Consider the following 576,716-nt stretch of genomic DNA (forward strand, 5'->3'; position numbering starts at 1 on the left):
AACAGTGAAATGACATAACTTAGGAAAGCAGGAGATATCAGTTCAGTTCAGTTCAGTCGCTCAGTCGTGTCTGACTCTTTGCGACCCCATGAATCGCAGCACGCCAGGCCTCTAACTCCTGGAGTTCACTCAGACTCATGTCCATCGAGTCAGTGATGCCATCCAGCCATCTCATCCTCTGTCATCCCCTTCTCCTCCTGCCCCCAATCCCTCCCAGTATCAGAGTCTTTTCCAATGAGTCAACTCTTCGCATGAGGTGGCCAAAGTACTGGAGTTTCAGCTTTAGCATCATTCCTTCCAAAGAAATCCCAGGGCTGATCTCCTTCAGAATGGACTGGTTGGATCTCCTTCCAGTCCAAGGGACTCTCAAGAGTCTTCTCCAGCACCACAGTTCAAAAGCATCAATTCTTCAGCACTCAGCTTTCTTCACAGTCCAACTCTCACATCCATACGTGACCACAGGAAAAACCATAGCCTTGACTAAACAGACCTTTGTTGGCAAAGTAATGTCTCTGCTTTTGAATATGCTATCTAGGTTGGTCATAACTTTTCTTCCAAGGAGTAAGCATCTTTTAATTTCATGGCTGCAATCACCATCTGTAGTGATTTTGGAGCCCAGAAAAATAAAGTCAGCCACTGTTTCCACTGTTTCCCCATCTATTTCCCATGAAGTGATACATGAGCCTTATTCAGTATGTCCTCTTCTGCCCTAAAAATACTTTATTTCTCATATGACTGTTATAAAAATAGACTAGAAAAATTTTCTCTCTACATTTCACCTAATTAAAGAAACTGCGTTTAATCTTATCATGTTTCCCTCTGTTGCATATATGCATACATATGTATATGCTGACCTTACATTTTATTTTCTGTGTCACTATTTTCAGTATTTAAAATTGTTGCATGGCTGTTCATTGGTCTACTTCATAATTTACCTCTCTGTCTATATTTAAAAAATTTTTAGAATAGGTTTTTTTTTTTCCTTTTAATGTGACATCTAACCTAAATATAATACAAATACTGGCTGTATTTCCCTATGGTATACAATATAGATCCTTGTCTCATCTATTTTATACATAGTAGTTTATATCTCTTAGTACCTAGAGACTTTATGCTTAGTGAAATAAGTCAGAGAAAGATAATTCACTTATATATGCAATCTAAAATTTTTTAAAATGAATGTATATAATAAATTTTTAAAAAGACTATAATTTCCTTAGGGTTATTAGGTCAAAGAGTAAACACTTGGTTGTGATGCTGGGTAAATACTGTCATTTTGTTTTCAAAAAAGTACCAATGTAAAGTTTTTTTCACACTGTACATTGCAAATATAACCAAGTTCAGTCACACCTTGGTGATGAGATGACATCCTGGTTAGTATGAGATATTATCACTAACTTTTAAGAATTTATCAGACAATAAATAAACCTTAATTATTTTGGTCAACATGTGGCTACACATTTCCTTAAATATTTTCTTAAAATTGGATGTCCCCTTCTTGTAAATAAACTTTAATGTTCTTTGTCCTTTTAACTATTTGAATATTTTTTGTTGTATGATTGATATAATAATCTGTATAATGTTTGTATTAGTCCTTATTTACCATCTGTTAGATTCCATTTCATTTAATTTATTTCATAATAGTCAAAGTTATATATGTTTTATTCCTTTGGTCAATGTATTTTTGAACCAATGATGTAACTTTTTCTAATTCTTCTGTTCATTAATGCCATTCTCTTTAGCTTAATTTTAATCTTTTACATTTAATTCTTTAACTACCCTAAAGTTAAATATATCTCTTTAATTTCCATCAAGTTTTTTTTTGTAAATGTCATTAGGTGTGATCTAAATAATTTTCCTAAACATTTTAGCTTCATTGTATATCACCAAAACAAAGAAGCAAACTAAGCTTATCCAAACAGAATTAAGCCTTGCCTAGAGATAGGAGCCATCCCTGATTTTGATAAGTGCCGAATACAATGTGACAGTAAAAGTGAGAGGCAAGAATCCTCTAGTGTTAGGCTTGCATTTTTATTTTTACACTTATGATTTATACCAGTATAACCCAGATGTCAACTGGGGTCATGACATTTCTTGAGAATTAAATGCAAATTGAGTTAAACTTCTACCACAAAAAATGATGAGGTCAATGTTTCTCTTAATGTGTCAAGACTGCCTGGAGGAGATGTACTTTTATGCTGGAGTTCTGTAACTTCTCATTTTTTCCTAGCAAGCTTTTGTTCCCATTGAATTCAGTCTGAACCTATTTTTTTTTCTCCTAGAGCTGCTATTCTTTTTTGCTTCAGGCATTAATTATATAAGCTACATAACTCTTCTTTCTCATGATACCATTTACCCAGAAATTTTATTTGTTCAACACGCTTTGGTATTTTCCCTCTCAGTTATAGTATGTATATATATATATATATATATATATATATATATACACACACATACATATATACATACACACACACACACACACACACACACTCAATAATGATTATCTTGTTAGTACATAAACTAAATTAAACATTGTTCTTATTATTGTTCAGTCTCTAAGTCCTGTCTGACTCTTTGCATCCCCATGGACTGCATCACTCCAGGCTTCCCTGTCCTTTACTATCTCTAACTCATGGCAATTGAATCAGTGATGCCATTCAACCATCTCATCCTCTGTTTCCCACTTCTCCTGCCTTCAATCTTTCCCAGCATCAGAGTCTTTTCCAATGAATCATCTCTTCACATTAAGGGATTAAAGTATTAGAGCTTCAGCTTCAGCATCAGTCCTTTCAATGAATATTCAGGGTTGATTTCCTTTAGGATTGATGGGTTTGATCTCCTTGCTGTCCAAGGGACTCTTAAGAGTCTTATCCAGCACCACAGTTCAAAAGCATCAGTCCTTCATCACTCAGGTTTTATGATCCAATTCTCACATCTGTACACAAATATTGGAAAAACTATAGCTTTGATTAGATGGACCATTGTTGGCAGAGTGATGTCTCTGCTTTTTAATATGCTGTCTTGGTTTGTCATAGCTTTCCTTCCAAGGAACTAGCATCTTTTAATTTCATGGCTTCATTCACTGTCTACAGCGATTTTGGAGGCAAGAAAATAAAATATGTGACTGTTTCCACTTTCCCCACATTTATTTGCCATGAAGTGATGGGACAGGGTGCCATGATCTTAGTTTTTCAACTGTTGAGTTTTTAGCCAGCTTTTTCACTCTCCTCTTTCACCCTCATCAAGAGAGTCTTTAGTTCCTCTTCACTTTCTGCCATAAGGATAGTATCATCTGCATATCTGAGGCTGTTGATATTTCTCCCAGCAGTCTTTATTCTAGCTTGTGATTCATCTACCTGATAATTCACATGATGTACTCTGCATATAAGTTATATAAGCAGGTGACAACATACAGCCTTGATGTACTCCTTTCCATATTTGGAACCAGTCTGTTGTTCCATGTTCAGTTCTAACTGTTGCTTCTTGACCTGCATACAGATTTCTCAGGAGACAGGTAAGGTGGTTTGATATTCCCATCTCTTTAAGAATTTTCCACAGTTTGTTGTGATCCACACAATCAAAGGCTTTAGTGGTGTTGAAGAAGACTCTTGAGAGTCCCTTGGACTGCAAGGAGATCCAACCAGTCCATCCTAAAGGAAATCAGTCCTGAATATTCATTGGAAGGATTGATGCTAAAGCTGAAACTCTAATACTTTGGCCACCTGATGTGAAGAACCAACTCATTAGAAAAGACCCTGATGCTGAGAAGTATTGAAGGCAGGAGGAGAATGGGATGACAGAGGATGAGATGGTTGGATGGCATCATCGATGAGATGGACATGAGTTTGAGTAGGCTTCAGGAATTGGTGAGGGACAGGGAAACCTGGTGTGCTGCAATCTATGGGGTTGCAAAGCCAGACATGACTGAACAACTGAACTAAAGTCAATGAAGCAGAAGTATTTGTTTTTTCTGGAATTCCCTTGCTTTTTCTATGATCCAATGGATGTTGGCAATTTAATCTCTGGTTCCTCTGCCTTGTCTAAATCCAGCTTGTACATCTGGAAGTTCTTGGTTCACATACTGCTGAAGCCTAGCTTGATGAATTTTGAGGATTAGCTTGCTAGCATGTGAAATAAGTACACTTGTGTGGTAGTTTGAAGACACTTTGGCATTGGAATGAAAACTGACATTTTCCAGTCCTGTGGCCACTATTGAGTTTTCCAAATTTGCTAACATAGTAAGTGTAGCATTTTAACAGCATCATCTTTTAGGATTTTAAAAGCACTAATTTTCCCAAAAGATTTTAGAGACTCTACTATCAACATTCTCATTTATATCCACACTGTCCAATATGCTGCTATGCAATTTAGACTAATTTCTTTCTTAACCATGAGCTCTTCCCTCTATTCCAAATTCCTGTTAAATGGCTACCTATATCCCTAGATTTTGGGTGTTGTGTTTGTTTTATTTATTTATTTTTTTTCACTCTGCTATGTCTATGAAGAACACACTCAGGCTTTGCTGTTTCCCTACTATTAAGGAGAATGCTATTAAGGTATTTCCTATGCAAAGGCACTTCTCTCTGGGAATCTGGAGCCAGCTGTTAAAATATACCCTTATTTCTCAATGCACAACAAATACCTCCTTGTTTGGCCAAAATAAAATGATACTTACCTCTTTCTCCCATTTGCTTATGTATAATGAGGGAATTTAATTGTGTGGGATGAGCCAGGATTTCAACTTTATGAGCTTTTTTTTTCTTTCTCTAGATTTGACACTTGTTAATATGAATAAATGGAAAAGATGATGACATTAGGTATCTTTAGGAAAGACCAAAAGTCATTTTGTACTAAAGACTTTAAATTCCTGTGGTAAAGTAAAAATCATGGACAGTACTGAGGGTCAGAAGACCTACATTCTGTTTCTGGGCATTCCACTCTTTTTGTGATTAGGGGAAAGTCATTTTGCCTTCCCAATGTTTTTTGTAAAATGAGGAAATTTGACTAGCTATTTTTTTCTAAAGTGATAATTTTGGCCTATTTAAAAGATCCTACTTTAAAATACATTGATTTTTGCTTCCAAGCTTCTGACCTTTCTGGTTTACCTAAGATAGTATACCTCTCTACATTTCAATAGCTTCTTGGCTATTTTTAAAATAACATTTCATTTTTCAAATTATAGAACAGCTAGGCTATGTGGGAGGAAAATCCTTCTAACTATAGAAAATAAATATCTGCCACATAGAAACTAATTGTGGAAAAAACAAACTTTTCTTAGTTTATTCATTTCACACAACTTGGAAAGAACTGGAAAAATACCAAACAAAAAAAAAATTGTGGAGTAAAAATTATAGATAACTCACAACAGAGAGATAACAATGAAATATTGTTATATAGTTTTATACATTTTTTTTCTGTTCTTAAATTTTTGTGGGGCATTATTAACACAGTCTTCTATTTGTTTACAATTAGGGAAAATGTGAATTTAATACTTAAAAAAATTTAATGGCCTTTCATTAAAAAAACTAAGATCATGGCATCTGATCACATCACTTCATGCCAAACAGAAGGGGATAAAGTAGAAGCCAGTGAACATCATAGTAATCCAAATCTATTATGTCCCTACCACCAATGCCAAAGAAGCTGAAGCTGATCAGTTCTATGAAAACCTAGATCTTCTAGAATTAACACCTAAAAAGGATGTTCTATTCATCACCAGGGATTGGAATGCAAAAGTAGGAAGTCAAGATATATCTGGAGTAACAGGCAAGTTTGGCCTTGGAGAACATAATGAAGCACGGCAGTTTAGCTGAATTCTGCCAAGAGAATGCACTAGTCATAGCAAATACCCTTTTCAACAACACAGGAGTTGACTTTACACATGGACATCACCAATTTCAGTCAATACCGAAATCAAATTGATTACATTCTTTGTAGCCAAAGATGGAGAAGCTGTCAGCAAAACAAGACCTGGAGCTGACTGTGGCTCAGATCATCAGGTTCTCATAGCAAAATTCAGGCTTAAACTAAAAGGAAAAAAAAAAAAAAAATGGGAATAACAATAGGCAGGAAGGTATGACTTAAATCAAATCTCATATGAATTTGCAGTAGAGGTAGTGAGTAGAGTCAAGGGACTAGATCTAGTTAACAGTGTGCCTGAAGAACTAGGAACAGAGATCCATAACACTGTACAGGAAGCGGCAAACAAAACCACATGAAAGAAAAAGGAAAGCAAGAAGGCAAAGTGATCATCTGAGGAGGCTTTACAGATAGCAGAAGAATGAAGAGAAGTGAAAAGCAAGGGAGAGAGGGAAAGGCACACCCAAATAAACACAGAATTCCAAAAAATAGCTAGAAGTAGCTAGAAGAGACAAGAAGGTCTTCTTCAATGAACAATGCTTAATAATAGAAGAAAATGACAAAAGGGGAAAGACTAGAGATCTCTTCAGGAAAATTGGAAATATCAATGGAGCATTCAACCAAAAGATGGGCACAATAAAGGATAAAAATGGTAGAGACCTAGTAAATGCTGAAGAAATAAAGAAGAGATGGAAAGATTACATGGAAGAACTCTACAGAAAAGATCTTAATGAACCGGATTACAATGATGGTGTGGTCAATCTCCCAAAGCCAGATGTTCTAGACAGTGAAGTCAAGTGGGCCTTAAGAAGCACTGCTGTTAATAAAGCTAGTGGATGTGATGAAATTCTAGCAGAACTATTCAGATCCCTTAGGGATGATGCCAACGATGTTTTGCATTCATTATGTCAGCAAATCCAGAAAACCCAGCAGAGGCCACAGGACTGGAAAAGGTCAGTCCTCATCCCAGTCCCCAAGAAGGATAGTACCAAAGAATGTGCTAACCATCAAACAATTGTTCTCATCTCCCATGCTAGTAAGGTCATGCTTAAACTCTTGTATGCTTGGCTTCAGCATTATGCAAACCAAGAACTTCCAGATGTCCAAGCTAGGTTTAGCAAAGGAAGAGATCTAGAGATCAAATTGCCAACATTTGCTGGAATATAGAGAAAGCAAGGGAATTTCAGAAAAACATCTATCTGTTTCATTGACTACACTAAAGCCTTTGACTGTGTGGATCATGACAATCTGTGGAAAGCTCTTAGAGACATGGGAGTACCAGACCAACTTACCTGTCTCCTGAGAAACCTGTATGCGGATCAAGAAGCAACAGTTAGAACCTTGTATGGAACAACTGACTGATGCAAGATCGAGAAAGGAGTACGACAGGGGTATCTGCTGTCACAGTTTGTTTAACCTATATGCTAAGCACATCATGAGGAATGCCGGGCAGGATGAGTTACAAGCTGGACTCAAGACAAGTGGGAGAAACATCAACAACCTCAGCTATGCGGATGATACCACTCTAATGGCAGAAAGTGAAGAGGAACTAAAAAGCCTCTTGATGAAGGTGAAGGAGGAGAGTGAAAGACCTGGCTTAAGACTAAATATTTAAAAAACTAAAATCATGGTATCCGGCCCCATTACTTCATGGCAGACAGAAAGGGAAAAGGTGGAAGTAGTGACAGATTTCCTCTTCTTGGCCTCCAAAATCACTGCAGATGGTGACTATAGCCATGAAATCAGAAGACTATTGCTTCTTGGCAGGAAAGCTGGAACAAACATAGACAGTGTATTGAAAAGCAGAGACATTAGTCTGCCAACAAAGGTCCGTATAGTCAAGGCTATGGTCTTCCCAGTGGTCACGTACAGTTGTGAGAGCTGTACCATGAATAAGGCAGAATGCTAAAGAATTCACACCTTTGGACTGTGGTGCTGGAGAAGACTCCTGAAAGTCCCTTGGACAGCAAGGAGATCAAGCCAGTCAATCTTAATGAAGATCAACCCTGAATAGGCACTAGAAGGACTGATGCTGAAGCTGAAGCTCCAGTATTTTGGTCATCTGATTCGAATAGCCAACTCATTGGAAAAGTCCCTGATGCTGGAAAAGATTGAGGGCAGAAGGAGAAGAGAGCATCAGAGGATGAGATGGCTGGACAGCATCATTGATTCAATGAACATGAGCTTGACCAAACTCCAGGAGATGGTGAGGGACAGGGAGGCCTGGCCTGCTGCTGTTCATGGGGTTGCAAAGAGTCTGACACAACTGGGCAAGTGAACACCAGCAACAAAGTAGAAGCCGTGACAGACTGTATTTTCTTGGGCTCAAGAATCACTGCAGACAGTGACTGCAGCCATGAAATTTAAAGATGCTTGCTCTTTGGAAAGAAGCTAAGACAAACCTAGACAGCATATTAAAAAGCAGAGACAACACTTGGCCGACAAAGGTCCATCTAGTCAAAGCTATGTTTTTTCCAGTAGTCATATACATATGTGGGTGTTAGACCATAAAGAAGGCTGAATGCCAAAGAGTTGATGCTTTTGAATTGTGGTGCTGGAGAAGACTCTTGAGAGTCCCTTGGACAGCAAGGAGATCAAACTAGTCAATCCTAAAGGAAATCAACTCTGAATATTCATTGGAAGGATTGATGTTGAGGCTCCAGTACTTTGGCCACTTGATGCAAAGGCACGACCCATTGGAAAAGACCTTGATGCTGGAAAAGACTGAAGGCAACAGGATAAGGGGTGGCAGAGGATGAAATTGTTAGATAGCATCACTGACTCAATGGACATGAATCTGGGCAAACTCTGGGAGACAGTGAAGGAAAGGAAAGCCTGGTGTGCTGCAGTCCAGGGGTGGCAAAAAGTAATATATGACTTAGCAACTGAACAACAGTCTTCATTAGTATTTTCAGTGTTAAATAGCATGGCTCAACGTCCTTGTTTCCAGGTTTTTTTTAAACAACTTGTTAAGTACTTCATGTTCACAAAAAAGTGTTCTTTCTTTATTATCAAAGAACCTTTTCAGTCTTTTTTTGTATACAACTAACAAGAATGTTGAAAATACACCAGTGCTCAAGTCTCATAATCCTGTGTGTTTGTGGATGGGTAGTTTCAGCTGAGGTAATAAGGTGAGAAGGAGAAAGCTGTGGTTGGTGGTAGCATTTTAGGTTTGGAGTCAGAAACCTGAGTTCCTGAGGATAGTAGTACAAATTTCACTGGGTTAGTTTTTGAGAAAAATGAGATCCTCACAAAGAAAACAAAGTGTTGTAAATAATGCCAGGAACCAATACCAGTGGCTTGCTGTGATGATTTTTCATGAAACATTTTGCTCCATAGGTCCTGGGTCATCATGTTTTCTTTGGGGGTTCTGTGGTTCATATGTTTGAAGCTACAAGGATGGAGGAGCAAGCAGATTCTTTTTATTTTTCCATTGGGATTATTATAAGCACAGCATCAAGTACATTCTTCTGATTTCCCAGATGAGTGATATACTCTAGGAACATGGAGGACAATGTAACTCCAGTGTTACAAAGAATGAGACACTTAGGGAGATAGATGGCTGCTGGCAAACACAGGGGGTGTGGGGAGTGTCTCATTTCAGGAACTGTGAAAATCCAAAGTGCCTTTCAAGTCTTTGCTGAGTTCTGTGTCATAGAGTAGAATGGAAAAAGGTAAAGGGACTTTCATTCTTTAAAAAAAAGTGTTTTTTTTTGGTTTTATATTGGAGTATAGTTGATTAACAATGTTGTGTTAGTTTCAGGTGTAGAGCAAAGTGATTCAGTTATACATATACGTGTATTTACTTCAAATCTTTGTTAAGTCCCTTTTGACTGACTCCTGTTACTGGACAGTCTTTTATCTTTGCCCTGGGGTTGATCCAAAAGCGGAAACATCTTCTACATTGGGATCAGAACATTCCAAAACACCACAGATCAAAGGAAATTACATGAAGCAGCTTTTTAAACTAAAGCTTTACTAAAGGGTCAGCTTACTCACCTCACAATAATTTAAAATCACACAGTTTATTTCCCACTTAGAGACCCTATAGCTGTTCCTAACCAGGTAGCACCCTGGCTGACTGCCAACTTCCTTGCTCTTCTCCTGACCTTCCCATCCCTTCTCCTCACTGCCCTATCACGATTACGTACAGCAATATTGATCTCTAGTTCCTGGCCCAAACTTGCTGTTCTACATCTATAAAAATGCATGGAGTACAAATAACAACATCCCTGCTCCTTCTAAGGCACTTGGAATTATATATAAAATTATTAGTTTTCTCTGAGGCCAAAGTAGCATTTTCTATGTGTAAATATTTGTGTAATATTGTGCACTGGCTTATACAAAGCTGAGATGTAAATGACTATTGGAATCACCTTGTAAACATAAGTGCATCCAGACTTTCTGTGAAAATGGCAATTAAAGTGAGATTCTTCCCTGGCTTTGCCTTAAAGGGTGTTTGAAGGTCATCTCTTGAATGCTTCATGTTCTTCTGGAATTTCTTTGCCATTTTTTTCCTGAGTGCTAAGTCCACACTCTGGATATTTTTTCTTGTCAACTTGTATATTAACACTACTTGTAAATACCATGCTATATTTTTTTTTTTCTTGTAGAACTGTTGATATAAGTCTAATGAAATTCATTCCTTGTGTTGTTGATTTTTATTTTATAAAAATATATTTTAGCATTAGAACAGCTAAGCCATTAACATTTGCAAAACATCTGTTCTAGCATTTGATTAAATTACATTTTGAGTTTTTTTAAATCATCCTTATACACTGATGTCATAGTTATTGCCAACCTATATATTGGTAACATAAGGACTCACTTATTTCCATATTGGTGGCATCACAGCAAATCATGATGCTCTTTGAGCTGAGTAAAGATAGTCTAATCCTAGCAATATCCTCAAGCATATTTAAAGGAACTTTTAAAATGTCAGCTGAGAGCTCAAAGATGTAGAGAGCTGGAAATGACATCACTCCTACCCTTGTAACATGAAAAAAGGTGGACTAGCTGCAAATTAAAGAATTTTCAGAGCAAAATAACTACTTCCAAAAAATGGTGAGACACAGGGAAAAACAGAACTCTGAAATTTGATTACTTGGACAGATGCTGCCAAAAAACCATATTGACCAATATGAAAATGTAGCTAAACTTCCTTTGAAAGCATTGTTAAATGCTTCATATGAGCTACTTTGAAAACTTTGGGGTCACAGGCATAGGTAGTTTATATCCTTTTGTAGGTTTTCCTCTATGACAGCCATCAAATGCTCACATGGAAGATTATGAAAATTCTGAGAATGGTTTCCTATGGTTCTGACTGGACAAGGGGAACAACAGTCCCTGACAAAGGTCACCCAGATCCATGTTCTTTATTTCAGTTACAGAGCAAAAGTCTTGATGGACTTTTGCACATGGGAAAACAGCCAAAGCAGCAGCAGCAACAACAAAACCCCAAAAAACTGGTGTATTAGAGCACTGGGTTTTTGCAGAAGTGGGAAGAAAATGAGAAGGGAATAAGAAAAGCTCCACCTCTGGGAAAGGGGCAGGAGTACACGCCAGACCCAGAATTACAGCTAGAGGGGGAGCAGGAATACTGGTGAAAGCACAACATGCAGACGCAACTTGACCGTGCTGCTAAGAATGAGATTACACAGAACGTCAGAGAAGGCTCCCTTTCCCCGACCACTACCTTCCCGGCTAACAAATACCAATTAAAAAACAAAAAAAGAGAAATACATCTGAGTCAGGTTCTCTCTTGAGAAGATGGCAAGAGGGGGACCCAAAGCCAAGTGGGGAGCAAACATTAAGGAAAACTCGCTAACCACTAGACCACAGTCTAAACGCAAAATATCAGCAGAGGAATTTGAAGTCTCTGGTGCTTTGTGGGTAACTGTAGCAATAACAAACTTCAAACACAGTCCCTTTCTAACCAGATCAACAAAACCCTTCCCTGAAGGCCTAGCAAAGGAGAAAGTTTATTTACTCCAAGAATAAAATATATTATCCCAGTATCAACAGATCAATACATACGTATAGCTTCAACAAAAATTATGCAGTACATGACATGGCAGGGGAAAAAAGTCTGAAGTGAAAAAACAATCTTTAGAAAAACATTCAGATGATACACATGTTGCAACTACCAGAGGGCAAATCTCATTATTCATACGCTTATATTTATAATGTTGATCAGCTTCTTGCAAGACTGACCAAGAAACATAAAGAGAAGACACATAATAATATCAGAAATAAAATTAGGGCATTACTATAAACCTACATTTACTAAACGAATAGTAAGGGATTATTAAAAATATCCTTGTGCCTATATATTCAACAACTAAGACTAACAGACTAAGTCTTTGAAAGACACAAACTGCTAAAATTCACTCCAGAAGAAATAGATCATATGGTAGCTCTATTTTTAGTATTTTTTTAGGGGAGCTCCATACTGTTCTTCATAGCAACTATACCAGTTTACATTCCCACCAACAGTGTAGGAAGTTTCCCTTTTCTCCACATCCTCTCCAGCATTTATTGTTTGTAGACAGCCAGGTGGCCATTCTGGCAGTGTGAGGTGATAACTCATTATAGTTTTGATTTTCATTTCTCTAATTATTAGTTATTTTGAGCATCTTCTCATACATTTTTAAACCAGCTATATATCGTCTTTGGAGAAACATCTATTTAGATCTTCAGCCCATTTCTTAAAATTTAATTTAATTTTATTTTAACTTTACAATATTGTATTGGTTTTGCCATATATCAAAATGAATCTGCCACAGGTGTACATGTGTTCTCCAGCCCATTTTTTGATTGGGTTGTTTGTTTGCTTAATTTGAGCTGCTTGATCTGTTTGCATATTTTGGAGATTAATCCCTCATTGGTTGCTTCTTTTGCAAATATTTTCTTCCATTACAAGGGTTGTCTTTTCATTTTGTTTATGGTTTTTCTTTGCTGTGTAAAGGCTTTGTAATTGCTGTGTAATTAAGCCACATTGTTTTTTTTTTTCCTCTAATTTTCATTACTGTATGAGGTGGATCGTAAAAGATCTTGCTTCAATTTATGTCAGAGTGTTCTCCCTATGTTATTCTCTAAGAGTTTTGTAGTATTTGGCCTTACATTTAGGCCTTTATTCCATATTGATTTTATTTTTGTATAGACATGTATCTGAAGAAAGCCATAATTCAAAAAGATACATGCACTCCGATGTTAATTGCAGCAGTATTTACAATAACCAGGACAGGGAAGTAACTTAAATGCCCATCACCAGAGGAATGGATAAAGAATATGTGGTATGTATATATACAATGGGATATTACTCAGTCATAAAAAAGAACGACATAAAGCCATTTGCAGAAACAGGGATGGAACCTAGAGATTGTCAGATTAAGTGAAGTAAGACAGACAAAGACAAATATCATATGATATCACATATATGTGGAATCTATAAAAGGGTACAAGTGAACTTGTCTGTAAAACAGAAATAGAGTTACAGATCTAGAAAACAAATTTATGGTTACCAGGGAGTAAGGAGGGAATAAATTGGAAGATTGGGACTGACATATATACACTCAGTTCAGTTCAGTCGCTCAGTCGTGTCCGACTCTTTGCAACCCATGAATCACAGCATGCCAGACCTCCCTGTCCATCACCAACTCCCAGAGTTCGCTCAGACTCACGTCCATCGAGTCAGTGATGCCATCCAGCCAGTGATGCCATCCAGCCATCTCATCCTCTGTCATCCCCTTTTCCTCCTGCCCCCAATCCCTCCCAGCATCAGAGTCTTTTCCAATGAGTCAACTCTTCGCATGAGGTGGCCAAAGTACTGGAGTTTCAGCTTTAGCATCATTCCTTCCAAAGAAATCCCAGGGCTGATCTCCTTCAGAATGGACTGGTTGGATCTCCTTGCAGTCCAAGGGACTTGCAAGAGTCTTCTCCAACTACTATATATAAAATAGATAACTAATAAGGACCTACTGTATAGCACAGGGATCTCTACTCAATACTTTATAGTGGCCTATATGGGAAATATGGCCTATATGGCCTATATATTGTCTAACTCAATGAAACTAAGCCATGCCCGTGGGGCAACCCAAGATGAGCAGGTCATGGTGGAGAGATTTGACAGAATGTGGTCCACTGGAGAAGGGAATGGCAAACCACTTCAGTATTCTTGCCTTGAGAACCCCATGAACAGTATGAAAAGGCAAAATGATAGGATACTGAAAGAGAAACTCCCCAGGTCAGTAGGTGCCCAATATGCTACTGGAGATCAGTGGAGAAATAACTCCAGAAAGAATGAAGGGACGGAGCCAAAGCAAAAACAATACCCAGCTGTGGATGTGACTGGTGATAGAAGCAATGTCTGATGCTGTAAAAAGCAATATTGCATAGGAACCTGGAATGTCAGGTCCTTGAATCAAGGCAAATTGGAAGTGGTCAAACAAGAGATGGCAAGAGTGAATGTCGACATTCTAGGAATCAGTGAACTCAAATGGATGGGAATGGGTGAATTTAACTCAGATGACCATTATATCTACTACTGCAGGCAGGAATCCCTCAGAAGAAATGGAGTAGCCATCATGGTCAACAAAAGAGTCCGAAATGCAGTACTTGGATGCAATCTCAAAAACGACAGAATGATCTCTGTTCGTTTCCAAGGCAAACCATTCAATATCACAGTAATCCAAGTCTATGCACCAACCAGTAACACTGAAGAAGCTGAAGTTGAAGGGTTCTATGAAGACCTACAAGACCTTTTAGAACTAACACCCAAAAAAGATGTCCTTTTCATTATAGGACTGGAATGCAAAAGTAGGAAGTCAAGAAACACCTGGAGTAACAGGAAAATTTGGCCTTGGAATACGGAATGAAGCAGGGCAAAGACTAATAGAGTTTTGCCAAGAAAATGCACTGGTCATAACAAACACCCTCTTCCAACAACACAAGAGAAGACTCTAACATGGACATTACCAGATGGTCAACACCAAAATCAGATTGATTATATTCTTTGCAGCCAAAGATGGAGAAGCTCTATACAGTCAACAAAAACAAGACCAGGAGCTGACTGTGGCTCAGACCATGAACTCCTTATTGCCAAATTCAGACTTAAATTGAAGAAAGTAGGGAAAACCACTAAACCATTCAGGTTTGACCTAAATCAAACCCCTTATGATTATACAGTGGAAGTGAGAAATAGATTTAAGGGCCTAGATCTGATAGATAGAGTGTCTGATGAGCTATGAAATGAGGTTTGTGACATTGTACAGGAGACGGGGATCAAGATCATCCCCATTGAAAAGAAATGCAAAAAAGCAAATGGCTGTCTGGGGAGGCCTTACAAATAGCCGTGAAAAGAAGAGAAGTGAAAAGCAAAGGAGAAAAGGAAAGATATAAGCATCTGAATGCAGAGTTCCAAAGACTAGCAAGAAGAGATAAGAAAGCCTTCTTCAGTGATCAATGCAAAGAAATAGAGGAAAACAACAGAATGGGAAAGACTAGAGATCTCTTCAAGAAAATCAGAGATACCAAAGGAATATTTCATGCAAAGATGGGCTCGATAAAGGACAGAAATGGTATGGACCTAACAGAAGCAGAAGATACTAAGAAGAGATGACAAGAATACACAGAAGAACTGTACAAAACAGATCTTCACGACCCAGATAATCACGATGGTGTGATCACTGACCTAGAGCCAGACATTCTGGAATGTGAAGTCAAGTGGGCCTTAGAAAGCATCACTAGGAACAAAGCTAGTGGAGGTGATGGAATTCCAGTTGAGCTGTTCCAGGTTCTGAAAGATGATGCTGTGAAAGTGCTGCACTCAATATGCCAGCAAATTTGGAAAACTCAGCAGTGGCCACAGGACTGGAAAAGGTCAGTTTTCATTCCAATCCCAAAGAAAGGCAATGCCAAAGATGCTCAAACTACTGCACAATTGCACTCATCTCACACGCTAGTAAGGTAATGCTTAAAATTCTCCAAGCCAGGCTTCAGCAATATGTGAACTGTGAACTTCCTGATGTTCAAGCTGGTTTTAGAAAAGGCAGAGGAACCAGAGATCAAATCGCCAACATCTTCTGGATCATGGAAAAAGTAAGAGAGTTCCAGAAAAACATCTATTTCTGCTTTCTTGACTATGCCAAAGCCTTTGACTGTGTGGATCACAATAAACTGTGGAAAATTCTGAAAGAGATGGGAATACCAGACCACCTGATCTGCCTCTTGAGAAATTTGTATGCAGGTCAGGAAGCAATAGTTAGAACTGGACATGAAACAACAGACTGGTTCCAAATAGGAAAGGGAGTACGTCAAGGCTGTATATTGTCACCCTGTTTATTTAACTTATATGCAGAGTACATCATGAGAAACATTGGACTGGAAGAAACAGAAGCTGGAATCAAGATTGCCGGGAGAAATATCAATAACCTCAGATATGCAGATGATACCACCCTTACGGCAGAAAGTGAAGAGAAACTAAAAAGCCTCTTGATGAAGGTGAAAGTGGAGAGTGAAAAAGTTGGCTTAAAGCTCAACGTTCAGAAAACGAAGATCATGGCATCCGGGCCCATCACTTCATGGGAAATAGATGGGGAAACAGTGGAAACAGTGTCAGACTTTATTTTTCTGGGCTCCAAAAATCACTGCATATTGTGACTGCAGCCATGAAATTAAAAGACGCTTACTCCTTCGAAGGAAAGTTATGACCAACCTAGATAGCATATTCAAAAGCAGAGACATTACTTTGCCAACAAAGTTTCGTCTAGTCAAGGCTATGGTTTTTCCTGTGGTCATGTATGGATGTGAGAGTTGGAGTGTGAAGAAGGCTAAGCGCTGAAGAATTGACGCTTTTGAACTGTGGTGTTGGAGAAGACTCTTGAGAGTCCCTTGGACTGCAAGGAGATCCAACCAGTCCATTCTGAAGGAGATCAGCCCTGGGATTTCTTTGGAAGGAATGATGCTAAAGCTGAAACTCCAGTACTTTGGCCACCTCATGAGAAGAGTTGACTCATTGGAAAAGACTCTGATGCTTGGAGGTATTGGGGGCAAGAAGAGAAGGGGACGACAAAGGATGAGATGGCTGGATGGCATCACTGACTTGATGGACATGAGTCTGAGTGAACTTCGGGATTTGGTGATGTGCAGGGAGGCCCCTCATGCTGCAATTCATGGGGTCACAAAGAGTCGGACATGACTGAGTGACTGATCTGATATGGGAAAAGAACCTAAAAAAGAGTGGATATATGTATATGTAAAACAGGTTCACTTTGCTATACAACTAAAACTAGCACAGCATTGTAAATCAACTATACCTCAATAAAAATTTTTAAAAAAGAAAAAATGGAAAACCTAAATAGTTGTAACTCTACAAAAGAATTAAACTATAGTTAAAACTTTCCAAATAATAAAATTATAGGCCTAGATTTTTTTCACTGCCTTTTCTATCAATATAAATAAGGAAATAATACCAATTCTATACAGTCTCTTCCAGAATATAGAAGTAATAGTTCCATACTCATTTATGAAGCCAGCTCTACATTAATACCAAAACTTGAGAAAGACATTATACAAAAATAAAACTGCAGACCAATATCCCTCATGAACCTAGACATAAATATTCTCAAGAAGTATATGTACATCAAATTTGTAATATCTATTATATTAAAGAAGAACAGTATATAGAAATCTAGTGGGATTTATTCAGAGGATGAAAGACTGCATCAAAAATTTGAAAAATAAATGTATTTCACCATATGACCAGACTGAATAAGAAGAAACATGATCATATCAATAGGTGTGAAAATATTCGTCAAAATTCAATTTACGTTCATGATTAAAAAATCTCTTAGCCAACTAAGAATAAGGGAAACTTCCTTTACTTAATAAGAAGCATCTGCAGAAAACTTACCACAAACATCACACTGTTGACTTTTTAAATGTTTTTCTTTTAAGATGTGAACAAAGCAAGAATGTTGTCTCTGACCAATCCTATTTAATAATGTACTGGAAGTCATTGCCAGTGAAATAAGACAAGAGTAGGAGATAAAAGGCATATTGATTGCATAGGTGAAAATAAAATGATCTATATTTGAAGACAACAGGATTTTCTGCTTAGAAAAATCCCATGAACTCTACAAAAGACATCTGAGAGTAGACAAGTGAGTTTATCAGGTTTGTAGATTAAATGGTCAAAATTCAAAAGTCAGTCATTCTTACATACCAGCAATGAACAATTGGAATTTGAAATTGAAAAACAGCATTTACAACTGCTGCAATATAGGTATAAATTAAGCAAAAATGTGCAGATTCTGAGTACTAAAATCTTTAAAACTCTGATAAAAGAAATTAAAAAAATATCTAAGTAAGTGAGGAAATACAGTGTGTATTGATTAGAAGAATCAATGTTGTTAAGATGTCAATTATCCCCAAATGATATATATATAAATTTAATACAATTTCAAAGCCTGAGCAAAATAATACTTTTAGATATCAATAAGCTGATTCTGTAACTTATATGGGCTTTCCTGGTGGCTCAGAGTAAAGTGTCTGCCTGAAATGTGGAAAACCCGGGTTCAATCCCCACGTTGGGAAGATCCCCTGAAGAAGGAAATGACAACCCACTCCAGTACTCTTGCCTGAAAATTCCATGGACGGTGGAGCCTGGTAAGCTACAGCCCACGGAATCGCAAAGAGTAGCACATGACTGAGCAACTTCACTTCATAAAAAAAGCAAAGGAATGAGGATAGTCAAACTAATTTTGAAAAAGTAATAAATTTTGAAGGCTCATTATCTGATTTCAAGTCTTAAACTAAAGCTACAGTGATAATTTTGTATAGTAATAGTGAAAGGGGAGATATGTAGATCAGTGAAACTTAATAGACAGCACATAAATAAACCCATACAAAATATAGATGGTTATATTCAATTCATTTTGAAAAAGATGCAAAGGCAAATTAATGGAGAAAGAACAGTCTTTTCAAATAATGGCGCTTCAACATTTGAACTATCATATACATAAACATATACATAAACAAAATAAAATAAAAAATAGCCTCAATACAACCTCAAACCATATGCAACACTAACTAAAAATAGATCATAGTCCTAAATGTAAAATCAAAAATTATAAAACTTCTAGAGTAATACAGAGGAGCAAATTTGAATCAACTTGGGTTTGACTATGTGTTTTTAGGTATGATACCACAAGCATGATCCATGATAGAAAAATTGTTCAGTATTAAATTTATTGACATTAAAAATTTTATTCTGTAAAAGACAATGTTAAGAAAATGAAAAGACAAGCCACAGATGGAGAGAAAATATTTAAGTATCACATATCTAAGAAAAAAGTTGTTTTCAGTATATAAGGAACTTAAAATTCAATAAGATAAAAATAGAAAAAGAGTCTTACAAACAACAAAAGTATAACTTACAGTTCTGGGCATTGGGAATCCATGGCACACAGCACTAGAAGATTCCATGTCTGGTGAGAGCCCACTTCCTGTTTCTTAGAGGATTGTTTTCTTGCTGTGTCCTTATAGCTCAGTCAGTAAAGAATCTGCCGTCAATGCAGGAGACCTGGGTTCAACTCCTGGGTTGGGAAGATCCCCTGGAGAAGGAAATGGCAAGCCACTCCAGTATTCTTGCCTGTAGAATCCCATGGACAAAGGAGCCTGGCAGGCTACAGTCCATGGGGTCGCAAAAGTTGGACACGACTTAGCGACTTAACTACTACTACCAATTTGGAAGAAGGGAGTTTTCTGGTATTTCTAAAAGATCAATAATCCAAATGATGAGGATGCCACTCTCATGACCTAATAACCTCCCAAATGCCCATCTCCTAATATCTTCACATTGGGGTTTAGGTTTTAACATGAATTTTAGAAGGACAGAAATATTCAGTCTATAGCAATAGTCTTCCCTCCAAAATGTGGACCTTAGTTTCCCCTGCTCTTGAGGGGGCCAGACATAGTGCTTTGTTTGTAACAAACAGAGTTTGGAAGGGTAAACAATACTTTTTACACTGGAGAAAAGAGGCAGACAACATCTCAACCACTGGTCAAAGTTAACATGACCAATAATAAGTTAGGCTGATATCATATACACCCAATACAATGCCATGAAAAGGGAATGTCATCTCTTTGGTACTCTTCCAAAAATGCATAGCCTCAGTATAATCATTAGACAATAGAAAAACCAAAATTAAGGGACATTCTGCCATATGCCTGGCAAGAACTCTTCAGAAGTGCAAACTCATGAAGAAAAGAAAGAGATAAGAAACTACCACAGATTGGAGAAGACCAAGGAGAAATGACCATGTGATATCCTGGGTTGATCCTGGAACAGAAAAAGGACATTGGTGCTAAAACGGGGTATCTGAATAAACTCTATAGTTTAAGACTGGCAAACTGTGAACTATGGGCTAAATCTAGCCTACTGCCAGTTTTTGTAAAATTTTACTAGAATGGAGCTGTACCCATTTGTGTTACCTAATGGTGAGGATGTCCAAGGATGCTTTAACTACAGTGGCAGAGTTGAATAATTGTGATAGAGCCATCTCACTCACAAAGCCTAAAATATTTACTATATGACTCTTTACAGAAAAAGCCTACAGATCCCTAGTATATGAAAATATCTGTGTACTATATTTTTGTATAGTCTTCTGTAGGTCTAAGATAACTTCAATATAAAAATTTTTTAAGGTCACATGATTTACATTATCTGTGCATTTTAAGCTACCATTGTTTGAAAGCTTGCTATTTGTGAAACACTTTGAAAAATGTTCTTCATGTACTACCCTAGTTAATTCTCTCAGCAGCCCTTTATAGTTTCTCCTATTGTTATCTTCCTTTTACACCTAAGGAAAACCAAGGTTAATTAAGTCAATGACTTGCTGAAAGACACAGTTCACATGGTAAAAAGTGCAGAAGTGCTAGTTGCTCAGTCATGTCTGACTTTTTGCGACCCCAAAAATGCAAAGTTAGAGTTTAAATCAGTCTGCCTGAGAGCAAAGTCCATATTATTCAATTCTGTCATCCATATGTGTGGGTCAACTGAGGATATTCAGGGTCATCTTCATCTAAAGTTCAGAATTCATTTCGTCAACGTATTGAGCACGTACCATGCCCAACACAATTTTCTGAGATCCACAGAATGACAATTCCTTTACCCACAGCACCTCCTGAACTCGTCTTTGCTCCTTCAGTGCTCTGATTAGATTTATGATTATGTATATAGCCCTCCTTCCAAGTAGTTTCCTCTCTTACCTTTCCAGTTACAGTGCCTCAAATAATAAAATGCATACCAAAGCATAAATCTACATCACCTTTCCCTTACTCTTTTCTCATAATTTTCTATTCTGTGGTGGCGTGTTCTTTGCTGTTGTCCTTGATGTTCTTTTACTTTTTTTTTGTATTCAGTAGACATACCTGGTCTTTATTTGAAACTCATTTAAAGACCAATATTCTTATAAATTCTAGAAATGACAGGTTGACTTTTTTTAGGCCATTAAAAATATCTAAAACACCAAGTTACCTGAGTCTATTCCCTTTTTGCATTCCCAATAGATAGTTGGGTTTAGATAGTTAGGTGGTTTACTATATTTCTTTATTCTAATTATTAAATATTAAACCCAGTTATAAACACATCTTTTGAAAACAAACCCTGGAAGAACAAATCCATTAGATATTTACTCATACTGAAGAGAATTTCTGAGTACTGCAGTTTCCATTACTTGAAAGAGGAAAGGAAAACAATCTCTTTGGTCTCAGTGGATACATCATGGTTGGGGAAAGGGGCAATTTCTCTCTGGAGGTTTGTAATTCATTTTACTAGAAGTCTACTTCTGGTTGACAGGATATTTTCAGTGTACAGATAAATGACTGACAAAACATTAAGCCCCATTGAACACAGTTAAGTATTCTTGCTATCTGAATCCTGCTTTGACATAAGCAGAGAATGATTTTATTTGAGCCACACTTAGAATTCATGACAGGTTCACTTTCAAACACCACCACTCTGATGGCATTGCTGACTTTACACAATGCTTCAATTCCCTTTTAAGAGGATACAATACCTGTCTGGGTTTGACAAGTAAAACTAAAGTTTTAATAACTCCAAGGTTGTGCCATCACTGGAAAAGAACTGATGAAAGGTTTAAAAGAATTATTTCAAAAGTGCCTTATTACTTTCATATCAGAATGCATTTAAATAAAAAGCAGACAGTTTCATTACTGTCAAGAAGCACATTTTCAACTATACATTTCTATAGGAACATCTCTATCTATAGCAACACTCCATTGTTTAATTTGAGATATAGACTACATGAGGAACATGTTTCATTGCCTTATTCTGTAGGCAATTCTTAAACCTGCTTAGGAGTGATACCAACATACAGACATTGATAAGAAACCCAATACAACAGTTTGTTGGGTGGAGGAGAAAGAATTGTGATTCAAAAATAGTAATGTTAAGGTTTACTGCTAAGAAATAATCCTAAATCTGGTTTTTAGATCCCTCCTCAAGGATGTCAACTTATAACTGATTTCTCCAAATCCCTTGGGCTACTTTGCTGTCAGCATCTCTCTAATCCTCAAAATCCACTGTCCACCCTTGCAGATCACAATGTCTTTCTGAACATTTTTTTGTGATTTCCTAGAGGGTGGAAGTGGAAGTCACTCAGTTGTGTCTGACTCTTTGTGATCCCATGGACTGTCCATGGAATTCACCAGGCCAGAATACTGGAGTGGGTAGCCTTTTCCTTCTCCAGGGGATCTTCCCAACCCAGGGATCAAACCCAGGTCTGTCACATTGCAGGCAAATTCTTTACCAACGGAGCCACAAGGGTAGATGTGCTTTTTTGTTTGTTTTGTTCTCTAGTTCCGGTTGCTGCTTTTGTTCTTTCTAAAGGTTGCTCTTCCCCCTTCATTATGTGGTCCCTCGCTCATGCATGTTGATCTAAATGTGAAATTCCATACTTTTTCTTAAATTTTGCCAAACAAACCACTCACACAAAGGCCTTTGAGTAGATGGATTTGGCAAAGGTTTGAAAGATGAAGGAACATGGCAGCATTACAAGCAATTCCAAAATCAAAGTTAGATATTCCTGGTCTCTTTACTATTTCAGTAATGAAGCACCATCTGCCTGTCATATTACTTTACCTTCTCTCTTCCTCCATCATTCTGTTCCACTTTTCCAATTTTCCTGTCTTCTCTTTGACCACTCTTGACCCCAAACACACTTCAGCTCCCTCATCTGTTGCTTCATTTCAGCTGAACCTCAGGCCTCACCTTCTTCCTAAATGATTCCTTAAGTTCTGTTTTTAAACAAAGGCATATCCTTTATTAAGAACAATTTAAGTAACAGCTCTTAGAACATTTACACCATCGTACTCAGATATCAGAGCAGTTTCATGTAAGGTCAGTGTGATCATTAATGTTTTGGGCTTGATAATAATAAAGTCATTCGAAGCTTGGCTCAAATTCTAGATTGTCTAATTATTATCAGTGCCATTTCTCATCTGTTTTAAATGGAAACACAACCTTCCTTATAGTAGGATTTTGAAAATTAACAAGTGCTCAATACATGGTTAAGTTCCTTTCCATCCTTTCTCTAAACATTTCATGGGTTCAAAATCTGATGGTAAGCCATATTTCAAACTCATTTCCTTTTAGCCAATACCATCTTCTGATGGTTTCCACGAGGCTGGTCACATCTTCTGATCTATACTGACACAACTGACAGGGGCAAGCTTACCACTTATTCTTCCCACTCTTGCCACTCTCTCTTGCATTTGGTTGGGATTGAATACCAGCCTTATACTGCCTTATTTACCTGTCATTGTTTATTTCTTAGCGTTGGCATACTACCAGATTTTGTAGATGTCTGAGGAGTTAGGCTGTATTGCTGGCATGGCTGGCGTTTTCTCAGTGGCTGGTGGTAGGATTGGCTAGACACCCACTAAGCTGGCCCTGTTGGCCTTGAATGTAGCTTCCTGACTGCTCTAGCTGTTGCTATTCTGCTTCATTTTGTGATTTCTTGAGGTCATGACTTCCTGCTCCCAGCCTGTATGTCTACTGTAGTCTTTCCTATCTTTCCTATCATAGGTTTTCTAACTGTAATCACTGATTAAATGTTGCCATGAGTTTCCTTTTTATTCATTCTTTTACCTGTATTTCATGGTATCATGAAGTTGTCTAACAAAATAATATAGTAAAACTAGGATGTATTTGGGCACAATCTCAAAATTTATTAAAGCTCTAGGAATTTGCTGGCAAATACTTACTGTGCAGATATTTGCACCGTGGAAACTACATAGTGGGAGTAAGAAAAAGATGAAGTCTGAAATTTCAGGCAGTCACTTTAGTTTTTAGTGCCATGTATTGGGAGGGGAAAGCTATAATATATGGAAAAGGAACTTACAGTGATGTACATTAAAAGTGTAGAAAACAACCTGGTGGTTAAAAACAAACCCTCCTACCAGAGGGTAGGAAAAGTGGGGCTTAGGTATAATTGATGAAGGGGGTTAAGAGGTACAAACTTCCAGCTATAAAATAAATAAGTCTTGGGGATATAATGTATAGCATAGGAAACATAGTCAATAATATTGCAATAACTTTGAATGGCTACTAGACTTATAGTCATGATCAATTTGTAATGTATATGTGTCAAATCATTATGTTGTATGCCTGAAATTAATATAAAATTGTATGTCAACTGTACTATAAGGAAATTCTAACTTTAATAAATTGAATTTCAAAACCAACTCTCTAAGATTAATGTAAAAATCTTATTTTAGATTTATTTTTTTTTTGCTTAAAATAGTTATTCTATTTTTTTCTATTACTATTCAATTAAGTTATAGATTTAACAGATTTGGGAAATTTAATTTCCTAGATTTAATGCAATTTAATTAGTTGATTGGGCTTCCCTGGTGGCTCAGATGGTAAAGAATCTGCCAGCGATGCAAGAGACACAGACTTGATCCCTGGGTTGAGAAGGTCCCTTGGAGAAGGGAACAGCAATCCATTCCAGTATTCTTGCCTGGAGAATTCCATGGACAGAGGAGCCTGGTGGTCCATGGGGTTGCAAACAGTTGGACACAACTAAGTGACTAACACTAACTACCTAACTGAAATGGTTGATTAATGAATACCTTTAGCTATGTCACACTAAAATCTTAAATCTATTATATTTTTAATTTTCTTTAAAAATTAAATACAAAATAAGACAGATCTATAATTTAAACTAAAAGGGGCTTCATAGATTCTTAAATATGTCTTATGAACCTAAAAGTCTGTTTATATGGATTTAATAAATTGTGTTTTCCTTGGCTTTAAATATTGTTTGAAACAAAGATTACACATGCTTTACATTAATATCATAAGTATAAACAACTCAAATTGTCTTAAAATATTTTTAAAGAGTAAGTCTAATACTATAACAATCAATACTCAATTTAGAAACTACAACCACTCTGAGTATTTTACACTGAAACCTATGGAATAACATTGGAAATCCTTGAAAGAGCTGAGAAGCAAGTCATAGCTAGAATTATTGAATCTGAAAACAAACCAAAAAAATTTGCTGTCCAAGCACCAGAAAATTTCTTTGTCCACAGACACTCTGATGCCCCAGTTTTGTCTCAACATCCATGAAAATGATGACTGGCCTCTGAATGACAAGTTCAGCTACCACATCTTCCTTTCTGCCCTTCTGGTTCCACAAAACCACTTGTCCAGGTGGATATAGTGACAGAGGATGTCCTCTGCTTCTTTTCTACCTTCCAAGTCTCCTCACAGTATGTCTTACCAGTAGAAGTTATTTCATATACAGAGTCTTAGCTGCCAGGAAATGTGAGTGCTGCGCTTTTTATTTCTTGGTTATTGGAAGGCACATGGAAAGGCAGAATGCAGCCTAAAGAACAAAAGGCTAAAGGAGTGAGAATTCAAACATGTAAACATAGAATGCAAGTACTCTTTATTGTCTAATGCATAGAAATAGTTTCAACAGTAGTGGAACTAAATTTCTGTTATAATGAAATGTTTTACAACATGGTTTTGCTGAATATTGTTACTTCTATGTGTGCTGAGATAGATATTCTCCTTAGAAAAGTGAAATTTAAACCTTGAAAATTACTCTTTTCTTATGAGAGTTTGCAAATCCTTTTCATCTTGTTATATTTGTGATGCACATGTTATTCTGGCAAGTCAAGACTGGATTTTACAGCCATGATAGTATCACATATTGGCTTAAGCAATAATTCCTTTTTTAGCAATTGGATTTGATTGGTAAAATAACTGATCACTTTTCAGTTTATGCTTTTTTAACCATTTATTTATTTACATCTCTATTGGACTCTAAGCAGATTCAGAACAAAACCATCATTCTGTATTTTTACAGCATCCAGTAGAAGTGTTGTGTATATTGTAGATCAGTGCCTTTAAAATTTTTTTAAAAAATCTACTCCATTTTTCCTCAACATTTTTTCATTTTCTTGAATGCTGTTTAAAATTTCAAAGTAAAATAAATGTATCATTGAAATCTGATAAAAATGATAATTTCAGAAGAGAAACAGTTTGATTTTAAGGGCTACTCATCTCTTTTTTAATATACTTTTTATTAAAGTATAGTTTATTTCTTAAAAATGTTTATTTTATTGAAAGTGGGCTTCCCTGGTGGCTTAGATGGTAAAGAATCCGCCCACAGTGTGAGAGACCTGGGTTAGATCCCTGGGTTGGGAAGATCCCCTGGAGGAGGGCATGGCAACCCACCCCAGTATTCTTGCCTGGAGAATCCCCATGGACAGAGGAACCTGGTGGGCTACAGTCCGTGGGGTCACAAGGAGTTGGACATGACTGGGCGACTAAGCACAGTACGGCTCACACTTTATGGAAGTATAGTGAATTTACAGTGTTGTGTTGCTTTCTGATGCTCAGCAAAGACATGGGTTCGATCCCTGGGTGGGGAAGATCACTTGGAGAAGGAAATGGCAACCCACTCCAGTATTCTTGCTTGGAGATTTCCATGGGTAGAGGAGTCTCTCAGGCTATAGTTCATGGGGTTATAAAGAGTCGGACACAACTGAGCAACTAACACTTTCACTTGTTTCATTTCACAAGTTGCTAATATAGTACCAAGAGTTCTATTACACACCATACCCACTTTTTCCTGTTATTAGCATCTTATATTAGGTATGTTTTTCACAATTAACAACCTACCATTGGGAATTCCCTGGTCATCCAGCGGTTAGGACTCTGCCTGTCACTGCTGAAGGCAGTGACACTGCTGTTCAATCCCAGGTTGGGGGACTAAGATTCCATAAGTAGCATGGCCAAAAAAAAAAAGTAGGGAATTCAGCCCAAGCAGTCCTTCAACTACTGAACCCTGCTCCCACCTGCCAACCTCTGCCAGTGACTATTTACCATCTTGTTACTTTTGGCCTTTCCAGAAAGTCAAATAAGTGGATTTCTGTGTTAGCAATCTTTCAGTCTGGCTTTCACTTAGCAACATTCATTTATGATTCATTCATGTCTTTATGCACCTTGATAGCTCATCATTTCTATTACTGAATAGTATTCCATTTTATGGCTATACCATAGTTTGTTAATCCATTCACTTACAGTTTTTGGCAATTATGAACAAAGCTGCTATAAAGTTTGTGCACAGGTTTATGTGTAGACATACAATTTCAAATCATTTTAGCAAATACCTAGCAGAATTATTGGTAGATTTTATGTTAACACTGTTTAGACTGTAAGAAACTGCCAAACAGTTTGTAAAGAGGTTGCACCATTTTGTATTCCCACTGACAATGAACGAGTTTCTATTGCTCCTCATTCTTGCCAGTAATTGGCATTATCAACTTTTTGGGTATCAAGCATTCCAACAGATGTGTAATGCTATCTCATTGCTGTTTTAATTTGCATTTGATTAAGGACATATGATGCTGAGCAAATTAAAACAGCAGCAGTTTCTCTGCCAGCAACTGTTACTGAAAGTTATGGGAATATTACTTATTCTAATAGGTGTATAGTGGTTTCTTAGTGCCCATGGGCAAGTGACTGGTATATTTTCTTCAGTGAGGTGTCTTCAGATATCTAGCATATTTAAAAAATTGTGTTTGTTTTCTTAGTGCTGAGATTCAAGCATCCTCTGTATATTTTGGATAAAAATTCTTTATCAGGTATGTGTTTTGCAAATATTTTCTCCCAGATTTGATTTGCTAATATGTTTGCTGTGGATTACAATGGCAATATATGTACAACATAGTATTCTCTGTATTATCTGAAACAAAGAAATTTTTGAAAATGCAAATTTCTCAGAGAAGATGTCTAGAGTCATTAGAATCGGAGAATTATAGAAAGTGATTTCATTTTATATCAGTGACTGCAAAATCTAGAGACTTGATTTCATTCTCTTTCAATCTAATGAGGTTGGTATAATTTTTGTCATTTCTCAGTTTAGAAAGCTGACCATTCACAATTTAAGAACGATGTAAAGATCACCTGACAAGTGTTAAAGCTCTGTTTTATACCCAGGATTTTATGCCTTGAATATCCATGTTTTTCCCACCACAGACAGTCTTGCTAAGAGTAGCAGAGGTGGAAAGCTAATACATTAAAAGCCATAAAGTGAATCATGATATCTGTATTAAAGTCACCGGTCTAAGGTGCATCAGTTCAGTTCAGTTGCTCAGTCTTGTCGGACTCTTTGCGACGCCATAATCGCAGCATGCCCCGCCTCCCTGTCCATCACCATCACCATTGAGTTGGTGATGCCATCCAACCATCTCATTCTCTGTCGTCCCCTTATCCTCCTGCCCTCAATCTCTCCCAGCATCAGAGTCTTTCCCAATGAGTCAACTCTTCGCATGAGGTGGCCAAAGTACTGGAGTTTCAGCTTTAGCATCATTCCTTCCAAAGAACACCTAGGGCTGATCTCCTTCAGAATGGACTGGTTGGATCTCCTTGCAGTCCAAGGGACTCTCAAGAGTCTTCTCCAACACCACAGTTCAAAAGCATCAATTCTTCAGTGCTCAGCCTTCTTCACACTCCAACTCTCACATCCATACATGACCACTGGAAAAACCATAGCCTTGACTAGATGGACCTTTGTTGGCAAAGTAATGTCTCTGCTTTTGAATATGCTATCTAGGTTGGTCATAACTTTCCTTCCAAGGAGTAAGTGTCTCTTAATTTCATGGCTGCAGTCACCATCTGCAGTGATTTTAGAGCCCAAAAACATAAAGTCTGACACTGTTTCAACTGTTTCCCCATCTATTTCCCAAGAAGTGATGGGACCAGATGCCATGATCTTAGTTTTCTGAATGTTGAGCTTTAAGCCAACTTTTTCACTCTCCTCTTTCACTTTCATCAAGAAGCTTTTTAGTTCCTCTTCACTTTCTACCATAAGGGTGGTGTCATCTACACATCTGAGGTGATTGATATTTCTCCTGGCAATCTTGATTCCAGCTTGTGCTTCTTCCAGTCCAGCGTTTCTCATGATGTACTAAGGTGCATAAATATGTACATATGTATGTATGTATCTATTTTTCAGTACTCAGCACATATAATTGTGTATATTTTATATGCTGAATATTGAAAATATACATAACATAAACATTGTATAATATAATTTGATATTATGGAATATATTTGTATTATTTATACTAATATTAACACATGGTATTAATATATTTATTATGTGTTACAGATACCAAGTACTGAAAACAAACTGCCTAACTCATATTCTAATGAAGAAGACTGGGGTAGGCACAGATCAGATCAGATCAGTTGCTCAGTTGTGTCCGACTCTTTGCGACCCCATGAATCACAGCACACCAGGCCTCCCTGTCCATCACCAACTCCCGGAGTTCACTCAAACTCACGTCCATCGAGTCAGTGATGCCATCCAGCCATCTCATCCTCTGTCATCCCCTTCTCCTCCTGCCCCCAATCCCTCCCAGCATCAGAGTCTTTCCAATGAGCCAACTCTTCGCATGAGGTGGCCAACAGACCCATTTATATTGAGAAACTGATAGGGAGTCGATATAACTCAATGCTATGTTTCTTTTAAAACTATGAAAAAGTGTTTTGTTTCCCTGAACCTCAAACTAATTTTCTTGGACACAGTGTTCTCTTATTTAGCAGTGTCTTTGTGAAAATTATCAATGCAACACTATTAATCATTTAGCAGCTGGTATAAGAAAGAGCTTTTAGGAGATTTGTGTTGATATACAATTCAGAAATAATAATTTGCTCACTGTGCTGCACAAGATGCCTGTCATTTCATTCAAATGAACCAGAGACACATCTTACATTTTTTATATACATCTGAAATTGGAATGTTTAGTGTATGTTTCTTTAATGTGCCTTATCATATTTATAATTTAGAGCTATGAGGATAATATGTAGATTCTTTGGATGAAAGATTAAAGGTAAAATAAAGGAAATGTTATCTTTCAATTCTTTTGAAATGGCTTGGTTTTTATCAATTAATAATGCCAAATAGCAGGGAAATGTTCAACTGAAATTTGCAAAAGATACTAGAAAATTTAAAAAATTTCCCTATAAACTAAGAGGTTTCAGAATGTGTAAGATGTTGCCTATGATGACTACGAATTTATGAATATGGGACTGGCTAATTAAATTTTATTTTAATATCTTGTTGGGCTATGTTTATTGTGTGGTCTTAGGTTATAAGCTAGCTGAGATATTTACTATAAGATTATCTGGAAAAAGGCACACTTTTAATTTAAGTTAGTTAAATCACTTTGCTGTGCTCAGGCACCCATTCATTTCCCACTTTTTGTGATCCCATGGGCTGTAGCCCACCAGACTCCTCTGTCCATGGGGATTTTCCAGGCAAAAATATTAGAGTGGGTTGCCATGCCCTCCTCCAGAGGATCTTCCCAACCCAGGGATTGAACCCAGGTCTTCCACACTTCAGGCAGATTCTTTACCACCTGTGGCACCAGGGAAGCCCAGTTAAATCGCCAATGCTTGTATTTAGAAAAAATGAGTTTACGTAAGGAAAACAAACAAACAAACACCTGGCAAAGTTTTGTGTATGGTATTCATTTAGAGGATGAACAGTTGAGGTAATCTGTCATCTCATGTTGCATGCTAAGACCCTTCAGTCGTCTCTGACTCTTTGAGAGCCTATGGACCATCGCCTGCCAGGCTCCTCTGTCCATAGGATTTCCCAGGCAAAAATACTGGAGTGGATTGCTATGCCCATCTCCAGAGGATCTTCCTGACCCAGGGACTGCCCCAAATAAATCTGTCTTTTTCTTATCAAAGTATTATTATTGTCTCAATTCAGTTTTTAAAATGTTGAATTAAAAAAAAATTGCTCTGGTCTAGTTAATGTCAAGTAAACTCAGAAATTGTCCTTTTCCCAACTGAGTCCTCTTTTCTATGAAATCTTTTCACATGTGTGCTTTAACAAGCAAGACAGTGTTCTGCTCTTTCAGTGATTCTCCCAGCAAACAACCAAAATCATGAATAATTAGGTGTTCAGATCACCTAAAAGCTGCACCTGTTGGTGATAGTGTAAGGAAGGCTAAAGTCAGAGGGGCTCAGTCTCAGTGGCATCACATCAGTCTGTGGCTTGTCACGACATAAAACCACAGTGTCACTGGAGAGTATAAGTCCATGGAAAGAAGTGGTACCAAAAAAAAAAAAAAAAAAAAAAGAAGTGGTACCAAGTATAGCTAAGAAGCCTAGGTTCAAACTGTCTGGACTGAAACTCTGGGCTCCATCATTCACCAGCTGGCTGACCTCGAGCAAGCTACTTAATATCTCTGTGCTTTACTCCCTTCATATCTGAATGGGAATAAAAGTGGTACCTATCTCATAACATTTTTAATTCAATGATATAGCCCACTTTTAGCACCTAACTGGCACTTGAAAAATACTGTGTAGTAGGAATAACCCCAGAAGCACTCTATGAAGACATATACTCATAATATCTGTTGTTCACATTCTTCCCACATTTCCTTTGCTATGTCTCTATCTGCTTCAAAAATAGAAGATGATGGTTTGCTTTGCATAATGTAATTTCAGAAATACGTGTCGCATCATTTTCCAAGTGGAAAAATACTTTCTAAAATTCCAGTTGATCAATAAATTTTATAACTAAATAAAATGTATATTTTTTTCATTCATGTTAATTATCTGCTAAGCTTGAAAAACATTGGGAAAGAGAGAACTTCTGTGTGATGGAAAAATAATGAACTCAGATTTCATTTGCATTGTTGAAAGAAAATTTAAATCTCATATTTAATTGATAAGACTGGTGGCTCAGACAGTAAAGAATTCACCTGCAACACAGAAGACCTGGGTTCAATCCCTGGGTTGGGAAGATCCCCTGGAGAAGGAAATGGCAACCCACTCTAGTATCCTTGCCTTGGGAATTCCATGGACAGAAGGCTATAATCCATGGGGTTGCAAAGAATCAGACAAGACTGAGTGACTTTCACTTCACTTTCATATTAAATTGCATTTTAACTTTTGTTAAGATGAAGCATCAGAGCTTAACATCAATTTGCACTGTGAAACAAGAGGAATTTTAAGAACTTTAATGTAATTAACAATAATATTTGACTAATTATTAATAATGTATTATTCCATCTATCAGTTGTTTTAAGCATTTTAAGCATTACATACTTAATTTGACTTATACAAAGTTCCTCCTCAGATTCATTTCCTACCTAGTTTTAACTCATATGTATTAAATATTTTTCCATTTCCAATTATTCTGATTTGTGACTTCATCATTCATGAAGACTTTAAGTTCCTCACAGGTTTTTTGACTGATATGGACATAAATGAATAAAGAGGTAGAAAGTGGAACCTCCGTCATAGCTACAGTCAGTGCTCTGAAGAGTGTGTGTGTGTGTATATACATATATGCCATGGCCCAATATGGATATTTTAGCACATATTCTTTTTGATAAACATAAATGGTTGTTCTAAAATTCTTGAACATAAATGTTAGATAATGGATAAATTATTCAAAAGAAAACATGTAAAGAATATGTCATTTAAGAACATCAATTTCGAACAATTATTAATCTTATTCTTGCCCAACTTTATTTGTTAGATCCCTAAAGAGAAAAATTTGATGACTTATCTCTCAGGTGATGTTAAAACACCAGTTTTGTATACAGTTATGCTTCCTGATTAAATCACGTTGCTTCTGTTACCATTGTCGGCTTCACTTAAAACTAAAATACATAGGACATTCTGGTTCTCTTGGGGACTTCTCTTGTTTGTTCATTGTTATAACTTCAGTTCAGTTCAGTTGCTCAGTCGTGTCCAGCTCTTTGCGACATCATGAACCACAGCACGACAGGCCTCCCTGTCCATCACCAGCTCCCGGAACTTATGCAAACCCATGTCCATTGAGTTAGTGATGCCATACAACCATCTCATCCTCTGTTGTCCCCTTCTCCTCCTGCCCTAGATCTTTCCCAGCATCAGGGTCTTTTCCCATGAGTCAACTCTTCACATGAGGTGGCCAAAATATGGGAGTTTCAGCTTCAAAATCAGTCCTACCAATGAACACCCAAGACTGATCTCCTTTAGGATGGACTGGTTGGATCTCCTTGCAGTCCAAGGGACTCTCAAGAGTCTTCTCCAACACTACAATTCAACAGCATCAATTCTTCGGAGCTCAGCTTTCTTTACAGTCCAACTCTCACATCCATACATGACCACTGGAAAAACCATAGCCTTGACTAGATGAACCTTTGTTGGCAAAGTAATGTCTCTGCTTTTTAATATGCTGCCTAGGTTGGTCATAACTTTCCTTCCAAGGAGTAAGCGTCTTTTAATTTCATGGCTGCAGTCACCATCTGTAGTGATTTTCTAGCCAGAAAAATAAAGTCAGCCATTGTTTCCACTGTTTCCCCATCTATTTGCCATGAAGTGATGGGCCCGGATGCCATGATCTTAGTTTTCTGAATGTTGAGCTTTAAGCCAACATTTTCACTCTCCACTTTCACTTTCATCAAGAGGCTCTTTAGTTTTTCTTCACTTTCTGCCATAAGGGTGGTGTCATCTGCATGTCTTAAGTTATTGATATTTTTCTCAGCAATATTGATTCCAGCTTGTGCTTCATACAGCCCAGCATTTCTCATGATGCACTCTGCATAGAAGTTAAATAAGCAGGGTGACAATATACAGCCTTGACATACTCCTTTTCCTATTTGGAACCAGTCTGTTGTTCCATGTCCAGTTCTGACTGTTGCTTCCTGACCTGATACAGGTTTCTTAAGAGGTAGGTCAGGTAATTTGGTATTCCCATCTCTTTCAGAATTTTCCACAGTTTATTGTGATCCACACAGTCAAAGGCTTTGGCATAGTGCTTAGCAATGTACTCAGCATGTAGTAAGTGCTCAATAAATATTGCATTTTGTAACCACAATATGGCTGAGTTAGTGCTGATTACAGAGAACTTTGAGGATTTAAGAATTTTTGCAAACATTGACTTTTTGTCAAAAATAATATGTATACATTTTAGAAACTTTAGAGAATGCAGACAGGCACATAGTAAAAACATTAAACTACATAAGAATCCACTATTTATGCACAGTTTTCTAAGCATTTGTCATATACTCTACATATTATCAATGTAGATAGGAGAGATGCAAAATACAAAAAGCAGAAAGGGGTGGACAGAGGCCCATCCAACAGACAATTTGAAACAGGGATGGAGGGAAACAGGAGGCAAAGCCTGTGCTTCTGTCTTAGAGCCCTGTTTTCTGGTGGGTCCTATTTAGCCTGTGTTGTATCTTAGTGAGAGAAGAGGGGCCAGCAAACCCCATGAAGATGGTTTATAACAATATCTTTGGGAGACTTAAATGGTCAAGGATGAGAGCATCCAAGATGGGCAGCTGAAACTGGCATAGGAATCTTGTCCGTGGCCACGTGGTCCCTTCAAATAGGTTCCTAGACATGGAATTATTGGGTTAAATGATATGCATTTAATTTGCATTACAACAAGACTGTCCAGAAATGTTGAAAAAGTAAAGGTAATGATTATTGCCTCTATTACAACATAATAATCAGCTGAACACCCATTAATTAAATGTGTACAACAAGAAACTCTACTTTTCTAATGACTAGTCTCAACTCTATTCTTGAGCCTGCATTATTCAATAGAGTAAGAAACTTGTAGTAAACTTGACCAAATAATTTTAAAGTCAGAGTCAGTCTTTATCATCAAGTCTCAAGAGCTAGGTCACAAAGCTCTGTAGGCTCCAGCTGCTTGTCCATCCCTGACTGGTCTGTGATACAGATGTACCCCATTGTTGATTTAGACAAATGGCCCACTTGGGGACCCAGGTGGGCACATGCCCTACTGCTTGCCATGGGGGATTCTAGAGAAACATTCCACGGATTGTGACTCCAAAAGTCTTCTGATACAGCAGGTTTTATTCCCTTCCAAGCTGTTCTTGGAGCTGGCAAAACCAGCTCCTTTCTTCCTCTGCTCTTCCCTTTACCATCCAAACTGGCTCAAGCTGTATTCCCATAAGAAAACACATGTATCTTTGAGCTTTTATGGAGCTCTTTAAGCATTCTGTCCATTTCTTAATTATATCGCTGTAGGGATATTTTCCGTTGATGGGTGGGGCTGTGTTCCCTCCCTGTTGCTTGACCTGAGGCCAAACTATGGTGGAGGTAATGAAGATAATGGTGACCTTCAAAAGGTCCCATGCATACGCTGCTAGACTCAGTGCCTCTGACTCTGAAGCAGGCCACTGCCGACCCTGAAGCAGGCTGCTACCTACCCACACCTCCGCTGGAGACTCCTGGACACTCATGGATATGACTGGGTCAGTTTCTTGGGGGGTCACTGCTCCTTTCTTCTGGATCTTGGTGCACAGAAATTTTTGTTCATGCTCTCCAAGAGTATGTTTCCCCAGGCCTGTGTAAGTTCTGGTGGTTCTATGGTGGGGCTAATGGCGACCTCCTTCAACAGGGCTTATGCCATATGCAGGTCTGCTGCACCCAGAGCCCCTGCAGCAGGCACAACTGACCTGTACCTCCACAGGAGACACTCAGACACAGTTCTGACTCAAGTCTCTGTGGGTTGGGCTGGCATTTTGTGCCCTTCCCATGTCTGAGCAGCTCAGACGAATACGTGCTTGGTGAGCGCACTGTCCCAGGTGAGCCTTGTGTCTTCATGACCTCCCTGGTCCAGCCACTTGGTTTCCTGGGTGCTCCACGAGAGCACCATTTCAAGTGTGCTGTATATCTCCTCTGGAGAGCTATCTCAGGCTGCAAGCCTCCTGGCGGGTGTGAACCATCCAGGATCTCAGGAAGACGTCAGCAAAAACAAGACCAGGAGCTGACTGTGGCTCAGATCATGAACTCCCTATTGCTAAATTCAGACTTAAATTGAAGAAAGTAAGGAAAACCACTAGACCATTCAGGTATGTCCTATATCTAATCCCTTATGATTATACAGTGGAAGTGAGAAATAGATTCAAAGGATAAGATCTGATAGACAGAGTGCCTGAAGATCTATGGATGGAGATTCATGATATTGTACAGGAGGCAGTGATCAAGGCCATCCCCAAGAAAAAAAAAATGCAAAAAGGCAAAATGACTCTCTCATGAGGTCTTACAAATAGCTGTGAAAAGGAGAGAAGCTAAAGGCAAGAGAGAAAAGGAAAGATATACCCATTTGAAGGCAGAGTTCCAAAGAATAGCAAGGAGTGATATGAAAGCCTTCCTCAGTGATCAGTGCAAAGAAATAGGGGAAAACAATAGAATGGGAAAGACTGGAGATCTCTTCAAGAAAATTAGAACTATCAAGGGAACATTTCATGCAAAGATGACCACCAATAAAGGACAGAAATGATATGGACCTAACAGAAGCATAAGACATTAAGAAGAGGTGGCAAGAATATGCAGAACTATACAAAAAAGACCTTCATGACCCAGATAACCATGACAGTGTGATCACTCACCTAGAGCCAGACATCCTGGAATGTGAAGTCAAGTGGGCCTTAGGAAGCATCACTATGAACAAAGCTAGTGGAGGTGATGGAATTCCAGTTGAGCTATTTCAAATCCTGAAAGATGATGCTGTGAAAGTGCTAAATACAATATGCCAGCAAATCTGGAAATCTCAGCAGTGGCCACAAGACTGGAAAAGATCAGTTTTCTTTCCAATCCCAAAGAAAGGCAATACAAAAGAATGTTCAAGCTACTGCACAATTGCACTCATCTCACATGCTAGCAAAGTAATGTTCAAAATTCTCCAAGCCAGGCTTCAACAGTACATGAACTGTGAACTTCAAGATGTTCAAACAGGATTTAGAAAGGGCAGAGGAATGAGAGATAAAATTGCTAACATCTGCTGGATCACTGGAAAAGCAAGAGAGTTCCAGAAAAACTTCTACTTTTGCTTTACTGACTATGCCAAAGCCTTTGACTGTTGGATCACAACAAACAGTGGAAAATTCTCAAAGAGATGGGAATACCAGACCACCTGATCTGCCTTCTGAGAAATCTTTATGCAGGTCAAGAAGCAACAGTTAGAACTGGACATGGAACAAAAGACTAGTTTCAAATTGGGAAAGGAGTATGTCAAGGCTGTATATGGTCATCCTGCTCATTTAACTTATAGGCAGAGTACATCATTCGAAATGTTGGGCTGGGTGAAGCACAAGCTGGAATCAAGATTGCTGGGAGAGATCTCAATAACCTCAGATACACAGATAACACCACCCTTATGGCAGAAAGTGAAGAAGAATTAAAGAGTCTCTTGATGAAAGTGAAAGACATGAGTGAAAAAGTTGGCTTAAAACTCAACATTAAGAAAACTAAGATTATGTCATCTGGTCCATCACCCATCACTTCATGGCAAATAGATTGGGAAACAATGGAAACAGTTAGAGACTTTTTTTGGGTGGGGGCTCCAAAATCACTGTCAATGGTGACTGCAGCCATGAAATTACAGACGCTTGCTCCTTGGAAGAAAAGCTATGAACAGCCTAGACACCATATTAAAAAACAGAGACATTATTTTGCCAACAAAGGTCCATCTCATCAAAGCTATGGTTTTTCCAGTAGTCATGTATGGATGTGAGAGTTGGACTATAAAGAAAGCTGACTGCCAAAGAATTGATGCTTTTGAACTGTGGTATTGGAGAAGACTCTTGAGAGTCCCTTGGACTGCAAGGAGATCCAACCAGTCCATCCTAAAGGAAATAAATCCTGAATATTCATTGGAAGGACTAACGCTGAAGCTAAAACTCCAATACTTTGATCACCTGAAGTGAAGAACTGACTCCTTGAAAAACATCCTGATGCTGGGAAAGATTGAAGGCAGGAGGAGAAGGGGATGGATGACAGAGGATGAGATTGTTGGATGGCATCACTGACTCAATGGACATGATTTTTAGCAAGCTCTGGAAGTTGATGAAAGACAGGGAAGCCTACAGCCCCATGGCTGTCGTCCACGGGGCCACAGAGAGTCGGACAAGACTGAGGAACTAAACAATAACAGTTATATTGTGTTACAGATGTGTGAGTGTGTGCTTATGTGTGTATGATATACATAATGGTACTTACTCATTTGGCCTTAGCTTTCTTTTGCATAAGTTGGGTAAGCACTAGTCTTCATGATAACTTCAAATGAGAAGAATTCATTATGCTTCTGTCTCAGACTGCAAGGGAAATTCTTCTAGGGATGGGCACAATCAAGGTAGAGGCATGAAGCACCTTGTCCACATATAGCTATCATCTCCCACCCTCAAGGTCTGCCTCTTTTTCTTTCCATTTTATTTATAGACTCACTTCTGTTAGGGGAAAACACAAACCAGTCCTTTCATTTTTTCATTGTTTTAGTCTTACATCTTGCAGGATATTGTAGAGTTTAGCTACCTGTAGTTTTGGAGGCATTGGGGGCAGGAGGAGAAGGGGACAACAGAGGATGAGATGGCTGGATGGCATCACTGACTCGATGGACGTGCGTCTCAGTGAACTCCGGGAGTTGGTGATGGACAGGGAGGCCTGGCGTGCTGCGATTCATGGGGTTGCAAAGAGTTGGACACTACTGAGCGACTGATCTGATCTGATCTGATCTGAGTTTGGGACATATTCTCCACAAATAAAGATAGGGATGGTTGTAAGAGAAGGTGAAATGACCTAGGACTGGTAGTTGGCATCTTTATATACCACTCCACCTAATATATCACTCCATTAGAGCTCTGGCAATCAACAGTGTGGTACTGACAAAAGTATTAATGTGCAGAAAATGTAATGGAAAATGTAATGATGTATCTCTGAATTGTGTTTGTGTGCTCAGTCGTGTCCAACTCTTGGTGAGCCAGTGAACTATAGCCTGCCTGGGTTCTCTGTCAATGGGATTTCCCAGGCAAGAATATTGCAGTTGGTTGCCATCTTGTCCTCCAGGGGCTCTTCCTGACCCAGGAAGTGAACCTACATCTCTTATGTCTCCTGCATTGGCAGGTGGGGTTCTTTACCTCTGTGCCACCTGAAGTACATACTAATGGAAGCATTACAAACCATTGCTGAAGGGACACCTTTATTTAATTAATGAGTGGTATGGGGAAAAGTTATTTCCAGATGGATTGAGAAATAAACAGGAGAAAAAATGAAGAGCTTTGAATATTGATGTTTTTCAAATAAATAACATTTAGCTATGAAAGTGAAATATTTTTATTTTCTGAGGTTTAGGTAAATGAACCTCAGAAAATTTATCACACAAGACTATCTTTGAAATTACACTTACAGAAAGACCTCCAGGAGAAAGAGGAATGAATATAGGATGAAGAGACACTATGGGGTAAGAGCTTAGCAAGTGTTGTTATTGCCTTAATAAGCAACAGCAATAACAAACAGACCCCAAAGCAATCCAGAATTAAAATTTCAAGTGATTCTAATATGACTTGAGATGTTGAACATAAGTGGGGGCTGAGAATAGTTTAAGGAAAATACAAAAATATCAATAAATTTAGAAATTGAGACAAAAATAAATGCAAAGTTGGGCTTTAGTTAGAAATAATCACATAAAGACAAAAATAGTATGTCTGCTATTTTACATAAAATTCAAGACATCATCAATTGTAAAATACACCATTATTTCATTTACCGCTATGAAAGAAAAAATGCTGCCAACTGTGAAAAGAGACTGCCAGTCATGACACAATGCATTCTTATTTAGAATTTTTTTTTCAGATTGAAAGAGCTCTTTTAGTGCTATCATTTTCATAAAACTACAAAAAGAAAAACCAAAATAATACTGGTAAGTATATGCCTAAAACTTCTTCGTACCGAGTCCAACTCTTCTAAATGACTTTTTAGTCATTAATATTTGTGTTTTCCACACAAAATAATCTTCTGTGCTATGAAAAGTGGTGATAAAACATTTTAAAAATGAATTTATAGAAGCTACTATGTATTCTATGTAGAACAGACCTACATTAGACTTCTCCTGAGGAATGTTGCTAAATATGTCCAATTCGTCACCCACATCAACATCTTTTCCAGTATCTTTTGGTTCCCAAGGGTTAAATATATTCTTTTCTCCACTATTTTCTCTACAATTTTCTTCCAAACTCCTGGCCCCTAATCTACAGGCTACCATGCTGGCTCTTTTGACATTCCTGAAGGCTCAGTAAATGACAGCTATGTCACGACTACTGCCTGGCCAACAGGGATCATAAAACAGTACTGACTTCAGATCTTTCCTGATTTCAGGATATTACATCACCAAATTCATGCATTTTAGATATCATGAAACATGTGCATGTTTGAAACCATGAAATATAAAACTTTCAACCAACTGAAAAAAAATCAATCTTTCTAATATTAAGAAGGAAAGGAGAAAAAAGGGAACAATAAAAATATAGTAATACAGAACACTAAGCATTACACAGACAAATCCCATTATAGGAGTAATTTTGATAAATGTGAGTTCAACTTAAAAGTCTAAAAATAGAGACTCACAGATTGGATCTGAAGTAACGTTTACCTGTATGTTGTTGTATTAGGGGCTTCCCTGGCAGCTCAGATAGTAAAGAATCTGCCTGCAATGCAGGAGACCTGGGTTCAATCCCTGGATTGGGAAGATCTCCTGGAGAAGGAAATGGCTATATTAGTTATAGATCATTGACATATAGTCATTGACTATATTATATTAGTAAAGATCCCTCCAAAGGAAAAAAAAATGTAAGTATTTACAGAGAATTTAATACAGGGCATTGGTTATGTAGATGTTGGATGAGTAAAATGCAGAAGATGATTAGCAGGAGCAAAAAAGAAGAAAGAGTGATACCCGAAGATCAGAAGTTTGCTGACACTTCTATGCTGGAGTCCAAGAGTCTACACCTGCTGATGAACTGCTGGAGATGTCACATCCTGTTCAGGATTCACCAAAGAGCTGCCTCTTTCACAGGGTTGGAACCATGGCCTGCACTGTGTCTACAGCCAATGCTGTCATACATGGATGTACTGTCACCTCTATTGCTCTGTCACTGCTTCTGCCACCACTCAAGATTCTGCCAGAGATGGGATGTAGGATGAGAGGCAGTTCTCCCCTCCTCCACCATACATATTCCTATCAGGACTCCCGTTAGCAGAACTCGACAGGAAGCTAGTTGGCAAGAGATCTTGGGAAGTGTCATTTGCAGACTCCCAGCCTCATCCAACAGATAGAAGAATACAGAAGGGGCTTCAAACAAACAAAATTAACTGACACCACTATCTGCAAGATGTGCATTTAAAACAAAAAGACAGGGAACTGTTTATTCATTCATTCATTCAACAAATATTTATAGCATGCCTTTTAAGTGTCAGATCCTCTTCCAGGTGCGATGATACAGCAAGGTGGGAACAAAACAGACAAAATACCTGCTCAGCATATCTTTGACCTGCTAACTCAGGATAGCTAGGCAGCAAACAAAAGAAGTAATTAAATCCTACAGTATTTGAGGATGTGTCAAATGTTAAAGGAAAAGCAAAGCAGGAGGAGAGATAGGGAGTTGTGCATACTTAGTAGCTTCAATCATGTCTGACTGTTTGCGACCCCATGGAGTGCAAAAATCCTCTGTCCATTGCGTTTTTCAGGCAAGAATACTGGAGTAGGTTGTCATGTCCTCCTCCAGGGGATCTTCCTGATTTAGGGATTGAACCCAAGCCTCCTGCATTGCAGGCAGATCCTCTACTGCTGAGCCATTGGGGAAGGCCAATAGGGAGGCAGGGGATTGCAGTTTATTCAAACAGCAATCTGGAAAGGTTTTTGAAAAAAGATAAGAATGAGGAGAGGAAAGTCTGAATGAAAGGTGAACTAGTTATTTTAATAATACTCCAAGTAAGGATTATGGTGAAAGTGCAATAGGGATAAAGAAGTAAAAGAAATCTTAGATGGAGAAGACACAGTAATGTGCATAATTTACAGTGTATCAGTGCAGCCCAGAAACATAAATAGCAACACTGGAATGCAAATCACAAAGGAAAAAATTTTAATGGCATCAAAATGGACAATTAAAAAGAGTGTCAGCAAAATTCAAAAACAAGTGGGAAATTTGTAGGAATTGTTTGTTACCTAGATCATAAAAAGATAAATATACAAGACAAATAAAGAATTTCTATATTATAATGAGATTTGACATGGGAGAAGGACTCAACACATCATTGCTGGTTGTTGACAGAGAAAGCATGAGGGCAACCTCTAAGAGCAGAAGCTGGTCCCTGGCTGATATTCAGAAAGAAAATGCAGACCTCAGACCTGCAGGCTCAAGGAACTGGATTTTGCCAAAAATCTGAATGAGCCTGGAAGTGGATTTTTCCCCTGAGGCTCCAGATAACAGTTTAACCCAGCTGACACCTTGACCTTGAGAGATGCAAAGCAGAGAACCCAGCAGAGCCTGGTTGGACTTCTGATCAGCAGAACTGTGAGATGATATGTAGGTGCTGTTCTAAGCCACTAGTTTGTGATATTTTGCTACATAGCTATAGAAAACTAATACACTATTAAAATCCAAAGACAACATCTACCTGAGTATTTTAGAAAATATCAGATGAAATATTACATCTTCTTCCAGGCTTCTAGATGTCTAAATCTTAGAAAATTTCCAAAATGTGACCAAATACAGATTATTGCAATATTATATCTTAAAAAATAATGAGAAAGACAAACCATTCTAGAGAACATAGACAAAGGCTTTGAATGGCTAATAAAAATGCAAAAGATCTCTAAGTTTAAGAATACCGGCATGCATGCTCAGTCACTTCAGTTGTGTTTGACTTTTTGTGACCCTATGGACCATAGCCCGCCAAGCTCCTTTGTCCATGGGATTTTCCAGGCAAGAATACTGGAGTGGCTTACCATGCCCTCCTCCAGGGGATCTTCCCAACCCAGGATTGAACTTGCGTCTCTTGTGTCTCCTGCATTGTAGGCACATTCTTTTACCGCTAAGCCATCGGGGAGGCCCCAAATTTCTTAATAACAGCTTACAAAATAACTTAGAATGAAATAACTTTCTTTAGCTTCAGATTGGTAAAAACTGTATAACACCTATTGTTGGAAGGAAATATATATGGAAGGAAAATGAAAACTCTTATTCACTGATGATAAGAGAGTAAAGGAGACCAAAACTTCGACTACTTTGGTAATAGTTATTATATTCGAATATGTCCATATACTAGTATTGAAAATTCCATTTCAGGTATATTTTATCAAGTATATTTTCCATATTAAAAAGACCAAAGAACTGTACTTAAAAAAAAAAAAGCTTTGTTATTTTAAAGAATTGCAGTGTAGGAAAAAGAAGGCCTAGTAGCTTGTTCTGGTGATGATGATATCTCATTTCCTTACATACCAAAACTAGAGGATTAAAAAAAAATAGCTCAGTGAATTCAAGACTTATACTCCCCTATTCTCTATATCGGAGAAGGTAATGGCACCCTACTCCAGTACTCTTGCCTGGAAAATCCCATGGACAGAGGAGCCTGGTGGGCTGCAGTCCATGGGGTCGCTAAGAGTCAGACACGACTGAGCAACTTCACTTTCATGCATTGGAGAAGGAAATGGCAACCCACTCCAGTGTTCTTGCCTGGAGAATCCCAGGGACGGGGGAGCCTGGTGGGCTGCCATCTACCGGGTCACACAGAGTCGGACACGACTGAAGCGACTTAGCAGTAGCAGCAGTATTCTCTATATACAAAGACATGGATTCAGAGATTTCATGTCCACTTGATAGGGATGCATAAGAAACAAATTTTGAGAGAGAAACCTGAATATACATGGTTTGAAAAGAAGTTAACCATATACACTTTTAAACTAGGCAACTTGTAATACTTACTTAGAACAAATATTGTGGGACTGTGATATTAAAGATCTCTGGGGGTGCTTATTTTATAGCAAAACATTATGTCAGCTGAGTATTTAACTGAAAAACTAACATGAACATCTTTTGATAGTTGGGACTGATTTTGTCATCTCATTCTTGTGGTATTATATGTAGGAAGATGTGCACAATAGTTTTCAGTGTAGCATTATTTGTACAGTAATAAGAAAAAATATGAAAACTCCAACTATTCAGCACTGTGTGAATATAGAAACAAATTTTGGAAGATTTGTACAGAGGAATATTATATAGCTTGTCGAATAATCTAGAGCTAGAAATAAAAAAACTCAGATTGAAGTTTGAGTGCTGAGTGGAAGTCATTTTCAGTGCAATATGTGGCCCAATCCAACAGTATCTAAACTTTGATGGATGGGTTTGAAGGAGGAAAATGTGGTGAGTCTTTCAAGGCTGAAAAATCTCAGATCATCTCTGTCCTATATTTGGAAATCAAAGTCTCATAGTACAGCTGATCCCACTGAGAAAAGTTTCAACAGCACAGCTCACTTTGAAGTTTGCCTTGCAATTTGGGTTTTTGACTACCATTGTTGTTTGTCTGGAATTATTATACCCAATTATTTTTTAGTAAAGTCAAGTCTGCCCCCACTTAAAGCAGGCTAAGTATCAACAGAGGAAGATCTCAAAAACACAATATTGAATGCATATTGCAGAATCATTGAGCAGTGGGAGTCCTTATGTAAATTATGTAAATTTATGAACACATGCAAAAAATGTGGCATATTGTGTTATTCTGAACATATTTAAGAAGAATATTCTTGGGATGATTATCAGTTACTTGTAGATTGTGTCTGCTTAATCCTCCTAGACACTGAAATCAGAAAAAAAGCTAAACACATATGGCTAACTGGATTTGTGTACCATTTCATCAAAACAAAAATAAGAGTAGCTGCTTCCCTCTTATAGTAGTTTAGACCTGGTATCAGCAGGCACAAGCGCCTTGGTTGATTTGTGTAGTCAGGGGTTGGAATTTCAGGCTACTGAAATGCTGTGCTACTTGCCCTATGTAGCTCAAGAATTGACAATGTAGGAATGATGGCCCTGTCCTCCCTTCAGTGTTTTCACATTCTGCTTTCAGTGCTGAAAAACAGAGACATGAAGCTTTATGTTAAAGCCAGACAGACTTCTCTTGAGGAGCCATTGCCTTTCAGGGACTTCTGGAAAGAACACTAGGCATCAATATTTCTTTTTCATCTGGTGGCAAAAATTCAAGGACCAGGGGAATCACTCAAATATTTATAGGAGCTACCTGTCCGTGCCAATGCCTGAGCTCTCATCAAACTTAAAGAAAAGCCCAGACCTTGTCATCAAAGGCAGTTACTTTCAGAGGATAAACAACACACACTCTCATATATCTTTAATACAAAAACAAATCTTTGTATTTCTACTGAATGCATTCGTGTCGAAGGGATAATGATTTGTTTTTCTATCCTAAGAAATAAAGAATGTTGAAATTTATTCTCCAATGTGAATTTTTTTTTACTTTTGGAAAAGTGTCCGTGGGTTTGACCAAGCTTCACATTAAAACCCTGTCTCTGACTATCCTCACTGATTAGTTTTTTCCCACAAACAAAGCCACTGGAACAAGATCCTCAAATCTGCTGCTGCAGCTGCTTAAGCCTCACTGAGTGGTCAGGCAGCTATTTTTCTCGCCCCTAACCCACACCTGCAAACTGCTGCCTCAGCAATCCAGCTGCAGAAAGCATGGTCCTTTGCTCTTTCTCAAGGATCTGCTCTTTGCCATCTAATAATGTAGAGCGTATTTGCCTATGTTATTTTGTTTTTAGATTTAGTCAGGATTGTCAGAGGCTTTTATTTTCACAGCCAGACCTCATGTGTTCTATGACAGGCTCCTCTGTGGACCATTTCAATTTATGTGACCTGCTTTCTTTTTTATTTTCATCTTTTTATCTTTAAAAAACTAAAACCGTTTCATTTCCTTCTTTCAGCTGCATTAGCAGTGCTATGTGGAACAGGATTCAGTACCCTTCCACACTGTGTGCTGGTAGGCAGTTACACTGGGTGTTTTAAAATTTGCTTTTGAGCCAGAGTTTTACTAGAATGAAATAATTATTCTTTCATCCTTGATGTAGTCTTTATATTATCAGTTAAGTAAAGCTGTGACTGTACAAAATGTTTAGGAGTGATATAATTATTTATTGCCAGTAGTCAAACATCTGCTGAAAGCTGCAAATTTCCCCAAATATGTTAATTTAACAGATATGCTAATCCATGGATACATTCTAAATACCAGCTCTTGGACTGGTTAATTCTGAATATATTTGTGTGCATCCATGTTTCTTAAATAAACTTTTAGAGTCAGTTTAATAAGCCAACCAATTAGATCAGTAGGAATAAAATTGACGACCTGGTATGACTGTCCATTTTGACTCATTATACCAAATTCAAGTTTTTATAACAATAGGCTTTTAATCTTGTAGTTGTGGTCACCACCACTCTAATAACTTTACATGTAATCTGAATCCTGGCCAGAAGTCCTCAGACCTATGCAGCCTTCCTCCAAGTTGATTCTGAACAATGAAAATTCAGTCATTATACTTAATTCCTAATCCTGCTGTCAAGTCATTTCACCATCTCCTACTTCATCCATGTTGTCTTTTTTCTTTATATTGTTTTTCTCATAATGCCATTGTTTCTGAATATGTTTTATGGAGTTTGATATCTCATCTTCTGATTAGGCCCTCATTGATCTCTTAAAGAGTATTTAGAAACTTTAACTTTTCTTCGGCCCTTCAAATTTATTCACAAACTAATGACTCTTGTTATTGTGGTCAGACTTTCATTATCTAACACCTAGCTTCATTTGGATTTTTAATTTAACATTCTTTCTTCCTCCCTTCATGCAATATTTTGACTTAATTTTTTCAGGTACAATATTTGCTGATTCTTTCCTAGTGTCCCATATCATATTGGTTAGACATGTGATAAAAAGAAGTGCAAAATAATTCTTATCCTTGAGGCATTTATGCTTTAGAGAGAGAGAGAAATATAAAACAATAAGACACAATAATTAAGAACTATCTGAGTAGATTTCAAGAGGGCAGGCTGCAGGGCAGTGTAGACTGGCAGTTAAGAACTTCAGCTGGTTTTTGACTGCTTGTTCCTATACTGACTTCACCACTTAGAAATCATATAATCTTGGGGAAATGTCCTTTAGTTTTTCACTCCTCAGTTTCCTTATATTTTATTTTATTATTATTATTATTTTTTTACTTTACAATATTGTATTGGTTTTGCCATACATCAACATGCATCCGCCACAGGTGTACACATGTTCCCCATCCTGAACCCCCCTCCCACCTCCTTCCCCATACCATCCCTCTAGGTCATCCCAGTGTACCAGCCCCAAGCTTCCTGTATCTTGCATCGAACCTGGACCGGCGATCTGCTTCTTATATGATATTATACATGTTTTAATGCCATTCTCCCAAATCATCCCCCCACCCCTCTCCCACAGAATCCAAAATTCTGTTCTATACATCTGTGTCTCTTTTGCTGTCTCGGATACAGGGTTGTTATTACCATCTTTCTAAATTCCATATATATGCGTTAGTATACTGTATTGGTATTTTTCTTTCTGGCTTACTTCACTCTGTATAATAGGCTCCAGTTTCATCCACCTCATTTGAACTGATTCAAATGTATTCTTTTTAATGGCTGAGTAATACTCCATTGTGTATATGTACCACAGCTTTCTTATCCATTCATCTGCTGATGGACATCTAGGTTGCTTCCATGTCCTGGCTATTATAAACAGTGCTGCAATGAACATAGGGGTACACGTGTTTCTTTCAATTTTAAATTAAGATACCTATAAAATTTCTTTCATAGGGTTGATGTCAGAAGGAAATGATACACAAACAATTCTTAGGCACATAGTATGTGCTTGAAAATTATTAATATGATTATTACTACCTACTCCAACCTTTGGAGGAAGAGTGAAGAGGTAGTTTAGCAGAACTGGCAGCTTGTCTTTGGGAGAATGAGACAAGGTTTTGAGCTATGATGTTTTATCTGGTTTCTGGATCTGCCACTAGAAAACTTTAGTCACCCCACCTTTCTAAAGTGTACCATTTTGTTGTATGTAACATGAATGGATTTTAATAATTCACTGTTTCTAATAATTCCCCTAAACTTGGGTTATGCATGGACCCTTAAGGTTCTCAGTATTTAAAATTAATTTGATTATAATATTACTAACATTATTCAAATAAATATACCCATAAAACAAAATACAAACCAGATATAAATCTTTAATACTGATAAAAATTTAAAATTAAACCAAAATAAATATTTCCTCCTTTTGGCTTTAATTGCTTTGGTTTGGCATGATTTATTTTGTTTGATTCTATGAAATACAAAGAGATAATGCCTTCATTCTAACTTTCACTATGGCTTTTATTTTTTTATTTACTTTAAGTTTTTGTTTTTTGTGGGAGTACAGGTGATTGACAATGCTATGATAGTTTCAAGTGGATAGCAAATGTATCCATTCTCCCTCAAACTCACTACTGTTTTTAAACACTTGGGCTTTTCTTTCTTAACCCTTAATAGCACACTGAACATTGTTATTCCAGTCACTTGCAGGTATTAAAACGATCCTATTTTAAATACCTGAAAGTCCAATACAACTTTAGTCAAATGGAGAAAGGTAACATCCCAGTAACGTGAAAAAATAAAACCAAGTACCACCTGATGGAGTACACTGAGAAGAACAGAGCACCACTTCTGTTATATTCCTGTGAAAGGTACATAACTTGAATTTTATCATGAGCAAATATGCATGAGGCAAACCTAAATCGTATCGTATCCTATAGGAGAACTGGCCTGTACTTTTCAAAAATCTCAAGGTCATGAAAGACAAGGAGAAACTCCTAGATTGAAAAGTGTTAAAAGAGACATGACAGTTAAGTGTAATGTGTGCTCCTGGATTGGATCTTTTTGTTACGAGGGACATTATTGGGATAACTGGAAAAACTGAATGGAGTCTGAGGATTTGATGCTAGCTATGTGTCATTATTTATTCCCAGACTTTGATAGTTATGGAGAAAAAGTCCCTACTTACAGAAATTGCCTGCTAAAGTTTTTGAGGATGATTTTGATGCTAAAGATTTTGAGGATGATGCTATTGCATCATCAGCTCACTTTAAAATGATTCAGGAAAAAGCAATTTGTACTTGCAACTTTTTCATAATTTCAAAATTATTTAAAAGTTATTTAAAAATGTTCTTTACTGAGCATGAAAGAAAATATACATATATATATATATCCAATTAAATATTAAACTTCAGCATCTTAAGTCAAGATTAATTATATTAATTGCCACTAATTAATATAATTTAATGTAGACTTATTAAATATTAATTGGTGTTGTTAGTTTGCTTCCTTCTGCAGTTTAGTCCTGAACTTCAATACTGTAGTTCCCAGAGAGAAGAGGGTATGTTCTGCTCTAGTTTTTCCTCCTTCAGGGCACCTCTGCTGTTCTCTATGTTTTCAGAGAGAGCTCCTCACCTCTGATGCTTCTCTTTCCTTGGGGTCTGGAACTTGATAAAGGGTATTTATTTATTTATTTATTTTTAAAATTAATTAATTAATTTTAATTGGAGGATAATTACTCTTCAATATTGTGATGATTTCTACCATACATTAAAGGGTGTTTAGAAGAAAAGGACCATGACCTTCCTGTTTGCTTCACGCTGTGCTGTTCACTGATGCTGATCATGCCTGTTCCAAAGGACTCCCAGCTCCCACTCTTATGAACAATACCTCGGGGGTGTTTTAGAAAGCTCCCTTCAGTATCATCCTAGCCTCAGTAACTTCTGAATGTTCACTTGGTCCCTTAGTAGAAAAGTTCACTACCTCACTATTGAGCTCTGACTGTTTAAGATTTTCTCAGTTACACAGTCTATCCCAATTCAACCATCAAGGGCACTGCAAACAGTTTCTAATCTTCAGATTCATCCTAACTAGAGACAAATACCTGTTGCCCTTCATTCCCAAGCTTTGGAGAAATCTCCAGTGTTCTGTTCTAACCTTACATGGGTATGGCTTTTTGCAGCTTATCTATCATCTAAAGGAAATAAGAGGCCAATCTTGCATTCTGAAAAATGTTGCCCCAAATATCAGAGCTGCTGCTGCTGCTAAGTCACTTCCAACCCCATAGACGGCAGCCCACCAGGCTCCCGCATCCCTGGGATTCTCCAGGCAAGAACACTGGAGTGGGTTGCCATTTCCTTCTCCAATGCATGAAAGTGAAAAGTGAAAGGGAAGTCGCTCAGTCGTGTCCGACCCTCAGCGACCCCATGGACTGCAGCCTTCCAGGCTCCTTTGCCCATGGGATTTTCCAGGCAAGAGTATTGGAGTGGGGTGCCATTACCTTCTCCAAAATAACAGAGCAGGGCACCCATATTGCCCTTCCTACTTGAACTGGGAGAATGGCACAGAGTATAAAAGAAACACTGAGGCATTCTCTACTCCATCTCTTTCAAAGAGTCTTCTCTTCTCAGTAAATTCTCAGACTTGACATGATATTCTATAAAGGTTTCTTGAACTTTTGTCAACTGTTAGCAAGCTATCAACCTGGGGTTAATTTAAACAATTTCATGCTATAATAAATGAGGCATTTTGGCTGAAGCTAAATTTCTGTAAGCAATACAAATATGGTAATGATGGTTAGAAAAGACTTTTTATTTCATTTTATCTATACTATGTAGTAACTTATTTCTCCCATTTCCTTTCCCTATTCAAACTGCAAGGCACCTTGAGGCTTTCCGGCTTCCCTGGTGGCTCAGACAGTAAAGCATCTGCCTGCAATGCAGGAGACCTGGGTTTGATCCCTGGGTTGGGAAGATCCTGTGGAGAAGGAAATGGCAACCCACTACAGTATTCTTGCCTGGAAAATTCCATGGATGGAGGAGCCTGGTAGCTTACAGTCCATGGAATCACAAAGAGTCGGACATGACTGAACGATTTCACTTGATGCTTTTCATTAAACAAACTGATTCAATTCTCTTATTGGCTCAAATTTATAGTTTTTGACACTTACATGATTATAAACACAATGGCAATTTAAGATTTTTATTCAGGCAATTATAAGGTGTTTATTAAGGTGGTTAAGAATATCTTTGCTTTAAATTATCACTGGGGTACAGACTTGCAATATGTGTATGAGCCCTGATAGAAAAGCATTAATGTGGACCAAAGAACTTTGTCTGCTTTTTCAAATATAGAATCATTATGACTTTAACAGCATACAATATTCCCTTGAAATTAGTCCTTTATGTGATTGAGGACACGCCAGTGTTAAAATCAAATTTGACCTTTAAGAACACTTGAACTGTTCCCTTTTTATAGAAAGACACCCTTTCCCAACATTTTCTCCCTTAAGAATGGTACAGAAAACTTGCCTGTAGATATATATGAGACATGTTATTTTTGTCTATAGGAATATCTATATATGACGTGTACAATATAAATTTCATAATCATGTTAGAAACAGAAGGTAAACTTAGTTCTCCATGTATCTTATCCCAATGTCCAAGTTTTTTTTTTTTATATTGAAGTATTATATTATTGAAAGTGGCTCAGATGGTAAAGAATCTGCATGTAACCAGGAGACCTGGTTTCGATTCTTGGGTCAGGAAAATTCACCTGGAGAAGGAAATGGTAATCCACTTTAGTATTCGTGCCTGGAAAATCCCATGGACAGAGGAGCCTGGCAGGCTATAGTCCATGGGGTTGCAAAGAGTCAGACACAATTGACTAACTTTTAGGATGCCTGATCCTGTCAGTGTAGCTTTGTAACTCCCAGATTTGGACAAGCATGTGGAAAAAAGGGGGCTTCCCTGGTAGCACTCAGGTAAAGAATCCACCTGCAATTCAGGAGACCCTGGTTCAATTCCTGGGTTGGGAACATTCCCTGGAGAAGAGACAGGCTACCCATGCCAGTATTTTTGGACTTCCCTTGTGGCTCAGCTGGTAAAGAATCTGTCTGCAATGCGGGAGACCTGGGTTCAACCCCTAGGTTGGGAAGATCCCCTGGAGAAGGGGAATGGCTACCCACTCCAGTATTCTGGTGTGGAGAATTCCATGGGCTGTACTGAAAAAAGAAAAAGATGGTAAAAACCACCTACTATTACTTGGCCATCTACCTTCTACAACATGGTGGAGTAGAAGGACGTGCATTCATTTTCTGCAAGAACTCTAAAATTATAACTCACTGCTGAACAACCATCCACAGGAGAATGTTGGATCCCACCAAAAACATACCCCACGTCCAAGGACAAAGGAGAAGCCCCAGCAAGATGGTAGGAGGGGCAAAATCGCATTTAGAATCAAACCCCATTCTCACCAGAGACGTTCAGAGGGCTCAAACAAAACCTTGTGCACACAAGGAGACCCTACAGAGAATAAGTCAGACCTGCCTTTGAGTGTTTGAGTGTCTCCTGTGGAGGTATGGGTCAGCAGTGGCCTGCCACAGGGGCAGGAGCTCTGGGAGCAGCAGACATGGGTGTGGCATAAACCCTCTTGGAGGAGGCCACCATTAACCCCACCATAGAGCCTCCAGAACTCACACAAGACTGGGGAAACAGACTCTTGGAGGGCACAAACAAAACTTTGTCTGCACCAGGACCCAGGAAAAAGGAGCAGGAACCCCACAAGAGACTGACCCAGACTTGCCTGTGAGTGTCCAGGACCTCCAGTGGAGGTGTGGATCAGTGGTGGCCTGCTGTAGGGTCTGGGGCACTGAGTATGGCAGTTCATGCATGGGACCTTTTGAAGGAGGTTGCCATTATCCTCATTGCCTCCAACATAGTTTGGTCACAGGCCAAATAACAGAGAGGGAACACAGCCATGTCCATCAACAGAAAATTGGATTAAAGATTTACTGAGAAAGGCTCTGCCTGTCAGAACAGACCCAGTGCCCCCCACAGTCAGTCTCTCCCATCAGGAAGCTTCCATAAGTCTCTTATTCTTATCCATCAGAGGGCGGACAGAATGAGACCACAATCACAGAAAACTAATAAAACTGGTCACATGGGCCTTAGCCTTGTCTAACTCAATGAAAATATGAGGCATGCTGTGTAGGGCCACCCAAGATGGATAGGTTATGGTGGAGAGTTCTGGCAAAATGTGGTCCACTGGAGAAGGGAATGGCAAATCACTTCAGTATTCTTGCCTTGAGAACTCCATGAACTGTATGAGAAAGCAAAAAGGTATGACACTGAAAGATGAACTCCCCAGGTCTATATGTGCCCAATATGCTCTTAGAGAAGAGTGGAGAAATAACTCCAGAAAAAGTGAAGAGACAGGGCCAAAGAAAAAATAGTGCCCAGTTGTGTATGTGACTGGTGATAGAAGTAAAGGCCAAAGCTGTAAAGAACAATATGGCACAGGAACCTAGAATGTTAGGTCCATGAATCAAGGCAAATTGGAAATGGTCAAACAGGAGATGGCAAGAGTGAACATTGACATTTTAGGAATCAGTGAACTAAAATGGACTGGGATGGGTGAATTTAACTCAGATGAGCATTGTATCTACTACCGTGGGCAAGAATCGCTTAGAAGAAATGGAGTAGCCCTCATAATCAGCAAAAGAGTTCGAAATTCAGTACTTAGGTGTGATCTCAAAAATGACAGAATGATCTCTGTTCATTTCCAAGGCAAACCATTCAATATCACACTAATCCAAGTCTATGCCCTGACCAGTAATGCTGAAGAAGCTGAAATTGAATGGTTCTATGAAGACCTACAAGACTTTCTAGAACTAACACCCAAAAAAGATGTCCTTTTCATTATAGGGGAATGGAATGCAAAAGTAGGAAGTCAAGAAACACCTGGGGTTACAGGAAAACTTGGACTTGGAATACAGAATGAAGCAGGGCAAAGGCTAACAGAGTTTTGCCAAGAGAACAAACTGGTCATAGCAAATACCCTCTTCCAACAACACAAGAGATGACTCTACAATTGGACATCACCAGATGGTCAATACCAAAATCAGATTGATTATATTATTTGCAGCCGAAGATGAAGAAGCTGTATACAGTCAGCAAAAACAAGACTGGGAGCTGACTGTGGCTCAAATCACAAACTCCTTATTGCTAAATTCAGACTGAAATGGAAGAATGTAGGGAAAACCACTAGACCATCCAGGTATGATCTAAATCAAACCCCTTATGATTATACAGTGGGAAGTGACAAATAGATTCAAGAGATTAGTCTGATTGACAGAGTGCCTGAAGAACTGTGCCCAGAGGTTTGTGACATTGTACCGGAAGCAGTGATCAAGACCATGTCAAGAAAAAAAAATGCAAAAAGGTAAAATGATTGTCGGAGTAGGCCTTACAAATGATACCTAATGGTGAGCAATGTCAGATTCGTGACCTCCAAAGAAGAAGATTTAGGTCCGAACTAGGGACCAGACTTGATCACTCAAGAGCTCTTGTGTAGCAGAATCATATTAAAGTTAAAAAGGGAGAGAGAAACCTTTTGACATAGGCATCAGAAGGGGGATGGAGAATGCCCCATCCCTAGTCTTAGCAAGGGAATTATATACTTTTTAATTGGTTATTAAAATAAACCAAAAGAATGTCTCAAGGTTGTAACAATCTTACTAGACCCATTTCCATAATATACATTTTAAGATAACAGGATTAGTCAGAAGGTTTTCAGGAAGGAGAAACATGACCTCAAGCAGGATACATTATTGTTATATAATCCTTACTAAAGAATGTAGAAAAATAGTTTATCCTTTCCTCCTCCTTGAGAATTCCAGGCCCCTATCTCCTCCTTGAGAGCCCCAGACTCCTTTCTCCTCCTTGGAGACCCCGGACTTTTTAATCAACCTGCCTAGGAATTGACTCTCTCATTCCCCCTTTTCTTCTAGGAGAATTATGTTGCCAAGGGAAAGGGGCATCGTTTTCATTCCATAACTACTTCCTGCTTTAGAGGTACATGGTCCCTAAATTGTTGAGGCAACATGTTCTCCTAACTCTCGTAATGAAGGTCTCTGATTCAGGGACCCCAAGTAATAGAGGAGGCTGTAGCACTCGTAGGAGCCTGGACAGCCATTTGTAACTATATGGTTAGAAGCAAACCCCATTTTGCAGTTACAGATGTAAGGCCAAATAATGGTTAAACCAGGTTAAAATGTAATCAAAATTAAGTCACATTATGTCCATAGTTAAGGTACAATATGTCATAGCAGTCCATCTTAGGATTGTTAGATGTCATCAGATCAAGAAGAGGGATCATATATGATTGTTGTTGGTGAAGGTATTTGCCGAGTTGAAGAAAGTCCTTTCCTTGAAGTGGAGAAATTCACCATGTGAAGCCTTCAGTTGATGATGATGAGGAGTGCTCTGCAGACCCAGCAATTAAACCCATTTTGGAGGGGTCATCTCCCAGAGTTTTCTAAATGTCTGTTGAAAAGCTGAAAGCTGAGTCACATAGTTAATTCCAAGGTTAAGGATGTATGATAATCTCTGTGCACAAAAATGGTCTGTCATTGAGATAATCCCATTTTTGGGGGACAGTTCGAGCCCTCATTAAAGGTATGGGTAAAATTTTAAGCCAACTGTCTTGTGTTCCCTGAGTTAGCTTATATGAATGTCTTTTAATAATGTCATTAGCCTTTTCAACTTTTTCTGAAGATTGGGGTCTCCAGGAACAGTTTAAGTGATATTCTGTTCCTAGAGTTTTTGACACCCCTTGAATTACAGCAACTTTAAAGATGGAGCATTGTTGCTCTGAATTATAGAGTTTAAGATCCCACTTACACCATGAAAAATCAGTGCACTAAGATTTTGCCCATTAGTAAACTTATGAGCTTTAGGCATTAGCAAAACAATAGTAGCAATTACCCTCAAGCAGTGTAGCCATAGCCTTTTTTCAGTAACAAGCAAACTAAACTCTGATTCATTTCAGTTCAGTTCAGTTCAGTTGCTCAGTCGTGTCTGACTCTTTGTGACCCCATGAATCACAGCATGCCAGGCCTCCCTGTCCATCTTGAACTCTTGGAGTTCACTCAAACTCATGTCCATCGAGTCAGTGATGCCATCCAGCCATCTCACCCTCTGTCGTCCCCTTCTCCTCCTGCCCCCAATCCCTCCCAGCATCAGAGTCTTTCCCAATGAGTCAACTCTTCGCATGAGGTGGCCAAGTACTGGAGTTTCAGCTTCAGCATCAGTCCTTCCAATGAAGACCCAGGACTGATCTTTAGGATGGACTGGTTGGATCTCCTTGCAGTCCAAGGGACTCTCAAGAGTCTTCTCCAACACCACAGTTCAAAAGGATCAATTCTTCGGTGCTCAGCTTTCTTCACAGTCCAACTCTCATATTCATACATGACCACTGGAATAACCATAGCCTTGACTAGACAGACCTTTTTTGGCAAACTAAAATCTCTGCTTTTCAATTTGTTATCTAGGTTGGTCATAGCTTTCCTTCCAAGGAGTAAGCGTCATTTAATTTCATGGCTGCAATCACCATCTGTAGTGATTTTGGAGACCCCCCAAAATAAAGTCTGACACTGTATACACTGTTTCCCCATCTATTTCCCATGAAGTGATGGGACCGGATGCCATGATCTTCGTTTTCTGAAAGTTGAGCTTTAAGCCAATTCTCTTTTTTCATTTTCATCAAGAGGCTTTTGAGTTCCTCTTCACTTTCTGCCATAAGGGTGGTGTCATCTGCATATCTGAGGATGTTGATATTTCTGCTGGCAATCTTGATTCCAGCTTGTGCTTCTTCCAGCCCAGCGTTTCTCATGATGTACTCTGCATATAAGTTAAATAAGCAGGGTGATAATATACAGCCTTGATGTACTCCTTTTCCTATTTGGAACCAGTCTGTTGTTCCATGTCCAGTTCTAACTGTTGCTTCCTGACCTGCATTTAGGTTTCTCAAGAGGCAGGTCAGGTGGTCTGGTATTCCCATCTCTTGAAGAATTTTCCACAGTTCATTGTGATCCACACAGTCAAAGGCTTTGGCATAGTCAATAAAGCAGAAATGTATGTTTTTCTGGAACTCTCTTGCTTTTTTGATGATCCAGTGGATGTTGGCAATTTGATCTCTGGTTCCTCTGCCTTTTCTAAAACCAGCTTGAACATCTGGAAATCCGTGGTTCATGTATTGCTGAAGCCTGACTTGGAGAATTTTGAGCATTACTTTACTAGCGTGTGAGATGAGTGCAATTGTGCAGTAGTCTGAGCATTCTTTGGCATTGCCTTTCTTTGGGACTGGAATGAAAACTGACCTATTACAGTCTTGTGGCCACTGCTGAGCTTTCCAAATTTGCTGGCATATTGAGTGCAACACTTTCACAGCATCATCTTTCAGGATTTGAAATAGCTCAACTGGAATTCCATCACCTCCACTAGCTTTGTTCCTAGTGATGCTTTCTAAGGCCCACTTGACTTCACATTCCAGGATGTCTGGCTCTAGGTGAGTGATCACACCATCGTGATTATCTGGGTCGTGAAGATCTTTTCTGTACAGTTCTTCTGTGTATTCTTGCCACCTCTTCTTCATATCTTCTGCTTCTATTAGGTCCATACCATTTCTTTCCTTTATTGAGCCCATCTTTGCATGAAATGTTCCTTTGGTATCTCTGATTTTCAGAAGTGAGCAGGCTGCGATGGACTGCACAGAAGGGTGGCCAAAAGGAGCTACCCCTTACCCAAGGTCAGGGGAGGCGACCGAGAGTGCCAGTCTGTGTCAGCACAGGAGTGGCCAAGAGGAGCTACCCCATGTCCGAGGTCAGGGGTGGTGGCTGTGAGGAACTACCCCATGCCCAAGGTCAGGGCAGCAGCCAAGAGGAGCTACCCCACGCCCAAGGTCAGGGGAGGCTGCGGAGGAGAGCAACCCCACATCCAAGGAGCAGTGGCTGTGCAGGCGAAGGTGGGCCAAGAGCAGCTACTCAGTGTTCAAAGTCAGGAGAGATGGCCGTGAGGAGATACCCCTTGGCCAAGGTAAGGAGCAGTGGCTGCACTTTGCTAGAGCAGCTGTGAAGAGATACCCCATGTCCAAGGTAAGAGAAACCCAAGTAAGATGGTGGTGTTGTGAGAGGGCATCAGAGGGCAGACACACTGAAACCATAATCACAGAGAACTAGCCAATCTGATCACATGGATCACAGCCTTGTCTAACTCAATGAAACTAAGCCATACGCTGTGGGGCCACCCAAGATGGGCAGGTCATGATGGATAGGTCTGACAGAATGTGGCCCGCTGGAGAAGGGAATGGCAAACCACTTCAGTATTCTTGCCTTGAGAACCCCACGAACAGTGTGAAAAGGCAAAATGATAGGACACTGAAAGGGGAACTCTCCAGGTCGGTAGGTGCCCAATATGCTGAAGATCATTGGAGAAATAACTCCAGAAAGAATGAAGGGATGGAGCCAAAGCAAAAACAATACCCAGTTGTGGATGTGACTGGTAATAGACGCAAGGTCCGATGCTGTAAAGAGTAATATTGCATAGGAATCTTGAATGTCAGGTCCATGAATCAAGGCAAATTGGAAGTGGTCAAACAGAAGATGGCAAGAGTGAAAGTTGACGTTCTAGGAATCAGCAAACTAAAATGGACTATGCTATGCTAAGTCACTTCAGTCGTGTCAGACTCTGTGAGACCCCATAGACAGCAGCCCACCAGGCTTCCCCGTCCCTGGGATTCTCCAGGCAAGAACACTGGAGTGGGTTGCCATTTCCTTCTCCAATGCATGAAAGTGAAAAGTGAAAGCGAAGTCGCTCAGTCCTGTCTGACCCTCAGCGACCCCATGGACTGCAGCCTTCTAGGCTCCTCCGTCCATGGGATTTTCCAGGCAAGAGTACTGGAGTGGGGTGCCATTGCCTTCTCCAAAAATGGACTGGAAGGGGTCATCTGAGTTAAAAATGGACTGAAAGGTGTGAATTTAACTCAGGTGACCATTATATCTACTACTGTGGGCAGGAATCCCTTAGAAGAAATGAAATAGCCATCATGGTCAACAAAAGAGTCTGAAATGCAGTACTTGGATGCAATTTCAAAACGACAGAATGATCTCTGTTCATTTCCAAGGCAAACCATTCAATATCATGGTAATCCAAGCCTATGCCCCAACCAGTAATGCTGAAGTTGAAGGGTTCTATGAAGACCTACAAGACCTTTTAGAACTAACACCCAAAAAAGATACCCTTTTCATTATAGGGGACTGGAGTGCAAAAGTAGGAAGTCAAGAAACACCTGGAGTAACAGACAAATTTGGCCTTGGAGTATGGAATGAAGCAGGCAAAGGCTAATAGAGTTTTGCCAAGAGAACGCACTGGTCATAGCAAACACCCTCTTCCAACAACACAAGAGAAGACTCTACACATGGACATGACCAGATGGTCAACATAGAAATCAGACTGATTATATTTTTTGCAGCTGAAGATGCAGAAGCTCTATATAGTCAGCAAAAACAAGACCAGGAGCTGACTGTGGCTCAGACCATGAACTCCTTATTGCCAAATTCAGACTTAAATTGAAGAAAGTAGGGAAGACCACTAGACCATTCAGGTATGACCTATATCAAATCTCTTATGATTATACAGTGGAAGTGAGAAATAGTTTTAAGGGACTAGATCTGATAGAGTGCCTGATGAACTATGAACAAAGGTCGTGACATTGTGTAGGAGACAGGGATCAAGACCATCCCCATAGAAAATATTTGCAAAAAACCAAAATGGCTGTCTGAGGAGGCCTTACAAATAGTTGTGAAAAGAAGAGAAGCAAAAAGCAAAGGAGAAAAGGAAAGATATAAGCATCTGAATGCAGAGTTCCAAAGAATAGCAAGGAGAGATAAGAAAGCCTTTCTCAGTGATCAATGCAAAGTAATAGAGGAAAACAACAGGACGAGAAAGACTAGAGATCTCTTCAAGAAAACAGGATTAGTCAGAAGATATTCATGAAGGAGAAATGTCCTCAAGCAGGATACATTATTGTTGTATAATCTTTACTAGGGAATGTAGGAAAAAATATTTGTCTTTTTCTCCTCCTTGAGAATTCCAGACACTTATCTCCTCCTTGAGAGCCCCAGACTCCTTTCTTCTCCTCAGGGACCCTGGACTTTTTATCAACCTGCCTGGGAATTGACTCTCTCGCAAATAGCTGAGAAAAGAAGAGAAGCTAAAGGCAAAGGAGAAAAGGAAAGATATATCCATTTGAATGCAGAATTCCAAAGAATAGCAAGGAGAGATAAAAACTTCTTCAGTGATTAATGCACAGAAATAGAGGAAAATAATAGAATGGGAAAGACTAGAGATCTCTTCAAGAAAATTAGAACTATCAAGGGAACATTTCATGCAAAGATGAGCACCAATAAAGGACAGAAATGGTATGGACCTAACAGAAGCATAAGATATTAAGAGGTGGCAACAATATACAGAAGAACTGTATCAAAAAGATCTTAGTGACCCAGATAACCACAATGGTGTGTGTGATCACTCACCTAGAGCCAGACATCCTGGAATGCGAAGACAAGTGGGCCTTAGGAAGCATCAGTGCAAATAAAGCTCGTGGATGTGATAGAATTCCAGTTGAGCTATTTCAAATCCTGAAAGATGATGCTGTGAAAGTGCTGCACTCAATATGCCAGCAAATTTGAATACTCAGCAGTGGGCACAGGGCTGGAAAAGGTCAGTTTTCATTTCAATCCCAAAGAAAGGCAATGCCAAAGAATGTTCAAACTGCTGCACAACTGCACTCATCTCCCATGCTAGCAAAGTAATGCTCAAAATTCTCAAAGCCAGGCCTCAACAGTATGTGAACCGCGAACTTCCAGATGTTCAAGCTGGATTTACAAAAGGCAGAGGAAACAGAGATCAAATTGCCAACATCCATTGGATCATCAAAAAATCAAGAGAGTTACAGAAAAACATCTACTCTTTTCTTTACTGCCTATGCCAAAGCCTCTGACTGTTGAATCACAACAAACTCTGGAGAATTCTTCAAGAGATGGGAATACCAGACCACCTGACCTGCCTTCTGAGAAATCTGTATGCAGGTCAAGAAGCAACAGTTAGAACTAGACATGGAACAACAGACTGGTTCCAAATCAGGAAAGGAGTACGTCAAGCCTGTATATTGTCACCATGCTTATTTAACTTATATATTGAATACATCATGCAAAATGCCAGGCTGCATGAAGCAAAAGCTGGAATCAAGATTACTGGGAGAAATATCAATAGCCTCAGATACACAGATGACACCACCATTATGGCAGAAACTGAAGAAGAACTAAAGAGCCTCTCGATTAAGAGGAGAGTGAAAATATTGGCTTAAAACTCAGCATTCAGCAAACTAAGATCATGGCATCCGGTCCCATCACTTCATGGCAAATAGATGGGAAAACAGTGGAAACAGTGACAGACTTTATTTTCTTGGGCTCCAAAATCACTACAGATGGTGATTGCAGCCATGAAATTAAAAGACGCTTACTCCTTGGAAGAAAAACTATGACCAACCTAGACAGCATATTAAAAAGCAGAGACGTTACTTTGCCAACAAAGGTCCATCTAGTCAAAGCTATGTTTTTTCCAGTAGTCATGTATGGATGGAAGAGTTGAAGTATAAAGAAAGCTAAGCACCAAAAAATGAATACTTTTGAACTCTTTTGCTGGAGAAGACTCTTGAGAGTCCCTTGGACTGCAAGGAGATCAAATCAGTCAAACCTAAAGGAAATCAGTCCTGAATATTCATTGGAAGGACTGATGCTGAAACTGAAGCTCTAATACTTTGGCCACGTGATGTAAAGAACTGACTCATTGGAAAAGCTCCTGATGCTAGGAAAGATTAAAGGCAGGAGGAGAAGGGGATGACAGAAGGCAAGATGGTTGCATGGCATCACTGAGTCAGTAGACATGAGTTTGAGCAAGCTCCAGGTGATGGTGATGGACAGGGAAGCCTGGTGTGCTGCAGTCCATTGTAAAGAATCAGACATGACAGAGTGACTGAACTGAACTGAACTGAATTCCTTGGCCATAGCTACTTCATCAGTTGTTGCTCTCAAATGTTGTAGTGCTAGATGGTTTTACTGAGCACATTAAGTTTCTGAGGAGCATATTTTCCATTTCTCTATATTCTTCACAGTTTCTCTTGCAGATGCAAATGTAGACTTCTCTCAATAGACTCAAATAAATGTTAAGATAAATGCTGAATGTGACTCAACTAGTTGGTAACAGGCTTACTGGGAAATTTTCTGTGAAATACTGATTCAAATATTTTATAATAAGAATCAAAAGAATAATGAATGATCTTAACTGAATTTTACTGTTTGTTTCTCTGAATCCTACATGGAAGAAGACTGTTCAGAACAGATCACTTCAAAACCTGTAAAAAGACAATAGGCAATCACAGGTTTCCCTCCCAGCCACATAACTCAAGGTATAGACTCTTCTTATCTTAATCTCTTATGTCTCATTCCAAGATGCTCCTTTTTAATCTACAGCCTGCATTCTTGATTTTGATGTTCTATGATTTGTAAGCATGCTGTGCATGACACAGTAATATTATTCTGTGTCTCTTATTCTCAAAGGTGCAAATAGAGACCAGTACTTATTTATTTCCCCATAGGTTGATCTCAATATTTGCAAATATTTTAATAATAACACCACCAAAGTTTCCATAAAATATCTTCTATTTTTGTTGTAGTGTTTTTCTAGTTTTTCCCAGCTAGAAATTTAGTGGTGGGTTTTACCTGAAATGTACAAGTAGATCTTTTTTTTTTTTTTCACCTGCTTATTTTTACTTAATATTAAATTGCATTTATACTATTTTCAGTGAGAAAATTACTTTAAACAGTTGCTCATTAAGGTTACCATTTATAATCCCCCTTACTATATTATATTTGCACCAGAAAATGATAACCCAGAAATGTTTAGCTACAGTTGGCAAGAAAAAATTTACATAATAGCTGGGCCAATAAAACCCTTCATTTTGGTCCATAAATAGACAGTTTTAATAATTAACTGATTTATGAAATAAGGCACATTATTTTGTAGTTAAAATCATCAGATATTCAACTACCATAAGGAAATTTTTGGTTGATTTGAGCTTGCTTATTTTATCTTAAAAAACATATTTATGATTATATGAATTTTTCAATGTATACTGTCAAGGTGTATATCACATATTATGTTTAAACCCTTGTAAACAAAAGGAAAAAATATACACAATAAGAATTATGTAAGTGAAGTGAATATCTTTAAGCCAGTAGCTAAAAATAACTGAGTTACACAAAGCCACTAATCAAAATCTAAGGAGAAATACTTTCTCAGCACTGTTCTCATTTTCTCCTGGTAATTGGTTTTCTTTTTTCATACCTTTGGAATTAGAGGAGACTTAACAGTGGAAGAAGAAAAGGCACACAGAGAAAATGAGAACTTGACAGACCCACAGGATTAACATCAGCTTTCTCTTCAGTCTTGTTAATGACAGACTTGCTCATAATGCCTGTAACTCTAGGAAATCTCATTCGTTGGTGAGCCACTTTTGGATTTCTTTGTATTTGTGGCAGATAGTATATATTTGACTGGTTTTCTTCCTTGTATTTTCTTCTTTATGTTTGTGTGAAATACTAGTGTTGGATGACAAATATTGAAATAAAAGTTGTCTTTCCCTGGTTTAGCCTTTAAAAAAACGAGAGAAACTTTAAAATGAGGGTAGAGCTTTGTCCTTCTCTAGTACCCTGCTCTGTGTATGTCTCTCTGTTTCCTTTCAAGCAATAATGAACTAAGCATTTCATAATAGATATCAGTAGATGCCTTGAGATGAATCGTCACCAACAGAAAAGTCTGGAACTCAGAGTAGTGGAGCAGAAATATCTTTATACAAAGAATCTGGTCAAGTCTCTTGACTCTAGTTTAAAACTTCCTCCTGTGGCTGATTCATGTTGATGTATGGTGGAAATCATCACAATATTGTAGAATAATTATTTACCAATTAAAATTTAAAAAAAGAAACTTCCTTCTGTATGTCACTATTCTTTAATCACTCCAGAAAGCTAGCAATCAATCCTTTATCTATGATTCCCCAGAGCAAAAACCACAATTCTCTTAAACTCTGTAATTAGAATGGTCCCATTTCACTTCTTGAATTTTAATCCCTCATAATAATTATTGTATTGTTACTGTAATACTTGATGATGAAAGTAATATATTTTCTTTAGAGAAAATGTGAAAAATAAAGAAAATAGGGAGAGCAATTAATCCTATCTAAAGATGGGTCAGTAGTAATAATTTTGATACATATATTGCAAGGTTTATTTCTATGCATACAGGTACTTACTGCATATATTAATATCTTCAGGGTGTAGAGGAGTATAGTATATGCTCAATAAATACTTATTGAGTGGACCATTGAATGTAGAGATCATGCTGGGGCAAGGAGAAGACCAAAACATAGTGAATGTAAAAGGCATAGACCTAAAGAAAATGAACAATGAGGGAAATGATGCAGTATTACATCCACAGAATTCCTTCTTTGCCTTACTTGCTAAATTACGTAATATATAGCATAAGGATTGTAGATTCAAATTCCAATCTATTGTTTAATTTCTGGAAATGTTCTAGGGCCATCTGTGCCAGAGGCTGTCTCATCTTCTTTGCACTGTGATCATTTTGTTTGAGGGCAGGATTCCTACTTTCCCTACAGGGTCTCTTTTTATCCTACTCTCTAAGCATCTGATTGGAAGGAGTTTGATATTGCTTCATACAATTCTATCACTTTGAGGAACACAGTAAAGTCTCTGGGGCTAATTTATAGACAGATACAATCAGTTTAAATCCACAGCATGAGATATTCAAATAGAGGTCCAAGTTTGAGTAAGTTTTGTGAAGGAAAACTTGTAAATCTTTTCAAGTACTTCTTAAACTTACTCTCAAGAGAATAGTCTCATTTTATATTCTCCACTGAGCTGCATAAATTTCCTCTGTCAATAAGAGGACCTTTGTCAGAAGCCCTGGTAACTGCCTCACTTTTTCTCCCTTGATCATATGTTTGCTTACTTTGTATTGTGAGCTCTATGCAGTGAATCAGGGATTACACAGAGGTTCAGTCAATTAATGTCTTAGATCAAAGGCATCACTCCACAGCTTCTTACATCATTCCATAAGTTGGCAGTGATTTTTATGGAGAAAGATTACTAGTTCTGAGATTACACAGATTTAACCTGAGTACTTGGACAAGTTTTCTTTTCTTTTTTTTTTTTTTTAATTTAAATGTATTTATTTTAATTAGAGGCTAATTACTTTCTTGATGCCATAGTTGAGTTCAAAGAGATTTCATTTCATAAAATGACAAGATATTGAAAAATTATAGGAAGGGAGTCAGAGAACTCTAACTGGATGGTATGAAGGAGCTCTCTATGCGGGAGAATATGAGGGAATTCTGAGAGAAGGAGGGTGAGAGGCAACTCTGAGAAAAGGAAGATGTGAGGGAATTCAGAGAGAAGGAAGCTGCTAGGAAACTCAGAGAGGGAAAGTGAGGGAATTCTAAGAAAATAAAGGTGAGAGTTAATTCTGAGAGACGGGGAGTAAGAGGGAATACTGCTAGAGGGAGAATGAGAGGGAAATCTAACTGAGGGAGAGTGTAAGGGAATTCTGAGAGAAGAGTGAGAGGACTATGAGAGGACAGTGTGAGGGAATTCTGAGAGAAAAGGGGAATTCTGAGAGAAGGCAAGTGAAGATATTCTCAGGAAAGGAGGGTGTGAGGGAATACTCAGTGACAGAGTGTGAAAGAAATAGAAGAGAAGGAAAATGAGAGGGAATTCTGAAAGAAGGAAAGTGAAAGGAATTCTAAGTAAGGGAATTGTTGTTGTAAAGTCCCTAAGTTATGTGCCACACTTTTTTTGTTTCCAGGCTCCTCTGTCTAAGGGACTTCCCAGGCAAGAATATTGGAATGGGTCACCATTTCCTTCTTCAGGGCATCTCCCCTCTCCAGGGATCAAACTTGAATCCCCTGCATTAAATGCAGGCAGATTCCTTACCTCTGAGCAACCAGGGAAGCCCAAGTGAAGGAGGGTGTCAGGGATTTCTGAGAGAAGGAGGGTGAGGAAATTCTGAGAAAGGGAGGGGGCAGAGAATAGTGAGGTGGAGAGACAGTGTGAGAGAAAGAAAATGAGAAGGAATTCTGAGAGAAGGAAGGTGAGAGGGAATTCAGAAAGAAGGTGAGAGGGAATTCTGAGTGAGAGAGGCTGTGAGGGAATTGTGAGAGAAGGAGTGAGAAGGATTGAGGAGAGGAGAGTTTAGAGAGAAGAAAGGTGTGAGGGAATTCTGAGTAAGGGAGAATGTGTGGGAAGAGTGAGAGAAGGAAGATGAGAGAGAATTCTGAGAAAATGAGAGTGAGAAGGAATACTGAGAGAAGGAAGGAAAAGAGGAAATTCTGAATAAGGGAGAGTGTGAGGAAATTCTGAGTGGAGACTGAGAGGGAATTCTGAGAGGAGGAAGGTGTGACAAAACTCTGAGAGAGGAAAGGTAAAAAGAAATTCTGAGAGGAGAATGAGACAAAATTCTGAGAGAAAGAGGGTGAGAGAGAATTCTGAGTGAAGAATGATAAGAGGGAATTCTGAGAAAAGGAGACTGAAAGGGAATTCTGAGAGAAGAGTGAGGGAATTCTGAGAAAAGAGGTGAGAAGGAATTATGAGAGAGAAAGGGTGTGAGGAAATTCTGAGAGAAAAAACATGAGAGAGAATTTTGAGAGAAGGAACCTGAGAGTGAAATAATGAGGGAGGGTGTGAGGTAATTCATAGTGATGCAGGGTATGAAGGAATTATGAGAGAAGGGATAGGTGAAAGGAAATTCTAAGAAAAGGATGTATGAGAAAACTCTGAGAGAGGGAAAGTTAGAAGGAATTCTGAGAGAAGGAGAGTAGGGGAATAGAACAGGAGAGTGAGAGGGAATACTGAAAGAAGGGTGAGGGAATTGTGAAAGAAGGAGAGTGAGAGGGGATTTTGAGAGCAACTCACATCCTGGAATGTGAAGTCAAGTGGGCCTTAGAAAGCATCACTACGAACAAGCTAGTAGAGGTGATGAAATTCCGATTGAGCTATTCCAAATCCTGAAAGATGATGCTGTGAAAGTGCTGCGCTCAATATGCCAGCAAATTTGGAAAACTCAGCAGTGGCCACAGGACTAGAAAAGGTCAGTTTTCATTCCAATCCCAAAGAAAGGCAATGCCAAAGATGCGCAAACTACCGCACAATTGCACTCATCTCACACGCTAGTAAGGTAATGCTCAAAATTCTGTAAGCCAGGCTTCAGCAATATGTGAACCGTGAACTTCCTGATGTTCAAGCTGGTTTTAGAAAAGGCAGAGGAACCAGAGATCAAATTGCCAACATCCGCTGGATCATGGAAAAAGCAAGAGAGTTCCAGAAAAACATCTATTTCTGCTTTCTTGACTATGCCAAAGCCTTTGACTGTGTGGATCACAATAAACTATGGAAAATTCTGAAAGAGATGGGAATACCAGAACACCTGATCTGCCTCGTGAGACATTTGTATGCAGGTCAGGAAGCAACAGTTAGAACTGGACATGGAACAACAGACTGGTTCCAAATAGGAAGGGGAGTACGTCAAGGCTGTATATTGTCACCCTGTTTATTTAACTTATATGCAGAGTACATCATGAGAAATGCTGGACTGGAAGAAACACAAGCTGGAATCAAGATTGCTGGGAGAAATATCAATCACCTCAGATATGCAGATGACACCACCCTTATGGCAGAAAGTGAAGAGGAACTCAAAAGCCTGTTGATGAAAGTGAAAGTGGAGAGTGAAAAAGTTGGCTTAAAGCTCAACATTCAGAAAACGAAGATCATGGCATCTGGTCCCACCACTTCATGGGAAATAGATGGGGAAACAGTGTAAACAGTGTCAAATTTTATTTTTCTGGGCTCCAAAATCACTGCAGATGGTAACTGCAGCCATGAAATTAAAAGACACTTACTCCTTGGAAGGAAAGTTATGACCAACCTAGATAGCATATTCAAAAGCAGAGACATTATTTTGTCAACAAAGGTCTGTCTAGTCAAAGCTATGGTTTTTCCAGTGGTCATGTATGGATGTGAGAGTTGGAGTGTGAAGAAAGCTGAGTGCCGAAGAATTGATGCTTTTGAACTGTGGTGTTGGAGAAGACTCTTGAGAGTCCCTTGGACTGCAAGGAGATCCAACCAGTCCATCCTAAAGGAGATCAGCCCTGGGATTTCTTTGGAAGGAATGATGCTAAAGCTGAAACTCTAGTACTTTGGCCACCTCATGCGAAGAGTTGACTCATTGGAAAAGACTCTGATGCTGGGAGGGATTGAGGGCAGGAGGAGAAGGGGATGACAGAGGATGAAATGGCTGGATGGCATCATTGACTCAATGGACGTGAGTCTCAGTGAACTCCGGGAGTTGGTGATGGACAGGGAGGCCTGGTGTGCTGCAGTTCATGGGGTCGCAAAGAGTCGGACATGACTGAGCAACTGATCTGATCTGATCTGATGAGAGGGAATGCTGAGCAAGGGAGGGATAAGGGATTTCTGAGAGAAGCAGAATGTGAGGGAATTCTGAGTGAAGGAAGGTGACAAGGAATTCTGAGAAGAGGAGAATGAGGGTGAATTCTGAGAGAGGAAGGGTGCTAAGCATAGCAGCACAGTAGGGTAAGAGGGAATCTGAGTGAGAGAGTGTGAGGGAGTTCTGAAAGAAGAAAGGTGAGAAGAAATTCTGAGAGAAGAAAGGTGAGAGAGAGTTTGAGTGAGAGAGGATGTGAGGGAATTCTGAGAGAAGAAGAATGAGAGGAAATTCTGAGAGAAGGAGAATGAGAGGGAATTCTAAAAGAAGAAAGGTGAGGAATTTTGAGTGAAGGAGAGTGAGAGGGAATTCTGAAAGAAGAAAATGAGAGAGAATTTTGAGTGAAGGTGAGTGAGAGAGAATTCTGAGAGGAGAGTGATAGGGGATTCCAGGAGAAGAAATGTGAGAGGGATTTCTGAGTGAGAGAGTGGGTAAAGGACTCTAAGAAAAGAATGTGAGGGAATTCTAGCAAGGCAGTGTGTGATGTTATTCTGAATGAGGTAGGGTAAGAGGAAATCTGAATGAGGAAGGGTGTGAGAGAATTGTGAGAGGAGTGTGAGGGAATTCTGAGGGAAAGAGAATGATAGGAAATTCTAAGAGAAGGAGAGTGAGATGAAATTCTGAAAGAAGAAAGATGAGGGAATTCTGAGAGCAGGAGGGTGAAAGGCAATTCTAAGAGAAGAAAGGTAAGGGATTCTGATGGAGAGAGTGTGTGATGGCATTCTGAATGAGGTAGGTAAGAGGGAATCTGAATGAAGGAGCGTGGGAGGAAATTCTTAGAGGAGAGTGTGAAGGAATTGTGAGAGGAGAGTATGAGGGAATTGTGAAAGAAGAAAGATGAGAGGGAATTTTGAGAGCAGAAAGGTAAGGTTCGATGCAGGATATGGATGCTTGGGGCTGGTGCACTGGGATGACCCAGAGGGGTGGTACGGGGAGGGAGGTGGGAGGGGGGTTTAGGATGGGGAACACGTGTACACCCGTGGCAGATTCATGTTGATGTATGGCAAAACCAATACAATATTGTAAAGTAATTAGCCTCCAATTAAAATAAATAAATTTAAATTAAAAAAAAGAAAGGTAAGGGAATTTTGAGTGAGTGTTTATAAGGGAATTCTGAGAGAAAGACATTGAGTAAACTCTGAGAAAAGGAGAATGAAAGGGAATTTAAAAAAAAGATTCATGTTGATGTATGGCAAAACCAATACAATATTGTAAAGTAATTAACCTCCAATTAAAATAAATTTATATTTAAAGAAATAAACAGAGAAGAACAGGAGGAAATTCTAAGAGTATGAGAGTGAGAAGGAATTCTGAGAGAAGAAAGGTCAGATGGAATACTGAGTCAAGGAAGGAGTGAGGGAATTCTGAGTGAGGGAGTGTGTGGTGGTATTCTGACTGAGGGAGTGGAGGAGGGAGGGAATTCTGAGTAAAGGATCTTAAGAGGGAATTGTGAGAGAAGGAGAGTGGGAGGAAATTCTGAGAATGACAGTGAGAGGGAATTGAGAGGGAATTCTGAGAGAAGGAGTGATAGGAAATTTTAAAACAAGAAGAGAGGAAATTCTGAGAAGAAAGTTAAGAGATTTGTGAAGAAAGGAAAGTGAGATGAAATTCTGAGAGAATGAGAGTGAGAAATTGTAAGAGGAGAGTGAGAGGGAATTTTGAGTGAGGGAGGGTGTGAGGGAATTCTGAGAGGAGAATGAAAGGGATTTCAGAGAGGAGAAAGGTGAGAGGGAATTCTGAGTGTCTGAGAGAAGGAGTGTGTAAGGGAATTCTGAGTGAAGATAGGTGACAAAGAATTCTGAGAGGAAGAGAAGAGAGTAAATTCTGAGAGAAGAAGAGTGTGAGGAAACTCAGAGAGACAAGTGAGGGATTTCTTAAAGAAGGAGAGCAAGAGGGAATTGTGAGAGAAGGAGAGTGAGAGGAAAATCTGAGAGAGGGAGGCTGTGATGGAATTCTGAGAGAAGGGAAGTGTGAGGAAACTGAGAGAGAGAAGAAAGGTATGAGGAAATTGAGAGAGGAAAAGTGAGAGGGTATTCTGAGAGAAAGAGAGTGAAGAAATTCGGAAAGAAGAAAGGTGAGAGAGAATTCTGAGTGAGGGTGATTGTGAGGGAACTGTGAGAGAAGGAAGGTGAGAGGCCTTTCTGAGAAAAGGGGAATGAGGAAATTCTGAGAGAAAGTGTGAGAGGGAATTCTGAATAAAAGAATGTGAGAGGGAATTCTGAGTGAGGGAGTATGTGATGGTATTCTGACTGAAGTAGGTAGGAGGGAATCTGAGTGAGAGAGGGTGTGAGGGATTTCTGAGAGAAGGGAGAATGTGAGGGAATTCTGAGAGAAGGAGAGAGTGAGGGAATTATGAAAGAAGAAAGATGAGAGGCAATTCTGAGAGCAGAAAGGTAACAGGGAATTTTGAGTGATAGAAGGTATGAGGATATTGTAAGAGAAGGAGAATGAGAGGGAATTTTGAAAGAAGAAAGGTAAGAGGGAATTTTGAGAGGAGGATGAGAAGGAATTCTGAGAGGAAATTGTGAGATAAGAAGAGTGAGAGGGAATTCTAAGAGAAGAAAGGTGAGAAGGAATTCTGAGTGAGGGAGTCTGTGATGGTATTATGATTGAGGTATAGAGTAAAAAGGGAATCTGAGTGAGAGAGGGTGTGAAAGAATTCTGAGAGAAGGAGAGTGAGCAGGGAATTTAAAAAAAAGAAGAATGAGAGGGAATTCTGAGAGAAGAAAGGTTTGAGAGGCAATTTTGAGTGACAGAGGGTGTGAGGGCATTCTGAAAGAAGGAGAGTGAGGGAATTCTGAGATAAGAAGGGTGAACAGGAAATTTTAAAAGAAGAGTGAGAAGAAATTCTGAGAGACTACAGGTCAGAGGGAATTCTGAGTGAGGGAAGGTGTGAGGGAATTTTGAGTGAGGGAGGAGGTGATGGAATTCTGAGGATGGAATGTTTAAAAACTATATATATATATCTCAATCTTTCCATGTTTTTGTAGATTGACATTGATATCCCTTTCTTTTTACATTTGCAAGTAGCACAACTCTGAACACTTTTATACATGTTCTTTGGTAAACATTTCTGTTGGATCTATATACAGGAATAGAATTGCTGATTTGTGAGGATTATATATGTCAAGTTTTAGAAGATACTGATAAGAAGTTTTCCCCAGTTATTTTACTAAATTAGACTGTCACCAGCAGAATAAGAGTACTTTTTACTACCACAACCTGTCAGCATTTGATATTGTCCGCATGTTTTTTCTTCTTTTCAGTCATTTTGCTAGCAGTTTTGTTAGTATTTTATTAGCATTTTCTTAGGAACCATATATATTGAAATGTTTAAAAAGTTAACTGTAGGTGATTTTTTCACAGTATATTGTTGTTGTTGTTCAGTCACTAAGTCAAATTGGACTCTTTGCAACCTTATGAACTGCAGCATGCCAGGCTTTCTTGTCCTTCACTATTTCCCAGAGTTTGCTCAAATTCAAGTCCATTGAGTCAGTGATGCTATCTAACCATCATATTCTGCTTTTGCATTCAGTCTTTCCCAGCATCAGGGTCTTTTCCAATGAATCTCTTTGAGTCAGGTGGCCAAAATATTGGAGTTTCAGCTTCAACAGCAGTCTTTCCCATGAATATTCAGGGTTGATCCCCTTTAGGATGGACTGATTTGATCTCCTTGTTATCCAAGGGACTTTAAGTGTTTTTTCCCAGCATCACAATTCAAATTCATCAATTTTTTGGTGCTCAGTCTTCTTCATAGTCCAACTCTGACATTCGTACATGACTACTGGAAAAACCATAGCTTTGACTATATGGACCACTGTAGGCAAAGTGATGTCTCTGCTTTTTAATATACTCTCTAGATTTGTCATAGCTTTTCTTCCAAGGAGCAAGCATCTTTTAATTTCATGGCTGCAATCACCATCCACAGTGATTTTGGAGCCCAAGAAGGTAAAATCTGTCATTGTTTCCCCATCTATTAGCCATGAAGTGGACCAGATGCCATGATCTTAGTTTTTTGAAATTTGAGTTTTAAATCAGCCTTTTCACTCTCCTCTTTTTTTTCACCCTCATAAGAGGCTCTTTAGTTCCTCTTCACTTTCTGCCATTAGAGTGGTATCATCTGCATATCTAAGGTTGGAATGAAAACTGACCTTATCCAGTCCTATAGCTACTGCTGAGTTTTCCAAATTTGCTGACATATTGAGTGCAGCATCATCTTTTAAGGTTTTTAAATACCTCAGCTGGAATTGCATTATCACTACTAGCTTTGTTCCTAGAAATGCTTCCTAAGCCCCACTTGACTTCACACTCCAGGATATCTGGCTCTACGTGAGTGCCCTGGGTCATTAAGATTTTTTTTTTCTATAGTTTTGTGTATTCTTGCCATCTCTTCTTAATCTCTTCTGCTTCTGTTAGATCCTTACCATTTCTGTCCTTTATAGTGCTCATTCTTGCATGAAATGTTCCCTTGATATCTCTAATTTTCTTGAAGAGATCTCTAGTCTTTCTCATTCTTTTGTTTTCCTCTATTTCTTTGCATTGTTCACTTAGGAAAGCCTTTCTATTTCTCTTCGCTATTCTCTGGAACTGTGCATTCACTTGGATATATCTTTCCCTTCCTCCTTGGGGCGTTTCACTTTTCATCTTTCCTCAGCTACTTGTAAAGCCTCCTCAGACAACCACTCTACTTGCATTTCTTTTTCTTTGAGATGATTTTTGTCACTGCCTCCTGTACAACATCAAGAACCTCTGTTCATAGTTCTTCAGGCACTCTGTCTACCAGTTCTAATCTCTTGAATCTATTTGTCACTTCCACTGTATAATCATAATGGATTTGATTTAGGTCATAACTGAATGGCCTAGTGGTTTTCCCTACTTTCTTCAATTTGACCCTGAATTTTACAATAAGGAGCTGATGATCTGAGCTACAGTCAGCTTCAGTTCTTGTTTTTGCTGGCTGTATACAGCTTCTTCTTTGGCTGCAAAGAATATAATCAATCTCATTTTGATATTGACCATTTGGTGATGTCCATGTGTAGAGTCTTCTCTTGTGTTGTTGGAAGAGGGTGTTTGCTATGACCAGTGTATTCTTTTGACAAAACTCTGTTAGCCTTGCCCTGCTTAATTTTGTACTCCAAGGCCAAATTTCCCGTGACTCCAGGTATCTCTTGACTTCCTACTTTTGCATTCCAATCCCTTATGATGAAAAGGACTTTTTTTTTTGGTGGAGGGAGGTTAGTTCAAGAAGATCTTGTAGGTCTTCATAGAACCATTCAACTTCAGCTTCTTTGGCATGAGTGGTTGGGAGATAGACTTGGATTACTGTGATGTTGAATGATTTGCCTTGGAAATGAACCGAGATCATTCCCTCCTCTAGTGGACCACATTGTATCAGAACTCTTCGCTATGACCTGTCCATCTTGGGTGACACGGCACAGCATGGCTTATAGCTTTATTGAGTTATATAAGCTCCTTCGCTATAAGGCTATGAACCATGAAGGTGATTTCACAATGTATACATTTATCAAAATATGAAGTCATACAACTATATGCAATTTTTGTTAACTATGCTTTAAAAATAATGGAAAAAAATAAAAAACTGGCTATAGTGCACATCATTTTACCTATTAGAAATACATGGGTACTGAAATGTAGCTTTCCTTATTTTTTAAGCTGATTTCTTCTTTAAAGCTCCACTCCTTCTGTGAGTAGAAAAAGAGCTTAAGCCAGCTTATTCAAATTAAGTTAGCCTGTATCATCTTAAACAGTTCTTTTCAGGTCAATATAAACTTTAAATCTTTCTCAGGAATTTCTGACCCCTCCAAATGTCTCCTCATCCCATGATGGTGTCTGTGTAGAAGAATGTGTCCTCAAGATAGCAGTGAATTCCTGTCTTTGCCTTGTCTCCTGGTCTGGAATAGTACTATTTCTTGTTGATCTCTGCTTGATGTGGCTTCACCTTGCCTTGTTTTAGAGGTGCTGCTATTTTTATAGTTTCATTAAAGGATGAAGTGTCAGGTTTATTCTTTCCCTGTGAGACAAACCTTGGAATTTTCTTTTCCTCCTTCTCTTTCTTCTTCCTTCTCCTTTTCTCCTTCTGTTTTCCTTCTTTTCTCCTTTCCACCCTCCCTTCCTTCCTTCCTTTCTTTTTCTTTCCCTGTTTATTTGTTTTCTTCTATCTCTATTCTATATTCCATATGCAATATGTGTTAAATTGCTTTTTAAAAAATGTTTGCATTGTTCCATCAATATTTATTAAATAATTTTTTCCTTGACTCAGTAATTCTATATAGATTAATCTTCCAAACAGTAAAAAAAAAAAAAAAGATGTTCTACAAACATATATACTATAAACATATATGCACAGTGAAAAGCTGAAATAGCAAAATGTTTAAACAAAGTGAATGGCAAATTCATTCATACCATCTTTTATAGTGAGTAAAAATTTTCCCAAGAATATCTAAGAACTTCATTAAATATTCACGATAAATTAGGTTAAAAAATTTAGACATAAAACTATGAGCTATACACATACACACACACATACACACACACACACACACACTATACACATACACACACTGCATAATTTCCTTAACTTTTCTTCCAAATCATCCAGTAGATCTTTTTCAGACATATGTTGTTTGAGTCTCCAAATGCTGTATTTTTTCCCATTACTATGCAATATTTTTTCCTTTATGTTCCATGACTACACTCTTTTCCCCATTACAGATGTTTTAAAGCTCAGATTGTAAGAATATAGAGTGAATAAGTCATCCTTGGTCTTGCTCCTGTTCAAGAGCAGTGGTTAAATCTTTTTCTCAGATTGACAGAGAATAGGTTGATTCAATGCATCCTTCTTATTTCATATTCCAAGATCCAGAACATATTCACAGATGCATCTCTGCTCAATTGGAGGTTTATCTTTCTATTGCCTGTGTCTCTGGCTGTCTGCTTTTCTCAAAGGTCACTAGTCCCTGAAAAATTGCACTATTCTGTATGCATGGCTACAGAGTTCTTCCCACATCTGCTTTCATTATAGTAATTTTGTTTTCTGATTGATATAGGACGTGGGTCTTTAAGTTAGAGATATAAGAAAATGTAAGAAATACGTTGCTGCAAGTTTTAGGCATTTTCTTTCCAAAGAAGCAGAACTTGGAATAGATGCAAAGTTCATTCATTATTGAATCCTATTTGTTTAACTAAAACACATTGCCAACTTGAGCAAATGGGAAGACATTGCTTAGGATGCTAATAAAGTCCTCAAAAACTTGAGAGTTTGGGAATACCAGACCACCTGACTTGTCTCCTGAAAAATCTGTATGCAGGTCAGGAAGCAACAGTTAGAACTGGACATGGAACAACAGACTGGCTCCAAATCAGGAAAGGAGTATGTCAAGGCTTTAACTTATATGCAGAGTACATCATGAGAAACGATGGGCTAGATAAATCATAAGCTAGAATCAAGATTGCCAGGAGAGATATTAATAACCTCAGATATGCAGATGACACCACCTTTATGGCAGAAAGCAAAGAAGAACTAATGAGCCTCTTGATGAAAGTGAAAGAGGAGAATGAATAATTTGGCTTAAAGCTCAACATTCAGAAAACTAAGATCATGGCATCTGATCCCATCACTTCATGGCAAATATATGGGGAAACAGTGGAAACAATGACAGACTTTATTTTACTGGGCTCCAAAATCACTGCAGTTGGTGACTGTAGCCATGAAACTAAAAGATGCTTGCTCCATGGAAGGGAAGTTATGACCAACCTAGACAGCGTATTAAAAAGCAGAGAGTACTTTGCCAACAAAGGTCCGTCTAGTCAAAGCTATGGTTTTTCCAATAGTCATGTATGGATGTGAGAGTTGGACTATAAAGAAAGCTGAGCACCAAAAAATTGATGCTTTTGAATTGTAGTGCTGGAGAAGACTCTTGAGAGTCCCTTGGAATGCAAGGAGATCCAACCAGTCCATCCTAAAGGAAATCAGTCCTAAATATTCATTGGAAGAACTAATGCTAAAGCTGATACTCCAATAATTTGGCCAGCTGATGTGAAGAACTGACTCATGTGAAAAGACCCTGATTCTGGGAAAGATTGAGGGCAGGAGGAGAAGGGGACGACAGAGGATGAGACGGTTGGATGGCATCACTGACTCAATGGACTTGAGTTTGAGTAAGCTCCGGGAGTTGGTTATGGACAAGGGAGGTCTGGCTTGCTGTAGTCCATGGGGTCGCAAAGAGCTGGACATGACTGAGTGACTGAACTGACTCAAACTTGAGAGTATAGTGGAACATAGTAAGTCCCACTACTGTTCTTTGTCAAAAACTTCTCAGCCAAAAGCTAGGAATGCATACTTTACTGAAAATAATCTGACTTTTAACTGTCAAAATTCTGGGTTATTGTACTATAAGTGTCCTAAGTAGAGGACATTCTACACAGAAGAAAAACTCAGAGTCTGGTCAAGAAACGCTCTATGAAAATTATACACAGTGTTTTCAGGAGACAGTTGTCATTTGCTAAAATGGAGGGGAAGTTGGGGGAAAGACACATAATAAGTGATGAGAGAGAGATTTGGGGCCAGGTTATGGAAGACATTAAGTGTTTTTATTTTTTCCCTTAATTGAAGCAAACATGGTGGTTTTTTTTTTTTTCCTTTGTTTTGTTTGTTTGTTTAGCAGGACTAGAGAGATTGAGTTTTATAAGAGATGGTCAGCATCTTTACATTGCATTTCAAATTGTATGTACAAATCCTGCATGAATTGGGATCTGTTAGCTTGTTCTTCAATATATGCCAAGATCTAGTCACTTTCCATCACCCTCATCTTCACTAGGTAGTTGAACTTACCATCATAGATCATTTCAATTATTACCTTGGACTTCTAACTGGCCTAACTAGATTTTTGGTTTCTTCTGAAAAATCAGAAGACTCTTTTTTTTTTTTTTTTTTAAATTTTATTTTTAAACTTTACAATATTGTATTAGTTTTGCCAAATATCTAAATGAATCTGCCACAGGTATACCTGTGTTCCCCATCCTGAACCTTCCTCCCCACCCATACCCTCCCTCTGGGTCATCCCAGTGCACCAGCCCCAAGCATCCAGTATTGTGCATTGAACCTGGACTGGCGACTCGTTTCATACATGATATTATAAATGTTTCACTGCTATTTTCCCAAATCTCCCCACCCTCTCCCTCTCCCACAGAGTCCATAAGACTGATCTTTACATCAGTGTCTCTTTTGCTGTCTCGTACACAGGGTTATTGTTACCATCTTTCTAAATTCCATATATATGCATTAGTATACTGTATTGGTGTTTTTCTTTCTGGCTTACTTCACTCTGTATAATAGGTTCCAGTTTCATCCATCTCATTAGAACTGATTCAAATGTATTCTTTTTAATGGCTGAGTAATATTCCATTGTGTATATGTACCACTGCTTTCTTATCCATTCTTCTGCTGATGGGCATCTAGGTTGCTTCCATGTCCTGGCTATTATAAACAGTGCTCCGATGAACATTGGGGTACACGTGTCTCTTTCCCTTCTGGTTTCCTCAGTGTGTATGCCCAGCAGTGGGATTACTGGATCATAAGGCAGTTCTATTTCCAGTTTTTTAAGGAATCTCCACACTGTTCTCCATAGTGGCTGTACTAGTTTGCATTCCCACCAACAGTGTAAGAGCGTTCCCTTTTCTCCACACCCTCTCCAGCATTTATTGCTTGTAGACTTATGGATCGCAGCCATTCTGACTGGCGTGAAATGGTACCTCATAGTGGTTTTGATTTGCATTTCTCTGATAATGAGTGATGTTGAGCATCTTTTCATGTGTTTGTTAGCCATCTGTATGTCTTCTTTGGAGAAATGTCTATTTAGTTCTTTGGCCCATTTTTTGATTGGGTCATTTATTTTTCTGGAGTTGAGCTGTAGGAGTTGCTTGTATATTTTTGAGATTAGTTGTTTGTCAGTTGCTTCATTTGCTATTATTTTCTCCCATTCTGAAGGCTGCCTTTTCACCTTGCTTATAGTTTCCTTTGTTGTGCAGAAGCTTTTAAGTTTAATTAGGTCCCATTTGTTTATTTTTGCTTTTATTTCCAATATTCTGGAAGGTGGGTCATAGAGGATCCTGCTGTGATGTATGTCAGAGAGTGTTTTGCCTATGTTCTCCTCTAGGAGTTTTATAGTTTCTGGTCTTATGTTGAGATCTTTAATCCATTTTGAGTTTATTTTTGTGTATGGTGTTAGAAAGTGTTCTAGTTTCATTCTTTTACAAGTGGTTGACCAGTTTCCCCAGCACCACTTGTTAAAGGGATTGTCTTTAATCCATTGTATATTCTTGCCTCCTTTGTCAAAGATAAGGTGTCCATATGTGTGTGGATTTATCTCTGGGCTTTCTATTTTGTTCCATTGATCAATATTTCTGTCTTTGTGCCAGTACCATACTGTCTTGATAACTGTGGCTTTGTAATAGAGCCTGAAGTCAGGTAGGTTGATTCCTCCAGTTCCATTCTTCTTTCTCAAGATAGCTTTGGCTATTCGAAGTTTTTTGTATTTCCATACAAATTGTGAAATTATTTGTTCTAGCTCTGTGAAGAATACCGTTGGTAGCTTGATAGGGATTGCATTGAATCTATAAATTGCTTTGGGTAGTATACTCATTTTCACTATATTGATTCTTCCAATCCATGAACATGGTATATTTTTCCATCTATTAGTGTCCTCTTTGATTTCTTTCACCAGTGTTTTATAGTTTTCTATATATAGGTCTTTAGTTTCTTTAGGTATATATATTCCTAAGTATTTTATTCTTTCCATTGCAATGGTGAATGGAATTGTTTCCTTAATTTCTCTTTAAGTTTTCTCATTATTAGTGTATAGGAATGCAAGGGGTTTCTGTGTGTTGATTTTATATCCTGCAACTTTACTATAATCATTGATTATTTCTAGTAATTTTCTGGTGGAGTCTTTAGGGTTTTCTATGTAGAGGATCATGTCATCTGCAAACAGTGAGAGTTTTACTTCTTCTTTTCCAATTTGGATTTCTTTTATTTCTTTTTCTGCTCTGATTGCTGTGGCCAAAACTTCCAAAACTATGTTGAATAGTAATGGTGAAAGTGGGCACCCTTGTCTTGTTCCTGACTTTAGAGGAAATGCTTTCAATTTTTCACCATTGAGGATAATGTTTGCTGTGGGTTTGTCATATATAGCTTTTATTATGTTGAGGTATGTTCCTTCTATTCCTGCTTTCTGGAGAGTTTTTATCATAAATGGGTGTTGAATTTTGTCAAAGGCTTTCTCTGCATCTATTGAGATAATCATACGGTTTTTATTTTTCAATTTGTTAATGTGGTGTATAACATTGATTGATTTGCGGATATTGAAGAATCCTTGCATCCCTGGGATAAAGCCCACTTTGTCATGGTGTATGATCTTTTTAATGTGTTGTTGGATTCTGATTGCTAGAATTTTGTTAAGGATTTTTGCATCTATGTTCATCAGTGATATTGGCCTGTAGTTTTCTTTTTTTGTGGGATCTTTGTCAGGTTTTGGTATTAGGGTGATGGTGGCCTCATAGAATGAGTTTGGAAGTTTACCTTCCTCTGCAATTTTCTGGAAGAGTTTGAGCAGGATCGGTGTTAGCTCTTCTCTAAATTTTTGGTAGAATTCAGCTGTGAAGCCGTCTGGACCTGGGCTTTTGTTTGCTGGAAGATTCTTGATTACAGTTTCAATTTCTGTGCTTGTGATGGGTCTGTTAAGATTTTCTATTTCTTCCTGGTCCAGTTTTGGAAAGTTGTACTTTTCTAAGAATTTGTCCATTTCTTCCACGTTGTCCATTTTATTGGCATATAATTGCTGATAGTAGTCTCTTATGATTCTTTGTATTTCTGTGTTGTCTGTTGTGATCTCTCCATTTTCATTTCTAATTTTATTGATTTGTGAAAAATCAGAAAACTCTTATGAGAAGCCTCAGCCAGCAGTCAGCTGGAGCTGACTCTGTACCAAGCTCTGTAAATGGGGCTCGTTTCACTTCATTTCATTACCCACTCGCTCTTCTGTGTATCTGCTTGCTTCTCTTAGGGATGTTACCTGTCCCAGCCAGAAGAAATGTGTTATGGCCATGGCCCTAGCTGCACTTTTTACAATATGCCAATGCTTTTATATGAATATTTTTTTCAAAAAGCTTCTGTGAAAAGTCACCTAAAAATGTCGTGTGTAATTTTGTAAATAAATTTAAATGACTATATAGCAACTTTTATGAACACTTAGAGGTTCCTGATCCAAATCACTTTGAGAATAGACTATATATGAATTGTTCTTTGTCTCAGAACTTCTCAACCGAAAGCTAGGAATGCATATTTTACTGAAAATAATCTTTTATTGTCAAAATTCTGGGTTATGGCACTATTAATATTTTATTTGTTATACTTTATCAAAGGCAGACACAGCCTCTTATGCTGTAACTTAATTTTTCTTTCTCAGAGATCATATGGAGAAGTTGTTGGGAAAATTTCCCTTGTCTAGTACTGAGGGAGGGTATCTTAGCAAGGGCACTCATTGGCTTCTAACTGTCTAGGATCTAAACTGCCAACTTCCTCAGGCTTTGCAAAAATTTGAATTTAAGTTTGGTCTGTCTTCAGCCTTCTAAAGGCTATTTGGCTACAAGGGCACAAGAGCAAGAAACACGAGAACATGCCCTACTGATTGATTCCTATGAATTTAATCTAATTGGGTAGAATTGTGATGTTGTAAGGTGACTGGATATCTTTCCTAAAATGTAAAGACTAAAATTTACTGGAGTAAATTGTTTTATTTATGCTGCTCACATAAAGTGACAATAGGATGGTGTGACTGAATGAATGAGTAATTAGGCTTTTGGTTTTCAACAAGTGAATTTAAAAGCGAAAGAACTCCTAACTGACTGAATCTAAAGGTAGCAGAAACACCTGTGCCAATCTGGAAGCCAGCACTTTATCTGAGTATGAAGCTTTATTTTAGGCACAATTAGACTAATTACACTGCCAGGTTTTCTACAGGTGATAGACTTTTCTGTAGAATTCAAATAAGAACTTTTGTAATATTGCCTTTTCTGTTTTATACATATCAATTTACCAGGAGATGGATGTGAATTTGAATAGGTTTTAGAAATATCTTCATGATATAATTGAAATAGCAAATAACATATAGTTTCTGTTAGGTCTGCAGAAGAAAGCTTTGTGTTTTTAAGCCAATAAGTATAAAAAATGAACTCTTTTGTCAAGTACCATGATAGAGTTACAGAAAGGTAAAAAATCATATTTAAGATGGCTGTCAGTTATATTCTAGATAGGGTCTGTTACTTTTGAGTAAAGAACAAAAGAAACGGCCAGCTATGTCATTCAATCATTTAAGATATTTCCTAATGTTAAAGAAAAGGGGAGGAAAATATATTAAAAGTAGGTGTTTGATCTGAAAAAAATTTTCTTACTAATTTATATGATTCTGATATCATTTGCCCCAAATTTAGAGCTCCCTTGCATGTAGCACATCTTTTATTAACAATAAAAATATAATGTGCATCTTCTGTTTAAAGTACATTTAAACAGGATTTATGTTCATGTGCATACATAATTTTGGCTTAATATATCATTTAGTGACTAATTCAAAAGTACCGGTGATTAGAAGAGTCTTTTAAAGGCTTTGACTCAGAGTGAATTTTTGGCTGTCAATGAACCTTCTGAACATCTTTATAGATGCGGTCACTGTGAGGAGACAGAACTCAAGGGGTCATCTACACCTGTGCTTTCCAATATGGACTAACTGAGCTTATTTGTTAGGATTTGCTAGTATTTAAAGATTGCTGCTGGCACTCACAGCAGGCATGTGTGTCATATCTCAGCCCCCATGAGCTATCCTGAGAGAGGATTAGGTATCTTAAAGGTGTTAACACAAGTCCTCTGTGCATCCTTTTGATTTCAGTATATTATGATTTTTGCAATTTATTTGTGCCTGAATAGGTGGATTTGTAGATCGTATTAATTACTTTTGATGAAACTAAGCCTCTCAAATTGAACAAATGGTTTAAAAAATATACCTGCAAAGAAATCAGAGCTTGAATATATTACTAATAATGCAGGTGCAAATAAACCAGAAATGGTGAGCTTAGACTTCTAACACTGACTCCTCTTCAACCACACTTTGAGCTAAAAACAATAACGCCATAACAATATTTGAGATGTCTATAAAAAATAATTGGAATTATCAGAGACCATTTGAAATTTATACATTCAGTGTATCATTAAGGATGAATCTTGTCCTGTTTATCTAGCCCTGAGTTATTAGCTAACCATGGTATAAAGCCATCATGAACAGCAGGATATTGAAAAAATAATCATTTAGAATTATAAGGTGATCATTTTTCAATAATGTTTAGGACCACATGATCCAGTACTTTATAAAATTTGTGTTTACAGACTCAGTCTCATCTCATCTCACATGCTAGCAAAGTTATGCTCAAAATTCTCTAAGCCAGGCTTCAACAGTACATGAAACCTGAACTTCCAGATGTTCAAGTTGGATTTAGAAAAGGCAGAGGAACCAGAGATCAAATTGCCAACATATGTTGGATAATCGAGAAAGCAAGAGAGTTTCAGAAAAAACATGTAAGTTTTTTTTTTTATTGACTTTTTTTTTTTACTTTATTTTTAGTTTATTTTTTTACTTTATTGACTAGTCCAAAGTCTTTGACTGTGTGGATCACAACAAACTGTGGAAAATTCTCAAAGAGATGGGAATACCAGACCACCTGATCTGCCTTCTTAGAAATCTGTATGAAGGTCAAGAATCAACAGTTAGAACTGGACATGGAACAACAGACTGGTTCCAAATTGGGAAAGTACATCAAGGCTGTATATTGTTACCCTGCTTATTTAACTTATATGCAGAGTACATCATGTGAAATGTTGGGCTGGATGAAGCACAAGGGCTGGAATCAAGATTGCTGGAGAAAAATCAAAACTTCAGATATGCAGATGACACCACCCTTATGGCAGAAAGCAAAACAGAACTAAAGAGCCTCTTGAGGAAAGTGAAAGAGGAGAGTGAAAAAAACTGGCTTAAAACTCAACATTCAGAAAACTAAGATCATGGCATCCAGTCCCATAGTTCAGTTCAGTTCAGCTCAGTCACTTAGTTGTGTTCGACTCTTTGCAACCCCATGAACTGCATCATGCCAGGCCTCCCTGTCCATCACCAACCCCCAGAGTCCACCCAAACCCATGTCCATTGAGCCAGTGATGCCATCCAACCATCTCATCCTCTGTTGTCCCCTTCTCCTCCTGCCCTCAATCTTCCCCAACATCAGGGTCTTTTCAAATGAGTCAGCTCTTTGCATCAGGTGGCTAAAGTATTGGAGTATCAGCTTCAGCATCAGTCCTTCCAATGAACATCCAAGACTGATCTCCTTTAGGATGGACTGGCTGTATCTCCCTGCAGTCCAAGGGACTCTCAAGAGTCTTCTCCAACACCACAATTCAAAAGAATCAATTCTTCCACACTCAGCTTTCTTTATAGTCCAACTCTCACACCATACACGACTAGTGGAAAAACCATAACCTTGACTAGACGGACCTTTGTTGGCAAAGTAATGTCTCTGTTTATTAATATGCTGTCCAGGTTGGTCATAACTTTCCTTCCAAGGAGTAAGTTTTTTTTAATGTCATGGCTGCAATCACCATCTGCAGTGATTTTTGAGCCCGGAAAAACAAATTCAGCCACTGTTTCTAGTATTTCCCCATCTGTTTGCCATGAAGTGATGGGATTGGATGCCATGATCTTAGTTTTATGAAAGTTGAGCTTTAAGCCAACTTTTTCACTCTCCTCTTTCACTTTTATCAAGAGGCTCTTTAGTTCTTCTTCATAATTTCATGGCAAATACATGGGGAAACAATGGAAACAGTGACAGACTTTTTTGGGGGGCTCCAAAATCACTGCAGATGGTGACCACACCCATGAAATTAGAAGATGCTTGCTCCTTGGAAGAAAAGCTATGAGCAACCTAGACAGCATATTAAAAAGCAGAGACAATACTTTGCCAACAAAGTTCTGTCTAGTCAAAGCTATTGTTTTTCCAGTAGTCATGTATGGATGTGAAAGCTGGACTAAAGAAAGCTGAGCACCAAAGAATTGATGCTTTTGGGCTGTGGTGTTGGAGAAGACTCTTGAGATTCCCTTGGACTGCAAGGAGATCTGACCAGTCTATGCTAAACGAAATCAGTCCTGAATATTCATTGGAAGGACTGATGCTGAAGCTGAAACTCCGATAACTTGGCCACCTGATGTGAAGAACTGACTCCTTGGAAAAGACCCTGATGCTGGGAAAGATTGAAGGTGGGAGGAGAAGGGGACCACAGAGGATGAGATGGTTGGATAACATCTATGTACATGAGTTTGTGTAAGCTCCGGGAGTTGGTCATGGACAGAGAAGCCTGTGATGCTGCAGTCCATGAGGTCACAAAGAGTCAGACACGACTGAGCAACTGAATTAACTGACTGATATCCTCATTCATGTCTAACTCCTTGTGACCCCATGGACTGTTGCCTGACAGGCTCCTCTGTACATGGAACTTTCCAGACAAGAGTACTGGAGTGGGTTGCCATTTCTCCTCCAGGAGATCTTCACAATCCAGGGATCGAAACCATATCTGCTGCAGCTCCTGCTTGGCAGGGGGATTCTTTATGACTGTACCACCTGGGAAACTGTATAAAATTTAATCAAATGTAATAAATGTTTGGATGGCAATTTTAAGGTTTCTTAATAGTGAAAAAAAAATGCTGTGTACTATTAGGGAAATGTTTATTCTTGCCCTGGTTAAAAAAATAGTTGAAATGTTATGTAGGAATTAATATGGGACAAACTAAACCACATTATTTGTCAGAAAATTCTACTGGAACATGCATGGGAAACACTGCTTAAAATAAAGTTTAATAAAAGATAAACTTAATGAAACTTCATAAACTTAATTTCAAACTCAATGAAACTATGGGCCATGCTGTGTAGGGCCACCCAAGAGGGATGGGTCATGGTGGAGAGTTCCGACGAATTGTGGTCCACTGGAGAAGGGAATGGCAAACCACTTCAGTATTCTTGCCTTGAGAACCCCATGAACAGTATGAAAAAGGAAAAAAGATAGAACACTGAAAGATGAACTCCCAAGTCTGTAGGTGCCCAATATGCTACTGGAGATCAGTGGAGAATAACTCCAGAAAGAATGAAGAGAGGGAGCCAAAGCAAAAACAACACTCAGTTGTGAACGTGACTGGTGATAGAAGCAGGGTCCGATTCTGTATAGAGTAATATTGCACAGGAACCTGGAATGTCAGGTCTATGAATCAAGGCAAATTAGAAGTGGTCAAACAGAAGATGGCAAGAGTGAGTGTTGACATTCTAGGAATCAGCAAACTAAAATGGACCGGAATGGGTGAATTTAACTCAGATGACCATTATATCTACTACTGTGGCCAAGAATCCCTTAGAAGAAATGGAGTAGCCATCATAGCGAACAAAAGAGTCTGAAATGCATTACTTGGATGCAATTTCAAAAACGGCAGAATGATCTCTGTTCATTTCCATGGCAAAACATTCAATATAACAGTAATCCAAGTCTATGCTCTGACCAGTAATGCTGAAGGAGCTGAAGTGGAATGGTTCTATGAAGACCTACAAGACCTTCTAGAACTAACACCCCAAAAAAAGGTCCTTTCATCATAGGGTACTGGAATGCAAATGTAGGAAGTCAAGAAACACCTGGAGTAACAGGCAAACTTGGCTTTGGAGTACAGATGAAGCAAGGCAAAAACTAATAGAGTTTTGCCAAGAGAATGCACTGGTTATAGCAAACACCCTCTTCCAACAACACAAGAGAAAACTCTACACATGGACATCACCAGATGGCCAACACTGAAATCAGATTGATTATATTCTTTGCAGCCAAAGATGCAGAAGCTCTATACAGTCAGCAAAAACAAATCTGGGAACTGACTGTGGCTCAGACCATGAACATCTTATAGTCAAATTCAGACTTAAATTGAAGAAAGTAGGGAAAACAACTAGATAATTTAGGTAGGACCTAAATAAAATCCCTTACAATTATTCAGTGAAAGTCAGAAATAGATTTAAGGGGCTAGATCTGATAGACAGAGTGCCTGAAGAACTATGGATGGAGGTTCATGACATGTACAGGAGACAGGGATCAAGATCATCCCCAAGAAAAAGAAATGCAAAAAAGCAAACTGGCTGTCTGAGGAGGCCTTACAAATGGCTGTGAAAAGAAGAAAACAGAAAAGCAAAGGAGAAAAGGAAAGATACACCCATTTGAATGCAGAATTCCAAAAAATAGCAAGGAGAGATAAGAAAGCTGTCTCAGTGATCAGTGCAAAGAAATAGAGGAAAACAATAGAATGGGAAAGACGAGAGATCTCTTCTAGAAAATTAGAGATACCAAGGGAACATTTCATGCAAAGATGGGTTCAATAAAGGACAGAAATGGTATGGACCTAACAGAAGCAAAAGATATTAAGAAGAGGTGGCAACAATACACAGAAGAACTATACAGAAAAGATCTTCATGACCCAGATAATCATGATGGTGTGATCACTCACCTAGAGCCAGATACCCTGGAATGTGAAGTCAAGTGGGCCTTAGGAAGCATCACTATGAATAAAGCTAGTAGAGGTGATGGAATTCCAGTGGAGCTATTTCAAATCCTGAAAGATGATATGAAAGTGTTGCACTCAATATGCCAGTAAAGTTGGAAAACTCAGCAGTGGCCACAGGACTGAAAAAGGTCAGTTTTCATTCCAATCCCTAAGAAAGGCAATGCCAAAGAATGTTCAAGCTACCACACAATTTCATACATCTCACACACTAGTAAAGTAATATTCAAAATTCTCCAAGCCAGGCTTCAACAATATGTGAACTGTGAACTTCCAGATGTTCAAGCTGGTTTTAGAAAAGGCAGAGGAAGTAGAGATCAAATAGCCAACATCCGCTGAATCATAGAGAAAGCAAGGGAGTTCCAAAAACCATCTATTTCTGCTTTATTGACTATGCCAAAGCCTTTGACTGTGTGGATCACCACAAACTGTAGATAATTCTGAAAGAGATGAGACTACCAGACCATCTGACCTGCCTCTTGAGAAATCTGTTTGTAGGTCAGGAAGTTAACAGTTAGAATGGAACAACAGACTGGTTACAAATAGGAAAAGGAGTACGTCAAGGCTGTATATTATCACCTTGCTTATTTAACTTATATGCAGAGTACATCATGAGAAACGCTGGACTGGAAGAAACACAAGCTGGATCAAGATTGCTGGGATAGATATCAATAACCTCAGATATGCAGATGACACCACCCTTATGGCAGAAAGCAAAGAAGAACTAAATAGCCTCTTGATGAAAGTGAAAGAGGAGAGTGAAAATTTGGCTTAAAACTCAACATTCAGAAAACTAAGATCATGGCATCCGGTTCCATAACTTCATAACAAATAGATGGGGAAACAGTGCAAACAGTGCCAGACTTTATTTTTTGGGCTCCAAAATCACTGCAGATGGTGAATGCAGCCATGATTAAAAGACGCTTACTCTTTGGAAGAAAAGTTATGACAAACCTAGACAGCATAATATAAAGCAGAGACATTACTTTGCCAATAAAGGTCAGTCTAGTCAAGGCTATGGTTTTTCCAGTAGTCATGTATGGATGTGAGAGTTGGACTATAAAGAAAGCTGAGAGCCAAAGAATTGATGCTTTTGACCTGTGGTATTGGAGAAGACTCTTGAGAGTCCCTTGGACTGCAAGGAGATCCAACCAGTCCATCCTAAAGGAAATCAGTCCTGAATATTTGTTGGGAGGACTGATGTTGAAGCTGAAACTCCAATATATGGCCACCTGATGTGAAGAACTGACTCCTTGGAAAAGATCCTGATGCTGGGAAAGATTGAAGGTGGGAGGAGAAGGGGACGACAGAGGATGATGTGTTTGGATTGCATCACGGACTCAATGGACATGACTTTGAGTAAACTTGGGAATTGGTGATCAACAGGGAGGCCTAGCATCCTGCAGTGCATGGGTCACAAAGAGTTGGACATGACTGAGCAACAGAACTGAACTGAAAAAAGATAAAATAAACTGTGTTAAATATATTTCATGTAGTTCAGGAAGTTTAATATATAGATGGATATATGCAGAGATTTTTTTAACATTCAGACTTCATGATAATTGCTGGATTAGATTTCTTTTTGTGGGCACATAAAGCAGAATATGTTCTCAGCATAAATAACTAGATTTTTAAAAAACTGATGGCACTCTGGGTCAACCCAGAGGGATGGGGTGGGGAGGGAGGTGGGAGGGGGGTTCAAGATGGGGAGACACACGTGCACCCATGGGTGATTCATGTTGATGTATGGCAAAAACCAGAATACTGTAAACAAATAATCATCCAATTAAAATAAATTAATTTTTTAAAGTAAAAAAAAAACAAAAACAAAACTAACTGCAAACTTGTTTTATGACAAAATATTTACATATAACTATTGATAAAATTGCTGATTTGTTTGAAATTATTAACAGGGTTCTTAGTTACGGTTAGGCTTCCCTGGTGGCTCAGATGGTGAAGTGTCTGCCGGCAAACCAGGAGACCCCGGTTTAATTCCTGAGTTGGGAAGATCCCTCATGGAAAAAGAAATGGTAACCTACTTCAGTATTCTTGCCTGGAAAATTCCATGGATGGAGAAACCTGGTAGGCTACAGTCCATGGGGTGGCAAAGAGTCAGACACAAATGAGCCACTTCACTTAGTTCAGTTGGTTATGGTTAGAGAGTCCTCTTCACAACTTAAATTCATTCTTTCATAACTTGTATAGCAGTATCACTTTCAATGTTATTAGTATAGTTGGCTTTGTAAAAACAAGAATTTTGAATGGTAGAACAGTTTGTATTTTTTATTAAACACAGTAAGAGTGACCATGAATCTTTTTTAACCCAGGAATTGTCTGGCTGTCTCATGGCAAGTGCTTAAAAGAGTTGACAAGTTTTAAAAAAGGTCTAATTTTTCTCTTAAAAAATACAAACGTTCCAAATTTGCTGAACTTTTCAGGGACAAGGAGGCATTCCACTATGTGGAAGATATTTTTTTTTTAAAGAAATAAACACATAATCTATCTCTTCAAGTTAAAGGGGACATTTAAACAAAGACTGAGAAAATGAATCCTTTTTCAAAGAGCCTTTTGTCAAAAGAGAATTTTAATAATAGCTACTTGGAAATGTTAACACTGTTATGTAGCTTTGTTGACAAAAACAGTTGTAAGCACATCACCTATAAACTCTAAAGTCTGCATACCTCAAAACAGAAGTTTCTGTCTCTTTAAAATCTCCCAAAGGAAGAGCTTTTAGAGGTTTTATTTCTATGTGTTTAAAATAGAATATTATGTTTGTTGTTTTGTAATATGTGACTGATATCAGGAAAGGTAAAATTTATCAGCTCAATTTCATAGTTTTCCTTTCTGATGGACAAGATAGAAAAAAGGTATTGTGGTTTAGTGATTGGATGAAGCACAAGCTGGAATCAAGATTGCCGGAAATATCAATAACCTCAGATATACAGATGAGGGTACAGATATACAGTACCCTTATGGCAGAAGGAGAAGAAGAACTAAAGAGCCTCTTGATGAAAGTAAAAGAGGAGAGTTAAAGTTGGCTTAAAACTTAACATTCAGAAAAGTAAGATCATGGCATCTGGTCCCATCACTTCATGGCAAATAGATGGGAAAACAGTGGAAACAATGACAAACTTTATTTTTTTGGACTCCCAAATTACTGCAGATGGTGACTACAGCCATCATATTAAAAGATGCTTGCTCATTGGAAGAAAAGCTATGACCAACCTAGACAGTATATTAAAAATCAGAGACATTACTTTGCCAACAGATGTCTGTCTAGTCAAAGCTTTGGGTTTTTCCAGTGGTCATGTATGGATATAAGAGTTGGATTACAAAGAAAGCTGGATGCTTGGGGCTGGTGCACTGGGACGACCCAGAGGGATGGTATGGGGAGGGAGGAGGGAGGAGGGTTCAGGATGGGAAATACATGTGTACCTGTGGCGGATTCATTTCGATATATGGCAAAACCAATACAATATTGTAAAGTTAAAAAATAAAATTAAATTTAAAAAAAAAAAAAAGAAAGAAAGCTGAGCACCAAAGAATTGATGCTTTTGAACTGTGATGTTGGAGAAGACTCTTGAGAGTCCCTTGGATGGCAAGGAGATCCAACCAGTCCATCCTAAAGGAAATCAGTCCTGAATATTCATTGGAAGGACTGAAGTTGAAGCTGAAACTCCAATATATGGCCACCTGATGCAAAGAACTGACTCATTTGAAAAGACCCTGATGCTGAGAATGACTGAAGGTGGGAGGAGAAGGGGATGACAGAGGATGAGATGGTTGGATGGCATCACCGACTCAATGGACATGAGTTTGAGTAATCTCCGGGAGTTGTTGATGGACAGGGAGGCCTGGTGTGCTTCAGTCCATGGGGTTGCAAAGAGTTGGATATGACTGAGTGACTGAACTAAACTGTACTGTTTGTGGTTTAGTAGAAGCAGCCAGTGAAACACTTTATTAATTTGGATCTATATGTTTTAATAGAGTGTCTTTTCCAGGTATACAGTATATGCCAATCAATCAAGTAGGAAAATGAGCTGATTTATAAACCACACCTCAGAATTAGTATATTATAGGACTTAATGCAAATATTAATGCAAATAATTTCAAATATTTTATGTTGGGGTATATGTTCACATTTTCTTTTTTAATCATTTGAGTTCAGAATGAAATATCCAGATACCACTGGTCTATGCATAGCTCCTGCTTCAAGATGCCCCAGAATTGGGTTAACATCACCGATGAGGCCTAATCCTATGGGAGGGGTCCATCACCATCCACAACAAGTTTATGCAATAGCTTATTTCAAAACAGAATATAAAATATTTCTATGTGATATTATTTCTATACCTTTTTCTTTAGAGGAAAGCGTTACCCTGCATTAAAAAGAAATTGATGAGTAGCCTGCTTACATTTGTCCCTGTTTTCTTCTCAGAGCTAAGTCCCACCCCACCCCTCTTCAGTTTCTCCCTTTGTTTCTCTGCCTTCAAACAATTCTTTTTCATTTTGAAAACGAAGAAACAAACCTTCACGATATTGTACTAGAATTATCATTTGCTTTGAATTTCCTTATCGCCAAAGCACCCACAAATATGGGGTGTATTTACTGTTGCAGTTTCTTCACTACTCCTATTCACACCCCCTGAAAATATGCATTCCGTTGTTTTTACTGTTTTCTCTTAAAGGTCACTGGATGCCTCCTCAATAAGCGAATGCCCTTGCCCTAATTCTTACTCTCCATAGCCTCTGCAGCATTTAACACCATTTACTGAAAACTTCCTCATCCCCTTTTCCCATCATTTGTGTGATGTGGTGACATCTCATTTTTATGAGACTTCTCATCACTCTTTGTCCTTGTCTCCAAGATACCAAGTGTCAATGTTCAATACTTTCTAGTCCCTCTAGATCAAAGAGGAATCTTTTCTTTATATAAACACCTTTCCACACCCCCCCACCAAATTTTTCCCATCATTTGATTTAGTCATGAAATTGTTAGAAAACGTAATTTACCTCCAGATTATTTAATAAAAGGATTATGGAGGTGTTTGTAGGTTTAAAGGCTAAAAAGAAAAAGAAAAAAAGATGGTGCAGTACTCAGAGAATAATTGTGCTGGGAAATAATCTCCACCTCAAGGGCTAAAGGAAAAGGGGGTGATCTAATGTATAAGAGCCTTGCTGTTGTCATTGTTCTGTCACTAAGTCATGTCCAGCTCTTTGTGGCCCCACGGAGTGCAGCACACTAGCCTTCTCTATCCTCCGCTATCTGCTGGAGTTTACTCAGATTTACGTCCATTGAGCCGGTGATGCTCTTTAACCATCGCACAGAGCCTAGTGAGGCCAGAAACCTAGCAGGTAGTAACTGCTAAGTGGGAGTTACAATCAGGGAGTAATGCAGTTACTACCCGAAAAGGCAATGGCAACCCACTCCAGTACTCTTGCCTGGGAAATCCCATGGACGGAGGAGCCTGGTAGGCTACAGTCCATGGGGTGGTGAAGAGTTGGACACGACTGAGTGACTTCACTTTCACTTTTCACTTTCATGCACTGGAGAAGGAAATGGCAACCCACTCCAGTGTTCTTGCCTGGAGAATCCCATGAATGGGAGCCTGGTGGGCTGCTGTCTATGGGGTCACACAGAGTCGGACATGACTGATGTGACTTAGCAGCAGCAGCAGTAGTTAATACCAGAAGCCAGATTTGGAAGCAAAGAGGAAGCAAGAAAGAAATTCCTCAACCACTTCCTGCTCCTGCCACCCCTGTTATTCCCTGTCTCTGCCTCCTTGGGTTAAACTTAATTTGAAGCCAACTGGTAAGCAAGACTGGGTGAACAATCTACAGATATCAGTTTCCTAGCATAAGAGGATGCAGAGAAGAGCAAAACCTGACAGATCTTGGAAGGGGGCAAAGACAAACATTGTATCATCTCTGTGCCAATAACTACAAATGTTTTTTTCCAGTTAGATTGCTCACCTTAAACTAATTTCCAGGTCAACTGCCTTTTGGCTAATTCCACATGATTTTTGTTGTTGTTGTTGCTATTCCTTCAAACATAAGATGTCTAAAAGCAAGTACCATTTATTTTTTAATAAACTAACCCTGAGTGAATTTCAATTTATGCCAAGCTCTCTTTGAAATTTTCTCTCATCTGTATCTGCTTTCCACTGTTCTAATTCTAGGAGTCCCTTGGTCTGCAAGGAGATAAAACAAGTCAATCCTAAAAGAAATGAACCCTGAATATTCACTGGAAGGACTGATGCTGAAGCTCAATTCTTTGGTCACCTGATGCAAAGAGCCAACTCATTGGAAAAGACTCTGATGCTGGGAAAGATCAAAGGCAAAAGGAGAAGGGGCTGGCAGAGGATGAGATGGTTAGATAGCATCACCGATACAATGTACGAGTTTGTGAAAACTGCAGGAGACAGCGGAGGACCGAGGAGCCTGGTGTGCAGTCCATGGGATCACAAAGAGTAGGACACAACTTAGTGACTGAAGAACAACAATAACAACAACACTGCCCTTCTGCCCTAATGCTGAGACTCAGTGTCTACTTCAAATTACACTTCTAGAAGTTTAATGCCTTATTTTATTTCCAATACTCATCTCATCTTGCTTTTTCTATTTCCTATATCCTTGGAGATTGAAGTTCTGTCCCAGAGGCAGGAATGTGGCAACCTGCTGATGGTCTTCTGAGCAGCTGTTGTCTGCATGGCCTGCTTGGTTCTCTGAAAAGCCTCTATTCTAGGAGCCACAGCTGTCCTTGCTGTTCTGCTCATCTTTTCAGGCATCTTCAGGATGGAACTTTCCCAATGTCTGGGCACTCTTTTGTGGCTAGTGTTAGTCTCCAGATACACACAGTGTTCCAGTTACGATTTTCTTTATGAACTTCTATTCAAATCTGTATACTCCTAGTGCCTGCCTGTTCCTGCTAATGAATTGCATTCTGGACTTTAGTCCCTTCCAATTGGAGGAGTTAATTGGGTTGTTCAAAATTATGGGACTCTCCTAAGTGATCTAACTTATGAAAAATACTGACATCTTAACTACAGTGTACTAAACCAGACAGTTTTAACATTTATGTTTCTAAAGTAAAAAATGTAATACAATTATCAAAATATTGAATGATAAAAAAAATAGAAAACAAATAAAATCTACCTTTATCTATAATGCTAACATCCAGAAACAAAAACTAATAGTGTTTGAGGTTTTTCTAACCACTTCAAATATATTAGACATGTATAATATATTGCAATAAATACATCACTCAATGTACAGATATAGGTAAATGTTTCTATAAGGTTTCATATCTTTAGAAAATACTATATGCATACATACAATGTATTCACACAATTCAGTTAGTTGTCTGTCAGTCATGTCCAACTCTTTGCAACACCGTGGACTGTAGCATGACAGGCCTCCCTATCCATCACCAACTCCTGGACCTGCTCAAACTCATGTCCATCGAGTCGGTGATGCCATCCAACCATCTCATCCTCTGTCATCCCCATCTCCCCTTCAATCTTTCCCAGCATCAAGAGCTATTCCAATGAGTCAGTTCTTTGCATCAGGTGGCCCAGGTATTGGAGTTTCAGCTTCAGCATCAGTCCTTCCAATGAGTATTCAGGACTGATTTCCTTTAGGATGGACTGGTTGGATCTCCTTGCAGTCCAAGGGACTCTCACGAGTCTTCTCCAACACCACAGCTCAAAAGCATCAATTCCTCGGGGCTCAGCTTTCTTTATAGTCCAGCTCTCACATCCATACATGACTACAGGAAAAACCATAGCTTTGACTAGATGGACCTTTGTTAGCAAAGCAATGCCTCTGCTTTTTAATATGCTGTCTAGGTTGGTCATAGCTTTTCTTCCAAGGAGCAAGTGTCTTTTAATTTCATGGCTGCAGTCATTTTGGAGCCCCCAAAAATAAAGTCTGTCACTGTTTCCACTGTTTCCCCATCTATTTCCCATGAAGTGATGGGACCAGATGCCATGATCTTCATCTTTTGAATGTTGAGTTTTGAGTCAGCTTTTTCACTCTCCTCTTTCACTTTCATCAAGAGGCCTTTTAGTTCTTCTTTGCTTTCTGCCATAAGGGTGGTGCCATTTGTGTATCTGAGGTTACTAATATTTCTCCTAGTAATATGGATTCCAGCTTGTGCTTCATCCAGCCTGGCATTTGGCATATGTACTCTGCATAGATGTTAAATGAGCAAGGTGACAATATACAGCCTTGATGTACTCCTTTTCCTACTTGGAACCAGTCTGTTCCATGTCCAGTTCTAACTGTTGCTTCTTGACCTGCATACAGGTTTCCCAGGAGGCAGGTCAGGTAGTCTGGTATTCCCATCTCTTTCACAATTTTCCAGTTTATTGTGATCCACACAGTCAAAGGCTTTGGCATAGTCAATAAAGCAGAAGTAGATGTTTTCCTGGTATTCTCTCGCTTTTTTGATGATCCAGTGGATGTTGGCAATTTATTCTCTGGTTCCTCTGCCTTTTCTAAATCCAGATTGAACATCTGGAAGTTGATGGTTCACACACTGTTGAGGCCTGGCTTGGAGAATTTTGAGGATTACTTTGCTAGCGTGTGAGATGAGTGCAATTGTGCAGTATTCTGAACATTCTATGGCATTCCCTTTCTTTGGGATTGGAATGAAAACTGACCTTTTCCAGTCCTGTGCCCACTCCTGAGTTTTCCAATTTTGCTGGCATATTGAGTGAAGAACTTTCACAGCATCATCTTTTAGGATTTGAAATAGCTCAACTGGAATTCCATCACCTCCACTAGCTTTGTTCATAGTGATGCTATGACTTCGCATTCCAGGAAATCTGGCTTTAGGTGAATGATCACACCATCATGATTATCTGGGTCGTGAAGATCTTTTTTGTATAATTCTTCTGTTAATTGTTGCCACCTCTTCTTAATATCTTCTGCTTCTCTATGATGCCATTTCTCTCCTTTATTGTGCCCATCTTTGCATAAGATATTCCTTTGGTATCTCTAATTTTCTTGAAGAGGTCCCTAGACTTTCCCATTCTATTGTTTTCCTCTATTTCTTTGCACTGATCAATGAGGAAGACTTTCTTATTTCTCCTTGCTCTTCTTTGAAACTCTGCATTCAAATGGGTATATCTTTCCTTTTCTCCTTTGCCTTTAACTTTTCTTTTCACAGCTATTTGTAAGGCCTACTCAGACAACCATTTGCCTTTTTGCATTTCTTTTTCTTGGGGATAGTCTTGATCCCTGCCTCCTGTACAATGTCATGAACATCCACCCATAGTTCTTCAGGCACTCTGTCTATCAGATCTAGTCCCTTAAATCTATTTCTCACTTCCACTGTATAATCATAAGGGATTTGATTTAGGTCCTATCTGAATGGTCTAGTGGTTTTCCCTACTTTCTTCAATTTAAGTCTGAATTTGGGAATAAGAAGTTCATGATCTGAGCCACAGTCAGTTCCTGGTCTTGTTTTTGCTGACTGTATAGAGCTTCTCCATTTTTGGCTGCAAAGAATATGATCAATCTGATTTCGGTGTTGACCATCTGGTGATGTCCATGTGTAGAGTCTTCTCTTGTGTTGTTGAAGAAGGTGTTTGCTATGACCAGTTTGTTCTCTTGGCAAAACTTTGTTAGCCTTTGCCTACTTCATTTTGTAGTCCAAGGCCATATTTGCTTGTTATTCCAGGTATCTCTTGACTTCATATTTTTACATTCCAGTCCCCTATAATGAAAAGGACATCTTTTTTTGGAGTTTGTTCTAGAAGGTCTTGTAGGTCTTCATAGAACCATTCCTCTTCACCTTCTTCAGCATTACTAGTTGGGGCATAGACTTGGATTACTGTGATATTGAATGGCTTGCTTTGGAAACGAACAGAGATCATTCTGTCATTTTTGAGATTGCACCCAAGTACTGCATTTTGGACTCTTTCATTCACTATGAGGACTACTTCCTTTCTTTTAAGGGATTTTTGTCCACAGTAGTGGATATAAGGGTCACCTGAATTAAATTTGCCCATTCCAGTCCATTTTAGTCTACTGATTTCTAAAATGTCAATGTTCAGTCTTGCTGTCTCCTGTTTGACCACTTCTAATTTACCTTGATTCATGGACCTAACATTCATAGACATAAATAGATAAAATACATATGGGAATATACTATGTATTTATAGGTGTGTGGTACATCATTTTATATCCCCATCTTTTTGACCTAGCATTTTGTTGAGCATATAATTAAGTCCTTAGGTCTTTTGAGACATATGATTTTATTGGCCGCATACTACATGTATGAATGCTCCATAGTGCATTTTGTTACTCACTCATTGTTGAGTGCTTATATTGCTTTTACTTTTTCCAACAGCATATATCTTTATTGAAAAGCTGGATTCCCCCCCTTTATTTAGGACAGAATCTTCAAAATGAAATTACTGAACCAAAGGCAATTCAATTTACTGTAAGTCTTATGTATTGCTATGTTGCTGCCTCTATAAACTGGATCAATATGCTTTTCTTATAGTAGTGCTTATGCACACCAATTCCAAAGTTCCTCTCTTGCCAAAGCCTTTATTACAGTGAACTTAAAAAAATTTTTTTTTTACTTTACAATATTGTATTGGTTTTGCCATACCTTGAATATTTTTACATTTAAAAAAGTCCTCAACTTGTGGGGCCAGAATTTCCTTACCATTTAAATAATGTTTCTCTTTGTCTCAACATAATGAACAAGAAAAGTGTTGAAGGAGCTACATTTCTTATTTTGTTGCCGAGTGAGAACAAAACAGAGGGCACCTTGCCTTTCCCAGGTCACCTCTCCAGTTTATTTTCCATGGAGTGTGTTTTATCTGTTTACTTCATTAACAAGAAGTCAGCGAGATTTGTACTCACCTCTGAGTACAGCATCTGAGTACACCATTTGTACACCATCTGTAGTGCTGATCCTGTTCGTGACACAAATTGTTTTGCTGTTCACATTGTCTGCACTGTTTGCTGAACCCGTGGTAGGCAAGACGTGAACTAAGAGGCTGAAGGAGACTCAAAGAGCCATAGAAACTGGAGACACCTTTATTCTCTCCTGGCTGACACTGTAGCCATAGCAGCCGACATAACATAACTGCGCACACTTCAGGGCTTTTCCAGGTGGAGCCCATACACACATATCACACACAGCAGTCTGCAAACCAGCGAGTACCTTGTGACACTCATGTTCAGTGCTGAAAGTGCTCTCAGCTGTTACATAGCCATTATTTACAAACTGTGGGGCAAGAGAGTCTGCACACGCCATCCTGACTTATTTGCTCTCTCTGCGCACTGTCATATTTTAAAAGTTACCCAGGTATATGTCAGTGCCCATCTTCCAATTTATTCCTCCCCTCCCTTTACCCCTGTTACCATAAGTTTGTTTTCTACACCTGTGGTTCTACTTCTGTTTTGTAAGTAAGTTCATCTGTACTTAAAAAAAAATGATTCCAGGGGTAAGCAATAGCACACACTGCTAAATATATAAAATAGATAGCTAATAAGGACTTACTGCATAGCACAGCAAACTCTATTCAGTTTTCTGTAACAACCTCTGTGGGAAAAGAATCTTAAAGAAATGAGTAGATATATGCATAGGTATAACTGATTCACCTTACTGTGGTGCTAGTAGTAAAGACCCTAGCTGCCAAGGCAGGGTACTTATGAGATGCCAGTTCGATCCCTGGGTTGGGAAGATCCCCCAGACGAGGGCATGGCAACCCACTGCAGCATTCTTGCCTGGAGAATCCCATGGACAGAGGAAACTGGCAGGGTACAGTCCTTGAGATCGCAGAGTTGGACACGACTGAAGCGAGTGAACACACACATGTACACCTGAAACTAATGCAACATTGTAAATCATCTATACTCTAATAAAAATTAAAAAATACAATGTAAAATTTGTGTATTCAACAACAAAACAAAAAAGCTACCTAGGAATCTTCCTGGACACATGCACTCAGGAGGTTCATGGCACTTTCCACAGTTAGAGGTCTTGACTGGAGTCCTTATCCAGACTGACAGCACTTCATACTAGCTCACAGCATTTCTAGAATTTGGCTCACAACATTTCATACTAGCAAAATACCCACTAAGCTCTCTTCTGTTCTGTAATAAAACATGTAAAGTAATGGAAGCATTTTAATTTCCTTGTGTAGCCTTTTTAAAAAAATTTATTTATTTTAATTGGAGGCTAATCACTTTACAAAATTCTGGTGGTTTTTGCCATATATTGACATGAATCAGCTGTGGGTGTACATGTGTCCCTCGGTCCTGAACACCCCTCCCACCTCCTTCCCCATCCCATCCCTCTGGGTTGTCCCAGTGCACCGGCTTTGGGCGCCCTGTTTGATGCGTTGAACTTGGACTGGTCGTCTTGTGCAGCCTTTTAAAAGCTATCAAAAATAAATAAATAAATAAATAAAAGCTATCTTGATCCTCCCTCTCTATCCCCACTCCTATTTGACTCATGTGATCCTGGTTGATTGAAATGTAAAACAAATGCAGCCCTAAAAATTTCTGTGATACTTAATTTTGAGAACCGATGTGTGAAATTCTTCAAAGTATAGCACTAAAGGTGTATGATGCTGCTCTGTCTTGGAAATTAGCTTAGTAAACCTATTTCTAATGTTGCCCATAAAACAGCAAAGCCATTCCCTTCAATTTGTTCCATGGAGCTTTACTTCCATTTATCAGCCATTCCCTCTACAAACAGAAGAGGATCCTGAAGATATATATGTAGGCATCGCTGTCTCACTTTATTAAAGACAATGAATCCTTCATGTGAGGGTTTATAGTTTGAGTTCTATCATCTCTGTGAGAAATGAAAAGCAAGACAATAGCAGCAAATATTTATCTTAGTCAAAATAAAAGCTCAAAAATACTCTTCCTGTGTTGTTAATTCCTACCTTTCCCTGTCATTAGCTTTGTACTACTTCTTGTCAATTTCACACTGGGAAATAGTGCGAAACAAATGGAAAAGAGTTTCTGGCATTCCCTTTCCCTTAAAAAAAAAAAGAGAAATCCCAACTGAAAGTAACATTTAAGTCAAGCTTATGGTTATTCCTTTTGATATTAAACATGTTTTCTGAGTTGGAGAGTAAAATCATAGATTTAATCAAAAGCTCTTCTCTCTCTCCCTTTTTTTTTTTTTATCAGTTTCCATTTATTCCTTTAGAGCATTTGCTAATTTTCAAAGTGAGTGAGTAATTCCCTTGATTTGTGTTTTAAGTCTGAAAACTGTTATCTTGAAAAGGAACATTTTAGAAAGATGATATACATGATACTTAAATCCTTTCCATCAGCCTTTTGTACCATATGTAGTGGATTATGTCCTTCTTGAATTCATAATTAGAGGAAGAAGCAGATGGCTAGGACTTACTGTAAAATTATCTACCTATTAAATAGTAATATGCATTCTCAATGACTACTTTCTGTAGTGAGGTGAGCCAAACATTTAAGGTGATGTTTTATTTTAAAAGAAGAAACAACATACATTTTTTGCTTTTAGATTACTTGCTGTGTACATCAGAATCACTTCACAGTTTACTTTCAAATTACTATACACTAAGAGTGTGGGATTTTTGTTCCAATCCTTTTCATAGACATTGTGACATGGACACTTTTGGAACAACAATCCTTACAATACAACCAGCAAGTTTCCTCCTTTTCACTTATTTTCAAGTCCTTCTTCTATCAAAATTATTTTCAAAGGTATTTGACATACTTCATAGTGATCTTAGGGTTATTTCCAAAAAAGATACATTTGGGCATGTGCCTCATTAGTCCGTGGGTAGAGGCAGGTGAGCTAGCCCATCATTTTCTGGTTTTGTTCTAATTCTACCCAGAAGAATAGAGTAACCAAGTGCTGGGGTGAACCCCTCTACTTCCTGGTGTTACCCACACATTCTCAGCCATGACATTAGAGACAGATCAGTAATTCATTCATTCTCATACATAAACCCTTCCACATTTGTTGAACACTTGTGATTAAAAAGCACTCTTTATTTCCTTTCTGTGTATATTTTGGAATTACCTTCTGCTAGCTGTTGATGGACAAAGAATTCTGATTTTATGAGAAATGAGGTCCGAAGATAGTCAAGTACAATGCTTTTGAATATTTTATTATACCTTTAGCATTAAGCTTTCAGTTGGCAGATTCATTAAAGTATGGATTTTATATTACAGAAGCTACATCCCTGGAAGAAAGTTTTTGGAGTGAGTTCTCTTTCTATACACTCAGAATTTTGTTGGCCTTGTACCTCTACATTTTCTCCACTTAAATGTTCTTTTAGAGAAACTGTGGGGCCTCACCTGGTGACCAAGTCAATAATTAAAACCATGAATTCCATTTTTATCCAGCCGCTGTGTTCTCCTGTTAGCTAATATATAATTGTTAAAGAGTCTTCATCGAAAAAAAGTAATATTTGTATTACATATCAACAATTTCGTGGAAATTCTGGAAATCTCTGCTTTGTCATTTAGTGAAATAAGTATATAGATGCATAAATAATGTTAAACAGTATTATGTAATGTTAAAAAAACAATGTTAAATGAAAGAGGTTGCTCAAAATTCTGATGAGCGTAATATTAATGTCTTCATAACTGTGAAACCAGATATTCTTCACAAAGATCTTTTAAAATACATATTACACATCTTTTATTGAGAGAAAATTATTTCTGAATTACTTTCATGCAAACAATGAAAACAATACAAAGAAGGGAGTGATGTTACGTTTGCAGTAAAGTCTCTTCTGGGCCTTATTGCTATTCTTAGTTTTAACAACCCTTACATATTTAGAACCAACTACTTAAGGAATCAGCTCTGAAAGCAGAAAGTAGATTTTCCTGGAGGATCTCCAAACTGGCCTCAGGCCTGATTTTGTTATCTTCAAGGATTCCACTGTTTAAAGAACAACCAGAAGTTTAGGGAATATGGATACTAGGAGGATTAGGAGTCTGCTATATATTTCTTTCAGGTTCAGATACTTAATGTTAGCCTGGAGCTTTCCTTCTATAATCCCAGAGATTGGGATTGACCATTCTTGAACAGACTTGAACTGATCCTAGGAAGCATGTTAAGATTTTTCAATCAGAATTCTCTCTCCCCAGACTTCTAGAGATACCCTTCTTAAAGTGTTAGTTGCTCAGTCGTGTCTGACTCTTTGCGATCCCATGGACTGTAGCCTTCCAGGCTTCTTTGTCTATGGGATTCTCCAGGCAAGTATACTGGAGTGGGTAGCCACTTCCTTCTCGAGAAGATCTTCCTGACCCAGGGATCAAACCCATGTCTCCTGCATTGCAGATGGATTCTTTACCATCTGAGCCAAAAAGTATGCAAATATAAGATTTTAGTGGAAATAATATATCTATTTCTTCCTTCTCTCAACTGGTCACTGTTCTCATCTGACATATACCCCTCTGACTGATACAGCTCTTGTGATTGATACATGAATTTAATGAATCATTGTGTTAGGTAGGTAGAATAGGGAAAAGGAGTCCAAAATGGCGGTGGCTAAAAGACAAGGAAGGTCCCAGGACCAAAGTGAAAACTTCAGGCAGAACAAACAGCACTCCTGGCTAAGCCCAATTTGCATAGGGCAGGCCCAGGTGGAAGAAAAAACATGTAAAAGGAGGAGCCAAAGCGCTTTCTCTCGGACTCTCTCTCCCACGTGTGTACGTGTGCGCGCTCTCTCTCTCTCACTCTCTCTCTCACTCTCTCTCTCTCTCCTCCTATCTTCTAAATAAAATAGAGCTGTAACACTGATTTGCCTAAGAGCTGTAGCACGGTTTGTCCAAGACCCAAGAGCTGTGACGTGCTGAGGGCTTTAATGTCTGTTGCTCCAAATCTTTGTTGTGATGAGACAAAGAACTGAGGAACATACACTCGCATGACAATTGGATGGTGCTCAGCATGAATAATTGAGGTGGCATTCTACAGAACAGCAGAAATGGTTGGTGTCAAGGTGGACTTGTGAATCAGCAAAAAGAAAAATCAGTTGTGATTAATATTAATTATGTGGGCTCAGTAAGGGCATAAGCTTTTAGTTAACTATTATATTATGTGAGAGTTTTTATAAATATGTAATATAAAAATATAAATTGCTTATGAGAGAGCATTACATGTATATATTACATATAAATATGTGTATGTTAAATTGACATTTCCATTCTAATCACCTCCCACGCATTCATTCTAAACAGAATATAATATGCCTTATAATAGTGTTTGGGAATTTTTAATTTTGCTCATTACCCTCCCTTAAGATTCTGTGATTTTTTATTTTTGTCTTTCATTTTCCAACTTTATTGTTCTGGATTGTATTTTACGTATAGAGATATGTACTTATGAAGGGAGCTTCCCAGGTGGCATTCATGGTAAAGAATCTGCTTCCCAAACCAGGAGCCACAAGAGATGTGGGTCTGATTCCAGGGTTGGTAAGATCCCCTAGAAAAGGAAATGGCAATCCACTCCAGTATTCTTGTCTGGAAATTCCCATGCACAGAGGAATCTGGCAGGTTACAGTCCACGGGGTTGCAAAGAGCTGGACACGACCGAGGATATACTCATGCACTGATTTTGTTTTATTGTACTTTGTTCATAGTGCTTCACAGATTTCGCCTTTTTTTTTTTTTTTTTACAGATTGCAGGTTTGCAGCAGTCTTTCATCCTGCATGTCTATAAGCACCAGTTTTCCAACACTATTTACTCACTTCATGTCTCTATGTCACATTTTAGTAACTCTTGCAATATCTTAAACTCTTTAATCATTATATTCATTAGGGTGGTCTGTGATCAGTGATCTTTGATGTTACCGTTGCCAAAAAATTACTACTTGCTACAGTTTCAGATGATGGTTAATATATCTGAGAAATAAAAAATGTTAAAAATAAGGTATGTATTTAGTGCTTTTTGCACATAATGCTATTGCACATTTAATAAACTACAATAGAATGTAAGCATTGCTTCTATGTACACTGGGAAGCCAACAAATTTCTGTGATGCTGCTTATTGTGGTATTTGCTTTATTGAAATGGTTTGGAACCAAATCTACGATATTTCTGAGTTATGCCTATACTATCTTTTTCTCACATTCATTGCCTCCAATAAACTATAACTATGAAGAGTAAACTAGCCAACATAAAATTGGATTTTATCTTACCTTTTTAATTTTTAAAAAATTGCAGTGGGAATTTATGAAAATTCTAATCTAGGACAGGCATTATGTGAAAAAACTTATATTAACTATGCTATTGATAAGCTTTTTCTCTCAATATTTTAAAAGATTATATTCCTCCAGAATATTGTTCAATACTGAGGGGAAATTTGACAGTAGTCTCAGGAGAAGTAACCTGAAATTTAGTCATAAATTTAAGAAGCAACTGAAAATGTTCACTTAAAACAAAAAGGAACTTATCTAGAGATTGATTTCTAAGCTAGGAACATGTGCATTATCACTTGTCAGTTATACACTCTCTATTTGAGTATACTTTATGCAATAGTCATTTCTGATAAATCTGTGATTAGTACATGGGACTAAAGATTTTCTAGTATACTTCTGACTCTACATAGATCAAGGTAAGGGGCTATTTATTTTTATGATGCTGAAAATATGGATTTCCAGAATATGTTCATTAAAAAAACAATAACTCAAACAGGGGCTCTATCAACCTAGAGGGGTGGGAGGGGGAGGAAGATGGGAGGGAAGTTCAAGAAGAAGGGGCCATATATATACCTATGGCTGATTCATGTTGAGCTTTGACAGAAAACAACAAAATTCTGTAAAGCAATTATCCTTCAATTAAAAAATAAGTAAAAACAAAACAAAAACAAAACAAAAAAACAATAACCTCTCAGAAACTGACTACTAAAAATAACGATCTAAACTAGACATTTTCCCCAGGAATTCCTGATTTTCTAGCTTTACCAGAATTAGCAGAATTTCATTTCTGGCTTTCCTCCTTGTGCTGGATGCCACATCAGCAAATCAAGAAGTATAGCTTAGACATCCTTCCTAAATGTTCAGATCCAAAAGCATGGGACCCAAAGCCTGTCTTCTCAGTTTGAGTTTCAGGAACTATTTATTTGGTCAGTCATCATTTGTTTAAGGACTGGTCCATATCAAGGGTACATGATACTGTTAAAATTTGATTATCAAAAATTAGTTATAAATAAAATCCAAAGGATACTCTTAAATACTTGCAAGAATTTAAAAAAGCAATGCATTAAGTTATTTCTCTAACTAGGGGAGAACAGTGGGAGGAAGGAGCATAGGGAGTTTGGGATGGACAGCTGCACATTGCTATATTTAAAATGGCTAATCAACAAAGACCTAATGGATATAGGAAAATTAGGATTATCAGGATAATAATAGCATAATTAGGATTATCCTATATCCATTAGGATAATCCAAAATGGATATAGCACAAGGAACTCTGCTTAATGTTATGTAATAGCCTAATTGGGAAAATAATTTGAAAAAAGAATAGATAACATGTATTTGTACAACTGAAACATTTTGCTGTATACCTGAAACTAGCACAATATAGTTAATCATCTATACTCCAATATGAAACAAAGTTTTTAAAAAAAATAATTTTAAGAAAGCAAGGAATAGTGGACATCTGTGTATCTACCATTCAACATAGAAAGAAATCCATTCCCTTGAGGTCACCGACACTCTTTTATGAGTCCCAATTCTATTTCCTTCATCCTCAGATGTAACCGCTGATTTGAATTTCAGGTTTATTATTCCCTTGTTTTTCTAATTTTATATTTAGATCCCAAGCAACCTATTGTTCAGATTAGGTGTTTGAAGTTTATGTGACTCACTTTAATTTTACAGTTATATTAATATATTTTTCTACAATTTTTTTTTTTGCCACTCAAAATTATTTTCCTTTTACATTATGGTATTTAGTTGCAATTTGTTTATTTTTCTGCTGTATTGGATTCCATTTGCAATCATTTGTAACCGTCTATTTACAGATTCTGCTGTTGATGGATGCATGGCATTTTGACAAGTTACTTTTTGTGTCCACTTTCATATTCAGTACTTTTTTCATTTTTATTTATTTCCTATTCCAAAATACTAAGTCATTGAGTTTTGAGCATTTTAAAATTGTTATTGAATTGCCCTCTCTAATATCATGCTCTCTCTAGTTTCCTTCCAACCTGAGCAATTTTCGTTCCAGGCATACGTGTTATGTCACCGTACTGTACACTACTGAGGGCAATGATGTGTGAGAAGACTGGGTGGCAGCCAGGAGTGGAGTTTGGGTAATCATCTGATAATAATAGTTTTAAAAGAGTAATGTCTTATCTTTAATCAAAATGTTTTGCTTTTTCAATTTCAGCAAGTAGTATTTTTAAACAAATAAGATGTCTGGGTGATAAGTTATTTCAATTCACTTAGTTTGATTCCCTTTCCATATATAAATACACAAAGCTTAGATATTACTGTATAATTTACTATATAATTTCCTATGAGTTCATTTGCCTGGCTGGGAGGACCTGAATTTTGTTCTTTTTATCATTTCTATTTAATGGGAAAAATTTGCTGTTGCCACCAAAAGAGAAGGACAATTAGAAGACTTTTTCTTTTTTCTATTTTCAATGATTTTCTGAGAAAAGAGTTAATTCCCCTGGGATATTAATACTTTATAAAATGAGTAAGAGCTTATTGTGGATCAGGGAGATGTAGTGCTATCTTGGGGGGAAAGTGAAGGAAATTTATAAGGGAGATTAGAAAAGGGGCTGAGATTTTAGCCAAAAAACAGAGCAAGTAATTAACTTCATAGAAGAGATAACATAGTTCATATAGTCCTTTTTGGGAATGTATGATTTTTCTTTATTGATTGATTTACTGCATTGTATGTGTCAGATAAAATGCAATGAGGCTTAAAATTAAAATGCCTTACTCTGCACATTGAGTAATTTTAATGTACTCTTACCTGCTTCTTGTATTTCAAAGGGCTTCCCAGGTGGCACTAGAGGTAAAAAACTTGACTGCCAATGCAAGAGACATAAGAGATGCAGGTTTGTGTCTTTTATTTCCCTGTACTTGTTTTGAAGACATGTGTGTGCATGTGTGCTAAGTCACTTTAGTTGTGTCCAACTCTTTGCAACCCTATGGACTATAGCACGCCAGGCTCCTCTGTCCATGGGATTCTCCAGGCAAGAATACTGGAGTGGGTTGCCATGTCCTCCTCCAGGGGATCTTTCTGACCCAGGGATCAAACCCGTGTCTCCTGCCTTGTATGCAGATTCTTTACCACTGAGCCACCTGGAAGCCCTTATTACAGCATTACTCTTGTTAAATTGTGACACTTTATACTGCAAAGGAAGAATTTTTACTTCCTTGTCCTTGTTTCTGTGATGTACCAGCATGGTTCTCTTTCTTTGTTAAAAACAAACCTCAGAACGTGGTGTTGGGAAGGGATAGTCTTGAAAATAGAGGTAACGTGTAATTTCTCATAAATTAAGGGCTTAAAACTGATGACTATTTAGACTGCAGTACAATCTATATTAGTTTGTTTAACTTGCACAGTGATGCTAAGTCACATTCTCAGGAGACAGCTATTGCTAAAACAGGATGGGGACATCTATTATGGTTGAAATGCCTTTGGCTGGGCCAGAAGGCCAAAGCAAGAGTGCAGAGGGACAATGTGGTACAAACTAGACTGAAAGATGCATGGTATGCAAATGCCCTGGCTCTATGACTATGCCAGTCTACCAGCGGTGTTACATTGATCTTGAGTTAATACAAATCTTTGCTTTCCGTTTCCTCATCTGAAAATTGCTCAAACCTATACCTGATCTATCTACTTCACAAGATTATTATAATCATTGAATAGAAAAAGACACAGGAAAGATTTGTAAATTTGTACATATTCATTTTAAAAGTAATAAAAATATTGTTTGTGTTCATTTGATTTTCACAGTGGTAGAAAATCTGGTCCAGATGTTTTTTAGATGGAAATGAAGCTCAGAAAGTCAAAATGTCACCTATAATAACACTACTTACATGTTTGGTGTTTCTTTCTAGGGCATCCCCTATGGACTCTATTTATAAAATGTTTCAAAATAGAGTAGATTTTGCTGGGTGGGGGAATTGTTTGGTGATTATATATTAGCTAGAACTCTATTTCAGCTGTCAGGGACAGAAACCCAAAACATGCTGCTGTTGCTAAGTCGCTTTAGTGGTATCGGACCCTGTGAGACCCCCATAGACGGCAGCCCACCAGGCTCCCCCATCCCTGGGATTCTCCAGGCAAGAAGACTGGAGTGGGTTGCCATTTCTTTCTCTGATGCATGAAAGTGAAAAGTGAAAGTGAAGTCACTCAGTCATGTCCGACTTTTCACGACCTCATGGACTACAGCCTACCAGGCTCCTCCGTCCATGGGATTTTCCAGGCAAGAGTATTGGAGTGGGTCTCCATTGCCTTCTCCCAAAACATGCTATCTTAGAAGAAAAAAATAAAAAGGAATGTGTATTTGCTTGTATAATTGGGTATTCATACTTGAATAATGCTCAGTCACTCCCCATTTCCTCCTACTTAAGCCACGGCTTCCTCCCCACCCACACCGTATCAGGGTTAGTCTGTATGACCAATAGATGATAGTATGTGACTTCTAAGGATAAATTATGAAGGATGTGGTAACTTTGACCTTGCTCTCCCTTAAATTGCTCAATCCAAGGGAAGCTAGGTGCTAAGTAGCTCCTTGGAGAGATCCATGAGATGAGAAACTCGGGCCTTCTGAGAAAAGTCAGTGAAGAATTAAAGCCTCTAGTAAAAGCCATGTGTGAATAAGTAATGTTGGAAAAAATCCTCGAGGCCCAGTCAAGCTTTTAGATAATGGTCTCCTCAAATGACATCTTGTCTGCAATCTCATTATTGCTGTTAGTTACTAAGTCATGTCTGACTCCTTGCAACCCCATAGACTTCAGCATGCCAGGCTTTTCTATCCTTCACTATCTCCCAGAATTTGCTCAAATTCATGTCTATTGAGTCAGTGACGCTTTCTAAACATCTCATCCTCTGCCACCCTCTTTTCTTTTTGCTTTAAATCTTCCCAGTTTCAGGGTCTTTTCCAATGAGTCGGCACTTCACATCAGATGGCCAAAGTATTGGAGCTTCAGTGTCAGTCTTTCCATATATTCAAGGTTGATTTCCTTTAGGGTTGACTGATTTGATCTCCTTGCATTCCAAGGGACTCTCAAGAGTCTTCAGTAGGTTTAATAGAGGTTTAAGATGATTCAGTAGGTTTAAAAAATAAATTAAATGGTAGTGATTATATGTCAATATATAACATAAACTGTCATGAATGGCTAGCTTGGAAATCATACATGTGAAGTTCATGTTAAAATGCTTTAAAGAAAAAAATGAAAAGCCTGAAGTAGACCATGGAGGTCATTCTGGAGAGTGGAGAACGTTTGTGAGTAGACTTGAAAAGGCAGTGAATATTTACAACATTAAAACTTCCCAGGGTCAAATCCCAGGGAATTCTATTAGAACTTAAGTAACTGTATTAATGTTTTATAAATATATTAGCAAAATATATATTCAATACAATGAGCCAGCAGAGTCTCTAAGAACATAAATCAACAGAATCCACACATGTTATTCATCCTTCCCCAGTGCAAATATATAAATATCTTACAGGGATAAAAAGGAACAATGGCTTTGCAAATTTACTTAGACCAATGGAATAAGATAAGATGCTCTTCCCATAAGAAGAAAAAAAATATTATATGGTAATAGGGATTATACAGAGGGAATTTCAGGTCCGAAGGAGAGATTTTTTTGTGATGATACCTGTAATAATATATTTAGCCATTGTTCTATAACTGGAAACTTGGCTTATTTTCTGTTTTTCCTTATTAAAATAGTTCTTTCTAGGATCTTGGCTATTCTTGGCCCTTCATCCTTCCATATACATTTTAGAATCAGCTTTCCATAAATCACAAAAAATTGTGGTTTGTTTATTTTTGGTAGAAATGGTACTGAATGTTTACTTACTATCCATGGAATGGTACATTCCTCCATTTTGTTGTTGTTAAGTGGCTAAGTCATGTCTGACTCATCTGAGACTCCATGGCTTGTAGCCCACAAGGCTCTTGTGTCCATGGGATTTTCCAGGCAAGAACACTGGAGTGGGTTGCCATTTCCTTCTCTAGGGGATCTTCCTGATCCAGGGATCAAACTTAAGTCTCCTGCATTGGCAGGCAGATTCTTTACCACTGACCCACCAGGGAAGCTCATGCCTCCATTTAGGTAATTTTAATTTTAATAAATTTTATATCATTTAAATAAAATCTTATATAGCTTTAAGGTGGATCTTAATCTTAGCTGATTGCATTGTAAAATTCTTACTCCTGGTTAATAAAATTTAACTGTCTTTTAATATAATCTATGTTCAAGAAGCTTTAATACTCTCTTACTAAGTCCAATAATTTATCTTTAAATATTTTGATGGTTTTCTACATAGAAAATATTTTAGCTGAAAATAATGACACATTTTCCCAATCCTTATATCTTTTTCATTCAGATCAGTTCAGTTGCTCAGTCGTGTCCAATTCTTTGCAACCCCATGGACCACAGAACTCCAGGCCCTAACTGTCCATCACCAACTCCTGGAGTTTACTCAAACTCATGTCCATTGATCAGTGATACCATCTAACCATCTCATCTTCTGTCATCCCTTTCTCCTCCTGCCCTCTATCTTTCCCAGCATCAGGGTCTTTTCAAATGAGTCAACTCTTCGCCTCAGGTGGCCAAAATATTGGAGTTTCAGCTTCAACATCAGGCCTTCCAATGAACACTCGGGACTGATCTCCTTTAGGATGGACTGGTTTGATCTCTTTGCAGTCCAAGGAACTCTCAAGAGTCTTCTCCAACACCACAGCTCAAAAGCATCAATTCTTTGGTGTTCAGCTTTCTTTATAGTCCAACTCTCACATCCATACATGACTACTAGAAAAACTATAGCCTTGACTAGACAGACCTTTGTTGGCAAAGTAATGTCTCTGCTTTTTAATATGCTTTCTAGGTTGTTTGTAACTTTCTTTCCAATGAGTAACATTTTTAATTTCATGGCTGTGGTCACCATCTGCAGTGATTTTGGAGCCCCCCAAAGAACTAAAGTCTGTCACTGCTTACATTGTTTCCCCATGTATTTGCCATGAAGTGATGGGACCACATGCCATGATCTTAGTTTTCTGAACGTTGAGTTTTAAGCCAACTTTTTCACTCTCCTCTTTCACTTTCATCAAGAGACTCTTTAGTTCTTCTTCACTTTCTGCCATAAGGTTGGTGTCATCTGTGTATCTCAGGTTATTGATATTTTTCCCAGCAATCTTGATTCCAGCTTATGCTTCATCCAGGCCAGCATTTCTCATGATGCACTCTGCATAGAAGTTAAATAAGCAGGGTGACAGATATCTTCAGATATCTGCCACCAGGTGTTTCTTGACTTTGGGTGTTAGTTCTAGAAGGTCTTGTAGGTCTTCATAGAATTGTTCAATTTCAGCTTCTTCAGCCTTACTGGTCAGGGCATAGACTTGGGTTACACTGATATTCAATGGTTTGCCTTGGAAATGAACAGAGATCATTCTGTCACTTTTGAGATTGCATCCAAGTATTACATTTTGGACTGTTTTGGTGACTATGATGGCTACTCCATTTCTTCTAAGGGATTCTTGCCCACAGTAGTAGAAATAATGGTCATCTGAGTTAAATTCACCCCTTCCAGTCCATTTTAGTTTACTGATTCCTAAAATGTCAATGTTCACTCTTGCCATCTCCTGTTTGACCACTTCTAATTTGCCTTGATTCATAGACCTAACATTCCAGGTTCCCATGCAATATTACTTTTTACAGCATCAAACCTTGCTTCTATCACCAGTCACATTCACAACTGAGTGTTGTTTTTGCTTTGGCTCCCTCTCTTCATTCTTTCTGGAGTTATTTCTTCACTGATCTCCAGTAGCATATTGGGCACCTACCGACCTGGGGAGTTCATCTTTCAGTGTCCTATCTTTTTGCCTTTTCATACTGTTCATGGGGTTCTCAAAACAAGAATACTGAAGTGGTTTGCCATTCCCTTCTCCAATGGACCACATTTTGTCAGAACTTCCACCATGACCCATCTGTCTTGGGTGGCCCTACACGGCATGGCTTAGTTTCATTGAGTTAGACAGGGCTGTGGTCCATGTAATTAGATTGGTTAGTTTTCTGTGATTGTGTTTTCAGTCTGTCTGCCCTCTGATGCCCTCTCTTAGCACCTACCATCTTTCTGGGGTTTCTCTTACCTTGGATGTGGGGTCTCTTCATGGCTGCTCCAGCAAAGTGCAGCTGCTGCTCCTTACCTTGGATGTGCTAATTAAATATAGTAGAAACCTAGTTTATAATGGGTTGCCATTGCCTCCTCCAAGGGATCTTCCCAACCCAAGGATCAAAACACGGTCTCTAGCATTGCAGACAGATTACTGCTAGCCATCAGGAAGTTTCTTAAGACAATATTGTTATTTATATTGTTAATTATATTTAAGATGAATTTCTTCTTTTTATCTGAATTTTCAAATGTTTTGACTTAAACTTATTCATAATACTCTTTTAAGTTTAATCTCTCCTGTACCTGAAATTATGTTCCCTTTTCCAGTCTTAAAGAGTGACTAATTGGTGCATTTCCCTTTTATTTTTTCATCAATATTGAAAAAGCTCCACAATTTTACTAGTTTTACCAAAAGCCAAATTTGGCTTGATTATTATTAAATTAACATAATTTAATTTTTTTCCATTTCTTTCATTTTTTCTCATATGTATTAATTCTACATTTTTTCTTTTCAAATTTATGCTCCTCATTAATATTCAGCTTTATTTCTTTTCCAAAATTAATATATGAGAATAAAATTTTCTTAACTACTGATTTGGCTGTGTCCCAATAGGTTCAAAGAAACATTTTCATTATTGTACAGTTCTAATTATTTCCTGGCTTCTATTATAGTTTCTTTTTTCACTTATTAACTACTAACAATTTTATTTAAAAATTTTAAGCATATAATTTTTTTCTTTATTATAGATACAAATCCTTCATTAAGTGTATAATTTATAAATTTTCCTGCCGTTTTGTGTCAGTGTCATCTTTTTAGTTTTTTTTTTCCTTTTTTTAAATTTCATTTTATTTTTTAACTTTACAATATTGTATATTATTTTTAACTTATTGTTATCAATTCTTAATTTAATTGCACTGTAGTCCTTAAAACTTGCTTTATGATTCAGATTCTATTAAACGTGCTGAGATTTATTTTCTGGCCTAGTAAATTATCAATATTTGAAAGTGTTTCATGAGCTTAGAGAAAAAAAGGTTATTTTCCAGTTGATGGCCTTAATGGTTCTATATACCAACTAAGTCAAGTGAGTTGATTGTGATTCTTAAAATATCCAGTCTTAAAATTCATTTGCTTACTTAATCTATCAGTTAGATAAATTCACCAATTTATTCCTGATATCAACACGTCTTTGTTTTATGCATGTTGATTAAGTTCTTTATTATTAAGTTCACAAAGATTTAGAATTTTATCTTCATATGAATTAAAATTTGTAATTTTTTATTATTCTTGATAAAACTTTTTGCCTTAAAGGCAGTTTTATTTGGTGTTAATATGGCTATACTGAGGTTTCTGAGGTTAGTATTTTCTATGTATACATACATTTTCCCTGTCCTTATATTTTCCTATATTACCTTGTCATTATATCTTATGTTTATACCTTGTATGGTGGTGGTTTAGTTGCTAAGATGTGTCAGACTCTTGTTACCTGGCAGGCTACAGTCCACAGGATTCTCTGTCCGTGGATATCCCAGGCAAGAATACTGGAGTGGGTTGCCATTTCCTTTCCAGGGGATCTTCCCGACTCAGGGATTAAACCTGTGTCTGCATTGCAAGCAAATTCTTTATCACTGAGCCACCAGGGATACCTTATACCTTGCATACCAATGACACTATACTTTTTATAATGTTGTTTATGATTATATAGCTTTATTACTCAGGTTGCTATTTTTCTTAGTTTACCAGTTTTTTAATCCCTGACTTTTTTCTTGATTATTATTTTTTATTTCTTAAATAGATTCCTTAGAACTCTCTTTTGTGAACCACTAATAGCAAACTTTCTTTTTAAGTATGTGAAAATATCTCTATTTCAATCTTACTTTTGAAAGACTGTTAGCCAAATACAGATTACTAGTTTGACAGTTAGTTTCTCTCATGTATGAAAATAGCATTCTTCTATTTTTATCATAGTTATTGAGGAATTATAAATCATTGAGAAATTGGAAATCATTCTAATCATATTTACTTTGAATCAACTTTGTACCTAATCTCTTAAAAATTGATAGCTGTTTTCAGTACCTTCCCTTTGTCTTCTATAGTTTACATTTTTAGTATGATATGAGTTGGTATAAATTTCTTTTTTATTTCCCCTGTTTAGGTTTCATTCAAGTTTCTGAATTGAAAATTACACTCTTGTTTCAGTTTTGGAAAGTTCTCGATTACTATCTCTTTATATTCTCTCCTTCTGATACTCTAGTAGGTCTTATATTGCATATTCTTGCTTTTTGAATTTCCTGTTTATCTTTGTTTTTCCTGTTTTGTAATCTTTTAGATTCATTTTTCAGTTTATTTCTACCTCTTTCTAGTCTGCTGTTAATTCACAACATTGCTTTTGTTTGCATATTTGCATCTCATATTTCTATTTTGCTTTTCAATATTCTGGTCAATTATGATAGATTCTTATTCTTTCATCATACATTTAATTATTTCCTTTATTTGTCTGTATGCATTAAAATATTTACTTTATATTTAGTACTGGAAAATTCTAATATTACCTTTCCATTTTGGGCAGATACTATAGTTTGTTCTTGTTGATCATCTTCCTATCAGCTTGTCTTCTAATATGATTCGTAAGTTTTTATTATGAGCTCATATTTCCTGAAACTCTGTGGTGATTCTTTGATTGCTAAATTCTGTGTATCTCCATCCATCTGCTTCCATCTGTGCATGGAAACAACAGAAACGAGGTGGTAAAATTTCAGTTTGGATTATTTTAGGGCCATTTGGGTAGGATGAAATCAGAGGCAAATCTTTATGAATGGGGACTTGTAATTTCAGTAGATATTTTTTTTCTTTGTCATCACAAAACCCAGAATCAAGTTCAAGTTTTGTCTTTTCCTCCAGAGTCTCTCTCTTTGGGAATCTGGTTTACCCACTGAGTCATCTAGGTTCCAGGGACTCCACTGTTATCAGCATTCTCTAATCAAACTTCCTAGGTTTTCTCCTTAAAGTTCTCAGTGCGTTCAGCTTGTTAAATCCCAGATCTCATCTACCTGGGATGGGCAGACAATTTCAGGGTTAATGCAGTCCCCAAACTCAAATATAGATTCTTATTGTTTTTGACTTCAGTGGATTTCCTTTACTCTGATTTTTTAAAAAAGTGTTATACTTGGATATATTTCTCTTTATATCTTTTCTGCCATTATGTTAAAATGGAAGATGTAGGTGTTCTTGGAAACAAGTCATGTTCCTCTCCTACTGAAACACTCTATTGTGACTCATCCTATTTAGAATAAAATTAAAAACCTTTCCATGACCTGTACAACTTTATATAGATGGATCTCTAGCTACTTCTCCATCTCTTTCCCCGCAACTCTTACTCTTGTTCTCTCTACTTCAGTCTCAATGAACTCTTTGATTTTCCTCTATCATACTAAGCTTACATTCACACTGAGGCTTTTTAATCTGTTTTTCTATTGAGTTTGAATGTTCTTCTCCCAACTCATGATGTGGCTCCTCAGTTCATTCAGAAGTATATTTAAGGCAGGAAGTAGATAGGCCCCTCCCACAGTAAAGCAATAGGTGATTCATTTCTTGTGGACCAAAACTCTAAGGTGAGAATAGCAGGAAAATTAAGAAAGGAGGCTGGGCCCTTCCCAGACCACATATTCCTTGTTCTCAAAGTCAGGAGATCTCCCCAATCACACATGTGTAGACAGGCTCCTTAGAGGTCAAAGGAGAGTGATACTAACTGATGCTCTACCTGTAGCCCTCTAAGAGAATCCATCTTAGCTAAGAGATGCACTCGCACACATGGGAGAATCCTGAGATTTAAAAAATATGGACTCGGGACTTCCCTGGTGGTCCAGTGGCTAAGACTCCACACTCCCAATGCAGGGGGCTTAGGTTCGATCCCTGGTCAGGGAACTAGATCCCACATGCCACAACCAAGACCCATAGCAGGTAAATAAAAAATATATATATAAAAAAAATAATAAAATAAAAAATATGGACTCAACCAGGAAAGTTAAAATGATTGGCCGAAGAAACCTGGAAGAAATGCCCCATAAAAGTAATTCAAATTGCCATAAGGGAGCAACTCAGGGGCTTTCCCTCTGAGTCTGCCCATATGTTTATCCACATGGACTGTACTGTTTCCTCCTAATAAACACTTTGTTTCACTACTTTCTGTTTTTGTGGGAATTCTTTCCTGCAAAGTGAAAGGGCCAGGGCCTTGTCACTGACCACTGGACTGGCAGCTAGGATCTGGTGCTCTCACTGCCGTGACCTAGCCTCAATATCTGGCTGGGGAACTTCAAGCTGCTGCAGGCTAAGGCCACCTGAGATCATATTCAGTGTGTGTATATCACTGCACATAAGTTTTCCTTATCTATCCAGCGTAATATAGCATCCTCTTCCACTATTCCTGTAACTTGACTTTTGTTCATTGTGCACATCATCGCCTGACATTTACACACACACACACACACACACACACACACATACACGCATCAGCTTTTTAAATCCTGGCACAAAGTAATCATTCAATAAGTATTTGCTAAATTGATTAGTTGATGCCTTCAATTCTGTCACTTTTTTCTTGTGGATTCTTTGTTCTCACGTCAATTTTATATAAATTGTCTTCTGTATTTTACCTTGTTTTATGATTTTGTTTAGCTACTATATACTGTGTTCTTCCTATATGTTAAACAGACACATGTATCATTTTACTTGATTTGAAAAACAACTGAGCCCTGAATTATTTCCCTTATTTCACAGTGAGGAATCTAAAGCTCAGGAGAAAGAATAAAGCACCTAAGGTTATGCACAGCTGGTTTGAGTAGCCATCCAGATTACATTTGTTATCACCTCAAAGCGATATTCTTTACAAAACCTGCTGCACTTATCCTCCGTCTGAAATTTACTGGGCTTCCCAGATGGCTCAGCAGTAAAGAAGCCGCCTGCCAATGCAGCAGATGCAGGTTTGATCCCTGGAGAAGGAAATGGCAACCCACTCCAGTATTCTTGTCTACAAAAACCTAATGGACAGCGAAGTCTGATGGGCTACAGTCCATGGGGTTGCAAAGAGTCAGACACAACTTAGCAACTGAACACACACACGCACACATATACACACACAGAAATTTACTACAGTGATCAATCAATATAAATGGAAAAACTGGTGAAATCCAAATAAAGTCTGGAGTTTTGTTAATTTAAAAAAATCAACTACTTGTATAAGCAATGACATTGATAAAACTCAAATTATGCCAAGTGAAAAAAGCCATATATTTTTGTTCACATACCAAATAATGCAATTTACATGAACTTCTAAAATGTGCAAATGACAGAAAGCACACCAGTGGTTGCCTGGATCCAGCAAGTGGAATGGAAATTGACTGAAAATAGGCCTGAGGGAATGTTTTAGTGAGAAGGAAATGTTCTATATCTTTTTGTGGTGGTTACACATGTGTCCACATTTTCAAAATTCATAGAAATGCCCAATTGAAATAGAAGCAAGTTATGGTACATAAATCATATCTCAATAAAGTTGATTAAAAATACATAAACCAAATATTTCATACTTGTGAAAAGATCTTGAGTTAAAGCCAATATTTTATATTTTGTAAATATCAAAACTTGAGATCAGCAGGCTGGAAATAGGAGTCCTGTTTGCATCACTGAATGAGTTTTCAGCAGTTCTCTTAGTTCCTCTGGCTGTGGTTTTATAATCTACAAACCAAAGGGGTTCCTACAATTTCCAAGGTTCTATCAACTCTGCAGTATTTAGATACAACTCTGGTAGAGGTGGTATTGTTTAGTCCTCCATGACTTCTGGAAAATCTACTTTACAATTAGTCAAGCAACATTAGTCAGCTAACTATCCAGAGAAATGGACAGAAGTAAGAACATGTGGGGGTGCCCATAATCTAGTGAGCAGTTTAGTTAGACTATTCTGGTGTTGTGTTTGTTTTCTGTGTGTGTGTGAGTATTCAGGATTTGGAGTGGGCTAAAGACATTCTGGTAGGCACTATGTGAAGGTAATATAGAATTCGGCTATCCCAGATATGACTATGTATTTTTCATTATAAGACATGTCTCCAAAAGTTATATACAAATGATAAATAGTTGTAAACAATAAAGAAAATGTGACAGTATAGAATTAGATTTTTTTTTTAAGTAAAATTATATTTTGATTACAATCCACATGTGTTTTTTTAATGCATCATTTAAATGTACTAACAAGTGAAAACAGCAAGTTGCACAATGATACAAAGAAAAGGACCTCATTTTAGGTTTTTATTATTATTATTTTTTCTGGGTGTTTGTATTGGCTTTATTTTTTAATAGCAGGAATTATTATCATTATTATTATTTAAAATTGGTCCTTATTGGTTATCTATTTAAAATATAGCAGTGAGTACATGCCAGTTAGAATTAGATTCTTAAGATAAAGAGTGCCTATATGTCAACAAACACAGTCTTTGTACCCCGTCTTTTACTGAGAAAAGGGAAGGAAAGGAGAAGAAATGTATTATACATGGCCTTCAGAAACTTACCATATAGAGAATAAAGGAGATAAGACACATTTCCAATTTGTCACATTGAAATAGGTGTAACAGTAGAGGTACTATACCCATGGGAGTTTAGGGAAGAAAAATAATTCTGAATAGGACATCTGGGAAGCTTGCTAAATATTCATTATTTACACTGGACTTTGAAGAATGAGGAAGGCTTTCAGAAATGACTATAGGAAGGAAGGTTATTTCAGCAAGCACTCTAGAGAGACTGGGAGGCCTGTGGGAGACTTCCCAGAGGGACTCAAACAATGAGTTTGAAGCAGGTTAGGCCATGGTCTCAACCCTCCTGTACTGTGCTTTAGAAGACATTACACAAACAAGCACAGGATTTTTGACCAGGAACCTTATTTGATGTTAGGATATGGGTCTTGTTGAAACAATTTTATTTTAGCTTTTAGGATTTATTGGGAATCTATGTAAAAGTGAGCCACATTTCCTAATTCAAACTTCTTGATAGTTCAAGGGAAAATGATTTTATTCCAGCAGCTACACAGCTGTACTGTGGAAACAATAACAAATGTTCATCCTTATTGCCACAAATGAGTTTGTATGTGTTCAAGTCCCTAGTCTGCAGCCATTTGGGAGAAGCACGGTGAAACTGACAGCACTCCCTGAGATTGAGGTGATTGGAATGTCTTCTTTCAAAGTGTGCATTGAATTGGAGTTTAGAATGCAAAAATGGAGGCAGTCAGGGATTGGTATTTTTGTTGTAATTCACATCCAAGCATTATTTTGCATTGGTGGTCATTTTGAAAAAAATTATTTTCCCTTTTGCTAGATCTCTCCTCCTTTGGCTCCTGTCATTCTTAGAGGCCTTTTAATGGAACTTTGTCAGGAAGCAGTTCTTAATCAGCTTTCTTCAGATTTGAAGTTTTAGCTAATGGTCATCTGAATGTATTTTTCTGAAGCAGCCTGCTCAGCAGGCAGTCTGCAGGCAAGGTGATGTGAAAAAATATGTGCCAGTTTTCAGGAGAGGCACTCTCAAATTCAATTCTCAGCTCTTCTGCTTGTTGGCACTGTGTAAGGGTAGTCATATAATTTCCATTTTTACGTGGATAAGATGAGACTAATAATTCATTCTCTCTACACACAGTTGTGAGAGTTAATTGTGCAGATTGATATTAGCAATCTAACAGGACTCCACTCCTCCCCGTGGCAGTGTACTTCTCTATATCTGATTGCAAAGGTGATTTCATTCTAGCCTCATGTTGCCCTGGCATAGCTTTGATCACTGAGCATTTTTCTGCTCTTTGAATATGACTTTTGCACTCCACCCCACTCCAGAGATGTTGCAAATATTTATCTTTCTGAAACTGTTCCCTCATAACACTTGTCACTGTTGGCAATTTCTATTTATTGGTGTGATTATGAGTTTGTAAACTTGATGAGGGTAAAAATCAGGTCTGTTTTCCTCTCCATTGCATGGCAATTCTCTATCTATTGCTTGGCACTTAGGAGTCTCAGAAAATACTTGTTGATTTTATAATTGAATAAAGTGGAAGAGCAGAACTTTTCAGTTTTAATATAAGATATTTCAAAACCCTTGTAGAGAAGTTGAGCATTCTGAATAAACAGGACACTGGAGTCACAGAAAGCTGACTTATTCTCTGCCAGATATCTTTAGACAAATTATCCTCTTTGAAGTTCAGTTTCTACATCTGAAAAATGAGGCTAAAACATTCACCATATAATTTGTTTTTAGTATTAAGTAGGATAATGTCAATGAAAAGGCCTTGCATAATGTGTCATATGGTAGGCATGCCATAAATGATAGTTTCAAATACAAGCAATAGTAATAATGATAATGTTGCTAATAACAGTGTACTTTAAACAAATAATATTCTAGATTGAGTTTAAAAGTTCCATTCTAAATAAATAAATAAATAAAAGCTCCATTCTATGTTGTAATTAATGAAATTTGCTAATAATCATTAAAATTTAGTGTAGAGCAATGACATTTAATGCAGGGCTTCCCAAGTGGCACAGTGGTAAAGAATCCACCTGCCGATGCCAGCAACGCAGGAAATATGGGTTTGATCCCTGGGTTGGGGCGGTCCCCTGGAGAAGGGAAATGGCAATCCACTTCAGTATTCTTGCCTGGAAAATGCTATGGACAGAAGAGCCTAGCAGGCTATAGTCTATAGGGTCTCAAAGAGTTGGACATGACTGAGTGACTGCACTAGAGCCTCTGGAAGAAGAATGCTATTTATCTGAATACAAGAAGACAAAGCTAAGTAGTATTCTTTGAAGACAGTTTCCAGAACTTCGGACACATTTTTTTAGTAACTGACAAAGTATAATAGCATAAACATTTGAGGGAAGAAAGTGTTTGAAGAACAGAGATGAGTTATTAATTTGTGGTGAAAGACATCACCACAGGAAGCAACAATTATAACTGGACATGAAACAGCAGACTGGTTTCAAATAGGGAAAGGAGTACATCAAATCTGTATATTGTCACCCTGTTTATTTATCTTATATGCAGAGTACATCATGAGAAACACTGGAAGAAGCACAAGCTGGAATCAACACTGCTGAGAGAAATATCAATAACCCCAGATATGCAGATGACACCACCCTTATGGCAGAAAGCAAAGAAGAACTAAAGAGCCTCTTGATGAAAATTAAAGAGGAGAGCAAAAAAAACTGGCTTAAAACTCAACATTCAGAAAACTAAGATCATGGTAACAGTGACAGACTTTATTTTTCTGGACTCCAAAACCACTGCCAAAGATGACTGCATCCATGAAATTAAAAGATGCTTGCTCCTTGGAAGAAAAGTTATGACCAACCTAGACAGCATACTAAAAAGCAGAGATGTTACTTTGCCCACAAAGGTCCATCTAGTCAAAGCTATGGTTTTTCCAGTAGTCATGTATGGATGTGAGAGTTGGACTATAAAAAAAGCTGAGTGCCAAAGAATTGATGTTTTTGAACTTTAGTGTTGGAGAAAACTCTCGAGAGTCCCTTGGATTGCAGGGAGATCCAACCAGTCCATCCTAAAGGAAATCAGTCCTGAATACTCATTGGAAGTACTGATGCTGAAGCTGAAACTCCAATACTTTGGCCACCTAATGTGAAGAACTGACTCATTGGAAAAGACCCTGATGCTGGGAAAGATTGAAGGTGGGAGGAGAAGGGGACGACATAAGATGATATGGTTGGCTGACATCATCAACTCAATGGACATGAGTTTGAGTAAACTCCGGGAGTTGTGATGGACAGGGAGGCCTGGCCTGCTGCGGATGGGGTTGCAAAGAGTTGGACACAACTGAGAGACTGAACTGAACTGAAAGACACCAGTATTAAGTCCATTTTATGGAAGATGTTTCTGAGGGATAAAAAGTCAGATTGTAAACACATTTGAGAGCTGAAGACAGATCTGCTCATTGTCTCTATGCCCCTGCTTTTTGCAGGTTTATGAAGCTTCTTGTGCTCAGAAAGGATTAACTTATTGGATACTTTTGTCTCTGTATTGGAGTGTTTTGAACAAGGAGGAGCCATTGATCAGTTTTCTCCTTGTGCCAGCTTCTATCATCATCTCTGTCAGGTCTACTGATTTGGCTGACAAAGAACCTCTTTTGAGATGGCTTATGAATAAGCCCATGAGATTTTTAATAATAGAAAGACCTGTGGGCTGGGCAAGATATTAACAACAGAGAGCATAACTAAATCTCTACATGGGAAATTTTTGGTCATACTGTTGCTTTGGATTACTCATGGTGTAACTCGAGTTAGTTCTAGCTTTTTAATGAGGAAAAAAATACTCATAGCAGAAAATCTGCAGCCCAGGGAACACTTGGATACTACTTGGTATGCAGCATGCTTTACGGTCTTCCAATGGCAGAAGAGCCACTTTAGAATTTATTGTATACATTAATTTGATTGCACAGTGATATATTTGTTAGACAAATTACCCAGGTCTAATTAAAAGGCAGTCTTAAAGCCACCTGATTACTGATTTACATTACATTCATTCGATTCCAATGTATTTGTGGAGATAAATTAGATGTAATTTCCAAGTAATAAAACTTAAATGGCGTAAAATCTCAAGGTTACTAGATCAAAATGAATGGAAAAACTCAACCGCATACTGGATAATGTGAGTCATTGAATGAGGTATTGTGTATCAGCATATAAGCAATGTATTTGATCAAGAGACTGTTTCCAATATCTTTTTTGTTGCTGACTTGTGGAATCTACACACATCTTCCTGTTAGACACTTCAGTGTCTTCATTTGAAAATGAGTTGTTTGGATTTACTGTCCAAGGTTGTTTGTAAGAAAATAAATAAGATGCGGAAGTGCTCTGTATTCCCAGGGATATATGATGACAGATGATGAAAGCTATCTCTTCTGATGAATTTGTGAACCCTAGACCACCAGAGCTGAAGAAGCTGGTGGGCTACAGTCCATGGGGTCACAAAGAGTCGGACATAACTAAGCTACTAGCACATACATTCTAGAGCAATCTGGAATGGATTTGTGGTATCTGAGTTGTTTATCCTGTTGCCTGCACCTGAAGACAATCCATAAGTACATAAATAATAATTTGCCATAATACCAGTAAACATCTGGAGAAAATACATATTTATTAATTCTAAGCTAATGACTAAATTAAACATAGTATAAAGATAACCCACTATTTATATCTCTGAAAACATAAATTATTTTCCAGCTATTCCAAATCCAGTAATGGTTGAATTATAATATTAAATACTCATCTTTAAAACTAAAAACGAGTTTGTGATAGAAAGATGGATATCTGTCAGTGTTGATGTTGTGTTTTCATCCTGACTCATTAATGCAATTTACTGATTCTTTTTTTTTTTTCATGTTGTGACACTGATAGGTTTGAACTAATTTACCAGAACATGGGCAACACTTCAGACTTTTAAACTAGTCCATGAGAAGATGGACAAAATTAATGAGGAAGGAAACTGCATTAGAAGGTGGATAGGAATGCTCTTGAGAGTTCTTGTAACAAGAGACCATCCAAAGGAAATGTCTTCCATGTTAGGAAAGTGAAGGCATGCACATCTGTCTACTTGCCCCATTTCTGTGTGTGTGTGTGTATGTGTGTGCAATTATAATGTAAGGCATTTATGCTATGCTATGCTATGCTAAGTCACTTCAGTCGTGTCCGACTCTGTGCGACCCCATAGACGGCAGCCCACCAGGCTCCCCCGTCCCTGGGATTCTCCAGGCAAGAACACTGGAGTGGGTTGCCATTTCCTTCTCCAATGCATGAAAGTGAAAAGTGAAAGTGAAGTCACTCAGTCGTGTCCAACTCTGAGCGACCCCATGGACTGCAGCCTACCAGGCTCCTCCGTCCATGGGATTTGCCAGGCAAGAGTACTGGAGTGGGGTGCCATTGCCTTCTCCGAAGGCATTTATAGAGGATTCTTTTTTCTCATCTTGCCTGCCTGTGGTGCTGGGAACCTTAGGTTGTATGGGTAGCCCCATGCTTACTGATTTTGCCGTCTGGTATTTGAGTAAAAAGTGATTCTTTATCTTTTATTTAAGATGTCTCTCTATCCTCATTTGTCTTTCCTACTAAAACCTCCAAGCTATTTATATGCATGAAAGAAGATTTTCCTTCTGCCTGTGGTTAAATTTTTCTTTCTTTTTTTTGTTTCTAGTAATTTATGCTCCTTGAGTGTCTCTTCAATCCATTGTAACCAGTCACCTTCATAATTTATTTATTCCTTTCCCCAAACTGGAACATTTATTTTCTACACATCTTGTCTCCTTAAAAGAATTATTTCCACTGTCCTCACTTTTTTATTATCACTCCTCATTTTATTTCAATCATCAGATTTGTTTTTTTTTTTTTTTTTTTCTAGTGTGGGACCTAGTTTGTGACACATATTAGCAAATTCAGTAACTAGTTTAGGCTGGGAAGTGGAGATAAGCTGAACTGTAGATGACTAAGACCTTTTTTTATTTGTAACACTTTCTAAAGTTAGATTAAAATGTTTTCCTTTTGAAAACATTATCAGTAAAATCATTCAGGGTGTGTCTGATTATGCAGATATCAACTTGAGAACCCAATCCTGGGGCTCTAAATTTTCAGATACATGTATTAAAATATTTTGAACCATCTCTGGAAGGGGGCTTCCCTGGTGGTTCAGAAATAAGAATCTGCCTGTGATCCAGAAAACCTGGGTTTGATCTGTGGGTTGGTAAGATCCTCTGGAGAAGGGCATGATACCCACTCCAATATTCTTGCTTGGAGAGTTCCATGGACAGAAGAGCCTGGGCCACAGTCCATGGGGTTGCATAGAGTCAGACACAATTGAGTGACTAACACTTTCACATCTCTGGAAGGAATAAGCCAGACTTAAGAACTGTATTTCCATTCTCACCATAATAGCCCTAAAGCTGTGAATAATCTCTGGGTGATAGTTTCTTAATTAATAAATTAAATACTAGAACTTAGTAATTTCTAACATCTCTTCCAGCTCTAAAAGATGACTGGATTCATGTTATGATTTTATCACTTTATTGTTCAATTTCTATAGATATTTTTTAGTAATCAAGAATGAAATGAATACTTCCTAATAAAATGAGATTGTAATACTAGCCATGAATTCATATAAAGACAGTGATAATTAAACACTGTGGATGAATTGTTTTGGTTGAAATGGAAAATTTTTTTAAATCACTTAAGGTGTTATTCTTTTGTCAGAATTATATTTACAAAGAAAATTTGACTGATTTTAGCTTGAAAGACAAGAAGAATAATAGCAATGCAATACATGCATTTCAATGCAATACATGAAATTTTTATTTTGCCACTGGCCAATCATGAATATGGTCTTCCTGGTGGCTCAGACAGTAAAGAATCTGTCCGCAATGGAAGAGACCTGGGTTTGATCACCGGGTTGGGAAAAGGGAATTGCTACCCACTCCAGTATTCTTGCCTGGAGAATTCCATGGACAGAGGAGCCTGGTGAGCTACAGCGTATGGGGTTGCAAAGATTCGGACACAACTTAGGAACTAATACTCATGAATATAACTGATTTCCTTACAAATAGAGAGTTTTAAAAAAATCTTTTAAAAATGTCTTTTGTGCTTCGCTTATAGCTAACATTTGGCCTTGACAATGATATAAAAGGGTTTATGTGTGTGTGTGTGTGTGTGTGTGTGTGTGTGTGTGTGCGTGCATGCTCAGTCACTCTCTGCAGTCTCATGGACTGCAGCCTGCCAGGCTCCTCTGTACATGTAATTTTCCAGGCAAGAAAACTAGAATGGGTTGTGATTTCCTCCTTCAGGGCATTTTCCCAACTCAGGATTAAACCCGCCTCTCCTGCATTGGCAGGTGGATTCTGAGCCACCTGGGAAGCCCTCTATGGGTTTATAGTAGCTCCATTTTGTGCCTTCTCTTATTTGACTTGATTGAAAACATAATAGGGAAGATAAATGGGCACAACACTGGAAATTAACAATCTAGTACTGATTATGCCAACCATGGACTATACAACCTTGAGAAAGTCACTTGATTTTTCTGAACTCTAATTTTATAAAATGAAGAAATTGGACGAGGTGGCTGAAATTATTTCAGGCTTTGTGAAGCAGTGAGCATTTCTGTTTTAATGTGACCACTTTGTATTTTATGCTATTTACTTTTTCTCTTTACTTGAATTTGTTCCATGATAACCTCTGAAGGAGATTAATTTGTAAGATATATTTGACATCAAAGTATTCTGTAAACATGTTCAGGTTCCACTTAGATTCCATTTGTAGTAAAGATTCTATTCTAGACTTTGTATTGGAATTCATCATTGTTTTCTAAGTTATTTGAATTCTCAAATTAGGTTTTTTGTTCATTTTAATAATAATTTGTGAATAATAGCTTTAAATCACACACTAGTAAGTAAACACTAATATTAGTTTTAGCTTAAAATCTATACATTCCCCTCAAAAGTCAACTTCTTCAAAATACTAGAAACAACTGTTTTTAACATCATATTTATAACAAAGGCAAATTTAGTAATGTTGATAACCAAAATTAAAGTTTCATGATGCAATGTAAAAACAATCAATTTCTAATATTATAATGTTTAAAATAGCTACTTAGCTCTGATAGGCTTGATTTACCTAGAAATTCACATTTTTGTCTATAAAAGTTAATAATAATGATAATAAATAAATTACTAATACTATAAATACATGTTCTCCTAGCAATCCTATTAGGTAATGTTCAACACATTTACAAGATTTAAGAAACTTGTATGAAGTCTTCAAAAGGATCCATAGACTTATAATGCACTAAGTTGTAGCCTGTTAAAATAAATAATCTGCTAGAAAAGCTGAAGTTATCTGAATGTGTATTTCTGCAATACAAATTGTGTTACAGGTGATCAGCAAACAGGGAAATGTCAATTTAAAAATAAGCAAGTGAGTTTTCCTAGGGTGCAAACATGTTCGAAGCATGTGGAAACAACATTCACACAGATAGAGAAATTTTTAACAATATGTAGTGTTAGTGGTTTTCAGAAGCACTGAGTGCTTTATTCAAACTTGATATTTGATGCTGCCTCTGTGCATGCTGGGGGCTTCCCAGGCAGCACTAGTGGTAAAGAACCTGCCTGCCAATGCAGGAGACTTGAGACACGTTTGAACCCTGGGTTGGGAAGAATCCCTGGAGGAGGGCATGGCAACTCACTTCAGTATTCTTGCCTGGAGAATCCCAAGAACAGAAGGGCCTGGCAGTCTACAATCCATAGAGTCACACAAAGTCGACTGTGACTGAAGTGACTTAGCATGCACTGCACACACTGTAAGTGCAGAAGAAGAAACTGTAAAGATAATTGTTAAGAGGAACAGAGGGAGAGAAATTAAAAAAAAAGAAACCCGGAATCTTGGTACTAATTTTTACTTTATTTTATTTTTTTTAATTTAAATTTATTTATTTTAATTAGAGGCTAATTACTTTACAATATTGTATCAAACAAGAATCTATTGAAAGCAAACACATTCAAAGACCTACATCTCCAATAAGGATTAATTGACCAAGGTGGTGGGTGCATATTTCTGTGGCTCTTTAACTATGTGAAGATTTCTAATCATTATTGCTTTTTTACCTTTTTCATTAGGCTTGCTATTTTTGTGCACAAGGCATAATGCAACCTTCACAGCAGAAAATTCCTTAGTCACCATCTCTGTTACATTCATATTCATAACCACTTAGCTCAGGTGATAAATGTCATGTTAATGAGATTATCATCTAGTTCAAGGCTTCACACTGTTCTAAGGCTGTAGTCTATACTTAAGATCCTTGATGAAATTAGAAAAAAAAAAAAAAGAATGTAGATGAATTGATGAATTAGTGCAAATTAGTCCCCATTAACAGAAAAATCCTTCAAAGAATTAAAAAATTTTAAGAAAAAGAACCTACATTATAAGAAACATTTAGATCAGGAGGAATGCCTTTTTAAAATGAAAACAAATGCAAACAGTGACATTACCAAATTTAAAATCACCAATATTATCTCCATCATAACTAAACTGTTATTATTTTAACATATTATATCCAGACTTTGTCATTTCTCTCATTAATATATATATATATACCTTTAAAACAGTTGTAATTATAACATTCGTAATTTTTTTATTTGTGCTTTCACTTGTTCAGTTACTTACTTTCTTCTTCTTTTTGACTTACAAGTAGTTTCATAAAGCATCAGAAATATGATTTGTAAAACCTCTCCTACTGCTTTGTATTTGAATGATTTCCATTTTTTTCTATCATACTTAATGAAGAAAACATCTTGGTCAAAATAGCTCTGCATTGTTAAATCATTATCTTAGCACTTATGATAAAACTAAAGATTACTGAATAAATGAATATTTCTTTATAGATAAATAAAACTATTTATTAGAGCTTATATATTTTACAGTATTATTTTCCATAGTGGGTGAAAAGTTTAGAATTCCATCAGCTGTACATAAATATGTTTGTCTCACCACTACATTGTCAACATTTATTTGACCCTTTTATGTTCAAAATTGATGAGCAATACAAAACTATATTTCAATATTTCCTTTATTTGCATTTTTACTAAATGCTGGACAGCTTCCTATAAAAATTCTCTATTTACTATTTATTGGGCATGTAAATTTTTAAGTCTTTTAAAAATGGATTATTAGGATATAACTGACATACAGTAAACTGCATGCATCTATGGTATAAAATTTTATAAGTTTTGAACTATGTATACACTTCCATCACTGCAGTCGAGAACAAGAACATATTTTTTTCAATATCTAGAAGATTTTATATAGAATTGACATTATTACTTCCTTCAAGGGGTGGGCAAGGATGTGGAGTAGAAGGACGTGTGCTCATCTTCTCCTGTGAGAACTCCAAAATTACAACTTTCTGCTGAATAACCATTGACAGGAGAATATTGGATCCCACCAGCTTCCCCAACAGTCAGTCTCTCCCATCAGAAAGCTTCCATAAGCCTCTTATCCTTCTCCATCAGAGGGCAGACAGTCTGAAAACCACAATCACAGAAAACTAATCAAACTGATCACATAGACCAAAGCATTGTCTAACTCAATGAAACTATGAACAATGCCATGTAGAGCCACCCAAGAGAGATGGGTCATGGTGGAGAGTTCTGACAAAATGTGGTCCACTGGAGAAGGGAATGGCAAACCACTTTAGTATTCTTGCCTTGAGAACCCCATGAACAGTATGAAAAGGTAAAAAGATAGGACACTGAAAGATGAACTCCCCAGGTCGGTAGGTGTCCAATTTGCTACTGGAGAAGAGTGGAGAAATAACTCCAGAAATAATGAAGAGATGAGGCCAAAGTGAAAACAACACACAGTTGCAGATGTGACTGGTGATGGAAGTAAAGTCTGATGCTGTAAAGAACAATAAAGGTATCAAGGTAAATTGGAATCAAGGTAAGTTGGAAGTGGTCAAACAGGAGATGGCAAGAGAGAACATTGACATTTTAGGAATCAGTGAACTAAAATGGACTGGGATGGGCGAATTTAACACAGATGACCACTATATCTACTACTGTGGGCAAGAATCTCTTAAAAGAATGGAGTCGCCCTCATAGTCAACAAAAGAGTCCATAATGCAGTACTTGGATGCAATCTCAAAAATGACAGAATGATCTTTGTTCATTTTCAAGGCAAACCATTCAATATCACAATAATCCAAATCTATGCCCCAACCAGTGGTGCTGAAGAAGCTGAAGTGGTCCAGTTCTATGAAGACCTACCAGACCTTCTAAAACTAACACCAAAAAAAGATGTCCTTTGCATCATAGGCGACTGGACCACAAAAGTAGGAAGTCAAGAGATATCTGGAGTAACAGGCAAATTTGGCCTTGAAGTACAAAATGAAGCAGGACAAAGGCTAACAGAGTTTTGCCAAGAGAACAAACTGGTCATAGCAAACACCCTCTTCCAACAACATAAGAGAAGACTCTGCACATGGATAGCACCAGATGGTCAACACCAAAATCAGACTGATTATATTCTTTGCAGCCAAAGATAGAGAAGCTCTATACAGTCAGAAAAAATAAGACCAGGAGCTGACTGTGGCTCAGATCATGAACTCCTTATTGCAAAATTCATACTTAATTGAAAAAAATAGGGAAAACCACTAGATCATGCAGGTATGATCTAAATCAAATCCCTTATGATTATATAGTGGAAGTGACAAATAGATACAAGGGATTAGATCTGATAGACAGTGCCTGAAGAACTATGGACAGAAGTTTGTGACATTGTATAGGAGTGATCAAGATAATCTCCAGGAAAAAGAAATGCAGAAATGCAAAATGGTTGTTTGAGGAGTCCTTACAAATAGCCAAGAAAAGAGAAGCTAAAAGGAAAGGAGAAAAGGAAAGACATACCCATTTGAATGCAGAGTTCCAGAGAATAGCAAGGTGAGATAAGGAAACCTTCCTCAGTGATCAATGGAAAGAAATAGAGGAAAACAATAGAATGGGAAAGACTGAAGATCTCTTCAAGAAAATTAGAGATATCAAGGGAAAATTTCATGCAAAATGAGCACAATAAAGGACAGAAATAGCATGGACCTAACAGAAGCAGAAGATATTAAGAAGAGGTGGCAGGAATACACAGAAGAACTATACAAAAAAGATCTTCATGACCCAGATAACCACGATGGTGTGCTCACTCACCTAGAGCCAGACATCCTGGAATGCAAAGTAAAGTGGGGTTTAGGGAGCGTCACTACTAACAAAGCCAGTGTAAGCAATGGGATTCCAGTTGAGCTGTTTCAAATCCTAAAAGATGATGCTGTGATAGTGCTGCACCCAATATGCCAGCAAATTTGGAAAACTCAGCAGTGGCCACAGGACTGGAAAAGGTCAGTTTTCATTCCAATCCCTAAGAAAGGCAATGCCAAAGAATGTTCAAACTACTGCACAATTGCAGTCATCTCACATGCTAGCAAAATAATGCACAAAATTCTCCAAGCCAGGGTTCAACAGTTCATGAACCATTAACTTCTAGATGTTCAAACTGGATTTAGAAAAGACAGAGGAATCAGGGATCAAATTGCCAAGATCCTTTGGATAATGGAAAAAGCTAGAGAGTTCCAGTAAATCATTTACTTCAGCTTTACTGACTATGCAAAAGCCTTTGACTGTGTGGATCACAACAAACTGTGGAAAATTCTGAAAGAGATGGGAATACCAGACCACCTAACATGCCTCTGAGAAATCTGTATGCAGGTCAAGAATCAACAGTTGGAACCGAACATGGAACAACAGATGGTTCCAAATCGGGAAAGGAGTACATCAAGGTTGTATACTGTCACCTTGCTTTAACTTATATGCAGAATACATCATGTGAAACGCTGGAATGCATGAAACACAAACTGGAATCAAGACTGCCATTGGAAATATCAATAAGCTCAGATATGCAGATGACACCACACTTACGGCAGAAAGTGAAGAACTAAAGAGCCTCTTGATGAAAGTGAAAGAGGAAAGTGAAAAAGTTGGCTTAAAACTCAACATTCAGAAAACTAAGATCATGGCATCTGGTCCCATCACTTCAGGACACATAGATGGGAACCAATGGAAACAGTGACAGACTTTATTTTGGGGGGCTCCAAAATCACTGCAGATGGTGACTGCAGCCATAAAATTAAAAGACACTTGCTACTTGGAAGAAAGGCTGTGACCAACCTAGACAGCATATTAAAAAGCAGATGCATTACTTTGCCAACAAAGGTTCATCTAGTCAAAGCTATAGTTTTTCCAGTAGTCATGTAAGGATGTATGAGTTGGAGTATAAAGAAATCTGAATGCTGAAGAATTGATGCTTTTGAACTATGGTGTTGGAGAAGACTCTTGAGAGTTCCTTGGACTTCAAGGAGATCAATCCAGTCAATCCTAAAGGAAATCAGTCCTGAATATTCATCTAACTCCAGTTTGGCCACCTCATGCAAAGAACTGACTCACTGGAAAAGACCCCAATGCTGAAAGATTGAAGGGACGAGAAGAAGGGGACAACAGAGGATGAGATGGCTGGATGGCATCACTGACTCAAAGGACATGAGTCTGAGCAAGCTCCGGGAGTTGGTGATGGACAGGGAAGCCTGGCGTGCTGCTGTCCATGGGATAACAAAAAGTGGGACACGACTGAGCGACTGAGGTAAACTGAATTTCTTTAATGTTTGGTAGAATTTGCCAATGAGCCATGCTTCTCTGGAAAGTTCTTTGTGGAAACATTTTTAACTACAAACATAATTTTTGAAAAAAGATATGAGTTTATTCAGATTATTTCTTTTTTATTTAAATGAAGTTTGTGCTTAAAAGTTTGTGCTTTTAAAAGATGTGTACAATTTATATACATTTTGAAATTTATTGGCACAGGATTTCTCATTGTATTCCTTAATTAAGCTTTCAGTGTCTTTAAAATCTGTAGTTATGTTACTCCTTTCAGGCTTATGTTGTCTTCCCTTCTCCATGATCACTCAAGTCAGAGATTTTTCAGTTTTATTCATTATCTCCAGAACCAGTTTGTGGTTTCATTGATTTTTTCCCATTAATTTCCCTTTTTCTATTTCTTTGATTTCTGCGCTTATTATTACTTTATTTTCTTAACTTGGGTTTAACTTTTGGTTTAATACAAATAAAGTTGTATATTTTACCTTATTGTGGATCATCAGCATTTTTTATTCTTACAGATATTCTTGAGTTTTGTTTCAGACACAGTAACTTGGGAATAGTTTGATCCTGTGGAGGCTTACTTTGAAACTTTGTTAGGTAGAATCAGAGGAGCCTTTAGTTGAGGACTACTTTTTTTATTTTCTAGGACACTACATTCTGAGTCCTTTAACCAAAATCCTGTGAACCTGAAAGTTTTTCTCTTCTCTTTGATGGGAACATAAACAAATCTCAGCCTTACAGTATTTCCAAGCATTGTTCCCTCTGATTCTTTCAGGTAGTTTTCCCTCTTGTCTCAGGTAATTTCCTCACACACATATACCGGTCAGCACTCAGCTTAATACTTAGAGGACCCCTCTGCAGATCTGCAGATCTCTCTGCTTCTATCGATCTCTGTCTCTCTGTCTCTGTCTCTCTCTGACTCTTTCCTGTTTTTTACTTTGCCCTGCATATATGTCTGTCTTTGTCTCTCCAGGCTACCAACTCTGTCTCTCTTTGTCCTTATATGACTTTTCAGAAGTGGTATTGCTTGATTTTCACCTATGACTGGTCTTCTCACTTATCTATTTGTTTTTGAGCAATAGGTATTATATAAGGAATATTATTGATGGTAATAATTGACAACTTGGGATGATTTATCTTTCGACTGAGCGACTGAACTGAACTGAAAGAAGATTTTTTTTGCTAGCCTCATTTCTGGAGTCACAACCAACCTGTATAACTTGACACTGAGATTTCAATTTGAAGTTTTCTGGTTTACCCAGATGACCTGGCTACAGTCTGTGTAAGAGTAGTTACCTCTTTCCTCTCAAAGTGGCTCTTTAAATCTAACCCAAATCAGACAGTGAAGTTCAGTAAGATTATACATATCATGGGTCTTAAAGGCTGATTTTCATCACTCAAGACTGCTGCTGCTGCTGCTGCTGCTAAGTCACTTCAGTCGTGTCCAACTCTGTGTGACCACATAGACAGCAGCCCACCAGGCTCCCCTGTCCCTGAGATTCTCCAGGCAAGAACACTGGAGTGGGTTGCCATTTCCTTCTCCAATGCATGAAAGTGAAAAGTGAAAGTGAAGTTGCTCAGTCGTGTCCGACTCACTCAAGACTTGTGATGATGTTAAAATGTATACAATAAGAAGTAGCTTGGTTTTGATAGCTCAGATGGTAAAGAATCTGCCTACAATGGAGGAGACTGATCCCGAGAAGAGCCTCTGGAGAAGGGAATGGCAATACACTCTAGTGTTCTTGCCTAGAGAATCCCATAGACAGAGAAGCCTGCTGGGCTACAGTCCCTGGGTCTGCAAAGAGTCAGACCTGCCTGGGCAACTAACACTACTACGGCTTTTGGTAGTGATCAATTTATAATTGGATAATGCCCCAGGGAAAAATGCTCCCAATGTTCTTTTAAAAATCTCTGGATGCACGTCTTTTCCAGGGTCTTGGCATTTTAATTCCTTACCACCCAACTCTTTGATAACTTTTGGAAGATAATTTCTTATGTTTCACTCATCTTTTCCTAGTTATGCTCATTGGAAGAGTTTTTCTGAAATATTTAGCTCACTGACTAATAATATTTTCCCTTTGAAATGTCAATAAGCAGTTTGTTATGGTATAATGTCACTGTCTTAAATGGTAAATGTAGTATTACATAAAAATTCTTAAATTATTACTATACTCTATCCAACATTAAAATAATTGTGACAATTAAAAATGTCTCTTGGGCAGTCCTGAGATGGCGGAGGAATAGGACAGGGGGACCAATTTCTCCCCCACAAATTCATCGAAAGATCATTTGAACGCTGAGCAAATTCCACAAAACAACTTCTGAACACTGGCAGAGGACACCAGGCACCCAGAAAGGCAGCCCATTGTCTTCGAAAGGAGGTAGGACAAAATATGAAAGATAAAAAGAGAGACAAAAGAGTTAGGGACAGAGACCCATCCCGTGGAGGGAGTCTAAAAGAGAAGTTTCCAATTACCAGGAAACCCTCTCACTGGTGGGTCTGTGGGGAGTTTTGGAATCTCAGAGGGCAACATAACTGGGAGGAAAAATAAATAAACAAATAAATAAAACCCACAGATTATGTGCCTAACTGCAACTCCTAGTGAAGAAGTTGCCTAGATGCTCGCATCTGCCACCAGCAAGTGGGGGCTGAACAGGGAGGCGTGGGCTGCATTGCTTAGGTTAGGGACCAGGCCTGAATGCCCTGAGGACAATCTGAGGAGGCTAATGTGAGATAGCAACCCAAACTGTGGGATAGCCAGAGAGAGAAAAAAGAGAGAGAGAGAACTTTCCTGGGAAAAGCTCTAACCTAAGGCACTTCTGGGCCTGCTCACAGAACAAAGGACTGAGCAAACACCAGAGGAGAGCTAGTCAGCTGCGGACTGGCCCATCCCCCGCTGGAGGCAGGGAGGCAGTTAGGCAACAGCCAGAAGCAGAAAGGGGCAACCTGGGCCCCAGAGACGGCATCCTCTACCAAACTGTGAGCAGGCTCCCAGTTGCTAACCAAGTTTTCCTGGGATCCTGGACGGTTGACATCTGCCGGGAGGGTTGCAACCAGAGATCAGCTCCCCAGAGGAGACACATGGCACACCTGAGATGGCGCTCCTGCTGCGCACCTGGGAAAGGGGCTGGGACCCGGGAGGTAAGGTGCCCTGCCCCGTCTGGGGAGTGTGCATTTGCCAAGTACCTGGTCACCTGAGCTGCTCAGACCTGGGAAGGGCACAAAACATAGGCCCACCCGAGTCTGCACATTTGTGGCGTACCCCAGAACCTGAACATGAGCAGCTCACACCTGGGAAGTGCATGCAACCCAGGGCCCACTTTAGACAGTTCCCCTGCAGAGCAACCCGGAGCCTGAGCAGTGTAGACTAGGAAAGCACACATGCCATGAGCCAGGGCAAACCCAGCATGGCCCAGACACTGCGAGCACTCCCCACACATGCCGGTGATATTTGTTTGCAGTGTTCCTCCCTCCCCACAGCTCTACTGAACAGATCAGATCAGATCAGTCGTGTCCGACTCTTTGCGACCCCATGAATCGCAGCACGCCAGGCCTCCCTGTCCATCACCAACTCCCAGAGTTCACTGAGACTCACGTCCATTGAGTCAGTGATGCCATCCAGCCATCTCATCCTCTGTCGTCCCCTTCTCCTCCTGCCCCCAATCCCTCCCAGCATCAGAGTCTTTTCCAATGAGTCAACTCTTCGCATGAGGTGGCCAAAGTACTGGAGTTTCAGCTTTAGCATCATTCCTTCCAAAGAAATCCCAGGGCTGATCTCCTTCAGAATGGACTGGTTGGATCTCTTTGCAGTCCAAGGGACTCTCAAGAGTCTTCTCCAGCAAAACAGTTCAAAAGCATCAATTCTTCGGTGCCCAGCCTTCTTCACAGTCCAACTCTCACATCCATACATGACCACAGGAAAAACCATAGCCCTGACTAGACGGACCTTTGTTGGCAAAGTAATGTCTCTGCTTTTGAATATGCTATCTAGGTTGGTCATAACTTTCCTTCCAAGGAGTAAGCGTCTTTTAATTTCATGGCTGCAGTCACCATCTGCAGTGATTTTGGAGCCCCCCAAAATAAAGTCTGACTCTGTTTACACTGTTTCCCCATCTATTTCCCATGAAGTGATGGGACCAGATGCCATGATCTTCGTTTTCTGAATGTTGAGCTTTAAGCCAACTTTTTCACTCTCCACTTTCACTTTCATCAAGAGGCTTTTGAGTTCCTCTTCACTTTCTGCCATAAGGGTGGTGTCATCTGCATATCTGAGGTGATTGATATTTCTCCAGGCAATCTTGATTCCAGCTTGTGTTTCTTCCAGTCCAGCGTTTCTCATGATGTACTCTGCATATAAGTTAAATAAACAGGGTAACAATATACAGCCTTGATGTACTCCCCTTCCTATTTGGAACCAGTCTGTTGTTCCATGTCCAGTTCTAACTGTTGCTTCCTGACCTGCATACACATTTCTCAAGAGGCAGATCAGGTGGTCTGGTATTCCCATCTCTTTCACAATTTTCCACAGTTTATTGTGATCCACACAGTCAAAGGCTTTGGCATAGTTAATAAAGCAGAAATAGATGCTTTTCTGGAACTCTCTTGCTTTTTCCATGATCCAGCGGATGTTGGCAATTTGATCTCTTGTTCCTCTTCCTTTTCTAAAACCAGCTTGAACATCTGGAAGTTCACAGTTCACATATTGCTGAAGCCTGGCTTGCAGAATTTTGAGCATTACTTTACTAGCGTATGAGATGAGTGCAATTGTGCGGTAGTTTGAGCATTCTTTGGCATTGCCTTTCTTAGGGATTGGAATGAAAACTGACCTTTTCCAGTTTGTGGCCACTGCTGACTTTTCCAAATTTGCTGGCATATTGAGTGCAGCACTTTCACAGCATCATCTTTCAGGATTTGGAATAGCTCAACTGGAATTCTATCACCTCCACTAGCTTTGTTTGTAGTGATGCTTTCTAAGGCCCACTTGGCTTCACATTCCAGAATGTCTGGCTCTAGGTGAGTGATCACACCATCGTGATTATCTGGGTCATGAAGATCTTTTTTTATATAGTTCTTCTGTGTATTCTTGCCATCTCTTCTTAATATCTTCTGCTTCTGTTAGGCCCATACCTTTTCTGTCCTTTATCGAGCCCATCTTTGCATGAAATGTTCCCTTGCTATCTCTGATTTTCTTGACGAGATCCCTAGTCTTTCCCATTCTGTTGTTTTCCTCTATTTCTTTGGATTGATCGCTGAGGAAGGCTTCCTTATCTCTTCTTGCTATTCTTTGGAACTCTCCATTCAGATGTTTATATCTTTCCTTTTCTCCTTTGCTTTTCACTTCTCTTCTTTTCACAGCAAGTAACCACCTTCGCCTCCTTGAGTCAGGGCGGAAATTAGACACTGAAGAGACTTGCAAACAGAAGAAGCCAAAATAAACAAGGGTGCATCACTTTGGAAGTGACAGGTGCAACAGATTAAAACCCTGTAGTTAGCACCAACTACACTGGAAGGGGCCTATAGACCCTGAGAAGTATAAGCTGGAACAAGGAACTATCTGAAATTAAACTGACCCCACACTGCCTGCAATAGCTCCAGATAAATTCCTAGATATATTTTTATTATAATACTTTTTAAAATTAAAAAAAAATTATTTTTACGTCCTTTATTACTTCTTTAATTTTCATTTGTATAACCTACTATTACCTTGCCCAAAAAACCCCTGATTTTTAAAGCAAATTCATATATATATATATTTATAATTTTTGTGATTTTTTTTAATATTGTATTTTTGAGAGTCTAACCTCTACTCTAGATTTTTAATCTTCACTTTTTGGTATTTGCTATCAATTTTGTACCTTTAAGAATCCAATCTTCAGTACTTATTTTTACTTAGGAGTGTAATTACTGGCTTGATTGCCCTCTCGCCCTTTTGACACTCCTTTTTCTCCCCTAGGTCACCTCTATCTCCTCCTTCACCCTTCTCTTCTCTACCCAACTTTGTGAATCTCTTTGGGTATCCCGGGCTGTGGAGAACATTTAGGGAACTGATTACTGGCAAGATCTGTCTCTCTTCTTTTGACACCCTCTCTTCCCCTCCTGGTCACCTCTATCTCCTTCCTCCCTTTTCTCTTTATGTAACTCTGTGAACCTCTCTGGGTGTTCCAGACTGTGGAGAGCACATAGGGATTTGATTACTGGCTAGATTGCTGTCCCTACCCCCCTTTAAAAATATACACACACATATATATATATATATATATATATATATATGATTTCCTTTTTTAATGTTTAAAAATTTTTATATATTTTTAAAAGATTACTTTACATTTACAGTTATTACAAAATATTGGCTATACTTCCCACGTTATACAATATGTCCTTGAGCCTATTTTACACCCAACAATTTGTATCTCGCACTCTCTCACCCTTATATTGCCCCTTCCCTCCACTGAACCACTATACTGTTCTCTATATGTGAGTCTACTTCTTTTTTAGTTATATTCACTAGTTTGCTGTATTTTTCAGATTCCACAAAAAAGTGATATCACATAGTATTTGTCTTTGTCTGACTTATTTCACAGCCTAATGCCCTCCAAGTCCAAGCATGTTGCCCCAAATAGTAAAATTTTGTTCCTTTTAATGACCAAGTAGTATTCTGTTACACATGTATGTATGTGTGTGTGTGTGTGTATATATATCCCACATCTTCTTTTCCATTCATCTGTTGATGGACTTAGGTTGCTTTCATATCTTGGTGAGTGTAAATAATGCTGCTATGAACATTGGGGCACATGTACCTTTTTAAACTAGTGGGATTTTTCAAAGATATATAACCAGGAGTAGAATTGCTGAATCATATGATAGTTCTATTTTTAGTTTTTTTAAAAAACCTCATACTGTTTTCCACAGTGGCTGCACAAATTTACATTCCCACCAACCGTGTACAAGGGTTTCCTTTATTCTGTATCCTCATCAACATTTGTTATTTGTGTTCTTTGTATTATTTGTGTTATTATTAATGACAGCCATTCAGACAGGTGTAAGGTGATATCTCATTGTAATTTTTTAATATACATTTATTTATTTTAATTGGAAGCTAATTACTTTACAATATTGTAATGGTTTTTGCCATACACTGACATGAATCCACCATGGGTGTACATGCGTTCCCCATCCTGACCCTCCCTCCCAGCTCTCTCCCCAATCCATCTCTCAGGGTCATACCAGTGCACCAGCCCTGAGCATCCTGTCTCATCAATCGAACCTGGACTGGCGATCTGTTTCACATATGATAATATACATGTTTCAATGCTGTTCTCTCAAATCATCCCACTGTCGCCTTCTCCCACAGAGTCCAAAACACTGTTCTATACATCTGTGTCTCTTTTGCTGTCTCGCATAGGGTCATCGTTACCATCTTTCTAAATTCCATATATATGTGTTGCTGCTGCTGCAGCTAAGTCACTTCAGTCGTGTCCAACTCTGTGTGACCCCATAGACAGCAGCCCACCAGGCTCCCCCATCCCTGGGATTCTCTAGGCAAGAACACTGGAGTGGGTTGCCATTTCCTTCTCCAATGCATGAAAGTGAAAAGTGAAAGTGAAGTCCCTCAGTCTTAGCGACTCTTAGCGACCCCACGGACTGCAGCCTACCAGGCTCCTCCGCCCCTGGGATTTTCCAGAGTACTGAAGTGGGGTGCCATTTCCTTCTCCATATATGTGTTAGTATACTTTATTGGCCTTACAAATAGCTGTGAAAAGAAGAGAAGCGGAAAGCAAAGGAGAAAAGAAAAGATATAAGCATCTGAATGCAGAGTTCCAAAGAATAGCAAGAGATAAGAAAGCCTTCCTCAGCGATCAATGCAAAGAAATAGAGGAAAATAATAGAATGGATAAGACTAGAGATCTCTTCAAGAAAATTAGAGATACCAAGGGAACATTTCATGCAAAGATGGGCTTGATAAAGGACAGAAATGATATGGACCTAACAGAAGCAGAAGATATTAAGAGGTGGCAAGAATACAGAGAAGAACTGTACAAAAAGATCATCATGACTAAGATAATCACGATGGTGTGATCACTCACCTAGAGCCAGACATTCTGGAATGTGAAGCCAAGTGGGCCTTAGAAAGCATCATTATGAACAAAGCTAGTGGAGGTGATGGAATTCCAGTTGAGCTATTTCAAATCCTGAAAGATGATGCTGTGAAAGTGCTGCACTCAATATGCCAGCAAATTTGGAAAACTTAGCAGTGGCCACAGGACTGGAAAAGGTCAGTTTTCATTCCAATCCCAAAGAAAGGCAATGCCAAAGAATGCTCAAACTACCACACAATTGCACTCATCTCACATGCTAATAAAGTAATGCTCAAAATTCTGCAAGCCAGGCTTCAGCAATATGTGAACTGTGAACTTCCAGATGTTCAAGCTGGTTTTAGAAAAGGAAGAGGAACCAGAGATCAAATTGCCAACATCTGCTGGATTATGGACAAGCAAGGGAGTTCCAGAAAAACGTCTATTTCTGCTTTATTGACTATGCCAAAGCCTTTGACTGTGTGGGTCACAATAAACTGTGGAAAATTGTGAAAGAGATGGGAATACCAGACCACTTGACCTGCCTCTTGAGAAACCTATATGCAGGTCAGGAAGCAACAGTTAAAACTGGACATGGAACAACAGTCTGGTTCCAAATAGGAAAAGGAGTGCATCAAGGCTGTATATTGTTACCTTGCTTATTTAACTTATATATTTACCTAAAGAAACAGAAGACTTACATATAGAAAACTATAAAACACTGATGAAAGAAATCAAAGAGGACACATATAGATGGAGAAATATACCATGTTCATGGATCAGAAGAATCAATATCGTGAAAATGAGTATACTACCCAAAGCAATCTATAGACTCAATGCAATCCCTATCAAGCTACCAACTGTATTTTTTCACAGAACTAGAACAAATAATTTCACAATTCGTATGGAAATTCAAGAAACCTGGAATAGCCCAAAGCAATTTTGAGAAAGAAGAATGGAACTGGAGGAATCAACCTGCCTGACTTCAGGCTCTACTACCAAGCTACAGTCATCAAGACAGTGTGGTACTGGCACAAAGACAGAAATATAGATCAATGGAACAAAATAGAAAGCCCAGAAATAAATCCACACACCTATGGACACCTTATCTTTGACAAAGGAGGCAAGAATATAAAATGGAGAAAAGACAATCTCTTTAACAAGTGGTGCTGGGAAAACTGGTCAACCACTTGTAAAAGAATGAAACTAGAACACTTTCTAACACCATACACAAAAATAAACTCAAAATGGATTAAAGATCTAAACATAAGACCAGAAACTATAAAACTCCTAGAGGAAAACAGGCAAAATACTTTCTGACATATATCACAGCAGGATCCTCTATGACCCACCTCCCAGAGTAATGGAAATAAAAGCAAAAATAAACAAATGGGACTTAATTAAAATAAAAAGCTTTTGCACAACAAGGGAAACTATAAGCAAGGTGAAAAGACAGCCTTCAGAATGGGAGAAAATAATAGCGAATGAAGCAACTGACAAAGAATTAATCTCAAAAATATACAAGCAGCTCTTGCAGCTCAATTTCAGAAAAATAAACGACCCAATCAAAAAATGGGCCAAAGAACTAAACAGATATTTCTCCAAAGAAGACATACAGATGGCTAACAAACACATGAAAAGATGCTCAACATCACTCATTATCAGAGAAATGCAAATCACAACCACAATGAGGTACCATTTCACGCCAGTCAGAATGGCTGCGATCCAAAAGTCTACAAACGATAAATGCTGGAGAGGCTGTGAAGAAAAGGGAACCCTCTCACACTGTTGGTGGGAATGCAAACTAGTATAGCCACTATGGAGAACACTGTGGAGATTCCTTAAAAAACTGGAAATAGAACTTTATGTCATATGACCCAGCAATCCCACTGCTGGGCATACACATCGAGGAAACCAGAATTGAAAGAGACACGTGTACCCCAATGTTCATCGCAGCACTGTTTATAATAGCCAGGACATGGAAGCAACCTAGATGTCCATCGGCAGAAGAATGGATAAGAAAGCTGTGGTACATATACACGATGGAGTATTACTCAGCCATTAAAAAGAATACATTTGAGTCAGTTCTAATGAGGTGGATGAAACTGGAGCCTATTATACAGAGTGAAGTAAGTCAGAAAGGAAAACACCAATACAGTATACTAACACATATATATGGAATTTAGAAAGATGGTAACGATGACCCTGTATGTGAGACAGCAAAAGAGACACGGATGTATAGAACAGTGTTTTGGACTCTGTGGGAGAAGGCGACGGTGGGATGATTTGAGAGAATAGCATTGAAACATGTGTATTATCATATGTGAAACAGATCGCCAGTCCAGGTTCGATTGATGAGACAGGGTGCTCAGGGCTGGTGCACTGGGATGACCCTGAGAGATGGGTTGGGGAGGGAGCTGGGAGGGAGGGTCAGGATGGGGAACGCATGTACACCCATGGTGGATTCATGTCAGTGTATGGCAAAACCACTACAATATTTTAAAGTAATTAACCTCCAATTAAAATAAATAAACTGAAAAAAAAAAAAAAAAGAATATACTAAAAGCTAAAAAAAAAAAAAAAATCTCCTTATTTGCCAAATGACTCCTCAGGAGCATAATCACTTCTGGTGAGGAGTTACAGCTACTAAAATCTGGACAAGTCTTCCAGGCTCCACAGATAATCATCACATTGCCTCATTTTCATGGTAGGTTCTGTCCTAGGGTAGGCAAGTTCTATTCCGGTTTCCAGAAAAACCTGCGTATCTCACTGCTTACACCTCCCCTGGGAAACACAAGACTGTAATTAAACTAAATTATGTTTTTTTTTCTCTGTACTTCACATGTACTCTGTCCATATCACTCAGTTCCCTTTCCTGTCATTCATGTCCTGCTCTTCCTAAGACCCACCTGTCCACATTAAATGACATTCTTTTCTGTAGCCTTTCTTCATTTTCTTCTGTTCATTTCTCCCTCCTCTGAATGCAGTTTCTCCCCTAAGGGTATGGGTTATCTGAGGATAAATTATGGAATATAAAAGAGAAGAATTTGTGTCTTATTTATCTGTCCTCTTCTAAAATACAAAAGGTTCCTGCATCCAGGAGGCACTAAATCAATGTTTGTTGAATGAATAAATCACTGTTTTGTGAAAGAAGACAGTGATCTTCTTTCATATAGAAAGAAATTGCTTCCTTAGCTTCCATTTTGAAGTTACTATAAATTTATCAGTAAAGAATTTAATGAAATTATATGCTTCCTAAAAGTACCTGTTTCTTTGAACATATAATTTCTTGAAGCATTATGACATATACATGGGCTGCTTGCTAGTTAACATTTTGCTTTCATTTGTTTATCTGAAAATGAGCTGTTCTTTTTCTTTGCAACTGATTTTTTTTTAATTAAAATTTGTTTTGTTGTATCACACAATTCAGTTTTGTCTATCCATATTGACATTTTCATTAATTTTAGGACCTGTAGGAAGATAGTTCTATACCAATTGATATTAAACTAAAAATAAATGCACTTAATTTTTGCTCAATTTTCCTTATGGTTCATTTGCTTCCTGTGTATTATTTTATTAACCCAGAACAAAACAAGTTATAGGAGCATTCTCCAAAGAATGGTCTATTGCTTTCAGTTATTCCCTGAAAATAAGAAGTTGATTTACATTTTCCAAAGGAAACTTTGGAAACTTTATGCTCTATCCTGATCTGGAAAATTCATAATTCACAGCAACACATTAAGGTTAGTAAGGAATTCTTTAAGATCAATCAGCCAATCATTGCTTCAGCCTCTTTTAACCCATTGTTTCTAACCAGTAGAACTTAGTGGTTAAGCATTGAAACCTGGGATTAATTGCTTGGCCTCAAATTTCAAGTCTATCCCTTTGCAAATGTGTCAACTTGGGTGAGTGTCCCAACTTTTTGGCTGGGAAAAATAGAGGTATTGTTAGAACTGGTAGAGTGCTATAAAGATTAAATGAAAAAACATATCAGGTACTTAGAATATTGCCTGGATTATTGAAAGCCTTTGATATATATTTACTACTATTATCATTTATATTTGACCACAGAATTTACAAGAACTACTTGGGATCACTATAGGGTCTGTTTCAGAGATTTTGGGAGGATTGTTATAGACGTATTTGGTGCAGTAGCCACTCATGGGATGTCTGCCCAGATGAATTACTTTTTATCTCTGAGTGCTTGCCTACCTGGAGAAGGGATAGCTAACCTAAGTAAGAATGGCCAGTTAATACCTGTATGTGGTTGAATCCAAGTTGTAAAGTTTGGACTGAGGAGTTTTGATTTCCCTCCATGTTTGCTGAAATATACTATCTGCCCAAAGACAAGAAAGAAGTAAGAAACCAAGAGAAAGAAAAAAAACACTCCCTCCTCCCCACACACAGCAGAGATATACAAATATACACATGAGCACACAAAACACAGACCCACACATCGAGATATACATGCAGGCATCCAAACTCACACAAGATCTACTCACCCTGTAGAGTACTGTTGAGGTTCACGTCATTTTTTGATTTGGTATTTTTAATGAATGTATAAGCTGTAAGATTTATTTAGCTTTTAAATTTTATTTCAGTGTATTCAGGGAATCTAGATGTTAATGTAAGTGGAAAGAAATTTCCTCGAATGAATGATTTTGAATGTGAGCATTATAAATAACCAGCAGTAAGTATTGCACATTTAAATTGAATTCTTTTTATTTTAAATATTCACAGTACAGAGTTCATTAGGCCTGAATAGAACATCGTTATTTACACATCCAAGGAATAATTCTAGTGATAAATCAGTGAAGTACTTACACTGAATATAGGAAATATGATTGAAGAGATTTCTGCTTACATATACAGGCTCAAATCTTTTATACATTTATTTCTGCCTGGGGATCATAGCACAGATTGAAGTCACTATTAATTGGTAAACAAAATTTCACAAAATTATAACTATAGCAATTACATCATATATTTATAAGCCCAGAAATACATCAATGGCAAGGAATCCAAATTATAATGGCATTTTTAAGGGAAGAAAATCTCAAATGACATCTCCAGTTTAATTTGTGGAAAACACAAGTTCTCCAAATAGCTGAATATACAGATCTTCAATGGCATTTTGCCTCTCATGGCTTATTAACATATTTGCTTAGCTGCCATAATGTGTTATGCTATTTACAGGTTGAATCAATATAGGGAACAGTATGGTAGCAAACTAAGAGCCCAGATTAATGTTTGCTAAATGTCATAAACATACAACATCCTGGTCCGGGAAGTTGGCCTCCACATTGCTGGGACTTGTTACTCATTATTTGGATTACTGCTTGACTCCAAGATGTAGCAAGACTCAGTAGCAAGATTTTCACTTGGAATAGTAGCTAGAGTCAGGTTTTCATACCACTATATTAACTTCACTGAAGCTGTTAAAATAACCTGAATGAACCAAATGTCTGTAAATAAATAAATAAATGTATAAATAGGATCCCCACTGTTTTAATAACATAGCAGTGAAAGTACCTTCCAACAGTATACATGTTACCTTGATGTTTAAGTCACCAAGTGCTATGTTCTAGCCTTACCATATTATGGTGAATAACTAATTTCATTGGGTGTGGGTGCTGGTTGTTGGTCCACATTTATGATCAGTTTGGAATTAAGCCTTTCAAAAAGCATATTTTCTGAAAAAAGAACACAAAAGCAAAAATAAAAATAAGACTTTGCTGAATGGAGTACTTTCTGTTCACATGGACTACTGCAAATTATCAACATGCAGAGGCTTTGTCTTGCAGCCCAAATTCACATTTTTTCTTTACCCAAGTTACTGAGGAAAAGATTGGGTTTATCTTTTTTCCTCCTACCAGTTACACTGATTGGCTGTCCACACTGCCCGGATGTTCTGTGTTATTGCCCAATTTAGTGTTGTGCAGATCAGGCCTCAAGCTTTTTTTTTTTTTTTTTTTTTTTAATAACCCCACTGGCAGTAGTACTGATTTTGGCAGTGTCAAAAAAAAAAAGACATACCATTCTTGATTGTAGAAAAAGCTGCCAGAATATTGTGTTCATAGTATGGAATGAATTGAGATGAATTTTTTTTCATGCTTTATAATAGGAAAATGCTATACAGTAAATTGTATCATTTGCCAACAAGTGATTTTGTTGTATTTTATTGCCAACAAGAAACTCCAAGAAGAAAATTGGGAAGAGTGGAATTTACCACAATACACTGCAAAGTTAGAAAATAAGCAAAGTAGCATTGTCTATGGGCTCATTCACACCAAGAGTAACATTTTCACTTCTAAAGTTTAAAAAGGACTTTTGAAAGAATGTGAATCATGCACACGGAATGAGATGAAGCCTGTGGATGAGCTGTCAGTGTGAATCTCCCCAAAGTTGTGTGATTCACTAACGGCATGCATTTTTCACCCAATATAACAGAACCTTAATATTGTCATATAATTTCTAGCACATCTAGTTTCAAGCATGCACTGGCTACTAAAATAAGATTTTAAAGAAAAGCTGATGTTTGATATAAAATAATCATGTTTTTTTCAAGTGTGGAAAAATACTCTACAAAAAAATAAGTAGAAAAGTGATTTCTGATCAATGTATGATTTTATCTACAAAATTCACATGATCAATTAGTGTGCTTACAACAACCCTATTGGGTTTGCATGGCAATAATACACATACAGAAAGTTAAGAGCCTTAAACAACTATTAGCACAATGCAATTAAATCCTTATCAGAAATAACATGAACCTGTAAACTGTACATTTGGCATTTAGGTTTCAGGGTGTTTTTGAGTCTGTTTAAATATGACAATACAATAGTGCAAAATCACATTACATGAATAAAATACACAATTACCATCCAAATAGTTTGTGGATTACTGACCCTTACAAGTCACGTATTGGCTAGAATTGGCACATTTTGTTTCAGCATGATAGTTTGACCTTCCTTACTTGAGTATATGTCATTTTATTCAAAGTTACACTTAACCTACATTAAAAAAAAAGATATGGGTGACTTTTTATGTGTGTTCTTGAGGATATTAGGTAAGAAAAAGTATATAGAATCCCTATTCTTCACCTGTACATCTCTTTTGTTGCTTTCTTCTTTAGCAGCTCTTTAGTTATTGCCTGTCAACTTTTTTCCCTATGGCTCACTGACCATCCACGTGACCACAAGGAGGGGAGCAGGGAGAAAAGAAGAAAAATTCTAGGTGAATATATTACAGCTCATGTCCTGTGCCAGGCTAATTAAATCAGGATGTCTAACCAAAAAATTAAAATTTGTAAGAACTTCTCAGAGGATGATAATGTAAAGTCCACTGAAATCGGTTAACAGATGAGAAATCTGTGGCTCAGAAAAGCTAGTGAATTATGCAATAGATTGTGTCAACTAGAGTTTGAGTTCTGATTCACTATTCCTTTCATTGTTTCTTGTCATCATTTTTCTCATTCCTGAGCTTTGTGAACTTCAGTCTACCTGCAGACTTGTCAGCTCTTTATTTTTTCCCTTTAAAAACACTATACACAAGTTGTTTTGGATTCAGAATAAATCACAGTATTACAATGAAGATGGTAAATCTCAATAATTCCATTCAAATAATTTTGACTAGCTGCATTTCCTTTAGGAAGCATTACTTCTTACTTTTATCTGACACAAGATTTATAGAAAAAATTTACAATGACTCCACTAACCTTGACTCCTACTGAACCTAACCTTAAAAAAAAAAAAAAAAAAGAATTCTCTGATTGCTCTAGAGATTAAATTTTTTATTTTAAGAGTAAAAAGACATGTTGCTGTTTTCACAGTCCCCCACCCTCCCCCCGTCTCTATTTCCAATGGATTCCACATAATTTGCTAATCTTCCAGGGCAAGAGATTTTATTGATTTGAGTGTAGAGCATCTACAAACTAAAAGAGACTTTTTGTTTTGTTTTCTTGATGTTCTTTGTCCATGGATTCATTATGTTAAAAATATGTAAAATATGTGAGATATGTCATCTGTTATCTAAGAAGTGCACTGCTCCTGGTTTTATACAGACAACCAGATATTCGCAATTTGCTCAAGGGCTTTTGAAAACCAGTAAAGAAAGGCCTGATCTTATTACAGTCCCTGGAGACACGTATCCTACATTGGATGATAGTGAGCTCTCTTGCAGCAAAATTGTCTTGGATGAGGATGGCATCTTCAGGATTGTCTCATCTGAGGGACCAAAGGTGGCTAATGAGGCCCATCTGAGGTCAGGGGATGCACTGTTGTAACTCTGGCACATATTTCTTGCATAATGAGTAGTACTGGGTTGTTAATTTAGTCTGGGTACTGTTTCTGCCGAGCCTGCTTTTCCATCTCCTGCACTCTCATTAATCAAAATGGAATGCAGTCATGTGTAGAAAGCAACCACTGTTAATGTACCTCTGTGTAGAAATAGCTTTTAAAATATTTCAGATAAAACATGTTTTTCACAATGAGATTCAAAATTTTAGATGAATATATTACAACATATTTTATATATACACTTAGTTCAACAAATTGGTTGCCAGAGAACTCAGAAAAATGACTTAATTCAGTTTTTGAAATTTTCTGTTGTATCTGAAATGATAAATGTTTCTAATATTTTTTAAAGCAATGCAACTAGAAACTACTTAAAAATACTATTCTGAATATCATTTTTTTACACATTAAAGTTTTTCCTTAAGTCTAAGTTTTTGTGTTCTTATAGTACAACTTAGAAATTGTGCACACAAACAACTGAGATTATTCATGTCAAAACTCTTTTTATTATGAAACTAGCAATTAGAGGAGTCTTAAGCACACTCTGGTTAAGAATTATTTTATTTCTGCACCACTAAACAAATATATTCCTGCTTATTGAATGTATACCCTAATATTTTAAAAGAATCTTTTAGCATTTTTTAAAAACTTTATGAAAAGAAGACTTAATTCTCTTTCCTAACTTGTCTCATAACTAGTTCTGTGGCTAAACTCCTGGACAACTGAAATGAGCGATTAAGTCAAGTTGTTGAATATTTCTAGGCCCCTTTCCTTACCAGATAATGATCTCTGAGAATCTTCCTGATATTCCATTAACTGATTGAGCCATACCAGCAAAATTGACTATTAACTTATTGATTGTTCGTAAGTATGGAGAGAAAACTAGGTCTGCTTTGGGTTCCAATGATTTTAAGAAATGATGTATATGTTTAGTAATGCAAATCATACCAATATACGATGACTGTCAGCTTCCCACACCCCATGCATTACAGAAGATGTGAATGCACGCTTCCACACTATATTTGTTACACCTCTCCTAAAGATTATTCCTGTGGCTTCTTTAAATTTGCAATGATTCTTATACACTGTCTTCTTAGTGTTTTCAGAGTCTCAGAAATGAGATTGTGGAAATAATTTTGGATTCCCCACAATGACCTTTCTTTATAGTGGTGGTGGTAGTTTAGTCACTAAGTCATATCTGATTCTATCTGACTGTAGCTCACCAGGCTCCTCTCTCCATGGAACTTTTCAGACAAGAATATTGGAGTTGATTGCCATTCCCTTCTCTAGGAGATCTTCTCAACCCAGGGATTGAACCAGTGTCCCCGGCACTGCAGGCAGTTTCTTTACTGCTGACTCACCCAAACCATATTCATTGGACACCTTGTATAGTCACTTAAATAACATTTCATTTGTCCTCACACACACACACAAAAAACCATCAGGAATATGTTACCTCCACATGCATGTTACCTCCACATGCAAAATCTGAGGCTAAGAGAAGTAATTTAACTTGCATATAGTGAATGGAGGAGCTAAGATTCAACTCTAAATCTGTGGTCATCAAAAATCCACATACTGTACAATATAAACTTGTTGTTTATTGTGTACATCATAAGAAAAGATAGCCGTTATTTTATAATGTAACTTTAAATGGCATAAGTCTATAAAAATGTTGAACCACTATACTGTACATCATCTACTCTATGTATGCATGTATGTTATGTTGCTTCAGTCATGTCCGATTCTGTGACCCTATGGACTGTAGCCCACCAGGCTCCTCTGTCCATGGGATTCTCCAGGCAAGAATACTGGAGTGGGTTGCCATGCTCTCATCCAGGAATTGAATGCAACCCAGGAATTGAATCCTCATCTCTTATTGTAAATCAATTTTCTATACTTCAATTAAAAAAATTTATGTACTCTACCTTGCTACTATTTTCCAATTGCAAATTACTTTCTATTCATCAAGCAAGGACTTTGGAATATGGGAAAGCTTATCCTTTATGTGTCTCTTAAACACATATAGCAGATAAGCAGATTACAGAAACTTAAATTTTTATGGCTATAAAGAATTTTAGTAATCAGATAGTCTAGTCCTTTCATTGTAAAATATAAACATGAAGTTATAACCCAGAAAGACAATGAGAGGTTTTTTTCAAGATATATAACCTTTTCTTATCCTACTAATTCCTCCAGGCCAAGAATTGCTTATGTCTTTGGCGTAGACTGGTGGCTTTCAGAGGTGGCGTCACCTGTGGAGACCCTGCATGGAATAATTAGGCACAGACAATGCTTTGGATCTTGAAGTAGAGGAATGAATACTTTACTGACATATTTGAAAGATTCCAGTTTGAACTCAAGAAAGGTGATAGCTCCTATCAACTGAGCAATAGAATATTTCCCATTTAACAGGTGGCTAAGAATCAGACTTCAAAATTGAGAGTGTATCAGAACTATCTGGGGAGATTTTAAAAATACAAATTTCAGCTCCCATCTCAGACTCAGAGAATCAGAAGCTCTGCATTATTAACACTTTTTCAAATGATTCTCATGAAGTTCCAAAAACATGTGTGTGTTGGAGAACCATTGTCTTATGATGGTTCACAAAATATAGCGTGGAAGAATCTAACTTAGGTCATGCATTAAAAGCATTTTTTTTTTAAACTTACATGAAGAGATTCCAATTGCATAAGCTGGGCCTAGGAATCAGTATTGTTCATAAATACCTCTGGTTTTTCTAAGTTAGGTGACCCAGGAACCAGGCTTTTCACTAATATTGACAAAGGCAGCTACTGTTTGAGAGGTTCTTTTAAAATTCTTCTTTAAAATATATTTAATTTAAGTCAAATGAATAAATATATATTAGCCATGAGTTTAAAAAATAGCTCAATTGTCCAGATGTATTCAATCTGGCTTACTCAAATTAGCTCCACTATTTTACTGTCACCTGGGAATTGACTATGCAGGTCCACTGCTTTCCTGAAATTTTCGCATCAGTAAAAATTTTACATTATTCTGATAAGAATGTGGATAGTATAGAAAAATCTAAAATATTTTAAAATAATGCCCAATATATGGTTATTTTTCTGCAGGCAATTAAAGTCTCAGGGAATAGTGAGTACATGAATTGCAAAGGAAGTAGGTAGAGAATTAAGAGGAGGAAGGAGTTAAAGAAGCAGGCTTAGTTAATTGAGTACTTGCTATATTCAAGCACTGGATTAGGGTTCTTTCCAAATATTAGATTAATAATCAGTTTTATGCTTTAAATGCCTATTCAGAGAAGTAAAAGGCAATTCTCTTGGAATATTTACCTTTAAAATATTTTTTATGATGGTCATTGGAATTGCATTTGCAAACACACACAAACATCAATTTAGATCTTAGATGAGAAGAGTAACAGAGCTAAAAGGAACATTACAGACAGCAAGGTCCAGAGAGGTTAAGTGGTCTTCTCAAATTATAGTTTTTAGGACCAATAACCCAGCCTAGCATTACTAGTTCTGATTTAGCAGGCAAAGTCTCATTTATGTTGCTGTTGTTGCGTTGCATGTGTGCTCAGTTGTGTCTCTTTGCGACCCCATGGACTGTAGCCTACAAGGCTCCTCTGTCCATGGAATTTTCCAGGCGAGAATATTGGAGTGGTTCATTTATGCTGTAAACTGCTTTATATAATGCTTGTGGATATGAATTCATTCAATATGAATTACTGAGAGGAAGAAGACTTTTGGTAGTAGTGGAGCTTACCCATTTGTAAAATGCTACAAAATCTCTAAATGAGAGACACCAGGAAAAAAAAAAAAAAACATCTTAATTGACTGATGTTTGTGATGTTAAAAAAAGTGCAGTTAGGGAGGAAAGAAAGATATTTCTCACAAGCACAGTTTGGGAGAAACTTGCTTTATATTCTGCTTGCACTTTATATTCTTCTTAAAACTAATTATTCTTCCTATTAGAAACAGGTAGTATGTTAATATTTGAATAGAATTTCAACATGTTCCAAGTTCTTAATCTTTCTTGCACTGTTACTTCTTTGGGGGTCATAGAATGCAGTAAGACTAGAAAGACCTTAAAATGGCTTTCTTTTGCACTTAGGCAGCAAACTGACCAATGAAATAAGTATATCACCTCAGGTGGGTACCAAGAAGCTGGAACTCATCACATTTAAAAAAATATTTTGCATGGTCTCTAATGCAATCTGTTTATTCTTTCAAAAAATATTTGTTGAGACCCTCCTGTATATTAGGCACTAGATTTATCTTTTAGATTCTAAAGTTTATTGTGTTTAACAGCTTGATTATAGTTAATGCAGTAAGAAATCCCCTTAAACAAGATCAGAATTTAAGGGCACTCAAAGATATGATAAAGCACAAAGTCATAATGTAAGGATCTAAGCCTTGTTTTGGTAATTAAGTCATACAAAGACATTTTATGGATGATTACCTCAAGACTCATGGAATCTAGTTTGAAAACAGGTAGGCAAAAAGATCTCAAAAGTATAGTTTCCAATTCTTTCCATATTTAACCTCCAACTGAAGACAGGAATTTAAAGGGTCAGCAAATAATTTCTAAATATTTGGTTAATTTATACCTCAAATGCTCTGAGCTTTCTAAGCCCTCACAACAGAAGGCATTTCTATACATTCTGGGATTATCAGAATTTATGTAGTAAATATATAATTTTTAAGTGGATAGTGGTTTCTTATTTAGATAATTCTTTTCAGTTTGTACTTCATATTGTCAAATTTATGGCTGTCATAAACTATGACTGTCTTTTTTTTCCAGATATGCCCTACTCCTGGATTTGGAGAATTAAGTACATGTTCTTATTAATAAGGCCCATAATAATTAATATTTATATTTCTTTATTAGTAAGGCCTATAGTGAATAATATTTAAATATTTAGATAATTGAAAGTAAAATATTTTTATATTTTTAAATAAAACATTTTGAGTGGACTATTTTTTTTTTTTTATTCACAGTTTACCTCCTGGCAAGTTTGTTTTTATAACCAGCAGTTTTGCCAAATCTTTATCTTTCACCATGAGATAACCTTAAAAAGAATTGTAATCCACAGGATTTATTAAAGAAGTAGCAAAGAAATAGTCACCATCTTGAAGGTTGCATTTCACTTAAAATGTAGTGAAAGCCTACTTCCTTCTGCTCAACTCCTAAGATACTTAAGCCAGAAAGAATGCTAACAAGTTTCATGTTGTATTGACCATATGTATATATTTTTTAAGTCAAAATGCTTCCACACAGAGTATAACATTTAAAACCCCTAATAATTCCAATAAGATAGTCACATTTTTAGAATTGAGATGTACTTCAGTGATAAGGTAAGAATATGATGAAAAAAGAACACAAAACTGAGGGAGATAGTACTCTGAAATTCTAATCTTGGCTATGTCAATATAGCTGTGGGGTGTTTGTGTGTGTGTATGTGTGTGTGTGTGTGTGTGTGTGTGTGTAGTATGTGAACATATGTCTTAAATAAATATTATCTTTGAATCTAGTTACCTCATAAGTAGAATGAAGGGATTTGCTTGTAAACATTGCTATAATTACTTCCAGTCCTAAAACTCACTGATCAATGGACCTAGAACTGAAGTTTTCATTCATTTTTGGCACTTCAAATTAAGAAAACTTATTCTTTGGAGACTTGAGAATGGATTTTTAATATACAGATGTGCTAGTTAGTCACTTAGTATTATTGCCTTAGCTTGAGCCATATTATCAGAATGTAATTATAGTCTCAGACTGAGAAAGAGACCAAACTCATAGTTAACAATAAGGGTACTGCCCTCAGGTTTCTTGGTTCTTTGCAATCATGAGCATCCAAGGCAGTAAAGGCTTTTTATTGAATGCTTTTCTGCTTTTGAAGAAAGTAGATATTTCTAAATTTGTTAGTAATGCATTCTTTTTAGATCCCTACACTTTTTAGTAGGTCAAAAAGATAACAATGTAAACATAAATGTTTGATCTATTTGAACATGATGAAATAAATGAGGGTGGAAATCTTTCCTTATCTACGAGGGCACCTACACAGACATGCCATTTCTGGATGCTATCCAGTTATAAGAGATAATATGACAGGCATCTTCCATTGGGTCAAATGAATAAACAAAGTCTGTGGCTCATAAACTGGCCAAATAGCTAATCAGTTGGAGAAATTTATTATCTTATTTTCATTAAGTCAGCAGTGACTCATATAAATTTCATTCAGAGTATATGTGCCTAAACATAGACTCAAAGGAAGTTTTCCTTATCTCTCGACTTAATGTAAGTTTCTTTAAGGCAGTGATGGTACCTTGTTCATCTTTTCTCTGGTCAGGGCCTTGCCTGACACAAGGAGCCTGTTCAATCATGGGTAAAGGAATGAACCTGAAGATCAAACAGTCCTTCAACCAATGCAGTAATTTTCCTCTGTTCAAATCCTTCTAGTGGTACTGAGAGCTCCTTTCCTCAGAAGGCAGCCTGGATTGTTGGACATAAACTCCTGCTTTCTGAATCCAAATTTGCCTCTCTGTCTAGCTTACATTTGATGTAGAAAATTGTGGATTTGAGTTCTATTGATATAGAGGACTATAAGAATAATCCACAAACAGACTCAAATAGATGTCATTAGTACATTCTAACACTTTTGATGGGTTTTTGGTCTGACTGGAATAAAGTCATTAAAGATTCTTTTGGGAAATGGTTTATTTGAGAATCCCTAGAGTCCCATCATTTCACATCTACTGTTCTCTGCTTATATCCAGCCCTTAACTGTATGGAGGAGAAACACTGTATAGCAACTGCAAGTTCAGGGGTGAATTCTCTAAAAACTTAGTGTAATGAAAGTTTACTCAGGTTCTGTAAAACCCTGAGGGTGATGGTCATATTGCCATTTATGGATAATTACAAAAATGGATATAAAACATCATCTCAAGTTAGAAACTCTAGACTAGAGCTGTCACTTTATTGGAATAAGCAAAGCTTTTCTGATGACATTAAATGTCATCCATTTATTAACTCAACAAATATGCATTGAAGTCTCATTTTGTGTTAGCATGTGTTCCCTATTGACTCCCACTTTATTATGTTTAACATTTTATACTTAACACCTTGATGAAAATTTTATTTAGCCAAGTTGCTCAGTCGTGTATGACTCTTTGTGTCCCCATGGACTATACAGTCCATGGAATTCTCTAGGCCAGAATACTGGAGTGGGTAGCCTTTCCATTCTCCAGGAGATCTTCCCAACCCAGGGATCAAACCCAGGTCTCCCACATTGCAGGCAGATTCTTTACCATCTGAGCCACCAGGGAAGCCCTAATTTTATTTAGGCTCTTTTAAATAATAGGACAAACATCTCAAATATTCAATTTAGATGTCCATAGGTATGGGAAAATGTTTTAGACATTGGGCCTTTAGAAAAAAATATTTTAAATTGATATGTTAGAAACTGTACATAAATGTACCATTTATAAACATGACTTGTATCTACACTTACCCTTTTCCCTTGTCATTTGATGAGGTTATTTGTTTTATTATAATAATGAGTGTTAAGATCAGGAAGAAAACTATCTTAGCTTTTCTTAAGTGTTACTAGGATTATTTCCCAGGCACCAAAAATTGCCCCAAATTGGATATTTAAAACTACTTAAGTAATTTAGCTTAATATCATGAGAACAAGTGACTGCATTTGCAAGTCAACTTAATGAAAATAAACGAGAAGCCTAATAGCTTCCTGAATAGAACAGTTCTGCTCCACTATCTGGCTTATTCACTACATGAATAATTCTGCATTCACAAACGTATCAAACAGGTGAAAAACAGATCAAATAGAGAGTTATACATTGTTCAACTTCAAAGTCAAAGAGGTTAGAATTCAATTACAAATTGATTTTCCTTTGCTTCATTATGCCAACTGGGAACTAGAGATGATAATGTTTAATGAAAATATTTCATACTTGAAGATATGTGTCTTCATTTACCAAGTGGATGAAACAACTGATCAGTTTAGGAACAACAATCAAATCACAGTTACATTAGAGATAACAACAAAAATATGAAAAAAAAAAGAGGTTTACAAATGATAGAGAATAATAAATTATTTTTCAGGTCACATAATTAGGTATATATAAGATAATTTAAAACCAAGTGGAGTGATTGCTGATGCTGCACTCTTAAAAATCTCCATCAAAATATACATGTCACCCGAGAGAGTGATACAAATAAATTATGACACAAAAGCAGAATAATGTCTCTTCTCATCCTTAAAACCTGGATAATATCTCATCAAAATGATTTGTCAAATGTGTATATGATGGAAAACTTTAATTCCAAAACCATTTCTCTAAATTACCAACGGATTTATACTCTTGATGCCTTTTCACATGGTCACAAGCCAAGCATGCATGTGATTCCCAAAATCGAGGAAGATTTACTGTGAAATCTTTCCTCCAGTTAAAGTAACTAAGGTATAATTTATTGTTTTTGTCTACTTCCTTCAGATACTTAGCTAGCTCACTGGGAGAGTTATAATCTTCCACATGAATGAATGAATCTGCTGGAATATAATTCTCATAGTTTTCCCTAGATGGCCCCAAAACAACAGGCACAGAGCCAGCCAGAAAAGCATTGTAGAGCTTTTCTGTGATGTAATCTTTGTGGATTGAGTTTTCAAAGGAAAGATAAAATTTGCAAGTAGATATGGTAGGAATCAAATTTTTATCAGTCACGTATTCTCCAAATGCTTGCCCATAGGTATGGATTTCAATGCTTTTGCTTAGCTCATTGTAATACTTGACCCTGGCATGCTCAGGGTTCCAGTTACTTACAACCCAGCACACTAACTTCTCTTTGTTTGGCACTTCAAACACGAAGGGGTTTGTGCTTACGGTCAAGAAACCATAAGGCACTTGGATATCTGAGTCACGGCGATAAGTCAGAGTCAGGTTGAACAGGTGCTCAATGCCACTCTTCTGTGGTGTGTGAGTCGGTGATTCCAAATTCATCCAAATCCATTTCTGGAAGGGTGGCCTCGCCTGCTGAGGTAAATTGGTCAGATCCCAACTGATGTCTCGGTGGTGGATCAGAACTGCGTGAGACTTGTTGTACAGAGAACGGTCTGTCGTGAGATGGCATCCTTGGATGTTGAACATTGCTTGGCAAGATGTAAGGTCAAAGGTCTGCCCAAATGGCCACACCCAAATCAGAATAGTAGTTTCATTAAAATCACCAGTTTTGGTGGAGAAGAAATTTTTCATTTTCAGCACTGAGCTGGCTGACTCCATCGGGCTGAAGATCCAGCTGTTGGTGGGCTTGATGTAAATGAACAGACACACCATGAAGCAGGCCAGGATAATGCAGACAATTAAAAATGGGCGGAGAATTCCTTTGGATGCTGAGGTCATAATTTTTTCTGTGAAACAGAAAGGGAAAGAAAGATAGAGGAGTAGGTAGAGGTAGGGATGAAGAGTTAATCACAAATACATTTTGAGACAAATAGCTGGTACATCCTAAAATACACTTAATCACAAAATCAACTGCATTTTCTTTTCCAGTGTCACCAAAAACTAAACATAGTGTCTGCTCAATAAAATCAAGTTGCAAACAGTACCTGTTTCCTAAACACTCACTCTCAACTAGGCTTGGTGCCAAGCACTTTGAACACATTACCCCTATCAATGAGGTCTTTTATCCCCTCTTCTCTGCAGAATGAGGAAATTGAGGGCCCAAAATAGGTAGCTTACCCACTGAATTATGCTGTTTCTTGCCTTCTAAATCCTCTTTGAACAAGTAATACAAGCATCAGTAATCCATTGAGGTGCATTGCACATCAAGTTTACTGTCTTGATTTCTCTAATCTCTGCCCTTTATATAAGTGAGGGCTTCCCTGGTGGCTCAGTGGTAAAGAATCTGCCCGCCAATGCAGGAGACGTGGGTTCAATCCCTGGGTCAGGAAGATGCCTTGGAGAAGGAAATGGCAACCAACTCTAGTATTCTTGTCTGGGAAATCCCATGGACAGAGGAGCCTTGTGGGCTACCATTCATGGGGCTGCAAAGAGTTGGACACTATTTAGTGACTAACACTACCACCATTTACCCATGAGTCAAATTTTGATCAGTTTCCCTTAATAAGAACAATACCTGACAGTTATCTGGTGCTCCTTAGTGCCATGCATTAATATGAGGACTTACATTAACAACATATGTATTAATTTATATATTTACATGTCTGTGTATCTCTGTGTAAGTATATGTACTAACTCATTATATTTTCATCTCATTCATGAAGAAATTGAGGTCCCAAATGGTTAAGAAACTCCAAAGTCATGCATAGTCAGTGGCAGAGCATTCTTTTAAACACAGGCTCTGGGTCCAGAATCTAGGCACTTGATGACTCCATTTTTATAATCATTGATTTTCTAGGCTGCAGCCAGAGAATACAGTCATCTTGATGATACCAGAACGTAAGCTTCATGAGAAGCTTTGTTTCTCATGGCTATATCCTCATCACCAGGTTACAGTAGGTGCTTAATAGATGCTTAGTAGATGCTATATATACTGCATAAATGAATGGGTGGATTGCTGTGTACCTCAGGTGGATTCTCAAGGTATAAGCATTGGTAACTAGATAAATAAAAATAAACAAAGTATGAATGAATGAAATTATACTTAGTTGCTTTATTGGTATATTTAACACATATCACTCTATAGAATGAAATGACTTACAGGTATTCTTACCAGTAGTTGAGCAAATTTTCCCAGTTTTGACTCTCTTTGCTGCATCCCAAAGTTGGCATATAGTACATTTTAGTCCCACAACACTTTATTTGGCCAAATGGGAAAAACTGGTTGCTAGGCAGACACAATATTCCTTCCATTATGTGCCTCTAAATTTTCCTGATTCCTGGACATTTTGAGTTTCTTGAGGTTCTTCTTGTTAACTCTCTGCATATCATCTATGCTCTCAACTTTCCACTGGTATTGGGGTCAATTACTAAACAACAGAGCTGTTACTCAGTAACACCTGCTTTTTACAGAAGCTGTCAGAAAACTTTGCCCCTTGGAGCCAAATTGACTTCCCTTTGACAAGAACTTTTTCACCTATTCCTCATTACTAAAATTCAGTTGGACACCTAACATGTCTTGAATTTCTCATATAATCTATATTTTAAGGACTTGCAGTTTGTTACGATAGGTCTCACCAGAGACAGCAATACACATAAACATAAAGTTAATTTTAACAATAAAGAGTATAATTAAAGTCTTTAAATCATTTTAATACTTTAAAGTAATATGAAGAAATATAGTTTAAAGACTACAGCATTAAAAATAACAGAAACTTCAGTAAAAGTACTACTTGTAAGAATTGGCATATGTATAATTGCATTCTCCATAAAGAGACCTTTGGTCATACTTTAAGAATGATCTACTGAGCATTAAAGGATAGAAGAACTTGGAAAAGAAAAGGTTCAGGTTGTGATTTTCAAACCATAAATATACTTCAAGGTATTAGGGACAGAAACGTGAAACTAAGAATAGGAGACTTCTTCAAGGTGTGGTAATTCCACTTAGGCATGTGTGTGTTTTGAACCTTAACTTTAAATGGAAACAAACAGGAATATGCCTGGAAAAGATCTAATCTGAAAAGATACATGGGCCCCAGTATTCTTAGCAGCACTCTTCACAATACCAGAGACATGGAAGTAACCTAAATGTCTGTTGAAAGATGAATGGATAAAGAAGATGTGACACATACATAAAATGGAATATTGCATAGCCATAAAAAAGAATGAAATAATGCCATTTGTAGCAACATGGGTAGACCTAGAAATTATCATACTAAGTGAAGTAAGTCAGACAAAGACAAATATCATATGGTACTATTTATGAATCTAAAAAATGGTATCAAAATATCCTATTTACAAAATAAAAATAGACTCACAGAAATAGAAAACAAACTTATGTTTACCCAAGGTGAAAGGGAGGCAGGGATAAATTAAGAGTTTTGGATTAACAGATAAACAATGCTATATATAAAATAGATAAACAACAAGGTTCTACTGTATAGCACAGGGAACAATAACATAATGGAAAACAATCTGAAAAAGAATTCACTTCAGTTCAGTTCAGTCATTCAGTCATGTCTGACTCTTTGCAACCCCATGGACTATAGCCTGTCAGGCCTCCTTGTCCATCACCAACTCCTGGAGTTTACTCAAACTCATGGCCATTGAGTTGGTGATGCCATCCAACCATCTCATCCTCGTTTCCCCCTTCTTCTCCTGCCTTCAAATTTTTTCAGCATCAGGGTCTTTTCAAATGAGTTAGTTCTTTGCATCAGGTGGCCAAGTATCAGCTTCAGCATCAGTCCTTCCAGTGAATATTCAGGATTGATTTCCTTTAGGATGGACTGGATAGATCTCCTTGCACTCCAAGGGAATCTCAAGAGTCTTCTCTAACATCACAGTTCAAAAGCATCAATTCTTCGGCGCTCAGCTTTCTTTATAGTCCAACTCTAACATCCATATATGACCACTGGAAAAACCATAGCTTTGACTAGATGGACTTTTGTTGGCAAAGTCATGTCTCTGCTTTTTAACACACTGTCTAGGTTGGTCATAGCTTTTCTTCCAAGGAGAAACATGGTTGCAGTCATCATCTGAAGTGATTTTGGAGTCCAAAAAAATAGAGTCTGCCACTGTTTCCACTGTTTCCCCATCTGTTTGCCATGAAGTGATGGGACCAGATGCCATGATCTTAGTTTTCTGAAAGCTGAGTTTAAGCCAACTTTTTCACTCTCCTCTTTCACTTTCATCAAAAGGCTCTTTAGTTCTTCGCTTTCTGCCATAAGTGTGGTGTCATCTGCATATCTGAGGTTATTGATATTCCTCCTGGAAATCTTGATTCCAGCTTGTGCTTCATCCAGCCCAGCGTTTCTCATGATGTACTCTGCATATAAGTTAAATAAGCAGGGTGACAATATAAAGCCTTGACATACACCTTTTCCCATTTGGAACCAGCCCATTGTTCCATGTCCAGTTCTAACTGTTGTTTCTTGACCTGCATATAGATTTCTCAGGAGCCAGGTCAGGTGGTCTGGTATTCCCATCTCTTTCAGAATTTTCCAAGTTTGTGGTGATCCACACCGTCAAAAGCTTTGGCATAGTCAATGAAGCAGAAGTAGATGTTTTTCTGGAACTCTCTTGCTTTTTCAATGATCCAGCAAATGTTGGCAATTTGATCTCTGGTTCATCTGCCTTTTCTAAATCCAGCTTGAACATCTGGAAGGTCATGGTTCACATAGTGTTGAACCTGGCTTGGAGAATTTTGAGCATTACTTTACTAGCATGTGAGATGAGTTGCAATTTTGCATTAGTTTGAACATTCTTTGGCACTGCCTTTCTTTGGGATTGGAATGAAAACTGACGTTTTCCAGTCTTGTGGCCACTGCTGGGTTTCCCAAATTTGCTGGCATATTGAGTGCAGCACTTTCACAGCATCATCTTTTAGGATTTGAAATAGTTCAACTGGAATTCCATCACCTCCACTAGCTTTGTTCATAGTGATGCTTTCTAAGGCCCACTCGACTTCACATTCCAGGATGTCTGGCTCTAGGTGAGTGATCACACCATCATGGTTATCTGGGTCATGAAGATCTTTTTTGGATAGTTCTTCTGTGTAGTCTTGCCACCTCTTCTTACTATCTTCTGCTTCTGTTAGGTCCATACTACTTCTTTCCTTTATTGAGCCCATCTTTGCATGAAAAATTACCTTGGTATCTCTAATTTCCTTGAATAGATCTCTAGTCTTTCCCATTCTATTGTTTTCCTCTATTTTTTTGCACTGGTCACTAAGGAAGGCTTTCTTATCTCTCCTTCCTATTCTTTGGAACTCTGCATTCAAATGGGTATATCTTTTCTTTTCTCCTTTGCTTTTCACTTCCTTTCTTTTCATAGCTATTTTCAAGGCCTCCTCCGACAACCATTTTGCCGTTTTGCATTTCTTTTTCTTGGGGATGGTCTTTATCACTGCCTACCATATAATGTCATGAACTTCTGTCCATATTTCTTCAGGCACTCTGTCTATCCGATTTAATCCCTTGAATCTATTTATCACTTCCATTGTATAATCGTAGGGGATTTGATTTAGGTCATACCTTAATGGCCTACTGGGTTTCCCTACTGTCTTCAATTTAAGTCTGAATTTGGCAAAAAGGAGTTCATGATATGAGCCACTGTCAGCTCCTGGTCTTGTTTTTTCTGACTGTATAGAGCTTTTCCATCTTTGGCTGGAAAGAAAGAATCAATGTGATTTCGGTATTGACCATCTGGTGATGTCCATGTGTAGAGTCTTCTCTTGTATTGTTGGAAAAGTGTGTTTGGTATGACCAGTGCATTCTCTTGGCAAAACCCTATTAGCCTTTGCCCTGTACTCCAAAGGCCAAATTTGCCTGTTACTCCACTTCTTGACTTCCTACTTTTGGATTCCAGTCCCCTATAATATAATGGACATCTTTTTGTGGTGTTAGTTCTAGAAGGTCTTGTGGGTCTTAACAGAACTGTTCAACTTCAGCTTCTTCGGCATTCCTGGTTGGGACATAGACTTGGATTACTGTGATACTGAATGGTTTGCCTTGGAAACAAACAGAGATCGTTCTGTCATTTTTGAGATTGCATCCAAGTACTACATTTTGGACTGTTTTTTTTTGTCTTCTGTTTCATTGAAAAATAATATATATATATAGCCTTAATCTGAAATTAACACATCATTAAAAGCAACTATACTTCAATTTTAGAAAAGAAAGAAAGAAATAGGGATATACTATGGAGTATTATACAATACTTGCCTAAAAGCTTAAGATAGAACAGAATAGTTAGGTTTGTAACTTGCCACTTGGTCTTTATTCCTAGATTGCAGTCACTACATCCTCTTCAATCCACCTCTCTATTTCACACTAGCTAGGATGTGGGGTCGGAAGAAGTTCTTCCCTTGTGCCATTATAAGTCCTTGGGTCAACATCTTTGATAATCCCTATTTGGTACCTTTTCTATATGTTGTGAAAATTCATAATCAAACTACTTCTGTTAAGGCAAACTTTTTAATCTTCAGTAAAAATGCGTAAAAATCACAAACCCTTTGAACAGAACTTTGGATCTACTTGGGCATCTATACATCAACTCAGATCAACCCCAAAAACCTGAAATGAATCACCAAAAATTGATAGGTGGATTGAAATTAGAAATAGCTTAAAAAACAAGGATTGCCATATATATTCACATTGCAACTTTTTCCTGTTATAGAAAGTAAAAATTTTAAGGTGCTTCCTATAGTGCCTGGACCATGCTGCTGCTGCTGCTATGTCGCTTCAGTCATGTCTGACTCTGTGTGACCCCATAGACGGCAGCCCACCAGGCTCCCCCATCCCTGGGATTCTCCAGGCAAGAACACTGGAGTGGGTTGCCATTTCCTTCTCCAATGCATGCATACATGCTAAGTCGCTTCAGTTGTAACTGACTCTGTGCGACCCCATGGACAAGCAAGAGTATTGGAGTGGCAATTACAAGTATTGGAGTGGACAAGCAAGAGTATTGGAGTGGCAAGTACAGGCAAGAGTACTGGAGTGCGTTGCCATTTCCTTCTCTGCCTAGACCATAGAAAGCATGTGTTTGCTATTACATTATTATTTCTTATTAGTCAAGAATCAGAGTTCTCATAACAGCTGAAATCTTTTGGAATAATAGATTCTTTCTGATTTCTGTGCAAATTATTACTATTTCTAACTACATACACACAATCTCCCCTAAGTACAAAACATAACTCATTAGTATTAATGTCTGGATACAATACATAAGGAAACAAATTATAGTGAACTAGCAGCAGCAGCAGCAGCAAGCAGAGTCTTTCAATAGATCATGAAATCAGCCTTTTCACAAAAGTTTGCTTTGTAAGCATATTGTGTCTAGATTCTGTGGCAGATATTTCCTGGTTTTTACTGTCTGGCAACCACTCACTTTTCTTCTGATAATAGCATCCCAATTGCCTATCAGGATATACCTCTCCTCTCCTGTGTGAAATCTTTGTGACTTTTTCTTAACCACTATTGAGGATGGATGCCAGATCATTCAAACTCTCTCTCTCTCTGGGACTTTAAAACTTGCATGTAAGGGCCAAGAAAGAAAAATGTTGGAGATAATTAATCACACTGGAGTTCCCTGAGAAGACTTATATGAACTCTGCTACCTGCCACCAAGAAGCTACTCAGGACACTGCCTTCCTGGGCTTGGTTCTTGAGATACGCCTTTAGCTCCAAGAGCTACTCCATAAACATAAAAATTTTCTTTTTGTTTATATTAGTTATAATTGATTATATTTCTTGAGACAAAGAAATCAAAACAAACAACAAAAACAAAAGCCATAATCAAGCCAAAAATGAAAAAAACAAAGCCCCAATTGATTCTTTTTTTTTTTTTTCCAGTTTTTCTTTCTGCAGTATATGAAGTATCTAACTTAAACCTTTCAAAATATATCCACAATTATCTGGATCATGGTGGAGAGTTCTGATAAAATGTGGTCCACTGGAGAAGGGAATGGCAAACTACTTCAGTATTCTTGCCTTGAGAACCCCATGAACAGTATGAAAAAGCAAAAAGATAGGACACTGAAAGATGAACCCCCCAGGACGGTAGGTGCCCAATATGCTACTGGAGATCAGTGGAGAAATAACTCCAGAAGAATGAAGAGAGGGAGCCAAAGCAAAAACAACACCCAGTTGTGGATGTTACTGGTGATGGAAGCAAGTCTCTTTACTGATGCTGTAAAGAGCAACATTGCATAGGAACCTGAAATGTCAGGTCCATAAATCAAGGCAAATTGCAAAGTGGTCAAACAGGATATGGCAAGAGTGAACATTGACATTTTAGGATTCAGCAAACTAAAATGGACTGGAATGGGTGAATTTAACTCAGATGAGCATTATATCTACTACTGTGGGCAAGAATCCCTTAGAAGAAATGGAGTAGCCATCATAGTAAACAAGAGTCTGAAATGCAGTATTTGAATGCAATCTCAAAAATGACAGAATGATCTCTGTTCATTTCCAAGGCAAACCATTCAATATCACGATAATCCAAGTCTGTGCCCCAACCAGTAATGCTGAAGAAGCTGAAGTTGAACAATTTTATGAAGACCTACAAGACCTTCTAGAACTAACACCAGAAAAGATGTCCTTTTCATTATGAGTGACAGGAATGCAAAAGTAGGAAGTTCCTTGTGGCTCAGACAGTAAAGCGTCTGCCTACAATGAGGGAGAGCTGGGTACAATCCCTACATCGGGCAGATCCTCTGGAGAAGGAAATGGCAACCCACCCCAGTACTCTTGCTTGGAAAATCCCATGGACGGATGAGCCCGGTAGGCTACAGTCCATGGGGTCACAAAGAGTTGGACACGACTGAGCGACTTCATTTCACTTCAGTTCACTTCAAGAAACACCTGGAGTAACAGTCAAATTTGGCCTTGGAGTACAGAATGAAGCAGGACAAAGGCTAATAGAATTTTGTCAAGAGAACACATTGGTGATAGCAAACACCCTCTTCCAACAACACAAGAGAAGACTCTACACATGAACATCACCAGATGGTCAATATCAAAATCTGATTATATTCTTTGCAGTCAAAGATGGAGAAGCTCTATATAGTCAGCGAAAATAAGACTGGAAGCTGACTGTGGCTCAGATCATGAACTCCTTATTGCCAAATTCAGACTTAAATTGAAGAAAGTAGGGAAACCACTAGTCCATTCAAGTATGACCTAAATCAAATCCCTAACTATTATACTACAGTGGAAATGAGAAATATATTTAAGGGACTAGATCTCATAGACAGAGTGCCTGATCAACTATGGACAGAGGTTCATGACATTGTACAGGAGACAGGGAGCAAGACCATCCCCAAGAAAAAGAAATGCAAAAAAGCAAAATGGCTATCTGAGCAGGCCTTACAAATAGCTGTGAAAAGAAGAGAAGTGAAAAGCAAAGGAGAAAAGGAAAGATATACCCATTTGAATGCAGAGTTCCAAAGAATAGGAAGGAGAGATAAGAAAGCCTTCCTTAGTGATCAGTGCAAAGAAATAGAGGAAAACAATAGAATGGGAAACACTACAGATCTCTTCAAGAAAATCAGAGATACCAAGGGAACATTTCATGCAAAGATGGGCTCAATAAAGGACAGAAATTGCACGGACCGAACAGAAGCAGAAGATATTAAGAAGAGGTGGCAAGAATACGCAGAAGAATCATGTAAAAAAGATCTTCATGACCCAGATAACCACGATGGTGTGATCACTCACCTAGAGCAAGACATCTGGAATGTGAAGTCGAGTGGGCTTTAGGAAGCATCACTACAAAAAAAGCTAAGGGAGGTGATAGAATTCTAGTTGAGCTATTCGAATCCTAAAAGATGATGCTGTGAAAGTGCTGCACTCAATATGCCAGCTAATTTGGAAAACTCAGCAATGGCCACAGGTCTGGAAACAGTCAGTTTTCATTCCAATCCCAAAGAAAGGCAATGTCAAAGAATGCTCAAACTACCGCACAATTGAACTCATCTCACACGCTAGTTAAGTAATGCTCAAATTCTCCAAGCCAGGCTTCAACAATACATGAACCATGAACTTCCAGATGTCAAGCTGGTTTTAGAAAAGGCAGAGGGACCAGAGATCAAATTGCCAATATCCGCTAGATCATTGAAAAAGCAAGAGAGTTCCAGAAAAACATCTATTTCTGCTTTATTGATTATGCCAAAGCCTTTGACTGTGTGGATCACAATAAACTGAAAAATTCTGAAAGAGATGGGAAATACCAAACCACCTGACCTGCCTCTTGAGAAATCTGTGTGCAGGTCAGGAAACAACAGAACTGGACATGGAACAACAGGCTGGTTCCAAATAGGAGAAGGAGTATGTCAAGGCTGTATATTGTCACCCTGCTTATTTAATGTATATGCAGAGTACATCATGAGAAATGCTGGGCTGGAGGAAACACAAGCTGGAATCAAGATTGATGGGAGAAATACAATAACCTCAGATATGCTGATGACACCACCCTTATGGCAGAAAGTGAAGAAGAACTAAAGAGCCTGTTGATGAAAGTGAAAGAGGAGAGTGAAAAAGTTGGCTTGAAACTCAACATTCAGAAAACAAAGATCATGGCATCTGGGCCCATCACTTCATGGCAAATAGATGGGAAACAGTGACAGACTATTTTTTTTGGGCTCCAAAATCACTGCAGATGGAGACTGCAATCATGAAATTAAAACAGGTTTATTCCTTGGAAGAAAAGTTATGACCAACGTAGACAGCATATTCAAAAGCAGAGACATTACTTTGACAACAAAGGTCTGTCTAGTCAAGGCTATGGTTTTTCTAGTACTCATGTATGAATATGAGAGTTGGACTATAAAGAAAGCTGATAGCCAAAGAATTGATGCTTTGAACTGAGGTGTTAGGGAAGACTCTTGAGAGCCCCTTTGACTGCAAGGAGATCCAACCAGTCCATCCTAAAAGACATCAATCCTGAATATTCATTGGAAGGCCTGATGTTGAAGCTGAAACTTCAATACTTTGGCCACCTGATGCGAAGAGCTGACTCATTTGAGAAGACCCTGATGCTGGGAAAGATTGAAGGCAGGATGAGAAGGGGACAGCAGAAGATGAAATGGTTGGATGGCATCACTGACTCAATGGACATGAGTTTGAATAAACTCCAGGAGTTGGTGACGGACAGGAAGGCCTGGTGTGCTGCACTCCATGTGGTCGCTAGAGTTGGACATGACTGAGCGACTGAACTGAACTGATATATAAATTAGGAAAAGAGCAAACAAATTTCTTCACTTTACATTAAGCTATAGACTTCAACCAGAGCTTAGCTATTTGGTGGCAGGTGATGTGGAAATCAGTCCTGAATATTCATTTGGAAGCATTGATGCCAAAGCTCCAATACTTCGGCCACCTGTTGTGAATAACTCACTCATTAGAAAAGACCGTGATGCTGGGAAAAATTGAAGGCAGGAGGAGAAGGGGGCGACAGAAAATGAGATGGTTGGATGACATCATTGACTCTATCAACATGAGTTTGAGTAAGCTGTGGGAGTTGGTGATGGACAGGGAAGCCTCTCGTGCCACAGTCCATGGGATCACAAAGAGTCGGGCATGACTGAATGACTGAAATGACTGACATATGTTAACTTGGGCTTCCCTGATGGCTCAGCAGTAAATATCCTGGTTTGGTCTGGGTCAGGAAGATATCCTGGAGGAGGGCATGGCAACCCATTCCAGAAGTATTCTTGCCTGGAGAATCCCATGGATAGGGGAACCTGGGAGGATACAGTTCATGGGGTCTCAAAGAATTGGACAGGACTGAAGTGACTTTGCACACATGCACCCATAATGTCTAACTTAATGATTAGTAGTCTCTTTAGCCAGGCTCAGATAACAATTGCTCCCTATATAACCATTATGGTGTTTAGTGTCATGATATTAGTATCTAGGATTCTGCAAAAGTCTTCTGAACACTACACTGTTTGTTCATAGTTAAAATTGCCCCTCTAAAATAATTGTTTTTTTTTTTTTATTTAGTTTTGTTTGCTTTTACTCTTCCTTATAATTTTTATGCTAAAATCCTTTACAAGAATAAAAATATAAGCTTTCTACTTTCTACACTATATATTGAATTATATTCTGCCTCAAAGTACTGTAGAACTTTATATATTCATCGCTTTACTATCAAAGACTCCCTTGACACCTCACATTCCACTAAACCTTTCTCATGGGAATTCCCGCTCTGAGTTTCCACAATTCTCTGCATTAAGCTCCTGATCCAAATGCCTCCTGCCTTTGGGAGAAAAGCCATTTACTCTTTGGCAAGAAGACACTGGTTAATTTCTGGAATGCTATCAAATTGTGAACTGTTTTCAAAGACCTTTGGATACAATCTCTGGTATTTCTAGGCATATGCTTGTGTTTTACTTCCTCCAAACACCAGAGAAGCTGCCACCAAAATATGCCAGCTTTGGTCACCAATGCTTTTCCTGAGTATTTCTTAGAATATATTCTGACAGAACCAACAATTTCCTGACCTATTTCTATAGTGGTTTCATTGATCTTACCTCTAAATTCTCAAAGACTTCTCTCTACCCCCTACCCCCAGCGCTGCCCCGCCACCTCCACTTTCATTTTTGTCTCAGACATTTGTTTCCATTGGAGTGCAAGCTGCCAACTGTCACTTCTCCTGCATTGTACACTTTTTTATCTTGGGAAGTTCCTACATTCAGTCTCTGAAATTTTCTTTTCAATTCAGGGATTAACTTTTTTTCTTTTTTTTTAGTTTGATCTTTTATCTGCTCTCTTCTCCCTACTTGTAATCACTAGTTCTTAATCACTGTCTCGATTCCCTTTAGAAACTCTATTTACCAGCTTTGTCTGCAGCTAGGACAATCAGATCTGACTCTGAGCCCAAGTGTAACTTGGCCCTTGTGCCACCTAAACATAAGAACACCCCAGACAGGACAGGGGCTGGTTTCTGGCATTTGCTCAGAACACGCTTTCTGGCTTCCCTTGAGGCAGTCTTTTCATAATTTGTCCGTCAGCACAGTGCTTTCTAAGGGTTTCCCTGGTGGCTCAGACAGTAAAGAATTCGCCTGCAATGCAGGCCTTGCGGTTTGATCCCTGGGTCAGGAAAATCCCATGAAGAAGGGAATGGCAACCCACTTCAGTATTCTTGCCTGGAGAATTCCATGGACAAAAGAGCCTGGCAGGCAACAGTCTATGGGGACGCAAAAGAGTTCGACACAGCTGAGCAACTAACACAACAGCAGCAACAGTGCTTTCTACGATTGTTGTCAGATTTTAGAACATAGCAGCCAGCCACCAAAGGTCAAGAAGCCTTTAAAACAACAACAATAAAAAAGTCAAAATTCTCATTTTGGACCAATACATTACTATGTGTTTCTGACTCTGAGAGTTCCTTCCTTTCCAATGACAAAGTAAAGCAATTAACTCAATGGAATTTTCTTGATGTTTTCCTTTCCTTTAAATCCATACCCAACCCAGCGCCAGACCTGCCAATTTTGCCTCCTCAATGTTCCTTCAGTTGGTTGACTTCTCATTTCCCCAAGTTAAAATGCAAATCATTTCTTGTATGGACTATTGTCAATGCTTTTTAAAGAGGTCCACTTAGCACTCACTTTTGGTCCTTTTAGTTCATTCACAATGTGGTAGACCAGTGGTTCTCAAAGTGTGTTCCCAAGACCAGAAGGGTCAGCATTAGCATCTCCTGTGATCTTGTTAGAAGTGCAAATTCTCTCTCCCAAATCTAGACATATGGAATCAGAAACTGTAGGCTGAAGTCGAGCAATCCATTTAAAAAAGTCCTCCAAGTGATGCTGGCATACACTTTTCAAACCACAGATCACAAGTTATACTTCTGTTTAAGGGCATGAATTCCAATTGCTTTTAGGATAAAGTAAAAAAAAAAATCTTAATGTAGCGTAAACAGTTTTGGATGATGGGGACTTTGCCTCAGTCTCCACCCTTAATGCATGACCCTTCTGCATTGTCTGCAATGCTGTCCTTGGCCTTCTTGCATGGGATCACTACACCAGCTCTTCTGTCTCCCTGGACAGTTTCCTGATCTCTTTCTTGATTTACTTTTCCCTTTTCAGGTCCAGCTCCACTGGCAGTTGCTTGTGGAAAGATCCCTGACAATCTCCCAACACCTCCTCCCCACCCCGCCCCCACTGCCTAGCACACACACACCCAAGTATGTATCTCAACCATGTGTCATTTTTACACAGCACTTAGCACAGTAGCAAGTTTACCTTAACTTGCATGGGTATTTGATAAATATTTTGCCTCTGTTCTACCTCAAATGTTAACTTGTATGGTAATCATTGGGTGTTTTTCCTCACTATTTAATCCCTAGTGCCTAGTCAGACCTGGCATATCCTTGTTCTCAACAAATGTTTTCAGAGTGACCACATAACTAAAAATTACTGAGCATTTGCAGGGTTCGGGGTACCAGGCTAAAAGTTTTATATAGATTTTATCATGTTGTGCTCAGGAAAAATATACTTCTTTTTGTTAATTTAACAAATAAGTATGCATCACTGTCTCTGTGACATCATGGTTCTAAGCACTTAACAAATATTAACTTCTTTAGATCCCACAATTCTCAGATGAAATATACTCTACAACTATATTCATTTTTATAGATGAGGAAACCCATGCCTATCTATCTGTCTCATTTCATACAGTAAGTGGTCAGTCAAAATGTGGACACATACCTGTCAGTCCAGTGGTTAAGACTCCTTGCTTCCACTGCAAGGGACATGGGTTCCATCCCTGATTGGGGAACTAAGATCCCATATGCAGTGCAGCATGGCCAAAACAAACAAACAAGAAAGATGTGGACTCTAGTGGCTTGACTCAAAGTGTGTTGCTTTAAAAATACATGTTAAGTATTGAGGTTCCAGCTGATAATTGCAGAAAATGCCTTGAATTATAGGAATAAGGTTTTATGACATATATTATTCTGGAGCCATTGTTCATTGGAATAAACTAGATTCATCAACAATTCTCTCCTGGCTTTTATTCTGGAAAACAATGTCTGGGGACAGTGGATCTGGAGTACTAGCAGTTTAGGTAACTCTCCTCCTGCCCCTAAGAGAGTGTGGAGAGGTAAATCAGAGCAAGGGTGAGTCTAGGTTTTTTTTTTTTTTTTTAATGATTTGGGTGTTTATAAAGCAATTCAAGAAATACCAAGGATATTGACACATTTGTTATTGCTAATCCAAGGCCTCTCTGATGATTATATTTCTGCTAGCCACACTCTCTTTCAGATGAATTCCTTACATGCTGCTTTGTTGACTTAGCTTTGAAATTCAACTAACTTCAAAGAGTTAAACTGGTTAAAAACAATAAGGGTAGAGAAAAGAAATCATTTAAATAAAATTTTCAGTTCTATCCAATTTTGTCCACATAATGTCCTCAGTTAATATTTTTAAAGGATTTACAAGTATTTATTTTAACCATTCCTTCAAACTTGATATGGAATTCCTTCTCTATAAATTTTTATATTCTTAATTCTCTAGCTCTCACCAGATTACTATATAAGGCCATACGATATGCTTTGAATCACCACAATTTGATAGTTTGATTTCCATTAGTCTTACTACTAGGAATGTCTCTTCTTCAAGATGTCTCTCAACTGTTCCTGTGAAAGACACCCTAGTTTCATACAGACCCCAAATGGTCTGGCAGCAGCAGCCCCCATCTACGGTTTGTCCTTCTTCATCAAGTGGATCCACTAGTTTGAGAATCCACTTGATACAGCCTCACTTCTCCTCCTAATCACCCAATGTATGGACCTAGACACACAAATGCAGATTTTCCCTGACCTTGAACCATCTGAGTACCAGATTCTGGGTTCATGTCACAGTTGGAAAACCAGCTACTTGAATCAAGCTTGGTCGCTGACTCCAGTATTTTTGAATGCGCTGAGACACTCACAACATCTCTCCCAGAACATTTCCTTCAATTTCTGGTCCTTTGTCTGCTAACACTATAGGCTTTATTTTAGTTTACAGGGCAAGCAAGTGAATCCACAGAAAATAAACAGCTTTATCTTCCCTGGCTATTTCCTATACGCTTATCCCCAACATTAAATTCTTGTTCTTCAAGCTACAAAAAACAGAAATGGAAACAAAAACAGAATATCATCATGCGTATCAAAGGATGTTAACAGATACTAAGAAAGAGGCTGTCAGAATGAAAGAGAGAATATCTACCTATAGACAGAAGCATTGTACTAGATGGGGCATTGCCATGACAACAGTTTCTGCACCACATCAAATTTTGCAGGCTGATCATCTTTTGAACTCATTAGCACCAGCTTTACTGGGATTAAATAAAAACAGATCAGTGTAGTTAATGAGGAGCTTCTGAAACTTCAAGTTAAATCTACAATAAAAGGATTGGCCAGTAAGAACTAAAATAGAAAGAATAAGCCACAAGAAGTCAACAGTTTAAGAGACAATATGATAAAAGCATGGCTAAGGAGATTACAGAAAAAAGGAAGTTGCAAGTTTAATCAATTTGCAACTGAATAATTTGAAAATCAGTTGATTGATTAACATATTAAACAGAAGATAATATTATTAGAGGGAAGGTAGAAAGGGAGAAATTAGGAGTAAAAATTCCTGGAGTGAGAAATTTTTAATCTTGGAGATATAAGTATTACAGTCCTTGGAAGTGAAACAGAGCAGGACCTTATGGTCCTTCCCCCTCATGTCCTCTGCCTGCCCTTTGTCTGTGGAAAACTTTAGTCAAATAATAAGTTTAATCAGAGAAATGAGAACATGCAGAAAGAAAGGAAAACAGTCAAAGGAGACCAAGTAATAATAATAAGTACTCATTAAGCAGAGTCAAGGACTTTTAGTTCCTTCTCAAGGACTATAGATAATATTCTGAGCCATATCCTGTGAGCTGTCTCATAGATACTGAAACTTTCACAAGGTGGAGAAATACATGATGACCAGACTTTTCTCACAACATGAGCTGTCACAGTTCCAAGAACTGACCTCAAAGAAATGGAAACAAACTGTAGATATCAGGCAAGCATATGCTCCTCGGTTCTGTCTCGTCACAACAAAGATTTGGAGCGACGGACATTAAAGCCCTTGGCGCGTCACAGCTCTCAGGTCTTGGACAAACTGTGTTATAGCTCTTAGACAAATCAGTGTTACACCTCTATTTTATTTAGAAGTTAACAGGAGAATCCATCCTCGAAGTATGAGGGCATGCCAACCCAAAGACGCGAAGAGAAGAGAGTGGAGGAGTGCGCCAGTGCGCCGGAAAGAGAGAGAGTGCTTTGGCTCCTCCTTTTATATGTTTTTTTCTCCCCCTGGGCCTGCCCTATGCAAATTGGGCCAGCCAGGGGTGCTGTTTGTTCTACCTGAAGTCCTCACTCCAGTCTTCGGACCTTCCTTTGACCTTCCTTTGTTCTATTTTCACGGGCTTTTCCCTTCCTTGTCTTTTAGCCACCGCCATTTTGGACTCCTATTTCCTATTCTAACTACCTAACATTCCCCCAAGAGATGGGAGGCCTAATTCTTTGGGAATAGGGGCATCGAGGTCTTTCTGGATACTTCCTGCTGAACTGGGATGGCGAGGGGTATTGGGCCTCCCCCTCTTGCTAGTCTCCAGCCTCAGAGTCCTTATAGTGGTGTCCATCTAAGGGTGAGTGATATTTTCCATGGTTAGCCATAGTTTTGTATCTTTGTTGAACTGGCACGGCATGTTGTAGCTTATTGACCTGGGAAGAGACAAAACAGGTTAGACAATTGATAATACATGGAGCAATCATAAGCAGCATCAATATGGTATAACAAGGACTAGTAGGGGCATTAGCCAAATTCACATCGCCAGGATGGCTCAAGTCCCTCCCTGTTCAGGGATCAGAAGATCCATCTCCTGTCTGTTTTGGATTATAGTCCCTGCCAAGCTGTGTTAGCTCTTTAGAGCTATCCTGAGAAATCTTATCCCCAGAAACCAGATTTTGGGGGTGTTCATTAGAATGGCACTCATTTGTAGTCCTGAATAGGTATCTGAGATCTCCCAGGTGTATTGAGTGTCCTCTTCTATTTTCTTCCATGGCTTGACTCCTGAGTAGTGAATTCAGGAGTCATGTCCTGGTACCTTGACTGCTGGTGGCAGAGGCTTAGCCTCTATGATCTCAAAATTGGAGACTACTGCATATCCAGCTCTTCTTTTTCCATCTAAGACAAAGCTGCTTCCATCAGTATACCAGATTTCCTCAGGATTGGTCAGAGGGTCTTCTGACAATCCCTCTCAGGGTTTTGTCCAGTGGTCCAAGGTTTCTAGACAAGAGTGAAAGGGGAGAGAGCCCTCGGGGGTAGGCAGGAGGGTGGCTGGGTTAAGAACCTCACAAGGGGATATAGTGAGGCCTGGATTTTCCATCAGCATTACTTGATATCTGAGGATTCTTTGATCAGACATCCATAAATGGCCTTTCCCATTTAGGAGTTGCTTTACTTGGTGGCTGGTAAAAATAGTTAGTTTTCCTCAAAAGGAGAGCTTTAAAGCATCTTCTATCATGATTGCAATAGCTGCAAGATTTTGAAGGCAGGGGGGCCAGCCTTGGGAGGTTGGATCGAGTCTCTTGGATAAGTAAGCTACAGGCTGGGGCTCAGATACTAATCTTTGAGTTAACACTCCCAAGGCTATTCCCTCTCTTTCATGGACATAAAGTTGGAATGCTTTTTCTGGATCTGGCAACCTCAAGGCAGGTACCTGAGTTAAGGCCTGTTTTAGTGTAGCCTCTGCCTTCTTTTGAGGAGTTCCCCATATCAGTGGGATTGAGTCATCCAGTCCCTTTAAGCTTTCATGTAAGGGCTGGGCAATTAGACCATAGTTGGGTATCCAGAATCTACAATACCCAGTTAGTCCTAAAGCTCACAATTGTTTTCGAGTCGTGGGGGAGGGCAACTGGAGGATTCCTTGTACCCAATCAGAGCACAGCTTCCTAGACCCATGTGTAATCTGAACTCCCAGATAAGTGACTTTTGTCTCGACCATCTGTGCCTTAGCACGGGAGAGTTTATATCCCCTTTCTGCCAAAAAGTTTAGAACCTGAATTGCATGTTGTTGGGCATTTTCCTCATCTGGAAAGCAGATTAGTAGGTCATCTACTTATTGTAATATTTTCCCATTAGGTCCCAGGTCCAAATCTAGGAGATCCTGGCTAAGGGCCTGTCCAAACAAGTAGGGGCTATCTCTGAACCCCTGAGGTAATACTGTCCAAGTCATCTGTTGGTGTTTCTCTCTTGGGGCCTCCCACTCAAAGGCAAAAAGATATTGGGATTCTTTAGCCAGTGGTATGCAAAAAATGCATCTTTGAGATCCAAGACTGTAAACTACTTGGCACTGGGTGGGATTTCTCCCAAGATTACATAGGGATTGGGTACTGTGGGATGGAGAGGGACTACAGCTTCATTTATGATCCGGAGATCTTGAACCATTCACCAGGTTCCATCCTTTTTCTTTATTGAGAGGATTGGGGTGTTACATGGTGAAATGGTGGGGACCAATAGCCCACAAGCAAGGAATTTATGTATTAAAGACTGTAGTCCCTCCCAAGCCTCTCTTTTGAGAGGATATTGTTTCCGGTTAGGAAACCAAGTGGGACCTCAGAGGACAATGATGACCGGTTCAGCTTGGTGGGCTCGTCCAGGTATCCCCTGGTCCCACACCTGGGGGTTAATTTTGTCTTCCCATAGTTTTTGGTTCCTCTCTATTGGACAGGGTGTAATGGGTTCTTTAGTAGGAACCAGGAGCTGTAGAGCTCTAGGGGCTGAAAAACTTCCCAACCCAAGGGTTGTCCCCAATTTAGTGAGTATATCTCTTCCCATTAAGGGAGTAGGACACTCAGGGACCACCAGAAACTGGTGGAAAAATATTTGTCCATCCCAGAAACAAAGAAGTGCTTGGGTGAATCTTTTAGTAGTTGCTTTTCCTGTAGCACCCAAAATGGTACAGGTTTGGGAGGAGAAGCCTCCAGAGTAGGAGATCAAGACAGAGTAGGTAGCCCCTGTGTCAACCAAGAAATTCTTGGACCTACCTGCCACATCCAGTTGCATCCTTGGCTCCAGTCCCGTGATGGTTATCTGTGACAGGTGGTCTGGCTGGAGCAGGCTGCTTCAGTCCTCTTGAATTATCGTGAGGGAAGGCTTGGCACTTGACCGTGAGGCTCTTGGGTCCCAAGGGCAGAGTGCTGTCCAGTGTTCCAGTTGATGGCATTTGTAGCAGGCCGTTTTAGGAGACTTGTCACGGTTTGGACACTCTTTGGCCCAATGCCCAGTCTGTCTACGGATTGGGCATTTGCCTGATGCCTTGTCCTTCAAGGACTCAGGGTTTGCCATAGGGCTTCCCTGGAGGGTGGCCAGCATCTGGGCATACCTTGTCTCTTTCCTTCTCTCCCTCTCCAGGGCCTTGGCCTCCTTCTTCTCCTCTCTGTTATAAAAGGTATTGGTGGCTGTCTAGATCATCTCATCTAAACAGGCAGCAGAGTCCTGCTGCTATAGCTGTTGTAACTTAATTCTGATATCTGATGCACATTGGGAGAGCAATTTGTCCTTTAAAATCACCTGTCCCTCATAAGAGTCTAAATCCAGATTGGTAAACTTTTGGAGGGCCTCTTTTAGCCTTTCCAGAAAGGCAATGGGGTTCTCATTGGGCTCCTGAGTTATTGCTGAGACTGGGCACAGTCCCACAACTAATTCTATTTCCATGGGGGGAATTCCTTAGGGGTGAGTCTTTCTGAAGCTTATCCTACCCAGTACTGTTGGCAACCTGAGAGCCAGGTGACCCCAGATCAGGGTGCAGATTCCCAGGCAGGCTGAGGCATGACAGCCTCCTGGAGATCGAATCCCCAGGCAGGTTGAGGCGTGACGACCTCCTGGGACCCCTGGACTGGCGGATCCCCAAGCAGGTTGAGGTATGGCAACCTTTCGAGGACCAGATCCCTAGGCAGGTCGAGGCAGGTTGACCTCCTGGGATCCCTGGACTGGAGTTGGGCATCCCCAAGATCTCCAGCATGATCAGTGCTGGGTAGGATTAAGGGGTTGGATATTATACAGTCTTTCCCTCCCAAGGCCAGCTATTTTCTGGTTGTCCTTCCAGAAGATTGTAGAGGCAACATTGTGCGCCCGGATGGGGCTGAGGAAAGGAGCATGAAACAGGAGGGAAGGAGGCAGAGCACAACCTTTGAAAGAGTGACATAGCACAAGAGCATAATGTAAACCGATTAAAATCAATTGGGTCCAACATGACAAGGCGAATTCAAGTAAACCTTAATCCCCAATCTGTAAGCCAAAAGACACACTCAGAGGTGGCAGGACAGCTCTAAGGCACTGTCAAAAGAGTGAGGAGTGGGTGGTTCCCCAATGGTTGGGATGATCCTCCCACTCATTAGCATATGAATTCACCCCACTGCAAAACCTAGCCAGGCCACATTCCAAGGCCAGAGCCCTTGCCCTGGGCAATGGCCCACCCCTGAAGTGGCTTCTCTCTGTTCAGTTCAATTCAGTCTCTCAGTCGTGTCCGACTCTTTGTGACCCCATGAATTGCAGCATGCCAGGCCTCCCTGTCTATACCAGCTCCCGTAATTCACTCAAAATCATGTCCATCGAGTCGGTGATGCCATCCAGCCACCTCATCCTCTGTCGTCCCCTTCTCCTCCTGCCCCCAATCCCTCCCAGCATCAGAGTGTTTTCCAATGAGTCAACTCTACACATGAGGTAGCCAAAGTATTGGAGTTTCAGCTTTAGCATCAGTCCTTCCAAAGAACATCCAGGACTGATCTCCTTTAGAATGGACTGGCTTCTCTCTGAATCCTAACAAATCCACCTCTTATCACTTTGTCTCTCAATGAATTTTTGAATTTTTGCACTGAGACATCAGAGCCTGAGCTTCATTAGGTCCTGAAGCCAGGCATCCTGGGTTTTGGCCGGGCTTGAGTCCCAGGAGAGAGCTGAAGGACTGGAGGAAAAAGCAGTGGGAAAAACATGCCAAGGAATCCCCTTCATAGCTTGCGGGGAAATCTGCTAAATTCCTGACCTGTGCTCACAGTTTTCATAGGCCTGATTCTTGGCACAGAGAAGAGTAAGGACAGAAGAACCCCCACCGGCTTGGGTAACAGCTACTGGGACCCAGCAGATAGTGCCTTTGGGACATACCAAAGAGCAGCCTCTCCAGAGTCCCTCAATTGTGCCCACTGCTGCCCGCCTGTTCACAGAGGGTTCAAGGAAACAAGAAAAGAGAGATTGTAAACCAATTAAGATTTTGTTAGGCATGTCCCTCCAGCCATAGGAGTGAGGACCTTAACCGGAGGTCTTCTGGAATCTGAGGCTGAGCCGCGTGAGCTTTCTGCTGAGTTTGTTTTTCACTGTCCTGGTCTCAAGCACGATGGGCCTCTTTGTCAGTTCCCTAGCTCTGGATTTTCTTCGCTTCCCGCCTCAACCATGGGAGCTTTCGCTGAGTTGGGCTCCTGCTGTGCATGGCCTCCTCCTTGTGGGAGCCACACCAAGGTTGTTTCAGCCAGGTTAAACCCGAGTCACAGCACCATAGATGTCAGGCAAGTGTATGCTCCTCGGTTCTGTCTCATCACAACAAAGATTTGGAGCGATGGACATTAAAGCCCTCGGTGCATCACAGCTCTCGGGTCTTGGACAAACCGTGTTATAGCTCTTAGACAAATCAGTGTTACAGCTCTATTTTATTTAGAAGTTAGCAGGAGAATCCATCCTCGAAGCGTTGAGTGCATGCCAACCCAAACAAGCTAAGAGAAGAGAATGGAGGAGCGTGCCAGCACACCGGCAACGAGGCGGTGGGGGGATAGGGGTTGGGGAGTGGGTGAGGGGAGGCGGAGGAAGAGAGAGAGGGAGAGGGAGAGGGAGAGGGAGAGGGAGAAAAAGAGAAAGAGTGCACGCATGCGGGGGAGAGAGAGAAAGCACTTTGGCTCCTGCTTTTATAGGTTTTTTTCCCTCCCCCTGGCCTGCCCTATGCAAATTGGGCCAGCCAGGAGTGCTGTTTGTTCTACCTGAAGTCCTCACTCCGGTCCTCAGATCTTCCTTTGACCTTCCTTTGTTCTATTTTTGCAGGCTTTTCCTTTCCTTGTCTTTCAGCCACCGCCATTTTGGACTCCTGTTTCCTACTCTAACTACCTAACATTGACTCTGGAACTGAAGATCAACTATACCTGAAACAACCAAAATGACACTGGTCAAACCACTGATGACCAATTTGAAAATGACCGTCAGAGCTGACTGTGCTGTTTCTGCATGTAGCCCACTCCTTCTGTCTATAAAAGCTCTTGCCCCACTGGTTGTCAATGGGAGGAGTCAGCCTTTAGACAGGTGTTCTCCCTTCCCCTCCTTCCCCCTAGTTTGCTGAAATAAAGCAAACTTTCCTTTCTACCAACCTGGCTTGTTCATTGGCTTTGGGGCAGCAAGCAGCCAGAACACATGCCTTTTGGTAACAGAAGGACCATATCTTGGTGATTCACCTGGCCTCTTTGGTTTCTTTCTCTGTAGCCTGAATGAAACATCCTCAGGGGTCACCTGTCTTATTCTGATATCATTCCTAATAAATAATCTTTTGAATATTTAGTTTAACACGTAGTTGGATACTCAGAAGAAAATGTAATTATTTGGTGAACATGACAGAGAAAATCAGTTCAGTTCAGTTGCTCAGTCATGTCCGACTTTTGCGACCCCATGAATTGCAGCACGCCAGGTTTCCCTGTCCATCACCAATTCCCGAGTTCATTCAAACTCATGTCCATTGAGTCGGTGATGCCATCCAGCCATCTCATCCTCTGTTGTCCCCTTCTCCTGCGCCCAATCCCTCCCAGAATCAGAGACTTTTCCAATGAGTCAACTATTCGCATGCGGTGGCCTAAGTATTGGAGTTTCCGTTTCAGCATTATTCCTTCCAAAGAACACCCAGGACTGATCTCCTTTAGAATGGACTGGTTGGATCTCCTTGAAGTACAAGGGACTCTCAAGAGTCTTCTCCAACACCAAGTTAAAAAGCATCAATTCTTTGGCGCTCAGCTTTCTTCATAGTCCAACTCTCACATCCATACATGACCACTGGAAAATCCATAGCCTTGACTAGACGAACCTTTGTTGGCAAAGTAATGTCTTTCCTTTGGAATATGCTACCTAGGTTGGTCATAACTTTCCTTCCAAGGAGTAAGCGTCTTTTAATTTCATGGCTGCAGTCACCATCTGCAGTGATTTTGGAGCCCCAAAAATAAAGTCTGACACTGTTTCCACTGTATCCCCATTTATTTCCCATGAAGTGATGGGAGATGCCATGATCTTCGTTTTCTGAATGTTGAGCTTTAAGCCAACTTTTTCACTCTCCACTTTCACTTTCATCAAGAGGCTTTTTGGTTCTTCTTCACTTTCTGCCATGAGAGTGGTGTCATCTGCATATCTGAGGTTATTGGTATTTCTCCTGGCAATCTTGATTCCAGCTTGTGCTTCTTCCAGCCCAGAGTTTCTCATGATGTACTCTGCATATAAGTTGAATAAGCAGGGTGACAGTATACAGCCTTGACGTCCTCCTTTTCCTATTTGGAACCAGTCTGTTTTTCCATGTCCAGTTCTAACTGTTGCTTCCTGACCTGCATATAGGTTTCTCAAGAGGCAGGTCAGGTGGTCTGGTATTCCCATCTCTTTCAGAATTTTCCACAGTTTATTGTGATCCACACAGTCAAAGGCTTTGGCATAGTCAATAAAGCAGAAATAGATGTTTTTCTGGAACTCTCTTGCTTTTTCGATGATTCAGTGGATGTTGGCAATTTGATCTCTGGTTCCTCTGCCTTTTCTAAAACCAGCTTGAACATCTGGAAGGTCATGGTTCACGTATTGCTAAAGCCTGGCTTGCAGAATTTTGAGCATTACTTTACTAGCGTGTGAGATGAGTGCAATTGTGTGGTAGTTTGAACATTTTTTGGATTTTGTTTTTCGGGAATGGAATGAAAACTGACCTTTTCCAGTGCTGTGGCCATTGCTGAGTTTTCCAATATTGCTGGCATATTGAGTGCAGCACTTTCACAGCATCATCTTTCAGGATGTGAAATAGCTCAACTGGAATTTCATCACCTCCACTAGCTTTGTTCATAGTGATGCTTTCTAAGGCCCACTTGACTTCACATTCCAGGATGTCTGGCTTTAGATGAGTGATCACACAATCGTGATTATCTTGGTCGTGAAGATCTTTTTTGTACAGTTCTTCTGTGTATTCTTGCCACTCTTCTTAATATCTTATGCTTCTGTTAGGTCCATACCGTCCTTTATCGAGCCCATCCTTGCATGAAATATTCCCTTGGTATCTCTAATTTTCTTGAAGAGATCTCTAGTCTTTCCCATTCTGTTGTTTTCCTCTATTTCTTTGCATTGATCACTGAGTAAGGCTTCCTTATCTCTTCTTGCTATTCTTTGGAACTCTGCATTCAGATGGGTATATCTTTCCTTTTCTCCTTTGCTTTTCAGTTCTCTTCTCTTCACAGCTATTTGTAAGGCCTCCCCAGATAGCCATTTTGCTTTTTTGCATTTCTTTTCCATGGGTATGGTCTTGATCCCTGTCTTCTGTAAAATGTCCTGAACCTCAGTCCATAGTTCATCAGGCACTCTATCTATCAGATCTAGTCCCTTAAATCTATTTCTCACTTCTACTGTATAATCATAAGGGATTTGATTTACATCATACCTGAATGGTCTAGTGGTTTTCCCTAAGTTCTTCAGTTTAAGTCTGAATTTGGCAATAAGGAGTTCATGATCTGAGCCACAGTCAGCTCCTGGTCTTGTTTTTGCTGACTGTATAGAGCTTCTCCATTTTGGCTGCAAAGAATATAATCAATCTGATTTCGGTGTTGACCATCTGGTGATGTCCATGTGTAGTGTCTTCTCTTGTGTTGTTGGAAGAAGGTGTGTGCTATGACCGGTGCATTCTCTTGGCAAAACTCTGTTAGCCCTTGCTCTGCTTCATTCCATATTTCAAGGCCAAATTTGCCTGTTACCCCAGGTGTTTCTTGAACTCCTACTTTTGCATTTCAGTCCCCTATAATGAAAAGGACATCTTTTTTGCCTGTTAGTTCTAAAAGGTCTTGTAGGTGTTCAAAGAACCGTTCAACTTCAGCTTCTTCAGTGCTACTGGTTGGGGCATAGACTTGGATTACTGTGATATTGAATGGTTTGCCTTGGAAACTAACAGAGATCATTCTGTTGTTTTTGAGATTGCATCCAAGTACTGCATTTCAGACTCTCTTGTTGACCATGATGGCTACTCCATTTCTTCTAAGGGATTCCTGCCCACAGTAGTATATATAGAGGACACCAAAAGAGAATACTTGTCCTTCCTTCCTAACAATGAAAAAGACATTTGGCTTCACATCTACAGTTTATCCCTCCTCATAATTTTGTAATCTGAATGAGTAAAGTGACCTCATTCCATTTATTATGCCTGATTTTTCCTACAGCATCAGTTTGGACATATCTCTAATTGTTGTTTTCCATTAGTGTTTAAATATAATGACAGTTCTCTTATCTTCTATTAAAGAAATTTTACCCTCTTTAGGAAGGCACAAACAAAACTTTGTGTGCACCAGGACCCAGAAGAAAGGAGCAATGACCCCACAAGAGACTGAGCCAGACTTGTCTGTGAGTGTCCAGGAGCCTCTGGCAGAGGCATGGATTGGCAGTGGCCTGCTGAAGGTTCGGGGGCACTAAGTGTAGCAGTGCATAAAAGGGACCTTTTGAAGGAGGTTAACATTATTCTCATTATCTCCACCATAGTTTGGTCTCAGGTCAAACAACAGGGAGGGATCACAGCCCCACCCATCAACAGAAAATTGGATTAAAGATTTACTGAGCATGGCCCTGCCCATCAGAACAAGACCCAGTTTCCCCCTCAGTCAGTCTCTTCCATCAGGAAGCTTCTTATACTTATTCATCAGAGGGCAGGAAGCCTCTTATCCTTATCCATCAAAGGGCAGATAGAATGAAAACCACAATCACAGAAAACTAATCAAACTGATCACATGGATCACAGCCTTACCTAACTCAATGAAACTATCAACCATGCTGGGTAGGGCCACCCAAGACAGACAGATCATGGTGGACAGTTCTGACAAAACGTGGTCCACTGGAGAAAGGAATGGCAAACCACTTCAGTATTCTTGCCTTTAGAACCTCATGAACAGTATGAAAAGGCAAAAAGATAGTACACTGAAAGATGAACTCCCCAGGTTGGTAGGTGCTCAATATGCTACTGGAGAACAGTGGAGAAATAACTTCAGAAAGAATGAAGAGATGGAGCCAAAGTAAAAACACCACCAAGTTGTGGATGTGACTGGTGATGGAAGTAAAGTCTGAGGCTATAAAGAACAATATTGCACAGGAACCTGGAATGTTAGGTCCATTAAACAAGGTAAATTGGAAGTGGCCAAACAGGAGATGCTAAGAGAGAACATTGACATTTTAGGAATCAGTGAACTAAAATGTACTGGCATGGGTAAATTTAATTCAGATGAGCATTATATCTACTACCGTGGGCAAGACTCCCTTAGGAGAAATGGAGTAGCCCTCATAGTCAACAAGAGAGTCTGAAATGCAGTATCTGGATGCAATCTCAACATTTCCAAGGCAAACCATTCAATATCACACCAATCCAAGTCTATTCCAACCAGTAATGCAGAAGTAGCTGAAGTGGAACGGTTTTATAAAGACCTACAAGACCTTCTAGAACTAACACCAAAAAAGATGTCCTTTTCATCATAGGGAACTGGAATGAAGAAATAGGAAGTGAAGAGAAACCTGGAGTAATAGGCAAATTTAGCTTGGAGTACAAAGTGAAGCAGGACAAAGGCTGACAGTTTTTCCAAGAGAACGCAGTGTTCATATCAAACACCATCTTCCAAGAATACAATAGACAACTCTGCACATGGACATCACAAGATGGTCAATACTGAAATCAGATTGATTATATGCTTTGTAGCCGAAGATGGAGAAGCTCTCTACAGTCAGAAAAAACAAGACTGGGAGCTGATTGTGGCTCAGATCATGTACTCCCTATTGCCAAATGCAGACTTAAATTGAAGAAAGTAGGGAAAACCACCAGGCCATTCAAGAATGACTGAAATCAAATCCCTTTATAATTATACAGTGGAAGTGACAAACAGATTCAAAGGATTAGATCTGGTAGACAGAATCCCTGAAGAACTATGGACAGAGGTTAGTGACATTGTACAGGAGGCAGTGATCAAGACCATCCCCAAGAAAAAGAAATGCAAAATGGCAAAACTGTTGTCTGAGAAGGCCTTACAAATAGCTGAGAAAAGAAAAGAAGCTAAAAGCAAAGGACAAAAGGAACAATATACCCCTTTGAATGCAAAGTTCCAAAGAATAGCAAGGAGAGATAAGAAAGCCTTCCTCAGTGATTAGTGCAAAGTAATAGAGGATAACAATAGAATGGGAAAGTCTAGAGATCTCTTCAAGAAAATTAGAGATACCAAGGGGCAATTTCATGCAAAGATGAGCGCAATAAAGAACAGAAATGGTATGAACCTAACAGAAGCAGAAGACATTAAGAAGAAGTGGCAAGAATACATAGAAGAGCTATCCAGAAAAGATCTTAATGACTCAAATAACCACGATGGTGTGATCACTCACCTAAAGCCAGATATCCTAGACTGTGAGGTCACGTGGGCCTTAGGAAGCATCACTATGAACAAAGCTAGGGGAGGTGATGGAATTCCAGTTGAGCTATTTCAAATCCTAAAAGATGATGCTGTGAAAGTGCTGCACTCAATATGCCAGCAAATTTGGGAAACTCAGGAGTGGCCACAGGACTGGAAAAGGTCAGTTTTCATTCCAATCCTAAAGAAAGGCAATGCCAAAAAATGTTCAAACTACTGCACAATTGCACTCTTCTCACATGTTAGCAAAGTAGTGCTTAATTCTCCATGTCAGGCTTCAACAGTATATGAACCATGAACTTCCGGATGTTCAAGCTGGATTTAGAAAAGGTAGAGGAACCAGGGAGCAAATTGCCAACATCTGCTGGATCATCGAAAAAGCAAGACAGTTCCAGAAAAACGTCTACTTTTGTTTTATTGACTCTGCTAAACCTTTGATTGTGTGGATCACAACAAACTTGGAAAATACCTGCTCCCTGAGAAATCTGTATGCAGGTCAAGAAGCAACAGTTAGAATTGGACATGGAAAAACAGACTGGTTCCAAATCAGGAAAGGAGTATGTCAAGGCAGTACATTGTCACCCTGCTTATTTATCTTATATGCAGTGTACATCATGCAAAATGCCAGGCTGGATGAAGCACAAGCTGGAATCAAGATTTCCGGGAGAAATATCAATAATCTCAGATATGCAGATGACAACACCCACATGGCAGAAAGCAAAGAAAAATGTAAGAGCCTCTTGATGAAAATGAAAGAGGAGAGTGAAAAAGTTGTCTTAAAACTCAACATTTAGAAAACTACAATCATGGCATCTGGTCCCATCACTTCATGGGAGATAGATGGGGAAAGAGTGGAAACAGTGACAGACTTTATTTTGGGGGGCTCCAAAATCACTGCAGATGGTGACTGCAGCCATGAAATTAAAAGACACTTGGTCTTTGGAAGAAAAGCTATGACCAACCTCAGATCAGATCAGATCAGTTGCTCAGGCGTGTCCAACTCTTTGCTACCCCATGAATCGCAGCACGCCAGGCCTCCCTGTCCATCACCATCTCCCGGAGTTCACTCAGACTCACATCCGTCGAGTCAGTGATGCCATCCAGCCATCTCATCCTCTGTTGTCCCCTTCTCCTCTTGCCCCCAATCCCTCCCAGCATCAGAATCTTTTCCAGTGAGTCAACTCTTCACATGAGGTGGGCAAAGTACTGGAGTTTCAGCTTTAGCATCATTCCTTCCAAAGAAATCTCAGGGCTGATCTCCTTCAGAATGGACTGGTTGGATCTCCTTGCAGTCCAAGGGACTCTCAAGAGTCTTCTCCAACACCACAGTTCAAAAGCATCAATTCTTCGGTGCTCAGCCTTCTTCACAGTCCAACTCTCACATCCATACATGACCACAGGAAAAGCCATAGCCTTGACTAGACGGACCTTTGTTGGCAAAGTAATGTCTTTCCTTTGGAATATGCTATCTAAGTTGGTCATAACTTTCCTTCCAAGGAGTAAGCGTCTTATAATTTCATGGCTGCAGTCACCATCTGTAGTGATTTTGGAGCCCCCAAAAATAAAGTCTGACACTGTTTCCACTGTTTCCCCATCTATTTCCCATGAAGTGATGGGACCAGATGCCATGATCTTCATTTTCTGAATGTTGAGCTTTAAGCCAACTTTTTCACTCTCCACTTTCACTTTCATCAAGAGGCTCTTACATTATTCTTTGTAGTGTTAAAAAGCAGAGACTTTACATTGCCAGCAAAGGTCAATCTAGTCAAAGCTGTTTTTCCAGTAGTCATGTATGGATGTGAGAGTTGGACTATAAAGAAAGGTGAGTGCTGAAAAATTGATGATTTTGAACTGTGCTGTTGGAGAAAACTTTTGAGAGTCCCTTGAACTGCAAGGAGATCCAACTAGTCAACCTTAAAGGAAATCAGCCCTGCATATTCATTGGAAAGACAGATGCTGAAGCTGAAACTCCAATACATTGGCCACCTGATGTAAACAACTAACTCATTTGAAATGACCCTGATACTGAGAAAGATTGAAGAAAGGACGGGAAGGGGATTATAGAGGATAGATGGTTGGATGCCATCACTGACTCTATGGGCATGAGTTCGAGCAAACTCCGGAAGTTGGACACGGAAGCCTGGGGTGCTTACAGTCCATGGGGGTTCCAAAAAGTTGGACATGAGTGAGCGACTGAACTGACTTACCGGCTGACTCTTTCTCAAACTATGCCTTTTTTCTATCTTTGCAAATAGTCACATCATCCATATACCTGATTAAGTCTCCAACTGGAAATCATGATTTATTCCTTCCATTCCCTTAACCTGACATATAGAAGATTACTACACTTTCTCAGTTAAAATGCTGCAGCATTTATTAAATCTCACTCTCCTCCATCTTTTTGCAACTTCATTGTTGAAGTCTGCATCACTTATTTCCTGGATTATAGTAATCGTTACCAATGCTACGTGTCTTGCTTTCCTCCAAAACACTGTGGCTTCTCCCCTACCTCCACCTTCCTTTCATTCTCTCTCTTTCAAAGAAGTTTTATTATAGAAATTGTGTTGGGGAAGAAGGGATTAAAGCAGCTGGCCTGAGATTCCTCCTGATTACCAGGGAGATGCTCCTAGGGAGTAGGAAGGAAGGCAGGCAACCTGGTCTAATGTTCTTAAAAACGTGACAACTTGACATCTGGCCAACAGACTAATGTTTGCTGGAAGGGAGAATTTTTACCTATAAAATACTTTCAGGAAGATGTTCTTGATTTAGAATTGCTTACTGTAAACAAATGTACACTTAGGTGGATTTATGAGGCATGGCTCCCTGGAGAATGTCACATAATCTATACAACTCTCTTAAGTTAAAATAGAGATGTTTTCTTTTGCACACTGTTTTACGATGCCTTATTTACCAAAACATTTTCAGGTGTATGCCTGAATTTACTTCAAGGTTATCTATTCTATTCCACTGATCTGTCTGTTGATTATAGCATATTTTAAATTGTTTATATAATTTTCCTCCTCATAATTATTTCCTTTAATTGTATATAACCTACTATTCTTCCAGATAATAATAGATGTATTTTCATCAAGCCCATCTTCGAAAAAATTTCTGTTAGTATTTTGGAGAAATATTTCAATGTGTCCATTTAAATTATTGGAAAAAGATAATATACCAAAAGTATTTGTTCTTCTCAATGAAAACATGCTATGCCATTATTTTAAAATGGTTTATATTCTGGATGAAGTTTGCTGGAATCTTATGTATAGAATATTTATTTTTCTGAGGCATTTCATGTTCTTGCTGGCTTTGTCACTGCTATGTAGAATATTTTTTTCTTTCCCCTCATGTTACTTGATTATTTCTGAAATAGAAAAAAACTAATGATTTTACATTTTTACATCTTATTGAAACAATTTACAGAACTCATTAATTTTAAGATTTTTTTTGTTGTTGATTTTACTGAGTTATCAAGATATATTAGCCTTTGTAAATAATAATATTTTCTTTACAATTTCAATAGATAAAATACATAGTTAATGGCTTAGAATTTTTGGAATGACATTAAATAATAATAATGGTTGGCTTTTTGGGCACATTTTTATTTGTAAGGACTATGTCACTTCTGGCCATTTTATAATATAGAGATACTGTTGTCATGTTAAGTCATGTTAAGAAAGTTACTTTCTAGTTCACCTTTAAATCAATTACTGAAGCTAGTTTTTCATTTGTTTACTTTAAGTGCTTTTTCTTCTACTAAAAGTACCATATGATTTTTAATTAGGTCTTTGATTTGTTATGATATTAATATATTTCCTTATTTAAATCTTCCTTAAATTATTGGCATGCCACTATTTTTCTGTACAAATTAGTACTGATTTTTATTTAGGTATTTTTGTCTACATATCCAGAAGTGAGTATATATTATTTTGTTATGGGGCCCTCTTCATTAAGTTTTGATACTAAAGCTAGACTATCTACACAGAGGATTAGATTCCTAATACATTCTAAGTACCAATAAATACCAACTGTTGTTATTAATATGTTTCAGACATTAGGTTGTATTACTGAGAAACTTTTGTAGCATGAGGATTATTTTTCCTTGAGAATTTTAAACCAATTTATTTATCCTGATCCCCTTCTTAGTTATTTGATGAGTTCCAATTTCTTTTATTTATAATATAATTTTTTTCTATTACTTGAGTTAATTTTGATCATTTGCATTATCCTAGAATTTTCCATGGCATCAAGATTTTAAAATATTAACATCTCATTGCATGTAGTATAATACATTTAAAAAATAACAACAGCAGAGCAATAACAATAACCTCCTCTGACTTTGTTCTTATGTCATTTCCCCTGTGTCTAATTTTATTTATCCTTAAAGAAATCAGATGCAACATCACCTTATGTTATAGATTGATGTTTATGTCCTCTCAAAAGTTACATGTTTAAGCCTTAATTCCCAGCATGGTTGTATTTGGAGTTGGGTCCTTTAAGGAAGTAATTACAATTAAATGAGGTTGCAAGGGTGGGACCCTGGTCCAAAAGGATTAGTGTTCTTATAAAAGAGATACAGAGAGCTCTCACTCTTTCCCCTGCCCTTGCAGACCCACACAGAGGTGGTCATGTGAGCACACAGCTAGAAGGTGGCTGTCTGCAACCCAAGGGGAGAACTCTCACCAGGTACCAACCCTGTTGACACCTTCATGTTGAACTGCTAGCCTCCAGAATTGTGAGAAAATACATTTCTGTTGTTTGAGACCACTCCCAGTCTGTGGTTTTTCATTATGGCAGCCCTAGCAAACTAGTGTATCTCCTCATTCAAGTCTTTTACTTGTTGACACTTCTTTTATCATCAACGTTTGTCATAGCTCTTTATTGTATTGCTCAATCAATACATCTTATATGAATGAAATAAACAAAAACTTATATCCCTCCTTTTGGATGAATAAACTTACCATTCAGTTACTTGTGTGTATATGTTAATGTCACTGATTACCTCTAGGTGCATTATCAAAATCCTGAATGTCTTCCCTTTGGAGTCTGAGGGCCAGTAGGTGCCAATGTCATCTATTTGTCTCTTCAAAAGTAGTACATACAAAGGTAACAAATGATTCACTCTGTGTTCATCCATGACTCAAACTTGTTTCTTACTTTTATACAAGTGCTAGCTTGTATCTTTGGAGAAGGCAATGGCACCTCACTCCAGTACTCTTGCCTGGAAAACCCCATGGACGGAGGAGCCTGGTGGGCTGCAGTCCATGGGGTCGCAAAGAGTCAGACACAACTGAGAGACTTCACTTTCACTTTTCACTTCCATGCATTGGAGAAGGAAATGGCAACCCACTCCAGTGTTCTTGCCTGGAGAATCCCAGAGACAGAGGAGCCTGGTGGGCTGCCGTCTATGGGGTCGCACAGAGTCGGACAGACTGAAGTGACTTAGCAGCAGCAGCAGCAGCTTGTATCTTTAAACAACTGTAAAAAGGAAGACCACCCACTGGCTTGTGGCCCCTGTGCAGAACATGCACATTATTCTGTGACTGAGAACATCTGCTCTGCACACAGTAGGCTATTTCCAATTCTGAATCTACCCCTTGCTCTCTGTGAAGCTATATAGCAATATCCTCAACCCTTCCACGTGTCAGTTATTCATCTAAAAAAATAAGAATGTCAACCTGTCAGACTTGTGCATGTAAACTGAATTGATACATGTAAATTACCTGGAATAACCCCTGACACCTAGCAAGCACCCAGTAATTACGGAAACTGTAATATTTGCTACATATACATGTGCATATACATTTATATCCATTAATGAATATAAAATTGCCACATATAGCAGTAGCAATAATACATTTTGCACTTCCTCTGAAAGACAGGGTTGCAGAGGACTTTTCATGGTATAACCTCGTCACTTAACCACTAGGCAGTCAGTCAGTCACCTCTAACAAAAAAGAAAGTGGTATTTTGCAGGATGAATGTGTCACTACTTGTCATTGGCCACAATGCAAAAGGCAATTTGCTTCATTTTAATTTGATTTTGTTCCATCTTTTAGAGTAATTACTGGACAATTATTTTGTCACAAGCTGTATGCTCAATAGGCAAATCTGGCTTCATGAGATTAAGAAACTCATTTTCTCTGATGTGCTTTGCCCCTCTTTGACCTTCAGTTTCTGAAAACATATTTTTCAGGTGTTCTCTTTAGAATTGATTTTTTTTTTTGACCCTTTTTCATTTCCCTGTCATTGCTTTTCTTTACTGAAATTCCTTTTCTCTTACAGCCAGCAAGCTAACTGACCCCAAGCTTTGCATATAGCAAATGTTCATTAAATATTTTTTTAAGTTTCTGTGTTTATCTGACACAGTGTCATAAATGGAGGCACAATGAATATAATAAGTGGCCTTAAAGAACTCATAAGCCAAAAAAAAAAAAAAAGAAATGGTAAAGTAAGACACAGATCCTGCTGGATAATATATACTTTAAAATATTTTATCTTAATAAGAAAGACTTTCCTCCTCTGGGCCCTCATAGTTACTCTATATCTCTCCAACATGGCACCATCTACTTAGAAGGGTGGTTATGAAGAAACATAAAGTAACAGAAAATAGAGTAATAGTTTGAAAGTTATGTGCACATTTTTCTTTTCCAACTTACTCCATGCATGACCTTTATCCTAGCTGACCTGCCCTACCTATCCTATCTTGGGGGTGAAGTGGGGTAGGTAAGTTAGGATTTATTTGACAAGAAATGAGAACGTAATTTTCAGCTTCTGACATGTAGTACCAGATGCAAGTTCAATTACTATTTTGAGAGGAGATTTTTCAAATGTATTTATTCTGTTTTTAACATATCAAGGTCTAAGATTGAAACAAGTTCTCTGGGCTTTGGCTTAAGTCTGTGGTATCAGATAATTGAGGTGTGATAATTAAAATCAGAGGCAAGAGGGGAGGCCTCTTAAGAATCACAGGAAGTGTCAAAGTCAACTTGACCAGGGTGGTCAGATACCTGAGATCTTGAGGGACACGTTCCCCAAGCATCTCTTGGTTCATCTCCAGTGTAAGTGGATGAGATGTGGCTGGGAAGCTTGAGGGAGGAAAGTGTCATGATGTGGTGAGGTGGCCCCACTGGTCAGCAGAGCTGATTGTCTAGTCTGAGACTAGATGGCACCCACAGAACCCTGAAAGTTCTCAGTACTCGAGAAGTTGAAGGGAACCCATGGCAACCAGACTGCTTCACTGCATGTCATTACTGGTGATGAAATAAAAATTCATATTTTAAGACAAGAAAATATAAACATTTTAATCTGCCTGCTTGGACCTCTTCTCTCCCCTCCAGTGTGCTATGTACATCTGCACTATGCATTAGCCAGACCAGCCCAATGGCAGAAATACCTGCCCAACCATAAAGACCAGTTTTTTCTTTTTCTGGTGCCAACAATGTAACTCCTTAGAAGACAACATTTCTTTCTCAATCCCATAAAGGGTCATGCTAACCCTCTTACATGGAAACATCTTCGATGAACTTTACATACAATGTTGATATATCATTTCCCTTAAAGACAACAATTGGTGCTGAACAGACTGGTCAGATAACCTGGGGAGATACTGGGGTGCACCGATTGTAAGTTCTTAGCTTAAATACTTACTTATGATCTTATTAATGTTAGTATGTTGTATTCTGCCTATTTAACAAAATTGTTTCCTGCATTACCAAATGTGCAATTTGAACCTCTGATAAAATTAATAATGATTCAGTTCAGTTCAGTCACTCAGTCCTGTCCAACTTTGCGACCCCATGGACTGAAGCACGATAGGCTTCCCTGTCCATCACCAACTCCCAGAGCTTACTCAAACTCATATCTATCAAGTTGGTGATGCCATCCAACCATCTCATCCTCTGTTGTCCCCTTTTCCTCCTGCCTTCCTCCTGCCTCCTGCCTCCTGCCTTCAATCTTTCCTAGCATCAGAGTATTTTCAAATTAGTCAGTTCTTTGCATCAGGTGGCCAAAGTATGGGAGCTTCAGCTTCAACATCAGTCCTTCCAATGAACACCCAGGACTGATTTCCTTTAGGATTGACTGGTTAGATCTCCTTGCAGTCCAAGGAACTCTCAAGAGTCTCCTCCACACCACAGTCCAAAAGCATAAATTCTTCATCACTCAGCTTTCTTTATAGTTCATCTCTCACATCCATACATGACTACTGGAAAAACAATAGCTTTGACAAGACAGACCTTTGTTGGCAAAGTAACATCTCTGCTTTTTAATATGCTGTCTAGGTTGGTCATAACTTTTCTTCCAAGGAGCAAGTGTCTTTCAATATCATGGTTTCAGTCACCATCTGCAGTGATTTTGGAGCCCCCCAAAATAAAGTCTGTCACTGTTTCCATTGTTTCCCCATCTATTTCCATGAAGTAATGGAACCGAATGCCATGATTTTAATTTTCTGAATGTTGAGTTTTAAGCCAACTTTTTCACTCTCCTTTTTCACTTTCATTAAGAGGCCCTTTAGTTCTTTGCTTTCTGCCATAAGTGTGGTATCATCTGCATATCTGAAGTTATTGATATTTCTATGATGATTAGGTGACTTGAAAGAAATAACAGAATATATAGTCCTATAAGATCAATGATTGAAGTAGTATAACTCTAGAGACAAAGGTGCAATACCAGGGAATCTTATCTTGGATCATCACAGGCTAGTAAGACAGGTGGTTCAAAGACTTTTTGGATACTGTCAACAAGGCTAGTCCAGTAATAGCACATTGAGTGACTTAACAAGGTAATCCTAGCCTGATTTGGGAATGAGCATTTCTAGTACTGTGGTACAAATTGGTCACAAAATGCCTCTCAAACATCCATTGAAATGCAGACTGAAATGGAAGGGCCTTTAAAATAAAGACTAGCCCACCCTCCAATTCTGTAAGAATCAAGTCATTAGCCACTGCAGTCACTGACCTGAAAGGAATTCAGGGTAAAGATAAAAGTGAGGCATTTTGTGTTCTAGGAAAACTTAGAGAACTGGCCCTCAGATAGTTAGATTTCTCTCTCTCTCCTTTTTTTTTTTGGGGGGGGGGGGGGGGCGGGTGGCGCAATAATACACAACGAGCTTTATTGTGCAGCGTTTGGACAGGGGTGCATAAGAGGGACACAGAAGGCAATGGCAACCCACTCCAGTACTCTTGCCTGGCAAATTCCATGGACCGAGGAGCCTGGTAGGCTACAGTCCATGGGGTCAAGAAGAGTCGGATACAACTGAGCGACTTCACTTTCACTTTCATGCATTGGAGAAGGAAATGGCAACCCACTCCAGTGTTCTTGCCTGGAGAATCCCAGGGACGATGGAGCCTGGTGGGCTGCTGTCTCTGGGGTTGCACAGAGTTGGACACAACTGAAGCGACTTAGCAGCAGCAGCAGCAGCAGCAGCAACAGTATAAGAGGGAAAGTTTCTCATGGCATGAGTCCATTCAGGGGCTATGGTAAGTGGGCTAGCCCCAGAAGAGGAAGAGGGCAATAGACCTTCTGGGGCAGAGGGAGATAGAAATGGGAACCTATGTGTCTAAGAGATGTCAAGATAGATATTTTAACTTGAAAATTTTAAGGACCCAGTTCCTTACATCTTCCCATACAGAAAGAAGCAATGAAACCATTGACTGAGATATCTGAAGCTGAAGCTCAATACTTTGGCCACCTGATGTGAAGAGCCAACTCCTTGGAAAAGACTTTGATGCTGGGAAAGATTGACGGCAGGAGGAGAAGGGGGAGACAGAGGATGAGATGGCTGGATGGCATCATCAACACTATGGATATGAGTTTGAGCAAACTCTGGGAGATAGTGATGGACACGGAAACCTGGCATGCTGCTTAGTTCATGGGGCCACGAAGAGTTGGACATGACTTAGCAATTGAACAAAGATATCTGTTCTCATGAATAGCAGTAACTTTCTACCAAGATGTGTGCTTGACCCAGCAATCCCACTACTGGGCATATACCCTGAGGAAACCATAACTGAAAAAGACACACGTAACCCAGTGTTCATTGCAGCACTATATATAATAGCAAGGACATGGAAGCAACATAGATGTCCGTGGAGACAACCTATATGTCTGTCAACAGAAGAATGGGTAAAGAAGTTGTGGTACATATGTACAATGAAATATTACTCAGGCATAAAAGGCAGTGAATTTGAATCAGTTCTAGTGAGGGGAATGAACCTAGAGCTTGTTATACAGAGTGAAGTAAGTCAGAAAGAGAAAAATAAATTATTGCATCTTAATGCATACATATGGAATCTAAAAAGATGGTACTGATGAATCTACTTGCAAGGCAGCAATAGAGACTCAGACATAAGAGAACGGATGTATGGACACAGCAGGGCAAGGAGAGGTAAGGATGAATTGAGAGAGTAGTATTGAAATATATATATTACTATATGTAAAACAAAGAGCTAATGGAGAGTTGCCGTGTAACACAGGGGGCTCAACCTTGTGCTCTGTGACAACCAAGAAGGGTGGGAAGGGGTGGGAGATGGGGGTGAGGTTTAAGAGGGAGGGGACATATGTATACCTATGGCTGATTCACATTGATGTATGGCAGAAACCAACACAACAATGTAAAGCAAATAAAGATCTAAACGTAAGACCAGAAACTATAAAACTCCTAGAGGAGAACATAGGCAAAACACTCTCCGACATACATCACAGCAGGATCCTCTATGACCCACCTCCCAGAATATTGGAAATAAAAGCAAAAATAAACAAATGGGACCTAATTAACCTTAAAAGCTTCTGCACATCAAAGGAAACTATTAGCAAGGTGAAAAGACAGCCTTCAGAATGGGAGAAAATAATAGCAAATGAAGCAACCGACAAACAACTAATCTCAAAAATATACAAGCAACTCCTACAGCTCAACTCCAGAAAAATAAACGACCCAATCAAAAAATGGGCCAAAGAACTAAATAGACATTTCTCCAAAAAAGACATACAGATGGCTAACAAACACATGAAAAGATGCTCAACATCACTCATTATCAGAGAAATGCAAATCAAAACCACTATGAGGTACCATTTCACACCAGTCAGAATGGCTGCGATCCAAAAGTCTACAAATAATAAATGCTGGAGAGGGTGTGGAGAAAAGGGAACCCTCTTACACTGTTGGTGGGAATGCAAACTAGTACAGCCACTATGGAGAACAGTGTGGAGATTCCTTAAAAAACTGGAAATAGAACTGCCTTATGATCCAGCAACCCCACTGCTGGGCATACACACTGAGGAAACCAGAAGGGAAAGAGACACGTGTACCCCAATGTTCATCGCAGCACTGTTTATAATAGCCAAGACATGGAAGCAACCTAGATGTCCATCAGCAGATGAATGGATAAGAAAGCTGTGGTACATATACACAATGGAGTATTACTCAGCCATTAAAAAGAATACATTTGAATCAGTTCTAATGAGGTGGATGAAACTGGAGCCTATTATACAGAGTGAAGTAAGCCAGAAGGAAAAACATAAATACAGTATTCTAACGCATATATATGGAATTTAGAAAGATGGTAACAATAACCCTGTGTATGAGACAGCAAAAGAGACACTGATGTATAGAACAGTCTTATGGACTCTGTGGGAGAGGGAGAGGGTGGGAAGATTTGGGAGAATGACATTGTAACATGTAAAATATCATGTAAGAAACGAGTTGCCAGTCCAGGTTCGATGCACGATACTGGATGCTTGGGGCTGGTGCACTGGGACGACCCAGAGGGATGGTATGGGGAGGGAGGAGGGAGGAGGGTTCAGGATGGGGAACACATGTATACCTGTGGTGGATTCATTTTGATGTTTGGCAAAACTAATACAATTATGTAAAGTTTAAAAATAAAATAAAATTAAAACCAAAAAAAAAAAAAAAAAGATGTGTGCTTGATTGCACATACACCTTTGTCAAGATCTAATATATACTGCCCTCCCCTTACGTTTTTGGGAAGTTTCTCAGAGCTTTCTGAATGACGGCCTCCTGGGTTATGATTCACAACTAAAATTTTCCATCTTTTTCTCAGATGACTATTGACTAATTTTTGTCAACACTGGAAACAGAGTCAAACTTAAACCTTCAGAGCAGGCCAGAAACAGGTAGACAACAAGCATGGCCCTGAGGTTGGAAGGTGTCAGACAGAAAGATGCTTTCCCATTTTCTCTTGCAAGGAGGGTTTTCTATGAGGTTTTTGAGAAAATAAGAGGAAAGGAGAGAATATATGAGAGAATAAAATATTTCAATTGATCAAAACAAACTGCTTCAATCAAGGGGCAGCCAACTATATGCCTGGTGGCCAAACCTAGCCATTGCCTATGTTGTAAATAGAGTTTGGCTGAGAGCAACCACATCCATTTATGTATTCTCTATGGCCACTTTTGTGCTATAATGACGGAGCTGAACAGTTTCAGCAGGGATCCTATGGTTCACAAAGCCTGAAATATTTACTATCTGGTCCTTGGCAGAAGACATTTGCAACCCCTGGTCTAAAGCATCAGGTAGAATTTATTTTAAAATGTAACATGCAGTTATTTCTCTTGCTGTTTGATGGCTCGAGTGGAATTCTAGAGTTCAGCAGTGAACTTTCTCTTTACTGCTAGTAAAATATATGTTAAACTAAGTGCCTGTGACATCTGTATATAATTATCACTGTTAGCCACAGAGTAGGTACAGTATTTGATGACTTAATTTATATTATTTTTCTCTGCTTTTTCAAGATAACTATATTTCTTATATATTTCTTAGCAGATACTGTAGTGTTGGAAACGTATTTAGTTGAAACAGAAGGTGAGAGTGGGATGAGGAGAAAAAGAAAATAGAGTTCCTTGTCTTTACTCAGTGAAGGCAGAGCTGAGCATGCTGGCAGGGAAAGAGATGGGGCCATGGCCTAGAAGCACCGTAGATTTTCTCTTTGAGGAGTTCTAAGATTTATTTCAGAAACTACAGCCTCAGGGAAGTGGGAGCCAAGAGGGCACTCCTTTAGCTTTAAATAGTCTCTGTAAGAGTCATGATATCTTGTTGAGACATTTTCTCAGTCCAATTTCAAGGAAGAAGTCCAGAGACTTAGTTAACTTCTAACTCTTAAGGTAAGTCATGCTTGGCATATCAACACAATAAGTCCATGGTAAGGCTTTGTGTAAGATCCTGAAACATTTTGGAATAAAAAATTTCTTTGGATACATGAAAACTTTAGAACTTTATCCTTTAAAAAAGTAAGAAAAAAAACTCATGTATACGAAATGGTTTGTATTCCAATTCAAAGGACTTTTTTGCGGGATGATTTCAGGTTAATTTGTTCAGAACTGGGCATGTATGGAAGTAATACCATTATTCATAGATCACTTTCTGTGAGTTCTTCTTATCTTCCCCATTTATTTCTATCTTCTGAAACCTCTCTAACCTACTAACAATTTCTATATTGACTTTATCACTTTTCCCCCCTGGTTCCACATAAAATGTTCAGTGATAAAAGGAGAAAAATAAGATGATAATGTGTATATCTGGTTATTGTGGCAGTGGTCAGTTTTTTTTCATTTGAGGACCCTTATGTCTATTTCTGGGGTGTCCTGGGTGGTGCTAGGGGTAAAGTCCCTCCTGTCAATGCAGGAGACATAAGAGATACAGGTTCAATCCCTGGGTCAGGAAGGTCCTCTGCAGGAGGGCATGGCAAGCCACTCCAGTATTCTTGCTTGGAGAATCCCTATGGACAGAGGAGCCTGGCGGACTAGAGTCCATAGGGTTGCAGAGAATTGAACACTACTGAAGTGACCACTGCATGCATGCACACAACATGTCTATTTCTAGCCAGGAGAAAAACCCTGGCAGATACTATTGTGTTTAACCTGTGACTTCAAGTAATCCTACACTTATCTAATGAAAGATAATTATTCTCTTTCAAGAAACTTCTCTTACAGTTGAGAAGGGTATTTTTTAGGTATAATTTTCATTTTTCTTGATGCAATTTGAAACCATTTGTTTATTTTTCTATGTAGGTGGAAAACATCTGACCAACCTTTTAACAGAGATTCTTATATTCTTGATAATAGTTATTAACTACCTTCAGCTATTCTTTCTTCAATAGTAATCTAAGTTTCTGTAGCATATCTTCATAATGATTGGCTGCTCTTTAAGTACAAAGCTGTGACTGTTAGAATATGAATATCAGTTTTTTGCCAACTAAAGAATGTCACTTGCCATCTGCTTCTATAAGAATAAAGTCACTAGCCACTGCAGTTTCTAACCTTTAACACAGCCTGAAAGGAGTTCAGGGTGAAGGTCAGGAATTAGGTACTCTGTGCTCTGGGAAAAATTGGCAGAATAAGCCTTTAGATAGTGGTTTCAGGAGAAAATGTTATGAACCCAATTTCTTATATCTTCTCATACCCAGAAAAGCACTAAAATCATTAATAGAGATATCTGCTCCTTGTGACTAACAGCAACAATTTTGTGACTAGCAGCAACCTTCTACCAACAAGTCTACTTGATGGCACATATTCCCTTCACCAAAATCATATATACACTGACCTCCCTTAGCATTTTTTAAAGGCAATTCTTCAAAACTATCTGAGAGGTTATCTCCCAGACTATAGTCCTCAGTAACCCCCCAATAAAACTGAACTCACAGCTCTCACACTGTGTGCTTTTTTCCTCCAGTCAACAGTTTTGGCAACCACAAAGGAAACCAGAGCAGACTTCTTTCCTTTGCTTGAACTCTGTGAGGATCTAATCCTTGGTATCAGCAGAGGCTTCTTGTGTCCATTTACCTCCTTGGAGAGTCCAGAAGAATTTCAGTGAGTCTTTCCTGGTTGTCTGATCTTCTGATTATTGGCTAATGATTCTGAGCTTTATTTGGCCATGTATAACAGATATCTGGGCCCCCAGATGAAATGCTAGAGAGTGACCGTCCAGCTGAAGGGTACTGCTCATTTGATAGACAGTGAACAGTCTAAACTGGGAGATAGGTGAGGGGCTGGCCTAACATTTTTCCTACATGTGGGTGTATCAGAAAGCCAGCCTCCAATAAACACTCCAGTCAGGTTTATGCATTTACAAAACTTATACTTACAAGTAGTTACTTGAGAATTAACAGGAAATCTTGCATTGAAAATGGCCAAAATGGGGCTCTTTTATTGCATATGCAGTGAAGGAAAGTCAGCTTTATAAAACATCTTCTTGGAATTCCGATCCTGAGGGAACAAGTCTTTATAGAAAAACTTGCATTTCTCTCCCCATGCTTTGTGATGTAAATACTCTACTAGGGCTTTCAGGAACATTTATCTTACCTAGATCATCTCTAACTCCTGAGACTGAGGGGGAAAAAACAAAAAAACACAGAGAGAGAAACCTGTCTTTTTAAACTTGTCTTATTCCAACTGTTATTATAAATTGCTCAGTCACTTCAGTCATGTCTATTTGCAAACGCAAGGACTGTAGCCTGACAGGCTCCTCAGTCCATAGGATTCTCTAGGCAAGAATACTGGAGTGGGTTGCCATGCCCTTCCAGTGATCTTCCCAACCCAGGGACTGAAGCTGTGTCTCTTGCTAAGTTTAAAAAATGAAGCTATGACATCTCTGATTGTGTCTGTCTATGTGTACATTGTAAAGATATGTCTTTACCTCCACTAGCTACTACTAGAATTTGTAAATGAATGTTATTTAATTGTCTTAAAGAAAATTAAGTAATTATATAAACTCTCAGAAATATAAAAAAAACACCCAAATGAATTTCAGTTTCTAATGAACTGGGAAATATTCAGTATTAAATTAATGTTTGGTATTGAAGTTAGTTAAAATTTGTTGGCTTAATCAAAACAACCATGCTTTTAGAATCATCAATAATGAATACAATATTTTTATTGTAGCTAGGTTTACTGGAAGTCAAATAAGATCTTATATCTGTTGCAAATGTCAGCAAGAAAAATAAATTTGTATGATGAAAACTTTCATAAATATATGTAAATGAGAAAATACTTTTTAGGTAAGCTCTTTTGGAATAATTATGTTTTAGAAATGTCTACTTAAAAACATTTTCTCCAAATATTTGTTAACTTGAAACTATAGCATTTTGTCAAATTAAGTTAAATGACTGATGCTTATTAAATATCTAGGTCATTCCCAAATAAGATACTGAAATGTTAATCACTGAACACTAGCTTTCTTTTACAGAGAAAGATATTTAGGAATATTAATAAAAACCTTTGTGTCACACTGATATTTTTTCTAAGAAAACATGTGTTTTTAAAAATTATTGATATTTATAAGCTTAATAATATATGAATGCTAATGTAAAATTGTTTACTTTTTAGTTTTCACTAGAAATTGTTTGTAAGAGTTGAAGATTCTAATTTAAATATGTAATTAAAGCTACTAGTAATAATATGGGAGACATTTCAGTTACAAGGGAAGTAGGATGTGTGTTTCTAGTAAAAGAAGGTATGAGAAAAAAAAATTTTTGATAAGAAAAAGCAAGTAATTTGCCTTAAAGCTGGTTATTTCTAAATAGGACAGATCATGCATTTGTGGTCAGACATGTCCAACTCTTTGTAACTCCATGGACTGTAGCCTGTCCATGGGATTTTCCAGGCAACAATACTGGAGTGGGTTGCTACTTCCTTCTCCAAGGGATCTTTCCAATCCACGGACTGAACCCATGTCTCCTGTTTCCTGCATTGGCAAGCAGATTCTTTACCACTAAATCACCTAGGAAGGCCATGATAGAACACGAAGAACAAATTACAGCTTTCTATTAATATAGAAAGCTGTAGAAGGTTTGTGAGATGGAAAAAAAACCTTTAGGATGGAATTGTTAGGTAGTTAGAATAGGAAAAAGGAGTCCAGAATATCACTACCTCAGATATGCAGATGACACCATCCTTATGGCAGAAAGTGAAGAAGAATTAAAGAGCCTCTTGATGAAAGTGAAAGAGGAGAGTGAAAAACTTGGCTTAAAGCTCAACATTCAGAAAATTAAGATCATTGCAACTGATCCCATCACTTCATGGCAAATAGATGGGGAAACAATGGAAACAGTGGCTGACTTTATTTTTGGGGGCTCCAAAATCACTGCAGATGGTGACTGCAGCCATGAAATTAAAAGACACTTACTCCTTGGAAGGAAAGTTATGACCAACCTAGATAGCATATTCAAAGCAGAGACATTACTTTGCCAACAAAAATCCGTTTAGTCAAGGCTATGGTTTTTCCAGTGGTCACGTATGGATGTGAGAGTTGGACTATAAAGAAAGCTGAGCACCGAAGAATTGTTGCTTTTGAACTGTGGTGTTGGAGAAGACTCTTGAGAGTCCCATGGACTGCAAGGAGATCCAACTAGTCCATCCTAAAGGAGATCAGGCCTGGGTGTTCATTGGAAGGACTGATGTTGAAGCTGAAACCCCAATATTTTAGCCACCTGATGCGAAGAGCTGACTCATTTGAAAAGACACTGATGCTGGGAAAGATTGAAGGCAGGAGGAGAAGGGGACAATAGAGGATGAGATGGTTGGATGGCATCACTGATTCAATGGACATGGGTTTGGGTAGACTCTGACATTTAGTGATGGACAGGGAGGCCTGGCGTGCTGCGGTTCAGGGGGTCGCAAAGAGCGGGACACGACTGAGCGACTGAACTGAACTGAAAAGACAAGGAAGGAAAAAGCCTCCAAGAACAGAATAAAGGAAGGTCCAAGGACTAGATTGAGGACCTCAGGTAGAACAAACAGCATTCCTGGCTAGCCCAATTTACATAGAGCTGGTGCAGGGGGAGGGATAAAACATAAAAAGAGGAGCCAAAGGGCCGGGGGTCTCTCTTCTGGGTGCGATTGCACTCTCTGTCTCTCTCTCTTCTCTTTGCGTCTTTTGGGTCGGCATGCCCTCACGCCTCGAGGATGTATTTTCCTTTATTTTCTAAATAAAACTGAGCTGTAACACAGAGCTGTAACACTGTCTGAGAGCTGTGACATGCAGAGGGCTTTAACATCCGTCACTTCAAATTTTTGTTGTGATTAGACAGAATCAAGGAAATTACACACACCCCTGACAGAATTCTATGTGTGGTTAGAACTGATTAAGAGTAGAATAACTTTAAATGAGTTTTAATGTTAAAGGCAAAGTGGTGCAAACCTGAATTTCGTTTCCCTTTAAGAGGACAAAGTTTTCTTAAAATATCGATCTGTTTTTGATAGCAGATTTAAAATTTTCTTTACCTTTAACTGGTAATCTGTTATAACATTCTATATTTGCCTTTGAAATCTTTCATTGTCACTTTGGTTAAGTGAATGAGTATTGTTTTACAGTGACGTATGATCCTATTTGACTAGTGTTTTAAATCATTTTGATTTTATTTTTTTCATGAATTTCCCCAAATCAAATTGTAATGAAGTTCCTTTGATCTCTAGCTAACTGGTATGCTTCAAAGGGCCCCTAACACATAGCTCCAATGGAACGTATTAAGCTAATTAGGCTCATCAATTAAATCACATGGGAAGCATTGTCAAATGAGTAATAAATCTTCTTAGGTTATACTGTATGGGTAAATATTATTTACCTAGATATTCTAGAAATTATATGGAATTTCTAACTATTTGGTATGTCCTGGAAAAATGTTGTGATCTAGTTATCGACATAAAATGTGTGTCACAGCAGTAATCAACTTTCTTCACCAATTGCGTTGTAATCAGGTCTTTATCTTTGCCTTCTCAAGTCTTTGGTCATTCATAGACAGTTATTGTTTTACTCTGATGACTTTGCAAACATGCTTCCTCTTCAAGAAGATTCATAGCAAGGACTTTTTTTTTTTTTTTTAAGTACAGGTTTCTTATAACTTTCAAACCATACCGCTGAATTGGATAAGATATAAAAGAATTCTAATGGGAAACTTGACTTCATTAAACAGTTAACTAAAAAGGATTAGTTATATAAGACTGAGTGCATTGGTGAATATGATTATCATTTTTATGTTTTCTGTCTGAAACATTACTGACTTTTAATTTATATTTTCCAGATATAAGGAAATCCTCCTCCTCAAGTTAATTATGACTTATGGCAATATGGTAAATTGTACTGTTGAAAAAAGAATTGAAATATATGTCTTTTCTCTCTACCCAATCTCTCTAGAGAGTTGAAACTCTTAGGTTTCCAATAGCCTTATCAAGTGAATAAAGAAGGCCACCTCCTGACAGGTACAGGAATCTCAAGAGACTTTGAGAATCTGGAGAAGAGAGGAATTAATCTAAATCTGTAGCTATCACAGGTGGAATCTGATGACTCACCCTTGGCATGGCTTTCCTGGCCTTGAAAGGCCTTTTAAAAATTCAATCTGAGATTCCTTATAAAGTTTCAGCAAAGCCAATTTTAAAGGAGCCAAGTATGATTAATTGCACTTATGTAAATAATCAGGCCAAGTTTATTGAAACTAGGCTTATTTTGCAAACAAATTAGTCTTAGTTTGGCTCTGTTTAGTAGAAATTAGGGTGATTTTAGAGAGAAAAAGTTTATGTCAGTAGATATTAAATTCTAATTTTGTTAACCTAGATTTGTATTTACTAGCATTCACTTCCAAGACAGTTCCCTATTATTATGCTACATTATTGCAAAATTTAATCAAATTATTAAAAAGACTTTTTTTTTTTTTTTTCTGAAGCTTATCTCAGTAATCTATCTTTGGATGAAGATCAGATGCTCCATGACCTGCAATGAGGAGATTATGCATAAAGGAAAAAAACATAATTTAAAGGACTATCTCCAACGTAGACGGAAGGACAGGTACTCCTAACTAGCTCATGCATAGTGAAACTGAAGGGAATTGACTCTTGAATTAGTATTTCCCACTTAGGAAGGACCTCTGCACTGGACTGGTCATAGAGAGAACTGTTGACCTTTAAGTCACCTTAAAACAACACTCAAACAGAGGAGTAACCACACCAGAATAAGATCACAACATCAAAAGTAGATAGCTATCCCAAGATGCCGGATTTGACTCTTCTGATTATTTCTAGTGTTTTCTTAATTTCTTGGGCTTTCACAAATGTATCAAATATTTTTCTATCATGAGCACAATCTTATGGAGAATTAAAAAAAATTAATCCAGTTGTTGGGTTTATGATCAATTAACTATATCTAGTATTTCTGGGTTAGCTTTCTCTGCTCCAAAGCTCTAGTTGAATGTTCCTTAGGGAATTTATTCTAGAAGAAAGAAGATATAGCTCTATTGGGCCACTCTTGATATTACTATTAACAGATGGGACTCCCTCACTTGGCCAGTCAATCATACTTGCTCTGACCATGGCCATAAATATGAATTTTCTTTAAGGTTACTTAAGCTCAATCAGAGCAAAGCTAAGGTTTGGCCAAAGAATATAACCTCCCTCAGTTGCAGGGTAAATTTATATGGCTAACACCAGGCTAGAGTCATTTAAGTTTAGGGCCCCTCTTTGTTGGGGGCAATTAAACCATACTAAGGATAATCAGTCTAATACACTAGGAAATTGGGCTGGGTGCTTAAGGACAATGTCAACATATCATTTGCCTTAAAGATAAAGACTTGTATGGAACAGACTAAGTCAGACAACCTGGGGATACTGGGCTGCACTAGTGAAAGTGGCTTAAATGTTAGCTATAATCTTATTAATGTTACTAGTTATAATACTTGCATTCTGCCTATTTTACAAAATTTTTGTTTCTTGCACAACCAAATGATTAACTGAGCCTCTGATAAATGATAACTAGGCAGCTTTAAACAACTGACCAAATGTATAGCTCTATATAAGATCAATGATTTTAATAGTTTAACTCTTTTCAGAGTTAGGAAGAAGCAACAAGAGGGAATCTTATCCTGGACCATAAAAGACTAGTAAGATAGGTATTCCAGAGACCTTTGGCTCATGTTAACAGGGTTAGTTAACATGACAGTAATAGGGTTAGTGGGTTACAAGGTTAATCCAGTAATAGCCCATCACATGACCTATTCTCCCCTGACCTGGGAATGAGCATTCCTAGCACTGTGGGGCAAATTGATCATGAAATGTCTCCCAAATCATGGTTGAACTTATGACCATGAGATGGCAGTGCCAACTAAAGAATGTCACTTGCCATCTGGTTCTTTAAGAATGAAGTCACTAGCCAGTGCAGTTCCTAACCTTCAGGAGTGATGATCAGGAATGAGGTACTCTGCACTCTAGGAAAAACTGGCAGAACAGGCTTTCAGATAGATATTTTCAGGAAAAAGTTTTATGAATCCAATTCTTGCATCTTCTCATACCCAGAAAAGCACTAAAATCATTAATGGAGACATCTGCTTCTTGGAACTAACAGCAACAATCTCGTGACTAGCAGCAACCTTATACCAATGTGTGTCCTTGATTATACATACCTCCTCTGCCAAAGCCAGATGCATAGTGACTTCCCACCCCCACCCCCAAGTAATTCCAGGCTGTCTTCTAAACTATAGTCCTCAGTAAAGCCCATATAAAACTGATCTTATGGCTCTCACGTTGTGTTTTTTTCTTAAGTTGCTATGTTTCATACAGCGGTGAAAGTTTGCATCCATCCAGTCATATCTTTTTTACTTCAATCTCTACTGTGCTTGTGCATTTTAAAAGTGGAACAAGTACAAGTCTATAAATTCCAAAAATATGAGAGATTTATTAGGTCATTGGATTCCATATTTTCTGTCTCAACCAAAAATTCCTCATTTTAGAAGTCCTATTAAATACTTGTATCCATCTTATCTGTATTCAGAGGATAAAATTCTACATTTCTCTTTAGAAAAAAAGAATCAATGATCAACACAAATTATTAACTACTTGGTTATAAAAATGGATTAAAAAATTTAAAGACAACAGTGTGGCAATCATTTTTATTTAAAGACTTAAAACTCTTAGTAATGCTATAAAATGATAGTAGATCTCATGAAATAGTAGTAGAAAAAAAAAACAAAAGAAAATCTGTAGGATTTTTATTTTAAATGTTTGTAATACATGTTAAATGATCATATTGTAAACATAAAAGATGGTGTTCTATCCTGCCAAACGCATACCTTTGTAAGAGAGATGCAAAAATATTTTTATTTCATAGATATTCATTAATTTTTGCTTTGTTTTAATGAATAGACTTTAAATGAAGTGAGAACATAGTCAAGAAAACCTCTAGTGAATAGAGACTTTGAGAAAAGGACACACTCAAGCCCTGCTGCTGCTGCTAAGTCACTTCAGTCGAGTCCAACTCTGTGTGACCCCATAGACGGCAGCCCACTAGGCTCCTCCGTCCCTGGGATTCTCCAGGCAAGAATACTGGAGTGGGTTGCCATTTCCTTCTCCAATGCATGAAAGTGAAAACTGAAAGTAAAGTCGCCTAGTTGTGCCGGATTCTTAGTGACCCCATGGACTGCAGCCTACCAGGCTCCTCCATCCATGAGCTTTTCCAGGCAAGAGTACTGGAGTGGGGTGCCATTGCTCTCTCCGAGCAAGCCCTACCTCCCGTCAAGTTAATGTGGTTATATGTAGTAGACTCATCAATGAATTCAATACATATCATTTGTTACCAAAGTCATGTTGAGCACTATTCAAACTGCTGTTGATATAGCAAATAAAGAAGATAAAGTCCTCTTCTCTCGTGTTGCTAACACTTTAGTGGGGAATGATAGACAATATAATACAGACAAGTAAATAAGACAGTATCAGTTAAGGCAAGTTATTTGGAGAAAATAAAATATACTACTAGAGAGTGACTGGTGCCTACACAAATAAAATGATATAGAGATACTTAAGCGCAGACGTATTAGAAGAGTGGGGGCCACCTCTTCAGTGATCTGAAAAAAAGCAGCAGAGAACTAAAGGAAATATAAAACACTATTGCAACTGGATAGAATTCTGTGTGCCTTGTGGAACTGTATTATTCTTCACAACATTGTGATGAATACATTTCCTGCCCCTCTCTACCAGTCCAAATTCAAACCTCTCATTTTCTACAAATCCTTTTCCCAATTCATAAAACCATCTATTCTGTCTCCCTTAAAATTTTTTAAATATCTTTCAGTGGTACTGGAAAACCAATGCTAAATAAACCAATGCAAAAATAACTGCTTCTGCATGGCTCTCTGATGTCCTCAGGGTATATAATTATCTCTTCAAGAATGAAAATTGTGTCTTTTTACTTATTTTGTCCACATAGTGATAATCCTTACATATGACATAAACAGATTAAGAATCCTGAGACTTGTTTAAGATGTACTAGGATTTTCCATTTAATCCTGGAATTCTGATTTACTCATTAGATTTTCTACCTCTAAAACAGTTTTATAAAAAGAAGAAGGAATGCCTCTGGGGATAATAAGTGCAGTATCTTGCACAATAGTGACTAAAGTTAATTCATAAGAGTACAGGAGTTGAAGCTACTCAGATTGGGCATATTTATCAGTGTATCCTAGAGACTTAATCCTTGGTGTAAGGACTTAAATTTGCTTCTTAACTGCTGTTGTCAGTTCTCAGCCTTAAACTTTCAATGATTTTCTAGTGTTTTTCAATAGGATCTTCTTTCCTTTATTGTCAGCTTTTGGCAGCAATCCCTAAACATTGGGAGTTTTATGCAGAAACTTACATTAAAGGTTCTAATCTTCAAGAAAGATGATTACAAAGGTTACAACCCCGCAAAGATTACAGGGGTTTCATAGTTAATAAACAGAACATGCCTCAGTGATGTAGTGCTATTTTCTAAGTACAGAAACCAAATAATTATTTGAAATTGTATCCAGATCCATGCATCTTGGCAGGAACAAAATGCATAAAAAATCTGTATGGTAGTAAATGACAGTGTCCCTAAGAAAGACATTAATGTAAAACTTTCATTCCAGTTAGTTCCCACTGGTGACTGAGGAGATTCTTTTTTTTTTTTTTTTTTATCTTTAGAATCATCAAATGATAGTTAAGCAAAAATAATCTCAAGTATTAAAAATATTATTTATCCTGCTAGGTGGTTTAAGAGCAGATCTCAGGATAGTGCTTTAGGTCACTTGTCTAATTTATGCTACTGCTGCTGCTGCTGCTAAGTCACTTCAGTCGTGTCTGACTCTGTGCGACCCCACAGACAGCAGCCCACCAGGCTCTGCTGTCCCTGGGATTCTCCAGGCAAAAACACTGGAGTGGGTTGCCATTTCCTTCTCCAATGCATGAAAGTGAAAAGTGAAAGTGAAGTCGCTCAGTCGTGTCTGACTCTTTGAGACCCCATGGACTGCAGCCTACCAGGCTGCTCTGTCCATGGGATTTTCCAGGCAAGAGTACTGGAGTGGGGTGCCATTGCCTTCTCCAGTCTAATTTATTGGTTGGGATAAATAGGGGAAAAACCAAGAATAGGCATTCATTGAGTTGATGGGAGCCCCTGAATAAGGTAGAGGGATTCAAAATTTTGCTGTATGGACTCTCTTAAAAGGTGTGTGTAGGTCTTTAAAGTTTTTAATGTGAAAGATATCTGTATTTTGTTTTTATCTGATTCCAGAAAAATAACGGTCATACATCTGAAATAAATATGCTACTCTCAATATGCCAGAAAATTTGGAAAACTTAGCAGTGGCCACAGGACTAGAAAAGATCAGTTTTCATTCCAGTCTCAAAGAAGGCCAATGCCAAAGAATGTTCAAACCACTGTATGATTGTGCTCCTTTCACATGCTAGTAAGGTTGTGCTCAAAATTCTTCAAGCAAGGTTTCAGTAGTACATGAACTGAGAACTTCCAGATGTACAAGCTGGATTTCAAAGAGGCAGAGGAACCAGAGGTCAAACTGCCAACATTCACTGGATTACGGAGAGAGCAAGGGAGCTCCAGAAAACAATATCTACTTCATCCTCATTGATAATGTTAAAGCCTTTGAATGTGTGGATCACAAAAAACAGTGGAAAATTCTTAGAGATGGCAGTACCAGACTACCTTACCTGTCTGAGAAACCTGTTGTCAAGAAGCAACAGTTAGGACTAGACATGGAACCTCGCTTGGACATGAGGTTTGAGAATGAGAAACGTCACTAGAGATTATCTTGGAACACAACACTGGTTCCAAAATGGGAAAGGAGTATGACAAGGCTGTATATTGTCACCATGCTTATTTAACTTTTATGTAGAGTACATCATGGGCTTCCCGAGTGGCACTAATGCTAAAGAACCCAGTTACCAATGCAAGGGACGTAAAAGACGCAGGTTTGATTCCTGGGTCAGTAAGATCCCCTGGAGGAGGGCATGGCAACCCCCTCAAGTGTTCTTACCTGGAGAATCCACATTGACAGAGGAGCCTGGCTGGCTTCAGTCCATAGAGTCACACAGAGTTGGACATGACTAAAGTGACTTAGCATGCACAAACACAAATCATGCAAAATGACAGGCTGGATGAATCACAAGTTGGAATCAAGATTTCTGGGAGAAATATCAGCAACTTCATATATGTAGATCAGTTCAGTTCAGTCACTTAGTCATGTCCAACTCTTTACAACCCAATAGACTGCAGCACGATAGGTTCCCTGTCCATCACCAACTCCTGGAGCTTGCTCAAAGCCATGTCCTTCGAGTCATTGATGCCATCCAACCATCTCATCCTGTGTTGTTCCCTTCTCCTCCTTCCTTCAATATTTTCCAGCATCAGGGTCTTTTCCAATGAGTCAGATCTTCACATCAGGTGGCCAAAGTATTGGATCTTCAGCTTCAACACCAGTCCTTACAATGAATATTCAGGATTTATTTCCTTTAGGATTGACTGGTTGGATCTCTTTGCAGTCCAAGGGACTCTCAAGAGTCTTTTCCAACACCACAGTTCAAAAGCATCAATTCTTTGGTGCTCAGCTTTCTTTATACTCCAACTCTCACAGCCATACATGACTACTGGAAAAACAATAGCTTTGACTAGATGGATCTTTGCTGGCAAAATAATGTCTCTGTTTTTTAATATGCTGTCTAGGTTGGTCATAGCTTTCCTTCCAAGGAGCAAGTGTCTTTTAATTTCATGGCTGCAGTCACCACTTGCAGTGATTTTGGGGCCCAAAAATAAATTCGGTCACTGTTTACATTGTTTCCCTATCTATTTGCCATGAAGTGATGGGATCGGATGCCATGATCTTTGTTTTTTTAAAGTTGAGTTTTAAGCCAGCTTTTTTCACTCTCCTCTTTCACTTTCATCAAGATGCTCTTCAGTCCCTCTTTGCTTTCTGCCATGAGGCAGAAACACAAAAACCAGGTGGCATCTGTATATCTGAGGTTTTGATATTTCTTCCAGCAATCTTGATTCCAGCTTGTGTTTCATCCAACCTGGCATTTCGCATGATGTACTCTGCATATAAGTTAAATAAGCAGGGTGACAATATATAGCCTTGACGTACTCCTTTCCCAGTTTGCAACCAGTCCGTTGTTCCATGTCCAGTTCTAACTGTTGCTTTTTGACCCGCATACTGATTTCTCAGGAGGCAGGTCAGTGGTCTGGTATTCCCATCTCTTTGAGAATTTTCCAGTGTTTGTTGTGATCCACACAGTCAAAGGCTTTGGCATAGTCAATGAAGCAGAAGTTTTTCTGGAACTCTCTTGCTTTTTCTATGATCTAATGGACGTTGGCAGTTTGATCTTTGGTTCTTCTGCCTTTCCTAAATCAAGCTTGAACATCTGAAACTTCTCGATTCACATACTGTTGAAGTCTCACTTGGAGAATTTTGAGCATTACTTTGCTATTGTATGAGATGAGTGCAGTTGTACAGTAGTTTGAACATTCTTTGGCTTTGTCTTTCTTTGGGATTGGAATGAAAACTGAACTTTTTCAATTCTATGACCACTGCTGAATTTTCCAAACTTGCTGGGATATTAAGTGCTGCACTTTGACAGAATCATATTTTAGGATTTGAAATAGCTCAGCTGGAATTCGATCACCTCCATGAGCTTTGTTTGTAGTGATGCTTCCTAAGGCCCACTTGACTTCACATTCCAGGATGTCTGGCTCTAGTTGAATGATCACACTATCGTGGTTATCTGGGTCATTAAGATCTTTTTGTTATAGTTCTCATGTGTATACTTGCCACCTTTTCTTAATATCTACTGCTTCTGTTAGGTCCATACTGTTTCTGTCCTTTATTGTGCTCATCTTTGCATGAAATGTTACCTTGGCATCTCTAATTTTCTTGAAGAGACCTGTAGTCTTTCCCGTTCTCTTGTTTTCATCTATTTCTTTGCATTGATCACTGAGGAAGGCTTGCTATACTTTGGAACTCTGCATTCAAATGCATATATCTTTCCTTTTCTTCTTTCCCTTTAACTTCTCTTTTTTTCTCAGCTATTTGTAAGGCTTCCTTAGACAACTATTTTGCTTTATGCATTTCTTTTTCTTGAGGATGGTCTTGCTCACTACCTCCTGTACAGTGTCACAAACCTCTGTCCATAGTTCTTCAGGCACTTTGTCTATCAGATCTAATTCCTTGAATCTATTTTGTCACTTCCACTGCATAATCATATGGGATTTGATTTAGGTCATACCTGAATGGTCTAGTGGTTTTCCCTCCTTTCTTCAATTAAGTCTGAATTTGGCAACAAGGAGTTCATGATGTGAGCCACAGTCAGCTCCTGGTCTTATTTTTTCTGACTGTATAGAACTTCTCCATCTTTGGCTGCAAAGAATATAATCAAGCCGATTTTGGTATTGACCATCTGTTGATATCCATGTGTAGAGATTTCTCTTGTGTTGTTGGAAGACTGTGTTTGCTATGAGCAGTGTGTTCTCTTGGGAAAACTATGTTAGCCTTTTCCCTGCTTCATTTTGTACTCCGAGGCCAAAGTTGCCTGTTCCTCCAGGTATCTCTTGACTTTCCACTTTTGCATTCCCACCCACCCCCCCATGATGAAAAGGACATTTTTTTTTCAGTGTTTGTTCTAGAAGGTCTTGTATGTCATCATAGAAGCTTTCAACTTCAGCTTATTTGGTATTACTGGTTGGGGCATGGACTTGGATTGCTGTGATATTTAATGGTTTGCCTTGGAAATGAATAGAGATCATTCTATTGTTCTTAAGACTGCATCCAAGTACTGCATTTCAGACTCTTTTGTTGACTATGAGGGCTACTTCATTTCTTCTAAGGGATTCTTGTTCACAGTAGTAGATATAATGGTCATCTAAATTACATTCAGATAATGCCACTTTAATAGCAGAAATTGAAGAGAAACTAAAGAGCTTCTTGATGAGCATGAAAGAGAAGAGTGAAAAAGTTGGCTTGAAACTCAACATTTAAAAAAACAAAGATCATGGTATCTGGTCCAGTCACTTAATGGCAAATAGAAGGGGAAAAAGTGGAAACAGTGACAGATTTTATGTTCTTAGGTGCCAAAGTCACTGAGGACAGTGACTGAAGCCATGCATTAAAAGATTCTTGCTCCTTGGAAGGAAAGTTATACAAACCTATACAGTGTATTAAAAAGCAGAGACATCACTTTTCTGACAATGTCTGTATAGTCAAAGCTATGGTTTTTCCCAGTAGTCATGTACAGATGTGAGCTGGGCTATAAAGAAAGCTAAGCAAACCAAAGGACTGATGATTTGGAACTGTGGTGCTGGAGAAGACTCTTGAGAACCCATTGGATAGTAAGGAGATCAAATCAGTCCATCTTAAAGGCAATCAACCTTGAATATTCACTGGAAGTATTCATGCTTAAGGTGAAGCTCCAGAACTTTGGACACCTGATGTGAGGAAACAATCCATTGGAAAGGCTCTGATGCTAGGAAATATTGACGGCAGAAGGAGAAGGGAGCAGCAGACGATGAGATGGTTAGATGCATTAGTGATACTATGGATGTGAGCAAACTCTGGGAGGTAGTCGAGGACAGAGGAGCCTGACGTGCTGCAGTCTAGGGGGTCACAGAGATTTGAACACAACTTAAGTAACTGAACATCAACAACAATAACATTTGAGTTAAAATCACGGTGGTATACAGAGACTGACATAATGAAGTGTTTGGGAGCCCCTGCCATGGAGCTTAAAAGCATCTAGACTGCATGGGGAAGATGTGTGTCACAGACAACCCTAGTTCCACACTTCACTGTGCTCTGAGCCCCACCTGGCACTCAACCTCTGCTACAGTGAGGTGACCATCTCCATGCACCCCTCCATTGGCTCTGGCAGATGCAACCCAACAGTTTCTTTCCTTGGGTCACATAACTACCAATTACTGCTCAGAAACTTCTTTAACATGTCGAGTGTGGGATATTCTTGGTATCCTGCAAAGCATTCAGAAATGCTGAACACTTAATACCTGAGGAGTCAGCCTGTCCAAAAAGTGATGGGAACTGACAGATTGAAAGGCTTTGCAGCTCTGACATTTCATAAAACTTCTGTGAATGTGTCATAGGCTGAGTAACAGTCATCTGTTTGGTGGCCAAATTGATAATACACCCTAGAATCAACTTTTGCATTTTTCCTTTTTCATCTCCTTTCCTGTTCCTTAAGCTCAGATGCTCCCCACAATTGTTGGCAATCAAGTCTTTGTCTCAGGCTCTTCAGGAGAACTGGAAGTAAAACAGTGGGATTATAGGAAAAGAAAGAGAAAAAAAAAAAGGAAGAGGAATTAACCATGTAATGCCCTTAAAACAGTAGACAATTGTTTTATGCCCTAAATTAAGGCAGTGAGTAACTTAGAGCAAGTGAGAGGGTTTTATAGGTAACTGGGATTTTCTTTGAATTTCTAATTGACTCAGAGCACAAGCCCCCAATACCCCATTCTCCAGGGTTTCAAATGTGTGGCCTGAATGGAGACCTAGAAAAGTATACTTCCTTCTAATCCCAAGATTGTTTGTCATTATTACATACTTCATGAATTTTATTAATTTACAATAGAAACCATAGGAGCACCATTATCTTCAACCTGTGAGGCAATGATTCTGCCAGTAATATTATTTTCTTGTTTTATTCCTATTCATCAGTGTGTGTTCGTGTGAAGAGAGAGAGATTGAGAGAGATTTGGTTCTAGTTTAACTGTTTTTAACTAGTTCATTGGCTATTCTTTGTTTTTAAGAAAAAAGAGACAGTTTAATTTCAATACAATGTAGTTCACGACTCATATATTAATGTGGTCTATTTTCAGTTTATGCTTGATATAAATCACTTAATAAATATTAAGATTTATTAACATTAAATTGTATTTATAACCTACTTTAAATTTTTGCAAAAGGTAATTTTAGGTTTCTGCATTTATCGAATAAAGCATTTAATTGTCATGGATCACAACATGAGTTTGACCTACTGAGGACATTGCCAACTACTTATACTCCATTCCCATGAAATTTAGCATCTTCATGAGATTGTGTGGAAATTCAATTTTCCTGTATTATTCCATGTCACTGGCTTATAAGTAAGATAAATCTTAAAATGGCATGGTGAAGTTGAGTTTCTTAGGATATGACATATGCACATATGTTCTATGAAATATTTTCTTTGTAATTTCATTAGACATTTCAAAACACATCAAAATGAAAACATTTTTCAGTATCTAGTTTAATTGGAACTGCAAATGAGTCCTATTTGTTTTCAGGGTTGGTTTTCTTTCATTAAGTCAGAATTACTTGTTTTATAATTACATGTGGAAACAAATAGCCTTTTCAAAAGCTAATGAAAAAAATCACTCACTCGACTTTATTCCATATTTATATGGCTGGCAGAAAGAAATAATCTTTCACTAAACTTCACCATAAGAAATTCATTTCTCTGTCTCAACACAATGAAAACTTTAATATAAATTTTTTCAAATCAATCAAAATCATAAACATTTTGAAGAGCGAACAAAAAAAATGCTGTAAATATACAACATTAAATTTGAACATGAGAGAAATAAAGTTTTATTTATAATGCCTACCCATTTTAGAATAGTTCTTCATATAAAAAATCTAACAAGAAAAATCAGATGTCTAAATTTAAAATGATTGTTTATCTCTTCAATAAATAGAAATTCTTCCCAAGAAATAAGTCTAATTCTAATCTTGAATAGAAAGAAACAAACCAAAGCAAAACAAAATCATAAACAAAAACAAAACCAAATTTCTATCTCTGTCTCTTACACACTCACACACACACACACACATACTTAGCAATAGTAGAAAAAAACCTGTGACTGTCTATGAGCTATAATTTTGTTCTTTATTTAGCTTTACTTAGCTTGCATTTATTAAGTACTTATTATGCATCTATACTCTGCTGAGTATTTTATTTAGACTGTTTCATTGAATCCTCAAAGAACTCTATCCTCCATAATAATGGCATTATTTTACTATACTTAACTGGGGGTGAATTTAAAATGCAACTGAAACCATCAGCACAGCTTAATTTGAAGTTCAAATGGACATAATTATACTTGCTACATGTTCATCAGAATTTCCATGGGCAATAATACTAAATTGCCCCTTGGCAGATCAGTTATTCACTAGCACAATACAGCAGTTTAAAATATCCTTATTCAGCACTTGGCGGGTCATTGTAGTGAACACTGTGGGGTATCACTCAGCATCTTCCTCTAGTGACCTTGGCATTCACTTACTTCCCTTATTGCTGGGCCTGTTGGCTACTGGCAGCTCATGGCAGAATCCCTCCACAGCTGAGAACTCCCAAATTTGCTCCTATATCTACTGTCTTATCAAGGCAAGAGTACAAAAACCCCTACCAATTCAGGCCCTTTTGAAGGGCTATCCCATCCCTAGAGCTACAGCTTACCCGCATGCCAACAGGACTGAAGGTATAAAATCAGTGGATTGCAGCTGAAAGAGCTGCAGGATGCAGGATCCATCTAGTAATAGTTCTAAGGGAACTCTAAGAGAAACAAGCACAAAGACAAAAGAGGAGGCGAAACTAGGACACTTGCAGAATGTAAATATTCTGGAGCTATAGCAGAGTATAAATACCTACAGCTATAGCAATCACCAAACAGTCAACTCCAAGCCAGACGGACAAGACACTTCACACCAAAGACAGATAAATATGTTGAGTGAAGCTAGAGTGGTTAAAAAATAGCTTACCTATAAAAAAAAAAAAAGATAATAATTAGAATGGACTTTATACCAAAAACCTGATAAGCATGAATCAAAAGGAAATATTTAGTACTGAAAAAAAAAAAAAAAAAACAACTCACCATCCTAGAATTCTAATTCCTGAGAAATTATTTTTTAAAAAGTGATAAAGACATAAAGATTTTTCTCAGACAAACTAAAACTAAGGGAATTCTTTGCCAGTAGACCTGCCCTTCAAGATATGTGAAGAGTGCTTTCAAGGTTATACAAAATGATTATGTTGGAAACTTATACCTACATAAGGACAGGAAGAGTGCTGAAGAAGGAATAAATGAAGGTAAAACAAAATTTTTTATTTTTATTATTCTTAAGCTAAAAGATAACTGTTTAAAGTAAGAAGAGTAACAATATATTGGGTGATTTTAGCATGTGGGTAAGTGAAATTAATGACAATTGTGTCATGATGGACGGGAGAGAGGACTTGGTCATGCTCTTATAAGTGATCTTCACTGCACATGAACTGGTATAGTGCTATTTGAAAATTGATTTATATTATTTTAAAATGTATAGGGCAAGCTCTAGGACAACTACTAAATTGTTTTCTAAAGAAGTAAAATTGATATGCTAAGAAAAGAGACAAAATAAAATCATGTCCAATTAAAACCCAAGAAAAGCAGAAAAAGAAGAGATGGAAAAAGAATGCACAAATGCAATGAATAGAAAACTGTAGCAAACACAGTAGATATTTACCCAGTTATATCAATAATCACCTCAAATGTGAATGTTCTAAATGCATGGGTTGAAAAAATGAGACTCTATATCATGTTGCTTACAAAAATCCTACTTTAAATATAAAGACTCAGCTTAAAAGTAAAGGAATGGAGAAACATATACCAAGCTAACAATAATTAAAAGAACACTGAAGTAGTTATCTTAAGTTCAAATACAGTACTCCATGTTATTATGGATAAATATATGTTACATAATGATAAACTTCCCTAGTGATGATAAATGGCTTCCCTAAATATAGATGACAAATGATAAAGGGCTTCCCTAGTAGTTCAGACGGTAAAGAGGCTGCCTACAATGAGAAGACCTGGGTTCGATCCCTGGGTTGGGAAGATCCTTTGGAGAAGGAAGTGGCAACCTAGTCTAGTATTCTTGCCTTGAAAATCCCATGGATGGAGGAACCTGGTGGGCTATAGTCTATGGGGTCATGAAGAGTTGGACATGACTGAATGACTAATGCTGGGATGATAAAGAAGTCAATTCACCAAGAAATCATAACAATCCTAAACATGTATGTGGCTAACAATAAAGCATCAAAATATATGAGGCAGTAACTGATAGAACTGGAAGAAATAAACCAACTCATGTTTATTCTTGGGGCTTGAATATCTTTGTTTCAGTAATTGATAGATTAAGCAAGTAGAAAATCAGTAACAATGTAGTTGATCTGAATAGCACTATAAATAGCCATGCGAGGCTGTATAGTAGAGTTCTATTCTCCTGCTACTCAAAAAATGGTCTTTGGATCAGCAGCATTGCATTGCTCTGATGCAGGCAGAGTTGCTCAGTTATGTCCAACTCTCTGCAACCCTTTGGACTGTAGCCCACCAGGCTTCTCTGTCCATGGCATTTTTTAGGCAAGAATACTGGAATGGGTTACCATTTTCCTCTTCCAGGGGATCAAGCCAACCCAGGGATTAAACCTGTATTTCCTGTGTCTCCTGAATTGCAGAAGGATTCTTTACCTGCTGTGCCACTGGGGAAGCCCACTTTACTATGTGGCTTGTTAGAAATCCAACTCTCCAGATGTATTGAATCAGAATTTTCATCTTAAGCAAAACACCCAGGTGATTTGAATGCAGGTTAAAGTTTGAGAAGCACTGATTATGAGAAAACTGAAACATTCTCCAGGATTAGACTATTACTCCAGGACATCTATTACTATGAATCATTGTAATGATTATTTCTATCTATTGGTAAATATCATTGGATTACATTTAGAGATAAGAAACAGTAATAACAAGGAAGTATTGGCATCTTCTGAAAGTTTTAACCAATACATCTTTATTTCTAAGGGCAATCATCTTTGCAAGCTTCTAACAATACTTTCATGCTGTTCATGGGGTTCTCAAGGCAAGAATACTGAAGTGGTTTGCCATTCCCTTCTCCAGTGGACCACATTCTGTCAGACCTCTCCAAGATGACCTGTCCATCTTGAGTGGCCCCACACGGGCATGGCTTAGTTTCATTGAGTTAGACAAGGCTGTGGTCCATGTGATCAGATTGGCTAGTTGTCTGTGATTGTGGTTTCCATCTGTCTGCCCTCTGATGCCCTCTCTCAGTGCCTACTGTCTTACTTGGGTTTCTCGTACCTTGGATGTGGGCTTACTCTGGGCTGGAGGAAGCACAAGCTGGAATCAAGATTGCCAGGAGAAATATCAATAACCTCAGATACACAGATGACACCACCCTTATGGCAGAAAGTGAAGAAGAACTAAAGAGCCTCTTGATGAAAGTGAAAGAGGAGAGTGAAAAAGTTGGCTTAAAGCTCAACATTTCAGAAAAGTAAGATCATGGCATCCAATCCCATCACTTCATGGCAAATAGATGGGGAAACAGTGGAAATAGTGGTTGACTTTATTTTTCTGGGCTCCAAAATCACTGCAGATGGTGATTTCAGCCATGAAATTAAAAGATGTTTACTCCTTGGAAGGAAACTTATGACCAACCTAGACAGCATATTAAAAAGCAGAGACATTACTTTGTCCACAAAGGTCTGTCTAGTCAAGGCTATGGTTTTTCCAGTGGTTATGTATGGATGTGAGAGTTGGACTATAAAGAAAGCTGAGCACCGAAGAATTGATGCTTTTGAACTGTGGTGTTGGAGAAGACTCTTGAGAGTCCCTTGGACTGCAAGGAGATCCAACCAGTCCATCCTAAAGAAGATTAGTCCTGGGTGTTCATTGGTAGGACTGATTTTGAAGCTGCAGCTCCAATACTTTGGCCACCTGATGCGAAGAGCTGACTCATTTGAAAAGACCCTGATGCTGGGAAAGATTGAGGACAGGAGGAGAAGGGGTCGACAGAGGATGAGATGGTTGGATGGACATGGGTTTGGGTGGACTCCAGGAGTTGGTGATGGACAAGGAGGCCTGGCGTGCTGCGGTTCATGGGGTCGCAGAGTCGGACACGACTGAGCAACTAAACTGAACTGAAATGAAAATACTTTCTACCCAAAAATACTTATGGCTGTACCTAGAGTAGATTATGCACAAATATTATATACATTGCTAAGTCACTTCAGTCGTGTCCGACTCTGGGCGACCCCATAGACAGCAGCCACCAGACTCCCCTGTCCCTGGGATTCTCCAGGCAAGAACACTGGAGTGGGTTGCCATTTCCTTCTCCAATGCATGAAAGTGAAAAGTGAAAGGGAAGTCACTCAGTAGTGTCTGACTCCTAGCGACCCCATGGACTGCAGCTTACCGGGCTCCTCCATCCATGGGATTTGCCAGGCAAGAGTACTGGAGTGGGTTGCCATTGCCTTCTCCCATTATATACATTATCCTTGCTCAAATCATATTTTATTTGTGGCAATAACTCAGATATATTAAGTGCATCTTCTGAATAATCACACATATCAGAATCAGAGGAAGAGTCACAGAGGTGGGAGAGTGATTAAAAAAAAGTCATAGATTTATGAGATCATGTATATAATTGAGAAATGTGGAAGAGTGGATGGTCTACATAATACAATATGATATCAGCAAACAATTTCCCAAGTTAAAAGAAAATGGATATTTTTAATGAGTGGTAGACACTGAAATGCCAAGCCACTCAGAGAACAGAGCCCATGAAATATAGGGAAGAGGGTAAAATAAATAAACTCTGGCATTTGGGTCTTGCTAACAGATACAACTACAAGAAAGAATAAACAGCATACACTCTGAAGAGCTGGGAGGAGTCATGAGAAAAATTGAAAACATTTACAGTAGAGCAAAATGCCCTGAAAAACCCCAGCATCCTCAGAGGAACTGCAGAATCTTAAAGTTCTGCAGTACCTAAATGGTCCTGAAAATATTTGGTGAAGCAAGCAAACTACATCCTAATACTTGTCTCAGAGAACATCACTGGCTTAACAGGTGGCTCTTGTGACTGATTCCCAAGCTGAACACACCACTGTAGTACAGCCCCAGAGACTCTGCCATTTATCAAGGTCCCAGCCTTGATAAGGTCCCTTACTACCAGGGAGTCTACACATACAGCAAAGCCCAGCCAACTCTCCAGAGGTGCCACAGGCTTACAACCTTTCTTTCCTGCTGAACAGATGAAAAGGTCCTTCATGTTTGTGTACTGTCCCATTTTGTCAAGTATTTTAATAACTGATTAACTGAGCCTATTTTGCTGGGTCTTGATGGCTTTTGTATTTTACATCGAGACTTCCTTTAGATTGTTGGATGTACTTGCTAAGAAACCATCAGCAAATCATCATACTACTGAATGATATTAGGCCTTCTTAGATAGAACTCACGGAGAAGGCAATGGCACCCCACTCCAGTACTCCTGCCTGGAAAATCCCGTGGACGCAGGAGCCTGGTAGGTTGCAATCCATGGGGTCGCTGAGGGTCGGACACGACTGAGCAACTTCACTCTCACTTTTCACTTTCATGCATTGGAGAAGGAAATGGCAACCCACTCCAGTGTTCTTGCCTGGAGAATCCCAGGGATGGGGGAACCTGGTGGGCTGCCATCTATGGGGTCGCACAGAGTCGCACACGACTGAAGTGACTTAGCAGCAGCAGTAACAGATAGAACTCATTACTAAATAGTTTCCCTGAAGATTAGTATAATGCCAGATAAGCCAGTCTGGAGAAAAATCTTTAAACATTCTACTGAGCAAAGATTTGCAAACCAGTCATAAGTTTAAGCAGAAGAAGGACTTGTTTGATTTCTTGAACATGATAATATTTTTATTTTCCTAAAAAAAAAAAAAAAAAACATTTATTGTTTGGAAACATTTCCTTATCTTAGATTTTTGGCATATTTTACTTGAGCTGTAGTGGATATAAGCAAGTGCTTTGAATGATAAAGGCATTGTTTTCTAACTGGTATTGCCAGTTATTTGTGTTCCAAATACAAGATCTGTCAGTAGAATGCTCTTCCTATTTCAGTTTGGCAAGTGCACACTTTTGCTGCATCGACTGGTGAGCTTGCTCAGAGGACACCGTGCTAGTCCTTTGTGATACGTCACTATCTTACGGTGTGACCTCCTTGGCTTTGGATATCACTGAGAACATAAAATTTTATTACAAAAGAGACTCTAAGAGAAATGTAACACATTATGCAGACAATATATAAAACTTTAGAGCACTGCAGTTATAATATTCAAATATTGCTTGTACGTGCTACAATTTTTAAAGTCAAGTGTTTTCAAAGTTTGGAGAATCCTATGATCTTCTTGGGTGTCAAGGGATGACCATTTTTATGATTAAAAATGGACAAACTGGATTAAAAGATGCAGAATTTCAACAATTGGAATGCATAAAAAAGACCAAATTCTACTGAAATTAAAAACTCATTTGATATATTTAAGAGTACACTGTATTTGGAGTAAAAAACTAAACTAAACTAAACTAAAATAAAAATCTGCCAGCACAAATTCTTGGAATGGTCAACACCTCTCTTTCATATCCCATAATAAAAGGCATAGAGGAGTAGGTGTGTTTTCTTAGAGATACCTGGTATTCACTGTAATATAGAAATGATAGGGACTACTCTATTTTGTCTATATATTGTAGTTTTTATTTAACAGAAATATGAATCCTTAGTGTAGCTAAGTGTGTTTAATTGTCTTTAGATCCTATAAATATTTTTATGGTCCAGAAATATTCCTGTTCACATTCCAGTTGTCATCTCCTGTACTGAAACTATTTACTCTTCTTTCCAAGTAAGTTAAATCCAATATGTCCATGTCTGTATCTATATCTGTATATTCATATCTAAACCTATGTATATCTATATAGCGATAGGAATAAAACCTCTTCCTTGAGCTTGATCTTTCTTGTGTTAATTATAGTTTCTCTTCTGTGTCACAAAATAAAACTAATCCAGATTTCCCTTTACTAAAAGAATATATCCCTTAAGTATATATTCCTTTTATATACCCTATAGAAGTAGATGGAAGTTATCTGGGGATTTATAGTTTGCCTTTCCACAATTGTAATTTAGGAACATTAATATTGTTTTTCTTTAACTTTCCTCTTCTTCCATTCTTTCTTTTCTTTCATTGTCTCTTTTTCCCTTTCTTCTTCCTTCCCTCTCTTCCTTCCTTCTTTCTTTCTCCTCTGTTTCTGTCTCTCTCTCACACACACACTCACACTCATGAGCATCACCATCACACTAAGTAAATAATTCACAGTACTAGAGAGAAATCCACATGTATTTTGGATTTTTCCAAATATATGGAAAGGGATAATATTTGTAATACAAATGCATTTATAGATAGATCTACATTTTTATTTTCTCATGGTATTTAATACCATTAAAGCCCATTTCCACAAACAATTAAGAGCTAACTATCTCTGATGGTGAAATTATTAAAAATTATTAAAAATCATCAATACACATTATTAGGTTGTCTTTCCCACATTTTTAACTGATCTGTGACAATTCAGTGAATTATCAAGTTGAACAAATTTTTATCGTTATATATGAGCAACTTCACTTTCACTTTTCACCTTCATGCATTGGAGAAGGGAATGGCAACCCACTCCAGTATTCTTGTCTGGAATCCCAGGGACAGAGGAGCCTAGTGGGCTGCCGTCTGTGGGGTCGCACAGAGTCGGACATGACTGAAGCGACTTAGCAGCAGCAGCAGCACGAACAATCTAATAAATAATGCCTTAAAATTTTATAGCACTGAATAGCTTTCATGTATATTATTCCAACTACAATGACCAATTATTTCACTGGGTTGACCCAGTCTACTACTGAAATCAGCAAACAAAACTTTTGTTATTAAACTAGAAATACAGTCAGTGATAGAAATTAAAGCTATTTATTCTGCAAATGCAGACAGCATAACTATATATCTTTCACTAAATAAACAATAACTATATATCTTTCACTAAATAAACAATTAATTGCTTCAAGGACTAGGTAATCCATAATCTTATACAAAATTTCCTTTCCACTTCCAATATTTCACAGAGACACAATCTCATCACTGACACAAACTTCAGAATTCTCAATTTTAATCCAACATGCCCCAAACTAAATTAGTACTACCTACATCGTTTTAAGCTTGAACCATCTTTTAAGCTGGAAACACAGTATGCCATTATTTTTAAAAGAGAAGTCAGAAAGCCTGTATAGATAAAACTAAATCTTTTATCTCTAGGTAATTAAGAAGTGTCCCCATGATTCTTCTACCCTTCTCTAATTTTATATAATTTTCAACCTAATTCAATTTTGTCTTTTTAAAAATTATATAAATTTAAACTTGTGAAACTATATCCAAGGAATTATCGGTGAATATAAAACAGAACAGTAACTAGTAGCTAAAGCAGTAACAAAAAATATATGCTTAACTTTATTGTTTTATGTTTAAACCATAAGTTAGTAGTGCAATTCACCAAGACTATCCATTACTTCTAAAGCCAGTAGTAAATGTGTTTGGAACCCTGTTGATGTAACTCTCACTTAAGAAACTATAATGGTTTCCTCAGTGTGTATGCCCAGCAGTGGGATTGCTGGATCATAAGGCAGTTCTATTTCCAGTTTTTTAAGGAATCTCCACACTGTTCTCCATAGTGGCTGTACTAGTTTGCATTTCCACCAACAGTGTAAGAGGGTTCCCTTTTCTCCACACCCTCTCCAGCATTTAGTAGACTTTTGGATCACAGCCATTCTGACTGGTGTGAAATGGTACCTCATAGTGGTTTTGATTTGCATTTCTCTGATAATGAGCGATGTTGAGCATCTTTTCATGTGTTTGTTAGCCATCTGTATGTCTTCTTTGGAGAAATGTCTGTTTAGTTCTTTGGCCCATTTTTTGATTGGGTCATTTATTTTTCTGCAGTTGAGCTGTAGGAGTTGCTTGTATATTTTTGAGATTAGTTGTTTGTCAGTTGCTTCATTTGCTATTATTTTCTCTCATTCTGAAGGCTGTCTTTTCACCTTGCTAATAGTTTCCTTTGATGTGCAGAAGCTTTTAAGGTGTACGAGACAGCAAAAGAGACATTGATGTATAGAAGTCTTATGGACTCTGTTGGAGAGGGAGAGGGTGGGAAGATTTGGAAGAATGGCATTGAAACATGTAAAATATCATGTAAGAAACAAGTTGCCAGTCCAGGTTCGATGCACAATACTGGATGCTTGGGGCTAGTGCACTGGGACGACCCAGAAGGATGGTACGGGGAGGGAGGAGGGAGAAGGGTTCAGGATGGGGAACACATGTATACCTGTGGCGGATTCATTTTGATATTTGGCAAAACTAATACAATTATGTAAAGTTTAAAAAAAAAAGATGAAAAAAAAAACAGTATTAAAAAAAGGAGAAAGCTTAAAAAAAAAAAAGAAAGAAACTATAATGGCTGATTCATCCAGTCATTCATTCAACAGATACTGGCCTTCTATTCAGCCCTAAATTAAAGTACTATGATAGGGATTGAGATAACAGAGAGATGACTTGGGTTCTGGCTCCAATAGAAGATGGTTTAAAGCACAGAGTAATTTGAAATGCCATGGGAAGACTTTTTATGACTGAAAGAGAACAAGTCAGAAAGATTTAGTCAGCATATTTAGCCTGGATATGCAAGCCCGTTAGAGGGAGGCATTTCTACAAATTATACATATTTAAGGGGCTTCCTTGGTGGCTCAGTGGCAAAGAATCTGCCTGCTAATGCAGGAGACATAAGAGACCTGGGTTCAATCCCTGGGTTTGGAAGATCCCCTGGAGGAGGAAATGGCAACCCACTCCAGTATTCTTGCCTGGAGAATCACATGGACAGAGGAGCCTGGTGAGCTACAGCCTATGGGATCGCAAAAAGTCAGACACGACTGAAGCAACTTCACATGTACACATACATATTTAAAGCATCTTACAGACAAATAGTTCTAGCAATGCATTTGGACTTATAGAACACATCTAATAACTTATACTTTAATTGCTCATGTCCTATCCCATTCTATGATTTTGGAAGGGGATTCTTGAAAAGAGTTGTTTTTAATTATTATTTTTTCCTTTCGGCTTAATTTAATGGTTGAGTGCTTTTGAACTGTGGTGTTGGAGAAGATTCTTGAGAGATCCAACCAGTCCGTCCTGAAGGAAATCAGTCCTGAATATTCATTGGAAGGACAGATGCTGAAACTGAAACTCCAATACTTTGGCTACCTGATGTGAAGAACTGACTCATTTGAAAAGACCCTGATGCTGGGAAAGATTGAAGGCGGGAGGAGAAGGGAACAACAGAGGATGAGATGGTTGGATGGCATCACCGACTTGATGGGCATGAGTTTGGGTAAGCTACAGGAGTTGGTGATGAACAGGGAAGCCTGGAGTGCTGCAGTCCATGGGGTTGCAAAGAGTTGGACACGACTGACTGAACTGAACTGAACTGAACTGAACTGAATGGTTGAATGCAAAACCAAGTATGTGCAAAGCCATTCAGAGTGCAAAGCCATTCAGAGTGCAAAGTCAAGGATGCTGCAGATATTTATGAATAAGTGCTTAAAAATAAGTTTAACAAATGATACTAACATTTGGAGGATTTAAGTGTATGTAAGGAGAAAGGAGGGAGAACTTGAGTTTTATTCATTAATGGTAGAAGAAAGTCAGGGGTGATGTGTGAGGGTGTCACTTGTGGTGATGAGCCAGAAAATCTAATGTCATGGAAACAGCAGACATCATTAGAGATACTTTAAATCTTCCCATAATATTTGATCATCAAAAGATAAGAGCAATTTCCTCATCTGAGAGCTGGTCTCACAGTCCAAGAAGTAGTGGTTATGGAAATCAAGAGCAATCTCCTTTGCCTTGCAAATGATTCCCACCCGAGAGACATTAATACCTCTTTTGTGAGGTCATAAATATTACTAGATTGATATTTTATATATAAACATAGAAAGAATAACTGTCATTGTACAGTGTTTACTAGTTCAGTATCACACACTTACGGAGTAAACAAAATTCTTCTCTACAAAATTCTTCTCTCTGGCATGTACATTATGATATGGGGATGATTAATGGCTATTATGATTTCACTCTGTCTTGAAAATATATATTAGAAATGGAATCTGCTAGAGTATGCCTATTTATTTATTTAGAAACATGATACATGAAATATAAAGTTAAGGCAAATAGTATTGCGAAAATTGTGGTAAACACTAATCGTATTTTCTTCTGAACAATAGGCTACAGAAGTACTATTTAAAAGTCATCATTAATAAGGTCATGTCTCATTATCTTTTTAAATAATATTTATTTTATCAATGATACTTAAAAATTGGATAGTTTTATTAATACAAATGAAATTTCAGATTTGGAGAGAAAAAGAAATATTCATAGAAATCATATTTGTTATAAATATATTTCTTTCATCTGCATTATATCATTATGGGAAAATCTCTATATTTCTTTAATGAGCTTGCCTCTAGAGAGAAGACAATTTGAAAAGAAGCAATCTTTGGATTATCATAAGAAAAAAAATGGTCTATCTTAATAGGGTATTATTAATTGAAATTATAATTGCAAGACTGAATAGTTCTCACTAAGAAGAGGATTCATTTTCTGTTTTGGAAAATATCTATATAAAAATATATAATATTTTAAAATAATCATTTGAATTGGATATCTAGTCATCACTGGCATTTATGAGGTTTAAATATTTAAATCCTTCTATATCATTTTTGCTTCATTTAAGACATTAAAATCTTGAATGATTTTTAAATGTCATCATTTGTCTAGAATAAATTCTAAACTAAATAAATTCTATAAAAAAACCTAGAACTTTAAAAATAATGGACATAAACAGACTCAAATTAAAGGACTTTGTTCAGCCTGATTCATAGCACATTCCCCAAGTAGTTATTAGGCAAGCCCTTCCAAGAAAAGAGACACAAAAAGAAATTCACTAGAATAACAGAAAAATTATAAAAGATCCAAACATCTTTACATTTTTGCTTATTTAACACCTACTTAACAGATTTTGAGAAGCTCAAAGACCTCCTCTGAGATACTTTCAGTGATTTTGGTAATAGGCTACTGTTAGTACAGACAGAACTTGCACATACATTTCATAATTCCATAAGGAAATGAAGGCTAAGGTACTGATAATATTTTATAGACTCAGAGAATGAATACCAACAACAAGATCTTATTTAACCTTATAGCTAGTCATGCTTTCTCTAGGGATCAGTTCAGTTCAGTCGCTCAGTCGTGTCTGACTCTTTGCGACCCCATGAATCGCAGCACACCAGGCCTCCCTGTCCATCACCAACTCCCAGAGTTCACTCAAACTCACGTCCATTGAATCAGTGATGCCATCCAGCCATCTCATCCTCTGTCATCCCCTTCTCCTCCTGCCCCCAATCCCTCCCAGCATCAGAGTCTTTTCCAATGAGTCAACTCTTCACATGAGGTGGCCAAAGTACTGGAGTTTCAGCTTGAGCATCATTCCTTCCAAAGAACACCCAGGACTGATCTCCTTTAGGATGGACTGGTTGGATCTCCTTGCAGTCCAAGGGACTCTCAAGAGTCTTCTCCAACACCACAGTTCAAAAGCATCAATTCTTCCGTGCTCAGCCTTCTTCACATCCAACTCTCACATCCATATATGACCACTGGAAAAACCATAGCCTTCACTAGATGAACCTTTGTTGGCAAAGTAATGTCTCTGCTTTTCAATGTGCTATCTAGGTTGGTCATAACTTTCCTTCCAAGGAATAAGCATCTTTTAATTTCATGGCTGCAGTCACCATCTGCAGTGATTTTGCAGCCCCCCAAAATAAAGTCTGATACTGTTTCCCCATCTATTTCCCATGAAGTGATGGGACCGGATGCCATGATCTTCATTTTCTGAATGTTGAGCTTTAAGCCAACTTTTTCACCCTCCTCTTTCTCCTTTATCTCTAGGGATAAGTATAGTTAAATTAGTTCTTTGGGGGACAAGGAGCTTTGCCTTTAAGTTTTCTGTCTCTTTTCTTTAACAACAAACCAATCCAACTTAATGGGAGCTGAGGGAATAAAAGAACATTTCAAACTGGCATTTCCTGCCCATAATTTCATTTAATAGTAACATACTTCAGTTCTTTGGATATAGGCAGTCACAATTTAAGATCCAAATCATGGTGCACAGTAAAAAGGAGATGTTTCATTTCTATTTTATAAGAACTGAGCTTATGATGAGATGAAATGAAAAGATATAGTAGTTAAAAAGAAACAAAAAACAAGAAGAATGTCCCCAAGGCTCCATGGAGAAAAGATAAGCTAATAACAACAAAATTAGAAAGAAATCATTGTTACAGGTATGATAACTCATAGATCTGATCCCCAAAATATTTGCAGGTCGGAGGGAAAATTACCAGTCCTGGACCAGGATAAAAACTTAAAAACTGTCTAGGAGCGTTACATATCCCATTGGTGAAGAGAAATGTAACAGCCTCACCAAGAATGAGAAGTATCACTTGAATAGCAGCAAAGTAATTACTTCCTTCTGTTAAATTAGCTCCCCTCACTGCAACCACAAGACACTAAATTAAACAGAGGGAAGAGACAGCTTGGTTTTATAGTCTCCTGTTACATAAAAAAGGATAGCCAGCTTCAGGAGAAAAGTCCTAGACCAGAAATGGTTAGAATGCACCTAACAAAGGCATGTTAAGCAACAAAGCTGGAGATTAACTGCTTTAACAATCAGATACAGAAAGTAAATAACACTCCTATATTAGTTTGCTAGAGCTGCCACAACAAAAGGCTAGAGACTTGGTGGCTTAACCAACAGAAATTAATTTTCTCACCATTCTAGAGACTGGAAGTCCAAGATCAAGGTGCCAAGAGGCTTGGTTCTTCTAAGGCCCCTCTTCTTGGCTTGCAGATGGCCACCCTCTGCTGCTTCTTCACATGGTTGTTCCTTTGTGGGTGCCCTTGATGTCTCTTCCCCATCTTATAAGAACAGTAATCATATGGGATTAAGGCCTCACCCTAATGACCTAACTTTAATACCACTTTAAAGACCTTATTTCTGAAAAGGTTCTCTATGAGGAACTGGGGATTGAGACTTCAACATATGAATCTGGGGTAGAAACAATATAGCCAGTAACACCTTCTTCAAAAGACAAGAAGAAATTTTATAGTAAATCATTTGACTCTTAAGTTTTCTTTTCTCTCCTAACTCCCAATTAGTAACTTTCCAGATTTCAAAGAAATCTAGGAACAAGTTTTTAAAATCTTTATAAGCTTGCTAAGAACATTAAAAAAAAAAAAAATGCTACAGGTAGGAAGGGCTTCCCAGGTGGCACAGTGGTAAAGAATCCACCTGTCAATGTAGAAGACACAAGAGACGTCGATTTGATCCCTGAGTCGAGAAGATCCCCTGGAGTAGGAAATGGCAACCAATTCCAGTATTCTTGCCTGTAGAGTCCCATGGACAGAGGAGCCTGTGGGGCTATAGTCCACGGGGTCACAAAGAGCTAGACATAACTGAGTGACTGGGCACATAGATAGGAAAGTGAATCTCAACTGCGGTAGAATTGAGAGAGCCTCTGCTCTGCTAATTGTAGGCAATTTTTCTGTATAATAGAACTTTTTGTGATAAGAATGAGCCTATAGAAATGTTAAGCAAGTGTGGATAAGTACTGAGACTGTCATGGACTTTACATTGCATTGCAGACAAGCATTTTGGAGGACTGATCCCCACCCCATGGGACAATTTCCACGAGGTCTAATCCAATTCCAACTCCTATTTTACAATCTGTATACATAGGACTTGTTTAGTTACAGTGACTCATTCAGAAATAGACACATGAACTACTTTGGTACAAGCAGGATGAAGCCCAGTATTTCTGGCTACAGGGAAAAGAGATGTTCTTTCTTTCTGAATAATATGTGGAATGGAAATAATCTTTACAACTGCAGTAACCATTTTGCAACCACTGGAAAAGTAAGTCTAAGAATGAAAATTAAGGTAGAAGAAAAAAGAACTGATAGAATTATTAAAACCAAAACAAAACACTGAGTTAGACTTGATCAGACTGTACCCAAAGACCTCGCCTCTTGATTCTTGTTATGTAGAGGGCTTCCCTGGTGGTTCAATGGTAAAGAATCTGCCTGCAATGCAGAAGACCTGGGTTCCAACCCTGGGGCAGGAAGATCTCCTGGAGAAGGGAATTTCTACCCACTCCAGTATTCTTGCCTAGAGAATTCCACCAACATTGGAATCTGGCAGCCTATGGGGTTTTGAAGCCTTAGACTGTACCCGAAGAGCTCATATCTTGATCCTTAGGTTATGTAAACTAACAAATCCTTTTACTTTTTAAGAGTGCTTAGAAGAGCATTCTGTTATTTGTAATCAAAACCGTCTTTACTAATATAACTTATAATTTCCAACTAAAACCTAAGAGTTGTTTATTTTCTTTTTTATCTCTGTTGCAACCCGAGAAGAACTATAATTTTTAAAAATAAAACTTGGCTAGATAATTATAGCTATATAAACCATTAAGAGAATCAGAACTGAAAACTCAAAATTAACAGTGGGTTATCATTTAGGAAAATGATTTAACTACCCTATGCCCTTGTACTTCTTTTATTTTTGCTAATATCCAACTCCAAGGAATGTGATAAATATTATTAAAGTGCTAGCTTTAAACTACTTTAAGATATTTATAATTAAAATTTATAGAGTAATACAAAGTATAATATTAGTATATGGAAGTATAAATACCATGACAAACAAGATTAACCACTGGATTGAAAAGCCTCTATTACACTTTCTTCCACTACTCACATTGAAAATGAGTCCTGAAATAAGGTTAATGAGGTAGAAATATAGTGTTTGATAATCAAATCCAGAAATGAAACATAAACATAGGAACTCCCCCTCCAGGAATATTAAGAATCCAATCATTCTCTTTCCAGATTGAGACGGCTAATCATTATTAGTAAAAGAAAGGTTTCTAAAAGTGGGAAGAAATGAATTGCATGGCATATAGACATAAAGATATTTTACATGGATAAAGTCATGTCCAACTCTTTATGACCCCATGGACTGTAGTCTGCCAGGCTCCTCTGTGCATGGGATTTCCCAGGCAAGAACACGGGAGTGGTTGCCATTTCCTACTCCAGGGATCTTCCTGACCCAGGGATAGAAATTGGGTTTCCCACATTGCAGGCATGTTCTTTACCATCTGAGCCACCAGGGAAGATCCATATATTACAAAAAGATCACCAAATTAGGTTAGTTAACACATCTATTACCTCATATCATTATAATTTTTTTGGTATGGTGAGACCTTTTAAGGCCTACTTTCTTGGAAAATTTCAAATATATAATATAGCTAAATACTTTTGTGAGTACCCCCATTGGATATTCAAGTAATAGGAAAAAAATGACATATTTATTTTAAGGTACCCTATTTTATAAATGAGAAATACTAATGATCTCTCTATTATGTATAGAGTTCTGTGTTGATTTAGCATTCTTCTTAACTAGATTTATATAGTTTCCCCAGAAAGTATTCAGATGCACTTTGCCTATCCTCTGCAAGGCAAAGCTCAGCTTTTACTGAACCATATATATGGGAATAAAAACACATTTCATACTATTCTCAGGTATGGCTTTGAATGCATTTCTAGCAACGTTCTTCTGAAAAAGCAGTTATTCCCCATTTCAACTTTATCAACTGAATGGGCTGTAATATTAAATTATTTGTAATTGGTAGATTATTCATAGATAGAGTCACACAGCAAATCACAGTCTAAAAAGACTATACAGAATGACTCAGAGTGCTGTGACCTTAAGTAGATAGGCACATAGGTAAGTCCTAATACAGCCTTCCATCTTAAATAGCAGTGTCTAAAGAGCAGATTGGGGCTTCCCTGGTGTCTTAGATGGTAAAGAATTCATCTACAATGTGGGAGACCCACATTCAAAAAAAGGGTAGATTGCTTCAGGACATTTAAAGATACTGTATGAAAATGGTCTTAATGACTTGGATAACCATGACGCTGTGTTCACTCACCTATAGCCAGATATCCTAGAGTGTGAAGTCAAGTGGGTCTTAGGAAGCATCACTATGAACAAAGCTAGTAGAGGTGATGGAATTTCAGCTGAGCTATTTCAAATCCTGAAGGATGATGCTGTGAAAGTGTTGCACTCAATATGCCAGCAAATTTGGAAAACTCAACAGCGGCCACGGGACTGGAAAGGTCAGTTTTCATTCCAATGCCAAGAAGGGCAATGCCACAGAATATTCAAACTACTGCACAACTGCACTCATTTCACATGCTAGCATGGTAATGCTCAAAACCCTTCAACAAGTCTTCAATTAGGCTTCAACAATTTGTGAACTGAAAACATTCAGATGTATAAACTGGCTTCAGAAAAGGCAGAGGAACCAGAGATCAAACTGCCAACATCTGTTGGATCATAGAAAAAGTAAGGGAATTTCAGAAAAACACCTACTTCTGCTTCATTGACTACACTAAAGCCTTTGACTGTGTGGATCACAACAAACTGTGGAAAATTCTTAAAGTGATGAGAATACCAGACCACTTTACCTATCTCCTGAGAAACTGTATGCAGGTCAACAAGCAGTAGTTAGAACTGGACTAAACAAAGGACTGGTTCAAAATTGGGAAAGGAGTGTGTCAAGGCTCTATATTGTCACCCTGCTTATTTAACCTATATGCAGAGTACATCATGCAAAATGCTGATCTGGATGAAGCACAAACTGGAGAAACATCAATAACCTCAGATATGCAGATGACACCACTCTAATGGCAGAAAGTGAAGAGGAACTAAAGAACCCCTTGAAGAAAGTGAAAGAAAAGAGTAAAAAAGCTGGCTTAAACTCATCATTCACAAAACTAAGATCATGGCATCTGGTCCCATCACTTCATGGTAAATAGATGGGGAAAAAATTGGAACAGTGACAGACTTTATTTTCTTGAGCTCCAAAATCACTGTGGATGGTGACTGTAGCCATGAAATTAAAAGATAATTGATTCTTGGAAGAAAAGCTATGACAAACCTGGACAGCATATTAAAAAGCAGAGACATCACTTTGCTGACAAAAGTCCGTATCATCAAAGCTGTGGTTTTTCCAGTAACTATGTACAGATGTGAGAGCTACACCATAAAGAAGGCTGAGTGCCAAAGAATCGATGCTTTCGAACTTTGCTGCTGGAGAAGACTCTTAAGAGTCTCTTGCTCAGCAAGGAGATCAAATCAATCAATCCTAAAGGAAATCAACCCTGAATATTCACTGGAAGAACTGATGCTGAAGCTGCTGCTGCTGCTGCTGCTAAGTCGCTTCAGTCGTGTCCGACTCTGTGCGACCCCATAGACGGCAGCCCACCAGGCTCTGCCATCCCTGGGATTCTCCAGGCAAGAACACTGGAGTGGGTTGCCATTTCCTTCTCCAATGCATGAAAGTGAAAAGTGAAAGTGAAGTCACTCAGTCGTGTCCAACTCTTTTCGAGACCTTGGACTGTAGCCTACCAGGTTCCTCCGTCCATGGGATTTTCCAGGCAAGAGTACTGGAGTGGGGTGCCATTGCCTTCTCCGATGCTGAAGCTGAAGCTCCAGTAATTTGGCCACTTTATGCAAAGTGCCAACTCACTGCAAAAGACCCTAATGCTAGGAAAGAACAAGGGCAGGAGGAGAAAGGGATGACAGAGGATGAATGTGATGGTTGGATGGCATCATTGATTCAATGGACATGAGTTTGAGGAAACTCCAGGAAGATAGTGAAGGACAGGGAAGCCTGGTGTGCTGCAGTCTATGGGATCACAAAGAGTCAGACACTACTGAGTGACTGAACAACAACAACCAGCCCTCCCAGGGCTGTGGTCCAGTGAGAGAGAGGGGCAGTGAAATAGCCCAGAGAAATTAATATGAGGAGTTCCAGGAGTAGAGACAGAGTACTGTGGAAGACAAGGACATCTGTGTGCATACCTAGGTCACTATTGTCTACTGAAAAAAAGGCACAACCTAAGAGTTGAGAGTTATGTTTTATTTGGAGGACAAATGTGAGGACTCAAGCCTGGGACACAGCATTTCAGATAACCCTGAGAAACTGTTCCAAAGATGTAAGCGGGAGAACCAGGATATGCAGGAGTTTTTTTTTTTTTTTTTTTTTTTTGCAACAAAAGACCAGATTGATTACTCTTAATAAAGGAAAACCAGATATTTCAAGTTAAGGAATTTAGTGCTTTTCTATATATGGTAAGATGTGAGAGTCTGGGGTCACTGAAATCATTCCTTTGACATGCAGCTCAGCTATCTGGGGCCAGTGTCCCAAGTTTTCTCATCCTGAGTCTTCTCAGGGTACACTGTCAGGGGTAGCTGCAGTGGTTGACCGCTAGATGGGCTTGGCAGTGGCAGCCCATTTGTCTCCATCCTGAGTTCCCTCAGGGATCCCCCTCTGGACAGCTATAATGCAATGGACTGATGGCTGCAACGTCCTTCCTTACTGATATGGCAAGCAAACTTTTTGTTCACTGTTCAAATCTTAACTTTAGGGGTCAGATCTGAACTGAGTGTACAGAGTTTGGTATCACCAGCATATACACTGTGTAACAGTTATAACCATGACAGAGGAAGAGGAAGATCCAGTGAAGGGTCAGTATCCAAAGAGAGAAAACTGGGTGACATCAGGCTTTAAAATGCAGGCTCCTTCCCTGTGGTTTCTCACAACATTTTACTGATCTCACCCTAAGTAAAGATGGGAACAGTTTCAACGGCATTAAACATATCTAATAAATTTTCAACAGGCTTTGGCATCAAGTGGACCTGTGAATAAGAGTGCACTTTGATCCTTTTTTGAATGCTTCTCAACTTCAGCCAGAGAAGGCGATGGCACCCCACTCCAGTACTCTTGCGGAAAATCCCATGGATGGAGGAGCCTGGTAGGCTGCAGTCCGTGGGGTCACGAAGAGTCGGACACGACTGAGCGACTTCACTTTCACTTTTTACTTTCATGCATTGGAGAAGGAAATGGCAACCCATTCCATTGTTCTTGCCTGGAGAATCACAGGGACCGGGGAGCCTGGTGGCCTGCTGTCTATGGGGTCATGCAGAGTAGGATACGACTGAAGCAACTTAGCAGCAACTTCAGCTCTCTCATTTACTACTTGTATTTTTTCAAGATTGCCATTGTTTTCTATTTACAATTATGAAGCTTGAGCAATCCTTTTTTTTTTTTTTTTAAGAAACTGGCTCTGGTAATCAAAAATATTTTCAAAAAGTTCACAGTTATGTCTCAATTATGTAACTCCTTTTATATCTTTGGTTGCTTCCTGGAGAAAGAAAAAGGATAAAAATTGCTCCTTAGGTCCCAAATCTCCTGGCTGTAATCAAAGCTCATGATTGATGATGATAGTGAATCTGTATATAACAAAACTCTCTTCATTGCTTTGTGTAACAGGTCTCTTGAGAGTTTAGAGGAGTTTTGTTCTACATAACTTTGTCAAGAGAACTAGCATATGCATGTGCTCCGAGGACATTTACAGTGCCCTGAAGCAAACAGGAAGGCAAGACTGATGTCTTTACCTAATAAAATCTTTCAGGAAGACTAGTCTCCTTAAAGTATGTCTGCATTTGATCTGATAACAGGCAAACAATTTCACTTCACCTTAGGCAGTGAAGACAAGAAAGGAAAGTATAATTTCTACCATTCTCTTTGATGGATTTTCTTTTCTCTCTGTTAAAATGAGATTATCTCCTTTAGACAGTGTAATACATCTAGGGGGAAAAAAGCTCTAAATTTCTATTGCTTATACTCTATGACCTAACCCATGGAATGAGGTTCATCTGAAGTAGAAGTTACCCCAAGTATTATTACTCGCTATCTAGTTTATTCAAGGCAATTAAGCCTCAAAGAAGCAGGAGTCTCCTCAGTTTCCTTTAGAGTCCAAATTTCACATCTATATTAGCCTTCAAATGACTTTTAGGTTAAAACATTTTCTTGCTGTTACCAAGTCTTTGAAAATCACATAACCAAAATATCAACTAATGTTCTATGTGCTATCTGCAGATCTAAATTATGAAATCAGACTTTTCCTTTCTGTAGCCTCATTCATAAAGGTAGGATCATCAGAGAGCTGCTATCAGTGGCACAGCTCAAATATCAAGATGAATTAAGTAACTTGCTATTATAAAACTTCAAAATCTAAAATAGGAACAAAGAAAGAGTTGTTTGAGTCTTCTCTTGCCTTTTATCCCAACCCTAGGAAATTACATGCTCCAATAACTCAAGCATAGAAAGGTTTTAACTGTTCATGAATTTGGTGTATTTTGGAAAGAGGTAGGCGGTCTTTCTATTGTGTGCTATGACGTGGAGGGCAGGTCAATTTTTGGTGGCTCGTGGAGTAGGTGCAACTCTGAGCTCTTTAGCACCACCTTCTTCAATTCATCCTACTCATGGCTGCCAGAATAAATCTCCAAAGCACAGTTCTTGTGCTGTCATTCCCCTTCTCAAAATCCTCTATGCTTGTCCAAGTCTGATGATTACAGGCTGTGTCAAGTATCCAAAGAGCTCCATCATTTCATGCCTTATTGCCTACTGTTCTCTGACATATATGGGTGATCCTCTCGGTACATGCCTCACATGTCCCTCATCCCTGGCTTTCCCTCACATTGCTCTCTACTTGGAATGCTAGATCTAACCCCACTCTCTAATTCCCACACTCTGATAATCCAGGCCTATCAAAAATGCCACTTTCTAGACAATGATTTCTTTTTTTAATATAAAACTGCAACATCTTTAATTCAGATTTTGCCTGGCATAATGAAATACATATTTTACAATGTAACAATGAATATGCCCTCTAACTATGTATAATTATATTAGGTACATCACTCTTTACTTGGTTAAATTGTTGTTTTTGGTTTTGCTTTTACAACTTCTTGATCCCTGATCACTTATTTTGCATTCTCATGGTGCTTCATCTGAAAGTCTCTAGCTTACATTATTTCTTTCCTATATTAAGGTTACCAGATATGTCTTGTCTCTCCTACAAGAGTCAAGATCCAGGTGGGCAGAGATTATCCGTTGCTCTATAATTATAAAAAATTCAAGCCAAGAAAGGTTTGCTTTTGATGGGACTCACAGCTGTATTTTTTCTAGCAATGCCCATATTCCAATAAGGTTTATTCTTGGCTCTGCTGAGGGTTGTGAATAACTGAGTTATGCCTGATGTTGATAATGCAAACCTGATTTTAGGCAATCAAATTAGGCAATCAACTTAGTAAAAGAAGAGTACTTTTTGAAGAAGGGTTATTAAGTGAAGACATTTGTTTTCGGCACTAAAAAACTTGCCTATTTTTGGTTGTAAGGCATGGTGGGATAAATTTTAAGTCAATATTTCCATTTTATCCCCCAACTGTTTCAATGTAGTTTCCAGCAGAGTGTTTTTTTGGTTGTTGTTGTTGTTTCCGTCTATCTTAAACTCTTTCATGTCATCTAAATTCATAATCATGTTGTTCATTAAACCCAAAGCACTCTGGTGGTGGTAGAAGAATTAAATTCAATTTGGCAAAAATGCATAGAGTACTGACTGTGTAAGATGATGTTAGGGAATTATATAATGAAAGTAGTCTATTTGCTCAAGTGGTTCAAAATTGAACCACCCAAGTTTCAAGTTAGTCACACAAAAGCAGCTGGAGAACATTTTGTCAGAATTTGTGGAATGTATTGCATTAGAATGAAGACATTAGGTTTATTTAAATTTTAATTTATTTATACAACTGTGTATGTGTGTATGTTTATGCGTAAGTTGCTGAGTTGTGTCCAACTCTTTGCGACCCCATGGAGTGTAGCCTGCCAGGCTTCTCTGTCTATGGAATTCTCAAGCAAGAATACTGGAGTGGGCTGCCATGCCCTCCTCCAGGGAATCTTCCTGACACAGGGATTGAACCTGAGTCTCCTGCATTGCAAGCAGATTCTTGACTGTTTGTGCTATCAATAGGAGTACTTATTTGATTTTTTCATATTTAAAGGTCTTTTCAACTCTATTGCAAAATACATACCCAGAGCAATCCAGATTTTGGGCAATTCAAAACTGTTACAACCTGAGCTTCCCTATGGCTACTCTGGGCTTTCAAATATTATGTTTTACCATCCTCAGAGAGTCAATGAAAGCATCAAGAAGCCAGGAACCAAGAGCCTTCAGAGCACCTTTCCTTAGCTCAACTGATTACTAAAAGCAAGATATAATTTTTAGTAAAAGTGAAATGGTAAAATCTGAAAGGGCTAGTATTCTGAGTCTGCTTTTAATGTGCTACAGAGTGCTTACACCTTATCCCCTTCAATGGTGGGTCTTTTTTGATGATTGTTTTCTCAGCAGTTTCCCCAGTGGCTCACCAGGTAAAGAGTTCACCTGTGATGAAGGAGATACAGGAGATGTGGGTTCTATCCCTGGGTTGGGACAATCCCTTGGAGAAGGGCATGTCAACCCACTCCAGTATTCTTGTCTGCTGCTGCTACTAAGTCGCTTCAGTCATGTCGGACCCTGTGCGACCCCAAAGATGGCAGCTCACCAGGCTCCACTGTCCCTGGGATTCTCCAGGCAAGAACACTGGAGTGGGTTGCCATTTCCTTCTCCAATGCATGAAAGTAAAAAGTGAAAGTGAAGTTGCTCAGTCGCGACCCCATGGACTGCAGCTCACCAGGCTCCTCCATCCATGGGCTTTTCCAGGCAAGAGTACTGGAGTGGGGTGCCATTGCCTTCTCTGAGTATTCTTGCTTGGAGAATCTCAAAGAACAGAAGAGCCTAGTGGGCTACAGTCCATGGGGTGACAAAGAGTTGGACATGACTGAGCTTGTTTATTCAAGTTTTGATTATTTGGTTTTGGTGGGGGTTGTTGATTAGCTTTTATCCTTCAAACTTCCCAGAGCTCTATGGAGCCCTTAGATTTGAAATAATTTTGGAGATAGGAAGGACTTGCTGATCTATTTAGCCCTAGTTTCTCACTCTCCAGGTAGGATTCTGAGACATAGAGTGGTTAACTGCTCAAGGTCATTTTGTAATTGACTGTGACTAGAACTTCTCTTTTCATATTTCTAGCTTAGTAACTGATTAGTCTACTAGGAGAAGCAGTGAGAAAGAATTCTAGTTACCATCAGCTCCATGAGGTATGTGGTAGGTTAAAAATGGTTTTTAACAGTGGACCAGCCTTCAATTAATTTCACATATGCTGCTCAGCTTCAATACTTTCTTTTTTTTCCCCCCAACATAAATGTTTCTTTTGAAGGCTTCTCTTTGTAGTTGTCTCTAAAACTAATTTTCCCTTCAATGCTCTTTATCCCATGTTCAGTGGTCCTTTTACCTTTATCTTTGGTGTAAAACCATACCAAATGTACTTTTTTGGCCTAAAATATTAAGTGTATCTCAGCCACAGAATATCTTTTATCTAGCACAGCTGTGATACCTTCAAAGTATTCCTGCAGATTAGTTATGCAAGCCTGGATCTACCTTGACTAGCCACCTTCAAGTGATGCTTTAGCATTTTGCATGAGATGATTGTTTGACGAACACACTGGTGTCTTCATCATTTCAATTAATACAGGAGGGTTGGAGAGAGAAGAAATTTTCACTGGAGATACTACTAGTTGTGAATCTTTGTATAGTTTTCAGATGTAAGAAATCTTCTGTCTTCTGCTTAAGATTTATAATTATATGTTTTCCGTAGCTTGATTTTTCTCAGAAAACCCATCAATATCTCTAGTATTTCTGTATCCTAGAGTTGCTTATCCTTTTGTTTTGCTTTTGCATAAAGATGAGAATAGTAGGTACTTTTACAAGTTTGGGAGAAAAGACTGCTATTCTGATATTGGGAAAGAAAAAAGAGGAGCATTGCTTTATCTCCTATGTGAGAAGGTAAATTGTGTTTGCACTGATTGTTACTCTTTGGCCTGTGAATTCTTTCCTCTCTATTTAATTTCTGGAAGACAGGCATTTGCTTGTAAGATACCTTATATTTCATTATGAAATAATAAGAGAGCTCAAGCAAGCTTGATTAAATTACAGCTATCCAAAGAAAGAGAATTTTCAGTTCCAAATTTAGTGTTGTACAATAGGGCCTGTCAATTAAGAGCAATAACACCATGGTTGGAGCAGACCCATGAGCATATTTAGCTGGCTCCTGGATGTATCCTTTGAAGTAAATTTAAACTTCATTTTATCATTTTATAAAAAAAAAAAACGAAACTTTCACCAAGTAGTAATGCTGTTCTATGGGTACATGGAAATGTATGAGAAGGTTCATAAAACAGACATTTAGAGATATCCCTTTGGCTTCTTTCTGTAACAAAGTGGCTCCAAAATCAATTTATTCCTCTTTAATGTAGTTCCAAAGAAGTAAAAGCAAAGAATATTTACCACATCCATGATGCATCAAGATAATTTTTTTACTATTATCAAATGAATCTATTCTTCAGGCATTTAAACTGGATTATAAAGAAAGGATCCCTTGTGTTTTCCTTTGCAGGTTCCAAACTTGCCATTTTTGTGTTTTAATTAGAGCCATATTTTAGTTTTGCTGCATAAAATTTAAGCACCATTAATAAATACTTTCCAGTGTTGATTGCATACTAAATAATAAAGTAGCCAAAAAGCTTTTGAGTTGTCTACAAACCAGAAAAGTGATAGGATACAAACAAAAAGGAAATTGGAATTGTCTTTGGAACTATGATTTTCTTAAAATATATCTCTGAATCCTATTTCAGAGCTACCATGTTGGGCTACTTAGAGAAATGTATAAGCTGTATGGTCCACAGTAGCGCCTCCATTTAGAAGCTCACATATGAAATATATTATTTCTCTTTTGATCAGAATCAGCCAGTTTCCCAAGTCACTATGCTTAGAAATCAAATCCTTACTGTGACCTAGCAGGTCTAACAGAATAGCACCTCCCCCACCCATGTTCCATCACATCCTTGCCATCTAACTGATGTGCTCTTTCAACACAAACTTCCCAGGCATGATCATGCCTCAGGGCCTTTGCACATCTGCTTAAGGGCTTTCTTATGATAGCTAAAAGGGTAGCTCCCTTCAGTTCAGTTCAGTCGCTCAGTCGTGTCAGACTCTTTGCAACCCCATGAATTGTAGCTCACCAGGCCTCCCTGTCCATTACTAACTCCCGGAGTTCACTCAAACTCATGTCATTGAGTAAGTGATGCCATCCAGCCATCTCATCCTCCTCCCCTTCTCCTCTTGCCCTCAATCCCTCCCAGCATCAGGGTCTTTTCCAATGCATCAACTCTTCACATGAGGTGGCCAAAGTACTGGAGTTTCAGCATCAGCATCAGTCCTTCCAAAGAACACCCAGGACTGATCTACTTTAGGATGGACTGGTTGGATCTCCTTGTAGTCCAAGGGACTCTCAAGAGTCTTCTCCAACACCACAGTTCAAAAGCATCAATTCTTCGGTGCTCAGCTTTCTTCACAGTCCAACTCTCACATCCATACATGACCACTGGAAAAACCATAGCCTTGACTAGACGGACCTTTGTTGGCAAAGTAATGTCTCTGCTTTTGAATATGTTATCTAGGTTGGTCATAAGTTTCCTTCCAAGGAGTAAACATCTTTTAATTTCATGGCTGCAGTCACCATCTGTAGTGATTTTGGAGCCCCCCAAAATAAACTCTGATACTGTTTACACTGTTTCCCCATCTATTTCCCATGAAGTGATGGGACCAGATGCCATGATCTTCGTTTTCTGAATGTTGAGCTTTAAGCCAACTGTTTCACTCTCCTCTTTCACTTTCATCAAGAGGCTTTTTAGTTCCTCTTCACTTTCTGCCAGAGGGATGGTGTCATCTGTATATCTGAGGTGATTGATATTTCTGCTGGCAATCTTGATTCCAGCTTGTGCTTCTTCCAGCCCAGCGTTTCTCATGATGTACTCTGCATAGAAGTTAAATAAGCAGGGTGACAATATACAGCCTTGATGTACTCCTTTTCCTATTTGGAACCTGTCTGTTGTTCCATGTCCAGTTCTAACTGTTGCTTCCTGAATTGCATACAGGTTTCTCAAGAGGCAGGTCAGGTGGTCTGGTATTTCCATCTCTTTCAGAATTTTCCACAGTTTGTTGTGATCCACACAGTCAAAGGCTTTGGCATAGTCAATAAAGCAGAAATAGATGCTTTTCTGTAACTCTCTTGCTTTTTCCATGATCCAGTGGATGTTGGCAATTTGATCTCTGGTTCCTCTGCCTTTTCTAAAACCAGCTTGAACATCTGGATGTTCACGGTTCACATATTGCTGAAGCCTGGCTTGAAGAATTTTGAGCATAATTTTACTAGCGTGTGAGATGAGTGCAATTGTGCGGTAGTTTGAGCATTCTTTGGCATTGCCTTTCTTTGGGATTGGAATGAAAACTGATCTTTTCCAGTCCTGTGGCCACTGCTGACTTTTCCAAATTTGTAGGCATATAGAGTGCAGCACTTTCACAGCATCATCTATCAGCATTTGAAATAGCTCAACTGGGATTCCATCACCTCCACTAGCTTTGTTTGTAGTGATCCTTCCTAAGGCCCACTTGACTTCACATTCCAGGATGTCTGGCTCTAGGTGACTGATCACACCATCATGATTATCTGGTCATGAAGATCTTTTTTGTAAAGTTCTTCTGCGTACTTCCCTGGTGGCTCAGATGGTAAAGCGTCTGTCTACAATGCAGGAGACCAGGGTTCGATCCCTGGGTCGGGAAGATCCCCTGGAGAAGGAAATGTCAATCCACTCCAGTACTATTGCCTGAAAAATCCCATGGACAGAGGAGCCTGGTAGGCTACAGTCGATGGAGTCGCAAAGAGTGGGACACAACTGAGCGACTTCACTTCACTTCACTTCTGTGTATTCCTGCCACCTCTTCTTAATATCTTCTGCTTTTGTTACGTCCATACCATTTCTGTCCTTTATCGAGCCCATCTTTGCATGAAATGTTCCCTTGGTATCTCTAATTTTCTTGAAGAGATCTCTAGTCTTTCCTATTCTGTTGTTTTCCTCTATTTCTTTGCATTGATCGCTGAGAAGGCTTTCTTATCTCTCTTTGCTATTCTTTGGAACTCTGCATGTAGTAGCTTATATTTTTCCTTTTCTCCTTTGCTTTTCACTTTGCTTCTTTTCACAGCTATTTGTAAGGCCTCTCCAGACAGCCATTTTGCTTTTTTGCATTTCTTTTCCATGGGGATGGTCTTGATCCCTGTCTCCTGTACAATGTCACGAACCTCATTCCATAGTTCATCAGGCACTCTATCTATCATATCTAAGTCCTTAAATCTATTTGTCACTTCCACTGTATAATCATAAGGGATTTGATTTAGGTCATACCTGAATGCTCTAGTGGTTTTCCCTACTTTCTTCAATTTAAGTCTGAGTTTGGCAATAAGGAGTTCATGATCTGAGCCACAGTCAGCTCCTGGTCTTGTTTTTGCTGACTGTATAGAGCTTCTCCACTTTGGCTGCAGAGAATACAATCAGTCTGATTTCGGTGTTGACTATCTGGTGATGTCCATGTGTAGAGTCTTCTCTTGTGTTGTTGGAAGAGGGTGTTTGCTATGACCAGTGCGTTCTCTTGGCAAACTCCATTAGCCTTTGCCCTGCTTCATTCCATATTCCAAGGCCAAATTTGCCTGTTACTCCAGGTGTTTCTTGACTTCCTACTTTTGCATTCCAGTCCCCTATAATGAAAAGGACATCTTTTTTGGGTGTTAGTTCTAAAAGGTCTTGTAGGTCTTCATAGAACCATTCAACTTCAGCTTCTTCAGCATTATTGGTTGGGGCACAGACTTGGATTACCATGATATTGAATGGTTTGCCTTGGAAACGAACAGAGATCATTCTGTCATTTTTGAGATTTCATCCAAGTACTATATTTCGGACTGTTTTTGACCATGATGGCTACTCCATTTCTTCTAAGGGATTCCTGCCCACAGTAGTAGATATAATGGTCATCTGAGTTAAATTCACCCGTTCCAGTCCATTTTAGTTTGCTGATTCCTAGAATGTCGACGTTCACTCTTGCCATCTCCTGTTTGACCACTTCCAATTTGCCTTGATTCATGGACCTAACATTCCAGGTTCCTATGCAATATTTCTCTTTACAGTATCAGACCTTGCTTCTATCACCAGTCACATCCACAACTGGGTATTGTTTCTGCTTTGGCTCCATCCCTTCATTCTTTCTGGGGTTATTTCTCCACTGATCTCTAGTGGCATATTTGGGCACCTACCGACCTGGGGAGTTCCTCTTTCAGTATCCTATCATTTTGCCTTTTCATACTGTTCATGGGGTTCTCAAGGCAAGAATACTAAAGTAGTTTGCCATTCCCTTCTTCAGTGGGCCACATTCTGTCAGACCTCTCTACCATGACCTGCCTGTCTTGGGTGGCCCCACATGGCATGGCTTAGTTTTATTGAGTTAGACAAGGCTGTGCTCCGTGTGATCAGATTGTCTAGTTTTCTGTGATTATGGTTTCACTGTGTCTGCCCTCTGATGCCTTCTTGCAACACCTACCATCTTACTTGGGTTTCTCTTACCCTGGACGTGGGATATCCTTTCACGACTGCTCCAGCAAAGTGCAGCCGCTGCTCCTTACCTTGGATGAGGGGTATCTCCTTATGGCTGCCCCTCCTGACCTTGAACATGGAGTAGTTCCTCTCAGCCCTCCTGTGCCCGGGCAGCCACCACAGGCTGCGTAAGTAGGTAGCTCCCTTGCTGCTGCTGCTGCTGCTAAGTCGCTTCAGTCGTGTCCGACTCTGTGGGACCCCATAGACGGCAGCCCACCAGGCTCCCCCGTCCTGGGGATTCTCAAGGCAGGAACATTGGAATGGATTGCCATTTCCTTCTCCAATGCATGAAAGTGAAGAGTGAAAGTGAAGTCGCTGAGTCGTGTCCGACTCTTCGCGACTCCATGGACAGCAGACTACCAGGCTCCTGCGTCCATGGGATTTTCCAGGCAAGAGTACTGGAATGGGATGCCATTGCCTTCTCCCTTACTGCATTCAAATCTTCACTCAAAGCTCTTCTTGGTGAGGTCTTCTTTGACCATGATCTTTAAAATGAAAACCCATCCCTACTTCACATTTTCTACATATTTACCTTCGCTCACATTTATTAACAGAAAACACACTATATATTGTATGTATTTTTCATTAACCTTTTTCAAATAGTTTGCAAGATCCTTAATGGAAACTTTGCCTTTCATATTTTCTACTATGTTCCCAGTGCCTGAAATGCTTCCTGACACACAGTAGGTGCTCTGTAAATATCTGTTTAATGGATGAAAAATAAGACAAAAAAAGGTGTGTTCACTAACAGCTATGACACAATAAATAATTATGAATGTACAAAAAGAGGATGGACTTAGTCCATTAAGTTATGGAATTCTACTATTCTGTGTTTGGGGACAGTCTTCAGCAAGTGGAATTCTTTCAGTCTCTGTTGTATTTCTGTGAAATGGGATTATGTGATTAATAAAGTGCTTTCTCCTTTCTATAAATACTGATGGCAGAGTGCTATTATTTCTTTAGATTTTTTTTAATTTTAAAGAGAAGCTAGGAATATATCTATTTTTTTTTCTGAGAGTAATTATGAAAATGCATCTTCAATTGTTATGAATAATTCTACTTTCAAAATACACGTTTGATAATAGATCTTAAATATGAAATTAATTTCTTCTTTTCTAATCAACCTCTTCCTATTTGGAGTCTTAATAGCTGAAATAACAGAGATCCATCGTGTTTTTAATCAAATTAGCAAGCAGATTTCCTCCTTTATTGCCCTTCCATAAAAATCTATTTAGCATAAAATAAGGATGCTGTAACATTTCCAGGCAATATTTGATTATGTACAGAATTAAATGCTTCCAATTCTAACCAATTATTGGAGGGTGCATCTAATTATATCTTCACTTCTAATTCAGCAATCTGTTTTTCCAGTTGTTTCAATCTGGCATATTACTCTTTTTTCCCTCTCAGCAGAAAATCCTTATAATAGCCTGGCATAGCATTGACCAAGCAATTTCCCTAAATGAATAACTGGTGTTCTTTATAGGCAACACTGGAAGCTGCAGACAAATGCCATCATTTGTTCAACTGATTGGAAAAACTATCACAAAGGAAGAAAGAGGCTTAGAAACCTACTGCCCACAGTAAAAGTCACAGATGTGACATGTGTACATGCATGTGTAGGTGAGCACACGTGTGTGCAATACAGGCTAAGTTCCTCTGTTGTGAAAACATAGTCAAGTGAGAGTATGGAAGGACACAGTAGTAAACAGGAGAATCAGATTGGAGGGGAAGAGCACACTGATTAAGAGGTTCATTTCACCGTTTATGTGGAAAACTTTAACTCTTCACTGGCTAAACCAAGATTTTCTGAGACAAGTGCACAACCAGAGTTAGCTATCTCCAAGAGGCAAATAGCAAAGTGGAGAAGATGGGGAGGTGGGGGAGGAATCTGCTTAAATTATTTAGATAATGTCCTTTCACTAACCTCAGTCATGAGGTTCCTTCCTGGCTTCTAACAGGGCAGTATGGTTCCCTGGAAATGACAACCCACTCCAGACTTCTTGCCTGGGAAATCCCATGGACAGAGGAGCCTTGTGGACTACAGTCCATGGGGTCTCAAAGAGTTGGACATGACTGAGAGACTAAACAGCAACAGTCCGGAATGCTGAGTTCTAGGAAACACTTCCTAAATCTCCAGACCTTTTCTGCCCACTCCAGCTTAATACCTATACCATCTATGCTCAATGTTTCCATCTTAATTATTGAAATAAATTTAGTTTTCAGGTTCCTATGGAACTCTTGCCTTAAGTTCTAGGTTCGTACTTGAGGCTCCTCATCCTCCTACACACAACCAGCCTTAGAATCCTTTCTCCTCAACACCACTCTGTTTTTTACCCTCTATCTTTGGGTAAAACCTTACGTATCTGATACTCCGGCTATCCAGGTAGATTACTTTCTACTTTTTTCCTTCTACTACCTACTTCCTATTTTTTCCAACGACCTCTGAATTCTTTGGCATGTGACTTTCAGCTTTAATTGTAATAACCTATAATTCCTCAAATAGGTTATTACAATACATTGAATAGAGCACCCCGTGCTATACAGCACTACTTACAACAGCCCAAGTGCTCATCAATAGATGACAGGTTAAAGAAGATATGGTAAATATATAAACATATATATATTTAAATATATGTATATAATGGAATATTACTCGGCTATAAAAAGAATGAAATTACCATCTGCAGTAACATGGATGGACCTAGAGAATATTACACTAAGTCAGGTAGAGAAAGATATCATATAATATCACTTTTATGTGGAACCTAAAAATAATACAAATGAATCTATAGACAAAACAGACAGAGAGACATAGAAAAGAAACATATGGTTACCAAAGGGGAAAGGGAGTGGAGAGGGACAAATTAGGAGCGTAGGATTAACCAGATATACACTACTACACAAGAAATAGATAAGCATCAGTTTTTTTCTTTAAACTAATCCTGCCCTAATTGAGGGCAATATCAGTGTTCACAAAGATAATACATTCAACCTGATAACCAATTTGTTGCTTAACCATGTCACCTCCGATGACATCCATCTGCAAGTTCTTTCTACCAGCATCTTCAATGGCCAAGGACCATGACCTGTAGCTTTACTTTGGAAATCTTAACACTCAAATATCCTATAACTTCTTAGACTCCCACCTTTCTCACTTTCTCACTTCCACTATATGTGCTATTGAATTTGCTCGAGCTGTAAACCTTCTGATTTCTACTTATTCCTTCCTTTCTTAGACATTATCTCATCAAAACTCTCAGCTCCTTGGTACTATGATCCTGGAGAAATCCAAAAGGTTTTTATTTCCTGCATTCAGACCACTGATCACTTATAGAGAAAATCATGCAACCAAGTAGTGTGGTGTCAATACAGATCCATTGTTCCTAACTCAACTGGGTCCTCAATAGCCTGAAAAACAAAAAAGCCCCTAGTCACTCATCCATTCCTCAGAATGGCTCCTTTATAATCCTCAAAACTTTTCTAAAGCCTCTATGATTTAAACTTCTTTTCATTCTTCAGCCAGTTCAGTTCAGTCACTCAGTCATGTCCGACTCTGTGACCCCATGGACTGCAGCATGGCAGGCCTCCTGGTCCATCACCAACTCCCAGAGATTACTCAAACTCATGCCCACTGAGTTGGTGATGCCACCCAATCATCTCATCCTCTGCTGTCCCCTTCTCCTCCCACCTTAAATCTTTCCCAGCATCAGGATCTTTTCAAATAAGTCAGCTCTTCACATCAGGTGGCCAAAGTATTGAAGTTTCAGATTCAACATCAGTGTTTCTAATAAACATTCAGGACTGATTTCCTTTAGGATGAACTGGTTGGATCTCCTTGCAGTCCAAGGGACTCTCAAGAGTCTTCTCCAACACCACAGTTCAAAAGCATCAATTTTTTGGTGCTCAGCTTTCTTTAGAGTCCAACTCTCACATCCATACATGACTACTGGAAAAACCATAGCTTTGACGAGACAGACCTCTGTTGGCAAAATAATGTCTCTGTTTTTTAATATGCTGTCTAGGTTGGTCATAACTTTCCTTCCAAGGAGTAAGAGTCTTTTAATTTCATGGCTGCGGTCACCATCTGCAGTGATTTTGGAGCCCCCCAAAATAAAGTCTGTCACTGTTTCCCCATCTATTTGCCATGAAGAGATGGGCCTGGATGCCATGATCTTAGTTTTCTGAATGTTGAGTTTTAAGCCAACTTTTTCACTCTCCTCTTTCACTTTCATCAAGAGGCTCTTTATTTCTTCTTCGTTTTATGCCATAAGGGTGGTGTCATCTGCATATCTGAGGTTATTGTTATTTCTTCTGGCAATCTTGATTTCAGCTTTTGCTTCATCCAGCCCAGCGTTTCTCATGATGTACTCTGCATATAAGTTAAATAAGCAGGGTGACAATATACAGCCTTGACATACTCCTTTCCCGATTTGGAACCAGTCTGTTGTTCCATGTCCAGTTCTACTGTTGCTTCCTGACCTGCATACAGATTTCTCAAGAGGCAGGTCAGGTGGTCTGGTATTCCCATCTCTTTCAGAGTTTTCCACAGTTTACTGTGATCCACACAGTCAAAGGCTTTGGCATAGTCAATAAAACAGAAATGGATGTTTTTCTGGAACTCTCTTGCTTTTTTGATGATCCTGCGGATGTTGGCAATTTGATCTCTGGTTCCTCTGCCTTCTCTAAAACCAGCTTGAACATCTGAAAGTTTATGGTTCACATATTGCTGAAGCCTGGCTTGGAGAATTTTGAGCATTACTTAGTAGTGTGTGAGATGAGTGCAATTATGTGGTAGTTTGAGCATTCTTTGGCATTGCCTTTCTTTGGGACTGGAATGAAAACTGACCTTTTCCACTCCCATGGTCACTGCTGAGGTTTCCAAATTTGCTAGCATATTGAGTGCAGCACTTTTCATTCTTAGTAGAAGAAACTGCCTTTTACTCCAAAGAGAATATAAAATCTGACAGATGAAAAATAGTTTGATATTACACATTTAAACTTAAGTTATACGCTGAACTTATTTGCAAAGCAGAAACAGAGACACAGATATAAAGAATCAACTTATGAATATCATAGGAGGAAGGGGAGATGGGATGGATTGGAAGATTGGGATTGACAAATATATACTACCATGTATAAAATAGATAACTAATGAGAACCAAAGACAGGGAAGCCTGGTATGTGCAGTCCATGGCATCACAAAGAGTCAGACAGGACTGAATGATTGAACAACAACAAGAACCTACTGTATAGCACAGAGAAATCTACTCAATGTATTGTGGTGACCTAAATGGAAAGACAATCTAAAAAAGAGGGGATATATGTATATGTATGACTGATTCACTTCTATGTAGAGCAGAAGCTATCAGAATATTGTAAAGCAACCATATTCTAATAAAAATTAATTTAAAAACTAAAACACGATGCAGAATGGAAAAAAAACAAAACACTTGAGTTATCTTTATGTGTGTTTATCATCATCTTTTTTCCTTTAGTCATTGTGAAAGGTAAATCCTCCTAGATCTTGTCCCTTTCTGCTTTCTCATATATCTGAATTAATCAAAGACCCCTTTGCCTATATTTTCAGTGTTTTCCCTCTTTACAGGCCCTCTCCTTTCTTAAGTATAAGATAAAGGAGGAAGAAAATAATATTCTCTACCTATGTCTCTGCTATTTACTATCTTGTTATTGTCCTTCCTAAGTAAATAATTGCTGACATTTACTGTTTCCACTCCCTCATCTCCCACCTAATCATTTATCTGGCTTTTGCCTGGTTGTGCTGGCCATGATCACTAACAAGTGATTCATTACTAAATCCAGTGCACATTTTTCATATATTTCCAACTTAACCTTTCTGTCTTATTGATAATCACTCCCTCTTTCTCGATACTCTCCCTACACTTAGGTTCTATGACTCTGCTCACTTATGTCTTTCCACCTGAAGAGTCTACTTAGTTATTTAAGACATTTGTTGCTGTTGTGTTCCCTACTGTTCACATTCTGACTACTGTCTCTGATGCCTTCATCCATTCCAATTGCTTTACCATCTATTTGCTGGTATACATTTGTAGTCTGGGTCTTTTTCTGGAATCCTATGGTCCTATATACAACTATACATGGGGAATATTTTTCTTGATTTTCTGCAGGTAACTCAAACTCAACACACATGTAACAGATTTTCTATTTTACTCTGTTTTTGATGATCCATTTTATGTGCCTAATCTTAGTAAGTGGCTCTAATATCCACTAAGAACCAAAGTACCAGAAAAGTAAAAGTCGCTCAGTTGTGCCCGACTGTTTGCAACCCCATGGACTGTAGTCCTCCAGGCTTCTCTGTCCCTAGAATTCTCCAGGCAAGAATAATAAAATATTCCCTTCTACAGGGGATCTTCTAGACCCAGGGATAAAACCCAGGTCTTCTGCATTGCAGGCAGATTCTTTACTATCTGAGCCACTAGGGAAGCTCAAAGGATCAGAAATACCACATAAACTTGACTCGCTCTTGAATTGTAATCTCTGACATTCAGCCAATCTTTAAATTCTGTTCTTCAAAAGTATATTTCCTATCTAATATACTTTTAATCTTTTACATCTTTCAATATGATTGTAACTAGTGTGTTCATTTCCTTTTTCTTTTGATTACTGAAAAAATTCCCTAAATAGGTCTCTAATCCATCCTTCACATTGCTGCCAAAGTGGTCATCCTAAAAAGAAATTTTGGAAAAACTCTAAACTTATCACAGAAGCACAAAAGGATCCTTCATAATCTGGATGCTGTTTGCTCCTGCAGTCTTATTCATATTGCTCTCATTTTTGTCAGGTATTCTTTCTATATAATTAACTAGAATTTTTTATAAGCTAATAGAAACTTAGAGGATACCATGGTAGGAAACATTCCTGAAACTTATTTGGTAATGGAACACTTTTTTTTTTTTTTTGCATAGAAACATAAGTAAAAACCTCTCAGAACTACCAGTTTTCCAATATTTGAGAAAATGATCCAGTAGTCTATATATTTTGTCTGGACTTTATCATCAGGATAAAGATTGTTAAAGGACAAAAACCAATAAGAAAAACACATTTCAGAAGAAACTTTTAAATCATTGCTTCCATATTGTGTTATAGGTAACCCGTCACAAACATAATAGCTTTGGGGTAATTTGAAAATCACTTTAATTCTAATCAAGTAAACAAAAATAAAACTGTGTTTGTCTCAATTTAGCAAAAAATATATTGTAGAAAAGCTCTTCTTTATTGTTCAGAGATTGAAGTTTTGACTTAATTAATACCTTATTTTTAAGGTCATAACTGCATTTCTGTAAAGATTTTAGGTGTATAATACATAGTATACCTTAGATACTTGAGCACTACATGAAGAATGAGACCATTATCAGTGGTGAAAGTAACTCATAAAGTCCTGTTTGGCACATAATGCTACTTTTAGCCACTGTGTAATTTTGTTTTAAACTTGGAGACTGAGATTTACATTTTCCACACTGTAGGCAGTCAATAACTGGTTGAAGAATTTTTGTGACAGGATGACTTCTACTTTCATGGTGTTTCATTTATGTTATAGTTTTTCTCTGAAATTTTATCTGAATGTTTTAAACTAATATGAAATATTCCTGAAAGAGAAAATTCTATTTTAAAGGAGATGACATGTGCTGCAGAAAGGACAGGCTTTCTTGATTAGTAGAGTTCATTTGAAGATACTTAAGAATGTCTGTATATTACAAGGATAAGTGATGTAAGAGGTAGACAGAAAGGACGTGAAAGGATAACTTATTAATGAAGCTAACTTAGTCCTGTCTCTGGTTGGCAGAGCTTCTGGATTGCTGAGATACTATACAATGATGTCATTTCAGCCTGTTAATTGTATCCTCAACACTGTTGCTAACCATCTTGCTAACAGTTTTTGTTGTCTCTCTCTTTGTTTAGGAAGTACCATTGCAATTTCCTTTTTTGGGGGGGGGGGGAGGGTAACATCAAAGCGTAAAAAAAAAGTAGGTGCTTGGACTCTGTTACCCAAGAATATTCCTTCATATACCTTTCTTTGGAAGCTATCTTTTTTTCATTTCAACATTCTGCTTTATTTTTCTAATGCAATGAAAGAAAATAATAGTGTATGAAAGAAAGTAAAGAACAAAAATAAAGTGAAACTCCACCTTTGCTTAGATTATCCTGCCTCTTTTATGTAAAGATTTTAAATACATCTTTCCTTCTCTGCAAAGTAATTTTGCCCAAGCATACCGTATTGCCCAGTTCTGTGTTAGAAAACTATTGCTACCCTATTGTGTAGTCAAGAGAGGGCTGGACTGATTCAAAACTGGTGAGATCTGTGCCTTTTAGTAGCATATCACTGAAAGAGACAATAACACTGTAGACAAGTATGTAGAATTTCCATTAACAGAATAAACTGAGAGAATAGTTTAGTTGTTCAACAGATGAGCAATCATGAGCACACATTTTCCTTCTTTTTGTTGTCTCTGGGATGCTCCGTAGATCTTCTTAGATTACAGCTTTAAGTAGCCCATTATATAGGCTTCCCAGGTGGCACTAGTGGTAAAGAATCTGCCTGCCAATGGAGGAGATGTGGGTTCAATCCTTGGGTGGGAAATATCCCTTGGAGGTGGAAATGGCACCTCATTCTGATGTTCTTGCCTGGGAAATCCCATGGACAGAGGAGTCTGGCAGGCTACAGTCCATGGAGCCACAAAGAGTTACTCATGACTGAGCACATAGCTCATTATATACAACTTTTTAAATAAATTTTTAAATTCAGGGTGGGTTTACATTTATATAAGTGTCACAAAGATAGTATAGAGATATTCTGTACCAATATACTCCAAATCCAATTTCCCTTATCATTAATGTCTTACATTACTATGGTTCAGTAGTCAATCAGTATTGAACCAATACTGATACACTGTCATTCATTAAATTTTATATTTTATTTGAATTTCCTTTGTTTTTACCTGAAGTTCTTTTTCTGTTTCAAGATCTCATCTAGGATACTACATTACACTTAATCATCCTGTTCCTTTAGGCAATTCTTTACTACAACAACTTCAAACTTTCCTTATTTTTAATTATCTTGACAGTATTGAAGAGCACTGGTCAGATATTCTGTGGAACATCCCTTAATTTGGATTATTTGATATTATTCTCCTGGTTAGACTGAGGTTACAAGGTTTTGGGGAGGATGACCAAAGAGGCAAAGTATCATTCTTATCACATCATTCTGATGATACAGGCTATCAACCTTACTTATCACTACTGCTGTTAACTTCTATCATCTGGAGGCTCAGATGGTAAAGAATCTGCCTGCAATGCAGGAGACTTGGTTTTGATCCCTGGGTTGGGAAAATCCCCCTGAGAAGAGAATGAAAAACCACTCTAGTACTCTTGCCTGGAGACTCCTGTCCATAGGGTCACAGAGAGTAGGACACGACTGAGCTGGAGGTAGGCTTGTCAGGTCTCAACACAGTTAAGTTCCTTTTCCCTATCATCATGCTATAATGTTTGGAAGGAAGTCATCACAGCAGCTCACACTTATGGAGTTGGGAGTTATACAGTCTCCCCTTGAGAATGAAGCATCTATAATAAATTATTTGGAGTCCTTCTGAATAGGAGATATCTTTTTACCCTTGTTTACTTATTTAATCATTTATTCATATAAGTATACATTCAAAGATACTCATTTTATACACTGGGTTATACTGAGAGAGTCCTTTTGACTGCAAGGAGATCAAACCAGTCAATCCTAAAGGAAATCAATCCTGAATATTCATTGGAAAGACTGATGCTGAAGCTGAAGCTCCAATACTTTGGCCACTTGCTGTGAAAAGCCAACTCATTGGAAAAGACTCTGATGCTGGGAAAGATCGAGGGCAGGAGGAGAAGAGGGTGGCAGAGGATGAGATGGTTAGATAGCATCACTGACTCAATGGACATGAGTTTGAGCAAACACTGGGAGATAGTAAAGGACAGAGAAGCCTGGCATGGTGCAGTCCATGGGGTCACAAAAAGTCAGACACGACTTAGTGACTGAACAACAATAACATACTGTGATACTACAGTATTTCTTTTGTTAATAAAACTGGTCCGTTATATGCTACTCAAAATTGGCCATGGGGATATCTTTCAGTTGGCTCCTTTGTCCCTTTGATAGGTTCCCATTATTTTTTTTTAACAGTACCTTTTTAATTGGAGAATGTATTAGAATCTCTTTACATTTTGAATGAATAAGCATTAATTAGATATTGGAGTATGAAAAGTAATCTGGGATCAGTTTTTATCAAGGAATACAATCAACAAGGAAACATGTCCCTTGACAAATGATCTGTTAGTCAAGGAAATAGACTATTATAGGATACATTAAAATTACAGTACTTTCCCAAATGAAAACATATATGAATGGAAGAATTGAGGACAGAAGTAAAAAGCAAATGAGAACACTGACATTTTGAGAAAATAAGTCATGTCTCATGGTTTCTATTACTACAGTGCCTCAGACTGTGCCTTAAATTAATAAGTTCTTGATACATATTTGTTGATCAATCTAAGATAAGCAAGAATCTAAATATTTGCTTGATGCATACAGAAAACAAGGAAAGGTAAATGTCAAAGATTTATATATGCTATCTTAAGTTTCCACATTCCTGTATTTTATTCTTTTTTTCTGGTATGTAGTATGTATTCTGTAGAGATAAACTCTGGTTTATAGGTTATATTTAAACTTTATACTCATAAGTCATATGAAAAGTCACACTAAATTTTTTACATTGATTGATCCCAAATTGATTATTTGTGAAATGTGAGAATAGCTTTTGGTTTGAGAGTACCATCATAATTATTTCTTTTTTCCTATCATTCTAAAACCTCCAAATGTTCCCAAACTCCTACACAACTCTGCCACAGTTAAGTGATTTTCTACACTTCTTTGGAATAAAATTTGCTCTCCTCTGAATTTAAAAAGCATTGGGATAGCATCCAAGGGCTGTGAAGAAAATATTTCTAAGCATGACATCAATCTTTCAGCATCTGTAGACCACTTAATGGATACTCAGCAGGCAAAAAGACTGTCAATTTTAGATACATAAAGATGCTTATCACAATTAAAAGACAAAGGTAAACTATAATAGAACATAATACAATTATAACTGCAATAAGGGTGATGCCATTCATTTCTATCTCAAGGATAAATATGTTCTAGAGCATTTCATTTCTTAGTATTAGATCTAAACTTTCAATTATATCTATTAAGATTTACAACAAGCATTCAGAGGCCCTGTTAGATAGTTTTGAATACTGAGATCCAACCCCCTGTGTTTCATCCAATATTAAGTCAACATAACATGCTCAAAACTAAAAGGTTAAATGATTCAACTCACTCAACTGTTAGGAGGTTTGCTCCTGCTGCTAAGTCGATTCAGTCGTGTCCGACTCTGTGCGACCCCATAGATGGCAGCCCACCAGGCTCTGCCATCCCTGGGATTCTCCAGGCAAGAACACTGGAGTGGGTTGCCATTTCCTTCTCCAATGCATGAAAGTGAAAAGTGAAAGGGAAGTCGCTCAGTCTTGCACGACTCCCAATGACCCCATGGACCGCAGCCTACCAGGCTCCTCCATCCATGGGATTCTCCAGGCAAGAGAACTGGAGTGGGGTGCCATTGCCCTCTCCGGTTAGGATGTCAAGGTTAAGAAAATGAACTTTCTAAATTACTCTTTTATGGCACTTTAGTCTGAAATAATTTCTTTATGATTTAATGCAGCATATGGATTTCATTTTTAAATATGCCCAATAAAATACCATCAATATAATTCTCAGGTGATAAAGATATAAAGAGGATAGGAGACAAAGGAAAGCATCAAGTTTTAGGGAAAAGTTGATCTACAAGTGATCAGGTCTTTTGCATGATTTTCTTTTGGTCTTGTAAAGGGATCCTGTTATCTTCATCTTAGAAAAGTCATTTTTCTAGCAATAAGTAATTGGTTCTGGCTATGCTAGATACTGAATATATCATTAAGATGTCCTGCTTGAGCAAGTCACCAGAAATCACAGAGATGGCAATACTAGCCATAGGAAGAAATGTTTGTTCCATCTCTCTCATTTCAAAAGAACTTCTCCCTTCAACAAACAGTATACTGCAGAAGAGGAAAACCAGGGTTTTAAATTTACTGTGCATATCTTTACACAATATATATAATGCCCTTAATCTTATTATACTCCCTATGTTCATTATTACCATTATTACTGATGTTGAACTATGCTGCTGCTAAGTCGCTTCAGTCGTGTCTGACTCTGCGACCCCATAGACGGCAGGCCACCAGGCTCCCCCGCCCCTGGGATTCTCCAGGCAAGAACACTGGAGTGGGTTGCCATTTCCTCTTCCAATGCATGAAAGTGAAAAGTGAAAGTGAAGTTGCTCAGTCGTGTCCGACTCTTAGCTACCCCATGGACTTCAGTCCACCAGGCTCCTCCATCCATGGGATTTTCCAGGCAAGAGTACTGGAGTGGGGTGCCATTGTTGAACTACAGTCAGGATTAATTAGGTTGGTTGGTCAACTGGTCTTTGGCCCAAAGCAGTTTAAGTATTGGCATTAATGCATAACCTCTGGCATTTGCTTATTAGCACCCTTCCCTGGGGCACAATAACTTGTACTTATTCATCTTATTTATTTCTAATCCCAGTAAAATTTTGTCTGAGGCTCCAATATTTCTCCAAAGAATAATAAGTAGGAACTAAAGACTTATCTTTTCTCTACTAGTGCATGCTTTTGGTGAACAAAATGCCCCTCATGTATATCAACCATATATCTACTAACAATCTATTATACTACCCACTTCCGAGCTTTCATGTAAGTGCAGAGAAAACTATCAGCTAGCAAACTCAGACAATGAGAGTTTCTCTTCAACACTGTCTGCAATTTATGATATGTGATATTCAATAAAGTCATTTGATAAAGAAATTTTACCAATAATTTGTCCTGCTTTCTTTCCAAGAAACATGTAAGTTCTTAATTTTGCAACTAGTTTTATAAATGCCTCAGCAATTGTGTGATTTGTCTTTTTTTGCAAATGCCATGAAATGTAAATCTGTCATGTGGCTATTGATGAGGTTTCATAATAGACCATGCACTAGAGACTAGAGACAAAATGAATTGCAATTGTCCAATACAGCAGAATTTAGATTATTCATTGAAAATTAATTAAAATTTCTGGAAACATTAATAAACAATATAAAAAATTAAGATGTACATATAAGAGCAGGGTAGTATATGTAATAGTTATATACCTTTTTTTTTTAATCAGCCTCTGATTGTTCTAATTCTAGTTTTGTGTAGACTTTTATAAAATTATTCAACTGAATTAATCTTCAGTGACTTTACTTGATATGTCTGTTCAGTTGTGTCTGACTCTTTGCAACCCTATGGACCCTAGCTGGCCAGCCCATGGAATTCTCCAGGCAAGGATACTGGAGTCGGTCGCCATGCCTTCCTCCGGGGGATCTTCCTCACCCAGGGGACTGAACACTGAGTATCCTATGTCTCCTACGTTGGCAGATGGGTTCTTTATGACTAGAGCCACGTGGGTAGCCCACTCTATTTGATAAAACAGAGTTAATGCTGGTACGGGTCTCACAGAATTTTTGTAATTAAAATAAAATGCTCTTAACACTGTGATTATTACATAGTTGCCATTCAACAATTGGTACCCACAGTTGGGAACTAGAGGAAAAATATTTGAAAGACACAAAGCTTTGTAAAAGCATAGAAGCATTGTTAACAATGTTCTTGAATGAGTAATTGATTAAAATTATGTCCAACGGAGAACAGAATACTATATAATGCTAATACATCATAATACAAGTCTATTGGATATAGAAAACATCCAAGATATAGTAAAAAGACAAAAGAAATTTATAAAACTCTATGTTATAATCCTATCAAAAGAATCTATTAGCTCTATCTATGGACAAAAATATCTTTAAAATCTAGACCAAGATATTAACTTTGTTCTCTTTATTTTTCTACTAACTACATTTTTAGAATGAACATATGTTAATTTTATAATGAGAAAAATACTCTATTTTAAACATATTTTTCTTTCTATCATTTACATCTCTTTATTTTTCTCTTGTAACTCTCTCCAAAACTTATGTGTCTGATATTTTTAAACTTGACAATCTCATATTTTGTGGTCCTTCTCTACTTAGAAGTTGTGAAAAAGAAAGTACTTAAACATATTAGCCTGAAATCATATAAAAAAATTACTCCTATTTAGTTCAACTATCAAGTTTTTACAGTAAAAATTTAAGTGAAACTATTACTATCCACACTGGACCAAAACTTACAAAAAATAATATCTCTTCAAAGATCAAAGATAAAAATTTATTTTTTCCTTGTTGTTATATATCCCTTGTTCCCTTGTTGCTCAGTTGTGTCTGACTCTTTGTGATCCCATTGACTACAGGATGCCAGACTCCCCTGTCCTTCACTATCTCCTGGAGTTTGCTCAGATTCATGTCCACTGAGTCGATGAGATTACTAATTTTGCAAATAATATTAACAGCGTATATAAACTATACAAACATACAAAATCAGGTAAAACAAAACGGAATCTTAGGTCAGTCTATAAATTAATATTTTGTATTCCTTCCTGTAGAGATGTAGAACAGTTAAAAGTTGTTGAAAAGTTATTACCCGTATGAATTATACGTATGAATTATACAATTTAATTCTGTTAACTGCCTAAAGATACAGGGGCAGATTAATCATCATTTCATAGATAGGATGTCTAGCCTCATGTGGTTAAATAACTATCCAGGTTTCCTCAATCAGCAAGTTGCAGAGTTGAGGTCTGAGCCCTACTAATCTGCTTTAATCATTTCCTAAGTGAATTTTAAGGAATGTTTGTATTATTTAAAAAAAATCAACCAACTGCTCAAGTGTTTGCAGTGATTTCATTTTTTTTCCTTTTCTAGGTTTCACTTTATCCAGTACTCTTCTTATAGCCACTTTCATAGTTATTTAAGCAAAGTGTCACAGAGTAAAGGTAGTATTTAAAGCAAAGGATTGGCTTCTCTATATAGGAAAAACTTCTTAAGAGTTCTTCTTCTTCAGGGCTAGTTTTAGGGGGGTCAATGGCATTTAAAGTTTATGACTGTGACCCATAAGATGTACCTTTCATATCAGTACTCAGTATATGCATATATACACACCCCAACACAAACACAAATGGTCCATACTATCCATCAGTTCAGTTCAGTTCAGTTGCTCAGTTGTGTCCGACTCTTTGTGATCCCATGGACTGCAGCATGCCAGGCTTCCCTGTCCATCACCATCCCCTAGAGCTTGCTCAACTCATTTCCATCAAGTGATGCCATCCACCCATCTCATCCTCTGTCATCCCCTTCTTCTCCTGCCTTCAGTCTTTCTCAGCATCAGGGTCTTTTCAAATGAGTCAGTTATTTGAATCAGATGGCCAAAGTATTGAGGCTTCAGCTTCAGCATCAGTCCTTCCAATGAATATTTAGGACTGATTTCCTTTAGGATGGACTGGTTGTATCTCCTTGCTGTTCAAGGGACTCTCAAGAGTCTTCTCCAACACCACAGTTCAAAAGCATCAATTCTTTGGCACTCAGCTTTCTTTATGGTCCAACTCTCATATCCATACATGACTCATATCTATACATGACTATCAGAAAAACCATAGCTTTGACCAGACAAACCTTTGTCAGTAAAGTAATGTCTCTGCTTTTTAATATGCTGTCTAGGTTTGCCATAGCTTTTCTTCCAAGGAGCAAGTATCTTAATTTCATAAATATGCAAGAATATTAATAAAAAGAAAAATGCTTGGAACCAAAGAGAATTACATGTTTTTTTTTTTTGCACATGTGCTTTTCATTGTGGAATAAGAGTTTGCCAACAGAGTTTTGTTCAGGGTGATGTTTCACAACATTTTTAAGAGAACTTTTAAGGTCCAATACATGCTTCTTACATTTTAGCACAAATTCTATTAAAGTATCTCAAAACACGTTATAAAGTATTTCCTTTCATCAAAAGTATGTCCAAATCACTCAAAACAGAAGATAACAAAACAAGTTTGACTAAGCATAAATGACCAGCAAAAGTCGTGATAAGCCCTCCATCACCCCTCCCCATTCTCTAGTCCAGGAATAATTTTCAGCTTTTTTGAGAAGATATTGAAGATATTCTCCCACATTATGTGTCTTCTACATTTTAATTCATCTTCCTGTAGTATGTGAACAATGGTTCTGCTGTGGATTGTATACATACACACAACAAATACACGTGACATGCAGCTGAAATCAGAGAACACATTCTATTTGAGGCAAAGGAACTGACATTTTGCTCATTTTCAGAAACAGATTATAAATGCTTGTTAGGAAAAGAATAAGCAGATATGTAAGACCTTGAAACACTATTTTTTGTCTAATTCTCTTGAATGATGTTGAATATTTACAAAAAATGTATAATGAAGAGGAAAAGAATTCCCATCCCAAGCAAATTATTAAAGCCTGTAGAAAAATATGTGACAAAAATATAACATAAAACAAAAGACCTTCATCTTTCTTCAAATATCAAGTGATACAAATGCTAGGGTGGAGAAACACAGTGAATTATAGGGAATTTGGGGATTTTGCAGGGAGGAAGGAAGGAAACACAATTGATAGATGGCATCATTTGCTTTGCTCCATTTCATGCTGAGAAACAGGCAAATCTCCAGCATTTCAGAGGCTTGCTCAGAAGAGAAATGAAGACTATGATAACCTCTTCATAAGACTATGGTGATAGTAAAAAATAATTTAGTGACATGTTTTTAGGCAATTAACAAATTTTAGATCACCAACCCTTTCTTAATTTCTCTCCATATTAGAGGAAATGGTTACTTTCTTGGGAACTGGAGAGAAAATTTCCCCTATGTTATAGGGTAGAGTAAAAAGATTTCTTTTGGTTTCTGTGGTATCTGAAAAATAATAGGAAATTTTTTCTCAATATTGATTTCTTTGAGGGGATTTGTGGCAGTGACTCCCAGAAGACTCAGGGAATGAATTTGTGGAAACTAGGATTCCCTGATGCATCTGAGGTTAGAAAACAACCACATACTTCTGTTGAAGGTCAGCAGGCAATAGAATGTGAAGCTGTATTGATTGATTTTTTCCCTCAGAGGTGGGAATCTGGAGCAAGTGCCTGATTTATTCTTTTGGTTAAAGAATTATAATTAAGCTCAACAATGATCTAAAACAAAGGTGTATGTGTGCATTTGGGGGAGTGTAACATCACCATCAAATTCAGACATCATCACCAAATTCAGACTTAAATTGAGGAAAGTACAGAAAACCACTAGACCATTCAGGTATGACCTAAATCAAATCCCTTATGATTACATAGTGGAAGTGACAAATAGATTCAGGAGGTTAGATCTGATAGAGTGCTTGAAGAACTATGGACGGAGGTTGTATAGGAGGTGGTAATCAAAACCGTCCTCAAGGAAAACAAATGCAAAAGGCAAAATGGTTGTCTGAGGAGGCCTTACAAATAGCTGAGAAAAGAAGAGAAGCCAAAGGCAAAGAAGAAAAGGAAAGATACATCCATCTGAATGTAGAGTTCCAAAGAATAGCAAAGAGAGATAAGAAAGTCTTTCTCAGTGATCAATGCAAAGAAATAGAGGAAACAATAGAATGGGAAAGACTAGAGATCTCTTCAAGAAGATTAGATACCAAGGAAACATTTCATGCAAAGATGGGCACAAGAAAGGACAGACTAACAGAAGCAGAAGATATTAAGAAGAGGTGGCAAGAATACACAGAACTATACAAAAAAGACCTTAATGAGTCAAAACCACAATGGCATGGTCACTCACCTAGAGCCAGACGTTCTGGAATATAAAGTCAATGGGCCTTAGGAAGCATCACTACAAAAAAAGCTAGTGGAGGTAATGGTATTCCAGTTGAGCTATTTCTAATCCTGAAAGATGATGCTGTGAAATGCTGCACTCAATATGCCAGCAAATTTGGAAAACTCAGCAGTGGCCACGGGATTGGAAAAGGTCAGTTTTCATGCCAATCTCAAACAAAGGCAATACCAAAGAATGTTCAAACTACCACACAATTGCACTTATCTCACATGCTAGCAAGGTAATGATCAAAATTCTCCAAGCTAGACATTCAACATTATGTGAACCAAGAAATTCCAGATGTCCAAACTGGATTTAGAAATGGCAGAGGAAGCAGAAATCAAATTGTCAACATCCGTTGGATCATAGAAAAAGTGAGAGAATTCCAGAAAAATACCTACTTCTGCTTTATTGACTACTCCAAAGCCTTTGACTATGGACCATAACAAACTGTGGAAAATTCTTAAAGAAATGGGAATACTAGACCACCTAATCTGCCTCCTGAGAAATCTGTACACAGGTCAAGAAGCAACAGTTAAAACTGGACATGGAACAACAGACTGGTTCCAAATTGGGAAAGGAGTACTTCAAGGCCACTTCAAATATAAATAGGGAAGAAGAAGGAAAGGAAAAGAAGTTGAAAATGAGGAAAATGAAGCCACCCTTTTTCTGTTATTGTTCATTTATCTTTTTTAGATTCCACATGTATGGGATAATATAGAGTACATGTCTTTCTCTGCCTGACTGATTTCAGTAAACATCATACCCTATAGGTTCATCCATGTTGTTGAAAATGGCACAATTTAATCCTTTTTTATTCCTGAAACCATTTATTGGTTTAGTGATACTTAGATTGCTTCCATATTTTGGCTATTGTAAATAGTGTTACTGTGAACATTGGGTGCATGAATCTTTTATTTTTTAAGCCACAGTGTTATCTGTACAATTCTGGATAGCTGAATTTTGGGAAATAGTCATTCATGGTATGTTATCTTCATTTTCTGGTCATTTGGCTTCATACAAATTGTTGGTTGGCAACTGAAGCAATATAAAATTTAAACTGGAAAAGGAGCAAAATATAGAGCTTGTAGTGACATTTTGAATAGAAAGAAACTAGAAATTCATGGGGAGAAGGCAATGGCAACCCACTTCGTACTCTTGCCTGGAAAATCCCATGGACGGAGGAGCCTGGTGGGCTGCAGTCCATGCGGTCGCTAAGAGTCGGACACGACTGAGCGACTTCACTTTCACTTTTCACTTTCCTGCATTGGAGAAGGAAATGGCAACCCACTCCAGTGTTCTTGCCTGGAGAATCCCAGGGACGGGGGAGCCTGGTGGGCTGCTGTTTATGGGGTCGCACAGAGTTGGACATGACTGAAGTGACTTAGCAGCAGCAGCAGCAGGAACGCATGGAAAGAAATGTTAGCAACTCATTTATTGAAGATTTCACATAAGGTCTTCCCTGGTGGCTCAGATGGTAAAAAATCTGCCTGCAATGTGGGAGAAAAGTGAAAGTCAAGTAGCTCAGTTGTTTCCAACTGTTTGCAGCTGCATGGACTGTAGCCTACAGAGGTCCATGGGATTTTCCAGGCAAAAATACCAGAGTGGGTTGCCATTTACTTCTCCAGGGGATCTTCCCCCCGACCCAGGGATGGAACCCGTGTCTCCTGCATTGTAGGCAGACGCGTTACCCTCTGAGCCACCAAGGAAGCCCCACAATGTGGGAAACCTGGGATCAGTTCCTGGGTTGGGAAGATCCCCTGCAAAAGGGAATAGCTACCCACTCCAGCATTCCAACCTGGAGAATTCCAATGGACTGTATAGTCCATGGGGTTGCCAAGAGTTGGACATGACTGAGCGACTTTCACTTTCACTTTTCATGTAAGTTAGGCACTGGGCTTTGTATTAATGTCTGTCATTTCATATAATTCTCAAATCAACACAGTGAAGTTGGTACTATTATTGACTCAGTTTTACAAGCAAGGATAACCACTCTGATGTACTGATTCCCTGAATAGAGTCAGGGTAAAAAAAGATTAAATTATGAGGAACTTCTAAATCAGTGAGTCCAAAGTGGCTGGAGAGTAACACACGTAAAGATTGTATTATCAAGGGAGAAAAAAGACAAAGTTCCAAGGGCTCCTCTGACACTGCACAAGAGACAGCTTTAGAATGAGTCAGAAAGATAACACCTGTTTTATCCTTATACTAAGTTTGAAAACTTGCTCCTGGTGGCTCAGCAGTAAAGAATCTGCCTGCAATTTAGGAGACACCAGAGATGTGGGTTCAATCTCTGGGTCAGGAAGATCCCCTAGAGGAGGAAATGGCAACCCAATCCAGGATTTTTGCCTGAAGAATCCCACGGACATAGGAGCCCGATGGGTTACAGTTCACAGGGTCGCACAGAGTCAGACACAACTGAACAACTAAACAACAACAATTCAAATTGTGTAGAAGAAAAAAATGAGTGCATTGCCTGAATGGTTTCTGTATCCTTTAAGGAGGAGTATGTAAAGGCAGGTTGAATAATAATAATTTTAGCAATAATAGAAGTGTTTGAAAGTTTCATTCATGCTCGTTACTTGCAGTGAATCTACCAGGACACCTCCATTTCTGACTTTTGAGAGGCATTTTCATAACAGAAATTTATTATTTTGCAGGAAATTCATTTCACAAAATTAAACCCTTGTCTAATATAATTTTTGCAAATATATCTCACAAGTTTTCGAATAAAAATGTTTTGTTTATAGTATCTGTTTTGTTACCCTAAATTTTTGATACTTATATAGCTGAGTCAGTTACTTTTAAAATATATTAAATTTGTCCCAAGTAGTCCTTTACAATTATGGAAAGAAAAAGTAGTTTCTAAAAAGAGAAATTATTACCTCTCAGGCTAAATAATAACCTGAAACTTCATAAAATGTGTTTTATGAATTATTATTTAGGTTAATAACCCTTGACCTTTAGATCTAAATTCCTTGATCAGTTATTTAACATTATTATAGATGGTTGTTCTTTTCCCTTTTAGTCATCAATTAATATTTTGCATTGTCTGCCTAATCATGCTCTAATAAACCCTACAAGAAAATTAAAGAATGCAGAAATGGCATTGTCTCTGCTCCATGGAATTTATTTAAATCAAATAAGTATGTTTATAATATCAAATGACAAGAGTTCAAGGTGTAGCTTGAAATTATGAACACTTTTATAGAGACCATATTCATTCTCCTAGTTGGAAGCAGGGGCAGAGAATATTTTGCTTTCAAATGCCTCAAAGTCTGATAAGTCACTGCATATAATTGATAATTTTCAATGTCTCCCATCCCCAGCAGAGCATAAGGGGTGGCATAAATATGTTTCTGTTTCACTGAGTAACCATTTTTCAAGTTTCAGAACCTTAGCAGCCTTTGCTCTGAAAGTCTCTACCCCAACAATATACTTCTCCTTCCCTTAAGTTAGCAATCAATTCAGCTTTGTGGTTTTTTGTTTAAGGTATTGAAGATGATTTTCATTTTTTTTAGCAGCTGAATACCCTGGAAGTTAACAACTTGTGTAACAATTTTGGAAAGAATATGTGCAGTCATATTCTTTGCCTTGATAGTTTAATTTCTAGGAATTTGCCCAAATAGACACTCTGCATAATCTTATACAGTTTTGCATTTAGTCCTTTTAACAATTCTACAATATAAACCCTATTTTTATTTCCATTTTTTCACTTGATGAAAGGAAGCTAGGAAGATTTAGAACCATTTCCATAGCCACATATCTAGTATAGTCTGAATATTTAGAGACTTGCTCTTAAGCCAGAATTCTACTTCCTCTGTTAGAGAGAAAGACTCAAGATGAAGACAAAAATGTTTGATAAATATAGGTATTTGAAGTAACACCACCAACCCCCAAATATATGAGAAAAGAGCTAAGTAAATACTCATTATTAGGACATATAAAATAATGACTATGTTAAAATGTTTATTATCTGGTATTGAAACAAAATCAAAGCACAATGATAATTATACTACATAAAGTTGTCATACATATGGATTAGAAATGAAACAGACAAAAGGCTATGTGAATTTCTAGGGTGGTTGGATTCTGAGTATAATACATTTTTTTGAGCTTTTAAATATTGCTTTAATGTTTGTATAATAACAAAATTAAGGGCTTCCCTGGTGGCTCAGTGGTAAAGAATTTGCCAGCCAATGCAGAAGACACAGGTTTGATCCCTGGGTTGGGAAGATCCCTGGAGAAGAAAATGGCAACCTACTCCAGTATTCTTGCCTGGGAAATACCATGGACAAAGGAGCCTGGCGGGCTACAGTTCATGGGGTCAGAAAGAGTCAGACATGACTTGGTGACCAAACAACAACAAAAGTAATATAGATATAAATAGCAATCTCTGCATTTGACGTTTCTAATCAATTATTCCATGCTCTATAAAAAATTTTAATGTACCAAGTGAGAATTCTAGGGATTACATAAACTTCTGATTATTTGGTGTTCTGAATTTCTACACTGGAGCTTTTCCAATTCTACAATAAATGTTCCTTTATCTCTCACTGCTTTGACCTGGATATGGCACTCATCTCTTAATTTCCCCCTAAACTTTCAAACAAGATATGGTTGACAGGTAGTTCTGAAATTTTAGATGGAGTGGTATTTTTTCACAGCAGTATAAACAAGTTAATGTTGAATTAATACTACTTTCCTAAAATTCTTCTAGCTGTCTAGCACATTGCTTATTTTCTGTTCCTTGAAGACTTACTTATAAGTTCTCCTCATTTTATCATGTAAGACAATTTTCCATCTTCAACCTCAACTCTGAGCATAATGATATGTGATGTTGTGCACCCATAAAACCAAAGGGGCATATTCCAGATTTTACCCCTTAGCAGCATAGAGATTTACTGTGAGATAGATTATGACATTCCAAACATAAGAAAGGAGAAATCATTATATTTGTTTTGGGGGGTTTAAATGACATTAATTTAAAGTCTCAAATTTTTAATTAATATCCTACTGTGCTTTGATTACAAATGTGCTCAATGGCATTTTATTTAGAAATTCAAAGCTTCAAATATTTTAAAGTATCTGTTATTCAACAGAAAGTATAATAGGAAGGCTTAGTACAAAAGAGACAGATCTTACAAAAAGGAATCCTTTGAATAACCTCCTAAACAACAATAACAACAACAAAAAAAATGAAATAAGACTTTTACTATGGTTGAAGGGATTTCGATTAGAAGAAAGAAAATAGTGATAGCTGTTAGCATTCAAATATGGCAGAGAGATAGATTTGGGAATCTTCTTTCAATGGATTTTTATGCATTGTAACAGATATCAAATGAGAGTTAAGCATAGGATGAATCAGATTGAGTTTTGCATTTTTCTTCTCTACCTACTATACTATTATTTGAGGGTATAAAACATGTTTTCTATTGGTGTATCTTCCTTTATTACTTATCATCCTTTCATATTCAAGAAGCTTTTCAAATAGTCTAATAAGTATTTTCAAATTACCTAATAAAATAAGTTCCCTTAGAAGTCTGCATTGTGATCACAAAGCAATAGGAAGTCTGATTTATTGATAAGTGAGAGTATGCTATAAATTTTCTTCATTTTAAAACTGCCTATAGATGATGAGATCATTCCTGCTTAGAGAAATTGCAGCAGACAGGGATAATAATGCAAGTACTAAAGAAAAGGATCACAATGTCTAAGGATATATGCTTTGCTTTATAAAGTAAATGTATTTCTTCTTAAATACTATGTGGAAATCTAATGAAACTGTACCAGAGATGATTGTTATCCAAGAAAAGACATGATAAGTGTTTTTGTGAGATAATCATTTTATAATTTAAAAAAAAATCATTACTCAGTTTATGCATTTTGTGAAGCTTTTTGATTCTCATCTTAGATTTCCTTGATGTGAAAGCACACTGTATCTAATATAACATAAGTAATGTAGCAAGAATTATTTCCAATCTAGTAGCTTAGGTCAGATTTTGAAGTTCAACAGAAAGATATTTCATATGTGAGACTTTTGGCTTTGTGTGTGCGCTAAGTCACTTCAGTTGTGTCCAACTGTTTGCAACCCTATGGACTGTAGCCTGTCAGACTCCTCTGTCCATGTGATTTTTCAGGCAAGAATATTGGAGTGGGCTGCCATACGCTCCTCCAGGGAATCTTCTCGTCCCAGGGATCGAATCCACATTTCTGACATCTCCTGCGTTGGCAGGTGGGTTCTTTACCACTAGTACCATCTGGTTAATATTTTCTTAATGAAATAAAATTCACTATAATGTCACTTATAGAAAAGAGCTCAGTCATCTCTGGAATTTAAAAAGCAAGAACATACTCTGACCAATAAGAATATTTCCATACAGTGTGGACTTTACAAAGTGGTACAAAAGCCAAAGGGTTAATTTAAGGAAGGGGTGATTGTAGACGCTCAATCCTTACAAGCTGTCCACCTCTAGGCAAATCACTTATCCTCTCAGAGAGCTCTTTCTTTCCTTATTTAGAAGGAGTGCAGAATTTCCTACTTTACAAGCTTACTGCAAAGCTGATGTGTATAAAGAAAACTTTATAAAGCTCTTAAAAAAGTGTAAGAAAATTTGGGCCTCATAATATTATTATTGTGTCACATAAAGTCCATAAGTCCTTAATTATCCTAATTTTAAAATGGCATTAGAGTTATTTTGGCCACTTACTGGTTTATTTGGTATCTGAACACCCAGCCATTTATGTAATTAAAACTAATGTCTATATGACTAGCAAGATAATATTGCCAAGAATATAGAACCAAACGGCCATAAAAGAATTAAAACTTTGAATGATTTTAAAATTAAATTAAAACTTTGAATCATAACTTTGGTTCAAATGGTGTGAATTGTTAAAAATGCAAATATATGTAAAGAGTTCTTAAAATTCTTAAATTTTAAACCATGATTGAACATTTTATGGCAAATAGAGAATAGAGGTTCTTAATAACTTGGAGTAAATGGAGAAAAATGGAAAAATATAATTACACTGAGGTAGAAAGATGAGATTACACATAAGAAGACACTTCCTAAAGTAGGAAGTAATCAATCCTCCTGTATCTCTATCTGGCAAACACTCATCTGTTTCGTGTCTTTATCTTTTCTGGAATTTCATACGTATGGAAACATATAACATTCAGTCATTTGTGTCACCCTTCTCTCACTTACAAAATACATTAAATATTCATCCATGATAGTGCATGAATCAATCATTCTTTCCTTTTCACCACTTTGCCAACAAAGGTTCATATAGTCAAAGCTATGGTTTTTTTCAGTAGACATGTATGGATGTGAGAGCCGGACCATAAAGAAGGCTGAGTGCCAAAGGCTGATGCCTTTGAATTATGGTGCTAGAGAAGACTCTTGAAACTCCCTTGGACTGCAAGGAGATCAAACCAGTCAGTTCTAAAGGAAACCAGTCCTGAATATTCATTGGAAGGACTGATCCTGAATATTCATTGAAAGGACTGATGCTGAAACTAAAGCTCCAATACCTTGGCCACTTATGCAAAGAGCCGACTCATTGGAAAAGACCCTGATGTTGGGAAAGATTGAAGGCAAAAGGAGAAGAGGTAGGCAGAGGATGACATGGTTGGATAGCATCACCAACTCAATGGACATGAATTTGAGCAAACTCTAGGAGAGAGTGAAGGACAGGGAAGCCTAGCGTGCTACAGTCCATGGAGTTGCAAAGAGTCAGACACACCTTAGTGACTAAACAACAAGTATTCTATTTATAGGTGTACTACAGTTTGTGTATTCAATCACCAGTTGAAAAATATTTTCATTATTTTGACATATTGGCAATTACAGATAAACTTGCTATAAATATTTATATATAGGTTTTTGTGTGAAACTATTTTTTTTTTCAAATCACAATTTTATTTTCTAGAGAGTATGACAGTATTCTTAGAAGATTCCAGAGAATTTTAAAAAATGCAGAGCTCAATGAGGTTGGATAAAAATAAACATGCAGAAAATAAATTATTTTTTTAATCTGTAATTCATTTAGAAAATATAACTTTATTTTTTTTTTCTAATTTTATTTTATTTTTAAACTTTACATAATTGTATTAGTTTTGCCAAATATCAAAATGAATCCGCCACAGGTATGGGGAACACATGTATACCTGTGGTGGAAAATATAACTTTAAAATATTCTCCATAGCCATAAAATCTTTAAGTATCCTAGCAAGAAACCTGACAAGTTTTAAATTCACTTGGGTAAATACCGAAGAGTGAGAATGCTGAATCATATGGTAAGTGCATGTTTAATTTTAAAACAAAATGACAAAGAGGTTTCCAAAGTGCAGGACCATTTTGAATTTCCTTCAATGATAAATTAAAATCACTGTGGTTCTGCATACTCATCAGCATTTCATGTTGTCAGATTTTTTTTTTAATGTATCCTTTTAAAAGCTCTCTAGTGGTAGCTCATCATGGTTTTAATTTGTAGCTTCCTAATGACTAAAGATGTTAAACATCTTCCCATATACTTATTGTTTTTACATATATTTTCTTTTTAAAATTCAGATCTTTTATGAATTTTTAAATTTTTATATTAATTTTTAAGAATTCTTTATATACTTTGGGTACAATTTCTTTATCAGATATGTCATCTACATGTCTGAAGCTTATACTTTCATTATTTTAACAGTGTCTTTCACAGAACAATTTAAAATATATATATATATATATATATATATATATTTTGCTTTTGGTTCACATTTTAATTAAGAAGGGTTGTGATCAGATAATGCCTTTAGTGACAAGAGTATGTACACTGAAGCAAATAAAAAGTGAACAAATTCCAATGTATTACAGTTTGAAGGTTTATACATTGTATATTTTATTACCCATAATTTCTCATAAATAGCTGGTTCTATAAAATTTATTTTAAGTTAGAAGTATAGGATCAGATAACTTCTCATTAAGGTTTTTGAAGTTCTATGCTCCTTTGATGTGCTGAGGTTTGCCTACAAAATCCATTAGGTAGCAGAATTACACCATTAAACCAGTTCTCTGGAAAAGTTGTCCAATATGGCAGCTACTAGCCACAGAGGACTGCCAAGTACATAAAATGTGACCAATGTGACTGAAGCCATGGCTTTTATTTTGATGATTTTATTTATTTTTTAAATGAATTAAATCGTATTGCAGTACAATTGCTTTACAGCGTTGTGTTAGCTTCTACTGTATAGCAAACTGAATCACCCATACATGTGCACATTTCCCTCCCCTTTTGGACTTCCCTCCCATTTAGGACACCACAGTGCATTAAGTAGAGTTCCTTGTGCTATACAATATGTTCCCATACATTGCCTATTTTATACATAGTATCAATAGTATATATGTTTAGGTTTAAAAACTGATGTTCAATTTAGTTATTGAAAAAAAACTTTATGTATGGGACAACTTGGCTTTGTGAATCTTTATCAACTATAAATTTTATTAAATCAAAATATAGATCAAGTATACCCAGTAAAAATTTAGTATCAAAATTGAGATGTACTATAAGCACACATTGGATTTGAAAGACAATATTAAAACAAGAATGCTAAAAGGACCATTAATATTTTTTACATTCATCATATGTTAAAAAGACTGTATTTTGAATATATAAGGTTAAATACAATATATTACTAACACCCATGTTACCAGCTTCTTTTTACTTGAAATGTGACCTCTAGAAAAATGAAATCACATGTGTCTCACATTACATTTTCTTCAGAAAGCACTGCTTTAGAACCACATATTGTGTATTAAAGTGGTATTTTGTGTCAAAAAGCATTCAGTGTTCTGAAATGACATGCTAACAGTCTGCCCACTGCTACCTCCAGCTCCCACAAAATACCAGCAGGCAGCTCCAGCTCCCTGCCTTCTTGAAGCAGGATCGAGAGTCAGTAAGTTCCAAGTCACTTTTGATAGATTTTATAACCTCAGGGTCTCCAACAAGGAAAGGACTAGAAGAAAGCAGAGTAAGGCTTAACTTGGGCCTTGTAGGTCTCACAGTGTCAGGTGCTGTCAAGGAACAGCATCTCCTGATGCTCTAAACATGCCATAAATTGGGCAGCACTTCTGATTACTGAGGGACTCCAGTTCATGGCTTACTTTCTTCTGAGGAAAAAGAGGTAGGACTGCCTCCTCTACTTTCCACTGCCATGGGTTAGCACTTTCTCTTAGTACTTCTCAACTCACAAACAAGGAATACAACCCCAGCCTTCCACCTTTCTCCTTACTTTTCAGCATTATGAAGCTAATAGTAAGAGGTTTCCTTAGAGTATAAATTATTTTTATTCTTTTTATTTAGCTTATCAATAAAATCGTGTGCATACATATACACACATATATGTGTATGTATGCATACACACACACAAACACACACATGTGTACATGAATGATTTAGTGGTATAGGTATTATCTTGCCAAAACTGAAACCAGTTTTCAAAAATATAACTAATGTAGAAAGAAGTTGACCTGACTTTGAAATATTATGCATTATAATTTTTAAAAGATATTTCAAGAAATTATAATATCTTAGAATAAAATTTCACAGGTATAATATTTAAAGTTTTTTTTTAAAAAAATAAAGAACAGTATAGAAATCTTAAAGATATTAAGTATAATAGTTATAAAAATACAACTAAACATCATGGGTATATTATTCTACCTCATATGACATAACTATGTTAAGTGTTAACTTTGATATAATGTTAAGTCCAACATCTCTTCATATAAGATAAACTTCTGAAACTATTCTTTACTTAAGATGAATTTTAGTTTGTAAACTTTTAAACAATCTAAGTTACCAATAAGTTCCAATTGAACACATTTCTCTCAGAATCCAGCCAGCTTGGGAAAGTAAATACATACTTACACTGTAGAGAACATATCATGGGAAGCACATAGACAGTTGTTAAGCTATTCCACTTGATGATAAAATTCTTGAATTATTACATTCTAAACCTGTTGGGACAGAGAGAGAAAAAATGAGCTAAATATGCTGGGTTTACTATATATGTAGCTAAATAACCAAAGAGAACAAAAAGAAATAATATACCTTATAATCATAAACATAGATCTTTATGTATTATTGTGTCACTTTCCTATATTATGATTTTTTTTCATTTTTAGGCAAATGTTATTGGATTATTTAAGTCATGTCAATATATAGGCAGACCTCAGAGAAATTGCAGGTTAGGTCTCAGAATACTGCAGTAAGGTGGATGTTGCAATAAAGCGAATCACACTAATGTTCTGCTATATCACCGCATGTAAAAGTTACGTTTACCCTATACTGTAGCCTATTGTGTGATAGCATTATGTCTAAAATGCAATGCACATACCTCAATTTAAAAATAATGCTAAAAAATGCTAACGATCATCTGAGCCTTTAACGAGTCAATCTTTTTGCTACAATAACTTCAAAGATCACTGATCATAGATCATCCTAACAAGTATGATAATAATGTTAAAGTTTGAAATATTGGGAGAATTACTAAAATGTGACAGACAAATGAAGGGAAAAAATAATGTTGGGAAAAAATGGCACTGACAGACTTGTTTGATGCAGTATTGCTATAAACCTTCAATTTGTAAAAATCTCAGTATCTGCAAAGTGCAATAAAACAAAGCACAATCAAATAAGAAATATTATTAAAAGAGCTATGCCTGGACAATAAGAAATGTTATTAAAAGAATAAATGGTGTCATTAAAACTTTAAGGAAATGAATACATTTTGTTAACTAAATATAGTTCATGGTCTCTATTTTTCGTGCTTTCTGCTTAAAGACTAAGTTGTGCCTAAAGCACAAAAAAACAAAAACAACATGTTACTAAATCATCTGGATGTTTATTATTATCTGGATGCTTGACAGAACAAAGACCAAGTTTTTAGATGATTTGTCTGAACATCTTTAATTTTCACCTTAATGGATGAAATCTCTTTTATGGTCTGAATGTTGTATCCCTCCCCCTTCAAATTCTTACGTTGAAATCTTAATGGTATTGAGAGGTGATTAGGTCAGGAGGGAGAAGCTCTTATGAATGGGACCAGTGTCTTTGTAAAGGAGAATCCAGAGAGCTCCCTTGCCTTTCCACCAGATGAGAACACAGTAAAAAGTTGGTACCTATGATCCAGGAAGCTCTCACCAAACACCCAATATGCCAGCCTTCAGAACTGTGAGAAATAAATGTCTGTTGTTGATAAGCTACCCAGGCTGTGGTATTAATACATTTATAGCAGCCCAAATGGACTAAGGCACTTGCCCTCATACATGATTGGGTATAAATAGAGCAAGTGCTTTCAAACCTTATTTGATTTCTTACTCAGCAATGAATGAAGATATCAGCTCTAATACAAAGTGGGAAACCTACCCACTGACATTCATCTCCCCAATGGTGAGCACAACTGTCATCAAACTATGGAATAATTTTGAGTACAATAAAAAGTGGGTTTAGGTTTCTCTTTAAAATAGTGCCTCCTAAAACTGTTATGGGAATTCATACACTGCCAATTTTTTTCTTTGCTGTAGAACATAATCAAAGAAGCCTCTCATATTTACAGGTAACAAAATTTGGTGGTTAGGTATCTTTATACTCAGTACACACACACACACACATGCACACATGTGCACACACAATCACAACCATATCTCTTGTTCCTATTGAATAGCCACCAAATACCTAACTTTCTTCCTGAAATCAGTAGATTTTAAAACAAAATTCAGTCAGATTTCTTTCTGAATTTGCTCAAAGTCTTGGCTTGTGTTTAATAGTCTTTTTTTTTTTTTTTTTTTCTCAGAGCTTTTGTGTAATAAAGCTTTATTAAAGTATAAAGGAGATAGAGAAAGCTTCGGACATAGGCATCAGAAGGGGATAGAAAGAGTATGTGCTTGCTAGTGTTAGCAATGGAGTTATATCAGCTCAGTTCAGTTCATCTCAGTCACTCAGTCGTGTCTGACTTTTTGCAACCCCATGAATCGCAGCACACCAGGCCTCCCTGTCCATCACCAACTCCGGGAGTTCACTCAGACTCACGTCCATCAAGTCAGTGATGCCATCCAGCCATCTCATCCTCTGTCATCCCCTTCTCCTCCTGCCCCCAATCCCTCCCAGCATCAGAGTCTTTTCCAATGAGTCAACTCTTCGCATGAGGTGGCCAAAGTACTGGAGTTTCAGCTTTAGCATCATTCCTTCCAAAAAAATTCCAGGGCTGATCTTCAGAATGGACTGGTTTGATCTCCTTGCAGTCCAAGGAACTCTCAAGAGTCTTCTCCAACACCACACTTCAAAAGCAGCAATTCTTCAGTGCTCAGCTTTCTACACAGTCCAACTCTCACATCCATACATGACCACTGGAAAAACCATAGCCTTGACCAGACGCACCTTTGTTGGCAAAGTAATGTTTCTGCTTTTCAATATGCTATCTAGGTTGGTCATAACTTTCCTTCTAAGGAGTAAGCATCTTTTAATATCATGGCTGAAATCACCATCTTCAGTGATTTTGGAATGCAAAAAAATAAAGTCTGACACTGTTTCCACTGTTTCCCCATCTATTTTCCATGAAGTGATGGGACCAGATGCCATGATCTTCATTTTCTGAATGTTGAGCTTTAAGCCAACGTTTTCACTCTCCTCTTTCACTTTCATCAAGAGGCTTTTTAGTTCCTCTTCAATTTCTGCCGTAAGGGTCGTGTCATCTGCATATCTGAGGTTATTGATATTTCTTCCAGCAATCTTGATTCCAGCTTGTGCGTCTTCCAGCCCAGCGTTTCTCATGATGTACTCTGCATAGAAGTTAAATAAGCAGGGTGACAATATACAGCCTCGACGTATTCCTTTCCCGATTTGGAACCAATCTGTTGTTCCATGTCCAGTTCTAACTGTTGCTTCCTGACCTGCATATAGGTTTCTCAAGAGGCAGGTCAGGTGGTCTGGTATTCCCATGTCTTGAAGAATTTTTCACAGTTTATTGTGATCCACAGAGTCAAAGGCTTTGGCATAGTCAATAAAGCAGAAATAGATGTTTTTAGTCTCTAATGAATCAAAAGAATGTCTGGAGGTTGTAAAGACTTCACCAGACCTACTCCCATAATTTACATTTTAAGATAACAGGATTAGCCAGAAGATTTAATCCAGAGAATGTCTTGAGGCAGGATACATTGTTATATAATCCTAAGGAATGTAAGAAGAGGTGGCAAGAATACACAGAAGAACTGTACAAAAAAGTGCTTCAAAACCCAGATAATCATGATGGTGTGATCACTCACCTAGAACCAGACATCCTGGAATGTGAAGTCAAGTGGGCCTCACTACGAACAAAGGTAGTGGAGGTGATGGAATTCCAGTTGAGCCATTTCAAATCCTGAAAGATGATTCTGTGAAAGTGCTGCACTCAATATGCCAGCGAATTTGGAAAACTCAGCAGTGGCCACAGGACTGGAAAAGGTCAGTTTTCATTCCAATCCCAAAGAAAGGCAATGACAAAGGATGCTCAAACTACCACACAATTGCGCTCATCTCACACGCTAGTAAAGTAATGCTCAAAATTCTTCAAGCCAGGCTTCAGTAATACGTGAACCATGAATTTCTAGATGTACAAGCTGGTTTTAGAGAAGGCAGAGGAACCAGAGATCAAATTGCCAACATCCGTTGGATCATTGAAAAAGCAAGAGACTTCCAGAAAAACATCTATTTCTGCTTTATTGACTATGCCAAAGCCTTTGACTCTGTGGATCACAATAAACTGTGAAAAATTCTTCAAGACATGGGAATACCAGACCACCTGACCTGCCTCTTGAGAAACCTGTATGCAGGTCAGAAAGCAACAGTTAGAACTGGACATAGAACAACAGATTGGTTCCAAATATGGAAAGGAGTACATCGAGGCTGTATATTGTCACCCTGCTTATTTAACTTCTATGCAGAGTACATCATGAGAAACGCTGGGCTGGAAGACGCACAAGCTGGAATCAAGATTGCCGGAAGAAATATCAATAACCTCAGATATGCAGATGACACGACCCTTACGGCAGAAATTGAAGAGGAACTAAAAAGCCTCTTGATGAAAGTGAAAGAGGAGAGTGAAAACGTTGGCTTAAAGCTCAACATTCAGAAAATGAAGATCATGGCATCTGGTCCCATCACTTCATGGGAAATAGATGGGGAAACAGTGGAAACAGTGTCAGACTTTATTTTTTTGCATTCCAAAATCACTGAAGATGGTGATTTCAGCCATGAAATTAAGATGCTTACTCCTTAGAAGGAAAGTTATGACCAACCTAGATAGCATATTGAAAAGCAGAGACATTACTTTGCCAACAAAGGTTCATCTAGTCAAGGCTATGGTTTTTCCAGTGGTCATTAATGGATGTGACAGTTGGACTGTGAAGAAGGCTGAGTGCCGAAGAATTGATGCTTTTAAACTGTGGTGTTGGAGAAGACTCTTGAGAGTCCCTTGGACTGCAAGGAGATCCAACCAGTCCATTCTGAAGGAGATCAGCCCTGGGATTTCTTTGGAAGGAATGATGCTAAAGCTGAAACTCCAGTACTTTGGCCACCTCATGCGAAGAGTTGACTCATTGGAAAAGACTCTGATGCTGGGAGGGATTGGGGGCAGGAGGAGAAGGGGATGACAGAGGATGAGGTGGCTGGAAGTCTTCACTGACTCGATGGACATGAGTTTGAGTGAACTCCAGGAGTTGGTGATGGACAGGGAGGCCTGGTGTGCTGCGATTCATGGGGTTGCAAAGAGTTGGACACGACTGAGCGACAGAACTGAACTGAACTGAAGGAATGTAGAGGAAAAAAATCTGTCCTTTCTTCCTCCTTAAGAATTCCAGACCCCTCTCTCCTTTGGGACTCCTGGACTTCTTATCAACCTGCTTAGGAAATGACTCTCTCATTCCCCCCTTTTCTTTTAGGAGAATTATGTTGCCAATGGAAAGGGGCATCGTTTTAATTCCATAACAACTTTCTGCTATTTAGGGGCATTGCCCCTAAATTGTTGAGGCAACATATTCTCCTAAGCCCCATATTGAGGGTCTCTGATCCAGGGCCCCCAAGTAATAGTTGGAGGAGGCTGTGGTACTCATAGGAGCTTGGACAACCATTTGTAACTTAAAAGCTTTTAGATGGTTAGACCCCATTTTACAGCTACAGACATAAGGCAAAATAGTCATTAAACCAAGTTAAAATCGAAATGAAAAGTCACATTATGTCCATAGTTACATCAGTCCATCTTAAGGTTGTTAGATGTCATCATTTTAAGAAGAAGCGTCACATGTGATTGTTGTTGAAGGTATTTGCAGACTTGGAAAAAATCTTTTCCTTGAAGTGGAGATGTCCACCACAGGAAGCCTTCCACTGATGAAGAGGGGAGAGCTCCACAAACCCAGCAGTCAGACTGATTGTGAAATGCTGTGTAGGAGTGAACTCAGGACAGGAAGGCATTGTCTTGAGGGTCAAATGGCAGACTCAGGATTTTTGGAGTCAGCAGAAGTAGGCTCACATAGATTATCAGGCCCATCTTTTGGCTTGTCCAGAGAGTCCCATTATGGAAGCATATCGGGGAGAAAGTGGGCCAGGGGCTTCAGTGAGCACGGAGTAAGTTGCCCCAGTATCTAAAAGGAAATCGAAGGATTGGCCCCCCAAAATTATTAATACCCAGGTGTCGGGAGCCACATTAGGCAGTACTGACAAAATGGAGGCATGGCCCCAACCCCCTCTCCTCATCTCGCAGGCACGGCCCAGGGATGAAGGAGTTAGGCCTTGTGATTCTGACTTGTTCTTTCCTTCCTTTGGTTGAGTTGGCTGGAAAGAATGTTAAGGTGCTTGAGAGAAGAATGAGAAAGCACAAAGCCTTCTACAGTTGTGCCCAGAAAATAATCTATAAAATAACCATAGACATTTGTTCAAGGATCTTTACAAAGAATGTCCCAGGATGAGCACGTAGGCCACAGCTTGAGGCCATGGGAAGGATTGTTATCTGAGACCTGTTTGTGAGGGAAATATTTATGGCAAAAGAAGTTTGTTGAGTTTAGGGTTTAGGAATAATTAAGAATAGCTAGAAGCCTTTTTAAGAGATAGTGATCTTAAGATGCTAGGGGCAAACAGGATTTAGAAAGATAAATAAACTGAGGAATGTAGCATGAGTTACAATGTAATCACAAGTTAAGTATAGGACACATAAGAGAAAGTCTTCTCCAGGGGATCTTCCTGACCCAGGGATCAAACCCAGATCTCCCGCATTGCAGGCGCTTTAACCTCTGAGCCACCAGGGAAGCTCTAGATAATTGATAGTAAAGCCAATTCTGAGAGAATCGCTGAAGCAGGAACTCTGTTTGTAGGACAATAATGATTTCTGGAGACAGTAAATCTGGGTGGGGGAAACTGAAAATGTCAAACCTCTGACCTAATGCTTTTGTCAAAGTATAAAAGAGAACCTGTTTATAATAGCCAGGACATGGAAGCAACCTAGATGTCCATCAGCAGATGAATGGATAAGAAAGCTGTGGTACATATACACAATGGAGTATTACTCAGCCATTAAAAAGAATACATTTGAATCAGTTCTAATGAGGTGGATGAAACTGGAGCCTATTATACAGAGTGAAGTAAGCCAGAAGGAAAAACACCAATACAATATACTAACGCATATATATGGAATTTAGAAAGATGATAACAATAACCCTGTGTACGAGACAGCAAAAGCGACGCTGATGTATGGAACAGTCTTATGGACTCTGTGGGAGAGGGAGAGGGTGGGAAGATTTGGGAGAATGGCATTGAAACATGTAAAATATCATGTATGAAACGAGATGCCAGTCCAGGTTCAATGCACGATACTGGATGCTTGGGGCTAGTGCACTGGGACGACCCAGAGGGATGGTATGGGGAGGGAGGAGGGAGGAGGGTTCAGGATGGGGAGCACATGTATACCTGTGATGGATTCATTTTGATATTTGGCAAAACTAATACAATTATGTAAAGTTTAAAAATAAAATAAAATTAAAAAAAAAAAAAAAGAGAACCTGAAGCTTGAAATAAACATGTAGTTCCGTACTATGAGTCAGAGGCTACATCATCGTCTGCTGACACTGCTCACCCCTTCAGGCTGATATCAGGCTGCTGGAGCTGGACTCCGGCACCTGGGGTTCCTCAGGTGTAATGAGGATGGGAGCTTGTGTGGGGACCCCTGGGGTACCTTCAGTCCTGATTGTCTTAAGAGACTGACCCTTGAAACCTATACCTCTGGGGGCAGTCTCTCTTCCAGTGTGGTCCCTTGCAGACAAGACATGGAGCAGGGGGCGGCCTAGATGCCCGAGGGCAATTCCGCTTGAGGTGCCCCTCCTTTCCACAGTAATAGCAAGCCCATCCCTTTTCACCTGGGTCCCTCTGGGCATTTTTCTCAGGCTGTTTAAGAACTGTTCTCATAGCCATTGAGAAGACTTCTGCCTGTTCCTTTGTCTTTCTCTGCCTTTCTTTTCCTCATATTCCCTACTATAATAGACTGTCTGAGCCAGTTGTAACAGATTATCTAAAGACTGATTTGGTCCATACGTCTGTTTTAATGGCTTACAGCGGATATCTGGAGCCGACTGAGTGAGAAAACTATCCTTTAAGATCACTTTTCCCTCTTCACTTTCAGGATCAATCTTGGTGAATCTGTGAAGGGCTTCTCTCAGTCTATCTAGGAATTTACCAGGAGCTTCCTTCTCCTCCTGTTCTATGTTTGCCAATTTGCCATAGTTTAAAGGCTTAGCACATGCCTGCCTGAGTCCTTCAAGAATACATCTGACAAAATGACTCTGATCCCATCTTCCTTTAGCTGATTGGGACCACCTGATTTCCAGTGGGGAGGGCAGATATCTTGTCCTCCCTCTTCCCTACTGATTCATTACCAAGCCATTCATCTCCATAAGCAGCTGCTTTTCCCAAAACTCAAGTCTGAGTCAGGAGTCAGTGTTTGTCCCAAGATATACATCACATCCTTCCAAGTAAGGTCATAAAGCAGAGTAACACCTTTAAAAGCTCTAATGTATTTTTCTGGGTCCTCTAAATAGTCTCCCAGATCCTCCTTGATTCTTTGTATTTCTTGATAAGAAAAAGGTTTATTAACTCTCATAGACTGATTATTTCTCCTGGTGGGTGCTTCATGAAGAGGCAACAGCTGTTCCTCAGTCTCTCTGGCTGCTCTGCACATATGATCCCATGGATAGATTGGAGAAACCTGCTTTTCTTTATCTCTTTGTCTCCTGTCCTCCATCTCATCTAGCAAAGTAGGAGGACAGGCGGGAACTGAAGGAGTCACACCCAAATCTATACCCTTAGGACATAAGTCTGGAATATTTCTCAGAAAGAAATGCTGCTTCTACCCATTTCCCTTGTTTTCTACAGAACTGGTCTAATTGTAAAACAGTATTATTATACTTAAGAGACCCTCCAATCGGCCACTGTTTGCTATCATCCAATGGATACTGTCAGATCTTTCCACCATGACCCATCAGGCAACACCTACCTGTACTGGAAGAAACACAAGCTGGAATCAAGATTGCCGGGAGAAATAACCTCGGATATGCTGATGACACCACCCTTATGGCAGAAAGTGAAGAGGAACTCAAAAGCCTCTTGATGAAAGTGAAAGAGGAGAGTGAAAACGTTGGCTTAAAGCTCAACATTCAGAAAACGAAGTCCATGGCATCTGGTCCCATCACTTCATGGGAAATAGATGTGGAAACAGTGGAAACAGGGTCAGACTTTATTTTTCTGGGCTCCAAAATCACTACAGATGGTGACTGCAGCCATGAAATTAAAAGATGCTTACTCCTTGGAAGGAAAGTTATGACCAACCTAACTAGCATATTCAAAAGCAGAGACATTACTTTGCCAACAAAGGTTCGTCTAGTCAAGGCTATGGTTTTTCCTGTGGTCATTAATGGATGTGACAGTTGGACTGTGAAGAAGGCTGAGCACTGAAGAATTGATGCTTTTGAAGTGTGGTGTTGGAGAAGACTCTTGAGAGTCCCTTGGACTGCAAGGAGATCCAACCAGTCCATTCTGAGGAGATCAGCCCTGGGATTTCTTCGGAAGGAATGATGCTAAAGCTGAAAGTCCAGTACTTTGGCCACCTCATGTGAAGAGTTAACTCATTGGAAAAGACTCTGATGCTGGGAGGGATTGGGGGCAGGAGGAGAAGGGGATGACAGAGGATGAGGTGGCTGGATGGCATCACTGACTCAATGGACATGAGTTTGAGTGAACTCCACGAGTTGGTGATGGACAGGGAGGCCTGGTGTGCTGCGATTCATGGGGTCGCAAAGAGTTGGACATGACTGAGCGACTGATCTGATCTGATCTGAATGGATACTGTGGCCATGCAGTATCACATAGGAAGACCATGTGTCTTCTTTAAGCCTTGGGGATCAAATCTATCCCAGTTTTTCAGGATACAGTTCAAAGGAGTGAGGCTGGAATTGTTAGCTCCCATCTTGTTCTGAAGAATCCCAGACGAGCCTCCAAGATGAAAAGTTGTTGCTGAACCACAAAAAGACATCGGGATTCTTAGCCTCCAGAGAAAAATTCAATCCAGGGCCAGAGACGAGGCTTGATCGCTCAGAGCTTTTGTGTAATAAAGTTTTATTAAAGTATAAAGGAGACAGAGAAAGCTTCTGACATAGGCATCAGAAGGGGGTAGAAAGAGTACCCTAATAGTCTTATTATTTGGATGTTTTTCCTTACTTAAGTACATTTTTTTCTTTTATTTACATTTCAATAGTGGATGCAAATGCATTTAAAGATAAGCAAAATGTGGAGAGTAGATGTGGCAATTCTGCTTGTCTTTAACATCAAATCTCACCTAATTGTTATCTTTACAAAGGTATGAGAAAGTAGATGAAAACTCATCTATATTTTATAATAAGTATTGAATGTTCTTTTAGGTTTGTGTAATTGTCAAATTATCATTTAATAATAGGGTAAGGTGGGTTTTACTATCCTCATCTTATAGGGTTCAGATAATTCAAACAACTTGTACATACTAAGAAGCTGAAAGGTATTGTAGCTGGGAGTCAAATTCAGCCCTAACTTCAAAGTATCTACTCAAATGTGTCTTTCCTTGCATATGGCTCCCCTAATACTGTAAGATAATTCTGCCTAGATATCTGTGTTCAATACCAGTTGAGTCTCCAATCTGAAATAAAAATTGAGATGTATTTTAAGACAGATTAAGTTTCTCTGTTGAAATTCTATATCTTGTGTTTAGAGTTGTTAAATGAGGAACACTACAAATACAGTGATTGCATATAACATATGTAATGTGTTGGTTATAAATTAAGACATAAAGGACCAGTACATCTAATAAATTAAGAAAAATAGAGAAGGGGGATTTACACCTTTGTCAATGGTTTCAGATTCATACTTGAGTATCTGTGAATTTTTTTTTTATGGTTTTCTGTCTCAGCATGAAATGCCATTCCTGCTGTGTTTTTAACCACCCAACATATTATTTGATGCTTTTGAAGTGAGCATGGCTGAAAAGTCAGAAAAATCAAACATTTAGAATCCTATGTAGAAAGAGAGCAAATAATGACAGCCAACAAGTACATATGTTCATGTGTGTATTTCAAACCTGAATAATGATACAGTATGCTGAACAAATAACACTCAAGGTATGGAGTTACTCTTATATGGTTATTAATTTTTATTGATAAAGTTTTATCTGAATAGAGTTATTATCTCTATTCTTCTTTTTGTATTACATGTGAGGAAACCATTATTCTCTTAAATTTCCCTACCTTTGTGTCTAACCCAGTCAAACAATTACAATAGATTTTCTTTTCTACAAACCTAGAGACTTATTTTTCTTCCTAGAGCAGTCAAGGCATCTGCTTGACATGGGGTAGAGGTGGGGACAGACACTTAGCTTCTGTCATTTATAACACTATTTTGATGTATGGCTTAAAGTCAGGCAGTCTTGAAAAGAAATTCTAAATTCCTTTTGTTCCCCCTTACACATAGAGGCAAGGTATGGTGGATTTGTCTATTATTTGGATATTTTGCCAAGATCCAGAGACTCAATGAGGATGAAACATTAAAAGTGACTCACAGATTTTTGCTCTTCATCTTGATGTTTGTTTTACTAAGGTTTGCAAGAAACAAAACTTTATATAAAGCAGTTTAAATCCTGTAGAAAGATCACTTCATTTCTGTAGAAAGGAAGAAAGCCTTCTTTACCTATTCTTATGAGAAATGCCAGAAGAGGGGGGATGAAGAAGTCCCCAGTGAAAGGAAGGGGAAAGTGGCTGCTGTAGCTCTTGTTTCCTCCTGCAAGTTTGCTATTTGTTTATTGGTTGTTCTGGGTCTTCACTGATGCACTCGAGCTTTCTCTAGTTGCAGGAAGTGGAGACTAGTCTCAAGTTGTGGTGCATGGGCTTCTCCTTGTGGTCACTTCTCTTGTTGCAATGCATGGGCTCAGTAGTTGTGGCACATGGGCTTAGATGCCCTGTGGCATGTGGAATCTTCCTGAAGCAGAGATCAAACCACTGGATCACCAGGGAAGTCCTCCTCCCAGCTTTTTGAGCTCAAACCTCGAAGGAAAGAAGCATTAGAAATTCCTGGTTGAGAGAATTTGAAGGGCTTCTGCTTATGGGTTTGAGAAGAGATTGTTATGCTGTAAAATCCAAAGCCAACACCTGACTGAGACCTAGTAATATCATGAGAGACCAATGGCATGAAGAGGCCCAAATCACAATCCCATCTCCCTAGGTTACTGTGTAGCATGGATAATGAATAGAGAAAAATTGAGCCTACTGGGAGCAAAATGAGCCAGTCACAGGAGTTCGTGAGGTTTTCAGCTTTAAGTAGATGGCAGAAGAGGGAAGTAGCAATATATCTAACAGCAGAGACTCTGATGGGCCTAGAAGCCAAGATCCAGGGCAGACTGAATTTGCAAGGCCATTGGGCACACAGAGAGCTGAGAAAAACTGACTGCGAGAAGTGTTAGCAGAGAGTAGCCACAGCAGGAGGACTGGGTGTCACGCTGAGTGGAGGCAGTCAGGGAAGGGGGGCCTCCTGGAGGAGGTCATGTTTGAACTGAAGATAAGGAGAGGGGACACTAGGTGCAAAGGGCCAGGACAGAAACAAGCATCGCATATTCAAGGAGCACGGAGAAAGCAACAATGGTGTGCCTGTAGCGTAGGGACCCAGGGCCCAGGGGGAGGGGAGGAGTGGCAGAGTTGGAGGTTGATAGGCAGATAGTGGCCGAGTGATACTGGGCCTCATAGGCCACTCTAAGGGGTTCAGACTTTGTGATATAATGGAGTTAGGAGAGGTTTGACCAGGGGATTATCATGATCTGATTAAGATTTTAAAAGATCATTTGGAATATTCTGTGACTAGTAGAAAGACAAGTCCAGAAGCAATAGCCTTCAAAGAGTACTGCAGTAGTTGAGATATGATGGTGGTAAATTTGGGGACAACGATAATGAAGAAAAATGTTTGGATATTGAATATATTTTAATAAAGTATAAAATCCTATTCATTAATTTCACTGTTTCACAAACTCAAATGCATTTTTGAGCCATTATTGTAGAGCACTTTTTTTTCTTTAACAAAGGATGAATAGAAAAATACAAATTACTTAGATATTTTATGTAGGGTACTTCAGTTAATTAGGGTAAAATTCACCGAAGGGGAAAAAGAGACACACTCTTGCTTCATATGCTATTTAAAAATTATTGTTGAACCAATTGATTAAGATACTATAAATGATTAAGTAAAACACCATATGATTCTTATAAATGAAAGAATAGGAAAATAACCAAGAGGAGCACTACTTTTCTTATAAAGAAAACATTTTTTAAAGTATTCTCAGTGATGTTAGAGTCTGTTATATTCAAAATTGAATTCCATTAATAAAGTAAGTTCCTTAATTCAATTCACTAGATGTGATCAAAGGGCAGTGAATTTTGAACAAATAAAGACAATTACTTTATGCAGTTCATAGTAATAAATGAAATATGCTGCCAGAAGAGGTCGTTGAGCCAATTCCTGTGGTTGTACTTTAAACAGAATTTTATTACTTCAGAACTACCAGGCTGGGTCTTGAAGTCTGTTTTAATTCAACATACATTTTTCTAAATGCATTCTTTATAACAGCCGCTAGGTACTATGGCTAAAAAGCTGACTAAAACACTCTCCTGCCTTTGAAGGGTTCTTAGTCGAGAGGAGGAATGAAGGAAAGAGAAATGAAGAAACTTGCACAAAATGTCTGGCTAGGGACACAAATGTTGCAACATTCAATTTCACTTGGCTGGAGCTTAATAGAAAATAGGCTTTGTAAAGTGAATGTTGAATGATAACTAGGCAGTGCAGGATGAGCAAAGATAAAGAGGACAGAGATAATAAAGTTCATAGTTCGGGACTAAAAAGTAATCTGGGAGATAGGCAGTGTGATAAAGAGCAGGCAAGAAACAGCAGAGGTGAGCAGAGGCTGGCCATTGGAAACAGTTTGGTCAGGCTGAGAGCTTGAACCTCATTAACACTAAGAATAATACCTCCTGGGAATAAAAGAGTGCTTACTCTATATAGGCACAGTTTTAAGGGTTTTATATACAGGTTCTCATTCAATCTTATCGACAACCTGGAAAATGTTATCGCAGTTTTAAAGAAGAATATGAAGCATAGCGATGTTAAGCAATTTGCCCAAAGTCACCCAACTTCCAGATGGTGCCAAGAACACATGAAGACTGATTTCAGAGCTCTGCTCTTGGTCACATAGATCTGTCTTATGTGATCGACATGGGATGGTGAGCTGTAAACGTTTTTCTTTTTCTTTTTTGCATAATATACACAGAAAAGGAGTAATATTTTCTCACAGTACAAGATGCTGGTTTGTTTTTTATATTAAGTAGAAATGGAAATAGGAATCCTGAAACTAAAAGCAAAAGGCCAGGTAAAGAGGCAAGGGGAGAGGAAGGGAACCAATAAATGTTCCTTGAGAATTTTACTGTGGGGAAATTCCAGGTTAAATGGTTTAAGGCCATGTTGTCCACACCTCTGCAGAAGCTGGAAGAGAAAAGTAGCTAAAGGAATAGTGTTATTTGTGCTTGCTTCTATGTAGCTCCTTGGTTATTTTCATTGTATAAGTTCATTCACATGTTGCACTTTTCTCTTCTTCCCTTCTCTCTTCTATAGCTGGCTTGAATGACCTGTCTGACTCTTATTCCTTATAGGAATATGACACAGATTCTTATGAACTGCAGTGAATGGGACCAGAACTGATTATGAGAGATTCTTGGCTCTGACAAATGCAGACTCTTCTACTTGCTGAGCTGCTGTAGAAGACAGGGAATTAGTAGCACATAGGACCATTAACAAATATTAGGATCTCAAGGACTTAAAATATTCTTATGCTTGGAATACAGGACAGCAATGCTATACTAGATGTTTGAAACTGATTTGTCCTGAGTTATATCTATATTTTATCCATAGAAATATCTTTCAACATGCACTGTTTGAGGAGCTAGAGTTCCTTTGTTCTCTTAAAACCTGGCAGAACCCTTCAGGGCAAACCACTGAGATTCTCCCACCTGGGGTTTGAAGTAGCACCGAAATCTCATTGTGCAAGCTTCCTAGAGCATCCATTTTACTCAAAGATTTGGGGAAATTTTGTTATTCCACAATAGAGATATGTCATAAACATAATGCATCATGTACATACATTTTTAAAAGATTTCTTTATTTAACCAAACTTTTATTGACTACCTACTATGACAGGTGCTGTTCTGGTTATTGGGAATGGAGCAGTTATTCCCACATATTTATGGTTATCTTATGCTGGTTAGTGATAAAAAAAAATAGTATGTTTTAATAGTATGAAAAATCTCTTTTTTTCCTCTAGTTTTATTGAGAAATAACTGACCTGCCTTACTGTATAAGTTTGAGGTATATATCATGATGGTTTAATTTACATATATTGTGAAATGATTATCACAATAGGTTTAGCTAACACCCATTATCTCATATAGACATAATAAAAAGAAAAGAAAAAAGAAACCATTTCCCTCTTATGATGAGAACTGTTTTGATATACTCTCTTAACAGCTTTCCTATTGTCATAAACAATAGTCATCATCATCATTGTTGTACATTACAACTCTAGTAATATTTATCTTATAACTGGAAATTTATACCTTATGACTAAGTTATGTTTTTTGTTTTTTTTTCTTAGATTCCACATATAAGTGAGAGCACACAGTATTTGGCTTTGTCTGGCATATTTCACTTAGCATAATGCTTTCAAGGTCCATTCATGTTGCTGAAAATGGTAAGATTTCTTGATTTTTTTTAATGGTTTAATAATATTTCATTATATATCTTTATCTGTATATCTGTATCTATACACACCATGACTTCTTTATTCATTCATTCATCAGTGGACACTTATGTTGTTTCCATGTCTTCAATTTTATAAATAATGCTGCTATAAATATGGAGGTGCAGATATCTTTTCAAGTTGATATTTTTCATTTAATCCATTTTGACTTAATATTTTTGAATGGTGTATTAAAGGGATCCAGTTTCAATGATTTCATGTGTGACTGTCTAATTATCCCAGCACCAGTAATGGAAGAGACTTTCTTTTCTGTATTGAGTATACTTGAATACCTTGTCAAGTATTAGCTGACCATAAGTATATGCTTTGGTTTATTTCTGGGATCTCAGTTCTGTTCCACTGATCTATGTGTCTATTTTTATAGCAGTGCATACTGTTTTGATTACTATAGCTTTATAGTATAGCTTGAAATCCAGAAGTGTGATGCCTCCTGCTTTGTTCTTCTTAGGATTTGCTATTTGGGGTTCTTTGTGGTTTCACATAATTTTAGAAGTGTTTTTGTTTTTTGTTTTTTTTTTCTACTTCTGTAAAAAATGTCATTGAGATCTTTTTTTTTTTTTTTTTTTTTTTGCTGGCATTTTTTTTTTTTATTTTTAAACTTTACAATATTGTATTAGTTTTGCCAAATATCGAAATGAATCTGATAGAGACTACATGGAACATATATATAGCTTTTGGTCGTGTTGTCATTTTAACAGTATTAATTCCTCGAATCCATGAACACAGGATATATTTCCACTTAATTGTGTCTCCTTTGACTTTTTTCATTAACAACTTGTAATTTTCATAGTATAGATTGTTCACCTCTTGTTTAAATTTATTTATAAGTATTTTATTGATTTTTATGCTACTGTAAATGGAATCAATTTCCTTAATTTTTTCAGAAAATTTGTTGTTAGTGCAAGAAATGCTACTGATTTTAGTCTGTTAATTTTGTACCCTGCAACTTTATGGAATTCGTTGATTAGATCTAACACTGTTTTGGTGTTACCTTTAGAGTTTTCTGTATATAAAATCATGTTATGTGTAAATATAGACAATTTTATCTCTTTCTTTTCCATTCTGATGTCTTTTATATCTTTTTCTCACATGATTGCTCTATTTAGGACTTCAGTTCTGTGATTAATAGAAGTGGTGAGACTGGCACTTTTGTCTTGACAGTAGAGGAGTTATCTGTCAACACTTTACCATTGAGCATGATATCTGCTGTGGGCTTGTCATACAAGGCTTTTATTATGTTAGGATACATTCCTTCTATGCTCCTTTTATTAAGAGTTTTTTTCATGTAGGGTGTTGACTTTTGTCAATTGCTTTTTGTGTGTGTGTCTACTGAGATGATCATGATCCTTTTCTTACATTCCGTTAATACAGTGTATTATAGTGATTAATCTGTGTATGTTAAATAATTATTGTACCCCAGAGATGAATCCCACTTGATCATACTGAATAATCCTTCTAATGTACTGCTGAATTTTGTTTGTGAGTATCTTATTGAGAATTTTTACATCAATATTCATCAGAGATATAGGCCTATAGTTTCCTTTTCTAGTAGTATCATTTTTTGGTTTTAGTATTAGAACAATGTTGGCCTCATAAAATGACTCTGAGAGTGTTCCCTTGTATTTGATCTTTGAGAATAATTGATGTTAATTATTCTTTAAATGTTTGGCAAAATTCAGTGAAGCCTATTTGGTCTTGGATTTTTCTTCATTGGGAGATTTTTGATTATTGACTCTATCTCTGTACTAATAATTGATCTGTTCCTATTGTTCCTATTTTCTATTTCTATGGGGATTTTTTTTAAATATAATATTTTGCCTTCAGAAGCTGGAGAAAATAAATCATGAACGTTTTGATTTAGACTGTGGACTAGTAAACTGTGCACTAAAGAAAGTGAAAGTGAAGTCGCTCAGTCGTGTCCGACTCTTTGCGATCCCATGGACTGTTGTCTACCAGGCTTCTCTGTCCATGTGATTTTACAGGCAAGAGTACTGGAGTGGGTTGCCATTTCCTTTTCCAGGGGATCTTCCTGACCCAGGGATTGAACCCAGGTCTCCTGCATTGCAGGCAGATGCTTTACCCTCTGAGCCACTAAAGAGCCATATAAAAACTATTTTAGGCACTGCAGGCCAAAGGCTAAAGTCTAGGATGTTCCACAGATACTCATCTATTATATAGTTCCAGTCACAGCTCCTCAATTCTGCTATTACAGTGTGAAAGCAGGAAAAAAACATATAAACTCATGGCTGTGGCTATATGCCCATTGAACCCTCATTTGCAAAAACTAGCAGCAGGTCAGATTCAGCTCATGACCATAGCTTGCTACCTTCTGGTTAGAACAAAGTCCTTTTTTTTTTTTTTTTTTTTAATTTCACTGAGACTGGGTCTAAAATGGTTTCATTTTTTCCTATCTTTAAATTGAATCAAAAAAGTTTAAGCACTCTATCTCCCCATTTCTCTAGGTCTGGGAAGGGTCTGGCGTAATTAATACAAAGAATGATAAGCCCTGACTTGTGATGTGACAGTCTTGGGAGAGGCAAGTCAGCCATTAGCCCAGGGACTTCTGGATGGACATGATGAGCATCAGGCTGAGCTCCAGTAATTGCTCCCAAGAAGCAAGTACAGATTCAGATGTCCTTGCTTGTTCAGATGGTGTTTTGATTTCTGATGCTACTTGTTAAAACCTTCTCTGGAAGAGGGATCTGAAAACGGGAGATAGGAAGTAAAGTCATGACAAAGACTGCATGATATTTATATCCATCTTCAGTCACACTTATCCAGAGGGAGAGTGATGTCTCACTGGGACCAAAGACGGGAGAAAGGCCAGGGACAGATGGTTGATGACACTATTTCTTTTCTTTTTTTGTCCGTGACAATAACACAAAAAATGGACACTTTCCTTTGTAAGAACCTGTTTTGAGAGTGTTCAAAGAGACTGAGCCAGGTAGATGTGATAAGGAAGGATTTTGTTGTTAACTTCTGGAAATTCCATCACCCCTACAAAACACCTTTTTTCTAACAATACTGAAGAAGACATTAAGAAGGAAGCAGGAAAGGGAGGGAAGGAGGACAATATGGAGGGAGAGAGGAGGGAAGAGATGCTGCCTGCTATCTTTGGCCAGGACCCGAGAACTCTGGGAGCAGTGGGTGGTGGCTAGGCTTTCTTTCTTCTTCTACCCCTTGGATAACTTCCTCTGGAAGAAGCTGACCGTCACTGAATAGGTTCACCCCATGTACTGCAGAGCCCAGAGATCACCAGTGTTGACAAGGTTTAAGATCAATTAATCTGCCCCTTTTAATCCTGGATTCTCAAATATTAATAAGCTTAAGAATCATCTAGATGGCTTATGAGAAGCATATTCATGAACTGTATTTCCAGAGATGTTGATAAGTGGGTGCAAGGTAGAGTTCAGAATTTCTATATATAATAAGCCCCCTACTTCCCAGTGGAATTTGTGGCAGATGTTTGGGGTCAGTTCCAGAGTGTTCAAACATTTGAATAAAAGGGACAATAGAAACTCATGATTATTTAAATAATTATTAAATGTTTTTCTTGAGTGCAAATTAATTGCGTGAAAAATGAATGTTTTGCTATAAATTTTAATGATAAGACTTAAGTTGTAGCATTTTAATTCAGACTAAAGTCTCTTGGGAAATTAATAATCAAAATAATAATTTTAAAGACAATATGTTTTTCTATAACCAACAAAAAAGAAAAGTTAAACCTAAAAAAATGTAGATAGATATTTTCATACCATGGTTACTTAATTTAGAAAAATGTATTTTTTTCTTTCTAAAGTTTAAATTGATGAAAGGGTTTTAAAAATCAGAATTTCTTATTAAATTCTCTTTATCAAATAATGTTTTTGGAAAGAAAAAGAAGTTATTCCAATTTGAACTGTAATTACTGCATGAAGTATAATGATTTGAGCTGTATACTGATAGCATGCAATATAAGAATAAACCAAGTTATTAAAAAAATGAAATATATCATATTTTTCAGAATGTAGGGTGATTTTACACAAAACTGTACTCCAACTCATTGTGTACAAGGAGAAGCATTTTGCTTCAAAATACATTCATCACCTTTTGAATCATTTAAAACCTGAATTTTAGGATTTTAATGGCCTAAATAAAGGTACCACCTTCCTCTGTCCTTAGCCCATCTGGGATGAGTGCTCCATGATTATGAAAGAACAATTGACTTTACTAAGCAAGGAAGAAGACCCCAGATTACCTGATTTAAACTTTGTAAAGACTTCTACTTTGTTCACACTTAGGAAGCATTTTGAAAGGAAACAAATCCATGCATGCTGAAACCATTTCTGTTTGTGTAGCTTTCTGTTGCCAACATTTTTTCATGAATGTCTGTCATGTCTTTTTATACATATCTTTTATATATAGACCTTATATGGGGACTATCTAAATCCACATTCACATCGGAAATTCCAAATGAAGTATAAAGCCATTATTCATATAATTTGATACAAAGAAAATATTCAAATTGTTATCATAAGAGGAGAACATTCTAAAGGTAAATGAAATAAGCTACAAAATCTAAATTTCTGTATATCTCCTCTTCATTTTGTAGCTGATCCACTCTGGTGAGTGGGTAGGTATTTGAACATTTGGCATTGGCTTTGCTGAGGATAGAGCTGGAAGGTCTGAAAAGAAAGCAGGTACCCAGGAATGCTCTCATCCTTCCCAGTCTATTCATTATTGAAACATTTGTATTACAAAGTCCTTAGTAAAATAAAAATGAACCTCAAAGTTATTCTGACTTTGATACAAAGTGATTTAATCAATGGATCTGGTAGTCCTTCTAAATACCTAGTCACATGGCTAAGATTAGCCACCCACACCCACTTCCCCACTCCTATGGTGGACTGAACTGTGTTCCTTACAGATTTGTTGGTCTTAAATCCCAGTAACTGTTAAGTCCAGTCATTCACTCGTGTATGACTCTGTGACCCCATTAAACTGCAGCACACCAGGCTTCCCTGTCCATCACCAACTGCTGGAGCTTGCTCAAACTCATGTCCATCGAGTCGGTGAAGCTATCCAACCATCTCATCCTCTGTCATCCCCTTCTCCTCCTGCCTTCAATATTTCCCAGCATCAGGGTCTTTTCCATCAGGGTCTTTTCCAGTTCTTCACATAAGGTGGCCAAAGTACTGGAGCTTCAGCTTCAGGAACAGTCTTTCCAATGAATATTCAGGACTGATTTCCTATAGGACGGACTGGTTTGATCTCCTTGCTGTCCAAGGGACTCTCAAGAGTCTTTCCCAACACCACAGTTCAAAAGCATTAATTCTTCTGCACTCAGCTTTCTTTAAGATCCAACACTCACATCCAAACATGACTACTGGAAAACCATAGCTTTGACTATATGGACCTTCGTCGGCAAAGTAATGTCTCTGCTTTTTAATATGCTGTATAGGTTGATCATAACTTTTCTTCCAAGGAGCAAGCATCTTTTAATTTCATGGCTGCAATCACCACCTGCAGTGATTTTTGAGCCCAAGGAAATAAAGTCTCTCACTGTTTCCATTGTTTCCCCATATATTTACCATGAAGTGATGGGACCCGATCTCATGATCTGCATTTTTTGAATGTTAAGTAAGGTTTTTACTCACTTTCACTTTCATCAAGAGGCTCTTTAGTTCCTCTTCACTTTCTGGCACAAGGATAGTGTCATCTGCATATATGGGGTTACTGATATTTCTCCCAGCAATATTGATTCCAGCTTGTGCTTCATCCATCCCAGCATTTCACATGATGTACTTTGCATATAAGTTAAATAAGCAGAGTGACAACATACAGCCTTGACGTACACCTTTCCCAATTTGGAACCAGTCTGTTGTTTCATGTCCAGTTCTAACTGTTGCGTCTTGACCTGCATATAGATTACTCAGGAGTCAGGCAAGGTGGTCTGATATTCTCATCCCTTTAACAAGTTTCCACAGTTTGTTGTGATCCATGCAGTTAAAGGCTTTAATGTAGTCAATGAAGCAAAAGTGAATGATTTTCTGGAATTCTCTTGCTTTTTCTATGATCCAACAGATGCTGGCAATTTGATCTCTGGTTCCCCTGCCTTTTCTAACTCCAGCTTGAATATCTGGAATTTCTCAGTTCACGTACTGTTGAAGCCTAGCTTGGAGAACTTTGACCATTACTTTGCAAGCGTATGAGATGAGTGTAATTGTGCGGTAATTGGAACATTCTTTAGCATTGCCTTTCTTTGGGATTGCAACAGTCTTGGGAGCTACAGTGTGCTGGCATAAGTCCTTTTGAAGGAATTAAACATTACAGCCATTATCTGTAACATTATCTACCATAATCTGGCCTCAGGCCAAACTACAAGGAGGGAACACAGCCCTGCCCATCAACAGAAAGTTGGATTAAAGATTTATTAAGAATGGTCCTGCCCCTTAGAGCAAAGCCCAGACTCCCTCACAGCCAGTCCCTCCCATCAGGAAGCCTCCAGAAGCCTCTTATCCTTATCCATCAAAGGGCAGACAGAATGAAAACCACAATTACAGAAAACTAACCAAACTGGTCACAAGGCTCACAGCCTTGTCTAACTCAACGAAACTATGAGCCATGCCATATAGGGCCACCCAAGATGGACATGTCATGGTGGAGAGTTCTGACAAAACATGGTCCACTGGAGAAAGGAATGGCAAACCACTTCAGTATTATTGTCTTGAGAACCCCATGAACAGTAACTGTGAATGGGACCTTATTTGGAAATAGAGTCTTTGCAAATGTGTTGAAATTAAGATGAGGTCACCCTGGATTAGGATGAACCCTAAATCCAGTTAGTCTTCTTATGAGGAAAAAAAAAAAAAAAATTGGAGACTCAGAGACACTTAAGAAAGAAGGTCACATGAAGCCGGAGACAGAGATTGGACTTAGGTGGCCACAAATCAAGAAACATCAGGTTTGGTGGGAAGCATCAGAAGCCAGCTTAAAACTCAATATTAAAAAAAAACTAAGATCATGGCATCCAGTTCCATCACTTCATGACAAATAGAAGGGGAAAAGTGGAAGCAGTGACAGATTTCCTTTTCCTGGGCTCTAAAATCACTGCAGATGGTAATTCCAGCCATGGAATTAGAAGACAATTGCTTCTTGGCAGGATAGCTATGACAAACCTAGATAGCATGTTAAAAAGCAAAGACATCAATTTGCTGACAAAGGTCAGTATAGACAAGGTTATGGTCTTTCTAGCAGTCATGTACGGATGTGAGAGCTGGGCAGTAAAGAAGGCACAGCACTGAAGAATTGATGCTTTCGAATGTGGTGCTGGAGAAGACCCTTAAGAGTCCCCTGGACAACAAGGAAATAAATCTAGTCAATCCTAAAAGAAATCAACCCTGAATACTCTTTGGAAGACTGATGCTTGCTAAAGCTGAAGCTCCAATACTGTGCCCACTTGATGCAAACAGCTGACTCTGGTGCTGGGAAAGATTGAAGTCAGAAGAGGGTGACAGAGGATGAGATGGTTGGATGGCATTACTGATTCAATTCACATGAACTTGGGCAAACTCTGGGAGATGGTGAGGGACAGGGAAGCCTGGCATTCTACAGTCCAGGGTTGCAAAGAGTTGGACATGACTTGGCATCTGAACAACAACAACTGGAAGCTAGAAAAGGCAAGGATTGATTCTTCCTGGAGATTTTGGAGAGAAGCTGATAACACTTTGATTTTGGACTTCTAACTTCCAGAATTTTGAAAGAATATATTTGTTTTAAGCCACCCAGTTTGTGATAACTTGTCATGGCAGCCTTATGAAATTAACATATTCCTCATAGATTTAATTCATATTTGGCTATGGCAGGTAGTTGGGACAATGCTATAGTAATGACTCTGTGAGTAACAAGAAGGATTAAGAATTCTGTTCACTTGGGAAATAAAAGTTGAGAGCAGAGAGGAAAAAAGGAAGTATTGTTGAATCCTTTATTGAAGTAGGATTCAAGTATTTATTGAAACCTAATAATCCACAGTATTATTTCATATTGATATAAAAGTATTTCCCTTAGTTTACGCTATAAGTGAGTTCTCAATATTCTATTTTCCCATTAGATTCTTAATTTTTTAGGTCATTGACTAAATTATTTATGATGTATTCTTGGAACCTATAAAAGTACCTTAAACATAGTTTTTGTTCAATATTAATATGTATTAGTTTCCAATTCAAACTAGTAACTTCTTTCCAGACATTGACATGTTAAAAAAATATAAAATATGCTCAACCTCTAATGTACCCAACGGTACTAAAACATTCCTCTGATTTTCCTTGGAAATGTTCCTTTCTATGTAAATATAAGATGGTTAAAAGAAAATCACTTTTACCCCTTTAATATTGGGTTACAAAGCTATGGAATCAACGTTCTCCCAACTTCTGCATTTGCAGAATGAACTACAAATATAAGAAGATTTATTGGTATTTCATTGACCTTTCTGTTGCAGACTACATAAAAATCTCAAGGGCTAGCTTACAGTTAAATTAATAGAGATAGCACATCAGGTACAAGGTCACTTTGCTTTTCTTCTATTGAGTTTTTCAGCCTATAATAGATATTAATTACTCAAGCTGTGTGCAGGAATACTGGTTATTTCATCAGTGAGTATCTCCTTACAACTTGGCTTTGATGAAAAAATGGATATATTTCTGGCCATCAAAAGGCCACATAAGATAACGGCATTTTATTCTCCAAATACATGAAAAAGTTTATTGGCAAGGAACAGAGTTCAATGTAAATTGTATACACTGCATCAGATTGCATAAATATTCAGTATATTATGATTTTGCTGCATTTTATCATTTTCATATGATGTTGAAGGAGGCACTCCAGGACATTAGGAGGTCTATGAATGGAAACATTGGCAACTGTTCTCTGAAGAGTGTTAATGAGACACTGTTTCTGACACTTAAAAAATACAAAAGGTATAGTATAAAAGAACAAAAAGGAGAATAACAATGATAGCATGGATAATTTTAGCTTGAAAGGATGAAATTATCTTTTTGTAATAAAACCAAGTCACACATTCCATATGTGCATGAATTTAAAATAGTTATAATGTTTTAAATGAGGCACACAAAAAGATGAACTGATTTGTTTATTACCACAAATGCTGTGAGTTATTTTTAGTGATTTAAATCCTAGAATAAGTCCAAAGAAAACTGTACATGTTATATAGGTCTCTACATATTAAGGTAGCATATGAGAATCTATTATTTCTCATCAGTTTGACAAATATTTATTGAATAACAATTGTGCACAAGATTCTGGGAATGTAAAGGTAAAGAAAACATGGACTTATTCCCTGAAGACCTCACAATATTTAGGGAGATAGATACAAAAGGAACTTTAGTATGTTGTGGTAAGGATTATTACAAGGATTCACACAATTTCATGGGAACAAAAAGGAGGTTTGTACATCTGAATCTCAGGGAAAAGTTTCACAGAGGACACGCTGCCTCATCTGAATCATCTGGCTTTCAACAAAGTATTGGAAATAATTCCTAAGATACTGTTGTGGTTAAGATGAATATATATGGGTAATATTACCAGACAGTTTGTTGAATCTTTAGGTGATAAACCTTTCCTAATGAATAAGTTCAGTTCAGTTCAGTTCAGTCGTTCAGTCGTGTCTGAAACTTTGCTAGCCCATGGACTGCAGCATGCTAGGCCTCCCTGTCCATTACCAACTGCCGGAGTTCAGTCAAACTCATGTCCATTGAGTCAGTGATGCCATCCAACTATGTCATCCTCTGTCATCCCCTTCTCCTCCCACCTTCAATCTTTCTCAGCATCAGGGTCTTTTCCAAGGGAGTCAGTGCTTTGCATCAGTTTAGTTCAGTTCAGTTGCTCAGTCATGCCTGACTCTTCCCAACCCCATGGACAACAGCAGGACAGGCCTTCCTGTCCATCACCAACTCCCAGAGTCTACTCAACTCATCTCCATTGAGTCGGTGATGCTATCAAACCATCTCATCCTCTGTTGTTCCCTTTTCCTCCTGACTTCAACCTTTCCCAGCATCAAGGCCTTTTCACATGAGTCAGCTCTTTCCATCAGATGGCCAAAGTATTGGAGTTTTAGCTTCAGCATCAGTCCTTCCAATGAACACTCAGGACTGATCTCCTTTAGGATGGACTGGTTGGACCTCCTTGCAGTCCAAGGGACTCTCAAGAGTCTTCTCCAACACCACAGTTCAAAAGCATCAATTCTTCAGCACTCAGCTTTTTTTTATAGTCCAACTCTCACATCCATACATGACTAGTGGAAAAACCATAACCTTGACGAGATGGACCATTGTTGGTAAAGTAATATATCTGCTTTTTAATATGCTGTCCAGGTTGGTCATAACTTTCCTTGTAAAGAGTAAGCGTCTTTTAATTTCATGGCTTCAGTCATCATCTGCAGTGATTTTGGAGCCCAGAAAAATAAAGTCAGCCACTGATTACACATCTATTTGGCATGAAGTGATGAGACCAGATGCCATGATCTTAGTTTTTTGAACGTTGAGCTTTAAGCCAACTTTTTCACTCTCCTCTTTCACTTTCATCAAGAGGCTCTTTAGTTCTTCTTCACTTTCTGCCATAAGGGTGGTGTCATCTGCATATCTGAGTTTATTGATATTTCTCCTAGCAATCTTGATTCCAGCTTGTGTTTCATCCAGCCCAGCATTTCTCATGCATATAAGTTAAATAAGCAGGGTGACAATATACAGCCTTGACGTACTCCTTTTCCTATTTGGAACCAATTTGTTGTTCCATGTCCAGTTCTACTGTTTCTTCCTGACCTGCACACAGATTTCTCAAGAGGCAGGTCAGGTGCTCTGGTATTCCCATCTCTTGAAGAATTTTCCACAGTTTATTGTGGTCCACACAGTCAAAGGCTTTGGCATAGTCAATAAAGCAGAAATAGATGTTTTTTTTCTGTAACTGTCTTGCTTTTTCAATGATCCAGCAGATGTTGCCAAGTTGATTTCTGGTTCCTCTGCCTTTTCTAAAACCATCTTGAACATCTGGAAATTCATGGTTCATGCATTGTTGAAGCCTGGCTTGGAGAATTTTGAGCATTACTTTACGAGCATGTGAGATGAGTGCAATTGTGCAGTAGTTTGAGCATTCTTAGGCATTGCCTTTCTTTGAAATTGGAGTGAAAACTGACCTTTTCCAGTCCTGTGCCCACTGCTGAGTTTTCCAAATGTGCTGGCATATTGAGTGTAGCACTTTCACAGCATCATCTTTTAGGATTTGAGATAGCTCAACTGGAACTCCATCACCTCCCCTAGATTTGTTCATAGTGATGCTTTCTAAGGCCCACTTGACTTCACATTCCAGGATGTCTGGCTCTAGGTCAGTGATCACACCATCGTGATTATCTGGGTCGTGAAGATCTTTTTTGTACAGTTCTTCTGTGTATTCTTGCCATCTCTTCTTAATATCTTCTGCTTCTGTTAGGTCCATACCATTTCTGTCCTTTATTGAGCCCATCTTTAACTGAAATGTTCCCTTAGTATCTCTAGTTTTCTTGAAGAGATCTCTAGTCTTTCCCATTCTATTGTTTTCCTCTATTTCTTTGCATTGATCGCTGAGGAAGGGTTTCTTATCTCTCCTTGCTATTCTTTGGAACTCTACATTCAGATGTTTATATCTTTCCTTTTCTCCTTTGCTTTTCAGTTCTTTTCTTTCACAACTATTTGTAAGACATCCTCAGACAGCCTTTTGCTTTTTTGTATTTCTTTTTCTTGGGGATGGTCTTGATCCCTGTGTCCTGTACAATGTCACGAACCTATGTCCATAGTTCATCAGGCACTTTATCAGATTTAGTCCCTTATATCTATTTCTCACTTTCACTGTATAATCATAAGGGATTCGATTTGGGTTACCTGAATGGTCTAGTGGGTTACCTGAATGGTCTAGTAGGGAAACTACTTTCTTCAATTTAAGTCTGAATTTGGCAATAAGGAGTTCATGATCTGAGCCACAGTCAGCTCCTGGTCTTCTTTTTGCTGACTGTATAGAACTTCTCCATCTTTGGCTGCAAAGAATATAATCAATCTGATTTCGGTATGATCATCTGGTGATGTCCATGTGCAGAGTCTTCTCTTGTGTTGTTGGAAGAGGGTGTTTGCTATGACCAGTGTGTTCTCTTGACAAAACTCTATTATCCTTTGCCCTGCTTAATTCTGTACTCCCAGGCCAAATTTGCCCGTTACTCCAGGTATTTGTTGACTTTCTACTTTTGCATTCGAGTCCCCTATGATGAAAAGGACATCTTTTTTGGGTGTTTGTTCTAGGAGGTCTCATAAGTCTTCATAGAACCATTCATTTCATCTTCTTCAGCATTACAAATTAATTAATGGATCAATGTCAAACTGCAGGAGACCTCTGGATTACTTTATCAGACCTTCCTTTGTTTCATTTTTAATTGAGTATTTGATTCCATGATATTATTTAAGGCATATTTAATAAATTTAGTAAGTGTTAGCCCCTTAGTATTGCCCAATTCTTTGCGACCCCATGGACTGCAGCTCACCAGGGTCCTCTATCCATGAGATTTTCCAGGCAATGATATTGGAGTGGGTTGCCATTTCCTTCTCCAGGGGATCTTCCCAACCAGAGATCGAACCCAGGTCTCCTGCACTGCCGGCAGATTCTTTACCTACTGAGCTACAAGGGAAGCAATACATTTAGGGATGACTCTAAATGGAAAGCTCAAGCTAGTATGCTATGTAATTTACAAAGAAAGTAGAAAGTACGTTGAAACTGAGAATAGAATTAAATAGTAAAAATGCAGAGTTAGGTTTAAATTTCTACTGAGGAACAGTGGAAATGAATTCTCAGCTTAATAGTCTTTCAGAAAAAAGAGATGCCGTGTTTTAGCTAAATGAAAACACACTGTGGATCATGGGTGATAATAAAGTTGCCTAGAAAGTTAATGGAATCTTGAACTGGAAAAACTATGCATTTCAGGGTAAAAAGGCAAACAGCTTGATGCTCTCTATTATCAAGCAAGAACACTGCGTTTGGTATTATGAATGGGTGAAAAGTGGAGAAATAATAAGAGGAGGATGAATTGAAAATTGCAGGCTTTGGAAACCATACTCTAGATAGTTGACAAAATGGGAAATGTTTGAAAAAAGATCTAAGGGGCAGTAACAGGCATCTAAATTGACTAATTGTTCATTACACCCATTAACTCAGTCTACAAGGCTTCATTTCTCCCCTTTGTTTTCTTTTTTAAAGTGTCAGTGTGCCAGACACTTACTGGAAATAGGAAATGAATCAGACAGAGTCAACCCCTGGGGTTCTCTCATTCTAGCACAGTATTCCTGTTCTTCAACTAGAGGGTTATGGAGGGTACTTAGAAGGCATGCTCCTCTGGAAATTGTATGCACAATTTTATACATCTTTGGATTTTTATATGGCGGTGATTCTCTTAAACGAAATGATGGTTTAATAATGTTTAGGAAGGACTTGTCTAGTGGAAAAGTCAGATATATTCACAGGCATAATAAAATGCAAAATGAGAATACATTGTGTGGGCTACTATTCTTGGAAAGAAATATGAATCTAAATTTTTTATCCTGAAAAGAAGCAGAACTCTGCCTGATTTCCTTGGCTTCCCTCTCATTGGAAATTTTTATTTTTGGCAATTTCTGGATATTCCCCTTAAAGGATTCTTTACATAAAATTCTCTCATAAAGTAGTAAGTTGAACTTTGTTCTAGAGCAAGACTTTATTTTTTAATGTGTTTGTTTTGTTATGTTCATTGAAAGCTATTGTTCACCAGCCTCCACCTTCTTTTCACATTCTCTGCAAATGTCTTGGCATATAACCTCTACTCTATACGTTTCATTCACCAATATATTCATTCATGTACCAAAAATTTTTTAAAGTATCTTTTATGTAACTGTATGCATTTATGAAGATACATATTTAACAACCAGCTCTCTGGGGAAAAAGCCTTGAGTTGGAGTGTTTAGTGATTATCATGGTGTAAATACCTCTACAAAACCAATTCCAAGGTATGTTTCCCTGGTGGCTCAGTAATAAAGAATCTGTCTGTCAATGCATGAGACACAGGTTTGATCCCTGGATCAGGAAGATCCCCCAGAGAAGGAAATGGCAACCCACTCTAGTATTCTTGCTTGGAAAATAAATCCCAAGGAGAGAGATGCCTGGCAGGCTGTAGTCCATGGGATTGCAAAGAGTCAGATCCGACTTAGCGACAAAACAGCAAAACAATGCACATGACTGAAAGCAGAGTTAGAAGAGAGGCATAGAATGGGCACTCTCAAGCTGGGGAATCTGTCCCAACACATTGCTATTTCTATGATTCCAATACTGTATTAGGTACTTGGCCATAAAGATGACTAGAACTGTTGCTTATCTCAAGGAAGCCAATTTCTAGTGAGGAAAAGGAGTATGTACATCCACTCAAAAACTATTCTATGTAAATTACATATTAGTTAAGCATGTGCACCCTAGATGCTGACCTGCATCTTCTAATTCTGTAGTTTGACCTTGGATGCCTTAGGCAAATTTTGGATGCTCTGAGCAAACTACTTATTTTTATGAGTTATGCTTTCTTCATCCATTAAGTGTGGAGGAGTCACTTATTCTATAACTATTTCTCAAATGCCAATTATGTGCCATATACTCTGCTACATACTGAGGATATGCAATTAACAAATGAAATAAAAACTCAATTCTTCACTGAGTGTATAAACTAGAGGGGGAAATTGAATAATAAATAAACAAAGGAATAAAAGCTATGGTATGCCAGATTGTCATAAATTCTACAGAGAAAAATTAAGCAAAGACATCTGAGGTAGAGTAGAGTTGCAATTTTCAATAAGGTAGTCAAAGAATGCTGTGGGAAGGTGGACTTTGAGAAAATAACTGAAGGGGTGATGGGGAGAGCCATGTAGATGCCTGAGAAAAGCATATTCCACATAGAAGGAATAGCAAGTGTAAAGAACCTGAAAGAAGAACACTCCTGAGTTGCTGGAGGACCTGGGCAGGGGCAGGAGAAGTGACGATTGTACATTAGATTAGAGAGATTCAGACCATGGGTACAGCAGATTAGGAAAGTTGTTATAAGACCTTGCAAGGACTCCAGTTTTTAGTCAGTAAGGTAGGAAGTCACCAAAGTTTATGATCAGAGGAGTGATATAATCTGATTGATATATTTTAAAATAAAATAACCACTGGAAAAGACCCTGATTCTGGGAAAGATTAAGGGCAGGAGGAGAAGGGGATGACAGAGGATGAGATAGTTGGATGGCATCACTAACTCAATGGACATGAGTTTGAACAAACTCTGGGAGATAGTGAAGATAGGGAAGCCTGGCATGCTGTAGTCCATGGGGTCGTTAAGAGTCAGACACAACTTAGCAGCTGAACAGCAACAACAATCTTCTATTTTAAATATGGCCCACAAGAAAGCAAAGGCAGAAACTGAGAGATAAATTAGGAAGTTAGTACTTAGCTTCAGGTGAGAGATTCTGGAAGCATGGTTGAGGGTTAGGATGGGTAAGAATTAAGAGTAAGAAGTGCTAAGAGTCTAGATAACTTGAAGGCAGAGAAATCTAGATTTGATGGTTGGATGGATGATTTAAGAGAAAGAGAAAAGTCAAAGAGGCCTACAAGTCTTTTAGTCATGCCACGGGATGTAGTTGCCATTTACTGAGCTCACCCTGGCTTAAGGGTGACAAGATTTTCTATTTTATGCATAATGAACTTGAGGTATATATTAGACTTCCAATTGTAGACACTGTGTAGGTAGTTGGATCACATGAGTAACAGATTCATGGCAGAATTCCACACTAGACACAGTTTATGAGTCACTAGAGTACAGATAATAATAACAGCAAACACATATAGTGGCAGGAATTATTCTAAGCACTTTTGCAGATATTAATTCATTTAATGCTCCAACAATTCTATGGCATAGTCATTTTTAAGATCCCAGTTTTTACAGATGAGCTACCTGGGGTGAGAAAGGATAGAATATTAGCTCAAGGTTGCACATCTAACAAAGTAGCTGAGCTGCAATTCAAGGTCAGACCATGTAGCCAAAATATCCATGCTCTTAGCCATGATACTCAATATGAAATGTGATGAAATTACCAATGGTGTGACTGCAAAAGGTTAGGGTAGGCCAGCATTTAGACTCTGTAGAAATTAAAAGAACCAGCAAAGTAGACCATGAAGGAGTTGTCAGTGATGTATGGAAGACCAGGGGATCAGAGAAATGATATGTGAGATACAGGGAAATGAAAGGGACAATGAGCAATAACTGTGAGCATTACATTAAATTTGTGATGTGCTGAGCCAAGTCTTAACACAGTAAATGCTCATGAAAGTTAGAAGTCTTTAATATTATTCTATTACTTTAAAACTTTTAGTGCTTATGCTGTGTGTGCATGTACACGTGTATGTATGTGGGTAAAGGGTTAACAGAAGATTTCACAGATGATCTGATATTTGAACTAATGTATAAATGAGAATGTATCATGTATCACAAAAAGGGCATGGGTGTTTCCGGCAAAGAGCAGACGTAGGGGGTGAGAAAGGGCATGGAACTGTACAAAAGTGTCTTTCCAAAACCCAGTTCTACATTAGAAAAAGAAACACCACCAAAAAGAGAAGACTCTATTACTCCTTCTTGCCTGGAACAGTTTCCCAAGATATGCTACATTGAAAAATTCCCTGTTTAAGTACCTTTCAGAAAGTGCTGTGTTAAGCAACGAAAAACCTGTTTCTTTACTAAAAAGTTTTCTCCGAGTTCTTTAAGTATATGACACGCATAATTTCCCAAGCTAGTTTGACCTTATGCTGACCTTTCCCAGCACAGCATCACATTTGAGGAAATACTGACTTAGAGTAGAAGGATGTATACTTTTCCAGGTTTACTAGGTTCACCCAAACTTTTATATATGTGGCCTGTGGTGCACCAAACCAGGGCTTAGGAGTCATACAAACATGGATTTTCATTCTGGCTCTATCCTTGTGCAACCACAGGGAAATTTCTCAACTCCTCTTTTCCTTAATTTATTCACTTGCAAATACTGGAATACTAATGTGTATCTTCCTCTGAAGGACTATTATACAGATTAAGATGTGCAAAGTCCCTGCCTTTAAAAAGTTCTTAGCCTCTGCCTTGCACTGTACCTATGTCAGCAAACCTCCTTCCTCCACATGGAAAGCTCTCTGATGACAGAGTTCCTTACTTATTTATCACACACTTCACACAATTTCCATGTTTTACATATACATATGCTCAATAAATAGTTGTTAAATTGGAAAGATGGAAATGCTGAAAAGAGCTGCCATTTTCTTTTTATTCACCCTCCATTAAATAGCTGCTAAAATCATACTTTAGTTCGATGCACGATACTGGACGCTTGGGGCTAGTGCACTGGGACCCAGAGGGATGGTATGGGGAGGGAGGAGGGAGGAGGGTTCAGGATGGGGAACACATGTATACCTGTGGCGGATTCATTTTGATATTTGGCAAAACTAATACAATTATGTAAAGTTTAAAAATAAAATAAAATTTTAAAAAAATTAATTTTTTGTGAATCATCTTATTCACTTACCATTTTGAAGGCGTTTTTATTCTTTCTTTAAGAGTGATGATTATACATTCATAAATAATGTAGACATGAAGAAAAGCATACTTCAATTCTAATTTTTGTTGTAGAATATCTTTTCTGTTATATATCCTAATTCCTAATACAGCTTAATTTATTAACTCCATTATGCAATTTCACATAAATATCTATATATCTATATAGATAAAGGCAAGATTATCACATCCTTTCCATTTGTCTAGGAAATGTTCCATTCAATCTCCATGGTTCTAGATGGTGTTATTAATTATAGTATCTATTCCCTCTCATCCAGGGAGAGATAACCAGACCATATTCTGGGAAAGATAAATGAGAACATGGAATAATCCACAGAAAGAAAATCATTTCAAAGGGATTACAATTAAAATAAATGAATCCTATGAAAGAAAGGAACTTTGCCATTTCATTCACTAACTTAAATATTTGGTAAGCACCTTTAATGTGTAAGAACTGTACTAGGTGCTGCGGATACACTGGTTAGCAAGCAGATGTGGTCTCTGATTTTAGTGAGGGTGGCAGTAGAGTACAAACCTAATGGGAAGACAGATACTAATCATCCAACCTCATCAATAAATGAGAAATAATAACTGATATAGAACCCCAGAGGGAACGAATAGGATGGAACATTACAAGAATAAAATGGGGAATATGACCTTGTGTCTCCTGAGTAAGTGAGAAATGAAATGAGAGTTGAAATAGAAATTATGCAGAAGCAATAAGGCTAGACAGTTTCATACAGAGGAAATGATATAAGCAAAGCCCCTTCAGTGAGCTGTAGTATGATACATTCAAGTGTGTGAATGAAATCAGGCAAGGTTGGAACACACAGAGCTGGGAGAAGTGTAATATCTGACAATTCTAGAAATGTTGGCTGATATCAGACCATGTAAAGTCTTAGAGTCTGTAATAAAGATTTCGGTATTCATCTTAGGAGTACAAGCCATTGGAATATCATAAAAAGATTTACTCTAAACATTCAAGTTTTTGTTCTTTGACTTTGAATATGTTTGTGTGTGCATGTTCAATCACTTCAGTCTAGACTCTGACTCTTTGCAACCCTATGGACTGTAGCCCACTAGGCTCCTTTGTCCATGGGATTCTCCAGGCAAGAACACTGGAGTGGGTTGCCATACTCTCCTCCAGGAGATCGCCTCAATCCAGGGATCTAACCTGTGACTCCTGCATCTCCTGTATTGCAGGTCGATTCTTTACCCACTGAGCAAACTAGGAGGCAATACTTTGAATATATGTAGCCACAAACATTATATACTATTTTTGTTCATTTTTTACATTTTATACCTGTGGCATCAAATGCAACCTACTAGTACATTCAACATCATGTTTTCAAAGACATTTTTATGAAGATGCATGCTGATACAGTTTATTCATTTCATCAGCTGTTTAGTCCTATGTTGTGGACTATTTGGGGATCTATTTGATGATTGCATGATTTTTCTTTAACCCATTAATATATCATTGTATTTTTAGGATAAATCCTACTTGAACATAACATATTGTTATTACTCTGCTAGTTATAATTTGCTATTTTATCACATTTTATTTCTGTTTTCATGTTTATAGAAATATACTAAAATTTGCACTTTTCAAACTATTATGATCTGATTTAGTTTCAAGGTTATACTCACATTATGAAATTAGTATGGATATTCTTATTTCTCACCCAAAAATTATTAAAGATTCAATGAAATTTTGTTCTAAAACCATTTGGTCCTCGTTTTGTCCCTACTTGTCAACTTTTTATTTGAAAAATTCTCAAATTGATAGAGGCATTATTAAAAAGAACATCTCCACACTCTTTATCTAGTTTTATTGATAGTTAAAATTTTGTCATATTTTTTTTTCTCTCTTACACTTGTTCTCTTTCATTCTTTCTTACTCTCACTCTCTTTCTCTCTGCTTAACTATATGAAAATATATTTCAGATATCACACTTATTAGCTAAATATTTCAGAATAAATATCTTAAGAAAGACAGCATTCTCCTGCATGACCACAATGCCATTATCATACCTCAAGAAGACAAAAGAATGGCATATCATATAATATGGGTCTCAAGTATAATATTTTTCAATTGTGTACTAAATGTTTTTGAAACTGATTACTTTTCAGACACAATCAATATTCATGCATTGCTATTAGCTGTAATGACTCAGTTTTCTTTCTATAAAAGAACAGCACTGACTTTTGGGGTTCTTTATATATTGATTTTCACAAAATTGAATTTTTTAAAGATAATATTGTAACTTATTTAACAAAATATCTCAAATTCTGTGTTTGGATTTCTTATGGTTAAACTGAGGTTAAATATTTATGACAGACTACATAGTTAACTGTAATATTGCATCATATTGAGTCAATAACATTCATAGATATACAAAAACATTAGACTCAACAAAGTAAAAATTCTAATACATGGCAACCAGCAGAAAATAACCAAGCATTCAAGGAATCAAGAAAATAAGATGTTCCATATGTTTAGGAAAGGAGAGGAAGAATGGATCATGATAGAAATATGAAAGATATTTTTTAAAGACTCATATTTAAATATTAGATATAAAATTACAATTTCTGAGATAAAAATGCACTAAATGGAATTAGCTACAGATTAGATAGTATAGAAAACAAATTCGTGAAATTGAAGATAAAGCAATAGAAACTATCCAATATGGAGCACAAAGAGAAAAGAAAAAAGTAGGACATCAGACAGTGCTCAGAAAATTTCAAGCCACCTAACACACAAGTAATAGGAATCCTAAAAGGAGAGGTAGATAGAAAAAATATTTGGAAAAATATGCTTGTGAACTTTTAAATTTGATGAAAGCTGTAAATGTACAGAACCAAGAAGTCTTATGCTATAAGCACAAGAAAATTGCAGCAAACTATATCAAAGGATATCAGAATGAAATTGCTTAAAAACAAAGTAAGAATATCTTAAAAGTAGTCAAAGAAAAAAGAATATCACTTACTGACAGTAAAGATTAGACTAGAATACAGATTTTTTATCACTTCCCTGGTGGCTCAGATGGTAAATAACCCACTTGCAATTGTGGGACACCTAAGTTTGATCCCTGGGTTGGGAAGATCCGCTGGAGAAGAGCATGGCAACCCACTCTAGTAAGCTTGCCTGGAGAATCCCCATGGACAGAGGAGCCTGGCCAGCTACAGTTGGTCATGGGGTCTTAAAGAGTTGGACATGACTGAGTGACTAAGCACAGCACAGATTTATTATCAGAAGCAATGGAAGCCAAAAAACAGTGGGAAAACATCATTAACATATTAAAATCAGAATTCTATACCCAAGAAAAATGTCTTTCAAAAAAGATATAAAGACAAAATAAAAACTCTCTCAGACATATACAAGCTAAAATCTTCAGAATAAGCATGTTTTTACACAAGTTATGTTAAAGGAAGTCCTACAGCAGAAAGAATGTGATCTCAGATGAAAATTTGAATTTATACCTAGGTACATACTGGTATATCAAGAATAATTTTCTATTATTTTTAGTCTATAAAAGAAAATTTACTATTTAAAGCAAAAATAAAAACAACAGATTGTAAGGTTTATAGGATATGGATAAGTGAAATGCTTAACAACAACAGCATAAAGTTTGGGGTTGGGGGAACAGAAGTCAACTATTACAATGTCTCCCACTATAAGTAAAATATTATAACATTACTTGAATTTAGACAATGAGAAGTTAAAAGTGTATTCTAAAAATACTAAAGCAACAATGGAGAATTTTGTTTTATAAGCCAAGATAAAATAGATGACAAAAACTATCCAAATAATCTGAAAGAAGGCAAATCTTCAACTTCAATTTCTGGATCTGTGTGTATAACACTTTTTCCCATTTAAAAATAAGAGCTAGGTTTAAAAAAAATGGGTATTACAGGAAGAAAAAAAGCTGAGAATTGGTCTTCACCCAAATGAATAATTGTTTGGCTCCTTTCTGATACCCATGTGTTAAGATGGAATGTGTCCCTCTGCAAGTTATACTGGAGGCACAGGTGCTAACCAAAACTTGGCAGGCTGCAACTCCTGAACTGCAGGAAACCTATACTCTGTGACAGCAGGGTCCTGCTGCCAACATGTTCCTTTAAATACCTGAGTGTGGATAGTTTCTTTTAGTGTAGGGGCTAAAAACAGAGACCAAGTGGAGAAAACTATTAACTAACTGAGAAAATATAAGGGTATTTGGTAGATAAAGATTGCTTCGTTGAGAATAAGGGTTAGAAACAAAGTCAAAACTTCTGTATCAAAATTGAGCTTTTCATATACTGAAAAACTAAAATTAGGCCATTAGTTTATGTTAATTATAAATTAACATTCTAGTTATGAAAGGCGAAACCATATAGCCAATGGAAGAAAATATAAAAGAACATCTATAGATGGAGGTATACTTCTTAAACAAATTACATACAGTACAACTAAAAGCTAAAAAACTAATTGATTCACTACATTTAAATTAAGGACTTCTGTTCAAAGACAAAATTGATGGGTAAGTGACTAACTGAGGGAAAATAATATCCAACTCTAAACCTGATATCCAATGTGTATTAAAAGTGAGAAAAATCTGTGAATTTGAAATTAAAAGAGAAGACTATAGTGCAGATAAATACGGATGAAAAGAACACTGAAGGTCTCAAATAGCAAGATTAGAAATTTGAAAATACTGTGTTGACAAGGAAGATGAAGACAGATATCTTGTTGCTATCTGGAAAACAGATTGGTGTATTAAGTGCATGCATGCACCTATGATTCAGAAGACCATATATTCTTGTTTGCCAGGTTCTCGTTCATGCTGTTGTTCCAATAGTATTATCAATAATGCCCTCTTCCAGTCTCAACATTAGGTGTGGATGATAAGTTAAATGATTGCCCTACTAAGGACCCAGAAATTCTACACCTGAGATTCCCAGGGAAATCCACATAGGTCTAAAACGGAATATGTATTAAATTTACATCACCACATTGCTTTGGTAGCTGGAAACCGGAGGCAACCTGGATCTCCATCTCCAAGAGAATGATTAAAAAATACTTAAAAATTAAAACCATGAAATACTATTAATATCAAGCAATTGGAAAAAATAAATGAAATATATATTGTGGAGGTAGAGTTGATTAATAGTTGTATTGAGGAATTCTATCTTTATTTCAGGGCCACCTGGTGGTTTGGTTTTTATACTTGGTCAAGAAAAGAGACAGTAGAATTTATGATCGGTTGGGGTCTCACAAGTCCACTTTCTTAAGAATCATTGCATTCCTGGTGGTCCACTGGTTAAGAATCCACATTGCAATGCAGGGTACATGGGTTCAGTTATTGGTTGGGGAATGAAAATCCCACATGCCACTGAGCAACTAAGCCCATGTGCCACAACTAGAGAATCTGTGTGCTGCAATGAAAGATTCCACTGTGTGTGATGCAATGAAGATCCTGTCTGCTGCAACGAAGATTCAATACAGCCAAATAAATAAGCAAATACTTTTAAAGAAAGTAGTTGCAACTAGTCAACTAGGGTCTCATAAGTCTGGCTGGTTGATGCTGCCAAAGGGATATAATATGGCTTCCCTGGGAAATTTTTCTTTGTATTTTCTTAATAATATGTATGCTCAGTTACTCACTCAGTTGTGTCTGACTTTGTGACCCCATGGACTGTAGCCTGCCAGGCAACTCTGTCTGTATGATTTCCCAGGCAAGATTATTGGAGCAGGTTGCCATTTTCTACTCTAGGGGGTCTTCCCGACTCAGGAATCAAATCTGTGTCTCTTGAGTTTCCTGCTCTTTGCAAATGGGATATATCTTGGACCTCTAATTCTCTCTTGCACTCTCTTTGGTTGTGCTGGTATATTTATATTTAAGTACAAGCTCTGTGGAGTCTGGTGAGTCCTTCCAAAGAACTGAACCAGGGAAATCTTTACATACATTTAGCTATGGGGATAGATCTTGTTTAGTAAACAAGAAACTGAACAAGATATCACACTATGCATCATAATATTCTCTATGTAAATTAAAAACTATGCTCACAGGCAAAACTGTAAATTTCACAAGGATACACATATAACTAGGGATTTTATATATATACCCTAAATATATATATATACATACACATACATACATATATATACACATACATATATGTACATACATATATCAAACATTGAGCAGAATGTCTATGGGGTGTGGGAGGAAACAAATGGACATCAGTGATCAGGGGAGAAATTCCACTGGAGAGACAGGGGACAACAGTACGCTGATGAGTGTGAGTAATACAAGGCTCAGTATCTGGGGATTCAAAGTAGTCTGTGGTATACAGGATAAAATATAATTTCCCACTGGATATATGAGTATGAGTTTGGGTAAACTCCGGGAGTTGGTGATGGACAGGAAGGCCTGGCATGCTGCAGTCCATGGGGTCACAAAGAGTCGGACGTGACTGAGCAACTGAACTGAACTGAACTGAATATAAGTTTTAAGATTCTCATACTGCTAGCCAGTTCTTTCCAATTACAATGGGACATGTGTTTGCATATGTTAAGTCTAATTGGCTAACAGCTGAGCATAAGAGCAGGCAGTCCCAAATGGATATGTGATCAAATTAACTTTGCACTCTGATAAATATTCAATTTTAAAATCAGCTAGGGTCAAGTTTTGATAAGTTTAATGATGAACTATGGAAATTTAGATAAGTATTTTCAGTTGACAAGGATGATTGTAGTCAAAATCGACTGAAATGTGACATAATTTTTGGTTTTAGTTCCTTCTATTAATTAAAAAATATTTTGGCTGCACTGTGTAGCATATGGGATCTTAGTTCCCCAATCAGGGATCAATCCATGATCCTTGCATTAAAAGTGCAGAGTCTCAACCACTGGACCACCAGGGAAGCCCTTGAGTTTAGTTTTTTATTCAAAGAACTAAACTTCTTAATCAGAAGGTTAAGTCTATACCTTTAAAAAGAATACATAACACTTATGAAATACCAGATGGTCTTTCTTGGAAACCTAAGATTTTTTTGACAGAACTTTTTGGAGAAGCAACTCAAAATTATATTGAATTTTGACAGGAAACGGAAAGATGTAATTGATATATTCTGATTATTGGTGTGATTAAACACTTTTGTGTCTTTGTAAAAAAAATTTAAGTTTCCTCTATACTTTTTTATGAAAACCATTTCATCTTTGTAACTAGAATTAAGTAGAAGCTCTAAGTATCTATTAAATATCTATTCAATTGAGATGTATTTCCTGAAAAGTTAATTTTAGTTTTGGGGGTTGTCATATAATGACATGTGAGAAGCAACGTTTTCTTAAATTACTATTGCTCATCTCTGCTCTGCTTAGCATGTGGTGGACACTCAAGTAGTTGCTGAAAAGATGCACATATGAAAGTAAAGATGTTAAGGATTATAAGAGAAAAATTAGTATAACTAGTTGCTGTTGCTTAGTCGCTAAGTTCTATCTCATTCTTTTGTGACTCCATGGACTGTAGCCCACCAGGCTCCTCTGTCCATGGGATTTCCCAGGCAAGAATGCTGGAAAGGTTGCCATTTCCTTCTCCAAAGGATCTTCCTGACCCAGGGATTGATTCCATATCTCCTGCAATGGCAGGCGGATTCTTTACCATTGAGCCACCAGGGAAGCCCATAAGCTATTTAAAATATTTGAAGTGCTATCAAACTAAAAGAGACACTTTTTTTTTTTTTTTTGAGGATCTAGTAGTCAGAGCTTGGAACCATGATGGTGACCCAAGAGAAGCAAAAGTTAGTTAGGTATGAAGAACTCTAATGTAAGAGCTACTTGAAAATGGAATGGCAACCTGGGGAGAGAGTGTGCTACCTGTTACTGAAGGTGTTCAAGTGGAAGTCTTGTGGCTGCTCGACAAAGATACAATAGAGAGTATGGAACACTGGATGACAGGTGGAACTAGGTGACCTGTGATCAACCATATTAGTCTATACCCTGTGTTCAAAGATAAATTGCAAATGAATGTATCCAGAGAACAGAAAAGAATAGTCAAATGGTCACCATTCCCTTTTATATTACCTGCTACCCACAAATACTATCCTTTGGTTTGCAATTCCACAATTTCAACCCATGCTGGTTAATTAATAACCAAGACAATCTATTTATTTTTGAGAAGTCAAAATGTTGTGTGGACTTATACACTCTAAAATACTAACAATATATGTGACTCACCTACTCAGCAATTTTTTAAAATGACCACTGTATTTTAGACACTGGTGATACACTGTTGACAAGGAAAGACCAAGTTTCTACTTTCAGACAGCTGAGTTCTGGTGAGAAAAGACAGGTAACAAGCACATCAAACAATAGAAAAGTTTTATAATGTGTTAAGTGAGGAGAACTGACTATACATAGACAAAAGTGGAAGCATAGAACCAGTTAGGAGGCTATTGCAATATTTCAGTTATGAAATTTTCAAAAAAATGCTTACTTCTAGTACATCTTGGTAACCTGGGGTTGGGGGGAACACCTTCTAATGCCAAAAAACACATAAGATACCTATAAACAAGGAAACAGATAAGTAGGTAAATAAAATATATAAAAACCCTTTGGGGAAAATTATAAAGCTTTATTAAAAGACATAAAAAATATAAACAAGTGGAAAGGTATACCATGTTTCTGATGGAAAGGTTGAGTATGTTAAAGTTTGCAATTTTCCCAAAACTAGCTTATAGACAATGAAATTTTAAAACTTTAAGGTTTTTTTTAAAGAATACTGAAAAATACTTAAAATTTATACAGAAGAATAAAGGAAAAATAGCCAAGACTCTAAAATAAACATCAGGTGAAGAAACTTGTTATATAATACATCAAGATGTATTATTATACAGCTTTAGCTATTTATGATATCATGGTATTTGGGATAGGAAACAGACAGTGGAAGAAAATACTCTAAAAAGATATCCACACACATAAACATTGAAAAATAAAAGTAGACCCAAACATGTATGGAGACTTGATCTGTTACACTACTAGTTACTGGAAAAGTAATAGAAAGAATTGTGCTGAGACTTAGATATTTGTTCAAAATGACAAGTGAAATTAAATCCCTACAGGTGGCATCCATAAAACTTGTTTTAAGAAATGTTAAATATTTAAATGTAAAAGCAAAACTTTAAAAGCTTTAGAGGACAATATAGTAGAATATCCTTGTGATTCAATGTTTGGAAACATTATCTTAAAGAAGATTCAAAAAGTCCAAACTCAAAAATATTCATAAATTTGACTCAATTTAAAAATGTATTTTTATTATCAGAAGATACTATAAAATGAGTAGAAGAATAAGACCCAAATTGAAATAAAATATTTACAAAATTATATCAAAGTTATAATGTTGAAAATATAAAATTTCTACAAATCAATAAATATAAGACAATCAATAAAAAATATGTAAATGACCAAATAAGAATTTCAGAGAACAGGGAACATGAATGGACATAAATACAAGGAAAGAGATTAAACCACATTAATAACCAGGAAAAATGACTGCAGAGGAATGAAAAGCTTTTAAACACTCAAAAGAGGAGAAACAGAGAAATAGCAGCAGCTGATATTCAGGGGGACTAATTTCAGGAGGAAATATAAGGCAAATGCAAGAATAGTAACTGAACTAAACTTCATGGAGGAAGCTTCCACTAAATACCCCAATACAGGGAGAAGAAAAAGCTGGTCACTATAGCCATGGCATCCTGAAAAGCTCAGCATCTGAAAATACCAGGTATCATGGAAATTAGAAGTTACTGAAAATGGAAGATGGCTTAAGAGGATGTATATGGAATCTGATATTCCCTGGTCCTCCTTTCCCACCTTTAAAAACAAGGTGACTACCAGCATGGAAAACAAACCACACCATATATTTTCAAGAAAAACCATATATTTTCAAGAAAAAAATAAATAAACTACAGTTGTTCTAAACATGGGGACACTGCTAAGTCACTTCAGTCCTGTCCGACTTTGTGTGACCCCATAGATGGCAGCCCACCAGGCTCCCCCGTCCCTGGGATTCTCCAGGCAAGAACACTGGAGTGGGTTGCCATTTCCTTCTCCAATGCATGAAAGTGAAAAGTGAAAGTGAAGTCGCTCAGTCGTGTCCGACTCTTCTCGACCCCATGGACTGCAGCCTACCAGGCTGCTCTGTCCATGGGATTTTCCAGGCAAGAGTACTGGAGTGGGGTGCCACTGCCTTCTCCGTGTGGACACTAAGAACAGTGAAGAAATGAGGTGAGGATCACACCTAAACACAAGGATGCAGTGAGGGTATGAAAACATAATCTCGGGCCCCTTTGATCTTAGACTTCCAGCCACTGGAGTGACAGAGATTGAGGAGTCTTCTTTTCTGAAACTGAATGGCTGAGTCAGGGAGCAGGACTCTAAACATTGCCGTCTCCTAATGAAAAGACAAACTTACTGATTAGTCACTGTAAATGAAGCACATCAAACAAATTCTGTTATACATGAAGAGCTTCAATTACCTTTGGTTGACTTTACCTTCAAATATGAATGCATAATTAAGGACTGTGGTACACTTGATTAAGGGCTTCTCAGGTGGTTCAGTGTCAGAGAATCTGCCTGCCAACTCAGGAGACATGGGTTTGATCCCTGGGTAGGGAAGATCCCCTGGAGTAGGAAACAGCAACCCACTCTAGTATTCTTGCTTGGAAAATCCACAGATAGAGAAGCTTGACAGGCTACAGTCCACCAGGTCACCAAGAATCAGACAGGACTGAGCAATTGAGCATGCACAACACTTGATTAGCCTCTAATATAAAACATACTGAAGCAAGCCCACTGGAAAACAGATCATGAGAGAAAACGTACAGTGACTATCTCAGAGTTATAAAAGGAGATGTGCTATATATGGAACAAAAACAGAAGGCAACGAAGCTGGAACAGTCAAATAACAAGGAAAGCCTCTTGGAAATATTACCAAAATTAAAACTCCAATGGAAAGTTTGGAAAACAAAGTCAAGGGAATTTCCCAGAATAAAGAATAAAAACAAAAATACTTGGAATGGAAAAAAAATAAAACAACTAGAGTCAATGCTTAAGGTCCAATGTCTAATTCAATAGCATTCTAGAATAAGATACGAAGGAAATCAATTTAAAATCATTTTTAAAAACAACAAGAAAATAAAAGAACAGAGAAAACAAGAAACTAAGTGCAGGACTGCAAATGCTCATTGAATACCTGACAATTATATTATATAAGAAATACATACCAATGTGTTTCTTTTTGAAATTTCAGAACTCCAGAAATAAAGAGTAAATAATCAAGATTCTAAAATGGTGTGGGGCCAGATCACATAAAATGAAACAGAAAAAAGGAACAGCTTCTGAATTCTCAGTAGTAAAATTAGACATCAATAGAAACTAAAATCTAAGGGAAAGTGATTGTTAATAGGAAATTCTACAACCGATCTCATTAGTAGAGTGTGAGGAAAAAGAAAAGGTAGCATGCTCCAGCAGGAAGGTTTGCAAGAGGGAGAAAAAAAGCTGATAGATCATATGGTAATCTTTATATTTAAAATTTATAACTTTATCAGCTTAAAATTTAAAGGATTTTGATAGATTTGATAAACTAGAAATGTTAGGAAGAGTTACATTAAACACCAAGCATGTAAGTAAAAAAGAAATTATTATCTCTAATAATGCTAAAAATTATAGAAGGATAGTAGAGAATTACATCAGGAATGTTTCTATGCCATAACCATAATACTATTAAAAACTATTGATCATACCCCAGAAAAGGACTCAAGTCCATAGGAATGGATAATGGCTGGGAGCTGGAGCATAAGGATTAGACAGCAATCCCAGGACAGGGACTCCTGCTGATTGCAGGGAGATGGCCCAAGGGGATGGGAGAAAGGAGACTGTGGCGGGGAACGCCTTTGAGGGAAAGGTACGCAGCCATGAAGGCAGGGTGCTACTGCTGAGTCATGTGCAGGCGGTGGAACCACCACTATTGCCTTTCTCTCCCCATATATGAGTGCCGGGAGCCGATTACTCGAGAAAGATCCCAGAGATATGGCTCTTGAGTGCCTGATGCTCCAAGAAATACAGAAGGACCAGCCAGGGAGGTCCTTTGAATGCCAGCTTCCGGAGGCTAGGAAAAGATTTTAATAGTACAGTATCTTCTGCACCCATGGTCACTGGCTTTCCTGAATACCAGGAACTCCCAGGGTCCCCACGATTCAAGCAATTGCACCAGCTCCACACTCGGTCCTCACTGGGGCAAACCCAAGTCCTCCAGCGCAGCCTCAGGAGCAAACTCATGTGGATGATCCACAAGCAGAGGTGGGGATAAAACCACAATTGAGCTTCATGGGAGGAGTAGCTAAGGAAGGGGATTGAAAATCCTTCCACCAGTTATACAAGATGCATATTAAATCCACACAGTCAACTAGGTAGACTCTGGGTCTATGGAATATATAAAAGGACAATGAATGTTCCCACAAAATAAAGCACTCCAGTTCTAGCAGCTGTAGACATTAGAGGCAAGAATATGCAGGATTAAGGCCAGATTAGAGTCTGAGCTGTCCCCACAGTAGATCCAGAGACCAGCCCCTCACCCCCACACCAATATTATAGGGCCTTCCAGCAAGGCAGAGGTGGGCTGTAACTCACGGCAGGGGAAAGGACACTGACAGCTAAGACCTGAGAAAAACATTATTCTTCTTATATTTTGATTCATTCCGTAGTTGATTTTGGATTTTTTCTCTATTGTTGTGTTTGTTGTTGTTATTATATCTATTTAAGCTTTTGAGAACTTTAAAAACAAATTTTTAACTACACTTTTTATTTGCTTTATATACTTCTACCTCTACAAATGGCTCTTCACTGTTCTGTGGAGGTTTGTTTTTGTTTCCCTGTTTTTGTTTTTATTTATTGCTCTTTTCTTGGTGTAGCTATTTTTTAATATATATAAATCTTTTTTATATACTTCTATTTAATTTTGCTTTCTATTTTTTCTTTCTGCTTCTCACTATGGTTATTAGTTTATTTTGTTTTCTTTCGTTTATTCCTCAGTTAGCTCTCTGCTTTGGTCCTTGTTTTCTGTTGTGTGCTTTAGTTAAGTGTTGCTTTTAATTAATTTATATCATTTTTTATTTCCTTTACTCACCAGGTCACTCTCTTACACTTTGTTTTCTTTGGAGTGTATTAGTTTTGTTTGTGTGCCTATAACATGTGTGTGTGTGTGCATGTTCCTTTTTGTTACTATTTGTCTAATTTTGCATTTATCATTTGTCTGGGGATCACTTTTTTCCCCTAAGTTTTTGTTTGTTTTTTGTGTGTTCATTTAAATACCCAATACTGCCATAATGAACAGCTGTGGGATCCTAGTTCCCCAACCAGGGATTGGGCCTGAGCCTGAGGGGTGGGAATGCTAAGTTCAGGACACTAGACTTTCAGATAACTCCTCACCTGAGGGGGTATTAATTAGTGAGAATTTCCATGAAGGCCTCCACCTGTATCCAAGACCCAGCACTACTCAACTGCTGGCAGGGCCCAGCACAAGATGCGTCACCTAAACAACATGCAAGACAAGAACATAAACCCAATCATCAGCAGTCTTCTCAAAGACGTCCTGAAACACCACCTCACACAGCCCTGCCCATGAGAGGGGGAAAAATACCTCCTCTCTCCAGAATGCAGGCACAAGTCCCTCCCAATGTGAAGCCTATACAAACCACAGAACTAACCTCACCCACCAAGGGCAGAGACCAAAAATAAGAGGAACTATGACTCTATAGCCTGGGGAAAGGAGAACTCAAACACAGTAAGTTAGATAAAATGAAAAGACAGAGAAATACTGTGGTCATGTATGGATGAGAGAGTTGGACTGTGAAGAAAGCTGAGTGCCAAAGAATTGATGCTTTTGAACTGTGGTGTTGGAGAAGACTCTTGAGAGTCCCTTGGACTGCAAGGAGATCCAACCAGTCCATTCTGAAGGAGATCAGACCTGGGTGTTCTTTGGAAGGAATGATGCTGAAGCTGAAACTCTAGTACTTTGGCCACCTCATGCAAAGAGTTGACTCATTGGAAAAGACTCTGATGCTGGGAGGGATTGGGGGCAGGAGGAAAAGGGAACGACAGAGGATGAGATGGTTGGATGGCATCACCGACTCGATGGACGTGAGTTTGAGTGAACTCTGGGACAGGGAGGCCTGGCGTGCTGCAATTCATGGGGTCGCAAAGAGTTGGACATGACTGAGCGACTGAACTGAACTGAACACCATATTCAAGTTGGGTTTACCCAAGGGATGAAAGAATTTCTCAATATATGTAAGCCAATCAATATGATACATCAATAGTAACAAATTAAAAGATAAAAATCATATGATAATCTCAACAGATGTAGAAAAAGCATTTGACAAAATTCAGCACTCATTTATGTTAAAATTCTCCAGAAAATCAGCATATAAGGAACCTACCTCAATATAATAAAGGCCGTTTTTGATAAACCGAACTGAGACCAAACATTATTCTCAATGGTGAAAAACTGAAAGCATTTCCTCTAAGATCAGGAAAAAGACAAGGGTGCCCATTCTTGCCACTATTATTCAACATAGTTTTGAAAGTCCTACTCATGTCATTCAAAGAAGAAAAAAAGGATTTGAGATTAGAAAAGAAGTAAAGCTCTCATTGTTTGCAGATGACATGATACTATACATAGAAAATACTAAAGATATTATCAGAAAATTACCAGAGTCAATCAGTGAATTTAGTAAAGTCAAAGGATACAAAATCAATATACAGAAATTCTTTGCACTACTATACACTAACAATGAAAAATCATAAAGAAAAATTAAGGAATCGATCCCACTAACAATTGAAAGAGAATAATAAAATACCTAGGAATAAACCTACCTAAAGAAACAAAAGACTTGTATGCAGAAAAATATGACACTGATGAAAGAAGTAAAAAACAACACAAACAGATGGAAAGACATACCATACCAACATACCATCTTCTTGGATTGGATGAATTAATATTGTCAAAATGACTGTACTACCCAAAGTAATCTACAGATTCAATGCAAAAGCTATCAAATTATTAACACCTATATGGAATCTAGAAAAATGGTAGTGATTCACCTATGTGTAGAAATGCAGACATATAGAACAGACTTGAGGACACATCAGGGGAAGGAGTGGGTGGGATGGATTGAGAGAGTAGCATGGAAAGATATACATTACCATACACAGAACAGATAGCCAGTGGGAATTTGATATATGATGCATGGAGCTCTACTTGGTGCTCTGTGACAACCTAGAGGGGTGGGAGATTCAAGATGGAGAGGATGCATGTATACATATGGCTGACTCATGATGATACATGGCAGAAACCAGTACAATATTGTAATTATCCTCCAGTTAAAAATACATAAATTAAAAAAAAAAAAAAAAAACTAAGAAAGACTGTAATTTATATTCACAAGTTAGGATAAGCTAATTCAGCAGGCACTTGAAAGCCCTCAGGTAATTTCCAGATTACCAGTAAGATTGTTTATGAAGTGAATGTACCATTCTTGACATTTTGTAAAGATATTTTAATGACTTATTAACATATCCTCCTTTGGAGCCTTCCCTGCAAAGTCAGTCTTCCCATACTTCCTGAAATGTCAATATTAGTTTTTAAAACTGATGTAGTAAATGCAGACATTGTTTATTTGTATCTGCTCCTAATGAAAGCTGCTGAAAATCTGGGCTATTTTGAATCCTGTGGAAGTATTACCCACCAAGAAACTGACTGCCTTGAGTCACAGCTCACTTCAGACCCTCACAGTCATTTCATTATTTATAGTAAATAATAGGCCAGTGAAACAGTGTGAATAGCATAGCTTGTGTAAGTATCCTTTTGTGGTATGTTTTAAGAGGTAGAAGACAAACGTTGCTCTAATAATAGTTTGGAGCTATAAATATTTGTTAATACCTATTACAAAACATGTAAATGGAGAAATGTCATTTCTTTAATGAACATAATGTGCATATTAAACTTTAGAATCCTATAGAGCTCTTTTATTGAACTTCTGTCAAGTCAGTCAGTGCACTTAAGTTGAACTGAAATTCAAGGAAGCAACTGATATTAATATTCAACTGAAGAAGCAACAGACTGAATGAGATAAGCAGTTTGAAAAGTTTAAAGGTTTAAAATGTGTTTTAATTTCCATTAGACTCACTTACACATTCATATTACAAGAATATCCTAGTGTATAAAATATTTAATACATTAATTTTCCTTTCAAAATATAATGAAATAAATTACTAAATGTTAAGAAAATGAAAATTATTTGTGACTTGAGTTTTTATATTTGGCAAATCAGCTTCTGCAAGAAAGAAAACTAGTGTTTATTTGTCAGAAAAGTGGGATTCATTTCTGGAGCATAGGATTTGTCATTTTCCTCCAGATCCTAAAAATGAAATGGTAAAAAGTTAAAATTTTGGGATTCCAAACTTTCTCAAGTTTTTTTGAAAACAATTTCTAGTCAATAACTTTATTACTGTGCATCCAAAGAGAACAACATAAAACCTTCATTGTTTCCCTACTGTTTACAATTTTTACCATCATTAGTTTCAAACTTGGCTCTCAACACAACCAAGTTCTTGATGTGTTTGATTTATGTGATGCAGTAGCTTTCTGTTAGTAACTGGGTCTTCTTGATAAGGCAGAAATACATATTTATTTATGTATGCAAAAGCTAAAAGCTAAAATTTACATTATATTATATAAAATATGTATTTAAGTGCAATGTCTAAAACTAAAATCTCATCAATCTGTTGGTGTACTACAGTTACAATATTTGATTTTTTATAAGAACAAAGTTTTAGTGGTAAAAATCACTTCCTTCTAAATAATATGGCTATGTCAGTTGATGACATTATTTTTACATGATCTTGTTTTTGACCTCCAAAGTTTGAAAGAGCAAAGAGACTGTTTTCAAAATGTTCTTGAGAAAATCTTTGTGAAGTACTAGACTAGACCATTCGCTCAGTCGTGTCCAACTCTTTTCGACCCCGTAGACTGTGGCCCACCAGGCTCCTCCGTCCATGGGATTCTCCAGGCAAGAATACTGGAGTGAGTTGCCATTTCCTTCTCCAGGTTGAGAGCAATTATATGATCCTATCCCTTTAAAAAAGTGACATGCCAGAAGGCTAATTTTATTTTCTTCCAAGAATCTTATAATTAAATGAAAATCTGACTCCTAATTAAGTATCAATAAACTAGGCTTCTTTAGGAAATTCATGTTCCTAATTCTTTCTTTAATTATACTATTTAACTTCCTTTGAAGAAATTACTTTGATTTTAAATTCTGCATTTTGTATTTTAACAAACCAAAGAAAATAGATACCATCATGTTTTATGTAAACTGCAGCGCTAATGGGCCATGTGCAGCTGCCAGGCAGGCTGCATTCTGAGGGCTGGGGACAGTATGCATATTGTTTGGTGCAGTATCCATTTTATGTAGAAAAATCAATTATTGCAAGTATTCAATGAGCTGTTAGAATAAGTCTTCAGAACTAGCAGGGCCTCTAGGAACCATCTGGGCTAATGGTTTGCAATGTTTTCACCAGTAACAATACTTTTATTATCTTAATTGTAGATCCTAGAGATTTTGAAGGATTTAAAATGAGTGAACAAGCTGAAATGTATACTGTTATTTTGAACACTGGAAAACAGATACGACCCAGAGGGATGGTACGGGGAGGGACGAGGGAACGGGGTTCAGGATGGGGAACACATGTATACCTGTGGCAGATTCATGTTGATGTATGGCAAAACCAATACAATATTGTAAAGTAATTAGTCTCCGATTAAAATAAATAAATTTATATTTAAAAATAAAAAAATAAAAGTTGAAATTAAAAAAAAAAATGTAGCTGTTACCAACAGCAAAAAAAAAAAAAAAAAAAGAAAGAAAGAAAATCACATGGATTTTTAATTTATGAAGAACTCTGTTATTATATTGGGGATTCAGGTTAGGAATTATGAATCAGTCTCTGTCCCTCACTATACAGAACAAAAGTTGTGCCAGTGTCATATGGGGTTATACAGGTAAGGGAGGTTGCACTGGAAAGAGATATCAAGAATATCACTCAATATACTGTCCTAGATTTCCTATTTTCTTTTGACTACTATACTCTCATAGACCTTTAGGTCCTTACTTGACTTGCTTGTTTATCAGTAATGCCCTCCTCCCTCTTTTCAATGCTTCTTCATAGAGAATACAAATTTCATCTCCTGTGAGGCATCTCCTGATTTCCATCCCCTGCCATGTTTGGATAGAAACAATGTGCTGTTCCCTGTGCTTATGTTACAAGTTATAGCATCTGTCTTCTGTCCTGACTGATTGTTCACAAGTATCTGTCCAATTAGATTGAAAGGCTCCCAACTGTAGGAAGAGTCTCTGGTTCCTCTTTGTAATTCTATTGCCTGCATAGGTTGACTTCAATGCGCCTGCCACATAAAGCTTGTGTGTGGTGTATAATCATGACCTGCTCAAAATACTGAAAGTATCCAATTGTATTTATAGTCAGCATAATCATAAACTTTACTTAGCTACATTTATACATTTCTCACAGCAAAATATGTTTATACTGAATAACTGAAATTCAGTACAAAATGGTAGCTTCAGAAAATCCTGTATTTTGCTAATAAACTGAATAACGAATTTCATTATTCAGGTAGAAAAACATATGGTCCTTTTATGAAAAAAGTGTAGCAAAGACATTTAAAAGTAACTATGTTAATACCATGTTGATTGGTACACATACCAATACACATACAATACACATACCAAGTATGTGCCAAATTCACAGAAAATTGTGTATGTCAACAATTATGCACTACTGATTTCCAACATCATCCTATTATTTTTTTACAGATCCCATCCTAGTGGGTACAAGGAGAAAAAAAATTGCTGTCTTTCAGTTTATTCAACAAAAGCACAAGTTCCTACATTATCTAGTGAATTTAATGAGCATCTTAACTTCTTGCAACAAGTTGTCAAAGTACTCTTTCTTTGAAATGAGATATTGGTAGAGATAGAGCAGAAGTACAGTGCAATGGTTCTCAGTTTGAGATTTGCTGTCAACTATGTCTGAATCTTTACTTTGCCAATTGCAGCTAGGTGACCTTGGGGAAATTAATTAACCTCTTTAAGCTCCAATTATCTCATTAAAAATAGAGCTAATAATAGAACTGATTTTAATAGAGCTAATAATAGAACTGATTTTATAAAGTCATTAAAACAGTTAAATAGAATAATGCATAGAAAGTATTTTGTGCCACACTTGGCTAAATAGCAACAATAAATGCAATTAACTAATACTGCTAAAATTGTGGAGTGGTTGTTATTGTAATTATGGTCATAGAAACAAGAACAGAAGGGACATTAGTGATAACTTTAAAACAAATCCTTTATTTTACAGTTGAGGAAATGGAAGTTTAGAACTGTAAGTCTTGTTCAACTTTGTTCATGTGGTAAATGATTAAACTAGTACAGTTTCCAGGTGTCCAGAATTGCAGGCCAGCGTTCTTTATAATCTTCATTAAAATGACTATTAAAATTCATCTTCTATGTAATTGATTTACCACAAACAAAACCATTTCTTACTTTTAGAATTATTTCCTTTGTGATGGTTTACTTGAGTGAAGAAAAGTAGCAGAAAACTAATGATCAAGATATTTGGGTAAATTGTGAAAATTGTTTTAAATCCTTTAGTTCACATTATGTTTTTCATTCTTATCTTCCCATGATACACACCTCTGCTGCTGCTGCGGCTGCTGCTAAGTCGCTTCAGTCGTGTCGGACTCTGTGTGACCCCATAGACGGCAGCCCACTAGGCTCCTCTGTCCCTGGGATTCTCCAGGCAAGAACACTGGAGTGGGTTGCCATTTCCTTCTCCAGTGCATGAAAGTGAAAAGTGAAAGTGAAGTCCCTCAGTCGTGCCCGAGTCTTAGCGACCCCATGGACTAGAGCCTACCAGGCTCCTCCGTCCACGGGATTTTCCAGGCAAGAGTACTGGAGTGAGGTGCCATTGCCTTCTCTGATACACACCTCTAGGAAGATGTTATTGCTTGCCAACAAGTAGAAAAAAATCCCTTCTGAGATAACTTGCACCCAGAGATAGCTCAACATACATATTTACTTAAGGACACTATTCCAGTACCTGTCCTTCATGTACAATCCCTAACCTGAGGTCAGTTTCTGCTATAGACACATCAATTGTCAGAATTTTAACACTTGCTCTGATTCTGGAAACTCCTCCACTACCTTTCACATTTCTTATTTGCTTTTAATTGATTTGTAAACGCAAAGCTAACTTTCAAAGAATTTTTTCCTATATACATTACTACTTTAATTGACCAACATTGTTTTAATGCCACTTTTGATCAATTAATTTTGGAAGGTGCTCATATTTATTTTAACATGGTGGTAATATTAAATACATACACTGAATTTAAGTGAGCAGACGAACAGCTATCTGATAAGTCTTTCATTATATACACTTTACTTTTTCTATTTAGATTACAGTATTCTTACCAAAGCAATATATAATTCAGATCCCAAGAAAAAAATGGTTTAAAAATACCTAAGAGATATTACAAATATCCTGGTTTAAATGAAATGCATGTATATGTCTGCATCTAGCTTTTAACTCAAACTTTTATAAAAATGATTTCCTATGTAATTATAATTTTAATGCCTGTGTAACATTACATAACTTGAATGGTCATAATTAACATTTCTTGTTTTGTAGGACACTTACGTTACTTTCAATATTAGGCTATTATAATTAATGTTTTAATAAGTATATTTAAAATAATATCTTTTTTACATTTCAATCTTTAAAATTTAGCAGCATTGAAATACATATACTAGGACAAATAATATAGACATTTAAAGCATATTATTTTTGTCAAATAGGATAAGTGCCTCTCACATATAAGGTAATTGAAAATGCAAAATGATATTTCTTATTGTGCCTTTTACTTGTACAACTTTTATTATTAATAAAGTGAAATATTCTTTATTTCATTAGTGATTGTTTCTAAATTAATGAATACTTTATAATTTATTCATGAACTATGTTGAGTTTTTTCTCTTTAATTGATTTCTAAGTTTTAATTATTTTGTTTAAAAAAATATGCTTTAGTAATTTGTTCTGTTTGCTATTTACTCATCTTTCTCCAAATTATCTAACCAAAGTTGTTTGCTTATGTGAATTTTAAGATTGATTTTTAAATTTCCTAAAGGTTTTAAATTAAGTTAAATATATAAAAAAATCTGGAAGTAAATTTTTCTCCAGTCTTCCCATTCAAATATTTATTTACTCATTCCATTAATTCAAACAAAATATTATAAGTCTTATTCATTTCTTGTTAAGTTGATTCTCAGTGCTATTTCACATTTGTTCCTATAAAGTAACTTTTCTACTATAACTTCTAACTGGTTATGACTTGTAAAAGGAAATCTTAGGATTTTGGCTTGCTTGTATCTGGGCAGTATATTTAATTCAAAAATTTTACTTCTTTTTGTCTCCAGTTAATTTTCTCTTGAGAAACCTATATGCAGGTCAGGAAGCAACAGTTAGAACTGGACATGGAACAACAGACTGGTTCCAGATAGGAAAAGGAGTACGTCAAGGCTGTATATTGTCACCCTGCTTATTTAACTTCTATGCAGAGTACATCATGAGAAACGCTGGGCTGGAAGACGCACAAGCTGGAATCAAGATTGCCGGAAGAAATATCAATAAACTCAGATATGCAGACGACACCACCCTTGTGGCAGAAAAGCCTCTTGATGAAAGTGAAAGAGGAAAGTGAAAAAGTTGGCTTAAAGCTCAACATTCAGAAAACTAAGATCATGGCATCTGGTCCCATCACTTCATGGGAAATAGATGGGGAAGCACTGGCAACAGTGTCAAGACTTTATTTTTTTGGGCTCCAAAATCACTGTAGATGGTGACTGCAGCCATGAAATTAAAAGATGTTTACTCCTTGGAAGGAAAGTTATGACCAACCTAGATAGCATATTCAAAAGCAGAGACATTACTTTGCCAACAAAGGTCCGTCTAGTCAAGGATATGGTTTTTCCAGTAGTCATGTATGGATGCGAGAGTTGGACTGTGAAGAAAGCTGAGCACTGAAGAACTGATGCTTTTGAACTGTGGTGTTGGAGAAGACTCTTGAGAGTCCCTTGGACTGCAAGGAGATCCAACCAGTCCATTCTAAAGGAGATCAGTCCTGGGTGTTCTTTGGAAGGACTGATGCTAAAGCTGAAACTCCAATATTTTGGCCACCTCATGCAAAGAGTTGACTCATTGGAAGAGACGCTCATGTTGGGAGGGATTGGGGGCAGGAGGTGAAGGGGATGACAGAGAATGAGATGGCTGGATGGCATCACTGAGTCGATAGACATGAGTTTGGGTAAACTCTGGGAGTTGGCGATGGACAGGGAGGCCTGGTGTGCTGCGATTCATGGGGTGGCAAAGAGTCAGACACGACTGAGCAACTGAACTAAACTGAACTGAATTTTCTTATGCTTTCCATTTACTATTGTTTTCTTTCCTCAGTCCATGGGCAAAATTCACTTGCTCCTCTGTTCTTATGGTGCAAATAACAGCATGGCAGCAAACTTAGATGGAACATAATTCACTTTAATAGAATAATATGTTTACAATAATAATTTTGCCAAGGCATAGCTTCCTTCGTTTCTCCATTAATAACTTAGTCTTCTGAAATCTGAATTTCATACAAGCTAACATCACTTACTACTTTTCTAGTCTAATATTTATTTATTTATTTTTCATTGTCTATAAATAAAAGTTTATTGGAACATGAAAAAGATCTATTTTTTATTTTATTTATTTTTATTTTACTTTTATTATCATAGATTAGGTGACTTAAGCAACAAACATTTCTCACAGATCTGGAGTCTAGAATTCCAGCATCAGTACACCAGCAGATTCAGTGTCTGGTGAGAACCTACTTTCTGGCTGACAGATGTCGTTCTTCTTTCTGTGTCCTCACATGGGGGAAGAGCAGGAGTGCTCTCTGCTGCTGCTGCTAAGTCCCTTCAGTCCTGTCTGACTCTGTGTGACCCCATAGACGGCAGCCCACCAGGTTCCTCCGTCCCTGGGATTCTCCAGGCAAGAACACTGGAGTGGGTTACCATTTCCTTCTCCAATGCATGAAAGTGAAAAGTGAAAGTGAAGTTGCCCAGTTGTGTCCGACCCTCAGCGACCCCATGGACTGGAGCCTACCAGGCTCCTCCGTCCACGGGATTTTCCAGGCAAGGGTACTGGAGTGGGGTGCCATTGCCTTCTCCATAATATTTATTTTTAATATATTCAGATGCTAATCTATGTGATAGGATAGGATTGAAGTAGCTTGCTATGTCACCAGTGATTTTCCAATTATCAAATTAGTTAATTACTTAATTCATAGTAATCACTTGTTGAATTCCAATGAGCACTCTTTAGGCTATGTCATATTTTTAGAACTCGACAGTGCAGTTTTCTTCATCTTCTTCATTACTGGGATCTATATCATTGGTTATCTCACCCATCTTTCCACATTCTTCCATTAGATCTCTTGAGTGATCTTCAGATTACTATGATGGCTCCTTTTCTGCCCATAGATTAAATATTGGTATTTCCATGAGGGTTTCTTTGATTCATATCATCCCTCTGTCCTCCCTGCCCCCCCCCCCAACTATTTTTGTGTTATCTTCTTGAGCAATCCAAACTCTTTCACAGACTCAAATGTGACCTGTACATGACAGACTCCCAAATTTATATGTTCAGTTCAGTTCAGTCGCTCAGTCGTGTTCAACTCTTTGCGACCCCATGAATTGCGGCATGCCAGGCTCCCTGTCCATCACCAACTCCCAGAGTTCACTCAGACTCACGTCCATCGAGTCGGTGATGCCATCCAACCATCTCATCCTCTGTCATCCCCTTCTCCCCCTGCCCCCAATCCCTCCCAGCATTAGAGTCTTTTCCAATGAGTCAACTCTTCGCATGAGGTGGCCAAAGCACTGGAGTTTCAGCTTCAGCATCATTCCTTCCAAAGAACATCCAGGACTGATCTCCTTCAGAATGGACTGGTTTGGATCTCCTTGCAGTCCAAGGGACTCTCAAGAGTCTTCTCCAACACCACAGTTCAAAAGCATCAATTCTTTGGCGCTCAGCTTTCTTCACAGTCCAACTCTTGCATCCATATATCACCACTGGAAAAACCATATCCTTGACTAGACGGACCTTTGTTGGCAAAGTAACGTCTCTGCTTTTCAATATGCTATCTAGGTTGGTCATAACTTTCCTTCCAATGAGTAAACGTCTTTTAATTTCATGGCTGCAATCACCATCTGCAGTGATTTTGGAGCCCCCCAAAATAAAGTCTGACACTGTTTCCACTGTTTCCCTATCTATTTCCCACGAAGTGATGGGACCAGATGCCGTGATCTTCGTTTTCTGAATGTTGAGTTAGCTATCATCTATTTCTAGAACTACATTGCTAATTATGTACTTGTCATTTCTACCTAGATGTCTGACAAAATGTTTGATCAGTCCAAACGGGATTCTTTATGTTCTTCCTTAAAATAATCTTCCCTGCTGGAATTTTTTTTTTTTATTTTGGGTAATGGCTTCATGGCCTCATTAAAAAATAATGATGCTCTATGATGACAGTGATATAATAGTAACAAGAAACTTTTTTTTTCAACTCTTACTATATTCCAGGAACTACTAAAAGAGCATTGCATATATTAATTCATGAAATCTCTTCAAAATCCTATGAGGTAGAAACAGTTATTATACTAAGTAAGAAAATTTAGGCACAAAGAGTTTGAACATTTGCCCACTGATATGAAAAGTGGTGAAATCACTTATAGAGTCTCATTTCACTATAAACTCTATTGTTCAGGATTTCTTCTTTTGTAGAGCCACAATTCTGTGATTCCAAGCTAAAAACATCAGAGGCATCCCTGAGTCATTGCTTCTTCTTATATTCCTAAATAATTTACCAAGCCTATCATTTTGGTCTCTCACATATTCTTAGGTGACATCCTTCTCCACCTCTATGGTCTCTTTGTTATTTTAAGCAAGCACCAACTCAGTATGGCAAAGATCATCTCAGCTATTTGATTGTCTTCAATAATGCCTTTAATATAGTCAGGCATGACTCAATCATTCTTATGTTTAAAATCTTTCCATGATTTTTGTTCTGTACAGGATGAAATTTAAACTCTTCGGCAAAGTACACAAGATGTTTTATATTCTAAATTCGTCTTATGTTTCCAGACATTTCATGCTTGCTCCTCTATCTTACCCCTAATATATGCTCCTAGTTGTACTGAGGGGCTTACCTGGTTGCTCAGTGGTAAAGAATCTGCCTGCCAATGCAGGAGATGTGGGTTTGATCCCTGGGTCAGGAAGATCCTCTGGAGCAGGAAATGGCAACTCACTCCAGAATTCTTGCCTGAAAAAACCCATGGACAGAGGAGCCTGGAAGGCTACAGTCCATGGGGTTGCTCATAGTTGGACATGATTGAGCGACTGACTGAGCATACACACAGTTGTACTGAACTACTTGTCCTTCCTTATTGAAATATATATATACATATGTGTATATGTATACATATGTACATATTCTTAAATTGTATGTGTGTATGTATAGTTGTGTGCATATATGTGTGTATACACAATGTATATATATATATGCACACACATATATATATGTATATATATATATACACATATGCATTGGGTTAGGATTGTGTCTTCATTTACATATATATTTTTGATTTTTAACAAAATACAATACCCTACACATGGCAGCTATTGAATAAGCTTTGGTTGAATACATGAATGAATTAAGAAAAGCAATGACAGAATGAAAAGTTTTTAGGCAACCATTTTTTTTTTTATGGTTCATGATATAAATTAATTTGGTTCAACCTCTCACAGCTGAGAGAATCTGAGTATGTGAGATCCAGGTATTAGGCAAAATTCTAGAAAAGGTACACCATATTCAGCTCCTTGAAAATTTAGGGAGTAGAATGAAGAAAATATTTACGATGTATATACTCCAAGTAAAGTTATTCTCAAGTAGTTCTGAAGACACAGTATGTATACTTGTATCAGCTATACAATGATTTCTTCATACTTTCTCAGCTTACTAATTATCGGGGCTTGCTCGCCATTTATGGATGTTTGTATATGGGAGTCCCACTGTTTTAAGAAGTTTAATGGATTCTAACGGAGAAGGCAATGGCACCCCACTCCAGCACTCTTGCCTGGAAAATCCCATGGATGGAGGAGCCTGATGGGCCACAGTCCATGGGGTCGCTAAGAGTCAGACACAACTGGGCAACTTCACTTTCACTTTTCACTTTCATGCATTGGAGAAGGAAATGGCAACCCACTCCAGTGTTCTTGCCTGGAGAATACCAGGGACGGGGGAGCCTGGTGGGCTGCCATCTATGGGGTCATACAAAGTCGGACAGGACTGAAGTGACTTAGCAGCACTGGATTCTAAATTCACCGTCATGATTGCAACATAGAAAAATATGTTAAATTAGGAGAATGATGGCCTCTTTTAATAGTAATATGGGAGCAGCTATGGATATAAAGCCTATGGATGACAATAGTCAGTATCAGAAGATAATATTAGACCTGTGTTTCAACAGATCACACATGTTGGGGAGTAAGAGGTAAAGAAGCAATTAGTATCTACTTGTTAGAAATGTCTCATAAATACCAAAATAATTTTGAGTATTATTCTCCTTAGTTCTAGTTTTTTATTTGAATTTATAGCTTGTGTGTGTTTTGTCAGTTGTGTCTGACTCTTTGCGACCCTATCAATGGACTGTAGTCTGCCAGGCCCCTCTGTCCAAGGGATTTACAAGACAAGAATACTGGAGTGGGTTGCCATTTCCTCCTCCAAGGGATCTTCCTGACTCAGGGATTGAACCAGTGACTCCAGCTTCTTCTGCATCACAGGCTAATTCTTTAACTGCTGAGCCACCAGGAAAGCCTGAATTTCAAGCCTACTGATCTACTGAATATTCATTTTAATGTAAACCTTACTAAAGTACATTTAGGAAGTAAATGAAAGTATATAAAATTCTAAACACAATGAAAAAAGAAACTAAAAGTAAGCCAAGTCAATTAACTTTCTCAATTATTTTTCTTTCTGTAAGATATATTTTGGACTAAACAAAATATCACTCAAAAAAAAAAAAAAATCAAGGTTATATAACTCTAAAGAATGCAATAGTGACCCAAGTCATTTAGCTGCTCAAATAGCTGGCAGGTGAAATGACAGCATCTAAATCATAGATTGGCTAGGAAGAGAAAAATAAAATTTTTGGACTAGAACAGTTGCTTGATAAATGTATCCTATTTTTCTTCAATGTTTACTTTTGATAAATGGCCAGACTTTGCCATGACTTTGCCTTGACACTTATCTCATAGTCAGTGGCCATTATCTTGTGACAACAATCTATTTCTTTCTGTAATCTTGCAGCTCATAATTGTTAAGTCTTCTTACTGAAAACTTTCTCTCAGTTTTGTACTTTATGACATATAGGCCAAAACTTTCAAATGAAGTATTTTAAGCATATGACTTATAACTAAAATTAAAAAATAATAAGCTTAGAAGCAGCTCTGTGGCTTTTTATGCACATAACCTCTACAGGGAAAATTTTACAGAAAGCAAAGCAATGCTGACACTTTTAAAAATTCAGACTTCTTCAAACTCCATGTAAATTCCTCAGAAAGTTCATAGACTGGCAGCTCAAGGAGACACAACAGTATTTAGCTCATTACCATACTGATCATACCCCATTGTATTGGATGGATAGCCACATTGCCAGTTCCTTAGAAGACTGAGCAAGTTGCCAGGAATTTGTAACCATCAGCATTCCCCTCCCTAAATATATATATATTTTTTCTTTCCTAAGTGTTACTGACTTGTGGCTATAGGAGGCTTACTAGAGCACACTAGAAACAGCAGAAATGCAGGGCAAATCCTCTAAGAGGGTATTGTTTGTTTGGATAGTTCCTTTTAAAACATTTAAACTGAACAACTGGACAATCAATTATATTGATAAGACCTGCACTAGCTTCCATGACCATCCGATTTAATTGTTCTGTCTTATAGAAGAGAAAACTAAAGCCCAGAACATTTTTATAACATGTCAGGTCTACTTAGAAAGGAAAAGCCTTCATTTCATGTAAAACAAATGACTCTTGCAGAAATATTTAATTCAGTGTTCTTTCTACTTATCATTGTTCTTAGAAGTCACAAGACTGCTCGATAAAAATACAGATTTATTGATCTCTACTACAAATTCAGGGTGAGGCCAAGGAATCTACATTTTCACAGTTTAGGAGATTCTGATATCTAGAGGATTCTGATGTAACCAGTCTAATAACATATTTTAACAAATAGTGTTCTATATCATGTCTCTTCATAAATATAAGATCATCTTCCTCAGTGCTTTGGCTGACACACTAAATTTATCAGTAATGGGATTTCCTAACCATTCAGCTTCAGAAATATCTAATGGAGACTGAAGCTGGGAGCGGAGGGAGTGGTGTGTGTGTGTGTGTGTGTGTGTGTGTGTGTGTGTGCGTGCGAGCACATGCGCACACAGGTGAAAGCTAAATACGAAGAATGGTTTGGTAGGACCATGGTCTCAAACAAGCCAAGAGCATCATAGAGAAAAATAACAAATTGATTCAAGACCCAGATACTGTGATACAGTTGGCCCTCCCTATTCATCGGTTCTGCATCTTTGGATTCAATCAACCATCGACAAAATTCTGCAGATGCAGAACCTGGGGATATGGGGGTGGGGTCCTTGTATAAGGGACTTGAACATCAATGAATTCTGGTACTCTCCGGGAGTTCTGGCCCCAATTCCCTGAATATAATGAGGAACAACTGTATATTAGAACTACTTTTATACATATTTTGGGGGAATTTAGATGAATGTGTGCTGTTGTCACCAAAGAAAGAGGACTTAAAGTTGAGGTCAGTGCCAACTTCTATCATAGGTAATGAGTAGACTCTGTTAAGAGCTACTGGTTGTAACAATGCCATCAGCCCTCATTTTTTCATTACTGTCCTTACCATGCACTTATCTGTTAGTCACATCCTATTCATGTATTGCCTAAATGGCATGATCACAACATCACTTTCCACATGATCCTGTACTATGCTCCCTGTGACCTCCGTTCAGCACACATCCCCATCAGACAGGCCCGACTGCAGTAGTCCATTCACAGATAACTTGTTTCCCAGAGAACTATGTGACTATAGGTAAACACTGTGATAATCATGTTAACAGTGAGATGAAGGATGAGTTTCCTAGCATAGACAGTTGGTATGGAAAAGCAACTTCTCCATCAGTGGTTAACTTGAGCTAAGCAAAATGTGAGATGCCAATATTTCTGGATTTTGAGTCCCAATATCCTATGCATTTGGCAGCAATTGTGCCAGTATAAGTTATAAATGGATCCACATAGGTGGTACCCCTGAGAATGTAGCCAAGAGTTTGCTGGTTCAAACATTCAAATCATCTCATTGTCTCTTTTTGAGTCTTTTCCAGTGAGTTTAAAGAAGAGGAAGAATTACTTTCTTAGACTGTTGCCCACCAGGATCCTCTGTCCATGGGATTCTATCCAGGCAAGAATACTGGAGTGGCTTGCCATTTCCTCCTCCAGGAAGTCTTCTTCACCCAGGGATCAAACCCCAAGACTCCAGTGTCTTTTGCATTGCAGGCAGATTCTTTACTGCTAAGCCATCTGGGAAGCCATAACTGAATCATTCCACTGTGCAGCAGAAATTAATGCAACACTGTAAATCAACTATACCTCAATAAAATCTTTTGCAGAATTTGCTTCAATGACACCAGTATATTAATATTCACATACTATAATAGGTAAATTATAAAATTAAAGAAAGATAGACATGCTTTGCTATTCCTGTAATTCTATGATTAAAAAACCCCGTGTGATTACTAGTGAATTTCAAGTTTAATGATCATTAAACATAAAATGCATCATGTGTACAGACTCATGTTTGTGGCCTTTTGTAATACTTTTGTCAAAACAAAGCGAAACAAAACGACAACACATTTACTGTCTTCAAACACTTTGTCTCAATGTTATAAAAAGTCTTTTTAATTAATTGAGTTCTGTGATGTGGATGTCCAGCTAGTAATGTCTCTGCAGATGGCAAGTGTACTGCAAGTTCCAAATAACCTTAACTAAAAATAAAATGATAAGGGTTTACTTATTTTAAATATTCTATTAATATGTTAATGATGTTAGAAGCCCTAAACAATTCAAAACAACCTTTGTGTATTCAATGGTTCTATGTTTTATGTTGTGTCATTAAATCTAAATTAGTATGTAAATGTTATTGCTGCACTATTACTTGGTACTTGAAATGAATTTAACTAGGTATTCATATTCTGTGGAATATTCTGGAATCAGATAGTTATTGAATTAAAGAGTTTATTTCCAAGGGAAGCCCCCCCATAGGTGAGTTTGCATTTGTTCAACTTGACAAACAGAAAGTTTTAATTCAAATCAGGATCACTCTTTGTGTGTAGATAACTAAATGAGAGCAAGATGAAATTTTGTCAGATTCTGCTTTCACAAAGTTAGATCTAATAAAGAAATTATGCTATTGCTCAATACAAACAATAAGCAGTGTGTTTTCTTGTGTTTCTTTTATTCTTAAAATTACTAAAGTTTAGTATTAAAGTTCAGGATGTGATTCCAGAGATACAAAAATATAAAGATACCATTTGCAATATTCACCTCAATAAGCCTATTCCAACCATGCTGCCATGCTGTGGAATATTTTGGCAACTCCATTTAGGGAACTGCTTTTAGAGATCGGATATGACTCACAAAGTCAGTCTCCTTGCTTTATTTTCACACTTCAGGAAAAAATAAAAAAAGATGTAACTTTTTTTTTTTTCCCACTCAGAGGCGACATTGTAGGACAGGCTAAGAAATCATTCCAGAAACTAGTCAAAACAAGAACTAGAAAGTAGTGGTCTTCCAAGGTAACACGAGTCAGAACTGGGCTTCAGCACCATGAGTGAGGTAAAGATGAGCAGTTGATTTTTTAAATCCCTTCTAATCTAAAGTTATTTTCTGACTCAGGATCCTGTCACACGGCACCATATCTGAGTTCCCCCTTCTTTCTAGATCCCTGTGTGCTTTGTTGTTGTGCTGCTAAGTCGTGTCCGACTCTTTGCAATCCCATGGCCTATAGCCCACCAGGCTCCTCTGTTCATAGGATTTCCCAGGCAAGAATATTAGAGTGGGTTGCCATTTCCTTCTCCAGGGGATCTTCCCAACCCAGGGACCAAACCCAAGTCTCCTGCGTTGGCAGGCAGAGTCTTTACCACTGAGTCACCAGAGAAGCCCATCCACTGTGTGTTAGGCAGCTATTATTCCTCTGCATTATCTCCATGGTCTGGAGTGAAATCATTGCTCCAAAGAAGAATGATATTAACCTGCTGATATGCATGCATGCCAGTGTCCATGTCTGCTGATGGTGGGCCTAACCCTGTTCTCTGACTTTCTGCAGATAGAGTCACTTCAGATCACAATGGAGAAATGAGTCTTAAGAAAGCTGGCACAAAGGAACCCTGAGGATATTTTGGGGAGATTGCCAGCACCTGATATCATCTACTAAATAGGTAACATCTATTACTTTTAGCAGAAAACACATTTTCTTTCAACATGAGAAACACTCTTGAGGCATTTTCCATTTTAGATCTCACCCTCCAGTATCCTCTACTCACATTTGTTTTTATATCAACTGCAAATACCAATGATTTCCATAAAATACCACATGTAATAAGGTGCTAAAATCATGCAGTGTGTTCTAGTAACAGGGCTAAAATCTACTTCTATATTTTCTGTATGAATGCAACTGCCTGTACAGTTTACATATATTCTGATGTATACGACGGTTTAAGGTGTCAATAGTCCCAAGAATTGTCGTAGTTAGTCTAATTATCTTTTTTTGGGATTTCAAAATTCAGTTTGTAAGAGCACAAAATTCCACTGAGTGAGGATGATCAATACAGAAAATATCATTACCATGAGCCAGACAAAGCATTCAACACACAAAATATCAAGCAGTAAAACTTTGCCAGGTTTTGCATTGGTCTCCTCCAAGCAACAACATCGCTAATGTTAAAACACACATTAACAAAGGGGGCTACTGCTTGGTCTCACTACATTAAACGTTTATAAATTCATTACTTAGTACTTCAAACATTCATTTATATTTTCTTACATGGAATTATTATGCATTTAGCTTTTATTCATTTAAAAAAGTTCCACTGCATTAGGTCTTCAAAGAGATTTCCAAAGTGTTCAATTACTTTTTCTAACTGTGGCTTTTTCTGTTTCTTGGAAAAAAGCCAGTTTCCCAGTCTTTACACTTTTACTCTTACTCTCTTCATCCACTTGTTCTAGGGGTTGTGAAAAGAGGTTTTCTTTCATGACTGCCTCAACAGTGAGGGTTCCTTTCTAGCTTTTAAAAATTCAAGCTTAAAAAAAATTTAAACTGGCATCTTTATAATGCCAGTAGCTTTTGCTCAGTGAGGAATCAAACCATCTGAACAATGACTGCTTGTCTAAAGCAACTATTCACAGAAGGTACAGCCTTCTGGGGAATGGGAAAAGTTTTTACCTACTGACAAATGGTAGTTGCACAACAGAATAGAACTGAACCCAAGGCAAAGTGCCTCACGTTTCCAGAGCTGAAATGATGGGATCAGTTACAGCCTTTCCGCCATTGACCCAATATAAAAGGAACACTGACGAATATTGAACAAGATCAAGCGACAGTCCGGATGAGATCTTGTGTACTCCTTTCAAATGTCTTTAATTTACAGATTTTAAAAATTGTTTAGAGTGGTTGGAGACTTATCCCCATGTGTGAATTAGAACTTAATGATGGAACTCTAGTGAGAATCTGAGAGACAGAAAGAATAAATCTTGAGAAAATTGTCTAGTGTGTATAAATAGCTTTAACAGTTACCTCAAAGTTTAGTTTTATGTAATGTCATTTAGGTCTCACGACTTCCAAAGGCCTCTGAAAGAAATATGAACCCCGTGACTATCATCTGTGTTAAGACCTCCTGCAATTTATTGGTCCCTCTCGTTCTATGAAGTACACGAACCAATTAGAAAGAAATAAAAAATGTTTCGCTTTATCTTCCTCACTAGATTAAGCCATCATGACTGCTGGTTTGTGTTTAGATGAGAAAATATTTTAATTTCTTTATCCTATTCTTGATTCTATTGGTTAAAAAAAATTGTGGGCAGGGCTCAGAGAGGCAGACAAGGTGAGGGGCTTTCACTCTCTGGGCTGTCTTACCTACTCCTCTCTTTCCTTCCCCTTCCCATCTAATCCCTCCCTGGTGCACAGGTGAAGTTTCAGTGGTAGCTACAGAGACCTTGGATGTAAAAAGGAAGGAAGATAAAAAAAAATGCAGGAGATTGGTGCAGCCACTATGGAAAATAGTCTGGAGGTTCCTTGAAAAACTAATTGGGCTCCCCAGGTGGCTCATTGGTAAAGAATCTGCCTGCCAATGCAGGAGACACAGGAGACACTGGTTCAGTTCAATCCCTGGGTGGGGAAGATCCTCTGGAGCAGGGCATAGCAACTGGCTCAAGTATTCTTGCCTGGAGAATCCCCATGGACAGAGCAGTCTGATGGGCTACAGTTCCTAGGGTCACAAAGAGTTGGACAGGACTGAGCACTCACGTGAAAATAGCTCTAAAAATAGAGCTAACATATCATCCAACAATCCTACTCCTGGACATATATCCAGAAAAGATGAAAACTCTAAATTGAAAAGATACATGGACCCCAATGTTCACAACAGCACTATTCACAATAGCAAAGGCATGGAAGCACCTAAATGTCAATAAACAGATGAATGGATAAAGATGTGGTGTGTACACACACACACAGAATATAAAAAGAATGAAATATTTCCACTTTCCATAACATGAATGAACCTAGAGATTATAATACTTAATGAAATAAGTCAGAGAAAGACAAATATTATATGATATCTATTATATGTGGAGTCTAAAAATAATACAAATGAATTTATTTACAAAACAAAAATGGACTCACAGACATAGAAAACAAATTTACAGTTACCAAAAAGGGAAGGATAAATTAGGAGTATGAGATTAATACACACACACACTACTATAAATAAAATAGCTAAACAACAGGACCTACTCTATAGCACAGGGAACTTTATTCAACATCTTATAATAACCTGTAATGGAAAAAAATTTTGAAAAAGAAAAAAACACATAAGACTGAGTCACTTTTCTGTATGCCTGAAACTACCATGATATTGTAAATCAACGATACTTCAAAAAATTCAAACAATTGCAGGGGAGGAAGATGGCAGCAGCTGTGAGATAAGAGTAGAACAGGAATGGCTAAAGAGAGACAATGTTTTAGAGAAGAAACAGGAAGTTAGCTAAAAAGTAAGGACCTTAGATTCCTGCTAGTGTTGTTCTCCATGACCCCACTATTAGTAAGTGGTAAAGTCAACTCTAAGAAATGTCAAGGTGTTTTCTATTAGAACATAAACACATCTAGTTTCTTGGCTGTATCCTGAACAGACTTATAGTGCACAAACACATCACTTTATGAACATGAATGAACAGAAGCAAACTTGTTGGGTCAGTTTTATTCTTGAAAACAAGGAAATATTCTGATTACCTCTTATAAGGTCATCTGAACTATGTATGAATAAACTAAAGAAGGAAAATTTTTAACTTTAGATATTTTTCCATATTTTTTCTTATGCTTAATTATATGTATTTGTAGTTGTTTTTGTTTTCTCTACCTTTCCTAAAATCCAAGACATACACTCTAATTATAGCTTTCTTACAGACGTCATAAAATGTTAAGGGAGCCCAGGTTTTTCAAGGAGGCTTCCTTAAATTGCTTAACACCTCTGATTTATCCAGAGCGCTGTTGCCTCTTTTGATGTCTCATGTTTAGTATTCTCCAAAAGCAGCTTTCCATGGACATATTGCTTTTTATCCTGTGTTTAATTTTCTGTACCAAAGACTTCCCCAGTTTAGCATATGGAAGCCGAGGTTTTAACCAAGCTTTAGGTGTTGAGAGAATAATTTTGAACTTTTCATGTGTGAGTTTATAAAATCAATGCTGTAAAATGTGTCCAATGTTACTCTGATAATGTAGAGTTTCTTAGAAGTGAGTGGCTATAGGAGTGCTTTAGCAATTGAATTTTATTTTTCTTTCTATTTCTTTATTATTCAGGAAATGTGTGGAGTGTGGGGGTTGATGGCTTTCTCTTCACCTTCCAGAATGGTCTAGTTTACTGCTCTTTAACACTTTCTAATATTAGACATACAAGGAAAGAGGCAGATACAAACTAAAATAACTTACCACTTTTCAAATTTGTTAAACATTTAAAAAGAGATTGGTAGTAAAAAAAAATGAAATGCATCTGTTTGCATCTATTAAAGCTCTCTTTTATTAATATCACCATACATAATCAAGAAGTAGGTATACTGCAACTATGTGATATAATTATTATATTAGATGATTGACTAATAGTGTTAAGTTTTTAGACATTAGTTATATTTGCTTGCATCAAAGTTGCCTTTTCTTCTCAGCTAGTACTATCTTGAGAATTCAATCAGTGATGGTCATGAAAAAGAGAAGGTTTTAAAACTCCTTGCATGTTTTTTGATCAAGGGACGTTCAATCTAAGTTTACATGAACAATTAATAAAAGCAAATTAAAAGCTGTTATGCATGTTTATAGAGCTTATTCTCCATCTGCTATTTTAATACAAGTGGCAGAAGAAAAACCATTTCTAGATCTCATATATAGGACTTTGATATAGAAATTAACCAAATTCTACTTATTCTTTACTACCCCATTCAAATGGCAACCCACTCCAGAATTCTTATCTGGATAATCCCATGGACAGAGGAACCTGGCGGGTTATAGTGTCGCAGAGTCAGATATGACTGAAGTGACTTAGCACACACCCCATCCAAGGGGAAGCAAGGCTATGCAAGTATTTGAGAAGTTTAAAGCAGATGTTGATTGTTGTTTCAGCCCCAGGCAAGACAGTTTCCAAGACAAAAAGCATTAAATGGGACACAAATTATTTTATTAAGGACAATATGTAATGAAAGTATAACAAGCAGAAAACAATTTTAAAATTGTTTAATACAATTTCATAGGATATAAAATGTAAAAGAGACATGACAGCTATATTTTCCTTTATTATTCATAAGTGAATTAAAAAGCTGAAGTATTCTAATCAGTTCCTTACTGGGGACTGACATAAAATAATCATCTTCACAATTAAAATACAACTGTGGGATATTCCTAGATCAGTGCTACTCAAAGTGTGGTACGGAATACAAACTATGTGTTCCAATCACCACTGAGATATGTTGAGAAAGAGAGAATAAGTGTTTAGATACTTTTATAACAATTTGACATGACTAAGATATTCAAATGTGTTTTTCTATTTCACAAAAATATTAGTTTGTGATCATTTGGAAGGAAAAAAATCTCTTCCTGTTAAGAGAGCCTGAAGGGCACTGAATTAAATAATTAAATGTGCAGTTACCCAAGAATGGAACACTAAATCACAAAGTGAACATGGACTGCATTTTTACTGGAGGGAAATGATGGTAAACAGAGCATTGTTTCTGTTAAAATATACCTATATACACATGTATATGTATGTATATATATTTATATGGGCTTCCCTAATGGCTCAGATGATAGATATATATAATTTTATATTGTGTTAAACACTGAGACAGCTTCATGGGCTTGTAAAAACTATTAATAACAAATAGAAACATCAATTTAAATAGATCGCCAGAATGGGGAGCTCTCGTACCCTATGACAACAGCAAAGCCCAACAAGAAAAAAGGTTTTATCTTGGCAAAAGATCAGCCAATGAGAGGCTGTCATAACTCAGCCAATGAAAAATCACTATACTTTGAACTTTCAATTTCTCCTAATTTCTGGTATTACTGCAGAGAGCCAGGATATTGGAAAAGAAATTATTACAAATTTAAGCATTTTAGGTTCCTTCAGCCTTCCAAGAGGTTCCAAGGAAATACGGGGGCTCTTCCCAATCTTTCCTCTAAATTAACTTGGAAAAACATTTTTCCAGATTGGCTCTTCCAGTCCTGGTTGATGTGAGAGCCACGCTCTTGGTGCTCAATCTCCCTACTATAAAGAAACCCCTACTTCAGAGGGGTTTCTTTATAATAATATTATAAAGAATGTTATAATATATATTCTATATATTCTAGAATATTATAATATTATATTATATTATAATATCTAAAATATTTCAAATAATGGGGATCTTCGATTAACCTCAAGATGTTCCCGCCTCTGAACCTACTCTGTTTTAGGTCTTTTGAGATGTATACACCCAGTCTCCTTAATTTCTTCACCCCTGTTCATTTATTATGCTCAGAATTCTTAAAGAAACATCATGCTGATTTTTCTTTTCTTCTAAAAGGAGAAAATAATTCTAGAATTTCATATCAGCCATCAAAGTAACCAATTAGAGAAATTAAATAACTTTTTGACCTCTTTTATTTACTCCATCTCTGATGACAGTAGAGTTGATTCTGGAAACACTGATCACGTGTCCACATCAAATCAACTACCCTCCTCTTACCGTCCTCTTTAAGGGCAGAATCTCCAACTAATAGTGGCAAAATTCACAGCAAACCTCCCTATCAAGAGTTCAATAAACCCCTCAAAACCTGTCCCCAGAACTAATCAACACCCTATAAGTAAAGAAGCCCTTCAAGGAATAAAGCCCATAGTGGCAAATTAGAAGGCTCAAGGTCTCATTATCCCTTGTACTAGCCCTTGTAACACTCCTATTTACTGGTAAGACAATCTAATGGCCAAGGGTAGAGATTTGTCCAGGACTTCCAAGCAATAAGCAACACTGTAATCTCTCAAAACCTTGCTGTTTCTAACTCTCATAGGCTGCGAAAATCCATTCCCTCTGGAAGCAAATTCTTTATGTAATCGATTCATGCAGTGCATTCTTTTGTATTTCAGTTGATGAAGGTAGCCAATACCTTTCTGCCTTCACTTGTGTAGAAATAACAGCTCACTTGGACAAGAATGCCTCCCAATTTTAAGAGAGTTCTTGTTTGGCTCAGACGGTAAAACGTCTGTCTATAATGCAGGAAACCCAGGTTCGATCCCTGGGTCGGGAAGATCCCCTGGAGAAGGAAATGGCAACCCACTCCAGTACCATTGCCTGGAAAATCACTGGTAGGCTACCGTCCATGGAGTCGCAGAGAGTCGGACACGACTGAGCGACTTCACTTTCACTTGTTTCTCACAGATATAGAAGGCTGATTTGAATGATATTAAAGTTCCCTAGGGGCTCTACTTTGCAGCAATATGGGGATGATCTGTTTGCTATGCTTCTCAATCTTCCTAACAGGAAGAGAGTATCCACTTGCTAACGCTTCTATACTGAAAGGGACATAAGGTGACCAAGGGAAAATCGCAGTTTGCCAAAACCCAGGTTTGATATTTAGGGCATCTGATATCAGAACAGGGGCTACACCTACATCCAGACAGACTTCATGGTGTGCTAAGTTTCCTCAAATCCAAAACTAAGTGCCAACTGTGAGGCTTTCTCAGGCTATTGAATCAGCTATCAAATTCCAAAGTTCTCAAGTTCTCTTATGCATGTTTTACTAAAGAATCTAAAGCTGAAACTCCAGTACTTTGGCCACCTCATGCGAAGAGTTGACTCATTGGAAAAGACTCTGATGCTGGGAGGGATTGGGGGCAGGAGGAGAAGGGGACGACAGAGGATGAGATAGCTGGATGGCATCACTGACTCGATGGACGTGAGTCTGAGTGAACTCCGGGAGTTGGTGATGGACAAGGAGGCCTGGCATGCTGCGATTCATGGGGTCGCAAAGAGTCGGACACAACTGAGTGACTGATTTGATCTGATCTGAACAATCTTGACTCAGTTCTTTATTAGAAAAATTAAATGACTTAGTATTTAAAGCCTTAAAGAAAAGTTTGATGACCCCTCCAGTCTTCAGCCATCCTAATTATCAGATTCCCTTTTTCCTTTTTTTTTATATAAGAAAAAGAAAGGAATGACCTTGGGGTACTCACCACAAAACAAAACAACAACAACAACAGCTCAGAGGGTATTATAACTAGCTTCTGGACCCCATGGAATGGAGATACAGCCCTTGCCTTAGAGTCATTACTGCCACTGCCCTTTCTAGTTAAGGCCAACAAGAAAACAACTGTGGGATCCCCTTTAACCGTTTTTGCATTTCATGCAGTAGAAGCCTTCCCAAATTCTCATCACACTCAACATTTCTCAGTAGCTAGCTCACCTCCTATGAAGCCTTTTTGTTAACTGTTCATTACATAACCCTAACCTGGCTACACTTCTCCCTTCCATCACCAAGGAAGTCCTTCATAACTGCTTAATGCTGACAGATCATCCTCTGACTCCTCATAATGATTAGCAGGAAATTCATTTGGGTAACACTGACTTTTCATGGTTCACTGATGGTTCATATTTAAAATGTGACAATGGCAAATATTATGCTGGATATGCTATTACAACTCCTTTTGATGTTATTGGAGCAGCACCTTTACCTATGGCTATTTCACCTCAAAGGGTTTCATTAAATGCTCTTACACAGGCTTCCACTTTAGCCAAGGGCAAACCTGACAATATTTGTACTGACAGTAGATATGCTTTCAGAGTAGCTCATGGGCATGTCGTAGAAGCAACATGGTTTCCTTACATCCAGGCAAAATAAAATTAAAAATTTCTCTGATGTTTAGGAATTATTGGATACAATACTGTTACCTGTCATGTGAGCTATTATTAAGATTATGGGGCATTCTAAACTTGACTCTCTAGAAGCTAAGGGAAATCACATTGCTCTCATTTCTGTAAGAAATGCTGCCCTTAAAGGAACGAGCAGCAGCCAAATCTGTGTCATGGTCCAAAGGATTATTTCCCCAAATGATAATTTTAAAAAATTGACTAGAAAAGTCCAGTAACTGGCTTCAAAGAAAAAAAAAAAAAAAGAAAGAAAGAAAAAAAGCAAAACAAGATTGTTGGAAACAGTTTTTGGTTTGGTAAAAAGAGAACATCTTAGTTTGGACCAAATACCAACCCAGTTCTTCCAGAATCCCCACTCCTAACCACTGTCCATGCATTAAATCATTGGTCATGATAGACTCTGTGAATCAATATTGGTTGAGGAATATTAACAAGGTCACAAAATTTGCTTAACTCACTTATCCCACTGTTCCAAACTACAAGCCAGGGAAGCCTATTTATATTGTTCCCAGACATTTTAAACTGCCTAATGGACCACTTGAGGTCTGACAATTGGATTTCATACAACTTCTTCCAACTCATGGATATAAGTATGTTTTAGTCATGATCTATATGTTTTCACACTGGACTGAAGCCTTCTCTGGAAGATAGGCTACTGCCTGTTCTGTAGGTAAAGTCCTTTCTAAAAGATCATCCCTACCTGGGGGGCTCCTCCTGAACTTCACAGCGACAGAGGAACCCATTTGATTGGTCAGATACTTTGACAAGTCTGTGCTATTTTTCTGGTTTTTCAACATTTTAACTGCACTTAATACCCTCAACCCTCTGGTTTAGTTGCATGTACTAAAGATATTACTAGGGTTTCCCTGGTGGCTCAGTGATGAAGAACATGTCTGCCAATGTAGAAGACATGGGCCTGATCCCTGTGTTGGGAAGATCCCTTGGAGAAGGAATGGCAACCCACTCTGGTATTCTTGCCTGGGACATCTCATGGAGCCTGGTGGGCTACAGTCCATAGCATCCCAAAGAGTCAGACATGACTTAGAGACTAAACAACAAAGGTATTATTAAAGATTCAACTGGCAACATTTTAAAGGCACTCCTCCAAATACCTTTGTCATTGTTGTTGTTGTAAAGCATTGCCATTGATCCTTCTAAATCTCATATCCATCCCTTTTTGAACTCATAAACTCTCAGCCTTTGAGATAGTCTTAGGACCCCCAATGCACTTGATCCCTGCCTTTTTTGACCCACAATTTATAAAGGGAATGATACTCCAATATTTTGAATGCCTAACAGCTTCTATTAAAAATAATTAGGTTTTGGTAGAGCAACATTTGCACAGTGTACTCTCACAACATGAAGACCTTAAGCATCACACCTGGCAACCTGGAGAATTTTTCTATTGGGAAGGCACCTCCAGAAAGACTTTCTTCAACCTTCCTTGAAAGATCCCCATTAGATACTGTTAAGCAACTCCTTTCTTCCCAGCTCTCGGGGATAACTCTTAGTTTCATGTGACACATTGAAGAAAGCACCAAACCCTGACTAGACATGGATTTATCTTGTGACCTGAAAGTAAAGAAATTCTGGAATTGAAACAGATCTCATCTGGTGAGACACCTTGTGTGGTTGCTTGGATTAAATGGTGCCATTTGCTAATATCCAGCCTAGAGATGGTCACATAAATTTGGGAATGATAACTTCAGTAATACTGAACAGGTCTCATTACTACAGCAGTTTCTTAAAAACTTCAACAGGGCAACATACACTGAGAACTACTGAGGATTTAGAGTTTGCTGCATATCATTCTTTATTTGAGTCCAGAGCCATTTTCTGAGACAAACCTTCTATTGAACATATTGGGCAATTGTGTCTCCACTACTTATTAGCTCTGTAAGTTATTTAACTTCTTTGAATGTCAGTTTCTCTTGTAAATAGAATCCCTTCTTTAATGTTTATTATAAAGCTTAAATCTTCTAGCATGTGCCAAACCCCTAGTAGGTACTTAATTTTATTACTGCATTTTTTTAAAGTCCGTCAAGTATAAAGAGACTATTCCATAGGGGCAATATAGTGAGTTTTGCATCATAAATCCCTTTCCAAGATTTTGGAGATCTTGTTGTTCACCATGGATTAACAAAAATAAAACACTATTTCATATGAATAGAAATATTGTTACTCATAATTTCCTGGCATATATTAAGTGCTCAGTAAACATGGCAGAAATGAATGAATACAATAATCATAAGCCAAAATGAAAAGCATTTCAAGTATAGCTAGATTCATACCTTGACTTCTTCCATTAGGCAACTACCTTATTTCTCACTTTCCTGAATTTGAAAATAAAGATCCTATCTGTCATATAGAATTATTATGAGGAATAAATGACATATAGTATTTCATATGGTATTTGACATCTGACAACTGTTCAGTCCATCTTGCTATGCCAACATGTTGAGAATTTCATCCTTTCACCAAGGTTTTCTTATAATCCAAGTCCCGGGTTCTCTCTTTTCTGTAAATGAAAATAGATGCTGAAATAATTCATAATCCAGAGGAAATAATGAAGATAGGTATAGCAGAGATTTTTTTTAAGTAAAAAATATTTTCTAATTAGTGTTTCTCCTTCCTGAACTTGAAAAATTTGGGGCCAACAATCTGCTGGATCGCCTGCTTGTTTTCACTGAATCACACATGGACTGGTATTAGAACCACCCTTCCTGTTCAAATCCATCATTTATAGCTTCCCTTGGATGTTGACTTTGAAATAAGCATGGATTCACATAAGACAAGGAAAAGTAAGGAGTTGTTAACTGACTTAATGCACGCATGCATGCTCAGTTATGTCTGACTCTGCACCCCAGGGACTGCAGGCCTGTCATACTCTTCTGTACATGGGAGTCTTCAGACAAGAATACTGGAGTGGGTTGCCATTTCCTCCTCCAGGGGATCTTCCTGACCCAGGGATCAAACCCACATCTCCCGCTTTAGCAGGTGGATTCTTCACCACTGAGCCACCTGGGGATCCCAGGTGGATTAAATATAATTCCTTTGTTAGACTGAGATACATAAATTGTGCATATGTACATGTTTTTATTATGTGATTTAAATACTGAATTTTATCAGTGAATAGCATGTGTTTTAATACATGGATGACTGGCATCTCAGGAAACAATGTTACTATCCTGTGTAATTCTGAGATGCCACAGAACAGCAGCCTGGGAACTAGGGATTCCAGAGGATAATGAGGAGGAGGCCATGTCTTGCGGAGAAGAGACTATTCCCTGAGACTCTGTATGTCCCCCTCTACTTCTTAACTGTTACTTTCTGGCATAAACCAATCGAACTCTTACTTCAATAATACCCTTGCCACGGTTGCCTTCTTGCCTTTCCAAACTATTCATTAAAAAGCTACCAAGTGTCAGACACTTTTCTAGAAACTTTACATATATTAATTCACTGCAAAACTACAAATAAAGATAATTTTATCATTATGTCTAGTTTTTTTTTTTTTTTTAATATTTATTTGACTGCACTGGGTCTTAGAGGCAGCATGTGGTTCCTTGACCAGTGATTGAACTCCTATATTGGGAGCGGGGAGTCTTAGTCACTGGACCACTAGAGAAGTCCCTGTGTCTATTTTAGAAGATAGGAAACTGGACAATAAGATTAAATAAAATGCTGAAGTGGGGACCTAGTTGCAGGAAATCTGACTTAAAGAAGGTCCCTGGTCTTTACTATCTGGCTTCACTGAATCTGTACGAAACTCACCCAAAAACTAGACTTTGGATCAGCTCCAATGTACTTTACTCACACCAGATTCTGCAGCACACCAGATACACAGGAGGTGTTTAGAAATATTGCTTAATGAATGGATATATGCTCATCAGACTCTCAAGCGCAGATTTTTTTTTCCCTGAACTTCAGTTCCATGGGAACATGCACTTTTTTTTTTTTTTTTTAATCTGGATTCAGCACAGTATCACAGTGACCTTAAGTAAGTAAACAAAATAAACTCACCAGTTATTGTCTTGTCTTCTAGCCCCCATATTCATGACTAGAACTATCATTTCACCCTCTGCCCAAGTAAAAAACTTGGAGGTAGGTTTTTTTCTCCTTCCTATCCTTTCTTTCTTTTTGTTAACCCTCTACCCGACAGGAACTACACAACCATTTGCAGGATCCCTGGGCATCCCCTGAATCTTCTCTGTCTCATGCCTCACTAGTCAAATTCCAAATAGTAATTTGCTGTCTTGGATGGTTATTACTTGCTTCTCATTCCTTGGGCTTTTTTTTTTTTTTTTTAAGTAACATGGGCTTCCCAGGGGGCACTAATGCTAAAGAATCTGCCTGAAAATGCAGGAGATGCAAGAGACATGTGTTTGATCGCTGGGTCAATAAGATTCCCCTGGAGGAGGAAATGGCAGCCCTCTCCACTGTTCTTGCCTGGGAAATCCCATGAACAGAGGAGTCTGGCAAACTACAGTCCACGGGGCTGCCAAGAGTCAGAAACACCTGAGCATCCATGCTTGCTCACAGTATTGAGTACAGTGTCTAGTTTAAACTCATGCTCAAAAATGAAAAATGTAATTGAAAAACTAGGACTCAAAAAGAGAATATATCAGATGGCGATATTAAAAACCAGCCGTAGGTTGCAAACAAGACAACCTAAAATAAAAGACATCAGGAACAGCATCTGAGAGCCAGGTCAAGTTCTGTTTGGCACTCTTAGCCCCATGTGCTTCAACTTACTCTTCTTGATTTTTACTCTTGCATTTCTACAATAGCCGCTTTTCTTTCTTCCAGCCTGACAGTCTTTGGCTGCTGAGGCCCTGCTCTGATATTTCCACCAGCCACTTTGTTCCAGCATGATTTGCCTTTGCTTTCTGGTTTTTACCTCCTTGTTTGCCCCTGATAGTGATGGTTGATGGAACAACCTGGTCCATCTTATCCTGCTGAAGGATCCATGTACCCCATGCCTAACTCACTGAATCCAATATTCCCCTCTCCAACGAACCTGGCCCATGGTACCCCTTTCCTGCACCCAATCTAGATTGACTCCCTATACTGTGCCTGCATTTATCAAATGAGATTGGTCCCTGGCCTTTTAAAATACTCATATGACAGGTAGAACATATAAGATGATACATAACAGCTGTCATTAATGTTAAAATAAACAGACTGAATTGACTTATTTTAAGATTGTTATTATTGAACTAACATGATTTATTTATACAGTACTTTCATAACTAGAGTAACAAAAGTATCACTTAAAATATATATTACTCATGAATGTGGTAATTAAACAATTTTTTAAAAAGTATTTCTAAATAAAATATTTTTTATCATGAAGACAGTACAGACTGCATTATAAATAATGTGATTTTAATTTAGGAAAAGAAATTGAACCAACTACTGATCTAATCTGAGAGTTTCAATTCGTTCTTTTTTGCTAGTTGAGAAACTGTGTCAATGAAAATATCAAACAATATAAGAAAATATGTCAAATATTTGATATAACCGCACTGTTGGCAAATATAGTTTGCTTCTTTATTTGTATGTTTAGTTTTTAGTTTATCAGCATGATTCTGAGCTTTGCAAGAGATAAGGATTTTTGGAATATTTCCATTGAAATTTAAGTAATTATAAATGCAAATGGACTGTTAAGTAAAGCCTGCTTCTTTGTGCCAACAAAAGTTAAATATCTAAATTCAAAAAACTCAATGAGGAATCAAAGTCAGGATTAAGGGCAATTATTTGGGTCAGGGTGTTTTAACTTGATTTTTGCTCAAGGTATCATTCTTTCAGTTTAGAGGCAAATTATAGATAATGGGAAAATTGCCAAGAAGAAAGGCTTTCATTTATACACATGTGCATTAATTTTCTTTTGAATGTGGGACAGGCACAAAAATTATTATGTAAGTTCTAATGTCTCTGGTACTTTGTTCCTCCCTCTTTCCCATATCTACTTACCCAAATAGTCATATAAATTAGTTATTTTTTTTTTTACATCAAATATTACTTTTGAAAGGTACAAGTCAGAGTCAAAGTCACATTAAAAGCAGACAGAATCAAATGGAGTCAAAGACAACAAGATTACCCCAAAGTGACTGAAGCCTGAACCTGTAGAGGCTAGCAACTCTTGATCAAATTTACAGACAACAACAAAGTGTTAGGTTTTTAAATTAATTTTTAAATGATACTGACATCCCTATCTTCTTTGTCATTTAAAAATGTATGTGCAATTTCTCTTACACTCTTCAAAAAATAGTCCCTTGTATATAAAAGAATCAAGTATCAGAACAGAAACCTTACAGACCATTTGACTTGAGCCCTGAGAGATTATAAAAAGGTACAGTGGGATCATTTTTCCAATCATTCAAAAGAAAACTACCCTATGCAAGCAAGATTAATCATTCATAGTAACTTTGTTTCTGAATAACTAATCATAATTTTGTTAATTTTCTTAAATCTAAAATTTATATGTATAAGATTTCTTAATGTAGTGCTAAACACTGAGGATTATGAGATTTGGGGATTTTATGAACCAAAAGATCTTCAAATAAAATAATACTGATGTTTTCTTTCCAGTACGAGCAATAAAACAACTAAATAAAAACAATCAACCATACAACATATACCTGCCAGCTATTATTATAATTTAATAAGAGCAATTTCATTTGACATCAAACAATTATGAGGTATAATCTTATAGAATAAATGAGAATCCTATGAATTGACCAAAATAAAGTTTATAAAAACTCACTACTTTTTAAATGCATTTTACTTTGCTACAACCATGAAAATTTAGTCAAGGACCACAAGGGTAGACTGATATTGTATAACCACTATTATAGAGACAACTAAAATGCTGAGTGTGTATTTTATTTGCACAGAGACCTTAATAAATGAAGCCTTTATTAATACCCATTTTAGGCTCTAATTCCCTACCTCCCTGAGATGTTGTGAGAATTCAGTGAGTTAATACACACGAATCTTTAAAACAGGGTCTATCACACAAATTAAGAGCTCAGTAAATGGTGGATATTGTTCTTATTGTCAAAGTAGGGTTTAAGGTCTCATTATTTTTAAGATTTGATTAATCTCTAAAATATTGATCTCTCAAATCCACATTAAATAAAAGGGGAAAAAAAGAATTATCAACATACCCTGAACTCTAGTTAAGATACATATGTTGAAATGTACAGATAAAGTATATTGATGTTTCTAATTTACTATGTATCCAAAAGACAATGAATTGACACAGGAATAAATAGATACCCAAGCACAAAATAAACATAATATAATGCTAATTGTAGAATCTATGCCCTGGAATCTAGAGCATATATAAAATTCTTTCAAATTTTCTATGTGTTTTATATTTCTCAAAATAAAATAGAAAATATTAAAGGATTTAAAATTTCAAAGAAACAATCTTAAAAATTAATTTTTGGCACCTGTTCATTAAAATAAGAAGCTACCAGATGCAGGCATCATTTCTAACACCTATCTGGGAATACCATATTTATATTCAAGGGCAGGATTTCTACTCCTTGCCTCCAGGTCTAAAACTGTTAGTTGTGATGATGCCACTATAACCATTCTCACTTTACCCATGTATCAGAGGCTGTGGGAGACTGTGGGTCCTGTAAACACAACCTGGCATCCAGTTTCAATTCTTATCCAACCAGATTGAACCTGGGGACATGTGGAGGTAGGCATGAGAGTTGTAAGTCAGTCTCCAGTCTGGAGGCAAGTTCTTGAAAGGTGGCACTTATGCAATTTGATGATAATGTCCAAAAGAAATATTGCGTTAGTAGCAAAAATGTGAAAGGAAATGAAAATGTTCTAACTATACAACTTGCTACAAACCACTTGTTGTGTACACTTCTATTTCTTTGTTAAAGAAAAAAAAATGTGTATGTGTGTGTCTGCATACACATATATACACCCATACAGATATATATATATATACACATATATATGCATATATCTATATATTGGAATCTTAATGGCTCCGTGAAACTATAAAATATAAGATGTTGTTATTTTTCATAATTACTTTCTTCTCTTTATAACGTCAACCAAAACAGTGCTAAAGACATTTTGTTTGTTTGTTTTCCCAACTGTTTGAGACATGTTATGGCAGTTGAAATCTAAAGAATAACCAGCAATCCCACTGCTGGGCATACACACTGAGGAAACCAGAAGGGAAAGAGACACGTGTACCCCAATGTTCATCGCAGCACTGTTTATAATAGCCAGGACATGGAAGCAACCTAGATGCCCATCAGCAGATGAATGGATAAGAAAGCTGTGGTACATATACACAATGGAGTATTACTCAGCCATTAAAAAGAATACATTTGAATCAGTTCTAATGAGGTGGATGAAATTGGAGCCTATTATACAGAGTGAAGTAAGCCAGAAAGAAAAACACTAATGCATATATATGGAATTTAGAATGATCGTAACAATAACCCTGTATACAAGACAGCAAAAGAGTCACTAATATATAGAACAGTCTTTTGGACTCTGTGGGAGAGGGAGAGGGTGGGATGATTTGGGAGAATGGCATTGAAACATGTATAATATCATATAGGAAACGAGTCACCCGTCCAGGTTCGATGCACGATACTGGATGCTTGGGGCTGTGTGCTAGGACTACCCAGAGGGATGGTACGGGGAGGGAGGAGGGAGGAGGGTTCAGGATGGGGAACATGTGTATATCTGTGGCAGATTCATACTGATATATGGCAAAACCAATACAATACTGTAAAGTTAAATAATAAAATAAAATTTTAAAAAAAATAAAGAATAATTCAGTGTAAAATCAGAGCTAGTTATTGTCGAAATTATTGCAGTGTCACCAGGAAATAGTGGCATCACTGACTTGATGGACTTAAGTCAAGTGGCATCACTGACTCACTGGACATGAGTTTGAGCAAGCTCTGGGAGTTGGTGAAGGACAGAGAAGCCCGGTGTGCTGCAGTCCATGGAGTCACACAGAGTCAGACATGACTGAGAGACAGAACTAGAAAACAATTGTAATTTTAATTTAGAAACAGAGAAAAATACTTCAGATGCTTAAAAAATCCAATAAAAAAGAATAATATTAAACAATTATGCAAATATTTGGCATCCTGTAGAAAGTTTCTAGATTATTTAGTATATGTATTCTTATGGATGCTGTTTTAATTTTGAGTAGGATATGAAAGTATGAAATACAATGCTGTAGTCATCTCTATGAGCAAAGAATGAAGTAAAGGTCAATTTCAGTCAAAAAAAAAAAAAAAACCTGCTTTAATCTCTTGGACACTTCTAGTAAGCCATTTTTTCCTAAATTCTCCATATAATAATTGCTGTTCTTTTATGTCCATAGAAGCATAATATCAGGGGATGATATTTCTCCACCACAGGATTAGGCCATGACAAGAGGAGACTCATCAGGATTAATAAGAGGTAGAAGGAATGACTATAAATAAACTAATAGATTGCTTACATCCTAAATACAGTCTCAAAAAAACATACATCAGAGAAATTTGGAGCTAGAGATACCCTTAGAAATGTTCTAATACATACAGGACAGTTAAAAGATGCACCTCTTAAGTCCATACCAGGGCCAGGTTAGTCACTGAGCCCCGTCTGTTTCTCCCACCCTACACTGTCAATGCCTCTGCAGGATTGATATTATTTTACTATGCAGGAACATGCTTTTAGAAGGAAAACCATATGGAAAATGATTTATCTTGATATGGATAGATGTCTGTTTATATTCAAGGACTAGCAACAAGATTATATTTAGTTTTGAATCACTTATACAAGGTTTATGCAATTTACATATAGATTATAAATTGTATATTTTGTAAAGCACAATAAGGAAGAACTAAGAATAAGAATTTAGTATATCAAATTATAGTTTTGTTAAATACTTGGTAGGTGCTTCATGGTACACATAAACCCTGCCCTTAAGAAGTTGGCAGTCTACTAAATGAGGAAGACACTGGTACAGACAGAATGTTTACAAAGTCATGCTTTACAAGATTGGCCAGGGTAATGAAAAATGGAGAGGAGTATAGGCAGACATCAGGATGCACACCTGCCAAGTACAGGAAAGAAGCAGGAAGACTAAGGAACTGGGCCACAGATGGGAAGGAGTGGGCAGTGAGTAGCAGGCAAAGAAAAAATACTTTGGTTCAAAATCTGAAAATTCTGGTGGATCAGTTTCTTCTCTTTCACCCTCTCACTATACCTTCTATAGATTCAAAACAAACAAAAATGATAAAGTTCAAGTGCAGAGAAAGTGCTGTAATATCAACCCCAACAAACTTGATCCCCTTCCAGTATCTTTTTAAATGTTACCACCAGGCCTAAAACCAGGGAATAATCATAGATTGCTTCTTGACCTTCAACCCCACATTTCATCACTCAATTTCCATTGATACCCCTTTCAAAATAAGTTGGGAAGATCCCCTGGAGAAGGGATAGGCTACCCACTCCAGTCTTCATGGGATTCCCCGGTGGCTTAGATGGTAAAGAATCCGCCTGTAAGGCAGGAGACCTGGGTTGGATCCCTGCGTTGGGAAGATCCCCTGGAGGGCATGGCAACCCACTCCAGTATTCTTACCTGGAGAATCCCCATGGACAGAGGAGCCTGGCAGAAGTCGGACACGACTAAGCACAGCACAGCACAGACACTCCTCTACACACTTTGCACCATTCTCACCTCATTTCTTTCAGCTGAAGTACTGTATCTGGGTTTACCCTCTCTAACCCTCTACTGGGTTTTCCAGTAGCCTACATAATCAGAGTCATCACTTACGGAATAAAATTTCAGCTCAATTACCTGTCATTAAATGTATTTTGTGATCTGATCCTTATCTGTACCACCTTACCTCCCACCACTTCCTTTCCATTTCTATTAATACTTCCATCTTTTTTTTTTTTTTTTTTTGTCTCCAAGAACACTGAATATCTGTAGTTCCAGGAACATACATGGTTCTGCACTACTGTGCCTTTTCACTTTTGGAATACCAGCTGCTAGGCAATGTTCCATTTAGACCACATGACTGCACTAGTGAGTTGATGGATAAATAAATGAATTTATTGTTGTTCTTCTTGGTTGGAATTTTTCAGAGTCTCAAATAGTATGTGTTTTGTTCTCCTAAATGAACCTTGGATACATGGACCATTTAAACAAGTATGTAGAGCCACTATGTTATGAACTTGAATAACAAGGACAAATCATTTATACTTGCTGCCTAACAAGATAACATATAATATTCCGAACAAGTTAGAAATTTTAAATATCTTAGTACACAGAATGATGTATTAGTTACTGGCACTTGGCATGTAACATAAATCTAATAAATATTTGAAACTAAAAAGGAAAGAAAGTAGGAAAGCAAGCAAGAAGGAAGAAATAGAGAAATGCTTGGAATTCAAAAGTCCAAGCAGTGTGATCTTCTCATATATTTTTAATCCAAAACCCCTTTTACATATAATTTTTATAAGAATCCCAATATGTAAATGAAATGTATCATTTATTCCATTAGGTCTACACATACTTATTGATCACTTGCTAATGCGTGGACGGGGTTAAGTGGTAGAGAAAGAACAAGATCTCTGTTCTCTTACATCTAGTTTACATCTAGCAGTGAAGACAGACAATAAAACAAGAGAAATTTTCAAATGGTACAAAAATATGAACATGACAGAACAGGATACTATGATTGAAACAGGGAGTTTGGCTCCTTCTGATACAGCGAGTAAGACCACTTCTGTTAGGAGGAGGCATTGCTTGAATTGAGACCTGGGTACATGAAGAGGAACCCAGACAGAGAGACTGCATGCACAGGCCCTGATGGGAAAACAAAATTGTTAAGTTTAAGAAATGGAATGAAAAAAAATGAGGAAAAGGGTGCACGGTATAAGCTAAGGACAAAGTTATTGGCCTTATGATTAAAGGGTTTTGGAGGCATGCTCATGAATTGATGGGAAGCTAGTGGAGAAGTATGGACATGATTATTGTTGAAAAAGGAGTGGGTTACCACCACAAACTCAGAGCTGAAAAGTTCCTCCATGTTTCATGCCTGCAATTCACATAATTGGCACTAGTTGAACTCCCTCACCTTGGTTTCAGCCAATGGTATATATAATACAGTGGTGCTCAGTTCCATTAAAAAAGCATTTTAGCTCCATGATATTGGTCTTGGTGATGATTAGTTAAATTTGACTAAAAAATAAAAGGCATCAAAAGCAAAAATGAACAAGAGGAATATTTCAAACTATAAAGTTTCTTCACAACAAAGGAAACCATTCATAAAATGAAAAGACAATCTATGGAATGGGAAAAGATGTTTGCAAATCACATATCAGATAAAGGGTTAATATCTAAAATAGATAAGAAACATACAACTCAATACTGAAAACAAAAACAAATCCCCAAAACATTAATCTAATTTTTAAAAAGTCAGAGGATCTAAACAGACATTTTTCTAAAGAAGAAATGTAAATGGTCATGAAAATGGGTTTGACATAACTAATCAACAGGGAAATGCAAATCAAAACCACAGTGAGATATCACCTCATACTTGTAAAATGGCTATCACAAAGACAAGAGATGGCAAGTTTGGATAAGGATGTAGACAAAAGGGGATCCTTGTGCACTATCAGTGGGAATGTAAATTGTTACAGCCATGATGGCAAATAGCATGGAGATCACTCAAAAAATTAAAAAAGAACTACTTTATTATCCAGCAAATCTCTTTTGGGTGTATGTCTAAAAGAAATGAAAACAGGATATCGAAGAGATTTCTGCACATATATGTTCACAGCAGCATTATTTACAATAACCAAGATAGAGAAACAACCTAAGTGTCCACAGATGGGTGCACAGATAAAGAAGAGATGATACATAAACATGCACACACACTCTCTCTCTGGAACATCTTTCAGCCATGAAGAAGAAAACGAGCTCTCGTTCCTTCCCTTTACAACAACATGGATGAAACTTGAGGGCATTATATTAAGTGATATAAGCCAACAGAGAAAGACAAATACTGCATGGTTTGATTTATAATACATAGTATCTTAAAAATATGTATTAAAATTAAAACTCATAGAAGCAGGGAGTAGAAAAATGGTTGCCAGGGACTAGGTGGGTGGGAAATACAAGGAGAGGTTGATAAAAGGTTCAAACTTTCAGATCTAAGAGGAATAAAGTCTTATAACCTGATATACAACATGGTGACTACAGGTGATAACACTGAATTATATAACTGAAACTTCTTAAAAGAGTAGAATTTAAATGTTCTCATCAAAAACAAAAAAGAAAGAACGGATAAATATGTGAGGTGATGGATGTATTAAATAACTATATGATGGGAATCCTTTCATGATGTACAGGTATATCAAGTCACCCTCAGTTATACTTTAAATATCTTAAAATTTTATTCGATAGTTATACTTCAATAAAGCTAAAAAAAACAAACATTTCTTGAGGACCTACTATGTGCCCATCACTGATCTTAGTGATAGGGATACAAAGATGAAAAACACGGTTCTTGTCTTATCACACAATGTAGAGGGAAAGACAGGCACACTAACATAATTTTAGAATAAAGTATTAACTGCTAAGGTAGAGATATTGAAAACCGGGAGTGAGGATTAATTATCCCAGGCTGTTCATTTGTGGAAGTTTTCCTGGAAGAGTTAATAGGTTAGTTTTGAGTTAATTAACCAGTCCAGCCACATTTTCATATAGATGAGTGCAAGGAAAGTCTTTCAAGTCAGTATTACTAAAGCTTAAAATATGAACTGAGGACCAGTGGGAAATGAGATTTGGGACATAAACTAGAAACAGATCAGGAAAGGTTTCAAGGCCACTTCAAGCTGTACAAACACTATTCTGAGGTCAATTAAAAGCCATTGATGGATGCTGAAGAGCAGACTGGACCTAGTGAGATTTGCAATTTAAATAGATTCCTGGCAGCTGATGGAGAACATCTTGGACATATTTTTCTCCAGCTACTATTCTGGAAGAGAAGCGCTTTTCTAGAAATGCCAAACCTCTTCTGAATTCTTTAAATAGCGTTTAACCATGACAGCTTTAAAGAGAGTTACCTAATATTTTCCTCATAGTCTCCAACACATTTTCTTTTCCAAATTAACTTTATAGTTTAGATGGATAATGGCAAAGAGGGAGAATGAAAAGGTGGTTTGTGGTTTGCCTTATTAGCCAGACATTCTGCTGACAGAAGCCTGAGATGTCCTTAGTTTTCTAATATTACTCCTGTCTTAGATTTCAAGATAGCAGTGAATTCATCTGATCCAAATAGGACAGGAGACCCTCTTTAATGAATATTTGCAATCTTTTTGCACCTTTCCTCTGAAAATTTTTACTCCTCTTCTGATTTGACTCCACAATTGGTAATTAAATAGAAAACCACAACTTCTTAAAACTCTTATGATTATAAATTTTGCATTACTTTTATCCTAAGGTGTCCATTGTCATCTTAAACATCTTGCTTACTAGTTCACTGACCTTTGGGCAAGGCATGGAAGCACTGTTCTCTGTTTAAGGCACCACCCACGTAAGATGAGGTGGTCTCACAAACATGCTTCAGGTATTCATTTTAGGCTCTAATTAGCTATCTTATCTGGAAACATTAATACCTTCAAAATCATAGCCCAGCTTAAAGTCTTGGCCAGTGTTGATATGCAGGTTTCACTGATACTATAAATTCACTATTAAACTCTATCCCAGTCAGCTCACCCATCAGTGGAGTCATTCTTCTAAGCACTTGTAATTCTGCCATTCTTCATAATTAGGCATAAATGGCTAATGAAAACATCGTATAGATTATGAGTGTATTTCTCTGAAAATTCAAACACTTATTTTCTTTCTTAAGATTTAACAACTGATTATTTTCACACTAGAGGTTAACTGACTGAGCATTTGCATAGCTTCATCCAGATAGAGACAAAGATAAATTGAGGGGTTAATCTTTAAATTTTGTCTTTGTTGCCTTTATTCTCCTTTTTCCATTTGCTGTTCCCCACTTTCTTACATATGAAAGCCATTAAATCTCACTGATACCACCAGTTTCTCCTCCAGTCTAGGTGAAGGCCAAGTATGCTTTTTCCTAGAAGAAAAAAACAAAAAACACCTACCTTATTTGTATGAATGTGTTCATAGTCATCTATTTGGTCCTTCAATATTTCTTTCATTTACTGAATTATTAAACCTTTATCCTCTCTAGTCATCACTTGAAAGACAATGTAGTACCACTGAAAGCCCCTGGATGAGGCACCAGAGACCTAGCAAGTCCTAGATTTGTAATTAATTGTTTGGGCCATAACATGGCATGCTGCAGTTCATAGGGTCACATAAAGTCAGACACAACTGAGCAACTGAACTCAACTGAACTGAGACCTTACTCATCTGAAAATGAAATGGGTTAAATCAGTAGCCACTTATTTTAATTAGGTCACAGCCCTCTTGCAGAATCTGATAACTATGAAATCATTCTCCAGAAAAGAAAAAAATGATCATATCCATATATATGTAAAGTTTTCAATTTAATTTCTTGAGAATCATGGAATTTTAAAACACCTGTATGAAGTGGGAGTTTCAAAGGCTCCTGCTTATGAACTGTTGAAGTAAATGGTCTCTGCCTTTAGAGTCTCATGGAGCCATCAAAGTGTAATTCACAGAGTAAGTTCAGCTAGAAGCTCCCTAGAAATCCTAGTTTTCATTCCAATCCCAAAGAAGGGCACTGGCAAAGAATGTTCAAACTATCGTACAATTACGCTCACTTCACATGCTAGCAAGGGAATGCTCAAAATCCTTCAAGCTAGTCTTCAACAGTACGTGAACTGAGAACTTCCACATGTACAAGCTGGATTTAGAAAAGGCAGAAGAACCAGAGATCAAATTGCCTACATCTACCGGATCATAGAAAAAGCAAGGGAATTCCAGAAAAACATCTACTTCTGCTTCATTGACTACATTAACACTTTTGACTGTGTGGATCACAACACACTGTGGAAATATCTTAAATGGGAATGCCAGACCACCTTACCTGCCTCCTGAGAAACCTGTATGCAGATCAAAAAGCAATAGTTAGAACCAGACATGGAACAACAGACTGGTTCCAAATAGGAAAAGGAGTACATCAAGGCTGTCACCCTATTTATTTAACGTATATGCAGTGTACATCAATAGAAATGCTGGACTGGAAGAAGCACAAGCTGGAATCAAGATTTCTGGGAGAAATATCAATAACCTCTGATATGCAGATGATACCACCCTTATGACAGAAAGCAAAGAGGAACTACAGAGCCTCTTGATGAAGGTGAAGAGGAGAGTGAAAAAGCTGGTTTAAAACTCAACATTCAAAAAACTAAGATCATGGCATCTGGTCACATCACTTTATCAAAAATAGATGGGGAAAAAATGGAAACAGAGAGAGACTTTGATTTCTTGGGCTGCAAAATCACTGTGAATGGTTACTGCAGCCATGAAATTAAAAGATGCTTCCTCCTTGGAAGAAAAGCTATGAAGAACCTAGATAGCATAAAAAAAAGCAGAGATATCACTTTGCCAACAAAGATCCATAAACAGTCAAAGCTATGGTTTTTTCAGTAGCATGTACAGATGTGGAAGTTGGACCATAAAGAAGGCTGAGCACTGAATAATTTATGCTTTTGAACTGAGATGCTGGAGAAGACTCTTGAGAGTCCCTTAGACTACAAGGAGATCAAACCAGGCAATCCTAAAGGAAATCAACCCTGAATATCCATTGGAAGGACTGATGCTGAAGCTCTAATATTTCAGCCACCTGATGTGAGGAGCTAACTCACTGGAAAAGACCTTGATGCTGGGAAAGATTGAATGCCAAAGGAGAAGAGGGTGGCAGAGAATGAGATGGTTAAAAAGTATCACTGACTCAATGGATATGAACTTGAGCAAACTCCAGGAAATACTGGAGGACAGGGAAGCCTGGTGTGCTGCAGTCCATGGGGTCACAAAGAGTTGGATATAGCTTAGACTGAACAACAATGACAAGGGACATTAAAGTTTGAGAAGCACAGCTATCAGGCTTGGTTTAAATAAATTTCATGTAAAAGCAGAAATAAAGATAACGATGATAATTAGAATGGATTAGAGGTGCTTTCCTTTCTCTTCTCCTTCATGATGTCTCAAAATACAGACAAACCACAGCAAGAATTTTTAGTCATGGATTTAGATCCATGGGTTCACTGAAAAGACTATCAATGATAGAAACTTAAGATTTTGGATTTTGTTTTTATTCATGGAATAAGTATTTATTTATGTTATGATGTTTGTGTTAATGATCATCATGATAAAATACATATGGTATTTGGGGAAGCTATTACCACTAACAGCCCCACTTGGCAAAACAGGAAGAAAAAAACCAAAAAGTCAGTTTGACTCTATAAAAGTAATTCTTAATGACATTTATGTGAATGACTTAACATTTATGCCTAATAATTATGCAGAATTATAATATTATGCAATCCATAGACAGATTCAATGTTTTAGATTAGCATTGCTGTAGGTTTTATTTAATTATAGTAACAAATCTTAGAGATACATCTAGTCTTCATAATTTGTTACTCATGCAGCATGGAAATCTACTCTGAACCTCTCCAAATTAGGGCAAATACTAGTTTAAATAGGACATATTCAAGATATGAAAGTTAGTTTTTTACATAAAGCTATTTAGTATTTATATAAGATCTTTATTCTGAAGTGTAAATGTTTTTATTCAAACATATAAAAGAAATTTTAAGCCATAGGCATTCATTTAAAGATGTTAAACTTGTATTTTTATGCTAAATCTGCCTAAAATTAAAGTAACTTTTAAAGTGCCCCTGGGTAGATGCCACAGTGGCCTGCAAAACTGGGAGCTCCTATATTTCTAAAATGACTTTGTAAAATGGAAGAATCTAAATGTTTTAGAAGCATGGGAGACATAGGGACTAAGGGAAAAGAGGAAAACAAGGTAAAGAGAAAATAAGGCTATGGGAGGCAAAGAAATAGAGATGAAATAACACAGTAGGGATCCCATGCATAAATTGCAGAGTGACATTTACAGAGATAAAAAACTAAAAAACACAAAGGAGGAAATAAAGTGTTTTTAAAGTGTCCATGCATCTTTTGTTATATAAATAATAGTCACTCAATAGGGCTTCATGTGGAGAAGGCAATGGCACCCCACTCCAATACTCTTGCCTGGAAAATCCCATGGACAGAGGAGCCTGGTGGGCTGCAGTCCATGGGGTTGCTAAGAGTCAGACATGACGGAGTGACTTCACTTTCACTTCTCACTTTCATGCATTGGAGAAGGAAATGGCAACCCACTCCAGTGTTCTCGCCTGGAGAATCCCAGGGAAGGGGTGCCTGGTGGGCTGCCATCTATGGGGTCGCACAGAGTCGGACACAACTGAAGCGACTTAGCAGCAGCAGCAGCAGGGCTGCATGAGCAGCCATGAAGAGATACCCCATGTCCAAGGGAAGAGAAATTGAAATAAGATGGTAGGTGTTGCAAGAGGGCATCAGAGGGCAGAAACACTGAAACCATAATCACAGAAAACTAGCCAATCTGATCACATGGACCACAGCCTTGTCTAATTCAATGAAACTAAGCCATGCTGTGTGGGGCCACCCAAGACAGGCAGATCATAGTGGAGAGGTCTGACAGAATGTGGTCCACTGGAGAAGGGACTGGCAAACCACTTCAGTATTCTTGCCTCGAGAACCCCATGAACAGTATGAAAAGGCAAAATGATAGGATACTGAAAGGGGAACTCCCCGGGTCGGTAGGTGCCCAATAGGCTACTGGAGATCAGTGAAGAAATAACTCCAGAAAGAATGAAGGGACGGAGCCAAAGCAAAAAGTATACCCAGTTGTGGATGTGACTGGTGATAGAAGCAAGGTCCGATGCTGTAAAGAGCAATATTGCATAGGAACCTGGAATGTCAGGTCCATGAATCAAGGCAAATTGGACATGTCTAACAGGAGATGGCAAGAGTGAACATTGACATTCTAGGAATCAGTGAACTAAAATGGACTGGAATGGGTGAATTTAACTCAGATGACTATTATATCTACTACTGTGGGCAGGAATCCCTTAGAAGAAATGGAGTAGCCATCATGGTCAACAAAAGAGTCCAAAATGCAACACTTGGATGCAATCTCAAAAATGACAGAATGATCTCTGTTCATTTCCAAGGCAAACCATTCAATATCACGGTAATCCAAGCCTATGCCCCAACTAGTAACACCGAAGAAGCTGAAGTTGAATGGTTCTATGAAGACCTGCAAGACCTTTTAGAGCTAACACCCAAAAAAGATGTCCTTTTCATTATAGGGGACTGGAATGCAAAAGTAGGAAGTCAAGAAACACCTGGAATAACAGGCAAATTTGCTCTTGAAGTACGGAATGAAGCAGGGCAAAGGCTAATAGAGTTTTGCCAAGAGAACGCACTGGTGAGGAACTAAAAAGCCTCTTGATGAAAGTGAAAGAGGAGAGTGAAAAAGTTGGCTTAAAGCTCAACATTCAGAAAACTAAGATCAGGGCTTCTGGGCCCATCACTTCATGGCAAACAGATGGGCAAACAGTGGAAACAGTGTCAGACTTTATTTTGGGGGGCTCCAAAATCACTGCAGATGGTGATTGCAGCCATGAAATTAAAAGACACTCCTTGGAAGGAAAGTTATGACCAACCTAGATAGCACATTGAAAAGCAGAGATATTACTTTACCAACAAAGGTCCATCTAGTCAAGGCTATGGTTTTTCCAGTGGTCATGTACGGATGTGAGAGTTGGACTGTGAAGAAAAGTTAACGCCAATGAATTGATGCTTTTGAACTGTGGTGTTGGAGAAGACTCTTGAGAGTCCCTTGGACTGCAAGGAGATCCAACCAGTCCATCCTAAAGGAGACCAGTCCTGGGTGTTCATTGGAAGGACTGATGCTGAGGCTGAAACTCCAATACTTTGGCCACTTCATGCGAAGAGTTGACTCATTGGAAAAGACTCTGATGCTGGGATGGATTGGGGGCAGGAGGAGAAGGGGACAACAGAGGATGAGATGGCTGGATGGCATCACCGACTCGATGGACATGAGTTTGAGTGAATTACGGGAGTTGGTGATGGACAGGGACGCCTGGCATGTTGTGATTCATGGAGTTGCAAAGAGTCAAATACGACTAAGCGACTGAACTGAACTGAACTGAACTGAGGGCTTCATAATTAAATCCCCCTCCTCCAATTAAACCCTCTTCTTCCACCCCACCCCCCTCAAGTCTCAAGGGTATAACATATTAGAGAAGTTGATTGTATCATTTTATTTCCAATTAACGATATCTTTAGTAACTCTATGACTTCATGTGAATTAAGTGAGTTGGTGGTTACTCATCCTTCTGATCAGAGCTTTTAGAAAACTATAGCTCATTTGCCTATGCCCTTTTATTTATGTCTTGCTTGTCTCCTCTTATCTAAGCCACCAGTACGTTCTAATTTCCAACCCATCTATCTCATGTCCCTACTTTGGAAGTAAAGGGCAGATGCTGTCAAAACAGATCTTTCTTAAAAATTTAAAGGTTGAAAAGGCAGGAAAAATAAAGCTAACTTTTCTTACTTCATCTCTAGTTAAGAGTTTTTATAACTTTCTTTTCACTTACTAAATGAGCATGCTGAGTTCAATACAAGGGCAAGGTTGGAGTCCAGGGAGGCAAAGGTAAAAGGATGTAGGTGGTGGCTTCCTAGCCACAGAATTAAACTGCCCTTCGGAGTAGTAAGTCTGATAAGAACTATTCTGTTCTGTTGCCTCTTAAATTGATTCATGCAAGTTTATTCATTTGCTAATCTAAAGCATTTATCTTGCACTGAAACTTTCACGTACTAGTTTAAAGATGTTTGTTGAATAAAGACAATAATTCAAGCAAATGATGTAAGAACATGCACTGTTCTGCATGAATTGTATTTCACAGTCTGTTTAGATATTATTATTTTTTTACCTTTTTTGCTCTGTAGATTTGATTCCATATTGGATATGCTTTCCTAGGAAAAGCAGGGATTGTCTAAGTGAGTAGTAGGGTTTTATAGAACCTAATCATAATGTCACATAAAATTATCTTTTAAAAACAGTTATAATGATGGTGTATTTCTCTACCACTTTTAACAGTTGTAATGATGATATATTTCTACCCCTCCAAAGTAGAGGCAGAGACTGCCTCTGCTCCTGGGCCTGCTTCATTCTTAGGACTGATGTGCTCGAAGAAGGAGTAAAAGGAAAGAACGACTCCACAAGGATAAAGAAGATCCAGATGGAAACTGGAATACTGAAAAAAATACTACAAACAGAAGTCAGATTTACCTTGTTCATCTAGGTTTGTAAAGGGTTTACCTTTCATGTCTTTTTGTTTGTCCTATGGTTTCCCATTCAAGTTGAGTCTTCATCTTTATAGCAAATTTAAGAATTGGCATTTTTTGAATTTCAAATATTTAAATGTCAGGCACACATATGTGTGTGTATCTGTGTATTTGTGTATATGTTTACTGATGTGTGGAGAAGGAAATGGCAACCCACTCCAGTATTCTTGCCTGGAGAATTCCATGGATAGAGGAGCCTGGAGGGCTATAGTCCATCCATGGGGTAGCAAAGAGTCGGACATAACTGAGTGACTTTCAGTTCACTTACTGATGTGTATATGTGTAAGTATATTTTCAAGTGTACGTGTATGTATTGCATTTGCATGAGAGTATACATGTTTATGTATTTGGTAGTGTGTATTTATATGTACATAATATCTATATATGTGTGTGTATTGAGTGTGTATATACATATGCTTGTATTTTATCAGAAGACAGGCAAATTTAACAAAGTGCATAGCTCATGTATATAATTGGTTTGAAAAAAAATGAACTTTCAAATACATTCTGGGCTATTTATATCTGAAATCTGTCAATAAACTTTTTGTGTGTTTCAGGAGAATAATTTTGGGATAAAGAGTAATTGACTTTGGACAGTTTTCCAAAAATTCAGACACCTTCCAAGCTTGGTAATTAATTATGACTTGTATGTTTTCTGAAGTGAAAGTGTCAGTCACTCAGTTGTGTCTCTTTGTGACCCCATAAACTGTACCCTGCCAGGCTCCTCTGTCCATGGAATTCTCGAGGCAAGAATACTGGAGTGGATAGCCATTTCTTTCTTCAGAGGATCTTCCCGACCCAGGGATCGAACCCGGGGCTTTTCCGCACCTTGCTGTTTCAATTAAATGAAGAGTCATTTCCTTTTATAATCAATTTTTATTTTGCCTATGGATTTCTATACCCCATTTTAGAGGCAGCTCTGTCTCAACAGCCAGAAAAATGTCCTTATTGAATAGAAGTTCACTAACTGTTCAGCAGCTTTAATAAGTGATCAAGAAGTTTTCAGTGAGTCTTGGAAGGAAGGTCATGTAAGCTAAAAAATATTACAATTACTTTTTGTTCCATAAAATTCAACCCAATATATTTAAAATTTTAGAACAAAACTTAGCAATGTTTATGAAACTACTGATATTAATGGGATTTCAATATTTTTCATACTTTTACCAGCAGAATGGTTTGCTTTTAAACTTCTTTTCTTTTTATCTGCATAAAGTATAATTAATTACACAGAATTTCAACTTCCATTGTAGAGAGCTGAAAACCACATATAATTATTCTTAATAGGTTGGATTCTTTCCCTGGTTAGCAGCATAGAAACTTTTCAGGGAATCACAAAATTGTCCTGCCGAATTGAACAGGATGCAAATCTAGCCTGAAGTTTTCTTACAAATGCTGTAATAATACATACTGTTCATCAACTCCTCAGGCTACCATTAGAAATAAAAGCACATTTTCTCAGTAGGATGCTGCTATCTCAGGTTACACAGCCTCTGCCTACAGTTAGGGCCTGGCTTAAATTGGGAACCTGAAAACATTGTGAGGCCACACAGATAGGGAGATAATCAGAAAGTGACTCCCATTTTTCATACCTTAAGAACAGACTGATCTTGATGGAGGAAACATGGGTAAATTTTACTGCCTACTTTTTTGTGTAAAATATGCCATAAACTTTTCCCATTTCATTTATTTATTTATGGCTAGGTAAATCCCATGGTCGGAGGAGCCTGGTAGGCTGCAGCCCATGGGGTCGCTAAGAGTCGGACACGACTGAGTGACTTCACTTTCACTTCTCACTTTCATGCATTGGAGAAGGAAATGGCAACCCACTCCTGTATTCTTGCCTGGAGAATTCACGGACAGAGGAGCCTAGTGGGCTGCTGTCTATGGGGTCGCACAGAGTCGGACACGACTTAAGCGACTTAGCAGCAGCAGCAGCAGCAGCAAGAAGTGAATTTATTCAGATTCAAAGAGAAGAACACTCCACAGAGAGTGGGCCATCACAGAGGGTGAGTGTGGCCTACATTTATTTTTAACATTGAAATTTCCAAAAAGAGTCTTGGAGACACTAAGAAATTTGATTTTGGTTTCTCAGCTATTAAATAGTCAGAAGCCTGGTGTGCTGCAGTCCATGGGGTTACAAAGAGTCGGAAATAACTGAATGACTGAACTGAACTGAAATAGTCAGATGAGATATGAACCCAGAATTATCTGCTTACAGATTTGTACTTTTCTTCTATTTAACACAGTGTTTTTATGCAACCTTATTATTACTTGGTAAATCTTTATCAGTTGATAACTTGCTGCTTTGTCCCCTCTTCTCTTTACATTATTTTTATGTTCTCCAATTGTCCATACAAAAGAGAATTGGACCATAAAGAGGGCTGAGTGCCAAAGAATTGATGCTTTCAAACTGTGGTACTGGAGAAGACTCTTGAGACTCCCTTGGACAGCAAGGAGATAAAACCAGACAATCCTCAGTTCAGCTCAGTACAGTCACTCAGTCCTGTCCACTCTTTGCGACCCCATGGACCACAGAATGCCAGGCTTCCCTGTCTATCACCAACTCCCAGAGCTTGCCCAAATTCATGTTCATTGAGTCTATGATGCCATCCAACCATTTCATCCTCTGGTGTCCCCTTCTGCTCCTGCCTTCAATATTTCCCAGCATCAGGGTCTTTTCCAATAAGTCAATTCTTCGCATCAGGTGGCCAAAGTATTGGAGCTTCAGCATCAGTACTTCTCATGAGTATCTAGGACTGATTTCCTTTAAGATTAATTGGCTTAAAATCTTTGCAGTCCAAGGGACTCTCAAGAGTCTTCTCCAACACCAAAATTCAAAAGTGTCAATTCTTCAGCACTCAGCTTTATTTATAGTCCAATTCTCACATCCATACATGATTACTGGAAAAAACATAGCCATGATGAGACAGACTTTTGTTGGCAAAGAAATGTCTATGTTTTTTAATATGCTATCTAGGTTACTTATAGCTTTTATTCCAAGGAGCAAGCATCTTTTAATATCATGGCTGCAGTCAACATCTGCAGTGATTTTGGAGCCCCCAAAATTAAAGTTTGTCACTGTTCCCACTGTTTCCCATCTATTTGCCATGAAGTGATGGGACCAGATGCCATGATCTTCGTTTTTTGAATGTTTGAGTCTTAAGTGAAGTTTTTAACTCTCCTCTTTCACTTTCAAGAGACTCTTTAGTTCCTCTTCACTTTCTGCCATAAGAATAGTATCATCTGCATATCCGAGGTTATTGATATTACTCCTGGCAATCTTGATTCCTGCTTGTGCTTCATGCAGCTTGGGATTTCACATGATGCACTCTGCATATAAGTTAAATAAGCAGGGTGACAACAGACAACTTTGACGTACTCCTTTCCCAATTTGGAACCAGTCTGCTGTTCCATGTCTGGTTCTAACTGTTGCTTCTTGATCTACATACAGATTTCTTAGGAGGCAGGTAAGGTGTTCTGCTTTTCCCGTATCTTGAAGAATTTTCCACAGTTTTTAGTGGTCTACACAGTCAAAGGCTTTGGGGTAATTATAAAGCATAAGTAGATGTGCTTCTATGGAGGTAGGCAATTTGATCTCGGTTCTTTTGCCTTTTTTAAATCCAGCTTGAACATCTGGAAGTTGTACATGGTTCATGTACTGTTGAAGCCTAACTTGGAGAATTTTGAGCTTTATTTGCTAGTGTGTGATGTGAGTGCAATTGTGAGATAGTTTGAATATTGTTTGGCATTGCCTTTCTTTGGGATTGGAATGAAAACTGACCTTTTCTAGCCCTGTGGCCACTGCTGAGTTTTCCAAATTTGCTGCATATTGAGTGCAGCACTTTAACAGCATCATCTTTTATGATCTGAAATAGCTCAACTGGAATTTTGTCACCTCCACTAACTTTGTTCATAGTGATGCTTCCTAAGGCCCACTTGACTCCACATTCCAGGATGTCTGGCTCTAGGTGAGTGATCACAATATCATGGTTATCTGGGTCTTGAAAATCTTTTTTGTATAGTTCTTCTGTGCATTCTTGCCACCTCTTCTTAATATCTTCTGCTTCTGTTAGGTCTATACCATTTCCATCCTTTATTGTGCCCATCTTTGCATGAAATGTTCCCTTTGTATCTCTAATTTTCTTGAAGAGATCTCTAGACTTTCCCATTCTATTGTTTTCCTCGATTTCTCTTCATTGATCAGTGAGGAAGTCTTTTTTATATCTCTTTGTTATACTTTGGAACTCTGCATTCAAATGGGTATATCTTTCCTCTTCTCCTTTGCCTTTAGCTTCTCTTCTTTTCTTGGCTATTTGTAAGGCCTCCTCAGACAACTATTTTGCCTTTTTGCATTTCTTTTTCTTGGGGGTGGTATTGATCACTGCCTTCTGTACAATGTCTCAAACCTTGGTCCACAGTTCTTTGGGCACTCTATCAGATCTAATTCCTTGAATCTATTTCTCACTTCCACTGTATAGTCATAAGGGATCTGATTTAGGTCATACCTGAATGGTCTAGTGGTTTTCCCTACTTTCTTCAATTATTTCTGGATTTGGCAATAAGGAGTTCATGATCTGAGCCACAGTCAGCCCTCAGTCTTATTTTTGCTGACTGTATACAGCTTCTCCATGTTTGGCTGCAAAGAATATAATCAATCTGATTTCAATATTGACCATCTGGTGATGTCCATGTGTAGAGTCGTCTCTTGTGTTGCTGGAAGACGGTGTTTGCTATGACCAGGCATTTCCTTGGCAAAACTCTGTTAGCCTTTGCACTGGCTTCATTTTGTACTCCAAGGCGAAATTTGTCTATTACTTCAGGTATCTCTTGACTTCCTACTTTTTGCATTCCAGTTCCCTATGATGAAAAGGACATCTTTTTTGGGTGTTAGTTCTAGAAGGTCTTGTAGGTCTTCACAGAACCATTCCACTTCAGCTTCTTCAGCATTAGTGGTTGGGGCATAGACTTGGATTACTGTGATATTGAATGGTTTGCCTTAGAAATGAACAGAGATCATTCTGACATTTTTGAGATTGCATCCATGTACTGTATTTCAGACTCTTTTGTTGACTATGAGGGTTACTCCATTTCCTCTAAGGGATTCTTGCCCACAGTAGTAGATACAATGGTCCAGTCAATCCTAAAGGAAATCAATCCTGAATATTCACTGGAAAGACTGATGCTGCAGCTGGAACTCCAATACTTTGGCCACCTGATGCAAAGAGCCAACTCCCTGGAAAAGACCCTGATGCTGGGGAAAATGGAGGGCAAGAGGAGAAGGGGGCAACAGAGGATGCGCTGGTTAGATGGCATCACTGACTCAATGGACATGAGTTTGGGCAAACTCAGGGAAATAGTGATGGACAGAGAAGCCTGGCATGCTGCAGTTCATGGGGTCACAGTCAGACATGCCTCAGCGACTAAACAACAACAACTGTCCAAAAGCTTCATCTTTTCCTTTCTTTGCACAAAGCTGCCACTGTCATGTTCCAAAGAATCAATTCCTGACCGTCTACGTTTCCTATATAATCCAATCTCTCTTGTATCTGATTTACTCCAACTTTTTATTATTCTAAATAATACATTTATTTTATCAACTTCAAAGTATTCACTTGTTAATGTTGTTATTAAAGTAACAAGGCGACCAGGGCAAAACAATTACCAAAGACCCATCTACTATGAGGAAAACTACAAAAATTCAGTTAGTAAAAATTTAAGAATTTAGAACTCTTATATTTCCAATGTGTTTCTGGAACAAAAGCAGAAAAACACTGCCTTGAATTGAAGATGCAGTCAGCTCATGAACAACTAGCATAAACAGAACATGAGCCACAGAGGTCAGCATTTCATGTGATCCTTCAAGTTCACAGCATAGAAAAAAAAAAGAGTAAACCTTAGAGAAAAGCTTTTTATTTAAGTTTTTCTTATTTTTAGAACATGAGAAAGCAATAGAAATTAACATCTTAGGGAACAGTGAACTAAAATGGATGCAAATGGGTGAATTTAATTCAGATGACCATTATATCTATAGCAAGAATCCCCTAGAAAAAATGGAGTAGCCGCCATAGTCAACAAAAGAGTTTGAAATGCAGACACTTGGGAACAAGCTCAAAAATAAGGATGATCTCAGTTCAAGGCAAACCATTCAACATCACAGTAACCCAAGTCTATGCTCCAACCACTGATGCCAAAGAAGGTGAAGTTGCCCGGTTCTATAAAGACCTACAAACACCTTCTAGAATTAACACCAAAAAATGTCCTTTTCATCACAGGGGACTGGAATACAGAAGTAGGAAGTCACGAGATACCTGGAATAACAGGCAAGTTTGGCCTGGGAGTACAAAATGAAGCAGGGTAAAGGCTAACAGAATTTTGTCAAGAGAACACACTAGTCATAGGAAACATCCTTTTCCAGCAACCCAATAGAAAGCTCTATAGATAGACATCACGAGAGTGTCAATACCAAAATCAGATTATGGTCTTTGCAGCCAAAGATGGAGAAGTTCTATAGTCAGAAAAAAACAAGACCTGGAGCTGGCTATGGCTCAGAACATGAAGCTCCTTATTGCTAAATTCAGGCTTAAATGGAAGAAAGTAGGGAAAACCTAGGCCGTTCAAGTAGGACCTAAATTATGATTATACATGGAGGTGATGAATAGATTCAAGGAATCTGACTGGTAGACAGAGCCTGAAGAATTATGGATGGAGGTTCATAACACTGTACAGGAGGCACTGACCAAAACCATCCCAAAGAAAAAGAATTTCAAGAAGGCAAAGTGATTGTGTAAGGAGGATTTACAAATAGCTGAGGAAAGAAGAGAAGCAAAAGACAAGGGAGAAAGGGAAAGATATACTCAACTTAATACAGAGTTTCAGAGAATACCAAGGAGACATAAGAAGACCTCCTTAAATCAACAATGCAAGTAAATAGATGAAAACAGAAGAAGAGGAAAGGCTAGAGATCTCTTCAAGAAAATTGGAGATATCAAGGGAACACTTCATGCAAGGATGGGCACAATCAAGAAAACAGAAATGGTAAGGTCCTAACAGAGGCAGAAGATATTAAGAAGAGGTGGCAAGAATAAACAGAACTATACAAAAAAGGTCTTAATGACCTGGATAACCATGATAGTGTGGCCATTCACCTAGTTCCAGACATCCTGGAATGTGAAGTCAAGTAGGCCTTAGGAAGCATTACTATGAGCAAAGCTAGTTGAGGTGATTTAATTCCAGCTGAGCTATTTCAAATCTTAAAAGGTGATGCTCTTAAAGTGCTGCACTCAATATGTCAGCAAATTTGGAAAACTCAGCAGTGGCCACAGGACTAGAAAAGGTCAGTTTTCATTCCAACCCCCAAGAAGGGCAATGCCAAAGAATGTTCAAACCAGTGGTCACTAAGGATTCTTAAAGAATATTCCAGTTCAGATATTTTACACATCTTCCATTCAGTTATTCTTTGTGGAAAAGTGATTTTCTAAAATATCTCATAGCAAGTTCAGTGTTGAAGGACATTTTTATTTTAGTTTACTTCTATAAATATTTATTGATTACCCACCAAGTATTAGTTGGGGAGCTAGACACAAGGGGTATGAAGATTGGTAAGCAAACATTTTCAAAGTAAGCCAATCGGGGAAACACATAGAAATGTATCAGGCCAGTGTGATGTTGTAAGGTCACAATATGGTACAGATAAACCTGAACATTATACAGATACAGATACAGGACAAGGACTGAGGTGTAAGAGATGCCTATAATAAAAAATGACAGCTATGCTCAGTCTTGAACCAACAGTCTACAACTAAGCAAAATAATAGCAATGAACCTTTTTTCTTTTGGTTATTTGGATAAGTTTACCTTTAAAACTATAAAGTAGTACAGAAACATAGGTTATCCCATTTTTATTTAAAATCTATTATAATTATGGAAAATAGACAATTCTTAATTTCTGTGCTGTGTGCTGTGGTTTAGTTGCTCTGTCATGTCCAACTCTTTGCGACCCCATGGACTACAGCCTACAGGCTCCTCTGTCCATGGGATTCTCCAGGCAAGAATACTGGAGTGAGTAGCCATTCTCTTTTCCAGGGGATCTTCCTGACCCAGGGATTGAACCCAGGTCTCCTGCATTGCAGGCAGATTCTTTACCATCTGAGCCACCAGGGAAGCCCAATACTGGAGTGGGTAGCCTATCTCTTCTCCAGGGGAACTTCCCAGCCCAAGAATCGAACAGTTGTCTCCTGAATTGCCAACTTTATCAGCTGAGCTACCCAGGATGCCCTATATTCTGTGGTTTAGGCTCAAATTTCTAATTTCCTGACATAAAAATTCTCAGTTCCTTAATCTGCTTCACACTATAACCTATATAGTCAGGAGTAACTAAGAATCTAATGTTGTACTTAAATATATTTCCTTTAAAAGCTTTCTTCTTGGTTTCTTAGTGAGAGATTAATCAACCTCAGGTCTCACATGTTTCATTCCATTAATAGGAAATCACAAAAATGAGCATATAGCATACCATAGATATGGAGGCTACCAAAACAAGCATTTGTTGAAATCTTTTGTTACTGTTGGGAAAAAATTTCCCATGAGTTTCTTACATTTCTGCACATCTTATGAAAGAAGCCGTGGCTGATTTTGTTCTGAACTATTTTTAAAAGATGTTTGTAAAGCAAACAGCCTTAGAAATAGCATAGCATCTCCTTCTTGAGGAAAGAAAGGCATACTTGCCATCCATTATAAAAGTTATACATTCCTGAAGTTCAGGATCACTTTCTTGTAATGGTTAGGTATCATATGGTCTGATTTGTGTTGCCTTCTGGAAATTGGGGCTTCAATTCAGTTCACTTAGGGAACCAGTATAAAAAAGCTGATACACCTACTATTGCTATGTGAAAAATAAACTGTCCTTCCTCACTGATTCAGGAATCTAGTGTCTCCTAAAAGCATCTGTGAAATCTATGGCAGGCTTTTATATGTCAGCATGCAAGCAAGGAAACATCTTAGATTTTTCAGCGTTTTTTTTTTTTTTTTTTTTAAACATGGGTAATAAGGATGGGATGCTTATAGAGACATGGATTTCCTTCTGGAAAAGGAATAATGAAGACCTCACAGGTCCATTAATGGGATTCAAAAAAAGTCTCTGGGAATCATTAATAAATGACATGGTCAAGTGGACAATAAATGGTCCTCCAGTTTTTTGCCCATTAATTCAGAGGAATTGAGGAGGTCACCCCAGCCTAAGTAACAGGAAATAGGTAAATACAGATATCAAAATGCTTCTCTGTTGTGAATTTCCCTCCAGGTGGAAGGACTGCCTTGCCACTCACATGTCCAGATTCTGTTCTGCAGCATTAGTTACAACTTATTACTAAGACTTGTCCTGGGTAAGCACACAGTTTCTGTCCACTTCGGACAACAGTTAGAGGGATGCACACAATGTGTGCGTCCAATCCCAAAGAAGGGCAATGCCAAAGAACGTTCAACCTACCATGTAACTGCACTCATTTCACATGCCAGCAAAGTAACACTCTAAATTCTCCAAGCAGGGCTTCAACAGCATGTGAACTGAGAACTTTCAGATGTTCAAGCTGGATATAGGAGAGTCTGAGGAACAAGAGATCAAATTGTCAACATCTCCTGGATCATAGAAAAAGCAAGAGAGTTCCAGAAAAAACATGTACTTTTGCGTCATTGACTACACTAAAGGCTTTGACTGTGTGGATAACAACAAACTGTCAAAAATTCTTCAAGAGATGGGAATACCACACCACCTTACCTGCCTCCTGAGAAACCTGTATGTAGGTCAAGAAGAAACTGTTGGAACTGGACATGGATCAACCAACTGGTTCCAAACTGGGAAAGGAGTACATCAAGGCTATATATTGTAACCCTGCTTATTTAACTTATATGCCGAGTACATCATGCAAAATGCCAGGCTGGATGAAGCACAAGCTGGAATAAAGGTTGCCGGGAGAAATATCAACAACCTCAGATATGCAGATGACACTATACTTATGGCAGAAAGTGAAGAGGAACTAAAGAGTCTCTCAATGAAAGTTAAAGAGGAGAGTGAAAAAGCTCACTTAAAACTCAAAAATTTAAGAAACGAAGATCATGGCATCTGGACCCATCACTTCATGGCAAATAGATGGGAAGCAATGGAAACAGTGACAGACTTTATTTTCTTGGGTTCCAAAATCACTGCAGATGATGACTGTAGCCATGAAATTAAAAGATGTTTGCTTCTTGGAAGGAAAGTTATGACCAATCTAGACAGCATTTTAAAAAGCAGAGACATTACTTTGCCAACAAAGGTACATCTAATCAAAGCTATGGTTTTTCCAGTAGTCATGTATGTATGTGAGAGTTGGACTATAAAGAAAGCTGAGTGCCAAAGAATTGAAGCTTTTGAACTGTGGTGTTGGAGAAGACTTTTGAGAGTCCTTTGGACTTCAAGGATATGAAACCAGTCAATCCTAAAGGAAATCAGTCCTGACTATTCACTGGAAAGACTGATGCTGAAGCTGACACTCCAATACTTTGGCCACCTAATATGAAGAGCTGACTCATTAGAAAAGACCCTGATGCTGGGAAATATTGAAGCAGAAGGAGAAGGGGATGACAGAGGACGATGTTTGAATGGCATCACCACTCAATGGACATGACTTTGAGCAAGCTCTGGGAGATGGTGAAGGACAGGGAGCCCTGGCATGCTACAGTCCCTGGAGTCGCAGAGAATCAAACATGACTGAGCAACTGAACAACAACAACACATATAATGGAGTGTGAAAGGGAGAACTCCATTACTATAAATCAGGTAAATCATTAGAACTTTGACTGGTTCATATGGGAAAGAAGGCAGCACAGGGCACATTTCCTTTTAAAGAATAATGACAAGTAGTAGGCTGTCTTATTGCCAAACCTCTCCTTTGTTCTATCATGCCAAACTTAGATCCACTTGGAAGAGACAGTAAAATCTCTCAGGTTTTTACAGTGGGTTCTATCAGCTCTAAAGGAGCTTTAGCTCTCTTGGGAAGATTTTTCTGAGATAGAAAACTCCTATGGAGAACCACAGATGAGGCTTTGCCTCATATGTGAGCTTTTGCTGTGCTGTGCTTAGTCACTCAGTTGTAACCAACTCTTTGTGACCCCATGGACTTAGCCTGCCAGGCTCCTCTGTCCATGGGGATTCTCTAGGCAACAAAACTGGAATGGGTTGCCACGCCCTCCTCCGGGGATCTTCCAAACTCAGGGATCAAACCTAGGTCTCCCACATTGCAAGCGGAATCTTTACCAGCTGAGTTACAAGGGAAGCCCGATGTGAGCTCTTAACTGTCCTGAATTGAGTTTAGAATTCTGATGATCTTGACCCCCCAGAGAATGAGGAAAACACCCAAAGAAATCAAGGTAAATTCTTAAGATCTCACCACTGTATTGGAAAACTTTCCCAGCCCTAATGGTTGACATCATCAAGGACATCATCTAAACAATGGGGCAGCTAATGTCCTGAAATTAAGGTGGATTCCTTAAAAATGATCACCACTGTGTAGCCAGACTGAGTCAGCCAGAAGTTGCAAACCCAAGGTCCTAGCAAAAAAAAGCAGTGTGGCTATGTTTTCTGAGTCCAGGAATCCCAAGGGTTGAAACAGATGGTGTTAGCCATGATGACCTTGCTCCTCAATATAGACTACTGGATGGGCCAAAATTTGTTCAAAGTTCATTTGGTTATTTCATGAGCCACTGCCACATTATTTGAAAGTACAAATAAAGCCTCTTTTCCTAATCCCTGATTCCTCTCTCTTCCTCTCCCCTGGCTTACAATTTAAAGAAAATTATGAGCAGAGACTAAGGCATCCCTTTTTCCAACAAGGTTCAAAGGACATGCATCCACCTGAGTGTGCTGGAGTATTTCAGGAAAAAGGAATCAAACTTTTATGGGCATGTTGGACATGGATGCCCACGTTGTGCTCCCACCTGGATCTACAGAACAACCAGATTCAGCAAGTGGGGTTTAAGATTCACAGTGAGAAAGACAACTCAGTCTTGTGGAGAAAGATCTTTGGGCCAATTAAATGTGCCATTTTGTTGTTTCTGTATCTGATGGTATAGCAGGAATTAATGTGTTATATGCTCATATTTTATCATCCATTAAGTGCCTGAAAGGATTATCACAACTAGGACAGGCCACATGTAGAGAAGTGCTAATGGAACATGTAAATCACTTTCCAATCTTCTGCCTGTTTCTTCCCAGAAACAGTATAAAATCCCTTGAGGAGAAAAGGCAATCACAGCTCTGCGTATAGCCTTTAAGACAACACAAGTGAGAAGAAATACAGAATCATAATATAACATCCCTGGATGGCCAGTGGAAGAAGACTAGAACTGAAAACTCAGAATGGATTATTACCTAACTGCTCACGTAACTGAACCCACTGCACAGCGGAAACACTTGCTATAATATCATGGACTGTGTCAGTGACTTCTGGGGACAAAGACCATTCACATTCATGTGTCACGGCCACCAATATACAACTGAGAGTGTGCATGCATGTTCAGTCTTCACTTGTGTCCAACTCTTTGTGAGCCCTTGAACTGTAGTTCATGGAAGAGCTAAAGAGCCTCTTGATGAAAGTGAAAGAGGAGAGTGAAAAAGTTGGCTTAAAGCTCCACATTCAGAAAACTAAGATCATGGCATCCAGTCCCATCACTTCATGGCAGATAGATGGGGAAAAAGTGGAAACAGTGGCTGACTTTATTTTTCTGGGCTCCAAAATCAATGCAGATGGCGATTGCAGCAATGAAATTAAAAGACACTTACTCCTGGGAAGGAAAGTTATGACCCACCTAGATAGCATATTAAAAAGTAGAGACATTACTTTGCCAACAAAGGTCCATCTAGTCAAGGCTATGGTTTTTACAGTGGTCATGTATGGATGTGAGAGTTGAACTATAAAGAAGGCTGAGCGCTGAAGAATTGATGCTTTTGAACTGTGGTGTTGGAGAAGACTCTTGAGAGTCCCTTGGACTGCAAGGAAATCCAACCAGTCCATCCTAAAGGAGATCAGTCCTGGGTGTTCACTGGAAGGACTGATGTTGAGGCTGAAACTCCAATACTTTGGCCACCTGATGTGAAGAGGTGACTCATTGGAAAAGACCCTGATGCTGGGAAAGATTCAGGGCAGGAGGAGAAGGGGACAACAGACGATGAGATAGTTGGATGGCATTATCGACTCAATGGACATGGGTTTGGGTGGACTCCGGGAGTTGGTGATGGACAGGGAGGCCTGGGGTGCTGCGGTTCATGGGTCACAAAGAGTGGGACACGACTGAGCGACTGAACTGAACTGTAGTCTGCCAGGCTTCTCCATCCAAGGAATATACATTTGCAATAACCCCTCAAATTACTACAGTTATTTCAGAGGTAGATAGATTCTTCAGCCATTTGCCATCCATAGATGGGTAGTATGATTGCCTCTATAGTACAAAGCTTTAACAAAGCTTTAATGATACGCTGTTGATGACAAAGTCAGAGGCTTCTGTTAGCAATGCCTTGACTGTAGTGTCACACATTCCCACCAGATGGGGTATCTGATAAGCCCTCACAAAACTCGAGGGTTTGCTTGTTAAATAAAGTCTCATGGGAATACACTGGCAGATTCACAATAATTAGTCCCTATAGCAGTCAAAAAAAAGAAAGAAACACACACACACAAACCAAAACTGCTGTCTATTCAACTCCAACCAACAAAAAAGATGTCCAGCATCTTACTGGAATATCAAGGACTGATAACAGTATGTACATCACCTAGACTATCTACTTGGACCTTTATATTGGCCAATATAAACACTAGCACCCTTTGAATGAGGTCCAAATGAATACTCCATGTTGGAAGCTTTCCTGTAAGATGTGGCATGCTATCTGTATTCGGGGCCCAACATCATGAATAAACCTGTGAGATACAAGTCTCTGTGACCAATAATTTTGTTGACCAGAGCCTCTGGAAAAGGGTGGCAGCCTTCATTGCAGGTTCTCTTCAGGATTTTGGACTAGTCACTTCCATAATTTGCAGGGCTCACCACTACTGGGTACACTTTTTTTGGAAGCAGATATTAGCAAGTTCTTGAGTCTGTTGTCAAAACTGAACTCGTAATCCATGGAGGTCTGCTGGCTGTCCAGCCTGCTGTCTTCATTTTGGGGTGGGTCAACCCAAACTCAATGGCTCAATGTGAGAAAGAGTCCTAGAGTCCTACAGACCTCTCATAGCCACCCATCCATAAATGGAAGTGGTATGTATATTCAAGCTTTCAGCTTGCATAGCTCCCGTGTCATCTTAGTTTTACATGAAAAAAAAAAATGGCTCTCCCAAACTGTTGCAAGGGTCCTAAATTTAACTCTCTGCTGAATCTGCCATCCTCAGCCAGACAGCTTTTACCACGATTTGATCTACAGTCCCCTTAATCTTAGCAAGAAATATATTGGAACTAGCAGGAGACAGCCCTAGCCCTGCATTTCCCTTGTGAAATACCTGTCAACACCTCTGGATGTCTTTCCTGCTCCCATTTCTGTAACTATTGCTTAGCCATTCAGTGGGGCAGACAAATGGCATCAGCCTGCTGATGTGGACAAATGGAGCAAGTTAGATTAACTGCCCTTGTGCAGCCACTCCAAAGCAAGGACTACAATCAATTATTCATGCTTAACTTAGAGGGTAAAATCTCAGACCCTTCATGGGTCTTGAAAATCAGGAGAAATTGGTTACTGAAATAGCCCAGTTGTCTCCTACATGTCAATGCAGTGAAGCCATCGTTAACACTAACAGTTCTATGCCCCTGTACATCATGCACTCATATTTAATAAATGTTCACTAACAGAGTAAATGGGGTACAAATATTTAAATTATCTTTTTAAACTTAAATATGTTGTTAAAATAGTTTATAAACTTTTAATTATTGAATAGATATTATATATATTGTCCACTGTCTACATTTCTTTTTTCTTCTGTACATTCTGTCCCTTTGAGTGTTCCTTGAAGATTTAGGCTTCTTGAAAGACAAACTTGCTATTTCAAACTTATATTAAAGTGGATAATTAGTTACATATCCATTAGAAAAAAATTACACTAGGAACTACAAGGAGTGAACTGACTGTTAGGTTCATTAGCATGAGACTATTTTTGTTAATACTGTGGCCACTTGATACAGAGAGCCAACTCACTGGAAAAGACCCTGATGCTGGGAAAGACTGAAGGCAAAAGGAGACAAGAGTAGCAGAGGATAAGATGGTTAGGTAGCTTCATTGACTCAAAGGACATGAGCAAACTCCAGGAGATAGTGAAGGGCAGGGGAGCCTGATATGCTGCAGTCCAGGGAGTCAAAAAGAGCTGGACACAACCTAGTGACTGAACAACAACGACAACATTTATGTCAATGCACGTTCATAAATAGCTGCATGGTCAAAACATTTGTGTTAGAGTTAGAAGTAATATGGGAAGCAATGGAAACATGTTTTTTTAAGGACATAGGTTATTTCTGTGCCAAACTTAGCCAAGTCACATGTCCGTACATTTTGGAAAGGCATATTATGATTAAGCTGTAATCTTTTTAATTTATCTCTAGACACCTGTGTTCAGCAACATGTTTGTTCTTATCTGTCTTTCCAGTTATATTGTAAGCTGCCTGAGGTCAGAACCTATATCAAGTTTGTCCTTATGTCTGTAGTCATCACTTTACTTTTTGCCATACACTGGACCCTCAATAAGTGGAGGCTGAATTACACTCCAGAAAAACTGTGTCAAGGGAGTCTTAAAAGATGTAGTTCTCCTTTCAGTCAAATCTGCATCTTAAATGGTTTAAAAAAGGACAGTTCCCAAGACTTCTTCCACAGTTTTTGAACCCATCACCAGTGGTCTGAGCTGGCAGATTCCCCTAACTTTCATCAACCCAGGCACTCTTAGATAAAGCAGTGTTGTTACAGACAACATCATTGAGTTATCAATCTATATTACCATGTTACTCTTCCTAACTGAGATGACACTGATCACCAAGAATATATTTGAACATTTATTTTTTAGCTAGTAATGATGACAATTCCCCATTGATTTAGTCATTCATTTTCACTGATTTCTCTGACCATCAGTGAAGAAAAGGCTAAAAGTGCCAGGACTTTCAACTGTGAACTTGAAACTTAGTGCAACAAATTTATTTTCCCTGACCTCTTGAGCTATTCATAAACTATGGTGACAAAAAATTAAAAAACCCCAAAACACATGATGTACTAACTTTATCTATGGTGGCAAATATCAAACATTCATAGAGATGAAACTATACTGAACCCTCCATAAAAAAAATAAAATGGAAGTGTCCCCTGATATACGATTACCATGAAAGAAATGTATACCTTATTATACCTATTAGAGTTTATGATGGCCATTAAAAGTAAGTTAAACAAAATATAAATTACTAAAGATTAAATAAAAATTTTAAAAGCTTTTCAGGTAGACCAATGACAATTAAAATGTTTAAATATTTAAAATATTTCCCAAGTTCTAACCTGAAGATAGGATAGAGTAAGCAGAAAACCTTTCTTTCAACTATGATGCTTTGAGACCTAGGTATTTACTGAAGAAGCACAGACTTTTATTTCATTTCATTTTTGGTTTTCTTTTATTTTAAACTGATTTGAAATCAGTCCTTAATATTCATTGGAAGGACTGATGCTGAAGTTGAAACTCCAATACCCTGGCCACCTGATGCGAAGGACTGACTCATTTGAAAAGACCCTGATGCTGGGAAAGATTGAAGGCAGGAGGAGAAGGGAAAGGATGACAAAGGATGAGATGGTTGGATGGCATCACTGACCCAATGGACATGAGTTTGAGAAAACTCCAGGAGTTGGTGATGGACAGGGAGGCCTGGCGCGCAGCAGTCCATGGGGCTGCAAAGAGTCGGACACAACTGAGCGACTGAACTGAAAATACAATAAGGGGGAAAACTAATGTTTATTTTATAAAAAGATAAACAGGATGAAGTCAGGAGACATGGATCCTAACTCTTTCTATTGACTACTTAAGAACCTTGGGTAAATTATTAGTAAAATGATGAGAATGAAATGCCTTCTACATCCTCTAATTGATACCTAAGTTCTGTGATTCTTTCTAGTAAGAGTGTCAAGAGTTCCATTTGCATCTAAATGAAGAGTGAATTTCACAATCACATGTAAAATTAGAGAATCTAAATGTTTCTTTCCTATAGGAATTGTAATTGTACTCTAGAGTTGACCTTATGAGAGTATCACTTTGACAGCACTGTTGTAAAACTTTGGTTGAATCACCACGCCTGTTTTGAAATATTCATTTTCTTCTTTGCTCTTTGAGAATGCTTTTTGTTAAATATTTCTTGAGCTATAGAATAAAGATGGAAAACAAAGTCATTTGTAAACATTTACGTAATCATTTGATACTTGCAAGAACAATTTCAGGATTTAGAATTCATAAAATTTGCAGCATTTTGTAATATACACTCTCATGAATTTGTAAATAAAATGCAAATATCCATATATATGAATAATATATCCATAAATATAAGTAGGAAATATGAAAAATATATATTAAGCTATGAAAATATTTTGTGTAGTTATCCCTCGACCAAGTCGTCTTGCCTTCATAAGACACTAAATCACCTGATTGGCTCTTTATCTAATATTGTAACGTTAGGTGTGCGTGAGTATGTATTTCTTTCAAGGTTTTGCTTTTAAAGTTGTTTAGAATTTCATTTAGGTCAATTAGTTCACATAAAATAGCTTGCCTATAATCCCCAAGTCTTACTAAATAAAATCGAGGAGGCACTTCATTAAAAAAATTATACTTTTATTGCTGTAAATAGGAGACATTTTTTAAAATGCAAGTTGGAAAATAGCTGTTGTCCCACATACCAAAATAATACAGCTTGTATTTAGTTAGCTTTACTTGAGTAAAGAATTTAATCAAGTATCCATAGGTATGTACCTGTTCTCTCTCTCCATTCTTGCCTGCTTTTCCTTCCCAGGCTCTCTTACAACCACACAGAAGCCAAAACACAATTTTAGATGGAACATTCAACTAACAGCAGTCTGTTGGTGAAATAATCTATATCACTTTCACAATTTTAAATTTCTCTTTACCAATTTTTGATTTCTCTTTACCATTGTAAGCATTTCATTTCAACCAAGCCCATTCTCTGGGTGGCATATAATTCCAAGAATTGTAAGATTCAACTTAAACAAATGCAAAGACATGCCATTCAAATATTAGTATGCCTTGTCTCCGCATGTGCTATATTTGTTTTGCAGAACCTTAATAATGACAGTGACACTAAATTTAGGTAGATCTTCCTAAGTTTCAGCTAAGAGTTATTAACAGAAATTTTGCCACTATTTATGACAGACTGATTATTTGCATTCTCACAGACAATTCTAAGGCTATTTTAATGTTGCACATTGTGCAAGCATATATCCTTACAAAAGGTGTGCACCTCTGACATTGTTTGGAAGTTGATGCTAAATAGGATAACATTAATACATACTGCTGTGAACTTGTCATTAGCACAATTTTGGGCAATAACTGATAAAGTCATCATTGTACTTGCTTTTTCCCTTTTGTTCAATGGAAATTTATCTTTTCCAATAGAGCTTCATAACTGTTGGAGACATTGTATTAGTAAGAATACACTGTTATCCACTGTTATCCAAAAGGTAAAGGTATTTAGAGGAAAAAAATGATCTTTTGATTCAGCTCATAACCTACCTACTCCCTATCCACCTGATATGACCATGTGTGCATATCTGCAGTAATTACAAGTTTAAATAGTTTGAATATTCTTCATAGTCAAGCAAAATTAAATTTAACCAACTAAAATTTCTGAATTTAAAAAACAATAAAGCGCTATTCATAGCCGCTCCTGACTTTAGATGCAGCTCAAAAACACACTGAAAACCATCCCTTGCCAGTGACTTGCTCAATGCATTTCTACCTCTCTCTACACAAGAAAAGAGAACTAAAGGCTCAAATACAGTCCGAGTTAAATTTCTTAAAAACTCTCTACATTGTGGAAGGCAAGATTTTAAGACAATCTTCACTCAATAAATTCTTCACGTAATTGCTCACCTTTCCCTATTTCTTGTGTAAGCAGAGATCTGCTTGTTTAAGATCAGGTAGCATTCTCTCCCTCGACTGCAAGAACAAGAATGCCAACTGGATTCTTATTTTCTCAAAATTATTTAAAAGAATAAAAAACAGTTACCACCAGGAAATTTATATTCACACACTACATACTCAAATGGAACACCTTTTAAAGTTTCTAACATCTATTTCTGCATACTCTTACCTGCATTGCTTCGAACTCAAGCCCTATGACCAAGGGTTCTAGAGAGTAAAATATGCTGAAATTAATACATTTCATTACTTCTTTGAAAATTCAATCAAAAACTGTGTGGTGGTAGTTTTGTTTTTAAGATTGCAATACACAAGGAATCAGGAGCACACATTATAGTGTTTAAATCGGCTCTCCTTGCATCATTCATTGCCTCATCACCTTACTCATATTATTACTTCATTGAACACAACTCCCCCCCCTTTTTTTTCAGCCTCATCACCTTCATTGAACACATCCTTCACTGAACATAACTTCCTTTTTTTCCCCTCAAACCAACTAGAATACTAAAACGTTAAACATGGTTTTGGAAGAAAAGGCTGATGCCCTAAGAAAACTTCTACAGAGATTGTCTGGACACTAAGATACTACTCAACACCTGAAGCACCCAGATAGTGCAGAGGCTTTTTAATACAACGTTTTCTGATCTTCTTATATCCCTCTCTCAGCCACTAAACCCAAAGAAAAATAAGGGTTTTGGCTCATTGCAAACTCAAAGAAGATTTTAAAGGGTGAGTTTGATGCTATTCTCCTCTCTTTCAAGAAAAAGCTTCTTATTCTCAAGAGTTGCGGGGCTTTTTCTGTCAATGTTGCAAAGCGGATTCATCACTCAGTCAGATGCACGGTTCTCAACCTGAAATTAAGACTGATTCCAGATTCCAGGGAAACAAGTAAAATAGGGGCGGTCCCCGTCCCCAACTAAAATGCCTCTAAATGAATACAAGGAACCTGAGCGACGTAAATAGTTGTGCTCTTTAAAGCAACAATAGCAAAAAGTTTAGTCGCAAAAGATTTGGTTTTTGTCTTTTTTCATGTTTGATCATCCCCTAAACAGCCCCGGTGCTAACAAACACACAAAGTAACTGTACAGATGCCAGGATCTGTACAGATGCCAGAAAACTGTCCGTGTCAGTTTTTTGAGGTGGCAGTAAAAGCTGGAGAGATACCACCGTTTCGAGGGAATAAGGTCAGAATTTACCGGCAGAACCCTTCGCTCTGCGAAGAAATACGGCGGGACTGTAGGACTCTGGAGACCGGCTTTCGAAAAGGAGGGAAGGTGGGTCAGGGGCATACTTTGTGAGGAAGGCTTTGTCAGTGCGAAACCAGGCGCAGGGTGGCAGGTGGGGGGCGTCTGCGGGCTGCCAGAAGCGGGAAATCAAAAGCGGGCGACGCGGGGACGGTGGGGGCTGAGAGGACCCTGATGGGGTGACCGGAGGGTCAGGGCCATTCACGGCTGCTGCGAAAGTAGGAGCTCTGGAGATGGAAGCTGAACCGGGGACAGCGAGTTGCCCCAGCTGTCCTCGGGAGGGAGAGGGTTCCCAGCAGGTGGAGTTGAAATCAAAAAGCCCCTCAGGGATCAAGGAGCAGCGCTCTCCGGAGACCCCCGCCTGGAGGTAGAGGAATCACAGCAGGTGGTTTGGGGGGTAACCCCTAATGCCAGAGGTTCTCTCGGCTGGCTGCCTGGCCGCCCGACCCTCTGCGCTTTCCAGGCTACTCACCGGTCCGGGGTGGAAAGCGCCATCCAGGCGCGCCTGAGAGCTGCGCGGCGCAGGCGGCGGGCAGGGCCGAGCGGTGGCAGCGGCGCTGTCCTAGGAGCGAGACTGGAGCCGGGGGACGCCGAGGCGGCGACAGCGGCGGCGGGGGCGCGGGGAGCTGCGGGCGGGGAGGGCGGCGTATCCGGAGCTGCTGCGCCGCGCGCGCTCTCTGCCCATCTCCGGCTCTGCTGAAGCGGCTACTGCTGCCGCCGCTGCGAGGGAGGGAGACGAGGGGGAGGGGAGGAGGCACGCGGCAGGGAGGGAGGGAAGAGAAGGGAGGTGGGGGGGAGCAAGGGGAGAGGGGAGACGGACTCCCAGAGTGGGGAGGAGGGAGGGAGGGGCGCGCGAGCCCCGCCAAGGTTCCCACCAGAAGGGCTCGGGGAGGAGATCTCGGCGAGGAGGAGTAGGGTCTCTTCCCCGCCCCCCCCCCACCTCCCCTCCCCTCCCCTCCCCTCCCCTCCCCTCCTTCCCCCTTCGCGCCCTTTCCTTGGGCTCTTCCTCCCGCGGCTTGGGCTGGGGGTGGCCAGGCTCGGCCGCAGCCGGGTCTTCGGCGCGCTGGTGAGAGTGCTGAGGCCGAGAGGCGGCTGCGCTAGCTCCCGGCGCCGCCGGCCCGAGGCACCTGTGCGCGCACGCACCGCCGGCAGCCCAATTGCCGAGGCTCCCCGACTCGGATCCGCCGGCGGTCGCCTTGCCTCGCTCTCCTTTCTGGTCAGATTACAATCATGCCTGTGCATCCATGACATCTGTGTACTCCCCTATTGCTGTCTGCTTCCCCGGGCGCTCTTTGGCACAGGGTGTCCGGCCAGAAGGAGCCGCCGGCGGGGAACTCGATGCAGGCAACCGCCGTCAGCTCCTTGGAGCAGTTGCTTGGGCACGGGTGGCAGTGTTTGCCTCCTGGGTTGACCAGCTAATGAGGTAAAAAATATATATATGTAAATATGTTAGTAATCCTCTGACCCGATTTCTTAGGACCATTCTCAGTAATCTAGGAAGGTTTCAGTATGAAGGGCACAGGGGCAGTCTATTGCCCTCTGCCTTGGCGCTTATCCTCTCTTTTCTTGATATCCTAAAAAATCAGGACACGACTTAGCCAGTTTAAGCGAAATATTTCTTATTTTTTTATTAATTGCAGAGCTTTTTATTTTTATTCACATTCTCCTAGAATTGGCTTTGCTTTCCTGTTAGGATTTGCTTTGCTTTATTAGTCCTGTTTATTCGCAAACTGCAAAGACTCGCATGAAAACAGATACTGTAGCGCCTGTACGCTCAAGATCGAGAGGGTGAATCTACACTGATAAATGGACGTTATTGACTGATTTCCGTGAACTATTTAGTTTCATAATCTTCACCTGGTAGTTGAGGATAGGCAGACAGCAGGTGGATTATACGCATAAAAGATATGATTAGAAAAAAAGGTCTCCTAAAACTCTCCTCAAATAATCTAACATATAAAGTAGCCACATTACTCCCTGTGAAAAGTTTCTGATTTTTGTTTATATGTTATTCAAATTATCAGGCTTTTAGTTACTTAACCTTTTCTGTTAGAATAAGTGAAACAGGTATTTTATTTTAGCTAAGTATGTCTAATATAACATGTACTCAGGTTAAAATAGGTGCACACTCAATTGTAAACACAGTATGGAGAAACATTTTTAATGCAGTAAGGCATACTCAAATACTGATGAAGAGCCTCTAGCTTTTCCCATATACATTCCTGTGAGAAGAAAAAATGTTGGTGATAAAGTAGTACTAGATGGTATTCTCAACTTTCTAGAATCTGTCCTGCAGAGTTTATCTGTTAATGAAAATATTTGGTTTCACATCTATCTGATAATCTGAATGAGAGAAGCACCTCCTCAGGGAACAAGAGATATCAAACTCTCCTAACACACCTCATCTTTAAAAAACCTGTTACTGTCTCCAGATGTTCACTGTTACACCATGCAAATTCACCATATGCTATTCTTTCAAAGAAGACCACAGGAAAGAAATGGTTGGTGAAGACTTACAGCTCATTTGACTCTTTAAGTCTTCTCAGTTGTGTCTATATTACAGAAATTTTCAGGGTTGTTTTTTTTTTTCAAATGGGAGTTTTGGGCAAAGAGTGGTTACCAAGAATTAAATCTCTATTTTTCTTTCCCCTGTTTTAGGATATTCCTATTCCTCCTATATTTGATTATGAAACTATAAGAGCAATATCTGCATAATCTCATTTTGTGGTTGTAAAAGGTAAAGAAAAAATGCAAACTAAAAGCCAAACAAAGAAAAGGGATAACTTATAAAGCACAGCAAGATAAGCTTCTAACTCCTTACTCCCCATCCGCTTGGTCCACCAGCGACAAGACTAGGATGATAAAAGATGGAATGACATCGCAATTCTTCTGCTGGAGGACTTGAATTTAAATTTAGATACTTAGGCTGGGTGTAAACTGTCTTGTCATCTCTACCATAGCATTCCTTACCATTTGTGTTTCTTTCCCCTTCTACATTTTTATTAGTGTTGCATTGTGCTATGACATTGTTTCATTTACTTACATGTTGCATTACAACCTGGGAAGCCAAGTAAATAATTAAAATACAAAGCTTCGTTTTAAACAATGACTCTTCATATTTACTTAGTTGAAAACAAATACATTAAAATTTTCTGGAATCAGTAAGAGGGAAAACTCTATCCTTTAATAAATACTGCACTGGTGTCAAAGATTGGTTAGCAAAGAAATGTAATGTATCTGTTTATTGAACACATATTTAATAAGCACCCCTTGTGGGCAGGCAACATGTTTGGCTTCACAGATATCACAGTGGAGAAACTTAGTAACTGTGCCTTTGTGAAGCTTAGTCTAGTGATCCAATAAAAGTGTTTTATCACTAAGAACAGTGTTATGATGACTATGATAAGTTTTAAACCCAAAGGAAAAAATATTTTTTAATTAACTTATAGACATTAACAAGATTAAGGGTAAAGGAATATAGACCCTTTGCAAATTCTAGATGGCTATTTTCCCCTCTCCTTTTCCCAGGAAACTAAAGGAGAAAAATTTAACTTGGTTAATTATGAGTGATTATAAAAAAGAGTGGGAACAATATCAACACAAGAATAATATAGGAGAAACATTTAGAGGAGCACCAAAATGACCAATTGTTGAAGAACACACACCATAACAATGTTGCCATGGAGAAGTTGAAAAACTTGTTCTGACATTCTGCCATGAATTTTCATAAGGACACAATGAAGGGATTGCTTCTGTGAATGAAAACTACAAGGCTTTAGGCAAGAATTTCATTGGGTGGGGATGAAGGTGCAATAGAAGATGATGACCAAAAGCTGGTAAAACTTAAGTAAAAAGTAAAACTAAAATTATAACATCACAAATTAAGAATTAATATGGAAGAACATACACTGAGATAAACATCATAAGGGAAAGAGCACAAAAAATAAGAAAGACTAGTGAAAGGAACTTGAAATAAAGAGATGAACAGGATTAGAGAGAATATGAAAGATGGAGAATACAGGCAAAAACAAGAAAATACAAATTATGAAAAAATAAATCTTCAATATTATTAAAGAAAAAAACATTTGTGAAGTTAAAGACTTGAAATTTCATTTTTAAAGGATACAGTGATCACTAAAAAATATTGTCACCACCAAGATATATCATAATACAATAACAAGAATGTAAATATAATAGTCTTTGGGGTTGAAGGAGGTGAAAAAAGCAATCACTAACTTACAAAGGAAAATATTGAGATTGGCTTCAAGATTCTTCACTATAACAAGATACCAAAGTCCACAAAATGCCAGCATAAGAGTTAAGGCTTTTCCTATTTAGCCAGTCCTTCAAATATCATATCTTCCCTGGTGGCTCAGAGGTTAAAGCATCTGCCTCCAATGAGGAGACCTGGGTTTGATCCCTGGGTCAGGAAGATCCCCTGGAGAAGGAAATGGCAACCCACTCCAGTATTCTTGCCTAGAGAATCCCATGGACGGAGGAGCCTGGTAGGGTATGCTCACAGGGTCGCAAAGAGTTGGACACAACTGAGCGACTTCACTTTCACTTTCAAATATCATAGTTGTAAACAAAGTTTGAGCATCCAGAAACTAAGGGAATGTTATTCTCATGAACCTATCTTCAGTATAGAGCATGGATTTTAGCTTCTAAGTGATAAATAGAAGTGATAATCTCAGATCAAGGACTAGTTGTGAGCATTGAATGTATTTAATTATTGACGTGAAATACAAGAATGTAAGAATTACAGCAAAATGATAGAATATAAATCTCATAGATGAAGACAATATAATAATATATATCTAAACAGAATTTGGATGAGAAGGGCAAAAAGAAAAAGATAAGATATAAAGGCATTGATTGTCTAATGCTGGGAGTCAAAGAAAATCATTCAAAGGGACAAATAAGTGGTCTAACATGTTTAACAATACAAGAATAAACTGTAATCAAGATAATATTAAATACTAATTTTTATCATTACTTGTTTTTAGCAAACTAATAGATACACTGTAATAATGGAAAATGCAGTTGTTTTTACATGAGTAGCAAAGAAATAAAAGCATCAAAGAATAGACCATAAACACTGAGAATACACATATATAGAAATAAATTTTAAAAAACATCACAGAGTGAAGGAATTTTATGAAGTTAAAAAGCAAAAACCTAACATAAAATAATATAGCAGAACTAAAAGTAAACATATCCTTAATATTATTAAATGTGAATAGGATTATCTCATCCTCTATAAGAAAGTAGACATTTTAGATTGGATAATGAAACAAAATTTTATACCTACAAGATAACTCAGAATATTAGAAAAATAAAAGGATAGGCAAACATAACAGGCAAATACATACTCTTGATTGGAGGCTAGGTGTCATACAAACCAGAAATCCATTAAACAAAATGAAGAAGGAAAGTTTATGGTTATAGTAATAGGTACTTTCATATGCATACAAAAGAATTATGAATACATATGTCTTGAGAAAGGAATGGCCATCCACTCCCTTATTCTTGCCTGGAGAATTCCATGGACAGAGGAGCCTGGCAGGAATATTTATGTACCAAACAGTATAACACCACATAACTATTGAGTTGGCCAGAAAGTTCGTTTGATTTAAAGCCTAAACGAACTTTTTGGCCAACCCAAAATATCAGAAATTATACACGTACAAGATAGCATGAAGTACACTATTAGTAGAAGCCTTAATACTTTTAATATATGAGAGTCCACATGTACAGGCAGTAAACAAAGATATTAAAGATTAAATATTGTATACTCTTTCTAGCCCTAACTCACTTAGGAGCATCAATGGAAAATTCTAGCTAAAATATTAACAAATAAACCCTAACACATTAATTGATTAAAAGAGTATTAAAAGAACAAGATATGATCACCAGGTGTGATTTTTTTTCTCAAAAATTTAGGGGAAACAACATTTCTATACTAGAAAATTTATTAAAATACTTCATCACTTCCCTCATCTATAAAATGAAAATATCAGTACCCACTTTATAGGAATTTTTACAATGATTTACAGTTATTGCACACAAAATCTTTAGCAAGAGTGCCTGAAATATAGTCAGCTCTTCATAAATGTTATCTGTTGTGTTTGTCAGCTTTCACAAGATATTTAAAAATGATTATGCTTATGATAATAATATAAATCTTGTTTTCATTTTCTTGAATAACAAACTTGTGTTGATTTATTAATGTTGCATTCTCATCTTTTGTCCCTTCTCCTCAGGGTTTTCATGATTAATTTTTAGGTCCTATGTTCTTTTTGTATTAGTATTAAAATACTGCCAAGCATTAAAATCAATTTGCAAATTCTGAGTGTACTGAAAACTATCCATTTAAAAATAATTTTGAATTATATTACTACTGTTTAAGTGCATTCTCTCACTTTTTTAAGACTTAATTTTTTGAAAAGTTTTAGGTTCACAGCAAAATTGAGTGGAAGGTAGAGAGTTCAGTTATATCTATATTCCCATCTTACACATACCCTCTGTCACTATTTACATTCTGTACCAGAGTGGTACATTTTTTCCAAATGATGAACTTATACTAAAGCAGAGTTACCCCAAGTCTACAGTTTACATGAGGATTCAATCTTGGTGTTGCACATTCTGTGGGTCTAACAACTGTGTAAAAACATATGTCCACCAGTGGAAAATCATACAGAATACTTTCACTGCCCTAAAATCTTTTGTTCCACCTATTTCTCCCTCCTTCTTCCCTAACCCCTGGGAACCACTGACTTTTTTCATTTCTTTTGCCTTTTCCAGAATGTCACACAGTATGTGTAACCTTTTCAAATGGACTCCTTTTACTTAGTAATATGCATTTAAGTTTCTTCCCTGTATTTTCATAGCTTTTCCGCCCCATGAATTCTATTTTTTTTAAATATTAAGGCTGTTACTAGCTTTGGTTTTGCTAATTTTGGATTGAAGAAGCTGAAGTTGAACAGTTCTATGAAGACCTACAAGACCTTTTAGAACTAACACCCAAAAAAGATGTCCTTTTCATTATAGGGGACTGGAATGCAAAAGTAGGAAGTCAAGAAACACCTGGAATAGCAAGCAAATTTGGCCTTGGAATATAGAATGAAGCAGGGCAAAGACTGATAGAGTTTTGCCAAGAAAATGCACTGGTCATGACAAACACCCTCTTCCAACAACACAAGGGAAGACTCTATACATGGACATCACCAGATGGTCAAAACCTAAATCAGATTGATTATATTCTTTGCAGCCAAAGATGGAGGAGCTCTATATAGTCAGCAAAAACAAGACCAGGAGCTGACTGTGGCTCAGATCATGAACCCCTTATTGCCAAATTCAGACTAAAATTGAAGAAAGTAGGGAAAACTACTAGACCATTCAGGTATGACCTAAATCAAATCCCTTATGATTATACAGTGGTAGTGAGAAATAGATTTAAGGGCCTAGATCTGATAGATAGAGTGCCTGATGAACTGTGGAATGAGGTTCGTGACATTGTACAGGAGACAGGGATCAAGACCATTTCCATAGAAAAGAAATGCAAAAAAGCAAAATTGCTGTCCAGGGAGGCCTTACAAATAGCTGTGAAAAGAAAAGAAGCAAAAAGCAAAGGAGAAAAGGAAAGATATAAGCATCTAAATGCAGAGTTCCAAAGAATAGCAAGAAGAGATAAGAAAGCCTTCTTCAGCGATCAATGCAAAGAAATAGAGGAAAACAACAGAATGGGAAAGACTAGGGATCTCTTCAAGAAAATCAGAGATACCAAAGGAACATTTCATGCAAAGCTGAGCTCGATAAAGGACAGAAATGGTATGGACCTAACAGAAGCAGAAGATATTAAGAAGAGATGGCAAGAATACACAGAAGAACTGTACAAAAAAGGTCTTCACGACCCAGATAATCACGATGGTGTGATCACTGACCTGGAGCCAGACATCCTGGAATGTGAAGTCAAGTGGGCCTTAGAAAGCATCACTACGAACAAAACTCGTGGAGGTGATGGAATTCCAGTTGAGCTCTTTCAAATCCTGAAAGACGATGCTGTGAAAGTGTTGCACTCAATATACCAGCAAATTTGGAAAACTCAGCAGTGACCACAGGACTGGAAAAGGTCAGTTTTCATTCCAATCCCAAAGAAAGGCAATGCCAAAGAATGCTCAAACTACCACACAATTTCACTCATCTCACACGCTAGTAAAGTAATGCTCAAAATTCTCCAAGCCAGGCTTCAGCAATATGTGAACCATGAACTTCCTGATGTTCAAGCTGGTTTTAGAAAAGGCAGAGGAACCAGAGATCAAATTGCCAACATGCGCTGGATCATGGAAAAAGCATTTCTGCTTTATTGACTATGCTGAAGCCTTTGACTGTGTGGATCGCAATAAACTGTGGAAAATTCTGAAAGAGTTTTCAGGTGGCATACCAGACCACCTGATCTGCCTCTTGAGAAATTTATATGCAGGTCAGGAAGCAACAGTTAGAGCTGGGCATGGAACAACAAACTGGTTCCAAATAGGAAAAGGAGTTCGTCAAGGCTGTATATTGTCACCCTGTTTATTTAACTTATATGCAGAGTACATCATGATAAACGCTGGACTGGAAGAAGCACAAGCCGGAATCAAGATTGCTGGGAGAAATATCAATAACCTCAGATATGCAGATGACACCACCCTTATGGCAGAAAGTGAAGAGGAACTCAAAAGCCTCTTGATGAAAGTGAAAGTGGAGAGTGAAAAAGTTGGCTTAAAGCTCAACATTCAGAAAACGAAGATCATGGCATCCGGTCCCACCACTTCATGGGAAATAGATGGGGAAACAGTGGAAACAGTGTCAGACTTTATTTTTCTGGGCTCCAAAATCACTACAGATGGTGACTGCAGCCATGAAATTAAAAGATGCTTACTCCTTGGAAGGAAAGTTATGACCAACCTAGATAGCATATTCAAAAGCAGAGACATTACTTTGCCAACAAAGGTTTGTCTAGTCAAGGCTACGGTTTTTCCAGTGGTCATGTATGGATGTGAGAGTTGGACTGTGAAGAAAGCTGAGCGCCAAAGAATTGGTGCTTTTGAACTGTGGTGTTGGAGAAGACTCTTGAGAGTCCCTTGGACTGCAAGGAGATCCAACCAGTCCATTCTGAAGGAGATTAGCCCTGGGATTTCTTTGGAAGGAATGATGCTCAAGCTGAAACTCCAGTACTTTGGCCACCTGATGTGAAGAGTTGACTCATTGGAAAAGACTCTGATGCTGGGAGGGATTGGGGGCAGGAGGAGAAGGGGACGACAGAGGATGAGATGGCTGGATGGCATCACTGACTCAATGGATGTGAGTCTGGGTGAACTCCGGGAGTAGGTGATGGACAGGGAGGCCTGGCGTGCTGGGATTCATGGGGTCGCAAAGAGTCAGACATGACTGAGCGACTGATCTGATCTGATCTGATATTTTACTGTGTGTGTCTGTGTGTGTGTATACCTATGCACCTCATTTTTCAGCTCCTCTTGGTTATAAAACGTCTGAAGTTTGAGCTGAGGCTGCAATTCATAATGCAAATGTGACCAAAGTGTCTTTTTGTTTTTCTGCTTTAGCCTGTTCATGTAATGGATCAAATCTCAACAAGAGTCTCTAAGAAAATTTGTACTCTATTGATAGGTTCTATCCAATATTGCTAGATTTAGTCTAATTTTTATTTCTTTTTAAGTAGCCACTCTTTTCTCATTGTTCACTTGTGGGGATATTGATTTATTTCTATTCTTCTCAGAAGTGTCACGTGAATGTTTCAGACTATTTGACACTTGGTAGGCTTTTGCCACGGAGAAGGCAATGGCACCCTACTCCAGTACTCTTGCCTGGAAAATCCCATGGACAGAGGAGCATGGTGGGCTGCATGTCCCTGGGGTCGCTAAGAGTCGGGCACGACTGAGGGACTTCACTTTCACTTTTCACTTTCATACATTGGAGAAGGAAATGGCAACCCACTCCAATGTTCTTACCTGGAGAATCCCAGGGACAGGGGAGCCTGGTGGGCTGCCGTCTATGGGGTTGCACAGAGTCAGACATGACTGAAGCAACTTAGCAGCAGCAGCAGCAGGCTTTTGCCAGGGCTTCCCTGGTGGTTCAGATGGTAAAGAATTTACCTGCAATGCACGAGACCTGGGTTTAATCCCTGGGTCAGAAAGATCCCCTGGAGAAGGGAATGGCTACCCAATCCAGTATTCTTGCCTGGAGAAACCCATAGGCAGAGGAGCCTGGTGGGCTGCAGTCCATGGAGTTGCAAAGGGTTGAACACAACTTAGTACCTAACACATACACACAGGCTTTTCCATGTGAAAATAATTAAATCTTTAGTTCTAGGAAATTGTTACCAATAATTTATTTAAGCACTTTCCTGTCTGGTTTTTTTTTTATTTTCTTCTATGAATTGCCTTAGACAAATATGAATAAAGAGTTAATATAGCCTGTCTGATCGTTCCATTTTTGTATACCTCCATGTAAGCCTGGTTCCATGATTGACCCAAAAATGTCTTTGAACGTGGCTGTTAGAAAGCTTTTCAAGTTAATGATTAAAGATATTTTTTACACACCTAGAAGAGTGAACTGTGTTGCTTATTCTACCTTGTCAGGATTGCCTTGCACAAAAATTGAGATTGACGATGTGCACCTGCTGTCATTTTTTTTGGGGGGGTGCTGGGTTTCAATTATCCTGATTGGTTACTTAGCAGGATATGCTTATGTGACAGCCCCCTTAAAGCATCAGACATTGAAGGCTTGAGTGGATGTTTTACTTGAGCAGTAACCACAGGTCACCGTGGTTCACCACTAGAGACAAAACACATTCTGTGCTGAGGCATAGAAAGACTCAGTAGATTACTCATGATTTCTGGACTCCATCCATTGGATGCATTTTTCATACTACTTCTGCTGTGTAACCTTGTGCTATAATAAACACTGAAAGTGAAAAGTGAAGTTACTCAGTCGTGTCCGACTCTTTGCGACCCCATGGACTGAAGACTACCAGGCTCCTCCGTCCATGGGATTTTCCAGGCAAGAATACTGGAGTGGGTTGCCACTTCCTTCTCCAGTAATAAACCCCAACCAAGAAAAAAAGGCAAAACTCTTTTTAGAATTCTTTGAATCAAAAGTGTGGGGTATAGAGACCTCCAAAACAACAAATGTTGAGACATTTGAATCAGCTTCTATTTCCTCTCAGATGTCTTTCAAACTTATCTCTTTTTATCCTTGCTGTCATTTGAAGTTATTTCTTAATTTAATTTTCTAGTTTACCAATTTTACATGTAAATAAGTCTGGTCTTCTACATATCCTATTGAAATGTTTTGTTATTGTTATTTTAAAAATTATATTTTCCTTTAACAAGGTCTTGATGTGGTTCTTTGCAAAATTTCTGGTTCTTTTGCAAAATTTCTTCTTGATTCATAGTCACTTTTCTTGCTAACATCATTTACTATTCTTGCTTTATAGATATGATTGCATACTTTATCTCTGTGTAGACAATATATATGAGCATTTAAAGTTTTTTCAGATTATGACATTATCATTTCCGTAAGAATAAATTTTTCTTTTGTTGAGAATATGACCTCCTTTCATAGGCAGTTGTCTGATGGCTGTGATATAGTCTGCTGGAAAATAGCTGTGCCTTAATTAATTAATTAATTGATAGTATACAACTGACAAGGTGACAAGTGATGGTTTTCTGACCATGCAATTCTAGGCTACTTAGTGTGGCATTGCTTCACCTTTGGCTATGGAAGGAGGAAGTAGGGAGAAAGTTAAGAGGGAGGAAATTGTGGTTTTTTTAGCTCTCAGATTTGAATGGCTTAGGCTACTTAGTGTGGCATTGCTTCACCCTTGGCTTTGGAAGGAGGAAGTAGAAAGTTAAGAAAGAGGAAATTGCGGTTTTTTTAGCTCTCAGATTTGAATGGCATTGAACACCAATGTCATGAATTCAGTAACATCTCAACCATCAGAAAATCTGTATTTTCCTTAATATTTTCTTATTCATGTAAATTTTCTTTTTGTCTGTCTTTCAGCATTATGTTTTATGAGACTATTTAATATATATTAATTTATGCTTATTTTCCCTTGCTTATATCTGTATTTTCCTTAATATTTTCTTATTCATGTAAATTTTCTTTTTGTCTGTCTTTCAGCATTATGTTTTATGAGACTATTTAATATATATTAATTTATGCTTATTTAGATCCTTCTTGGAGAAGGCAATGGCAACCCACTCCAGTGCTCTAGCCTGGAGAATCCCAAGGACCGAGGAGCCTGGTAGGCTGCAGTCCGTGGGGTCGCTAGGAATCGGACATGACTGAGCGACTTCACTTTCGCTTTTCACTTTCATGCATTGGAGAAGGATATGGCAACCCACTCCAGTGTTCTTGCCTGGAGAATCCCAGGGAGCCTGGTGGGCTGCTGTCTATGGGATCGCACAGAGTTGGACACGACTGAAGTGACTTAGCAGTAGCAGATCCTTCTTAATTACCAGGAATATATTGAAGCTGTTCAAATATCCCTATGGACGTGTCATTTACCAAATCTCTTTAATTTTTTGTACAGATTCTTGCTTGCACTATATTGTCTCACTGCTTCAGGCAAATGTGATGTGGAATAGTTACCACTGATTGTTTTCAACAAATACCCTGGGGAGAAGATTCTTTCCACTGTATTAGTGTGAGCACTGAGTCAGGGTAAATAAATAAAACCCCTGTGATTTTAACTGCCAGGCAGATCAACTCACTAAAATTTCTCTGGTCATGGGATTCCTACACAATTTACCTTCACTAGTTGCTGCTAGGCTGCTGATTTTCACAGTTAGAAAGGTTACAAAACTGTTGGTTTCCAGGCCACTGCAAAGCTAGAGAGAGGAAATTTGGAACAGAAGTTAAAATGTGACAAAACTCTTATGGTGGTTCAACCATTTTTATTCTTTAATAGCTGCTCTTCAGATTGTTGTAAGCCTTTGGTAAATTTCTAAATTTCTGAAAAAGTTAATTTTCACAGTTTCTGACTATGCTTTCATTACTTTTTCTATTGTTTGATGAATGGTTCTAATAAATACCAACCACTGCAGTGAGTGTGTTGGTATTATTTAAAAATTAGTTGAGTCTGGTGTGTTTCAGATTGTTTTATGCTGATCCTTATCAATATAATTATCTTATAGTCAAATTTATTTATAAATTACATGTTTCTACTAAGAAAACTATTTCTAGATTCTAACCAATACCTGACACATATCTCTGCTGCTGCTAAGTCGATTCAGTCGTGTCCGACTCTGTGCAACCCCATAGACGGCAGCCCACCAAGCTCCCCTGTCCCTGGGATTCTCCAGGCAAGAACACTGGAGTGGGTTGCCATTTCCTTCTCCAATGCATGAAATTGAAAAGTGAAAGTGAAGTCGCTCAGTTGTGTCCGACTCTTAGCGACTCCATGGACTGCAGCTTACCAGGCTCCTCCGTCCATGGGACTTTCCAGGCAAGAGTACTGGAGTGGGGTGCCATTGCCTTCTCCAGACACATATCTCTACATACACACATATATATACCTGTATATGTATATATATATTTAGTTTTATTTATTTATTTTTGGCTGTGCTGTCTGCTTATATTTTATGTATATTTAACTTTATTAAAATTATACCATAATCATTAAAATTATATATTACACTATATTATAATTTCATTTGTTGATTTTTTTTGTGCATCTTTTATACCATCTTGAGAACATTGTCTGAAGCTTGTCTGGTATTTTTTAAAAAGTGAGGTGTATATATTCTAATAGTGCACTTATTTATTCAGTCTTGAAAGCAGTCATTAATTAAAAAGTGAGCAATGATGCAATTTTCTAACCAATGGCAAGAGACATTTATGTTCAAATATATGCACAGAGATAGCAAGAGAACCTCTATTTCAATATTTTTTTAAATGTATTATAACCTGCCTGAAAAGTTAATCTGCTTACAGTACATAATAAATTTAATTAAGTTGCTTCTTAGTATAGTTTCTATTTGAGTCAAACAGTTGTAGAATTCTTGAAACAGCTTCATAAAATTTCAGGTTTCCAAGAAACACAATTGTGAATCCTGAGACCATTTTTCTTGTTTCCTTGTAAAATCCTCCAAGTGAATACATAGCCATAAGGGTAAATATGGAAACACAGAAAAGTTAAGTAGGACAAAGTTTTTAAAAAATATCTACTGAAATAAAAAGTAAACACTAAAGAGCTGCAATTGAAATGACCAATTCAGATGGTGTCTTTGTAAATATCACCCAGGCTCTGAAAGTAGAACTAATAGCTCTTTGCTCTTTCCATATTACTTTTTTCACAACTCTATCTTGCTATGAATCACTGCCTTCTTTGTACTATAAAATAAGTTGTTATCTCCCTTATGAGACTGTGAGGACTTCAGAGGAAAAACCTATTGTTAGGCATATTTTTAATGCTCTATCTCTAATAAATAGCAGAGGTAGTACTCTAGGAATATTTGTAGAATTAATAAATGCATATATACTTGATAAAGGTAATTCAATAATTCTTTGCTAAAAATTAAGAAATTCACAGTTTAAAGACTGTCTTACAGCTATGAAACTCATGCTTAAACTTAAATATAATTTTTCCTATGAATAACCTACTTTTTCTACATCAGTGACTGTAATACTGTAGAAAAGCACTGTCATTTATAAGCATGCTATTTGTGGGAATGGAGGTTGGGCTAACTGGTGGAGGTGATGATGACCTCATGCTAACTAATCTGAAAAGTTTTGTGATTTGTAGTTCTAACAAGTTAGAATGAGATATTCACAGAAGAAAGTTTTTAATTAATATCTTTTTCTAGAGTCAGAAATACATTAACTGTAAAAGAAAATTATATACAAATTGAAGAATATATAATATAATTAAATTACCTTCAAGGTCCCTCCTGAATTATGAATATTTGTTTTAGGTCTCATATTAAATGAAAACTAAATTCAGCTTAAACTGTATTTAGTAGAATTTTTAAGTAACTGGAATCTGTAGGGTTTGGGAAAAGAAGAAGGACACTGGAAGAGTGAATTATGTTCCCTTCTTAGAAGGTCAGAAATTGACTGTTTAACCATGAAATTTAAGGCTTACGTGAAGCTAATTATGAGGGTGGGTGAAGGGACTATAACTTGGTTTGGGTAGATTGATAAAATTGGATTTACTATATTAGAGAAACAACCGGTCCACTGTATGTTAAGACAAGTTCTCGGGCATCTTCACTTCAGATTTGTTAAACTTTATTGTAACAACAACACAACAGTGATAAAAATTCATAATATACTGAGCTTCCTTTGTATGACCAGTGCTCTGCTAAACATTTACTGCTATCTTCTTTAGTCCTTATTATTGTCCTCAGTCGTGTCCAACTCTTTGTGACCCCATAGACAGGGGAGCCTGGTGGGCTGCCGTCTCTGCAGTCGCACAGAGTCGGACACGACTGAAGTGACTTAGCAGACTATAACCTGCCAGGCTCTTCTGTCCATGGGATTTCCCAGGCAAGATTACTGAGTGGGTTGCCATTTCCTTCTCCAGGAGATCCTCCCTACCCAGGGATAGAGCCTGTTTCTTGTGTCTCCTGCACTGATAGGAAGATTCTTTACCATTGCACCTTCTGGGAAGCCTTCTTTAGTCCTTACAAGTGTCCAGTGAAGCTGACATTGGAGAGTAGTTCTTGTCTTTCATTTGACAATTTTCTTTACGACTGAGTAGCTACTCTTTCCAGGAGAGAACAGTACTGAAGGGAAAGTTGCTGGTCTCACTTCCATCCTGCCCTTTCACTCACTTTTCCTTATGGGAAGAGAAATCATATTTCTAAGCAATGAAACTAGGGGAACTCATGTGAGGATACTGTCTTCTGAGGACTTCCTGCTTCTCTTGTCCTATATGGAAATTACTAAAACTCTTCCAACTGCTTTGTTTAGTTGAGAGTAATAAACCACTTAATTTTGACTTTAGAATTTAATCAGTGTTTTCTGATCTATATTACCAAGATGAAAATAGATACTCTAAAGTCTAACTTACTCCTGGGTATATTTTCTATTTAGATCTAATTTTAAATAATGAATATAAGTAGCTACATTTTAGGACCAGAAAAACTGAGGCTTAGAGAGATTAAATCATGCTTAAGGTCATATAAAAGGTAAGTTGGTATTTAAAATACAAATCTCTCTGTACTTCTTGCTTTCATATGCCTTTTGTAATCCTTCCATTCTGCCATCCTTGCCCTTCAGGCCAAACCCTCTAGAGAGAAAATTGGAGACTATGAATGTATAACATGTGCCTATACATAAAAGTACTGTGAAATTGCCATTTCCAGAGTGTGCTGGCATAAAACTGTAACTATTGTTAAAAATGACCAGATTATAAAATAATTATATGAACATGGTGCATTTTGTCCAGGTGAACATGTAAGTTGTTTAATCAATTCGAATAGCCCTTCATTATACTACCTAATGAGTGAATAAATAATATACCACGTGTAGACTAGATTGTCTAATTTTCAAGAAGTAATCTGGCTCTCATACTGTTGAATCATATTTGCAGTAAGATAATTTGGCTGCAGCACTTCACAGTGGCTGAAGAGAGACTAGAGTTGTGGTCCTCAGTCCTTCTGTTTCCTGTCTTATGGGAATCAACCTAATGTCTTCCCACTGTAGGCTCCAGAGACAGAGCAGATGGCATATGGACATGGTTCAAAGCAGCAGAGATTACAGTTTATAAGATACAAGAAGAGACTAGGACCTGCTCTCCTTGAGGTAGGTAAGTTGAAGTAGTATGTCTGACCTGAGAAAGGGGTTAAAAGACCTTAGACAATGACGACAAAGTTGGGAGTGGTGCATGGAAGGGAATATTGAAGGGGAGGGGGAGATTGGTTTAGGGAAGTTATCTATTAATAGGAAAAAGGCTGAAGAATAACAGTGCTGATTTAATTTCAATATTTTTTTTCTACCTTTAGACTCATTAGCCCACTTTCCACATTTCCTTCTACTTAACCAGGGAATTAATGAACCTCTTCTGCCCTGGTGTTGTGGGAGGAGGCACGATAGAGGTTATTCTCTGCTCTGGGTTTCAGAATACATCTGTCACAGCAACAATAACAAACATATTTACTAAGGACTTAAACTGTGTAAAATTCTGAGAAGGTCTTCAGGATTTAATTCTATTTGACCTTCTTAAAAACCTTGAGATAGGTGCTCTTATTATCCTCAGTTCACAGATGAGGAAACTGAGAGAAAGAAAGCTTAAATACCATGTTTTAGATCACATAGCCAATAAATTACTTGGTGTGCCAGGTGGCCTGATTCTAAGTTCTATGTTATTAGCCACTATGTATTGCCTCCTCAGGAAGAGGAAATCACTGGGATAAAATATGAGTCTTTGTAGTTGCAAGTCTTATCCTTTGGGATTGTACAAGCAAAATTCACTGTGGAGGCAAGGTATGTCAAAGACTGAAGTGAGGAGTGACCTCTTTTTTGACACCACCAGTTGAGACAGGAGCTCTTCTCCATTTTCTGGGACCTTGTTGACCCAAATCGAGAGTGAGCAACAATCCAGAAATATCACTGATATGAAAATTTTTGAAGTAATCATGTTAGGTGGGGCTCAAATCACTTATAAGAATAATAGAGCAATGTGACACTTATGAAATACAAAATATTCTGGAGAAATTATTATCTATTATATTATCTAGTAGTATCTAGTAGTAGATTATCTACTAGTATCTATTCTATTAGTAGTGAAGGATATATATATACAGCAGATCCTCCTCCAGTCTCCATACTGAGATTTTGCTCTGCCTTTGGAGACCTAAGAGATTGAGTTCATTATGTGTGTGTTGTGTGTGTGTTAGGTGCTCAGTCATGTCTGACTTTTGTGACCCCATGGACTGTAGCCCACCAGGCTCCTCTGTCCATGGAATTCTCTGGGCAAAAATAGTGGAGTGGGTAGCCATTTCTTTTCCAGGGCATCTTCCCAACCCAGGGATTGAATCTGGGTCTCCTGCATTGTAGGCAGATTGTTTACCTTCTGAGTCACCAGGGAAGCCCTGGGTTCAGTATACTAGCCCACGATTTTCTGTGCTTCCCTTCCACATCCTGTTGGCACATCACTAAGCAAGAAGTTAAATTCCAATGGAGTCTGGTTATGAAGAGAAATGAAAGGAGCAAATCAGAAAACAAAGTAACTATCTGTGACATGATTTTCTCAAAGGCCCTAGACATGACCCTTCAGTACAGCCACTCAGTCATGTATGACTCTTTGTGACCCCATGGACTGCAGGACGCCAGGTTTCTCTGTCCATTCTCAGAGCTTACTCAAACTCATGTCCATCAAGTCAGTGATGCCACCCAGCCATCTCATCCTCTGTCATCCCCTTCTCTTCCCACCTTCAATCTTTCCCAGCATCAGGGTCTTTTCTAATGAGTCAGTTCGAATCAGGTGGCCAAAGTATTGGAGCTTCACCTTCAGCACCAGTCCTTCCAATGAATATTCAGGAATGATTTCCTTTCGGATGGATTGGTTTGATCTTCTTGCAATCCAAGGGACTCTCAAGAGTCTTCACCACCACAGTTCAAAAGCATCAATTCTTCAATGCTCAGCTTTCTTTATAGTCCAACTCTCACATCCATACATGACCACTGGAAAAACCATAGCCTTGACTAGACGGACCTTTGTCGGCAAAGTAATGTCTCTGCTTTTTAATATTCTGTCTAGGTTGGTCATAACTTTTCTTCCAAGGAGGAAGCATCATTTAATTTCATGGCTGCAGTCACAATCTGCAGTGATTTTGGAGCCCCCCAAAATAAAGTCTCTCTCTGTTTCTATTGTTTCCCCATCTATTTGCCATGAAGTGATGGGGCCTGCTGCCATGATCTTAGTTTTCTGAATGTTGAGTTTTAATCCAAATTTTTTACTCTGTTCTTTCACTTTCATCAAGAATGTTCAAACCCAGCCTGATGTCCCTACTCCATATCTTTTCAGAGGGTAGCTAGAGAATGCTCCAATGGTTATAAATGGGAGCACAAACCCTACAGTGAACTTCACGTGCAAGCTTAAAATAAGAAAACAGATCTTAGAGAAAAGATCTATTATAGATGGTGCCCCAATCCCCAGATCATGGACTGGTAGCAGTCTGTGGCACAGCAAGAGGTGAGTGGCTGGCAGCAAGCAAAGCTTCATCTGTATTTACACTCACTCCAGATCACTTGCATTTCCACCTGAGCTTCACCTCCTGTCAGATCAGTGGTGGCATTAGATTCTCATAGGTGCACAAACTCTACTGTGAATTTCACATGCAAGTGATCTAGGTTGTGAGCTCCTAATGAGACTGCTGAAACCATCCTATTACACAGGTCTGTGGAAAAATTGTATTACACTAAAGTGGTTCCTGGTGCCAAAAAGGTTGGAGACCGCTGTATTACAGGGCTTAAAATTGAGGTTCCTACCATCTTCAGTGATTAAAGTACAGAAATGAGGTCCTTGATCATAAGAAGAGAAAATAATATGTTCTACGTCATCCTTTATGCAATTGAAGATTAATATAGGTGATCTGATTACTCAGCAGAGGGATAGAAGATGGGGTTGAAGAGGTAAGCTTGGTTAAAACCTGGAGGGTCATGATAAAAAATATGGGATTTATCTTAATTGTGATGGGGATTTCCATGGAGAATTTCAGTAGAATGGTGATGTTATCTGGTTCATAATCATTTGGAGGTACTACATGGAAAATTCCTCTTAGAAGGAGAGAGAAGTGTGGGGACCAGTTGCAGCATCTTTGGTGTTTAGAAGGTCATAGCTTGCTGTAGGACTGTAGCAGTAGAAAGTAAGAAGTGATGGGGTTTGCTTTTTATAGTAGTAAATGAATGAATGCAAATTTTGTGTCATTGGGTCATAGGAACTTACTGCATACACTTAGGAGTACCTTTGATAAGGGTAGTCATGGAGTGCTTAGGTGTTGGGATATCCAAACACGAGCAGTTTCATTCCTTTGAGATCAATTTGGGCTGAGGATTAAACACTTTCTGCTTTTTTGCTGAGTTTCCTTCAGGACTATGAAGAGAAACTTAAAAAAACAGATCTTAGAGAAAATATTTGGAATTAGACAAGGAAAACATGGTGAAACATTTAATATCCTTCATTCTGGCTGTTTGTCAGTGACGTCTTTAAAAATTTACAGAAGACATCTGTACAAAAGACCTTTTTACTGCTTCTCCTTGCACAGAAAGTTGGGTAACAATCTGCAACACACACACACACACACACACACACATAAATTGTTTCTAGTACATGTTCTTTTTTTTCTTGCAGTAACAGAAACCTCCAAGTTCAAGTTCAGCTACATCTATCCAGCTACAGACTATGTTTCCCAGCTTCCCTTGGAGACAGGTCTAGATACATGACTACATTCTGGCTCATGGAATGTGAAGGTGGGTTATATGTGCAACCCTACAAGCAATCACAACTCCAGAAAGAAGTTGCTTACCATTCATTTCTTTTTTCTACTCTTGGCTCAAATTGAAACATAGAAATTATGGTGTGAATTCACTGTAATCATACAGATAAATACTAACTGAAGACAGGACAAAGCAGCAGGATGGCATCTGCATCCTTGTATGACTTCATAGAGAACTACTCTGATTGCCCTTCCATCTGAGGCTGTTACACGAGAGAGAATAATATGCTTCCACTTTCGCTTGAAGAACTGTATTGTAAGCTCTTTTAAAGCAGCACAGACTATATACTACCTAATACATAATTATTATATATTACAAGAAATATAATTTAAAGTTAGGCAACTTATTATATTTCTACTATCATTTAAAGAATAGTTATCTTTGTAGTTTATATGTTTCTACTTTTTCTTAAGTTTATGAATCTTATAATTACAGATGACTTGCAATGCTGGATCACTTTCCCACATCATATATGTGATATTGAGGGCTGCATTTGATGTACTCCCAGAATAGAAAAGTGTACCCTTCAAATTGCATGTAATTAGAATCAATAAAATACTGAAATTATTACCTTCAGAAGTAACATTCTAAAATATGATTTGTGGATGTATTGCTGATGAGAATTTGGTTTCTCTGAAATCTTATTAAGAACACTAAAATGTAACTAGTGAATTTATGACCTAATTAATTGTTATGTGCCAAATAGAACTTTGGTGCTTAAAAGGGATATAAATATTTTAAAGAGGACAGCAGCATGGATTTGTCCTGTAGAGTGGTATGGTCTTGCAGAGTGGCAGGCAAAGGCAAATGTCACAATGGCACCTGGTACAGACACAGAAACAAACCTTATTGGGGAAATTTATAATCAGAGGAACAGTAAGATGAAGTGTGTTGTCCCTTTACATTCTTGTTTTTCCTTGGAGAGACATACACAGTGAAACTGCAATAGGAAATTGCAAAGAATGCTACTGTAGGAATGGGACTCTGTCACCACCATATTCTAACTTTTTATAGGACTGGGTGAGAAGGGCCTTGCAGATGTTTTGTGAGGGATGGAAAAGTTTATAGATTAGCTGTCAGCTCTTCAGGGGAAGGTTTCACCCAAAAACTGGAATACTGATTGTTCAAAACTGTTGTTTACACAGCAAAGATAAATCTGGATGTTCTATGGGTGACTGATACCTTTGTAGTCCATTCCAGTAGGGTGAACGGGAGGTTTTTCTTTTTTAATTTATTTACCTACTTAAGATGATATCTATTCATTCCATATTCTTAAATATGCATATATTAGCACATGTGTACATATACACGGAGAAGGCAATGGCACCCTACTCCAATACTCTTGCCTGGCAAATCCCATGGATGGAGGAGCCTGGTAGGCTGCAGTTCATGGGGTCGCTAAGAGTTGGACACGACTGAGCGACTTCACTTTCACTTTTCACTTTCATTAGTTGGAGAAGGAAATGGCAACCTGCTCCAGTGTTTTTGCCTGGAGACTCTCAGGGATGGGGGAGCCTGGTGGGCTGCCATCTATGGGGTTGCACGGAGTCGGATACGACTGAAGCGACTTAGCAGCAGCAGCAGCATACATATACTCCCAACTTCTGTCATCTAAACACCAGAATTTTCTTGGTTATTTTTATCCTGCCATTATTAATACCTATTAATATCTTTTTTTCCTGAAGTGATTAAAATAAAGATTCTAGATTTATGTCTTGGTTGGTTTAATTTCAATATGATATATATACATGTATATATATTTTCCAGTAGAATCACATCAGTGTTATATTTCAGTATTGATATTCTTTTTAAAAGCACTTTTACAAGCTGATTTTTAATTCATATATGTAAATGTGTTAGTTTTCTGCCTAATACCTTTGATATTCAATAACTTCATCATAACTTTTCTTTTTGGAACAACACTATTTTTTTCCTAATAAACTCAGCTCTTGTTTACTCTGTTTGCATCTTTAAATTATTTTTTATTGGAGTATAATTGCTTTACAATGTTGTGTTAATTTCTGCTGTACATTGAAGTGAATCAGCTATATGTATACATAGCCTCCCTCCTTCTTGAACCTCCCTTGCACCACCTCCATCCCTCCTGACTAGGTCATCACAGAACACCAAGCTCAGCTCCCTGTGTTATACAGTAGCTTGCCACTAGCTATCTATTTACACATGGTAGTATATATATGTCAATCTTATACTCTGTGTTTGTCTCACCATCCCCTTCCCCACCTGTGTCGATATGTCCATTTTCAGTGTCTATGTCTCCATTTCTGCCTTACAGACAGTATCATCTGTGTGATCTTTCTATATTCCATCATTTCAGTTCAGTTCAGTCGCTCAGTCGTGTCTGACTCTTTGCAACCCCATGAACGCAGCACGCCAGGCCTCCCTGTCCATCACCAACTCCCGAAGTTCATCCAGACTCACGTCCATCGATCAGTGATGCCATCCAGCCATCTCATCTTCTGTTGTCCCCTTCTCCTCCTGCCTCCAATCCCTCCCAGCATCAGAGTCTTTTCCAATGAGTCAACTCTTTGCATGAGGTGGCCAAATTACTGGAGTCTCAGCTTTAGCATCATTCCTTCCAAAGAAATCCCAGGGCTAATCTCCTTCAGAATGGACTGGTTGGATCTCCTTGCAGTCCAAGGGACTCTAAAGAATCTTCTCCAACACCACAGTTCAAAAGCATCAATTCTTCAGCGCTCAGCCTTCTTCACAGACCAACTCTCACATCCATACATGACCACAGGAAAAACCATAGCCTTGACTAGACGAACATTTGTTGGCAAAATAATGTCTCTGCTTTTGAATATGCTATCTAGGTTGGTCATAACGTTTCTTCCAAGGAGTAAGCATCTTTTAATTTCATGGCTGCAGTCACCATCTGCAGTGATTTTGGAGCCCCAAAAAATAAAGTCTGACACTGTATCCATTGTTTCCCCATCTATTTCCCATGAAGTGGTGGGACTGAATGCCATGATCTTCGTTTTCTGAATGTTGAGCTTTAAGCAACTTTTTCACTCTCCTCTTTCACTTTCATCAAGAGGCTTTTGAGTTCCTCTTCACTTTCTGCCATAAGGGTGGTATCATCTGCATATCTGAGGTTATTGATATTTCTCCTGGTAATCTTGATTCCAGCTTGCGCTTCTTCCAGTCCAGCGTTTCTCATGATGTACTCTGCAAAGAAGTTAAATAAGCAGGGTGACAATATACAGCCTTGATGTACTCCTTTTCCTATTTGGAACCAGTCTGTTGTTCCATGTCCAGTTCTAACTGTTGCTTCCTGACCTGCATACAGATTTCTCAAGAGGCAGATCAGGTGGTCTGGTATTCCCATCTCTTTCAGAATTTTCCACAGTTTATTGTGATCCACACAGTCAAAGGCTTTGGCATAGTCAAGAAAGCAGAAATGCTTTTTCCATGATCCAGCGGATGTTGGCAATTTGATCTCTGGTTCCTCTGCCTTTTCTAAAACCAGTTTGAACATCAGGAAGTTCATGGTTCACATATTGCTGAAGCCTGGCTTGGAGAATTTTGAGCATTACTTTACTAGCGTGTGAGATGAGTGAAATTGTGTGGTAGTTTGAGCATTCTTTGGCATTGCCTTTCTTTGGGATTGGAATGAAAACTGACCTTTTCCAGTCCTGTGGTCACTGCTGAGTTTTCCAAATTTGCTGGTATATTGAGTGCAACACTTTCACAGCATCGTCTTTCAGGATTTGAAAGAGCTCAACTGGAATTCCATCACCTCCACGAGTTTTGTTCGTAGTGATGCTTTCTAAGGCCCACTTGACTTCACATTCCAGGATGTCTGGCTCCAGGTCAGTGATCACACCATCGTGATTATTTGGGTCATGAAGATCTTTTTTGTACAGTTCTTCTGTGTATTCTTGCCATCTCTTCTTAATATCTTCTGCTTCTGTTAGGTCCATACCATTTCTGTCCTTTATCAAGCCCATCTTTGCATGAAATGTTCCCTTGGTATCTCTAATGTTCTTGAAGAGATCTCTAGTCTTTCCCATTCTGTTGTTTTCCTCTATTTCTTTGCATTGATCGCTGAAGAAGGCTTTCTTATCTCTTCTTGCTCTTCTTTGGAACTCTGCATTTAGATGCTTATATCTTTCCTTTTCTCCTTTGCTTTTCGCTTCTCTTCTTTTCATAGCTATTTGTAAGGACTCCCCAGACAGCCATTTTGCTTTTTTTGCATTTCTTTTCCATGGGGATGGTCTTGATCCCCGTCTCCTGTACAATGTCACGAACCTCATTCCATAGTTCATCAGACACTCTATCTATCAGATCTAGGCCCTTAAATCTTATGCACTAATATGCGATACTTATTTTCTCTTTCCAACTTACTTCACTCTGTGACAGACTCCAGGTTCATCCACATCACTACAAATGACCCAGTTTTGTTCCTTTTTATGGCTTAGTATTATTCCATTGACCACATCTTTATTCATTCATCTTTAGTTTTTTTCCATTCATTAGGTCATGACTATCGTAAATAGTGCTGCAGTGAATATTGGGGCACATGTGTCTTTTTGAAGTATGGTTTTCTCAGGGTATATGCCCAGTAGTGGGATTGCTAAATCATATCATCGTTCTATTTTTAGTTTTCTAAGGCATCTCCATGCTGTTCTCCATAGTGGTTGTATCAATTTGCATTACCACCAGCAGTGCAATTTTTTTCTGCTCTATTTACTGTTTTCTTCTCCATTTACCCTCTTTCTTCTCCATATTTTACATCTCCTATTGATTTTCCCATATCAACTATCTCTTTCTCATCATTTTCACTTTTTTGTTTCCTTTTTAGGTATATTCATTTAAACATGCTTTCCTCTATATAGTGAAAATGGCCCACTCAGGTATTTTTTTGTTTTCCCCTTCTCTTAACATTCTAACTTATTCCAAAAATGTATCTTTATTTGAGTCTCCCAGGTAGGTGTCTGCTATTTGAATCAAGGTAAATCTGTACTTGTTAAAGACCTTGATAAATATGTATCATCTCTTGATATACTTTGTTAGTTTGGTCCAAACCATATGTTGTGTAGCAAACAACTTTCAGAGAAACTATTTTTTTTTAATTGTATCATTTTCCTATTTGCCTGGTAGATATTCTTTTCTCTTTGTATTCATTTTGGTAGCCTTTTCATGGGAAAAATAGAAGAAGGATGAACTTTGTCAATCATATTTTATAAAATATCTCTAATTTAAATTTTTTTCAAAAGTTCTTTAACCTTAGACATAGTCAGTAAAGCCAATTAAGTCTTAATTCCCATGAAAGAGAATTTACCTGAGACAGATATCCCACAATGCCATATTTTAGTTGGCTAGTGGAGAAAGAAAAATTAAGAAATAAAAGAGGAAGCATAGTCTTACCATATAATCAGCTTACCTATAAGTATTTTCCCAATGATTAAAAATCTAGGTATTTTCCCAATGATTAAAAAGTTACATTTATGTAAAAAACCTGTAAGGTGAGTGGATAAACAGACCACAGCACATCTATACAATGCATTAGTATTGAATGATAAAAATATATGAGTTATCACGTGAAGAAAAGACATGGAAGAAACTTAAATCATTTGGCTCAGACTGAAGAACAATGATTACAATTATATGACATTCTGAAAATGACAAACTATAGAGACAATAAAAAGATCAGTAGTTGCTGGGGCTTGGGAGTAGAAAAGGACTGAATAATCAAAGTACAGGAAAATTTGAAGATAGTGAAACTATTCTGTATGATACTATAATGTTAGATACACGACATTATGCATGTGTCAAGCATGTAGAACTTTACAGCCAAAGAATAAACCTTAATGAAAAAATATTATTTAGGAGGTCAAGGTTCTGAGGACAGAATTCAGACTGTAACAAAAGATTCTAACTGTATTACAAATGTATGAAATAGCATCCCTGAAGGAGCTGTTGTGAAATGATTCTATCTGAGATAATTTTGGAAATGAACTGTGTCTATAAGACTGAAGGTAAAAGAAAGCACTGTACTGATAAAGCTGTTAAAGTTATTTCCTCTAGAGGTATGAATTAACAATCCTAATATGGTCATACATGTATAATGAAACAGAACAATTAAGCAAATGAATGGAGGAGGGTAATTGCTTATTTTGGAATTGGAGTTTAAAATAATTGAAGGGAGGAGGCTAGAATGATCCATGCAGTGATGGTTTAGATTTGAAGCCATCACTAAGAACTCATGTTTAGTTTAATGTAGATACACATGGTGACATAAAAATATTTTAGGTAAAGTTGATTATTGTTTGACATGACAGTTATGTTCTATAAAGTTATTCTGAATTAGCAAATGCTGAACCATCCCCCTTAAAGGAAATATAGGGTGAGATTCGTATAAGCCTCTGGTCACAACATTTTTCTGAAGTCATCAATACATAACCTGTTTTATGTGTGATTCTGTTTAAAGACATCTTATTTAATATATACTGTTGATTCTTTAGTGTTGAACTCACAGCCAGCAACAGTATAATTCATGCCTGAATGAAGCTTATCTAACAGTAGTGTTTTCATCATAAGGGACATGACAAACTTCTTGGATTTAGGAACACTAGAAATCACTTTAGCGTGACACTTGAGGATCAGATTAAACAGTGCAATCTCTAAGTAGAGAAGAAAAATGTGAAGCATTGCATAAATAGACCATAAGAAGGACTTTTTCTTACATATTGAGAGCTGAAACAAGGAGCCAGAGTGTCCTTGTTTGACCTCAGCTGGGATATGCATGTGACTCAAGCTTTTTATACTGTCCTGTGACGTCTATAAATGACTGTGAAAGTGCAATGAGTATTGAATTTGGGATTAAAAATAAATCTTAGCAAATAGGAAAATACACAAATAAAGGAGATCTGCTATGGTTTACACACACATGTTAGTGTGCACCACGTGAATTTCTTTGCTCTAGCAGCTGAAAGAGTCCAAAAGAAATGACCCTTCTGTAGTAACAAGTAACTTAGTGCCCAGATCTTGGTTTCTTAATAACGTTTCCAATGACAGGAACCAGGGCTTCCCAGGGTAATATCAGCTTCTAGGATTGGGGCAGGAAATATGCAAGATGAGCCTATAGTATCTTGAGGTACCAGAAAGTAAGAATGTGGTAAAAAAATTAAAAAAAAAAAATACGCAGAAGCTAACCAAAAGAGCTTCTAAAGGAGATCAGTCCTGAATGTTCATTGGAAAGACTGATACTGAAGCTGAAACTCCAAACTTTGGCCACCTGATTCGAAGAACTGACTCATTTGAAAAGACCCTGATGCTGGGAAAGATTGAAGGCAGGAGGAGAAGGGGATGACAAAGAATGAGATGGTTGGATGGCATCACCGACTGAATGGATGAGTTTGGGTAAACTCCGGGAGTTGGTGCTAGACAGGGAGGCCTGGCATGCTGCAGTTCATGGGGTGGCAAAGAGTCGGACACAACTGAGCGACTGAACTGAACTGAACCAAAAGAGCTTCTAATGGCCGATTCTGGAATGATTTGAGCAATAAAATAAAGTATAAAATAAATTTCTATGAATATATACTGATATAAATAAATATTTGGGTAACTTAATATATGAGAAGAAGAAACAAATCTCCCATCTAGGAGAATTCCAAATAATTTATGTTTATACTCTGCTCTCAGGCAGAGAAAGCATAACTCCTCATCTCTTAAATGCAGTTTGTGATTTTTATTTTCTTCCAAAGAGTATAGCATGAAAAGGGGGAAAATACAGTAACTTTATAGTGGAGAAATTTGACAATCACTACCTCAGCAAGAGCTCAAGGTCAACAGCAACAATGATAAATCATGTGGATTGCTAGTACTCTTGATCTGATGTGATGAAAATGGCACTCTGTATCTGTGATCTTCCTACCCTAAACCTGTAACTCAAATCTAATCATGAGAAAAACATAAAATGCAACAGAGAGCCATCTTACAAATTACCTGATCAGAACTTCTCGAAATAGTCAGCATCACTAAAAACAGGAAAAGTCTGATAAAGTGTTATAATAGCCAAAAAGAACCTAAGGAAGCATGACAACCAAATGTAATGTGGTATCATGGATATGATCCTGAAACAGAAAAGGGATATTAAGTAAAAATTTTAAATGTAAATAAGCAAGACTTTAGTTAATAGTGGAGTATCAATATTGATTCTTTAATGATAACAAATATACCATACTAATGAAATGTGTTAATAATAGGAAAAAGTGAGTGTTATGTATTGGAAATATGCACTATCTTCTAAATTTTTTTGTAAATTTAAAACCATTCTTGTAGAGATAAATTAAAAAAATGTCCCACCCTTTCTAAAGTCAAGTATTTTTGTCAATTTTTGTGTTGCTTTATATCTTTCAAGTTTTCATCCCTTTTTCTACCTAACTCTTCAAAGGAGTGCTATTGGTACAGGTGGATGTGAGAAATGCTAACATTAAGGGGGACAAGTCAAAAGAATAGATGAAGGTACTGAAAATGCATGAACTCTCTACTTAGTTGGAATTGACAGTAAAACATGGGCAAATACAATTCTTCCACAACAAAGCCAGGCCTATGACAAACAAAGGGGAAAAAAAAGATTAAAGAGAGATTGTACCAGACATCTGCTGAATCACATCACTTATCTCACTGAAATCAACACACAATTTATATCCAAAGGATGAAATATTTATTTCATTTTTCAATCTTCAAGTAATAGAGGAGTTGATGTATGAAGTGAACTAATCTGTCCATCATGCAGAATGGCAGAAGCTTTTAAATGAATTTGTAGATTTTTTTCTGGTGGAATAGAGGAATTAAAGACTTCCCTGGCGACTTAGAGGGTAAAGCCTCTGCCTGCAATGTGGGAGACCTGGGTTTGATCCCTGGGTCCGGAAGATTCCCTGGAGAAGGAAATGGCAACCCACTCCAGTACTCTTGCCTGGAAAATTCCATGGATGGAGGAGCCTCATAGGCTACAGTCCATGTGGTCGCAAAGAGTCGGACACGACTGAGCGGCTTCACTTTCACTTTCTTCCAGGGGAATTAAATACAGTGACTGAAACCAGTTTTATTTTTTTTTGATTGGGAAAATTTCAGTGACATCGAACCAAGTGGTGGTTCCACTTATTAAATTCTCGTTCTTAGAATCTATTAAAATAAAACTTAAAGATTTGATTATATTAAATGAAGCTTTGGGATCAATGGGAAAAAAAGAAACTAAAGAAATAGTTGTATAACCATCACCACTATTTATTTCAAATTTTTTTGGTCAACTCAGATAGAAATTCTGTAACCATTAAGCAGTCACTAACTCCCTTCCCTTTCAATCCCCAGCTCTCGGTCTCCTCTAATCTTCTTTGTGCTTGTACTAAATTGCCTCTTCTAGATATTTCATGTAAGTGGAATCATGCAATGTTTGTCCTTTGCCTGATTTATTTCATTCAGCATAATGTTTTCAAATTTCATTCAGGTTGTAGCATATATCAGAACTTCATTTCTTTTCCTGGATGAATATTTTTCCCCTGTATATATGTAACACATTTAATTGCAATTTTTGAAAACAAAAAATCCTTCTAAATTTGTGAAATATAGAAATACCTTCTGTTGAAGTGAAAGTTAGTGATAAATAATAAAAATACATTGTAAACCCTTTGCTCTACTTTAAAAAAAAAAAAAACCCTATGGTGGAACTTATAGACCAACAAAGTCCAGATTATTAACTACACTGGATTTTCACGACTATTTTAATGATGTGCTGACTTTTTAGTTATAGGTGCTCTTGAAATATAAAACAAAACACAGTAACTCAGTGAAACTAACTAGAACAAGAACAGTTATATATATTTCCTCCCAAAGTTTAAGCTTTCTATGATATGACAAATATTTGTGGAATACACATCACTCTTATGTCTGACAACACTACAAAGCCTTCTACTCAAGATGGATCATAGCATTTCAGAGAGATCTATCACTGTATATAGCTCAGTGTATCAAGTAAATTGAGAGAACTGCAGAGGATACACTTCTTAGGACTGATCATAGATTGTGCTATTGACAGTGCCAGATGTTTTTTACTATCATAATTTGTTACTAAGGAAGTAATTTATTTTTAAAAAAAACAAACAGTTTCAGCCAGGTGTTTGAAGCTTGGAATATATTTCCCAATGACATAATGTCTGAAAAACTACTTTTAGGCTCCTTATTGGTCTCGCAAATAGATGTGCTATTGTTGTTCAGTCACTAAATCATGTCCGACCTTTGTGAAGACCCCATGGATTGTAGCCCACCAGGCTCCTCTGTCCATGGGATTCTCCAGGCAAGAATACTGGAGTATGTGACCATGCTTTTCTCCAGGGAATATTCTGACCCAGGGGTCCAACCAGCATCTCTTATGTCTCCTGCACTGGCAGGTGGGTTCTTTACCTCTGTAAAAATGAAAGTGTTAGTCTCTCAGTCGTGTCCAAGTCTTTTGAACCCATGGACTATAGCCCACCAGGCTCCTCCTTCCATGGGATTCTCCAGGCAAGAATACTGAAGTGGCTTGCTATTTCCTTCTCCAGGAGATCGTCCCAACCCAGTGGTTGAACCCACATCTCCTGCTTGGCAGGATGATTCTTTACCACTGAGCCACCTGGAAGCCCTAATTGATGTATAGCTAAATCTAAAAATTCCAGATTATATGCCACCAAAACTACTGTTCAAGATTTTTTTTCCTAAAGATATTCCTATTAGTGATTTCAGAAATGAGTTTTTTCCATTTATTCTATCAAGGACTTCTGTACTTCTTGCCCATTCTCACTGAATCTTTTCCTTGAAAGGCAGTAATACTATCACCTGAAATGTCATAAACACAGGATTTCAGGGATGGTTAAGAAGCCAAAATATTGATTAATGTTGGATATTTGCTCAATTTAATTCAAGGAAATTAATTGCAATGATCAAACCTCCTTTGGGCTCAATAAAGGACAGAAATGGTATGGACCTAACAGAAGCAGAAGATATTAAGATAGATATTAAGGAAAGGTGGCAAGAATACACAGAAGAACTGTACAAAAATCTTCACAACCCAGCTCCATCTCATCAAGGCTATGGGTTTTCCAATAGTCATGTATGGATATGAGAGTTGGACTAAAAAGAAAGCTGAGCACCGAAGAATTGATGCTTTTGAACTGTGGTATTGGAGAAGACTCTTGAGAGTCCCTTGGACTGCAAGGAGATCCAACCAGTCTATCCAAAAGGAGATCAGTCCTGAGTGTTCATTGGAAGGACTGATGTTGAAGCTGAAGCTCCAATACTTTGGCCACCTGATGTGAAGAGTTGACTCACTGGAAAAGACCCTGATGCTGGGTAAGATTGAAGGCGGGAGGAGAAGGGTACAACAGAGGATGAGATGGTTGGATGGCATCACCGACTCAATGGAGATGAATTTGAGTAAACTCTAGTAGCTAGTAATGGACAGTGATGTCCACAGTGATGTGCTGTAGTCCATGTGGTCACAAATAGTTGGACACAACTGAGCGACTGAACTGAACAGTGATAGGAGGTATAGAGGATAAAAAGACAAATGAGACAGTCTCTAATCTCGAGGAGCTCACAGTTTGAGGAGCACAGAGAGGATAGGATTCCTTTGATTAAAAGGCCTGGTCTGGAAAACACCATATTCGAGTATTAAGTAAAATTGTGTGGAGACATTAAGTACATCTGTTTGGGGAATCATGGAAACTCCCTAGAGCAGGCAACAGTAGAGATAGATGTTAAACAATCTAGGGACTTTGGAAAATCAGAGTTGGGAGTTTGGCTTCCATGGACAAGAATATTATTTGAACAGTTCCATATGAGAGATTTTGAAGGAGGGCAAGGCTTTTCAGTTTCTAATTCTGGACAAAGTTAGAGAATTAAAGATGAAAACTAGACAGAGCACACTGTCTCGACCAGTGCATGCACGCTGTCTGGGCAATGTTTATGGCTGTGACAGGCCCATGCAGAAGATTTTGATGAGAAATGAAAGCCAGACTGAGAATGCCAGAAATTTTTGTCTATACCTGAACTTGAATTTAATTGAATTCAATACTGTGCATGAACAGTGGGATAAATATCTACTTTAACAAAACTTTCCTCCCTTTCTCATTAAAAAATTGCATAAGTAATTCATGTTTATTACAGAAAAATTAAAGAATAATAATAAAAAGAAGAAAAAAAAACATTCCAAATCAAAGTTTTAGTGCAATATGTCAATAGAAGGACAGGCATTTAGTCTTCTTTCATTAACCAATAGCAATGTCCATATAAAAATAAGAATATAAAAAATTATTCATCAGCTTTGGGGGAAATGGCAACATATCTCTAAATTTTGGGTAAATTCTCTTAGCAACATTACAGATGAGACTTTTTGTAAGTCTCCAGGCACGAAAGGCAGATCATTTTTTGGAAAAGTAAAAAAGTCAGAGAGTAACACTACAAGTAATCCCAATGTGAAAGGATGAAAAGGGAAAGGTAAAGTAGATGCAGGTAAAGGCAAGCGGGAAAGGTAGATGTGGGGAGAGATAGAGACTGCAGTAATGATCAGTAGGCTGGCTGAATAAGCACCAAAATTTTAGGGCCTTAAAAAAAGTTTATTTCTTATCTAATGATCCTGGGCTATTATTCATATTGAAGGCTGTTCTCTATGCTGACCTCCAGGGTAGACTGATGGCTACTCTACCATTTTTAATATGTGGATTCCGAGGTAAACAGGGGCATGACCATCAGCCAGAAGTGAAGGGTGGAGAGATTTGTTCCTGGGATGTGTTTATGGGCCAGTCTTGGAAGTGGTACACATCACTTTTCCTTATCATCTATTCATTAAAATGATCCTGTGTCCACACCCAACTGCAAGGGAGGCTGAGAATTGCAGTCTAGCTGTGTCCCCCAGAAGATGTGCAATAGATATGGATTATTTTCTTATGTGTTTGTTTTTGTGGTGGACAACTAGCTATCTCCCACAGACATCATTTTATTTATGGTATATTTACTACTTAATTATAGTCATAGTGAAAGTGGAGAGTGAAAAAGTTGGCTTAAAGCTCAACATTCAGAAAACCAAGATCATGGCATCTGGTCCCATCACTTCATGGGAAATAGATGGGGAAACAGTGGAAACTCTGTCAGACTTTGTATTTTTGGGGCTCCAAAATCACTGCGGATTGTGACTGCAGCCATGAAATTAAAAGACACTTACTCCTTGGAAGGAAAGTTATGACCAACCTAGATAGCATATTCAAAAGCAGAGACATTACTTTGCCAACAAAGGTCCATCTAGTCAAGGCTATGGTTTTTCCAGTGGTCATGTATGGATGTGAGAGTTGGACTGTGAAGAAAGCTGAGCACTGAAGAATTGATGCTTTTGAACTGTGGTGTTGGAGAAGACTCTTGAGAGTCCCTTGGACTACAAGGAGATCCAACCAGTTCATTCTGAAGGAGATTAGCCCTGGGATTTCTTTGGAAGGAATGATGCTGAAGCTGAAACTCCAGTACTTTGGCCACCTCATGCAAAGAGTTGACTCATTGGAAAAGACTCTGATGCTGGGAGGGATTGGGGGCAGGAGGAGAAGGGGACGACAGAGGATGAGATGGCTGGATGGCATCACTGACTCGATGGACGTGAGTCTGAGTGAACTCCGGGAGTTGGTGATGGACAGGGAGGCCTGGTGTCCTGCAATTCATGGGGTTGCAAAGAGTCAGACACGACTGAGCGACTGTACTAAACTGAACTGATAGTCATAGTTAAGAAAATCTCAGATGAATAAACGAATAACTTCTATTTTTATATTGCATAGTTTCTTTGCAAGAAATGCATGTTACTAGTATAATAAAAATGAAAAAAAATCAGTGATGTGAAAATCACCCCAAAAGCCATGATGCAGGGAATACCCAATGTTGATATGTGCACAGAAGTTCTGTTTATCTATTTATCTGATATTGCCCTGTTAAATTTGTCAGTAATTTTAGATTTAGATAAAAATTTTAGTTGTCAACAATGGAGTCAAATCTTGTTATTTTAAGTACAAATTGATTTATTTTGACATATCAAAGAGTTCACAAATTCATTGAGAGCAGTGGACTACCAGATTTTGATATTATGTTTGTTTTTTATTGGCTATTTAAAAAGATATACTTCATTTATAGCTAGCCATATACTGAATTCTGTTATAAGTTCCAAGAGTTTTGCTTTTCACAGAGGCAATCATATCTTAATAATGATGCTATTTAACTGCCATATAATGAGAATGATAGTTTATGTAAAAATAATTTTTGTTATAACAAAATTACTTCAAGTGCAGATTAATAAAGAGGAGAAAATAAAATCACCATTGATTCCATTGTTCAGAATGATCAGATAGCTATGTTATTTCTGTTCATGTACACACAAACCTGCTTGTATACATACACACACATACATATACACAATTCACAGGCGGTGCTAGTGGTAAAGAATCTGCCTGTCAATGCAGGAGCCATAAGAGATGTGGGTTCAATCCCTGGGAAGATCCCCCTGGAGAATGAAATAGCAAACCACTCTAGTATTCTTGCCTGGAGAAACCCACAGAAAAAGGAGCCTGGCAGGCTATAGTCCATAGGGTCACAAAGGGTTGGACATGGCTGAAATGACTTAGCATGCACACACTCAAATATTTTAAAAACTAGATCATATGACCATTTTGTATATAGTGCTTGATAATAAATCAAAATCATACTATTATCAATGAGTCATGGCATTCATCCCACTGCAAGAATTACTATATTTTAATTTACTCTAGGGAGGTTCTAATTCCAAATATCAGTTTATGAGTATGCCTGATTTCTCCACATCTAAACTATCATTCTATTTTATAATTTTTTAAAGTCTGAATTTTTAAAAATTTAATAATCTTCTGGTTTGAAGCTCTTTAAAAGATGAAATTCTTATTTTACTTAGAGTATTACCAAAAATTTTATTATGGGTCAAAAATATTATTTTAAATAAGCATATGTTTATATTCTGTCATGTAAACTGATTAGCAAGTAAGTATAATTTTTCCCTTTGAGATTTTTTTACTTAAAAGCAATATAGTAAAACTGAGTAATAAATTTCATATTCATTCAGGCTCTAGAAGAGTAATGAGGCACAAAAATAATATTAATCAGAATAAGAAGAGATGTCAGGAAAAATTGTTCTGGGATCCTATAGCATATAACGTCTGCAGAACTTTGGAAAATTTTTCTATTGTTCTATTAAATTTTAATGATATAACATCAATTAATGATTGCTAGAGAATATCAATTATCAATAGAAGTCTACCTTTGTTTTAAAGTTTTTAAATAGTATTTAAGCATTTCTAGTTGTAGGCCAAAGTTCTGATCAAATTGGGTAGTACAGGCTGGTGTTAGTGGCCTTACCCACTGACTTCCCAAGGAGGGGCTCTCATATGCTCTCAGGGACTCCAAAATCCTATCAGTGGAGCTTCTCCTGAAAGCCTTTTTCTAATACTGACAATGTCTCTTTTCCTTATATTACTAGGTGTGTGGTTGCTACCCATATTTTCAAAACCAAACCTTCATACCCATATGGTAAATCTATGTAGAAAAGAGAATGATGAACACAGAAGTCATTCTAGAGGATGAAAGTGATGTGATTTGGCAGAGACATACAACTTCTAAGGGGCCAATAATGTTATATCTTTTAATCTTGATGGTTAGTTGTTGCTTTGTCACTGTATCACGTCTAACTCTTTGCTAACCCATGAACAGCAGCAAGCCAGACTTCTCTGTACTTCACTATCTCCTGAAGTTTGCTCAAACTCATATCCATTGAGTCGGTGATGCCATCCAACCATATCATCCTCTTTTGCCTCCTTCTCCTCCTGCCCTCAGTCTTTCCCAGCATCAGGGTATTTACAAATGAGTCGGCTCTTCACATCAGCGGCCAAAGTACTGGAGCTTCAACTTCAGCATCAGTCCTTCCAGTGGGTATTCAGGATTGATTTCCTTTATGATTGACTGGTTTGATCTCCTTGCTGTTGAAGGGACTCTCAAGAGTCTTCCCCAGCACCACAATTTGAAAGCATCTGTTCTTCAGTGCCTTCTTTATGGTCCAACTCTCATATCCATAGGAAAACCAGAGCTTTGACTACATAGACCTTTGTCGGCAAAGTGATGCATCTTTTCTTTAATATGCTATCTAGGTTTGCACAGGCTTCCATGGTGGCTCAGATGGTAAAGAATCCACCTGCAATGCAGGAGACCTGGGCCCTATCCCTGGATTGTGGAGATCCCCTGGAGGAGGGCATGGCAACCCCAATCTAGTATTCTTGCCTGGAGAATCCCTATGGAGAGGATTTCTTCCAAGGAGCAAGTGTCTTTTAATTTTGTGGCTGCAGTCACCACCTGCAGGGATTTTGGAGCCCAAGAAAATAATATCTGCCAGTTTCCCCTTTTTCCCCATCTATTTTCCATGAAGTGATGGGATAGGATGCCATAATCTTAGTTTATTTGAAATTTGAATTTTAAGCCAGCTTTATCACTCTCCCCTTTCACCCTCATCAAGAGGCTCTTTAGTTCCCCTTAGCTTTATGTAATTAGCAAGGTATCGACTGTAAATCTGAAGTTGTTGGTATTTCTCCCAGCAATCTTGATTCCAGCTTGTGATTCATCCAGCCTGGCTTTCCACTTGATATACTCTGCATATAAGTTAAATAAGTAGGGTGACAATACAGAGTAGTGTCATACTCCTTCCCCAATTTTGAACCAGCCAGTTGTTCCATGTCCAGTTCTAACTGTTGTATATTGGCCTGCATACAGGTTTCCAGGAGACAGGTAAGGGAGTCTGGTATTCACATCTCTTTAAGAATTTTCCATAGTTTGTTGTGATCTATACCATCAAAGGGAGAAGGCGATGGCACCCCAGTCCAGTACTCTTGCCTGGAAAATCCCATGGATGGAGGAGCCTGGTGGGCTACAGTCCATGGGTCGCTAAGAGTCGGACACAACTGAGCGACTTCACTTTCACTTTTCACTTTCATGCATTGGAGAAGGAAATGGCAACCCACTCCAGTGTTCTTGCCTGGAGAATCCCAGGGACGGGGGAGCCTGGTGGGCTGCCATCTATGGAGTCGCACAGAGTCGGACATGACTGAAGCGACTTAGAAGCAGCAACACCATCAAAGACTTTAGGTAGTCAATGAAGCAGAAGTAGATTATTTTTTTGGAATTCCCTTGCCTTTCCTATGATCCAGTGGATGTTGGCAATTTGATCTCTGGTTCCTGCCTTTTCTAAATCCAGTTTGTCTATCTGGAAGTTCTTGGTTCATGTACTGTTGAAACCTAGCTTGAAGGATTTTGAACATTGGGAATTTCACATTGCTAGCATGTGAAATGGGCACAATTGTATGGTAGTTTGAACATTCATTGGCATTGTCTTTCTTTCGGACTAAAATTAAAACTGACCTTTTCTAGTCCTGTGACCACTGCTGAGTTTTCCAAATTTGCTGGCATATTGAGTCGTTGTTGTTGTTTAGTTGCTAAGTTGAGTCCTACTCTTTGTGACCCCATGGACCATAGCCCACGAGGCTCCTCTGTCCATGTGATTTCCCAGGCAAGAATACTGGAGTGGGTTTTGATTTCCTTCTCCAGGGGATCTGCCAAACCCAGGGAATAAACCTGTGTCTCCTGCTTGGCAGGTAGATTCTTTACCACTGAAACACCTGCTAAGCCCTTTTAGTATATATTTTCTTTTCTTTTCTTTTTCTTTGTTTTTTTTTTGAGGATAATTGCTTTGAAATATTGTGTTGGGTCAGCCACAGGTATGCCCCCTCTCCTGAACCCCTCTCTTATCTTCCTCCATATCCCACCCTTCTAGGTTGTCACAGAGCACTGAGTTAAGCTCCATGTGTCACACAGCAAAGTCCACTTATAATCTATTTACATGTGGTAATATATGTGTTTCCATGCTATTCTCTCAATTCATCCCACCCTCTCCTTCCCCTAATGTGTCCACAAGTCTGTTCTCTATGTCTGTATCTCTGTCGCTGCCCTGCAAATAAGTTCATCAGTACCATCTTTCTAGATTTCATATGCCTGTGTTAATATACAATATTTGTCTTTCTATTTCTGACATTTTTCTCTGCATAAAATAGGCTCTAGTTTCATCCACCTCATTAGTACTGAATCAAATGTGTTCTTTTTTTTATAGCTGGGTAAAGATCATGGCATTTGGTCCCATCACTTCATGGGAAATAGATGGGGAAACAGTGGAAACAGTGTCAGACTTTAATTTTTTGGGCTCCAAATCACTGCAGATGGTGACTGCAGCCATGAAATTAAAAGACGCTTACTCCTTGGAAGAAAAGTTATGACCAACATAGATAGCGTATTCAAAAGCAGAGACATTACTTTGCCAACAAAGGTCCGTCTAGTCAAGGCTATGGTTTTTCCAGTGGTCATGTATGGATGTAAGAGTTGGACTGTGAAGAAAGCTGAGCACAGAAGAATTGATGCTTTTGAACTGTGGTGTTGGAGAAGACTCTTGAGAGTCCCTTGGACTGCAAGGAGATCCAACCAGTCCATTCTGAAGGAGATGAGCCCTGGGATTTCTTTGAAAGGAATGATGCTAAAACTGAAACTCCAATACTTTGGCTACCTAATGCGAAGACTCTGATGCTGGGAGGAGAAGGGGACGACAGAGGATGAGATGGCTGGATGGCATCACTGACTTGATGGACATGAGTCTGAGTGGATTCCAGGAGTTGGTGATGGACAGGGAGACCTGGCATGCTGTGATTCATGGGGTCACAAAGAGTCAGACATGACTGAATGACTGAACTAACTAACTAACTAACATTCCATTGTATGTATGTACCACAATTTCTGTATCCATTCATCTGTCAATGGACATCTATGGTTGCTTCCATGTCCTAGCTATCGCAAAAAGTACTGCAATAAACACTGGGGTACATGTGTCTCTTTCAATTATGTTTTTTTAGGATATATGCCCAGTTGTGAGACTGTTGGGTCATAAGGTAGTTTTATTCCTAGTTTTTTAAAGAAATTTCCATACTGTTCTCCATAGTGGCTATATCAGTTTACATTCTCACCAACAGTGCGAGAGGGTTCCCTCTTCACATCCTTTCCAGCACTTATTTTTTGTAGATATGTAAATCATGGCCATTTTGACTGGTGTGAGGTCAAAACTATATACCTTATTATAGTTTTGATTTGCATTTCTCTAATAATAAGCGATGTTGAGCATTTTTTCATGTGTTGTTGGCCATTTGTATGTCTTCTTTGGAGAAATGTCTGTTTAGGTCTTCTGATCTTCTGCCACTTTTTGGGAGGGTTGTCTGTTTGTCTGCTATTGAGTTGCATGAGTTGCTTATATATTTTGAAGATTAATCCTTTGTCAGTTGTTTCATTTGTAATTATTTTCTCCCATTCTGAAGGTTGTCTTTTAATCTTATTTACTGTTTCTTTTCTTTGCAAAAGCTTTTAAGTTTAATTAAGTCCTTTTGTTTTTACTTTTGTTTTTATTTCCATTACTCTAGGAGGTGAGTCAGACAGGATCTTGCTGATCATGACAAAGAGTACACTGCCTATATTTCCTTCTAAGAGATGTATAGTTTCTGGCCCTGAATAGCCAAAGCAATCTTGAAAAAGAAGAATGGAGCTGAAGGAATCAACCTCCCTACTTCAGACTATACTACAAAGCTACAGTCATTAAGAAAGTATTGTATTGGCACAAAAATAGAAATATAGACCATTGGAACAAGATAGAAAGTGCAGAGATAAATCCAAGCACTATAGGCACCTTATCTTTGACAAAAGAGGCAAGAATATAAGATGGAGGAAAAGCCATCCTCTTCAACAAGTGGTGCTGGGAAAACTAGACTGTTACATGTAAAAGAATGAAACTAGAACATTTTCTAATACCGTATACAAAAATAAATCCTTTAAGGATTTTACACAGCTGTTTTAAAATAACTTCTCTTAAAAAAATAGCTTTTAGGATTTTAAATATCTCAGCTAGAATTACATCACTTCCACTAGCTTTGTTTGTAGTAATGCTTCCTAAGGCCCACTTGACTTTACACTCCAGGATGTCTGCTCTAGGTGAGTGACCACACCATTGTAGTTATCTGGGTCATTAAGACCTTTTTTATATAGTTCTTCTATGCATTCTTGCCACCTCTTCTTAATCTCTTCTGCTTTTGTTAGGTCCATACCATTTCTATTCTTTATTGTGCCCATCTTTGCATGAAACATACCCTTGGGTATCTCCAGTTTTCTTGAAGAGATCTTTAGTCTTTCTCATCCTACTGATTTTCCTCTATTTCTTTGTGTTGTTTACATAAGGAGGCTTTCGTATCTCTCCTTGGTATTCTCTGGAACTCTGCATTCAGCTGGATATGTGTGTGCTGCATGCTAAGTCACTTCTGTTGTGTCTGACTCTTTACAACGCTATGGACGGTAGCCAGCCAGGCTTTGCTATCCATGGGATTCTCCAAGCAAGAATACTGGTGCGGGTTGCTCTGCTCTCCTCCAGGGAATTTTCCCCACTGAAAGAATTGAACCCACATCTCTTAAATCTCCTGCATTAGTAGTTGAGTTCTTTACCACTAGCGCCACCCAGTAGGCCTTCAGTTTGGGTATATCTTTCCATTTCTCCTTTGCATTTTGCTTTTCTTCTTTTACCAGCTATTTGTAAGCCCTCCTCAGACAACCACTTTGCCTTCTTGCATTTCTTTTTCTTTGGGATAGTTTTGGTCACCACCTCCTATACAGTCTTATGAACCTCTGTCCATAGTTCCTCAGGCACTCTATCATATCAAGTCCCTAGAATCTATTGGTCACCTTCACTGTATATTCATAAGAGATTTGATTCAGGTCATACCTGAATGGTCTAGTGGTTTCCTCTACTTTCTTCAATTTAAGACTGCATTTTGCAATGAGGAACTCATGATTTGAACTGCAGTCAGTTCCAAGTCTTGTTTTTGCTGACTATATAGAGCTTCTCCATCTTTGGCTGCAAATAATATTATAAATCTGATTTCAGTGTTGACCATCAGGTGATGTCCATCGTCTCTTGTATTGTTGGAAAAGGGTGTTTGCTGTGAAGAGTATGTTATCTTGGCAAAACTTTGTTAGCCTTTGCCCTGCTTCATTTCATACTCCTAAGACAAACTTGCCAGTTTTCCAGGTTTCTCTTGACTTCCTACTTCTGCTTCCAATCCCCTATAGTGAAAAGGGCATCTTTTCCTAGTGTTAATTCTGAAAGTTTTTGTAGGTCTTTATAGAACTAGTCAACTTCATATTTTTCACCATTAGTGATTGGGGCATAGACTTGGATTACTGTGATGTTGAATGGTTTGCCTTGGACATGGTTAGTGCTTATTCAGTTCAGTTCAGTTCAGTCGCTCAGTCATGTCCGACTTTGTGACAGCAGGCCAGGCCTCTTTGTCCATCACCAGCTCCCGGGGTTCACCCAAACTCATGTCCATTGAGTTGGTGATGCCATCCAGCCATCTCATACTCTGTTGTCCCCTTCTCCTCCTGTCCTCAATCTTTCCCAGCATCAGGGTCTTTTCCAATGAGTCAGCTCTTCGCATCAGGTGGCCAAAGTATTGGACTTTCAGCTTCAACATCAGTCCTTCCAATGAACACCCAGGACTGATCTCCTTTAGGATGGACTGGTTAGATCTCCTTGCTGTCCAAGGGATTCTCAAGAGTCTTCTCCAACAGCACAGTTCAAAAGCATCAATTCTTTGGTGCTCAGCTTTCTTCATAGTCCAACTCTCACATCCATACATGAATACTGGAAAAACCATAGCCTTGACTAGACAGACTTTTGTTGGCAAAGTAATGTCTCTGCTTTTTAATATGATATGACCAGCCAATATCTAGGTTGGTCATAACTTTTCTTCCAAGGAGCAAGTGTCTTTTAATTTTATGGCTGCAGTCACCATCTGCAGTGATTTTGGAGCCCCCCAAAATAAAGTCAGCCACTGTTTCCACTGTTTCCCCATCTATTTGTCATGAAGTGATGGGACCAGATGCCATGATCTTAGTTTTATGAATGTTGAGCTTTAAGCAAACTTTTTCCACCCTCCTCTTTCACTTTCATCAAAAGGCTCTTTAGTTCTTCTTCACTTTCTGCCATAACGGTAGTGTCATCTGCATATCTGAGGTTATTGATATTTCTCCCAGCAATCTTGATTCCAGCTTGTGCTTCCTCCAGCCCAGCATTTCTCATGATGTACTCTGCATATAAGTTAAATAAGCAGAGTGACAATACATAGCCTTGATGTACTCCTTTTCCTATTTGGAACTAGTCTGTTGTTCCATGTCCAGTTCTAACTGTTGCTTCCTGACCTGCATACAGGTTTCTCAAGAGGCATGTGATATTATTATTCTTTGAAAATTGCCATATATATATAGAAATGTGTATCTGTGTGTCTTATTTCAGGCTGCAATAAAAAATACCATAGACTGGGTGACTTAAACAACAACATTTATTTCTCACAATTCTGGAAGCTGGAAAATCATAGATGAAGCTTCTGGCAGGTGTGGTGTCTGATGAAAATTCACTTCCTGATTCACAGGCATCTATTTTGTCTTTGTAACCTCACAGGCAGAGAACAAGAAGAGGTTTTTTATATTTCTTTTATAAGTCTCCTATCCCATTCATAATGGTTCCATCCATATGATCTCATCACTTCCCAAAGGGAATAGTAACATCACATTGAGGATTAATATTTCAGTTTATGAGTTTTGGGGGGAATACATTCAATATATAGCAATGATAGGTTAGGCAATACAATTTTTTCAGAAGAATGTAGTATTGGCAAATATGCATAAATAAGCCTATTTATACGCTGATGTTGTATAATATTGGACAAATTCACATTGTACAAAAGGGTTGTATTTAAAATAATTAACTAGACTGTGTGGACTGACCACTGAGAATACACTTAGGTATATACCTTAGGAAAACTTCATGTATGTGCACAAGAAGATATGCAGGTGGCTATTTCCTACAGCCTTATTTAAAATGGTAAATTTTGATATCTAAATATTCATCAAAATGGAATAGATAAGTAAAACATAGATAAATTCATTGTATCTCTCAAGTTATAAGAAAAAAGCTGTAGAATCATTTGCCCAGTAGATAACACTTGAAGTAACTCTGCAAAGATATTAACCTATGTTAAACTTGGAGGTTTACATCTGAAGTTTGCGATATGTATCTTGATACATTTTCAAAGTAAGCAAACAAACAAGGAGGAATTTGTTGGAGGGAAAATTGAACTTACAATGAGACAAGCGTGATTTCAGGAGAAGAAGGGGACGACGGAAGATGAGATGGTTGGATGGCATCACCGACTTGATGGACATGAATTTGAGTGAACTCCAGGAGTTGCTGATGGACAGGGAGGCCTGGCGTGCTGCAATTCATGGGGTTGCAAAGAGTCAGACACGACTGAGTGACTGAACTGAACTGAATTTCAAGTTAGGTTAAAGGCTTTGAAATTAGACAAACCAATTTGAATTTTGCTCCAAAATTGTTAGTTGTGATATTGCCCAAATCTATTCAATTCTAAGACTCATTTATCTTGTATGTCACATGGGGGATATATATTGCAGATGTGTTTCTGAGGTTAGAGAAGAGAAATTGCTCAAAAATTTTGATGAATTCTAAAGATTCCAAGTTCAATTTTTGTAGTTACTGTTTATTGTTCAACTAAAAACCATTGATTTAATCTCTGCATTGCACAATGCATTCTATGTGAGTCACATTTATAATGACTGATCCAGTAATTACAAAGCATCTAGGAGACTATCTCTGGTGAATAATTGAAATGTATTCTTCTTTTCTTCACAAGTGTCTCAAAGTAACTAGCATGGCTCAACATAATAGCCCTCTGTTGAAAGTCATCCATTTTTTTCTGTGATGTTGTATACTTTGATGACATAATGCATCAGGATACCCACTATTGGTACCCTCCTGAAACAATAGTCCTGTCTGTGGTCCCTTTTATTATCATACAGGCAAAGCAGTGTGCAACGTTCAATAACTGGTGAACTAGACACAGTCTTTGCAATACTCTCATTCAGAGCTACTAACACTCACAGATGGATACACTGCTGTGATGATGCTGGACTGTGCTTCTCTCAGATGAACTGCAAAGTTGCCTTATTCAGTGAAACCCAGAGAACCGTTCACTGTTATCCCATGTCTACACTATTAGCTCATACTCCAGAAGCAGCCTATGTTTTGGCCTGCAGTGTACAATAACTTGTGTTTTAGATGCAAGTTCATGCTGTCACTTGGTAGAACAAAGTAAAACAATAGAACAAATACAGCCTATTATCACTCCTTGTACTTAGTACAGTGTGTTTATGACAGTAACTAGTGAACTGAATTTTTAGTTCTATAGAAATGATGTCATAAATATAAAAAAATATGATTGATTAGATTACTTGCAGTTTAGGGAGCTACTAATAGTACATCAAGAATACAATCAGTAACAGCATGATTGGACCACAAAATCCAGTAGTGTGTTTTATACAAAAGACTAATGCAGTTATCATATTTACCATAGCAATATGGATATAATTATACCATCTCACCTAACCATATGTTTAAGTGAGAACCCTTAAAAACAAGCATTACTGAATTTGGTTAAACAAAAATTCTTTCATATGGTGCACATTAATCTATTATGCCTTTTTAGTAAAATGCAGCCTTGAAACAGATGGGAATGGTGGTCATTTATGACTTTCTCTTCTGAAATTGCCAATTCTGGAATATTGTCTAGGGATGCTCTTCTTATGAAGTACACCAAATAGCAACCTCCTTGCAGATGATAAAAAACACAGTAACTCAGTCACAGCACACTGAGACAAACATACATGTGTTAAGAGGTTGTGTAGTAAAAACAAAATTCTTCCAGTGAGGAAATTTTCTAACTGTTATTCTCAGAGTCCTGGGAGCTGTTTGTCAGTGGCTGAAGTGGGCAGCTTTCACCATAGAAAGTCCAGAGTGAAGGGAGTGATATATTGGACTCTATTTATAAACTTTCTTATGAAGGCAGGGCTCCATTATTCAGTAATACCAAACTACACAAAAAGTATTTCAGGTCTGATTAACCTTGTGTGCACTGCCCTGTTAAACAAAGTATAAATACATGGTAATATTTATTGAAATTACAGAAATTTATAAGAAGCAAAAATTGCAAAAGAATAATCATATTTTTCTAAAATAAAATGTAAGGGGTAATAGTAATAGGAAGCATTCATGAGTATTTATTATAAAATAAATACTGATCTAATAATTTTACCTGTATCAACTAATTTATTTATCACAGTGAATAATAATGTTATACTCCTAGCAATCTTATAATGATAGTAGTAATCCTATTCTTTTGCAAATTTTAGAGATAAGGAATAGGAGACACAGAAAGTTCAACTGACATCCCAGTGGTCAGAAAGTGCTATAATCAGGACTGGCTCTGCAATCTGTGTTCTTAACTATTGCATCACATGTTTAATTCAGGAAGTGGAAGTGGGACATTGTTCTGACATAAACTTTATTATGTCACAGAGGGAAAATAGCATGGTATTGTTTCAGAAATATATACATGATATTGAATAATAAGGAGAAGAGAAACAGATAATACCTAGGTAGTAATTTAAAATATGAAAAAAATTAAACTTCAACTTAGTAAGGAAAGTAAAATTAAGCATTAAATTAAATAGGAATGAATATTTATTTGGAAACAAAATTTATTTCAATAGCTACTTCATACTATATAAAATTACTAGTTGATTAGGATATATATATTTTTTAAAGTAATAGAAGAAAATGTAGAAGAATACTTTTAGAATTTAGGGATAGGAAAAATTTATTAAACAAGATGTCAAATTAAGAACACGTAAATAAAAGATTGAAAAAATTCACTACACAAAGCTTGAAATTCATATAGACATCATAAACAAAGGTACAGGACAAGCACAGGGTGGAAAAAGCCTTTTTATGTTTGTTTGTTTGTTTAAATGCAGAATGGATTATCTACCATAATATACAGGAGGCTTTATGATTCAACAGTAAAATGGCAAAAGAGAAAAAAAATGGGCAAGTGAAAAACATAGACTTTATGGAAAATAAGTACAAATGACCAATGCATGAATTGAAAAATGTTCAACCTCATCAGTAATCTGCAAAAGTCAAATTAAAACAATAATGATACACACAAGTTGGATGAAATGTAAATAGTTAATGTTCAGTGGTGAGGAAGGTGAAGGCAAATAGGAATCTCATACATTGTTAAAGAATATGGTAAATTATTCAGATTTTTGGAAGGTGACTTGGTACCATCTACCAGGATTTAAATTTCTTGTATCATTTGATCTAATAATTCTACTAACTATTTCTCTAGAAACATTGGGACAGAGTTATAAAATACAGGCATAATAAAGATTAATAATACATTGTTTATAATATTTAAAATTCAAAACTACTTAAATAGTCATCAGTGTCTATAAAATATAATGACACAATTAAAAGGAATAAAATAAGAATATGTATCCCTACATGGAAAGACTTTCAACATACATTGTTAGGTGAAAACACCCCTTTGTGGAACAGTGTACTTAATCCCACTTGTGTAAAGCTAAAATAATATATATTCATGTAAATTAAAATGTAAGAGTATTTTTTGAACCACTCCAGAGCAAGTTAGCTCCTTAGACCTTAAATACTTCTATCAGTTCAGTTCAGTCGCTAGGTTGTGTCCGACTCTTTGCAACCCCATGAATCATAGCACGCCAGGCCTCCCTGTCCATCACCAACTCCCAGAGTTCATTCAAACTCATGTCCATCGAGTTGGTGATGCCATCCAGCCATCTCATCCTCTGTCGTCCCCTTCTCCTCTTGCCCTCAATCCCTCCCAGCATCAGGGTCTTTTCCAATGAGTCAACTCTTCGCATGAGGTGGCCAAAGAATTGGAGTTTCAGCTATAGCATCAGTCCTCCCAATGAACACCCAGGACTGATCTCCTTTAGAATGGACTGGTTGGATCTCCTTGCAGTCCAAGGGACTCTCAAGAGTCTTCTCCACACCACAGTTTAAAAGCATCAATTCTTCCGTGCTCAGCTTTCTTCACAGTCCAACTCTCACATCCATACATGACCACTGGAAAAACTATAGCCTTGACTAGATGGAACTCTGTTGGCAAAGTACTATCTCTGCTTTTCAATATACTATCTAGGTTGGTCACAACTTTCCTTCCAAGGAGTAAGCGTCTTTTAATTTCATGGCTGCCGGTAGACTTCTATCAGTTAGTTCAGTTGCTCAGTCGTGTCCGACTCTTTGCGACCTTATGAATCGCAGCACGCCAGGCCTCCCTGTCTATCACCAACTCCCGGAGTTCACTTAAAATCACATCCAACAAGTCGGTGATGCTATCCAGCCATCTCATCCTCTATTGTCCTCTTCTCCTCCTTCCCCCAATCCCTCCCAACATCAGAGTCTTTTCCAATGAATCAACTCTTCGCATGAGGTGGCCAAAGTACTGGAGTTTCAGCTTTAGCATCATTCCTTCCAATGAACACCAAAGACTGATCTCCTTTAGAATGGACTAGTTGGATCTCCTTGCAGTCCAAGGGACTCACTAGAGTCTTCTCCAACACCACAGTTCAAAAGCATCAATTCTTCTGCGCTTAGCTTTCTTCACAGTTCAACTCTCACATCCATACATGACTACTGGAAAAACCATAGCCTTGACTAGACGGACCTTTGTTGGCAAAGTAATGTCTCTGCTTTTGAATATGCTATCTAGGTTGGTCATAACCCTCCTTCCAAGGAGTAAGCATCTTTTAATTTCATGGCTGCAGTCACCATCTGCAGTGATTTTGGAGCCCCCCAAAATAAAGTCTGACACTGTTTCCACTGTTTCCCCATCTATTTCCCATGAAGTGATTGGACCAGATGCCATGATCTTCGTTTTCTGAAATGTTGAGCTTTAAGCCAACTTTTTCACTCTCCTCTTTCACTTTCATCAAGAGGCTTTTTAGTTCCTTTTCACTTTCTGCCATAAGAGTGGTGTCATCTGCATATCTGAGGTTATTGATATTTCTCCCAGCAATCTAGATTCCAGCTTGTGCTTCTTCCAGCCCAGCGTTTCTCATGATGTACTCTGCATATAAGTTAAATAAGCAGGGTGACAATATACAGCCTTGATGTACTCCTTTTCCTATTTGGAACAGTCTGTTGTTCCATGTCCGGTTCTAACTGTTGCTTCTTGACCTGCATATGGGTTTCTCAAGAGACAGGTCATACTTCTATAGGAGAAGTTAAATTTTACAGAACAAAAACCTGTTCTTACATCATCTTTTATCTTTCATGATTTCATATTTAATCCACAGTCTCTATTCAAATTCCATCAATTTCTCACATAATGCCTTGTATAGCCATTTTTTTTTTTCTTGGTCCAGGACTCAAACTGGAATACTCATTGCACTCAGTAATCCTATTTCTTTAATTTCATTTAATCAGGAAAAATTCTTTGACTTTTCTTAGTGTTTATTGATCTTGATATTTTAGAAGAGTATAGGCCAGTGATTTTTGTAGCTTCTCTTTCATTTTGGATTTGTCTAATAGTTTCCTCTTTGGTTCAGGTTATGAATTTTTGGAAAGAATGCCACTGACCTTACGCTCGATCCTCAGTGCAGCGCTACAAGAAGCACATATCATTGGTTTGTACGCAACATTAGTAATCTTGACTCTGATCACTGATTTTTCATCTATAGTCAGGTTCTATGGCTTCTTCAGAGGTAAAGAGCTGATACTTCATGACAGCTTCTTAAGGGAGAGTCTGTGACTTTTGTACATATTTGTGAACTCTGGTTCTAGCAGTCACACCATACCTATATTTAGTATTCACCGTATTTGTGAACACTGTATTAATCCTGGTGCCAGCGGTGAATTTTCTCCAGTGTTATTTTATAACTGTGGTCTATTTGAATTCAACCATCACTATAAGAAATATGGAAACTAAGGGCTAACTGAAAATTTTAGAGATGTTAACTATTTCAGTTCACCCATTTTCTAATAAAGTGATTTATTTAGGCAATATTTCTAATGGTACATAGAAGCATATTTAATGTGATTAATCTACTTGTAGGTAATGGCCTGTCACTTGCTGGGTATGTCCCACTGTTTATAAATGAGTGAAAAGAACTTGTTGTTTCTGAAATATGCCTTGAAGGATCCAATTTCCTATAATTTATTGAGTAATACTTGTTTACCTTATGCCAAAATAAAAGACCAGTTTTGTCAAACCAGTAGGACAGAATAGATGATTAGACAGAAAGTAATAAGTAGACAAAAGTAATAAATTATTTTGTATTTCTGTGAAAAAAAATCCAGCTGATTAATTTTTAAACTTTGAGACTGTATCGATACATTTATATAAATATTACCCAAAGTACTATTGGTATTAAGGATCTTTTTAGGTCTTTAGACCTAACTGAGAAAAGAAACTTGACATTATCAAGCACAAAAGTAGGTTACATTAAATTTTATTTGAGAAACTACTATCATCTTAGAAGTATGGCTAATTTTGAATCAGTTCCTGTCAATGCTTTAGATGCAGTGAAGTTACTCTGGATTACTGGTGACTATTGTTTTTTCCTTCCATTTTACTATCACTTTGCTTCCCTTTTCATGATCACGGAAACAGCATGACTGTCTGGTTAAGTTTTTAGTTGGAGACAGACCTGGTTTGAATTTTGGCTCTGGCATGTACCAACTGTATGTCTTGGGTCAAGATGTTTGATCTCTCTGTTTTATTTTCCAAACAAACAAAAAAATATTAATACATAACCCAGAATTATTGTGAAATTAAATAAGGTAATTAATTCAAAGCACTTGATTGAATGCCTGTTACACAGTAATTGGGCTTCCTGGTGGCTCAGATGGTAAAAATAATCTGCCTGCTGCCATGCAAGAGACAAGGGTTTGATCCCTAGGTCAGAAAGATCCCCTGGAGAAGGGAATGTCTACCCACTCCAGTATTCTTGCCTAGAGAATTCCATGGACAGTGGACCCTGGCGGGCTACAGTCCATGGTGTTGCAGTCAGACACAACTAAGTGAATAACACTTTGTCTTCACAGATTTCTGTAATGCAGGAGTTGCTAGTACTTGCCTCAGTTTTAGAAACAGAATAACAATCACACTGTTGGAGGAGGTCATTAGCACTAGTTTACCCTCCAGGTGGACCTGGGCTATTGGAAGCTCCTCATCCCTCCCCCACTTCAGTGGTTTCTCTTTGTAATTCAAGTCAAGTAAAATCCATTTTCCTTCCCTTTGCCTGGAAGACAGGACCTGATTGATCTCAGCCTCCTTCACTGATTTCATCTCCAGCCTCCCTTCTTCTATGTGGTAAATTCCAGGAACACTGGTCTCTCTGTATTGCAAACAAGATCAGTCAAACCTTTACTTGAGGTTTGGCAATTGATTTTCTCTCTGCCTAGAATGCTTTTTTCACCCCATCTTCATGTAACTGACTCCTCTTCAGAGAAGATCTTTGTAATAGCTTTCAAACTCATCAAATTTTTTTTTTCCCATAGACTTGGTTTATTTTTTAAAATAATTTTTTGACGTGGACCATTTTTAAAATCTTTACTGACTTTGCTACAGTATTGCTTCAGTCATATGTTTTGGTTTTTAGGCCACAAGGCATGTGGAATCTTAGCTCCTTACCAAGGGTCGAACCCATACTCCCTGCATTGAAGGTGAAGCCTTAATCACTTGGCTGCCAGGGAAATCCCCTTGGTTTATTTGTTTACATGAATATATCTTATTTATTTATTTGTTTATGTTACTTTGTTTTTAATTATACACATTTTATTTACTTTGGGAGGGTTTATATCTGTTTGAATAGTTTACTAGGGTGTGGCTCTCAAGTGTAGTTGAAGCCTTCTGTCCAGGGCTTTACCCTAAAACAATGCTCAGCACATAGAAGCTGCTCCATAAATATTTGTTGTAGATCCTCCGGAGTAGAAACATGATGCCCTTTTATAGAACATTCCTGAAGAATATTCAGTTGACAATTCAACTGAAGCAAATATTCCCTGGATGAGTCTATAAATTTTAGGCCAAAGGACAATGTATTTGGAACTCAGTAATATAAAACTTTGATATATTCAGTAATTCATTTTCATAATGTCTATTTTTTAAACTTAAATCTGTTGGCTTGTCATGACTGTATATTTAGCCAGTGTTTAAAAATGCTGCTGGGATTGAATGAACCATATTCACTTTTCACTATCTATTCTTTGATTCCTTTTTAAAAATTGTAATCAATGAACACTCAAAGAAGGCAGTCAAGTTCTTATAAATTCAGAATTCTACAACTTTGCAAATCTTACAATACATAGCCCATGTTCATTTCTATTAACCCACAAGTTTTATTTTCCTACCCTCTAATGAAGTCCAAAGTTCTTAGAGAAAACATTGAGTTCCAGGCAAATTATGAGATTGAATAAACATGGGACCAAACCTTGAATCTGAGGGGAAACTGGTTTATCAAGCCTGAGATATGCAACTTGGCTCTAATACATTAATGAATTCTGTAGGGTGGTATTCTTTCCCCTTGAACAAATGCAGTTTCAGAATGATTATTTAAAACATCTGTGTAAAGTTGGTAACTTTTATGGGGTGACTTTTGCAAAGTACTCAAAATGTGTCTGGCCTAATTGATTTGAAGCTGTTTTTATTATTATTATTATTCATGTCATTGCTTCCTTCAGTTAAATTCAGTTTCTGTTCAGTTCAGTTCAGTCACTCAGTCGTGTTTGACTCTTTGCAACTCCATGCATCACAGCATGCCAGGCCTCCCTGTCCATCACCAACTCCCGGAGTTCACTCAAACTCATGTCCATCGAATTGGTGATGCCATCGAGCCATCTATTACTCGGCTGTAAAAAAGAATGAAATAATGACATTTGCAGCAACATGGATGGACCCAAAGATTATCATACTAAGTGAAATAACTTAGATAAAGACAAACATCATATGATATCCCTTATATGTGGAATCTAAAAAAAATTATTTAAACTAGTTTATTTACAAAATGGAAACAGACTCACAGACTTAGAGAATGAACTTACAGTTACCATAGGGAAAGAATGAGGGGGCATGGATAGTTAGGGAGTTAGGATTGACATGTGAACACTGCTATATAGAAAATCTGTCATATTTTTCACCTGGTGCTAGATAGCAGAGACTCCAACATGCAGAGAATCACATTCCAGTCCTGAAGGATGTGTTTAGACTTAACATAACTCTATGGACTATATATTTTATTGAAGATTACTGAACTGAGTGAATTCTGTTTCCAGTCTCCAGCAAGAGATGAATGTAGTAGAAAAAATCTAAATATACCTCTTTCCTAAAGTTTCTTTTACAGATGAACCATAAGGCAGTCTTCAGTTCAGTTCAGTTGCTCAGTTGTGTCCAAATTTTTGCGACCCCACAGACTGCAGCATGCCAGGCTTCCCTGCCCATCACCAACTCCCAGAGCTTACTCAAACTAATGTGCATCGAGTTGGTGATGCCATCCAACCATCCCATCCTCTGTTGTCCCTTTCTCCTACTGCCTTCAATCTTTCTCAGCATCAGGGTCTTTTCAAATGAATCAGTTCTTTGCATCAGGTGGCCAAAGTATTGGAGTTTCACCTTCAGCATCAGTCCTTCCAATGAATATTTAGGAATGATTTCCTTTAGGATGGACTGGTCGGATCTCCTTGCTGTCCAAGGGACTCTCAAGAGTCTTCTCCAACAGCACAGTTCAAAAGCATCAATTCTTTGGTGCTCAGCTTTCTTTATAGTCCAACTCTCACATTCATACATGACTACTGGAAAAACCATAGCTTTGACTAGACGGACCTTTGATGGCAAAGTAATGTCTCTGCTTTTTAATATACTTTCTAGGTTGATCATAACTTTTCTTCCAAGGAGCAAGCATCTTTTAATTTCATGGCTACAGGCATCATCTACAGTGATTTTGGACATGTGATATAGTCCAATAAAGTCTGTCACTATTTCCATTGTATCCCCACCTATTTGCCATGAAGTGATGGGACCAGATGGCATGATCTTAGTTTTCTGAATACTGAGTTTTAAGCCAACTTTTCACTCTCCTCTTTATCTTTCATCAGGAGTCTTAACATTCTTCTTAACATTCTTTTATTGATTGGTCCTTCATTATAACAAGTGACTAGATAAGAAATATTGGGAAGGAAGAGAATAAAAAGCTAAGATATTCATAGTGAATATGTTGTCTTAGCAGGAAGCCAAACATAAACATATTTTGAAATATAGAAATAATAGATTCTATGCAAAGCAGCATCTTTTATTGCTTAAGAAGTGGGGATAATCTAAGTATGCTTGATGATTCAAGTTTTGTCTACAAAACTCCAAGTAATAGATTGAAAACATATGGCAGTCATGCAGTTATTTCTTAAGGTGTAGATTTTAACATTGTGGAAAGCATTAATTTAAATACCTGACAAAACTGTAAAGACTCTGAAATTAAAACTGGAATATCTTAGATATCTTCCAGTGTAACAGGGTATGCAGTGTGTGCAGTGTAACAGTGTATGCAGGTCAGGAAGCAACAGTTAGAGCTGAACATGGAAAAACAGACTGGTTCCAAATAGGGAAAGGAGTACATCAAGGCTGTATATTATCACCTTGCTTGTTTAACTTATATGCAGAGTACATCATGAGAAACACTGGGCTGGATGAAGCACAAGCCGGGATCAAGATTGCCGGGAGAAATATCAATAACCTCAGATATGCAGATGACACCACCCTTACGGCAGAAAGCAAAGAACTAAAGAGCCTCTTGATGAAAGTGAAAGAGGAGAGTGAAAAAACTGGCTTAAAGCTCAACATTCAGAAAACTAAGATCATGGCGTCTGGTCCTATCACTTCATGGCAAATAGATGGAAAACAATAGAAACAGTGGCTGACTTTATTTACTTATTTATTTATTTATTTTTGGCTCCAAATCACTGCAGATAGTGACTGCAGCCATGAAATTAAAAGACGCTTACTCCTTGGAAGAAAAGTTATGATCAACCTAGATAACATATTATAAAGCAAAGACATTACTTTGCCAAAAAGGTCCATCTAGTCAAAGCTATGGTTTTTCCAGTGGTCATGTATGGATGTGAGAGTTTGACTATAAAGAAAGCTGAGCATGGAAGAATTGATGTTTTTGAACTGTGGTGTTGGAGAAGACTCTTGAGAGTCCCTTGGACAGCAAGGAGATCCAACTAATCCATCCTAAAGGAAATCATTCCTGAATATTCATTGGAAGGATCCTGGAGGTGAAACTCCAATACTTTGGCCACCTGATATGAAGAACTGACTCAATGGAAAAGACCCTGATTCTGGGAAAAGATTGAAGGCAAGAGAAGAAGGTGATGACAGAGGATGAGATGGTTGGTTTGCATCACTGACTCAATGGACATGAGTTTGAGTGAACTCTAGGAGTTGGTGCTGGGCAGGGAGGCCTGGTTTGCTGCAGTCCATGGGGTCACAAAGAGTCAGACGTGACTGAGAGACTGAACTGAACTGAACAGATCACTTTGCAACCTACATAGCGTTACCAGATTTTCCAAGATCCCGTTATTAATGATATAATTTTAGCTAGAACTCAAACACTGATACTGTTTATTTTTTTAAAAATTTAATTTATTCATTTTACTATTTCAAGGTCTTTTATTTCATTTGTATTTTTATTACCCTATAGGCATCCCCTGTGGGAAATATGATAAAACTCTTGAAAAGGAAGTTATTGACATTAATGAGAAATGCATCTGAAAGGTATTAATAGATATTTAATGGCTAGTTTTTTCTTTAAATCTCTTATTTGATTCCAAATGTATTGATTCCAAGCAACCTTAAAAGAACTAAATATTTTTTATTTCTTATAACATAATGAATGTGCCAATAATGACAATTCATAGGAACAAAAACACAATATTTTCTCCAAATTCCTCTTTTCCACTTCAAACTTCAGAATCAAGATAGAATTGTGTTTGTTGCTCTATATTTTTCTTGATGAACCAGAAATAACTTTATGGCTAATTTTTTCAGTCTCCTTGCAATAGGAAGGGAAAGACTGATGCTACTCTCCTTGATTTATTCAATATCAAACCTACTTTTTTTAAAATTTCTAGATGAAAGTCAGAAATCTAAGAATTAAAGAGAGTATTATTCAACTCTGATACCACACAATTCAAGCCAAAGAGAGGGATACTTGTAGGTAGAAAGTGAGGATATTAGCATTGCATACCTGAGTGTAGACTCCCCTCATTCATGTTCCATACAAGCTGGAATCAAGATTGCCGGGAGAAATATCAATAACCTCAGATATGCAGATGACACCACTCTTATGGCAGAAAGTGAAGAGGAACTAAAAAGCCTCTTATTGAAAGTGAAAGAGGAGAGTGAAAAAGTTGGCTTAAAGCTCAATATTCAGAAAACTAAGATAATGGCCTCTGGTCCCATCACTTCATGGGAAATAGATGGGGAAACAGTGGAAATAGTGGCTGACTTTATTTTGGGGGGCTCCAAAATCACTGCAGATGGTGATTGCAGCCATGAAATTAAAAGACGCTTACTCCTTGGAAGGAGGGTTATGACCAACCTAGATAGCATATTCAAAAGCAGAGACATTACTTTGCCAACAAAGGTTCGTCTAGTCAAGGCTATGGTTTTTCCAGCAGTCATGTATGGATGTGAGAGTTGGACTGTGAAGAAAGCTGAGCGCAGAAGAACTGATGCTTTTGAACTGTGGTGTTGGAGAAGACTCTTGAGATTCCCTTGGACTGCAAGGAGATGCAATCATTCCATCCTAAAGGAGATCAGTCCTGGGTGTTCATTGGAAGGACTGATGCTAAAGCTGAAACTCCAATAGTGTGGCCACTTCATGCAAAGAGTTAACCCATTGGAAAAGACTCGGATGCTGGGAGGGATTGAGGGCAGGAGGAGAAGGGGACGACAGAGGATGAGATGGCTGGATGGCATCACTGACTTGATGCACATGAGTTTGAGTAAACTCCGGGAGTTGGTGATGGACAGGGAGGTCTGGTGTGCTGTGATTCATGGGGTCGCAAAGAGTCAGACATGACTGAGTGACTGAAGTGAACTGAACTGAACTGAACCAATTTAATAAATGAGGAGAGAAAGTAGAGGCAAGAAAGCATGCTTGCTTAGGGACAGCAAAGAACACAGAATGAAGTCAAAGAGAGAGAGAAGTCTGTGGTTTCCTGGTTTCAATTCAGTTATTCTTCCTTGAATAGGAATGAGAGAAAACTTTCCTCAGGACCTCCAGGCAGGGAAGCATTCACTCTTGTGCTCAAGAAGCCAGCGAGGGCATCACAGATGTGCTGAGGTGAGAAGATACCGATAGGAGGGGAAGGATCTGCATCACATGTCAGATTCCAAATCTGGTTCTCCACTTTTTAACTTCTTTTCTGATACACACTTCTGACACCAGTGGATAAAGATTTCCATTGATTTCCAGTTGCTTTTCCTTCCCACCTTCCTTCTCTTTGTTTCTGCTTTTAAAGAACCTGTTATATACATGGCAAAATTTACCATTTTAACCACTTCTAAGTGTCCATTTCTCTAACATTAAGTACCTTCACATTGTGTCACAACCAGCATCCATCTCAACTTTGTCATATTTCCTAACTGGAACTCTGTATCCATACAGTTTCTCCATTCACCCCTTCTCCCAGCTCCTGGCAACAGTCTTTCTATTTTATCCCCATTTTCAATAACACTTAGTGTTATCAGACTTTTTAAGTTTTGCCTATCTAGTTCATGCTAAATATTATTTCACTGTTATCCTCTGTGCTTTTTTTTTAGTATGATTGAACAACATTCTATAAGTGCATTGGCAGTTTTTTCCATTTTTGTGAAATAACTGATTTAATACATCAATATATGTATGCTTTATTGAGAATGTAATGTATGCATATAATTCATGTATGATATAATTCATCTATTAAACATGTACAATTCAATGATCATGATTTTATTCAGAGTTATACACTCATCACTATAGTCAATTTTAGATCATTTTGATCACTCGAAAAGAAATATACTCATTAGCAAAAGTTCCAAAACCCCTCACCCTTCCCTAGCGCTGAACAACCACTAATCTATATTCTGTCTCTAAAGAGCTTGCTATTCTGGATATTTCATATAAATACAGTCATAGAATATGTTTTGTTTTTTTTTTTTTTTTTGTAATTGGTTTCTGAAATTTACTGTAATGTTTTCAAGGTCCAACCATATAATTCTGTATATCAGTATATCATTCTTTTTTGGGGGCAGAATATTCCATTGGATAGATATATCACATGTTGTTTATCATTGTCAACACTCATTATTTGCCTTTAAAATTATATCTACTAGTATTTCATTGTGGTTTTGACTTATCTTAATTGTTGATGATGCTAAATTTTGAATAAAAGTATTTTATTTAGTAGGTGATAGTAGCAAAAGTAAGGGAGTAGAAAAGTAAGACAGAGATAGGAAGAAATCTAATGAAGGATACATTGTCAGGCAGGTAGACACTGGGCAACTGGATTTACATTATTTTGTCATCAAACCTTTTTTTTTCTGATATTTTGACCCTATAAATTAATCGTCATCACATATAGACTTTTTCAATGTGTATACCTAACTGAATGACAGTTTTGGTTTGATTTTCACGTTTAACCACCTTATTCTTCTCTCTGGGGTCATTTTCATTCTCCCTAAATATAATCTTTAGAATTTCTGTTATTGAAAAATCCTTGGCAAAAACACTCAAGATTTATTCATGTAAAAATTGTTTATTTCATCCTTGTCCTTGAAAATACTTTTATTGAGTACATAATTTTAGGTAGACAGTTATTTTCTCACAGTAGTTCAAAAATATTTTCCTATTTTCTTCCTTTCATTGTGCTTTTGACAAGTCTGTTATCAAAATAATTGACTCTTATGAGTAATCTATCTTTTTTTCACTGCTATTTTTATTATCCTTTCTTCCTTTGACTTTTCTTTCCACTTTCTTTGTCATTTAAAAAAGAATAAAAAAATTGCTGACTGCTATTAGTGGACACCTATAATGTTCTAGGTACTATGCTAATATATGTACTTCTTTCATATCATTAATTTTCTTGACATCCCTATGATCACTATGCTATGCTAAGTCACTTCAGTCGTGTCCGACTCTGTGCGACCACTTAGATGGCAGCCCACCAGGCTCCCCCGTCCCTGGGATTCTCTAGGCAAGAACACTGGAGTGGGTTGCCATTTCCTTCTCCAATGCATGAAAGTGAAAAGAGAAAGTGAAGTCGCTCAGTCCTGTCTGACTCTTAGCGACCCCATGGACTGCAGCCTACCAGGCTCCTCCGTCCATGGGATTTTCCAGGCAAGAGTACTGGAGTGGGGTGTCATTAGTAGGCTAATTCTACATATAGGAGATTAGGCACAAAATGTTAAATTCTCAAGGCCATGGAGCCAGAAAGTGCTAGAACAAGCCTGGTACCTGAGTCTTTCTGATTGCAGAAGCTGCATTCTTAGCAGATTTGCTCTCTTGTGAATTTTTAGCCCTGCCCTTTCATGCACTCCTTTTGAACCTCATCTGAGCTTAAAATAGAATAGGTACTTCTGATGATGATTTATGTGTGATTCAACTAACATCTCCTGCAAAGCTAACATGAGTTACTTTAAAAATTAAACTCTTTAGAAATAGATGGAAACTCTCATGGGAGTATGTTGTCAAAAATCTACAACTAGGATTTTACAACTGTTTTAGCAATTTTATTTTGAAAAAGTGGAAAATTTATTTCTAAAAGCTATTGTCATCTATTTGCTAATTTCCCTACATTTATTTGACAGTATTTTTGTACTTTACAAAGATACTCAAATGAAAATGCTCTTTTTAGCTTAAAATTTTTATTTAAGCATGAAGTGGCCTTATATATTCATTCATTGTCACAATATTTTGTATTATTTAAAAATTATTTATGTGACTTTAACATCCAATTTTATTTTTAAATAATTTACAGAAGTTCATTACATTTATATTTAATACATGTATGAAGGCTCTTTAGAATACATTAAATTAAACAGTGAGGATCACCAATTCTATGCTTAAATTGTTATTTCTGATTTTGGCTACATAGTACAAGTATTTTTCCTAAAAATAGCAACTTATTTGATTAACTTAAAAACTAAAGTATAAAAGAAATGCAGTAATCTGTATTCCTTACACACATAAGTTGTGTAAAATTTATATCCTATCTAGTAAAAACAAAGAATGTACTCATCTTAGTAAAATAAAATATTTAAATTTAAAGTTAGAACACTAGTTACCCAAAAGTAAGATTAACCAGAGACTAGTTATTTTATTTATATTGCTTAGATGCTTGCTTCCAAAACTCCTGTACTCAGACTATAGACTCTTGCAATAAGATATAATTCCAATGTTGAAACCCATGATCTTCTTATCCTTCAAATCTTGAAGTTCAACTTCAGTTCAACCAAGTTATATTCTAGGAGTTTTGAAGTAATACAATTAACTCTCTGGAAAAATCTATTATTGGTATCACTAAATACTCAATGGTCACACTTAGTTAAATTATTACCATAGCCACAGTTCCATACCTGGATATCTATTCTACCTAAAATGCTTGTAGTATCTAAGCATTAATCATTATGACTTTTGTTCATCACAAACACTAAAGCACTGAAAAAAATTTTTTAGAAAGTGTTCTAAATTCTGCATCTGTTATCTGCACTCACTGACTTCGTTTGTCTCTTGACTGGACTATTGCCACAGCTTCCTAATTAGTCTCCCTGCATGGGTCTTTCTACTACAACCCATCTACAATGCAGAATCCTAAAATATCTTCATAATAATCCTATATTTAAAGTTCTTTAATGGCTCCATTGCCTCCTTGTTGAGGTTATAATCATTCTGTCTTTGCAATCTCACCTCAGCATAACTCCCCATAGAACTCTGGACCTCTTTATATATTCCTTCGAAGTATCCAGCAGTGAAAGCAAATTAAACATTTTCCATCTTCTACATATATCACAACTCTAACAATAGATTGTCTTTTCACATTCTGTCTCTTTTTGTGTATATCATCATCTTCTTTACTTGACCAATTTTTACATATCTTTCAAGAACTAGCTCAAAGTTTACTATCTTAGTGATACCTCTGGATACTTGCAGTTGGCACACATATTCATCAAAAATGTGCCCTATTTTGTAGCAATTATACACTGACAGATATGTCTCTCCCACAAGGTTGTGAGTGCTTTGAGGATGGAAGCCATGTCATATTCATGTTTGTATCCTTTGTATCAAATGGTTATGAATAGGTTAAATAATGAAGAATGACTGGAGTGTCTTATAATAGTTTTTGTTAGATAGAAATATATAGTAGCTACTCTGATCCTTTATGTCTAACAGTGATGACCTTTGGATACATTGTTGGCATTAAAATTCTATTTAATTTGACACTTTGACACTTTGATACTTAGAGAAGTGTCAAAGGTATAGACTGGCTTAGGTGTTCTCTACTGTGATCCCTAACATCCTGACTTTCTCCTATGATTGTACATTTTTAACTTTAATAACTTTAAAATGTTATGATCTGTTTTACCTTCTAGGCTGTAAACTGTCTGTAAGAGCAGTCATCATGTCTATGTAGCTCATCAATGTATCTGTAGGTCTTTGCACAGTGTCTGACAATTGATTTTATTGAACTAGTTTATTAATTAGTTAATGAGTTGATGGGCAGTGAATTCACAGTTACAAGTGTGGGTTCCATTTTCCATCTCAATCATTTTCTAGTTCTTATGATGCCACTTTTAGATTCTCCAAACTCGTATTACCTCATGTATAAAATGAGGCAAAAATACCTGCCTGATTAGATTACAAGGTCTACAAAGATCAAGGGAGAAAAGATGTATGATCAACCTAAAAACTTGGAAAAGATGAACAAATATGAAGCACTGTTAGTCTTGTAAGGAACAACAAGGCACTATTAGAGAGTTTAGCAAAAATTAGGCTGGTGCCTATTGGGTATGTATGTAATTATAAAACATTCTTCTCTTTATAGAAGAACCGCTTGATTTACAAATTTTAGCAACTGAGCTTTAGGAATGGTAACTATTCATTCTTTTCTCTCCAGTATGATTTCTAACAAATTGAAAAAACTGTAAAAGAAATTAATTGTTATAAATTGAATGTATCCCTTCCAAATTCACATGTGGAAATCCCAGTCCCCACTGTGATAGTATAAGGAGTTGGGGTCTTTGGGAGATAGTTAGGTCATGAGTTTGGCACCTCCAGGAAAGGGATTAATGTCCTTATAAGAGAGACCTCAGAGGGTTCTCTCACTCCTTTCATCATGTGAAGATATAACAAGAAGATGATAATCTATGAACCAGAAAGCAGCTGGCACCAGACACCAAATCAGCCTGCACTTTGTTCTTGGACTTCCCAGCCTACAGAATGGTGAGAAACAAATGTTTGTTGTTTAAACCGCCCAGTCTGTGGTATTTTTGTTGTATCAGCCTGAATGGACTAATACACTAAGATACTGAAATATGAGTTTTATTATTGATAAAGCTGAATTAGAAAATACGGCTCAGAGCCACAGCCAAAAGTAGGCTTTCATAATTCTTCAATTGCCCAAATAATATGCCTCCAAGAGTACCTTAATAAATGCACATACATAAGCAGAAAAAGCCTAATTTCTGAGGGTAAGTTGCTTTAAGAGAGATCTCATATATGACTCATGAGTCAGAACCCAGTTTCTTCTCCCAACCTCACCTATTACTCTTTGAGCAGTAGATTTGGGTAAGAATAGTTTAGACTTTAAAAAAAAGACAAAAAACTGTATTTTCCTTCTGGGAGTGGAGAGAAAATTCACATAGGGAAACATGAAAAATAAGGACTTCTTCAATAATCCTGCCAAGCTGTTCGCTCTTATAAGTGGACATCCTGCTCCCACTTTCAGTAGCCCTCACACTAAATATCATTCATTGATCACTTGTGCATTTTCTGGAAGCCACTACTGAATAGTTGATATTTTTACACAAAAGTCTTTGATATTAAGGAAAATGTATTAAAGAAAGTAAATATAAGTTCTCGTCTTACCTCAAGTCAAAAATTCCTTATTCTAATTTCTAGTTCAAATAGTACCCAGCTATGTGGTTTGCTGGGAGAAGGCAATGGCAACCCACTCCAGTACTCTTGCCTGGAAAATCCCATGGATGGAGGAGCCTGGTAGGCTGTATTCCATGGGTTCGCTAAGAGTTGGCAAGACTGAGCAGCTTCACTATCACTTTTCACTTTCATGCATTGGAGAAGGAAATGGGAACCCACTCCAGTACTTTTGCCTGGAGAATCCCAGGGACCGGGGAGCCTGTGGGGTTGCACAGAGTCGGACACTACCGAAGTGATTTAGCAGCAGTAGCAGCATGTAGTTCACTCTGGATTCAATATGTGTTTGCCCTGCAGATTTATGTGTTGAAGCTTTACCCCTTGTAGTGATGGTATCTGGAGGTAGGGCTTTTGGGAAGTACTTAGATGAGGTCATGAGAGTGGGGTTGTCATGATGTAGGTTCAGTTCCCTTGTAAGAGGAGACACCAGAGATTTTGTCATGTGCTTTCTGTGTCATGTGAGCACATGATGAAAACATGGTTCTCTATAAACCAGGAAGAGAGGCCTTTCTAGAACCTGGCCGTGCTGGCTCTCTTATCTTAGAATTCCAGCCTCCAAACTGTTAGAAGATAAATTTCTGTTGTCTATTCCACACAATCCATAATATTTTTCTATGGCAAACAGATCAGACGAATACCTAGTCCACAATAGTTCTCCAGACATTTTGTAGAGATATTTTGATAACATCCATTACTTTGATATTGAACCAATGTTTCATAAAATGATCTGAAGTTAAAAATTACAATGTCCTTCTCATAGTCAAATATCCAGGAAGAAATTAAAATCCAAAAGTGTAATCCTTTTATTATTGTTAGTGTTTAAGATATTGAAAGTATAACAGTATTAAAACCTAATGGTGGGTAAGAGACCAGTTTTTTCCTAACCAACATTTAGTCTTGGATAGGGGTCTTTTCAGATTCTCTGTGTAGAGCAAGTGTAGATGGCAATCAATCTCTCCAGAGGATCTCATATATTGTACTTCTTCATAGAGCATATAATACTATCATAAACCTGGTTCTGCATATAGTAAAATTAGGAAAAGTTAATCTTAGATCTCAGGGAAGTTATCACAGAAAAATGAAGTTCCTAGACTCTGGTTAAGGTAAAAGTAGAATATGAAGAAAGGAAAGTAGATAGACATAATATTTCTTTCCTCCTCATCACAATACTGGTCAATTTGTCCTAGGTTTGTAGAATATATGATCTGTGAGATCAAATCGACTGGGGGAAAGTATGACTACATAGTTGTGCTAGTTTCCTATTGGTGTTGTAACAATTTACCAAAATTTTCATGTCTTAAAACAACATAGACTTTTCTCTTATCCTTCTGGAGGTCATATTCTATGAGTCAGCAGGAGTATTGTTTTGGAACATTCTAGGAGAGAACTTGCTCTTGCCTTTTCCAGCTTTAAGAGGCCACTGCATTCTTTGACTCAACTGCATTCCTTTAACATCTGCTTTTCTATCATTCTTCTCTGAGTTTGACCCTCCTTCCTCCCCCTCTTATGAGGATCTTATTATGGACCTATCCGGATACATCCAGGAAATTTTTCCCATTTGAAGATGCTTAACTTAACCTCATCTGAAAAGTCCATCTGCCCCACAAAGTAAGGTATTCTGAGATTTTGGAGATTAAGACATGGACCACTTTGTGGAGCCACTACTCTGCCTCCCATATGAGAAGACAAAGGCTGCTAATGCATACTAATCTTTCATTAAGTGGTATTTGAAACTTACCTATCATCTGTGGTGTTGGAGAAGACTCTTGAGAGTCCCTTGGACTGCAAGGAGATCCAACCAGTCCGTTCTGAAGGAGATCAGCCCTGGGATTTCTTTGGAAGGAATGATGCTAAAGCTGAAACTCCAGTACTTTGGCCACCTCATGCGAAGAGTTGACTCATTGGAAAAGACTCTGATGCTGGGAGGGATTGGGGGCAGGAGGAGAAGGGGATGACAGAGGATGAGATGGCTGGATGACATCACTGACTCGATGGATGTGAGTCTGGATGAACTCCGGGAATTGGTGATGGACAGGGAGGCCTGGCATGCTGCGATTCATGGGGTCGCAAAGAGTCAGACACGACTGAGCGACTGAACTGAACTGAACTGATCGTCCAAAGAAATTAGAATTTTTGTCCCCAGGGCATCCATTATTTTGAAGCCTTATTTCATACTCCCTTCTAAAATCATCTTCTTAATTCCTTCCTACTTTAAACTTTGTGTCTGCAGACCAATATTGAATTGACCGGGAACACAGGCTGCACCCTATCTCATGAGTACTACCCATCAGCAGAGTGTTACGCTTGCTTTCTCTAAGTTCCCAACATCCTTATTTAATCTCTGTTTCAGCTAGCTATAAATGTACCTTTCAGTAGATTATCCATAATTTGCACATTTGCATTATGTGGGAAATCATCAGCAATATACTTGTGAGCCAAAGCTGCAGCTGTTATACCTAAAGCTTATGCTCACACGTGTCTAGTGAGAATTTACATTTCTACTTTTATATTATATTTACAATATTTATATTGTATTCATCACTAGAAATTTTTCATTTACTCATTACTTTTAATGTTTTCCAGGTCTTATAATTTATATTATTATATAATTTCTATTATATTATTATTATTAATATTATTTCTATTATTTCAATGGTAGAGTGTTATATCCACTTATTACTACCATATTCCCTCCTGCTAAACTGGACTATGACTCTAGTGCACATTTCTGATTTTGGTCTCCAAATATTTTCAAGAAGACTCATGAAATTCTTAAGTGGTTTAGCCAGTATCTCAACTTTCCAATAGGTCTAGAAATCTTTCTTGATTTTGACAGTCTTTTTTTCCCCCTTGCATTATCTTTGTGTACCCAGACTTTTTTTTTTTTCTCAAAAGTATTCCATTAGATTTTATGTTATGAAGTCTTTAGCAGTAATAGATATAGGTAATGAATTCTAGTTCTCTATAAAACTCCAGTCCATTGAAATAAATCTTGCTGACCTTCACCTTCTTGAGATGGATGCTACCACTAGAAGGGCTTTCTCATGATATCAGTGTTGCAAGAAATCAATAAAGCTTAAGCAGATTTTATTGAAATATTTGTGTAGCAAATGTAAAACAATTTACTCTTTGGACTTTTAAGCTCTCATTTCAGTTGTTACCTCATATAACTGCATCATTTTAAGAAACCTTCAGGGTGAACCATTTACTGTAATCTATTAATCATAGTTCTCTATGACAAGATGATTAATATATAGCTGCTTTATCAAAATCATTGGTTTAACCTCCATTTAGGCTATATATCATGATCATAGCTAGGTGTTGGGAAAATATTTATTATTGACTATAAGGGGTCTTTGGAAAGTGAATATAAAAGGATAAGTGCAATTACATCACTGCTATAGGTAAATAATAATTGAAAACATATTTTACACCTGGGCCTCATTCCAATAAATTGGTTAATAAAAATAAATCAAAACAAACTATCTTATCAATGTTCTCCATTTATGATTCTGTATAAATGATGCACAGAGTCATAAGAACAAAGATAAGGAAATAAATTTTCCAGGTAAACTTAAGTAAATATGTATGAGAAGTTTTTGGTAGGTTATTTATTTCCCTAATATACATTTTCAATCATCATGAACATAATTATATTAATTTCAATAGCTAAAGTTAAAAACTTCAAAAACATTCCAGTCAAGATGATTCTGGGAGTTCAAACATTAATCAACCACCTGAAACTCCAAAGAAATAGCAATGATAGAAATATATGTTAAAATGCATTTAAAAGGCAGAGTTGTGTATAAGAGCAAGCTATACATCTTCAAGGGCAATGCATTAACATGAGACACAGTTAACATAAAAAGAATGGTAGCCAGCGGTTAACCCTGTATGCTTGCCAGGCTTTTGCAGATGGACACATGAAAAGGTGGTATGGAATTTTTTTTTCCTTCTGGATAATTAAATGGAAAATAGGGCACACATGTCAGGGGACCAGAGCCAGACTGAAGGTGGAATCAGTGGTTTCAATTCTTCTAGCTCTCCTGGGAAAGGATGCTGAAAAGAGTTGAAATTGTTGCCCAGGTCTGAGGTTTGAACTTCTACCTGAAAAAGCTGAAGAAAGTAAAGAGAGCTGTTCAAGTAGACCTTAGCCAAAATGGTAAATATACCAGATTAAAATTTCAGTCTCAAGGGCTGAGAGTCATAATAAAAACCGTTACTAAGGAGAGGCCTCCAGGAGGCTAGATAGGGGCTAAAAAATGCTTGATGAGGAGGGGATAATTGTCACTCAAGATGAGATAAAAATTAAAGTTCTAAAGTACATGAAGAAAAATAAATAATATATGAAGTAAAAGATACAAATAATGGAGCAATCTTAAAGGATCCGAAGAGGAAAATTTCTTTATACAATCCTGATGAGAATGTAAAATGGTACCATTAGCTTGAAAAACTGGCAGTTGATAGGCTTAAAGAAATTAAACATCTATACTCATGACCCAGATATCCCATTTCTACATATTTATCAAAGATGAATAAAAATATATGTTCGATAAAGTCATATAAGAATGTCTATAGATGTATTTATAATAGTCCCAAACTGGAAAAACCCATAGGGGAGAATGTGTAAACACATTGTGTTTAACTCTTACTATAAAATACTACTGTATCAGACATCCGTGTTGTAAACTTCCCATAAGGGCCACATGGCAAGGAACTACAGGTGGCTTCTGGGAACTGATAGGAGTCATGGGCATAGCTGGTAGGCAACTGGGGACCTTCATGCCCACAACCACAAAGGAATTAATGCTGCCAGAACCAGTCAGCTTGGAAGATGTCCATCTCTTGGTGAGAAGTGCATTCATGTGATATCAACCTAGTAAGACCCCGATCAGAGGATTCTGTCACACTGTGCTCCCTGCTCAGATATCTGACATCCAGAAACCATGAGATAATAAATTTGTGCTATTTAAAGTCACAAAGTTTGTGAGTTATACAGCATTATGAAATTAATATAGTGAGAAATCTTATATGTGCTATTCCCTTTTACATTGAAGATTCTAGCCTGGGACTGCCCAATAAACTTCCTGTGATGATGGTTATGTTCTATTTCTGTGTTGTATGACATGGTAGCCAATAACCACATATGGCTATGAAATACTTGAAATATTGCTATAGCAATTGAGCAACTAAGTAGTTAATTTTATTTAAACTTAACTGACTAAATTTAAATAGCCATACATGGGTGGTGACTAAATATAGTGGACAATGCAATTGTAGCCAATGCAATTAATAAATAAGATGTCTAAGTAATAATTCTTATAAAGTTTGCACATTTTCATAGTGATTGGATTGCCTACATAGACCTTAAAAACAACAGATGCAAACTATTAGAACCCCTCAGGGAGTTCTATGATATGATGTGTATAAGAGAAAAAGTAAAAAAATCAATGGTGTTTCTATTCACCAGTGAAAACCAAATAGAAATTGAAATTTTAAAGAGATCCAGTTAAAAATAGTGGCTAAAGTTATAATCTATATACAAATATAGCTAAATACTTTGGCCACCTCATGCGAAGAGTTGACTCATTGGAAAAGACTCTGATGCTGGGAGGGATTGGGGGCAGGAGGAGAAGGGGACGACAGAGGATGAGATGACCGGATGGCATCACTGACTTGATGGACGTGAGTCTGAGTGAACTCTGGGAGTTGGTGATGGACAGGGAGGCCTGGCGTGCTGCGATTCATGGGATCGCAAAGAGTCATACACGACTGAGTGACTGAACTGAACTGAACTGAAGTATAAAAGGAACCTTTTTTGTAGGGTATTGTAAAAAGTTTATGATGACTATGGAGTTAGAACTAAATAAACTGTGAGATATATTTTTCATAAATGGGAAGAGGGTACCATAAATATGTCACATCTCCCCAAAATCAATCACAATTTCAACATAATTCAATTAAATTCCCAGCAAGATTTTGGTAGATGTTAACAAGTGGTGATCTCACCACTGCTAATCATGTTATAAAAATCAAAATAATTGTGGTGTTAGAGCAATGATAGCATATATATAAGAAAAAAATTCACCTACAGATATAAGATAACTTCTGTATAATAGAGATGACATTAGAAGTAAGTGTATAAAATATTGACTATTTAATAAATGGATAGTTGATTATCCATATTGAAAAGAAGAAAATTATGTCCCTAACTTACATACAAACCTCTACTTCTGCTTCATTGCCTACACTAAAGCCTTTAGCTGTGTAGATCACAACAAACTGTGGAAAATTCTGAAAGAGATGGGAATACCAGACCACCTTACCTGCCTCCTGAGAAACCTGTATACAGGTCAAGAAGCAACATTTAGAACTGGACATGGAACAACGGGCTGGTTCCAAATTGTGAAAAGAATATGTCAATGCTGTATATTGTCATCCTGCTTATTTAACTTATATGTAGAGTACATCATGCAAAATACTGGTCTGGATGAAGCACAAGCTGGAATCAAGATTCCTGGGAGAAACATCAATAACCTCAGATTTGCAGATGACACCACCCTTGTGGCAGAAAGCAAAGAATTAAAGAGCTTCTTGATGAAAGTGAAAGAGGAAAGTGAAAAAGCTGGCTTAAAACTCAGCATTGAAAAGATGAAGATCATGGCATCCAGCCCATCACTTCCTGGCAAATGGATGTGGAAACAATGGAAACAGTGACAGACTTTATTTTCTTGGGCTCCAAAATCACTGCAGATGGTGACTGCACCGATGAAATTAAAAGACACTTGCTCCTTGGAAGAAAAGCCATGACAACCTAGACAGCATATTAAAAAGCAGAGATATTTACTTTGCCAACAGAGGTCCATATAGTCTATGCTATGGTTTTTCCATAGTCATGTATGGATGTGAGAGTTGGATCATAAAGAAGGCTGAGTACCAAAGAATTGATGCTTTTGGACTGTGGTGTTGGAGAAGACTCTTGTGAGTCCCTTGGAAAGCAAGGAGATCAATCCAATCCATCCTAAAGGAAATCAGTCCTGAAAATTCATTGGAAGGACTGATGCTGAAGCTGAAGCTCTAATACTTTAGCCATCTGATATGAAGAGCTGATTCATTGGAAAGACCCTGATGCTGAGAAAGATTGAAGGGAGGAGGAGAAGGGGACTACAGAGGATGAGATGGCTGGATGGCATCACTGACTCAATGGACATGAGTTTGATCAAGCTCTGGGAGATAGTGAAGGACAGCGAAGCCTGGTGTGCTGTAGTCCATGGGGTCACAGAATCGAACATGACTGAGCAACCGAACAGCAACAACTTACATCAGTTCAGTTCAGTTCAGTCACTCAGTCGTGTCCGACTCTTTGCGACCCCGTGAATCGCAGCACACCAGGCCTCCCTGTCCATCACCAACTCCCGGAGTTCACTCAGACTCACGTCCATCGAGTCAGTGATGCCATCCAGCCATCTCATCCTCTGTCGTCCCCTTCTCCTCCTGCCCCCAATCCCTTCCAGCAACTTACAAACCATACTACAAATAAAATTCTGTTTAAGTCCCACATTTTAGAAGTTTAAAACAACTAGCACAATAAACAAATAATAACCAGAAGCACTATTACTTCAAGCCAAGCATGAACTGCAAACTCTATAAGAACAGATAAGACATTACAACTGAAAACCCAAGATGCCATCAGTTCAGTTCAGTCACTCAGTTGTGTCCGACTCTTTGCGACCCCATGAATCACAGCACGCTGGGCCTCCCTGTCTATCACCAACTCCCAGAGTTCACTCAGACTCATGTCCATCGAGTCAGTGATGCCATCCAGCCATCTCATCCTCTGTTGTCCCCTTCTCCTCCTGCCCCCAATCCCTCCCAGCATCAGAGTCTTTTCCAATGAGTCAGCTCTTTACACGAGGTAGCCAAAGTACTGGAATTTCAGCTTCAGCATCATTCCCTCCAAAGAAATCCCAGGGCTTATTTCCTTGAGAATGGACTAGTTGGATCTCCTTGCAGTCCAAGGGACTCTCAAGAGTCTTCTCCAACACCACAGTTCAAAAGCATCAATTCTTCGGCACTCAGCCTTCTTCACAGTCCAACTCTCACATCTATACATGACCACAGGAAAAACCATAGCCTTGACTAGATGAACCTTTGTTGGCAAAGTAATGTCTCTGCTTTTTAATATGCTATCTAGGTTGGTCATAACTTTCCTTCCAAGGAGTAAGTGTCTTTTAATTTCATGGCTGCAGTCACCATCTGCAGTAATTTTGGAACCCCAAAAAATAAAGTCTGACACTGTTTCCACTGTTTCCCCATCTATTTCCCATGAAGTGATGGGATTGGATGCCATGATCTTAGTTTTCTGAATGTTGAAGATGCCATAAACAAAGTCAATATATCAATAACAGAGAATGAATAAGAGTGAATGAGGCTTGTGCAGGCATACCTTTACTGTACCTCTCAGATGTTGCATTCTTTTTGCAAATTGAAGTTCTGTGGCAACCCTGAGCCAAGCAAGTCTATCAGTATCATTTTTCCAACAGCGTTTTCTCACTCTGTGTCTGTCACATTTTGATAATTCTCACAGTATTTTAAACTTTTAAATTATTATTATATCTGTTATGGTGATTTATAATCAGTAATCTTTGATGTTAGTATTGTATTTTTGGGCACCACACATCAGCCCCATATAAGGTGATTAACTTAATTGATAAATGTTGTCTGCGTTCTAACTGCTCCACAAGCCAGCTATAACTCTGTTTCTCTGTCTCTCTCCTTTGGCTTCCCTATTCCCCGAGACACAACAGTATTGAAATTATGACCATTAATAATCCTACAATGGTCTCTAAGTGTTCAAATGAAAGGAAGAGTCCCACGTCTCTCACTTTAAATCAAAAGCTAGAAATGATTAAGTTTAGTGGGGAGGGCATATGAAAGGTGAAGATAGGCAGAAAGCTAGGCTTCTTGCCTAAACAGCCACACTGTGGATGTAAAGGAAAAGTTCTTGAAGGAGATTAAAAATGATATTCCAGAGAGCAGACAAATGATAAGAAGGCAGAACAGTCTTATTGCTGATAGGAAGAAAGTTTTAGTGGTATGGAGGTGGCAAAAATACACAGAAGAACCATACAAAAATGGTCTTAATAAGACCTTTTAAAGGATAAGATTTGGATAATCATGATAGTGTGGTCACTCACATAGAGCCAGACATCCTGGAGTGTGAAGTCAAGTGGGCCTTAGGAAGCACTACTACAAACAAAACTAGTGGAGGTGATGGAATTCCTGCTGAACTATTTGAAATCTCAAAAGATAATGCTGTGAAAGCATTGTACTCAACATCTCAGCAAATTTGGAAAACTCAGCAGTGGCCACAGGACTGGAAAAGGTCAGTTTACATTACAATTCCAAAGAGGGGCAATGGCAAAGAATGTTCAAACTACTGTACAATTGTGCTCATTTCACACGCTAACAAAGTTATGCTTAAAATCCTTTTAAGCTAGGCTTCGCAGCACATGAACTGAGAACTTTCAGATGTACAACCTGGGTTACAACGAGGTAGAAGAATCAGCAATTAAATTGGCAACATTTGTTGGATCATGGAGAAAGCAAAGGAGTTCCAGGAAAACATCTACTTCTTCTTCATTGACTACTTTAAAGCCTTTGACTGCATGGATTTACAAAAACCTGTGGAAAATTCTCTGAGACTAGAGGACCACACCACCTCACCTGTCTCCTGAGAAACTTGTATGCGGGTTAAGAAACAACAGTTAGAAACAGACTTGGAAAAACCAACTGGTTCCAAATTGGGAAAGGAGTGTGACAAGACTCTATATTGTCACCCTGCTTATTTAACTTACATGCAGAGTACATAAGCTGGGATCAAGACTGCCAGAAGAAATATCAACAAACTCAGATATACAGATGAAACTTCTCTAATGGCAGAAAGTGAAAAGGAACTTAACAGCCTCTTGATGGGGGTGAAAGAAGAGAGTGAAAAAGCTGACTTAAAACTCAGCATTCAAAAAACGAAGATCATGGCATCCGGTCCCATCATTTCATGGCAAATAGAAGGGGAAAAAGTGGAAGTAGTGACAGATTTTCTTTTCTTGGACTCCAAAACCACTGTAGACAGTGACTGCAGCCATGAAATTAAAAGAAGCTTATTCCTTGGAAGGAAAGCTATAACAAACCTAGACAGCATATTAAAATAATAATAATAATAATAAAAAGCAGAGAGATTACTTTGCTGACAAAAGTCTGTATAATCAAAGCTATAGTTTTTCCAATAGTCTTGTTTGGATTTGAGAGTTTGACCATAAAGAAGGCTGAGTGCTAAAGAACACTTTCAAATTGTGGTGCTGTACAAGCCTCTTGAGAGTCCCTTGGACTGTAAGGGGATCAAACCAGTCAATCCTAAAGGAAATCAACCCTGAATATTCATTAGAAGGACTGTTGCTGAAGCGCCAATACTTTGGCCACCTTATTGGAAGGGCCGACTCATTGGAAAAGATCCTGATGCAGGGGAAAGTTTAAGACAAAAAGAAAAGGGAGTGGCACAGGATGAAATGGTTAGATAGCATCACTGTCTCAGTGGGCATGAATTTGAGCACACTCTGGGAGATAGTGAGGACAAATGAGACTGTGCTGCAGTGCATGAGGTCACAGAGTCAGACATGATTTAGTGACTGAACAACCACAATATAGTGGGAGCATATTTTTAATGAGCACTGGGAAATTAAGACTTTGTGTGATTCACTTCATTGTGGTGGTCTAGAACTAAACCCTCAATATCACCAGCATATGCCTATATCACAAATACATGAATAACCATAAATGATGAGTTTAATAAAGCAAGCTGCAAAATAAAAGATAAATTTTAAATACCATAATCAATACTTTATGAAATCACACAGATTTAATAAAGGTAAAAAAGCATAAGCTGTAAACATGAATCAAATTTAATGCCTGCCTTTGATCATGGAGAAAATAAATGAAATGAAGGAATTTCAAAGGCATCTGAAATGAAGGAATTTCAAAGGCATTAAAAGATAATTTAAACAAATATAGCAAAACTATGTGTGTGTGTTAGTCACTCAGTCATGTCCGACTCTTTGTGACCCCCAAAACTGTAGCCTGCCAGGTTCCTCTGTCTGTGGATTTTTCCAGGCAAGAATACTGGAGTGAGTAGCCATTCCCTTTTCCAGGGGATCTTCCTGACCCAGGGATTGAACCCAGGTCTCCTACATTGCAGGCAGATTCTTTACCATCTGAGCCACCAGGGAAGCCCATAGCAAAATGATAGCATTTGTTAAATCTCTTTGCTCAAAAGAAGTTATAATATTAAAAATTCAGTATGCTATCTTTTCCTAACCATCTCCTCAGCCAGTAAAACATCTTTCCTTGTTTACTCCAATTGTAATGTAGGTTGGCTGCTTGGGATCTCTAGTACTCTCTATTGGTTTTTTCTCAAGACTACGTCTGATCATTGCATTCCCTTCCCATGATCTACACTAGTCCTTCTTCAACTAATGCTGGAATACTTGTGAGTCTTCAAGTCATTTTTCTACCTTCAGTCATTCTTTTACAACTCAAGCTACATATTGCTCAAAGATGCTTTTCCTTAGGTGGTATTTATACTTCGTAAGTCACTTAAGTAAACTTATGGAACTTCTCTTTGCCTATGACCATGACCTTAAAGTTGGGGATTTAGCCTTTATTTTTCAGACACTGAAAATTTAAATGCTATGCATAATTTGCCTTCTATTTTCTAAAAATTTCTCCCACATGGATTTCTCTTCCATGATTCTGCCAAATCATGCCCATTACCCCTTGGAGTATTGAGCAATAAGAATTTTACTCTAATTCCTTGTTTCATATTTCACCTTATTCAATGAATACTTGTTAGTTACCTAATAAAGTTTATCAGGAATCCCCAGTGTCTCAGTGGTGAAGAATTCACCTGCAATGCAGGAGGTTTGGGTTTGATCCCTGGGTCAGGAAGATCCCCTGGAGAAGGGCATGGAATCCAATTCTAATATTCTTGCCTTGAGAAATCCCATGGGCAGAGCAGTCTGATGGGCTACAGTCCATAGGGTCAACAGAGAGTTGGACGTGACTGCACACACATGCATGCTTGCAAGGTTTAGCAACGGAGTCATAATACCCACGAGAAAGACACAATCCTTGCCCTTAATAATAAACTTATATTTGTCCTACTTACTTTTGAGATTGTAAACAGTTTTTCTATCCTTATCTTTAATTCACTTTCCCACTATCCACTTTTGAAAAGTATATGCATGTAGCAAAGAATGACTAATTTCCTTAACAAACCTAATTCTCCCCCAAGTGTATGCCACATTCTATGTGTTATGTAGGGAAGAAAATCTACTGGATCATGACTTGTGTTCATCCTTAAACTCCCCTGGGTATCTATCTACCTAGCAGTTTGTAAAGGTGGATGTGTGAAACAGGTTGTAATATTAAAAATTCAATATGACGTCTCATCCCTGGTCAATAACATCTTTCCTTAATTCCTATGATTATTATATTGGTTGACTATTTGGAATCTCTGATCTAGCACTATTTAATTTACTCTTACTGTTTTTCTCCATTCTTAAATGTAAATCATCTGACTCCAAAACACTTACTTCATGTGGTAGAATAGATCTTTCATGGACTAGATGTAGCTAAAATTCTTGCTCTCAAGATCTTTCTTTTAGGTTTGCATCTTAGTACGCCATTATCATTAAGGTCAGTTCAATCTTGGAATTTGCCTCAACTTGCATCTAACATGAGCTTCCCAGGTGGCGCTCTCCTGTGATTGTATTTATACAAAATGCTAGCCTTGTCTCAGGGGGAAAAATTGTATCTGGTTCCTTGTTAAATTTGATTTACTATCTTCAGGGCCCATTTCATTTCACTACTAACTAATCATAAAAAAACAAAAATAAAGAAACATGCCCAGCAGGGTCTAAATGTTTTCAGACTCACTGAATAGAGTATAAGACACAGAGAGGGTGAAGCTCTGGGTGGTACTGCAGAGCCAGCATCTGGGCTTCAGGATCATCACCTCTTGTGAATCACACCAGAGAAAAGTAGCTTCATGGAACGCACAGAGCCTCACACACCTCCATCTGTTTCTGAGTCTGCACCATGTTTATCAAGGCTGCAATTTGTGACTTCTGGTGGTTTTTCTTATACTTGGTGTATTTTTGAAAGAAGAAAAAGAAAAAAGAGAGACAATAAGAAATGCTATTACTGGAAGTATATTTATGATTATGCTGCTGGAAGATATTTATGATTAAATTCCTGGATGTTTAAAAGTCTTCAAATCATGTCTGTGTGGCTGAAGGGCAGGCACTTGAAGGTGAAATGTTTACAAATAAATAGATTTGTTCATTACTCCTATGGTATATAAATGTGCCAAGTTTCTGCTGCTGTCATTTTTTAAGTCTCTCAAGATACCAGTTTTGGAAATACTCGTTTATACATCTCATAGCATTCACAAATAGATGAAGGTAAATCTGAATGACATTCAGACAATATGTATATAAATTAGTAGGTGGGTGAATAGTTTCCTATCTACTAACAAGCATATTCACCTGTAGAAGTAAATGGCAACCCACTCCAGTATTCTTGCTGGAAAATCTCATAGACAGAGGAGCCTGGTGGGCTACAGTCCATAGGGTTGCAAAGACAGTAAAATAAATTAGCTTCTTGGCTACCTTCTGTGGTAGATACTGCTGCTGCTGCTAAGTTGCTTCAGTCATGTCTGGCTCTGTGTGACCCCAGAGATGGCAGCCTACCAGGCTCCCCCGTCCCTGGGATTCTCCAGGCAAGAACACTGGAGCAGGTTGCCATTTCCTTCTTCAATGCGTGAAAGTGAAAAGTGAAAGTGAAGTCACTCAGTCGTGTCCAACTCTTAACGACCCCATGGACTGCAGCCCACCAGGCTCCTCCATCCTTGGGATTTTCCAGGCAGGAGTACTGGAGTGGGGTGTGGTAGATACTATTAGTCTCCAAATATTCGCTATCCACCTACCAACACCTGCCTCCACTCATGGGAGAAGTATAATTTTATGCCCCAACAATGTTGGGCTTTAACATGTGACTTTTCTTGGCCAAGGGAATGTGAAATGATGTAACAGACATTTCATCTTATCAGAAGCTGCTAGAGGTATGCAACTTTCTGTCAGCTACCTTGAACTTCTACCTTCTGCCATTACAAAAGTAAGTTGTAGTAGTGTTTGATTTTTCAGCCTGGGATCTTGCTCACATGGAGCAAAGCTAAACACAGTAAGACCCAGTGACGGCCCACCAAATCCAGGAAAAGCCCAGCCAAATGAAGCCAACCATCAAGGTTTGTATAACGTGTGTGTATGTGTCTGTGTGTGTTAGATGAGTGAGAACTAAATAGTGAAATTTGAGATTTTAGGATTGCCTTGTTATGAAGAAAAAGTTTCTTGATATAATTCTATAAAAGAAAAAAATTCAGAAGGATCAATGGATCAACAATATATATGAATCACTGAAAAACATAATTAAGGACACGAATTTATTGAACCCTAATAAAACAAGTTTAAAACTTATATTTACAAGATGATTTTTATATTTTCTGTTCATTTTCTGTGAACAGAAATATGATCATTTATTAACATGGTGCTCTTTCATGCCCATCAAGAACTATTTTATCTCACTAATGAAGGGTAAAAGTGATGGATATATGTTGCTGCTAGAGTAAAAGGCACCTTACGCTCCAAAAAATTAATGTATTACTGTGACAACTTTGTTCTTTATTAAAAATGAATCATCCTTGAATCAAAATCTCTTTGCTTTGGAGGTTAGTATCTCACCCTTAATATTAATTTAACTCTGTAGAAATATGACTAGAAATTGAATAGCAGGAAAATAATGAGAAATAAATTAATACAGAAAAGATTTATAATTTAAAATGAACAAGTATCACATGTGTGCACTCAATAAAGATGAATGTGAAATCAAGAAAATTGTAATCAAAGATAGTTCATTCTATAAAAATAAAAGTATATGGGAGTATACTGATTAGAAGAGAAAATTAAAATCTCCAAAAATTGTTCATGTAGCTTATTTGAAGTCACAAAATGTAAAGAAAATAAGGTGTGCAGTTCTGGGGTGAGAAATTGCCACAACACTTGTAGTTGACAGCTGTTGGCTTTGCCTGCTCAGCTCTCATTCTCAAATTTTAAGTTAAAAAAATTCTAATGGGCGTGGGGAGCATTCTGTGTTTTTCAGTTTCAGTAGCCTAGGTGTTACAATGTCAGTCCTCTTTTAGATTTGGGCCATGTGATTTGTTTTTGTTTCTCTTACAACTCCAATCCCTGAATGCTGCAGTGTTCCTGAGGGATGGTGAGGCATTTGGAGATGAGAGTTTTGCAGACAGACTTTCTGTTAATATCTATATTTGAGTAAAACCACTAAGAAAATGTTTCATAAATTGTTTAATTTTTATAATGTCTCTTAATTTAAATGTCAACTTTGCAATGATGTCCTCTATAGGGATTTCAGCAAGTGGTGGAATGGGGGGGGGGTGGTGATAGAGAATGGAGAAGAATCTATCTATCTATCTATCCATATTAGAATTATGTTAGAAAAGTCTTCTTTGTATACATAGATTCACCACTAGATGAATGATGTCTACTTTATATTTTCACACATTAGTATGTCTTAATTGTTCTTAAAATGTCTTTTGGAATTTTTTTGGTAAAACTTCAGGACCAATGACAGTTGGTAAATTATATTTATCTTTTTAACCTCTAGTTTTTTTTCAATGTTGAATTGTCCCTCTATCTTCTAAATTTCTCATAATATTGAATTTTTTGATAATTCCAGGGCTTTGGTCTGTTAGAATGTATCATATTCTTGTTTTTTATAATTGTTTCCACTTGAATAGATTAAAGTTAATAATTCTGGCAAAACCAGTACAGAGGTGTTGTTATATATTTCTTACTGTTTCATAAGAATAAGAATGTTTTATCAAGTTGTCTCATCATTGATAATACAAAGTTTGGTCATCAAATCTTTCAGTTGTAACTAACCATTTATTTTTGTTAGTAATTAATAAGAAATCGCTTGTGTTTTAACTTTAAGATATAGAAATATCCTGTTTTCTGACAATTCTTCATACAACAGTTTCAGCATCTATTGATAATGCTTCTCTGACTCAACTTTTACCTTAGAGGTTGTAAATGCTTATTTTTCTATCATTCCTTCCACATTTATTAGTTGCCATTTATGTGTGAACTCTTATCTCCATCTCTTTATCTTTTCCATCTTCTTTATGCCTACCATCAAATTAATTGTTTGCTTTCATCACTGTTTATCATTTCTTTCTATGTGTCATATATTATGTATTATAATTTGTTGTTGTTCAGTCACCAATTCATATCTGACATATATGTGCATATAAAAAGAAATACATACATAATTTCCCCTATATTCTTACACAAAGGATATCACACTATATAAACTCTTGACATAGCTGGAAAATACCCCATATAATTTCAAAGTTAATTATTTTTTATTATATTAATTGAATAGCATTTCATTGCATGGCTGTTGCATAAATTATTTAATCTGTCTTTTATGAATAGATATTTAGTTTTTATCCAAAATTTGCTATTTCAAAGAATAGTACAATAAACAGTCCTGTTTATCACACTATTATTTGAAATTACATTATTATTATTTTGTATTTGCAGATGTGTATATGCAAAGTAGAGCTTTAGAAGTAAGATTTCTGGATCAAAGTGAAAATGGTCATGCAGTTTTGTTAGATATTAACACATCATATTCTACAGAATTTTTCCACCATATGCATAGCCTATATGCATATATATATATAATTTGCTCTTTTCTCCAAGTGCTGGAATGATAGCCAGAGGGCTCTGATTTCCTCAGTGCTCATTACTTAATAATTCTAATCCTGAGAAATGGAGCACTGACAGACTTTCTTTATGTGCTCATCACAGGGCAGAGAGTGGGCTGGTGATCAGAACTAAACAGAATTTCATTGAGTATCAGAGCATAAGTTCTATAACATATGTTACACCAACCAAAGTTATTGTGTTGACACTTGAACAATAGACTTTATTTGTGTTTTATCATGGATTCTTAAAGTAAGTGAGCTTTTTAAAAGATTTGTCTTCATTAATGATAGTTCTGAATAAAGAACACAAAAGGCTAAAGAAGGAAATAAAAAGACACTCAGCTATGCATTAGGGAAATATCAAGACAATAAACTATAAATATCCCATAGATGTTGTATATTAAATAGCAAGAATTATAACATGGAGAGTTTGGGGGAAAATCATCAAAGTCATCTTTAATTCCTATAAAGAATTTTTAATCTATCTTTTAAATTTCAGGAAGGTTATGATTTTCAATACTAGAGATTTAGTCAAGAGTGACTCAAGTCATTTCTCAAATAATTTTAAAAGACTAGTGTTGAGAGAACAAGATTATTTTACCTCCTCTATTAATGCATTTTATTTTGCTTATTCTTCATGAAGCATATTAAAAGTGGAGGAGAAAAAAAGATTTGTAGTCATATACTAAATTTAATATAGTAATGTAATTGCAGATCAGTCTTGCTCTTAATAATAATGTATGGTCTTCTCTAACAGTATGAACTTTAGACATTTTATCAGCATTCAAGTTTCAAATATAAATGACTATGAAGAATTTGGTCTCAGTTGAGGGAATCTAATCTGCAAGATTTTATTTATAAGATCTATCTTTACATTTATTGCATGACTTTCCCTCATAAATCTATTAACCTAAGTTTGTTGTATGTTTTATTGTGCTTTCTCCAAGGAAAGATTTGATTCTAAACAGTATGTTTACATATATCAATATATGAACAGTCACTAGTATATATCAAGCAATTGTCAGAGTAAATGCTGTAAAAATCCATCACTTTCAACAGTACTTATGACTAAATCTAATTTTAATGATTAAACCAAACATTTTTTATAATATCAATATTTTTTCTAACCTTTAAGTTCTCATACATGAAGCATAACTTACCTAAACTTCTTCTTTAAGTATGATTGGTAACATACTTAAAGTCATGTTAAAAATTTTAATGGGAAGAAATACTATATACTATGAATATGTCAATCATTATAGTTAGAAATATGGCCTATATATTTATGGAACTCATAAATGACCTCCATTTTTAAATTTAAATTTTTATTATTTTTAATTTCAGGTTATTTTGGCCATGCCCTAAGTGGGATCTTAGTTCCCCAACCAAGGATTGAATCTGTGCCCCCTTCATTGTTATTGTATTGTTGCTTTCTTTCTTTAATACTTTGTTCAGCAGAAAGTAATTTTCGTCTACTCTTTTTAATCAGCCTTCAAGGCTCTATTTTCAGTTCTCTGAGCCCTTCATCCACTTTATGGATGCTTTTAGTTTTGGCTTATGATGAACTGATGAGTCAAGTGGTAGAATAACATTTGGAGTCAACTGTATATGTAAGAACTCATGGAATGAATGGGATTTTAACCAAATAGCCATGCAGGATCCCCATGTATGGATCTTTCTCAGCACCTTCCCCAACTGGGACATACTGGTATATACTTTCAAATCTGAACTTTTTGTCAGGAATATGATGATTCTGAGATTGGAAATATTTGAATGTTAAAAATATATTATGTTTGAGACTAAATTAGTATAACTCAAATATACACACATAGGCTTCCCAGATGGCTCAACAGTAAAGAATGAGCCTATCAATGCAGAAGATTCAGGAGACACATGTTCAATCCCTGGGTCAGGAAGATCCCCTGGAGGAGAATATAGCAACCCATTCCAGTATCCTTGCCTGCGAAATCTCATGGACAGAGAACCCACAGTCCATGAGATCTCAAAGAGTTGGACACTACTGAGCATGCACGTGCTTGTGTGTGTGTGTGTGTATGTTTGTGTATATATATATATATGTGTGTGTGTGTGTGTATAACTTTAACCCTATTTTACTGTTCCATTTTGATGAGTCATTATATAACAGGAAACACCTAAGTCTGCCGCAAAATTCCTGTACAGCAAAGGCTTGTATCTTCCTGATGTCATTTTGCCCTGTAGGATGATTAAGAAGTTCCAGAACTCATTGGGCCAGACCAGGCCCAGTTATCCATTTGAAAAACACCAAACACATTAACAGTTTGGGTTGCAGTATATAACCTTTAAAAATATAATTATTTAATTTCTTTAAATAAAAAGACTTACTTCTTTCAAATAATTAAAAAATATATAGAGGTAAGGAAGACATTGCCCTTAATTCATAAACAGTAACAATAGTCCTAATACAATTTACAAAGAGACAGTCTTTATTACCCTTCATGCCTCCAGGAAGTTTGGTGTTTCCTTCTTAAATCACTTTCAAGAGAAAACACATTTCCAATTTGATTGAGCAGAAAATCAAATACTGATGGAGCTATAAAGGTAAGTGGTGGGATTCCTGTGCTCAAAGGGCAGTGTTCAAGTGTTGTCCACGTTGCTCATTCTTCATCCACGCAGTGAGCAGAGATAGATAAGGTCTGCCATCAGCTAGAAAATGAATTGTAACTCGCTTCTCTTATTTCACTTCTAGCCCACCCTTTTCCAAGGAAGTAGTTTCTCAAGAAATTTCTATGCATATTAGTTGTCTATATTTCTCTTTCTCTCCATAAGTAAGCCAGAGTGTGATGGGTCCAAGAATTAAATTTGAGTAAATGAGTAAATAGAAAGTCTTACTTGATCCTTACCCAAGAGCCACCTACACCCCCAACCTAGAAGTATACACTGAAGTTTCCAAAACTTTAGTAGCTATTGAAAGTGGTGCTTTGATTCCTGTTCAGCAACTCATTTTTGTAAATAGCTACTTTAGATTCTTGCACTGATGGTGGGGCTGAAGGGAGGTAGTGCAGGCATGCTAAATCGCTTCAGTTGTGTCTGACTCTTGTGACCCTATGGACTGTAGCCCGCTAGGCTCCTCTGTCCATAGGATTTTCCAGGTAGGAATAATGGAGTGGGTTGCCATGCCCTCCTTCAAGGGATCTTCCTTACCCAGGAATTGAACCTGAGTCTCTCTTGTCTCCTGCATTGGCAGGCGGGTTCCTTACCACCAGTGCCAGCTGGGAAGCCCAGAAGGGAGGTAGAGCGATGGTTAAAGGTGATTGGTAGAGTAAGATTCAGGAATTGCTTAGTTTTAGGCCATAAAGCCATCATTAACTGTCAAAAACATCATCTTTAATTGCTCACGTAGAGCACTGGTGATAAGAATGTCAATTTGAAGTACAAGTCAAGCACTTTGTGAGGAGAAGAGGCACTAAATACAAAGGAAGCAGCAGAATCTGCTTTTAGATGCTCCAGAACCATGAAGAGAAAAATGAGACATGAAATAATTAAGAAAAATGTGGTGACTAAGTCATCTTGAAACAATGATTTCCTAGTTTCATTTTGTTAAATACATTTTAACGTATGTTGACAAAATGTAAACATATTGCCAAATGCTCCTAAAATATGATTAATTTTAATAATACTAAGTTAAAAGTATTATTAATGTCTGTAGTTTATTTTAAATAAAAATAGATTAAACAGCATTCCTCTGAGGTCCTTGTAGTTTTATTCTAATCTTCTAGGGCTTTTTTTGTTATATACATTTTCATCTTCTTTTCCATCATGGTTAATAACAGGATACTAATATCATTCCCTGTTCTATACAATAGGACCTTGTTTTCTACCCATCCTATGAATAATAGTTTGCATCTGCTAATCCCAAACTCTAATCATTCCTTCTGCCCCTTACCCCTTGGCAACCACTTACATAGTCTCCTATAACTTATTTATCTAAAGTTGAACCCTGAGAACTCAAATATCTTTCTGTCAAGAAATCATGCTTGATTTATATGTGGAATACTGTGCTTACTGATACAATGATGTGGACCAAGTTATTATAGAAAGGTCTGCTGCCGCTGCTGCTGCTAAGTCGCTTCAGTCGTGTCCGACTCTGTGCGATCCCGTAGACGGCAGCCCACGAGGCTCCCCCATCCCCGGGATTCTCCAGGCAAGAACACTGGAGTGGGTTGCCATTTCCTTCTCCAATGCAGGCAAGTGAAAAGTGAAAGCGAAGTCACTGAGTCTTGTCTGACTCTTAGAGACCCCATGGACTGCAGCCCACCAGGCTCCTCCATCCATGGGATTTTCCAGCAAGAGTACTGGAGTGGGGTGCCATTGCCTTCTCTGATAGAAAGGTCTATAAGTTGACAAAAAGTATGATACATTGTGAAGATATCTTCACATCTATCTATTGAATGATATTGACAGATATTTCTATCTATTGAATGTCCATTTTCTATATAAAATAAGAATATTTTAGGTATATTGCATTTGTTGATCTAGATCTAATGGGCAAATATAATATCACTTTTACCCCAAATCAGGTGCTGACATCAGAGAACACTTGGAGAGTTAATATGTGATAAAAAGATTTTTAAAGAGGAAACAAATTGAAGAAAAACTAACTTAAAACACTGTCAACAATATGGAAGATAAACCCTAATCTCATATTTCAATAGGTTTAGGTTCAGATATAATGAGTTTTCCAAAACCAAGGCAAAATCAGCCTAAACAGAACATTCAGATGACTGTAGTTACTGATTTTAACTTCTCTTGATCATATGATACCTCATAATTTGCACCAATTTAGAATGCTGAGTATAGGTATGTTGACATAACTATGGTTGCCAGATTGCATGGTGTATATATATGTATGTACATATATATTTGTTTGAATTCTACAATAAACCTGTACATTTACCTGTAAATGTAAAGGTTTACAATAAACCTGTACAATAAACCTCTACAATAAACCAGTAAAGTCATAAATGGAACTGGAAAAATATCCAGCCTGGCAGACTGTCTTGCATCTGTCGAAGTGATAAATTTCAACATTCAAACTGCTAATATTTCTTGAGCACTTACTATACACTAGGAAATTCATATCAGTTCTCTCATTTCATTCTTGTGTCAGCTTGATAACTGAGGCATATTCATCTCACATGAAAAAACAGGTTTTCGGCTATTTGTGATATTACATGATCCCTTCTGGGCCACATATACAGAGTGTGGAAGCCTGAATAATGGCCTATGGAGTCTAGCTCCAAAGACTTTTTGCTCTGTCACCGTGGGTACCACTGCCCATACAGAAACCACTCATGCTCATTGTTATCAAATGTTTTCCCAAAAATCAGAATCCAGTGCAGGCCTAAATTCTTATTGGCTCAATTTTTTTCTGAATTTATTCTTTTGATATCTAACAGGAAGAACTGAGATTGAAAAGGTGAGGGCAAATCTTTAAATTGACAGAGTTGTTGTTGCTGTTTTTTATTGTTTTCCTCTTCTCCAGTATCTTGCCACTGTGACTAGCCCAGTGATATTTAAAATGACTTTTCCTGTCTCCAGAGATCCCTGAGTCCCAACAGTAGTAATTCCTTCAATACTAGCTTCCTTAACATGTGAAATATATCTATGTGTCTTGGAATCTAATTACATCTTCTCTTAATAAACGTATTAAAGCATCCTGACTGGATCTCTGGCCAAACCATTCTTAATTTGACACTTTTTTCGTGACTAAAAAACAGTTGAGGATTTTAGTTCCACATGCTCAATTATTTCTAGATTTCTCTCAAACTCTACAACAAAAGAATGAGTATTGATTGCCCTTCACTTCATCTCTTTTCAGAACACAGCTTTGTCTTTTTACACATGTGAAGTTTTACCAGATGAGACCTTTACCAACATTTAGCATCAATAGCTGTTTGCAGGCAATTTGAGTTTCAAATCCATCCAACTCCTTCACAGAATATGAGTCATAGTAACTATTTCAATAAAATGATTTTCTTAATGTACCTATCACCTAATTTTAATTTAGTTTTTTTTGTTTTTGAATCATCCTTTTTAAAACGTGCTTTGGGAAGCAAAGAGACTTTAGAACTATTTTCTATCATTAAATTACACACTCATCTGAAAGTTTATCTTATAGAACATTATGTGTCTGGATAAAAAAATAAAGGTTAACAAATTTATTATAAGTTTATTTGCTTTGCATTAAGTCCATGGTGACATGTCATTGCAAACTTAGAAGATATTTAGTGTTTGTTAGGTTGTTCTCTCTAAAAGGAAAATGTGTCATTTATATAAAACCTCAGAGTGAATATGATTCCAAGAAAATCTTGTAGGTGTAAATTCTGGTTATTTCCTAAAGATCAATAAAATCATTTCCATGCTATGAGATATTTATGGTGTTCTTACACTTCAACTGTTCTTAGTGTTCTTCCTTCGACTGCAAAAATAAGGGTTAATTTGAGTTTCTCAGTCTCTTAAATATATGGATTATCAGATCAGATCAGATCACATCAGTCACTCAGTTGTGCCCGACTCTTTGCGACCCCATGAATCGCAGCACGCCAGGTCTCCCTGTCTATCACCAACTCCCAGAGTTCACTCAGACTCACGTCCATCGAGTCAGTGATGCCATCCAGCCATCTCATCCTCTGTCGTCCCCTTCTCCTCCTGCCCCCAATCCCTCCCAGCATCAGGGTCTTTTCCAATGAGTCAACTCTTTGCATGAGGTGGCCAAAGTACTGGAATTTCAGCTTTAGCATCATTCCTTCCAAAGAAATCCCAGAGCTGATCTCCTTCAGAATGGACTGGTTGGATCTCCTTGCAGTCCAAGGGACTCTCAAGAGAATTCTCCATCACCACAGTTCAAAAGCATCAATTCTTCGGCACTCAGCCTTCTTCACAGTCCAACTCTCACATCCATACATGACCACAGGAAAAACCATAGCCTTGACTAGACGAGCCTTTGTTGGCAAAGTAATGTCTCTGCTTTTGAACATGATATCTAGGTTGGTCATAACTTTCCTTCCAAGGAGTAAGCGTCTTTTAATTTCATGGCTGCAGTCACCATCTGCAGTGATTTTGGAGCCCAGAAAAATAAAGTCTGACACTGTATCCACTGTTTCCCCATCTATTTCCCATGAAGTGGTGGGACCGGATGCCCTGATCTTAGTTTTCTGAATGTTGAGCTTTAAGCCAACTTTTTCACTCTCCTCTTTCACTTTCATCAAGAGGCTTTTGAGTTCCTCTTCACTTTCTGCCATAAGGGTGGTGTCATCTGCATATCTGAGGTTATTGATATTTCTCCCAGCAATCTTGATTCCAGTTTGTATTTCTTCCAGTCCAGCATTTCTCATGATGTACTCTGCATATAAGTTAAATAAACAGGGTGACAGTATACAGCCTTGACGAACTCCTTTTCCTATTTGGAACCAGTCTGTTGTTCCATGTCCAGTTCTAACTATTGCTTCCTGACCTGCATACAGGTTTCTCAAGAGGCAGATCAGGTGGTCTGGTATTCCCATCTCTTTCAGAATTGTCCACAGTTTATTGTGATCCACACAGTCAAAGGCTTTGGCATAGTCAATAAAGCAGAAATAGATGTTTTTCTGGAACTCTCTTATAATGAAAAACTATTGAAAAAGAAACCATCTTTGTAATTTATTGTAATTTAAAGTTGTATTGAGAATATACTATGAAATATTTGGGGATTTGTCCATGAGAAAAAAATTGAAGATACTGCTACATACTTATTAGAATGGCTACAGTTAAAAAAAAATGGGCAATACCAGAATACTGATGAGAATATGGAGCACTTTGTAAGTACATCATTTACTAAGTTGGGAAGCCCAGCGTATTCGGAATGTTTAGAGTATTTACTATTTTACTGATTAAATGCTGCTCTGATGTAAGAATACATCACCTTCATGGTACAAATGTAGATTTGGGGGCATTGAAGGTTTCAAAGTAGAGATGAAGATATGGTAGAACCTTGATGTCAGGGCCCATGATCATTCTATACCTCCAGGATTTCTACTGCTTTCTGTAGAGGAGTCTTGATTCCTGCAAAGTGGAACAGTGCCTTGGTCCTCAACCATTGCCCTTTGAGCACCACAGTATAAGTACTGGGTGGGTTATGTATGCAAGAAGGAAAGATACTCATTTGTTGTTGTTTAGTTGCTAAGTCATGTCTAACTCTTTTGTGACTCCATGCTCTGTAACCTGCCAGGCTCCTCTGTCCATGGGATTCTCCAGGCAAGAATATTGGTGGTGGTTTAGTCACTAAGTCATGTTGACTCTCTTGTGATCCCATGAACAGTAGCCTGCCAGGCTCCTCTGTTCATGGAATTCTCTAGGCAAGAATACTGGACCGGGTTGCCATTTCCTTCTCCAGGGGATCTTCCCGACCCAGGGATTGAACCTGTGTCTCCTTCATTGGTAGCCAGGTTCTTTTACCACTGAGCCACCTGGGAAGCCCGAGATACTCATTTATCTTTAGACAAACGGTAACAATGTTACAAAAAAACAAATAGAGATGGGTCATTTTAAGATGGAATACAGAATGGGGTCACAAATTATTTCTTACCCCAAACAAAGACATCAACAAGGATAATTTAGAAAAGGTTACAATTGCAAGGAATTGTAGCTACCTTTTATAATATCAGAGGGGGCTTGGGAACAAATGGTGGTTCAGGTGATTTCTGGTAGTTAAGAGGTAAACAATTTACAAGCTAAGCAACCAGTGATCTAAGGGGAGTTGGGAATTACAATGGGCAAATATGATAGAAAAGAGTTCAACAGAGGCCCTACTGGAATGGACAACAGAGACATTAGCAAAACTCAACGCACATCATAAGGTGCTAAGGAAACCAAGGTGTGCAGAAGTAAATGCTCCATCAGGTCTCATATACCACTTTAAAATAAAAATCCCCAAACTGATAGATTATATGAATGGGTTTTGCAGATTGAGCTCAAATGAAATTTGAGTTTCTATGTGCATTTTACATATTTAATGTGTTTTGTTTTCCTGCTAAATTAACACATCAATATCATATTGTGAAAAAGTTCTTGTCCCTTAATCAGGTTTTCTCATGAATATATAACCTGAAGAGTGTTAGTTATTCAGTCATGTCTGACTCTTTGCGACCCTTTGGACTGTAGCCCATCAGGCTCCGCCATCCATGGAATTCTCCAGGCAAGAATACTGGAGTGTGTAGCCATTCTCTTCTCTAGGATAACCTGAAGGAATCCCTTTCAAAAATATGCTTGAAGTGATGTAAAGATTTCTGGAGAAATATGTATTTTTCATTATAATTTTATGATATATTTTCTTGGGAAAGAAACTTGAATTAAAAACATAAAGTATTAAAACTCATTAGATTTACACTTTAGCAGTATTCATCATTAGGGATTTATCAGTCTATGTACATTTATTCCTATATCTACCTCAATGAAGCTGCTGCTAAGTCACTTCAGTCGTGTCCGACTCTGTGCGACCCCATAGACGGCAGCCCAGCAGGCTCCCGCGTCCCTGGGATTCTCCAGGCAAGAACACTGGAGTGGGTTGCCATTTCCTTCTCCAATGCATGAAAGTGAAAAGTGAAAGTGAAGTCGCTCAGTCGTGTCTGACTCTTAGCAACCCCATGGACTGCAGCCTACCAGGCTCCTCCGTCCATGGGACTTTGCAGGCAAGAGTACTGGAGTGGGGCGCCACTGCCCTCTCGGTAATGAAGCTGAGTTTAATTCAATTTTATAAAAAGGAAAGTAAAGTTCTAAAGATTATAGACTTCTATGAGGATAGTATGACCAACATGAAAATCTTAAATTTTCCATTTTTATTTTGTATTTATTTTTCTCATAAGAACATAAACTTAAGTTCAGTTTTTCTTATCCTCATTCGTTGTACATATTAATAATAGAAATATTTTAAAATATCTATACACTCAATATTTATTAAAGATCTGTTTTTGTTAAGTACTTGAATATGATGATTTGAGGAAATAAATAGAAATATACTAGTAGCAATTTCAGATAGCCCTATTTTTAGCTCTTTTTCTATCTGTGGTTAGCAAATGTTTTATTTTCACTTTGAAACAAATGATAGAAAATTCATTCTAATACCTACTTTTAAAATATGCTCACAAGCTGTTTTATATATTTTTTTCTGTATTATATTTTTAAACCATGTGGCTTTGTCTGCAGATCTAGTTATTTTGAGTAAAAAATATGGAGTGTAAGCAGCATAGGTTAGATATGCTCACATTTGAGACTATAAGAATGCACATTGTACATACATGTTTAGATCTATTCATAGATATATTCATAAATAGATATATTCATAAATCTCTTTATTGGAGATAACCTTATTAATAGATAAAAATAACTACAACAAAAATTACATTCTTTTAGAAATGGATATTTGATTTTACAGAACACAATACCTAGAATACAATGTGAATCATACCTCCATCTCTGATCTTAAGAGTAAAACTGGAAATGATTCTTTAGAGTGAGAAACCAAAGAGTAAAGTAATTCCACATATTTAAAATGAAAAATAAGTTTTATAAGAAATTCAGGAATCAAAAAAATGAGCTAAATTGTTGTTCACTTGCTCAGACGTGACCTCTTTGTGACCCTATGGGCTGCAGGACGCCAGGCTTTCCTGTCCTTCGTTGTCTCTCGGAGTTTGCTCAAACTCATGTCCACTGATAGATGATGCCATCCAACTATCTCATCCTCTGTTGCCCCCTTCTCCTCCTGCCCTCAAACTTTCCCAGCATTAGGATCTTTTCCAATGAGTTGGCTCTTCACATCAGGTGGCCAAAGTATTGGAGCTTCAGCTTCTGCATCAGTCCTTCCAATGAGTATTCAGGATTAATTTCCTTTAGGATTCACTGGTTTGATTTCCTTGCTGTTCAAGGGACTCTCAAAAGTCTTCTCCACAACCACAATTTGAAAGCATCAATTCTTCAGTGCTCAACCTTCTTTATGGTCCAACTCTCACATCCATACATGACTACTGATAAAAACCATAGCTTTGACTATACGGATCTTTTTTGGTAAAGTGATGTCTCTACTTTTTAATATGCTGTCTAGGTTTGTCATAGGTTTTCTTCCAAGGAGCAAGCATCTTTTAATTTCATGGCTACAGTCACCATCTGTAGTGATTTTGGAGCCTAAGAAAATAATTAAGACATACTTTAAATAGCAATGAAAATATGAGATATTAAAACATTAGAATGACTCTAAACAGCAGTTTAGAGGAAAATTTACAAACTTAAATGCAGGTATTTGAAAAGAAAATTTTTGAAAAATTGAAAATTTTTGATAATAATCATTCAATATATAAATTTAAGAAAAGTCATATAAAAACAGAAGTAAGAATCTGCCTGCAATGCAGCAGATGTGGGTTGGGTCACTGGGTCAGGAAGTTCCCCTGAAGGAAGAAATGGCAACCCACTCCAGTATTCTTGCCTGGAAAATCTCATGAGCAGAGGAGCCTGGAGGGTTACAGTTCATGGGGTCACAAAGAATCAGACACAACTGAACTACTGAGCAGGCACAGCATGCCATGATGAGGCAAAAAAGAATAAAATTTTGAAAATAGCTAAAGTTTTTGAAAAACTGATCAGATAAACTTTTGTCAAATTGAGCAAAACAACAGAAATAAATAAGCTAAGAGAAAGTGCACAGATAACAAAAACTATTTGTATTTCACACGTATTAACTAATTTAATCTGCACTCACCTAACAGAGTAGAGACTATTACTAGTCTCAGTTTACTGTTGCCCAAGGACACAGATCTGACCAAGGCCACACAACAAGTCAGGAATTAACTTGGGGCAGTGTGTCCTAGGGCCGTTTTGCTTAACCACTATGCTGTACTTCATCACTAAATAAAATGCTTTTGCTTCCAGAAACTTACCTAAGACAAAAGTATGAAACAATTTATACTGATGAATTTGAACAAAATGGAATCTTGTGACTAGTAAATGTATCTTCCCTAATTCTGACTTTCATGAAGAGATTTTTCTAAACAGTTTTAGGTTTTCCCTTTCCCTTCACTCACTTTCTCTAGGCAAGTGGGGATAATTTGATCAATAAATCTGGGCAGAATAAATGGTACCTTCTCAACTCAGTTCCTCCTGATTCCTCTGGGGAACTGGCTTGCCAGGAAAGCATGTGCCCCACTCCTAGAGGTACTGTGGGTCACAGGACAGGTCTGTCCTCTGGGTTTGGCAAGGCCGGTCTGAGTAGATACACTGAGCTTATTTTGGATTTTATAATAGTAAACATGATATTCGGAGAAGGCAATGGCACCCCACTCCAGTACTCTTGCCTGGAAAATCCCATGGACGGAGGAGCCCGGTAGGCTGCAATCCATGGGGTCGCTGAGGGTCGGACACGACTGAGTGACTTCACTTTCACTTTTCACTTTCATGCATTGAAGAAGGAAATGGCAACCCACTCCAGTGTTCTTGCCTGGAGAATCCCAGGGACGAGGGAGCCTGGTGGGCTGCCGTCTATGGGGTTGCACAGAGTCGGACACGACTGAAGTGACTCAGCAGCAGGAGCAAATGTGATATTGGTTCTCTCCTCAGCCTAATCTTCAAAACCAGCTTTGTTAGCAATAATGGTGATAGTAGAAAGATAACATGTACAGATGAGATTTAAGTGCTCAGAACATGTGTGTGTTTGGTTTTGTTTTGTTTTAATGTAATTGCTTTGCAATGTGTTAGTTATTGCTGTACAATGAACTGAATCAACTATATGATTTATGATAGAACAATGTTCCCAGTGCTTAAAACCACATGTTCCATGCAAATGAAAACTAGAACATGTTGTTTTAAGCATTGAGAATGTTCCAATTTGACCTTGGTAGTTTGCTGCAGCCTGTGTTGTAGAGTGTAGCTGCTTTACCATGTGTATGGATGGATTTAACATCAAACCTTAGGTCTGGAATTTTCACCCTGGGTCACTGAAGCTTATGGCAGATGATAAAGTATGATAAGGACCTGGATATGTAATCCTCATTCCTAACTCCGTCCTTTTTAATGAGCCAAACACAGCTCTGAAAGTATGTTCTACTGCTCCGTGCTGTGATTGTAAAAGGAATCTCCTCTTGAAAGAGATGACTTTGTTTCCCATAACCTTCTGTAGCTGGCAGATAAACATTTAACTTTGGCAGTCAGGATTAGGGGCTCTTTTACCCGTGGTTATAAGCTGTATTTTCTTTGAACCAAATTTCTTCAATAAGATAAAGGTGATATTTTTATCTCCCACTTCTCCAGTCATTTATTTGATGTATCAGTTTGTTCAGAAGTCATATATGGAACAGAACTGATTTGTATTGTTCACTTTTGCTGCAGGAAGGGGGACCTCTTCCAGAATCTGCGAGTGAACTCTTGTCTAATACTCAGAAATGAATTGCCCAAGGAGACACAAGTACAGCCAAAGCAAAAGACTTCATTAAGAAGGGTAAGGGGACCCAGGAGAACCAGTCTGCCATGTGGCTTGCTGCCTCAGGTTTTATGGTAATGGGGTTAGTTTCCAGGTTGTTTCTGGCCAATCATCTTGTTTGGCCCATCTGCTGTCTGATTCAGGATTCTTCTTGGTGGTACCTGCATCTCTCAGCCAAGATGGATTCCAGGTTCAGGGTTTCTGGGAGGTTGGAAAGACACATTTTCTCCTCCCTCCTCCTTTAAGCCCCTCCTGAATTCTCCCTGTTAATTTTCTGCAGCAGCATCACCTTCCTTATTGACACCTTATTGTGAGGTGACTCATGCAAGCAGTTATCATTGTGCCTGGCCAAGGCAAGTGGTTTTGGTCAATGGTTCCCTAACACTTTAAATTCCAAAATCTTGTGTATCAGTTGAACTCTTGCAATATGGTCAATTAGTAAAATTGGAAGTTCATAAAAATATATGCATACTGAAGCTTCTGGCCAGGCAGGACACTTTAGACTTTGATGATACCTTTGTAAAGGAAGGACATATGGAATTTCCATCCTGGTGAGGCTCTTCAGTGTATATATAGCAGTTTTCCCCCACCTGGATTTATATACCTAAAGCCATCAACAATGGGCTTCCCTGGTGGGTTAGTGGTAAATAATCTGCCTGGAAATGCAGGAGATGCAGGTTTGATTCCTGGGTTGGGGAGATTCCCTGGAGGGAGGGCATGGCAACCCACTCCAGTATTCTTATCTGGGAAATTCCATGGACAGAGGAGACTGGCGGGCTATAGTCCATGCAGTGGCAAAAGCATCAGAGAGGACTTACAACTAAACAACGACAAAGCCCTCAGCAAAAGCACCAGCCTCATCAATATGCTGGCTGTTTAGCGACACCCAGGCTTTAGGTCAGAGGTTGCTAAAGCTTGTCATTGGAGCACAGCTTTTCCCAAGTGGAAAGAGCTGTAATGAGCATTACCAGTGTAAAGGAAAGGTCATTGCTTAGGCTTAGAAAAACTTGATCTGAGCCAAAGGAATCTCCAATAAAAATTATTTTCTGTTTCACTATGTGACTTAATCAAGTCCGAAAGGACTTATCAGTGTCAGATGTCAGCAGGCACTATAGATTAGCTGTTCTAAGTCCTTTCCCTATTCTGTATTTTTTATTTTCCCCCTAACCTGTCTTTAGGGTCTGATTCCTATATTTTGTTCATAATCTCTAGCGTCACTTGCCACTAAAAGACATCAGACATTTTGGATTTGTTAAGTTATAAAAGCTCTTAGCATTTCAGAAATTCACCTCATAGCATTGCTCATAAAAAGGTAGATTTTATTAAGAAACAAATGAAAATGAAGAATGGGGCTTCTTATAGTGACGAAAGTATATAACTTACTGACACAAATTATCACAAACCCAAAGGTAAAAGAAACAATTAACAAGGCTTATACATGTAATGGTCTGTCTTCTAGAATCAAGTTTATCCATGAAATCAAGAAGAAACTGGAATGGTTACCACTGAAACAGGAGCAGTGGAAGAATGAAAATAATGTAAATTGATTAAATTGGAGAAAGAGATTTCTTTAGATGAATGTCTGATCAGATAAAGTTGGGAAAATAAAATATTGAAGGACATTATAGACTGACATGAAAAGGAAACTTATACCTACCAGTATACTTCTATGTACCAGTTTTAATTTCTCAGGATGAATTTTCAATACAGTGGTGATTAGCTGTTATTAGTTTGGAAGTTGTGTTTTGTGTCCAGTGAAATCTGAAGACACATAATCTCAGAGAGTGATTTGGATGACTCCAAATTATTGGATCTGTTTCAAAGTGTCATAGATATTCTGGGAATGATGCTATTATTTGAGCTTATGTTCAATATATTTATACAGAAAAAGATATGGCAGACATGCAAGGCTGGGGTATTTGAAAGCCAAGTGTTGGTCCTCCTATGCTCTTGGGGCACTGACTTCAGAAGCGTCAAATGCAGATTTATTTCAGGAATCCTGCTGAAACACATGGGGATGTGAGAGAAATCATGTCTAGTAAGATGAGGATGGAAAGACACATTATAAATAGATGAAGGAAAACAATTTTGTTGCTGCCAGATGTTACACTAAACTCAGCAAAATTCTTGAGTACGATGAATTGAAAAGAAAGACACCTCAGCTGAAGCTTGGTGCTGAGAGAGGGCTATAATGCAAATTTGTGAGTTTCCCAGAAGTTGCAGTGGCAAAGAATCTGCCTGATAGTGCAGGAGACTCAGAGATATGGGTTTGATTCCTGGATCAGGAAGATACCCTGGAGTTGAAAATGGCAACCCACTCCAGTATTCTTGCCTGGAGAATTCCATGGACAGAGAAGCCTGGCGGGCTACCATCTATGGGATTGCAAAGAGTTGGACTAAACTGAGTGACTGAGCATGCACACACCATAAAACGACCCAAGACAGCCATACCTTAAGGACAAAATTTTTCTTTCTGGGTCAGAGTACAACCTCATGGATTTTGCCTATTGTGAGTCCCTGACTATTTCTCTTTCCAAGAACACTCTCATTTTTACCCAAATCTGTTTCCCAAATTGAAACTTTTAGGACTTCAAATAAAGTTTTATTTATGACCTTCTGAATTTTTTTGTTTGACACAACAAGCTAATAGAAATATGTATACAAAAATGCAAGAAATTAAAAAGAGTAGCTTTAAATAGATTGATCAAATAGAAACAAAAAGGTGACATGGTGAGATAAAACAAAGCATACGAATATAATATGACATGTAAAGGATTAAGTATAAGCAAAATACTAATACTGACAAGTTATGCAACCAAATAAGCCAGTTATATATTTTATACTAGAAGCACACATTTTATACAAGAATATAGAAAGCTTGATAACAGGAAGAAGGATACAAGAAGATGCATTACGCATACAGTGCTGCTGCTGCTAAGTCACTTCAGTCGTGTCCGACTCTGTGTGACCCCATAGACGGCAGCCCACCAGGCTCCCCCGTCCCTGGGATTCTCCAGGCAAGAACACTAGAGTGGGTTGCCATTTCCTTCTCCAATGCATGAAAGTGAAAAGTGAAAGTGAAGTCGCTCAGTCCTGTCCGACCCTCAGCAACCCCATGGACTGCAGCCTACCAGGCTCCTCCGTCCATGGGATTTTCCAGGCAGGAGTACTGGAGTGGGGTGCCATTACCTTCTCCGATGCATACAGTACTTGTACCTTAACCAAATATTAAAATAGCTACATTAACTTTATTTGGTTAAGGTACATGCATACAGTACTTGTACCTTAACCAAATAAAGTTAATGTAGCTATTTTAATATCATTCAGTTCAGTTCAGTCGCTCAGTCATGTCCGACTCTTTGCGACCCCATGAATTGCAGCACGCCAGGCCTCCCTGTCCATCACCAACTCCCAGAATTCACTCAGACTCACGTCCATCAAGTCAGTGATGCCATCCAGCCATCTCATTCTCTGTCATCCCCTTCTCCTCCTGCCCCTAATCCCTCCCAGTATCAGAGTCTTTTCCAATGAGTCAACTCTTCGCATGAGGTGGCCAAAGTACTGGAGTTTCAGCTTTAGCATCATTCCTTCCAAAGAAATCCCAGGGCTGATCTCCTTCAGAATGGACTGGTTGTATCTCCTTGCAGTCCAAGGGACTCTCAAGAGTCTTCTCCAACACCACAGTTCAAAAGCATCAATTCTTCTGCGCTCAGCTTTCTTCACAGTCCAACTCTCACATCCATACATGACCACTGGAAAAACCATAGCCTTGACTAGACGAACCTTTGTTGGCAAAGTAATGTCTCTGCTTTTGAATATGCTATCTAGGTTGGTCATAACTTTCCTTCCAAGGAGTAAGCATCTTTTAATTTCATGGCTGCAGTCACTGTCTACAGTGATTTTGGAGCCCCCAAAAATAAAATCTGACACTGTTTACACTGTTTCCCCATCTATTTGCCATGAAGTGATGGGACCTGATGCCATGATCTTCGTTTTCTGAATGTTGAGCTTTAAGCCAACTTTTTCACTCTCCTCTTTCACTTTAATCAAGAGGCTTTTTAGTTCCTCTTCACTTTCTGCCATAAGGGTGGTGTCATCTGCATATCTGAGGTTATTGATATTTCTCCCGGCAATCTTGATTCCAGTTTGTGTTTCTTCCAGTCCAGCGTTTCTCATGATGTGCTCTGCATATAAGTTAAATAAACAGGGTGACGATATACAGCCTTCAGGTACTCCTTTTCCTATTTGGAACCAGTTTGTTGTTCCATGTCCAGTTCTAACTATTGCTTCCTGACCTGCATACAGATTTCTCAAGAGGCAGGTCAGGTTGTCTGGTATTCCCATCTCTTTCAGAATTGTCCACAGTTTATTGTGATCCACACAGTCAAAGGCTTTGGCATAGTCAATAAAGCAGAAATAGATGTTTTTCTGGAACTCTCTTACTTTTTCTATGATCCAGCGGATGTTGCCAATTTGATCTCTGGTTCCTCTGCCTTTTCTAAAATCAGCCTGAACATCAGGAAGTTCACAGTTTACGTATTGCTGAAGCTTGGCTTGGAGAATTTTGAGCATTACTTTACTAGCATGTGAGATGAGTGCAATTGTGCGGTAGTTTGAGTATTCTTTGGCATTGCCTTTCTTTGGGATTGGAATGAAAACTGACCTTTTCCAGTCCTGTGGCCACTGCTGAGTTTTCCAAAGGTGCTGGCATATTGAGTGCAGCACTTTCACAGCATCATCTTTCAGGATTTGAAAGAGCTCCACTGGAATTCCATCACCTCCACTAGCTTTCTTTGTAGTGATGCTTTCTAAGGCCCACTTGACTTCACATTCCAGGATATCTGGCTCTAGGTCAGTGATCACACCATCGTGATTATCTGGGTCATGAAGATCTTTTTTGTACAGTTCTTCTGTGTATTCTTGCCACCTCTTCTTAATATCATCTGCTTCTGTTAGGTCCATACCATTTCTGTCCTTTATCGAGCCCATCTTTGCATGAAATGTTCCCTTGGTATCTCTAATTTTATTGAAGAGATCTCTAGTCTTTCCCATTCTGTTTTCCTCTATTTCTTTGCATTGATTGCTGAGGAAGGCTTTCTTATCACTTCTTGCTATTCTTTGGAACTCTGCATTCAGATGCTTATATCTTTCCTTTTCTCCTTTGCTTTTTATCATACTAGGCTTTAAATGTTCAAATGACCTCGCAGTTGCATGTATCTCATATGCTAGCAAAGTAATGATCAAAATTCTCAAAGCTAGTCTTCAACAATACATGAACTGAGAACTTCCAGATGTTCAAGCTGGATTTAGAAAAGGCAGAGGAACCAGAGATCAAATTGCAACATCCAGAGATCAAATTGCCGACATCCATTGGTTCATAGAAAAAGCAAGAGAATTCCAGAAAAACATCTACTTCTGCTTCATTGACTATGCTAAATCCTTTCACTGTGTAGATCACAACAAACTGTGGAAAATTCTTAAAGACATGGGAATACAAGATCATCTGACCTGCCTCTTGAGAAATCTTTATGCAGGTCAAGAAGCAACAGTTGGAACTGTACATGGAACAACAGACTTTCCAAATTGGGAAAAGAGTAGGTCAAGGATGTATATTGTCACCCTGCTTATTTAACTCATATGCAGAGTATATCATGAGAAATGCTGGGCTTGTTGAAGCACAAGTTGGAATCAAGATCGCAGAGAGAAATATCAATAACCTCAGATTTGCAGATGCCACCACCCTTACAGCAGACAGTGAAGAGGACCTAAAGATACTCTTGATAAAGGTGAAAGAGGAGAGTGGAAAAACTGGCTTAAAACTCAACATTCAAAAAATGAAGATCATGACATCCAGTCCCATCACTTCATGGCATATAGTTGGGGAAATGATGGAAACAGTGACAGATTATTTTCGTGGGCTCCAAAATCACTGCAGGTAGTGACTGCAGCCATGAAATTAAAAGATGCTTGCTCCTTGGAAGAAAAGGTATGACCAACCTAGACAGCATATTAAAAATCAGAGACATTACTTTGCCAACAAAGGTCCATATAGTCAAAGCTATGGTTTTTCCAGTAGTCATGTATGAATGTGAGAGTTGAACCATAAAGAAAGCTGAGTGCTGAAGAATTGATGCTTTTGAACTGTGGTGTTGGAGAAAACTCTTGAGAGTCCCTTGGACTGCAAGGAGACCAAACTAGTCAATCCTAAAGGAAATCAATCCTGAATATTCTTTGGAAGGACTAATGCTGAAGCTGAAACTCCCATACTTTGGCTATCTGGTGGGAAGAGTTGACTCATTGGAAAATACCCTGATGCTGGGAAAGACTGAAGGCAGAAGGAGAAGGGTATGACAGAGGATGAGATGGTTGGATGGCATCACTGAATCTATGGACATGACTTTAAACAACTCTGGGAAATGGTGAAGGACAGGGAAGCCTGGTGTGCTGCAGTCCATGGGGTCACAAAGAGTTGGACACAACTGATCTGACCTTAAGTAAATTGTTATATGGAGACCTTAACATATGTATCTCATTAGCCAGTAGAAGAAGGAAACAAAATTCAGTAAAAATATAAAAGATCTGAAAAAAAAATTTAACAAACTTGACATAATGGAAATTTGTCACCAAATACAAGTTCAAGTACACGTGGACTATTAACCTAAATTGTCCTATGCTAGTCAATAAAGACAGCCCTCAATAAATATCAAAGGATTGAAATGATTCAGAGAATGCCATCTCAACACAGTAGAACTAAGCTAGATTTAAATGACAAAAGAAATTAGAAAATTCTCAACTATCTGGATATTAAAGCACTTCTAAGTAATCTATGTGTCAATGATATATATTTTCACAAATGTCTTTTCTAGTGTACTTATGTAAATATATAGACATAGGGATATCTTTATTTCTCTTTCTACCTATCCCAGAAATGCTAATACATGTGCGAAAAAATTTTGAATGATGTTATAAGAACATTTATGTAATTGAAAAAAACTTTCATTGAAAGTAAATTATATATATATATTTTAAGATGCGTAATCAGTATTATATAATTGTTATTGTTCAATCGTTAAGCCATGTTCAACTCTTTGTGATCTCATAGACTGTAGCACACCAGGCTTCTCTGTCCTCTGTTAACTTCCAGAGTTTGCTCAAATTCATGTTCATTGAGTTGGTGATGCAATTTAACCATCTCATCCTTTGCAGTCCTCTTCTTATTTTGCTTTTGATCTTTCCCTGAATCAGAGTCTTTTCCAATGAGTTGATTCTTCACATCAGGTGGCCAGAGTATTAGAGCTTCTGCTTCAGAAACAGTCCTTCCAATGAATATACAGGGCTGATTTCCTTTAGGATTGACTGGTTTGATCTCCTTGCTGTCCAAGGGATTCTCAAGAGTCTTCTCCAACACCACAGTTCAAAAGCATCACTTCTTCAGCATTCAGCTTTATTTTTTAATTTATTTTTTTAATTGAAGGACAATTGCTTTACAGAATTTTGTTGTTTTCTGTCAACCCTCGACATTAATCAGCCTTTTTTATGGTCCATCGCTCACATCCATACATGACTACTGGAAAAACCATTGCTTTCACTATATGAGCCATTGTCAGCCAAGTGATATCTGGCTTTTTAATGGGTGCGTGTGTGCTCAGTCTGACTTTCTGCTTTATAATATGCTCTCTATATGGTGGAATTTATTAAATAACTTGATATGTGTGTATACTCAGTTGCTCAGTTGTGTCCAACTCTTTTCGACCCCATAGACTGTACCCCTCCATGCTCCTCTTCCCATAGAATTTTCCAGGCAAGAATACTGGAATGGGTTTCCATTTCCTACTCCAGGAGATAATTGGATGGGCAACCCCAAAGACATTCCAGGCCTGATGTCAGTATATATATTAATAATTTGTCCTTCTGATACTGGGCGTTCTCTGGTAAGAGTACTGTTCTCTGCATGTTGCTTTGCTTTAGCTAGTGGGAGATTTACCCTCTCAAGTATTTCATACTGAGCAGTAATAGCATAACCAGGTTGGAAATTCCCTTTTTATTTTTATATCACAAACTAAAAAGTTAATAAACAGAAACCTCCATCAAGAGAGTTGGGAAACCAGAAGAGGGAGCTCTCACACTCTTCAAAGATTGCAGAGCCCGTCAGGAAGAAGGACTCCCTCCTCTTTCCTGGGAAGGATTCAGCCAATAATAATCCCAGGACTCTGTTTACTAAAGCCCTCCCAACTTGCCTTTCCTCTGTATAAAAGAGTTCTCTTTTCCTTCTGTGGGGACTTGCACATGGCTCACCATGGTCAAATAAAATCTATATATGGAACAATCATTCCCTTCCATGAAATTCTCCCTGCCATACTATCCCAGGTGATGAGGCAAGGGGCTAAAAATCAGACCATTGGTCATAAGTCTGAATTGAGAAAGTTAAACCTCACAATCTCCTGTCCAGAAATTAGAGCACTATTAGAGCAGCTGCTACACAAACAGGGAATGGGAGTAAATTCTTTGAAAATTTTTAAATTCCCCAAAACAAAAATCTATAATGTAAAGAATACTCCTCTGTCTACTCTCATTCCCCTCCAAATATGTATATCCAGTGACCTTATACTGAGGATCACAACTCCAGTCATAGAGCAGTAAAGATTTTAGCAGTAATCTCCAGGTGCTTGACCTTTAACCTGTGTGCAAATCCATGTCAAGAGAATGATGCTGAGATAGCAATAAAAAGAAGAAGAGACAGGGTGACTTTGAATCTTGATCAGTAGAGGCACCATCTCTTACCAAAATGAGTATTCGTTATTTCTCTTTTATTTATTTTCTTTCTTATTTGGTGACAAGTCACATCTCATATATATTTTATATCCAAAACTTCATGAATAGTCTATTGAGGTCTGTGTTTTTTTTTTTTTTTTTTAATGAGGCATCATTGAAAAATGTGGCCAAATCATTTTAACTCAGTTATACACAGTTACAGTAAGCTATTAAATCAATGGACAATGTTTAATACTCTGTCTTAGTTTCTTCATCTATAATATAGTGATAAAAATAGTTCAGTTCAGTCGTTCAGTTGTGTCTGACTCTTTGTGATCCCATGAACTGCAGCACTCCAGGCCTCCATCTCCATCACCAACTCCCAGAGTCCACTCAAACCCATGTCCATAGAGTTGGTGATGCCATTACCATCTCATCCTCTGAAATCCCCTTCTCCTCCTGCCCTGAATCTTTCCCAGCATCAGGGTCTTTTCAAATGAGTCAGCTCTTCGCATCAGGTGGCCAAAGTATTGGAGTTTCAGCTTCAGCATCAGTCCTTCCAATGAACACACAGGACTGATCTCCTTTAGGATAGACTGGTTGGATGTCCTTGCAGTCCAAGGGACTCTCAAGAGGCTTCTCCAACACCACAGTTCAAAAGCATCAATTCTTCAGTGCTCAGCTTTATTTATAGTCCAACTCTCACATCCATACATAACCACAGGAAAAACCATAGCCTTGACTAGATGGACCTTTGTTGGCAAAGTAATGTCTCTGCTTTTGAATATGCTATCTAGGTTGGTCATAACTTTCCTTTCAATGAGTAAGCGTCTTTTAATTTCATGGCTGCAGTCACCATCTGCAGTGATTTTGGAGCCCAGAAAAATAAAGTCTGACACTGTTTCCACTGTTTCTCCATCTATTTCCCATGAAGTGATGGAACCAAATGCCATGATCTTAGTTTTCTGAATGTTGAGCTTTAAGCCAACTTTTTCACTCTCCTCTTTCACTTTCATCAAGAGGCTCTTTAGTTCCTCTTCACTTTCTGCCATAAGGGTGGTGTCATCTGCATATCTGAGGTTATTGATATTTCTCCCAGCAATCTTGATTCCAGCTTGTGCTTCCTCCAGCCCAGCATTTCTCATGATGTACTCTGCATGTAAGTTAAATAAGCAGGGTGTCAATATATAACCTTGATGTACTCCTTTTCCTATTTGGAACCAGTTTGTTGTTCCATGTCCAGTTCTAATTGTTGCTTCCTGACCTGCATACAGGTTTCTCAAGAGGCAGATCAGGTGGTCTGGTATTCCCATCTGTTTCAGAATTGTCCACAGTTTATTGTGATCCACACAGTCAAAGGCTTTGGCATGGTCAAGAAAGCAGAAATAGATGTTTTTCTGGAACTCTCTTGCTTTTTTGATGATCCAGCAGATGTTGGCAATTTTATCTCTGGTTCCTCTGCCTTTTCTAAAACCAGCTTGAACATTGGAAGTTCACAGTTCACATATTGCTGTAGCCTGGCTTGGAGAATTTTGAGCATTACTTTACTAGCATGTGAGATGAGTGCAATTGTGTGGTAGTTTGAGCATTCTTTGGCATTGTCTTTCTTTGGGATTGGAATAAAAACTGACCTTTTCCAGTCCTGTGGCCACTGCTGAGTTTTCCAAAGGTGCTGGCATATTGAGTGCAGCACTTTCACAGCATCATCTTTCAGGATTTGAAATAACTCAACTGGAATTCCATCACCTCCACTACTTTGTTCATAGGGATGCTTCTTAAGGCTCACTTGACTTCACATTCCAGGATAATAATAGTACCTTAGGATTATAACAATGGTATTATGGGAATTGCATAGTGCCGTGCTGACACATACAAAGCACTCAGTGAATGTCAGGCATTAATATCATTGTTTATTATTGGTATTTTATATATCATTAGTCATTCAATTAACTATGCAGGTATTTCCCTAACTATTATGTTTGTCAACTTAATTTAGATGTTGGAAATATACACTTTTATGTGAAGTGATAAACGATAAAGATTACCCTCCTAATTTGTCATCTTTAATATGTTTATTTTTTAGGAATCATATGTTATCTTTTACATTTTGAACCATACCTTGTAAAATAAGGGTGTTCATTATTAATATTGACAATATAGCATTAATAAGTAATGCTATTATGATATGCATGTACTCTGTGGTCATTATTAAAGTAAAATAGAAACGTCAACGAACCTAAGCTCAATCAACTTAAGGACTCCCCTGTTTTATTGTATTATCTTTCTTGTATCTAAGTCAATCTTTCTTTTTAAGAAATCTTCCTGCTTTATTGGTTCTGCTAAATGAATTAGATTATTCTGACAGATTTGAGTGTTGCAACTTGATATCTCTATCATTATCCAAATCTTTTCCTTAAAGATTTCTTTTTCTATTGACAACATATACAAGTTCAATTTGAACTGCAATCTTTTCTATATTCTTTTACTATATGAAAAAAAAAGATGGATAAAACCTGGCATTGACTATTGTTTGTAGTTTGTAGGAATTATTAGGTAGTTGCAGATATCTTGGATTTTTCTACATATAAACATAAAGAGGCATCTGACATCAGGAAAAACTCACTTTTTTAATACTCATCCTAAACATTTGTGTTTTAACTAGCACATAAGTTTTGCTCTGTTTCCTTCCTGGAGTATTTATTCCTCTGGTGAATTGTAATACAGGCACAGAATGACAAGGATATGTGTATATGTATTTATTTTCATAATATCAAAATACCAATATTAATACTAGTATTTGATTAAACATTACACAATATATACTAATAAAAAGCAGTTGAAACTAAATATATTAACAATTCAAAGACTTGCATGTATTATAAAGCAAATACAAAATATAAATATACATGATTTATAATCTATGATGCACAGATGCATAAATTTAAAATTTAGTATAAATCAAATACAGAAAATTATAAATAAGTTATAAAACATCAATTATAATATAAACTAAAATATATGCAATTCAAATTTAACATTCTATTTTATTAGTATATTGGTAGCATATAAATTCCCAAAATAAGCAATATAAAATGAAAAAGTCATTTATCATGTAGATTGAAAATGAAATATTATTTTTAAACAAGTGAATTTAAAAATATTGTGCATTCAGGTTGCCATGGTTGAGCTAAAGTATCTTTTTGAGCATTTTTTCCTCTGCTAGATGAAAAATCTCTTTATGTCTCCATGGCATAATGTTGCTAAATTTAGTATGAGCACATTGCAGGCCAAAACCCTGGAGCTCAGCAGTCTTGCAGTTTCTGCCTCTTGAGTAGCAAGTAGCATAGGCATGTAACATTATAGCTGGTCATTCATGGTACATGTGTGACGGGGGGGAAATTTTCATTTACAGCCATTATTGAATTTTAAGAGATGATTCCCGGTAGCATCAGGCTTTTTTGCTGAGTACTATCTTGAATTTTTGCAAATAAGTTTGAAGGCTGGGGCAATGCTAAATATCTTGGTGTAATAATTGAAGTGAAGGAAATTCAGAATTAAGGAATGGGAAAGGCTTGAGACTAGTGCCTGTATATAAAAGGCAGAATAGAGCCATGTCCATTAGAGATGATGGTGGGGAAGAAGGAAATTGGGAAGATCAGATATCTTGGTTTAATGCTTTAGAGTAGTTTTACTTTGGTGTGTGCTCAGGGCAAACAAGTGACTATAGAGTCGAGAAATGTGATGTATGAATTACCTGGTGAAGCTCTACATTTACAACTGTAGAGTTGGACTTTCATGTTGATGCCATTTTACATTCTTGTCAGTTGAGTGCCTGATTCATGTCTTTCTCTAATGGGCATAGTATCATGGAAAGCTTTTTGTAAATCAAATTATTTAGGATTTTATCTGAATTCCAGACACATTATACTCTCTAAAATTTTACATAAAGTTTGAGCTTTGAAGATAAAATTTCCTCAGTCATTTGGAGTCTGATTTGATTTAGTATTTGGATGCTGCCTTGAGCCAAAATACTTAATTTCAATTTTGATATTCAGTTCAGTTCAGTGGCTCAGTCATGTCCGATTCTCTGCGACTGCATGAACTGCAGCATACTAGGCTTCCCTGTCTATCATCAACTCCCAGAACTTACTCAAACTTATGTCCATCGAGTTGGTGATGCCATCCAAACATCTCATCTTCTGTTGCTCCCTCTCCTCCCACCCTCAATCTTTCCCAGCATCAGGGTCTTTTCCAATGGGTCAATTCTTCACATAAGGTGGCCACAGAATTGGAATTTCAGTCCTTCCAATGGATATTCAGGATTGATTTCCTTTAGGATGGACTGGTTGGATCTCCTTGCAGTCCAAGGGACTCTCAAGAGTCTTCTCCAACACAACAGTTCAAAAGCATCAATTCTTCGGTGTTCAGCTTTCTTTAGAGTCCAACTCTCAGATCTATATATGATGAATACTGGGAAAACCATAGCTTTGACTAGATGGACTTTTGTTTGCAAAGTAATGACTCTGATTTTTAATATGCTGTCTAGTTTGGTCATAGCTTTTCTTCCAAGGAGCAAGCATCTTTTAATTTCATGGCTGCAGTCACCATCTGCAGTGATTTGGGAGCCCACAAAAATAGTCTGTGACTGTTTCCATCATTTCCCCAACTATATGCCATGAAGTGATGGGACCAGATGCCAAGATCTTAGTTTTTGAATGCTGAGTTTTAAGCCAAATTTTTCACTCTCCTCTTTCACTTTCATCAAGAGGCTCTTTAGTTCTTCTTCACTTTCTGCCATAAGGGTGGTCATCTGCATATCTGAGGTTATTGATATTTCTCCCAGCAATCTTGATTCCAGCTGTGCTTCATACAGCCCAGCATTTCTTATGATGTACTTTGCATATAAGTTAAATAAGCAGGGTGACAATATGCAGCCTTGACGTACTCCTTTCCTGATTTGGAACCAGTCTGTTTTTCCATGTGTGGTTCTAACTGTTACATCTTGACCTGCATACAGATTTCTCAGGAGGCAGGTCAGGTGGTCTGGTATTCCTATCTCTTAAAGAAATTCCACAGTTTGTTGTAATCCACACAGTCAAGGGCTTTGGCCTAGTTCATAAACAGAAGTAGATAGTTTTCTGGAACTCTCTTCCTTTTTTGATGATCCAAAAAATGTTGACAATTTGATTTCTGGTTGCTCTGCCTTTTCTAAATCCAGCTTGAACATCTGGAAGTTCACGGTTCACATACTGTTGAAGTCTAGCTTGGAGAATTTTGAGCGTTATTTTGCTAGTGTATGAGATGAGTGCAATTGTGCAGTAGTTTAAGCATTCTTTGGCATTGCCTTTCTTTGGGATTAGAATGAAAGCTGACCTTTTCCAGTCCTGTGGCCACTGCTGAGTTTTCCAAATTTGCTGGCATATTGAGTGTAGCACTTTCACAGCATCATCTTTTAGGATTTGAAATAGCTCAACTGAATTCCATCACCTCCACTAGCTTTGTTCATAGTGATGCTTCCTAAGGTCCACTTGACTTCACATTCCAGGATGTCTAGTTCTAGGTGAGTGATCACAGCATTGTGATTATCTGGGTCATGAAGATCTTTTTTGTATAGTTCCTCTGTGTATTCTTGCCACCTCTTGTTGGTATCTTCTGCTTCTGTTAGGTCCATACCATTTCTGTTCTTTATTCTACCCATCTTTGCATAAAATGTTCCCTTGGTATCTCTAATCTTCTTGAAGAGATCTCTAGTCTTTCCCATTCTATTGTTTTCCTCATTTCTTTGCACTGATCACTGAGGAAGGCTTTCTTATCTCTTCTTGCTATTCTTTGGAACTCTGCATTCAGATCAGTATATCTATCCTGTTATCCTTTGCCTTTCACTTCTCCTCTTTTCACAGCTATTTGTAAGGCCTCCTCAGACAGCCAGTTTGCCTTTTTGCATTTCTTTTTCTTGGGCATTATTTTGATCCCTGCCTCCTGTACAATGTCACAAGCCTCCATCCATAGTTATTCAGGAACTCTATCAGATAGAATTCCTTAAATCTATTTTTCACTTTCACTGTGTAATCATAAGGGATTTGACCCAGGTCATACGTGAATGGTCTAGGGGTTTTCCCTACTTTCTTCAATTTAAATCTGAATTTGGCAATAAGGAGTTCATGATGTGAGCCATAGTCAGCTCCCGGTCTTATTTTTGCTGACTGTATAGAGCTTCTCCATCTTTGGCTTCAAAGAATATAATCAATATGATTTTTATATTGACCATCTGGTGATGTCCATGTGTGGAGTCTTCTCTTGCGTTGTTGGAAGAGAATGTTTGCTATGAAATTGTGTTCTCCTGGAAAAACTCTATTAGCATTTGCCCTGCTTCATTCTGTACTCCAAGGCCAAATTTGTCTGCTACTCTAGGTATTTCTTTTTTTTTTTTTTCAGGTATTTCTTGACTTCCTACTTTTATGTTCCAGCCCCCTATAATGAAAAGGACATGTTTTATGGGTGTTAGTTCTATAAGGTCTTGTAGGTCTTGATAGAACCATTCAACTTCAGCTTCTTCAGCATTACTGGTTATATTACCAGCTACTTAAATCTCAGGAAGTGATATAATTTAGATGAACATTCCCTTAGGTATACAATTTGGACAAAATAAAAATGAATCAATTACTGAATTGCTGGTTGTTAAAAATGGTGGTGTTCATAATTCTATCATGTTCAACATTTATTACTTGTTGTTGTTATTTTTACAAGCTGTTCCAATTTCATCTTTACATTCTCTACACCAGACTGAAAAGATGTACATTTGATCTTAGCTTTGTATAAGTTTAAAAAAAAAATATTTTCCAGTACATATAATTTTCCAAGAGTAAGTAAATATATAAATATAATTTCACTTGTGACAGAAACTTACTAGCAAATAATATTTAAAAAGAAACTGAAGCTCTTTCTTCTTCCTTTGTCTAAACATTGTAGAGCATCTGTATAAGAAGATGCCAGCTCATGCTGTCAGACCAGAGCACAGTGAAGAGGGGTGGATTGCCTGGAACAAGATGTTAGAATCTAAGGAGGATGAGTTCAGTTCAGTGGCTCAGTCATGTCCGACTCTTTGCGACCCCATGAATCGCAGCACGCCAGGCCTCCCTGTCCATCACCAACTCCTGGAGTTCACTCAAACTTATGCCCATCAAGTCAGTGATGCCATCCAGCCATCTCATCCTCTGTCATCCCCTTCTCCTCCTGCCCCCAATCCCTCCCAGCATCAAAGTCTTTTCCAATGAGTCAACTCTTCGCATGAGGTGGCCAAAGTACTGGAGTTTCAGCTTTAGCATCATTCCTCCAAAAGAACACCCAGGACTGATCTCCTTTAGAATGGACTGGTTGGATCTCCTTGCAATCCAAGGGACTCTCAAGAGTCTTCTCCAACACCACAGTTCAAAAGCATCAATTCTTCGGCATTCAGCTTTCTTCACAGTCCAACTCTCACATCCAGGAGGATGAGGAAGGCATCTATTTATTGGGGGTGGAGGACTGGAGGGCAGCTGTAATGATCAGCACATTGGCTTTTTTGGAGCTCTATGTGTGTGCTCAGTCACTCAGTTATGTCTGCGCATGTCTGTTCATGAAACTTTTCCAAGCAAGAATAGTGGAGTGGGTTGCCATTTCCTACTCAGAGGGTCTTTCCAACTCAGGGATTGAACCTGCAAGTCTTGTACCTCCTGCATTGGCAGGCAGATTCTTTACCACTGCACCACCTAGGAGGCCTGTTGAAGCTGTCTAATTTTTTCCAATGAAGAATATGCACAGAAAGAGCTTTTCTAGTTTAGTATCCTGAACTATAGAAATAAAGTAAATAGAAATATTGTTTATGACAAGCATGCATTATTTGTATTAATAGAGTGAATCATAATCTTTATTTACACCTAGGTTAAATATTCATTCTCCACCTTTAAATACATACTTATTGATCCCCACAAACCTTTGGATACTTTATATGGGATTGTTTTCTTTAGTCATCACAACGTCTTTTTAAAAGAATTTCCATTTTACAAAGACAAAATTGGGATTGAGAGTGAATAAGACATGTCCTCTTTTCTCAGAGATCCTTAAAGGTGGGATGTACATAGAATTTAGTACCATATTTTCAAAGTATCTTAGATCAGTTCTTTCCATGGTGTCATAAGGAAGGCATATTCAACTCTGCAGTGGTTCTGAAACATATTTCTTTAGGCAACACAAGGTTTTCTCCAAAAGAAGTGTCTGGGTAAGCACCATAAGTAAATCAAATAAAAGACCTGCTCAGGTTGAAGTCCAGAGGTTCTCAATCCTGGTTACACTTTAGATCTATCTGGAAAGTTGTTAAATGCCTTGGGTCACCAACCTTCTAGGGATGGAGGCCAGGCATCAGTATATCTTAAACATTCCCCAGATGATTTTATTGTACAGTCAGGGATGAGCTGCACTGTAGCAGTTAAAAAGGGAACACTCAAAGCTGACTGCTGTGTTAGGAGTACAGAGGATGATTGAGGGAAAATGCTAAAGGATGGGAAAGTAGGTGACACTAGTGAAACCCAGACTTTGGAGGCCAATTTTAATGAGGTTCTCAAAGGTTTGATTTCTGATACCTGTATATTTTTTATGTAACCCATAAACATATTGGCATAATACAACCTCCTGGCACACCAAAATGACAGATTCTAAGTGTGTGTGTTAAAGAATCTAGAAGTAAAAGACATTTTTCCAATGTGAAACAATGCAGAGAAAAATCAAGATCAACAAATTAATCCAACGAAATGATTTTTTGGTGCTAAATGAATCTAAGAAAATTGATAGGTAAATCGTTATGAAATAACCTTTACTTTCTTTTTGAAAGCTCTGAATGCTTAATAGAATTCTCAACTGTGTCAAATAATTTGAATGTAGTGTCTTGTTAAATGTTTCCTAAACAGAAATTAGATAAAGAAGGTTAAATAATAAGTGAAGAGCCTGGCTCTTTATTTTACAACAAATAATCATAGTATTGAATAAGATACAAATACCTCCCAGCAAGAGCTGTATTGTTGAAATTTGGGGGGAATAATCTTGGGGAGATATTTTTAAAGGTTTAGGAAAGTATCATTTACAAGTATGAACAGTAAAAATGACTATGCCTATATTATTCTCAGTTAGTCTGTTTTATTGAACTTTAATTTTATCTAAGGTTATATATATATTACTTAAGCATTTTCTCACAAGATAAAAATTATATCCTAAATCATGATAAATTAAAGGATAAAAACAATAAATTTTAGAGTTAGATAAACCTGGATTAGAATTGTGAATTTTGGCTCTGCTATTTGGATGTTGTATGCTTTTGAAATGGTATTTGATATTACTGGGCCCAGTTTTCTCATCTGTAAAATAGTCTTAAATATAGTACTTACTTCACAGGGTTGTTGCAAAGATTGAATTAGTTGACAAATATTAAGTGCCTAAAATAGTGGCTAAAATATAGTCTCCTTCAATAAATGCTATGTGATTATTACTGTACTAATTTATTGTGTCAATAGTGGAATTTGGAGGAGAACAAGGGATTCCATTGGATGGAATACACTCTAAAACAACTAGAACGTTCTAACAGAGTCAACAAAGTGAAACAAATAGAAATCATAATTCTCTATTCAGTGATCATATAAATCCTGCAGACAGAATTTATTCTATAGACCTTTTATTTTACTTGCATCTTAACAGAATTATAAAAAATTGGTGATCACTATTAGGACAGAATTAAAAATCCTATAACCTTTAAGGCTTGAGGAATTTGGTCTCTAAATGTAAAGCAGCAAACATTCTAGCTATCTTTGGGGAACTAAACTCCCATAAATCCTTCTCAGAAAGTTCACATATACTAAATACATAGTGCTTTTTGTCTAGGTACTTCTAGTTTTGATTTTTGCATGTTGCCACTATAACTCTGTTTTATCTGTGTACAATTAGCACTGTATTAGACATTGCTTACAATGATAAACAGATTAGATGTGGTCCTGTCCCTCATGGGCTTATAGTATAATAGTCCAAAATAAACATTAACAAAGGAAAAGCACTGGCTGACAAAAATAAATGTGGTTAACATATCTTAGTCAGCCAATTGTTATTTGTTTTTTCCCTCATGTCAGTTGGAAAGATAAAAACACCAAGGAGGACCTTTATGAGTACAAAATATTCAAGCCCATCTGAAAATCTGACACAAAGGATTATGATTAACTATATCCCAGAAGGGAACTCATGATTGGAAAGCTCATCACAAGGTCTGAAAAAACCACTTTCCTTTTCACAGTTCAAAGCCAAATTTAAATAAGTGCTATAGTGTATACTCACCCAACTTACCTAGAGTCCTCTGACCAGCTTCAATGCATAGGTGCTATAAACATGCAGTTCGGTGAGACTTAACAACAATTCAATTAAACAAGAAAGATTCTCTTGGGTATTAGGTAGAATGGTTGCTAAGAGATTAGAGAACAAATAATTTCTCTGTAACAAAAGCTGGGAAACAGATCATTTCTTAAAGTCAGTCTGAAACTTTAATGTTAAGATTGATATCACAAGGAAAATTATACTGGACAAAGTTGAGCAGTCAAGGAAGATTTTATTCAAGACAACTGCAATAGGCTGGCAGAGCCAGAACTCAGTCTGAATTCAACTCCTCTGAAATAAGGGTGGGATTGATTCCAAAAGACAGGGTGGGGGGACTCGTAGGCCATCAATGTTTGCTAATTGGGCTTCCTCCAAAGAAACGGTTAACACTCTCATATCTGTATAATAAGAAGTAGTGTTGCAACATGAGGCAAGGTGCCCACATATGTTAAGCTCCTGACCTTCTGGAAACTGAAAGAAGGAAGCTTAATGGTGACATTTCCAAAGGATGGCCTCCAGGTACTTGAGAAAGACAGTCCTGGGTAGTAAAACTGGCAAAAGGATTTTAGAATGATTTATATTTCAAAAGAGTAGAGACAGAATTTGCAGTTACATGCTTTCTAAAATAAATGCTCTAAGAAGAGGTAGATCAGTGGCATTGAGGCAAAAAAAAAGAAGCCTGTCAGTTTGGTTAAGCTGAGGGAAACATTAGGGTCCTCTTAGTTAGTAGGTAAAAATAGATAGAACTTTTAATAGCAAAAGAATCTCTTTCTGATGGGATCCTACAAGGAGACTATCTTCAAACCTGTAAAAATTTTGTGAAGTAGGAGATTTTGTGATAATGGTTTAAAACTTAATTAGGTCACCTCTAAAGATTTCTAAATTATCAGAACTTTAAACTTCACTGTCTCATCTGAAAGACCTGTTTCTTTCCCCTAACAAACAAAAAAAAGAGACATTCAAAATGACTTTCACTTCAATGAAAGAAATTCTAAAAATTATGTCCTATTTAGAAATGCTATGTGAGCATGTGAATTTAAAATATTATTTTATCATATCACAGTTCATCATATTTCAAAAAGGACTTGTTTTATCCAATAATTTAACAGAGAATTTGCTGAATAAGGAAAATGTATACCATGCAGTTTAATATCAAAATTGAGCTGTACAATAACTTTTGCCAACACTTTGAAAAACATATGCACAGAAATGATTCTTACCCCTAAGTGTACATTAGAACCACATTTGGACCTTTTAGAAAACACAGATACTAGCCCAAACTGTTAGGCCTTCAGTAAAAAGACACTGATTTGTATTTATTGTATATTAATTTATTTTTTTGGTCATGCTTTTCAGTTTGCAGGATGACCTTAACCAGGGATTGAACTCGGGCCATGACACTGAAAGCTCTGAGTCCTAACCAATTGGACTCCCAAGGAATTCCACTTAGGTATAAAAATTTCTAAATATGAGTTCTACTGTTTAAAAAAAAATGCTTTCAATACATGCCCTCCAGACCAGTAGAGCTTCTGAGAAATGTAGGATCTTAGGTTTTGCCACACCCACTAAAGTTCATGATTTGAAAAAATATTTGGTTGTTGATATCCATATGAAGTCTGTTGTTCAGTTGCTAAGTCCTGTCTGACTCCTTGCTACCCAGTGGACTGCAGCACGCCTGGCTTCACTGTCCTTCAGTATCTCCCAGAGTTGCTCAAACTCATGTCCATTGAGTCAGTGATGCCATCCAACCATCTCATCCTCTGTTACCCCTTCTCCTGCCCTCAATTTTTCCCAGCATCAGGATCTTTTCCAATGAGTTGGCTCTTTCCATCAGGTGGCCAAAGTATTGGAGCTTCAGCTTCAGCATCAGTCCTTCCAATGAATATTCAGGACTGATTTCCTTTAGGATTGACTGGTTTGATTTCCTTGCTGTCCAATGGACTCTCAAAAGTCTTCTCCAACACCACAGTCCAAAAGCATCAATTCTTTGGTACTCGGCCTTCTTTATGGTCCAACTCTCATATCCCTACATGACTACTTAAAAAATCATAGCTTTGACTATACAGACCTTTGTTGGCAAAGTGATATCTCTACTTTTTAATATGCTGTCTAGGTTTTTCATAGCTTTTCTTCCAGAGAGCAAGTGTCTTTTAATTTTATGGCTACAGTCACCATCAGCAATGATTTTGGAGTCAAATTTTATTTGGAGAAAATAAAATCTGCCACAGTTTCCACTTTTTCCCCATCTATTTGCCATGAAGTGATGGGACTGGATGCCATGCTCTTAGTTTTTTGAATGCTGAGTTTTAAGCCAGGTTTTTTCACTCTCTTCTTTCACACTTAGCAAGAGACTCTTTAGTTCCTCTTCATTTTCTGCCATTAGAATGGATCATCTGCATATTTGAGATTGTTATTTCTCCTATCAGTCTTGATTCCAGCGTGTGATTCATCCAACCCACCATTTCTCATGATGTACTCTGCGTATATGTTAAATAAGCACAGTGATGACCAGAGATCAATTTGCCAACATCCACTGGATCATGGAGAAAGCAAGGGAATTCCAGGAAAAACATCTGCTTCATAGGCTACTTTAAAGCCTTTTATTGTGTGGATCACAACACACTGTGGAAAGTTCTTAAAAAAACTGAGAATATCAGACCATATTACTATCTTCTGAGAAACCTATATGCAAGTTAAGAATCAACAGATAGAACCGGACATAGAACAACGGACTGGATCAAAATTGAGAAAGGCATTGTCGAGGCTTTATATTGTCACTCTGCCTGTTTAACCTGAAGCCTGAAAAGCATTGTTCTATAGTAGGTTTTGCTGCATAGCCAGAATCAAAGCCATTCACCAGGTTAGGATGACCTAGCCTCTGGCACTGCCAAAGCAACTTTGCTACAATTATGGATCCTAAACATTCAGCTTTGGTTTCTATTTAAGTCACATGTTTGGAGAACAGTATTTTGGACCAATAAAAACCAAAGGGACAATACAGAGAAAGATGGTGGAATACTCACATTAATGTGTGCATGTGGTGCTCAGTTGCTCAGTCATGTCCAACTCCACGACCCCATGGATTCTAGCCTGCCAGGCTCCTCTGTCCACGGGATTCTCTTGCAAAGAACACTGGAGTGGGTCACTGTTTTCTCCTCCAAGGCTTCTTATCCCAGCCAGGGATTGAACCCTCCCGCTTTGGCAGGCAGATTCTTTACCACTGAGTTACCTTAATATTTGAAAATTAATTTAAAATTTCAAGAATCTTAAATAAGGATTTCTTTGCTGAGAGGGAGATGAAGAGACCAATCCACCAGACTGGGAACTGGACTCTCCAATGACTCACTGATTAACTTTGGCCTGGGGCAAGCTACCTGTACAATTTCTCCAGGGGTTCCTGCAGATGATAAGAGCTATTATTGTTTCTTTTAACAGCTGCTTAAAAGCAAATTAGGAAATCCTAAAGTAACTTCTGCTTCTTTGGGGAGAAAGCTTTATTAAATTAGTAGTAGATAGAAATAACATTTATTAGTTCACCATATTTTTCTGATGTGCTGCAGTCCAGACCTTTGTTGGCAAAATGATGTCTCTGGTTTTAATATACTGTCTAGGTTTGTCATGGCTTTTCATCCAAGCAGCAAGTGTCTTTTAATTTCATGGCTACAGTTACCATCAACAATGATTTTGGAGTCCAAGAAAATAAAATCTGCCACAGTTTCCACTTTCCCCCCATCTATTTGCCAGAAGTGATGGGACTGGATGCCATGCTTAGTTTATTTGAATTCTGAATTTTAAGCCAGGTTTTTTCCACTCTCCTCTTTCAAATTTATCAAGAGGCTTATCACACTTATCTAGGGGGTCACAAAGAATCAGATAAGATTTAGCAACTGAACAGCAAATATTTTTCTCAGGCTAATGACAACACTGTGTTTAGTCTCTTTCCCTGTTGATATGCATTTGTGTCTGTGTATAAATATTTATGTGGAGAAGGCAATGGCACCCTCTCCAGTACTCTTGCCTGGAAAATCCCATGGACGGAGGAGCCTGGTAGGCTGCAGTCCATGGGGTCACTGAGGGTCGGACACGACTGAACGATTTCACGTTCAATTTTCACTTTCATGCATTGGAGAAGGAAATGGCAACCCACTCCAGTGTTCTTGCCTGGAGAATCCCAGGGACGGGAGAGTCTGGTGGGCTGCTGTCTATGCGGTTACACAGAGTCGGACACAACTGAAGTGACTTAACAACAGCAGCATAAATATTTATGAAATTTAAGAAGTTTGGAATATAAGGTAAAAGAAGATAAAAATTTGCTCAGTAATGATTATTTCAAAGTTATTGTTATATTTTACCGTTCTGTTCTCTACTTTTGAAACTCCCAACTGCAATGTATTATTTGTCTATTTAGAGCAAGTCAATAGAAGCAATTGTCAAAAAAAAAAAAAGAAAAAGGTAACAAAATTTTTATATACTTATATGCGTAGTACATCATGAGAAACGGTGGACTGGAAGAAACACAAGCTGGAATCAAGATTGCCAGGAAAAATAGCAATAACCTCAGATATGCAGATGACACCACCCTTATGGCAAAAATGAAGAGGAGCTGAAAAGCCTCTTGATGAAAGTGAAAGTGGAGAGTGAAAAAGTTGGCTTAAAGCTCAACATTCAGAAAACGAAGATCATGGCATCCGGTTCCACCATTTCATGGGAAATAGATGGGGAAACAGTGGAAACAGTGTCAGACTTTATTTTTGGGGGCTCCAAAATCACTGCAGATGGTGACTGCAGCCATGAAATTAAAAGAGGCTTACTCCTTGGAAGGAAAGTTATGACCAACCTATATAGCATATTGAAAAGCAGAGACATTACTTTGCCAACAAAGGTCCGTCTAGTCAAGGCTATGGTTTTTCCTGTGGTCATGCATGGATGTGAGAGTTGGACTGTGAAGAAGGCTGAGCACCAAGGAATTGGTGCTTTTGAACTGTGGTGTTGGAGAAGACTCTTGAGAGTCCCTTGGACTGCAAGGAGATCCAACCAGTCCATCCTAAAGGAGATCAGTCCTGGGTGCTCATTGGAAGGAATGATGCTAAAGTTGAAACTCCAGTACTTTGGCCACTTTATGCGAAGAGTTGACTCATTGGAAAAGACTCTGATGCTGGGAGGAGTTGGGGGCAGGAGGAGAAGGGGACGACAGAGGATAAGATGGCTGGATGGCATCATTGACTCGATGGACGTTAGTCTGAGTAAACTCCAAGAGTTGGTGATGGACAGTGAGGCCTGGTGTGCTGCAATTCATGGGGTTGCAGAGTCAGACATGACTGAGTGACTGAACTGAACTGAACAAAAATTTTTAAAAATTCAAAGAGGTAAAGTTGCCTTTTAAAAAATTTTAAAAAATCATATTTATTAAGCCAATTCTTCCCTATTCTAAGCATTATAGTTTTATTTTAAAAATTATTTCAAATACTGGGAGCTACTGTCTTGACATGTTCTGCTGCTGCTGCTGCTAAGTCACTTCAGTCGTGTCTGGCTCTGTGCGACCCGGTAGATGGCAGCCCACCAGGCTCCCCCGTCCCTGGGATTCTCCAGGCAAGAACACTGGAGTGGGTTGCCATTTCCTTCTCCATGTTCTAGCTACTATAAATAGTGCTGCAATGAACAATGAGATACATGTGTCTGTTTCAATCTTTGTTTCCTCAGGGTATATGCCTAGGAGTAGGATTGCTGGGTCATATGGTGGCTTTATTCCTAGTTTTTTAAGGAATCTCCATACCCTCTTCCATAGTGGCTGTATCAATTTACATTCCCACCAACTGTGCAAGAGCATTCCCTTTTCTCCACATCCAGCATTTATTGCTTGTAGACTTTTTGGTGATGGCCATTCTGACTGGTGTGAGGTGATATCTCATTGTAGTTTTGATTTGCATTTCTCTAATAATGAGTGATGTTGAGCATCTTTTCATGTGCTTGTTAGCCATCTGTATGTCTTCTTTGGAGAAATGTCTGTTTAGGTCTTTTTCCCACTTTTTGATTGGGTTGTTTGTTTTTTTGGTATTGTGTTATATGAGCTGCTTGTATGTTTTAGAAATTAATCCTGTGTCGGCTGTTTCATTTGCTATTATTTTTTCCCATTCTGAGGGTTGTCTTTTCACCTTGTTTATAGTTTTCTTTGCTGTGCAAAAGCATTTAAGTATAATCTGTCCCACTTGTTGATTTTTGTTTTTATTTCCATTACTCTAAGAAGTGGGTCATATAGGAAATTGCTTTGATTTATGTCATTGAGTGCTCTGCCTATGTTTTACTCTAAGAGTTTTATAGTTTCTAGTTTTACATTTAGGTATTTAATCAATTTTGAGTTTATCTTTGTGTATGGTGTTAGGAAGTGCTCTAATTTCAATCTTTTATATGTAAATGTCCAATTTTCCCAGCACCATTTATTGAAGAGGCTGTCTTTGCCCCATTGTATATTCTTGCCTCCTTTGTCTAAAATAAAGTACACATAAGTGCATGGGTTTATTTCTGAGCTTTCTATCTTGTTCCATTGGTCTATATTTCTGTTTTTGTGCCAGTACCATACTGTCTTGATGACTGTAGCTTTGTAGTATAATCAGAGGTCAAGAAGGTTGATTCCTTCAGCTCCAATCTTCTTTCTCAAGACTGCTTTGGCTATTTGGTGTCTTTTGTGTTTTCATATGAATTGTGAAATTTGTTGTTCTAGTTCAGTGAAAAATGCCATTGGTAATTTGATAAGGATCGTATTGAATCTATAGATTGCTTTTGATAATATAGTCATTTTTGCAATATTGATTGATTCTTCCTAACCAGGAACATGGAATATCTCTCCATCTGTTTATGTCATCTTTGATTTCTTTCATCAGTGTTTTATAATTTTCTGTGTACAGTTCTATTGTCTCCTTAGGTAAGTTTATTCCTTGATATTTAATTCTTTTTGTTGCAATGGTGAATGGGATTGATTCCTTAATTTCTCTTTCTGATTTTTAATTTTTAGTATATAGAAATGCAAGTGATTTCTGAGTATTGATTTTGTATTCTGCAACTCTGCTAAATTCACTCATTATCTCTAGTAATTTTGTGATACTATCTTTAGGGTTTTCTACGTACAGTATTATGTCATCTGCAAACAGTGAGAACTTTACTTCTTCTTTTCCAATCTGGATTCCTTTTATTTCTTTTTCTTCTCTGATTGCTATAGCTAGGACTTCCAAAACTGTGTTGAATAATAGTGGTGAAAGTGGACACCATTGTCTTGTTCCTGATCTTAGAGGGAATGCTTCCATTTTTTTACCATTGAGAATGTTTGCTGTAGGCTTATCATATATGGTCTTTACTATGTTGAGGTAGGTTCCTTCTATGCCAAGTTTTTGAAGAGTTTTATTCATAAATGGGGATTGAATTTCTTCAAAGGCTTTTTCTGCATCTATTGAGATTATTAAATGGTTTTTATCTTTCATTTTGTTGATATGGTATATCACACTGATTGATTTGCATATATTGAAGAATCCTTGCATCCCTGGAATGAACCCAAATTGATCATGGTGTATGAGCTTTTTGATGTTTTGTTGAATTCTGTTAGCTAACATTTTGTTGAGGATTTTTGCATCTATGTTCATCAGTGATATTGGCCTGTAGTTTTCTTTTTGTGTGTGTTTTCTTTGTCTGGTTTTGGTATCAGGGTGATGGTGGTCTCATAGAATGAGTTTGGAAGTGTTCCTTCCTCTGAAATTTTTTTAAAGATATAGAAGGATAGGCATTAACTCTTCTCTAAATGCTTGATAGAATTCTCCTGTGAAGCCATCTTGTCCTGGGCTTTTGTTTTTTCAGAGATTTTTGATCACAGTTTCAATTTCAATCCTTGTAATTGGGTTGTTCATAATTCCTATTTCTTCCTGGTTCAGTCTTGGAAGACTGAACTTTTCTAAGAATCTGTCCATTTCTTCCAGGTTTTCCATTTTATTGCAATATAGTTGTTCATAATAGTCTCTTATAATCCTTCATATTTCTGCATTGTCTGCTGTAACCTCTCTTTTTTATTTCTAATTTTGTTGATTTGACTCTTCTCACTTTTTTTCTTGATGAGTATGGCTAAAAGTTTGTCAATTTTGTTTATCTTCTCAAAGAACCAACTTTTAGTTTTATTAATCTTTACTATCATTTCTTTCCTTTCTTTTTCAATTATTTCTGCTCTGGTTTGTAATCATTTCTTTCCTTCTACTAATTTTGGTTTTTTTTTTGCTCTTCTTTTCCCAGTTGTTTTATGTGTAAAGTTAGGTTGTATATTCAATGTTTTTCTTGTTTCTTGAGGTAGGATTGTATTGCTATAAACTTCCCTCTTAGAACTGCTTTTGCTGCATCCCATAGGTTTTGAGTTGTTGTGTTTTCATTGTCATTTGTTTCTAGAAAATTTTTTTTTAATTTTCCCTTTGCTTTTTTTCGGTAACCTGTTGGTTATTTAGAAAGGTATTGTTTAATCTCCATTTGTTTGTGTGTTTTTTTGCAGTTTTTTCCTCATAATTGATATCTAGTCTCATAGCATTGTGCTCAGAGAAGATGCTTGATATGCTTTCAATTTTCTTAAATTTACTGAGGTTTGATTTGTGACCCTAAATGTGGTCTGTCCTGGAGAATGTTCCACATGCACTTGAGAAGAAGGTGTATTCTTCTGCATTTGGATGGAATGTTCTGAAGATATCAGTGAGATCCATCTCATCTACTGTATCATTTAAGACTTGTGTTTCCTGTTTAATTTTATGTTTTGATGATCTGTCCATTGGTGTGAGTGAGGTGTTAAAGTCTCCTACTATTATTTTGTTACCGTCAATCTGTCCTTTTATGTCTATTAGCGTTTGTCTTATTATTGAGGTGCTCCTATGTTGGGTGCATAGATGTTTACAATTGTTATGTCTTCCTCTTGGGTTGATCCCTTGATCATTATGTAGTGTCCTTCCTTATCTCTTGTAATCTTTATTTTAATGTCTATTTTGTCTGATGTGAGGATTGCTTCTCCAGCTTTCTTTTGCTTCCTATTTGCATGGAATATATTTTCCATCCTCTCACTTATAGTCTATGTGTCTTGAGGTCTGAAGTGGGTTTCTTGTAGACAGCATATATATGGGTCTTATTTTTGTATCCATTCAGCCAGTCTGTGTCTTTTGGTTGGAACATTTAATCTGTTTACATTTAAAGTAATTATTGATATATATGTTCCTATTGCCATTTTCTAAACTGTTTGAGGTTGATTTTGTAGATCTTTTCATCTCTTGTATTTTTTGACTACATAAGTCCCTTTAACATTTGCTGTAAAACTGGTTTGGTGGTACTGAACTCTGTTAACTTTTGCTTGTCTGAAAAGCTTTTTATTTCTCCATCAATTTTGAATGAGATTCTTGCCAGGTATAACAATCTCAGTTGTAGATTTTTCCCTTTCAGTATTTTAAATATATCCTGCCATTCCCTTCTGGCCTGCAGAGTTTCTGCTGAAAGATCAGCTGTTAAGCGTATGGGGTTTCCCTTGTATATTACTAGTTGCTTTTCCCTTGGTGCTTTTTAGATTCTTTCTTTGTGTTTAGTCCTTATAGTTTGATTAGTATGTGTCTTGGCATGTTTCTCCTTGGGTTTATCCTGTATGGGACTCTGTGCCTCTTGGAATTGATCGACTATTTCCTTTTCCATGTTGGGAAAATTTTCAACTATAATCTCTTCAAAATATTTCTCATGCCCTTTGTTTTTCTCTTCTTCTTCTAGGACCCCTATAGTTCGAATGTTTGTGAGTTTGGTATTGTCCCAGAGGTCTCTGAGACTATTTTCAGTTCTTTTCATTTTTTTTTTTTTTTGCTTTATTCTGGTTTTTAGAAGTTATTTCCACCATTTTATCTTCCAACTCACTGATTTGTTCTTCTGCTTCAGATATGCTGCTATTGATTCCTTCTAAAGTATTTTTAATTTCAGTAATTGTGTTGTTTATCTCGTATGTTTATTCTTTATTTCTTCTATGTCTTTGTTAATTGATGCTTGCATTTTCTTCATTCTGTTTTCAAGATTTTTTATCATCTTTACTATCATTATTCTGAATTATTTTGCAGGTAGTTTGCCTATTTCCCCTTCATTTATTTGGAGTTCTGTGTTTCTAGTTTGTTCTTTCATTTGTGTAGTATTTCTATGCCTTTTCATTATTATTATTATTTTTTAACTTATTGTGTTTGAGGTCTCCTTTTCCCAGGCTTCAAGGTTGAATTCTTTCTTCCTTTTGGTTTCTGCCCTCCTAAGGTTGGTCCAGTGGTTTGTGTAAGCTTCATATAGGGTGAGATTTGTGCTGAGTTTTTTTTGTTTGTTTGTTTTTGTTTTTCCTCTGATGGGCAAGGCTCAATGAGGTGGTAATCCTCTATGCTGATGATTGGGTGTGTATTTTTGTTTTGTTTGTTGTTTAGATGAGGCATCCTGCACAGGGTGCTATGGGTGGTTGGGTGATGCCAGGTCTTGTATTCAAGTGGTTTCCTCTGTGTGAGTTCTCATTATTTCATACTCCATAGGGTTAGTTCTCTGGTAGTCTAGGGTCTTGAAGTCAGTGCTCCCACTCCAAAGGCTCAGGGCTTGATCTCTAAAAGGACAAATCCATCTGCTTCTGTCTCTGGTACTGACGGTTTTTTAGATTCCAGAGGCTTTCTGAAGAAGTGAAACATTGCTGCTTCTTCCATTACCTGAAGCTTGCACTGCATTCCTCTTTCATACCAGCACCAGAGCCTGCCACTTTGCTTCTGGGGTTCAGCCTACCTCTTTTTTTTAAATTTAATTTTATTTTTTAACTTAACAATAATATATTGGTTTTGCCATATATCAAAATGAATCTGCCATAGGTGTACATGTGTTCCCCATCCTGAACCCTCCTTCCTCCTCCCTCCCCATACCATCCCTCTGGGTCGTCCCAGTGCACCAGCCCTAAACATCCAGTATCATGCATCGAACTTGGACTGGTGACTCATTTCATATATGATATTATACATGTTCCAATGCCATTCTCCCAAATCATCCCACCCTCTCCCTCTCCCACAGAGTCCAAAAGACTGTTCTATACATCAGTGTCTCTATTGCTGTCTCGTATACAGGGTTATTGTTACCATCTTTCTAAATTCCATATATATGTGTTAGTATACTGTATTGGTGTTTTTCTTTCTGGCTTACTTCACTCTATATAATAGGCTCCAGTTTCATCCACCTCATTAGAACTGGTTCAAATGTATTCTTTTTAATGGCTGAGCAATACTCCATTGTGTATATGTACCACAGCTTTCTTATCCATTCATCTGCTGATGGACATCTAGGTTGCTTCCATGTCCTGGCTATTATAAACAGTGCTGCAATGAACATTGGGGTACACGTATCTCTTTCAATTCTGGTTTCCTCAGTGTGTATGCCCAGCAATGGGATTCCTGGATCATAAGGCAGTTCTATTTCCAGTTTTTTAAGAAATCTCCACACTGTTCTCCAAAGTGGCTGTACTAGTTTGCATTCCCACCAACAGAGTAAGAGGGTTCCCTTTTCTCCATACCCTCTCCAGCATTTATTGCTTGTAGACTTTTGGATGGCAGCCATTCTGACTGGTGTGAAATGGTACCTCATAGTGGTATTGATTTGCATTTCTCTGATAATGAGTGATGTTGAGCATCTAACTTAAAAGCTTCTGCACAACAAAGGAAACTATAAGCATGGTGAAAAGACAGCCTTCAGAATGGGAGAAAATAATATCAAATGAAGCAACTGACAAACAACTAATCTCAAAAATATACAAGCAACTCCTACAGCTCAATTCCAGAAAAATAAATGACCCAACCAAAAAATGGGCCAAAGAACTAAATAGACATTTCTCCAAAGAGACATACAGATGGCTAACAAACACATGAAAAGACGCTCAACACCACCTTTTGTTTTTATTGAGAGATGTAGGAAGCTGCAAAAAGTGATGTTCCCAATCTTAGGGTGAAGAAAAAAACAAACAAATACAAAATGCATAATCATCCTTGAGTCCATTGGAGTGCTGACCTTGCACAGCAACAAACTGGCCCAAAATCTAAGGAGAAGCAAGCAAGGAAAGAAAAGATTAGAGCACTAGTTTTGACAAGACATGGACACTCCATAATAGGAATTCAGCTAGGGTACATGGCTCACTGCACAGTATGCTGTGAGAGAGGTGAACATCTTGGGGTTATAGATGTAAGGGGTATCCTCATCTTTTTTCCAGGGTTTTCCCTCACAAACTTCACTGGTGCTCAGACACGAAAAAGGATAATTCTTAGACTCCCTCATGGTACAAAACAGGAGGGGAAGGGAATAGCAGCTGCCAGTGGGGCTTAGCTGGGGGGCAATGCTGAGATACTCATTCCACCTCCTAACTGAACAAAAGCTTAATCTGCTGGGAGGGCAACAAATGCTGCCATTAGGTCACTGGTGGAGATTCCTTGCAGGTGAAGTAAAACAAGACAGAGAGTGAAAGAAACAAACAAACAAACAAAAAACCCCAAAAACCCCTTTCACTGGTGGAAAGTCAGCAGAGATAAAGACTGAGGTTTTATTCAAACATAGAATACTCCTACCCCAGCCCCTAGCAGGCCAACAAGCATAGAATAAAAACAATATCTCAAGGGTGGCAAGAAAAATGAACAGGCAGAGTACAGAGAATTTTTAGACAATAAAAATACTCTGCATGATAATAATGGATAAATGTCATTATATTCTTCTCCATAGAATGCATAGCATTGAATGAAATCTAAGGTGAACTCTGGACTTTGAGTGATTACGATATGTCAATGTAGATTTATCCTTGGTAATAAACATACCATTCTGATAAGTGATGTTGATAATGGGGGAGGCTGTGCATGCATATGGGAAATCTCTGTATTCTCAGTTTTTCTGTGAACTTAAAACTGTTCTAAATTATAAAGCTTTAAATTTAATAAGGAATCCTGCTAGAGACAGACCACCTCTGAGATGCAGTGCCAAGGCCTAAAACTAACAGAGCAGCAGGCACTCAGGACCAAAAAAATTAAAAACCTATGAAAACCTAGCCTTTACTCTAAACACAAAGTAATTATTTAGAGGAATTTGAAGCCTGTGGTGCACTAAGGTAACCATAGTAACAACAAAAAACAAACCCAGCCCAACTTTTAATTAGAGTCAATCAAATCTGCTCACTACAGGCCTTGATTAAAGAAAAGTATGCCCATTTCCAGGTATAAAGCTACTTACGTCAGTCTTTACTATACTCTACAAGAAGCCCAGCTTTTAATAACAATGAAAAACTAGGAAGCATATGAAAACACAAGTTATACCTTCCGAGAGAGAACACAATCATGACATAATAGTTGGAATGATATGACAGTAAACTTAAAATAACTGTTTTTAATAGGTTAACAGTTTTCATGGGAAAAGGTAAAGAGCATACATGATTAAATGGCTAATTTCAACAAAGAGGTGGAAATTATAAGAAAGAATCCAAAGGCAATGTTAGAAATGAACAACACTAACAAAGATGAAGTCTCTGACAGTCTCTTCAGTAGATTCAATTCAGTAGTAGAAAGAATTGCCTAACATCAAGATAGGTCAATAGAAATTATACAAACTGAAACACACACACACACCACTTATACATATACACAATATATGGATTTCTACTGATTACAAAATTTTATTTTATCTTTGTTATATTATAGACTAGACGGGTTTGGCATCAGCATTAGAAGCAAGTCCTTTGAAAAGAATTCATTGCTGATGGTTGACTTTCAGAGGCCTGTTTATCAAAGTGAATAATCATTAATCAGGAAGATTTAAAGCCAGTTCTAGTGATTAATAATTAGTATAGCTATAGGAAAATTCTGAAAGAGATGGGAATAGCAGAACACCTGATCTGCCTCTTGAGAAATCTGTATGCAGGTCAGGAAGCAACAGTGAGAACTGGACATGGAACAACAGACTGGCTCCAAATAGGAAAAGGAGTTCGTCAAGGCTGTATATTGTCACCCTGCTTATTTAACTTATATGCAGAGTACATCATGAGAAAAGCTGGACTGGAAGAAACACAAGCTGGAATCTAGATTGCTGGAGAAATATCAATCACCTCAGATATGCAGATGACACCACCCTTATGGCAGAAAGTGAAGAGGAACTAAAAAGCCTCCAGATGAAAGTGAAAGTGGAGAGTGAAAAAGTTGGCTTAAAGCTCAACATTCAGAAAACGAAGATCATGGCATCTGGTCCCACCACTTCATGGGAAATAGATGGGGAAACAGTGGAAACAGTGTCAGACGTTATTTTTCTGGGCTCCAAAATCACTACAGATGGTGACTGCAGCCATGAAATTAAAAGAGGCTTACTCCTTGGAAGGAAAGTTATGACCAACCTAGATAGCATATTCAAAAGCAGAGACATTACTTTGCCAACAAAGGTCCATCTAGTCAAGGCTTTGGTTTTTCCTGTGGTCATGTATGGATGTGAGAGTTGGACTGTGAAGAAGGCTGAGCACCGAAGAATTGATGCTTTTGAACTGTGGTGTTGGAGAAGACTCTTGAGAGGCCCTTGGACTGCAAGGAGATACAACCAGTCCATTCTGAAGGAGATCAGCCCTGGGATTTCTTTGGAAGGAATGATGCTCAAGCTGAAACTCCAGTACTTTGGCCACCTCATGCCAAGAGTTGACTCATTGGAAAAGACTCTGATGCTGGGAGGGATTGGGGGCAGGAGGAGAAGGGGACGACAGAGGATGAGATGGCTGGATGGCATCACTGACTCAATGGACGTGAGTCTGAATGAACTCCGAGAGTTGGTGATGGACAGGGAGGCCTGGCGTGCTGTGATTCATGGGGTCGCAAAGAGTCAGACACGACTGAGTGACTGATCTGATCTGATAGGTATAGAAAATGATAGGGACTTGATTTATAAATTCTCAATTCTGTGTATATTCTAATTACTGATTTGGTCTAAGAGTAAATGAAAAGCATACTTACATCTGTTAATAGATTTTTTTCCCCAAGTTTGTTATGGCTAGTCTTTATGTTAAGCTGTACTTCTAATTGGGGTTTCTCAAGTGGCACTAATGGTAAAAAAAAAAACCCACCTGCTAATGCAGGAGACACAAGAGACACGGGTTCGATCCCTGGGTCAGGAAGATCCCCTGGAGGCGGGCATGGCAACCCACTTCAGTATTCTTGCTTGGAGAATCCCATGGACAGAGAAGCCTGGCAGGTAGTGGTCCATAGGGTTGCAAAGATTCAGACATGACTGAAGCGACTTAGTACACATGCACATACTTCTAATTGTTAAATATTCCAATGTTTATGAGATACTAAGATAAACCAAAATAGGCTCCCATTGTGATACCATATTTTTATTTTTTATAACTGTGGGATAAATGTCTTGAGGTTATTCAGAAGATCAAAATCTCTAATATTTTAATCAAATATTGTTTAGAATTCCTCTCTCCACTATTGTAGATCACAGATTCAGGCAAAAACATTAATTTCTGTAATATTATTACAAATTTACAGAGTAATTTCAACTGTAGACATTAAAAATTAAATTAAATGTGAGAAGAAGCAGCAAATGACATTTGATGCATTACTGTGGTGCAGCTTAGTGTGTGGGATTTTAATTTTGAAAATACTGTAGGAGTGAGTTGTGGGAGAAAGAAAATTATCTATTGCAGAAACAACTCATCTCAAGATAGTGTCTATGTATGCGATTACTTTTGTCAGAAACTGTGTAATTGACAATAATTTGCTTGCTAATCTAATTAAACTATGAAGAAATGGTGCAAGAAATTGTAAAGAATTCTGGGTAAAGCCTTGGGCTCTTCTTGATGGATGTTACTGAAGGTACTAAGCTTATTTTTCCGAGTCATTATTTTATGCATTGGATAGTGGAGAGGGAATTGAAAGATCATTTTTGCAGTAGTTCTGTGTTTAAACTCCCAGACAACCTACTAGTGTTTGAAGTGTAATCATTGAGGGGTGGGGTGGGGAAGGAGGAGTTAGGTAGCTGGCAAGCCAGCAATGAATCCTTTAGCTATAACCTCACCAATCCCTGCCTTCTAACCCTCAAGGATCCCCACGTGTCTCCAACTACAAGCTCACACCAGTCTTCTGAGACCAAATGGGCCCTGCTTCAAAGGAGTTCTGCCTCAGAAGCTTGCCTTGGCATCAAACCTCACTTTTCTTCTCACTATGCTTAAAAGGATCAAAATTTTAAAGCATATCATCAATATGTGCCTGGCAAGCAGGAGTGTCTTTGGAGAACTACAGGACAAGCTATTTCAGAAAATCTTGAATTTTTGATCATTGTATTCATGATATTTGCTGAAATATATGTAGATATACCCCTTCCTTTTTAACCCGTTTCATTATCATTCCACCTGTCTGTATATTGTTTCATTCATTAATAATCTATTTATTTCATTATTCAATAAATATATATTGAGGTCACACTATGCACCAGGGCTTCCCTGGTGGCTCAGCTGGTAAAGAATCTGCCTGCAATGCAGGGGATCTGGGTTTGATCTCTGGGTCATGAAGATCCCCTGGAGAAAGGAATGGCAACCCATTCCAATATTCTTGCCTGGAGATTTCCATGGACAGTGGAGCCTGGCAGGCTATGGTCCAAGGAGTCACAAAGAGTCAAACCCGACTGAGCTACTAACACTTTCACGCCACCCACCAGGTGTGTTGCTGTAGTTGTTTAGTTGCTCACTTGTGTCCAACTCTTTGTGACTCCCTGGACTGTATAGCTCACCAGGCTCCTCTGTCCACGGGATTCTCCAAGCAAGAATACTTGGAGTGGGTTGCCATTTTCTTCTCCAGGGGATCTTCCCAACCCAGGGATCAAAACAGCATCTCCTGCATTGGCAGGTGGGTTCTTTACCACTGAGTCACCTGGGAAACTCATCCACCAAGTGTATTCTAGGTATATTCGTAGTTTGCATATATCTGACAAATGCCTGCATTTTATTTTCTCTAAGATCTACTAAATGCTTCTGTTTCTTGTGGTGGTTCACATATGCTTTTTTAAAAAATAAGTTTTTATTGGAGTATAGTTGATTTACAATGTTGTGTTGATTTTAGATGTACAGCAAAGTGAATTCGTTTTACATATACATATATCACCCTTTGTTTTGTGTTTTTAGATTTTTTTCCCAGATAGGCTGTTTCAGAGTATTGAGTAGAGTTCCCTGTGATACACAGCAGATTCTACTCAGTTATCTATTTTATATATTGTGGTGTATATATATCAAGGGCTTCCCTGGTGACTCAGTGGTAAAGAAGCCACCTCTACTGCAGAGATATGGGTTCTACCCTGGGTCAGGAAAATCCCCTGGAGAAGGAAATGACAACTCACTCCAGTATTCTTGCCTGGGAAATCCAATAGACAAAGGAGCCTGGCAGGCTACAGTTCATGGGTCACATGATTTAGCGACTAAACAACGACAAATATATATCAGCCCCAATCTCTCAGTTTATCCTCCACCCTTATCCCTTGGTAACTGTAAGTTTGTTTTCTACATCTGTCACTCTACTTCTGTTTTCTAAAAAAAGTTTATTGTATCATTTTTTTTAGATTCTACATCTAAGCGATATCTTATGATATTTGTCTTTCTGTGTCTGACTTACTTCATTCAGTATGACAGTCTCTAGGTCCATCCATGTTGTTGCAAATGGCATTATTTTATTCTTTTTATGTCTGAGTAATATTCCATGGCATATATGTATCACATCTTTATTCATTCCTCCATTGATGGGCATTTAGGTTGCTTCCATGTCCTGACTATTGTAAACAGAGCTGCAGTGAACACTGGGGTGCATGTGTCTTTTTGAATTATGTTTTTCTCCATTTTATTTCCATTTATTTGTTTGCTGTCATTAAGATATAAACTCCAAGGGGTAAATATCATGCCTACTATTTGGTCTAACACATGGGCACCACATCCCTGGGAATAAATTTCAATAAACATTTATAGAATAAATTCTTCTGTAGCAAGACTTGTTTATTTTTATCTGTGTTTCCTCAAGTTTTGGTTTATTGGATTATCTGTAAATGTTTAATGGATAAAGAACTAATTAATTAATATATTCTAACCTCTTATTTTTTAACCCAAAATCCTTGGACTTTTTTTTAACTTTTATTTTGACCATTTATTGAATTTCTGCCACTTTGTTCCATAACCTCATACTTGTTACTGATGCATTTGCTTCCCAAACCTGTCTGTATTTCTTACTTGAACACTGTGTCTCTAATCATTAGTCCTTCTTTTAGTTACCTGGAGTTCCTATCCTAACAATTCAAATTTCCACAGCTAATGTTCCTGTTCTGCCTTATCTTACAGCCATTCAAGTCTTGGCATAATAGCCTCTGTTATCTTGTGCTCAAACCTCCTGGCTTAAGAGGGCCAGCCTGTCCTGAACCTTGCTACCATGCCCCAAGTTTAAATGAGGTGACAAGATAACATTTTCTGACTTGAAATTTTGAGTTCAGTTATTTCTGTATTCTGACTGTACTCAACATTTTCTCTAAAATCCATTTACTTCATTTGATTTGGAATATCTATCTTTCCCCTGAAAATAAAGTCTGTGGGGGCCATTGACTATGCTGTATCTTTATCTTCCTATTTTCTGTTACATTGCTGCCATTGTAGCATCTAGCTCAGTGCATTATTTTAAATAGTTGTACCATATATAAGGTAAAATCAAAACCAAATAATAAAATATAGTAATAAAATCAAGTAACAAAATAGGGAAAAATTTGGAAGATGATGAAGTATTTCTTATATAATGACCTCTCTCAAATATATAAATTATTTACAAATCCACACTATTAGAAGCTAGTATATTGTTAAGCTTCAGATAGGGAATTTGTCCCATGTGAGCCTTCCAAGCTATCTGGGTGTTTTGAATTAATGACAGCTTTAATCTGAAATTTTGTATTATAAATTTCAAAACATAATTTCAGTTTTGATGAAGTTATCTGGAGATCCTCAGGTATTATTGCTAATAAAGATGTACAAAGTGAAAGTCACTCAGTCATATCTGATTTTTTGTGACCCCATGGACTATACAGTCCATGGAATTCTCCAGGCCAGAATACTGGAGTGGGTAGTCCTTCCCTTCTCCAGGGGATCTTCCCAACCCAGGGATCAAACTGAGGTCTCCCGCCTTGCAGGTGGATTCTTTACCAGCTGAGCCACAAGGGAAGCCCCAAGATGTACAAAACTGATATATAATATAGCTAATGCATAATATTATCTTACATTTGTAAAAATATCTGTAGTTTAATAATCATCATTCTGTACATTTCTCATTTAATCCCCAGGATAGTACTCTGAGGTAAGTGTATTATCTCCATTTTTAAGGTGTGAAGCTTGGAGATGTTAAAGTGACTTGCCCAAAACCAAAACTCACCACTTCTCATGTTACCTTTTGTACTTTTTTCAAAATTAATACATCATCCTCTGTTCTGAAGTTCAGTAGAATATGACTGACTGACTCTTTGTGTTGCTTTTTAATTTAGAAGAACTCATCATTGGTAGGTGAAAGCATGATACTAATTTAGGTTTAATTTGGACACATTTAATTTTTGGTATATTTTAATAACTTAAAAATTATTTCTACTGTAAGTTTCTGAGTTATTTTGAATGCACAGTGGTAACTATTACAATCTATCAAAATTGAAATAAGTAAGTATTAGAGCTGGAAAGATCAGAGAGTACCTATAGACCCAGTATAGTTAATGACTTACCCATAGACATTCTGTTGATCAAGACAAGATTAGCAAACACAATTCATTTAATATCTGATGCACTTCTCTACATGATGTTAGAAGTCATGGGCACATAAATAAATATTAAATGCTGACTATACCAGGTGCTTCATGCCAGCCTCCATAGTCAGATTGAACTAGTCACACAATATTCCCAACTGTTTCCATCATCAGATGTCAGCACCACATGCATTACCTCACATGTGATTAATCTAAGAGATGTCCCGAATGCATAGCAAAAGGATGGGTAAAACTCATGAGGTGAATCTGTTTTATTTATAATGCATACAGTTATCTTTCATGTTGATTTTCCAATTATGGATTTTGATAATATATTTTTGTTCAAAATGTTGCATGCTATTATGATTTGCTTGTTACACATGTTTGAATTTGTATCTTTAACCTTCAGTGTGTAAATTTATATAAATATATTTTTAAAATATTTTATTTTATTATTTAAAATTAATTTATTTGTTTTAATTGGAGGCTAATTACTTTACAATATTGTAGTGGTTTTGCCATACGTTGACATGAATCAGGCATGGGTGTACATGTGTTCCCCATCCTGTACCACCCCTTCCACCTCCCTCTCCATCCCATCCCTCAGGGTCATCCCAGTGCTTCGGCCCTGAGCGCCCTGTCTCATGCATTGAACCTGGACTGGCAATCTATTTCACACATTGTAATATACATGTTTCAATGCTATTCTCTCAAATCGTCCAACCCTCACCTCTTCCCAGAGTCCAAAAGTCTGTTCTTTACTCTTTTGCTGTCTTGCATAAAGATGGTTGTCATTACCATCTTTCTAAATTCCATATATATGCATTAATATACTGTATTGGTATTTTTCTTTCTGACTTACTTCACTCTGTATAATAGGCTCCAGTTTCATCCACCTCATTAGAACTGACTCAAATATGTTCTTTTTTATAGCTGAGTAATATTCCATTGTGTATATGTACCACAACTTTCTTATCCATTCATCTGCCAGTGGACATCTAGGTTGCTTCCATGTCCTAGCTATTGTAAGCAGTGCTGCAAAGAACACTGGGGTACATGTGTCTTTTTCAATTCTGGTTTTCTTGGTGTGTATGTCCAGCAGTGGGATTGCTGGGTTGTATGGCAGTTCTAAGGGACTATAGAGCTATCAGGAACTTTTCTGATAGCTTAGCTGGTAAAGAATCCACCTACAGTGCAGGAGACCCCAGTTTGATCCTGAGTCGGGAAGATCCACTGGAGAAGGAATACCCACTCCAGTATTCTTGGGCTTCCCTGTGGCTCAACTGGTAAAGAATTCACTTGCACTGTGGGAGACCTGGGTTTGATCCCTGAGTTGGGGAGATCCCCTGGAGATAGGAAAGGCTATCCACTCCAGAGTTCTGGCCTGGAGAATTCCATGGACTATATAGTTCATGGGGTTGCAAAGAGTTGGACATGACTGAGTGACTTTCACTTTCACTTTATGGCAGTTATATTTCCAGTTTTTTAAGGAATCTCCTCACTGTTCTCCATAGTGTCTGTATTAGTTTGCATTCCCATCAACAGTGTAAGAGGATTCCCTTTTCTCCACACCCTCTCCAGCATTTATTGTTTGTAGACTTTTTGATGGCAGCCATTCAGACCAGCACAAGATGGTACCTCATTATGGTTTTGATTTGCATTTATCTGATAATGAGGGATGTTCAGCATCTTTTCATGTGTTTTTTAAGATATTAACTCTTTACCACTTCCATTAAGCAAGGGTCCATGTGTGCCTTGTCTTGGCTTTAATGAAAATGACAAGTAGAAGGAGAAAAATAGAATTGGAATGCCCAGTTCTCTAGCATGAGGAATATTTCTTTACCAAAGACATAAAGGATAAAATTGATTTTCAACAACTATAAATGGTGTTTTTCTGAAGTTCCTGAAGTATTTATTTTTCACAATTTATCACATGTCCAAAAGATCATGATTTTAGGAACTTTTGTAGTCTCCTTTGGGAAAGAGTAATTTGATTTGTGGGAAGCTTTCATTTATTATTATTATTATTTCCTGAAAATAAATATGACAAATCAAATTTTTAGAAATCCCTTTCCCTCTCAGTCTTTTGAGTTAAAAATCTTATGAATTATTAAATACAAACAGATAAATCTGACTCTACCTTTTAAAATGAGTGGCATTCTTGCCTTTTACCCTTAAACATAAAGACCAGCTATTTACAACCCTGCTTTTTTATAATTTTTTTTTTTAATTTCTGGTGATTGGGGAAAATGCTTCTTACTTGTAGACTCTCTTATAAATGTAGAAAGATAATATCTATAATCTTTACAACCTCTCACTTCAAAGACCTTACAAATATGCAAATCTCATTTATTTTTCAGTTCTCTGTGCTGTTTGTAAAAATACCCTCCAGGCACAAGTACAATCAACTAGCAGTAGTTCGAAATTGTTTAAAAGAAACAGCAGCAGAAAAAAAAAAAATCAAACCCTAACAAACCAAATAATATAGCATAAAATAACAATTATAACCTTCCCAGCCCAGGAAAATAGGCTGTTAAAATGACAACAGTAACAAAACTTGCTTAGTTGGACAAACAGCACTTTAAGAGACCATGTGACATCCGAACAGCATGGAACAGAACATATATTTTAAGAACATATTTCTTTAATACTTTCTCTTGAGAGTTATCACTGATGCTTTGACCATTGGAAATAACCTCCTTATACAACATTTAACTTCAAGTGTTCTGAATCCCCTAAGAAATTCACATACATCTGTCTGTGCGTGAAAGAATGTATAAATCTGAAGACATTTGGCACTGTGTATATTTGACACCCCGCCGTATCCTTAGGCATCATCTCGCTCCCCCTTTTTTTCTTGCATAAACTGCTTGTATAAACCTGCATAACATCCTTATTCACACACTACCATAAGAGCAATTCATAGGTCTCAGTCTCTAAAATGACTCACAATCTAGCACAGACGCTAAATAGAACCTTGCTTTCCCTTTGTTACTATATAACACAGAACTCATGTCTATGAGGACTTAGCACTCTTTGGTTCAAATCTACGGTTTGAAAACAACTCATTGGCATCTCCAATGTTTTTCTTTTTGCCAGCTTGTATCAAAAAAGCAGAGAAGTGGTGCTGGTCAGGGAAAGTGGGAAACACACAGACTAGACCAGGAAATGGACAGAAAAGAGGATCACAGCAGCAAACTGGTATTGTAATAATGCCTGTCTGGCCATGCATAACCCTCAGTGCAGTTCAGTTCAGTCGCTCAGTCGTGTCGGACTCTTTGTGACCCCATGAATTGGAGCACACCAGGCCTCCCTGTCCATCACCAGCTCCCGGAGTTCACTCAAACTCATGTCCATCGAGTCGGTGATGCCATCCAGCCATCTCATCCTCTGTCGTCCCCTTCTCCTCTTGCCCCCAATCCCTCCCAGCATCAGAGTCTTTTCCAATGAGTCAACTCTTGCATCAGGTAGCCAATGTACTGGAGTTTCAGCTTCAGCATCATTCCTTCCAAAGAAAACCCAGGGCTGATCTCCTTCAGAATGGACTGGTTGGATCTCCTTGCAGTCCAAGGGACTCTCAAGAGTTTTCCGGAACACCATAGTTCAAAAGCATCAATTCTTTGGCGCTCAGCTTTCTTCACAGTCCAACTCTCACATCCATACATGACTACTTGAAAAACCATAGCCTTGACTAGATGGACCTTTGTTGGCAAAGTAATGTCTCTGCTTTTCAATATGTTATCTAGGTTGGTCATAACTTTCTTTCCAAGGAGTAAGCGTCTTTTAATTTCATGGCTGCAGTCACCATCTGCAGTGATTTTGGAGCCCATCTATTTGCCATGAAGTGATGGGACCAGATGCCATGATCTTAGTTTTCTGATTGTTGAGCTTTAAGCCAACTTTTTCACTCTCCTCTTTCACTTTCCTCAAGAGGTTTTTTAGTTCCTCTTCACTTTCTACCATAACTTGCCAATGCTGCAAGCCAGTAACCCGTACCCCGTTACCAGGCAACAATTACGCAAGCTCATTAACTGTCTTCGCTCAGCCATTGGTTGGTGCCAGAGTGGGTCTCTCCCACAAGCGAGCACCTCTTGCTGAGTGACCATTAGTGGGCCATTAGGCCAAAAGTTGGTGGAGTGGTAGTTGTCATCAGGTGGAGTGAAGTAAGAGGGGGATCCCGGCCACCTTCCTTTCAGTCTCCAATTCACCTGGCCTCAGGCCAGCAGTGGGCTTGGGCGACCCTGGGAACAGGCTGGGGCTTGTGTCCTACAGAATCTAGAGCCCTCGCCATGGTCTGGCCCAGGCCCTGAGGTGGAAGTGAACCTCCCCCTACCATCCCCGCCTCTGTGACCTAAGGGCGGCAGCGGTAGTCTACCTGGGATGCATTCTCTGGGGCCTGGTGCCCACCATTTGGGTGCCCTGAGGAGCCTGAGGGCCAGTTGGGTCCCTCAGTGAAGACAGTTGGGCAGGGTCTGGGGACTTGGCCTGAGGGTGCCGCCAACTGAGATCTGCCTCCTCTTCAGCTAGGACCTGGACCACAGAGGGTGACAGTTGTGCCTTGAGACCTTTCCCTTTCTTGTCAGAACAGAGAACAACATTTGTCTGACAGAGATTTACAGGAACATCGGTATCTTACATCAAGAACAAAGGCTGTGTCACCAAAAAGTTTGCAACAACTAACCATGCCCTTCCCTCACCTTTCCAAGAAAAGGGCTTTGTTAAAAGCTTTTGGGGAGTTGGGTGGTTTTAAGACATAAGTCACTCATCTTACATGGCCCTGCAATAAACCTTTCTCTGTTCCAAATTGATGTTTTGGTGTTGAATGGCCTCATTATGAGGCAAGCACACAGACTTAACAGTAGTAGAGGGCACCCTGCCATGCTGAGAGGTCATCATGTTAAACAAGGGAACTGAGATGAGATGAGAACAGAATGTGAGCGCCACCATCTTTCATCAGAGCTCTCGATTGCTTTTAGAGTTGAGATAGCCAAAGTCTTTTTTGTTTTCTTCCTCTAGGAAGCAAATGAAGGTTTTGACAGGATCACAGTCAAAGATTACTCAGAAAGCAGGTAACAAAATGCGGTGCTCTGTATGGTAGCCTTGCTGGGCTTCTTTTCATGGATATTTTATTCAACTTATTTAAAATTATCATCACTATGAGTGTCTCTGGCAGCTAACAGGTACCCTGGTGCATCTGAAGTAATGCCGCTAGGAAGAACAGGTGTCTCTACCTGCATTATGAGTCTGTTTGCTGGTGTGACTGGAAGCGGTCCTGCACAGTTGTTTCTGGGAATGGCTGATCCATTCCTTATTAATTACTTAGACCTCCTAACTGCCTCACTGGTTATCCTCATTTTCTGAAGTACTCTGGAGAGGCAAATGAATAGCCTGACATACTTTCCAATAAGAAAAAATGCAGCTTGGGCAACAATGAAGTGGCTAAGGCCAATCTCTTTCTATAAGTAGAGCGCTTAGTATAGAAACAATTTTTTGTATGTTTTAGTGTTCATAATTAGTTAGAAGTGAGTGAAACACATGTGGATGCATGCTCTCACATGCGTACATACACATATATATTCCTTTCAGAATACTATAGAAACTACATGGTACAAAAAGATAATTATATATTTAAAACATGCTGGGGCTTTTGGCATTAATTGTTTTTGTACAGGTAATGAGAGTGGACTCTGAATTCCCTATCAACACTGTAATGTAACTTGTCTTTGGTTAGAAGGGATAAATTTTCCCTATGGTGCTGATTGACACAATGATGTTTTTATTGCTGTGTTGACTGTTTCAAAAATATAATTTCTAGGTTGGCAAATATTATCACAGGTGTACTAATGTTACATGGAGCACTTGTAGAAGTATTGGAGTAGCTAAACTATTAAATCTTTTTTGGTTTATTGGGGGAACTGGTTCATTACCTTAGGTTTTCTAAGCATTGATACTTTTTGAGTTATTTTTTATACTCTTTGTACTGGTTGTGAAATGATAATTAGACCTGACTTTGAGATTTCAGAAATGGTGCTCAGTTCAGTTCAGTTTTCATTCCAATCCCAAAGAAAGGCAATGCCAAAGAATGCTCAAACTACCACACAATTGCATTCATCTCACACGCTAGTAAATTAATGCTCAAGATTCTCCAATCCAGGCTTCAACAGTACATGAACCATGAACATCCAGATGTTCAAGCTGAATTTAGAAAAGCTATAGGAACCAGAGATCAAATTGCCAACATCTATTGGATCATCAAAAAAACAAGACAGTTCCAGAAAAACATCTACTTCTGCTTTGTTGACTATGCCAAAGCCTTTGACTGTGTGGATCACAACAAACTGTGGAAAATTCTGAAAGAGATGGGAATACCAGACCACCTGACCTGCCCCCTTGAGAAATCTGTATGCAGGTCAGGAAGGAATAGTTAGAACTGGACATGGAACAGACTGATTCCAACCTGGGAAAGGAGTGTGTCAAGGCTGTATATTGTCATCCTGCTTATTTAACTTACATGTAGAGTACATCATGAGAAACGTTGGGCTGGATGAAGCACAAGCTGGAATCAAGATTGCTGGGAGAAATATCAATAACCTCAGAAATGGTACTAAACATTATTAATTTGATCCCTATGCATTGTTTTTGTCTCTGTCTACATCATAGCTTCTGTTTCCTGAATATTTCTATACCATGTACTTTTCCTTAACCCACGATATTTTTCAAATTTGTAACAGAAACTAAATGAGATACTGGGGGGAAATGAGCTCTAAAAAATTTTGCACTTCTCAGAAATTTCTGACCCTGAGCATGGATACCTGATGTCAGTTGAGCAGTCTTTATTCACCTTTTAGAGAACAGTTTTCATTCCTCCTGTTATGTACTGTGATCTGTGGGACTGAACCAAGATTTCAATCCTGACTTCTGTTCTGGTTGTAAACATGATTATATAGTACTAGGTGTTCATATAACCTCTTTCTCCTAAGTAACACAAAAGATTTTCCTATCCCTCACCTCTGTTATTACCTATAAGCCATCACAGCTATACATATTTTTCCATGTCACAAAGGGAGAAATGGAGAGAAAATGATAAAAGGATTTGTTTGTCATCACAGTGACAGTCTAGGTTTGAGCTTTGTTCAATCCCTGAGTCGGGACGATCCCCTGGAGAAGGAGTTGGCAACCTACTCCAGTATTCTTGTCTGGAGAATTCCATGGACAGAGAAGCCTGGCAGGCTACAGTTCATTGGATCACAAAGAATCGGACACGACTGAGCAACTAACTTTAACTTTTTTTTTTTTTTTTTTACTGAATCTCATATTCTTCCTTCTATTAAGCAACTCCTCAGTAAGAGAGTAGATAAAGGGAGGGATAGGAGTGGGAGGAGAGTGGATGCAACATGATAGATTGGAAGATATTCTGATAGGTCTCCTAGAATGCCATCTGTAGAAATCCCTCCTGATTTGGAATCATCGTCTAAACCCCCTTCTAGGACCCAAGAGTGGGCTCTTGCCTAACACTTGGAAATAAATTTGTCTGAGGAGACACACATGCTGACAAAGCAAGACAATTTATCGGCAAGGGGCTCCAGAGAGGAGAGGAGCAGGAGTAAGGGGACTGAGGAGGACTGCTTTGCCACTTGGCTTGCAGCCTCAGGTACAATGGTAATAAAGTTATTTTCTGTGTTGTCTCTTGCCATTTTTGTCAGGTCTCACTGTTGCTGTGTGTGAAATGGCAGGATTAGGCGTATGCATTATTAAAACTAGATTCTTAAAAATTAAAGATTACTGTAGGGAATAGGAATTTATGTCTTGGTCATAAGGTGAACTATCAATCAGAAGCCTACAGAGATGACTTTTATTTATATGGGTTAATTTTTTAACCATAGACTGGGATTTCAATGCTCATTTAATTTCAAGTTCTGATTCTAACCAGAACTTCCCTTGGTATTTATTGCCAAGAGTGACAACTCCATTACAAAAAAACATAAATTTCTTGATATATATTTGTTTTGTTTTGTTTTGCAAGCTAAACTCCTTTATAAATATGTTTTCCCTATGTTTCCTGCCTGAGGAGCCATCTGGCAAGGTGTAAACAAACTCACAATGCACATTGACAGAAGCTTGGTATGTCAGCAGAAAATTAATAGTTGTTTTGCTTTCATTGCTAATACAATTGATCATATGAAGCTATATAATTTTTTGTTTATCTCCACGTTTATCTCCAAGTTTTTCCACATTATTAACACCTTGGTTTTCCTTTGATTATAAAAATTAATGAAATCTATAATAACTCTTTGTGTGAAATACTGCTTAATACAGCAAGGATGTATCAGGGCATTATTATCTCTCCCTTGTGTCCGTACCATGAAAATAACTTTTAGTACATTTTTATTTTTTGATCACAGAATTCTACACAGAAAGAGTACAATACACATGAGAAGTACTAAAATCAGGAATAGATGATATCAGTGAGCCTCCAGCACTTACAAAAATATTGTCCAAATTGTCCTTTAGTACTCATTGGACACTACTCTTTGAGAGAAGAAAACAATCAGGTCTAGAGTATAAATTATGCAGTGAACAAAACAGATGAAATCAATAGTAGGAAAAACAGTCACATATTTTTATTAGTAGATACTCATAGCATGCTGGGAATTTCTACTACCTCCCCTCTTTTAAGGTTATTCTTTGGCTCTACCATTTTAGGAAAGTTTGACAATGGCAGGACAACATTATAACTGAAATAATGTTTTCTCAACCCTTAAAAAGTTGGCAGAGTTGTCATTTTTTCCCAGTGGTTAATGATATTATTTGGTAGAGCTTTATCTGAAGATACTGATTTTTAGCTTTGATTGTCTATGTGACTTCAAACATTATTCATTTTCTCAACCTCCCAAAAGTGATAAAAATTTCCTTCTAAAACTCTCTGATTAAAGATAATTATGTAATAACACTTTTAGTCCTCTATTTTTATAAAGCCTACTGCCAAAAAAAGGAGATAAACTCTCTTCAGTGAAACAAGAAAGTAACTATAGCTATCAAACTATAAAAGCCCACTGCAAATATGGTAATGTTTGAAGTAAGGCTGGGTAGGACACAGTCAACAGAGCTCTGGTGAACTTTAAAGTTTCTCCAAGACCCAGTGGAGCAAAAGATCCAGGCCACGACCTGACAATGGACAGTGTGGTGAAACTGTAATGAACGTAATGCTGAAGGAGACCCCTGCAGCCAATGAGGGAGGAAAGCAGAGTGAAGGTCAGTCCCTGCTAGAGCTGTGACTTAAAAAACACAGAGACTTTTTTTTTGCGTTTTTATTTAAGTATAGTTGATTTACAATGTTGTGTTAGTTTCTGCTGTACAGCAAAGTGAATCAGTTATACATATACATATGAGTGAAAGTTGCTCAGTCGTGTCCAACTCTTTGTGACCCCATGGACTATACAGTCCATGGAATTCTCCAGACCAGAATACTGGAGTGGGTAGTGTTTGCCTTCTCCAAGGGATCTTCCCAACCCAGGGATCAAACCCAGACCTCCTGCATTGCAGGTAGATTCTTTACCAGCTGAGCCACCAGGGAAGCCCAAGAAGACTGGAGTGAAGAAGCCCACTGAAGCCCGCTCCAATGAAGAGGCCTATCCCTTCTTCAGTGAATCTTTCTGACCAAGGAATTGAACCGGGGTATCCTGCATTGCAGGTGGATTCTTTACCAACTGAGCTAACAGGGAAGCCCTATATACATATCTTTTTTAAGGTACTTTTCCCATAAAGGCCATTACAGAGTATTGAGTGGAGTTCCTTGTGCTATAAATAGGTCCTTATTAGTTATCAATTTTAGGCATAATAGTGTGTATATGTTGAGCCCAATCTCCCAATTATCCCTCCCTTCCCCTTACTGTTACCGCATGGTAACAGTAAGTTTGTTTTCTACATGTGTAATTCTATTCCTGTTTTGTAGATAAGTTCATTTATACCTTTTTTAGATTCCACATGTAAGTGATATCATGTATTTGTTTTTTTCCTGTCTGACTTCACTCAGTATGAATCTCTATGCTCAGGAACATTTTGAATGAGGAAAACCTAAAAAGATACAATCCCAGGTAGAAGGAAATAACAGATTTAATAAGACACTAATCCTGATAGTGTCTAACTTGAATCAAAGCTCCAAGTTTCCTCTAGTTCATTCTCAGACTCCCCCACTGGTCTTCAGTAAATAATCATCTCAGCTCAATGACAGGCCATATAATGAATTTGGCCTCTTTAAGCTGCATTCAGCAAAGGACAGTTTGAAAAAAAGACCAAAGAACATATATCACAAGAAGATTTACACAAGTCAGTAAGTGAAGAATTTTAAAATAGGGTTCTATTTCTCAAAGAATTCATAGTTGACATAATCTCTCTTTAAAAAAAAAAAAAAGACAAATAGGTGAAAAAAAAGGTTTAAAAAGAGGCTATAAGGAGACACTGCCAAGTAAAGATAAGTACATATAATAAATAAATAAAGACCAATGAACACTGAGCAACAAAGGGCATACAGCAAAAACAGAATATTCATCAGGAAAATAGATAATACATCTGAACATTCAAATTCCTTTCTGATTATGTTTGTAATGAAAGCAATCTGCTTGTAATAAGTGATTTCAGTGGATTGGAGGGATGTATGGAGAGTATGTTTCCATAAAATGCACAATTCCTGAAGTACTACATTTAAAGCTAAGATATATAAAGCCATAAAAAAGTAAAATTTCCATTGAAAAGACATTCTAAAATTTATAGGGAATTTTCCATGTGTATTAGGAAAAATTATCTGTTCAGATTAATTGCATTATTAAACTCAGAGTGCAATAGCAGTAACCAAAGGATAAACTTTTTTTTTTTTTGAAGTAAACTTCCAAACCTCAATTCCTGCATGATGGCACAAAAAGGACCAAGTGACACCTGTGCATGCAATGAATTGCATGACAGAAAAGGAACCCTGACTTTAGTGAACAGGAAACTTTAATAATGGACAATAAGCTTGTCTTGTTTTTACTTCAGAGGAAGACACCATATCTTCCAGGACTGCCAGCAATGTTGTTTGCTATACAGACACCTGTGAAAAAAATAGTCTGGAAGAAACACTGTCAGTCTTTTGCTCATAAAATCTGCAGAAAACCAAGAGGCCCATAGAGAAATGATCCCAATAATTATCTACCCCATGTTTCTATGTCTCTTGACCTGTGAAATTTCCCATGAGTACATCACCCTGCAAACTACTCTAATTATTCTAACTGATGAAATGGGACCATATTTGTTCAATTTGTCATTTAGGGTTTGGCACAAGTGGGACCTCTATCAGTCAAGGGGTGCAATGTGACAATGCTTCCAATGTAATTTCTTGGCTCTCCGGTAAGCCTTAGGGTTCCCAATCAGTTTAAATAATTATGTCTAGCCTTTGCTGTTGAAGAAACCACTTGTGGGTATCCATGTTATCAACCAGGTTGTGTTAGTCTGTGCTGTGGAATGATTGACCAACAGTTATAGAAACGTGGGATGGAGAACGTATTCAGGTGTTTTGCATGAGAGTTGCAAATACAGAGGCTGTGCTCTGCTGTTTGTGATACATTTCTCAGGAAGTCTAAGAGTTATGGCAATCAAATTTTTGTCAGGGAATGGCAGACCTAATTCCAGGTGGTTCAGTAGTAAAAGAATCTGCTTGCCAGTGCAGGAGACACAGGAGACATGGGTTCGATCACTGGGTTAGGAAGATCCCCTGGAGGAGGAAATGGCAACCCACTCCAGTATTCTTGCCTGGAGAATCCTGTGGACAGAGGAGCCTGGGGGGCTATAGTCCATAGTGTCAACAAATAGGTGGACATGAGTCAGTTGGACTGACCCAAGAGTCAGTTTAATTTAAGGTGTTTGCAATAGTTTGGGAGAGCAATGTCAGGCATAGCTTGAGTAAATAGCAGCAGAATTCAATTCTGAAAGATGAAAATTATTAATGTTCTTTCCTCAATTCCCAGGTCCCAGGGTCACTGTTGCCCCTCCACTGCCATAAAATAAGTGTGTCCCATTTCCCAGTCTAGTGGACATAGTTTCACCTTTCTTGTAAGCATCCCCTACTTGCATCTATTGGCTGGGAGGATCAGGGGCAAGAGGGACAAAGACACTTTTCTAAAGCTTACAGAAATCACTATTTTCTTACTTTAGCCTACACGAAGCACTGTAGGGGGGCCTCAACAAGAAGTGTACTTGGATAAGTGGTTATTATCCTATGGTCAACGACCATGTTAGTCCAAATAGAAAATCCAGGTGACTGAACCAGAATTAAGCCTGAATCCTCTAAGCCCATTTTAAAAGAGTGTAGCAATATGCCAGCCTAAAGTTGCTGGATTCTGGTGAGAGCTCTTCTCCTGACTTACAGATGACTGCTCTCATGCTATATGTTCAAATAGCCTGTCCTTGGTATCTACTCTGAGAGACAGAGATAGGGAGAGGAATCTCTATCTCTGCTTAGAAACCCACCAAATCTAATGGCTTAGGACCTTACCCATGTTACCTTATTTAATCTTTATTAGGTCCTAAAAGCTACATCTTCAAAAACAGTCACATTGAGAGTGAGGGCTTCAACATATGAATTTGAGGAGGTGGGGGGAGGAAACTTAGGCCATACTATGTAATACATTTTTTGTTAAATAGTCTTAGCTTTGCTGTGTTAGCAAATATGTCCTGAAACCTCAGTGAACTAGCCCAGTAAAACTTTATTTCTCTATCAGACACAGAGATCTAGACTTCTTCAATCCTGTGATTCATCCATCTCAAATGTGATTTTCAGGGACACTTCAGCAAGGAAAAGACAATGTGGAACTGGAAAACCAAATATTGAATAATTCTTTTATAACCATAAAATTATAAAACTGAAGGGGGAAACAGAATCAAGTCCAATCTTTTTATCTATATGTTATAGGTGAGTAAAAGGAGCATAAAGAGGATAGGTGAGTCACGCAGAACAAGATGGTGACTGGGTAGAAGCTGAATCCAGATGTCCTAGCTTAGTATGAGTTAACCAGTAGTTAACCAGTTTCATCTGGTTGAGATATTAGGTCCTGGAAATCAGAAAAACAAAGTAAGTATGCTTTTAAGTCTAATTCTAGTCTAAAAATATTATAGAAAAATTTACATTCAAGAAATTTGACTAATTTACAAATTTGTTTCTGATATAGGTCTTGGTAATGATTTTTTCAGTCTGACTCCAAAGGTAAAAAAAAATAACAAAAGCAAAAAAAACAAAAATAAAACAGAACTACATCAAACTAAAGGACTTCTGCACAGCAAAGGAAGCCATGGGAGAAAATGTTGCAAATCGTGGGTTAATATTAAAAATGTAGAGGGCTTCCCAGGTGGCGCGGTGGTAAAGAATTGACTTGCCAATTCAGGAGATGTAGGTTCGAGCCCTGGGTCGAGAAGATTCCCTGGAGAAGGAAATGACAACCCAATATAGCTAACTCATACAACTTAATAGCAAAAAAAGAAAAAACCTAATTAAAAGTGGTGAGAAGATCTGAAGAATTTTTTTTCCAAAAAGGAATACAGATGGCTAACAGGTACATGAAAAGATGCTCAACATTGTTAATCATCAGGGAAATGCAAATCAAAACTACAATATGATATCACCTCATACTTGTCAGAAAGGCTGTTGCCAAAAAACAAGAAATAACAAGTTCTGGTGAAGATGTGGAAAAAAGGGAATGCTTGTTCACTGTTGGTAGGAATGTAAATTGGTGTAGGTACTATTGAAAATGATATGGAGGTTCTGAGAAAAATTAAAAACAGAGCAATCACATGATCCAGCAATTCTACTTTTGGGCATTTATCTGAAGAGAAGGAAAACACTAACTTGAAAATATATATGGGCTCTCATATTCATTGCAGCATTATTGCTTGCTTGCTAAGTCACTTCAGTCGTGTCCGACTCTGTGCGACCCCACAGGCGGCAGCCCACCAGGCTACCCCGTCCCTGGGATTCTCCAGGCAAGAACGCTGGAGTGGGTTGCCATTTCCTTCTCCAATGCATGAAAGTGAAAAGTGAAAGTGAAGTCTCTCAGTTGTGTCTGACCCTCAGCGACCCCATGGACTGTAGCCTTCCAGGCTTCTCCGTCCATGGGGTTTTCCAGGCAAGAGTACTGGAGTGGGGTGCCATTGCCTTCTCCACAGCATTATTTACAATATCCAAAATATGGAAACAGTGGATTAATAGGTAAAGAAATAAATTGTGATATATACATGTACATATATGTGGAACATTTCCTATATGTGTAATATATATGTAATATTCAGTTATTGAAGATTTAAAGGAATAAAATCTTGCCATTTGAGACAAAATGGATGAACTTCAAGGGCATTTCACTAAGTGAAATGAATCAGACAGGGAAATAAATGCTGTATTATTTTCTTATGTGTGGAATCTGAAGGGAAAAATGCTCATAGATTCAGAGGAGAGATTAGCAGTTGCCCCAGAAACAGTGGAGTTGGAGGGGAGAAATAGGTGAACTTTTTTTTTTTTATTTAACTAAATTGAATTACATTTTAACATTATTTGTCCCCAAATTTCCATAAATTTAACAATATAGTTGGATCATACAAACAAAAACTTGTGTTGATATATTATTATACGGAAAAAATTTTGTTGGTCTTATTTTTTCAATAGTTTTGTTTTCTGATTTCTAGTTGTAGAATATATTTAACCACAGTTTCTTTCTATCCTCTGTGTCTATAATATGCTTTGTAAGTATAAACTTGACCTTGTTAGAGCTTTCTGAAAACTTATAATGTACCATAATAGCAAAAATTCATTTCTAAGACAAATTCTTCTAATAAATGGAACTCAAGGTAATTCAGTTACTTATAAAATATATTCATTATTATTTCTAGTATGTATGGCATATTGGATTTCTTTTACATAGAAAGGGAAATGAAATCAAACCCACCATATATTCTATTCTCAATTCTGCATCTATTCAATGATTCTTAATTGTATTCTCCTGTGTTGCCATTTTAATCATTAAAGAAATAATTCTAAGACTCAGCCATTATACATAAATATCAAATGCATTTCAAAGACTTTTTGTTAATATAAAATAATTTAGAATTTTATTCTGTTGCTATCTTTTGACTAGCAAGAAAGGGAACTCTTGTTCTTGTGAATCATAGATATTTTGAATATTTTATAAATTGAGTATGAATCATCTCTGTGCAGAGAGTTGAACCATTTCTTCAGCATGACCTTGGAGCAGAAAGACCAGATGGGCCTCAGTTCAATGTAACTTCAGTATTTCCAGAGTTTGTTAGCTGTGTGACTGTTTTAGTCTGCTAACATTGCCATAACAAAATAACATAAACTTGGTGGCTTAAACAACAGAAATTTATTTCTTATAGTGCTAGAGGCTGGAAATGCAAGCTCAGTGTTTTGAGCAGGTTTAGTTTCTCCTGAGGGATTTCCTCTTGACTTGCTGATGGCCATCTCCTAGCTGTCTTCACAGGGCCTTTTATGCAGATGTACATCTCCAGTGTCTTCTCATAAGGATACTGGTCCTGTTAGGTTAGAACTCTACCCCACAACCTCATTAAATGTTCATTGTCTCCTCAAAGGCCCTATCTCCAAATATAGTCAACACATGGGTTTAGAAGTGACAGAGTTCAGTTCATAACAATGACCCTAGGCAAATAATTACCCACGAGCCTCCTTTTTCCTGGTGTGTACAATGGAGATATTAATAATTGCTATGCAGAGTTATTATTAAATGGTATACTATGTATCAAGTTACCTACACAATATCTATGCTTAATAAATAGTATACATATGATGACTGCTATTCTAATTGTAAATTTGCTATGTCCACCCCTGATTTTCCATCTACTATTGGTTGTTGCATGGGTATTAAAGAAGCAAAAGACAATAAAGATATGGTTTTGTCTTATTAAAAATGTATAACTTATGGCATTTGAGACAGTGGTATTTATGATAAAAAAAGATATTTTATATATAGGTATACAGATGAGATTCATACTGATTGGAGATTTGATAGGTCATGACACTATAACATTTGAAGTAAAAATTAAAGGATGTATATTATTTTGATATATACAGAGATATGGGAAAATGGGGTAAACAGTGGGAAATTGGAAGGGTATTCTACAACAGCTTTATCAAAGAAACATGAAAATAAAAGCAATATGCAGGTATCGTGGGTATGAAACTTACAGACTTTATGAGTATCTTTAAGAAAAAGAACATACATTTGAGAATAAAAATTAGAGGCAAAAGTAAGTATTTATTAGGAAAAAAAAAAGTAAATCCTACCAAATTACTAGAAGCTTATAGATCATGACTTTTCCCTATTAGGCAGTTTATCAGAAATGGTGCAGAGAAATCCCTCCTGATTGAAACCTGACTTCCAGATCCTCTCTTGAACTATTTACAACTCCCAGCAATTTCTAGTCTTGGAGTTGCTTGTGCAATTAAGAGTCCCTGGTATATCAAGTTCATCTGAGTCAAGGTAAATCTAAATGTGGTTAGGAATGGTAAGGCTATATACATAGAACAGCAGGGGCAAAGGCAGGAGGGGTGGGAGAGTAGGGTTATCTAAGATAAAATTGAAATGGGGAAAAATGAGGCCAATCATGGGATGCCTTAAAAGCTTTCTAAGATCTTTTGGCTTTATTCATTGAAAGAATCTATGAGGAGTTTGGAGAAGGAATTCTTATATTTCAGGACTATGTTCTTATAATACAAAGCTCAGAAAATGATTTGCAGATATATCATTCTTTCGTAGTGTTAAAATGGGATATGTATTCACATAGGAATTGATTTGACCTCTACTCCAATCTAATGTGTGCTATATATAGTAAGATGACTTATGATAGTGTTTTAAAGTCTATTTTCAGTGCTTATAAAAATATAGTTTTCATTTTCATGCTTTTAAAAGACCAAAGGTACTCAGCAAAAAAGAGATTTGATTAAATTTTCATTATGTCCTTATTTTCTTTAAAAGTGATTTTATTTTAATGATAGTTTTAGAAAAATAATGGGATTAAGCTACTGAATTTCATGATACACTACTTTGATGGAGACAATTGTTTTCATTATTAATCCCCCATGCATAAGAGCAGATAAACAATAAAGAAAGATGACAAATTAGCAAGTAATTCTTTTCTTAATTAGAAATAAGAATACAATTGCATATTTGGGGAAAGTGAAAGAGCTAAAGCTAAGCAAACTAAACTTTGTCTCTTTCCTGTTGAATTCCCCATTTGCTCTGTAAGAGTCAAAGATCAAAGTCCCTATGGGATGACACTCAAAATACTCATGTAGTTTGGAAATTATCTGTCATGATGAATCATTAAAGGGAAACTTTATCATAGTAGAGTTGATTCCTGCCAAGTGAGGATAACTCATGGGTGTTCTGTGTTCACATTCTCTATAGATCTAAGAGTCTTCTGTGTAAGGAGGGGTAGGGTGCGGTGGTGTTTCCACAATGGGCATCTATTTTGCACCAAATTGTTGGATAGGAAATGTGCGTCCTATTTCTTTCCAGTCTATATCAGCTCCCCTCAAGTATCACAGCTTACTCTCCTGCTCACATATGTCTTCACTCTTCCCATGTAGGCTGTCCCTAGAACCTGATGCTGTCTGCTTTGATTTTTAGAGTGTTATATTCAGACCTCCCAAATCTTAGTGACTGGGAGAATTTGTTAAAATGGAGACTATCTGGGCCCTGAGTCCAGAATAGGATCTAGAAATCTGTACTTTTCACAAGCAACTTGGAGGTTTTTTGAGCTTCAAATTTGAAAGGCTCTGTTCATGACTAAAATGCCAAATTGATAGTCAGAAGACTCAAATCCTACCTCACCAATATCCATCAGTGGTGTACATCACTTTGAGTTTGCATGACTCATTTTTCTTATTGGATATAGGCGTATACACAAGCACTGTGAGTTTTCTAACACTAAAGATCTATGTGCTAAGTCAGGCTGTGGAACACTCTCTTTTAGTCCTTCCTTATTACGCTTTCTACACCATTTCCTAATCTCTTGGTTCTCAATGTGTATCCTGAGACCAGCACTACCAGCATCACCTGGAAACTTACTAGAAATGCACATTTTTGGACCCTATTTGACTTCATCTGAACCAATAAAACTTAGGTGTGGCACACCCTCCCAAAGATTTTGATACATGCTAAAGTTGAAGAACCACTGATCTAGTCAGTTCCTTTCAGTCCATCTCAGTGCCTACTGATGGGGGGAAAAAGGAATCTGTTAAACTAATTCACATTGAATTTTAAGGATATTTGTATTTCAATAGAAAATCCTGGTAAAGAGAGTATTGAACCCACAGAAATCTAGTAATAGAAGAATTTATGTTATCATAGATCCTGGAAGGAAAGTACTTTAATGAGAGGTTGCTTGGGAGTGCTATCAAGCAATTATATACTCTATACTTAAACCACACCTGAGGGCATCCTGTTTCCAGTACCTATTTCTGTGTAGATACATCAGAATATGTTGTGCTGTGCTTAGTCACTCTGTGGGGTCTGACTCTTTGCGACCCCACGGACTGCAGCCTGCCAGGCTCCTCTGCCATGGGGATTCTCCAGGCAAGAATACTGGATTGGGTAGCCATGGCCTCCTCCAGTGGATCTTCCTAACCCAGGGATTGAAACCTGATCTCCTGTGTTGCAGGTGGATTCTTTACCATCTGAGCCACCAGGAATCCTATATTACCCTTCCTTGTTCTCTTCTCTATAGGGAAAAATATTAATAGATAAACTAATCCATGTTGATATACAAATACTTTACTGACCTTAAGTAGCTTCTGTTTTCACAGGGGTCTTTTGGAGATGATCTCTTAGTCACTTGAGCTGTAAGGATCTAGATAACATGGTAGATTGACGAGATAGAAAGATTCCATTAAGTTCACTCTATCTCCTCATGACTCTGATATTTCTTTCTTCCTTTAAAGGAGAGTTTAGATTTGTGTCTGGTATACCATAACAAAAAAAGAATATAGGGAAATCTAATTGCTTATTACCTTATTTGATGTGCAGCTAAAGAGTATTTAATCTGAAATTTATAGGAATGCATATTTCTACTCAGTATAAGGAAAATTTTTCTAAGAACTAAAGTTGTTCATCTGGAAAGCTCAAAGACACGTATCATAGATATTAAGAGCACATTCTTTGAAAGCAAAAGGAACTGAGTTCATATCAATTCTTTGACCTTGAACAAATTAGTAAGTGTTCTAAACCTCAGTTGTCTAAAAAAAATGATGATGATGTCTTCTTCATAGGGTCATTATGAAGATTAACTGGGATAATTATGAAGTACTTAATACAGTGACCACTTAGAAATGGTAGCTCTTTTTACAAAAAATGTATCTTTTAATTGGAGGAAAATTGCTTTACAATATTGTATTGGTTTCTGCTGTACAACAATGCAAATGAACCATAACTATACATATATCACCTCCATCTTAAGCCTCCCTCCCCTCCCCCACCCCAGCCCCTCTAGGTCATCACAGAGTGCCAGACTGGGCTCCCTGTGTTATATAGCCACTTCCTACCAGCTATTTATTTTACACATGATAGTGTATATATGTCAATGCTACTTTATCCATTAGTCCCACCCTCTCCGGCTCAGACGGTTAAGCGTCTGCCCACAATGTGAGAGACCCAGGTTCAATTCCTGGGTCGGGAAGATCCCCTGGAGAAGCAAATGGCAATCCACTCCATCACTCTTGCCTGGAAAATCCCATGGATGGAGAAGCCTGACAATCTACAGTCCATGGGGTCACAAAGAGTTGCAAAGCGACTTCACTTTCCTTTCCTCCTTCCCCTACTGTGTCTATAAGTCCATTCTCTACACCTGCATCTCCATCCTTTCCTTGCAAATAGATTCATTGATACCATTTTTCTAGATTCCTTATATATGCATTAATACATGATATTTGTTTTCACTTTCTGGCTTCACTCTGTATAACAAGCTCTAGGTTCATCCACCTCACTAGAACTGATTCAAACTTGTTCTCTTTATGGCTGAGTAATATTCCACTGAATGTATGTACCACAGCTTATTTACTCATTTGTCTCTCAATGGACATTACGTGCTTCCACGTCCTTCCTTGCTATTGTAAATAGTGGTGCAATGAATATTGGGGTACACGTGTCTTTCAGAAGTGTGGTTTTCTCAGGGTATATGCCTAGTGAGATTGCTAGACCATATGGTAGATTTATTCCTAATTTTTTTAAAGGAACCTCCATACCATTCTCCATAATGGCTGTATCAGTTTACAGTCCTATCAACAAAGCAGGAGGGTTCCCTTTTCTCCACATCCTCCTCAGCATTTATTATTTGTAGATTTTTGATAATGACCATTTTGATTTGTTGACATGATTCCTCATTGTAGTTTTGATTTCCATTTCTCCAATAATTAGTAATGTTAAGCATCTTTTCATGTGTGTATTAGTCATGTGTATGTCTTCTCTGGAGAAATTTTTTTGTTGTTTTTCTGATATTGAACTGTATGAGCTGCTTATATATTTTGGAGACTGATCTTTTGTCAATTGCTTCATTTGCAACTATTTTCTCCCATTACGAGGGTTGTTTATTCATCTTACGTTTTCCTTTGCTGTGCAAAAGTCTTTAAGTTTAATTAGGTCCCATTTGTTTATTTTTATTTCCATTACCCTAGGAGGTGGAACAAAGAGGATCTTGCTGTGATTTATGTCAAAGAGTGCTCTGGCTGTGTTTTCATCTATGTAAATAGTGGTGCTGTGAACAGTGGGGACTTCCTCGGTGGCACTGGTGGTAAAGAACCTGCCTGCTAATGCTTGAGACACAAGAGATGTGGGTTCAATCCCTAGGTCAGGAAGGTCCTCTGGAGAAGGGAATGGTTACCCATTTTAGTATTCCTCACTGGAGAATTCCATGTCACATCACCTGCAAACAGTGAGAGTTTTATTTCTTTTCCAACTGGATTCCTTTTATTTCTTTTTCTTCTCTGGTTGCCATGGCTAGGACTTCCAAAACAATGTCAAATAATAGTGGCCGGAGTGGGCTGGTACCTCTTATTTTCATAGTTTCAAGAAGAAGCTGAATCACTACCTTGCAGAGATGCTATAGAAGATGAGGTGAAAACACTGCTAATGTCTATTTCAAATTTATGAATCTCACACCCTAGAAAACTATACGTTCTTGAACTCCATTTTGATGGGAACTATATTTGGGAAATAATTAAATAGAAAAAAATCCTCAATGAAATTGTAACCTGCATTTTGGCTGGTTTATTTTTGCAGTGATTTATAAAACAATCCTAAATCATCCTCAGTAATATTTTTCCCATTATGAGACACTTCCATCCTTAAAGCACATTTTCTTTGATGGTATTTCCATCTCTCACAGAAAAACTCAGACACAGGTGTACATTCACATCCACACACATGTATCTATGTTACTTGCATGTCTCATGAAGCTCATTGAACACACTCTGGGTTGGCTTCACATGCTAACTGTTCTCTGGCAGAGAATTTTTCTTTTTCTTTTTCTAGTCTGTTTCAGTATAGTTTTCAGGGACATACCTTTCTGCTTTCCCTGGATTATGTGATGAATAAAAGTTTTTTTCAATATGGCAAGTTATTTCTTGCCATTATTCAAAGAATTGACATTGGATGGTTTTACTTTGTGATTCCTTGACTGAATTGGAAAAACAGCCAGCAATAATCAGCAGTGTTCTAAAAACTTTTAAAGGAGAGATTTTCTCTGGTGTCCTTGGAAAATGTGATTTTAAATGAACACTGAATGGATAAAAGCATTTTCAAAAAGTGGGAAAAACACTTTACCTCATACACAAAGGCTGTTTATGAGGTAACAACCTCATAAACAGGAGGCTTATTTTGTTTGTTTTCCAAATGAAAACAAACCTGAGATTTTAATCAAAATTTTAACTATTTCACTAGCTTTGTTTAGAAATTTCATATCTTTCTACAGACTCTTTGGCAAAACTTGTGTTAGAATTAAAGCTAGAAATGCAACTTGAAAAAGTGAACACTTTATCACTTGTGACAATCTTTCTTGACTTCATTCCCTGCCAAATGTATGCACTATTAATAATGTATTTATTTCACTATTGCCTACATTTGCTTTCACACTTGGCAAGGGCCCCTTGGGGACCTAGAATGCCAATAGAGTAGATTCCAGCTGGAGATTAATGGAGTCAGTGATCCTGGGTCCATAGCAACAGTCTAACAACTGATTTAGACAGAGGTCTTGGACATTCAGTCAATGTCAGTGACTTTGGCAGGCAATAAGTTTATGGGAATCTATGATCTTAACACAGACCGGGGCCTCTGGTTTGGACTCTGCACTGTTTTGTTTTTCATCAACCCACTTTGGTAAGGAAAATAGAACTACTGCATGTTCTATGTAATTACATATCAGGATTATGAAATTCTTCCATTTACATAAAATTCCAAGGGCAGCATGGAGTCAAGAGGAAAAAATAACTTAAAATCAGAAATTCTGGGCAGAAATTATCTTCCATGTATTAGCTGTATGGTTACAGACAATCTTCTAAGATTAGTAATTATAATTTTTATTGAACTTATTTTAATATAAATAACTATATAAAAGTTTTATATACAATATTTTTTATCAAACATGCACTTTCATTGTCCCAATTTTACAAAAAGAGGAATCAAAGCATATGGAAATTTAGTACTTGTCCAAAGTCACATAACTTGTGTGTGTCTAGGGTTGGAGTGGAGGGGTGACTGAAATTTAAACCAGGGACTCTAACTTCAGGGTCCATATTCTTAACAACTAAACCTACTACCTTAGTTTTGTTATCTATAGATTACACAAAGAAAAAATAACATCTTTGATATCAACAGCTTGAGGTTTTTGTTGGTCCCCAACATAACAATATTATTAAGTGTTCACATTGTTAAATTAAACATAAAATAGTATTACATAGAATTATGTAAAAATAGGGAATAAACTATTATTATTATTTCAGTATCAAGTATTCCAACATAATTTTTCAAGCATGTCTATAAGTTAAGATTTATAGCATTAATCATTTTTTAAAGGTGAGGGAAATAAAATTCTAAGAGGTAAAATGATTGGCCAAATTCCTCATAGTTAAGAAGTGGTAGAACTGAGATTCAACTCTAAAATCCAATTTGAGTCTATCATATTAACCTTAATAATCATAAATAATATTTCTACCTTTTAGAATTTAATGCTTTTATTCATTAAAAGTACATATGGTTCTGAAAAACTATTGTGTACTTTTTTTTAAGCATATTGATATATTGTTTGGAGAAATAAAAGCATTATTATCTTCCCTCTGTGAATTACAAAAAATTCTTCAGGAATAATAGAGTGATTGTCTGTTTTAGATATTATAAATATATACTTTAATTCAATTGAAAGCTCAAATTGATTTTTTTGGCAATCACTGAAAAAAATATGGTGTCTACATGAAATGTTCTCTCCATAAGGCAAGCAATTGATTTCTGCAATTGTAAATATTGGTTGCTTAATAAAATGTTTATGGGCTACATTAAGTCATCTAGAAAGAGTTTTGCATTGTCAACGCCCCTTGGACAAAAGAGTGCTCTCTTGGTAATTGTAAATATATGTGGAGGCAAAGACTCTACTATATGCAAAGAGGAGAAAATCCAGGCCTGCTACAGAATCCAAATCTAATTTAGAGACTAAAAGCAAATGAAGTCTGGCTTTCCATGGGGCCCTAGTTTCAAACATGTTTGAAAGGGTCAGAGGTAAAGGATATTCGATATGCATATATACTGCAGCAATTATATTTTTATAAGGTCAATTGGAGTCATATGGGTAGTTTAATACAGCATGTCTCTTTTATATCATCAAATAACCACTTGGCTTAAAAGTCCTCAAATCAAGTCTGAAATAAGAGGATCATTTTAAAACTGTAGATATCTAGGGGTGAGAGCCCTGAGAATCTGCTCTGTTTTATTTTACCAGATTAATTACAATAATCTTGGACTGTAATAGAGATAATAGTATAAACCAATTAAGGTAAACAAAATCAATATTTCAGGTGTGTAAATTATAAAAAGGTAGCAATTACCAGCAATTAAGTCCAAGAACACCAGGGTAGAGTATATTAAAATGGGTTTAAAAGGACATTAGAACCAAGACCTAAAAATAATCCAAGATTTGTCATTCCTCTTGATAGGATTCTTGAAAGAGAAGTATGCTTATATAAAGAAAAATTACCACTTTACAATGGGTGGACTTTTATCTTGAATCCTCTGTAACTTGTTAATTGGCTAGACTGAGACAATGAAGGTGATCCCTAAGCTAGGTAAGTCCAAATGGGCCCAAACCAAAATGGGCTGAAAGATTTGTTCCACTCACACCCTCCCTAAACCCCAAACCCAATTTCAAACTCCAGTCCTAAAAAAGGCCAACACACAAGTGCCCAGATAAAAGCATGAAAAAAAATATTTTTAAAGATTTGCTCTAATGATGATGGTGGAACCAGCCTAGGTTCCCTGTCTTATATTTACTTCAGATGTCTTCTGAAAGATTTCCTTTAACTGTGTGGGAGAAGAGAGTGTTTGAAGAAAGACATAAACAAACAAAACCTCACAGATACAGAGAACAGAGTGGTGTTTGAAAATGGGTGATGGGGTTCAAAACTACCAACTTCCGGTTATGAAATAAGGCATGGGTATGTAATGTAAAGCATGGCAACTGTAGTTAACAACACTGTGTCACGCATTTGAAAGTTCCTAAGAAAGTGAATCTTTTTATTTATGTTTTAATTGAAGGATAAATGCGTTACAGAATTGTGTTGGTTTCTGCCAAACATCAACATGAATCAGCCATAGATATGAATACGTCCCCTCCCTCATGAACCTCCCTTCCCACTCCCTCCCCATCCTATCCCTCTAGGTTGTTACAGAGCCCTGGTTTGAGTTCCCTGAGTCATATAGCAAATGCTCATTGGTTATCTACTTTATACATGGTAATACAAGTTTCCATGTTACTTTTTCCATACATCCCACCCTTTCCTTCCTCCCCCGCCCCTGAATCCGTAAGTCTGTTCTTTATGTCTGTGTCTCCATTGCTACCCACAAATCTGTTCTCTGTCTGTGTCCATTGCTGCCCTGCAAATAAGTTCATCTGTATCATCTTTCTAGATTCCATATATATGTGTTAGTGTATATATATTTTTTCAGTTTCTGACTTACTTCCCTCTGTATAGTAGACACTAGGTTCATCTACCTCATTAGAACTGACTCAAATGCACTGTATTTTATGGCTGAGTAGTATTCCATTATATTCATGTACCACAGCTTCTTTGTCCGTTTATCTGTCAGTGGACATCTAGGTTGCATCCATACTTTAACTATGATAAACAGCGCTGCAATGGACATTGGGGGTACATGTTTCTTTTTCAGTTTCGGTTTCCTCAGGTATATGCCTAGTGGATTGCTGGGTCATACGGTAGTTGTATTCTTAATTTTTATGTAATCTCCATACTGTCTTCCATAGTGGCTGTATCAATTTACATTCCCACCAAGAGTGCAACAAGGTTCCCTTTTCTCCACACCCTCTCCAGCATTTATTGTAGACATTTGATGATGGCCATTCTGACTGGTGTGAGGTGATATCTCATTGTAGCTGTCATCTCCATTTCTCAATAATAAGTGATGTTGAGCATCTTTTCATGTGTTCGTTAGCCATCTCCATCTTTGGAGAAATGTCTGTTAAGATCTTTTCCCCACTTTTTGATTGGGTTGTTTGTTTTTCTGGTCTTGACTTGTATGAGTTTCTTTTATATTTTGGAAATTAATCCTTTGTCAGTTGTTTCATTTGCTATTATTTTCTCCCATTCTGAGGCTTGTCTTTACACCTTGTTTATAATTTCCTTTGCTTATTAGTTTAATTAGGTCCCACTTGTTTATTTGAAAGTAAATCTTAAAAGTTCGTAACATAGGAAAAAAATTCTGTAAGTATGTATGGTGATGAATATTAACTAGAATTATTGTGGTGATCATTTAATAACATATACAAATATCAAATTGTTATGTTGCACACCTAAAACTAATATAATGTTTGTTAGTGTGTTAGTCATTCAGTCGTGTCTGACTCTTTGAGACCCCATGGACTGTAGCCTCTGTTCATGGGATTCGCCAGGCAAGAATACTGGAGTGGGATGCCATTTCCTTCTCCAGGGGATCTTCCCAACCCAGAGATAAAACCCAGGCCTCCCTCATTGCAGGCAGACTCTATCAACTGAGCTACAAGGGAATCCCTACACCTCAGTTAAAAAATAATAAAGAAAAACACCACCCAGACACACAAAGCTTTTGAAATTTCTTCCCTTTAACTGTAGCCCATTGTAGTATCTTAAATCTGAAAAGTTTAGATTGAAAACTCTGCTCCCAAAGGATGACGTTGGGGCTGGATGGTAAAAGAAGGGAGCAGATGAGAACCTTGAACTTCCCCTAAAGAACATCATATTTGTGATCTTTTAATGTACCTTTTATTAACCCCAGAGAATTAATACTAACTCCCATAATCAACCAAGAATGTTAGAATCCCTTTTGGGAGAGGTTATCAAAGATTATCAGAGAATCCCTGTCTACAACTTCTCCAATCCATGCCACTATAATACTTTCTTAATCAATGAACTGGGAACTTTATACTTTTTTATTTTACCTCTAATAGTTTTTTTGTTTGTTTGTTTGTTTGTCTGTCTTAATAGTTCAGGAAAGTACAGCTATTCAAAGTTCACCTTACTGCATAAAATAAGAAACTCTTCTGAATTTCACTTTGAAAATTTCCATTATCCAATTAGGCTGAAAAACATGGTTTTCCAGTATATTTGAAATAACATCATAATTTGAAAATGCCATCATGCTAAATATAGCAGCAGTGTGCTAATCCTCTCTAACAGGTAACAATAGACAATTTTCTACTGATAGTTCCCTCTTCCCACAGAAAAGTTAAAGTCTTCAGTTTGAAATTTCTCCCTTAATTTTTCTCCAAGAAAATTTGAACTCATAAAAGCATCCTTCCTCCCTGATTTCTTATTCTACCTTTTACCAGCCAGATGGGTTTTATTCTGTAGCAGCAGTTGGATCATCTGTCACTGAAACAGGTGGAACTCCTTCCGCACTTCCAAAGCTGTGCTCCACCGCCAAATAATTTATGCAGCCAGCATTTGAAAGATCCATACAGTCAATAAAGCCACCAAGATATCCAAATGTTAATCCTACGTCAAAGCAATTTAGAAATCACAAGTATTGCCAAGCCCATTGCTGCTGTTGCTGCTGCTACTAAGTCGCTTCAGTCATGTCCGACTCTGTGCGACCTCATAGATGGCAGCCCACCAGGCTCCCCCGTCCCTGGGATTCTCCAGGCAAGAACACTGGAGTGGGTTGCCATTTCCTTCTCCAATGCATGAAAGTGAAAGTGAAGTCACTCAGTCGTGTCCGACTCTTTGATACCTCATGGACCGCAGCCTCTCAGGCTCCTCCGTCCATGGGATTTTCCAGGCAAGAGTACTGGAGTGGGGTGCCATCGTCTTCTCTGGCCAAGCCCATTAGAGCAGTTTAAACACAAGTCACCAATTTCACTCTGCAATATTATATTTCAATTAAAAGTAATGTTCCCAGAACCCTAAGATGTAGACCTGTATTGATTTGCTAGCCACAATCCAAAACAAAGAATTACCATTTTAGGCAAAATGAAGTAAAAAGGAAAGGCAAACAAAATTATCAAATAGAAAGATAGGCTTCTTGGTTTTGTTCTCTGCTTTATATCAATAGATATCAGTGGTCAGCGACCCACAATTTATAAAAGTAAATTACAATAACTTATGTCAACCCTGATCTCCAAATTCATCCCACTCTCCCCTTCCCCCGCTGTATCCACATGTCCGTTCTCTATATCTGGGTCTCTATTCCTGCCCGGCTCATAGGTTGATCTGTACCATTTTTCTAGATTTCACATGTAGGCATCAATATGCAACATCTACTTTTCTATTTTTGACTTACTTCACTCTGTATGAAGATTCTAAGTTCATCCACAGCTCTACAAATGACTCAATTTCTTTCCTTCTTATAGCTGAGTAATATTTCATTATACATATAGTATTTCATGGTATAGATGTACCACTTTTTTATCCACTCATCACTATCATAAAATAGATAGCTCATGGGAACCAGTGAGCTATCTATTGTATAGCACAGGGAGCTAGGGTGGGTGCTCTGTAATGACCTACATAGGTAGCTGAATGGGGGCTGAATGGGAGGGAGGTCCACAAGGGAGGGGATATGTGTATACATATAGCTGATTCACTTCATTGTTTGGCAGAAACTAACACAATATCGTAAAACAACTATACTCCAAAAACTTTCAATCACTTATAAAGATATTGTGTACTGGTCACAGCAACACTCTTTTCCAACAATACAAGAGATGATTCTACACATGGACATCATCAGATGGTCAATACTAAAATTAGATTGATTATATACTTTGCAGCTGAAGATGGAGAAATTCTATACAGTCAGCAAAAACAAGACTGGGAGCCGACTGTGGCCCAGATAATGAACTATTTATTGTAAAGTGCAATTTAAATTGAATGAAGTAGGGGAAACCACTAGATCATTCAGATATGACATAAATCAAATCCCTTACAATTATACAGTGGAAGTGCCCAATAGATTCAAGGGATTAGATCTGATAGAGTGCCTGAAGAACTATGGATGGAGGTTCATAACATTGTATGGGAGGTGGTGATCAAAACCATCCCAAGTAAAAGAAATGCCAAAAGGCAAAATGGTTGTCTGAGGAGGTCATATAAATAGCTGAGAAAAGAACAGATCCAAAAGGCAAAGAGAAGAGGAAAGATGTCCATCTGCAGAGTTCCAAAAAATATTAGGAGAGTTATGAAAGTCTTCCTCAGTGATCAATGCAAAGAAATAGAGGAAAACAATAGAATGGGAAAAACTAGAGATATTTTCAAGAACATTAGAGATACCAAGGATTATTTTATGCAAAGATGGGGACAATAAAGGACAGAAGTGGTATGGACCTAACATAAGCAGAAGATATTAAGAAGAGGTGGCAAGAATACACAGAAGAACTATACAAAAAGATCTTAATGACCCAGATAGCCATGACAGTGTGATCACTCACCTAGAGCCAGATATCCTGAAGTGCAAAGTCAAGTGGGATTTAGAAGGCATCACTATGAACAGAGCTAGTGGAGGTGATGGAATTCCAGTTGAGCTATTTCAAATCCTACATGATGATGCTCTTAAAATGTTGCACTCAATATGCCAGCAAATTTGGAAAACTCAGCAGTAGCCACAGACTGGAAATGTCAGTTTGCATTCTAATCCCAAAGAAAGGCAATGCCAAAGAATGCTCAAATTACCACACAATTACACTCATCTAACATGTTAGCAGAGTAATGCTCAAAATCCTCAAAGCCAGGCTTCAACAGTACATAAACTGAGAATTTCCAGATGTTCAAGCTGGATTTAGAAAAGGCAAAGAAACCAGAGACCAAATTGCCAACATCTGTTGGATCACAGAAAAAGCAAGAGAATTCCAGAAAAACATCTACTTCTGCTTCATTGACTATGCTAAAGCCTTTGACTGTGTGGATCACAACAAACTTTGGAAAATACTTAAAGATATGGGAATACCAGACCACCTGACCTGACTCCTGAGAAACCTGTATGCAGGTCAAGAAGTAACAGTTAGAACTGGACATGGAACAGCAGACTGGTTCCACATTGGGAAAGGAGAACGTCAAGGCCGTATGTTGTCACCCTGCTTATTTAACTTACATGCAGAGTACATCATGAGAAATGCCAGCCTGGATGAAGCAAAAGGTGGAGTCAAGAGTGCCAGGAGAAATAGCAATAATTTCAGATATGCAGATGACACCATCCTATGGCAGAAAGTGAAGAGGAACTAAAGAGCCTCTTGATGAAAGTGAAAGAGGAGAGGGAAAAGTTGGCTTAAAACCCAACATTCAAAAGACGAAGATCATGGCATCTAGTCCCATTACTTCATGGCAAATAGATGGATAAAAAATAGAAGCAGTGAGAGACTTTATTTTCTTAGGCTCCAAAATCACTGCAGATGGTGACTGCAGACATGAAATTAAAAGATGCTTGCTCCTTGGAAGAAAAACTATGACAAACCAAAACAGTATATTAAAAAGCATACATTACCTTGCTGTCAAGGTCTATATAGTGAAAGCTATGGTTTTTCCAGTAGTCACATATGGATATGAGAGTTGGAGTATAAAGAAAGCTGAGCACCAAAGAATGCTTTTGAACTGTGGTGTTGGCGAAGACTCTTGAGAGTCCCTTGGATTGCAAGATCAACCCAGTCAGTCAATCCTGAAGTAAATCAGTCCTGAATGTTCATTGGAAGTACTGATGTTGAAGCTCCAATAACTTGACCACCTGATGGGAAGAGCTTCAGTTCAGTTCAGTTCAGTTCAGTCGCTCAGTCGTGTCTGAGTCTTTGCGACCCCATGAATCGCAGCATGCCAGGCCTCCCTGTCCATCACCAACTCCCGGAGTTCACTCAGAATCACGTCCATTGAGTCAGTGATGCCTTCCAGCCATCTCATCCTCTGTCGTCCCCTTTCCTCCTGCCCCCAATCCCTCCCAGCATCAGAGTCTTTTCCAATGAGTCAACTCTTCATATGAGGTGGGAAGAGCTTACTCATTAGAAAAGACCCTGATGTTGGGAAAGATTGAAGGCAGAAGGAGAAGGGGATGACAGAAGATGTAATGGTTGGATGGAATTGCCAACCCGATGGATATGAATTTGAGCAAGCTCTGGGTGATGGTGAAGGACAGAGAAGCCTGGCGTGCTGTATTCCATGGGGTATCAGAGAGTCGGACATGACTGAGTGCCTGAACTGAACTGATAATGATATTGGTTACCATTTCCTGGAGGAAACAACCTCTATGTATAAAATGAATTCTGTCAGATATTAGAACCTAAAACACCCCTGGTTTCTGCATATTGAGAGATTTGCAAAGCATACCCCTAGATTTTTTTATTTTCTTAATGTCTACTCCTCTAGTATATGAATGTATTCTATCAGCCCCTTAGTTTTTATTTTCTCCTCTCTCTAAAACCCACTTTTGACCTGAGACAAATTATGAAAATTTTCTCAGTGTCAGTCAGTTCCCTAATCTATTAAAGGGCATAATATTAATAGCACCCTACCTCATAATGTGGTAGAGGGATTAAAGAAGACACGTAAGTAAAAAGTTTAGCACTGTGCCTGGCACACCATGGGTGCAGGACATGTTTTCAATAGGCCACTTCCAAACAAATGTCCAGACCTTGAGGAACTCCTGCTGTTCCTCCAGGTGCTTCTTGGTCCTCAGCAAAAGGTGATCAGGTCCTTGAGTAGGGGAGATAGTTCAGATGGCAAACCCAGAAAAGAGATGGGATAAATTTAGGGATTGTGAAGACACCAAGTGTGTAGCACCATGAAGGAACATCCCAAGAGTTGTGCCATAGGTTTATACATCACTCAAAGGTTTTACTCCAATATACCCCTCAAAATTCACGTGGCACGCCAAGGTCTAGTATCTGTTTACACCTCTGTATGTTTTTCTTAACCTAAAAAGCTTGAAAGCTAATAGAAATCAGGATTCTAGCATTTTCATTTTTCAGGACAGAGTGATTATTGTATTTTTGTTGTAAGACTGTAGTTTTTTCTATTTTTAATGTTTAGTTTATATTGGAGCATAGTTGATTTACAATGTTACAGGTATATAGCAAAGTGATTCAGTTATACCTATTCTTTTCCATATTCTTTCCCCATATAGGTTGTTAGAGAATATTGAGTTGAGTACCCTGAGCTAAACAGTAGGTCTTTGTTGATTATCTATTTTATATATAATAGTGTGTATATGTTAACCCCAAACTCCAAATTTACCCCACCCTACTCACCTTTCTACTTTGGTAACTGTAAGTTTCTTTTATTACTCAGCCATAAAAATGAATGAAATAATGTTATTTACAGCAACATGGATGGAACTAGAGATTATCATATTAGTGAAGTAAGTCAGACAGGGAAAGACAAATATCATATGATATATTAAGTATGGAATCAAAAATTGATACAAATAAATTTATTAAAAGAAGCAGAAACAGACTCACAGGATTCTCGCATTTTAACTTCTTTCTATAATTTGTATTACCTTCAATATTTAACATAGTACAAGACATAGTTCATTTTCTTATTGGTTAACAAAAGGAGAAATCAGATTTGATTGTTTTGTGTCTCTCAAAACTATGAAGATATGTGTGAAATCCTGTTTTAAAAAAGGCAGACAAAAGAAGATAACATAGAATAAATGAACTCAAGAAAAAACTTAGTATAATTATGGACTTCAAATAATTCTAACGTTTTAACACTTTTTTTTCATACTTTCAACCTAGTTTGGTGTTTTTCCTCAGGTATTATAATAATGTCATAATTTTATCTATATTAATCCTTCAAGAAATGACTGGACATAGAATGCTTTTCAACATACTAAGTAAATTGGTCAACAAGTGTATTTTCAACATCTTGGCAACAAACAAGACAAACATAAAAATCTGTCATTGTTTATGGCAAAGTTTATGGAATCTTGGCTATTCTATTACATGTTCTCACAGAGCAAAGTACTTCCTAGTAATGTAAGTGTGTTATAATGTTTGGACATTCAGTGTTCTTTTGCAGGTGACTTTTTGACTTAGAGTGTTTATGAATGAAATGAAATATATCCTGTGTGAATTTCTTCTGTTCTGATATTTTTCTCTTTCATTAATCACAAAGAAGAAAAATTGTGTTTTTATAGTATATCCAGAGCCCCAAACTTCATTTTTGTTCTAAGTAAGCAGTTTCTTTCATAAAGATTATTTGCCTCACTTTTAGTGACTTCTTATCCCTCAGCAGAGAGCTGGTGTCACACTATTACCTCATCTTCTTAGGCAAAGAGAACACAGTTCAGCCCCCATGCTAGTGGGTCACTGGTTTGAGAGAAAAGCCAATTTGTATTAGGTAAACTCTGTACATCTACACATCCCTGGAGAGCTGAATGAATCATGGTTTGATCTCCTTTCAATAAGCAGTGGAGGAGATGGAGAGGCAATAAGACTTAAAAGTCCAACCAATCTAGTTCTTGTACTTATGTATTTTGATAAGTATGCATAAATATTTATTATTGAGAGCAAGAAGATATTTATAAAAAGTATTTTTGAAATAAGAAACCCTCCACTTAAAATCTTGTTGACTGTAAATGGAATTTAATATGGAGTCTCAGTGTTTAAATGCATTTTTCCTTTAGCCAACTGAGCTAAAGACTCAGGGATAAGAAGCAATCTTTTTTGTAACCCCTGAAGAAAGCCAATGGTACTATCCAGTAAAATTAAACACACGCCCTTCCCTGCCAAGGGCCTGGAAAATTCTGAGAGCATGCATGTGACTCCACTGGAAAGTAGTCACCAGCTTCCAGAAAGGTGAAGGTTGCAGTTGGTTGCTTCAATCACAGCTCAAGTACTGAAAAGGGTGAAATCTATCAAGAAGGGGAAACAGTTGTTGAACCAGAGGTAGAGCTGAGGTGTTTTGTCACCTGTCTTTGAAACTCTGCAAACACATACACTTTGGATAAAGCTGAGAGTTGGCAAAGATCAAGTGTCCACCGAGTCTCTCCTGCCAGCCCAGAAAAAGGAATAAATGTCAGTGATTGTAGTGATGTGAGCTCACTTTGCAGACCAGTGTTACTTAGGAATCCTCAATACTTTATGCACTCTACACATTTAATTTTTAATATGAATATGTAATCTGTATGTTGATAAAAATCTTAATGTTGTATTATATTATTCATAATAGTGCTTAAACCATATTCTAGATATTCCTAGGAGGACTGAGAAAAGTATACCTCCCAGCAAGATGGCATAAAACTAATTATCAGGGGGGATTCATGAAAAATCAGCCAGGTTAAATTGCTATGTATACAATATAAACATATTATCAGTAGATATTTGAATATAATCTACTTCTCAATAACCCAATTGACTGTTCTATTCTTCAAACACTTAAAGACAAAACAAATCTTTCTAGTTCTATTATTACATCTTTCTTTCTAGTTCTATAAGTTTATATTCTTCTTAAATTATCAATTTAATGTCTTCTAGAGATAAACTTATTATCCTTTATAATTAATCTTAGAATCAGAAAAATCTAAAGTTATTGTTTTATTAATCTCAGTTGGATTCTGTAATGAACACAGAATGTGAAATATTCTAAGCACCTAATAGTGGTTTTCTAACATCTGAAACGATATGGTTGAAGTGTATAAGATGTGCTGCTTTTATGAGAAAAACTATAAAATCAGATCTTTTGCAATAAAAATAAGACAAGAAAAAATATTTTGAGGGGGGAATTATCCTATGTTACAATGTAAAAATCAGGTTAGAAAGGTCATAAATTATTTCCAATTTTTGAAAGTTAGAATAGATATATTCTTCCTTATATAGGAAGGAAGTACAGCTAAAGCACTAAGTACAGCTAAAATCTTTTGGCATAATATATAATACAAACTTAGGAAGACTCTAGAAAAAGATAGAGAGAAGACAGCAGACAGTCTAGGGATCTTGTGATTGAAGTAATGACATTGAGGATTCTCTGAATTTTCTTTTTGCTTAGTATTGATTAACCAAGCCATATTTAGCTCTGGAGAAGCCAGTAATCCAGAAATACTGGAAACACCAAGGCACACAAGCAAAAATAGCCCCAAGAAAATTTGATTCCTTTTAATCAAAGGTCCAGAAAAAGGGAAGCCTAGAAAGACAGAAAAATTATAGACAATAATCACTCTTATCTAGCAAACACCAAAGGAAAAACCATGGCCTTACTCCCATCCTTACTGACAAAGGCTGAGACTGGAACTTTTTACCATTCTTACCAAAGTATAGGCCTTCCCTGGTGGCTCAGCTGGTAAAGAATCTGCCTGCAGTGTGGGAGACCTGGGTTCAGTCCCTGGGTTGGGAAGATCCCCTGGAGAAGGGAAAGGCTACCCACTCCACTACTCTGGCCTGGAGAATTTAATGTACTGTATAGTCCATGGGGTTGGCAAACAGTTGGACATGACTGACTGACTTTCACTTCACCAAAGTCTAAGATACCCCTTGGCTGACTATTACACTGCCAGTGTGGTGTCAAAGAAGCTCAAATGGAGAGCCCTGAGTTTTTCCTCATTGGAGGCCAGTAAGAGGCCTTTGCACCAGCTAATAATCCTATGTAATTCAGAATTACTATACTTTTTTGAAAAATTTTTTGGTTGACAGATAATAAAACTGGACACTTTTAAGTTGCTACAAATGGAGTAACTAGCAGTATTTAAGTCTTTGCAAATTTGTGAAATAATTTCTTGTGACATCTTCAAATACTCCAAAGCAAAAGCATAATAGTATAAGCCATCATAAGAGTCTGCTGTGTCTCAGGTGGTAAAAGAATCTCCCTGAATGTGGGAGACTCAGTTTTGATCTCTGGGTCGAAAAGATCCCCTGGAGAAGTACCACTCCAGTACTCTTGCCTGGAGAACCTCTTGGACAGAGGAGCCTGGTGCACTACTGTCCATGGGGTTGCAAAGGAGTCTGACACAACTGAGCAACTAACATGTTCACTTTTTATAAACCAATCACATTTTCTTTTTTACAATTCATGTCTTCCCTTCATATTACCTGAGGTACCCATTTGAGTGATTTGCACACGGTATATTTTCAAAATGTGCCTGCTAAACTGAGATAGCTTGGTGTTAGGGAGAAAGCACGGACCTGGGAACATGAACATTTTGTTCTAGCCCTAGATTTAGTAGAACTGGTTGTGTGACCCATGTAAATCATTAGTTGATTTTATACTTTGATTTCTTTGTATATAAAATTCAGAAATGGAGAAAGAACATACTAATTTATCTCTAAGTCTTCCTGTATTGTTTTGTGATCCAATAAATACTATTAACCTATTTCCAGCTTCTTATAATAATTTCCTGACTGATCTCTAGTCTTCAAAGTTCACATTGTTAAAATTCAAAACAAAATTTAGCTGAGTACATTATGAAGATATTATTGACCTTATTCAACAATTCATGAATTGTGCAGAATTCCATCTAACATAGAAGGGAGCTCCAAGGAGCTGAACAAAGTGATAGACTTAAAGGCAGAAGGGAGCAGGAATAAAAAACGTTATACCAGACAAAAAGCAAGTTGATTATTTCAAGATAACTTTCCTTTAGAAGATAGCAGGAATCTTTCAGCAAATTACCTATCTAGTGCTGATCAGGCAATTCCTGATTGACTGGTTTAAAATTTCTTTCCTGAAGAGCCAAAATAGTAATTGTTAGGTCTTGGTTTGGTGATGTGGAGTTTAGTGACTCCATTTCAGGCTTGTTCTCATTTTCAACAACATCCATTCATTGCTCCAGTTAAATCTTCCTAAAAGATTTTCTTGATCATGACACTTACTGTCAATAAAATTAAAACAAGAAAAACAAACAAAATCTCCCCACTATGCACTAAACAAAACTTAAAACCCAGACTTTCACTTTGGCTTTACGAAATCCTCATGAATCATCACCTGTCATCACTTCCTACAACATCAGAATTCTAGCCTGACAGCTCCCTGCCAATCAGCAAGCACAGCTGAGCTCTACTTCTGTGTTTTTGACATGCAACATCCCTTCCACTCAGAATGCCTCTCCTCTCCTTTTCTTTTTCCATTTTTCTGCCTATAATAGCTCACATTTATTGAGTGCTAACTTATACTAGCAAACACAGTAAAACTTTTACTGCATAGTCTCATTTTTGATTCTCACAATGACTCTCTCAAACTGGCCCATTTTACTAATAAGTAAACAGACACAGAGAGGTTAAATAAGTTTTCCAAGGTCAAGCAGACAATATACTTGTAAAATGGAGAAACAAGAACAAAACCTGTGTTATAATTTGAATGAGTACATAAACTTCAACAGGAGACCAAAATAAAAGTCGTCAGGTTGGTTTCCAGGGTAATAGTAATAAGATCTACTTTAAAAATAACTTAAATTTTACAAAGAAATTTTATAAATTCTATCCTATTTTTTTTTAATTCATTGTCAACAGAAGCTTGGTTTGAGGGGGAAATTTGTAATGGACTTAAAAGAACACCATTTGAAAACTTAATAATTATTTTTCAATTTGAACACAAAGCTTAAAAATGAAATGATTATTTCATATTATATTTTGGTTGCAATAAAAATATTAAAGCATATTTTTAAAAGACTGTAAAGAATTTTATTAGAACATTGCTTTCCTTAAAGAAAATATGGAAATCTTGATGTTTAAAAATTTTAAACAAAATCTTAAGTTTAGGTGAATGTAATAAATCCCTCCTCCTCAACCCAAGGCCTGCCTAATTGAAGGGTGAGTTTGGTGTTATTAAGCTTATACATTTATATGTTTTGTTGTTTTTAAAGTTTGAGCCTTCAACCAATTGACTAGGGTAGGCTTTCAAAAGACTTAAGAGGCCTTTGTTTGTTGAACAAATACTTTATATTCACCACTGGAAAATAGGTTAAGCCTGCTGTGTCAATTAGCTTAATTGATGAGAACTTCAATTGGTCCTGGGGTGTGTTAATTTCCTGAGGTGAACCTGTTGAGAGAACTACTTAGAGAAACTTTCACAGTTGGGAAAGCTTTCAAATGCACTTGACTTAATCTAAGATCTAGGTACCATAATTTCACATACATCAAATGCCTCCAAATCCTCGTTGCTTCAACATCTTTGATGTGAAGACAATCTTTCTCTCCCTCTTCCTACAGTTTCTTTATCAGCCTCCCACTTAGATAAGAAGGACAGGATTTGTCTGGATCCCTCCAAGGGGTAAAATTAAGACCAATATCTTGACTAGTACTATGTAAGAACATTCTCAAGGTTGTCTGTGCAATAGCGTGTGTAGTTTAGGGCTGGGTTATGAATGTATATATGCTTGGGTGGGGGTGCATCCTCACAACTGTGTACATCTTTTTCGGATATAATGTCACACCATCCTAGCAGACCTATAAAATACTTACCCATCTTATAAATGGAATGTTTATCCAAGATTGCATAGCAGATCCAGGATTTAATTCCAACATCAGAAACTGATCTCTTTTCTTTATATTGCACTATCTTATGAAAGGTGTGGCTTCCCTGATGGCTCTATGGGTTAAGAATCTGCCTGCAATGTGGGAGACACAGGATAGGAGGGTTCAATCCCTGGGTTGGGAAGATCCCCCAGAGGAGGAAATGGGCACCTACTCCAGTATTCTTGCCTGAGAAATCCCATGGTCAGAAGAGCCTGGTGGGCTACAGTCCAAAGGGTCTCAAAGAGTCAGACATGACTAAGTAAGCATGCATGCAAGGTAGACAGGCAATAAATACTAAAAAATATTCAAGCATTTGTTAGAGAGATGTTGGGCTAATGTCTTGAACATAAATTAGAGTGATTTGACAGCTCAGTCTTTTTCTGAAGTGTCTGAAAATTATGAGATCTCTAAATATTTTTAGAGGCTCTCCTCTTACCTTCTCTTCCTCTTTCCTCTTCTCTCTCTCTCTCCCTCTCTCTCTCTTAGCATGATGGTCCATGCACACAAAGTGATGAAGACAATAACAAGCAAAATGTAGGCCCCTGTAAGCTAATCCTTTTTGGCTTTGCAGATGATTGCCAGGTTTCCTCCCAGCCACCCTTACCCTCCCTGAATAATGAAACTGTAGATTCATCTAACACCTCAGCCTCCTTGCTCATCAACATTCACTTCTACTGAACTTTTACATTAATTTCACTTAAACAATCACACCTTATTACACTTTCTTTTTGTCTCTTCAAATGCCTGAAATTCTATGACTTTCAAATTTCTGTCTTTATTGTGGACCAGTGTCTTTTTGAATATATCTATTTCCTCAATGGATCCCACTAGCTGGATTTATACTTCTTCCAATCTAAGATTGCCAAAGTATACAGCATAATCTTTATGTTTACGCCACTTTCTTCTTTGATTCTAGTAAATCATAGCCCCTGGTGTCTTTGAATTTACCTTTGCCTTCTACTCTTTTCTAATCAAAGATCCAGTTGGTCACAATCAGGTTAATTTAATGGGACTTTTACCACTTAATCGTTTATTGTCTCATCACCCTTTCTCCTTTTGTTCTGAGACATGGCTCTCTACCCTTTCTGGCATGATCGAGAGTAGTCACCCTTCTTCAAGAATTATGATTATAGATCTGATAATGTCTCTTCCAAGATAAATTAATGTAAAATAAATGTTTATATGCATTATTTTTCCTTTTTTAACTTGCAGAAAATATGTGTGTCTTATCAAAGTTCATACAACCAATTAGTTGCAGAATTGAATATCAATCTTTCCTTACTATAGCCTCTTTATATTACCCCCAGCTAGGCCATCATAATCAACAAAAGAATCCAAAATGCAGTACTTGGATGCAATCTCAAAAACGACAGAATGATCTCTGTTTGTTTCCAAGGCAAACCATTCAACATCACGGTAATCCAAGTCTATGCCCTGACCAGTAATGCTGAAGAAGCTGAAGTTGAATGTTTATATGAAGACCTACAGGCCTTTTAGAACTAACACCAAAAAAAAAAAAAAAAAAAGATGTCCTTTTCATTATAGTGGAGTGGAATGCAAAAGTCAGAAGTCAAGAAACACCTGGGGTACTCCAAGGCAAATTTGGCCTTGAAGTACAGAATGAAGCAGGGTAAAGGCAAGAGAATGCACTGGTCATAGCAAACACCCTCTTCCAACAACACAAGAGAAAACTCTACACAAGGACATCACCAGATGGCCAACACAGAAATCAGATTGTTTATATTCTTTGCAGCCAAAGATGGAGAAGCTCTATACAGTCAGCAAAAGCAAGACCGAGAGCTGACTGTGGCTCAGATAATGAACTCCTTATTGCCAAACTTGCTGGCTCATCAAAAAAGCAAGAGAGTTCCGGAAAAATATCTATTTCTGCTTTATTGACTATGCCAAAGCCTTGGCCTGTGTGGATCATAATAAACTGTGGGAAATTCTTCAAGAGATGGGAATACCAGACCAGCTGATCTGCCTCTTGAGAAACCTGTAAGCAGGTCAGGAAGGAACAGTTAGAACTGGACATGGAACAAGAGATGGGTTCCAAATAGGGAAAGGAGTTCATCAAGGCTGTATATTGTCACCCTGATTATTTAACTTATATGCAGAGGACATCATGAGAAACTCTGGGCTGGAGGAAGCACAAGCTGAAATCAAGATTGCTGGGAGAAATATCAATAACCTCAGATATGCAGATAACACCACCCTTATGGCAGAAAGTGAAGAACTGAAGAGCCTCTTGATGAAAGTGAAAGAGGAAAGTTAAAAAGTTGGCTTAAAGCTCAACGTTCAAAAAATGAAGATCATGGCATCTGGTCCCATCACTTTGTGGCAGATAGATGGGGAAACAGTGGAAACAGTGGCTGACTTTATTTTTTTGACTCCAAAATCACTGCAGATGATGACTGCAGCCATGAAATTAAAAGACGCTTACTCCTTGGAAGGAAAGTTATGACCAACCTAGATAGCATATTGCAAAGCAGAGACATTACTTTGCCAACAAAGGTCCATCTAGTCAAGGTTATGGTCTTTCTAGTAGTCATGTATAGATGTGAGAGTTGGACTATAAAGAAAGCTGAGTGCAGAAGCCTTGATGCTTTTGAACTGTGATGTTAGAGAAGACTTGAGTCCCTTGGGCTGCAAGGAGATCCAACCAGTCCATCCTAAATGAGATCAGTCCTGAGTGTTCATTGGAAAGCCTGATGCTAAAGCTGAAACTCCAATACTTTGGCCACCTGAGTGAACAGTTGACTCATTTGAAAAGACCCTGGTGCTGGGAAAGATTGAGGAGGAGGAGAAGAGGATGACAGAGGATGAGATGGTTGGATGGCATCACCCACTCAATGGACAATGGGTTTGGGTAAACTCCCGTAGTTGGTAATGGACAAGGAGACCTGGTGTGTCCATGGGGTCACAAAAAGTCAGACACAACTGAGCGACTGAACTGAACTGAGGTCCATAAAAGACTCCTCTTTATGTAAAAAATAAACTTATGGTTACCTAGGGATAAGGAGTAGTGGCATAAATTGGAAGAACAGGATTGATATATGCACACTCTGTTCATGGGACTCTCCTCCAGGCAGGGATATTGGAATGGGTTGTCATACCCTCCCTACAGGGGATCTTCCCCACCCAGGGATCGAATCTGCGTCTCTTAAGTCTCCTGCATTGGCAGGTAGGTTCTTTACCGTTAGTGCCACCTGGGAAGCCCATGTACACGCTGCAATACATAAAATAGATAACTAATAAGGACCTATAGTATCGCTCAGGGAACTCTACTCAATACTCTCTAATGGCCTATATGGGAAAAGAAGCTTAAAAAGAGTAGATATATGTACATGGAAAACAAATTTACTTTATTGTACACCTGAAACTAATTCAAGATTGTAAATTATACCTCCAACAAAATTTTTTAAAAAGACTCCTTTTTATATGTAGGCTGAAGCTCAAATCCCTTTAAAATTGTCCACCTTTAAAATTTCACCTTTTTTACTCCCACACACTTAGCTTATGCTTGTTTTCAAATTACTTGTCATTTCTCTGAATAAGCAGATCTTCATAAATTCATACATGCTCCACTGATTGTCATTAGAGAGGTTTTGCGTGTCCAGTCATTAATGATCAAACTTCCCTGTAGGACTTGGATTTTCCATGAGCAGGTTTCCAGGGGTACCCCAGAATTATACAACCCCAAAACTTGAGATTATCAAGAATGATCACTATATCATGCTCTTTATTTATTCCTTTTCATGTTGTTACTATAGAAACCCTAGTCTTCTACATTAATACTCATCACTTAGAACTTTGATTCCTTTATATTCTGTAATTACCTTCTGACCTCAACTCCCACTCCTCTTCTGCTAAAGGGAAATTTAGATTCCCTATATCTCTGAATCTTTTATCACTAATCTGTCAAAACCTCTCTCTCTTGGAGTCAATTATCATTTCCTAGAATCAATATTCTTCCTCCTTTGATGTCAGGGCTGGATTCCCTATAGTATTCTCCAGCAATACTGCTATCATAACTCTCAGATTTTGCCATCCACGAAGATCCTTCCAATATTCAGATCGCTCAGTAGGTTGATCTCTTTTACATTATCATAGCCACACATTCTCATGGTTATATCCTAATGCTTATGACCATAACAACCTCCTGTCCAAAATTTCAACATCAAACCTCCCACTTTTTCTATTTCTGGCTCACTCCCTCTAGTACTCCAACTCTAACAGTTCTCCAAACATAAGAACATATTTGATTTTCTGACTTCTCAAAAATCTGTTAGCTCCTTAAATTCTCACTTCCCTCCTTGTTTAGATTAAATTTCCTAGTCAGTTATTATAATGGTTCTGCTTCCTTTCATACACACTCAACCTCCTTGCCCTCCATGCAAATGAATATGTCTGAGGGAAACAGTCATGCTGACTGTACACTCTTTATAATTATGATCATTAACCTCAAGTGGTTTCTTAATGCTACCCAGTAATCATATTTCATTGTACTATTACTATTCACACTTCCACTCAGCCGTAACATCTCTTTCCCCAAACTTCCAAAATCTCCTCTCTCATCATCATTCTTAGCTGATCATGTGCTTGCTGTTTCAGAGCCAGCCACATAATTTGCAGGAAGGAATATGAAATAAAAAATGCAGAGCCTCTTATTTAAAAAATAGGAAACAAAATGACAGTAAAAGTACTGAGATATAAAATTTTTTTCTTTCATCATCTCTCTCTCACACAATATCATGGCAGTTTTTTTACTTTGTATTTAATCTTGTCATAAGTAAAGAAAAATTTTAAAAGTTTAATTTATTATCATGGATTTTACCATTAATCTTTATATTATACAATGTCAGTTTTCAATGCAAATATAAGAAAACTTGTATGCAGAACCAGCAAAATTACAAAACTTACATTTTGTGTTTCGTATATGCATATGTATTTTGTTTTTGCCAGAATAGAGGAAATGTTGTACAAAACTAACCAAACATTTTCTTTTTCCTTCTTTATTCATGAACATTCTATTTAAACTCTCTACCTCAGTTTACTGCTGAGTGAGCAAAAACTGAAAGAAAAAGAAGTCTAGGTTGCCCTGTGTTTCCCTTTCATGTCATCATTTTCAGTATAAGAAGTGAGCTACTACAGGGAAGTATTATAACTTGAATAAGAAAAGATATAACAAATTCTGGAGCTTTTTTGTGCTTCTTGGATCACTATTGCCTTTTTTTCTGAGTTGCAAGCAAGTTCTTGTACAACTGATAGTGTGGCTTCTTGGGCTGTCAGCGTCCCAGGCAATCGTAGTTATAGGCTTGTCTACCTTGTGCTTGCTCTGAGTCTTGCTGAATTCCCATGCCTAGCATATCCATTGGAGTTCTGTGTTCACAGGGCATCATGAATGTCATATGTGAAAGTGATAGAAAGAGAAGATACATCGATTGTGTATATCTCCTCTGCTCACACTCATGTTACTTTGTCTCATTGGACTTTACAGAAGTTCAAACATAAATCTTTTAAGAATTATATAACATCAATAACAGAGATTCAAAATTTATGGGATGCTTCTGAGTACTGGGTCCTGTGCAGTTGTATGGGTTGTACACCATAAAGCTTGCCCTGTCCTTTTTCATTAGAAATAGAAAGAGAACTTCCATAAGTACCTATTACTAAACTCTCATCACAACTTACCTCTCTGCCCATACCTTCAACTTCCCATCTATATGATTAACAGTCCACACTCCTGTTTAAATTCAACCCCTCCATGTCTCTATTGGAGCTTTCCCATTCCAACTATTCAAAATGTTGCATTTCTCTTTTTTCTTCTTCATTCTCTCGGCTAGATTACTATCTTTAGCAAATATATTGCTACTTATCCCATATTTAAAAAGTAAAATCTTCTCTTGACTCCATCACAGAAGCTACCATGTCATTTTTCTCCCCATCTGTAAAGTAAAAATTTCCTCAATTGTTTATTCTTACTGCATCCAATATCTCTTCTCACATTTTCATTTGGATTTGCTCCAATCAGGTACCACCATCCCAACCATATGTAATCATTGAATTCAGTTCAGTTCAGTTGCTCAGTTGTGTCTGACTCTTTGCAACCCCATGAACTGAAGCATGCCAGGCCTCCCCATCCATCACCAATTCCCAGAGTTTACCCAAGCTCATGTCCATTGAGTCGGTGATGCCATCCAGCCATCTCATCGTCTGTTGTCCCCTTCTCCTCCTACCCTCAATCTTTCCCAGCATCAGGGTTGACAAAGTAATGTCTCTGCTTTTTAATATGCTGTTTAGATCAGTCATAACTTTCCTTCCAAGGAGTAAGCATCTTTTAATTTCATGGCTGCAATCACCATCTGCAGTGATTCTGTAATCATTAGTGGCATTGTTTGCTAATTCCGATGGTCAGTTTATAGCCAAATTCTCATTTTTTTTTTCTATTGCCGCATTCTCTTGGCTTTGATATCCTCTTTTTTAGTTAGCTTTTGTGATGGATAGTTTTATGTCAATTTGGCTGTACTATGATCTCTAATTATTTGGTCAAACACCAGTTTCTATGTCATCATAAAGATATAATTTTAGGTAAGACTACCATTTAAACTAATGGACTTGAAGTAAACTATGTTACCCTTCATAGTATGGGTGGGCCTCATCCAAACAGTTAAAGGCCTTAGAGAAAAAATGATTAATGTTCCCCTAAAAAGAGAGAATTCTGCCTCTAGGCTGCCTTTGGACTCAAGCTGCTGTTCTCTGGGTCTCCAATCTGCTGTCCTACCCTGCAAGTTTTGGATTCGCCAGCCTCCATAATTTTGTGAGCAATTGCATGGATAGATATAAATATAGAAATAGATATAAGTATTTCCTATTGGTTCTGTTTCTCTGAAAATTCTGCTACTGCTAAGTCACTTCAGTCGTGTCCGACTCTGTGCGACCCCATAGATGGCAGCCCACGAGGCTCCCCCGTCCCTGGGATTCTCCAGGCAAGAACACTGGAGTGGGTTGCCATTGCCTTCTCCAATGCATGAAAGTGAACAGTGAAAGTGAAGTCGCTCAGTCGTGTCCGACTCTAGCGACCCTATGGACTGCAGCCTACCAGGCTCCTCCGTCCATGGGATTTTCTAGGCAAAAGTACTGGAGTGGGTGCCATTGCCTTCTCCCTGAAAATTCTAATAAGCTGCTAAGATTTCAAAGTTTTCTGTCTAATTTTGATCTTACCTCTCAACCTAGTTCAGCTGAGCCTTTTTTTTTCCCATTCCCCCCCCATTTTCCCTTATCTCTAAACTTTGGGATACTGAAACATTTTTCCTTAGCATTATTCTCTTTGCTATTTACACTCATTCTCTTGGTAATCTCATCCGAATATATATTTTCCCATATTGACTTTATCATTTCCTCTATGTTTATATTGGGGGGGAGGAGTATATTTAATTTTTTGTCCTATTTTACAGTAATTCACATACCTTATTCCCACTTTCTCAAAACACTTCAGTGTGTATTTCCTAAAATCAAGGTTTTCTCTTATATAACAATAATATAATTATAAAAATTAAGATTGATATATAATACTACCATTATTTAATGTAATAACTTATTTAACATTTCATCAAATGTCCTACAAATGTCCTTTACCACAACAGGATCACATATCATATTTACTTTTCAAGTCTTTTGAGTTACTTTTAATATAGAACAATTCCTTAGTCCTTCTTTGTCTTTTGTGATATTGATATTTGAAAAGTACAGGGAATTAGTTCAATAAAATGTCTCTCAATTTGGGTTTGTCCAATGTGTCCACATGATTATACTCAGATTATATATTTTTGGCAGGAGCACCATGAATGACTACTTTCTGATTTGTAGCCTAAGCTTTTTTCTTTTCAAGAAAGTCATTTTGTTCTGTGAGAATGATATCATATTGGAGTAGTGTGGACCCTAATCCAATATGACTGGTGTCCTTATAAGAAGGCGGATTTTGGACACAGGAGAATGCCATGTGAAGATGAAAGCAGATATCAGGGTGATGCTGCTACAAGCCAAAGATGGCCAGAAATCCACCAGAAGCTATGACAGAAACACAGAACAGATTCTCATTCTTAACTCTCAGAAGGAACCAATCCTGTTGACAAAATTAGTTGACGTCATTGATCTCCAACTTCTAGAACAGTAAGGCATACATTTTGTATTTAAGACATGCACTTTGTGTTACTTTATTATAGCAGCCCTAGAAAAATAACAATCAACCCATTCATTCCACTCTTAGGTATTTACCTAGGAGAAATGAAAGTTTATATCCAGCAAAGAATTCTACATGGATGTTCACCATAGGTTTATTTATAATTGCCCCAAACCAGAAGTACCTTAAATATTTATCAGGTTAATGGGTAAATAAAATAAATTTTAGCATATTTTTATAATGAAATATGTAGTAGTTAAAAGAAAAAACTACTGATAGACTCTATATGAATAAAATACATAATTTTAAAAAAACTACTGGATGAAAGAAGTCAGGAACAAAAAATGCATCCTGTTATAATGATTCCTGTTGAATGAAATTCTAGGAAATGCAAAACTAATTTATATAGTCATAAATCTCATCATTTGGGAGGACAGAGCTTGAGGGATTGGTTGGGAAAAGGGACCAAGGGATTTTTTGTGGTGATGAGACTGTAATTGTACTGGTGCTTATATTTGTGAAAACTTACTGAATACTACACTTAAAAATGGCAATTTTTATTTTGGAAATTATACCTCAGTAAATTTGATTTTTAAAACTGTATGGTTAGTAAAAATACGGTTAAAAATACTTAGGATGGAAATAATACATATAGAAACAACAACAATTCCTTCTTTAATTTTAATTCTTAACATTATGGTGTTAATTTTCATAAACAGTGTAATAAAACATCTAGCTATAGAGTCATTATTTTTTAATGGACATACTCAGGATTTCTGGCATTGTCTCAAAGCTGTCACTGAGAAGGTTGTTGGGTGTTTTGATAGTAAGCTAGAAAACTGGAAATTAGGTTGGAAATGAACTCAAGTATAATTGAAAAACACACCGAAGGGATTTGGATTATTGATAAGGGCTACTTTTCACATGGAATTTAACAACAATGCACAGTATTTGCTATTTTTATGAAATATTTTACCTATCTAGATTTATACTTAAAATGGTAAGTTTAGGTGTGGCCTCTTACTTTCAAATTTCCATCCCCTTGGCTCTGTATATTTTTAGGAAAGTTGGATGAGGTAGATTATCTAAGAGCAACAGGGAAATTAACAGGGTTGAAAACCATTAAAAACTTAATTAGGTTTATATTCAGCTGCTGTCTGTTAGAACGCTTTAGTATTCCCCAACTTGGTTACACATGCAATCACTTTAAAAATACCTACACCTGAATCTCATACTTACTTGTTTTTAATTGTCCATGAAGTAAAATTTTAAAAATAGTTCCAGTTGGTTCACATGTGAAACCAATGTTCCTAAATGATTGGGTAACTTTTCATGGTTGCCATATGACTATATATATATATGTATGAATGTGTGTGATCAGTTGTGCCCAACTCATGTGACCCCATGCTCATCAGGCTCCTCTGCCCAGGTTCGAACCTGAGTCTCCTGCATTGGCAGGCAGATTCCTGACCACTAGCACCACCTGGGAAGCCTGACATATAATTGATAATCTGTAATAAATTGGGATATCATGGTTTCATGGTTCTGGTTGACTCTAGTCTTCACCTATGAATCAATTGGTTTCTGTGGATGGACACCTTGAGTTTTTTACTATTCAAATTACCACCTTTACAACACTTTATCTGAAGTTTCTACTTTGAAGTTACAGAGATGTGGAAATGGTTAATTTAGAGATAAAGCATTATCAGTTAAAAATATTTAAAAAGAATAAGTATTCCAGTACTGTGAATTTCTAAACTACATTCTTGTTTAGTATAAAAGCCTCCAGTTCAATTTATCATAAAGGATTTAGAAGTATGTAATAGAATTCATAGTTTCAAAAGTTTTAGTTGTATGTTATCCTTAACTAATCACTTTCTAGATTAGTTTTGTTATGGACTGGATTGTATCCTTGCCAAATTCACATACTGACATCTTAAAAACCCAGTACCTTAGAACATAACTCTATTTGGAGGTAGACCCTTTTTCTTAACTTAATTGGCTATGTGGAGTCTTATTTGCAGCTCCCGGGGTCTTTCTTGTATGAGTTCTTTTGTTGTGTCACACGGGCTCCAGAACGCGCAGGCTCAGTAGTTACTGCGCAGGTTTAGTTGCTCTGCATCTTGTGGGATCTTAGTTCCCCAACTAGGGATGGAACTTGAGTTTTCTGCATTATAAAGTGATTTCTTTACCACTGGACATCAGGGAAGGTCCTGAAGTGAGGTTGCTAGGGTGGGCCCTGATCTAGCATGAGTGATCTTCTTATAAGAAGAGATAAGGACAGAGATGCACAAAAAGAAGACCAGGTGAGGGTATGGGGAGAAGATGATTAGCTACAAGCCAAGGAGAGAAACCTCAGAAAAAACCGACCTGCTGACACCTTGATCTCAGACTTCTAAGGGTAAGTATTTTGAGAACACACATTCTTGTTTAAGACATCTAGTCTGTGGTATTTTGTTATGGAAGCCCTAGGAAACTAAGAGTCCTTTTCAACATCCAGCTGATCAGCAGGACCACCTGTAGCTACAGGAAAAATTTAAAAATGATGTGCATACCAATTAACTTATAGTTAGAGGGGGAAAAATGTAGGGTGAGTGAACATAGATTTTTTTTTTCTTTTTTTTTTTTTTTAGTAAGGTCTCCATGTGATTTTTTTGGTCATTGAGGACAGGTTTACATTTAACTAAATTCTTTCAATAACAATCTGCTGCAAAGCTGCTTAGTAAGACTAACTTGAACCTGATAAACAAGTAATAAATTTTTTACAATCTACCCAGGTTCTATTTGTTATTTTGACAAGTATGTTCCTTAAATTATTTAGTATTTGTTCCTTGTGAGATATAAAACAAAAGTAAATGGGTTTAAATTTTTGTTATCTGTTATTAAAATTCCTTCTTGTGTGGCTTATGCAGAAAGATGTTATTTATTCTATTGTAATATTTCCCTTAAGATTCAGATCTCAATATGTTCTTGTTTTCTCTATGTGATATCATAGCCCCATAGAAAATATAAATGCCAAGATTTTAAGCCATTTCATGAGTATTTTGAGGATTAATTATTAAATTACAGCTTCCAGAATTCTTTGGTTTTATTTCTTCAGAGAGAATATGCTTTATCACAGGTAAAGAAAGGGAAAAAAATTTCTGAAACTGGAAAGAATACAAATAAGAAAACTGCAGGAAATAACCATTGAAGAAACTGTTCAGAAATGCCACTTGAAATTTAGTTCTTTCCAGACTCTTTCCAAACAAGTTCTGTTGCTTACTAAGCTAAAAATAGTTACCACATAATAATTACCTGCACATGGGGATTTTCCAGGACCTGACCTCTATAATTTGGGATAAAAATCACCTGGAGACCTCTGGTTGCCTCTGATAATCAGTTCTGACACAAAGTCAGAATTTAAGATTAAAAAAGTAAATGCTAGAATACATGGTCTGTACTCAAATCCTAGCTTTTCTCTTTCTTGGCTTTTTAACCTTGGGTAATTTTTTTTTTTTTAATCTCTGTTTGACTTATTTTACCACAGAGACTTTTTGTATGTGTGTGTCCATTTATTTAAGGCAGTTGTTAACAATGTTAATTTATATCAGAAATCATCTATTACAATTATGTACAAATCCTTACATCCTTCTCTATCTTCCTTTATACTTCAGTAGTTGATGAATATTTTTCTTTTCTGTCTTATTTCTCTCTTCTCAGTGTCTTTCACACTGGTAATTTATGTTCCATTTGTTGCTATTCTGTATCAACCACACAGCAGTATGGTTCTATCTTAGTCTTCACGAGAAATTACTTCATTGGTAATATCTTGAAAAGAAGCTCTTGCTATTGTCAATCACACTTATCTTACTTGTCATCCCCAACATCACCTTACAAGGAAAAGATAACTCTGAGATGATTGGTTGTTAAGGTAAAAGAGGAAAATTGAAGACGGTAGTGTCAAAATATCTCAATAAATCAGAGCAAAAAGTCTCCACTTATTACAGAAACTTCCTCTTTACCAACTTTACCCACTCAGGAAGTTCACCCTAATAAGCCTTCGGTTTTTTCCATTAGGTCATCACCTGATTCATCATCTTATGAAGCAGGGACACTAAAACCCTACCCTAGACCAACACCAATGTCAGCTGCTTAATTGCTGTAAATCATAATCTCTCTTAGTTTTTAGCTCCTTTGACTATCTTGTTATTCCTATTTGCTTCCGAACTTTAATATTCCTGACTTTCAATTATCCTTTTTAAAATCTGTAACATGCTTAACACTTGAGTATCTTACATGTGGAACATAATGTTATATAATCATTTGCTTTGCACACAGCTGTTGCAGTTACGTCTTTTATTTCTCAGTTGTTTGTGTACTCATGAGGAAGATACTGTATTTTTTTATATATCATTAAAAGTCTTTTAGGAATATTAAAACCATTAGTTGAAAGACACTAGAGAGCAGAGCATCCCTGTAGTGTTCATAAAACAACTGACCCTTGAATAATGTGGGGGTTAGGGGGCACCACTGTCCCTTCAGCAGAAAGTCCTCACATAACTTGACAGTCAGCCCTCCACATAAGCAGTTCCTCCATGAATGTGGTTTCAATTCTGTGGATTCAATCAACCACAGATCATGTAGTACTGTAACAGTACCTATTTAATGAAAAAAGTCTCTGTGTAAGTTGATCTGAACTGTTCAACCCCTGTTGTTCAAGGATCCATTCTAATTGAACAGGCAAAAAAACACATACTTTTACAATTAACAATTTTGGGAGGTTTCCACCTTAAATGATCAAAATCAACATTTGAAATAATGGAGCAATATGATATTGGGACATGTCATTTTGTACCACCTGATTTGATCCAGAATGAAGCGTACAGCATCACCTACATAGTATTACTGGAAAGAAATGTATGAATTTCATCAAGGAGATAGGTGTAATTTTCAATTTACAGGAAATGTATGAGCTAGAGGAAATCATTAAATGATGCCACAAGGAAACATTCAACCAAGTGCAGAGTGTGTGACATTTTATAAAAATACTGACCTAAACTTTTAAAAAATCCAGTATCATGGGAGAAAATAAGGTAGGAGGATTGTCCTACACTAAGACTACAGACACATATTTAAAAGTAAGGCATAAATTTAGGCTACTTTATGATTTTGAAAGTAACAAGTATTTAAGAAGAATTGGAAAAATCTGATTATAATCTGGATGATATATTAAGAAATTGTTAATTTTATTTGAAGTGTGTGTTATTATTACAATATACATAAATGTCCTTATTCTAAGGATCTGTCCTCTAAAGGATTTAGGAATAAAGCATCATGTTGTCTGTAACTTACTTTGTTTATGAAATATTATTTTTATTTCTGTGTTTATATATATAATAAGGAGAGAACGCATATTTGAAATTGGAGAAATGTATAGTTTTGTGAAAAGGCAGTTGCAGCTGTAAAGATGGTACAGTTTTTTATTTCAATCAATCTTTATTCATTAAACACTTATAAGAGTCAGACAGATTCCAGCATTCAAAATATAGTCAGCTATTGTACACTGTTAGTGGTAATGTAAATTGGTGCACCACTGTGGGAAAACAGTATGATGGTTTGTTGAAAAACTAAAAACAGAATTCCAATATAACCCAGCAATTCCGTTTCTGGGTTTTCATCTGAAAGAAAAAAAAAAAAAATCTAAAAACACTAAAATGAAAAGGTGCGTGCACCCAAATAGTCATAGCAGCATTATTTACAATTGCCAAGATATTGAATAAACCCTAAGTGTCCATCAACAAATGAATGGATAAAGAAAATGTGGTACATGCATACACAATGGAATATTACTCAGCCATAAAAAGGAGCAATATTTTGCCATTTACAGCAAGATATATGGACTTGGAGGGTATTGTGCTTATGGAGTAAGTCAGACAGAAAAAAAACAAATAGAGTATGATTTCACTTGTACATGGAATGTGAAAAATACAGCAAACTCATGGATATAACAATAAAGAAGCAGACTCACAGATATAGAGAACACATTAGTGGTTATTACCAGTGAGGGGTATGCAGTACAGGAATGGAGACGTGGAAGGCCCAGACAACTGGTTGTGAGATAGGATCACGGAGGTATTGTCAATACGGGGAATCTAACCAATATTTTCTAATAGCTGCAAGTGGAAAGCAATTTTTAAAATTGTATAAAAATATTTTTGAAAGTTTTTGCAATAAATTTTTTTAAGTTTGGTTAAATCCATGAAAACTGCATTAAAACAAATTACATCTCAGAGGAATAAAGAAAGTAATAAAATATACATCTATAAAATAATACAGATTTCAAAGGAATACAAGATTATTTACCTTTAAGATGCAAATTTAAGGAAATCTTTCTATAGCAAGTAAGATTAATCTAAACACAGGAAAAATTAAAAGTCTTTCAAGGTCACTAGAAATTCTATTTAAATAATAAAGAATATTTGATAATTAAGCAACTCCTAGAAGTGCTTCCTGTTTAGATATTGTTTTAGGCAGCCAGTAC

The 576,716-nt window shown here is 37.7% G+C and overlaps 1 protein-coding gene and 1 long non-coding RNA gene across 2 annotated transcripts; one reads left to right on the forward strand and one right to left on the reverse strand.

Moving 5' to 3' along the window:
- Positions 1-145,936: 145,936 nt before the first annotated feature.
- Positions 145,937-392,500, reverse strand: FUT9 (fucosyltransferase 9). The gene is made up of 3 exons (XM_019966980.2): positions 392,085-392,500; positions 276,528-276,616; positions 145,937-158,935 (listed from the first exon to the last, which is right to left on the reverse strand). Exon 3 carries the CDS (start codon positions 158,925-158,927, stop codon positions 157,848-157,850), a length of 1,080 nt encoding a protein of 359 aa, XP_019822539.1. The 5' UTR covers positions 158,928-158,935; positions 276,528-276,616; positions 392,085-392,500; the 3' UTR covers positions 145,937-157,847.
- Positions 392,501-392,632: 132 nt separating this feature from the next.
- LOC139184829 (uncharacterized) lies at positions 392,633-412,691 on the forward strand. Its single transcript, XR_011568343.1, has 3 exons — positions 392,633-393,035; positions 408,329-408,427; positions 411,978-412,691. It is a non-coding gene; the product is annotated as an uncharacterized lncRNA (long non-coding RNA).
- Positions 412,692-576,716: the final 164,025 nt, after the last annotated feature.

Source organism: Bos indicus, chromosome 9 (genome assembly GCF_029378745.1).
Source record: "Bos indicus isolate NIAB-ARS_2022 breed Sahiwal x Tharparkar chromosome 9, NIAB-ARS_B.indTharparkar_mat_pri_1.0, whole genome shotgun sequence".
Lineage (NCBI taxonomy): Eukaryota > Metazoa > Chordata > Mammalia > Artiodactyla > Bovidae > Bos > Bos indicus.

Bases quoted from the DNA above. Each gene is read 5' to 3' on its own strand.
- FUT9 (XM_019966980.2), bottom strand. From the start codon at position 158,927: ATGACCTCAGCATCCAAAGGAATTCTCCGCCCATTTTTAATTGTCTGC.